The sequence below is a fragment of the Marmota monax genome, unplaced genomic scaffold, assembly GCF_021218885.2.
Source record: "Marmota monax isolate L192 unplaced genomic scaffold, Marmota_monax_Labrador192_F-V1.1 WCK01_AAM20220418_F8-fsc00033, whole genome shotgun sequence".
In the NCBI taxonomy this organism is placed as follows: Eukaryota; Metazoa; Chordata; class Mammalia; order Rodentia; family Sciuridae; genus Marmota; species Marmota monax.
The window spans coordinates 2000947-2577662 of record NW_026694282.1 but is presented as its reverse complement, the minus strand read 5'-3'; the positions used below and the strand labels follow the sequence as shown (position 1 = coordinate 2577662).

At 36.3% G+C, this 576716-nt stretch overlaps 1 protein-coding gene across 3 annotated transcripts; it reads right to left on the bottom strand.

Annotated features, from left to right (window-relative positions):
* Window positions 1–129636: 129636 nt before the first annotated feature.
* On the bottom strand, window positions 129637–526852 carry Ccdc171 (coiled-coil domain containing 171). Of its 3 annotated transcripts, XM_058586353.1 has the most exons (27): window positions 526648–526852; window positions 524440–524499; window positions 514432–514589; window positions 507685–507820; window positions 502574–502748; window positions 494668–494858; window positions 492547–492678; window positions 465073–465219; window positions 439684–439776; window positions 432490–432650; window positions 420309–420447; window positions 397685–397787; window positions 365409–365515; window positions 363586–363675; window positions 362399–362599; window positions 358968–359135; window positions 357295–357483; window positions 343609–344113; window positions 342614–342730; window positions 311973–312199; window positions 311023–311205; window positions 301600–301785; window positions 269222–269367; window positions 266702–266756; window positions 235625–235756; window positions 193185–193337; window positions 129637–132052 (listed from the first exon to the last, which is right to left on the bottom strand). In XM_058586353.1, the coding sequence occupies exons 3-27, from the start codon at window positions 514473–514475 to the stop codon at window positions 131828–131830; spliced, it is 4005 nt and encodes a 1334-aa protein (XP_058442336.1). In that variant the 5' UTR covers window positions 514476–514589; window positions 524440–524499; window positions 526648–526852; the 3' UTR covers window positions 129637–131827. The 3 variants fall into 3 exon arrangements, with proteins under 3 accessions (XP_058442336.1, XP_058442335.1, XP_046323366.1); XM_058586352.1 differs by lacking the exons at window positions 492547–492678; window positions 514432–514589; XM_046467410.2 differs by lacking the exons at window positions 492547–492678; window positions 524440–524499.
* Window positions 526853–576716: the final 49864 nt, after the last annotated feature.

Sequence of the window (576716 nt, the reverse complement as noted above, 5' to 3'; positions counted from 1 at the left end):
TTTCAGTGGGGAACAGTGTAAGAACAACAGAACAGAATAAAATTATGTGGTGCTAAAGTAAGTGATGAATTGGAATTAAGAAAAGGAGGGGGGGGAGTAGTTGATGAATTCAGTTCCATTCAGCAAACATTTAAGTAGCTCCTTATTATGTAAAAGACATTGGGTATCCCTTGGGAGAAGGGAAAAATAGGACAATTGTGGTCAAAATAAATTTCCTCCTCTTTAAAAAGAGTCTATAGTTTATTAGCAAAGAGGACAATTCCAGACGCTGTCAATTGGACTCAGATGCTGGGCCCTATAAAAGATAGATATTGAGCTCTAAGTCAGGAGATTTGGGAAGAAAAGTAAGGAGGAGAAGAAGGAGGGAAAAGAAAAAGGGACAGGAGAAAGACAAGGAGACATTTGGGTCTTTACCTTGAGTCAAAATGGCTAAACCATGAGAACTTTGCTATTCTCATCACTTCAAGTACAGAGGTGGGAACTCTTGGACTGGGGCTCCTTCCTTCTCTCTGCCCTGTTATCCTCTTTACTGGCTTCATTCTAAAGCTACTTCCATTTGGATAACAAGATGGATGCAGCTGGTCCAGGCGTTACTTTTAGATCTGACACCCTAGAGAAAACAAGGCATGGTTACTTTTTAAAGGAGTCTGTCTTAGAAGCTCCCAGATGACTTTTCCTTAAGTATCATCGGCCAAAGCCAACAGACTAGTGGAATCATGACCTCGACAGTCACAGAGCTGGGTCTGTGCCAGGTGCCATGAATAAAACAAAGTCCTGGCCTTCAAAGAGCACATAGATAAAGTAGAAAAATAGAAAACAACACCCAATTCTTGTACCGTGTGCTATCAGAACACTCAAGAGTATCATTTAAGAGGGACAAGAGGCATGAGCAAGTAAAGACAGCTGATGAAAAGGGGAAGGAGGGTGTTATAGGCAGAGAGAGAAATGAATTCTAAGGATAGAGGAAGATTCCATGAGTCCTGGTCAGCTCATGCTCTGGGCACTGTCAGGAGCAATATGTTCCCAGGAGCCTGGCAAACTGGCTGGGAAATAGTCACCACTCAATAAATTTCAGTTTAATGTTTGAACAAATGAATGAATTATGAGCTTGGGATGGAGAAAAAAAGGAGGCAATTTCCGATGTCTGGTAGGATAGACAGGGGCCTTTCATGCTGTGCTAAGTAGTTTGCCTTTTTTACAAAGGTCATTGCGTTTTCAGCACTGGAGTGGCCTGATCAGTGTTTGGTGTTCTGTTTGTTTGGTGCTGGGATCAAACCCAGGGACTTACACATGCTTAAGTTGGCACTCTACCACAGAGCTATACCTCCAGCCCCAGACTTTGTTTTATTTTAAAGATCACTGTTACTGTCATATTTCAGAAGGAAGACTGGAGACAGTGAGATGTGTTAACAAGAGTCTATACAAAAATAAAGGCAAAAGAGAATTAGGAGCTAGTCACTGTCACTCAATGGCAAGTCCTCCACATAGAAAACCTTAACACGGAAAACTGGGTCTCTCCTCTTGTTGAATTCGTTTAGCAGGAAAACCTGGGAATCATCTCCTGGCGATATCTGGAGGGAATTTTTGCCTTCATTTTGAGACTAAACAGGACTACATTTTGAAAGAAACAACACTTTCCCACCTTGCGACTGCTCTGGTAGAGTTTTCATGATATTTCTACATGACCTAGCAGCATCCTCTTAGAAGAGAACCCCTTCGCTAATTACAACAACTAAACTCTTTTAGGTGACCAGCTTGTCCCACAAGCTTTGCCTGTGCCTGGGCTTTAGATTTGTTGGGATCTCTTTCAGGAGCCTGTAGTGAGTAGGCATGGGGTCAACCCAGAGAGTCCTGCCCTTGTGAGGACTCCCCAGCTCTGCTCTGCTCAACACAAAAAGGGAAACAGGCTAATATGCAGGATGGATAAAAACTGGGTACAGCTCCTGGCTGCAGTCTGCTGACTGGCTGGCTCGCAGACTCTGTCTGCTCTGGGTTGTCATTTCCTTATCCGTTAATGAAAAATGGGAGAGGGGATCAAAACCTGATGTGTCCTGGGGGCGGGGGGGTGGAGTTGTGGAGGGTAAAGAACATCCTATTTGCTAGGTGCTCTGAACTCTTCGAAGAAAGCAAAGGAAAAAGTGCATTATTCGTGCATGACAATGTTTTCCACCCTCCTCACTGGGGAGCGCTTCTCTAGGGAATGGAGAAGATGAGCATGGTCCTCCCACACCCTCTCCACATACTCTCTCCCCAAGTCTGGCCTCAGGAAGGCTCCAAGGGAGAATAAATTACCTGCAGCTTCTCAGAGAGCAAAGAAGTGGAGGTGCAGGTGCAGGTGCAAGGCAAGCAGTCCTGGAGGATGCCGCTGGCACGTGGCCAGGAGGTGGGGCCAGGCTGGGAGGCTGCTGCTCCCTCGTCCAGCCCCCTCCAGGGAGAGACCCTCCCACTTCACATAGCCCCATCTCCAAGCTCAGGTTGGAACTGGAGGCCCATTAATAATGCATCACTGGGACTCAAGTTCAATTCAGCCAACGCACATTCATCGGGGTAATAATCAGGGTTTTTATCCATCCTGCATATTAGCCTGGTTTCCTTTTTTGCTACAGTCACCACCTGAATAGGATTAGAGAAAGCAAAATACTGCAATTCACTAGAGATCACATTTCCCTTTCCTCAGCCTTTGCCTTCATTTGCTGAAAGACAAAGAACCCGAAGGAGGCTGCTGCAGTTCTGGCCCACAGAGGAGCTGAAGAGGGTGGCAGTGGGATCTGGGCAGGCCTGGAAGCACCTGCTCAGGTCATGCTCCTTCTGACCCTAGGCCTGGCCATCAGCTCAGTGTGCACACAGCCAGAGTAGGGGTCAGCAGAGAGAAAGCCTGTGTGGGGCCAAAATAGTGCATGTTTTTGCCTTGAGGCAAAGACTTCTGGTCGGAATCTGTCCTTGAAGAGAAATCTGTTGTGTCTTGTATTTTCACAAGGGCGAGCAAAAGGTCCAACCACCCTCATCTGTGTCCTGAAGGAGACAATGATGAGCTCCCAGCATTGTGACAAACAGCTCCACTGCCCATTCTCCCTGCCCGCCCCCCCCCCACACACGCCTTCCTGACTAGGGCGAGGAATTTCATGATCTGTTTTTGTGAGCATCCCATAATCACATAGGGGCATTTCTCCGTTTGTTTCCTCTCTGGGACAACTGCTGGATCTGCTCAGTTAGGGAGCCTTGATGGAACACTCGATATCATGCATTTGTTGCCTTAAAAATACCAGTGCCCCAGAAAGGGAAGGTCGTGGACTTCTTATTGGCCAGTGTCCCCAGACCTGGTGTTTTCTTTGTCTTGGAGAATGGGTTAGGTTTAATGGGTGTTGCATACAAAGAATGTCAGGAATCTGGTGATTATCAAAAAAACAAAACAAAACAAGAGAAGAGAAATCGGACAAAAGCAGGCCATTCTCAGTGCTTGTACAGGACTCAGCCAGGAGGACTGGTTCTCATCCCTCCCTCAGGAAAGCCTTTGGGGGCACCAGGGAATTTCTGGATACCTATCAGGGTGTTCACTGTCACAGAAACCATTCTCTAATGCCAAGGTCCTCACCTCTCTCCATGGGCCAGGTGGGTTATTGCATCCCACCTCTCCCACAAGCCTCCTTCTACCCCTGACGATTCCTTTCCTCTGCCCTGTGAACTCTGGGAAGTTATTTTAATGGAGTCATTTCCTGAATCATTCCTGCTGAGAGAAGATCTCATCCCAGGGTGTTTTCTGCTACACCTCAGTAAATCACATTAGATTCAAGGAAAGGCGGCCTAATAAATACAGGAGGCCCCTTTATTCACAGTTTCACTTTACATGGTTCTAATCACCAGCAGTTGATGGAGGTCCAGAAAATATGAAATGGAAAATTACAGGAATAAGCAATTCATAAGTTTTAAAGAACTTTTTATAGTATAATTTTTATAATTGTTCAATTTTACCAGTTGCTATTATTTTAATATTTTACTATGTCTAATTTATAAGTGAAATTTTATCATAGGTATGTATAGGAAAAAACACAGTGTATATAGGGTTTGGTACCCTCTGCAGTTTCAGGCATCTGTGGAAGGTCATGGAATATACTCCTCTCGGATAAGAGGGAAACTACTCCGTGGCCTAAACTAAGAGTAGGATGTTCCTGATAAGGAGGACTCAAGTAACTCGTGCTGTGGGTGCCAGCTCTGAGTAGGGTCCACTGAGGTGGCAAACTTCACCCATAAATCTGAGAAGGGTCAGTACTTTGACCTATGAATAGCCTTGGGCATCCCACCCACTCCTGGCCTTAGTTTGTCACACCTACGCGTACTTCAAGGAGTAATCTTTTTTTTTTCTTTTTTCCCTTTCTTTCTTTTTTTTTTTTAATCAAAGCAGCTGACTTTTCAAGGCAATCCTTGAAGCATCTCCCTCAGCAAGATGTACTTTATCCCCCAGTTCCTTAGAAGAAAAGGTGTAGTCTTGTTCAGCTCTGTATTCCCAGTACCTGATATATGGTAAACATAATAATAGTACTAGCTACCATTTAGCAAGTACTTTACCATGCACCAACCACTCGGTAAATATTCTCTCTCAAGTTTAAATACATTGAATTGAATTTAACTGACCCACATGATGGAAATGGCATCACTTTAAGGAGGCATGGTGAAACCCAGACATGGGATCATATAGACCTCAATTCAAATCCTGGATTGATCACATACTAGCCAGTTGAAATTTGAAACTCTGAGCCTGAGTCTTCTCATCTTTCAATTGGGAAAAACATTATCTGCCCTACAGTCCCATAGAACTCCTGGGAAGAAAATGTAATGAAATGTTTATGAGATATTGCTCTGTAAGTTCCAAAGTTTCCTGCAAATCTAGTGGGATCAACAGTCAGATCACATAGCTGGGCTGTCACATTTCCCAGAGTATCTTCCCCACTGATCTGCCATAGATTGTTCCCTCTTATCCGGTTCATAATTCTCAAGACTGGCATGAGCAATATCTTGGACAGCAAAAGAGATAGTGTTGTTGCCTGATCACTGCATATTAGTTGTCTATCGATATGTAACAAATTAGCCCCAAATTCGGTGGCTTTAAATGCCAATAAACATGTGACATCTCACAGTTTGTGTGTATCAGGAATTTGGAAATGTTTTGCTCAGAATCTCTCATGAGGTTTCAGTTAACATTTTGGCTAGGGATGTAGTCATCAAAGGCTTTCCTGGCACTGGAAGATTCACTTCCAAGATGATTTGCTGGCATAGAAGCTTATTGTTGGCAGAAGGCCTTAGTTCTTCTTCATAGTCTGCTTGAGTGTCCTCAGAACATGGTGCCTGGCTTCCCCCAGAATGATCAGGCCAAGAAAAAGAACAGAGAGGAAGTCACATTGCTTTCTATGACCTAGGCTTGGAAGTCACATACCATTACTTTCCACCACATCCTTTTTTTTTTTTTTAATAAAAAGGAGGTGATAATTCTGCCTCACACTCAAGAGAAGAATAAGTTTCCACCTTTTGAGGGAAGAATTATCAAAGATATCTGTGGATATTCTTTGAAACAATCACACTTACCATGAAAATTTGTCTGTTATCTTGGGTGAAAACTTTTGGGCCAAGTCAAGTCAAAGCAAGCAAATCAGAGATGAGAACCGGCTAAGAGAGGTCACAGTGAGGCATATAGAGGGAGGACTGTGGCCCCCAGGTCATAACATGGTCTAAGGAGTTGCTTTCATAACTGTGGGACATTCCTTAGAAGCTGCCCCTGTCTTGCCTAAAGTCTGACCTAAGTCTTTTATCATAGAGTACTTGTCTTACTCCCTCAGTCATGATGGAGCCAGTAAATCCTCCCTATTTTCTGGGGAGCTTGTAGCATCACTCTTGGAGGCTTAGATAATGTCTACAGCTAGACATTATCCAGATGTGACCAAGTCCTATCTTCTCCTGTGCCTTGGTCTTGGAAAGGGTTGAGCAAGAGATTTCAGTTGGAGGTCATGAACTTGAGGACCAACAGGGATGGTCACACAGAGAATAGCAGAGGTGAGAAGCAATTAGAAGTGGGGAGAACTGTGGAAGACTGGGAAGCAGGTCCATTTTAAAAGATGATGTCACTCAGCCCTCAACTACACCGCCCAGGTTGTGGGCCCAGGTTGTTTTTGAAAAGTGCAAAAGTCATATTTTACATGAATTCTTCTAGTTTTTGAGTATCACCTACTATGGTTCTATTGCAGATTGGTAAACCCATCCTCATTCCAACTCCTTTGTAGGATGGCCTCCTGAATTTTAAGTTAGGGCTACATCATCAGGCTTCCGCATGCCTCTGGACCACAGTGGCCTAGTCTCCTACCTCAGATGCACTCTCAGTAGCACTGGATGCTGCTGAAAGTCTGCTGATTCTGCAGTCTGCTCTGGAAAGCATGGTCTTGGAGCATTGGCTCTTCCTGGTCTTGCAATACCAAAGGTCATAACGTCAAGACCCCAGTTTTATGGAGAACTGAAAGAGAAAGAAAACATGCTTAGGGTTTTAAATTCCTGGCTCAAGGCATGATCAGAGATGAGAGGCTTTCTATAACTTCTCAAAGAAAATTTTCTCTCTTAGAGAAACCTTTTTTTCAGTTGAAGTAGCTGAAATCAGAAACAGGGTCTGATCCTGCTAAATAATGAAATAGCTGTAATTCTCAGCCTCATCACATCTCTTACCTGCAAGTTAGAGTGTTGATCTAGAAAGGATAGGAGATCAAAAATTTGAATGTTCACATTTGGAAAAGTTTGCCCAAACCCCACGGAGCTTTCCTCCCAGCAGAAGCAGCTCCTTCCCCTGCATCAGAGGAGGCTGGTTCTTCCTTCCTTGAAGCCTGCATCCAAGGTGGTTTCTTTCTAGAGAAAGGCAGTTATTGCTATCCCCTGCCATACCATTCCTTACATTCTCAAGAACCAGAAGAAGAGTCACGTCTCAGCATGACCCAGGTGGCCAGCTACAAGAATCCAACAAGAACTGGGTGCAATGGCACACACCTGAAGTAATCCCAGTGATACAGGAAGCTGACAGGAGGATCACAAGTTCAAAGCCAGTCTCAGCAATGGTAACGCACTGAGCAGCTCGGTGAGACCCTGTTTCTAAATAAAATACAAAATAGGGCTGGGGATGTGGCTCAGTGGTTGAGTGCCCCCTGAGTTCAATCCTTGGTACCACCCCCTACTCCAAAAAAAAAAGACAACTTATATGCCAAAATAAAATATTAAAATGTCTTTAATATATATTAGGAAAATAAAACCTGAGAGCAAGCATATGTGGGAGTGGATTCTGAAAGTATTAGATTAAGAAAAGAAGTCTTGAATTTATCTATAGGGGTATTCTTAAAGAGATTCTGGATTTGAGGGCTGGGGTTGTGCCTCAGTGGTAGAGTACTTGCCTAGCATGCATGAGGCAGTGGTTTTGATTACTAGCACCACATTAAAAAAAAAACCTAAATAATAAAATAAAGGTATTGTGTCCATCTACAGCTGAAAATATTAAAAAGAGAAAGATTCTAGACTCAATGCACTAGACAAAGTATCTTGAAATAATTTTTAAATGTTCATTTAAAAATTGGATTCAACAATGATCTAAAATGAAGTGGAGCTTCAGGAATTTTGTTATTATAAGATAGAATAATACCTCCAAAGGCTTCTGGTACTAGAAATGTTGGAGTACACTTATCATGTAATGGATTCATCAGAGTATTTGAAAAACACTGGTGAAGAGCCACAGTGTCCTTGAAAAGTACTCTAGAATCTGTTCTCTAAAGAATGGTGAAAGGCAGTACTCTGGGCTGGGTTTCTTCTTCTCAAGTATTGACATGCTGCTGGGGCACAAAAGATCGCATCCTACTCTACAGAGAACTGTCCTGTTCCTGGCAGAGGCATAAAAGTAGAAGAGATAAATTTTAAGATTTTGAGTTCATGGAGTGTAGTCAGTTTATAGGAAAAAAGATTACTCTTCAAGAAGAGAAAACAGTATCCAATCTTGTCAACATAGCCACAAATATCCAGTGTACAATTGTAAAAATGACTAAACTTGCAAAGGAACAGGGGGAAAATAACCTACATACATAAAAAAGCAGTTATTAGAAACTGATGAGGAGATAGCTTCAATATTATATTTAAAATACAAAAACATAGTAGTTACTATGAAAAAGTTTAAGGTCTTGATGGAAATGTAAGACCTGATGAGGTAAGAGATGAAGTAAACCCTTAAAAATAACCTAAAGGAAATTTTAGAAGTAAAAATACAATATCTAAAATGAAAGTTTCAAAGAACTTCACTAGCAGGCAAGAGTGGCAAGAGGTTAAAAAAAATAGCTTTACACACACACACACAAGACAGAGTTGGTGGTGAAAACAGAAGGAAAAAACTCAAAAGTTGATGAAGATATTAAAAAACTTAACCTTGAAGGCACACTCATACATTGCTGGTGGGACTGCAAATTGGTGCAGGCAATTTGGAAAGCAGTATGGAGATTTCTTGGAAAACTGGGAATGGAACCACCATTTGACCCAGCTATTCCTCTTCTCAGACTATACACAAAAGTCTTAAAAACATCTTACTATGGGACACAGCCACATCAATGTTTATAGCAGCACAATTCACAATAGCTAAACTGTAGAGCCAACCTAGATATCCTTCAGTGGATGAATGGATAAAAAAAATGTGGTATATATACACAATGGAATTTTACTCAGCATTAAAAAAGAACAAAATCATGGCATTTGCAGGTAAATGGATGGAGTTGGAGAAGATAATGTTAAGTGAAGTCAGCCAATCCCCCCCCCAAAAAAAATGCCAAATGTTTTCTCTGATATAAGGGGGGTGACTCATAGTGGGGTAGGGAGGGAGAGCATGGGAGGATTAGATTAATTCTAGATAGGGAAGAGGGGTGGGAGGGAAAGGGAGGGGGAAGGGGATTAGCAAGGATGATGGAATGTGATGGACATCATTATACAAAGTACATATATGAAGACTTGAATTGGGTGTCAACATACTTATATAACAAACAGAGATATGAAAAAATGTGGTATATATGTGTATTAAAAATTGTAATGCAAAAAAAAGTTGTTAAAAGTCAATCTTTGTTTTGAGCAGGTCAAGGCCTGTAAGTGTGTATGTAAGACTATATTAGCACTTTAAAGCCCTTATTGTCATGCATAATAGTGTGCACAAAGACAATAACTTTTTCTGTATAATTCTGTTGATTTTCACAACTAAAAATTTGGAATAAAAAAAAAAAAAAAACCTTAACCTTTAAAAGAAATAGATGAGCTGAGTAATAAATTAGACAAAACAAAGAAGGACAATAGCAATCAAGATAAGAAATTATCCCAAAATGAGTCCCAAAATCACAAATCATGGAAATTATGGAAGAAGCCTCATGTATTAAAGATGATAGAAGTAGAAATTACAATAACCATGTGGAAAAAGAGAATAGAAAGAGTAGGGAAGCTGGTTGTGGTGGTGCAAACCTGTAAACCCAGAGGCTCGGGAGGCTAAGGCAGAAGGATCACAAGTTCAAAGCCAGGCTCAGCAACTTGACAACACCCTAAGCAACTCAGTGAGACCCTGTCTCTAAATAAAATATATAAAAAAAGAGCAAGAATAGGGAGGAGGAACTAGTTAAAGAAATAAGGAAATTAAAAAAAAACTTTAGAAAAAAATGTTGATAGATGAAGGATCTGTACTTGCCCTAGTTGCAGACTCTTTGTCAGCAATCCTGGATGTTAGTAAGCAAAGGGGCAACATCTTCAACATTTTAAGAGAAAATCGTTTTGCACCTGAATTGCTATGCATGATTAAATATGCATTTAAATATGACAATGGAATAAAGACATTTTTAGACCTGCAAAGCTTCAGAAAATTTACCAATCAAAACCTTCTTATTGAAAAAATTACTGAAAGATATACTCCCACAAAATGAAAAACAAATCAAGAAGGAAGAAGATATGGGATATAAGAAAAAGTGGGTAAGACTCAAAACATGAAGCTGGAGGAACAGCAGTAATGGTTTGAGTCTCCTACTTATTAAAGAGGTAAAAGTTGCTAGACCAGCAATGAAGAACTTAGAGACTCAGCAGGAAGAGTTTTCAGAATGGAAGGAAAAAGAAATCTCCAAGTTCATGGAGCAAGAGGCTGTGGCACTTGAGAAGGAGAGAGAAGAAAACTCAGAGACAGGGGAGGTGGAGGAGAAGGACTCAACCTTTCAGGGTCTTACTGTGGTAGACACAAAGCACAGAGTAGAGGAAATAACCAAGAATGGTGTGAAGATTATTATTATTCAATGGTGGATTCTAAGTCAGAGGAGAAAGAGGAGGGAGGAAAGTCTTTTGATGCAAGAAAGTAAAGTCTACCAGACTGAGAAAAAAGAGACTTTATTTTGACTTAAATAAATTGCCATGGGTTACTTGATTTGAGATTCTGAGAAGAAAGAGTTGGTAAAACCCTAGGTGGGTACACAAAAGCCAGGAAGAACAGGAAGCTGCTATGCTCAGAAGTCAAGGGAAACAGGATATGCCGTTTGACCTTACACTTGACCTTTCCCACAAAATAACCAGAGATAAGTTATAATGAGTCTAAAAAAGCTTTCACATATAACTTTCAGTGACCTATCAGTGTCATTTTTAAGGAGAACAGAGGGAAATACAAGACTCTTCAAATAGAAGAGTTATCATTCAAAGAGGCCATCTTCATCCATAAAACAGAAGAAAACTTGAGAAGAACTGTGACATTATCTTCAGGAAGATTCAAAAAGAGATTGGAAATACTAAAAAAAAATTACCATCCAGATGTCTTGGAAATTAAGAAATCATAGATGTTCTGAGTAGTAGAATGGACATACTTGAAGAATGAATGAACAATTTAGGTGATCAAATGGAAGAATTCTCTAAGGATATACTACAGATAGCCAATGAAGCTAATCAATGAAGAAAGGTTAAGAGATAGAGGATAGATTCAAAAGTGCCAACATCTGTTTGATAGGAATTCCAGAAAAAGATAGTGGACATAGATAATGGAGCAGAGGATATAAATAATGGAATCATTGAAGAAAATTTTTCAGAGCTCAGGAAATTTTGAGTCTTGAGGCAAGTGTGAATACTCAGAATGATTGATGAAAAGAGACTCACTCCTAGATATGTCTTGATGAAGTTTTAAATTCTAGTGATAAAGAGAAAATCATACAGGCTTCCAGAGAGAGAAAAGAAATAACCTACAGGACTGGAGTTGTGGCTCAGTGGTAAAGCACTTGCCTTGTTTGTGTGAGCAGCTGGGTTCGATCCTCAGCACCACATAAAAATGAATAAATAAAATAAAGATCTTGTGTCCACCTACAACTAAAAATATTTAAAAAGAAAAGAAAAGAAATAACGTACAGAGGAACAAGAATCATATTGACAGCAGATTCATCACTGGGTACCCTGGATTCCAGAAGTAAATGGAGTGTTTCAGGAGGAAGGTTTTCAACCTAGAATCCTATATCAAGCTAAATTGGTATTTGATTTTGAAAGTAAAACACAAAGACATTTTTTGATATCAAAGAATCCAGAAAGTTTATTCCTTGTGTAACCTCTTTAAAATGAATTCCTTGAGAAACTACTTAAGCAATCTTGGTGGCTTTAATGCATGTACAATATACTTTCTTCTGACAAAAACACATCTAGAAAATCAACAAGTAAAACATCACATCTACCCAGAAGGGAGGGCAGCTAACAGCTTATCTGTTAAATGAGGGGATGAAGGGTGAGGGTATGGGACTGCCATTACCTAGATGTTGGTAAAGTTAAAGGGTATATTTAAAATTTTTAATGGTAACCATCCTACCTATGTATGAGTAAACTGTCTATACTGCTGAGGGGGAGGGAAGAATTTGGCAATGTAACAGAGATGGGAAAAGGTGAGGCAAATGTAATAGAAATGCACAGGGGAAAGATGGAAAGATAAGTTAGAATAGAAAAATTGCAAAAGCAGGATGCATCAAGAGAAGGCTATTTCATAACTTTTATCATTTATCACAGTGTGAATCATCATATTAAGTTTTTTTTCCTTTGAAAGAATAAAAATTAAAAAAATAAATACTTGTGAGAGATTAGATACACTATAGCAAAACAGGTTATCTTACTTTCAGAGGAAGTGATGGAACCTCAGGGTATCAGAAGTCATGTATCAGTACTTAAACTCCAGAGACAAAGTGGCCATGAATACCATAACAGGTAGTAGAGCTAGAGTAGTAATTGCAGTGGTTTAACCCACAGCGATCTTTAGGAATTGGCAATGTCTAGGGAATCTTAGAAGCAAAATAAATGGGCATCCGATTCTCTCTTCCCTGTATGTACCCTGAGAATTATACAGCTTCTAGCTCCTCTGACATTCTTTGCACCTCGTCATGGTATTTTACCATAAGCATGTACTTACTGACATCCAGCCAGAGACTCAGGAACACCTCCATCCAGGAATAGAGCTCTTTTTCTGCATAGTTCCCTGTTCCTCTGTTCTCTGGACTACAAGTTACTCCACCTTGGGATCCCTAATTTTTAGTCTTTTGTCTTTTAACTCAGTGAGACCCCTGGAACTGCTTGGGACCCTTTCCCCTGCACTGTCATTGGAATTAGTCTCTGGGCAGAAAGCTGGGACTATTGCAGAATTTTATCTTGCTGGTTACTCTTCACCTAGGCATTAGTCTTGCATTGATGTTTTTTTTTTTCAATTGTTGTTCACATATTTTTATATATTTACATATGAAGAAACAATTTCATTTGCTTTGTCAGTTTTCCAGTTGTTTATGGCAGGAGGGTAAGTCCAGAATGGGAATAGCCATTATATTTTTCATTAAGAAGAGCTTTCCACTAGCCATTGATCCCTGATGGTGTCTGAGCATCAATCTACTGAGCCTCAGGTGGCTGTGCTCCCCGAGTACCTTTCAGTAAAGTGGGTATTTCTGATAAACCAAACCACAGGCAACAGCATCCTTGCCACCAAAGGAAGTGCTTATATGAGGGTAAAATCAAGTAGGCCCTGGCCATTGATTGATTTAGTAGTTCCCACTCCTGATATGTGTGTTCTGGACACAGTACTACTTTTTCCTCAACCCACATCTGTGTTCTCCAGGAGTTTTCTATGATTAAGTGTTGACTGAAAAGCAAAAATGCCCTGCTATTTAGCAGATGACTCTGAGCAACATGTTCTCTCCTCCTTGAAACCAGTGGCAGTGATGTCATAGCTTCTTTTTTGGGTGGCTTGAAGGGCAGTGGAAAGGGAAATCCTCCCTGTGGCAGAACCTTCAACAGTGCATGTTTGTTTTCCCAGAAGGATCTTAGGTGAACTTAGGGACAGATAGTCACTGTTTCATAAGCTTCCAGTTTGCCATGGTGATTGAAGACTTAGAAGGAATTAACTATAGCATTAGTGGTGATAAGGAAGTCGGAGAAGTTAACTGGGTATAGTCTGAGCATAGTCCCAGAATGTGAGACTGTTTTGGCCCATGTGATTGCTTGCTAAGTATCTCTGATTCCAAAGGAATTCTCAAGAACCAGATAAACATGTCCAGACCACTCACCCTGAGGCTCCAGATATAGAATCATACCTGAATTTGTCTTGTTCAAAACAGGTAATTCTCAGCCTTGAGGCTAGTACATTATCCTGGACTCCTTCCCTTCAGTGATTTGTCCTTAGGTGATAGACATATTATGGTTAGGTATTTGCCTTTTAAGTTAGAACTTACTGGATACTTTTTTAGCCAATGTATTAGTGTATGAAGTGCAGCTTCTGCCTAGGAACTCGTTTTTTCAGCAAAAGAGCAAGACCCCTGCTTATGCTCATCATTCAATAGCCTGTGCTCATGGTATTTCTATGTACACATTGCCCAGAAGCAGGTGGTCTGATGGAATGACAGAAGGGACTTCTGATGACTCAGTTCCAGTGCCATCTAGAGACACCGTATTTCAAACTTAGAGCAAGTCCTACCCGGTGCAGCATGGCCTGTGAACTAGTGACCAATGAGTAACATTGCTTCTCCTACAGCCAGAAACATGGATCACTGTCAGAAGCATGGGCATAGGAAAGGTAGCTGCAAAGTTCCAGCCAGTGCCCATGTCTCATCACTAAAACTATGTTAGCTTAGAGTGTTGTGCTCACAAAATGAATTCTCCCACCAGGCAATGCAACTATAGTTCCCATGAATTGGACATACAGATTGTCATCTAGCATTTTAGGCCTCTCATTTCACTGGATATTATTACTTCCTTCAGGTAAATCTGCCTCCAACTCTGACCCTGGACGGTTCAAAGATGTTCAGTATCTAGCTGATAATATCTCCCTCCAAATGATTGCTGTGTCTCCCTCAGAGTGGAAAAATATCCTGAGAGTTTTTAATCAGCCAGGTGCTTTGTATCTTATCCGTTTTCCTGTATCCTATAAATCTGAGTCAATAAAACACTCAAATTTTCAGATATTTGCATTCAGCACAAATAAGAGGTGATTTTAAAGCCATGTGCATATTAAGTTAGCTATGTCATTATGTTATATGAGTACACTAACACATTGCCCAGCTTATCCATTTGTATAGATTATTTTTATGATGAATCTGTTGGGACTCATCATGCCCTAGCAAGATGAGTGGGACTATTATAGAGTTAGATGCAGGGATAGATATATTTCATTGGAGAGGGAATTTGGAAAAAGTCTAGGGTGTGGGGCATCAGTGTTCTTAGAGCAGCATGAAAATCCTATATAGGGAAGAAAAGAGAGCCAGGGTAGTGGGCATGTGGGCATGACTTGGAGACATGAGAGTGAGATAAAACTGAACCTCACTTGCTCACAATGCCTGGTTCCACCATTAAGCAATTCCACAGATGCCTGACTTAGAAAAGAGTTTGTCCAGACTCTGCCAGAGCTTTAAGCAGAGCTCACAATGACACCACTGCCTTCAGCCAGACCTTATTTTTCGCATCTGAAAAGTGTGGAAATGAAAAATGGAGGAGGACACCTATTCTGTTTCCCAGTCTCGCGAGATTAATATGATTCTTAATTGCACTCTTTGATCATCTCAAATAATGGCCTATAAAGTATTTAAATTTATGCAAACTATTCTTTTGAAGTAGAAGTGGAAGCAAAACATATTCTCGTCCCATTAATCTTCAACTTTCCAATAAGGGCATAAAACAAAAAAGGATGCTATTTCTGAGTTGAAGACAAAATTGTGTTTCAGCCTCAGTTTGCCAGTGTGTTGGTCAGCTTTTTGTCACTGTAACCAAATACCCGACAAGAACAAGCTGGAGGAGGAAATGTTTATTTTGGTTCATGGTTTCAAAGGTTCAGTCCAAGGTCAGCTGACTCTATTGCTCTGGGCCCAAGGTGAGGAAGAACATGGAAGAGGAAGGGAGGGGTGGGGGAAATCTGCTCACCTCATAGTAGCCAGGAAGCAATGAGAAAGGTAGGAGCCAGGGCCACAGCTAGTCCCCAAGGACATACCCCTAGCAACCCACCTCCTCTAGCCTCACCCCACCTGCTCACAGTTGCTACCTAGCACAGTCGTTCTTTCAAATTATTAATCCATCAAATGGATTGATCCACTGAATAGGTTACAGCTCCCATAATCTAATCATGAGCTTTCAGTAACTTGCTTTATAACTTTAAATAAGTTCTTCCTTCCTAGAGTCTTTATTTTATCTGCAAAATTGCAAGACAAGATGTCACATCTCCCGTGATTCCCTCCCAGTTCAGAATTGGGTATTGCTGAGCCTATGCTATCACTCATTCCAGCCTTCACAGTGATTTTGTCCTTTGTCTCAGAGTTTGTCACTCAAGTAGCCCCTTCTGGCCACGTGTTGTGGTGGAAGTGTAAGGCACAAAGCATAGAAATGTAACTTGTGGACACTGTGGGTTAAATTAGCCCTTGACATCCTCACCCTCTCTATTCCTTGACTCTCACAGCTCTCTTCTCAGCTCTGCCCCAAACTTTCCGCCCAAGTTCTGGCACTCTCCACAGGATTTTGGATTACCTGGTGAGGGGGCTGCCTCCAAAGTGTGCATGGAGATGAGCAGTATCAGTGGGGACACCACGGTGGGAGTGCAGGAAGGTCAAGAAAGGTTTAAATCATGCTCAGAATACCAAGCGCTTTTTTTTTTCATTTATGCTCAGGATTGTCACCTAGCATTGTGGCACTCTGAAACAATTCACCTATAACATGAGCATATATTCTACTTAAATGTTTTGTGGACTGGGAATTTATTTATGTTGAGTATGTTCATATTCATGATGCCGAATTCCTGAAAGAAGTCATATTTGGGTCACTCCAGTCCCTGGGATCCTATTCTACAACTGCTCATTTTGGAATCCATGAAGAATCTGCCCCCAACACACCCAGTGTCTTAGGAAGCAGCATGAGGCACAATGTGTGCCTCTCATTTTGCATTTAAGGAAATTTAAAAAAAAATGGATTAGTTAACTTGGTTTTTAGCACATACAAAATAAGAAACAAAATCTAAGAAGTCTCTTGATGTTTATTTGCCAAATGGAAGGCTGTTGATAGCCTTGTGAGTGAATCCAAGGAGACAAGAAAGTGTTTTAGTTAATAAATTATATTGCCTCCCAAAGAGCAATTTAAGTGTTGAGACTGGAATGACAGCCTTCTCCAAAACTAGAAAGCTGAGCTAACATGGAGTATCTTTCTTGTTCAACAAACTTGGCATCAGCTGTGTAATCACTGGCTTTTTTTATTTACTATTTTTGAAGCAACTTCCAAAGTCTGTGAATTTTCTACCCAATTTCTTCTATCTTCCAAAGCTAGTATACTTTGTGGCTGAATATTATATCAGATCCTGAGTTTTTCATTCACATGTCAGTAACAATTTTGTATTATTATGCACAGTACATATACATATTTATATATGTGTGTGTATCATATAACATATGCCCATATGTTATGTGCACATTATCTGTTATATAGTTCATTTTAAAATAAAACTTTTATCATAATAAATGCATAGCATTTATGACATAATGAAGTTTATTATTTTATAATAGCTCCTACCACATGCCAGGTCCTATCCCAGTTACTCAGTCTCCAAAAATGGTTCAGACATGGGTTCTTGAGATTGAGGAACTTACAACCATATGGAAAGGATGAAAGTGTTTTTAGAATGTTTGAACAAAGTCATCATTTATAGGAGATGCTTTCTAAAGTATGTGGGGGTAAAGAGGCATAATATTTTTACAACTTACTCCCAAACAGTTTAGAAAAAAAATACAAATGTATGTGTGTGTGTGTGTGTGTGTGTGTATATATATATATATATATATATATATATATATATATATATATATATTTATTTATTTAGATATATATTAATTTGTGCATATAATTGTGTGTGCTGTATACAAACACATTCAGACAGAAAGATGAAACAATTATGGCAAAACATTAGCATCTGAGGAATGTGGGCAAATGGTACATAGCACACATTCTCCACAAAGGCACCATCACACTCAAGGGAGTGAAAATTTTTTTTGTAGGGGTTAAAGTATCTTACCCATTTTACATATAAAGCCCAATTACATGTAGAGTCCCTTGCAGATATACAGTGTATTAAAATTTCATGTCACGATAATCCTAGCTACTCGGGAAGCTGAGGCAAAAGTATTCCAAGTTTAAGCCCAGCCCAATGCCAGGCTGTGCCAAGCCAAAGGGTGGCTGTGACGGACGGTGTGAGGTGGCCTCAGCAACTTAAAGAGATCCTTTCTCAAAATAAAAATAAAAAGGGATGGGGATGAAACTCAGTAGTAGGGCACTCCCAGTACCACCAAAAAATAAAAAATAAAAATCATGTCAGAGGGCAATTAGGGGGAAAAAAAAAATGTCTGCAAATGTTTTTTGGAAGTCCCAATCAGAAAAATGATGAGAAATGCTGGTATTCAGGAATTCCTTACCCTTTCGTCAACTTCTCTGTAAGTCCAAAATTATTTAGAATGCAAAGTGTAAATGCTGCTGTGTTTTGCATGACAGTGTGAGAGGGCTTGCAGGAGCAGAGGAGGTGGCCCCAATTCTGCAGGGGAGGGAGAGGGCAGCTCCAGGTCCCGTGGCAAGAAAGTCCTCACCTGGAAGGTGACATTTGGCCCAAGTCTGCAAGAGAATCATGAGTGTGTCAGGCAGATAAGGACACACCTAATCCCAAGAAGCCTCTGAGGAAGATTAAATTCTGTATCATTTAATTTCGTTGTTTAGCATATTTTACCATATTCTAATGAGATACAAATTTTAAGGCCACGTCTTTTCTAAAGATGACTCTCAATTCCATAACAATCCTTTGTTAGGCAGAAGATCTGACTTCTGAACTTTCTAAAGAAATGGAAGTTTGAAGAGGACAACCTTTCTTCTTTCATTTCAGGATTCAGTGCTTATCCAAACTTTTGTTCCCAAGGGAATGCTTCTCGGTTCATGGTTTATAGGCTTGGAGAACACTTTGAGACTCAGGGGAGGATGGTGCCATCCTGTGAATGTCACCTTTAGCTCCAATGCTGCCTGAGGTCAGGAGGCCCGGTGGCTATGGCTTTCCAGAGCAGTAAACCCTGCATTCTGCAGACTGGAAATCCGACCCAGAGCTATGGAAATGCACGGAGTTAGAAAGCATGCTGTGCGGAGGGGCACAGAAGGGGGCAAACACTGGAAAAATTGTACTTCTCTCCCCATGACAGCTGCCTTTTGTTTGGACAAATAATCTGAGGAGAGAACAAAAAAGCAGTTGTTTGCTTAATGCCAAGCCACAAAACACATGGAGGCTTTCTGGCCCCCGATAGAAGAAAACTCCCTATCCCAGGCATACTTGAGTGTTCGCCTGCAGACTGAGGTGACACAGAAAGCACCACTGTCCCTGGAGCCCCTTTCACTGGGCAGGAGCCACCTCCCTCATTCATAATTCAATAAGACAGGGGTCCAGGGGAGCCAGAGAGCCCAATGCCAGGCTGTGCCAAGCCAAAGGGTGGCTGTGACGGAGTGAGGTGGCCTGAAAGCAGGTCGTTAATGCACATGGATGCCCTGCCTGCCAGGTGCCAGTTTTCTTGGCCAGAAGAATCTGTTTAAAAAAAAAAAGTACAAAACCTTGTGTTCAAAAGTTTTGGAGTTTATAACATATACAGGCTCACACACACATGCCCAAAAATACACAAACTGCTTGTGATACATACATTTAGAGCCAAAATAAACAGGGCCCTGGCCAAAAACCCTGTAGGTTAGCAACCGGCCAAAGTAGCATTTAAAGTTAGAGGCCAACAGAAAAACCCAAACAGTGGTGTTTTTCCTAAACTCAAAGTCACCAGTCGGTATTGCTTTTCCTTTACAGAATGGTTTTCTAATATCTTCACTCAGGAAAGAGCCGGTCTGCAGAGAGGCCCGTGACGGGTTTGCTATTAGGTGAGTTCATTACCGTAAATCCATCCAAGACGAGTTCCAATAACAATTACGAGGCCATCAAGCCATGAAACCCAATGGCCGCTTTGGATTTGTGACCAGTGCCAGTGAGAGGGAAAAGGGAGGTCTTGGACTTCTAGAATTGCCTGCTCTCCAAAGTTTATGGAAGCACTGAGGTCCCAGAGAAGGAAGGAGCAGTTTTGGGGGCCAGCCAGCTGACACCTGGAACAGCAGGCTAGGGAGGGGGTGTCCTGTTCCCCCACAAGCCCTCACAGTCCTCCTGGCACAGTGTGGAGTGGGCAGAGGATTCCTAGTGTCCATCATCTAGGTGTAAAATGCCTCTTCTACCTTATTTAAGGCCTATTCCCAGGGAGGAATTGATGTCCATTAACACTATTTAGTCTGAATACATTTAAATCACCCTTTTTATCCCATAGGATGTGTGCCTTTGATATTGGTGGCCTAATATCCTTGAATTCTACTAAAAGAATGGGAATTCTTGGCCAGAAAAGGGGAGAGTATATGGTAGAGATGAGGAGGGTCTCTCTTTACCCAAAGCTATCTCTGTTGCCTGCTGATTCTTTCCTCAAAGCCTTCAGATCTCAGCTTAAGTTTTAATTTTCCAGTCCTAAGTAGGTCAAATCCCAATGAGATGATATGTTGCTCCTATACACCTCTCCTTAGCATTTACTGAAGTTTTACATTTTTATGTATGATTGTTTATGTCTGCCTCTCCTTTTGAGCTCCATATGTCTGGACCCATGCCTATATTTTATTACTATTCTCTCTCAAGTACATAGTGAATGTTTGGCATATAGCACATGCTCAATGAATGCTTGTTGAATGAAGAAATCAATTAATGGTTAAATGAAGACTTGGGTAGATAGGTGGGTGGATGGGTGGGTAGTGGATGGATGGATGGATGGATAATGGGTGTGTGGATAGATGAATGATTGATAGATGATGGAATTTTATTACAACTCCATCAGGGCCCTGTCCATCTTCCTGTGATCCTGCCTCCCAAGAACTGTTGCTGCAGCATGACGGAGAAGCCCAGTCAATAGGTGATGGTGTCATTGGATGCTCATGATAAATGACATCAAACAGGAGCCAAGAAAGGCCAAGAGAAAAACTAAAGAGAAGGGCCGGGAAGATAAAAGGCAGAGAGGGAGAAATTGTAGAAAAACAGACTACGGGCAGCTGGAGGAGACAAGCAGAAGCTGTGGGAACCTGAGGGAAAAACAGAGGGAGTGGGGCTGGCGGGCAGTTGAGAGGGGCAATCATGGAAACAAATTCGTGTCATCAGGAAAACAAAGCGATAGGCGCTTCCCTAAGCAGACTGCAAGGAGGTGGAGGTTGAAGGTGGGAGGCTTGAAGGAGGAAGAGAGGAGGGGAAGAATCCTAACCAGAAAAATTTAAGTAGCAGAGAAAGAGGGAAACAAGATGAGAGAAAAATGCTGGCCCTGAATACTACAGAAGGGGCACCCGGGTGGGAGAGCCAAAGCCACAGCCGCCTTGCCAAGGGAGGAAACCGTAGGAGACCCACCCGCCGGAATCTTGAAGTCTCAGACTTTTTCCACCTTATGAGCTGTAAATTGATCTATTCAGTTAAAGAAACCTGGTTTTTATTGAGTAATTTCCTCTGAACGACCTCCAGTTTTGAAAATGTCCCCAAACTTCTCTGATTCTGCCCCCCTTCCTCCTGGGTCCCCACGTCAATGCCCGTAAATCACTGGGAGGCAGCCCCCCTGGCCGCATGTCAGGCCACTTGGCTAATCCTGATATGGCCCTCGGTGCTGCTCGGCACAGAGACCTCAGAGCTGCTTGTTCCGCCAGCCAATTCCCAGCATGCCCCTCGGGAGCTGACATCCCAGCAGCAGCTCTGGAGCCCCCAGCCACAGAAGGGATTTCTCACTGGTCGGGAGCCACGTCCTCCGCCTGGCCTCAGATATCAAGGAAATTTCTCAATTTCTCTTCTTAGCCTTCAAATGAAGCCTCTCGCAGATGAAAACAAGGGCTCTTTATGGGAAACTGCGTCCATCACTTGCTTTTATATGACATCTTTTATGCAGTATCCCTCAAAGCACTTTCACAGACAAGTGCCATTGTCTTCCCCCTTACAGATGGCACCAAGAGGAAAGCACAGAAAGTTAAGTAGTTCAGTGAAGGTCATTCAAAAAGTCAGAGCAGAGGTGGGAAAGAAACCCAGGGCTCCCTGCTCCCAGGCCATCACCTGCCCACTCTCAGGCCTGGCTATAAGCTGCCAGTGTCTGTGAGTGCCCTTCCCACACTCGCCAGCCTGCAAACCCCCCACTTCTTTGCTACTTACAACTCGCAACTGAACCCCCCTCCTTCTAAACCAGGATTGCACAGATCTCTGGATGGAAGGGGCCATCTTGCAAAATCAATTGAAGGCCGATGGACCTGCCAAGACCCAAAAAGGGTTGAGAGGGGGGCTGTGGGCCCCTCAGGAGGTGAGATGCAGGCGTCAGACTCAAAAAGCAATTGCATTACCTGTGTGGCTGAGGTTTTACTGCCTGCTCAATCTGAAAGTTAGCAAAGTAGTAATCAATGAAAAGGAAATATAATTGAGAAGATTAAAAGCTGAGGGTGGGTATGGACTGGGGAGGGAAGTGATTGCTAAAGAGGTCCATTTGTATAATTCAAAGGTCGATGCCTCTCATTAAACTCGCATCTCCAGACACTCAGGGGATGAAAGAGAACCTCTCCATACTGACTGGCTGACACCTAAGAGTTTCCTCCAGCCACTTTCAAGGGCAGTGTGAGGCCAGAGGGACAGAAGAAACCGCTGGAAGGCATTTTAGGGGAATCCATAAGCAAAAGAACATTTGGAGAATTGAAAAACACAAACAGGTCTTCTGACCCTCTTAAAAAGTATATCCAAGTTTCTTTTAGACTCTGAGGGCTTATTTACATGATCTGAACAAAAGCTGAGTCTATGCTCTGGGAGGGTCTAGGCTGGCAGATTCTCACCTTCTCTGTTTATATTCATAACCTTCCTCCAATGTGTGTGCACGTGCACACACACACACACACACACACTCACACATTTATCCTGAATGGAATGCATGTTTTTATGGCTCTGGATGAGTAATGGGCTTTGGCTGATACCACATGTTTACTTACTGAACTAGCAACTGCATCTGTTTTTGAGACAGATGACAAGCTCATCTTCCATGCCTTTCTGGAAAGGAGGTATATAAGAGAAAGAGAGAGGAGAAGGGGAAGGGGGAAGGAGGGAGGGAGACTGTGTGTGTGTATTCAGTTCCAAATGGAAGCCTGGGGGCTGTAGCATCCCTCTTGGTTCTATCCTGTTCCCTAATCTAGAGTTTGTCTAGTGTATCTGTCTCCCTGTTATTCATTTCCTCTCTGTCCTTGCTGCCTCTACCAGGAACCCCTATCATAGAGGCCATAGGATCAGAGAGGGCTGCCAAATTTAGCAAATGTATCTGTTACTATTGCAGCATAACACATTGCCACAAACTTAGCAGCCTACAACAAAACCCATTTTTAGCACATGGTTTCTAGGGATTAGGGATCTGGCACAGGACAGATGATTCCTGTGCTCAGGGTAAAATCAAGGTGTTGGCCAGTCCTGCTATCTTTTCTGCTCTCTCAGGCCTGGGACTTCTTTAAGGCTCTTTTAGGTCGTTGGCAGAACCCAGTTCATTTTGGTGTAGAGCTAAAGTTCACTGTTTTCTTGCTAGCCATCTACCAGGAGCTGTTCTCAGCTCCTCAAGGTTAGATGCTGCTCCCTGCCCTGTGGCCTTGTCCACAACACAGCAGTATGCTCCTCCAAGGCCACCAGAACATTCTCAACTTCTTAGAGTCTCTGACTTCCTGTTTCTGGCCTCTCAGAATTACAGGGTTGATATGCTTAGGTTAGACCTAAGATAATCTGCTTTTTGGATTAACTCAAAACCAACTGATTAGTAACCTTAATCACATTTACAAAAATCCCCTCTGCCATGAAATATAACATAATCACAGGAATCGTATCCACGGGCTCCATCTTCCCTTCAAGAGAAGAGATGATTCAGGGGCAAGAGCCATCATGGAGCATCTAAGAATTCTGCCTCATTTGAGGAATAAAAATACAGGATGCCAAGTTAAATTCAAATTTCAGAAAAAAGAAAACCAAACAATTCTTTTAGTATGATTATTTTCCATACAATATTTAACACATTTATACAAACTAATATCCAACATTGACCTGAAATTCAAATTTAATCAGACATTCTGTTTTTTATCTAGTAACTATACATGCAGAGCCAGCAGGCTTCTGCTCCATTCAAATGCTGAGCTGGGCCTGCACTGGGGGAAAGAGTTTCCTTTGTGAAACAAGCAGCAGCAAAGTTTTCTTCAGCTAGGGGCCCTTTGGTGATAAGAAAAGGCCTCTGTGGCCTGATTTCTGCAAAACAGCTTTCACTGCTCCCCTCTTAGTTCCCTGGGCCCAAGCCTGTCAACACCCTGCAAACTCACAGAGAGCAATTGCTGTTCCCAGGCAGCACACAGCACCAGGCCAGCCACAGAGCCCCCCTCCCCTAGGATCATAAAGTCTCTTCATGGGTGGGGTGTGGAATCTGGGCCAGAGGGAAGAAGGAACAACCCCAGACTCTCTCCCATCTGCCCCAGGTGAAAGATTCCTGCCCCCAGCAAAAGATCTTTTGGGCTGAGTAAAGCAACCCTGAACCATCAGAGGAGTTCTCCCTGTGAGTGATGCCTGACTCCCCCACGGCTGCTCCAAATCCCTGCCAGTAACACTTCCAACCCTGGCCAACCCAGTGCTACATTTTAACAGGCCAGGCCCTATTAGCCTGATCCTGGATGGGTTATTCTTTCCAGTTTTCACTAACAAAAATCCCCTTTTATTTGGACACTCAAGTGGCCTCTAGGAAAGGAGCTTTCATGAGTAGCCAAAAATGTTCGGATGCGGCAACATTTGTGTGTGTGGCCAATTACATCGGTACCTCTGGGGCTGATCCCACAGGCCTTTCTCAGGCAAAATTCCTCTGAACTTCCAGCAGACCCCCCACCCTTTTTCCTGAGTTCTATCTGCATGAGGAGGCCCTGGTAGCTGTCTGTGCTGGAGATGGGCTTATTCCTGGAGTTTTTACATTTATGAAATCAATCTGAATAGAGAGGGTGATTTATGTGAACACTAGTCAATGTATTATTAGAATTAATATCATTATTTTACTGCTTCCCTTTTTAGGTTTTTCCTCTCATAAATCAATTTCATTCGATAAGATTGGGCTGAGTTTTGGCTGCACACAGATTAGAGAGTTCTGCACTGTGGGAGCGAAGGACTATTTGGTGAGTTCAGACAATGCTTCCATTGTTTTCTGATTCATTGAGAGCTCAGGGTTTGCTGGTATTACACACACTTGCTGATGTTTTTTGCAAAGCAGGGATTAGTAAGATATATATATATTTTTTTCTTTTTTCTTTTTTAACCTGAAAGCTATCTCCATAGAGCATTGGTTTCTCAAAACGTCTCTGGTTTTTTGTAGGCTGGCCTTTTTCCACAGCCAAGTCATGGTCACTGAGAGGGTGGGTAGGTGTTTTACAATCATTCTTTTATTTCCTTCACATTTGACCAACACACACCAACTTGTCTCATGTCTGTTCTGAATTTCTTAACTACTTGCACAGGAGGGTCCATTTTTTTTTTCTCCATCACAATCTTTATGAAGCAGCTTGGTTGTGGCATCCCTTTCTGGCTGACACTACCCTACTGCCAACCAGTGCTAATTCTAGCCCCCATCAGAAGCCACTAAGGTGGCCAGTCAGAGCATGTCCCTGAGGGTCAGTGTCCTCTTGATGTACCCCATACAAAGGTCCTTCCACTGCCTGCTTCTCAGACACTTGTTCCGGAGGTCACTAGGGATGCCTGTAATGATGGTCTTTGAAAAACTATCAGAGATGTTTAGAAATTGGCCCATCAGAGTCCATCGGACACAGCTGCTTCATCTCCTGTCCAATCAGCTTTCTTCATCTCATTCATCTATATCTTCACCGTCTCATCTGCCTCCAGAGCCTTCTGAGAGTTCGTATAATGACACGTCACCTGGAGACTTCTCTGCCCTGGTTCCTCTTTGTTGAAATGAAATTTAGGATAATAAAATTAGGGGAACAGTGTGCATCCTCACTGGCACGTGCAGCTGCCTCTAAGAGGAATACTGAGGTTTACTCCTGTAAGGATAGCTAAAAACCTGCTGCTTCGTTTTATTAAACCTACAAGAACTTAGAAGGAAGAGGTCATTTTTGTTTTGTTTTGTCTTTCTCTTGCTCATGATGCTGGGGAATTGAATTTGGGACCTCACACATGCTAAGTATGCACTCTACCACTTAGCTACATCCTCAGTCCAAAAAATTTGAGATTTTAAATAAGCCTTAAAGAGGTGAGGTTTCCAAGCCTAGGGACTTTCATATAATGGTCACTCATTAAACTGTTCTTGAATCAACTGCATTTGATATTGCCTTGTGCTTTTTTAAAAGAAATTACTAAAATAAAAACCTTCTCAAATGAAAACATTCCCAAGGAGGGGCAATATCATCATTGGCTTATTATTATATCCTTAGTGACAATCCCATGTCAGAGTTTCCCCCAGTACTTGGGACTGAGAATTCTCAGAACAGCCTCAACTTTATGGAACATAATGTACCTACATGTGTGCACAGCACACTATGACATTATTGATCTCCAAACCCAATTTACACACCTTCTCTGGCTAACACTTATAAGACTCTTTCTTCCAAGGGGGGACATTCCAAGGGAAAATGAGTGAAGAAATTGCTTTTGGAAATGAAAATATATCTTTAAAATGTTGGTTCTGGAACACATACTGTTGAAATTGCAATTCAAGATGTCAAAAACCTGATTGGTGGTGGCATGCTTTACGGGTGCTCCTGCTACTTTCAAACTTCGTGTTCTAAGGTACTAGGCTTCATTTCCTCTAGTTCATTGACACAGGGTGCCGGTAAGCTGACACATTATTAGCCCCATTTACATGTGCCAAAATTGAAGCTTGGGGACATTAGGTGGCTTCCCCCAACACTGAGAGGCAGAACCCAAGCCAGCTTGCTGGTACTCCTCTTGAGAAACACTGTTCAGAATGAGCACATTTTTCTAAATATCAGGCTCTTACTGACACATCCTCTGAACCAGGCTGTGATGAGGATGATGAATGACACTGATGACCATTTATTCTGACCCACTACACTTCAGGCACTGTATTTTTCTTATTTTTTTTTTTCAGGTACTGTATTTTTCATGAATGTAATTCAATCTTCATAATGACTGGGTAAGTTTTTATTTCTTCATTGGGAAGAAAGAAATGCTAATTAACTAGTCCAAAGTCACGCAGCTAAATGATAGCCCAGCACTGATTAGACTGCGCTGTGTATGTTCTCTGTAACTGTTGGATTGCCCTGAATGGAACGCTTGCTTAGAAGGGCTTGGCTAATTGTTTTCATGTCCTCTTTTCTCACAGTGGATACTTCTAACTACTACCCCATACAACATTTCCTCACATGACACTAACTGGTACCAACATAGAGCTGGCCATTACCTGGAGTACAGGGCATGGGTGCAGAGAAGGGGAAAATGAGGGTCTGGGTGTCTGTCCATCTCTCCATCTCCCACCACTGCCCTCTCTATTTAAAGCTCAATATTGCTCTGCCTTGGGAGCCTTACAGATGACATAGATCAGATCTACTAAGAAAAAGGCACTTAGGTACTTCAGTGAGCCTCAGAGTCAATGGTGTACCTTATATACAATGCCATCTTTACCAGGTTTGCCCCCAGAAAACCAAGAGAATGTGGATGTGTACAATAATGCCTCGACTACTGGAAATGTTTGTGGATCATTCTGGAGAAGATTTCTTCCTTTTTGAAGATTGGCCAATGAAATCAGAAAAGCTGTGCTCAGCTCCTACTTCTGAAGGCCCCTTGCTGTATAATTTCAGGAAGTTACTAAATTTCAGTAAACACCTCCTCACCCCATCCTCAAAATGGGAAGAACTCGATTCTCCTTTCAGGTTGCTATGAGGGTTAAAATACAGCTGTTATGACAAGGGGTGGGACCTCAGCAAATGTTGCTTTCTCCTTTGGAATATGTGGCTCATGATGTAGCTTTATGCCCTAGACATAAGCTTATGTAAACTGAAGCCATCAAGGCCATGATTGAATCTTAGCACAGTGAAGCGCTCAGAGGCCCCTGGCATACCCAGTATTCTACTCACCCTTGCCCCCACACTCTAGCTCCTCCAGTGGACCAGCTCAAGTGGCTTTCACTTGACACCTGGAATGTTCTAAAGGGCTGGTGAGTCCCAGCCTGCCAGGTTGGTGCTTCAGTCCTTTCTCCCATTCATGGCTCCTTCACTCAGTTGGTGTCCCCTAATTTTTACCTTGTCTTCTCTACTCCTTTATTCTCCCCGACACTCTTCATTACCTTCAGAGTTTCGTTTCTCTTTTTGTCCCCTTTCCTCCAGTTTTCTCAGCCGTTGATACAGGGAGACCCACCTCATATCAGTAGCGACTGTCTCCGTCCGTGTCCCAGCAGGAAATAGATAGCCCACTCAAATTAGAAGGACTCTAGAGGGTTTAATAAAAGGACTATCTGCAAAGTGGCCACACAACAATTAGAGCTGTGCCCCAGGTCTAAAATCAAGGGGCCTGTTACCACTCTTGGTCCAAAAAGATGAGGGAGGTGGTGGTTTCTAGAACAGGAAGGAATGTGGCATGGAGAGAGAGACCACAGGAGAGCAGCAGTGACCTAAGTTGAGAGGACCAGGGGGACAAACACTTCAGATCTTTATTTCTCCCTCCCTTTCATATCTCTCTAGGGTTTCCACTGGACAAACCCACGGAGGTGCCAAAGAGCAGGCCTTTGGACACAGTGTGTGTGCAGTAGGGTAGAGGGGTGGAGAGGAGCACCCTAACCACACAGAGCCTGCTTCTTCAGCACCATGAGCCAAGCACTCACACACCTTCAACTTTTTGTAGCAGCATTGAACTCTCTTCTGTGTCTGCACTCATCACTGGTCTAGACAGCGGGAAGTCCTGGGTGCAGGGTTGTTGGGTGTGGCTGTCATCTTATGCAGACTTACAAGCTAATTGTATTTTCAATTCTTGTTCTATTTTCCTTCCTTTCTTTAATTTACTATGGCCTGCTCTACATTTTATGGAGCTATTTTAAGCATACACAGGAGATCTTCTTGCCATACACAGGGAACAATCAATGTTCTCATTTAATAATTCATTCTTTCATTAAATGCTCCAAGTAATTAAATAAAACATGAATAAATTCCACACTGATATTTGCTAAAGTTTTGTTTCTAGAGAATTTCACCTGTTGGAGGATAAGCTGGGACCATTATTTATAATGATGAGCAATGAAGCAGGGAAACCTTCATAGTGTATAGTCACATAGTATTCATTTCATTGCAATATTTATAATACACACACACACACACACACACACACATATATATATCCCTTTCAACATTCTAAAAGTTCTATGCCATTTTCAAGAAACTGGGACTCAGAGAAAATCAGCACCTTGACCAGGATCATATCTGGCAATTTTGGATACAGAATTTGATGCCAAGTTTGTCTGGCACCAAAGCCCCTGATTTTCCTACAATTCCTGACCACTACATCTTTCTGCCATTTCTACAGGAGTGATGCAGAAGACCATTCTAATAGCCTATAGTTTTCCATATTTCAAAGTGTGTGTGTGTGTGTGTGTGTGTGTGTGTGTGTGTGTGTCAGAGACAGGGAAAGAGGGAGAGAGGGTAGAGAGTGCATTTCAGAAACATGGGAGACAGACTTTAGGGAAGTTCTAAAAAGAAAAGTATAGGGAACAGAACAGGCAGAAAATAAGATCTTCTGAGTGTCTTTCCATAAGAAGCTGGGCTTGCATATTTTATTGGACCCAGGTCTTCTCTATGTTCCCTAAAGAAGCCCTCCCTTGCTGAAGGTGACTGCTTTCAGATCCAGTTCTAGATCATCAAGGGGCAAAACTCTCCTGACAGGGATTCCACAACAGTATTGGAGTGCCGCAGTCTGGCTGGGCACAAAATCACGAGCCACCACACAGCTTGTAGATTCAAACAGCAACTCTTTATTCCCGAACTCACACCGGCACTCTACAATCACGTTCTGGGGAAATCCATGTTCTCTGCCCAAATCCACGTTCTCTGCCCAAATCCACCTCCACTGGGCTTCTATCTCCAAAATATACTGTCTGAATCCCATGAGAACTCAAGGGGAACTCTGGCAGCAGGATACGCCCTATTCCCAGCAGGAATAATCTTAAACCTTAAACCTGGAACCTAAACCGGGAACGCCCTAATCCGCCTTGGTCCTTGAACAAGGTCACCTACGTTCAATGTCACTGCAACACGGGGTACGCTGGCAAGGAAATTGTCATACCTACTTGGCTAATGGCTCCCAGCATTGGAGTGTCTCTCCTTTCTAATAGCATGCTTCTTTGAGGACCTCCTTCAGCACTCTGTGAATGTTTCATGTCATCTTGTCATCTTGTTTGCTTGAACGGTAGTTTTATAAATGACGTGGGTTAACTAAGTGAAAGTCCTCGGAAATGTTAGAATCTCCCCTTCCTTAAGGAGAAAGCTGGTTTCCACACACATCCCCACCACTCCCCACTATATCCCAAAGAGCTCTTTTTCCTAGGAATCTCCTGTGGAACAATGGCCCTCTCTCCAGGTCCCTTTGTGTACTAAGTAATTCTGATCTCCTGCAGCTCCCTCACCTTTGCGTCAAATCAGTCACCAAGTCCTGTGGGGCCTGCATTGTGAATCTCTTCACTGGTCTCCCTCACAGTCACTGCCACAATTTAGGAACTTATCCCCTCTCCTTTGACACAAGGAGTATACTCATTCCATAAATGTGTTTCTGATGTAAACAAATGATCCATCTACAGAGAGATCCTTTTAACCACCTCTCCAGACTTAACATTATAAATTCTAGATTTGATCATTTCATGTTCCTGTTTAAGACACCTCTAAAGTCTGTCAAATGCCTTAACTTGATGAGAGAGGGGCCCACAGCTCTCCGGGTGCTCCCTCCAGTCTCTATAATAATTTATGTCTTCCCACCTTTGCTCATAGTGTTCGTTCTATCCATAGCTTTATTGCCTCTTACTACATCACCTGTCTCAGCCTGAGTCCATGTCTTGATCATTATCAAGGGAAAGTGTCACCAGCTGGCTGGGCTGGCAACTAAAAAACCACACAAACACAGAAATACCTTTTGGGGGGCTCAGGGACAGCTCTGAGACTTCAGCTACCACGCTGGAGGGCAAGGGGAACAAGGGAGGCAAGAGGCAAGAGAGTGAGTGCACAATGAACCTCTGTTTTTATTTAGGGGAAAGACATTTGATAGAAAATTCCACTCAAATAAGGCAAACACAGGGATGTGGCCCAGTCCCATTGGGTGAAGCCCAATCCCAGAGCTGCACTTCCTTGCCCAGCGAAGGTGAAGCCCACCTGCCTTGCACTGTGTGCGATGCCAATTCCACACCCCCATTACTCAAGGCTAAGGGGGTGTGTTCAGCTCCTGTTCAGGGCGGGCCCCCGACAGGAAAGGATCCATTGGTCCAGCTTGGCTCAATTAACTATGGCTAGTGGCACAAAGCCACTTAAAATACTCATGGCCAATAAGGAGCACTCTTTGCGGGTACATAGAAAGACAAGCCATTGTAAAGTAGGCAGCACCCCAAGTTACCAGCTATATTTTCCATATTGCTGTAGGAACACAGAGAGGATAGACTGTGTGTCCATGAGCTAGCATGGCACCCAGGACCCTGGCATCCCAGAGGTAGGGAACTCCTCTATTGCATCGGTTCCTAACAGGTCTGTCTTGTCATTCACAATACATAGAGACATAATTCTTTTGCTACTGCTTTCTACCTCTTGATAACTCAGCCTCAAATGATCATGCATACCCCTAAAGGAAGGAGCAGAGGGTGAAAGAGGGAGGTGGTGCACAACCACCAGGAGGAGGAGAAGCACAGAAATCAAGGTACTTCTTGTCAAATGGCTATTCTTTCCTCCTCCTTTCTTCCCTGGAACCGCTCATTAAAGTGCTGTGAGATCAGAGTAGTCGAGGATATCTCCAATGTTCTTTAGCTGCCAAACCCTTTTCTTCAAAAGAGACTTTAATGATACTAATTTAAATAAATCTGATAGAAACAGGACTGGCAGGTGCAGGGACTGAGAGCACTGGCCTGTCCCAATGTCCCCCAGTCCCTGACCCTACTCAACTCCCTGATGACCTCTGAGAAGCACTGGGGCAGGGCACACAATGCAAAAGTTCCTAGAAAGACCACCACCAGGTAGGTCAGCCGAGCAGCGAGGACCAAGTCCTCACCAGGGCAGGGGGAGGACCAGCAAGGGAAGGCAAAGGGGGTCTCATTACAACCTCTGGTGGAGTTTTGCGTATTTGCTTTTCATCAAAGAATTCTAACAAAGCCGTTTTTCTTTCACTTTTGCAGGTCCCTTATTTGAGACAAGAAAATGGCTGTATAGTTTGTGGCCTGCATGTGTTGTGTCTGGTTCCCGTGGTTTGTTTTCGTGCTTTGAAAACGAAACCGTTCATGGCTCAGAGATGGAAAGCAGACCACGTTTTGTCAGCAAGGCCATTCGTCATGTCCCCCAGAGGGGGCTGTGAACTCCCACAGCCTTGCACTCTGCCAGCACACAGACCACCCATGTTGCTGAGCTCCGAAGGCCACCAGGTGGAACAGAGCCAGACAGGGGGACATGAGGCTCTGCTACCCAACTGACCTGAGGCCTCAGCCAGTCCCCACTCACCCCTGAGGACACAGATCCAAAACAGGCCAGGGAGATCCCACCTAGTAGTCCAGGTTCTCTTGCAGGGTGAATCCTGCAAAAGGTGGGCCCCCAGGATAAATTTGCCAAAGGGTCCAGAGTGAACCAAGCTCCTTAGATCTGCCCCAGAGCAGAACTCAGAGAGGAAATGACTTTACTGCTCCGGTAAAAGTTATTTGGCTCTATTTAAGTTGAACTCTTTTGTTTTTTACTGTTCTGCAGAAAGCTAGTTGTAAAATGCTCTGACATATAGCAAAGAACTTCTGTTAGCAAATGTCTGCACCTGCTGCTTTGGGGGAACCAGAGGAGGGAGGACGGAGCAGCTCGCTGCAGAAAGGCCTTCCCACGCAGCTGTCCCAGGCAGACCAGCCACTCTCACCAATTGTCTGACTCACCTGGAAACTTGCTACAGATTCAGTGAAGATCCCACCCAGGCCTCTGGGGCTGGCAACCTAGAATCTGCACTTATAACAGGCTTCCCAGGTGATTGTGACCAAACTCATTTGTGAACCAGGCCAGTGGGGCAATAGTAATTGTAGGACCGCGTGTCTGGGGACTCTCTCCATGGGAGCCCAGGAGGGTGCTCCTGTCTCTAGGGGATAGGGTGGGTCTCGGAGCTGATGAGCAGGGCCAAGGAGGAGGATCCTGTTTGCTTTGCCAAGTTGTATCAAGACAGGAGAAAATGAGTTACAGAGCTTGAGTCTTCTGAATCTACTAAACAAACAAGTCTGGGGTGAAAGTACTAACACTTAGACCTGGAACTGACAGAGAAGGAACTGCTCATAATTGGGCTCAGTGAGGAACAAGTTGAGTCCAGAGCCCATATTTAAACCCTTGTTCCCTTGTTTTTATAGAAAGTGTTGGCTTATTCACATTGTAGTGATAATAAAAATATCACTGCAACAGAAAGCACATGGAGGTATAGGCTTCCTCATTTCTCTCATTTTATCCTATTGGACATTTTCTCTTATTCGTATTAGGCCTGTGGATACCATTCACCCAGGGCAGACTCCAGGTACTCAAGAAGAATCCACAGCATCGACAGGCCTTCCCCCGCCAATGCAGAGATACTAGCCAGCAGTCGATCCTGAACCCTGGGCTTTCGGGATTCCCTGAATATGCCAGAAGTCACCTAAATCTCCATTCCCTCTGACTGACCCCTGCCCCAGAAGACCTTTAGCACAGGCCTGGACTCAGGGACTGGCTGGGTTTCCAGTTGTCCCACAGCAGTTGGTGCTTCATCAGCTCTCACCCTGAACTGTGATTCCTGAGTCAGATTCTCCAACTTCATGACTTCAGCATGTGTGGCCAAAGGGACTTAGCAGTCACACTCTCCACACATCTGGCATGCTTCACCTCTTGGGCCTCATCTTGCAAACTTTCTAAGGAAAAAAAAAAAAAAAACTGATTATCTCATTTCTTTCCCATTGGGTGGAATGGTGAGTTTTGATGGGAGGAGGGGATGCTGGGGGTGGGGGGTGGGGAATGGTTCTTATCTCTTCCTGTGCATTATCTGAATTGGAAATCCAGTCATGATATATGTGAGTGGAGGAGGGGTGCGGGAGGAGACATTCCAAAACCTACTGGGCTAATCACTTGGCTAATCACATTATCCACAAATGATTTATATTCATATAACCAGTGTTCCCAGGGTAGGGAGTCACCATCACCAGCTATGGCCAAGTCTCCCTGGGAAAACAAGGAATTGAGTGAACAAGCAGCACCATCAGGGTGAGCCGAGGGCACTAGAGATTTCTTTTTTTAAGTGATAAAATGAAAGTAAGAAGAAAGAGTAGTCAGAAATAAGGACTTCTCCAAGAGTTTTTTTTTTTTTTTTTAATTTCCCTGATTATCCTTTTTTACTTTTAAAAAGAAAGGTATTACTCCTCATTCTATGAATCCTCTAGAAGTGTTTCCACTGCAGCAGACATTAGGGGAATTGCTGATTTAGGAGTATCCCTTTTTATGTCAAAAGACATCTTTCTCTTAGTCATAACTCATATTTGGCTTGGTAAAGACTCAATGAGTGTCTGGAATGACTGATGTGAACTTGAAAACATATGGTCCCTGGTAAGAAGTTGTTCGCTTTGGGACAGAGAACAAACAAGTGAGATGATAGCAAGGCCACCATTGGTTTCCCTTTCCCATTTTTGCTCCCTCTCCCTACAGTTTGCTAAAAGAGCAGTTTTTGAAGAGGCTAAAGACAACCAAATTTCAATTAACACTCACATTCTTATTCATGATGGTCATTATATTTGCTATCATCACGGGGACTTGATCTCATGCATTCTGAACTGTCTCAGTATTTTCATGTGCTGAGAACTGAAAAAAATGTTTAAAAAACATATCTAGGCTGTGTCCTTGTTTGTCAACTGATAACTCTCCATCAACTCAGTCACCTCCTGTTAATTCTTTCCACATCACAGGGAGGAAACTGGAAACACATTTCCCAGAACTCTTCCCAGTATGGCTGTGGGTTGGAGTCAGCCTCTCAGGGCCTCTGAGTGAGATTCCCAAGCCAGTGTAGTCAATGTCAACGTCATGCAGACCTGTGGTCAGCGGGCAAAGGCTGTGGTGTCCAGACAAGCTGCAGTCGCCTGTCCTGGAGCTACCAGCCAGTGTACTAGCTTCTATGTGCTCCTTTTGTTTGTTAAATGTTTTTATTGGTACATTATTATTATACATAATAGTGAAGTTCATTCTGACATATTCATACAAGCGTGTAATACAATTTGCTCCATTTTAGTCCCCAATACTTCTACTTTCCCTCCCTCCTTTCCTTTCTCTCCCTGCTCATCTTCCTCTATTGTATTGGTCTTCTTCCTATTTATTCATTGTTTCTGTTTTTAATTGGTGCTTTATAGATTCACTGTGGTATATTCGTACATGTGCAGAGCATAATTTGGTCAATTTCATTCTGCAGTTCCTCCCTTTCCTGTCCCCCCCCCCATCACCTCCCTTTTGATCCCCTTTCTCTACTCCATTATCTTCCTTCTATTTTCCTGGGATCTTCTCATCCCCCATGCCTACTCCCATTTTTTTTTTAAATTTCACTCCAGTTTCTTCATATCTTATGGATTCTTGAAGTTCACAGTGATTTGGGGCACTTCAGTGCTGTAGAGAGCTGAGATCAGCAACTGGAGTCCCCTAACCCTAGGTCCCCAGCTCCTCCAACAGTGTTGTAAGCCTCTAATTCTCTCAATTAAACCATTGTGATATAATACCCTGGGGGCTTCTGCTTCCCTAATCATGCTCTGATAATACAGTGAGCCATTAGAATGGATGAGATCTCTTAGGAAGGAAATGTAGGCAGAGAAGAGCACCAAGGTGCAAAGGAGCTGCTTCCTTCCTCCCTGTGACTGGCACAGTCTGATGTGCTACCCTGCAGCTCAGCAGGGCCCCTTCTGGTATCTAGGCAAGGCTCTGGTCAACTGGTAGACCAGGCATAATGACAATAGCCATCGTTATTTCAACCTGCCCCACGCAGGCACTGTACACACATACTTTTGTAGGTGTCCTGATCTTTGTGTTGTAGCAACTGAGACTGATGCTCAAAGAGATGAAGTGACTTGGCCAAGGCCACTCAGCTAGTTATCAGTTTGGACTTGAGCCCTAGGTTACAATGAAATCCCTGTGTGTTCTACTCTGCCCCACTGCCTTACTTCACCAGTCTTATGATGGCTCCTTGCCTCAGTTTCCCTACCTGCTAAGTGAAGGAATTTGGGTTAGATGCCAGCTAACACCCTGCCAGAATTCAGTCTTCTGACTCTGTGAGTGGACAGAGTACACCTCAGGCTCACTCCCAAAGGCTCAAGGCACCACCAGATGCTCTTTATAAATGGGCTCAAGCAGTGGGAAGTGTGAGGAGGCACGTGGGAAACTAGAAAGAGGATGACATGAGTTCAAATCTGACACTTTCTGTGCAATGCTGAGCTGATCACCACACGCATAAACCTTATGACACATCTTAATAAATGTTGACTGCTGTTGCCCTGGAGCTGAGTCATGGATATGGGAAACATAGAGGACAATCAGAGCTGCAGATGAAGGGCTGGGGCCACCAAGTAGGGAGAGAAAATAGGAAGAGTGGCAAGTTACACAGCCCTAGAAGAGATTTTGGAGGTACAAAGAAGCTAGAGAGAGAGAGAGAGAGAGAGAGAGAGAGAATGATCAGTGGCTAAGAAGAACAAGGAATCAGCCACCAAGGAGATGCTCTTCAGAGTGAAAAAAAAAAAAAAAATTGGCCAGGCACAGTGGTGCACACCTGTAATTCCATCAGCTGGGGAGGCTGAGGCAGGAGGATTATGAGTTCAAAGCCAGCCTCATCAAAAGCGAGGTGCTAAGCAACTCAGTGAGACCCTGTCTCTAAATAAAATACAAAATAGGGCTGGGGATGTGACTCAGTGGAGGAGTGCCCCTGAGTTTAATTCCCAGTATCCCCCCTAAAAAATGGTTTTATGGACCAAAAGACACTTTTCTTCCAATCTGAAGAAACAACCTTTATTTTAAGCATTCTGTTTTACAGGTTTCCAATGTTAATAGCACAACTTCTGGAACATATTGATTCAGGTTTAAAAGGAACCACCTGTGCCCAACATTCACTCAATGGAATATTCTGTAAGAGAAGAGTAACTCAAGTAGAAAAAACAATGTTTCAATCTCTTTAGTCTATCAATTATCTCAGCAAAATTGACTGTTGGCTCCCCAAAACAGTGCCTGTAAACAGGGAAAAACACAGCGAGATCACCAAAGGGAGGGCTGAGCCTACCAACATAGTGTGTTCTACTCTGGATTGTGATTTCATTTCACTGACTCTCAGAAAAGGCTAACTGAACGAGTTCTTGAAATCACAAGAAGGAATCCCAGGAGATATGATTGTCAGGACAAAATAATGCCTCTTAGATGGGGAAAGATCCTTGAAACTTGTTAATGCTTCCATAAGGGAACTAGTAACATCAAAGGGTCCTGTCAACATCTGAACCTAAAGGGGCTCCACACACAAGAGTATATGAATTTCTGGCCTCTAAGAAAGAAAGGACTGTGAGGACAGGTCTCTCCACCCTTGGAAGGATTCACAGTACAGAAGTGACACAACAGTCATGCCAGCCAAGGACCCACATGAACAGTGCCATCTTCCATCGAAGTAATTTACTCAGAATTCCATGAACTCTCATTAAAGGTCAATGTCAAGAGCAACACAAGTAATAGTTTGGACGTGTTCTTAGACTGTTGTTCCAAACTGCTTCTCCTGGGGTGGAGAGAGTAGAGCACGAGTCCCAGACAGACCACTTTTTAACTAAGTGACCTTGGGGGATAAAAATCACTATTTCCCTGAGTTGTTTCTTGCAGCTACAAAACAGGATAATAGCCTATGCTCTGGTCACCCTCAGGATGATGGTGAGGAGAAAATTATAAGACTGTAAAAGTGTCTTGGAATATAGGGACATTTTCAGCATATAACCCATTACTAAAATCTTATATTTATTCCTATCTATCATAACTTTACCTCATTGCCCAGATTTTAAGTTATCACCCTTTTAATGACAATGTTAAACCTCTGGATCACTGGTTGGTAAGGCATGGTGGTGGATAGTGATTTCATTTCACTGACTTGTAAACCATACATCTACAAACACACACCAGAGCCGTCACCCACCTACCATCGCAGCTAGAGAAGTCCACGGCAAAGTTGCTATGGCATCAGCTAGACCATGAGTATGAGATTGGAGTGGGCCACGTCCTCACTAATAAATGTCAACTTGATTTGAATTACTTGCTAAAGCAGAGCTTAGACAAAGCCAAAAAGGAAAACCAAAGCTTTCTCGATAAAATGGAATCCCAAAGCATAAATAAAAGATTCCACCTGAGAAGAATGATTTATTATCTCTCACTCAAGAAAAGGATGCACAGTCCATTCTATGTGACCACATCTCTTAAGTTGTTTGTTATTGGTTTATAAAAAGCTCATGCATGTGTGTACACACACACACACACACACACACACACACACACACACTACAGATTTCTAGTTTCTGTTAAAAGAAAACCTAGAAATCATATTTTGGTTACTTGAAATGACACTAGGAAAGCTTTTTCTTTTCAAAAATTACCACTTCTTTACCCACCCCCCAAAAAGCAAATTAGCCTACACTCAGAAACACTGATGAAGATTTACATCAGCCAAAGAGAATTTAGGATTCAAAAAATCTAAGACTACCAATCATTGGGCATTAAAATGAGGCTGTCACCAAAGAAAAGAGGCTGAATATCTAAAATGCAAAAACCCTTCATATCTACCATGAAGACATGAATTAATTTATTTTACATCAAAGGAGTTTGGACCATATATAATTCACTTCATGATAAGTTATTTGATTAGAAATTCTGGAAATAACCATTTGACAGCACAAAGTCTCTCATTCACCAAGTTCTCCAAGTCACAAGAGAGGTGACATACTATTAAGAACATTTACATTTTTGCAGAAAAAAATACTTTTCCTAAGAGTAGTCATCTAAAAGTGAAAAGAGCTATTATTTTTTCTTTTTCTGATTTTTTTTGTTCACACATGTCTAAAATAAACTAAATGTTTCTACTTTCCATTGTAATTTAGACAGTTTCATAAAAATCAACAGTGGATTTGGGAGGGGGAGTTGGGGATTTTTTATAAGTATCAATTATAAGACATGACCAGTCCACAATGTGACCATACCTATTTTGTCATTAAGATAGATAAAATATTTGGATAAAATATTTGGGATACAATATTGAGTGAATGGAGAAGAGTCATTTGAGGCTCAGTGAGCATCTCTGTTTTGGGTTTTAAAAAAAACTAATCAATAGAAGCAAACATTTCAGTTGCACTATATAAATAGAGCCGACATTTCAACGTTTAAAACCTGGGTTTTCCCCATGCAAACCTGCCTCAGGAGCTACACCATATCTGACAAGGCCACAGGATTGCTATTTTCTCAAGGACCTGTGTCAGTTAAGATGTGCTTGACCCTTAGAGGTGTAAACAATAGAGAAATGTATTACCTCCCATACCAAGAAGGCCAGGCAGATCATGACACGGACTCTACTGCTCTGGAATTCTCTCAGCCTGATCCTCTGCATGTGTCAGCTTTGTCTTCAGTCTGGCTTCTTTCATGATTGGAAGTTGGCTGTCAAAAGTATCTAGGGCTACATTTTTCCTTGTTCATATTCAGTGAGCAAGATACCAAAAAAAGCTCCCAATTATGGAATAAAGATTCTTCCCTTCAGTCTTATTTGGCTGACTTAAATCCCATTTCTAAACCCTGTATGAGTAGTTCATGGGTCCATAAAGCATGAATTCCCCTAAACCCTGGTTCCAGAGGTAATGACCAGCAAGGGAGTGGCTTGGGCCAACCAGGAGTCACCCCTGAATCAGGATTCAGTGATACTCCCTTGAGTTATTGGGCTGCACAGAAGTGAGAATTGATTATCTAAATGAAAATCAGGGTTTTGTTAGGAAGGAAGAAAGGGAGAAGGGGTTCTAGAAAACACCTGACAATTTGCACATTAAAACCCAGTAAGCTTCCTGGAAGTGGTGAGAAGAATCTTGGCTCTAATTATGTACCTGGAAATAATGTAGAATCATGGCCACCTGTCACTCAAAGGGGTGTTTCTGAGCTTAACTCTGTGTGTTCACATAGTCCCAGGAAAATGGTTTCTAAGTTCCTTAAGGGACAGAGATGCACATAAAACTCAAATAGCCAGATAAAATATCAAAGCCTATCATGAGAGCTATAAACTCAGAAGAAACAAGGACTTTCTTGCAGTCTCTATGGATTGAGGACAAAAAGCCACTGGGTGAGGACACACAGCAAGGTAGCAGTTGAAAAGCCCAAATTCTTCCCAGAGAACACAAGTCATACCATGGAAAAGATACTTGGGGTGGCTTCTTCTAGATAAGAGCTTAGAGCCAGAGGTATGGACATCATTCCAGAATCCTTGGTGAATTGCTAAGAAAACCTATTTAGCCCTCCTGTGTCTCCAAGGCTGGAGAAGTTCTCTCATGAGTCTCTTCCAAGAGCTACCAAAAGGGGAACAGATTGAAATTGTTGGTTCGCTACAAAGGAAGGTCATGGACAAGAAGATGTAGGGGTGCTCACATGGTTTGATCAAGCCTGGAGCAATCCATGGTCTTCTGATCTCAGCATACTTCAGAATTCCTGTTTTGGAGATAGAGAAAAGGACACAGAAATTTTTTTTATTTGTTTTAATTAGTTATACATGACAGTACAATGATCTTGACATACCGTACATTTGAATCAGATGGGATATAATTTCTCATTTTTCTGAGTGTACAGGTTGCAGAACTACATTGGTCATGCAGTCACATATATACCCACAGCAATAATAATGTCTATTTTATTCTGCTGTCCTTCCTTTCTCCCCTTCCCCTCCCCTCCCCTCCCATCACTTCTCTCTACCCAATCTAATGTGACCCTCTTCTTCTTCTCCTTCTTCTTCTTCTTCTTCTTCTTCTTCTTCTTCTTCTTCTTCTTCTTCTTCTTCTTCTTCTTCTTCTTCTTTTAGGATGCATAAATTTAATAAAAATCAAACAAAACTATGGTCAAGTCAATTTTAAAATACTAGAATATAGTATATATTTCAGCAGACACACACAAGCTATTGCCTAGAATTTTCATATCATTAAGACAAGTGTTTGGCTTAAGTCATCTGAAATAAGGTAGAAATTATATAATTTCCTAGAGGAGTAGCTGCTCAAAACACAAACTAATGAAGAAATCTACTGTATGAAGACAAATAGCCATGAATTATAGAATCAAGAGTCAAATAATTTTGGCAGTCTAATACGTTGGGGAGAATAAAACCAACAAGATGATTAGGGACAAATTCAAAGTCCATTACTTTTCAACTTTTAGTTGACAAGAAATCACTGTATGGACAAGGGGATTCCTGCTTAATAGCTATGAGTTTTGATTGGGTCTGTTAGTTGACCACAAGTTTAGTATGTGATCATTAGTGTAATGTAACTTCTAAAAAAAATCAATATTATATTTAGATCATGGAACATGATAACTTCACTATTTTTCAATAGACTCAGACCACATCTGGGATCTGCCTGGGTTCTGGAGAACTGTGGTTGTTGATGGTGATTGACAAAGTTTAGCATGTTCGGAAAAGAGTACCTGAAAGGGTAAATATTCTGGAAACCGTAACAAAAATGTATCAGAGAGGTCATCTCTACAGGAGGACAGATAAAGTGGTTGAGTTATTCCAGGAGCAAAGAACAAGGCTGCAGATTTCAGCTCTCTGTAAAAACAAGCTGACACCATTGTAAGTGCCCATCTCACATGCCTGGAAGGCAAGAATACAGACTCAGGAGCCTATCTGCTCAGGTTTGTGTCCTGGCTCTACTACACATTTACTCTGTAACCTTGGGCAGATTGTGGCATCTCTGTGTATATCAGATTCTTCACCTGCAAAGTAAGAATGTTTGAGCTCCTATCTCATAGGATTCTTATGAGGAATTCATGAGTTAATTTAAATAAAGGGCTAAGAACAATACCTGGAAATTGCAAAGACTATTGAGATCTTTGCTGTTAAAATAAGGAACCAACTTTGACATGAACAGTGATTCTGTATCTACTAGGCTGTGAAGGCTGTTGTAACAACATGTTAAAAACTGGGTGGCTTGAACCCACAATTAAAGTCCCAGTGTTCTGGAGATGGAAAGTATAAGAGTGTGTCACTAGATTTGGCTCCTGTGAGAGAGAATCTGTACCATGGCTCTCTCCTGGCTTCTGCTGGCAATCCTCAGTGCCCCTTGATTTATAGAAGTGTTCCTCTGACCTCTGCCTTCATCTTCCCATTGTGTTTTAGCTTTTTAACCACTGTGACCAAAAGACCTGACAAGAAAAAGTTTAGAGGAGGAAAAGTTTATTTGGTGCTCATAGTTTCAGAGGTCTCAGGGGCTTGAGGTGATAGGGAGTGATGGAGGAAAGCAGCTCAGGACATAACAGCCAGATGGCAGAGAGAGAGCTCCACTCACCAAGGACCAAATACATACCCCAAAGGAACACTCCCAATGACCTACCTCCTCCAGCCATACTCTACCTGCCTACAATTACCACCCAGATAATCCATAGTAGTGGATTAATACACTGATAGGCTAATGCTCTCACAACCCTACCATTTCATATATGAACTTTCTTGCATTGTCTCACACATAAGATTTTGGGGAATACCTCAGATCTAAACCATAACACATGACATTCTCCCTATATGGATGTCTGTTTTTGTATCTTCATCTTTTTAGGGACACTAGCCATGGTGGATTAGGGCTCATCCTGATGATGTCCCTTTAGCTTGATTTTATCCTCTCCAATGAGATCACACTCTGAGGTATGGAGGGATAGGACCACACATGTGAATTTTGGGGGGTGCAATTTAAACCATAATACCATGTCAATGGGGATCTTCAAGAAGAGCCTGGATGGCCCAGATCTACTGGCTTAGATCCTACACTGCAGACAGGTGAGGCCATGCTTGCCCAACACTACCATTGGTCACATTTGACTCCTGACATAATCCAGGAAGCAATGAAAAGCTTGATTTCTGATGGGCTCGGTGGCACACACATGTAATCTCAGCAGCTCAGGAGGCTGAGACAGGAGGATCCTGAGTTCAAAGCCAGCCTCATCAACAGCGAGGTGCTAAGCAACTCAGTGAGACCCTGTCTCTAAATAAAATATAAAATACGGCTGGGATGTGGCTCAGTGCTCTAGTGCCCCTGAGTTCAATCCCCAGTACCAAAAAAGAAAGAAAGGGGCAACTCATGTTGCATTGCAAAATAAATCATTTTTAAAAAGCTTGATTTCTTAATCCAAGGACTTAACTTGGCCTCTCAAGTTAGTGCAGGAAAAGTATAAAGCATCAGAGGTGTTACCTCCTTGGTCCATTTTCCTGTCAAGACCATAGGGGGAAAATACCTGGGAATGACCTCTTCCAGGCTGAGCTTTGTCTTGAAACACCTGCATTTCCCTCAGTACCTTTTTGCTCCACAACTATGAAGCTTCCAACACAGCAGTGCCTGTGGGGAAATAATGATATTCTATCACTCCTGGACCACAGCAGACTTTTTCTGCCTTCATCCATCTTATCCTATCTACAATTATGGAGACTAGAGACATCAAATAGTTACAGGCTCATTTCCATGTGAGGAAATGGAAAGGTTAAGCTTTTATTCTGTGGTCATGTAATTAATTAATGGCAGTGTTGTGATTAGGTTTAAGTTTCTTGATAATCTATCAATTACAAGTCAATTTATTGAGCATCTCCTCTTTGTTTAGCACTTTGGTAAGTGCTGAAGATTGAGACCTTGTCTCCATCAAATCAAATCACAGATACTTTCGGAGTTGATTTAGAAACCACATCAGTCCATGCAAATTGGACTTTCTACTCACTCTTTACTAAGCCATTATCATACAAGTGCTCAGGGGTCTTTTTTGTTTGGTTGGTTTTTGTTTTCTTGGCACCATCAGATGCCAATCATCCAATAGTTTGAAATACTATTTCCCAGCTCCTCACTAGATTCCATTCCTCAGATCTCTTTTCTACACATGAGCAAGTGCTAGCAACTTCCCTTCTTTCTTGGAGAGAATGGCATTGCCCTTACATTGGTCTTTCTTTCCCAGTTTTATTGAGGTATAATTGACAAAAATCATATACATTCAAGGTGTACAATGTGACATTTGAAATATGTATACATTAGGAAATGATTTCCACAATCAAGCTAATTAACATATCCAGTACCTCACATAGTAATTGTGTGTGTAATGAGAATACTTAAGACCTATTCTCTTAGCAAATTTCAACATACTATTAACTATAGTTATCATGCATATATAAGGTCTTTCTCATCTTAAAAATTGCAGACATACCCTTTGACAACATCTTCTCCTAGAAAGCAATAATTTAGACGTTTCCTGGGCAGTTCCACTTCTTAAACTTAGTCATCAACCTAGAAAAGAGCAGTGTATGCCTTCCCCATTTCTTCTGTTTATGATAAGATATCCAACTTATCCTACCTATTAAGTGAATGTAGATTTGCTGCATGACAAACAACCACACACAAAAACAACCCCAGTGGAATCAACAAAAGTCTCCCCCCGACTCACACACACATATCTGAGTTGAGAAGGATTTGGCTGCTATTGTAGGCTGAGCTTAGCTCCAACCTGTGGATTGGGTTTAGATGCCCCCTGATATGTCTTCCATATTCCCTAGACTGTCATTACTTGAGTCATGTTTTTCCTGGGACAAAAGGCAGAAGCACAAGGAGATGAGTTCAGTCTCATAAGTATATTTCAAACCTGTGCTCACATCATATCCATTAACTTCCCATTGGTTAAACAATTCATTTGGCCAAGACTAAAGTCAAGCACTGGGGAAGTATACTCTACCCACCGTGGGGTCGTGGCAAGAGTGGGCAGGTGTAACACGACCAAAAGGGAATGAAGAATTGAGACCGATACCTTGATCTACCCTTGTTAGGCAAGGTGGCCCATGGATGCTTGTCCACCACGGACCTGGCCCCCAGCAGCAGCAGCACAGTTATATCTCTGATCATTGAGTTCTCCAGCCTTCTCCTCTCCTCCCTAAATTCCATGACACCACTTTTTCAAAAGTAGCTCCCCCCTGCTCACGCTGTTTTATTAAAAGCTTTCTGCCAGGCTGGGAAGTTGAGGAATCCCACCTGCACCTAATATACAATAATTCACTAATGCAACCCAGCACTGTTTGCTTTTTTCCTCAGTTGGTTGCCTGCCTGTTGCATTGTTGTTGGCTGAGTTCCAGAAGCCATAATAGGAAGGGAGAAAAAGAAACTATTTAGAAGATGATTATCCAAATATCCAAGCCATTCTTCAGGTAATGCATCCATATTGAGTGAGACTAGCATTTGGATCCATAATGTAAGAGGAAAAGAAAAATGAAATCTTCCCATCAAAGTACCTAGTCCTACAAGTCTAACTTTGCAGGCCCAAAATATGAAGCCATTTGGTTGCTCACACCTCTCCTGTCTTTTTAGAGCCATTAACCAGGATGGACTTGTCAGCGTTTCAACAATGTAATTGTTTAGCTATAAATTTCCCCCGCTGGCTGGGGCCTGAGGTTTCCAACAATCACAGGCAAAAGCAGAAGTCAAAATAGGTAGTGCAAGGAGGAAGAGAGAGACCCCAGCAGGAGGATGTACTGAGTGGGAGGGGCTGGGCCAGTGGAGACAGGGTGAAGGCTGCCAAGGATACAGGATGCTGAGGAACATGTGTAGGAGCCTCACTGCCCTAGGCTAGGTGGCAGGTGAGGTTTCTGCTTCTAACAAGATGAAAACCAGCTCAGGCTGCTGGCTCCCTCCCACACCTTCAGCCTAGAAGAACCACAGAAATTAAAAGGAAGATGGGTTCTGGAGGATTCACTTGAAAACGGTGGTGAAGCCCTTGTAAACTAAACACATGGCACAACCAACCAGCAGGTGGTGGGGAGCCAGGGGCTGGGATGGAGGACGGGGGGCAATCAGGAGGGCTCTTAGTTCTGCTCTTGCCCATGTTGCTTTGGAGGATAATTGCCCACCCTACTGTGGGAAGGAAGCCGGCGGCATCGGCCAGGTGGTAGACCTGAGGTGGGTTAAACCAGAGCGCTGCCAACACCTGAGAGGAATGAGTGATGAGAAGAGTAGCCTGGCCAACTGGCCTTGAGCATTCCCTCCTCCACCCCCTGCTGCCTCCTCACCACACCCTCAGGGTGGATTTGGACTTTCCTTCACAATAAAAAGCACATTACAAAGAACACATTTTACATGGCTACTCAGTACATATACAGGTCTCTGTACACGTGAAAGTTTCACAAAACAATAGGCTTACTGGTGGGACGCCCTCTATATCTTTCAATCTTCTCTGTTGTTTCTTGTATTCTCTTTCTCTCTCTCTCTCTCTCTCTCTCTCTCTCTCTCTCTCTCTCTCTCACTCGCTAACTCACTAAATTGATTTCATGACCCATTAATGAATTTCCACACAGTGTTTGAAAAACCCATTGCTTTTTCTCTTTAAAGAAGGATCCTGAATAAAGTTGTGGATTGATGAAAAGGCAAAAAAAAAACTCATGGTGCTAAGGAGGATGGGGTAAAAGAATTGGGGTGGTAGGCTATGGTTGTGTAGGAATTGTCTAAGTCTGGGCATTTACACTGCCTCTCAGAGTAGGGTTTGAGCTCCTCTGTTAGTATCAAAGTCCTACAGATCCTGCCACCCTGAAGGAACCCTAGTTTCTGAATTGTTCAACCTTCAGGAAGGAAAGATAAAATGAACAATTTGTACCACATGAGGCAGATTTAATGCAACAGACAGATCAAGATTTACAAGCAGGTAAAAGAAATATCCTCAAAGAGAAAATGTCAATAATATGAGGAAGAAACAGGAAATCAAGAGAGAAAAGAGTAATGGTTTTAGTTATGAACAATATAACAGCTGATAGAAGGAAAAATAACAGGAAAGATACAGTCAAAGAATGAATTAGAATGCTGTAATATGAGAATCACTTCAGAAAGAAGTAGAAGGAACAAAGATAAAATATCAGAAAGAATCAAAGAGACATACCAACACCTGGGTGAAAGAAGTCTAGGAAGGAATAGAGGAAACAATCATGGAGGAGATATTTGGAGAAGTAAATGATAATGTATTTCTCATCATTAAAGATTAAAAGAGCTAAGAAAGCTTCAAACAAGACAGATGAGGAAATCAATGCTTTAACACATTAGAATGAAATTTAAGAGTGTCAATGATGAAGAAAAATTCTAGAAGCTTCCAGAGGGAAAGAACATACACTTGACTTCAGACTTATTGACAGCAGCTGTGAGTACAAGAGGAGAAAGTGCAAAAGCCACAGAAAGATGATGAGCACAAACACAATGAGGAAAACACAACTCTAACACAGAATTCTATATTCAACCAAATTATGATTAAAATGTGGGGGCTCAATAGATACATTCCCAAGCATGTGGAGCTTTATCAGGTCTGCCATACAAAGCACTATGTAGAAAGCTCAGGTAAGAAGTCAATCCTGGAGATTTCTGGAAGAAATATGGAAAATAAATAGATTCAAATAAGTTAGTAGGCCTCCGCGCGCCTGCAAGTTAGGTGGACCTGCGACCCACAGGCAGAACAGGCCCAGAAACCCACAGAGGGGCAGAGCCGCCCCCGTGCCTGCAAGGTAGGCGGACCTGCGACCACCGACAGAACAGGCCCAGCGACCTGCCAGCATGGTAGACACATCGCCCCATTTGGGGGAGGGGCAGAGCTGCCACCCGCGCCTGCAAGGTAGACAGATCTGCAACCGACAGACAGAACAGGCCCAGCGGCCCGCCGGCGCGCTGCCCGTGCCTGCGAGGGAGACTTTGCAACTATACGAGAGCAATATAAATATACAGGGGGAAAATTCAATAACACAACAGTTTCACCAAGCAGAAAGAAACGCGAACAGTATGAAAAGACAAGGAAAGAAAGGACCACAAGCAATGCAGGTCAACTCAATGTTAGAAGAGGTAATATCTGCAGCAGATGGAATGTCAGATAAAGAATTCAGGATATACATGCTTCAGATGATCTGGAGTCTCAAGGAAGACATCAGACAGCAAAATCAGACAATGAAAGATCACTTCGACAATGAATTACATAAACAAATCCAAGAAGCAAAAGATCAACTATACAGGGAGATAGAGGTTATAAAAAACAAACAAACAGAAATCCTAGAAATGCAGGAAGCAATAAACCAACTTAAAAATTCAATTGAGAATACTACCAGCAGAGTAGAACACTTAGAAGACAGAACATCAGACAATGAAGACAAAGTATTTCAACTTGAAAAGAACATAGACAGCTCAGCAAGACTGTTAAGAAACCATGAGCAAATAAGTTAGTAGAGTTTCTTACTGTCTGAAGAACCAAGGCACCAAGAAAAAAAATTGCCATAATAACCCAGAACGAAAGCTATAAATAGTATCAATAAGAGGATGGGAAAAGGGGTGGATATCGAGGAAACATGAGAAGGGAGTACTATTTTGGGCTTGTTTGGGGAAGATTAAGGGTGGATAACAGATAATGCATGGTAGATAGATGAATAGATGGATGGATGGGCAGACGGATGTGTGGATGGATGGGTAGAATGAATGGATGACTGATTTAAGGTATTACAGGATTAAAAAAATATAAGTATAGTAGAGAAAGTCTGCTAATCATTGTTTTTACATTATATGAAGAATATGTGGTTTATGAGAGAAACTAATAGAAAACGAAGAGGCAAAATGATGAAAAAAGAGTCTAGGTAATCATGAATCAAAGGCCAAAATATCGGCTTCAATATCTGATAAAATGGAATACAAAACAAACAGACATAAAAGAACATCAAGAATAATAAATAAGAACTTTATAATCATCATTGGAATATAGGAACCTCACAATATAGATTCAATATGTATAAAGTAATAATAACCACAAATCTGGGAGAAATAGTAAACAAGTCAACACCCCATCCCATCCCAGAAAGCACAAGTGATTCAATCAGTTTTGCATTTGTAGCATTTAATGGCTTCCTACTGCCCTCAGATAAAGCCTAATATAGGGCTTTATATGTTAGGTCATTATCAGGCCCCAAATAACTTGTCCTTTTTTTTACTTTCCCAGCCCCATTTTTCAGGCTTACTGAAACTTTGGGGAATTTATTTTTGTTCTTCATATATGCTGTTTCTCTTTTCTCCAAATCTTAACAATTGTTTTTCTGCCTGGAACATCCTTCTCCACCTTCTTACATGAATAACTACTAAATATCCAAATCATCATAGATTAGACGTTACTTCTTGTACAAAGCCTTGAATGCATTTGTCCTTTCACCCACCACTCTTACTTGTAAATTTCCTATTCAATTATCTATTTCCCCAACTAGAGTTGCTGTGCACATGAAACAGACTTGACTAGATACAATACATTGCTTGGAGAGGGGACGTAACTTGTCCAAGGCCATGTGGATAAGGACAGAGACATTAAACACGAATCTCTTGATACCACTTATTTGTTCATTAATTCATTCACTTAAGAAACCTAGCAGAAATGACAAAGATGTTCATTCCTATATTTGAGGATCTCCCAATTTAGTGAGCAGAGAATGAGGTAGGCAGAATTGTCTCAATCCATGCAAAGTTGGAGTTCAGGAATGATGGCCAAGAAGAATTGTGCCTGAGCTGCGTCTTAATGGGTGAAGACAGGAGAAGGGAATGGAGAGCACCAAGACAGATGTAAGAGTGACTGCCATGCTTTGGGGGGTGTTATCATGTTTTAAGGAGCTGGACAGCAAAGATCAAGGGGTGGGCCAGGTGTAGTGGCACATGCCTGTAATCCCAGTAGTTTGAGAGGCTAAGGCAGGAGGATCGCAAGTTCAAAAACAGTCTCAGCAAAAGTGAAGTGCTAAGCAACTTAGTGAGACTCTGTCTCTAAATAAAATAAAAAATAGAGCTGGGGATGTGGCTCAGAGGTCAAGTGCCCCTGAGTTCAATCCCTGGTAATCTCCCGACTCCACCCCCAAAACAAAAAATTCAAGGGGTAGCCACAAGAAGAGTTGAGGCTGCAGCATTAGGCAGGGACCAGTCATCAAAGAGACAATGTGCCATGCCATGGAGCCTGGACTGCTCCCAAGAGCAAGATAAGAAGGAGCCTTTTAAGAGTTTTGAGCAGAACAGTGACTTTTGTCCAGTTTATAATCCATTTATTGATGCAGAATCCAAAGGCTACTCAAGGTAATATAGGGGAAAGGAGCAGGAAGATCATTTGGAAAAGGAAATCACAGCAAGCAATGGATTGGGAATGAGAGCATCGAGTTTAAGGAGGCTTTGACCTTCAGGAAATATCGGGAGTCAAGGAAGAAGGTAGGAACAATAGGACCCGCTGAGGCAGACACCAAATTGAGGCACCTAGACTGGACTCAGGAGGCCAGTGCTTCTCCAGACTTCCTACCCAAAGGCAGAAGAAAAGAAAACCCAGAACTCTTGGGTGGTAGTCAAAAGAGGACTTCCACAATCTCATAACTTCCTTCAAATCTACGTAATCTTCAGAACTCATATGAGTTTTGCAGTCTGTTTTATATAATCGGTCTGTTCTAAAATAAATATACTATTTAAAATTAATTTCTAGTAATTTCAAATAAACATGCTAACTTTCCACACCTTAGGAAATCTTGCAGTCTACGTGTATTCCAGAAAGATGTTCTTGTGACCTCTCATGCCTCATAAACAGGGCCATTGATGAGCATCAGTAAGGAATCTGGTTTCATCGGGCAAACTGTGACATGAAGGAGGTTTTTAGGAAAGTTAAATAAGCAGGAGTTGTGGGTGGGTGGAAGAGTTTGAAATGGGTATAAGAGGTTTTTTTAAATAATCATGATAAGATTGTAGAGCAGAGGATGGCGACACATGGGGAAAAAAACATACACAAATTTTTGAAGAATTGGCAGATGTTTCAATGCAAGGGGCCAAAAGAAGGAGAAGAAGGAATCAAAGGTAATTCTGGCTTTGAACTATAAGGACCAGATGACGGGGTGGAAGAGGAGGAAGTTGAGAAGGGGTGGGGGTGATCCTCCCCCTGCAAGGGAACATAAGTAACATGTTGGTGTCAGCCAGCTGTGCCTGTGCCTGCGCATGATGCAGATGTGGAAATGTGTTCTAGATGGCTGGGTGCTGGTGGTGGGCAAGGAGCTCTAAGATACAAACACAAATGTGGAAGCAGGGGACATTCTCATAGAGATCCTAGTTGATACCACAAGAACGGGCAGAATGTCTGAGGCAGGAAGGGGAGAGGAAAACTGAGAAGTTGGAAGCCTCAACTTTGGAAGAAATGCATAGATCAGCAGTGGGAAGGGCATGGGGCACTCCATGCAGTAAACCCAGAAAGGCATATTGACCTAATGCACAGATGTAGTGTGGTCAGTACAAGCAGAAGAAACGTTCAAACTTGATGAAGAAAACAGGAGGGAAATTTCTTTGCTGTCATAACTGAAGCATCCAGAGGTAAATCCTGCCCCAGGCATGATTAGATCCTGGTGCCCAAATGACACCATCAGAAACCGTCCCCCCCCCCCAACCCTATCTCCCTCAGCTTCTCTTCCCAGTGACTTCAGCCGCAGACAGACTTTGTCATCGTGGTGAGCCCTGGAAGCTCTGGGCTTTTATCCTTTCATTTCATCAACCCCAGATGAAATAGAACTTCTCTGTTCAAAAGTTCCAAGTCAGTGTCCAGTAGAAGTTATTCCAGGGCTGGTGTTGTGGGCTCAGTAATAGAGCGCTTGCCTAGCACGTGTGAGGCACTGGGTTTGATCCTCAGCACCACATATAAATGAATAAATAAAATAAAGGTTAAGTTGAAGAAGGAGGAGGAGAGTAGGAGGAGGAGAATAATGGAGGGGGAGGAGAAGAAGAAGGAGAAAAAGAAGAGGAGGAAGAGGGAGGAGGAGGAGGAGGAAGGAGAAGAAGAAGAAGTTGTTCCAGGTTTGGCTTCGATTGAACCAACTTGGCTCACAGGCCTATCAGCCAATTACTCAGGCCAGGCCTGGGTCATGTGCCCCAAGTTTCCCCACCAGACTTGCCTTAACCAAGCATTCAGGGATTTCCCTAAATGAAAGGTTATACAGCTTTCATGAGAGGAGGGAATAAGTGCTGGCAGAGGAGCAGAGAGAGTGGTCTGAGAAAAAAGGTGAACATTTGAAAAAGTGGAGTAGAGATAGGGTGTCCAAAGGTGTTAAATATCCCACAAAAGCCAAAGTGGAGGTCATAGAGGTCCCACTGCACTTGGCTAGACAGAGAAACAGGGCAGCTCCTGCTCCCTGCTGTGTGTCTCCCTCCTGTGTTGGATAGTGAGTCCCAGGACAGTCAAGTCCCCTCCAGGCTTCGCTCCCTCCTCACACCAGCCTGGCATCCAGAGCCCGGGCTCTCAGCCCTCACCACCACACCCTCCCAGAGCCGAGCCTCTGGAAAGAGCCAATGCCTCTTTTGCTGGGGACCTGAGGCCCCTCAGGCAATAAAAAGTCCCTCTGGCTTCTGAAAGCACCCTTGTAATATGGGAGCCAGGTCCTCCCTGGCTGGACTTCCCCACCACACACATCATACGATTCCTTCTTTCCCAGCAGGTAATTTTTCCAGTGAAAGAACCACCCCTCCCCTGTCCTTTGCCTCTGACCCAGCAACTGTTTGCTGAAGCAGGACCAGTAACGTTCCTGGCTGGACTTCAGAGTTCCAGTGCAGCTGGGGGTGCTAGGTTGGGATTTAACCAAGGACCCCAAGGGGTTCATGTTATATGAATCATCTCCCCAGCGCACCAAGACATCAAACCAGACTTCACCCCTCACTCTTTCTTTCCCAGCCGCTTCAGCTCATTGGAGTTTAAAGCAACATCGCTGGCAGCAGCTCATCTGGAACATCTTGGCGGCTTCCGTTTTCATGATAGCAAACACCCTTTACCTTGGAGAGCGAGGTAGAGAGTCAGACAGACAGATGGACAGACGGACAGGGAGAGGGGAGTCTGGCAGACAGACAGGATGAATATGGATTTCATGCCCGTGCTGTGGCAGGAGAAGCCCCGCACTTGCATCCAATGTTAAAATCCATCCTGGGATGGACCGACAGTAACTCCCCCTAGGAATCTGAGAGGGTTCTTTTGTGTGATGTTTTGAAGCACGTCAGCATTCGGGGGCACTGTCAGCCTCTTCCAAACGACCTGCATGGGGGTGTGACAAGCTAGTTCACCGCCTTGGGCTGTGCAGAAAGAAAGACTGGGAATACACTTCCAGAGATTTCCTCTTGCTGTGAAAATCAAGGCAGAAATGCTTCATCCTCAGCTCCCCAAATACCCTTGAAGATCAAGGGGCAGATAAGCTAATCTATTATAAATTCTAATGTAGCACAGTTCCCTGACCAGAGCCTCTTCTCCTTCGGCGCCCCAAGCATTAGCCAATATTTCATCAAAACCAGCTCCCTTCCATGGCCCCCATCTGCTCCTCCTGCTCCTTCTGTGAGGTTTCCACACTCGCACCTCCGTGCATGTGCTCTCCACATGCATGCACACATGCACGTGCACACACACACTCATGCTCATGCATGCACACATGTGCATGGGTGAGCATACAGTACTGGACCCCTATCTTCCTTCCTGATTTCTGGAAGGAAAAGGCCCAGTGTGATTTGAAAGGATCATTTTTCATTCTCAGCATCTTTGAGTTCCACAAAAGAATACACCTTCACATGGAGACTCCCAGCACTTTCCACGAGCTGTTTGTTTCTGGGAATTAGTCCCTTCTCCTGATTTTATCTTTACTCCTTGCTACACACAGACCTAAATCTCCAGCAAAATAAAGGCATATCCCAAGCCCAAGGAGTGACTCAGTCATTTATATGGACTGGACTGCTTTTACTTGGCAGCCAAGAAGTCTACTGCACCTGCGTAGAGACTTCATGCAACCAGGTCAGTACCTGCTCAGTCTTAATTCCCCCTCCTGTAAAGTGGGTTCAATAACCCCCACCAGAATCAGGTTGTTGGGATTCATAGTTAATGTGTACCAAACCCTTCTGAAGATGAAGATATGATTATCACCATTCAGCCCTGGAACACTGAACTAAAGGCAGGACTTGACCTGACTTTGAGACCCTATTTGGGAGAGCAGTTCAAGAATGCTTGATAGTGTCCAGAGCACACCTGTAAAGCCAGCATCTCAGGAGGCTAAGGCAGGAGGATGATAAGTTCAAAGCCAGCCTCAGCCACTTAGTGAGGCCCTAAAGCAAATCAGCAAATCTGTCTCAAAAATAAAAAATAAAAAGGGCTGGGGATGTGGCTCAGTGGTTAAGTGCCCCTGGGTTCAATCCCCGGTACCAAAAAATTAAACAAAGAGTGCATTATAGTATAGTAGCAGCTGAATGTCATAAAGAAAAAACTGTCCCCATCTTGAGCAGAATATGTCATATGACCCAGGTGTGTACTGTATATAATAATAATCCTAAAGGAAACTCTTACATGGTGTTTGCATGTCAGGCACTGATCGTGCTTAATCATTTGCTTCTCTTAACCCCCACTGAAGGTGCTATTATGAAGCCCACATTTACAGATAAGGAAACAAGGATAGAAGAGTTAAATAACTAGCTATAGTGGTGGAGCCAGAATGTAATATGCCTAGAGAGCTGGGAAGAAAACACTGCACCTTATCTCACAGTTACAGGTGGGGGTTACAGGGTCCATGTTTTATCCAGATTTTCCAATGTCCACAGGGAACCTGTATTGCTTTCATCACAATAATTTTAAAATATCCTCTTGAACGAGAACCTCCAATTTCTGTTTCTTAGATAGCCATGCTTTATTACCCACAGTAGCAGACAGGAGGGGGCAACACATACCGTCAGGCAGGCTCTCCTTACACACAGCCCCCCCAATCGATGAGAAGTGACAGCTTGCCAGGCAGACCAGAATGACCTGCAAGAGTTAGTCTGTGGTTAAGAAATCTTATAATCAATAAAGCAGAAAGTAGCCTTGTGCACCCCAAACCTAATCAAGCTCTTATACCATGGATAATATCAGGAAGAAAATGGGAAGATGGAAAGAGATTTGGACCAAGTTGGGATCCTGGAGACCAAGTTTCTAGACCTAACTCCTCCTGTTTCTCATCTTGAGGCATCCAGAAGATTTCTCCACCCTCTGAACCAGCTTCCTCACCTTGGCCTCTGAGAACCTGCAGGATTTCAAGACAGCATGAGAGACACTGTGAATATGCCAAGCACTCTCTGTGCCCATATGAGTGTTGGCTCATTTATTCCCCACAGAAAGCCCACCAAGAAATTCAGCATTGATATTCCCACTTCCCAGATGCTAAAAGTGAAGCTCTGAAACTTCATCTGGTCAAGTCCACACAGGGGGTTAGCCACCAAGCTCAAATGCAGACCCAGGCACATCTGACCCCAGATTCTGAAGTTCTTTTTGAATGAATAATATTTCCAGGTTCCTAAAGCCAATATTCCAGAGACAAATATATGCCAAATCCTCTCACTTGAGCTGGGTCAGAGTGGTGTCAACAAGATGGTCCTGCATTTGGTGGTTATTTTGTTTTGTTTTGATGCCATAGGGGATTGAACCCAGAGGTACTTTATCGCTAAACCAGCTGCCCAGACCTTCTGAGTTTTTTTAAATTTTGAGACAGGGTCTCACAATGCAAGACTGGCCTTGAACTTGCAATCCTCCTGCCTCAGCCTATGATGCTGTTTTAAGTAAAGTGCTCTGTAACTCTTGCTCTACTTTGGCCTGCCCTTCACTTCTTCCCCTCTCATTATTCCGCTCAACAACGTCCTTCAGAGCCCCAGAGCTTTCCACAGTGAAAGAGGGCCAGCTCATCAGGAAGAGAGTTCAGTTCTCTGGCACCCACAGAGAGACCATCTCACATTAGCCCCTAGGTGCTGGACTGCAGGCTTTTCCCAGAACGGGCCAGAAGTGGATGAGAGGGAGAGAGCATGACTGCACCCAGTCAGTTAGCTCTTTGGGCAGGCAGCAATAATGGAGAATGTGATAAGCTGTCACTAGAAGCCAGCTCAGTTCTCCAAGACTTAATGGTAGAATAACACAATAGGGTCAGACTAAAAAGGTTCCCTTATGAAAATTTTATCAGCAACTTTGGTAAATGGCTATGGGAAAGGTGCTTTGCTCCCAGGCAGACCTGGGACCCGATTTTACAAGGTACAGGCGGCCTGCATTGCATCACCCCCACAAGATATTAAGGGCACTCAAATTGAATTAACACCAAATCAAGCCGGTGCACTTAACAATACAAATGCACTTAAGGGATGCCTCAGGATGATTTGTGACTAAAGAAAGCAAAGAAGAAAACGGACTGCAAGCCACAAGGGTGGTGTTGTGTGTCATATACAGGAAAGGCCATAAGTAGAACTTAGAATACCGGAAAACCATGAACTTCGGGGGCTCTCAAATACCTTAGACCCAGCCGTAAAGTAGAAGGCCGCTTTTGTGGTATGCAGAAACAATTGATAAATAAATTACAGCCAATTTTCTTAGTGGCATGGTCTCCATTACCTCTGACAGCGGCATAACTACTCTGCTGAGATGATAAGAGGCAAATAATGGTGTATCAGGTAGGCCCCAGGAAATTCTTTGCCAGTTGCCGGGTCATTTCATGACAGTGATGACACGGAGATCCTCAGTGAGAGCCAAGCGATGAGAAGTGACAGCTTGCCAGGCAGACCTTGACAGGTCCTACAAAGGCTCTGGGACCCCAGAGCCAGGCCCGGCTCTTTGGTTTCTTTCCCTGCCCGTCAGCATTTGTCTGCACACATTTCTCCTTGTGTGTCTCCCTCCTTGGATCTCAGTCTCCCTCCCCACATCTCTAGTCTGGCCCCCTCACCTTCTCTCTCTCACACTCCCTGCCTACTGAGCTGGAAGACAATTCGTCCATCTTCATAGATGAATGGCTCTTCCGAGACAATCTTGGAAACTTGGAGACATTCTGGAGTTGAGAGAATTCAGGGGGAAGAAATGGCCTCACTGGGGATTCCTTTCCATCAAGTGAAATATACACAAAAGCATGCTTTTGTTATCCTTTCAGGAAACGAGCTGCCTCCACGCAGGGTCTCACTCTGAACATGGGCTCCATTAGGTTGGAGGTGGCCTAATTTTGTCAGAGTTAAAGCAATTGCTCGTCGAGTCATGAGGTGGCTGGGAAACTGGGGCAGGCAGGTTCAGCTGTTCACTGTGGATAAAGAAGTTCTCAAATAGGACCATTTCTAGCTGCTGTTGTATCCCAGCCAGGACTTGCTGGCTCCAAGAGGCAGGTATTATCATAAGGGGAAGGGAGGATCAGAAAGCCTCTCCAGTTAGAATTAACCATCTTGGGCCCTTCTCTGCTAGAAGTTAGCTGTGCGACTTCAGGTGAGTGTCTTGTCTTGCCTTGAGTTGTACTTTCTTCTTTGGTAAAATTGAGGCATTTGCATCTCTTCTAACATCGCCAAGGGATTGTAGGAGGATGTAGCAAAAGTAATTCTGGAAAAAGTCCTTGGAAACTAGGAACCATTCACACACATAAGGCATTGTCAGGAGGAATATTATATCCAGAATGCACCTGAAGATGCACTTCTTGAGTGCAACAGTCTGGAGTGCCAGGGAGGAGTATTCAAACTACTCTTGGTTTTCCTTAACAGCAGCCCTCTCTCAGACAATCGAAGGAAGAGAAGAGCAAATAAAGTCAAATTAAAGCCATTTAAACCCCAAATTCAACCCTACCGATTGGCTTTTAGCTTCTCCTATACTGAATGTTTAAAGAAAAACAATGAATTACATAATTCTTGGCTTTTCTAAGCTCACTGTGACATTAACTGTCCCTTGTCAGTTGGAGTCTGAGATTTGCAGCTTGTGCATCTTAGCAAGGTTATATCCTGCCATCCTGCCTGCCAGCCAGATGACACCATTCCAGGACACTGAATCCTAGTGTACTTTACCCCAATCTGGGCATCAGGAGTCTCTGCCTATGTTCTGTCCTCTACTCTCTCAGAATCATACCTTGTATGCATAGGGATCCCTATTTACACAGTTAATGTTCCTACTTCTGCTGGTCCCCTTGTCTCAAACAGCCTTCTCCATAGTTCACAAATCATTATTTATCAATGATTCATTATCAACAAATATTTACTGACTGTCAAGCATGTGCCCAGGATAGGTATCAGGAATACAGGAGTGGGTCAGATAGCATCCCTAACTCCAAGGAGCCTACTTTCTACATCATTGTCTCCTTCATGGCCCCACCTTTGATTTCTCTGCTTAGTTCTAAAATACAGGGAGCTAACCTGAATACACCTCTCTAGTGAAGAAAGCCCCTCCACAAAGTGGAAAGAAAGCAAAATATGTGTTACCTGGAACTAGGTCCTTCAAGGACTACCAAGCAAAATTAACCCCTCCCTTACTGTGGTTCCCACAGACCCTTGTACATACTTTTATCACATGATGTTCTCTCTCACCCCAGCACACTCCAGCCTCTTTAGGCTTGGGCCCCTGCTCATCTTACTTATGTCTGCATCCTGAGCCCTTATCTCAGGCCCTAGTGCTTTGCTGGTGCTCTCGAAGCCCCTGTGAGATGAATGCAGGAGGGCATGAATGAAGGAGAATGAGCACATGGATGGATCTGGCTTCTCTTACTTTCTCTGTCCATGACCATCTCCCCTTTCTTATTTCTTTCCTCTCATCTGCATCCCTAGCCTATAATCTACAGAGGCAGGGGAGCCTAGTGGTAATCACACAGGTTCTCTCTGGAATGTGTTGGGTTGGCTCCTACTGGTCTGCAAGAGCAGAGTATTTAACAATATTCAGGAATTTTTTGAGCTGGTCTTAAAGTTAGTCACTTGAGTATTCACACAATGGAAATCAGTAAGGGTTTCAAATCAGGGATTTGGGGATTTGTTTTTGCTTCTGTCCACACATCATTGCTCTGAGTTAGCTAGACTTGAACGTGTGGCTCAGCCCTGCCACTCACCAGTTGTGTGACCTTGGAAACATTGTTTGATATCTATAAGACTCAGTTTCCCCACTTATAAAATGGAGATAATAATCATGGCTTCTCAAGGTTACTATGAGTATTAAATGACCTAATGTGTAATGTTCAAAAAGGCCTCAGCACGGTTCTTTTCATATAGTACACATTCAATAAAAACAGTTGTTATTACTCGTGGTAGTGATATTTTCATTTCCCAGCTTGCAACTAATGCATTCTTTCATCCATCTAGTTATATATTTTTTTCTTATTCCACAAAGAATTTGTGACAACACAAACAAACAAAAGCCATATAATGGAAAATGTAAATTAAATATCAAGAAGACAAAAATAGATTATAATATCAAATCAAAATCACTATGCTATTATGATTGAGTGGGATCTAATAGATCAAGGCATACTGGAGAGTCAAGATGCTGCCAACAAAACCTCATGCAGCTGCAAGGGACCTCAGAGATGGTCTAGTTCAGTCCCTCATCCTACAGAAGGAAATGGAGACAGGCAGGCAGGAATCATTTCTCAAGCATGATGGCCGGTAGTTTTGCTTTCAGCATCCTTGTGGCATTTCCCTCTACAGAGACCGTCACTTGAGACCAGGAAAATGACAGGACTTGCCTGAATTGACTCCACTGGTAATAGTAGAGCTAAAATTGAGACCAGAGTCCCATCTCCTAGTCCACTCTGCTCCTCTGTTGGGACACTCTGTGGTCTCTCTTAACCATAGAAAGATCCATTTTGTGATGACAAAAAATATTTCAAGATTTAACAGAATCACACTCAAATGGAAAAACTGCAGGCATTGTGATAGAGGGGACTTCCCAGGGAGTTTCCTAGGTCTGACTGTGACACATGAAAGAATGACAAGCATAAGCTCAGTGGTAAGAACAGCTGCTCTGGCAAAACAAACAGGAGCACGCACTCTCACAGACACACACACACACACACACACACGTCTTCATTTTTTGTTGGCTTTTAAAAGAGAGCTGTGTTATTAATTCACATTCATTTGTGGTCCAATCTGAAGTTCAGATCTTTTCAGCTGTTTTTTTTTTTAAAGAGAGAGAGAATTATTTATTTATTTCTTAGTTTTTCGGTGGACACAACATCTTTTTTTTTTTTGTATGTGGTGCTGAGGATCAAACCCGGTCCGCACGCATGCCAGGCAAGCGCGCTACCACTTGAGCCACATCCCAAGCCCTCAGCTGTTCTTACATATAAATTTTTTTTTCCCAAAACCAACAGCTTCAACTTTTTCATAAAACTTTCTGCTGGAGTGAGCACTAGGCACAGAAATCAAACTTCTTCATCTGAAAGAAATAGTACAAAGAGGAAAGTGGTTGAAAAACAATCAATGGGACCTACACGGAAAGGCAAGGAAGAGGCTGTAATAACACGGAGAGTGAATGAATCCACCATTTACAGAGAGTTGACGGCAAGGTCTCATTTATTAGGCAGCAAGCAGGCGGGGTCCAGCCTGGGGGGGTCTGTTTTACGGGGATCATGTTATTGCCCTCAGAGCTATAGCTGACCTCACACCAAATAAACACGTCAGCCAATTCCAAAGTCGCCAATCCCAGGTGTGGAACAGAGGCACCACACAGAGACCCTCCTGACCATTGCTCCACGTTTCCTTACCTCCACTCAGCAACTGCTCTCACGGTCCCAGCATCTGTGCTAACAATGCTCTCCCTGTCCCCCTCTCCAAATCACCTGTCACAATCATCCGTCAAGATCTCATGAACTGGGACATCCAAGGGCAGGACCAGCCACTGACCTTCAGAGAAACATTACAGAAAAGGAAGAAAATGCATATAATTAAATATGTGTATTTAATACACACATACACACCCAAACATGCATGCACACGTGTGTATTTATATGTACATCTCCCTCAAAATTAGGGAAGGAGTTTGAGCACTGTTTGTTGTTATTGTTTATTTGTTGGGTTTTTTTTTTCTTTCTTTCTTTCTTTCTTTGGTTCTGGGGATTGAACCCAGAGGCACTGTACCACTGTTTAAATAAGCTTTTTCATCACTGTGATCAAAAGACTTGACAACAATGTAGAGAAGGAAAAGTTTATTTGGGGCTTACAGTTTCAGAGGTCTCTGTCCATAGATGACCAACTTCATTGCTCTGGGCCCCAGGTGAGGCAGAGGATGTAGAGGAAAGCAATTCAGACATGGGAATCAGAAAGCAGAGAAAGACCTTTGCTCACCAGGGAGAAAATGTAAATCCCAAAGTCACACCCTGCCTGTTTATAATTACCCACCAATTAATTCATCAGAGGATAATCCAGTGATTAGGTTGAAGCCCTCATAATTTAATCTTTTTACCTCTGAACTTTCTTGCATTGTCTCACATATGAGCTTTTGGGGAAGACCACGTATACAAACCATAACAACCACTGAGCTATATCCCAAGTCCTTTTATGTTTCATTTTGATATAGGGACTTACTAAATTGCTAAGGCTCGCCTTGAACTTGTGACTCTCCTGCCTCTGTCTCCTGAGGTGCTGGGTTCACAGGTGTGTAACACAATGCCCAGATGGCCCGTTTTTTAAAAATTACTGCTTTTTCTCTTTTTAAATAAAAAATACACCTTTATTATTTGTTTTTCATACAGCAGAATTAACTGCTACAAACTTAATCCCAGTTTCCTTCACCAGAAGCATAATTCTGACCTCTATCACTGTGCCACCTGTTTGAGTAAGCTTGGGTGAAGCTGACTCACTTTTAAGCTTTTAAATGAGACAGACGTAAAAAAACACACACACATTAAAAAAAAAAAAAAAAAACCTGCTACCCAAAGTAATCCTCTCTTGACTCTGGTTGCTGATGTTCATTTAGAGAAACCTGTAGTTGGGTGTGATTTCTAGAGAAGATTTATGTGGATTCCAGCTCCACTCCACCATTCTCTCCCTCGTGTGACCTAAGGCAAGTCATGTTGACCTTAGTCCTTTAAGCGTAAAATGGGAATATTAACACCTGTCTTATGCATTTCACCTCCTGATTACAAACATACTTTGGAAACAATAATGTGATAGAAAAATGGCAGCTGTTATTATTGTGGCTGAGATTAAAAAAATGGGAGAAGTGTGTATTTCATCTGACAAAATCTGGAATGCTTAGTTCTGAGGGCATTTCTTTTGGAGTCAGCAGTGAGAACACAGGGAAGAGAGAAACAAACTGAGTTGCCTCTATGTTTGTGGGAGAAGGCGCCATCTTGGGATGGGGGACAGTGATGCATTGTGGGAAAACCCACAGCTTGACCATTAGAGAACAGAGTTGAAAGAAAACGCCTTAGAAAGTACCGAGTGTACCCCCTGAACACAAAGAACTCAAACAAAGGCTCACACTGGGATTGTTTTCCCAAGGTCAATCCTGCCTTAGAACTTTGCTGAGGAATTTACTTTCCTTGTTACTTCAGGGAAATAAGAAGCTCAGTTGAGACAATTATAACTCTATTCTGGAGGCGAAACAACAGCTCCAGTTTGGCCTGTGTTTTATTCCCACTTCTCCTTCAGGCTTTACCTGAAGCATCCCAGGGGAAACGCAGCTGGGAATTGGTATCTTTGCGGGTCTATTACAAGGTCTTTCTGTGTTCTGTGTCTCAAGTTTCTGAATCTGTAACTTGTGAAATACAACTTGCAAAGTGCCTCTTTAGGCACAAATACCCCCCTGAAATTCATTACCTCCTCCCCTGAGAACCAGGGGAGGAGCAGGCACCCCATGGGGTAGGCCCCCACACTTATGAATACGTCTGGACAGGGTTAGGGTGACTCGGGCAGGCCAGCAAGGAACCTGGACACACCAGGCTGTCACTACTGGGCAACAGGCAAGAGACTGAAAGATAAAGGGAGGCAAGAGGCAGGCGAGAGTTCTCATGGTGGATGGCAAGGGGAGAGTGGAAGGATGTGGTCACGGGGAGAGAGGAGAGAAAGATGAATGGGGCCTGAGTCAGTCATCAGGCTAAAGCAAACAGGAAGGTTTTAAAGTGAGATTTGAGGAGAGGAAGTGGTATTGAGCAAGGGAAGGAGTGAGTTCCAGAGATCTGTCTTGAAAAAGAGCTGCTCCTCACTTTTTTGGATAGTCCTGCTCGTGTGAATATTTCTTGGCGATACTGACAAATGGGTGAACCAATTTTTTATTACTATTTTTTTAATCACAGCTGGCTCCAACCTTTCCCTAGAAATTGAACCAAAAAAGGGTTGAGCGTTTAGGTTTAAAAACATTTAGGGGATTCGGGGTGTGAAACACACTGCCGTCTGCTGCTCCCAGCACACACTCGGGGTACGTGGGAGGCCACCCAGCCCTGCTCAACATCAAGCGGAGTTCTGTGGCCATCTCCCTAATGCCGTGTCCACTGCGCCTCAGTAGAGCAGGGAACACCATCAGCAGGGAGTTCAGCACCTTTCTAAGTCTTCTAAATTGCCAGATGTGGAATTAGGGTTGGCTGACTCCCCACCTGGCAAGAGGGGAGGACAGTGGGGGAACTCTGGGGCCGGGGGCCCAGAATAAGCTCACATGAAAAGACAAGGGGTTTTTGCTTGGCATTTCCAGGGAAAGTGTAAAGACAGATCCAACCACATCAAGGGCAATCTTTGATAGACGCACAGTGCCCCGCCTTCTGAGGACTAAAGACAGTTCTACAAGCCAAGAAACAAAGAAGAAGAAGAAGCCTAGCAAAAACAAACTTCATCTAAAGGACTTAGCCAAAACCAGCAAATCTGAAATCATTGCAATTCCTTGGGGACATCCCCTTCCCTTTTCTGACAGTCTGTCAGAAATTGCTCTCTCCATATTGCAAAGGGTGATAAAATCCTCTAGGCTTTGAGAACTAAGAGGTTTTGTTTGCGTTCCTTGTTTTGTGACTTTGGGAACTGAAGCTTCACGGTCCTTGTTTTTCTCATCTATAAAATGGACACAGTAAATTTTGTTCCTACCTCAAAAGATATTACTCATGTGATTCAAACTCTTTGAATAAAGCTCAAGACACGAGTGAAACAAGATCACTCAGAATAGCAGAAGTTGTTACAGAACAACAACTAATAACATCCAGGTTATTGTCTATTTCTTTATAGTTTAAAATTGAAGTCAGGCATGAACAAGCCTAATACCAGATCACATTTTATTGCCCCAGAATATAAGCTATTTAAATAAAAACTCCAGTATTCTCTTGGACTGTGTCCATATTCTCTATTATGAAGTCCAAACTCACTCCCACATTACAAAGCTTGATACAGAGAACACATTTTAAATGCTTATATTATTTTAGAGGTGATTCACATCCCTTTGTATTATCTTTTGCAGTTTAAAACTCCGCTATCAAATACGATAGTCACTAGCCTGATGTAGGTACTCAAATGTAAATTCATATAAACAATAATTGAGTACAACTAAAATCTCAGTGATACGATTAGATGACATTTTAAGTGCTCAATAGCCATATGTGGCTAGTGGCTGTGGATTAAACAGTACAAATATAGACTATTACCAATATATACTACTATTCCAAACATAGACTGGTAGAGAGCTCCCTTGGGCAGCACTAAAATAATATATATTCATTACAAATATTTGGAAAATACATACATTTGGAAAATACATAAGTTTACGAAAAAGAAATTGCTTATTTTCCCACCACACAATGAAAACCATTATTAATATTTGGCAGATTCTTCACCAGGTTTGTTGTTGTTGTTTTCTGAATACATTTTGTTTAGATGACACAGTTGTGATCTACTGAATATGCAGTGTTACAGTCTGCCTTTTTAACTTGAACATATAAGCACTCTCGCATGCTATTACCTACTTTTTAGAAACATCAATTTTAATGGATGCAAAATATTTCATCAGCACGTAGAAGGAAGATACTTAAAATTTTTACAAAAGAAAATAAAGGTAAAACTTCTATATGATTGCCTTGGCTGCCTTAAGAAAGAGACTAGAGAAGTCGCCTCGCTCCACTGTGATTCCTAGTCGATTGTATCTGGCGAATAGAAACATACGCAAAACTAGGAGCCTCAGACTAATATCCTGGAAGGACCCACTTAAGCCAGTGGCAGTTCTATCCCCCTTCCTGAAGCTCCTGAACTTGGTGCCACATGTGTGTCATCACGCACCATAACACCCGTCTCCCACCACTTTAGGGCTGTGCTCACCAGATGCTAAGTAGGGACAGCATGCTGCAAAACGAGGATCATCATCATGAAATTACACGTTCCATTTGCCAAAAGCTAAAGCAGGGGGATCATGCTCTTGCAGAGCCTTCTTTCTGCCGCACAGAAAGGAGCCTCACAGAGCTGATGGGGCACTTTGCTTGAAAGGGCCCCACACCAAGCTGGCATGCTATCTGCAGAAAGCTTCCAGAAGCTTCCCTGCAGGTTCTCCTTATGCGGCACTGGCTGCTCCTTCTGTCTCCTTTGCTGGCTCTTCCTCCTCCTCCTCCCCTTCGTTCTGGGTGTCAAGGCCCCTGGGTCTCTGCTTTCACACTGGCTGTGTGCATGTTCTTTCCTCAGGTGACCCATCTCAGTCAGCCCTGTGGCTTTCACCACCATGAGGACCCCCAAGTTCCCCTCCACCTCCTGAGCTCTCTCTGAACTGCGGACTCATATACCTGCCTGAACATCTCCTCCAGTCATCTCAAAACTAAAAAGTAATTTTATTCTGTTCTCCCCATTTAAAAAACAAACAAATAATAGTAACAAAAATCTCCACCCTTCTTAGACTACCCATGTCTATAAACAAAAACACTAGAATTTTTCTAAATGCTCAGATTAAAATCCTGGAGTCCTTCTTGCCCTTCTCTTTTTCTAATGCCTCATTCATCTTTAAGCCACATAAATTGTACCTTCCCCTCTTCCACCACCCCAGCAAAGCACCAGTCCTCTTTTGCTAGGGCCACGGCAGTGGACTCTTAACTGGCCTCAGCTTCTATTCTTATCCATTTCTCCCAGACTTCTCCCTGCTCGCTCACTACATTCTCCCACAGACAGCACCACCAGGAAGCCAGGAGGTGGAAACAATGCAATATGCATCAGAAAGGTGCTGGGTGCTGCTTGGGGGTCTGTAGGTCTGGGCTCTGGTCCAGGTTCAAGTTGGTGGGTGGCTGTGGACGATTCCCCTGAGCTCTCCGGGTTTTGGATTCCTCCTCTCACTAGAGTGGAGCTGCCTATTGACCTTGCAGAGGCCTTCCAGCTCTAACACACTACAATCTTAGGAACTTAGACTCATCGGGAAGGATTTGTCCAGCTACAACTCTGAAAAGAATCATTCTCAAGAATATGAGACTCAGAATGTTAAGACTTTGCATAAGTTATCATTCTGGAAACAATGTGCGCATAGAGTGTTCCTGGCCAGGAGAGTCACGTTAGGAAAGAGCGGAAGTCCGTCTGTCAGCAGTGGGCTTAAACGCAGCTGAGTGGCAGGCAGCGATGGGAGAAGAGAATCTGGAAAGGCTCACAGCCTGTTTGAAAAGAAGGGTTTTCGAGGGACACGCTGGCTCACGCTGGATTTTAATGACTTCACAAAGTGTAATGGGGGTGATGAGGGGGAGGAGTAAAGGAAGAGGATCTGTGGCATGAATAGAGTAAAACAAGAGAAAGTGACAAAAACAGCAGAGTCTGGGCAGGGGTCACTGATGGTGTCAAATGGAGGAGCGCATCGACAAGAGACTCAGCCCCTGGGTAGGGGCCCCAGTCCACTGCTAAGGATATAGAGCACCGGAAAGTAGGTTCAAGCAGCAAATTTCATTCGAAAAACTAAAAAACTCTAAAATATGTGACACAGGCCAGTAAGTAAAATTGTTAGGCCCAGTTTCCTCATTTCTCTTGTGAAGAAAAGCTCTTACCTCATAAGGATTTTGTGAGAATACAGTGAGACAGCACATGTGTGGCCTGGTTGACTGAACGTGCTGTCACTCATTCAGTGCCAGGCAGCAGTCCTGATGAGCAGCACCCCCTGGCAGTAACAGACAGAAGTCCTGCTGCCACATGCTGGAGAAACAGCAGCAGGAGAGTCCTCCCCAGAGCCTCTCCTTCTGGCATGTGGCATTGGAAGCCCTTGTGCACTGAGACAAAGAGTTCAGAGGGATGGAGGAGCTCCGACAGAAGCACGGGGCTTCCCGCTAGCCCAGTATATAGGGGGTTTGCCTCAGTATGTTTGTGCTGCTATAACAAAATACTACAGACTGAGTAATTTGCAAAGACAAGGAATTTAGTTTTTCAAGTTCCAGAGACTGAGAAGTCTAAGATCAAGGCACTGCAGACTTGGTTGTCTGGTGAAAGCTGCTCTCTGCTTTCAAGATGGCTGGCCCCTTGTTGTAATGTCCTCACATGGCAGAAGGTAGAAGGGCAAGGAAGATGGGTTTAGGACAAAGAGCAAGGAAAGTGGTGGTTCCCAAAACTGGTCAGAGCAGGGAGCTCTTCCCACTCTAGGCCCCCAGGGGTCAAGGGGAGTAGGCTGGCAAGCAGACCCCTGCGAGGCAGCTCTCTATACAAGAGGGAACCAAAGAAAATGAATCCAAGCCTTTGGGAATAGAAGATGAAGACAGATGGCAGGGAGAGAGGGGACAGCCAGACTCCTCCTAGACAGGCTACAAAACCCAGGCCTGGGAGGAAGCATATTATCCAAATCTATTTGCTGGTAAAGAAACTAAGGTCAGAGGGCTAAGCAATGTAGACCATCAGAGATGCAGATGAGAGCAGAACCCTCACTTCTGTCTCTCATTCTACACTTGCAGTCTAAATGCCTCCTTGTAATCTGTGCTGATTCTATCCATCGGCAGCACTTACCGGGTGCCCAACACTGTTCTAACAACTCATTTAAGTCCTTATGACAGCTCCACAAAATGGGTACTATTATTATCATCCCCACTTTACAGATGAGGAAACTGAGGCACAGAGAGGTAGTCACTTACTTAAGCTCACACTGGCTAGTAAGTGGCAAAACTGGGGTTTAAACCCTGGGAATTTTGCCCCAAAACCTGTGGTCTAAACCTCTAAGGAATAAATGTCGGAGAAAGAGCTTTGGAAAAAAAACTAAAGGGACTGTCATTGACACTGAGGTAGCTAACTCAGTTGCTGGGATGTGACATTCCCTGTTCCCACCTCAACCAGGCCTCCAGCTCACTTTTATTTTTTTCAGTACTTGGGATCCAACCCGGGTCCTTCTCAGGCTAGGCAAGCACTCTACTAGTATGCTACACCCCCAGTCCTTTCTTTAAATTTTATTCTGAGACAGAGTCTTGCTAAGTTGCTGAGGCTGGCCTTGAACTTGGGATCCTCCTGCCTCAGCTTCCGAAGTAGCTGGGATTACAGGCGTGTGTCACCACACAGCCCACAGGCTCAGCTCTCTCTTCAAGGTGGACCCTTCCAAGGGGCCTGCCATCCTCCCTCCCACAGCCACAGCTGCTCTCCTGTCTGAGAGGCCCACCAGCCTCATCTTCCCTGCCAGCTCCACTGCCAAGCTGTATAGAATAAAGGCTCTCGTGTTTCCCACCGCTTCAGTCCTCAGGCAGCACAGCCTGGGAACGCTCTAGATGCTATAACTGGGCTCCTAAGGAGGCTCCCAGGACAGAGTGACGCATTCCTGGACAAGAGGCAGTCTGAGCCCAGCAGTCAGTGTCACACTTGATAAGTCAGTAGGCGCTTTGAGCGACCTCAGGAGCTTGTGGCCAGGCACAGCAGACTCACAACTGCTCTTCCCCCAGGATCCCTCCATCTCTCCTTTTCCAGTGGGGCCACCACCTTGTAATGGGCTTGCCAATGTTGGCAGTGTGCTAATCCTTCCTGTGTCCCTTAGTCCTTATCCAGCCCTGAGCCAGTGAGTCTGTCACAGACAAGGGAATGGGATACAATACTGAAAGGACCCATGACAGACAGAGATTTCCACAAGCACCCACCTACCTCACACCACAGCCACCTCGAAAATCAGGCCACAGTGACAACAGAGGACACTCACTGGTCTCTTAATGCAGTCCAGGATTTGGTCAGATGCCTTTTATAGATCCTACATGGCAGTTTCCCCTTATCTGAGAAGGATATATTCCCAGACCCCCAGGGGGTTCCTAAAACCACAGAAAATATTTTCCTACACAATCCATGATAAGCTTTAATTTATTAACTTGGCCCATTAAGAGATTAACAACAATAATTGATAATAAAATAGAAACAAAAATAATAATGTGCTATAATAAAAGTTATGTGAATGTGGTCTTTCAAAATACCTTGCTTTCTCGTTGTACTATAGTGATTTTTCAGATCATGGTTGACCACAAGTAACTGAAACTTCAGAAAGTGAAGCGGTGGATAAAGGGAGACTACTGAACACAAGTACTGTGATCTCTTCGTTAGTGTAGAGGAAACAGGCTGAGAGGAGGCATGTAGTTTTCCCGAGTTACCAGGGTTATTCATTTGAATCCAAATGGTATTGACTCTTAACCACTCTGATATTCTCATTCCTCAGGGAGTGGTATGTTTGTTTAAACTGTGTGAATTTCATCCTGAAAGTGGTTGGACTTCTTTTTAAAATTCCAAATGGAAGGTGGCAATAGTCAGATTTCTTTTAGAAAGAATGGCCAGAGGTAGACAATTGAGCAGTAGAGGCCCAGAGACAAGGGAGGCCAGTTTGGAGGCTATGATGATAGCCAAGGATAAATAATAAAGACCACTGAATAGAAGCAGCAGCAAGAGGTAGTGAGGACGATGCAGGCCTAAGAGATGTTGGGGGCGGAATAAGACCCGTGGGGTGGAGGTAGGTGAAAGGGTTCAATGAAAGGGAGAAGCTTAGTGTCACTTTCCACAAAAAGCTACATAGATGAATGGGAAAAGATCGTAAGAAGAGGGCAGAGGTAAGAACACCTGGAGGGAGATTAATATTGTTAATCTTAACAATATTAATTGTTGACTTGTTGAGTTCAATTTACCCATAGGACATTCAATTAAAAATGCCCCCTAAGCAGGATTGGTGGTACAAGCCTGTAATCCCAGCAGTTCAGGAGGCTGGGGCAAGAGGATCATGAGTTCAAAGCCAGCCTCAGCAACTTAGTGAGTCCCTGTCTCAAAATGAAATACATGAAAGGGCTGGGGATGTGGCTCAGTATTAAGTGCCCCTGGGTTCAATCTTTGGTACCAAAAAAAAAATTGCCCCCTATTCCCCAAAGTCTTATCTGGAGATAAGACTTGAAATTTGTCAATCTTAAATTCAGGAACTAAATCTATAGGATCATCCGGGAAAACTGTAAGTGATAAAATAATCAGGCCAAGATTGCATGCAGTCTTTGGAGTCCATGCTTAAGGGTGATCTGTGGGAGAAGAACCGGCTGAGGAGACAAGGAAAAAGGTCAGAGTGATGGAAGAAGTAAAGAGAATAAGATGACCATAGAACAAATGAAAATTATTTCCAGAAGGGAGTGGTTTACTGCATCAAAGTCAAGGTCAAGTGGAAGAAGACAGAAATATGTCCGTTGGACTTGGCTATTGCAAGGATCTTTGCCAGAGCTTTGTTAGAATAATATCAGTAGAGTAGTGGAGGAGAAAGAGCGCCCTACGGGAAGCTCCTGGGGTCTAACATATTCACAGCCCAGACGTGATTAATGAGTCAAAGTTCAGGCCTTGGAGAAAGCAGAGGGTCACTGACTACTCTCTCTGTACGCCTTTGAAAGCTCAGTTCTCAGACTCGGACCCATTTCTCTTCTCAGTTGGGCTTCTTCAGCATTCATCCATATATTAGAATCACCCCAAAATTCCTCTTTCTAAAATATCATGGCCCCACCCTTTCCAACCCATTGGGAGAACAGAAAATCCACCCTTTTTATTACCCGCAGAGAGAGCACAGATCAAATCTGATCTCTTCCCCTCTCCAAGCTGTGTGTCTATGGGCAGTGACCCAGCCAGTGTGCAAAACAGGTTACTAAGAGCTTCTTTGCAGGGTTGATTTGAGAAATGAATGCACTGGCCCATGGGGGAAACCTGCCTCCTCCCAATAGGCTCGAGAAAGCCTGTTTTCCTTTAGCTCAAGCTCTCTCCAGGCCCTGAGAATGTCTCCAGCCCAGGGAAGGAGAGCTGGGTTTATCTAACCTTTGCTTGGGGAGGATTTTATGGGAGTGAAGGATGAGAGGACACCAGGTTAATGGGAGCTCGAAGCGTTAGGAAGGAGTCACCCGAAACAACTATTTCTGTTGGTTTTATCTCAGGCCTGCCTCAGGCCAGCAGCTGGCTGCAGTCAGCCAACATTGAGGGGCCACCCCTTGGTCTCCCCAAATGCTGCTCTGGCTCCAGAAGAAGATGCAGCAGACACGCCTGTGCTCACATGGTCTTTACCAGCTCTGTGCAAGCCAGCCAGACTGCCACCATAGTGCTCTGGCTCCCGTGGCTCTATACCATGGGCAGTATTGTTCCCTGGGAGTATAAGGCAATGTCTGGGGATATTTTTGTATATCACAATCGATGAATTATCAGGAAGAGTTACCAGGACCTCTTGGGTAGAGGCTTGGGATGCTGCTAAACCTCCTGCAATTCACAACACAGCTTCCCTGCCAAAAAGATCTAGCTCTAAACAGCAAGAGTGCTGAGCACTATTAAGTTCCAGTTGCCCTCAGTGGTCTCCATCCCTCTCCTCTCCCAGGGTCCCATAGCCCCACTGGATGAGTGCAAATCATTGTCTCCAGCCATGCTTCTCAGGACTCCCTAACAAGACACACCTCAAGCTGTTTCATGAGTTTCAATGTGTTTTTTACATGTTTACAGAGAAAAGGTAAAAGTCCAAATGCATGTCACACTAACAGTGACCTCATAACACCTACTGATAGCGAACCCTGAAAACAGCAGCAACTGCATTTGGACAGTCAACCTCAGCACGTGCCCTGAGGCTGGAAGCAATGTGTGAGGTCAGAGTACCTATAAGGAGAAAGAACTTTCTGAGATCCAGTCCTGGATTCCAACCCCAGGCTGCAACACCCTGGGTTTCTTTCCTTTCCAAGGCCAGGCTCTCAGGGCAGCATGGGAATTATAAAAAGCAATTATGGAGCATGGAAGGGCATGCACGTGGCCCTGAGTGGCCTCCTGTCTCCCTGTGCACTTCCTCCAGGTGGGAGGGAACAAAATGGCTGCTGATGCCTCCAATGCAAAGAGAAATCTTTGCTGGTGTCACGGCCAGGGGATTACATCTGCCTACAGTTACAGGATGTATCACTTGCAGAGAATTCCTTCCACAACATACTCAAAGAACCAAAAGAAAAAAAAAGTATTAAATAGCTGGCTATATTTGATCTATATTTTTCAATCTTTCTTTTTTCTCCTGGGGTTTTTCACCATAGTCCACTTTGACATGCCATTAAAAGAAAGTCCTATGTATATGAGCAATAGATTTAAAAAGAAAAAAACTAATATATTGAACAACGCAATGTATACAATTTGGAAGAAGTAACCGGATCCTTTGCTCTGGCAGGCTGTAAACTGGGCTAGGGAGGGACATTGTTTTTCTTTTGGTCATTCTGCCAAGTTAAAAAGGAAGTTGGAGATTAGAACAAAATATTTAAATCAAAAATGAATCCTTCAATGAAAGTTGCTTGATCCCCTTTACTACCACCCCCTGCCCCCCTTCCCCCCTTATTGGAAGCATATTTCTCTGTGAAAAGAAGTAGTGTATTGTTGCTGGATAGAAGGGGGACAGCCCACTGGGGAGGCGCATCGATCTCATCATTTTAAAAGTGAGAGATAAATGACCTAAGGCCTCTTCCCAATCAAATGCTGTTTCTGCACATTCTCAGGATAAATGGCACCATTTTCCCTGGTGAGCAGTGAGCTCTTTCTCCGTGCCTAGCTTTGCCCATGCTAGCCATGCATCCCAGATCCTGGAACAAAGGTTAAGTACAACTAGACTGGACACATCTGTGATGCCAGGCCATCATATTGTTCTTTGAAACCCAAGGAAGACCTTGACTCTTCCTAATGTTCCAAAATTAAGATTCAGTATTTTAATTTGTTGAAATTGCCCTCAAATTCACTATCAGAGATGGATAGATAGCTTATGTTCTGCAAGTTCTATTGAACAAGAAGATCTAAGAAAGGAGAAGAAGCATTGCCACATCTGATGTCCACAGATCTCCTCCAGCAATGTAAGCTACAAGGATGCCGTTTTGGCCTTTGAAGTGGCATTCGTGAATGTGGCTCCTTTGTGCTGAGCCCACCTAATGCCAGTCTAAAAGAACAATGCAGAATAAGTAAGTGGTAGGACTTTCAGACACCAGGTCCTACTTATTAGAAGCATAGTGCAAGAATTTACAAAGGAAAAATTCATCAAGAATGTGATTCTGGGAGAACTCAAGCAAACAAGGCAACCAAGAATGGTTTTATTAAATCTGCTCTCCTCTTCATAGCTGGCCTGGTTCTACACACTTCAGTAGTCATCTCCGTGATTCTGTGGTTTTGCAAAGCCAATTCCTCTATCACTCTTTAACACCCTAAATAAATGTTTGGTAATATATCTCCCCAATATAAATCATACAGTCATAATAAATTAATGACAGAACCAGCCAAGATATAAAACATAAGGATACAGTGATGGCATTAATAATAGCACAGAAATACATAATAATGACTTTGCTCTCAAGAGGCAAGAATGAGCTGTATTTTACAATGGATTTTACAATAAACATTTGCAAATAATATGTATTTTCATAGTGAGCAATTACATAGAACCCATACATATCCTGCCTTTTCCCAATGTCTCTGGCTTTGCCCTCCTGTGAACTCAGATACATAGAGCTGATCTTGTACCAGAGATGACTTAGGTCAGAGCACTTCCCTAGCTTAATCCTCACCAATATCTGGGCAAGCAATGTAGAAGTCTGACATCCCTCATGCAAACATGGCATATTTTAGGAGATTCTAAAAGAGGAAAACTGCATCATCATCACGTGATCCTTGAGAGGCTCCCGTGTGGACACCTGCCAGTGGGTGCCTTTTCTTTAGTGTACTTTACTCACCTTCAACAGGAGGAAGCATCTCAGTTTTACTTGGGGTGTGTGTGTGTGTGTGTCTGTGTGTGTGTGTGCGCGCGCGCATGTGCTGCTTTTTCACAATTCAAAATGATAATAATAAAAGAGCTCTTTTCTTTTTTTTTAATATAAATCTTTTTTTAAGAGAGAGTGAGAGAGAATTTTTAAATATTTTTTAGTTTTCGGCAGACACAACATCTTTGTTTGTATGTGGTGCTGAGGATCCAACTCGGGCCCCACGCACGCCAGACGAGCACGCTACCGCTTGAGCCACATCCCCAGCCCTAAAAGAGCTCTTTTCTAAGACACTTTCTAAGACTTTCTTTTATTCTTAGACATAAACCCCATCTCCACCCTTTCCTAGAGAAACTGCAGGTCTCCGTATTATTGCTAACTCACCTGCATGACAGTTCTTGGTGGCCCTTATTCAAAAGTTCTGTATTGAATTCCAGCATGGATCAGGGACTGGGATAAGTGATTCTCACTTAATCTCCTTAACACTTCACCCTCTGGGTGCCCTAATTTACTTTATTTTACACAGAAGGAAACAGACTCAGAAAAATCCGCTGACTTGCTCATCGTCCCTGGGCAGCCAAGAATCTTCAACCCCTTAGCATCTCTGCTCAGTCTTGTCCTGCCCAGAAGTTCCCCTGCCAGCATGCCTGCAGAGGTCATCATTTAGGTTCATGGTGTCCCTGCTCTTGATCAGAATCCTCATGATTCTCCATACAAGAGCTTTCTCTTTCTTACCTCATTTGTAGTCATCTTGTCACTACCTCACACCTGCCTGGCTGCGACAGGCTGTCTGGTCCAATTTGGTTGTTTCCTTGACTGCATATGTCTGTGCCTCTGATCCACTGGAGCCTTCCCACTGCCAGCTCATAGTTCCAAAGACATTGCCTAGACCCCTCCAGTCAGTCAGTCTCCCAAGAGCCCCACTCCACCACAAACTACCTAAGTGCATCTGGGACCCTTATCAAGTCACTTCAACAGTTTCTTCACAATTATAGTAGGCATAACAATGGCATCGCTATCTCTGCAAGAAAACTGAAGTTTATAAAGATCAGATGAGACCAAAAAATATATTTTTGCAGGAAAAAAAATTCCTATGCCAGAGTTTTTCTCTAAAGTCACCCCAAAAGGCAAATTTTCATCCATACTTGCTCAAAATGTACTTTTTCTAAAGCTGAATCCAATGCCAAATTCTAATTCCCACCAAATTTTCCCCTCTGCTCACTAAGAATAAAAGTTGGTTAATCAACTTCTCCCTGCAAAGCCTACGTTCATAGTTGTTTTTTTTCTAGAAGATGTGGCCAAGAATTATGCCTCAATAATAAACTCTGCATTTCTCATTTGTGAAATCATCAATGAAGAAATTGCAATAAGGAGTCTTATTTTTAATACCCAAACATTGTGTTTAATCCAATCTTGGTTTTCTGGGTTAAATCATATCCACCAAAGGATCCCAGACCCTTAGCTAAGTTTCCCAGTCCACTCCAGCCTTAGTCTACCTTTCTCACACCAATTCCTTTCTTCCACATGAACCATTTGTTCTAGACACCCTGGAATATTTGCTGACTTCTAAAAGCCTTTTCATTTTCTTTTCTCTGCATTTTTCCTCAGCCCTCTTCTGGGCACCCAGAATGACTCTCTGCTCCTGTTAACCTAGTTTGCCCAATCCAACCAGTTCAAACCTCCACTTCTTCCATGAAATCTGCCCCGTACACATCAATCAGAACAGTTTTCTCTTTCCTCCAAGTGCCCAAGGTGAGCTCAGGTGCTTACTCATCATGTGCCACATTCTGACACTTCTAGTATCATCTTGAATGACTATTAAGCATCTTTCCTTGTTATATTGTAGCATTTGGTGCTTCATTCTGCTGGTGTAACCTTGGGCTAGCTGCGCATACAGTGGCCACTCGGTCAAAACTTGATACATAGATTTGACCCATATGCTCTCAAACTACTCTCCTCACAAGAAATATTTCTCATACATAAAGCAATGGAATTGTAGAAATTCATCCCCATCCAATATTTTTGGCTGAAAAGGAAGGAGTATCTTTCCACAGTCTCAATGGAAACTGTGCATGCGATTATGTGTTTGGGGCACAGAAGTAGAGAGAGGCTTGTTAATTTTAAAGCCACATAGCATGTTTGGCTAAGACTGTGACTCCATTTGTGTATTCCAACCACGTAAAATACACCCTGGGATTCTGGACTGAGAAAAATAGCCATATAAGGAGAAAACAAGGCATTCCCTATAGCTGCTCTTGTAAAACACTCTATGATTTAACCCTCTGCTCGGACAGATCCAAGCTCCTGCACTTTACAACTGCAAACAATCAAATTCCCGGGAGGAGCTCTGCATGTGACCTGTAGCACTGGGCACAAATGATCACAAACAAAACCTGACAGGTCACACACAGGGCAGCATGACCAGAGCTTTGCAGCTGCCTGTCTTTCTCTTTGTGGTGGGCCTTCCTGGCCAGAGCAGGCACCAAGATGAGCTCCAGCCCAGAGACAACTCTGAGGGCCTCATTAATCCTTCTCTCCTTCAAGAACATAGGGATTTGGGGGTCTGCCTCCACGTTCCAGGTGACAGTCCATCAATCTGCAAAATCCCTCCATTGGGGAGGAACAGGAGGGAGATCAGGGAATCAAGAGAAAGAGGGGCTCCAGGAATTGCAGCCAGAGGCAGAATCAGGCCAACTGTTGGCCCACCTCCAATACAGTTCCAGTGGCCCTGCAGTACCGTGCGTGTCTGGCTGGGGACCACCGCTCTGTGTATGAGAGGAATTGCAGAGTAAGGGGCTAAAAGAGAACCCAGCTGGTCCTCACTGTTCTCTCTTCATCTTGATTGTTCTTAATAACAACTCTGTTAAATACACTCTAGATGGTGAAACTGAAGTTCTGGGAGTGAGATTTTATGCTGTGGCAGATCCTGAGCATTTCCTCCCGACATAGTCTAGTCTCCTTCCTTATGGCAACAGAATGACCCCCAAACACACAACACACACACACACACACACACACACACACACACACCCTGAGGTGCAAGGAAGATGACTGCCCAGTTGGAAACAATATTTCCCAGACTCCCATGCTGTTCAGAGTGGCCACATGACTAATTTCCAAGGAAAGGGACATAAGTAAAAGTAATGTGTGCAAATTCAGGTTCCTATATTTTAAAAGCAGCTGCTTGCCCTTCCCATGGGCTAGAATGCAAAGGGAATCAAGATGAGGACAGCATTGGTGGACAGTGGAGCAACCGAAGGAAACTAAGTGGCTTTGTAGAACAGCGCCACCTACCTGCACACTAGAACCAGCCAGCTACAGGACTGTTGGTGCCCTGAAATAAGCAATCTCATCTGAGCCATTGTATTTTTCAGTGTCATTGTGACAGCAGTTTAGCCTGTATCCTAACTAATGCATGTGACTTTCTGCTGCCTCAGCTGTGTGCAGAGAATCTTGAGGCCATCCTAGCTTGCACTAATTTAAAAAGCAGAAGGAAAAATCATAGCCAAGTTACATAGAGTCAGCAGTATTCCCATGCCAAAATCAGCCCCTCCCTGAATCCTAAACAGGTGAGAGTGAAGGTCAGAGAATTCAACTCCTTCCTTCCCCACAAAAGAGCATCATACAGAAAATTTGCCTTTGCAAATAAATTTCAGATACAAGGACCCCAAATCTCACTCTGCTAAACCAGAAAACTATTTGAAAAGACAATTGTTGTCATCTTTCCTCAAATGACTTACTCAAATTGTCTTCCTCACTAATTTTTAAAATCTGCTTTGCCTCCTGAAAATAGATGTGTTAAAACATCTTCCTCTATGATTGCAATTTGACATTTCCTCCTGAGTATTCAAATTTGCTTTTTATTTGAAGCTATGATATTACATATATATAATTAGATTATTATACTTTTATGACAATCTTTGTCCCTAATCATGACATACATTAAGTCTTGTATCAATGTAACAATAGTCAGCCTTTTGGTGGGGGGGCACTGATAGGTCTTTTGCCATTCTTATGTTTTTGTTCTTTTGTCTGTCCTTATGTTTTACACAAGTCTCCTATAAACCACACAGATTTTTATTTTTCATCAGAGTTAACAGTCTCAATGTTTTAACTGGCACATTCAGTCTACTTACATTTATCTAGGATTTATTTCTGGGTGTCTTATTTACCTTGCTATTTGAGCTTTGCTATCTATTTTCCAAACTTTTAGGAAATTGATCAAGTTTTCTTTTTTTCATTTTTTCCTCTTTAACTGATTTGGTAATGATACATCTCATCTGTACATTTGTATATACAGATGTTGCCTTTACATTTTTAACACACATACTTGACTTTGAAAAATGTAAGTCATCTCTGCTCACCTATCAATCTTCAGAATGCCAATCATTTCCCAACTTTCTTACACATTACTGCTATATAATATTTCATTTTCACTTTATTTTATACTTTTAAATTTTGTCAGCAGTATTATTATTTATAAAAGACAATGCTTGTTTATATTTAATCTTTTCATCTTGAATCTCACTTATTCCTTTTTTGGTTCAATTTTGTAAATAAATCCTTCAGCAATTCCTTCATGAGAGTCATTGTCAAACACACACACACACACACACACACACATACCTCCTCTTAATTTCATCTTTGTTGTTGAATAACAGCTTGGTTTTGCTATATATAAAGTTTCAAGTTGCCAGTGATTTCCTCTTAGTGTTTTGAGTCTTCTTGGCTTTTCACTTCTGTTGTTCTTATTGAGAAACCTGCTGCCTGTCTAATAATATTTCCTACAAAGGAAATTTTCTCTGTGGTTGTTTCAAGAAGCTTTTAGTTTTCTGGTTCTCCAATTTCATTATGGTGAAATTAAGGTTGGGATTTATGCTTATTTATTTAGCTCATGTGCTGTGCTTTCGGAATCTTGTGATCTTTATCTTTTAATAACTATAAAAATTTCCCAGTCTTTTTCTCCTTGAATATTTTTTTCTTCATTCTCTAATCTCTTCATCTTCATTTTATTTTCCATATCTTTATCTATCTACTCATAAGATTTTGTGGTAAATTCTGAATTGGAATTAGATCTCTTCCAGTTCACTACTTTTCTCTTTAGCCATGTCTAATTTATTAAAATTGATGAGTATAGTTATTACTTCTAGAAGTTTTATTTTTTTAAAATCTGTACTTTCTTTTGCGTGGTATCTTATTTTCTTATTCTAATACTGTTTTTAATTCTTTATTTTATGCTTCTAATCATTTTCAAACATACTTACAGTCTTTACATACTTTACATACTATCTGAAGTTCTTGATCCTTAATGTGTGTCTGTTGATTCTCACGGAGGATTGTTTACTAATGTGTATTATAACTTTGGAAGGTGAGCTCATCTTTAAAGCAGGGCTTTATTTAAAGGAATCTTGTGTGACCTGAGTTTGAAAGTACAAGGCCATGCCTAAGAGAGAATTTTGTGTTCATTTCATGATTGCATGACATCATGGCCTAGAGTCATTTTTTTTTAATTTTAATAACCCATCTCAGATATCCCTGAACTACATATGTAGCACAAACTCAAACAAGCAGACACATAAGGCAATCGGTTCTAGGTTCAGAATTCTTAACTGATAGTTGAAAGACATTTTTTGATACCCAAAATTCTAATTAAGGTTTTAAAAAAATGTGTTTGTCTCTCTGTGCTGATGAATTTCTTGGCCCTCTTTTGGCTCATCATGGAGACTTCAAAATGTAAGTGTCAGTATTCACAACCACTTGAGTTTTCGTTTCAAATTCTCAAGACAAGTAAAATAGTTTTGTGTTTCTGAACTAAATGTGTCACCTTGAAGCAAGAATCCATGTCCTATGCAATCATCTGTAGACAGAGACAGGGTCTCATAGCACTTAACAAACTCACTCTTGTTCTGTAAAGAACGATAGCTCGAGGGTCTAAAGAAAGAGGAGAAATGACCATTAGGGGAAATTATTAGTACATCTGCAACCAGTAGCTTTTCTTCTTCACCTCTGTTATGTAGAGCTCTACCCTTGGCGACTGCGTAGCCCCAACTGTGGGCATAAAATTATTAAAGTAGGAGTCAGCAAGTGTACCCAGAAATGGTGTTGATGGTGTCTTACCACCAAGATCAAAGTGAGAAGGTTCTGTATAGTGGTAGAATTCATTCTCAACTCTGATCAAATTTGGAAGTTACTCTTTCACACAACATTGAGTCCAGTGACTGACATAGTAGGTATTGAGTTAATATTTGTTGAAAAAATATCAAACATTCCTCCAGCCTGCAGTAGAGGAGAATGCAGTCCACAGAGACAGCAGGCAGAAAGCATTCAAAAGAGGAGAGAAAGCCGCAAGGCCATACCAAAAGAAAGAAATCCTTCCCAGAGAAACAAGAAACTCAAGACAGGCAGGCAACAAAGAATGCTGGAGAAAAGTACCCTCTTTGAAAAGTCATCATAAAATTTCAGAGCTTGGAGTGAACTTTGAATTACATAGACAATTGGTTTATAAATAAGAGCCCTGTCACAGGTGGTGACATCTCCACAAACCCTGGAAAGGCTCATCTGTGAACTTGGGTGCTGCATTAATTAAAACACACCCCCTGGATATATATTAATGCCCATATTAATTGTGTGTTAAAATATACGAAGTTCAAGTCATCCTGTAGAGTTTTTTCATAGTATGTCCTGTTTCTTTTTTGCTTTTAAGACCTATGTCAAAGTGTTATGGTTCAGATGTGGTGTCCCCCAAAAGCTTATTGTAAGATAATGCAAGAAGGTTGAGAGGGCAAATGATCCCCTTATGAGATTGGTTATAATCAGTCAGTGAATGAATCCCCTGCTGTGATCAGCTAAAGGTGGGTAGGGTGTGCTTGGAGGAGGTGGGCATTGGGGGCATGGCTTTGGAGTATACATTTTATTTCTGACAAGTGGAGTATCTCTCTGCTTTCTGATCATTAAGTGAGCCACTTCCCTCCACCGCACTCCTCCGACATGATGTTCTGCCTCACCTCAAGCCCCAAGGAATGGAGCCAGCTGTTTATAGACTGAGACCTCTGAAACTGTGAGTCTTCAAAGAAACTTTTCATCTTCTACAATTGTTCTGATCAGATCTTCTACTCACAGAAGCGAAAATACTGACTAAAACACAAAGGATCTCTCCAAATGCTGTTATAAATTATCTGGATTAGCTGACAGCTGTAGTCAAAATTTGGGAACCAAGAAAGCAGTTCCCCTTACAAAATGCTGTCTTACCCAGGATTTCTTTACTCTAAATGTATAATTCATTAGATTCAGCCTTGGAGTCTCCAAAATTTCTTTAGAAAAAGTCTGAAGAGTGGCCACCTAATTGAAAGATGGGGAGCAGCAGACTTGATTTGGAACTGGGTTTGCACGTCAAGTGAGCTATGTTTCTTCTCAAACTGTGTATTTATGAAAGTTGGCTTGGGCAAGGTTGAGGCTGTACTCCTTTCTCCAAGCTAACCCGTGGCCCCATGGAACTTGGATTGGAGAACTCCACTTGTAAAACTCCAAAGAATAAAAACCCAACATGAAAAAGATGACTGTAGAGCCAACCCGAGGTCTGGGGAAGCTTTGTTAGGCAGAGTTTCAGGCTGTTTTGGCTCTTCAAAACCCTCCAGCCACGTGTCCCCCAGGGTTGGGGGAGTCTCCATCATGCTGTTCCCGCACATTCTGATGGGCACGACTCTCGACAGGAGGCTTTCTTAATAAGTTCAACTCTATCATGGGCCCTGAGATATCTAATACCAAGAGTGACCTCAACAGGGAACCTTCCTTCGGTTGCATTCCGAACAGTAGCTCCTACAGTTGTTCTCAGACAAGGAAATCGAATTACTGTGGAAAAAATGTGTGAGACCTCCCTTCCCACAATGAGGTAAAAAAAGGGCAGCTTACCACCCATTCAAATCACCATCACCAGCTACAGGTGGTGTTATTCAAGCATGAGTATTTGAGGAATGTGTCAAATGTGTGTGTCAAATGTGTGTCAAATTAGGTAGCCTCTCTCTTTAAACCGTTAAATCTTTGCCTCTCATCTTAAGAGGGGTTCACCATCGGTGGGAACTCAGCAACTGAAGCCACCCGTCTCATTGCGGAAAACAAGGAGGCAGCCCACAGGGGCCCAAAAAGGGGTGACAGAGCCTAGCACCTGTTAGTGCACATTGTACCTTCCTTTTCCCAGGTAATTCTTGATGGAAATACTACCAGTTGGCATATTTCCCCTCTTCCACCATTGCTGAAAAGATCTAAGATGTAGAATAAGCACTCAGACTTCATATTTAAATTAATAAACTAAGTGGAAAAATTTCATTGCGCATATAGCAAGCCTTCAAATGTCTGCAGCAGCATCAGGCCAGAAAATACCAGTACTAGGCTAGATCAAGCTACCTGCCATGTTTGATCTCCCTGTATGAGCACCATGGATAACCAGGAGGCACACTTGCTGTGGATCCCATGGCAGATCATGAGAACCCAGACAATTTCCTGAGCCTTTCTGTCTGTCCTCATTTCTCAAGGTGATTGTGAGGAGTCAATGCAGTACCTCCTACAAAGCAGCAGCATCAGACACACACTAACCCCTTCCTGTCCACAATGCCATGGTACCTGAGATGATGCTGGAGCTTTATTTCTAACCTTGTGTAGTGCACACTGGTATTCTTGCTCGTGCAACTCCAGTTCCCTCTTTCTCTGATAACAGCACCTCAGTTTTCTTCTGGGGAACCTTTCTTCTGTTGCTCAGGGTTTGGGTGCCCTCCTCTGGCCAACAACTGGGAAGGTAACCCAAGTGAGACCCACTGGAATTGCTCTTCTGAGAAAGTGGACCTTGGGCAGGGGTGGCATTAAGACAGAACTTTTGAAGCTCATTAAACCTGTAATCCAGGACCTAAAAAGTCCACTATTTGTTCTGTTTTGCCCTATCCCTATAGCTGTCCTGACTCTTACTCTTGTTTTAATTCTGGTAGCTTCTTCTCACCCTCACATTGAATACCCTGTCTGTTTTCTGGAGCCGGCATGGACTCCTATGCCTTTCAACAATGTGTCTGAGTGTACCCCTTCTCTGCACAGAAGAGAAAACCAATTCCTAGGAACTAATGTGGAAGCCAAGCCCCCAGGTGGGCAGCCTGTGTTTCCTCCACTGCACTTTCCCTGGATCTTTCTTGGCCTCTCACTGATGACCCCTGGCCTTCTCCTCCCTGCTGGTTCTCCACAGCACGCTCTCATGCGCCATGCCAGCTGAACTTGCAAACCATCATCTATTTCAACTTTCAAATTCTTTTTATTCTTCTGGTACCAGAGTATTTTCATAAATCTTTCATTTTAAAATAAATCTTGGTGTCACATTCACCACAACATTTCTAAAATTCATTCCTCTGCCCCATTCCTCTGCCAACATGCTCATTCCAGAGGAGGGCCTTTCCCACTTGAATGTTGGCAACGTCCTGCCCTCTTGGCTTCTTCTTCCGACACCTTCCTCTCTCCCAGAGAGAAAATGAGGTTTGGACTTGGGTGGGTTGAAAGCCCATCCGTGCATGCCATGCATAACATTCCCTTCCTCAGCACCAATGCATTCCTAGACAAAAAGGCCTTTGAAAATGTTTCTCTTGGGGCTCATTTGACACCATTTTTTGAATGGAGTGGCACTAGCCATGTTCCCCCTGCTGGAGAACAAGCAATGGTAACTGATGAGGGGTGAGCTCGTTCCCCGCCTTCCCCCATGGGTCTGCCTTTACAGCCCAGCCCCGTGAGCTGTCATGTCCTCACAGAGACCCTTAAGGACAAGCTTATGGCATAGCAGATCTATTCCACCTCAACCTGTTCTACCTAGCTGAGCCTCATCAAAAATGCTCTGCTGCCTGGGATTACACTCACCCTTCAGGAAGTGGTTAAATATTAGAATTCAGGGTATCTCTTCCAGCTGGGAAACACATTCTCTGAGCTGTCCTCAGGAGGCCCATAAGGAATTCACACCTGTGATTAACTTAACTGGCCATCCAATTTCCCTAAAGCCCTGTACAGATCCAGCTGAGAGAGCAGCTCTCTGACAAAGGGGAAAAAAATGGGTTTTTAGAGAGAAATCAGGGTGCAACAGATTCAGGTAATTTAACATATAGACACTGTGACTATAGCTAAGGTAGATTGCTCCTGGCATCTACAATGACGACTGGGTCTGTGGGTCAGTATATGTACATCATAACACCTATTATTAAAGTTATGCTGAACATTTTCTAAAGTTTTTCTGGTGTGAAATATTAAATTTCTATGCACTTGAAATTTCCCATGCTACTTAAAACTAGATTAATAATTTACTTTTTTGGTCATATTCAAAAGTAGCATTTATCCAATAGAATGCCCACATATGTGGAACATGTGTTTGTGTTCCAGTTGGGAGATTATTTTTATAAATGCAGACTGGAGAGCCTGTTTTTCAATGAATATGAATACTTTTAACTGCAGAGTTCATTTTAAAGCTAAGTCCACGACCACTATCAAGAAAGAAGAGAATATGGGCACAATTCAATGACTAATTTTATGGCCATTGCATAGGATGAGTTCACAGTATGTATGAGCGCTTAAACGCAAGGCTCTGGCCACAGAACTACCTTTGATTCTTCTGGGCCTCATCTCTGATGTACTCTTGTGCCCTAGAAAGCTGAATCTTGGGCACAGGCTTCCAGTACTTCCATTCTCTCCCCCTGCCTTGAAGCCCATTAATCTTCATGTTGATTTTCCCGCTTTCCTCTTGGAAAAAAAAAAAAGTGTGCGTCCCTCAATGGAAGGCTCAGAGCTGGCATCTTGGGCAGAGATCACATAGAGTGGAGATGGTAGGAAAGGCAAGCCCCTTGCCAGAGTGGTGAGCCTCCACCACAAACCACGGCCTACAGCTCAGGAAGGGAAGTGAGTCAGGTCCTCTGAATCCTGTGGTTACAAACTCAGAGCCTGTCACCCTCTTCCCTCTCTGTGGGTACACACCAGATCAAGTGTGGAGCCCCTGGTGGGAGGCAGGGCCAGACTGATATTCTTTTGTCCTTAGCACACCACACCAACTGCTACTCTCAGGTATCAAGTGTCATTCACGTTCTTAATCTAAACCCACTTAAATCAACACATTCTTTTCCCAGGAAAGATAAATTGAATAATGTACATCTATAGTAGACCATATAATGACATTTTTGAAGTGCTTTAGAACAGATGAAATAGCTATATCTATTTTAAAATATGACAAATATGCTGAAGACAAACTGTGAATTCATGCATTTGATCCATTCATCCAAATATCCCACCCATACAAAAAAAGACATATAAGTAAAATGGCCGTAGAAAGCCATACTGATGATGACCTCTGTGGCTATCATCAGTAAGTAATTCAAATTGCCACTCTGCTATCCTCTGAACATTCATACATTGAACCCTAATCACTGAAGTGATGGAGTTAGAAGGTCAGGCCTTTAGAAGGTATTTAGGTCGGGAAGGCTCTGCCCTCCTCTGGTGTCCTTACAAAAGAGGCCCCAGCGAGCTGCTTTGCCCTATAGACAAATAAGGACACATAGATGGCACCATTCAGGAGGAATGGGCCTCACCACATCTGCCAGCTCCTTGATCTTGGACTCTGCAACCTTGAGAAAGAACAGTGAGAAATAAATTTCAGTTGTTAATAAATTACCCAGTCCAGAATATTTTGTTATAGCAACCTGAGCTAAGATGCAGTCCTGGCTGTCAAGGAGCTAATGGTTTGATTAGTTGAACACACACACACACACACACACACACACACTTCATTCACTGAAACCTCAGAATCTTATCTAAGTTTCCTTCTTCTTTACCTTGTGTGCCACTTTGGTTCTAAGTACTTCTCATTCTAGCTCCAAAATCACATATTTACCTCCCTATGTTCTCTACTCCAATCCTGACTATCTCACCACCTGATTTTTTCCCTAGACTGCAGCAGTAGCCTTCCAGGCACAGATGTTGACTTTCAAGTCACCTTCATGGGCAGGGCTGACAAATACATAGCTCTCATCCTACCACCCTATACTTTCTCAGCCGTAACCGACCCTGCTAATCAATTCCAGTGTTCTCTTCCCCCAAACCCAGACATGACTGCACAGTTCTTCTCAGCATAGCCTTCCAACATCATTACCAATTTATCAGAGTTCTCCTTGATACAAATTCTATTTGGACTCCTGACTTAGTTCCTTTAAAACAGTTTTTCATCCAGGAGTATCAGAATCACAGATGCCTGGACTATGTCTAAGATTGAATTCAGAATTCTTGTGGGCATGAAATATGGGCACTTTTAATGCATTATGCATTATTTCATTGAGGATTAAGTAAAACCAACCCAAATTAGAAAATTTTGTCCCCCATAAATTGTCTTTTTTCTCTCCTTTTGCCACTTGCTGCCTTATAATCCTTACTGGGTTCCATTCCACAACTAAAATTCTTAAACCCTCCTGACCAGCTCTTGGCATTTTCTATTTGGATACCAGGTACATTTGTCCAGGTTTACCAGAAGCAGACATTAAATTAGAATGAGCCTACACAAGGCTTTCCTAGGGCAAGGCCCAGAGAGAAATATGTGGATGGTGCCAAGAGAGGCTGGGAAAGCCTTGCTGCAATGCAAGTCTAAACCCATGCAAAGGAGACGGGGGGAAGGAAGGTTGGTGGAAGGGTCTTAGTCTGCAGTGCAATACTAAGGCAAGTTCAGCAAGGCTGCTGGAAAATCTTAGAGCCAAAGTCACTCATGTTTAGCATACCTGCCATGTCGAGTCACTGCAGGGAACAGTCATGGGAAGAATGATTTGGCACAGATGTACTATCTCAGAGTATAGCAGCTGAGGCCTTGGACAAGCAATGATTCCCCTGCAGTTGGGGATATGAGAGGTGTGTTCCCATGGCTGACAAACCAGGTAACTTGAAGCATCTAGGCTGCAGGATTGAACATATAAAAATAGGGGGCAAGAAGTTTGTCTGGATTTCAGATAAACAACAAATAATGTCCCAAATACGAATATTCCAAATATGGGTACCCCAAATTCAGGTGTACCCTATTGTAGTTCTCTTTGTGTCAGGCTTTATATGAGTGACAACCCTTTCTTTTGAAATAGATCTGTTCTTTGGCTGCTGGTTCTTTAGCACCCTATTGCTGGCTACAATCATAATAGGTCTCTCTCCTGATGGGTTTCTCTCCACTTCCCCCTCCCCACTCCTCCGCATCAGCCTTTTGGGAACACTATGGGGGTCATGCCACCTACCCACCACTCAAGACACTCCATGGCTTTCAGATGAACTTCAAACTCTGGCGTCTAGTCTTACCTTTGCAACACTGATTCCCACTGACTTCATAGTCCCTGAGGTCTGATTTAACCAAAACCAATGGCTAGCAAGATACCTCCTACAGCCATAGGCATCCTGCCTCTGCTGATGGTGGGCCTCCTCCCTGGCATGTCCTTTCCAGAAAGGCCTTTCCCCAGGTGCCAAAGTTGACCTGTGCTTCAAGGCCAGCTCAAATGCTGCTTTCTCCTTGAAGAGATAAGCTATGCAAATCATTGCCCTGTGCAGAATCCCTGACACCTAGTGACAGTGGAAGAAGCTGAAATAATATAGAAAGACATGACTCAATATGCCCTGAATGCCAAGCTCACCATACAGAGTGGATTTTAGCAAACAGCATTTCCCAATTCCACGTGTGGCATTAATATCAATAGCTCTTGTACAACCAACAGGGTAAGTCTTGCTTTTAGCCCCGGTGCAGATGTTTAATTAATCAGGGCTGCCGTCCTTGTTCGCCCTTGACTGGGTTTCCCTGATGATTACCCACTGGAAAACTCAGCCCTTAATGCAAACAATGTCCTGATTAATGTTTTGTGCCACGCACCAGGTTTGGGGAGTAGGACCTTCATTAGCCAGTCAGCCAGTACTGCAGCATTCAGGCCAGAAACTCAAGCCTGATTTCACAGACAACTGGCTTTCCACTTTCTTGTGTGTCAAGCCTTCCCTGAACGCCTCTTCTTTTCTCCCAACTTTGATTTTGGGGAGGGAAGTTTGCATCCAGTGAATATCAAATATTAAATTATTCTGACTTCAGCACAGTTTTGAGCCTGCCTGGATTGTGCAGATGCCCTCCGCCCAGCCCTCGGTAGGCAGGAGCTTAGCTCAGCCTGCCTTGCTTCTTCCGTTTGTGCGTGGACGCAGGTTTTCATGCGGTCAGTCTCCTTCTCTCTCCCCTACTAGAGAAGGGGGGAGAGGGGGAATCAGATGATGAAATGAAAACCTTTAAATAAAATATCATTCACACAAAGGAAAAGAATTTTCCTCTGGGTCATTATCAGTGGAAGCCCAGTGAAAAGATAATAAGCACAAGATTCCTGATTAATTAAACATTTGTGCTCATTGTATGCAATTATTCTGGGGAAAATCAACTCCGGGACATCTGTTTACTCAACCTTGGGCTGAGAAACCACCAAACTACCTCTGCCCTGTATCTCCAGGCACAATGTCAAGGCATAGAACTGATAGCTCCTAAGACTGGGAAATAGACTCACTAATTTCTGGGCTGGAAACAGATGACCATGCTACATGGGCAATAAATTACAAAGGCTGCATCAACTCATGGATGGTTAATTGGGGAAATCTAAAGTGAAAATATACTAACATAATACATATTTACCAATATAAATAATCATTTTATGCTATAGAGCAATTAAATATAGATGGCAAACTTTTTCATGAATTCATCAATTTTTTAATTTTTTTTATTTTTACCAGTTAGGTCAAGTTTCAATGATTTCCCTAATACCATTAACCCCTTAACTGCCATCCCTATTTTATGACCCTCCCCTGGCAATTTGGGTCAGGAAACACCCCCCGCCCAGTTAATGAAAACTCAGGAATGGGCAGAAGTGGATGCTTTTCTCCTAGTCAGTTGATGCACAAAACCCAAGTTGCATATTGAGGAGGATGAAGTGTCAAGAGCAGGTCAAACGGAAAATGAAACTGAGACCCCAGAGGTCGAATGAGAAAAGATACCAGGCAACAGAGAGCAATTACTGAGGTGGCTTGAAGACTCATAGACTGGAATCCAGATGTTTGTGGCAGCTTCCTGGGAATCTCCCACCTCAACCCTGGAGATTCCAGTGAGGGATAGTCTGGACTCCCAACCATACAATTTTCGTGATGTTTGAGGAACTGCTAATGACTGGTCAGTTTGCCCTGTCTATCCAACACCACATATAGCTGTTGAGTCCCTGGCTCCAGTGAGGCAGGGTTTTGATGTCCCCAGATCCATCAAGTAGAGGACATAAAGCTGTAGGTTCCATGAGAGGGGAGAGATGGATTACCACATGCACCCCTTCTGACCCAGGGTTTCTCTGAGAAAACATGGAGCTTGGCCTAGTATCCCCAGGAATCCTATCCCCCTCACCACACAGATGAGCCAGGCTGCCTGATCTACAGGTGGATGATAGCCATAGGGTGGCCAACTCTCCTCCCACTGTCCCTGACATTTTCCTATAAGTTAATTATGGTAAAGTTCACTATTTTCACATTCACAATTCAGTGGCTTTTAGTACATTTACAATGTTGTGCAACCATCACCCTCATCTGTTTCAGAACATTTTTATCAACCCTAAAAGAGATCCTGTACCTACTCGCAGTCACTCTCTACCTCTTCCATAAGGTCCCAGGAAATACCAATCTGCTTTCTGTCTCTATGAATTTCCTGATATTGGAAATCTCACATAAATGGAATTATACAATAATTGACCTTTTGTGGCTGGCTTCTTCCATGCAGCATATTGTCTTCAAGTTCATCTATGTTGTAGTATTTATCAATTCTTTCTTTTTACGACTGAATAATATTCCATTATATGGGCATACCATATTTTGTTTATCTATTCATCAATTTGGAGACATTTGAGTTCCTTCCACCTTTCAGCCATTCTTTTTCTTTTAATTTTAGAGGGTTTTTGTTTGTTTGTTTGTTTTTATTGATTTTTTTAAAAAATAAATGCAGCAGAATGCATTACAATTCTTATTACAGGTATACAGCACAATTTTTCAGATCTCTGGTTGTATATAAAGTATGTTCACACCAATTCGTGTATTCATACATGTACTTTGGATGATGATGTCCATCACATTCCACCATCCTTGCTAATCCCCTGCCCCCTCTCTTTCCCTCTCACCACTCTGCCCTATCTAGTGGTATTATGAACATTTTGCTTCAAGTTTTTAAATAGACATATATTTCCAATTCTTTTTGGTATATCCCTCAAAGTAGAATTGATGGGCTACATGGTAACAGTACGTTTAACTTTTGAGGAACTGTCAAAACTGTTTTCCAAAGTGGCTACATCATTATACATCCCCACTATAAATGTATGAAGGAACTATCTGGCTTTAAAGCTGAAAGTCCCATAATCTGGGAACTGCCTTAGCCCCAAACATCTGGGATAGTCAGCCATTATAACATAGATTCTCAGTGAGCTCGAAGTAGTATAAAAGAAACAAAAATCAAAACTAGGGAGCAGCTGGTATGTGAATTCCATCAGGAAGAGAGCCTCTAACACTGTGCAGGCCAAGGCAGATGGCATACACCTGCCTATAGAACAGGGTGCCCGACCTCTCACAAGGCTTTCTTTCCCACTACATGATTCCAGATTAATGTTCTTCTTTCTCAGCACTCCCCACACCATAGTGTCTATACCTGTCACTTGAAAGTCTTGTTAAAATCCAGATTCCCATTCAGTAAGTCTGAGGCGGGGACCAAGAGTCTACATTTCTTGTAAGCTCTTAGGTAGTGCTGTAAATGCTGGAGAGCCACATTTCACAAAATGAAATGGATGAATTAATTATTCTGTCTTAGGAAGAACAGCAGCAAACATGTGGCCCTAGTACCTGCCTGAAGCTCTCTGACCAGATCTGTAGGAAGAAGAGGGTGGACCAATTAGCATTATTATGAAAGATTTTGAAAAGCATCTTCTAAAACCAAGGTGAAGGGATGAAATGAAATAGCAAACAACACTCTCCTACTCTTGCCCCAAAGGAATCAAACAAACAAAAAGAAGACAAGAAGTGGGCTTGGGAGTCCAGGTTCGCAAAAAATTTTCTTTGAAAAGATTGTAATTGATACAGATGAAAAGGGCAGAAATCAAAATTTTCATAAGGTTGTCTGTGAAGTGTCAAATCCTAAAGGTCAAGACACCCCAACCTGCAATGCTTCCCAGGAATATCCATTAGGAAGATCTCAGGTGCCGTATACGTAGATCTCCCCTCTGTGCAGATGGTCATGCCATGTTATTTCTGTTTGTTGTATCCAAGATGGATGGTCATAATTTCCAGTGGTCACACAGCTTCTACTGGTCACACGACTTGGTTCCATTCCTGGAACAAGGTCACCTCTTGACATGCGCTCTAGTTTTCAGGACAAGGGGAACTTCTTTGAGGTGCTGGCTACATGATCTGTAGCAGAAGATAAAATCAAATTTATCAAGGAAAGTACCCCCAGACCCTATTCCAGACCTACACTCTTAAGTCTCTCTCTTGCTTCTGGTGGTCTGTGCACACCTATGAATTGTCCTTCTATGCCTGGAGACAGCCATGATAAAATTCTTACTCCCATTTGGAATAACTGGATAGGAAACCCAACTTCAGGAGGTAGGCAGAAAGGAGGAAATTTTAGCTCCTTCCAGATCAGAATAATCTCCCTTTCAATAGATGCACTGTTTGATGACATGGGCTGGGGCAGGTTTGACTTAAGACAGGATTAAGGTATTGTACCAGTTCCCTGTTGCTGCTGTAACAAACGACCACAAATTTACTGGCTTAAAACAACAAAAATTTATTGTCTTGTATTTCTGAATGTCAGAAATCCAAAATAAGTATTACAAGGCTAAAAACAAAGTATAGACAGGGCTGCATTCCTGCTGGAGAATCTAGGGAGAATCTCTTTCCTTCCCTCCTATGAGGACCTGTGATACATTAGACTCTCAGGTAGTCTGGGATAATCTTTTCTTCTCAAAATTCTTAATTTAACCACATGAGCAAAGTCTCTTTTACCATGTAAAGTAGCAAATTCACAGATTCTAGGAAGAATGATATGAACATTTTTGGAAGGTCATTATTCTGACTGTAACAGATGGATTTGAACAAAAGGAAACCTCAGTTGTGACAGTGACCAGGTGAATTTCCCACTAATCTTTAATCATTTATTGGAGTATTAGAGGGGAAAATAGTGAATGAACTGTTCACAGTGTCCAATGAATCTCATAAATTTATGAACATCTTTACTTATTTTGGAGGTCTCTCAGTTAAAAAGGACTTAAGGAATTCAGGCAAACAACTTGGATGATTAGTAAGATGGTCCATGTCTAGCCTCACAAACATTTCTTTGGACAGGGGCAGAGGTAGTGCCACTCCAAGTCACAGGGAATAAATTAGGGTAACAATGTGTAAGTCAGTTTGTCAAAGCTTATTATTGTTCAGTTAATTAATCATCATTAATCACTTGCTGAACTCAGGCTACTGATCAGACAAGATGACTAAGGTAGAAATCACCCTGTATTCAAAAGATATCCTATTAAGTGAGTTGAAGCGGGCAGAGAAGCTTTACCACAAAGTTCATGTTTTTCCATTTGCAAAAGATCTCAATTTCAGGTTCACACAGTGACACATCCACTTAGAATACAAAGCAGATGGAGCTGGACACGGTGGACCATGCCTACAATCCCAGCAACTTGGGAGGCTGAGGCAGGAAGATGGCAAGTTTAAGGCCAGCCCAGGCAACTCAGTAAAACCCTGCCTCAAATTAAAAAAAAAAAAAAATGAAAAGAGCTGGGGATGTAGCTCAGTGGTAAAGCACCTCTGGGTCTCAAAAAAAGAAAAGAAAAAGGAGAGAGAGAGAGAGAGAGAGAGAGAGAGAGAGAGAGAGAGAGAGAGAATACAGAGCTGTTACTTTGTTTTGGGATCTGAAAATATCTCCCAAGAAACAACATATCTGAACATATTGTTCACCCAGACACAGGACAGCAGTGACCCTTTGGGGGATTTCTGGCTGAATCTAAACACCAGGTAAAGTTAAGGGGTGAACATCTTCCATCAGCCACTCTCCATAGATGGAGCAATGGATCCTGATGGGCAGGAGGCCTTTCCCCACCCCCAGAGTACACACAGTTGCCTGACCTGTGGTCCCCTCTCCAGAGACATTAATGTGACATTTCCATCCTGTTTTGACAAGGAAAGAAGACAGAAGCTATAAAAAAACATGGGAGGTCTCCAGACCTCTTTAACCTCCCTTGAGCATTTCCTGGGACAGAGCCAGTAAATTCTCGACCATTCCAAGTGAACAGTATTTTCCTTGTTTCTGAGTCAGGTAGGGTATGGAGGTCCTGACACACTACCCCAGCACTCACTGCTTGTGTGCCCATCGCCTCCCTAAAGCATGCCTACTCTACTTGACCCTGGCCCTATACATCTTACTAATCATCTGTCTCTCCCTGGATTCTAGAAATATTAGCAGTGGAAACCTCTATGTTCTCTCCTGCATCAGTCAGAAGGAGCTGCTCAGACTGCAGTAACAAACAACTCCACATCTCCATGACTTAGAAAAGCAAAAACACATTTCTCACTCAACCTACGTGTTCCTTGCTCAGCAGCAGGAGACTCTACTTTGTCCTTCTTAGGTGTTCATGCTAAAAGATCCTGCACCATCTCAAACATAGTCACACAGTAGAGAGAAGAAGGAAAAGACCAAATCTGGCATTGATTCTCAAAGACTTTGCTCAGATTCTTTTATTAGTAGTAATTTTCATAGTAGCTATCACTTATTGAATACCTACTCTGGGTCAATTCAAATTATTGAATTCCAGGCCTGGGTTGAAAACCTTACAAACATTAGCTCATTGAATCCCCACCACAACAAATTTAAGACATTTATTTTTCCCATTTTTTTTCAAGTAAAAACCAAAGTCTTTGAGAGATTCAGTAATTTATTGCAAATCTGGCAAGTAGTAAGTGGCTTTGATTCTTGGTCCAGCTAACTACCAAAGTCTCTGCTTTTAAATAACTCGATTTCCTGTCTTGATAACTCTCTCTGATTATCTGAACTTATTTATGTGAAAAAAAACCTTAGAAAAATATAGAAATTAAATTATAGTTATATACTTTTAATTGTCTTATTGAAAGGAGAAATTAATTAAAAATTAAAATGCAGTAAAAAATCACATATCGGTGTATTATTTGCATTCATCTTCATTATCCTCTGCTGGTGAAATTGCCAGCATATTTTCCTACAGGTGAGAAGAACTTCATTTATTCAGTGATTGTTTATATTCTTTTTTTTCCCCAAACATCTTTTGACATGTTTCTGAATAATTAATTTACATTTTAAAAGAGAATTTTCAGTGCCAGAATCCATTGATAACTTCTGTGCTGCCCAGAAGAGATTAATCAGTGATATCAAGCTTTCTGTTTAAGATCCTTAAATTCATGCTCAGAACCAACAGAATGAATTTACACCTTTGAAATTCTCAATGACTTGATCTCTTCAATTACCACTTATCAAATTTTTGCATTTACAGACTATTTTGATGTTTTATGGGAAGAATGAAAGCAAATATTTAAAATGCAGACTGTCCTGGAAAATCTAGAATATATGGAAATTGTAGGTTATGGACTTTTTCAACACCACCCTAGTGCTAAAAAAAGAAGGTAGAGTGCTAGGGTGTGGCTCAGGGCTAGAGGCCCTTCATTTGACCCCCAAAACTACTAAAGGAAAAGAAAGAAAAGAAGGGAGGGACAGAGAGAGGGAGGGAGGGAGGGAGGGAGGAAGGAAGGAAGGAAGGAAGGAAGGAAGGAAGGAAGGAAGGAAGGAATTTCTTCCCTTGTAGCTCAACCCTTACCCTTGCATATGAAAGTCTCTCCCACCAGGAAATAGGCTCTCCCTGGAATGGCCCCTCATCCAGCCACCCACACTGGTCACCCAATTTAATTCCAGGAGGCACTTGATGTTCCCATCAATTGTTTTAGATTTGTCCCCACCAGTCATGAACCAAGAAGAACCTGGGTTCTCAGTTGCATCTGAAGGCTATTAGCCTCTGGTTCTTGGAAGCAACTAGAAAAAAAAGTAGCTCAGAACACTTTCTCTAGGGGTGCAAAGCTATATGGCACAATTTCATTTCTTAAAAATTTGTAAAAGTCCTGGATTCAACATCAGCTCCAAAGTCAAACACTGGAAAGGGGCTTGGAAAGGAAACCATTAATGGTTTTCTTTTGCAACAAATTTGTTGCTGTTTTCTTAAACTAATCCCCTACTTTTCTAGTCCAAACAGCCCTGAAATTAAAAGTCTTATTATTCCATAGGCAAAATCCATTCATTCTTGGATGCTAATTTCAAATGGCAAAAAGGCATGACTAGAAAGAGATATCTTTGGAAGGAAATGTTGTTAGTAGGCATGAATGATCCCTTCTGAGTTTATATCATTTTTAGCAAAAGGGCATTCTAAGTTATCTAACTTACGTTCATATTTGTCTGTAGTTCCCTGGCTACCAGCATATAGCATGTTTCTAAAACACATTCAAAGAAGAAAAAGTAGAATCAGCCCTCCAGTGAGTTGAGGAAATCGACAAGGCCACTGTGTTGGAACATAACTCCTGAGTGCCATTTACAGCATAATCCAGATAAAGGGTGATCCCTGAAATTATACAACATGGAGGCGAACCAGGAGTGATGAAGGATTCTGCAGTTCATGTTGATTATTCTAAAATGATAATAATTTATTCAATGAAAACACAGATTGCTTAAGAAGTTAATTGAATAAATAAGGTTCAGGTATTATCAGGAATGGGAAATAATAATATTTTAACTACTACACTACTGTATTAGACACAAAAATTATTACTTTAATCTTATACTGATATGTGTTCAAGGAAACCTACCTTAGACCTTCGGAACCCCCTGTTGAGTGAGAACCAAGGGCATAGTCCCCTGCCCTTTCTCACTTTCGTCCAGCCTCCAGTTTTGCTAAGGATAATTCTATATAAACTTCTTAGGACAATGACATCATGTCTTTTTCATAACTGACAACATCTTTTACAAGGTAGCCCAGAAAGGGTTAAAAATGGACAATTCAGTTAAGAGGCAATACACCAGGTGAGTAACATATGAACCTACACTACAAACATGAACGAGGCTACGGGTGTGGGAGATTAGCACCTAACATTAATTCCACCAACCTTCTGGTGGGTCTTAAACTGTAGAAGCTGAAATTCCCCAAACCACATTTATTGGATTCCCTTGAGACAGGATTCCAGATGTTATTTAAACTGCAAAGTGGAGGCGAGATAAAGCCACGTTTTGTTCTTCCTCTGCCATTTCCACAGTAAACGATATGTGGGGCTTTCTGGGTTTCCAGCAGTGGCTTCCCCAACTGTGGTGGTTTCATGAGGCATAAGCAGTTTCTTTCTGTGACCCAGTTCTGTGGTGCAGCTCTCAAAATCGTATCTCAAAACTCAACCTAGTCCTGTTTCTTCTGCAAGACGTATAATGACATAAATTCTCCATAAACTAGATCAGATGAATTCCATTTTCTGCTATGGAACCTGACTGATTACAAATTCATCCAACTTCAGTTAAAATCAAAGAAATGAAATTTTACTCATAAGGTAGCAAACTGCTTTAATAATACTAAATAATACCAGTCAGTGCTATTGCAATGAAACAGGTGTTTTCAGGTTGAGGCCAAAGTATAAGCTATTCAGAAAGCACTTAGGTAATGAGAATCGAGAATCTTGAAAAGTTCATTTCTCTTCTCCAGGAATCCTTTTTCTAAATCCTAATTTTAAAATATAGAAAGAAGTTATATGGACTATGAAGTCCACTGATAAATTATTTATTAATAGTTAAAGAGTGGGAATAAACTAAAACTATAATCATAGAGAATTTAAAATAATTATGTGCTACCTATGTGACTTGGTCATATCTTACTAATTTTAAAATCAAAATGGAAAATTTTTGTGCAGTATAAACAAAACTATGACAAATAAAACTTCTAAACACACATGGAAAATATAATCCATCCATCAAAATATAAAAATAGCACTTTCTGGATGAAGAGTCTAAATAGTATTTCTTTCACTTTTCTGGGTTTTCTTCCTGATTTCCTTAATTAAAAGGTGCATTTTAAAATAGAAAAACAAACTTTTTTTAAAAAAAAAAAAGTTATCTTTAACCCATCCGCAAAAAAACTTCTGTGGTTAAGTTTCTACAGCTCAAATTCATCACTCACCCTCCCCCATCATCCAATATTTATGGAGCAGGCCCTTTAACGTCACAAGACTCGAGTGCCATGCATTGATTTTTACGATCTTACTGGAAAACTGCTAGGTGCATAGAAAGGTATTTGTGCATGATGTCTGCATGCACATCATATATCATTTTGGATTGCCAGACAGCAAAAGAAGAACACCATAAACACTAATTTTTACTCCTATATGGCTTAGTAATTTGCTAAATTTCCTTGTAATTGCTTCTAACTATTCATCACATTAAAGTAGAAGGTGGCTGCTATAAATTTTCAATGAAAACAAAATTTAAATACAATGCATTCAAAATGTCTCTGTAGACCTAAGTGGCAACCTGTTTTCTATACTAGGGAAACCCAACAGATGCTGGCAACACATGCTGCTACTTAATGTGACAGAGGAGAGGGACACAGGCAAGTTGCACTCAGAGTTTAACGCGAGCTTTGTAAGCATACTGCAGAAGGAACTCACCAGCTCCTTTCTTGGATCAAAGCATTTTGGGAACTGACCTCTGCTGTGGTGGGAAGTTTTCAGTAATCCCCAGCACCTTCTCCTGTGAGGTGTCAGTGTCTCCTGGTAATTCAGAACAAGGCTGGCCGTTACTCCATGCCGCCATTCTTTCTTTCACTAAATATTATTGCACGCATGTCCCTGAGGGAAGCAGCCTGGGAAATAAAGATGACTCTCCTAAGGGACACTGAGGGAAGGTGCTACACAAGTGGAACCCCATAACCCCAGGCAATGATTTGTGCCTCTGAAGTGAATTTATGCAGCAAACATAAACAAGGCTGTGGGCGTGAGGCATTAGCATCTAACACTCATTCCACTCACCTTCTGGTAAGTCTTAAATTGTAGAAACTGAAATTTCTATCTAGAAACTTCTAACTAGATACCCTTTAAGATAAAAATCTCTTCCCAGAGTCTGTTTACATGCGACCTTAGAAGGGTATCTAAAAAGTTTCTCCGTGAAAGAGGTAGCAACAGAACTGGACCTTGAAGGACACTCAAAATTTGACAGCATAAGCAGCCATGGTGGGAAACAGAATGAGCATGTGATCCGGCAGTCCCATTTCCAGGTATGTGCCCCAAAGAAGTGAACGGCAAGGACACAAATGGATATATTTATACATCCAAGCTCACATACAGTAGAATATTATTCAGCTTTAAAAAGAAATGGAATTTGGACACATGCTATAGCATGGATGAACCTAGAAGAAGTGAAGTAAGCTAGTGAAATAAGCCAGACACCAAACGATAAATAAAGTGCCACTTCTTTGAGGTACTTAAAAGAATAAAATTGAGAGAGACAGAAAGAAGGATGGGGGCTTCCAGGAACGAACACTGTCTAGTGTGGTGTGTTCATACTGACTGAATACAGTTTCAGTTGGGAAAAGTTCTAGAACTGGATGGTAGTGATGGTGGCACAACAATGTGAACATACTTTATGTCACTTCATAAGACATTTAAAAAATGCTTAAGATGTTCTATTTTGTGTTGTGTATATATCACCACAACATAAAAGGATTAAACAAATTTGATAGCATTCAGAGAGGAGGAAGGGTGTGGGAGGCAGAGAAACAGCCTAAGCCAGAGCTCAGAGGTAAGAAACTACGGCTCTAGTCAGAAAACAGGGAGGAGATCAGTTTGGCTGAAACATTGGATTCATGATGTGAGTAACATCAATAGTAATAAGTAAATAATAGTAACAGTAATAAGTAAACCTTTACAGAGTTATATTTATGGTTATTACTATGGATATTATTACATGTCAGGACCTATGCTACTTTTTTTAAAAATTGTAGTTGGACACAATACCTTTATTTTATTTATTTATTTTTATGTGGTGCTGAGGATGGAACCCAGCACCTCACGTGTGCTAGATGAGCACTCTATCGCTGAGCCACAACCCCAGCCCTACACAACTTCTTTTGAAAGTATTATCTCATTGTCTTAACATTCCAAAAATGAGGGACTTACTTTATCCTAAAGTCAGAGCTGACAAATCTATGGCTCAGAAAGGGCAAATAATTTTCCTTGTACTTGTCAGATCCTGGACCTAACTGCGTCCACCTGCTCAGAGCCCACACTGCTCACTCCTGTTTCCCCTGAGCAAGGTGGGAGGAGAGGTGGGTTGGGCCTTGGAGCATCAGATTGAGAAGGTGAGCCTGCATGAGTAAGCAGAAGAGACCCAGGGAAGGTTCGCCCTGTAGAATGGGATAAGGAGAGCTACATTTAAGGAATGTAAATTTGGCATCCTCGCTAGGATGTTTCAGAGATAGGAGGCTCCAGGGAAATTTGGAATGTTTCCAGGGAACAAATAATGATGGCCTCAGTGTGGAGGCTGCGATAGGAAGAGGGAGGATGGACAGAGACAGGAGGTATCTGCAAGGGCTCAGAAACAGACTAAATAATGAGAGCAATATCCATTCAGATAGTCTTCTGTGTTATTTAGTGTAGGAATGGGAAACAGGAATCTCAGAGAGAGAAACAGATTTGTGAAGTAAGAGATTTTGTTGTGTTGGGGCCTCCAGAGATGGAAATGCTAGCAGATCAGATTGGTGAAGATGTCCTGTGTCAGACTTCACCTTGAGAAGTCCAAGCACTCAGGAAGGAGAAGCACGGCAGCCAGTGTGATGGTTGCATTCCTGGATGGAAACCCACAGATCTGAGCATCTAAGAGTCCCCAAGATGCTGGCTGGCTCCCTGCCTGCTCATCCAGCCTGTCAACACTCTCCTCCTAAGGACAACTATCCTACCAATCATCCATGGCAGACAACAAGAGGACATCAGACATTTGAGGTTATCTCAAACATGAATAAGATCAATCAAGAGGAATAGACACAAAGGACCCAAAGAACTGGAGATGGTACAATGAACCAAAATATTTCTCATTCATTTTGTATAAGAATTTGAGACAAAATTATAACCATGAAAGGAGAGAATATTACTATTCTAAAAGAACAACTAGAAATCCCATAAGGAATTCTTTGAAACAAAATTTATCAGGATCCTAATAAAATTTCAATAGAAAACTTGGTGATAAAATCAGGGAACTCTCCCAGAAACCTGACCCACTAGTAAATGAGATCTAAGACCTACTAAGAAAAAAAGAGAAGAGCCCCAGACAATGAATCCAGTAGGGTCAACTCCTGACCAATCAAAGAAATAATACAAGAGCAAAAATTCATGCCTCACATGTTAAATGAATCCATCAGGTTTCAGCTCAAGGAATTTAAAAAAAAAAAAATAACCAGATTTATCCTTGCAAGACTTCCACACCACAAATAAGGAGATCCTAAAGTCATCCAGAGCACCCCTGGAGGCTGCAGCCCATGGGATCAAAACAGACAGCCAGAGCCACATGAGAGACGCCTGCTCATAAAGGTTTCCAACTCAGAGGCCCTTCCTTGGCAGCAAAGAGGAAATTCCTCCTGGAATTTATTTCCTCCTATGTTTGCCTTGACCTTCAAGGGAGAACTTCCTATTTGCAGATCAGCCCACAAGTGGCTGTCAGAAGACGGATTGATGGAAAGGAAGAGAGAGTCCCCTCCTCTCTCATAATTTCTCAGGCCCCAAAGAGATGGAATGGACACTCACCCACTGGGGACAAGGCTCTGGGTCCCATAATATCTCAGTGCCAGTAATGAGGTGAGCAACGCTTAAGAAGGTAAGGGGACCAAGACAACTTTCTTTCTGATGGGCAGAAGGGGAGAATTTCCCCTCCTGAATTTCTCACACTGCAGAAATTTCCTGCTATCTGTCATTTCAACTAACTATAAGCTTTGGGAGACTAAAGGCCTGTATCTTAGCATTTTTATCCTGCACGTAACCATCCTAGTGTATAATAGGAGCTCAGTAAACACTGAATGACTGTACAGATAGGTGGAGGAATGTATGAATTTCCTCTTCTGTTACCTAGAGAGGGTGACAGTGGCTGCCTATCCTGCCTCTGTAAAGTATGCACATTCTGCTCCATTATTAAAAGAAACTCTGCATAATTGGGCTCTGTTGTCACTCCTAACAACAGAGAAGACCATTTTGCCTGTCATTCCTCAAAAAAATTGTGAATAATAAGTTCATATGGATTATTAAAACTTCATCTCTAGGAGAATTACTCTGCAAAAAAAATGTAAAACACAGCATTTTTCATACCACTACTGTTCCTCAGATTGCATCTCTCATTTCTGCTTCCAGAACTGTCTTTCTGCAATTGTTCCTCAATGTCTTTGTTAAAATCTGTCTTCCTTGCCTGTCGCCTTTATAACACATTGGTCTCCCATGAGGGCTTCCTCACAGGCATGGACCCTGTGTCCCTGCTGTGGAGCTCAGCAGGCCTTGCCCCAGAGGAACTCACTCCCACCACTGAGAGGGATCTGACCACCCCTCTTGCTCATCATTAATACTCTCTGTTTCTGCCTCAAAACATGTCCTACACCAAATGTGCAGCGGTTTCCTTACATCAACAGTCAGTTCTCCAATCGCTGGGCACCAGCTCGGTGTCTGTCCTACCCCTCCATTCAATTTGGATACTATCTACCAGAATTAGTGTCAGATCCCACCAGTGCAGGGCTCAGTCACAGAAGAGTACTCTCACCTCAGATGCCAATCACAAATCCCAGGTTACTTCCCAGTCCTTTCCATAAACCAGCTATAAATCAAGGTTCCCAGGATCCCTTCTTCATGTTGGGTAATTTATTTATAGCAAATCTCAGAATTCAAGAAAACAGTATACTTACTATTACCAGTTTATTTTATGAAGGATAAAGCAAGAGCAGCCAAATGGAAGAGATGCAGAAGATGCAAGGTACAGTGGAAGAGGCATGGAGCTTTCCTGCCCGCTCTGGGTGTACCACCCTCCCGGTGCCCCCATGTGTTCCCCAACCTGGAAGCTTAACAAAATCCGCTATTTAAGGTTTTATGAAATTCCACCACACAAACGAAGGATTGGATCATAGACCACTGGTGATTAACTCAACCTTTATTTAGCTCCTCTACTATTTTCCCTGAAGGTTGGGGGCTGGGGCTGAAAGTTCTAACCCTTTCATCACATAGTTGGTTCCATAGGCAAGAACTGGGTCCCATCTGGAAGCAGTGGCCACCAAGAATCATCTACTAGATGGCTTTTAGGGACCTATGAATAACAAAAGACTCTTCTATCACTTTTATTGCTCAGGAAGTAACAAGGGTTTTAGGAAGTCTGTTCTAGGAACTAGGGACAAAGACCAAATATATATTTTTTATATCACTACATCACAAACATCCTTATTTCAAGTCCAAATTCTATGAACTATTCCCTAAAGAAATTCATATACTTGCAGGGCCAGTGCCTTTCAGCCCACAGGCAACTTTAACCTCATGTGGGGTTTGTTTTTATTTTATTTTATTTATTTATTCATTTTGTCATCAGGGATTGAACTCAGGGGCACTCGACCACTGAGCCACATCCCCAGCCCTATTTTGTATTTTATTTAGAGACAAGGTCTCACTGAATTGCGTAGCACCTGGCTTTTGCTGAGACTGACTTTGAACACTCGATCCTCCTGCCTCAGCCTCCCAAGCCACTTGGAATTATAGGTGTCCCCCACCACCCTCAGCTCATGTGGTTTTACCTCTCCCAGGAGCTTAACTCTGGTCTCCTCACCACTTCTTCTACCATGCATGGATCCAGAATGAGATATTTTATACCACAGTTGCTGTCCCTCATTTGCACCACAAACCTGCTTCCTAGAGTACTGCTTGAGGTCAAGGAGGGTTTACAAAGCTAAGAACATTTCCTGGGAGTTTCCTTTTTGATCCAACACCCTAGAGAAGTAAGTGAAAGTGGATTAAGACACTCTTAGGGAAAAAGACTTCCCCTTTCTTGATCTTCCTCTTGTTATTGTCTTGAGCAAAGGGAGTCCTTCCTATGTTTCACTCTGGATACCTGAACTTTTAAACTTTGAAACCAAAGCCAGAGTTAAGATAACCTTTATTTCTCTTGGTTTAACCTCCTTGCTTCTATTCCCTTCAGAGACGTCAGAGGGAAGAAGAGCAGAAGGTCTAGACAGAATTTGAGTTTCAATTTCTCATGTCATGCCTATCTATGGATGCCTATATGTGTCTTTTGACTCCCTATTTCCTGGTGAGTTATCAAACCATCTTCTACCTCCTCACTGGTAGAAGACACTTCCCTATGCTGCTTCTACTACATGCATGAAACCCCTGCATCTATTCTATGTCACAATGAATGCCATCACTCCCTATTTCCTTTCTCTGCTAAAATTCACTAACACTTATGTATAATTTTAGCATCTATAATGAGACAAGAAGGCTGTCTCCAGCTGGGTCTCACACAGTTATAGCATTTGGTAGGGAAGGAGAAAGGAATAGAGTGGGAAGTTAGGAGCAAATCGTAGTCCAATTTCTGGCCCTTAGGTTTTCATCATCTGAAGATAATTGATTCATCCAGAAGTGACTGGTTGGTTTGCAGTAACCAAACTTGTTAAGAGATTGATGTACAAATCAGAAAGATAGTGCATTAATTTATAATGGCATGTAGAATTTCGTGGTGACTCAAAGGTCACGTCTGTTTTGAGGGACTCACCTATTCAGAACCCAGTTGCCTCGAGAATCAAGGCAGGCATCAGACAGTTGATAAGAGAGTATGTATCAGAGTAAAGGGAGCTGAACAGTCCTGTGGGATATTTTGTCCAATTTTTCAAAGACCTGATGGATTATCCCTGCCCTTCTGAAAAAGTTTATCTGATCAATGGTCAAACGATTTGAGTCCTTTAAATGCAGAGACGCTAGCTCTTAAAGAAAACTAGATAGCATCCTCAAAGTTAATTTTGTCTATCCTGTGTTCATATCACCACCATCCTGATTAATTCAAATGAAATGAATTCTTAAAGGGTCTGTTTTTCTCTCCCTTGATATATAGAGATATGTGTGATAGGGAGATGAGGGTGTTCTTCTACTCAATCACCTACATTCAGAGGATTGCAAATGTTTGAGGTTTTGGGTTTTGTTGTTCTAATGCTCATATTGCTTACTCATCACATTGATAACCTCTGAATAATTCATGCATTTCTGTTAGTAGTTGCCAGAATAAAAAAGAAGAAGAAAAGAAAAACTTCCAACTTTTCACAACCAGACTTCAGTCCCACCTCTGTCATTAACTCATTGTGTGACCTTTTTTTTTAATTTTTAGCTTTATATACTTATTTATTTATATGTGGCGCTGAAGATTGAACCCAGTGCCTCATGCACGCTAGACACGCTCTCTACCACTGAGCCATAATCCCAGTCCTTGTTGTGTGATCTTGAGCTAGTGGGACACCCTCTCAGTATTTCCCTGAATAACATTGGCCTTGAGGTGATGAGATCAGATGATTTCTAAAGTCCCTTCCAACTCTACAAGGATTTTATGTCTGAGATCAGAGTCCATCTCTTTCAAAAAAAAATCAAATGATTATATAACAATGGGTCCCTCTCATTTCCTGGGCACCCAGAAAGTGAAAATTCGTTCTGAAATTGTTTGGAGAAGTTAGAAAAAGACCAGTGAGGAGATGTGTAGGCATTAAGAAGAACATTCTGGTAGAACAATAACCTGGGCTCAACTGCACATCTTACTTAGATTCCAAGACCAGCTCTTTTGCCTACAAATAAGCTGTTAGGGGTGGAGGACAGAGAAGTACATTCTTTGAATCTCAAAGGCAACTTTTAAATACTTGGATGAAACCCTGCTTTAAGAACTACATACTCTAGATGGGTCCTTACTGTCTCATTATTTGACAGTGAAACTACTGCTGCTAATTTCTAGATAATAAGTGAACTGAGGAACAGAGTGGCAGATTCAGATAAAATCCAAGTATTCACTCTTGACGATTAGGAGGTGTTGTGCATACATATGAGGATTGAGGTGTCCTACTTTTCCTTTGCTAAGAAGTATCCCCTTGGTGCTCATATTTCAACCCCCCAAATGCACTTTGCTAAAATGTTTACCGTGGAGCCAGGTGCTGTGGAGGGAGCTGAAGAGGCAAGGCTGTGTGCAAACACACCGCGGGGAGTCTGGATGGGTTTACAGTAAGCACAAGCGCCCCACTGGGACTCCAGCCTTTTACCTCGCACCAGGGGTGGGGGCATTGACCGGTGATGCAGCCTCAGAAATCAATTCAACCCTAATGAGGACTGCCGCTGGGAATAGGAGAGGAGCAAGTGGGAACTTGTGGATGATACAGCCAGGTTATCTGCAGATACAATAGAAACACAGCAGTGGCTAGCCATCATATCTGTGCCTTTTGCCTCTGGACACTACACATTCAAAGGTGGGGGTCACATGAGCCTATAGCCAAGGCCCAAAGCAGAAGTTTAGACACAGGAGGCTCTCCTGGTTGAAAAGGAAATTTTAACTAACTTGTAGGCCCAGGGCACAAAAACAGCATCAGAGGTAACAAAGAAAGAGAGATGATTTTTTTAAGACAACATGCTCTTGAGAAAGTTGAAAAATTCAACCAGGAAAAGGAAAAGCAGTCTCTTCTAGACCAAAGATCTTGAACTGGTGATCCGTGGGAGAAATCCTGCCGGTGATAAGTTTTCCTTGCTTGACCTAGAATTAGTTTTTGCAGTTTCATTCTCCTTTGTTTTAATTTCAAATGTCTTTGGGGAGTTGTCACACTTTGTGTGACTCTGGGTGCCTGTTCTAAGCTGCCAAGCTTAATACACTTCCCTATTCACCACTGACCCCGACATCACAGCCACACATTTCTGACACCTACCTTGTCCGTATAGATGTCTCAATGTGAGACCTCTGATATAGAATTAGATTCTTAGTAAAGTTAGCAAAGGGTGTAGGGAATAAAGAATTGCTATTTCTAGTCTTGAAGGACAAGTGTTGTATCCTCTAGGATGTTTGAAGCCAGGAGTTGCAAGAAGTGGTAGACCATTTAGAAGAGTAGATCCTTCACATTACCAGAGAGTCTGGCCTTAGAAAGACGAGTTACCCAATTATCACTAAAATGAAAGGCAAAATAGGTGTATTATGTAGAGGTAGATAACATAATTATCTATAATTAACATAGATAATATATTTAAGATAGGTAGTACATTTATCTGTCATATATGCATATTATGTTATAAATTACATATCTATTACATATTTCAGATTTATCGAGATATTAATAACATATCATGTAATTTGTCCACTTAATGTGTACAGCGCATTGGTGTTTAGTATATTCACATATATACAGAACTGTCATTACAATTTCAGAACTTTCTTTATCAATTCAAAAAGAAACCTTGTATCCTTTAGTAGACTCTGCCTTCCACTCACTTTAGGCAGCCATTGTTCTATGTGCTTTCTCTATGGATTTGCCTATTTTGTGCCTCTCACACAAATAGCATCACATAATATATGGTCTTTGGTAAGTGGCTTCTTTGACTGTTTTCAAAGTTCTTCCATGTTGTAGAATGAATCAATATTTCATTCCTTTTTGTGACCAAATAATATCATGATAGGGACATACACCATATTTTGTTTATCTCTTATTCAGTTGATGGGCATTTGGGTTGCTTCTGTCTTTTGATCATTGTGAACAGTGTTACTATGAACATTTCTGTGGATACTTTTGTGTGAACATCTTCTCATTTCTCTTGGGTGTATACCTAAGAGTGGAATTGCTGGATCGCCTGGTGACTCTATGTTTAACCATTTAAGAAACTACCAAGCTATTTTTAAAAGTGGCTGCACCATTTCATGTCCCCACTAGCAATGTAAGAAGTTCTAATTTTCCCAAATCCTGTTTAACACTTGTTGCCTATACCTATACTATACCTGTACTTGTGTATGTGAAGTGATATCTCAATGGTTTAATCTGTATTTCCTTGTCTTGAACGATGTTGATCATCTTTTCATGTATTTATATGCCATTTGGATATCTTCTCCAGATAAAGGTCAATGCAGATATTTTGCCCATTTTTTAATTGAGTTATTTCCCTTTTATTATGGAGTGGCAATAGTTCTTGATATATTCTGGGGATAAGACCTTAATCAGATAAATGATTTACAAATATTTTTTCCATTCTCTGGATTCTCTTTTCACCTTCTTGAGAATATTCTTTGAATTACAGAAGTTTCCAATTTTTATAACATCCAATTTATCTGTTTTTCTTATGTTGTTCGTGTTTTGGTGTGACATTTAAAATTCCACTGCTAAATGAGAAGCCACAAAAATTTAGCCCTGTTTTCTTCTAAGAACTTCATAGTTTTAGCTTTCACCTTTGATCTTTGATCCACTTTGAAATACTTTTTCTAAAAGGTCATATGAGGTAAGGATTCAGTTTCATTCTTTTGCATGTGGCTATCCAGTTGTACCAGCATTATTTGTTAAAAATGCTATATTTCCCCATTGAATGGTCTTGGCACCCTCAGTAGGTTTCCATGTACAACCACTGAGCCACATCCCCAGCCATATGTGTGTGTGTGTGTGTGTGTGTGTGTGTATATATATATATATATATATATATATATATATATAATTTTTTTTTAGAGACAGGTTCTCAATGAGTTGCCAAGGCTAGCTTTGACTTCACGATTCTCCTGCCTCAGCCTCCCAAGGTGCTGGGATTAGAGGTATGTGCCACAAAGCCTGGTTTATCTCCATATTTTTAACCTTGGGAACCATCTCTCCTTTTAATCTCCTCTCATATAGCCAGAGTTCCCATCTTTCATTAGTGCAGAACTGCTCCTCTTTTGCCACAGTTCCCCCACTCTTTCTGAGAGTCCTCAGAAAGATTTAAGTGTCTCACAGGTCTGTGATAGTGGTCGCTGGTCCTAAGTGCAGCTCCCATTCCCACCAGACCCTCTTCTGTGGATCCTGACTGCTGCCTCTTTCCTTGGATGGTGAAGTCCCAAGCATGGTCAAAAAGCTTACTCTCAATTCCCAGAACACACAGAGCTCAGACTATGCAGTTACCTGCAATACGATTTTGTTGAAGCACAGGATAGGCAGGAGGGAATGACAGGAGACAGTAGCACACAAGTGGACTCAGGATTGCTGCTCCAGTTCCACCCTCTACATCCATTCATAAGGCAGCAACTGGGTACACCCACCTTAATCCTCTGCTTATCCTCTCCTAGGTAACCTTAACCAGTCCAGGGCCCCAATTCTCCCTTTGCCTGAGGGACAAAAAAAAATTTCTTTCCCCAACCATCATTATAATTGCAAAGATGTTACTCTGCTCATTGCAAGGATTTTTTTTTTTTTTTGCATTATTATGAAGAGTACTTTAGATCCTCTTTATCTCAAACACTCTATCCCAGAAAAATGATCTGGATTTAACTTTGCAGAACTAAACATCTCATAAAAACATCCTTCTCAAGTCAAAAGAGCTGTCTGCCCAAAGGTGGAAAGTCATTGTCTACTTCTAGCTAAAAAGGAAACTTCTGGCCATTTTGAAATAGCAGATACTCACCCATCCCTATTCTGGACATCAAAGAAGGCACCAAATATTGGGGTGTGGTCTTTGGGAACTCTGCTACTGAATCTGGAATTATCACAAGTGTTTTTTATTAGTTTTATCGTTGATTTTCCAATTAGAAATAGTCTCACTAAAATATTTTTTCCTAAAAAAATAAAGAAGAAGAAGAAGAAGAAGAAGAAGAAGAAGAAGAAGAAGAAGAAGAAGAAGAAGAAGAAGAAGAAGAAGAAGAAGGTCTTATTTCCAATTTGGGCTTCAAGAAAATGTGTTCTGTTCTTAGACATGTTATCTTTATGCTTTAGATCATTTCCCTTATGGTTCTTTCTGGTAAGTAAATGAGAATCACTTAGTAGTTCTAATATTGCTCTACCAAAACAGAAAGACAACCACATACATCAATAGTCAAATTGGTAGAAAATTGAGAACACCCAAATGCCTTTAACAGGAATGATGTGAAAATAAGTGGCATGCATTAGTTTTTTTCTTTAATTCAGATAAACTTCTGAGTTATTTAGTCCAATATTATTTGGAAAGGAAATGGAACTAATTTTTAACAAAACATATTTTATTTGGGCTGCTATAAAAATAAATTTGAGGAAAAAATAAATCACAAAAGCAGACAGTTAATGGTAATAATCTCTGAGATCTAAAAAATACATTACAGGCAAATTGAATGCTGGCAACTCTGTTAAAAATAAATAATGTTCTTTTTATTCCAAAACAAGAATTGATCCTCCTCAATTCTTCATTATTAAAATTCAGGAAAAAAAACAGAACTATTTCCCAGTCTGAGTAATTTATATCCTTGTATCTATCCCAAGTGCCTTAACAGAGTATCCAATGCAAAGTAGAAACTTAAACAAGATATTGTTGAATTAAGTGGACTGGAAATGTGAATCTTCTCAAGTCCGAGTGTGTGTGTGTGTGTATGTGTGTATGGGTGGTGTGGAGTCAGGTTTTTATCTCCCTACAGTATCTAGCCCTACTCTTTTACAGAATAAACTTTACTCTCTTCCTGTTGATTTTATGTGAATGGTTCTCATTACCCAAACTTCATAGTATCATTCTATAATTCTCAATAAAATAAAAACTTCTTGAATTGAATATTTTTTAATACCCAGATTGCTCACAAGATTCCTCAGGCTAGCCAATATTTTGCAGGGGTGTACATACAGATGTGTAACCAGGGAACTAGCAAGCAGTATGCAAGGGCCTGTGGAGATGACTATGTGTCTCTCCCTGGAATCTGTAAAGGAGATAGAAGCAGGGAAGCTCAGCCCTCACCCCACTCAGTGCTCCCAGAGCCCTGGGCACAGAAGCTACATCACAAGCCATTTGGCTGTTTTCCTTTGCCTACTTCCTCAGCTTCCTCAATACTCGCAGGACCTTGATTCAAACATGATTTCCTGAATCCCAGCTCCATCCCAGATGATAAGTACACGTAGGTCCAAGCGCAAGATCACAGTGTGGTACTCATTCAGGAGGCCAAAGCTAACAGTCTAATTAAACAAACAAACCTTTTGGCCAAGGGAGCAACAAAGTGCTGAAAAAAGATGGGTTTTGAACACAGTGGGGTGTCATGGTATTAAAAGCATGGACTTGAGTTAGTTTCCCTAAAAAGAGAAAAAAGGGGGCTTTAGGTTAAGGTCCCCAGGAATACCCATTATCTGATTGTCATGATAAAGAGCATGATTATCTGACTAATATCCATCCTCTCTTCTTCAGGATTTTGACAAATCCCGTCAAAAGACACTATTTCTCAGCATCTGTTACATCTGGAAGGACAATGGAATGCAAAGCAAGGGGCCATATGGGTATATGGGCCTTACACACAGTTTTTTTAATGACTCATATGTTATTATTCTGTTGTTCCTCCCTTCCTTTTGTATGATGGCTGCCATCTTGGACCATGAGGTGACCACCAGGTGACATTGACTATGCTAGGATGCTAAAACAGAGAGATATGGAGCCTTAGATGGACTGCCTTCAGACTTCTTTGGTTCATAAGAGAATTACAATTTTTATCTTATTGAAGCTACTATTATTTCTTCTTGTTGTTTTGTTAAATGTATCCAATTTCAATCCTATGTAATATAGAAGAGGACAAGCCAATAGTGAAGAAAATGGAGGAATAATTATTGAGATAGGAGGGAAAACTATGAGAATGTTTCTACTACAGAAATCAAGGAGGCTAGGGAGTATTCCATGGAAGAGTGACTAGTCCAAATTGACAAATCCTCTTGAGAAATTAAACAAGGTAACGCTAAAAAGTGTCCCAGAACATACACTGAACTTAGTAGCCTAGAAGTCACAGATGGTTTTTCTGAGACCGTACAGGTTATGAATTAGTTCAGTTTGAGGTGAGGTGAGTGGTAAGAGACAGGTGTAGACAAACTTTTGGGGGGAAGCTTGTCTGCTAAGAGGTAAGAGACAGAGTAGAAACTGGGGTCGGGAAGACATGAGTAGAGTCAAGGAAAAATATTCCTAAGACTGACATGGCTTAAGCCAGTTTTAGGAGGAACCAGATAACCAAGAAATCTTAAATATGTAAAATGGAAAGGACATTATCTCTGTCCAGACCAAGTGCTATGGCTCTGCATTATAACCACCTCCCAACAAACTCCCCCAACTCCCTTTCCTGTCTCTTCTTTCCCCCTTGTGTTTGGGATAAATCTCATTCCACAATGAACTCAAGGCTCTCCATGTCCTCACCTGAGGACCCCCTGGAGGAACTCCCACAGCCAAGCTGACAGGCTCTGTCTGGGAAGCATTCCTCCCATGCTCCCCCAGGAGTATTTCACATCTTCTCTCCTCCCCTTTTGGCAATTCAGGAGACAGAAATTGCCTCGAGGGGAGTTGTGGCAAACATGGCTAGCCAAAAAGTTAATTCCCTGCTTTGAAACTTATTTTACAGAGAATAATCTGGAGAGAAAGGACTTTTGATTTTTACTTTTATACACTTTGGGGTTTATAGGTTTTAGCCAGAAAACACGTGGAAATGTGTATGCTCATTTTATTTTTCCCAGTGATGAGACTGGGGGGACATGGTGGGGTGGGGAGACAAATCATGCCATGTGATTCTCATACCATGAGGAATTATTCTGCACCCAAGGCCAACAGTGTCCAGTTAGGAAATGCTTCTTTGAAGTCTTAAAGGCCCCAGGGCATTATTAAGCTTCTGCCACAAATATCGGATTTGGCAGCATAGTTGCAGATCATGACTACCTTACCTCAAAATTACCTAGTATAAAAATCTCATAGGATGGGTGGATATAGAAAAAGACGCAGAGAAGAGATCTTAGGTATCAGTGTCCTGAGAAAAAGCCTTAGGCCTTGTTCCCAGACTGAGACTCGGGAGCCAGAGAACAATATTAATTTCCCTACCTCAATCCCAGATAAATGACGGGATCCAAGAGCAGAGAAGTGGACTGTGTCTCAGTCCAGAGTGGAGCCTGGGAGTGGGATGGAAAGGCACATGAAGGAGGAGATGGTTGTAGGCGCAGGAGACTTGAAAATGATTGTATGGAGTGCCCAGATGGGGACCTGGAAAAGACTCCCAGATAGAGTCCCTTGGCAGCCCTGACTCTGAGTGCAACAGCTGCTTGTTTTTATATGCAGTGAGAACAATGCAGACCCTGCACATGGTGCTGGCCGACCTAGGGAGGGCTTAGATGAAGACAAGGATGCTCCTGGCTATAGGGGCCTGAACTGCAGGTGCCCCACCTTGTTCTAATGGTACCATGTGAAATTTAAATGCAAGCCTGGGCCCTATAAACACAGAACCCTGAATAATGAAAATACATTATAAACACATTCATGCTGAAATACAGGGTCAAAACAGAACTTAGTCTACTGTTAGAAAAGCAGTATTGGGCTGGGGTTGTAGCTCAGCAGTAGAACACTGGCCTAGCATTTGTGAGGCACTGGGTTTGAGCCTCAGTACCACATAAAATAAATAAATGAAATAAAGGTATTGCATCCATCTACAACTAAAAAAATATGTTTTTAAAAAAAGAGAAAAACAGTCAAGTCTTCTGCATATGTGGCTTTGGAGAATGAGAAATTCAAACTTCTACAGGACAGACCCATCCAATCTACACCTTCTTTTCTTACTTTCCTGTTATAATAGAGGAAGACTTCAGTCCAGCACTAGGGAGCACTGGATAACTTCCTCTCTTCATGTTTTCAAAGGGGGAGAGGAGCTGGCCACAGTGATCCACGTCTGTAATCCCAGCAACTTTGGAGACTGAGACAAGAAGGTTATGAGTTTAAGGCCTGCCTAGGTAAATTAGTGAAACCATATCTCAAAGTGAATATTTAAAAAGGTCAAATACTGGGAAATGATATTGGCCACACTGTATTGTTATATTGTGTGCATATATGTATATATGAATATGTAACAAAATCTCATCATTATGTACAACTATAATGTACCGATAAAAAATGTGGGGAAAAAAAGGGGGTCATGGTCATCTCTCACTGGGTCTATTGGTCCTGCTGCAAAGCCTTCTATGTGTCCTATTTCCCTTAAAATCAAATCTAAACCCTGTGTCCTACCTGGTATACAAGATCTCCATGAGTTCTCAGGATACCACGTGCGTGGGCAAAGAAGGCCCTTACATAAATCCCAGCCACATTGGTCCTCTATCAGCTCCTGGAACATGCAATGCCCTCCAAACAACTAGTTCCTCCTAACACCTCATATCTCAGCTGAAATGTGACATCCTCTGAGAAACCTTCCTCAACCACCCCGTCTGAATTTGTCCCCTCTACTCTTTTGTTTCCTTTATTTCTCGCTGTCCCAACTTGTAATCACTCATTTATGTTTTTTTGTTTGTATCCTCTACCAAAAGGTAATCTCCCTGACAGCTGGATCCCTTTTGGTCAGGTCACATTTATATCTCCCTGTGCCTCTTAAATATTAGGCCCTCAATAAACAATTGATAACTAAATGAAGGGATCGTTGTAGGGCAACCACAGACAAGCACTGTGAGGACTGTCCTTTAAGAAAGAATTTGATATTATCTATGAAGAGGACATTAGCTGGCAGCTGTTAATTGCCACACCTTTGCAAGCTGATCAGCTAAAGCTCTGCCCCTCTGGGGCAGCTCTCAGCTCCTAGCCCTAACTGTGCATGGTGGGCGTATTGGGAGCCTAACCACTCTGACCAATATCACATTCTAACAGGTAGTTTCTGCTTATATATCCTCTGTTGAGTTTAGCAAGATGTCAGACCATGGTCTAAAGACCTTCCTGCCTATTATGCCCATTCTATTAGACTTACCTAGTCATAAAATTGGTTAGTCCCAGCCATAAGATGGAAATTGTATATTTAGTAATAAACCTAAGAGCAGAAGACAAGATCAATGTGAATAAGCAGGTAGCCATGTCCTTCTAATACCATGCAGTCACAGCAGTATGCTTATTTCATATTGATAATCATATGAAGGATGAGGAAAAACACAGGGCTTGGTCTATGTGTAGGTCAGTTCAGTATGTGGATATGTGCCAAAAATGAACGGTGGTTACATTCAACTGTGGTCTTGATAGACAGTGGTGAAGGGAAACTCTTGCCAATGGGAGGAGCTTTGAGTAGAGCATCTGGGATTATAATCATCTTGTGCAGAAGAGAAAGTAGTCCAAAATACACATGAATCAGTGGATAGTGGTGAATGACCTGGCTGCATGTTTATAGGCTTAAGGGGAACATCTGATATGGGAAGATTTTTGTATCACATGCCAAAGCCAGAAACCACCACATGGAGAGAGCAATGAACAACTAAATAGATGAAATGATTCAGTCAAATGACATTATTCTATCTTTATCACTAGCCACTGCAGAACTGGCACAGTGGCACATACAGTGGCCATAGTAACAGACATGAAGGCCATTCTTGGTTCAATCACATGAACTCACTTGCCAAGACTGGTCTAGTCACTACAGCTTGTAAAGGTCCAATGTATCCATAATAGAAACGAACAATGAGGCACAAATTGGCCACTTGATGACAAATTGACTACATTGGTCCCCTGCTATCCTGGAAAAACTAGTGCTTAGTCTGAAAAGAATCAGGGTGTGGATTTTACTTTCCTGCCTCTTGCCTCAGCCAGCATCATTTTCTGGGGACTAATGAAATGCTGATCCATAGCCATGGAACTCCACACAACCCAGCATCTGGCCAGGAGGTCCACTTCCCAGGGAAAGAGGGGTGGGGATCCACTGGTTTTGTTTCCTATTGCTCAATCCAGAAGCAAGGAGCCTGACTGTGATAGAGCAACATGCTGAAGACCAGGCCGAGAGGCAGGATAAGGTACTACACTCTAGGATGCAGTGTATACACTGAATCAAAGGATCTGAATGGCTCTGAGTCACAAAAACGAAGAACACATGGGTGTGGGAACCAAGGGGTGAAGCAGGTATGGCCCATTTGTTATGAACCTGGGAACTCTGGGCACTGCAATGCTGGAGATACTGGTCTCGAAAGGGAGTACTCCTTGCCACGGGATGTATTAAAGCCCCTATTGAAGTACAAGCTATAGCTACCACCTGAGCATTCTAGATTCCTGTGTCCAGATACCAGTGGACAAGAAGAGTCTTCACCTTGACAGAAGCAATTGAAGCCCATAAGCAGAAATAGGAAGAGATTCTGTCACGCAGTAGGGCGATTTTGCAAGGGAAGGATGTGTGTTGAACTCAGGTGATATACTTGGGTACAAGCTGGCACTTCCTTGCCCACTTTTGATAGTTAAAAATGAAGGCTGATAAGGATATGATTATCAGGGACTCAACTCCACCAGGAATAAGTATTTGGGTAATGCCACCAACTAAATCCCCAAGACCAGCAGAGGTAATAGCTGAGGGCAAGGGAATATTAAATGGATAGAGGAGAAGAATGAATGCATGCCATGGGGCTGAGATCAAATGCTGGAACAGGGGTTATAGTTTGTCCCTCAACCTCCCTCTTCAAAATTTCCTCTTAGAAAGAGCAGCCCACTGTAGTGCTGGAAGAGTGGCTTCCTGCACCTACATGGAGAAGTACATCTGGAAAACTCACATCCCTTCAAGAAAGAACTCGCTGTTGATCTGCAAGCAGGGGCAGTTTACCGGCAGACTCTAGCTGCAGCGTCTTTGGGATGCACAGCAGTGTAGGAGCTGAGGCCGTGCTCCTCTAGGCAGTCCCACCCAGCTGCTGCATATGGTAGAGACACCAGCATCTTTCCATTTCTGCCCCAAACAGGACCCTCTTAATGGGTAATCTTTGCTCTAGAGTTCCATATTGAATTGGCTTTGTCTCATCTACATGGTGGCTGGAGTCTTACCCTGTCCTATCTTTTTTCTTTCTTTGCCTCTTATAGGTGTCAATCAGCACAATAATCTGAAGACTTTTCTTCCCCAGCCTTCATTGCTTCCCATTTATCTTTCCCAGACACTACTCCTTTTATACTTCTTGCACTCCTAACTCTGTCTCAGCATCTGCTTTCCAAATGACCCAAAGCAACACAGATGGTCAAATAATATGGGATCCGGGACACAACTGACCACCCCTTACCTCATACCAATACAGGGCAAAGCCCTGTTTCTCCTATATCCCTCCTGATTGACATGTATTTCTATAGACAATGGGATAACAAACATTGTTATGCAAACCTGCTGGGTATTTTTAACCTTTAAAAGTATTATTTTAGATATATGAACATCTTTCCATATCGATACATATTCTTTTAAATAGATGTTATAATTTGGTTAACAAGTCATATCACTGAAGAACACGTATTGTCAGGATTTGTCTACTATAAACAAAGTTACAGTGAACCTCCTTGAGAACTGGTGCTCCTTGATTTTGTCCATTTTTATTAGAATGTTTACCTTTTCCATAGGAGTTTTTTAAAAAAGACATTAGTTCATTTTCTGGTGTGTGTGTTTCAAATACTTTACTGTTTCTTTTGACACTGGTATGTTTTTCTATAAAAGTTTAAAGTCAGTCTGTACCAAGTTTATAAGTATTTTGTTAGGGATTTTAAGTTTGGAATCTTGCCTACAAATGCCTTCTCTATGTGATTGTTATAAAAAAATAAATCATTTAGGTATATTCCTAGTACAGAGTTTTCATTTTCAGCACTTAAATCTCTTATTTTCTGGAGTTTATTTCAGTCTTTTAAGTATTTATTTATTTATTTTTGCATCTTTGAGGATTGAACTCAGGGCCTACTCACATTAGGTAGGTGTTCTACTACTGAGCTATATCCCCAGCCATGGAGTTTATTTAAGGATAAACAATCTAGTTTAATTTTTTTCCCCAAATAGCTACCAGTAACTCTAATGCCATGTATTATGTGATTCATCTTTCCCCACTGATTTGAAATATCGTACTTTCAGTTCTGAGAGTGTTTCTTAAATACTATGTTTCTCTGTCAATTAGGATCTTATCGGACCTGTGTTCATCAGCCAAATGTGAAAGACAAATGAAATAAACAACAGAATGGAAATATTCACCTAAATCTAAGTTAGTAGGAAAGTTCTTCAAGGTCCCAGTCACTTTTTTATAGAGTGCTTTGTGTAAAGTTCAGTAAGACGGTCCACACCTCCAGCAGTCACTGTGCAATCAAGCGAGAAGGCAAGGATCTGGGGCAATCTGGGGTTTTGTTGCCCTCTTAATATAAAATCCTTCCCATTAGAGTTCTTGGATTTTACGAGAACATGGTAGTTTTTAATGAGTGCATAACCAAAGGAAGGCTTTGCACTTCAAAGCCTGTTGCTACTACACCCGCTGCATTAGTAACATAAGTAAGGGGATCAGTTGCAAGGAGAACTTTAAGTGTCTTATGGCATCCCTCTGCAGCAAACAGCCTTTCTGAAGGTGATTGCAGACAGACATGGTCCTACATCTTTGAAGTATACTCAATGCAGAATCAATTCAGGAACTTACAGATACTAGTTATCAGCTTGTGTTTATTCACATCTCTGAGAAGGGTTTAATTAACGTAATACATATTGGTCAATTCTTTGCTTTTAAACTTTACCTTTTGCCCATCAGCAGATCAATATGTATTTTAATCTTCTCTGTTTTAGAACTAGTTTTAAGACGCATGGCAAAGAGGCACAGATTTCGCAATCTTTAATTGCTATTATCAGCCCCTTTCATTTTCTAACCATCAGCAGTTTCTGAAAATTCTGCTTTCATTCCTTTACTAAGTTATCCCTTCTTGTATATCACTTGGTTCTGTTGTGTCTTTCAACCAAGTACAGAGTTTACAACTAGCCAATAATGGGAAGGAAAAGAATGCCCTGAAATTCTGCATTGATTTACCAATCTGACTTCATCAACGGCTATACAGGAAACACAAATCGTCCACTTCTTGTTGAATGCTATCGAGTACTTCCAAAGTTCCAGGTAGGTCTGCCAGGGTAGAGGATCCATATTATTTTCTCTTTTATATTAAGTATTGAGTTATCATCTTTGGACGGCCAATTATTAAACATATCACACATAACTTGTTTCTTCCTAAATTGTCAGTATTTTCTAGAATATCAAAAGGTGAAGAGTCAGGAAAATTGGTTATTCTCTAGTGTCTAACTCAATAAGTTAGTCTCTGTGGATCTTTGTAATATTTTCATCTGTAAAATGAAATAACAATAGGGCATTTGGGGATATTATGAGGAATCTGAATAATGTATTTTGCACAGTCTTGTGTTTCTTCCAAATATGTACCAACATGGATATTTATATTGAATATATATGTATGTATATATACATATGTATATATACATACATATATATATATGTATATATACATAAATCAAAATTTGTTTATAGGAGTACTTCTATGAACAAGTAGGCTTGATTCAGAAATGTAAATCCATTTGTGACTTTAAACTTAGCACAATGTTTATTTTTGTCAGGAAAAATTTAAGTCTTTTTGCTTTATTGTGTCATTTAGTTCATACGAAAATTTAAGCGGAAAGCTTACAAATAGAGCATATTTTCTATCCTATCTTTTAAATCAAATATCAAACCATGAGAATGTTGCATTCTCACTGAATATTCTATACTAACATGATTCTCAAAATTCCTAAGAGTCCATTGTATAAAGTGTTAGTTTTCTGTCACTGTGATGAATTACTTGAGATAATCAACTTATAAAGAGAAACCGTTTTTGGCTCATGGTCTCAGAGGTTTCAGTCCATGGTCTCTTAGCTCTGTTGCTTCGGGCTTTTGGTGGGACAGGTACATCACAGTGGGATCACAAGACAGAGGAGGCTGTTCACCTCATGGAAGCCAAGAAACAGAGAAAGAGAGAGTCATGTAGGGGCCAGGGTCCCAATATCCTTTCAATGGCATGTCCCCAATGACTCTTGCTTCCTTCCTTCCCTTAGGCCCCACCTCCTAAAGGTATCATCACCTCCCAATAGTGCCAAGGTAGTGAGGAGCAAGTCTTCAACACATGGACTTTAGGGAGACATCCAAGAGCTAAGCTATAGCAATGAATACAAAATCCAACAATCCCTTATTTTGCTTTTTCAAAGAACTTCATGAAGCATATCACACACAGAAATCTTAGTCTATATCTCTAGTTATTTCCTTAGGAAAGACTCCTAGAATTTGGATCAAAGGTAATGAACTTCACTTAAGGATTATGAGATAGATAGATAGATAGATAGATAGATGAAAAAAATCTTCTGCAAAGATTCTATGTATGTATATATGTATGTGTGCATGTGTGTATGTGTATATATGTATGTATAGACATATATGTGTGTATGTGTGTATGTGTGCACACATATGTGTATGTGTGTGTGTTTTTATATATACATATGTATATGATAGCTCCTCATTTTTCCCAGTAGCCAGGCTCTAAGAAAAACACATTATTCATATTATATCATAATTTCCCCAAATGCCCAATTGTTATTTTACATATGAGAACACTATAAAGATAGATAGATAGATAGATAGATAGATAGATAGATCTCCAAATGCTTTCCAAAATTGTACTTGTTTACATATGTACCCACAGTGGCACTACTAATGACATGAAGTTATCATCATTTTTAAGTACTCTCTAGATAAGCATGAAGCTATATCCACCATGAGGGGCTTTCTGTCCCCTTCTGGCTGGGAGGAGAATTTTGGACCCTTTTTCAAACAACCCTATTTAATCCATACCTTAAGAAGTCATGCTGAGAGTATATGGAAAAGAGACAGACAGAGCTGGCAAAGTGGGGTGGGGAAGGGAGGGGGTTAGCAAAAGAGTTCACAGTTCCTAAAAGTCTATACTTCCCCACTGACCACAGGCCTTAGGGCCCATGGCTTAACTGGCTTTGTCTTCTTTCTTGTCCTTGTTGCCAGGTGGGATCTACTATTCCAAAGTCCTTCTGAGCAGTTTTGTTTGAGGTGACACTGTATTGCAATCTAGACTGAACACTTTAGAGCCCTTTCTGTTGTATATTGATAAAGGATATTTATCCTGCTTTAGTGGATCTGGACAGGAAGATGGTTTCTGAGCTAATTTATGACTTCTCTATTTTGAATTTTCTCCTTAACTTCCAGGTAGAAGTAAAGCTGACACCATGGGACTTGGTTTCCAATGGCCAGTATACATGGACAGATACATTTTAGTTCTTGCCTCCCTACCTTGGGATTAGACTATTCTCATTGCAGACAATCAGATTCATTCCACTGAGCATATTATGACATCATTTTACATAATTATCTGGTAGTACACAAAGAAATTTCTCAAACATCATTACACACAACTATTTAACCAGGATCAATTGTCTGTGGGGCTTTGGAAACAGAATTGAGGATCAATTCTGTTTAAAAGGTGCTAAGAACCTACAAGTTGCTTTCCAAGACATTCTATATATACTTTAGAGAATCAATCAATCAATCTCACCCCTAAACTTATCATAAAATCCATAATACAACTGCATAAAACATAAGAGATATTGTATATTTCCAAGTCTGAAAATATTTAAGAAGAGAGTCTGGAAAATAAGCTAAAATAGTAATAATATCATGTTTATACAAAAGATCTATTACTAGAAAATGAAAGATATGAGAAAAAAATGAAGAGGATTGATATTACTTAGAAACTTTAGGTTCCAACTATTTTGTAGTTGAGTTCACCAAGGGGAGAGAGCTGGGGAAAGACAGTAGACAGGGTGGTACATCCTGGAAAATTGTCCATTATTGAAGAGAATGATGGAAAATGAATCAGAAAAGCTCTGGAGAAGAATCTATCAAAGAAGGAGAATAGCCAGGAACATGTATTTTTGTGGAAGCTAGAATAGGAGCCTCAAGAAATAGAAACAAGTCCATAAATGCTGTCCAATAAGTCCAGGATAAGAACTCACATGATTAGGTTAGATGTATGTATAGGAGGTGACCTCAAAGAACAGGGGAGTTAATGTCTCCTGAGTGACATTTCTGCAGACAACCACTATTTCCCCCTCAACCCTTATTACTCTCTTATAGAATTTTCCCACGTCCCCTCAGTCTGCTGAGCAGGTAACAACCCATAGCTCCTTTCTTGCAGGGAAGTGGGCCATGATGACTCAAGAGTCTAAAGCTCTTTCAGGTTCTTGAACTGAAAATCCATGTGAGTCCAAGCAGGGGCCACACCTGGGCCATGTGGAACTGGAGTTGCGAGAGCTGGTCAGTAGAGAAAGGAGAAAGGATGCAGAAGAATTAAGTGCAACAACCATGAGAAAAGAGGCAGCCCCAGAAACAGAGAGGAAGGCCATGCTGTGAGAAGGAGAGCCTCTGCTATGTATGAAGCTGGGCTGCGCTCCTTGACCTGAGGTGCCTTTAATTAACTCTCTTTCCTTCCAATAATTTTTGAGTGCGATTGGTGCCTGCTAACCAAATTACCCCTATCTGGAACAGTGACTACTGTGTGTCATTTATCTGTCTCACATCATGCTCATGAGAACTCAGCAAAGAAGGCATCATTACCTCCCTTTCCCCTGAGAAGAATCCGAGGCTCATGAGGTTTAATAACTTGCCTAAGGTCACACAGCTGGTGAGTGAATTTGGATCTAAATTCTCATACCCCTATTCTGGGTTATAAACACTAAAGAAGCTCAATCATTGCAGATTGATAAGAAGTCCTTAGAAGTACAGGAAGGCTAGCCAGTCTCTTCCTTTATATTAAATTTAAAATGTGACACATTAATTTGCATTACTCACACATCAGCATTCAGTGTGCTCCACAGGAGAGGACGTGTGTCTGAGAGAGCCAGAATCTTCTCAAAAGAAGTTTGCATTCTCCCAGTTCATGGAATAAACTACAACTATAATATGAACTTTATCAGAAGTTCTTAGAGACTCTAACAGAAGTATAAGCCTTTTCAGTTATTAAAAGAATTGAAAGCTTTTTATTGTTCATGAAAAAGACAAACTCCTCCCTTTCAAATTATTCTGCGTTTAAAGTACAATTCCTTCTGGCTGGGAGGAGAACTTCAGACACTTTTTCAAATAACCCCAACCATTTAATCTGTACCTTTAGGAAGTCATGCTGAGAGTATATGGAAAAGAGACAGACAGAGCCAGCAAAGGGGGGTGGGGAAGGGAAGAGGGTTAGGGAGAAAAAAAGGTAAGGTACTGTTTCTGAAGTAGTAAGAATCTCCCAGTCTTTCTGGCCTACTTTAAAATGAGCTAGGTATTTCTAATCACAAAGAACACCTAACATTGTTTAGGTAGTTACAACTTAAAGGATATTTTATGTTGCTATATGTTTACTCCAAACAGATCTTTCTACCTATGTGTCATCCTCTCCTACATAAATCAGAACTTTTTACATTAATTAGACACTTTCACTGGAAGTTAAGATGTTGTCTTAGTCACTTTGGGCTGCAATAACAAAATACCATAGATTGGTGGCTTAACAATGAACACTTTTTCTCACAGTTCTGGATACTGGGAAATTCAAATCAAGGTTCTAGCTGATTTGCTTCTTGATGAGAGCTCTCTTCCTGGCTTGCAGACAGTTGTCTTCTCATCATGTCCTTACATGGTGGCAAAAAGAGTGTGTTAGTCAGATTTGTGTTACTGTAACAAATATCCTAGAGATACTTATAAGAAGAAAGGACGTATTCTGGCTCACAGTTTTGTAGGTTTCAATTCATGATCAGTTGGCCTGGTTGCTTTTGCACCTATAGTGAGATAGCACACCATTTCCCATGGCCAGGAAGTAAAAGAAAGGAAGGAAGGAACCAGGGACCCATAGTCCCCTTTATAAGCATGCCCCAGTGACCCAAGGACCTCCCACTAGGGCCCAATATCATCAAGCTAAGGACCAAGTCTTTATTTAACACACAGAGGACGTTGAGGACATTCCAGATCCAAAATATAGCAAGGATCAATTTCTTTTTCTCTCTTCTTCTTATAAAGCTACTAGTCTCATCATGAAGGCTCCACCCTCATATCTTTTCTGAACAGCCTATCTCCAAATGTCATCACATTTTAACATAGGAATTTGTTAAAATGGACACAATTTGTTAAAATGGACTCAATTCAGTCCATAGAAAAGGTTTTTAACTACTCATTAAAACAATAAAAATCACAATAACAACTATATGTGCCACACCCAAGAATATCAACCATGACATTATAACAGTATGTCTGCACGAGTAGATGGTAAACCTTGGACAAGTGTCAAGGAGATTTTATAGTTATAAAAGACTAGAGAAAAGGTCCTTAGAGATGGTTACAGACCATGAGAAAGGGCTTATAGGAAACAGTTTTGGAAGTTCTCCATTGAGAAAGAATCAAAAAAAAAAAAAAAAATCAGGGGCATGGGGGAGAGAGAAACCTTACACGTAAGCCACTGGCTCAGGAAGAGACTTTGGATTCCCAGAGCACTGAGGCGGAAGGTCCTGCTGAGCCCCTCTTTGAGCCATGTGCTGGTGAGTCTGCTGGGGTTAGACAAAGCTCAAGAATTTTGATTTGAGTCCAGTTTAAGAATTGGTTCTGGAAACTTTGAAATCTTGAAAATAACATGTGATTTCAGAAGCTTAGTTGTTGCTTGAATTCACTTTTGGGGAGCTGATTATTATGTTTTTGGAAAAACACTTCAATAAGCCTTGTTACTGGGTTCCTAGTTCTGTTTAGACCTATCACCAAGGACAGGAGGTCATGTCTTAGGGTCCCTAACCTTACCCCTCCTCCAGATAAGATTACATATGTCTCTCTGGGTTACTATTGTTGGCTTTCCTCTGGCCCCATGACATTTCCTTATGTATACACAGCAAGCCTAGCACTGTCCCCCACAATCCTGTGACAGGCCTGGGTACAACCAGGGTCCCAGCTATGAAGAGACACAGCTGGGTCTAAACCATGAAAAAAAGAACAAAGTTAGACCTCTATACCATGTACAAAAATTAACTCCGAATGGATCCCCGATCTAAATATAAAAGCTAAAACTACACAAGGACACCATAGAGTAAATATCTGTGACCCTGGCTTAGGAAATGTTTTCTTAGATACAACAGCAAAAGTATAAATAACAAAAGGGAAAAAATAGGTAACCCAAACTTCATCAAAATTTAAAAATGTTTGTGCTTCAAAGAAAATGCATTAAATAAGTTAAAGAACAACCCACAGGGCTGTGATTGTGGCACTGGGTTCGATCCTCAGCAGCACTTAAAAATAAATGAGTAAAATAAAGATATTGTATCTAACTAAAACTAAAAAAAATATTAAAAAAGAATGACCTACAGAATGGGAGAAAATATTTGTAAATCTCACATATGATAAAGGTCTTGTATCTAGAATACATAAAGAACTCTTAAAATCCAAGAACAAAAAGACAAATTGCCCAATTCAAACACAGGCAAAGGACATGAATAGACAGCCCTCAAGAAGGGCTGTCAGTTACAAATGCTTGGTTACTACATGCAAACATTTTCAACATCATTATTCATTAGTAAAATGCAAATAAAAACCACAATGAGATGCCACTTCATACCTACTAGGATGGCTATTACCAAATGGATGACAATAAAAACGGCTGTCAAGGATATGGAGAAATTCCACCTCAAACATTGCTAGTGGAAATTTTCAAATGGGTGGTCATTTTGTAAAATGGTCTGAAATTTTCTCAAAAACTTAAACTTGGAGTTCCCATATGATACAGCAATTCCACAATGTATAGATCCAAGAGGCATAAAAAAATATGCCACAAAACTTTGCATGAATATTTTTGATACTGTTTTCAGAGCATATATTTAGAACATTTCTCCTTAGTATTCTTTATAATAACCTCCTTCCCAAAATAGAAACAAGCCACATCTCAATCAACTGGTGAATGGTTAAACAAGATGTGGTATATCCATACAATGGGTTATTATCCCTTTTTAAAAGGAATGAAGCACTGATTGATGCATGGTACAATATGAAGAAACTTTGAATAAACTCTAATCTGAATAAACTCACACTCAACAAAAGAAGCCAGATACAAAAATCAATATATATGATTCTATACATATATGAAATAGATTAGGCAAATAGGAATAGATTATGGTCACAGGGAACAGAGTAATGGGGAATGGAAAGTGACTGCCAACAGGTAGAGTTTCTTTCTCATTAAGGTAATAAAAATGTTCTGGAATTAGTGATGATGGTTGTACATTCTTGTGAATATTCTAACAACTATGAATTGTATACACTAGGAGGGTGGGTTCTGTGTGAATTTTATCTCAATAAAACTGCAAATTATTTTAGAAAAAAAGATACATATATGTTCTAGGTGTTTGACCTCATATTTGGATTTTTAAAAATTTTTTAGTTTTTTATGTGGAAACAACATCTTTATTTTTATGTGATGCTGAGGATCAAACCCAGTACCTCATGTGTGCTAGGCGAGCGCTCTGCCACTTGAGCCATAACCCCAGCCTTCATATTTGGATTTTTACAAAGTAGATAAATCCAGTGAATGTGATTACCTATTGCCAAAATTATTTTTAAATAAAGTTATTCAGGGTTTCTGCTCTGATTACCTTGATAATCAGAAAAGGCTGTATCAGATTTCCTCAGGAGTATCTCAGAGGAACAACAGAGATTCTGGTTCCCCACAGATGAAAGGAAGGAAGATTCTGCAGATTATTAATGACACTGATGCTGACCATGGTGTCCATACACCAGTGCTGCACACCAGTCACAGACTGTGACACATATGGCGACCTCCAGCATCCACGAACACTTCAGTTGAGAAGACATCCCTGGTAACTCATTTTCAGAAAGCATTTTAATTGTAGCTGGGAATGTAAACTCTGCTTCATATTTTTTCTTGGTACTGTTTTCAGAGTGCATATTTAGAATGGTTCTCCTTAGCCCTGAGAAAGACTGAAGTATATTCACAGGTGGAACTTCTGTAACCACAGAAGCTCTGACAATGAGTTCATGAGAGGGCTATATACATAAAGGTCACTAGAATGAACTTCTGCCTTGGAACTTCAGGTTCTAAATAGTTTACAGAGAGTTTCCATGTTCCAGAACTTTCCAAGGGCAGTTTTACTGTGGAAGCCTCTTCCTTTTAGACCAAAAGAAAGCTTAGAAAAAGTAAAACAATATTTTGTCTATTGTTTGAAGACAAAGGACAAAAATAAGATGTCCTATTATGCAATCTATATTTGTTTCTTTTATGCTTCTTTTTACTTTGCATCCAATGATTTCATTCATTCTGGATTCCTTTAAGAATTTTCCTTTTCCCCTATATTGATACCCCAAACAGAAGAGATCCGTTGAAGACAGATGGCTCACCTTATATTCCTGTCATTAGTGAATATTTATGAATATCTGATAGCTCTTAACCTGTCAAATGAGTGTTCTTCAGATCTAAATAAGGCTTTGTTTTACTTAGTTTCCTACAGCAGCACAACATTTCTGGGGCTGCTTCACTAGGAGGACTCTGTCAACAATCAGCATTTCATTGGCATTAACATGTAATAAAAGACAATGAAGCATGACTCAATTAAATCACAAAAGACTGTCTTCAGATAACATAAACCCAGTAGTTTTCAAAGCCTTAGGTGGAGATTCTGCTGTAAGGTCAGTGCTTTGAAAATATTCACCTAAGCATCTAACCCATCTACAGAGAAGATGATTTAAAGGAAAGAGCAAAACTGTTTCATCTCCTTCTTGCACACAAGAAACAGTTAGTTCTGTTTAAAAGAACAACTAAAAAAATTACATAGGGGGTGGTTCAGAAAAAGTATGTAAACTACCATATTATGAACTCACAGGATGACTGGTATCTAAGTATGCCAATCAACACATCCCATAGCCAGAAAATAGTCTTATAATAAATGGCTAAGTAAGGTTCAAGAGAAAGAAAATGGAACTCTTCTACCAATATGTAAACTTACACATTTAAGTCTCACTTAACAGGACTGGATGTGTTCCTTAATTCAAAACTGTTATTTTAAGCTATGGTTAGTATAAATTCTTTCAATGTTAAATTTTTTTGTAAGAAAACTATAAAAATTTGCCAACTAAATGGAATCAAATGAAAACAATCACTTAAAATAGACCCTTAAGATAAATTGAATACACAGAAACCATGATACCTTTAAAAACTGTAGAAATTAAAATGCATATTAAAATCACAGGTTAATTAAATTTTCATCAAAAATGATGACTATAGAGGAGCTTATAGGCTGGTCCAATATAGACCATTTTTATATTCAGAAGGCAGGAACATAAAACAAACAAACACCTAAAAACAAATTTGGAATTTCAAGTTATAAAAACAACTGATCAGGATAACTTGAAACTAGGAAGGATTTTTGTTTACTAATATTAAGCTGTTAATGTATAATCCTTTTAAAAATACCCAAAATTTCTGATTGTATTAGTTTCCCATGACTTCTCTATTGAATTACCATAAACCTGTGGCTTAACAACACAAATGTAACCTCTTAAATTCTGGAAACTCTGAGACAAGAATCTGTTTACTTTTCTTTTTCAGATTCTAGCAGCTTCTAGATTCCTCAAGCTTGGCCCATTTCTCCATCTTCAAACACCACCACCTCTTCTCTTTGCATCCGTAACCACATCACCAGCTCCTCTCTGTAGTCAAACCAATATCTGCCTCCCTTACTGAAAAAGATACTGTTAATTGCATTTTGGGGCCTACCCAGACAATCCAGGATAATTTCCCCATTCATTTGCCCAATAAGGTAATATTCACAAGTTCCAGGGATTAGAATGTGGTTATCTTCTGGGCCATTATTCAGTCCAGAAAATATATATTAAAATCTTTATCATTGGACTCACACGGTGAATGCCTTCTTGATCAGCTTTACTTAGAATATGTCATTATTTTCCATTGTAATGGAAGTGATAGCCTGGTAGGCAGGCCGGATGCCCACATCTTTTGACAGGGTCTGTTTCTGACAGTACTTATGTGACCTCTCAAGCCAAGCTAGAGACACTGGGCAGCATATTGAAGGTGTTGGATCCTTTCAAAGATAGGTAGAAATTAGCGAGATCCTCTCTCAAAAGTAAAAATTAAAAAACTTTAAAAAGGGCTGGAGATGTGGTTAAGCTCCTTTGGTACCAAAAAAAGAAAAAAAAAAGGTAGAAACTTTACTATTTTAGTCATACACACATATACACATGATTAGCATGTATATGTTTTGTTGTGTCTAAATGGATAAGTAATCTGGATTTCAAACCAAAACTTGCTTCTCAAAATTATTACTAGTAGGCCAGGACAATTCTTTTTTATTCTTCTTTTCTTTAAAAATCATTCATTATTTTTGGAAGGCGGTTCTGACAAAGTAGAAATAATGTGGACTTTGGAGTTACAGATCTAGGCTTACTAATTACTAATTAAATGTGATCTTAGGTAATAAAACGCTTAACATTTTGGATCCTTGGTTATTCACGTATAAAATGGTGATAGAAATATCTATTCCAGATGTTTGTTGTGAGCACATTAGTTTTGCCATAATAGCTGGAATATACGAGTTGCTCAGTAAGTATTAATTACCTGTGAACTTCTGCTATTTTAAAAAACTTGTTTATAAAATACGCACAGTGAAATAGGATCAATTTACCATTATTGTTCAGAATGGTCTATAGACTGAAATAAGATATAACCGATCAATAAAGTAACATGAAAATAGTCATGGTTTCATTAAAAGTTCAATAATGCCACACATTGTGTTAAATAAGAAATAGTTTAATAAGATGTAAGTTTAACAAGAGTCAGGCATTTGGTAAAATAAAGTGATCCTCTATTAAGTAAAAGGTTATTTACCTATGTTGTTAAGTTATCATTGAATTGGCAATCCCTGCAATTTCCTAAACCTCTTTGCTTTTATGTCATTCCAAAACATTTATATTAAAAATTACAGTAGACCCTCAATAAATGTGGCTTAGGTATCAGTACAATAACTTTAAGAATCCCTTTGATAGTGATGGGTGATAGAGGTATTTTTCTAGATCACAGAAGGTTAGTAAGAAAATCCACATACTGAGATGTAAAGTAAAACTTCCTTTCCCCTACAAAAATATTTGAAGTCATTCTCCTGAGAAAAGTCTAGTCTATACATCATTCTTAAGGAGGTAAAGAAGCTCATAGAGTAACTGTCCTTGCCAATGCAACACAGATCTCAAATATGCAGCAATTGGCCACTGAGGTACTCAGACGCAGTCTAGAGTTTCTCAGATCTCCATAGGATATGTCATTAAATCTTCTCCTCCTGCTGGGTCTGACTTCTGGGAAAAAAGCATATGGTATAAATATTACTATATTTGGTAGTGAATACTAATGATCACTCAGGAAGCTCGTCCTTCAGCTTCTATGGCCTTTAGCATCTAGTTGCTTTAAAATGTGACATGCTTTGATTTGATTTAATAATCCTTTTGAATTTATGATTCAGAATTTGCTGTATGAAATCTATCTGTAAGATCAGAGACACATGAACATGGAAAGACATACACATTTATTTTTGGAGTTATCCCATTAATGGATTTTAACATTAAGGCAAGAAGATCAAAACCTGTTCAAGGCACATTTTACAAAAGAGCTTACTCCTCTTAAATCAGTAGCATCTGAAAAAAGATTCAACCCAAACATACACACATACACATAGACACGTAAGTCACATAGGGTAACACTGCTTTACCTTTTCTTTCCCATGAGAATTGGAGGCTCACTGATACCACATGAAAAACCATTTATCAATTTCCACATGGGGAATATTCTAATCATTGAATGAAATGGCAGAATGAAGTGTTTTGAAATGTGCAGACATTATTTTAAGATCTACATAAAAACGATCAATAGCACATTCTGTGTTACAATAAATTTGAAAATTGAATTTCATAAGATTATAATACACAGGATACATTAAAAGAATTCCAAGGACCAAATTAAGAGAAATTTGGTTAAAAATACAATTTTACTCCACATCAAAAGCTTTCTAAAGTTTTATTCAAGCTAATTATACTGGCTCCCTCATATAAGAAATGGTATTGTGTTACACAGTATGACAGCACTACCAGCTCAGATAGCATAAATCACTTGCTAATTTGGCTAATAACATTAACAGTGTACAAACTTTATTCATTGGAACCAATAAAAAAATCCTCAGAAGTTGGATATATTTAGTCAAATGTCACTGTAAACACAATATATATTCCATAATACATGCCATTATTTTCTATTGTGTCCATAATGAAAAACTCCATAATGAAAAATAAAAATATAAAATATATATTTTGTATCAAAATTCTTTGTCAAAAACTACAGTTCCCATCAGAAGTTAATATCACTGGGGAGTTAAACGATTAATACAAATACAAATACATATTACAAATATTCTTTTGTTCTTCACTTACCATGATGCAAACTGCAAGGATTTAACCTTTAAGGGTTAAAGAGTTTAATCAATGTCAATGTCTGATCTTCTGAAGGCGATAAAGAACAGTCTGTCTAGCGATACCCAACAGAACATCACTTTGTCAAGCCACAAAGCGCCCAAAAGCTTGTCAAGTAAGTTACCAGAAACCTCTTTGTGGTTAGAACTCAGCTCCTTCCTGCTTGACCTATTATTTGATATTTGACCACTTGGTTGCAAGACACTTGCTCTTTCTAGCTGAAATGTCACTGGGGCATCTTGTCAGCTCCCCGACATCTCGGCCTGACATACAATTTTACTTTTGTGTGCTACAAGGCAGAAAATGCAGGGCAATGGCCTTGTTTTAAATTCTGTCAGCATCAAAGATGGGCGTCACTCTTGGGTCCTACCAACAACAAAAACAAAAAAGGAGTCTATTTTGAAGGTCAAAACAGCCATTACCTTGAAGTTTTTTAGCTTATACTAAATATATTACCTGCTATACTGATGTGGGAACTGTCCTTATAAAGTGCCTAAACACACCACAGAAATCCTCTCAGTACAATTGCTCTACTTTCTTATCAAATGCAGACTTGATAAAAGGATGAGTTTTCAATGCCTGCAGGGACCAGATTCAGCAGTTAACTTAACTTGTTCAAATGGGCAAGTGGTATCATGTAGCTTTACAAGGAGCAACCTGACCTTCTCACATTGACCAGGAGTGACATTATTGTGCAGGAGGAGAAGCAGTCACATCATTTCTGTTTTGCACAACCTGCTTAAAGTTTGCAACTAAATGCTTGTCTTCAGTTGAGCTGACAAGAGAGAAGAGGGGCTCAGTGAACCATGGCAGGGCTGCCATGAAATGACAGGAATCATTGGCATACATTTCAAATAGCTCTCTCAATCCTATTAAAGTATTGCAGTCCTGCTTTAAAATAGACAAGTATGAAACAACTTTGATAGATAGAGACTAAAATGGCTTATTGATTTTTTAAGTCCGAGGGAAATTACCCAAAATGTGTCATTCTTTAACATTTAAAAATATGTTACATAAAAATGAGGATCTGTGATAATAAAATAAAACTTAAGTGAGAAAAAAGTGGGTTATTTTGTTATTCAAGGAGACAGATACCTGCACACATCAAGATATCACACAGTTTTTTAAAAACCCACCCCAACTTGTGCTGAAACAAAATTCCACTGTAAGAAAATTCCCCTTCAAAACAATTTAATTGTACTGTTAATTCTTCCTCCATTTTTTTTATTTTATAAAGTCATAATCCAATCTGAGGTGATCTTTTGGCATTAGCAGACATAGCCACTGGAGAGGAATGAGATGATAGAGGATGAGGCAGAGTATTTGAAAATGCATCCTTTAAGAAAGTATAAGTTGTATCAAGTTCAGCTTGCAATGGCAAAATATCCCTAACATCAACTGTGTCAGTAGGAAGAGCAGCTCTTGAAGGAATGGAAATATTCGAATGGTCTCGTGATCCCATCTGTAACATACAAAAGAAAAACATAATAAGCATCGAGTTGAAAACTCTCCAAGTCTAAAACCATAAATAAGAAAGTAGACTAATAATCATTATAATACTAAATGGGATGGAAATTAGCATTTTAAAAATCTGGATGACAATTTGTAAATATAAATTATTTTCCAAGAGGGACTGAATCCATATATCCTACATCATAAACTTTTAAAGACAATAGAAGAAACACCAAAACTTTGTATGAAACTTTTTATAAAGTTATTGTCAATATAGTCAAGCATTTTCTCCTTAGTAACAATTCATTGTCAATTTACAAAAGTCAATGCCAATAGTGTTTATTTCATTATGCTTATAATAGTATGTAATATATAAGATTAGACTGCTAAGAAAATGAACGATGGGTATTTGCTTTTAAAATCTATCATCTTAAGTGACAAATATAGCACAAAGAAAACTTCCAGAACATACTGAGATATAAAATTCTAGTGAGAATAACTTTCTACCTTTACCTTTAGCAATAATGCCACCACCACTCTATTTTGTTTTTAATATTTTTAGTTGTAGATGGACACAATACCTTTGTTTATTTAGTCGTTTTTTGTTTTGTTTTTTATGTGATGCTGGGGATTGAACCCAGTGCCTCATGTATGCTAGGCAAGCATTCTACCACTGAGCCACAACCTCAGCCCCACCACTCTGTTTTGATAAAGATTATTCTACTGTAAGTATTTGAAAATCATATCAAAATAAGTGATTGCAATATGAAAACAATTCACAATATGTTTTTTAATATTGCCATATCAGAATCTAACTTAAGAAATGCCATATATTCATGAAGTATTTGAAAACAAAATTAACATTTTAATAAAGCTATACATTTAAGCCTTAAGTTAGTAATTAGTAGATCATATTTAATGTGAATGAAGTCTTAGTAATGAAGCAGGTATTGTTTTATGACATTTAACATAGTAGAAAATTAGCAATCAATTTTATGTCAGAATTTTCCAGATTCCCAGCAAATAAATATATGTTGCCGAGATAACAAGTCTAGTCATAAGTATTTCTGCTAAAATTCATATTCTATATTATAGAGCTTTTAAAGTCACCTTTTTGGTAGAAACTCTTAAAAGAGTTTTGACAATAAAATAATGAAAAATATAAAGGGCTTCTTTACTATGTCATGTTATACAAAACTGTTTCTACATGTAGTAACAAGAAAGCAGCTATTTCTGGCTTTAGAAAAGTATTAGAAATTCAACTGTTGTATGTGTTACCATTTTTGTAGATTTTTTTAAAACTACAACTGGAGAAAAATCAATGTCTGCATCTAACACCTAGTTCAGCAATTTTCTTTGATCTCTGTTCTTTTGATTTCTTGATACTCCATTGCAAGCCTATCGCTGGCGGAAATCATCTCTTTTTATGCTGGAAGTTAAAAAACACCTAAAATGGCCACTTGGATAGCTGTATGAAGGACAGGGTTTATCTTATCTCATGGAAAGCAAAGAAATTTCCAAAATTATGTACTGGCCCTGATTAGCAGCACTGATGAGGTTTTACTCATAGAGCCTCAGTACTAGGCTGGAGCATGTCTGCTCAGAACAGAGGCATCCCCTTACCTCAGAGGCTGGCCATGCAGGGTCCTGTACTCTTTCTGACTTAACCACCATATTTTTCCAGGTGTTTGTCTGAACTGGAAGCATTACCTGATGGGTCTTGCTGCAATGAAAACCATAATGCCACCTAACTTCTCATTCTGCCAGACCTGAGAATAAGGAGAATGCTGGAAAAGCATGAGACGGTGGGCTTACTGTTCTTTTTAGTAAAATTCAGTTATGGCAATTTATTGTGATTAAAGAATATGATCAGGCAAGGTCTCAAAAGTTTGTTTTAACATTGCTTTTTGTATACTGTAAAATTAAAACTTTATATATTTATGGGAATATAAGGTGATATAATTTTTAATACAATGTGGAATGATTAAACAAGCTAAGTAACCTATCCATCATCTCAAATATTTGACTTTGTGATTAGAACATTTGAGATTTACTCTATTAGCAATTTAAAAATATACAGTAGTCAATTGGTAGCTACATTCACCACACTGAAAAATAGACGTTTTAAAAAGACAAATACTCCTCCAATCTGATTGAGGCTTTGTATCCTTCAATTTTCATCTCTCCAGTCCCTCAACTCCCAAGCTTCTGGTAAACACAATTCTACTTTCTGCTTTTAAGAGCTCAATTGTTTTAGATCCCACATCAAATGAAACCATATGGTATTTGTCCTTGTGTTTTCACTTAGCATAATTGTCCCCAGTGACAGAATTTCTTCCTTTTTAAAGGATGAATAGTATTCTAGTTGTGCATATATTCCACATTTTCTTTGCCTATACTGAGGTTAACTCCATAACTTGGCCACTGTGAACAGTGCTACAGTGTACATGGGCAGGCAGACAGCTTTACAACACTGATTTTAAAACTTTGGGGTAAATGCCCAGAAGTGGGACTGTTAGGTAATTCTATTTTTCATTTTTTGAGGGTTGTTTTTACATCTTTATACTTTAAGTTTTGGTCTATGAAAACAATGTGTGAAAAGAGATGGGTTTATAGAATCAGATCTAGGAAGATCAGGTATCTTTCAATGACATTTTCTTCTTGATGTTGTAAACTAGAGAAAGGTAACTGTGCCAAACTGACCAGTAACTCCGGTTTTAAAACTATCAGTGATATACATAATTTCCTCAAACCTATATACCATGCTTTAAGTTTCTCTTTTTTTGTTCTTATGAGTCCTTCAACCTAACATATTACAGAATTAGGAAGGTGGTCCTTCAGGGAAGGTGTCTCTATAAACTACTCATTTCTCTCTAATAATTAGTCTACAGATCTTGGCAATTCTACAAAAAGAATGTCTTTTTTCAGTCTACTTTTCAACATTCCTATTTTTGACTATGTGTGAAACTGGCCTTTTATTTAATACAACTTTTTAAAAAATATTTTTTGGTTGTTGATAGACCTTTATTTTATTCATTTATATGTGGTGCTGAGCATTGAACCCAGTGCCTCACACATGCTAGGCAGGTGCTCTATCACTGAGCCACAATCCCAGCCCCAATACAACTTTTTTTTAACTAAATAACCTTGAAATGGGGTGTTGAGTATTTCTCTAGTATTTCAATCCAGTCTTAGTTTTTATACATTATCTTCTGGCCTTGTGTCCTAAATATGGAAAACAACTTTAAACCCTTAAAGGGGAAAGGGTGGGGGAGAAACAGACAGACACGGACAAACACACACACACACACACAGATTGGTTTCCCTACAGACTTTTAACTCCAAAAGGTATCATCTCCCACAAGCAAACATGCTTATTTTTGTATAAATGGAAATAAATGATACTACTAAGATCATCTGCTGTACTGCTAGTAAAGAATTTTTTCAAGATAAGATAAAATCTGATTTTAAGTCATTTAGCTTAAAAAGAACCCACCAAAAATTCTGGTGAGATTTTGAATTGAGAATGTAATGTTAAAATAATAAATGTTAATTATTTTTCTTGTACAAATTATATGCAGAAATATATCATAATATTTTTAAAATATAACATAGGGAGTAAAAGACAGTTAAATAACTACTTGGCAGAGACCATTAAAAGTTAATATTCACCACCTGATCTTACATTTTAAACCTGTGAAGTCCATGGTCATTTAAACGGCTTTTGAAACTGCTAGGGTGTTCTGGTAGTCTTTTATGTAAATCTTAATTTAGATGATCTTTCAGAAAGAAATTAGTTACCTGAAATAAAAGCTAGGTGTCATGTGAATCTTTATGGAAGCACTTTTATTTACTCAATAAGCTGTAAATGATTCTATTTGAACTGTTATAGTCCATCAGCTAAATACATATTCACAATACAAAATGTGTCTACTAAATTTCTCCCTTTAAAAAATCTTATGGAATACAGAAATTGGACACAGCCAATAGCCATTTTTCAAGGCTTTAATATCCTGTTTTCTAAGACTGTTATCCAAACAACAAAAATAAAGCATTAGTCTAATAATAAAATTATCACTCAACAAATTATCTATAAATCAACGCCACTTTGCCAACTGAGACTTCTGAAACAATGACACTAAGCCATTTGTCTCCTGCGTAACATTTATGATCAAGTTAAGTCTTCCAGAATTCCATATTATAGAATTGTGAGGGAAGGCACAATTTAGAAAGCTTGGGCAGTACTGCATAGCAATTATGCTAAGCACATTGTGTGGTGAAGAGAATTCTAGACTGAAGTGTTGCAGACTGCAGTTCCTTCTCCCAGTTCTACTACAATCTAAGTGGGACATTGTGAGGAGGTGAATTAGTCCACCCATGTCTCCCTTCCTTTGCCTGAACTTTTTCCAGTTCTGAAATTATACAGGTCTACTCTAATAGCATGACCCAATGTCACTGTGAGTGATATTGACCTAGAAATCAGAGTTTCCTAAATATCATATTTAAAATTTTAAGAAGCTATACATAGGCCATTCTTAAGAAGAAATACATATTGCACATGGTTCTTTAAAATACCCAAAGAGATAAGATTAGCCATAGTTTAAATGATCTGGCTTCATTCAATTACATTCTTTAATGCACTTTTCATTATTTAGACCTCCATATTCATATAAGTACTACTACTGACTGGTTTTAAGTCAAGGGAGACAGCTCCACATAAACTGAAAAAGAATAAAAGCACCCACAAGAGGGCGTTACAATGAGGCTGTCTCGCTATGTCTATGTTAGTTCCAGCATGTTCTTTCCACTAGAGTCTTGATACTAAGCAACACAGTTTTCTTCCTTCCAAATGCTGTACTGAGCTGGCTAACCAAATTTCACCTGTCCATTTTTCAGTTCTGCCATGCTGGACATTGCTGTTTACACAGACAATCAGAATTGGAAATATTCACATATATAATTTCCCATTAAATATTTCTTACAGTTACCATTTCTAATGTTTAGTTACCAATACCAAATCTATTGGAAGATTTTATTCGTTCCCATCCCTATCAAGTTACTGAAGCTTAGTAAAAACCAGCTGGCTCTTTCACTCACTGACATCAGGACGTGGGGGTAGGGAATGTGAGTTAATGGAGCATTGTGTCTATAGGAAACATCCTAAAACCCTGTGTACCGGAGATTAAGAAGGAAGGATAATCACAGATTTAGAAATAAATCAGAAATAAAGGTAGAAGAAATAAAACAAACTTGACAATTTTGTCCTCAAGCAGACACCAGCTCTTGAACCAATCCACGTGGTTCAAATTTAGCCTCTTCTGCTTGGTTGATAAGGAAGATTAACTGGATTGCTGGTTTTGATTCTCTGTGCTTCCTGTAGCCACACCCTTTGCAGCTCTTGGCTTCCCTGTCCAGCCTCATCTCCCACTTCCTCCCTAAACAGGTTCTCCATAGTTTACATTCTATAGTTGAAGAAACTGGGATTCAGAGTCTTGATGTGATTCTTGATCTGATTCACTTATTCACACACTTACCACTTTAAAGAAGATGCAGCCTCAGAATTATTTTATTTTATTTTAATACTATGGATTGAACCTAAGGGCACTTTCCCACTGAATGAGCTGCATCCATAATATTTTTTATTTTTTTTGAGACAGGGTTTTGCTAAGTGGCTGATGCTGGACTTGAACATACAATCCTCCTGCTTCAGCCTTCTGAGTCATTGACATTACAGGCATAAGCCACTGGGCCCAGCTAATGCTTATTTTATATGTATAAATATTCCATAAATATAACAAGGATTCAACAAATCTCTGTGACTGGAAAATGAAAGTACAGAGATTGTACTAGAGGCTAAAAATAAATGTTTATATTTTTGATAGCATATATTATTATAGCCCAAGATTTTAATATTCATGGTATTAGAGTAAATAAATACATTTTATGGCATGTATATAAAGCCCTTTCACCAAAGCAGTTTATATGTTGCTATATTCAAAGGTAAAATTCAGCACTGAGGTTTTAAATTACACTAGAACACTTAAACTTTAATTTTAAATTACTTTAAAGATATCTTATGCCTGACAAGATAACAATTCCCATTTTCTTCTCTTGGATATTTAAGTGTCCTGATGTGATTTAGATTGGAAAAAGAGTTGAAGAATTTTCCCTGATGGCTTTTGTTCTTTCTTTTCCTAGTTTCCTTCATACCCTTGTGTTCCAGCTGACTTCTATCCTGCCAATCCCGACACACCTGATGATAGAGAGTGTCTGAAATGGACAGAAATGCAAAGGAAACATTCTTTCTTTTTGCCTTGGAAACATATGCTCTCAAAAAACTTAAAAGAATTTGAAATGTAAATATGTCCATACATTCAATGATACAAAAGCTGAACCAATAAATACTGGAAAATACTATATAGGAAAATGCCACTGAAAAATGGAAATGGTAAACTATTTTTTTAAAAAAATATACAGCACACATACTAATCATGAGGATGACTTTATTTATTTGTTTGTTTGTTTGTTTGTTTTGGTGCCAGGGATTGAACCTAGGGGCTCTCTCAACCATATCCCCAGTCCTTCTTAATTTTATTTGGAGACAGCGTCTCACTAAGTTGCTCAGGGCCTTGCTAAGTTACTGAAGCTGGCATTGAACTTGTGGTCCTCCTGCCTTGGCCTCCTGAACTGTTAGGATTATAGGCGAGCACCACTACACCGGCTATAAGGCTGACTTTCTTAAAGTCTTAAGCAAAACAATTAGAAGAAGAACCTAATTAGAAAATAGGCTAAGGGTAGCATAATTATTATGTTTGAATTTACTTGTAACGGAACACCCCAAATACCACTGGCTTAAGTTTATTTCTCTCTAGGACTACATGAGTCTGTATGCTTATTCATGAAATAGGAAGAACAATCCTTCATAGTGCAGTTATAAAGATCAAATGAAATAGCATACAAAAATGCTACAGCCAGTGCAGTGATAACAGAAATGCAGGCTGCTTTAATCCTGGGCTCTAAAGCTCAGTATGTGGCTTCTACCCCATGACCAAAAATGGCTGCTTAAGTTCCAGCTATTATGTTTGCATTCTAGCCAGAAGAAAAGAAGATAAAGAAAGAGGCACTGCTTCCATTTAAAGACACTTCCTAAAATAAAACATTTTTGCTTACATCCCATTACCAGAACCTGGGCCATATGGCTAACTTAGATTCAGGGGAATCAGGAATATAGATCTTTTCCTCCCCTGAGCATCCCAGGTAATACTGAAAGGCTCTAGTACTAAGAAAGAACGAACAAACACATGTGAGAAAATCTTGGCAGCATCCGCCTTAGGAAAAACTTGCCTGTTTGGTTGGGGTAGGAGTACAATAACCAATAGACATATGAAAAGCTGCTAAACTTCATTGGTAATTAAAGAAATGCAATACAAAACATGTAAAAGAAAGATTACTTTTCACATATAGGAAAAAGTAGGCATCTTGGTGATACCCACTGTAGAGAAGAGGGTAAAAAGAAAACTCATGCTATGTAGCTCAGGATGAAAACTGGTGCTAATTTTCTGAACAACAAAATCTAACACATTTACCAGTTCTACTACTAGGCATATCTTCCATGGCTATACTGAGAAGGTGAGCATAGAGCTGTGTTCATTGAAACATTTTAAAATAGGAAAACATGTTTTAAATGAAACTAAAAATCTTTCAACAGAGAACTTTTTAAGTACAACACAGCCATATAATGCAGTAACTTAATAAACTCAGGTAAATATGTAAGTGTTGGTGTCAAAATAAGTGGAAGTGGGGAAAAAGAAGTCAAAACAGTATTATGAAGATACATAAACATACATAAGAACAGATGCTCCTTGCTTTACAATAGGCTTACATCCCAATACACCATAATAAGTTGAAAATGCTGTAAGTTGAAAATGCATTTAATCTACCTACTGAGCACTACAGGTTGGCAACACAGCACACTCTATTATACCAGCTGTTTACCTCTATTACCAGGAGTTGTAGCTCGCTGCTGCCACTCAACATCACAAGAGAGTATCACAGGGCATATGGTTAGCCAGGAAAAAAATAAAAATTCAAAATTTGAAGTATGATTTCTATTGAATGCATATCATTTTAACGCCACTGTAAAAGGGAAAAATCATAAGCACAACAATGGAAACTTGAGGACTGACTGTACATATATATCTACAGATACATATACTACATATTTATTTTTTTAAATAAGCATAAACACACATCTATTTATACTTAGTTCTATTTTCTTTTGAAAAAAGAATTATAAAAAAATTATCTTTGAAAAAAGGGAGTATAGGTTATAGAGAAAAGCTTTGAAATTCAAATTTTTCTTCTGATGATGTTTTATCATTAAAATTATGTGAATTATGAGAAAAAAGTTGTGAATTGGCAGTTCACAAAAGTGGAAATACAACTGATTAACAAATATGTAGAAAAAAATAGTAACCCCCACTAATAGTCAAAAATGAAAGGTAAATGAGATTTTATTACAAATGAAATCTGAACTTTAAAAATTATGGTACTAGGGACTGGGGCTATAACTCAGTGGTAGAGCGCTTGTCTTACAGGTGTGAGGCCCCAGGTTCAATCCTCGGCACCACAAAAAAAATAAATAAATATAGTGTGTCCATCTACAACTAAAAACATATTTTAAAAAATAATTATGATACTAAATGTTAGTGAAAGCATTGTAAAACACGCATTTCATAAATTACTACTAGTTGTAGCAGTTGTACAAAATGATAGAAACATTTTTACTATAATTGGACAAGTCTCTTAAATGGTTAATGCTGTTTAATTCCACAATTCCATTTATTATTAGGGTCCTTATATTAATAGCCGACAAAAATTGGAAACCTTCCAACATTTAAGCACAGAAGTAGGGATAGGTAAGCTACAACCACTTGATAGAATGTTATGAATCTATGAATTTATGGTTATATATTTTTTATAACATGGACAAATGCTCAGGCCTAACCAAGGGTCAGGAATTTTTTTCTATAAATGGCCAAATAATAAATATTTTATGCACTGCAGGCTATATATTCTCTCTTACAACTACTAAACCCTGCTGTTGTAGTACACAAATATCCACAGACAATGTGTAAATGAACTATCATGGCTATGTTCCAATAAAAGTTTACCTATAGACAGAAATTTGAATTTCACATAATTTTCATGTCATAAAATATTAATTCTCTTTTGCCATTTTTCCCAGCAACTTAAAATGTAAAAAACATTCTTCATTCATAAACCATACAAAAACAGGCAGAAGGTGGATTTAGCCCAGAGGCGGTACTTTGCTATAGACTCTGTAAGTGAAAAAGTGGTAATTATGTAGGGTACTTGTTTTGAGGTACAAGGAATTAAGGAATTTCTGGGATTTTTTTCCCCTCTATTAGTCTATATTTTCCAAATTATCTAAACTAAAGTATATTTTACATTTATTACTAAAAAGCCTTTATTAAAAAAGACTAAGTTTATATATACTGAAACTATATATTTTACATATGCTTAAGTATATATATGCATATATTTTTATTATAGTATGACTGAAATGTGTGGCCAATATGAAAATGCACTTAGGTAAGGATAGGTTTTAAACAAAGTATTTTGCAAGTTTCAAAGGATTTTGATTTAGTAGAGAAAATTCTTTTCAACATTTTCAGTTTCTAACTCAGATTCATAATCTTAACATTGAACAAATGCATACATAAATAATTATATTGAATAACTGGTACCTCTACTTGGTACAAATGTGACTCCTTAAGCAGAGTAGCTACTTACAACTTGTGAGCCTTCATTTTACTCCAAACACCACTTCCAGCTGCCAAATTACAACTTTTGTGGTCAAAATGTACACATGTCACACTCTCTCTGGGAACTATTAGGCGAAAGTTTTTTGACCACTTTTTCATTACTGAAGAATTTCCTCTTAAAGTTATAAATGTTTTTTAACTCAATGTCAAAAATTTAGTAATAATCTGAAAGCTATATACTGGAACCTTTTAACGGTATGTTTTTCTCTGAATGGAATTACTCACCAGGCTCTCAGGTAAAGAGGAGCACAGCAAGAGAAGAATCACCTACAATGAAAAGCTGTTTGAAAAAGATGACTTTCCTAAAGCTTACTAGTCATGTAAGTATCAGTCAATCACTCATCTCAACAAACTTAGCAATAAATTTACATTTTACAATTTGAAACCCTCCCTTCCACAGCTATTTTTAGGCCACATTCTCTCATTATTTTATTATATCACATCCAAAATTCCTAACCATTCTTTAGGAATGCTGCAAATGGTCTTTATTTCCCTGCTGACCATTCCCAGTTTAAGTTCTATATTCCCTAAGGCTGTGGGGTCCCTTGACCAGCCCTGTGACTGGGCCTTTCTGGAGGAAAGAATGTGGTCTATTTATTAGTTAGAGAAAGGCACTTCAGATGTAAGATAAATCATGCAATTTGGGAGTTACATCTGTGGAATGCCTTCAAATCACAATAAGCACTAGAAAGTACACTCTAATAAATAAATAAATAACTTAGCTGGCAAGGACATTTCTTTTACATGGCATGCAGGAATGTTGTTTCTGATAGAACCAGGCCATTTTCAGGAGTCTCAAACATGAAAATGGGAAAAAGGGAGAGAGGGGGAAGTGCTGGAAAGGGATATTGGCCAAATTACATAGTTATATTGTGTGTATGGGCTAATATGTAACAACAAATGCCACATTATGTACAACTATAATGCACCAATTAAAAAAAAATGCCCAGAAGTGGGATTGCTAGATCCCATGGTAATTCCATTTTTGTTTCTTTGCAGAACCTCCATACTGTTTTCTAAAATGGTGGTACTATTTTGCATTTCCACCAGCAGTATACAAAGGTTCCCTTTCCCCCACATCTTGGCCAACACTTATCTTTCTTCTAGGTAATAGCCATTCTAACAAATATGGAGTGATATCTTATTATGGTTTTAAATTGCATTAAAATGCCAAGCATTTTTTCATATATCTGTTGGACTTTTGTATGTGTTCTTTCAAGAAATGACTATTAGGGTCCTTTGTCCATTTTTAAATATAATTATTTTTCTTGTTATTGATTTATTTGAATTTCTCATATATTTTGGATATGAATCCCTTCTTTGACATATGATTTGCCAATTTTAGTTATAATCTCTCAGTTTTCTCTTTGTTGTTTCGTTTGCTGTATAGTTACTATCAAGTGTCTATAATGCGTCAGATGCTGTTTTAGATACTGAGATATGGCAATAGATTGAACACATAAAATACCCTGTTCTCAAGATTAGTTACTACCCTTTAATCTACATTGTCAGTCAGTTTGCCTGCAATTACTATATATCTACACAACTCCTCTTTTCATAGTATAAACTCTGAGGCACAATGGTACAGAAAGTTTTCCAGAATCGCCGTTATGTGGATACAGACAAGGTCCCAGGAATGAGTCAAATTTTCCTGATTCTCTCCTGACTTTCTTACACCAAATCTCCCATGGCCCTGGAGAGTCCCCATCAAGAGTCACTGGGTATCTGGATTTTTCCACCAGGTCCAATGCGCTAGAAGGCTCACTAGGCTATGTGGGCAATGTCTCCACCCAGTTTTGGTCATATGCCCATCCTACATCCTTTGTCACTTGGAAACTGGCAACTCCTACTAGAAGCTATTGTCTAACAGAGTCTATCACAAAACATTTTTTTCAGCTTCACTTGTAGGCCCTTTTTCTAAGAGTGCAGATGCCAGTCCCTAGACATGGAGGAAAGCCACTAGGTAGTTCTTCCCATTTCCTCTCCTCTCACTACCTGTCTAGTAGTCTTTCTTCACCAATCATCTGGGCCTTTATTCAAATTAACTCCTCCCTACAGCCTGCAGGCCAATTTTTCAAAAAGGCCTAGACCTGTTTGAATTGTATTTTAGGCTTAGAGTAGGGTGTACATAGACATTATCTTTTAAAAAGGTTTCAAGCTCTTCACTAAAATTTCTTCATCAGTTATTCAAATGCCTCTTCATTTTCTCCAGCCTATGTGTACTTTTATTTTTTGGTAAACAAGTAATTCTTTTAGAGTTCATTTTCTTCTCCATCTTTTCTTTATTGTATATTTGATTATGATTGGGAATACTCAACTTTTGTTATTGAAAACAAGAAAAAAAGTTGGAAATGAAACTAAGAATTAGTGTTCAGCATAGATCATGAATCAAGACAGCAGAATCTCTGTTAAGAATAGACAGTACCTATAAGACATAATATTTTATGGATAAAAAGGGATAGAAAGACCACAAGTTGAGAAGTGCCACCTCTAAGCTAATGGCATCCTTAAATCGGTCCTTAAAACTGTTGGGCAGCTTTGCTAGCCAACAATAGCCATCTGCCAGGCAAGCTTGTCCCTGCATTTGTCCTGGAAAGCAAGTGTGTTTAAGTAATCCTAAGCATCATCTGTTCCCCAAGCTCTCTTTTTCAAACCTCAGCTCTGGTCCTGAGAACCTCAAAAAAAGTGGGAAAAGCTGATGCATGAAGGAGCGACATATCCTATGAAAAACACAGATCCAAAAAGTCGAGTTCTATGGTCCTCCCCCCGCTTGTTCCCTACCATCTCTCTTCTTCCTTTTAACCATGCTTTAACTCATTCAGTAAACCATATAATTTGAGTATTTTATTTGGGCCTGTGAAGCCTTCTATTCTATGGTGTCTGGGATCATCTGTTTGGCAGTATACACAGCTGTAGTGACTTCCCATAAAATATCTTCTCTCTCCAGTACTGATTCCTGTGCTGATTCTGAAGCATGCCCTGCTTTTTCCTGTCTCAGAGCCTCTTTTGTGTGTTGCTTTTGCTGTTAAAAAGAGGCTTGCTTGTTAGGTTAAGTCCTACTGTTTTGCAAGACTCAGTTGGGTATCACCTTTCCCAAAACTTCCCTTGCCATCCATCACCTCATATGAGGGTTAAATATCTCTCCTCTGTGTCATAACACCTCCCAAACACTTTTGTAATAGCAAAGAATTACTGTCCGCTGTTTGCTTAGACCCACACTATTTCAATGTGGTAGCCACATGTAGCTAATAATTTTTAATTAATTAAAATTTAACCTAATATAAAAGTAAATTTAAACTTCAGTTCCTTAGTTACACTAGCCACATTCCAAGTGCTCAAAAGTCACATTTCTATCATCACATTAAGTTCTATGGAACAGTGCTGGCTTAGAGTGTTCCTTTCTTGAAGGTACAGGCTATCTTAGTTTGTTTCTAAATATAGGAAACAGAGAGAGTAACTTGCATAGGGACCGACATACAGAAGGTGCTCTACTTGCCTGCCTATTCTTGAAGAATGGACTTCTTCTAACCCATATTCTAAAGAAAGCCAACAAGCATCAAATGTTTTGATATTAAATGCTTCTCTTTCTGAAAATATTTTTATTTCATGGAGTTTAATTTCATTTTCTTTAAATCCAACTTTCTTGAATTCCTCCTTTTTAAGTATCTAAAGTTTCAGAAGGAACCTAAAGAGTCCTTCCTGTGTTTATCTTTCTTGACCTTCACGTGGTTATCATTATGTTTTTTTACACCTCAGGCAACTCAGAAAAAGAAGAATCCCGTGATGAAAGACAAGAGGAAAGTCATCTTGGCAAGTGTCCTTTCTCAAGACATGCAGCAGGAATCCTAACAGTCTAAAGCTAGATTTTCTCTATCAGAGCAAAAGGCATTGCTTATTCTACTGCTTTAATTGTAATTTTCATACTCTCTTGAGAAAAAGATTCTATTATAAGCTAAATTTGGAGGCAATCTAATTGTTTGATGTAAACCTTCAAAGTTTCCTTTGAGTTGAATGTCTATCTGCTTGGGCAGAAAAGGGGAAAAGAGGGAATTTACATTCACTTTGCTAAACATTAGCATCTTCTGTTCAATCATTTGAATGCAGGACAGTTAGGGGGAAATAGCTTAGAGAACAAGAGTTGACATATACAGTGTAAAATCTTTTAAGGTGCTTGGATTCAATGAGGGAGAAAGTGAGACGGAACCATATTTCAGCTTCCTAACTGTGTTCCAGTCAGCGGGAACTTTGTGACAGGTCTCTGTCTCTCAGCTACACTTGACTGGCTTTTGCTGACATTCAGCTGTCAGACAGCAACCCTTTACCAGGCCCCTAACATGCTCCACAGCTTCACCCAATTAACTCGCTTTCACTTGACACGGCAGCAAAAAGCTTCATAATAGGTGGTCAAGGTGCATGGTGTCTGCCTGCCCTCGAACTGCTCACACACAGCAAGATGTTTAACTACTTTTCTTCTTGCCTGTGCGCTCAGAACGAGTATGACTACAATTTAGTCATTCCATGTATTGAATTGGACAGGAGTCTAGGAAATACTATAGTGATACATTAAGCTGCTCAAAAATAGGCCTCTAGATGACTAAAGTTAAATTTCAAGTCAGTTTTTTAGGCCTATGGAAAGGAAGATTTGATTTTGAGATTACTAAAATTTAATATTGACTAACAATCAATTCACAGTTTTTCCACTATATCATTAATCAGAGTATTGTATAAAGCTTTCCTGCAGTAAAAAAGAGCACTTGACAAGTAAGGGCAGGAAGGTCTAGGCACAATTCAAGAAAAGGAGATTCAGCCTTTGCCCATAAAAATGTACTTCCTGTCAAACTCAACAATTTTTCTGTAAATTTTCTCCAAGCTATTCAGGCTTTCAAATGAAACACATTGTACTTAAAAATATGTTCTTCCTAAGAAATAAAATTTTATACTAACTTTGAAAAGTGATAAGAATAATTTTTACATTTTCTCTATGTCCAAATATATTCACATCTAAACATATAATCAGTTTTCATTTGTTTGCACTTTGAAAATCTGGAAATTATGAAAAAAATCAGTGCTGTACAAAGAAAAAGAAAAGTAATATAAACTGTACTGCTTTAGAAAACCCACTACATGTGAAAAGCTATATGTTGAAGGGGCTACAAATAAAAGTTATTTTTAAATAGAACTCCTTGTTATTGACATTCAAATGCAGATCCTTAGAGTGATTAACTCAGAGTTATGATTTCCACTCTAAGAATCCTACCTACATTCAAACCTGCAAATCCAAGGCAGGGAATTGCAGCCTCCTCCACTGGGAACTAATACACCTGCAGAGATGTACTAATACTTCACACCAGCAAAGCAGACTGACTATAACTTGCTGTTCAATGAGTCTGAGAAGACTCTAAGCTTTTGGAGTCAAGTCTTCAAGTAGGAATGTTTTTATGACATGCCTTCAAATGTGGATTTGTTGCACTGAACACAAAGAACACCAGAAGCTCAAGGCAGGAAACAATCTTGAGTGAATTATTAGGCAATTAAGAAACTACCCTGCAACTATTTTATTCATTAAATACATCCAAATTTTCCATATACATCTACCTAGAATATAATTTTTACTATCCTCACACAGATAATTTTACTTCTCACATGTTCTTTAATATTACTTATCATCAGTAATTGTAAGTATTTATATACGGATCCCAAAACTATCAAATCCTTGAGAGAAAGCATCTAATATCATCTTATTAATGAGATATTAATAATTATTAATGGCTAATAATTACTAACATAGTGCTTAAGAGTAAGGATTTGAGAGGGTTCTGGAAAGATGGCAGAGTATAAAGAAGCAGAAGCACCTAGATAACTACTACAGTGGCAGAATCTATCTATTTTGGAACTCTGTAGTCTATTGAAGGTTTTCTACTTCCAGGAAAGGGCTTGCACAGAAAATTGGGGTAAACTTCAATTTCAACTTTTAGCACGGTGGTAGGACACTGGCCTCCAAATGCCAGGATCTGTGCTCTGCTGCTTCTGATCACAGAAGTACAAACAGGCAGGTGACCATTGATATTGAAACTTCCACAAGACACCCCCTTCAGGTGAAGTGTGACAAGCAGGTGATGTAAAGATTTGTCATCCTCTTTCCCCCACTCACTTCACTTTATTCTTTTTCCTCTTTTGATAGCCATACATTAAGGACTAGGACAGTCAAAAACAATTTCATACATGTGATCGCACAAGTGCAGAGAGAGTTACAAACTCAGAGTAGATTTAAGAAGATTATAAATTTCCCCCATAGGGTGATCCTTGACAGACAGCTACAAAAATAAAAATAAAAGAATAAAATAAAAACAGCAAACAACAGGGAAAGGAATGGAGGTCTGATTTATAGAGTTACCACATTATTAAATTCAAATGTCCAGCTTTCAACAACAACAACAAAAATCAAAAGGCATACAAAGTAATAAAAATGTATGGCCCCTTCAAAGGAAAAAAATATATCAACAGAAAAATGCCCCTGAAAAATAGTTGACGGCAGGTCTATGAGACAAAGACTTTAAAACAGCTATCTCAAAGATACTCTAAGAATTAAAGGAAGATGTGAAGAAATTCAAGAAAATGACATCTGAACAAAATGGAAATATCAATAAAGAAAGAGAAAACCTAAAAGGAAACAAAGTCTGGAGCTGAAAAGTATAATAACTGAAATGAAAAAATTACAAATACTCAAAGGCAAATGTGAGCAGGCAGACGAAACAATGAATAAGAAGACAGGACAATGGAAATCACTGATCCTAAAGAACAGAAAGAAAAATGATCTAAGAAAATTGAACAGACTTAAGGGACCAGTGAGATATCAACAAGTGAACCAACATATACACTGTGGAGTTGTAGGAGTGGAAGACAAGAGAGAAAGGAACAGGGAGAATATTTGACAAAATAATTGATGAAAACTTCCGAATTTGATGAAATGCTTGATTAAAAATGCCCAAGAAGCTCAACAAACTCCAAGTAGGTTGAGTTCAAAGAGTCCCACACCAAGACACATAATCAGATTGTCAAAAGCATAAAGAGAATTTTGAAATCTGCAAGAATAACGGATTTGTCACATACAAGGCATCCTCAGTAAGACTATCAACAGATTTTTTATTAGAAACTTTGGAGGCCATAAGAGGAGGGCCAATAAATTCAATGTCTAAAATAAAGAAAAAACAAACCTGTCAACTAAATATCCTAGATCTGGCAAAACTGTCCTTCAGAATTGTTGTAGAAATTAAGATATTCCCAGATAAACAGAAGTTAAGGAAGTTTGTTACTATTAAAAATTCCCTGAAAGAAATGCTCCAGGGAATCCTGAAGGGTAAAATGAAAGGATATTAAGCAATGACTAGAAACTATAGAAATAAATAAATATTTTAATAAAGGTAAATACATGAGCAATTATAAAACCTAGTATTAAGCTGAGTATGGTGACATATGCCTGAAATCCCAGCTTCTCAGAGACTGAGGAAGGAAAATTGCTAGTCTCAGCAATTTAGCAAGACCCTGTCACAAAATAAAAAATTAAAAATGGCTAGAGATATAACTTTATGGTAAAGTGCCCCTGGATTCATTTCTCAGTAATGAAAAAAAAATAAAAATTAAAAAAATACCTAGAATTATTGATACTGTAATTCCAGTTCTAGGCATATACCAAAAAGAACTAAAAGCTAGGTCTCAGAACATATATTTTGTTTAGCAATATTACTTAGCAGCATTATTCAAAATAAATAAAACAAGGAAACCCAAGCCCATCAATGGAGGAATAGATAAGCAAAATGTTATGTACTTACACTGGAATACTTCAGTCTGATATATACTACAATATATATGAACTTTGAGGATATTATACCAAGTGCAAGAAGTCAATCATGAAAAGACAAATACTGCATGATTCCATTTATATGAGGTACTTATAGTAGTCAAAATCATAGAAACAGAAAATAGACTGGTATTCAGAGGCTGAGGGATGAAGCAGGGGTGGGAAGTCATTGTTCAATGGGTATAGAGTTTCAGTTTTACAAAAGTAAAAGAGTTAAGGAGATGGATCCTGGTGAGGGTTGCACAACATTGTGAATGTGTCTAATATTGCTGAGCTATACACTTAAAATAGTTAAGATGATAAATTTTATGTTATGTGTATTTTACCACAATTTAGAACATTGGAAAAAAATTAAGAATTCAGGGTTTATAATGCCTCCTTCAAACCTTGATGTTTCTTCACCTGAAAGGAGGAAATAATTACCTACCTGAGTGAGTAAAGATTAATGAGATTTAACTGAGTTAACAAAATACTCAGCATCATACCTGGTATATAATAAGCATTCAGTAAATATTTGTGGTGGTAGTTATTAACATTCCTACTATTATATTCTCAACACTTAGCAAAGCACATAGTCCATAGTAGGCACTCAGTAAATGCTAAGAAAAGAAATAATGAAATACTTCTATGATTATTGCTTCATTTGGGGATAAAGAATAAAAATTATCCATGAAAAATATGAACGATGGACTAAAAGCCTTGAGTTCTGACAGTATTTTTATAGAAATAAAGAAGAATATTTTAAAATACCATTGACAGATGAATGGATAAAAAAACCACTATTATGTAGCTAGTTATTATCTAGCCTAAGAAAAGAAGAAAATCTTGCTATTTGTGACAACATAGATGAACCTGCAAGATACTATGATAAGGGAAATAAACCAGACACAGATAATCAAAAACTATGATCTCACTTATATAGAGAACCTAGAAAAAGTCAATCTTGTAGAAACAGAGTAGAAAGATAGATACTTGGGGCAAGTTGGGAGAAATAGCCATGTGGGTCAGAGGGTATAAACTTGCAGTTATAAGATGAATAAGTTCTGAGAGACTTAATGTATAGCATGGTAACTATAGTTAATAATGTGTTATATAGTTGAAATTTGCTCAGACAGTAGATCTTAAAGAAGTATTCTTACTACAAAGAAAAGGTAAACGAAATGAGTTATGTTAATTAGCCTGATTGTAGTAATCATTTTACAATGTATAAATATATCACAGTACATCTGAAATGTATGTAATTTTTTTCAATTATATACTGATAAAGTTGAAAAACTATCAGGAAGAATTTGGGAAATTTCTTAGATTTTGTTTTCTTGATGGATAACAAAGCAAGCATAAAGAAAAACCTTAAGCTCTTTATAGTTCCACAGGCATTTTTACATATGGTTCCATTTTAAGGATTCAAAAGCTTAATCTAATTTGAGAAATATTATCTTTATATAAGTAATGTTAATAAGTGGATTATTTGAAATGAAGATTCTACTTAAATATTATTATTAAAAATCTTAATTACTTTTATCCCCTAAAAAAATATTTTATTTATTTATTTTTTTTTTGAGAGAGAGAGAGAGAATTTTTTAATATTTACTTTCCAGTTTTCGGCGGACGCAACATCTTTGTATGTGGTGCTGAGGATCGAACCCGGGCCACACGCATGCCAGGCGAGCACGCCACCAATTGAGCCACATCCCCAGCCCCCTAAAAATTATTTTATATTTTTCTATCCCAAAACAACTGAAAACCTTAACTAGACCAAGAACTTAGACTGATAAAATATGGAAGTGCTTCCTGGGCTGAAAAGCACCCAAAATGGAAGACCATGCTCAGTTAATATGTTGCATGTCCTTTAAGTGAGGACAAATTAGAAAACAGAATTTAAAACTTTAGAACTTAAAAAAAATTACTAGTGAATTTTGGAATATAAATAAAAATCTGACACACTTACAAATTTTCTATTTATAGTAATAATGCATCCAACTGTATTAGTTTCCTAATGTGGCCATAACAGACAACAACAAACTGGGTAACCAGCAACTTGTTATTTGTTCTGGAGACTGGACGTCTGAAATACTCCCTCTGCCTTCACATGGCATCTCCCCTCTCTGCTTCTTTGTGTCTCTATATCCTCCTTGTAAGGATATCAGTTCTTGAATTTAGGGCCTACCCTAATCCAGTATAATTAAACATAATTTAATTAATTCCATCTGCAAAGACCCTGTTTCCAAATAAGGTCATATTTTGAGTTGCTTACTACATTGGTTACTTACATAAGAAGGAATAAGTTGAAGATATTATAATTTGGAGCTCAGAGCATCTATCAAGTTCTGCTCCAGAATGATAGTTTAAATATTAGTTCAGAAAAGTTTTGTGGACTTTCTAAGCCACATTAACTTTTAACATTTTTGCTAGTGAACATCGTTTCTGGTGAAATTATGTATTTGACCCTTAAATGTTATCAACCAAATAGAGCAACCATTTTTTGATGCTTAGTTAGATCTCAAAGTGAACTAACCATTTTTTCCCTCATTTCAATTTGCTGAATATTTTATTTTCATTATAAATCAAGTATGTTCAGAAATAAGTATTTTCAAAATTTACTAAATGATACCATGATAAACATAAATTTTCATGCAAAACTTTCATAAACACCCTACAAAATTTTAATGCCTACAATGTTAAGATATCAGAATTTCTAAAAATATATACACACTATAATTTTTTTTCTTTTTTTAGAAGAGAGAGAGAGAGAGAGAGAGAGAGAGAGAGAGAGAGAGAGAATTTTTTAATATTTATTTTTTAGTTTTTGGCGGACACAACATCTTTGTTTTTGTATGTGGTGCTGAGGATCGAACCCGGGCCGCACGCATGCCAGGCGAGCGTGCTACCGCTTGAGCCACATCCCCAGCCCCACACTATAATTTTCTAACAGGGATATGCATAAATGGTTTATAATAAGGGTTATTCACATCACTGATTGTTCCATTATCTTATTTCATGTTATAGCAATTTGTTTTTGTTTCCCAAATCCCAAAGTAGTTTGATTTTCTAGGATCGTACTTTTTAGTTTTAAATTAACATAACTTTATTATAATAGATTTTATTGATGTAATAAAATTGAGACAGATTAAGATGCTAATTGTGCAACCTAAAAAAAAAAAAAAACCCAAATGCCAATCAGCATTCTTATTCAAAGGTGTAAAAATTTTAATCCAACTATAATGCTTTGCTTAGAAGAGAGGAATTACTTTGAGACTTTAGTAGTTCCTACTTTGAGAACAAGTAAAAATTTTAATCCTATCTTCAGTTGATCAGAACAGAATGGAAATGGCATTAATAATAATAGGGACTTTACAGGCATCCTTTCACTTAATCTTCATAGAGATCTAGAGATAAGGGCCATTATTATCCGCAATTTTACATGTGAGGAAACTGAAGCAGCCTTGAAGAGACTGTTAATTGAATAAGGATCACACAGTTAGTGGGGGAAACCAGGATTTGAATATAAGTACTCCAGAGCCACATGGCTGGCGACTCTGAATGGGCTCTTGAGCTCCACCAACTGTGTTCAAATCCTTGCCTCATCACCTGACAAGTGATACTTAAGAGTAATACATCCCCATAGAGGTGTTGCAAGTACTGAATAAATTAACATACAGAAGGCCATGACAACATTGTATCATACACGAGAAGCACCAAAAGGTTAATTAATCCTCGCTGTCCTCCTCTTCCTGCTCTTTACCAACCCTCTGGTTTGAAAACCATGTATATCAACAAATTTGTTTCTGTTTCATATTCAGAAGCATGTTCTGTTTCATGTTCATGACTTTATCTGGAAAATACTTTCCCTTAATTACCAGAGGCTTTGAGAGGAACGTGTAAATAACTTAGGCCAAAAGAAGAGTGGGTGGCCACAGTGGTGTGCAAAAAGACAACAGTCTCAGCTCTTTGACTTACTAACTGGATGATGCTGAGAAAATCATTGGGCTTTACTGAATTTCACAAACACCCTTATCACACACACTCACAAAAAAGTTATCAGGGCATATCCTGGGATATTTAGAAAACTGTAAAAAATTGCAAAAGCAAGAAAAAATATCATATTACTGGGGGCAAAGAAAAAAAAAAGCAACTCATCATTTGACCTCAATTTCTTATAAGCCACTTGCATTCTGCTTCTGTTTACATTATTCTTGCTACCTGGAATTCCTTGTTCTGATCCTATCATTCCTTCAAAATCAAGCTCAAATACTTGTGAAAACTGTGGCCTAACCATCCCAGTTGAAATTATCTTTTCAAACCCATGAGTATTTATCACCTTATTGCATTATGAGAGTCTGTCCTGACTTACCAACCAGATTATAAATTCCATTAAATCGGCAACTCCTTAATAAACCTTTTCGTATTCAACCCATGTGCATATACAACTAACTTTTTTACATAAAACATGGGAAGAGAAAGAGCTCTGAAATATTTTAGAACTCTTCAAAAGGAAGCAGAATTCTCTGATACTACAAACTTTTGTTGGGCACTTAGTAATGAGTCAGGCACAGTACAAGTGTTAAGGTTGTCAAGACAAATAAAACATAATGCCTGACTTCCAGACCCTGAGCTTCACAAAAATCAAAACTGTACTTAGGATTGTAGGCCTTGATTTTCATCTAGTTCTAGATATGCAAATCTGATCTGAACAAATAGCAGTTATCAGGCATATACTGGGAAGATAGTAAATTGATCTTTTTAAAATCCCTTTTCTTACACTTAAAAATTACTAAAGGAGAGGATTTACTATATCTTCTACCATTTCCTCAAAACCAAGGACAGTCTTTGGACCAGGTTTGAACTTCTTTCCAGAGTGGAAATATGAATATTCTGATAATTCCAAGATTGAGTTTTACCTCCAAATGCATAATAAATCTCATCAGAAATAATTTTGGGAATATAAGCCAATTCTTCTATATGATCCCAAACTAAATGTTGATGCTTTTATCTTGGATCTATTCATTTAATACATGTTAATTCATTGCCATTACATGATTGTTAGATGACTTCATATCAATAGGCCAGTCTTCTAAACATACAATGCTTTCACCATTTACAAAAATAAAAGGAAATTTTGTATCTCAAAATTTCTCAATTCATAAGAGAGTTTGCTTCTGGTACTGATCTAAAAAGGTCTTTCTACATTCCTTTAAAATTTTTTCTGTTCTTCTCATCCTAAAACTGATGAAACTGCCAAACTGCCATATGCCAACTAGGTTCACTGAATTAAATGCATCAATGACAACAGTGACAAAGCGGTTATCAGTGCAGAGAAACACATGTGTAGTATATGTTGCCATGAACTTGATATGAAACAGGAAATTTTCAAAGGGAAAACTAACATCAAATAGAAATGACAAGGCAGCAGGGGTTTAACTCAGGATCCATCTATCTCCACAATTTGGTTTGGGTTCACCAGCAAAAGTTCAGGGTTCAGGGCTACTCTCAGGTGGGTTGACATTCCTACTACCAGGCCCTTGAATTGCTTTGTTTCTTTTTTCTTTTCTTAAACTTACCATCTACATTGTTATTAATGTAGGAGCTCTTGATCCTAGTTTAAAATTTCTATAATATACTATATATCTTTTTAATATTTCTTCTGCTAAAGAATAATAAATCAATATTTTTCTTAAGGATATAGAATGTCAACACATAAGAACTATTTGTTGCAGAAGTTATGATTTCTACTAAACTCCAAAACTTATCCCAAAGTACTCTCTTAGCTTCACCTAAACTTAGAACTTAAAAGAATATTTCTTCTATTCTTTGTTTATTTTTAAGGGCCACAGATGGTCTACTGGTGTATTCCTCACCATTGCCACTATTACTTATTTATTGTACTCCAGTAGTATGCTGTGCACTGAATAAGATATAAACAAAGACACAATTTCTGATCTCAGGTGAACAACTGAAATACAACCTCACATCAGCTATCTCTTTCCTTTTCTGCTTCCTATTCTTAAGAAAGGGGTGGGGACACTATAGAAACATGACATTTTCAATAACAGCCTGACATAACAGATGACTTTGATAATAAAGAAATTTTGAACTCACAGTGACAGAGAACCAATATAGTCTTAAACTTTTCTTTTTTGATATCTAAATTACCTAGTAGGCTGATGAACATAAAAATTCATAATTTTTAATTATATAAATTGGAACTTGTAATGGAATTTTTAGATAATTATTCCTATGTACCCATATCAGATATTATGCTAACATCTAAAAATAGAGCAATCTCCTACTCACATAACTTCTATTCTAATGGGGTTAATCAGGTAAGATTAATTAGGGCTGGGGTTGTATGTAGCTCAATGTTAGAGCTGCTTGCCTAGCATGTGTGAGGCACTGGGTTCGATCCTCAGTACCACATAAAAATAAATCAACAAAGTACTGTGTCCATCTACAACTAAAAATATTTTTTAAAAAAGAATTAATTATAATATTGTATAATTAATGCATAATAATATGAGGCTTTGGAAAAGACTGGGGATTTAAATTTTGGGGAAAAATGAGTCAAAAGACTGAAAATAATATTCCAAGTAAAGGAAAGAAAGCCTGGTACATTTATGAACAAAAAGAAATATGGACAAACATTTTTTAAAACACAGTGAGGTCCGTGTGTGCTTTTTTAAGCTTAAGAAAAATCAAAACACTAATTTAAGTAAAAACAAATGAATTTAATTTAAAAAAATTAATAGCTTGATAATCCTACAAATGCTTTAACTGGTAACTTTATAGTAGGTCCTTACATTCTATTCTTTTTTTATTAAATTATTTATTTATTTTAATTAGGTATACATGATAGCAGAGTGTATTTTGATTCATTTTACACAATTGCAGCACAACTTTCCATTTCTCTGATTATACACAATGTAGCTGTGGCGTAGCACCAGGAATTGGCCTCTTTTATATGATACCTGTGTATTTTATTTCTAAATGATTAGTTAAAAGAGAGTTTCAGGCTGCTATTGTCTAGCACTTCTTTCAAATTACACATTTAGGTCTTGATTTTCAAAAAATGAACAGCCCATTTGAATAAAATTATCACAATTTTCTCTTCTTAACACAAGCTTTGAAACATTAAAAATATCAAGCATTGATATAAGAACTTTGATCAGCTGAATGGAACTTCTGGATCTGATGAAGATTGTCTCAGGTAAATTTCCATAATTATTCTTTTTTAGGATTTCTTATTACCGTTGTATTTCAACATCAGTGTTCTTTTTATGCTTCCTGTCTATCCAATGGTACATTATGGGTACAGGTTAAATGTAAATAAGAATAAGCTAAACTCTAAAAATGGTTAATATCACAATGGTCTCCAGAAGCACTGAACTAAGTAATAAATATTGAAATGGTAACTGATTAAATTCTTTGAATCATAGCTAAAAATCATCACTACATACCTGATGTCCTTTATTATCAGTACTATTATAGCAAGAAACTATATAATTATAAAGCTGAACTGTTTTAATAACCTTACTTCATATCCCGTTTTGTTTCTATTTTTAAACCTTCTTAGGGAAAATATTTAGCTATTTTAAAGAATAGGAAGATTTTATTTGTAAATAAATATGAATCAGGAAATGTAAGTACCTGAGACAAGATATTTTAAAAAGATTACTCTATAGTCCAAATATTACAAAACCAAAAATTTAAAAATGGTTTTATTATCAACAAAAGGTAAAACCAGTTAGTACACACATAATAATCTATAATATCCAATATGTTATTCAATGAAATATCTTTTAAAATTAAGTCAGAAGCCTTCAGGAGAAATTGACAAAAATACTATCAAAACAACCATTTTATAATGGAAAACATAACATATAATCTATACTGTATACAATCTATAAGGCACATTTTCCAACCAAACTCATTATTTTCAGTTAGGACTAATCAGAAATAAAATGGTAGAGACAGAGAAAGTCCTGTAACCTTCATGAGCCCCTGACATTCTGGAAGAGTATCTTTCCAACTGATGTCAGGGAAACATTTGAAAACAAAAGAATATCCAAAAGAATAAGCTGAATTCAGATTTTATACAAGTATGCCCTAAGCCAAAGTTCTAGGAAATGAAGACAGTTATTTCTTCCCAATTTCTCAACTAACACAGAATCTTAAGAACAAATACAATATATCCAAACTTCAAACCAGCCTAAAGGATGTACACTTTCGATTCTTTGGGCAAAAAGCAACTTCAAAAAGAAAGAGAAATGTCCTTTTGTTCTAGAAAAGAGAGCTTAACTTTAGACCTAGTGAATTTGTCTCAATACAGTCTTTTTTTATTGAAAGAAAAAAAATACTAGGTATTTTTTAACAGAAAAATCATAAAACTTTATTCAAGAGAAATATTCTTATTTTTTAATGGCCTAAAGGCATATTCAATGTAAACTTGGTCATTCTTTGTTTCCCCACTATCTCAAAACTTGGAATCCCTTTTCCCAAAAATATCTCTTTCTTTAGTTTAGAGCACAAGTTCTACACAAACACACAGAGGGATTCCAAGCTAGACTCCATGTTCTTAGGTAAATTACACATCTTCTTAAGGACTGAGTTGTTTCATCAGAATATGGAAAAAAATTTTCCAAGATTGATATGAAGAATTAATTAAATAATAGATGGACTAAATATAGTTGCGAAGTGTTTCTTTACAATTAGATGTTACTGATACTATTTTTAAGGTTGCTAATTTAAACTTTACTTTTAATCAGCAGCATTTTCTTTCAGGACATACAAACTGTATCACTGACCCAGCTATTCATACATCCATTCCTCATAATTAATTGCCTATGTATTAACTCTTAATTCAACTTGCACAAAAGCTTCCTTGTCCATACACAATCCAGAGTTAGTCAGATAATTATTCCATGAATCTGACCAGTAGAAAAAGATGTGCCTTGACCACCCACATCACTGAATTTAATGTCTTGGGTGTGGGAGATTTCATTTTAAAGAAATCACTTAATTCTCTCTTGGGTATTCCTTTGGCATAAATTCGCATTTTCAAGCAAAAGTTTCTTCCAACAATATTATGAGAATTAGAACACTTTATATTTGTTGTTCAATTCACCATGCTTTTTGAGTATTGCTTTCTTTTTAATATCCACTTTTTAAATTGTTGATAAATTAAAAATCATTCACAGCATACAAGGGGAATTTTAAACATCTCAAATGCAATGGAACTGGAAGTACTTAAAATGTATAGTTATAACATTTATGATATCAATGACAATTATATTGAAAAGTCCAAAGTATTGGAACCATCTAACTATTACATTTTTTACTTCCTATACAGGTGAAGGTACATGAGTCCAATAAGCTTTCTCACCATGAAAAAAATACACATATTATATTAAAATATTAAAAACTATTAATGAGGTTCATTTCCTTACAAAAGTAAACAGGTTGTATCTGAACCAGCTTGAGGCAAGGGAAGTTTCAAATATAACATTTTTAAACTAGCCATTATTTCCCATGTTGAAAAAAATTGCAATTTTATTTCCTAACAGCAAATGAAACTGTCAGGAAAATCTAGGTGTAATAAAATTGGGTGGTTAAACCAACATGCTGGATTTAAAATAAAACTGAATTAAAGGAATTAAAATTAATTCTTATGTCAGTCAACCCTTTAAAAATACTATTCAAAACTTACTGTTTTTACAAATAAATTCCTTGTTCTTGATAGAGTACAAAGTTAGCTATTGACCACTAATGGGATACAATTGAAATTGTGCATTGAACAATATTTTGCATAAAATGTATTGCCTCTGGCAACTTTTCTGCCTAAATAAAAAGTTGTCAAAAAGGGTGACTTTGGTGGTACACAGTTTTAAAATGGTGGATTCAGTCCAAGGTTAGCTAATAACGGCTGACATGCCCTGGAATCTTGAGGCCTAAATCAACATTGTTTTCACAGCTGTAATTAAGCCACCTAATCAGAAGCACATTTTGACGGGACAGTTTCTGGAAGCCAGACATTACAATTTCTTATGCCTGGAGCGCAGTGGCTTGTGAGAGGTCCTCATTTAATTTTAGGTTAAGGGGAATGGGGAGGTAGTAAAATAAAAAAGACATTTTTTTTTAAGCAACATACAACTGTTGAGATGAAGCAGGCCTATAGGTTCATGCCTTGACTGCTTGCATCCCACCCTCCTCTGGCTCTCTGCTGAGTCCCCCCAACTCTCAAGTGGCAGCTGCACACTGTGAGATGAAGGGTCTCTGCCAAGATCAACAGATGAGCTGGTCTGAACTGGCTCTCTGTGTGTTCTGATTGTAAATTGTACTGGTGATGATTAGAGAACTCTAACACAGGATGTCGACTCTTAAAACTGTCCAGAGAAAATAATTTTTTTTAAGTTCAGGAAAAATTTTTTACTTTTTTGTGGCTTGGTGCATAGTGTTGTGTCTATAACTTTCATATGATTCAAGCGAATTCACCCAAATTAAGCAACTCTGTTATTAAAAAAGAAGCCTATGGCTTGGCTCATAGCAGCAATCCTCATCTTGGTCTATTTATACAACACTGCTGCAGAGAGTGGTCTTCCACCAGTCATGTGCTTCTACCACCTGCCAATAGAAGATATTCTTAAATGATAAGAATCCAGGATGTGATAGTCACCTCTCATCAAGTAGCTGTGTTTAAACAACAAAATTGTCAGCATAAGTTGTTTTCTGTAGTGCTATTATATTCTGTAACATTTCAACGTTCAACCCCAGAGGCCACTGTAAAACTATCAATATGAAGGCACTAGTCACTGGAGTCTGATTACATTTAGTTCTGCATTTTAATTACATATGGATTCTATCAACTAAACCTTTTGCCTTATAGGCAACATTTTAATCAAATTACTATAATTTTCAAATATGTTACAATAGTTTGATGAGTTAAAAGTTCACATTCCTAAGATATTAAATATCAAAAAACTATGAATAAAAAAAGGAAATACTCCTTACAAATACACTAATACATTTTCAGGTTACTTTGGGGACTTTTTGAATACTTAGTTACAAGTTATACTGTGAGATTCATATAACTGGTATACATTTGTGAATGGATTATTGGTGTTGAATATAACCAAATTTAGAAACACATTCATTGTTATAAACAGAAACAGGAACAAGACAAAACATATAATCTAGTATTCAAAATCAGTATTTGCAACTCATTTAAAGAATTTTAAAGCTGAACAGGAAGTTAGATTTTATGTAGTCAAAACCCTTCATTTTATAGCCAGGAAAACCAAGACCCAGGAAGATTGTATGATTTACTTCCCAAAGCTTAGAGGTGGGTCAATAGGAAAGTCTGCTCTAGAACCCAAGTTTCCTCTGGCTGTCATGCACTATACTTTCCAGTGTAATATAATTTCATCCTATATAAGGAGTAAACACATTCCACCCAAGATCTCAGTTAAATAATTTTTAATGTGGTAAAACCCAAACAAGATAATATTTACCTTCTTAAGAATTTTAAGAGAATCCAAGATGGTGAGACAGAGGGAGGCAGCATTCTGTGTCACTCCATGACCCGGGTCTCAACTAGTGGGAATACTGCTTTGCTGAGAGTGATAGAGGACCCCTCCACAGATGATCCCGCGCAGGAATCGGGGCCACCATGCCGCTTAGGGCCCCGGTCCTTAGTGTTAGAAAAGGACTCCCGACTGCTTGCCCACGCAGGTCTTGTGGGTGCTTTAACAGGACCACCAGCATCAGCACTGGCACAGAATTCCCAGACGCACTCCGAGGAAGGATACTCAGCCGCTACCCACACACAGGAACTCCAGCCACCACTCCCATGTGAGCCCCCATCTACTAACATGGGGTTCCCCAGGTCATCTCCATCTTGGGACTCAGCAGCCACTGCCATAGTCCCCTACCCACAGTAGCCTGCTTGTACCTGGGAACATCACAGGCTCAGAAGAAAGCTGACAGCCGCAACACTACACACCACAGAACTCATCTCTGAACAGACTGCACAATGCCACTGTCTGGCTGCCCCCATGCAACCCCATCGTTGAAACCAGCAGCTTCCGTCTTGGGTCACTTTCATCACCATCTTTAGTTATGGCAACTACCAGTTTGGTACACCAAACAGCCAGGTACCCATAGTTTTCTAATTCCTTCTAAATCCCCAGCAGCTGTTAACACGGCATAGTGACTGCCCAATTCAAATGCCCCTCTATGACAGGTGCGCAGCCACCAGAGTGCAACACACAACTCCCCCAGAGAGAAAGGTTCCTGATTAGAAAGTAGAGAGGGAGAGGGTGAGGGAGATACAATTTAGAGACTAATTTAGAGGGCAGGAACTGTGAGGCCTACAGGTGAGATGAGGAGATAAGACCCAGTGCCCACATCACAGCAGCACACCCTAAAGGAGATCCGTGAGGTGCAGTCTGTGCCATACCCCACTTCCAAGTGCCCTGCACCCAAGACCAACCCTCACACCCTGGTAACCCCCACCATCCTGAGAGCAGCGATACCAGCTAAGAACAGACAACCCTGCCTATTGATGAGAAGGGAAGCAGGAAAAATATTGATCTCCAACCAAAACAATCCTTGTTTCTTCGTTTTTTTCTTTCTTCTCCCTCTTTATTCTTCCACCCTCACATCCCCAACATATGTGAAACCAAGAACTTTGCATGAATTAGGATATTGAGGACTGAGACGACTGAACAGTATATTATAGTCTTGTTGTATATTCTTATTTTGTTGTTTATCTCCAATTCTTATTATTTTAATACTTTTAATTTTTCTTAATATATATGTGAGCTTGTCTAATGTATTCTACTGTCTTCCCTCTTATTTGTCTATTCTCTATTCTCCTGTTACTAAGCTTCTTCTTTAGATTTCTTTCACACTTCCTAAGATATAATAACTCTTATCCTCATCTCATACCTCCTCGCATATCTTCCTACACCTCACTGCAGGTTCTATGTCCATCATCAGAAACTGTAAACCCTTTTACAAAGCTACTGATTATAATGTAGATGATAATCAAATTCACCATTTCTGTACATTGTGACAAAAGTGTAAATGTCTTAATAAAAATTATTTGTTTTAGGTGGTATTTTGTTTATATTTGGATCTGTTAACGTTGTCCTTCCCCTCAAAGGTGAGGTATTAGAACCCTACAGGGGCACTATATGCCTATAGGGTAAAAACAGTAATGCCTAGGATCCACAGAGCTAGAAGGGAAGGCACACAAGCAATATGAAAAGACAAGGGAAGAAAGTGCCCCAAACAAATCAAGACACCACATTATTAGAATCCATGGCTAGCACAGTAGATGAAATGACAGAGAACGAGTTCAGCATGTACATAATTAAAATGTTCTGTGAATTAAAGTGTTATAAGAGAGAAAATACAGGCAGCAAAAGATCATTCCTACAAGGAGCTACGGAAGCAAATAGAGAAAGCAAAAGATTACTTCAATAGGGAGATAGAGGCTCTAAAGAAAAACCAAACAGAAATCCCTGAAATAAAAGAAATAATAAACCAAATTATAAGCTCAACTGAAAGCATCACCAACAGGTTAGACCACTTGGAAGACAGGACCTCAGACAATGAAGACAAAATATATAATCTTGAAAAGAATGTAGACCACACAGTGAAAATGGTAAGAAACCATGAGCTGAACATTCAAGAAATATGGGATAGCATAAAAAAGGCCAAATTTAAGAGTTATTGGGATAGAGGAAGGCAAAGAGTTCCAAACCAAAGGAATGAATAATCTATTCAATGAAATAATATCAGAAAATTTTCCAAATGTGAAGAATGAATTGGAAAACTAAATTCAAGAGACCTACAGGACATAAAATGTACAAAATCACAACAGATCCATACCAAGACATATTATACTGAAAATGCCTAGCATACAGAATAAGGAGAGAATATTAAAAGCCATGAGAAAAAGAAATCAGATTACATACAGGGGGAAACCAATTAAATCATGTGCAGATTTTTCAACCCAGACCCTGAAAGCTAGAAGATCCTGGAACTAAATATATCAAGCTCTGAAAGAAAATGAATGCCAACCAAGAATTTTGTATCCAGCAAAATTAAGCTTTAGATTTGATGATGAAATAAAAACCTTCCATGATAAATAAAAGTTAAAAAGAATTTACAAGTAGAAAACCTGCACTAGAAAAAATTTTTAAAAAAGAGGAAAGAAAGAAAACCTGCACTACAGAACATCCTTGGAAAAATATTCTATGAAGAGGAAATGAAAAACAACAAGGAAAATCCATACAGGGAGATATTACATAAAGGAAAAGCTAATCAAAGGAAAAACCAAGTCAAGTTAAATAGCAAAAATGGTTGGGAATACAAATCGTGTCTCAATAATAACCCTGAATGTTAATGGCCTAAACTCACCAATCAAAAGACATAGGCTAGCTGATTGGATCAAAGAAAGACCAACAATATGCTGCCTCCAAGAGACTCATCTTATAGGAAAAGACATACACAGACTGAAGGTGAAAGGTTGAGAAAAATCATACCATTCTCACATGGACTGCAGTAGCAGGCAGGGGTTTCCATCCTCATATCAAATAAAGTAGAGGGTTTTTTTTTGTTTTGTTTTGTTTTAGTTGAGTTGGACACAATATCTTATTTTATTTTTATATAGTGCTGAGGATCAAACCCACAGCTTTGCACGTGCTAGGCGAGCACTCTACCACTGAGCCAACCCCAGCCCATCAAATAAAGTAGACTTTAAGCTAAAGTTAATCAAAAGGGACAAAGAAGGACATTTCACACTGCTTAAGGGAAGCTTACACCAACAAGACATAAAGTTAAAAATATATATGTCCCAAACAATGGAACATTTACATTCATCAAAAGAACTCTTCTCAAGTTCAAGAGTCAAATTGATCACAACACAATAATTTTGGGTGACTTTAACACACGTCTTTCACCACTGGATAGATCTTCCAAACAAAAGCTAAACAAAAAAACTACAGAACTCAATGATACAATCAATAACTCAGACTTAACTGACATACATAGAATATTTCATCCTTCAACAAATAAGTACATTTTCTTCTCAGCAGCACATGGGTTCTTCTCTAAAATAGACCATATATTATGCCCAAAAGCAACTCTTAACAAATACAAAAAAGTAGAATACTACTGTGCATTCTATCAGAGCACAATGGAATGAAGTTAAAAATCAATGATAAAATAAAAAATAAAAACTATTCTAACACCTAGAGAACTAAATAATATGCTATTGAATGAACAATGGGTTACAAAAGATATCAAAGAGGAGATTAAAAAATTCTTAGAAGTAAATGACATGATCTTATTCATTTTAGTGCTGAGTAATATTCCATTGTGTATAAATGCCACATTTTTTTTATCCATTCACCCACTGAAGAACATCTAGGTTGGTTCCACAGTTTAGCTATTGTGAATTGTGCTGCTATAAACATTGATGTGGCTGTGTGCCTGTAGTATTCTGTTTTTAGGTCCCTTGAGTATAGTCCGAGAAGAGAAATAGCTGGGTCAAATGGTGGTTCCATTCCCAGCTCTCCAAGGAATCTCCATACTGCTTTCCAAATTGGCTGCACCAATTTGCAATCCCACCAGCAGTGTATGAGTGTACCTTTCTCCACCGCCCCCCCCGCGCCCCGCATCCTTGCCAGCACTTGTTGTTGTTTGTCTTCATAATAGCTGCCATTCTTATTGGAGTGAGATGGTATCTTAGAGTAGTTTTAATTTGGATTTCTCTGATTGCTAAAGATGATGAGCATTTTTTGTATATTTGTTGATTCATTGTATAGCCTCTTCTGAGAAGTGTCTGTTCAGGTCCTTGGCCCATTTATTGATTGGATTATTTGGGGTTTTTTTTGGTGCTTAGATTGTTGAGCTCTTTATATACCCTAGAGATTAGAGCTCTATCTGATGTGTGAGGGGTAAAACTTTTTTTCCCAGGATGTAGGCTCCCTATTCACCTCACATATTATTTCTTTTGCTGAGAAAAAAACTTTTTAGTTTGAATCCACCCCATTTGTTGATTCTTGGTTTTAATTCATGTGCTATCGGCATCTTATTAAGGAAGTTGGGGCCTTGCCCCACATGATGGAGATTAGGGCCTATTTTTTCTTCTATTAGACACAGAGTCTCTGGTTTAATCCCTAGATCCTTGATCCATTTGGAGTTAACTTTTGTGCATGGTGAGAGATAGAGATTCAATTTCATTTTGATGCATATGGATTTCCAGTTTTCCCAGCATCATTTGTTGAAGATGCTATCCTTTCTCCAATGCATGTTTTTGACACCTTTGTCTAATATCAGGTAGTTGTAATTTTGTGGGTTAGTCTCTGTGTCCTCTATTCTGTACCATTGGTCTACTAGCCTGTTTTGGTGCCAGTGCCATGCTGTTTTTGTTACTATTGCTCTGTAGTACAGTTTAAGGTCTGGTATAGCGATACCACCTGTTTCACTCTTCCTGCTTAGAACTGCTTTAGCTATTCTGGGTCTCTTATTTTTCCAGATGAATTTCATGATTGCCTTTTCTGTTTCTATGAGGAATGCCATTGGGATTTTGATCAGAATTGCATTGAACCTGTATAGTGCTTTTGGTAGTATGGGCATTTTAATAATATTAATTCTTTCCATCTTCTAAGATCTTCTTCTATTTCTCTCTTTAGGGTTCTATAGTTTTCATTGTAAAGATCTTTCACTTCTTTTATTAAGTTGATTCCCAAGTATTTTATTTATTTATTTATTTGAGGATATTGTGAATGGGGTAGTTTTCCTCATTTCCTTTTCAGAGGATTTGTCACTGATATACAGAAATGCCTTTGATTTATTGGTGTTGATTTTTTTATCCTGCCACTTTGCTGAATTCATTTATTAGTTCTAGAAGTTTCTTGGTAGAGTTTTTTTTTTGGAGGGGGGGGTCTTCTAGGTATAGAATCATATCATCAACAAATAGTGCTAGTTTAAATTCTTCTTTTCCTATAGTTATTATTTTAATTTCTTTCATCTGTCTAATTGCTCTGGCCAGTGTTTCAAGAACTATGTTGAATAGAAGTGATGAGATAGGGCATCCCTGTCTTATTCCAGATTTAGAGGGAATGCCTTCAGTTTTTCTCCGTTTAGAATGATGCTGGCCTGAGGCTTAGTGTAGATAGTTTTTACAATGTTGAGGTAAGTTCCTGTTATCCCTAGTTTTTCTAGTGTTTTGAACATAAAGGGGTGCTGTATTTTGTCAAATGCTTTTTCTGCATCTATCGAGATGATCATATGGTTCTTTAAGTCTATTGATGTGATGAATTACGTTTATTGATTTCCGTATGTTGAGCCAACCTTTTATCCCAGGGATGAATCCCACTTGATCATGGTGCACGATCTTTTTGATATGTTTTTGTATCTGATTTGCCAGAATTTTACTGAGGATTTTTGCATCTATATTCATTAGAGATATTGATCTGAAGTTTTCTTTCTTTGAGGTATCTTTGTCTGGCTTTGGAATCAGGGTGATATTGGCCTCGTAAAATGAATTTGGAAGTACTCCCTCTTTTCCTATTTCCTGAAATAGATCGGTGTTAATTCTTTTTAAAGGTCTTGTAAAACTCAACTGTATATCCATCCGGTCCTGGGCTTTTCTTGGTTGGTAATCTTTTCATAGCCTCTTCTATTTTCTCACTTGATATTGGCCTGTTTAAGTTGTATATATCTTCCTGACTCAATCTGGACAGATCATATGACTTGAATTTATCGATGCCTTCACTATCTTCTATTTTATTAGAGTATAAGGTTTCAAAATAATTTCTAATTATCTTCTGTATTTCTGTAGTATCTGTTGTGATATTGCCTTTTTCATCCTGTATGTTAGTAATTTGGGTTCTCTCTCTTTTTCTCTTCATTAGCATGGCTAAAGGTCTGTCAATCTATTTATTTTTTCAAAGAACCAACTTTTAGTTTTGTCAATTTTTTCAATTGTTTCTTTTATTTCTTTTTCATTGATTTCAGCTCTGATTTTAATTATTTACTGCCTTCTACTGCATTTGCTGCTGATTTGTTCTTCTTTTTCTAGGGCTTTGAGATGTAGTGTGAGGTCACTTATTTGTTGGCTTTTTCTTCTTTTAAGGAATGAACTCCATGCAATGAATTTTCCTCTTAGTACTGCTTTCATAGTGTCCCAGAGATTTTGGTATGTTGTGTCTGTGTTTTCATTTACCTCTAAGAATTTTTTAATTTCCTCCTTGATGTCTTCTGTAACCCAATGTTCATTCAGTAGCATATTGTTCATTCTCCATGTGATGTAGGAATTTTTCTTCCTTATTTTATCATTGATTTCCAATTTCATTCCATAATGATCAGATAAAATTCATGGTAGTATCTCGACTCCTTTGTATTTGCTAAGAGTTGCCCTGTGGCATAATATATGGTCTATTTTTGAGAAGGATCCATGTGCTGCTGAGAAAAAAAGTGTATCCGCTTGATGTTGGGTGGTATATTCTGTATATGTCAATTAAGTCTAAGTTATTAATTGTATTATTGAGCTCTATGGTTTCTTTATTCAACTTTTGTTTGGAAGATCTGTCCAGTGGTGAAAGAAGTATGTTAAAATCACCCTTGATTGTTGTGTTGTGGTCTATTTGACTCTTGAACTTGAGAAGAGTTTGTTTGATGAACATAGCTGCACCATTGTTTGGGGCATATATATTAATGATTAGCCAACCCCAAAAAAACAAATGCCAAATGTCTTCTCTGATATAAGGGGGGTGACTCAAAATGGAGTAGGGAGAGAGAGTATGGGAGGAAGATTACCTCTAGATAGGGCATAGGGGTGGGAGGAAAAGGTAGGGAGAAGCGGTTGGTGGAAGGAGATCCTCATCATTATACAAAATATATGTATGAAAATGTGAATTTGGTGTCAACATACCTTATATACAAACAGAGATATGATAAATTGTAGTATAAAAGTGTATTAAGAATTGTAATACAAAAAATAATAATAAAAGAGCTCATGTATAATGGCAAAAAAAATCTTAGAGGTAAATGAGAACACTGATACAACATACTGAAATCTCTAGGACACTAGGCAGTACTAAGAGGAAAGTACATTGCATGGAGTTCATTCCTTTAGAGAAGAAAAAGCCAACAAATAAATAACCTAATACTACATCTCAAAGCCCTAGAAAAAGAAGAACAAATCAACACCAAAAGCAGTAGAAGACAGAAAATAATTAAAATCAGAGCTGAAATCAATGATATTGAAACAAAAGAAACAATGAAAAAAATTACAAAACAAAAAGTCAGTTCTTCTAAAAAATAAATAAATTTGACAAACCCTTAGACATGCTAACAAAGAGAGGGAGACAGAAAACTGAAAAAACACTAATATACGTGATGAAAAAGAAAATATCACATCAGACACTACAGAAATACAGAAGATACTTGGAAATCATTTTGAAAACTTGTATTCTAATAAAATAGAAAATACTGAAAGCATTGACAAATTTCTAGAGGCATATGAGTTGCCCAAATTGAACCAGGATGATATACACAATTTAAACAGACCAAGTTCAAGCAAGGAAATAGATGATGCCATCAGAAGCCTACCAACCAAGAAAATCCCAGGACCAGGTAGATACACAGCTGAGTTCTATAAGACCTTTAGAGAAGAACTAATACCTCTACTCTACAAATTCTTTTAAGAAATAGAAAAAGAGAGATCACTTCCAAACCATTCTATGAGGCCAATATAACCATGACTCCAAAACCAGGCAAAGACACATCAAAGAAAGTAAACTTCAGACCAATATAGTTAATGAATATAGATGCAAGAATTCTCAATAAAATTCTTGCAAATCAAATACAAAAACATATCAAAAAAATTATGCACCACAATCAAGTGGGGTTCATCCCAGGGATGCAAGGTTGGTTCAACATATGGAAATCAATAAATGTAATTCATCACAGCAATAGACTTAAAGATAAGAATCATATGATCATCTCAATAGATGCAGAAACAGCATTCAACAAAATACAGCACCCATACATGTTCAAAACACCAGAAAAACTAGAAATAATGGGAACATATCTCAACATCATAAAAGCTATCTATGCTAAGCCCTAGGCCAACACCATTCTAAATGGAGAAAAATTGAAAGCATTCCCTCTAAAAACTTTAACAGGACAGGGATGCCCTCTTTCACCACTTCTATTTGACATAGTTCTTGAAACACTGCCAGGGCAATTAGAAAGAAATTAAAGGAATATGAATGAAAAGAAGAACTCAAATTAACACTACTTGCCAACGATATAATTCTATATCTAAAAGACCCCCAAAATTCCACCAGAAAACTTTGATAACTAGTAAATTAATTCATCAAGGTAGCACAATACAAAATCAACACTCATAAATCAAAGGAATTTCTGTATATCAGTGACAAATCCTCTGAAAGGGAAATGAGGAAAACCACCCCATTTACAATAGCCTCAAAAAAAATACTTGGAAAAAAATAATAAAATAAAATACTTGGGAACCAACCTAATGAAAGAAGTAAAAGACCTCTACAATGAAAACTACAGAATGCTAAAGAAAGAAATTCTAGAAGACCTTAGAAGATGGAAACATCTCCCTTGTTCTTGAATAGGCAGAATTAATATTGTCAAAATGATCATACTACCAAAAGCACTTTACAGATTTAATGAAATTCCATTCAAATTTCCAAAGAGATTCCTCATAGAAAAAGAAAAGGCAGTCATGAAATTCATCTGGAAAAATAAGAGACCTAGAATAGCTAAAGCAAATCCTTAGCAAGAAGAGCGAAGCAGGTGGCATCACTACCCAGACTTTAAACTATACTACAGAGTAACAGTAATTTAAAAAGCATGGTATTGGCACCAAAATAGACTTATAGACCAATGGTACAGAATAGAGGACACACAAACTAACCCACAAAATTACAACTATCTTATATTAGACAAAGGCACCAAAAACATGCATTGGAGAAAAGAAAGCCTCTTCAACAAATGGTGCTGGGAAAACTGGAAATCCATATGCAACAAAATGAAAGTAAATCCCTATCTCTCACTATGCACAAAACTCAACTCAAAGTGGCTCAAAGACCTAGGAATTAAGCCAGAGACACAGCACCTTTTAGAAGAAAAAGTTGGGGATGAAGCCTCAACTTCCTTAATAAGACTCTTATAGCACAAAAGTTAAAATCAACAATCAATAAATTGGGATAGATTCAAACTAAAAAGCTTCTTCTCGGCAAAAGAAACAATCAGTGAGGCGAATAGACAGCTTACAGCTTGGGAGCAAATTTTTACCACTCACACATCAGATATAGCACTAATCTCTAGGGTATATAAAGAACTCAAAAAGCTAAACACCAAAAAAAAAAAAAGTAGCCCAATCAATAAATGGGTCAAGGAACTGAACAGACACTTCTCAGAAGATGATATACAATCAATCAACAAATATATGAAAAACTGTTCAACATCTTTAGCAATTAGAGAAATGTAAATCAAAATTACTCCAAGATTTCATCTCACGCCATTCAGAATGGCAGCTGTTAGGAACATAAACAACAGTAAGTATTGGTGAGGATGTGGGGGAAAAGGCACACTCATACACTGCTGGTGAGGCTGCAAATTGGTGCAGTCAATATGGAAAGCAGTATGGAGATTTCTTGGAAAATTGGGAATAGAACCATCATTTGACCCAGCTATCCCCCTCCTTGGTATACTCAAAGGACTTAAAAACAGCATACTACATAAACACAGCCACATCAATGTTTATTGCAGCACAATTCACAATAGCTAAATGGTGGAACCAACCTAGATGCCCTTCAATAGCTGAATGGATAAAGAAAATGTGGAATATGTACACAATGGAGAATTACTCAGTAATAAAAGAGAATAAAATCATGGCATTTACAGGTAAATGGATGGAGTTGGAGAAGAAATGCTAAGTGAAGTTAGCCAATCCCAAAAAAACAAATGCCGAATGTTTTCTCTGATATAAAGAGGCTGATTCATAGTGGGGTTGGGAGGAGGGGCATGGGAGGATTAGATGAACTCTAGATAGGGAAAAGGGTTGGGAGAGGAAGAAAGGGGATATGGTGGAATGAGATGAACATCATTACCCTAAGTACATGTATGAAGACACGAATGGTGTGAATATACTTTATATACAGCCTGAGATATGCAAAATTGTACTCTAATGTGTACTATGTGTTGTAATGCATTCTTCTGTCATATATAACAAATTAGAATATAAAAAGAATCTTTAAGCATACAACTTTATGGCATAAAGCATGCTTGCAATGTTGAGCAACCATTACCATCATCTACTTCTAGAACTTTTTCATTGTGACTCATTAAGTAGTCACTCTAATTTGCCTTCTTACCTCAGCCTGTGTTAACCTCCAACCTGCTTTGGATTGCTATGGATTTGACTATTCTGCATATTTCATATAAGTGGAATCACACAAGTATGGCCTCTTGTATTTGGCTTCTCTTAACATAGTGTTCTCAAAGTATAACCATATTGCAACATGTATCAGTAATTCCTTACTCCTTATGGCTAAATAATATCCCATTGTCTGGAAATAACACATTTTTTTTACCCATTCATCAATGAATGGGCATTCGGGCTATTTCCACTTTTTGGCCATTGTGAATAATGATGCTGTGAATGTTCATTATCAAGGATCTGTTTGAATACCTGCTTTCAATCCTTTGGGATATATACCTAGAAGTGGAATTGCTAGATCATGTACTAACTTCCAGTTCAACTTACCAACAAGTCATCAAACAATTTTCCACTGTGACTGCACCATTTAAGTCCCCATTAGCAATGTATGAGGCTTCCAACTGTTCTGCATCCTTGCAACACTTGTATTTTACTTTTCTTCTTTTATCATGGTAATCTTGGTTTGTGTGAAGATTTTTTTTTCATTGTGGTTATGATTTACATTTCCCTAATGACTAATGATGTTAAATATCTTTGCATATATTTGCTGAACATTTGTATATTTTCTTTAGAAATGTGTCTATTCAAATCTTTTGCCTATTTTAAAAATTAGGTTGTCCTAACCTTGTTAATCATTTCTTCAATTTCTGTGTATTATACCTTCATTAGATATATGATTATAAATATTTTCTTCCACTCTGTGGATTGTCTTTCCACTGTGTTGATACTATCTTTTCATATACAAAAGATTTTAACTTTGAAGAATTCCAATTTATCTATTTTTTCTTTTGTCTCATCACATTCAAAAATCTATTACCAAATATAAACTCATGAAGATTTAACTGATTGTTTTTTGTTAAGAATTTTATGGCTTTTACTCTTATATTCAGGTTTTTGATCCATTTTTTTTGTTAATTACTTACATGGTGTGAAGAGGTAAATATCCAAGAAAATACATTTTTAAATGTAAACTTTCTCCTGATCTATATAAATTAGACATCTATTTCTGAAAACAACCTACATATACCCTCTTAGTTGTTTGGTTTTTTGTTTTGTTTTGTTGGTTTGTGTGTATGTGTGTGTGTTATGTGTGTGTGTGTATATATGTGTGTGTGTGTGTATGTGTGGTGCTAGGGATTGAACCCGGGGCCTTGTGCATGTGAGGCAAGCACTCTACCAACTGAGCTGTCTCCCCAGTCCCTTCTTAGTTTTTGTTAGGTCAAGGCACAATTCCTGTTAATTTGTGCATCACTGTCATTAAAAAATATTTACTGAGTACTTACCATGTAAGAATATGTGCTGTTCATTTTATGTTTATGTGAATATATGTACAGAGGCAGGGGTTCCCAAAACATCTGGTAAAGTTTAAAATTATTTAAATGATATGCTAAAAGAATGTTCTTCTTTGCCACAATTTTTGAGATTTTTCCCCTTTTTTTCAGGAAGAGTAGTGAGAAAGAGAAATGTCCAATTTATATTATGTGAAAGTATGCACTTAAATTTTTACTATAGATATAATAATACATGAATTATTCTATTTGTTCTTACTAAGTGCTCACTAGAGAATATGAAACAGCTTGATGGGAATTAATTTGAGAATATTTGGTATGGGAAAAACTGGGGGGTTGGAACTATAGTTTTTCAGAGCATATGTTCAATAACAAGTATATATTGAACAAACATGAAAGCAGTGCTCTTCCTACTAATATTAATTCAAATCAACGATCATTTGTTAAAGTCAGTTGATTATAATGGGTTATAAAAAATGAATAAGATATCACCTTAAGACTAATATATTAATACATATACAATTAACTGATCATATAAGTCAGACTACTATATGGTGTCCAGACAGATAAATACAGCAGTAAATGAGAATAACAAAAAGAGCCCTTATTTATGCCAACTGGAAGATGGTCTAAAATACCAGATAGAGTTAGAATACATTTAAATGTCAATGACAAAAAACTTCATTGTGAGAAAAATGTAGAGGCAAATATGTTTTGAGTAAAGCTAGTGGTAGATACAATAAGACTTAGCAATTAATTGTTGGTCATAAAGGGAAAATGCAATAAAACAGTGAAGCTACAAGGCGGACATTAAAGGAGAATTTGGAGAGACAAGACATGGAAAGGTTGGATAACATGTTCAGTTTGGGACTGCAGTAAATCTGAGATGTTTGCAGAAAATCCAAGTATAGCAGTCTAGCAAGCAATTGAAGCTCTCAAAGAATTCAATTTAGTAAAAAAAATAAAATATTAGAAGAGATCCTCAGAAGTATATTTGGTTGCTACCACACTTGAATAACAGGTAGGAATAATCAAAACATTAAGTTGCCAAATAACTATCTATATTTTATGCAACTTAATTAACAATTATTTATACTGATCAGAGGTTGAAATTTCCATTCTTGCACTTCCTTTTTATAAACATTTTGTTTTAGTTGTGGTTGGACACAATACTTTTATTTTATTTTTATGTGGTGCTGAGGATTGAACCCAGTGCCCCACACATGCTAAGCAAGCACTCTACTGCTGAGCTACAACCCCAGTCCCTCATTCTTGCACTTCTTGATCCATCCTTGGAACATTTCATCACTAATAACAGAACTGTATAAATTAGCATATTTACTATATAAAAATACATATGTTTATGTAGTAAATATACTATAAATACATATTTATATATTATATGTATACTTATATATAAAATAATATATGTAATAGAATATTAATATATTAGCATATTATCAATATAACTGATATGCAATATGCTAATACATAATATAATGTTTGCATGTTATATTATAAAAATGTATGTTTATATAAATATAAAATTATAATATTAAGCCCTTCAAATCCCACTACTCAGATATAATTCATCATGAAAGGGTATCCCTTTAAATAGCATCATATAAAACAAAAGGCTAGAAATAAGCTGTGAGGACAAAGGAATATGCATTATTATCTCTGGGCCTCTGTATACTATTCAAAAAGAGTTGAGCTTCTGAAATATGAGAAACTTTTAGAAGGTTGGAAATATATGCCAAAGACCAAGGAAAATATTTGCATGTTGACTGGGCTCCTCCACCTTTTAATATTTCTTGCTTTCTTTAATCAGTTCTATTAGAATCCAAAGCCAGAGCTTGTGCTTACAATAAAAATATGGCAAAATTTAATGAGCTTACTTAGAAAATAAGTGTTATTTCAAAAGAGTGTCATCATGGCACAAAATGTAGGTGCATTTGGAGGATAAACAGAAAAATACAGAAATTTGGAGTAGGAAAAACAAAGAAAGCAAAGGGAAGGGATGTTTTCTAATGCAGTTGTCAGAGACACCTCAGTCAGAATGTTTCTTCAAAAAGTGAAACTTGATACAGCTTACAGGCCACACTGATCTGACCCTCCTTGTGTCTTCTCTCATAATTCTACATCTAATGTACTTGGTTCAAGTCATACAGGGCATCATTCCATTCCTTGAGCATGCCATTCTTTTTCTATCAACTCTTACTTAACCTTCATTTTCTCAACTAAGATTTCAATTCCTTAAATAGATATTTCTTCATCCCAAGACCAAATTTGGTACCCCAATTATGTGCTCTCTTAACACTCTTCCACTTCAACAGCAATCGGTTGCTTGTATAATGGTGATATTTTGCTTTATAGTTGCAGTACCATGATGGTAGAGATTTGTCTTATGTCACATTTCAGGCTCATAGGAAAGTATCAGACAAGGAATCAGAGTAATCCTATTTGGTTCCACTTAAAAAGCAGGGAACTGGGACTCAAGTACTTGTACTGGATACCAATGAACTATACTGCACAGCCTTCTCTCAACACATGATGTCACAGCTAAACAACTGGTTTGTTTTTTTGTATTTTAAATTTTTTGAAGGGCTAAAAACATCAGTAATAAACATAATTAATCTACTGTAAGTATTTGAAAGCTTATGAAAGCAACTTACCTGGAGAAAGTTCTGTGCCAGTTCCTCTATCTATATAATACTAAGAAATGACCCTTCTTGTCTCAAGAAAATGTAAACAAATATGACAAAATATTTGAGAATTTTTAAAATTCTTTCTATCTTAATCTAATCAAAATATCAAAACCTTTCATCCTCGTTAACAACATAAAACTATTTGACAACTATCAAATCTGACATAATCTGAACAATGATGCAAATATCTCTCTTCTACAAAGATATAGCTGTAATGCTCCTCTGACTTGTAATTTATTATTTTCTCATAAGTGAAGTCCCACAGTATTAAAAACATACTGTATAAATATATAGTGGAAATGAGGCAAATCAGTACTATAGTTTGCAGCATCATAAGTCACAGCAAAGTATTTGGGTTTGGCATTGGTTTCACAGATTGGAGTATCATGTTTCTCCACAGCTGTGGGTGTGCCAGCCACCAAACACCCACAAGTAATTGGTTCTGACTGTTGTACTGTTCTCTACTGGCCTGTATGGGACTCAAAAGCTCTTCACTTGCAGCTCTTTCTGGTTATTATAACTCAAGATAAAGGCTCTCGAGCAGCCCTAAGCTAATGGGTCAAAGACCAACTTGCCAGAAAAGTTAAAGGCCTGGCAAGTGAACAACTGATGAGAAATCTGAGAGAACTCAAGCATGTTGCTGAAGAAAATATTAACCTATAGAAGGATGATGTTTTAAAATAATTATTCATTTCTACAATATGATCAATTTCCTTATAAGCAAATATGATAGCATAATACATTAAGTTTTGGGTTAGTAATGAATATTTACTTTTTTAATCCAGTGAAATGAATGTGTAAGATAATAATGAGATAGTTAAAAGTAAATACCAGCTGTTCTTGACTTGTTTATTCATTAAAAAAATGAAAACGATGACAATTAACATTAATACTGTACTGCTGCTGCTAAAAGCACTGGTAAGGATTGAATTCTTTTTGCATATGTAAAGATTTCCTCATGTTAACATATATTTCTTAAAGCTATACATTTAGCTTAGCTGTAGGATATATATGGAACTATCAGAAACATCTTTTTATATGTAAGGAAGAAAAACAATATTGAGCAACTACTTACATGCCAGAAATAGTATCTTTGTTGCATGCTCTCAATAACCCTATCATATAAACATTTTCATCTACATATTACAAATATAAAAAGTGATGCTTTGAGTATTTGTATGGCTAGTAAACAAGAGTGCCAGAATATGCATTGAGGCCTGCCTGATTCTCAAGCCTTATATGAGGGGCCTGTGAGAAGGAGATGATGACACATGTGATGGGTGTTGGAGGAGAGAGCTAGTCAATAGAGTTTCAAAGTGACTAAAATAAATACTAGAGAGATGAAAGACATCAAGACCAAAATGGTCAAAAGCAGAATCAAAGCAGATTTTAAAGTAAAAATCAGGGAAAATAGATGATGCAAGAACAGATTGGAAATATATGAAGGTAAGGTTTGCAGTATCTATAGCAAGCAATTTTGGAATCCTACTGGGCATAGCAGTTTGGGTGAGCGGGATAGCTCTAACAGAAGCAGTGGAACTAAAATAAGAAAAAATTTCCTGCTATATACAAAAGTTATTATATAATTTAATTCACTAAATATATGTACTATCTGTAAGACTCATTGCTAAAAATGAAATAAAACAAGTATTTTTATTGTTCTTCCCCCTTAACAATTGGTATCAAATTGCTACAGAGCCTCCCACAAACATTTTATCTTCACTGTACCTTCTTCTGACAATGTCAGGAAGAACAAATCCCTTCCACTTCTGAGCTCCACAGGCTTATTATATGCCTATTTTTGTGATTCCTTATGTCTCTGTTTCCCCACCTAGAAGAGGAACCCGTAATAGCAGAGATCATGTCTTATTCATCTTAATCCTTATGCCTCACAAAGTTCTAACTATTTCTAAATTGTTAAATATAGGTTAAAAAAAATATATAACCCATGCAATAAGAATTGCAACAGAAAGGAAGCTGACATACATTCAGTTCTTTTCAGACATGGTGGTACAAAGCACTGACTAAGCATATCTGATGCCCAAAACATCAGCAGATATTAGTATTAACAAATACTAGGGAGAGCGGAGCCACCACCCGCGCCGGCAAGGTAGGCAGACCTGCGACCGACCGGCAGAACAGGCCCAGCGGCCGGCCGGCGTGGTAGACACGTCACCCAACTGGAGGAGGGGCACAGCAGAGACGCCGCCCGCACTTCAAGGTAGGCAGACCTGCAACCGACCAGCAGAACAGGCCCAGTGGCCGGCCAGCGTGGTAGACACCTCACCCCAATTGGAGGAGGGGCAGAGCCGCCACCCACGCCTGCAAGGTAGGCAGACCTGCAACCTACCGGGAGAACAGGCCCAGCAGCCTGCCGGCGTGATAGACAGATCACCCCAATTGGAGGAGGAGCACAGCCGACGCCCGCCCCTGCAAGGGAGACTTTGCAAATATACAAGAGCAATATAAATATATAGGGGTAAAATTCAATAACACAACAGTTTCACCAAGCAGAAAGAAACGCGTGCAATATGAAAAGACAAGGAAAGAAAGGTGCACAAGCAATGGAGGTCAACTCAACTCTAGAAGAGGTAATAGCTGCAGCAGATGGAATGTCAGATAAAGAATTCAGGATTTACATGCTTCAAATGATCTGGAGTCTCAAGGAAGACATTAGACAGCAAAATCAGACAATGAAAGATCACTTCAACAATGAATTACATAAACAAATCCAAGAAGCAAAAGATCAAATATACAGGGAGATAGAGGTTATAAAAAACAAACAAACAGAAATCCTAGAAATGCAGGAAGCAATAAACCAACTTAAAAACTCAAATGAGAATACTACCAGCAGAGTAGAACACTTAGAAGATAGAACAGACAATGAAGACAAAGTATTTCAACTTGAAAAGAACATAGACAAGTCAGTGAGACTCTTAAGAAACCATGAGCAGAACATCCAAGAAATATGGGATAACATAAAGAGACCAAACTTAAGAGTCATTGGGATACAGGAAGGTATAGAGGTCCAAACCAAAGGAATGAGCAATCTGTTCAACGAAATAATACAAGAAAAATTCCCAGACTTGAAGAATGACACAGAATCCCAAATCCTAGAAGCCTACAGGACGCTGAATGTGCAAAATCATAAGAGATCCACACCTAGACACATTATAATGAAGATGCCCAACATACAGATTAAGGAGAGAATTTTAAAAGCTACAAGAGAAAGGAAGCAGATTACATTTAGGGGTAAACCAATCAGGATAACAGCTGATCTTTCAACACAGACTCTGAAAGCTAGAAGATCCTGGAACAACATATTTCAAACGCTGAAAGAAAATGGGTTCCAACCAAGAATTGTGTATCCAGTGAAATTAAGCTTCAGGATGGAAGATGAAATTAAAACCTTCCACGATAAACAAAAGTTAAAAGAATTTGCAGCTAGAAAACCATCTCTTCAAAACATCCTCGGCAAAACATTACAGGAAGAGGAAATGGAAAATAACAATGAAAACCAACAGTGGGAGGTAGTACAGTAAAGGGAAAAAATAATCAAAGAGGAAAAACAAACCATGTTAAGTAACATAAATAAACAAATATGGCTGGAAGAACAATCCATATCTCAATAATAACCCTAAATATTAATGGCTTAAACTCACCAATTAAGAGACACAGGCTAGTAGAATGGATCAAAAAAAAAAAAAAAAGATCCAACAATATACTGCCTACAGGAGACGCATTTGATAGGAAAAGACATACATAGACTGAAGGTGAAAGGTTGGGAAAAATCATATCACTCATATGGACTTCGGAAACAAGCAGGAGTGTCCATACTCATATCAAATAAAATAGATTTCAAGCCAAAGTTAATCAAAAGGGATAAAGAGGGACACTACATACTGCTTAAGGGAACCATACACCAACAAGACATAACAATCATAAATATATATGCCCCAAACAATGGTGCAGCTATGTTCATCAAACAAACTCTTCTCAAGTTCAAGAGTCTAACAGACCACCATACAATAATTATGGGAGACTTCAACACACCTCTCTCACCACTGGACAGATCTTCCAAACAAAAGTTGAATAAGGAAACTATAGAACTCAATAATACAATTAATAACCTGGACTTAATTGACATATATAGAATATACCACCCAACATCAAGCAGTTACACTTTTTTCTCAGCAGCACATGGATCCTTCTCAAAAATAGATCATATATTATGTCACAGGGCAACTCTTAGACATTATAAAGGAGTAGAGATAATACCATGCATCTTATCTGATCATAATGGAATGAAACTGGAAATCAACGATAAAAGAAGGAAGGAAAAATCATGCATCACTTGGAGAATGAACAATAGGTTACTGAATGATCAATGGGTTATAGAAGACATCAAGGAGGAAATTAAAAAATTCTTAGAGATAAATGAAAACACAGACACAACATATCGGAATCTATGGGACACAATGAAAGCAGTTCTAAGAGGAAAATTCATTGCCTGGAGTTCATTCCTTAAAAAAAGGGAAAACCAACAAATAAATGATCTCACACTCCATCTCAAAATCCTAGAAAAAGAAGAGCAAAACAACAGCAAAAGAAGTAGAAGGCAAGAAATAATTAAAATCAGAGCTGAAATTAATGAAATCAAAACAAAAGAAACAATTGAAAAAATGGACAAAACTAAAAGTTGGTTTTTTGAAAAAATAAATAAGATCGACAGACCCTTAGCCATGCTAATGAAGAGAAGAAGAAAGAGAACTCAAATTACTAGCATACAGGATGAAAAAGGCAATACCACAACAGACACTTCAGAAATACAGAAGATAATTAGAAATTATTTTGAATCCTTATACTCCAATAAAATAGAAGACAGTGAAGGCATGGATAAATTTCTTAAGTCATATGATCTACCCAGATTGAGTCAGGAGGATATAGACAACCTAAACAGACCAATATCAATTGAGGAAATAGAAGAAGCCATCAAAAGACTATCAACTAAGAAAAGTTCAGGACCGGATGGGTATACAGCAGAGTTTTACAAAACCTTTAAAGAAGAACTAATACCAACACTTTTCAAGCTATTCCAGGAAATAGAAAAAGAGGGAGAACTTCCAAATTCATTCTACGATGCCAACATCACCCTGATTCCTAAACCAGACAAAGATACTTCAAAGAAAGAAAACTACAGACCAATATCTCTAATGAATCTAGATGCAAAAATCCTCAATAAAATTCTGGCGAATCGGATACAAAAACATATCAAAAAAATTGTGCACCATGATCAAGTAGGATTCATCCCTGGGATGCAAGGCTGGTTCAATATACGGAAATCAATAAATGTTATTCACCACATCAATAGACTTAAAAATAAGAACCATATGATCATCTCGATAGATGCGGAAAAAGCATTCGACAAAGTACAGCATCCCTTTATGTTCAAAACTCTAGAAAAACTAGGGATAACAGGAACATACCTCAATATTGTAAAAGCTATCTATGCTCTAAGCCTCAGGCTAGCATCATTCTGAATGGAGAAAAATTGAAGGAATTCCCTCTAAAATCTGGAACAAGACAGGGATGCCCTCTCTCTCCACTTCTGTTCAACATAGTTCTCGAAACACTGGCCAGAGCAATTAGACAGACGAAAGAAATTAAAGGCATAAAAATAGGAAAAGAAGAACTTAAACTAGCACTATTTTCAGATGACATGATTCTATACCTAGAAGACCCAAAAAGGTCTACAAAGAAACTATTAGAGCTAATAAATAAATTCAGCAAAGTGGCAGGATATAAAATCAACACGCATAAATCAAAGGCATTCCTGTATATCAGCGACAAATCCTCTGAAATGGAAATGAGGACAACCACTCCATTCACAATATCCTCAAAAAAAAATAAAATACTTGGGAATCAACCTAACAAAAGAGGTGAAAGACTTATACAGTGAAAACTACAGAACCCTAAAGAGAGAAATAGAAGAAGATCTTAGAAGATGGAAAAATATACCCTGTTCATGGATAGGCAGAACTAACATCATCAAAATGGCGATATTACCAAAAGTTCTCTATAGGTTTAATGCAATGCCAATCAAAATCCCAACGGCATTTCTTGTAGAAATAGGTAAAGCAACCATGAAATTCATATGGAAAAATAAAAGACCCAGAAGAGCAAAAACAACTCTAAGCAGGAAGTGTGAATCAGGCGGTATAGCGATACCAGACTTCAAACTATACTACAGAGCAATAGTAACAAAAACAGCATGGTACTGGTACCAAAACAGGTGGGTGGACCAATGGTACAGAATAGAGGACACAGAAACCAATCCACAATATTACAACTATCTTATATTTGATAAAGGGGCTAAAAGCATGCAATGGAGGAAGGATAGCATCTTCAACAAATGGTGCTGGGAAAACTGGAAATCCATATGCAACAAAATGAAACTGAATCCCTTTCTCTCGCCATGCACAAAAGTTAACTCAAAATGGATCAAGGAGCTTGATATCAAATCAGAGACATGGCGTCTGATAGAAGAAAAAGTTGGCTACGATCTACATACTGTGGGGTCGGGCTCCAAATTCCTCAATAGGACACCCATAGCACAAGAGTTAATAACTAGAATCAACAAATGGGACTTACTCAAACTAAAAAGTTTTTTCTCAGCAAAAGAAACAATAAGAGAGATAAATAGGGAGCCTACATCCTGGGAACAAATCTTTACTCCTCACACTTCAGATAGAGCCCTAATATCCAGAGTATACAAAGAACTCAAAAAATTAAATAAGAAAACAAATAACCCAATCAACAAATGGGCCAAGGACCTGAACAGACACTTCTCAGAGGAGGACATACAATCAATCAACAAGTACATGAAAAAATGCTCACCATCTCTAGCAGTCAGAGAAATGCAAATCAAAACCACCCTAAGATACCATCTCACTCCAGTAAGATTGGCAGCCATTATGAAGTCAAACAACAACAAGTGCTGGCGAGGATGTGGGGAAAAGGGTACACTTGCACATTGCTGGTGGGACTGCAAATTGGTGCAGCCAATTTGGAAAGCAGTATGGAGATTTCTTGGAAAGCTGGGAATGGAACCACCATTTGACCCAGCTATTCCCCTTCTTGGTCTATTCCCTAAAGACCTAAAAAGAGCATGCTACAGGGACACTGCTACATCGATGTTCATAGCAGCACAATTCACAATAGCAAGACTGTGGAACCAACCTAGATGCCCTTCAATAGACGAATGGATAAAAAAAATGTGGCATTTATACACAATGGAGTATTACTCTGCATTAAAAAAAGACAAAATCATAGAATTTACAGGGAAATGGATGGCATTAGAGCAGATTATGCTAAGTGAAGCTAGCCAATCCCTAAAAAACAAATGCCAAATGTCTTCTTTGATATAAGGAGAGTAACTAAGAACAGAGTAGGGAGGAAAAGCATGAGAAGAAGATTAACATTAAACAGGGATGAGAGGTGGGAGGGAAAGGGAGAGAGAAGGGAATTGCATGGAAATGGAAGGAGACCCTCAGGGTTATACAAAATTACATACAAGAGGAAGTGAGGGGAAAGGGAAAAAAAGGGGGAGAAATGAATTACAGTAGATGGGACAGAGAGAGAAGAGGGGAGGGGAGGGGGGATAGTAGAGGATAGGAAAGGCAGCAGAATACAACAGACACTAGTATGGCAATATGTAAATCAGTGGATGTGTAACTGATATGATTCTGCAATCTGTATACGGGGTAAAAATGGGAGTGCATAACCCAGTTGAATCAAAATGTGAAATATGATATATCAAGAACTATGTAATGTTTTGAACAACCAACAATAAAAATTAAAAAAAAAGAAGACAACACACCAAAGCAAAAAAAATTAGTAAATAAAAATTAATGTTATTTTGTTTAACTTTATGTTTTGCTGTGGGCAAGACTATTATAAAGAATTGGGAGGATGGAGTTGTGGCTCAGTGTTAATGCACTTGCCTAGCAAGTGTGAGGCCCCTGGGTTCAATTATCAGCACCACATATAAATAAATGAATAAAATAAAGTTCCATCAACATCTAACAAATAAAAAAAAATACTAGGTAAGAAAAAGCAATTCAATGAGGTCAAAATCTTACTCAAGAATACAAAGAAGTTAGGATCTAGCATGCTAATTATGACCTAATTGAGAAGTTAATGACATTCCCAGTACATACCATGCTATCCACCAAGGCAGAATAAGCCCCCTAGAGCCTCTTTCTCCCACTGATTATAACTCAAATCTCTTGGGAAAATGCAAAAAAGGAACTGCCTGCGGACTCTGGGAAGTATAGGAAAGTGGGCAGAACTAGAAAGGAGTAAAAAACTAGAGAAGTGAATGATAGAACTATCAAAAGCCTTCTAACAAAGAGAAGCCCAGGACCGGATGGATTCTCAGCTGAGTTCTACCAGACCTTTAAAGAATATCTAATACCAATCCTCCTCAAATTATTCCATGAAATAGAAAAGGGAACTCTGCCAAACTCATTTTATGAAGCCAATATAACCCTGATACCAAAACCAGATAAAGATACATCAAGAACAGAAAGCTTTAGGCCAATATCCTTGATGAACATAGATGCAAAGTTTCTTAATTAAATATTGGAAAATCACATACAAAAATACTTTAAAAATACATCGCACAATGATCAAGTGGGTTTCATTGTGGGGGGTGTGAGGTTCTTTCAATATACAGAAATCAATAAATGTAATTCACCACATAAATAAAGACAAGAATTACATGATTATGTAACTGATGCCGGAAAAAAACATTTGACAAAGTACAGCAACCTTTCATGTTTAAAACACTAGAAAAACGAGGGATAAAGGAACATACCTCAATATTGTAAGGGCTATATACCACAAACCTAAGTCCAAACTTATTGTGAATGGAGAAAAACTGAAAGCATTTCCTCTCAAAACAGACACAAGATAAGGATGCGACTCTTCTTAAACATAGTCCCTGAAACTCTAGCCAAAGAAATAAGGCAAGAGAAGGAAACTAAAGGGATACGAATAGGAAAAGAAGAGCTCAAATTATTTCTGTCTACCAACAACATGACCCTGTATTCAGAAGCCACAAAAAACTCTACCAGAAGATTTCTAGAGCTTGTGAATGAATTCAGCAAAGTATCAGGATTCAAAAATCAACGCCCATAAAGTAATCACATTCCTATACTCTAATAATAAATCTGTTGAAAAAGAAATTAGGAAAAGTATTCCATTCACAATAATCTCAAAAAAAAGAAAAGAAAAGGAAAAACTTAGGAATCAATATAACAAAAAAGGTGAAGGACCTCTACGATGAAAACTATAGAACACTAAAGAATGAAATTGAAGAAGACTTGAAGACTTTAGAAGATGGGAAGACCTCCATGTTCTTGAATAGGTAGAATTAATATTGTCAAAATAGCCAAACTATCAAAAACACCATACAGATTCAGTGCAATTCACATCAAAATTCCAATGATGTTCTCCACAGAACTAATAAAAGCAGTCATTAAATTCAATTGGAAAAACAAGAGACCCAGAATAGTCAAAAAAATCACTAGCAATAAAAGCAAAGCAGGAGGCATTATAATACTGGACCTCAAATCATACTACAGAGCTATAGTAACAAACAGCATGGTACTGGCACAAAAACAGGCATGAAGACCAATAGAATAGAAGAGACAAAGACAAATCCACATAAATATAGTTATCTCATACTACAAAGGTGCCAAAAACATATTGGAGAAAAGATAGCTCTTTTAACAAATGATGCTGGGAAAACTGGAAATCCAAATGTTGTAGAATAAAATTAAATCCCTCTCACCCTGCAAAACCTTAACTCAAAGTGAATCAAAGACCTAGGAATTAGACTAGCAACCCTGCACCTGCTAGAAGAAAATGGAGGCCCAACACTCCCAAGATGTCAGCTCAGGAACTGACTTCTTTAACAAGACTCTTAAAGCCCAAGAAATAATATCAAAAATAAATGGGATGGCATCAGATTAATAAGACTCTTCACAGCAAAGGAAACAATCAAGAGTATGAAGAGAGAGCCAACAGAATGGGAGAAATCTTTTGACACCTGCTCCTCAGACAGGGCATTAATATCCAGGGTATACAAAGAACTGAAAATACTTAACACACACACAAAAACAAAACAAAAAAACCAAACAGATAACCCAATCAATATATGGGCAAAGGAACTAAACAGACACCTCTCAAAAAACAAAAATACACATGCTCACCAAATATACGAAAAACATTTTCAACATCTTTAGCGCTTAGAGAAATGCAAATTTAAACTACACTGAGATTCCATCTTGCTCTACTTGGAATGGTAATTATCAAGGCTACAAATAATTATATCTTTTGGTGAGGATGTGAGGAAAAGGGTACACTCATACATTGCTAGTAGGACTACAAATTGATGTAAGGGTAAACTCATACATTGCTGCTTGGGACTGCAAATTTTGGAGATTCTTCAAAAAACTAGGAATTGGAACGACCATATGACTCCGCTATCCCACTCCTCAGTATATATGTATCCAATGGATTTAAAATTAGGACACTACAGTGATACAGCCATATCAATGTTTATAGCAGCAAAATTCAAAATAGCTAAGCTATGGAGCCAAACTAGGTGCCCTTTAACAGATTGATGGGTAAAGAAAGTGTGGTATATGTACATATACCAGTATTTTTTTTTACTTTATTTTTTTATTGGTTGTTCAAAACATATACCAGTATTATTTAGCCATAAAGAAGATGACTTTTTGGCATTTGCTGATAAGTGGATGGAACTGGAGAATATCATGCTAAGTGAAATCAGCCAGTCTCAAAAAAAATCAAAGGTCAAATTTTTTTGATATGCAGAAGCTAGTCCAAAATAAGCAGCAGGGTGGGGGAGATAAAAAACAGAATAGAGGAAAGATCAGTACAATAAACAAAGGGGAAAAAAGGGAAGGGATGCAGGACAGGATGGGGAAGACAGTGAAATTAACTGACCTAACTTCCTTATGTACATATATGAATATACCACATGAATCTCATCATCATGCACATCTATAAGACACTAATTTTTTTTTAAAAAAAAAAAACCTCTTAAGTAAATATCAGAAAGATCAGTAGGGTAGAAGAAAGGGAAGAGGGGGAAGGAACAGAGGAGAGAAAAGGGAAATACTGGAGGGTGAATAAGAACAAATTATATTACTTGCTTTTGTAATTATGTCAGAGTCAATTTTTTGTCATGTATAACTAAAATGAACCAATATGCTTAAAAATACTAGTCTTCATAAGTTTTTAAAATATGCATACTTGTTGAACCAGAAAAATCACCCAATGATATTTTCAATGTATGAATATGTAACATATATGACAATTATGAAATAATGGGAGGAGAATGAATGAACCTACACTCTTTACACTTTTCTTGAATGGATAAAATACTAACTCTAGGTAGGCTGTGTATAGTAGGCACTAAAATAATAATGCAAAAAGATATATAAAAGAGCCAATAGATAAATTAAAATATTAAAGTCCAAATCATCAAAAAGAAAGAGGAAATGGAACACAAAAAACAGAAAGAAGGAATATAGAACAAAATGGTAGACAAAACTCCAAGTTTATTGGTAATTGACAAAATGTAAATGGTCTAATCACCAAATTAAAAGCCATGAATGGTATAAATGGATAAAACAAAACCAAACTGTATCTTTCTGGAAGAAAACTACTGTAAATGTAAAATATGGGTTAAAAGAATGAAAAGAGCTATACTAGGCAAACAAAGAAGGCTGGAATATAAAAGGTGGTAACAACCACAATTATAAAAAATGGACAGCATACTGAACAGTGTTCAGGCCAGACCTGGAGACCTGAACATTTAGGGTTCAGAAGATAATGAAAACACATTCAATTCATTCCCATCTCAAAACAGAACTGCCTGAATCCTTGGACCATCCCACCTTCTATGTTTCACACTTTACATAAGTAATTTAAATGCATTTTCCCCCCTTGGTGAATTTCTACTTATTTATCAACATCTTGTTGAAAAGGTTTTGCTAAGGTCACAAATGGCCTCCATACATTAAATATGAAGGCCATTTTCAATCTTCATTTCATTTGTCCTTCAGAACATCCAACACTACTAACTTGTAATTTTTCTTGAAGTACTTTATTCTTATGATAGCATGCTTTTGGTTTTCCTCTTACTCTTTGCCATTTCTCTCACTGCTATCTTACCCTCTTTTATTTAGCATTATATGTTGGAATTTTTCAAGCTTTGCTGTCGGGTTGTTTTCTCTTCTTACCCTATAAACTCTTCATCTGTAGCTCACTCCCACTAACAGTTTCAAGTCCTTTCTCTATGAGGATGACTTAAAATTTATACTTCATGCCTTCGCCTTGGATTCTGTATCTCCAGCTTCATGTTTCATACATGCCTCAAATTCAACATACTTAAACTACTTTCATCAATATCCCCTCTCCTGATCTGTCTCTTTCTCAGTAAATGCAATCACGAATCAATTTTAAAAAGCAAAACCTTAGCAACTGTCACTGACACACCTTTTCCCTTGTTCTTCAACATCTAAGTGGTTCACCACACTGCTGCCAAAGTATTCTTTATATTAAAATCCAAAGCTGACCACATTCCTCCTTTAAAATTTTTCAATGAATTTTCCCCTGTTCACAGGACAAAGAAACAATCTGGTCTCTTTCTTTTTCTCCAAACCATTCTTTTTGCAAGCCTCTCTAGCCTTTGTTATCTTTCTTCCAGCCACACTAGTCTTTCTTAGTTTCTTCTTTCCACCACAGTCTTTGTAGATGTTGTCACTTCTCTCACCTGGATCCTATTCTCTTCCACTCTTGCCTAATTCTTACCTAATTTTCAGATATTAGCCCAAGCATCACTGACCCTAAAAAGGTTTTTACTCATATTTTAGCTCCTTCATTTAAAAACATAAAAACAAACAAAAAAAAACCTTATCCATCTAAGCTCTTTCCTTTCAATACATGATCTTGGTTAGTGATTATAGATTAATTAGTGTGATTATATAAAAAATTGTTACTTCCACTACATTATTTTAAGTAACGTGAATGAGAACAAAGATTTTCTGTTTTGGTTCACATACTGTCCCCTAGACTAGAATTGTGCCCACCATAGAGTAGATGCTCAATAAATTCTGAATTAATGGATAAAGAATTAAACCAAACACAAAGAAGACAGTGTACAAGTCAGCAGAAGTCTGGAAGTCAAAAAAGGGAAAGTAGATAACAAATGAAACAAAAGAGATAAGTATTTAAAGAGGATGCAGCTAAAAGCTTCCTATGTTGCAGAGGTTGAAAGGGATGAGAAGGAACTAATGCATAGAGCAAGCATAAAATTTTGGTAACCTTTGAGAAAATAATTTCAGCAAAAAGACTCAAGACCATATGGAAGTAAAGCACAGGAGTAAATGTAAGGCAAGCATATAGAAGCAGCAAGTACTTTTTAATAACATGTTAATAAAAGCAGAAGAAAATGGGTCACATAAAAATAGGCCCAATAGCTAAACTGTGGAAGCAACCTAGATGCCCTTCAATAGATGAATGGATAAAGAAACTGTGGTACATATACACAATGGAATATTACTCAGGATTAAAAGAGAGGCATTTGCAAGTAAATGGATTGAGTGGGAGACTATCTAGCTAAGTGAAATAAGCCAAACCTCAAAAACCAAAGGCTGAATGTTTTCTCTGATAAGCAGATGCTGATCATAATGGGGGTGGTGGTAGCGGTTAGGGAAGAATGAAGGAACTTTGGATTGGGCAGAGAAGAGTGAGGGGAAGGGAGGGGTATGGGGTGGGATGAATGGTGGATTGAGACAGACATTATTACCCTATATACATGCATGATTGCACATCCAGTGTGCCTCTGCATCAGGTAAAACCAGAGCAATGAGAAGTTGTGCTCCATTTGTGTACAATGTGTCAAAATGCATTCTTCTGTCAGATATAACTAATTAGAACAAATTTTTTTAAAAAGAGAAGGTAGTTCAGTCATTGGAATATACTTATGTAACCAAGTAGAGGAGTTACATGCTGAAGGCTACAGGAGAAAGCAGAACAAAACAACAAAGCTTGCCACGGAAAGTGTTCGCTTATAAATAATCTTTTCCCAGGGTGATGATGCAAAAAATTACTTTCTAGGATGATAATGGTGATTAAAATAAGAGTTGGCTTTTTTTTTCTTGGACTACTCACTAAAAGCAAGGTGAAAGTCCTAAGCACTTCAACATTTTTCATTAATTCTCCCAACATCTCTGTTAGGTAGCAGTATCACTGTGCCCATTTTACAGATGAAAACCCTGAGAATCTAGGCCACGTGGTTAGCAACTGACAGAACTGAAATCTGAATTCAAACCTATGTAACTTGTATAGCACACACTATAAGTGAGTTAACCTAATATTCACTCCTTCCTAACTCCCTGTCCCTTGATTCTTTATAGCTACAGGTAACTACATGATCTTTTTGAAACTAATAGAATATAAATAGAAATATACTTGGAGCTTCCTTAGAAGTTCTTCTCTCCTTTATAAGTAGATAAATCTTTAAATACATGAAAAAAATTATTTTTAAAAGGTAAAGTATATGTTTTTAAAAGGCAGATATATGAATATGCTGAAAGTATTTATGTATCATATATTGCTACACCGTTCCATTATTCTGATTTGAATTTTACTAAAAACCTAGAGCTGGAGTGGCAGAGAAATTACATTAAAAAATGGAGCCACTAAACTAATGAAAACAGCCACCTACAACTTCTAGACTTCTTGCTATGTGAGAAAAAAATTCTCCACTTTTTAAAGTCGTGTTAGTTTTCAATGGTTTATGCGTGAGAGTATTCCTAGTGGATGCAACCCCACAGCCCATGCTCTTACACAAACAATACTGCCTCTCATCTATGAAATTCAGAGCAAGGCCTGATCTTCTTCCTTAGAGAGTTCTTAAGACATTCAAGTCAGAAAATACATATACAAATGTCTTGAAAAATAAAAATTATCATACAAATTTATTATTGCTTTAGAAATAGTGATTCTCAGCTAAGGGAGGAGACAAGAGAGCACATATCCTGTAGATTGGGCAGCGTTCTCCTAGGAGGATACCTTAGAACCTCCTGGTGGGGATTTTTTTCACATCACAGGTGGCCTCTCTTGAGAATAACTGCCAGTATGGACAACCTCTTACAAATAAGATAATGAGCAAATCCTACAGACTTATTCAGAATGGAAAAATGATTGAAAAGTAGAATTTTGTTATGATAGTGAGGTATATTAAACACTTTTTCATGACTACAGTAGCATAATTACAGGTAAAGAAAATAATTTAAACTGATGGAGAAACAATTTCTGTCAAGTTTTGCCTTTCTTGAAATACAAGTAATTTTTATATGAATAATAGTAACAAGCAATGAACAATAGAACAACTCAACAAAGCTGACAAAATCTAAACAGTAGAACATAATGTTAACCAATGGGACCAAAGAAATAGCAGGAATAAATGTGCAATATTTCAGAGAGAAGCTAGAATAAATTCAAACACTCAAGTTTTTTAGTTTCTTCGTTATTTTAATTTTTCTTGGTGGACTTCAAATTTACTGGTCTCTCATTGGGAAATTAATAAAGTTATTTAAAAGTGGAACACACATCTCAGGTCCCAAGTAACTGTCTTTTTTTACACTTATTAGAAAATTATTAGTATTTTTAATTCAATAAATATGTGTTTATATATTTGTTGAAATATGGGCCAGATTGCTTTTGGCACTGATACTCCTTAACACCAGTGAAGAAAACACCCACGACTACTTGTCTTTATGGAACTTATCTTGTTTTCTAATGAGGATAGGAAACAAACAGATAATAAGCAAATAAATAAAATATGGAGGGTAGATGGGCATCACAGGGAAAAAGAGAGACAGAGACAGAAAGTTTGTGAGGCAATTGAGAGGAGGGCTGGTGGCTGTGATTTTAAAATTCCTGATCACAAAGGCTTCCTTGGGATGCTGACATTTGAGTTAAGACTTGCTGTAGGTGAAGAATCAAACCAAAGCTATACATCTATTTGGAATTAGCGAGGTCAACCCTATTCTCTTGAATGTTATTTGAAATAGGTCAACAGTTAAATGGCAAAATGATAACTGTTTTTCTTACAAGTCACCCTGAGCCACTGTAATCAAACCTAAAAAGGAAAAGAGACATTCTAATTATTGGTAACCCTCTGAATCTCACGGTTGACATGTCTGCCTTTTGAGAAAAAAAGTTTAAATGTTTATTTCATTCCTTTATGTTACAAATGTATTCATTTTTTAAAAACTCCCCAAACACGTATTTCAAATGTAGAAATTTTTTTTAATCTTAAATGAGTCCAAATTTCATCATGGACTAAAATTTTAAGACATAAAATGAGTACTGAAACTGAATTTTAATCATATAGATGAATCACAACATGCATCTTTAGCTAGGCATGTATTATGGATAAGTCTAGTTTTCTACAGAGAATAATCACATGTTCTAATTACCATTTTGGTTATACGCATAATTAATAATATTCTGTCTTAATGGGACACACTGAATCTTCAGACAGTTGCATGCTTTAACTATGCATACTGCCAAATCCAACTGTCAGCTGTACTGGCAAACACAAAGGAATCTTGATGTAGTGTTTTAGCATTGATAACAATATGCATATCTTTAAACACGATACAATGGGAAAATTAATTGCTTTTCTTCCCTCAAATTTTTCTCTACACTAATTTTATGTTGCTTGATCGATCATTTAACCTAAATTATACATATTAGCAAGTGATCTTCTAAGCAATAAAAAGATAAATGCAAATGTGATCCAATATCCAAAGAAGAGAAAAATATTATTATACAAGAACTTACTGTTTGTAAATTTTCATTTTCACGTAAACAAGCTGTGTGAAGCTCTGATTTCAAGGTTGCAATGTGACTTCGATGAGATGTCATTTCCTTCTCTAATGTAATGATTCTAGAGCTTGCAAGCTGGTAGACATCCATGAAACTTTTAATCATAGCCTTAAGAAATAAAAATAATGTCACATATAATTCAAATAAAGCTGTCCCCAAAGGATAATTTCCATAATTTGAAAGAAAAATCATTAAAATTTTAAAATAAACAACTTTTCATCTTTCTTGAAAATAATAAAGATAAACCTCACATTTTAAGTTGAAAACAGTGACTATTTAAGAAAGTTTGGGAGAAAATAATTGAGACTTCATTCCAGAGTATTTATTTAAATAAGATGTACTTTGATCTATTGTACTTAAAATTTAGAATGCAGTTTTAAAAGGTGGCACACTTATTTTCTGTAGTAAAGTTAAATTCACTTGTAATTTGACCTAAATTTCAATCTTAAAAAAGACACAATACATGGATATACAAACAAGACATTTCAAAATGAGCTGAGTTAGTAAAACTTTCAATACACCTACAAAGTAAAAATTTTGAACAAAAAGAATTAGAATAATCCTATGACTTTTTAAAAGAGTAAATAATGTGACTCCTATACTGAAGGAAAGGCATAATTATATTCACTCACAGAACACAGAAATATCTTCACATTATGCTATATACAATAAAATATATATAAGCAAATGCTGGTAACTTATTATTTCCCCTAAGTCATGCAATATTGGGGGGATTGGTGAACCTCTGTATCATCCTTCTAAAGCAACCTGCAATAATTTTTTAAGTCCAAGGGATACTATTATGCTTTTTTAAAAACATATTTCAAAATACCTTATACATCAAAATGAAGTCAAACATTTCAAAGACAATTTCAAAGTGATATTATTTATAATAAAAATATGTTCCTACTCGTATCACAATTTTTACAATAGAACTTGCAAATTACTTTCAATCTGAAGATTTGAATTGGGAAAGTTTTGACAAACTATAGATATTGAGCAATTTTGAATGCATGAGAACAAATAGAAATAGTATATAAAATGTCTGAGAAACAAAAGTAGGTTAGCTACTTGCAGATAATAATTTTTTAAAAATTCAGACCTTTTTACCTAATAAATTCCTATTTGCCTTAAAAATTCCAGCTAAAGACACCATCTTTTTCAAGAACCCTCTTCAGAGCCCCCCCAATAAGCGGAGTTAATTTCTCTTCAGGTTCTCTGTGGGTCCTTCATGCTTGCTTTTACAATTGCATTTATTGCTCTGGCAGAAATTTATTAGTTTACATGCAAACTCATGCAAACTTCTTTACCAGGCTGAAGAGCTCCTTAAGATCTGTATACTGTGACTACAAATGTCTATATCCTCAGGGATAAGAGTGGCTGACAGTGAGTGCTTGTTTGAATAAATGCCTAGACTGATGAATGTTTTGAAGAATGAATGAATGAATGAAAAATTAGAAAAGATGAAAAACTGCAAGCCACATATTGGCCTAAAATACCTGTGGAAAAGGATGAATGTAACTGAGCATAATCTTAATGCTCAATCTAATGAATAATTATTAACCGTAACTTTGTTCAAGTTGAAAGAAAAGCAGACTAAGGGCATAAAAGTCCACGAATGTGAATTTTACTGCCCAACACTAAATAAGCACAATATGACCTCATGTTTAGGGCATCTCACATATCCTAATCTACTCTACTTAGAATCACTTCAAGGTTAGGTTTATAGCTAATATTAACAAAGTACTTCCTTGGGTCTCAAAAGTATGTAAAAATCAAAAACTATCCAATCACATCTGCTTCTTCCTACATCACCTCTCTCTCCATTCTTACAAATTCATCTATCTTCTCTATTGAGATACTGGATCAGGAATACAAGCCTGATTTTTTTTTTTAATTTTCTGGTCTTCACTCTGCCACATTCATAGGTCTGTGTTGCCAAACAATCCCTCTGAGCCTCTATCTCCTCCCTCAACATATAAAATAAGAAGAAAGGTCATTTTCTTACCAATTTCCAAAACTCTTGTAAGGCTCAAATAATTAAAATAGTCAATGTTTGTTAGATTCAAAAGAACTATTACTGCAGTCCAGTAATTAGAGTAGATATTTTTTAACCTAGTTCTTCAGAGTAAAACAAAGGAGATTATCCAAGATCACAATTAGTTACATGTTGGTCAGGATTCAAAATAAATATAAATACATACATACATACATACATATATACACACACATACTTTCTTTTAACCCTTCAATTATATTGCCTCCAAGAAAGCCCTATAAAAGTGATTATTGCATTTTATTGATTATTATATTTTTAATTCTCCAGTAAAATCTTAATAAGACAATCTATGATAGGTGATTCTCATATTGTGTATGCTCTTGTTGCATAAGTACATAATATCTATAAGTGGCTGAAAGTATGCATAAATGCTTATTCAATGAAAATCAGGAAGTACCCTCCTATCAGTGATAAGCTCTGGATCACTATTTCACTTTAAGTGATGCGAGAATTGGCATTTAATATTTTAGTTTAAAACAGTGTAATATTTTAAAAGTTATCCATTTCCTAAGTTTATAGGAACACATCTCCTGAATTCTTTTTTTTTAATATTTATTTTTTAGTTCTCGGCGGACACAACATCTTTGTATGTGGTGCTGAGGATCGAACCCCGGCCGCACGCATGCCAAGCGAGCGCGCTACCGCTTGAGCCACATCCCCAGCCCCTCCTGAATTCTTATGTACATGATATTCTAAAAGGAAAAAATAATACAATATTCCTTCAGAACTCTTTCAAGAAATAGTTTTTTTAAGAAATAACATCAGGGGCTGAGGCTGTGGTTCAGTGGTACAGCGCTTGCCTACTAGCAATATTATGTGTGAGGCACGGGGTTCAATTCTCAGCTCTGCATATAAGTAAATGAATAAAATAAAGGTTCATTAATCTAAAAAAAAAGAAATAACCTCAGAAGTGCCATTTGGTGGGCAGAACGATAGTGGTAATTATTTTGGCTCCTTTCTTGTTCTACTTTTAATAACAAAATTCTAATATTGTTTAGTTATTTGCTTAAGATATAGAACCTTAAACATCTAAAATCTTTTAAAGCAGTATTTCATTTGAAAGATGAAAGCAATTTTATATAATGTATACTGTAAGATATTTTCTCAAAACAGCCAAGTCTAGTAACCACTCCAAAAAGCGTATTTCATGGTACTTCTTTAGTCACCTTTTTTGCCACAGCAACTAAAATACCTGACAAAGAATAATTAGTAGAGGAAAAATTTATTTGGGGGCTCACAGTTTCAGAGGTCTCAGTCCATAGAAGGCCAAATCATTCCTCAGGGCTTAGGGTAGGCAGAACACCACAGCAGAAGAGTGTGTCAGAGAAAGCAGCTGGCAACATGACATCAGGGAGTAGAGAGTGAGTTCTGCTCAAATAGGACAAAATATATACCCCAAAGGTACACACCCCTCCAGGGACCCACCTTCTCTAGCCACACCCTACCTACCTAGAGTCACCACTCAGTTAATCCCTATCATGGGATAAACACACTGATTGGTTTAAGGCTCTCATACCCCTTGCACTGTTTCACACATGAGCTTTTGGGGTTACCTCACGTCTAAACCATAACAGTACTAATGTGTAAACACACACTACATTTTTCTAGCACTAAAACCTCCTTCAAAACTGGACAGTATGTAGGATCACTGATCTTTGAGGAATTAAGAATACGAACTTCTAGTATTAAAAAGTGATTCAAACTATGTACTAAAGAATGATGGTGAAAATTTCAACACTTTAATACCAAAGAAAGGTACTAAGTTGATAGAAGATATGGAAATAACAATCTGAATCAAGTGAAGGGATGTGAGGAAGAGGAGTAAGCATCTAATGACTCTTGTATCAATCCCCAAAAGTCTAATTCTTCACAATCTATCCTGCTCCATGTAAAAACATCATGTTTTACATCAGGAAATGACTACAGAAGAGTATGAGATTGTGTATAGCATACCCAGAACTTGAGAACTTATCCAGTGTCATCCTTGTCCCTAGGGATTTTGACTATGCCCTGCAATGAGATCTAGTTATGAGAAACAGAACAAGAGAGAGTTTCTGGACAAGAGCAGGCTTCAGAGAGAATCCATAATATTTATGAGAGAATCCAAACACATAAAATTCTACTCCTATGTATTTTAAGAAAAAATATATGTGCTTTTAATTTTTTAAAAAGTCTGAGATGTAAACAAGTGAAAGTCACTTGAGAACTAGAACATTATTTACCCAACTTATTATGCATGTATCATGATGTAGTTTAGACTGACTTCAAAACTGAACATCAGGGGAAATAAGATCATTGAGAACCTGATGTTAAGAGGAGAAATTAATAAAAAAATATAATGTCTAGATGCCAAAATATTAAATCTTTTACCAACATTGTTGAATAAATAACTGAGAAGCAAAACCTCTGAATTTTCACTTTAACTTATAAATTATAGACATACTTCATTGTTATGTAATCTATGAAAACACTGAGTAAAACAGATATGCCAAATATAGTCAATATGTAAAACAATAAATTTCCATTAAATGGAGATATTAGTTCCTATTTATAAAGATTTTATAGAGGGGCTAGGGATATAGCTCAGTTGGTAGAGTGCTTGCTTTGCATGCACAAGGCCTGTGTTCAATCCCCAGCAACACACACACACACAAATATTTTATAGAAATTAAATAAGATTAATATATAAAAAGACCTTGAACTACATAGTGCATAGTAAACACTCAGGTAAATGTTAGTTGCAATAATAACACCAAATTAGGAAAATTAATATTTCAACTCAGAAGAAAGATTCAATGATTTTGAAGGGTATGATTATTGGATATAGTACAAAGTATTTTAAATATAATACTTTCTGTACATAGTAAATAAGTCCCTTAAGGAAAAAAAAATGTTTAGGGTCTAATGAAGAGCATTTTGCTGCATCAAAATTTCTCATTGATAATTGAACAATTACTATTTATGATGTCATTCCTAAGGAAGAAAGTCTCAAATGATAACATGGTTGTAGTTTTAGTATCAAGTTTCATTCACTGGCATCTGGAATTTAAAAGGACAATTCATTACTTCATTATTTACCAAAATGTTACTCTGATAAGGTTACTCATGTAGTAGACTTAATTCATTCCAATACTTTTATAAAATTTTATAAATGTAGAATACAGCAGAATATGAGACTTAAGGTACTTCTTACTAGTTGTCTGTAGAAGCAACTGTGAACCCCATCAAGTTCCAGTCTAAGATCTGAAATTGGGACTCATGACATTTATTCTAGTACAAAGTTGTGTAGGAAAAAATATATCAGGATGGCACATTACCATTCACCTCCTTTGTCACATAAAATACTTTGCCGTGGAATCATGTGAATGTGTGTATAATGTGTTCATAAAAGCTACTAAGAAGGGGCTCAGGATATGGCTCAAGTGGTTGCATGCTCACCTGGCATGCATGAGGCACTGGGTTCGATCCTCAGTACCACATAAAAATAAAATAAAGATATTGTGTCCATCTAAAAATAAAAAATAAATATTAAAAAAATTATTAAGGAGATGATGATAAATTTTTTTTAAAAGCTACTAAGAAATGCTATCAGTGATGAGGTATATTCAGTGTAGAGCATTGGCTTAGTATAAGCAAGGCCCTGTGCTTGATCTCCAGCATCACACACATGCACAAAACATTAATAAGTAAAAAAATAGGAATCTTTCCATGAAGAAAAATTCAAGAAATAGAAACTAGAAGGTACCATATTTTATTTCTTCAGTCTCATATTGATGGACACTTAGGGAAAAAAATCCAAAATTTTGGAAACATTTCCAGACAACTATTTCATAATGCTTTCTCTGTAAAACTTCAATACAGTATTTAGTTATTGTTGTTAACAAATGTCACTTTACAGTGAGGTGAAAAAGTAAGTGTGCGTATGTTAGTCTGTTTTCCACAGCCATAACAAAATGCCACAGACCAGGTGATGTATGAAGAAGAGAAATTCATTTATTTCTAGCTCTGGAAGCTGGAAAGTGCAAGACTGAGGGGGCCACAACCAGTGAAGGCCTTCTTGCTGTACCATAACATGGCGGAAGGGCAAGCAAACATCCACAAGGCAGAAAGAGAAATCACTGGAACTTAAATCAGAAGCCCACTACCATAGTAACTACCCCACCTGAGATAATGGCTTTAATCCACTCACAAAGGCCAGGCCCTCAAGACCTAATCACCTCCTAAAGCTCCCATCTCTTATATCCTTCACAAAGGCAATTAAATTTCCATATGAGTTTTGAAGGGGACATTCTAGCTGTAACAATATGTTTGGATTTTTAAAAATTGTGACTCTAGAGATTGAACCCAGGAGCTCCCACACTGAACTCCACCTCCAGCTCTTTTTAACTATTTTGAGACAAGGTCTGGTTAAATTGTCCAGGCTGGCCTTGAACTTGTGATCCTTGTGCCTCAAACTCCCAAGCAGCTGGGATTATAGGTATGTGCCACCTGGCTTAAAATATTTTTGATAAAAATGCTTCTAACAGTTGCCATCAAAAAAAATCTACAGATTTGTAACTTATCTTTTTATAAAAGAAAATCACATAATTCATACTCAAGTTCAAAAGTACTCTGAAGTACTTTGCCACAAGAAAAACAGTGAACCTTATATAGAGGATTTTAAAGACTACTTCTTGTCTCATTTCAAACTGTTATAAAGACTACTTTATGTAAGTAAGGTAATATAATCTATAAATTCACTTTACCATACAGAGTGTATAAAATAGTTCATGCTGAAATAAAAAAAAAAAAATGTAAACAAAATGAGTGAGGATGCCATTCTCGGTTTTGTTTCGTTTTGTTTTTTTAAGTTGTAGATGGACACAATTCCTTTATTTTATTTTATTTATTTTTTTAATGTGGTGCTGAGGATCGAACCCAGTGCCTCACACATGCCAGACAACTGCACTACCACTGAGCCACATCCCAGCCTCCATTCTCGGTTCTTCTGCTTTGCAAAATGCTTTCATTCTTCACTTAATATAATTTACAAGACACATCGCTATCTAACATATGGACCAGGTGAAGGTACCAGTGCCAATCCATAGAAAATAATTAAGAATTTTATTTCTATTTTATAAGTAAAGGAGCATCCACTTTCTTGCATACTAAGATGCAGATATACTCCCCAAAATAAGTTAAAATGGGGGGGAAAATGCAGAACTTTGATATATATTTCATTGTGCAGTATATCTACTTTTTTAATAGATTGTTTTCAGAGCAGTTTTAGTTTCACAGAAAAGTTGAGCAGATGATATGCAGTTTCCAGATAACCCAGTCCCTACATGCACAAAGCCTCCTTCACTACAAACATCTCCAACTGGAGTGGTACATTTGTTGTAATCAAGGAACCTACATGGATACATCATTATCATCCAAAGTCCATATTACACTAGGACTCCTGTTGTCCATTTTACCAGTTTGACGAAAGGATGATGGTATGTATTCACCATTTCGGTATCATACAGAATAGTCTCACTGCCCCCAAATCCTCTGTGTTTTGCAGATTGATCTTCTTACTCTCTCCATAAATTTTATATTTACTTTTTAATATTTCTCTTGAAACCTTTTTAAATCATGTCTTTTAAAACTGTCTGTTTTCTGTGTTTTATGTTATAAGTTTATTGAACAAAATATATGTGCATACATTATTCAGGAATAAATATATGTATATTGGGGATGCTAGTTCAAAACAAAAGAATGTACAATCAAAAACAGTTTGGAGAGCACTTCTTTGTAGCATCAGGTTACTAACTGGAAAAGAATGCAGGAAGCAACAGAGCTGTGCAGGGGAGCAGCAACTGTATTTGTCTCCAGAGACCAAAACAATGAGCCAGGACCATGGAGTCAGAATAGCAAGGCAGAGCCTCAGGAAGTCTGCCCAGAAGACAATCAACCAACACGCTGGACCTGGCAACCCCTATGTCCCACCTCTTTCCTTCACACCCAGAGATAAGAGCGACAACAGTCAAAATCTTCATCTACATAATAAGCACAAAAGCAGCACCCCACTCTAGCATATCAAATCTACACTGCAGCATAAAAAAATTACCACAAACATACCTGCTTAAAACAACATAAACTTTATTATTTGCTAGTTTCCATGGGTCAGGAGCCAGCATATTCTAGCTGGGTTCTCTGGTTGGGGTCTCCCAGGCTGAAATCAAGGTATCAACTGGAGATACAATCTCACCTGAGATTTATGGTCCTCTTGAAGCTCATTCGAGTTGAAAGAATGCAGGTCCTTATAGTTGTAGAAAAGCTTACTTTTTCCTGCTGGCCATCAGCCAGGGTCACTCTCAGGTCCTACAGGTCACCCTCAAGATCTTGCCAAATGATCCTTTCCACTTTCAATGTGGCTGTTTGCTTTCTTCCAGGCCAATAGAAGAGCATCTCTCAGATACTTCACCTTTTTGAAAGGGCTCATTTGATTAAGTCAGGTCCATGAAGGAAAATCTTTTCATTAGTAATATAATCACAGGAACACCATTCATTGTATTATTGATATTGCTTACCCTCTAAGAGAAAGGATTGATTTTACAGTGGATATGCACCAAGGGGAAGAATCTTGGAGACTATCTTAGGATTCTGCTTACTATAACTTACACAGCACACCTTAAACAGAAATCAAATTTGATCATAGACTTAAAGGTTGATTATTAAACTTAGAAGAAAATATTTTAAAAAAATAGAATCTAAGGCTTGGAGAAGAGTTCTTCAAGAATGACACCAAAACCATGATCCATAAAAGAAAAAAAAATCAATTAAAAATTAAAAACTTGCTTTGCAAAAAAATCCTGTAACAAAGATTAAACACAAGCTATAGGCAGAGGGAAATATTTGCACACCACATATCTGATAAAGAACTAGCTTCTTGGGCTGGGGATGTGGCTCAAGCGGTAGCGCGCTCGCCTGGCGTGCACAGGGCGCTGGGTTCGATCCTCAGCACCACATAAAAATAAAATAAAATGTTGTGTCCACTGAAAACTAAAAAAATAAATAAATAAATATTTAAAAATTCTCTCTCTCTTTAAAAAAAGCAAACTAGTTTCTAGAAAACAACTCTCAAAATTCAATAGTAAAGAGACAACAATCCTAATAGAAAGTAAGCAAAAGACAAGATACATTCTACCTTCACATTTTACCAAAGAGAACAAATGGCAAATTTTACAAAAGAGAATACACTTGGCACAGATAAACACATAAAAAGATTTCCACGATTACTAGCTATTAAAGCATGCATTAAATCCTCAGTGAAATATCACTAAACATCTATCAGAACAGCTAACAGAAAAATTGTTATATACTAAACACTGGTAAGGAAACCATATGGACTTTGTACGCATTGCTAGTGAGAATGAAATGTTGCGCAGTCACTCCAGAAAATAGTTTTACAAAACGAAACATACTTACCTATGGCCCAGCATGGGTAAGTAAATATTCCTGAGCATTTACCCTAGAGAAATGAAAACATATACCCACACAAAAACCTGCATACAATTGTTCAAAGCAGCTTTATGTGTAATAATCAAAAAATGGAATCCTGGCAGCTCAGAAGGCTGAGTCAGGAGGATTCCAAGTTCGAAGCCAGCCTCAGCACTTTAGCAAGGCCCTAAGCAACTTAGTAAGATTCTGCCTCAAAAAAATTTTTTAAAAAGGGGAGTGAGGATTGGGGTTGTAGCTCAGTGGTAGAGCACTCGCCTAGTATGTGTGTGGTGCTGGGTTGAATTCTCAGCACCACATAAAAGTAAAATAAAGGTATTATATCCAACTGCAACTAAAAAAAACAAAACAAAGTATTTAAAAAGGTTTGGTTTAGATCAGTTAGTGTTTTTTGTTTATTTAGGGCCATACTATTCAGGTCTACTCAGTGAACTCAGGGAGCTGGGGATGTGCCTCAGTGGTTAAGTACCCCTGAGTGCAATCTCTGCTCAAAAAAAAAAAAAAAACAATCTAGAAACAACAAAAATATCCTTGAATGGATGAATGATTAAACAAACTGGTCAACTGGTACATTCACACTAGCAAAACTAGTCTCCAATATAAAGGGGCAAACTATTGGATGGATTTCAAGGCATTATACTTAGCAGAAAAAAAGCCAATCAAATGGGTCACATTCCATATGGTTGCATTCATATACATGGCACAATTATAGAGATAAAAAATATTCAGTGGTTTCCAGGAGCTGGAGAGAGGTTATACGTATAGGGGATCTTGTGGTGATATAAAGGTTCTATACCGTGATTATGGTGGTTGCAACATATGATAAAATATCATAGAAGTATATACAAACATTGTTCCCATGTCAGTTTTCCAGACTTCATATTTTTCTAAAGTTCTGTAAGATGTAACACTGGGGGAAATTGGATAAAAGGTACACAGGAACCTCTTGGTACTACCTTTAAAACTTCCTGTGAATATATAATTTCAAAATAAAAATGTAAAAAAATAAAAGTATGTGTATAGTACTCCCAACATTTAACTAAAAAGGGAAAATATGTACAAATTTACAGAATACATACATTTTGGAAACAAGCAAGAAAAGTATAAAACATTTTTTAAAAAAAATTTTAATAGTACCTAATTATCTTGCAAAGGCCTGACTAGACTAACTAGTTTCCTCTCCATAATTCCTTAAGACTCCCTTTTACAGATCCTTGAATAAAACCACCTAGCATCTTGCTTATCACATTCAACAGTCACATTGATCAGACACCTGTCTGTATTTCTCACTGCAACAAACAATCCAGCAACATCAGCTACTGAGACTGCAGCACAGCCTCAAAGGTATCAATGTTATCTGAGAGGTATATGCACCCAGCTCAACTCTCAAAGTCAAATTCACACCTCTCCCAAAGTAGATAGAGGAGGGAAATGAATCCCACACTCTGCCACCAGAAATCACCAATGAGTTAGAATCAGTGGGAATCTAAGCTTCACCAAATCGCTTCTCAAAGATATTCTAGCTACTTCTATAGTTCCCATTCCACAGGATTTGCCTGGACTCCAGTTCTAATAAGTTACTGTGTGCCAGATACCACATTATTTGCATAATTTTTTATATTTTTCTAATTCTCCCAACAATTCTAAGACTAATATTATCATCTATATTTTAGCAAAATAAGAATCTAAGGTTTAGTGATGCCAAGTACCTTGTCCAAGGTCACCTAGCTCATAAAAACTGGAAATGGAACTCAAATCCTTCTCTGTTAAACTCCAAACCCATGCTCATTCTTGTGTTGCAAGTTTTCTGGTTTTGTTTAGATCAGTTAGTGTTTTTTGTTTGGGGCCATGCTGTACAGGTCTTCTCAGTGAACTAAACAACATTAATCTAGGCTTTCCAAGTTTTCATAAAGTTGTGCAGATAATGTACCACAACATTAGCATAATATCAATTGAATCCACCTTCTCTCCTTTATTGATTGAAAAAGACACAAAGCAAATTCTCTTACATTTTGCTATGAAACCAGGATTTTCAAATTTCAAACACACTAATAACAATTACACTACATTGACTCTTAGGTTGCCAAATTTTTTAAGTAACAGAAACAAATATTTCAAATAAAAGAACTTCAGATGATATTTCCCTAGGACCATCATTCTGCAGAAGGTTGTTCAATAAACATTTGTAATGAACAAATGAATCACTATTCTATCCAAATACACTACGTAATTTCTACCCTTCCCCCAAACACCTTTTGATTCAAGGAAAAAATAAATATAATTTAAAAGAAGACTGTTGGCAAATAGTGCTAATTTAAGTTCTTCTTTTCCTATACATATCCCTTTAATTTCTTTCGTCTAATTGTTCTAGCCGGTGTATCAAGAACTATGTTGAATAGAAGTGGTGAAATAGGGCATCCCTGTCTTGTTCCAGTTTTTAGAGGTAATGCCTTCAGTTTTTCTCCATTTAGAATGATGTTGACCTGAGGCTTAGGGTAGACAGCCTTTACGATGTTGAGATATGTTCCTGTTATCCCTAGTTTTTCTAGTGTTTTGAACATAAAGGGGTGCTGTATTTTGTCAAATGCTTTTTCTGCGTCTATTGAGATGATCATATGATTCTTATCTTTAAGTCTATTGATGTGATGAATTACATTATTGATTTCCCTATGTTGAACCAACCTTGCATTCCTGGGATGAATCCTACTTGACCATGGTGCACAATCATTTTGATATGTTTTTGTATTTGATTTGGCAGAATTTTATTGAGAATTTTTACATCTATGTTCATTAGAGATATTGGTCTGAAGTTTTCTTTCTCTGATGTGTCTTTGCCTGATTTTGGGATCAGAGTGATACTGACCTCATAGAATGAGTTTTGAAGTGCTGCCTCTTTTTCTATTTCCTGAAATAAATGAGGAGCATTGGTATTCATCTTTAAAGGTCTTGTAGAATTCAGCTGTGTATGGTCCTGGGCTTTTCTTGGTTGGTAAGCTTCTGATAGCGTCTTCTATTCATTACTTGATATTGGTTTGTTTAAATTGTGTATATCTTCCTGATTCAATCTGGGCAAATACTATGACTTAATTTATGGATTGGAGAGGGAAGATGGCGGCGAGGGGAGTGCATTGCCCCCGTGTGCTGCTTCACTGTGTGGGAGTATGACAAGTCAGGACGGCTAAAGGCTATCTTGTTAGGAATTTCCAGCAATAGTGGGGTGCTCCAGAACCTGGAGGAAGGATTTCCATCGCGCAAGGATCGGCTACGGGGACTCAAACGTGAGAGGTTTGTCACACGGAGGGTAACACTGCTTATTCAGCAAATCGCCCCGCGGCTAGAGTCTGCAGCGCGCGCTGGGAAACGAGGAGATAGAGACGCAGGGATACAGTGCTGCAGTTTCTGCCAGCCGTGCAAGCACCGTACTCAGGGCTGAATTCTGGGTTCGAGACGGGGGAAGGAAGCGGTCCAACTCGGTTCACCACACCGGTCAGACCACAGAGGAGGCCAGCAGCCACCATGTTGGACAGCTGACGTCACCATCCCTGTTTTCGACTGACCGCAGCTCATTCAGCCATAGAACAGGTAATTTCAGGCTGCCATTTGCCTGCGGCTTGCAGACAGATTGCTAGGGTTCAGTGCCTGGGTGCTTCTTAGAACCTGATCTTATCGGAGCGAACACCGAGCGCGGGGCGGCCGAGTTCTGGCTCCCGGAACCGCCCTGGCCCAGGGCTGCGGAGCCTGTGGAGGCTGCTTCTTCTACCCTGCTCCTATCAGAGCATACACCAAGCACTAAGCGGCCGAATTCCAGCTCCCAGAACTGAGCCCGCGGGGACTGCTTCTTGGAGCCTACTCTTATAGGAGCTTACACCGAGCACAGAGCGGCCGACTTCCGGCTCCCGGAACTTCCCTGGCCCGGGGCTAGGAGCCCGCGGAAACTGCTTCTCGGTCCGGGTCCTGCTGAGGGCCGGTCAGGACTCACCCTTTGCTTTGGTTGCCCGGCAAGGGGAACGAAACGCTACCATTCGCATAGGATACCAACATGGCAGAGATCTGATGTCATCAGAAAGCGGCGGAGGAGAGAACTTCATCAATACCAGCGGCAACAGAAACAGTTGGTCTCCTGGTAGGGGGGTTGAGGCACAGACACCCGAGTCTCCTCAATTTGTCGTCGAGCCAGAGGGGAGGAGCCGGGCCACCGCCAGCGCCCAGAGCAGGCCCAGCGGCTCGCCAGCGTGGTGACCGCATGACCCCAATTGGAGAGGGGTCGGAGCGGAGCCGCCACCCGCACCCGCAAGGTGGGCAGACCCGCGACCCAGTGGTACATGGGCGTGGTAGGAGGGGCAGGGCAGAGCCGCCGTTTGCGCTTGCAAGGTAAACAGACCTGTGACAGCCTGGCGGGTCAGGCCCAGTGGCCTGCCAGTGTGGTACACACGTCACCCCAATTGGAGTAGGGGCAGAGCAGATCCTTCTCCCACGCCCGGATCAGGCCCTGCCGGTGTGGTGGCCACGTGACCCCAACTGGAGTGGGGGCGGAGCGGAACCGCCACCCGTGCCCGCAGGGTGAGCAGACCTGTGACCAACCTGCAGATCAGGCCCAGGGGTCCGCAGGCGTGGTAGGAGGGGCAGGGCAGATCCGCCACCCGCGCCTCCAAGGTAGGCAGACCTGCGACAGACCGGCGGATCAGGCCCAGGAGCCTGCCGGCGTGGTACACACACCACCCTAATTGGAGTAGGGGCAGAGCAGAGTCGCCGCCCGTGCCAGGAACAGGCCCAGCGTCCTGCAGGCGGGGTAGTCACGACACCCCAATTGGAGTAGGGGCAGAGCAGAGCCTCCACCCGTGCCCGAAAGGTGGGCAGATCTGCGACCGACCAGCGGGTCAGGCCTAGTGGCCTGCCGGTACGACAGACACGTCACCCCATTTGGAGTAGGGGCAGAGTAGAGCCGCCGCCCGCGCCTGCAGGGTAGGCAAACCTGCAACCGACCGGCGGATCAGGCCCGGTGGCCTGCCGGCGTGGTACACTCGTCACCCCAATTGGAGTAGGGGCAGAACAGAGCCGCCGCCAGCACCCAGAACAGGCCCAGTGACCTGCCGGCGTGGTAGCCACGACACCCCAATTGGAATAAGGAGAGAGCAGAGCCGCCGCCCGCGCCTGCAGGAAAGATACGCAAGCAGTATGAAAAGACAAGGAAAGAAAGGACTACAAGCAATGCAGGTCAACGCAACTTTAGAAGAGGTAACAGCTGCAGCAGATGGAATATCAGATAAAGAATTCAGGATATACATGCTTCAGATGATCTGGAGTATCAAGGAAGACATTAAACAGCAAAATCAGACAATGAAAGATCACTTCGACAATGAATTACATAAACAAATCCAGGAAGCAAAGGATCAACTATACAGGGAGATAGAGGTTATAAAAAACAAACAAACAGAAATCCTAGAAATGCAGGAAGCAATAAACCAACTTAAAAACTCAAATGAGAATACTACCAGCAGAGTAGAACACTTAGAAGATAGAACATCAGACAATGAAGACAAAGTATTTCAACTGGAAAAGAACATAGACAGCTCAGCAAGACTGTTAAGAAACCATGAGCAGAACATCCAAGAAATATGGGATAACATTAAGAGACCAAACTTAAGAGTCATTGGGATACAGGAAGGTACAGAGCTTCAAACCAAAGGAATGAGCAGTCTATTCAATGAAATAATACGAGAAAACTTCCCAGACTTGAAGAATGACACAGAATCCCAAATCCTAGAAGCCTACAGGACGCCGAATGTGCAAAATCATAAGAGATCCACACCTAGACACATTATAATGAAGATGCCCAACATACAGAATAAGGAGAGAATTTTAAAACCTACAAGAGAAAGGAAGCAGATTACATTTAGGGGTAAACCAATCAGGATAACAGCTGATCTTTCAACACAGACTCTGAAAGCTAGAAGATCCTGGAATAACATATTTCAAACACTGAAAGAAAATGGGTTCCAACCAAGAATTGTGTTTCCAGCGAAATTAAGCTTCAGGATGGAAGATGAAATTAAAACCTTCCACGATAAACAAAAGTTTAAAGAATTCGCAGCTAGAAAACCATCTCTTCAAAACATCCTCGCCAAAGCATTACAGGATGAGGAAATGGAAAATAACAATGAAAATCAACAGTGGGAGGTAGGACAGTAAAGGGGGTGAAAATAATCAAAGAGGAAAACAAACCATGTTTAGTAACAGAAATAAACAAATATGGCTGGAAGAACAACCCATATCTCAATAATAACCCTAAATGTTAATGGCTTAAACTCACCAATTAAGAGACACAGGCTAGTAGAATGGGTCACAAAACAAGACCCAACAATATGCTGCCTACAGGAGACGCATTTGATAGGAAAAGACATACATAGGCTGAAGGTGAAAGGTTGGGAATAATCATATCACTCATATGGGCTTCGGAAACAAGCAGGAGTGTCCATACTCATATCAAATAAAATAGATTTCAAGCCAAAGTTAATCAAAAGGGATAAAGAGGGACACTACATACTGCTTAAGGGAACCATACACCAACAAGACATAACAATCATAAATATTTATGCCCCAAACAATGGTGCAGCTATGTTCGTCAAACAAACTCTTCTCAAGTTCAAGAGTCTAATAGACCACCATACCATAATCATGGGAGACTTCAACACACCTCTCTCGCCACTGGACAGATCTTCCAAACAAAAGTTGAATAAGGAAACTATAGAACTCAATAACACAATTAATAACCTAGACCTAATTGACATATATAGAGTATACCACCCAACATCAAGCAGTTACACTTTTTTCTCAGCAGCACATGGATCCTTCTCAAAAATAGATCATATATTATGTCACAGGGCAACTCTTAGACAATATAAAGGAGTAGAGATAATACCATACATCTTATCTGATCATAATGGAATGAAACTGAAAATCAACGATAAAAGAAGGAAGGAAAAAGCATACATCACTTGGAGAATGAACAATAGGTTACTGAATGATCAATGGGTTATAGAAGACATCAAGGAGGAAATTAAAAAATTCTTAGAGATAAATGAAAACACAGACACAACATATCGGAATCTATGGGACACATTGAAAGCAGTTCTAAGAGGAAAATTCATTGCTTGGAGTTCATTCCTTAAAAAAAGAAAAAACCAACAAATAAATGATCTCATACTTCATCTCAAAATCCTAGAAAAAGAAGAGCAAAACAACAGCAAAAGAAGTAGAAGGCAAGAAATAATTAAAATCAGAGCTGAAATTAATGAAATCGAAACAAAAGAAACAACTGAAAAAATTGACAAAACTAAAAGTTGGTTCTTTGAAAAAATAAACAAAATCGACAGACCCTTAGCCATGCTAGCGAAGAGAAGAAGAGAGAGAACTCAAATTACTAGCATACGGGATGAAAAAGGCAATATCACAACAGACACTTCAGAAATACAGAAGATAATCAAAAACTATTTTGAATCCTTATACTCCAATAAATTAGAAGATAGTGAAGGCATAGATAAATTTCTTAAGTCATATGATCTGCCCAGATTGAGTCAGGAGGATATAGAAAACCTAAACAGACCAATATCAATTGAGGAAATAGAAGAAACCATCAAAAGACTACCAACTAAGAAAAGCCCAGGACCGGATGGGTATACAGCAGAGTTTTACAAAACCTTTAAAGAGGAACTAATACCAATACTTTTCAAGCTACTTCAGGAAATAGAAAAAGAGGGAGAACTTCCAAATTCATTCAACGAGGCCAACATCACCCTGATACCTAAACCAGACAAAGACACTTCAAAGAAAGAAAACTACAGACCAATATCTCTAATGAACCTAGATACAAAAATCCTCAACAAAATTCTGGCGAATCGGATACAAAAACATATCAAAAAAATTGTACACCATGATCAAGTAGGATTCATCCCTGGGATGCAAGGCTGGTTCAATATACGGAAATCAATAAATGTTATTCACCACATCAATAGACTTAAAAATAAGAACCATATGATCATCTCGATAGATGCGGAAAAAGCATTCGACAAAGTACAGCATCCCTTTATGTTCAAAACTCTAGAAAAACTAGGGATAACAGGAACATACCTCAATATTGTAAAAGCAATCTATGCTAAGCCTCAGGCTAGCATCATTCTGAATGGAGAAAAACTGAAGGCATTCCCTCTAAAATCTGGAACAAGACAGGGATGCCCCCTCTCTCCACTTCTGTTCAACATAGTTTTCGAAACACTGGCCAGAGCAATTAGACAGATGAAAGAAATTAAAGGCATAAAAATAGGAAAAGAAGAACTTAAATTATCACTATTTGCAGATGATATGATTCTATACCTAGCAGACCCAAAAGGGTCTACAAAGAAACTATTAGAGCTAATAAATAAATTCAGCAAAGTGGCAGGATATAAAATCAACATGCATAAATCAAAGGCATTCCTGTATATCAGCGACAAATCCTCTGAAATGGAAATGAGGACAACCACTCCATTCACAATATCCTCAAAAAAAATAAAATACTTGGGAATCAACCTAACAAAAGAGGTGAAAGACTTATACAGTGAAAACTACAGAACCCTAAAGAGAGAAATAGAAGAAGATCTTAGAAGATGGAAAAATATACCCTGTTCATGGATAGGCAGAACTAACATCATCAAAATGGCGATATTACCAAAAGTTCTCTATAGGTTTAATGCAATGCCAATCAAAATCCCAACGGCATTTCTTGTAGAAATAGAGAAAGCAATCATGAAATTCATATGGAAAAATAAAAGACCCAGAATAGCAAAAACAATGCTAAGCAGGAAGTGTGAATCAGGCGGTATAGCGATACCAGACTTCAAACTATACTACAGAGCAATAGTAACAAAAACAGCATGGTACTGGTACCAAAACAGGTGGGTGGACCAATGGTACAGAATAGAGGACACAGAAACCAATCCACAAAACTACAACTATCTTATATTTGATAAAGGGGCTAAAAGCATGCAATGGAGGAAGGATAGCATCTTCAACAAATGGTGCTGGGAAAACTGGAAATCCATATGCAACAAAACTGAATCCCTTTCTCTCGCCATGCACAAAAGTGAATTCAAAATGGATCAAGGAGCTTGATATCAAATCAGAGACACGCTGTCTGATAGAAGAAAATGTTGGCTACGATCTATATTCGGTGGGGTCGGGCTACAAATTCCTCAATAGGACACCCATAGCACAAAAGTTAATAACTAGAATCAACAAATGGGACTTACTCAAACTAAAAAGTTTTTTTCTCAGCAAAAGAAACAATAAGAGAGGTAAATAGGGAGCCTACACCCTGGGAACAAATCTTTACTCCTCACACTTCAGATAGAGCCCTAATATCTAGAGTATACAAAGAACTCAAAAAATTAGACAATAAGAGAACAAACAACCCAATCAACAAATGGGCCAAGGACCTGAACAGACACTTCTCATAGGAGGACATACAGTCAATCAACAAGTACATGAAAAAATGCTCAACATCTCTAGCTGTCAGAGAAATGCAAATCAAAACCACCCTAAGATACCATCTCACTCCAGTAAGATTGGCAGCCATTATGAAGTCAAACAACAACAAGTGCTGGCGAGGATGTGGGGAAAAGGGTACACTTGTACATTGCTGGTGGGACTGCAAATTGGTGCAGCCAATTTGGAAAGCAGTATGGAGATTTCTTGGAAAGCTGGGAATGGAGCCACCATTTGACCCAGCTATTCCCCTTCTCGGTCTATTCCCTAAAGACCTAAAAAGAGCATGCTACAGGGACACTGCTACATCGATGTTCATAGCAGCACAGTTCACAATAGCAAGACTGTGGAACCAACCTAGATGCCCTTCAATAGACGAATGGATAAAAAAAAATGTGGCATTTATACACAATGGAGTATTACTCTGCATTAAAAAATGACAAAATCATAGAATTTACAGGGAAATGGATGGCATTAGAGCAGATTATGCTAAGTGAAGCTAGCCAATCCCTAAAAAACAAATGCCAAATGTCTTCTTTGATATAAGGAGAGTAACTAAGATCAGAGTAGGGACGAAGAGCAGGAGAAGAAGATTAACATTTAACAGGGATGAGAGGTGGGAGGGAAAGGGAGAGAGAAGGGAAATTGCATAGTGATGGAAGGAGACCCTCAGGGTTATACAGTGGAGGGGGTAGAGAGAGAGGAGGGGAGGGGAGGGGAGAGGTGGGGAGGGGGGAGGGTGGAGGATGGGAAAGGCAGCGGAGCACAACAGACACTAGTATGGCAATATGTAAATCAATGGATGTGTAACTGATGTGATTCTGCAATCTGTGTATGGGGTGAAGGTGGGAGTTCATAACCCACTTGAATCAAAGTGTGGAATATGATATGTCAAGAAATTTGTAATGTTTTGAACAACCCACAATAAAAAATTAAAAAAAGGAAAAAAAATTTATGGAAAGCAGTATGGAGATTCCTTGGAATTCTGGGAATGGAACCACCATTTGACCCAGCTATCCCTCTCCTCAGACTATACCCAAAGGACTTAAAAACAGCATACTACAGAGACACAGCCACATCAATGTTTATAGCAGCACAATTCACAATAGCTAAATTGTGGAGCCAACCTAGATGCCCTTCAGTGGGTAAATGGATAAAAAAAAATGTGGCATATAAACACAATGGAATATTACTCAGCAATAAAAGAGAATAAAATCATGGCATTTGCAGGTAAATGGATGGCGTTGGAGAAGATAATGCTAAGTGAAGTTAGCCAGTCCCAAAAAAACAAACCGAATGTTTTCTCTGATATAAGGAGGCTGACATTTAGTGGGTAGGGAAGAGGAGCATGACAGGAATAGATAAATTCTAGATAGGGAAGATGGGTGGGAGGGAAGGAGAGGGGGCAGGGGACTAACAAGGATGGTGGAATGTGACAGACATCATTATCCAAAGTACATGCATGAAGACATGAATTGGGTGTCAACATACTTTATATACAGAGGAGAAAAATTGTGATATATATGTGTAATAAGAATTGTAATGCATTCCGCTGTCATTTTTTTAAATCAATAAAAAAATAAATAAAAATAAAAGAAGACTGTTGGATTTGTTTAATATGAAAAAATTAAGTTTAGAAATCATAGAAAATCATGTTATCCACACAATGGAAGACTATTTTGAAGGAAAGAAAAAGAAGGTCAAGTATGTTTGACTGACTTATACATGTAAACTGATAACATGTTGTGCATCCCTCCGTAGCCTATCAGGACCTAGTATCGTCAGTAAAGGACAATACAGAAAAAACAAAGACAGTGATATGCCAGATCATGGCCAGGCAGGATTAGCTCACCTATATAACTCATAAATCCTTATTTTTAATGAGTTTGTGCATGTTGGATATATATACATATAGCTGGAATGTGGCTTAAAGAAGTTATATTCCATTTCCATTTTACCTATTAAGACTAGGAAAGTCTTTTATCTTTCCATACCTGGAAAATTGCCAAAAGGAAAATGACCTTTTAATACAGAAACTAGGATTTTGGTAAACTGAGGGATTTTCTATCTATAGAATATTTTCATCCCTAGATAGCCCATTTTGAGTGCTAAATGTACTAGGGTTTGTTTTAAGGTACACGTTCTAAAATTTTACTCCCTGGCCACTTCGGTCCACTTAAGTCTGTACTCCTATATAAATTATGTTTTAAAAACTATGTGCAACTAGATAATTAAGACAGTGTACACTATACTGAAAGGCTTTTTAGTGGTGATGGGGGCAATAAGGGGAGTATGTTTCAGATTATTAGAAGAGAAAACATTGTTGCAAATGTACAGCCTCCTTAGTGACGCACAACTGAAAAGAAAATAGTAAGCTGACCTGATGCAAAGTTGCATGGGGTTAGCTATGTTTTTGTTGGTGTTATTTTATATAAGAAAAAAAGAGAAACCAAGTTCATTCTCCTCTTTTTGGCATTTGAAATGGCCCCAGACTTGACTTATCCCATCACTCAAAATTTTTACTGGCACCATCTTTGAAGGATGTAAATATAGTAGCTTTTCAGGTATGAGAAGGAGCCTCGTGGGAAACCATATTCAGCAGAGTTGCAGAATATTTTTCAATAGACTTTTTAAAAACGATGCTTTCTTTTTATCTTGTTTAGACTCTAAACTTTTTTTCTGGCCTCCACTCAACCATGGCATATACAACTTAAATGTGCCAAAAATAAGACCAACTCTTTTTCAAATATGTTACTTCCAACCACAATTGAATCAAAGCCAATTTTAAGGTTAAGTGCAGCTATTAGATTGATGGTGATCACTGCTCCTATTATGCTACAGGTTACCATAACAAAAGACCAAAGGGATGACATGTAAAAAGAAATAACATGTTGGTTTCCTGCAAAAATATGGAAAATGGATCAAGAGAATAATTGGAGACTAGGAAAAAATAAAATTTCCTACTGGAAACTCATTGCTCTTTGAATTTTTCTCAGAATTACTCTTGCTTTTTACATGGACACGAAAATCATAAAAAGCAAGAGTAATTCTGAGAAAAATTCCAAGAGCAATGAGTTTCTCTGAGGATAATGGTAGATCAATAACAGAAGCAGCAACAACAATAATAATAAATTGCCTTGCTTTAGGGACCTAAAAACTTAAGACGTCTACAAGATGCTTGTTATATAAGTTATAGAATTGCCACTGGATTTGTTGCAAAATAGGACCTGATAAAATAAGATTAGTGTAGTCACTGAATAATAGCATTAATTGTGGACCACAGGAAATAGTAAAGAAGCATGATTTTGTTACTTAAGCTCTCTATTATAATAAAAATACATTATTATGGCTACAATTTCTTGAGCACCTGCTATGCTTTGAAACCATTACAAGTTTTACAATGAAGAAGATTATTAGAGCTGCTTTGGATTCTACTGACACAGAGATAAGACATACTATATGGTATGAGTATACCAGATGAATTTATTTAATTTTAATGGCATTAGCTGGAATTCAAGCTATCTCTGTCCAAATATCAAAATCATAACAGATAACCCTGATATGTTATATGTTCAAAAATTCATGTGAACTTTTGATACCTAAGAGTAGACTCCTTGGAGATCTGTTACTTTGTTCTCTTTTTAAGCAATCTATAGACATTACTCAAAGGAAAATCTCTGTTTACGTTAAATAAAGTATGTGCAAATCTGAGCACATTTTGGTCTTCTCCAACAGCATGCATAATCTCTTACCTTCACACAATCTTTGAAAAGTAGGAAATATTTAGGAACTAAGGCTCAGAGTCCATAAATAACTCTCTTAAGGACACACTGCTAATAAGTGCTAGAAATCAGGGGTCCATCTGGTTCTAAACCCTTACTTTTCCTCAGCATGCCTTTATAAAGGGCAACAGCAGAGAAAAACCTCAGTTTATTCATTAATTTATTCAACCAAAATTATTGATTACCTATTATGTTCTAGGTTCTGAGAATACAATGATAAGGAAGACAAAGTCCTGACCTCCTGGATCTCACATCCTAGGGAGGAACAGATTAATAGCAAATATTTCATGTCATGTGTGTGAAGGAAAGTAAGGCAGAGTTAGTGCTACAGAGCACGAAGGGAAGCTGTTTTACCGAGTGATGAGGGGAAGGCTTCTATGAGGTGACGGCGAAGCACAGACATGCCCAATTGGAAGAATGGAGCCTCAGGAAGACTGGGGCAAAGGCTTACCAAGTAAAGGGACCAGTGAGCACAGAGTCTCTGAAATGGAACTGTGCTTCCTATGTTCAAGTTACAGCCAAAATTAGTGTCACTTCACTCAGGGAACAGATGGAGAAGGTTAGGAAATGAAGCTAGAGTGTGGCAAGACCCAGGTCATAAAGAGCCCAAGACCAACATGAAAAGTTTGGGACTTATTTGAAAGGTAATGAAAAGTCACATAGCTGTAACTGAAAAGAGGAATGACAACCTCTGGTTCACATTTTTTAATCTGGGGAAATAATACATTTTAAATTTTCATATTTAAAGTGGGCAGATAAATCACCAATAGTAGAATATGTCCTCAAAAAAGGTCAAATGCCAGTTATTTAGAAAAGAAACAGTTTTTTGGCAGAGGAGGATGTGAAACAAGGTTTGTGATATATTCAGGCCCTTTCCCAATCTTTCGCTTCCAAAGGCTCACAGAATGGTGGAGCCTGTTTTGTTCCTCCTGTTGCAGGAATGTTAACACTGAGGTTTGCTTTTTTTTTTTAATTCCTCCTCCCTGCATGCTCATTCATCCTCTGTCATCCCAGTCCATCATATATTCACATAGAGCTAGAGAAAGAGTTCCATTCATACTTGTTCAGCTTGATTAAATTAAGAACAGATAGTATTGCTATGGTTCATCATTTTAGAGCTAGGGGACTTTCAATTTCAGTAATAGACTATTTTTAGAGTGCCTATTTAACCCCTTTAACAGACATCTGGGGCTTAATAAAGGACACTTTAAATCCCTGCAATCTCTTTCTGATTTATACCTTTTGTGGACTGAACAAAGTGATAACTAGTACTTCCCAGGTGTCTCTTTCATAATCAACCTACAAAGATCCAACTGCTTTTGTCAAATTTGATAGCATACTAAAGACAGATTCTAATTTTGACCTTTTAGAGGTTCAGTAAATAAATCTAGTGTTAATGCAAAGAGAAATATTATAGAAATAAAGAGCTTATGAGGAGTCAAGAGCTAGTTCACTATCAAAGAAAAACTGCTCAGTCTATTATTTAAAAACAAACTTTTCATAAAATGCATTTAATCTAAGCTACTGACACAGTAAATAAATTCATGCATACATACACGTTGACTCCTTCACCTTTCTTCTTTTACATCAAACCATTAAATTTATTTAGGAATTGCAGCAAAATACGTGCATGATTGGTTTCTTTACATTAATTTGGATAAAAGTGCTAAAGGACTTTTAGCTGGAATTCTATAAGAATTTGATGCATTTGTTTGTGCTTTACTTAAATCTAATGTAAACAAGTTTAAAAATCCTGAAAGAAAAGCAAATTGGTAAGGAAACAGGAAATACTTTATGTCTTTATTAAGAACCCATCATTTTATCACTTGTTCCATTGTGATTTTTATATAATAGAGCAAGTGGCTTGGGAATCTGCATGTTTCAGTCAAGTTGGTCATCTGCTTCAATAATCTTGATAATTCCTAACTCTACAGCAAAATTTATTAAAGTATGTTCAACCATATTACCCTGAAACAATATTGATACCATTTTGGTTTTTGAAATAGCAAATAATTTTTCATATTTAATGTATAGCCATTTTTGGTTTTGTTTTTGGTTTTGCTTTTTTTATTTTGCCATCTAAAAGACTAATCAGTTCCAAGGTGCTTTCTGATATTCAACTAAAGCAACTAATTTATTTTCCATACATTATGAAGGAATAAATAATGACTGCCATGAAACCTAATTGAGACCATAATTTATCTGCAATATCATAGAGCTTAAGTAGTCAAGAAGAACCTTACCAATATTCTAACTCAAAAACAAACAAAAAAAGCTTACTTTGAAATAACAGTATGTGTCATTTGTGTGAAATCTGTTTTAAAATGCTAGTTCGTTTCCCACAATCCCTTATCTGAAATCCTTGGAATCAGATATGATTCACAGTTCAGGGCTTTTCAGTTTGGAAATATGGGGAATATTTCATATATTAAATAAATCAGAAAATAAGCAGCACAGTCTAATCAAAAACATTCTACAGCAAACCATTTGAATAATTACATTGAGGGGGATAAACTGAGACTTTAAAGAGCCTTGTGTAGTAAGTTCTTCTCAGGTTTTGCCACAAAATGGGAGCAGGTCTGATTCAGCCTCCACTTCACCAGGTTTTAAAGTATTTGAAATTTCAGGTGTGGGACTGTGGGCCTGAATGATAAAAAAAAACAACTCCTGCATTGCAACAAAATTTTATAATTTGAAATTTGTTGGTGTATATATTTGTGTTTACAAGGTCCTGTTTCACTGGAGTACATATAAATCCACATAACAAGCAAAATGATTCTACTAATTGTTTAATTCATTGTATAAATTCCTGGTGTGATATTCGGCTAGTTTCAAAGGAACCAGAAAACAACATATACAAAGAAATGTGTATTGTTTCAAATTAATTGGCTAATTATTACCATCAAAAAAATTCAGTCAGGATGTCAAAATCAAATTCAATTTTTGGGGGGCGCAGGTACTGAGGACTGAACCCAAGGCACTTAACCACTGAGCCACATCCCCAGCCCTCCTTTTTTTTGTTAAATATATATACCTTTATTTTGTTTATTTAGTTTGCTTATGTGGTGCTGATGATCAAACCCAGTGCCTCATGCATGCTAGGCAAGTGCTCTACCACTGAGCCATGACCCCAACACCCCCCTCAGCCCTTTATATATATATATATATATATATATATTTTAGATGGACACAATATCTTAATTTTACATTTATGTGGTGCTTAGGACCTAACCCAGTGCCTCATGCATGCTAGGCGAGCACTCTACCACTGAGCCACAACCCCAGCCCCCCTTTTTATATTTTATTTAGAGACAGGGTCTCACTAAATAATTCAATTGCTGAGGTTGGCTTTAAATCCGCAATTGTCCTGCCTCATCCTCCCAACCTGCTAGGATTATAGGCATGTGCCATAATTAAGCCTGGCTTCAAATCTAATTTTAAAACTTAAGTAGCATTCCTTTAAAAGTTCTTAACTTTCTCTCTCCCTCTCTCTCTCTCTCTCTCTCTCTCTCTCTCTCTCTCTCTTTTGAGTATACTCTAGTAATCAGGAAAAAAAATTAAAAAGGAACAAGTTCTTTAGAACATCTATCTAAAATAACCTGGAACCTGAAATAAAACAAGGGGTCAGCTATTCTGCAAAGTCTCCCAGGTCACCTCATGAAGAACTTTTTGGACCTGAGGAACTATACTACTGCTACCCTTTAAGGGGTCTGTCTCATACACCCAAACATCCTGATCATGGGGACCGAATGAACTTGTAAAGACAGAGAATAGAGGACATAGTGAGTAGGTTCCAAAAGTTGTCCCAGCTTTGCTTACATGCAATTCCTCTTTTCTAAAATTGAAGTATTTTATGGCTAGCATTGGTTAGTCCTTGGAGCTTAAAAAAAAAGGTACTGTTAAGAGAAATGCATTTTTAAAGGAAATTATTAAGAAAACAACGTTTTTTAACTTTTCCTTTGAAAATAAATGAATTAATCAAGTACAATCTTATATTTCAGATTAAGAAAGTTGAGTTAGAATTTAAAAGTGTTTAGTATAATGAAAGGCTTATAGTGTATATTGTTATATGTACCATACATTTTATAGTAGCAGTGATATATTTATATGTATGCATGCATAAAATTTGGTATCAGACAATAATTTATTAACTTTATTATAATGATTGTTTTTAAAAACCCTCATTTAGCAAGACTGAAGTTTTAAGTTTTATGCTTTGGTAATTCAGACTGGTATATATATTAGTCAGCTTTTAAATATTTTGATCAAAATACCTGACAAGAACAATCAAAAGGAGGAAACATTGATTTTGGCTAATGGTTTCAGAGGGTTAGCCAATGACTGGCTGAGTACCCTGCTCTGGGCCTGAGGTGAACAGAATGCCATGGGGTCAGGGCATGGCTGAGGGGTTCTGTTGCATTTACAGAGGCCAGGAAGCAAAAGAAAATAGGGGCCACAGGAAAACTGAAACCTCCCAGGACATACCCTAAGTGACCCACCTCCTCTACCCATACCCTATCTGCCTACAGTTATCACCCAGTTAGTCCATTCAAACTAGGACAGACTGATTTAATTCCAGCTCTCATAATCCAAACATTTCTCCTCTAAATATCCTCTAAATATTTCTGCATAAACACAAGAACTTTTGGGAGATACCTCAAATCCAAACCATAGCATTCCATCCTGGTCCCCAAAAGCACAAGCCCATCCCACAATGGAAAATTCATTTAGTGCATTTCAAAGAGTTCCCATAATCTTAACAGTTTCAGCATTGCCCAAAGTCCTATTCTAAAGTCTCATCTGAGACTCAAGGCAAAATCTTGGCTGTAAGCCACTACAAAAATCAAAAGCAAATTATATATTTTCAATATACAATGGCATGGAGTATTCCAAAAGGGAACATTCCCATTCCAAAAGGGAGGAAAAGTGACATAGAAATGATGGATGGGATCAACGCAAGACTGAAACCCAGCCAGGCAGACATCAGGTCATATAGCTATATGTCCAGGATCCAGTGTATATAGTGGTGAGATGTTCTTTCCAAAGAGCTTGGGCTGTCCCATCCCTTTGGGCTTGTTGGCTACAGCCCTCATGGGCTCTCTTTCAGTGTGGCTACCTCTGCAGCCATCAGCTTTCCTTGGTTCACAGTCCATGTTACTAGCATCACTTAATTCTTGGGGTCTCCATTACAGCTTTTACTTCACCTTCACAGCTTTGTGTATTGCCCTCTCAGGAGCATTCTCAGGGATTCCAACCTTGCTATATTTTTCCTGGCCTGCCAGGCCTCCCTCTGAAATCTCAATGGAAGTTTCTATCACCCCTTAACTCCAGCACCCTGAATTCTCGCAGAACGAGCACCAAGAGGATGATGCCAAGGTCTGCCAGCTTACACAATAGCTAGACCTCCTGGGATTATAGCTGTAGTGGTCTCTGAGTGCTTGGGCAGACGAGTATGGTAAAGTAACTTCCTAGGCCCCCTGTGCAAGAAGGATGGTCCCAGGATTTCTTCTCAAAGAAATTTTCCCTTATACCCTTGACCTTGCAATGGACAGGTATGGTCTTGCAAATTCCTGAGATGCCCATAAGCCATCTTTCCTATTGTTTCTGTTTCTGTGCCTAGCAACTCTTTAGTGACCGTAATCTCTTCAGCAGCCACACCTTTTTTGGCCCCAATTTTACATACTTTTCTAGTCAAACTGCCAAGTTTTTAAAATCCTTCCACTTTCTCACAGTAAATCTGGTTGAAAACTGTGAGGAAAATCCATGCCATTGAATCTGTGCTGCCTTGAAATTTCCTCCACCAAATTAATCAGTCCATCACTTTTAAATTCAGCCTCATACAAAAATCTCAGAACATGGACAAAACAGACAAATTCTTTGCCAGAATGTAATATAAATGACCTAGTCCAATTAACAACAGAGTCCTCATTTTTCTTCTTACTTCATGAGCAGTCTTTATGGTCCACATTCTGGTCTTCTGTGATCCTACCAGAATAACCCCATTAGGCTTCACTTACAAAATTCTAGGCTTCTCTAGGTTGCATCTCCAAACTTTTCCAAATTCCTCCTGTAAATCAGCTCCAAAAGCTTCTGAACTATATGGTCAGTTCAATCACAGCAAAAACCTTACTTCTTGGTACCAGTTTCTGTGTTAATTTTCTTGTGTGTTTTTTGTTTGTTTGTTTTTGTTTTTGGCATCATGATCAAAATACTTGACAAGAACAATGTAGAGGAGGAAGTTTAGTTTGGCTCATGATTTCAAAGATTTAGTCCATGACTGGCTAAGCCCATTGCTCTAAGCAGAACATTGTGGGGAAAGGACCATGGCAGAGGGGCACTGCTTCCATTCATGGTGGCCAGAAAGTAGAGGTGAGGGGCCAGAGGGAAGACAAACCCTCGTGGGGTATGCCCCAGTGACCCACCTCCTATACCCACTTCCTACCTGCCAGTTAGTCCATTTAGTCATTCAAACTAGGATGGACTGATTAGGTTACAGTTCTCATAATCTAATCATTTCACCTCTGAATATTTCTGCATTAACACAGGGGCTTTGGGGGGATGACTCATATCCAAATCATAACAGTATAAATTTATGATTCAGAAAAATTTGATGGACATGACCATCTTCTGTTTTTACAGTTCTAAATGCAGTCTAAGTAAACATTCATGCTGCAGAGTAAACCAGTGACTTATCCATCAACAAATCCTTGCAATACTTCTAACTACTTGTCCCTTAATCGTGGGTTTTAACATCTAGTATTCACTGAGTATATATTAAAACAAAGACATAATAAGAAAATAATTTTCGTAGCCCAAAAATGTATTCCTATCACTGAGTGCCTTCGTCAGTCACAATTGTACCTCCCATTCAATACTAACAAGAAATCATTTTACCTCTTAATACCCAATAATTTAAAAACTTGGCCAGGTGTGGTGGCTTATGTCTGTAATTTCAGTGACTCAGGAGGCTGACACAGGAGAACTGCAAGCCTGAGGCCAGGCTCAGCAACTTTGTGAGAATCTGTCTCAAAATTTTAAAAAAGGGCTGGAGGATGAAGCTCAAAGGTAGGACCCCTGCCTAGCACATGTGAAGTTCTAGGTTCAATCCTCAGTACCACTAAACACCAACAACAACAACTTGGCAATGACACTGATACACCTCAAATTTTCAAAGAATCCCTTTTCACTTGCTAAAGAATTACAATATTCCTCCCCAACCTCTGTTCATATATACTGTCACAATAATTGTCATTATAGCAGCTATCTGCTGAGGGCTTTACATAAGACCCTGTGTTAAAGATTTCATTAAGATTATTTTTTTCTATTTTGTCCTATGGCATAATTTAATAATGTAGATGTAAATAAAACATAATTTAATACATATTAAGTAAATCATAATTCCCTTCAATTTTATAAAAATTTAAAACATCAAGCTTTTTTAGAGTTTAAATTTAGTGGAGAAATCATACTATAAGACAATTATTCAACAAAGATCTGAGGTTTGAGAATTTCTCTAAACCTTATTTGCAAATAGAACTTATGCCTCTTTTATTAAAATATTTTTAAAAATTGTAGTTGCACACAATATCTTTATTTATTATTTTTATGTGGTGCTGAGATCGAACCCAATGCCTCACAGGTGTGAGGCAGGCGCTCTACCACTGAGTTACAGTCCCAGACCTTATGCCTCTTTTAAATATACTACAGATACCACATAAACGTATTCAATGTAATTTGCCAACCCCCTCCCCCAAACAGAATCCAAGTATTTTCTTCACTTAGGTGCTCTGCTGTCTAAGTTATCCTTTTAATCTTAATGAAGTTATATCTGGAAAGGATTTGATTAAAACACATTATAAAATGTATTAGGGAAAAACTATTGCCTCTCAACACTGAAGTAATGCATACTCCATAGAGAAAAACTACCTGCAGGGTGTAAGCTAAACAGTCATCACTTAGAAATTAAGATAGTGATGTTAAATTAAAATGTAGACAACACCTGAAAAATTACTGAACAGACAAAGCCAGTTAGGCTTAATAAGTGACTTTAACTTTTAATATAAGCAAAACTTAAACTGAGATTTTCTTATAAATGCCTATATTAAAGAAAAATGAACCTTAATGCTAGCCAATAAGAAGTCATCATTCTGATGCATATAATAAGGGACTCTGCAGTGGGATAGACCAAAGAAGGTAATTGTATACTGTAACCCATCACATATTCTCTTTGCTTTACTTCCATGGTCACTCTATAAAATGTCTTCCCCTGTGTTCCCTCAACACAACCTCTGAATTACTTCTGGTTTGGAGCTGCCTGATTCATGAATCACTGTTGGCCCAAATAAACCCTTTGTTTTATTGTGCCACAGTCTATGTTAAACAACTATTTCCTATGTTTTCTTCAGTGAGTTAATTGTTAGTCTTTCCCCCAAAAGTTATGTCTGCTTTTAGCCAGCACCATGAGAATCATTCAAAAGAGGGCAGGTGGAAGGTATTACTGTTACTACAAGACTCTAATTGAAAAGCACTTTTTAAAATCTTCAAAAATTACCCTACATCCCACTGGTTATTTAATATACAGCAGTATGCAATTTCAAAGTGTTTTGATATAAATTATATATAAAGTATACAACATAATTTGACACATATATACACTGTGTAGTTATTATAATCAAACTAACAGCTATCATCTCACATAGCCTTTTTTGTACTTATGTTGAAAATACTTAAGATATACTATTAGCCAATTTCAAATACACCATACATAATGTTGTACCATGATCTCCAGAAATCACTTAGGTTATAATGGAACTTTTGACAAACATCTCCCCATTTCCTTTACTCCCTAACCCTGTTACCAACCATTCTACTGTTTTTATGAGTTTGACTTTTTTTGATTCTACAATTTTTGTCTTTATGTGGCTAGTTTATTTCATTTAGCATAATGTCCTCTAGGTTCACCATGTTGTTGTATAATCAGAATTTCCTTCTTTATATTTTCCCATCCCACATTCTTTTATCCATTCATCTGTTGATAGACATTTAGGTTGACTTCATTATCTTGGTTATTATGAATAACATTGCAATGAATGTGGGAGTATAGCTATCTCTTCAAGAAAGTGATTTCCTTTCCTTTGAATATATACCTAGAAGCAGGATTTCTGGATATTATGGGAGTTCCATTTTCAATTTTTTGAGTACCTTTCATACTGCTTTCCATAATGGCTGTTTCAATTTATTTTCCTACGAATAATATATAAGGTTCCCTTTTCTTCACAATCTCATCATTTGTTATGTGTCTCTGTTTTGTGCTGACATAATAGAATACCACAGACTGAGTAATTTATAAAGAACAGAAATTTATTTTTTACAGTTCTGGAGGCTGGGAAGTCAACATAGATCAAGGAGCCAGCATCTGGTGAGTCTTCTTGCTGTACCATAGCATGGCAAAAGACGTCACATGGGCAGGAGAGAGAGAGGGAAGAGAAAAGAGGGCCCAAACTCGTTCTTTTATAAGGAATCCACTCTCATGATAATGGACTCATCCTCAAAATAATGACATTAAACCATTTATGAGGGCAGAGCCCTGATAATCTAATCACCTCTTAATAGTCCCACCACTTAACACTATATCACGGCAGATCAAGTTTCCAACACATGAACTTTGGGGGACACATTCAAACCACATAGCATTATCTTCTGACTTTTATAACAGCCATCCTGAGAGTTGTGAGGTGATGTTTCACTGTGGTTAGATTTTTCATTCTCTGGTGATTAGTGATGTTGAGCACCTTTTCATATACCTGTTGGCCACTTGTATATGTTCTCTGGAAAAACATCCTTTAAGGTCCTTTGCCCATTTCTTAATTGAGATATTTGGGGAGTTTTGCCACTGAGTTTGTATGTTTTGGACCTTATTATATTGCACATAGGGTTTGCAATTATTTTATCATTTCAAAGGTTTCCTTTTTATTGTTGACTGTTTCCTTTTCTGGGCAGCTTTTTAATTTTATATAGTCCCACTTGTTTAATTTTGCTTTTGCTGCCTATGCGTTTGGTGGATATCCAAAAATATCACTGCCTGGACCAGTATCAAGGAACTTGTCCTCTCTGTTTTCTTCTAGGATTTTTAAGGTTTAAGGTCTTATTAATGTCTTTAATCCATTTGAGTTGATTTTTATATATGATATAAGATAAAGGACTGATCTTATTTGTTTGCATGTGAATGTCCAAATAAAATACTTATTCAACTACGATTCTGTCAACTCCGGGTTTAAATAAGTGAGGAGAGGAAGCTTTATCAATTCAAAAAGATTTAAAATCACTTTTAGTTCTCTTCTTCAGAGAGAACTACACATATATACCTATTTACTATGCATATGTAATATACATATTAAAACATAAATGTTTGAATAACAGTCTGTTTAATAAAACCTTAGGTATCTATGGAATTACTATAAGAAATTACTTTTGTACCTGGCTTTAGACTGAATGATTTACAGCAACTCCCTTAATCCTTAAGTTGCATATTCATTGCTGTATTTTCCTTTAACTGCTGTCACTTAAATTGCCATGCAGAATAGGGCAAATCAGGGTCAGTTTATATAAGCGGCATCAATCTGAAGAACTTCATCAGCCTTTATTTCAAGGCATTATGCAAAGAAAACTGACATTAAGAGAGCCTTAACTGACAGCAAATGAAATCAATCAGCAAATCACTAAGCCATAATAAACTCACTCAATTTGTAGATAACCCTTCCTTTTCCAGGTCTTCACCTAGGCAGTCCATCAAAAACTGTTTTTTGTCCAAGTAGCTAAAATGAATAGCTATTCTGGTTGAAGCACTTGAAAGTTCAAGTGCTCACAGGCTTCAGTCTCTCAATAATAAGCATTAAAAGGTATTATCTAGTAAGGTTACAGTTTACTTAAAAACAGGCTTCAAAATGAAAAAAAAAAAAAAAGACAAAGGGTTAAGTTTAAGATTTAGTTTTTGCCTCTTAATATTAATAAAAAATTATATTCATATAATTCAGCAGCTCTTCTACTTATAGCCATCTAGTACTTAGTTAAAAAAAAAAACAATTTGTACTGCAATATGCTTTGTCATTTTTGTTTTTTCCAAACACACTAAAGTGCATTTCAAACATTTTCTATATAGGCAAATACTGTCACATTTCACTAAGTTGGATTTGAAGCACACACACCCCACCACCCATTAAAGGGCAGAAATAAAGGTACAAATGGTTTAAAATATGAAAACAGTATATTAATTATTTCATATAATAATTAAAAATAGAAGTATTGGCTGAGCATTCACTACCTACATTTTGGCAATGACTTTACACTCAACTAGAAGGAAACACTGAAACTGTTGAATATTTTATTCTTTTGAAGGAACATGTTGAATACATCATCAATCAGAAACCACCAAAAATCAAAACACTAAAACATTCTTCAATGTAACTGGGTCACTATTCCTGAACCCAGACCTTTTGTAGTTCAGTCCAACGTGGCTTATGTTAATAAAGCATTTTCTAATGTAAAACACCTTCATAGGCACATTATCTTATCTGATCTTACCACAATCCTGTGAGCCAAAGCAAGACAGGCTTCACTGTCACCATTTACAGATAAGGAAATGGCAGCTCAGTGCCATTAAGTGACTTGCCAAGGTGGTTAAATTACAGAGCCAGGACTTTAGTCCAGACATTCTGACTCTCCACATTTTCTCAAATACTACCTTACTGCCTCTTTCCCCAGAAAATGTAATTATTTTATCTTTTCCAAATACTATGTTGTTAAAAAAGTAATTCCTATTCTGATCCACATGATGGTTCCAGCAAACTCAGTGACATACAGAAAATTGTGCAGATTCATGGTTGCCAACTTCCCTAAAATCTGATTTACTTGCTTGTCTTTTAGAAGGGCAAAAAACTCAACCTGGATATTGAAAACTAAGCAATCTTACACCTGAAAAATGAATATTTATATGCCAATTATTTAAAGGGAAACAACTGTAAAAAATTTTGTGTGCTAATTATTTTTCAAAGTACTTTCATACACATCATATAATCTTCCTAGTCATTCCAAGATGCACCAGAGCAGGTATTATTGTCTCCATTTTACAGAAGAGGAAACTTAACAGACTGAAAGAATAAAGAGCTAAGAGCTCACAGAAAATAGTGATTCTAGGATAAAACTCCTGTGGCACTTTTGGCACCCCAAGGATGACAATCCATATTCATCCTTAACAAGAAAGGACAATGTTGTATTCCACAAGAAAAAGATCACCATTGTATAAAATAATGAGAGCTCACCCTACCTGTGTAATTTGTATCTAGAAGAAGAATTTCATCTGTGCTATAGAAAGTCTTACTACTTTCTTGCAAAGTTGTATAATCTTTTCAACCTTCTTCAATACTGGTTGTGATTTTGTTTTCCTTCTTCCTTGTAATAAACAAAGGAAGAAATAAAAAAATAGAAAAAGGACTTTATGAATCAACCAAGTTTCTGAGGAATTCTTACCAGATTATACTTGGTATTAGTTCAGATCATGGATTATAGGTCATTCCCTCCGAGGATGTAATTCAGCATGTAAGGTAAAGAAGTTGAAAGTTATAAGATTCTTCAAATTTATAGCAAAAGGTTTATAAAGATGCAATTCCTTGCCCTCATAAGTCACCTTTTCCTTTGCAAAAGGCAAAGAGAAATGAAAGTCCTGGGGTCAAGAGCCAGGGTAGATAGGAAAACAAAGTACTGGTCTGAAATATAAGCCATGATGAAAAATATAAAATGTCTCATCTGTTAAATAAAAAAATAACAATAACTTTATAGAAGTAGTAGCTTTAACAGAAACGTTTTTAGCTATTAGTAAGCAATACTATGTTTCAACAATGGAGTTAAAGAAAAAATACTTCATTACAATAAATCTTTAAAATTAAAATGTGGGGGCTGGGGTTGTGGCTCAGTGGTAAAGTGCTTGCCTAGCACATGTGAGGCACTGGGTTTTTTTTAACCATATTAAAAAATAATAATAAATACAATAAAGTTATTTTAAAAATGTGGGAACTAAGGAAAGAATGGTAGCATATATCATCTGGTAAAATCTGTATTTATTGACAAGAAAGATATCCATAATATGTTATTAGGTTTATACTGTGTAAGGCTTACAAAACTGTATGGCCTGATTACTATTCAAATACAAGTAAAATGTGCATGTAAGGTTATATCTGTGGCTGACAATAGCTAGAATAATATATATTAAATGTTAATACTGGTTGTCTCTAGCAAAATTTCAAATGATCTTATTCTATACTCTTCTGAAGAGTACGATTTTTTTATTGTCAAGATCATGTATAATTTTTGAAAGTTAATTAATATTAGCAAATTTTGTGTCAAATTATGTTAAGGCAAATGCCATTATATACCTGAGTCATTATACTATCATAATACTATAATTTATATGTATAATACTAATTACACCAAAGTAATCAAAATTTTTAATCAGGTATATTATATTTTTTTATTTAAAAGCAGTATTTGTTATATTTAACAAGATTTTCATTCAAAATGGCTCCTTTTCATGTTTAAAAAGATGATCAGTGTTCTGAAAATTCACTATGTACATGGGATAACACAAAGAATAAAAATAATAAGATGAAATAATCTTTTAAATGAAATTGCCTAATGTCTCTTTAAATTCTAAGTATGCCAAAAATGTAGAAATTTCTTGTAGAACAATTAGAAGGTTGTTGCCTTAAGGACTGCAACAGAAAACACATGTAAATATATTTTCATTCTCCAACAGTTTAGGTACTGATATCATTTATTTCATTCCTCTGTGCATAAAAATATTATAATAAAATTTCCTGCAAGATGTTCTTTATGATTTATCTATATACAAAAAAAAAGCTCTAAGAAATGTATACACCTGAAAAATGAGAAGAAAGTCTCCCAAAAGTCATGAATATAACACATATAAAAACCATTCTAAGTAAGGACCATGTAATGACATTGTGGGTTAGAGTGATTAAAAGATTACTATATTTACAGGGAAGACTCTATTGTTTAAATCTTCATAAATAAATGGTTTCACAATGAAGACTCTCTAATGAAGTGTTTATAAACATACACCTACAAAATATACTACAGTTTCAGAGGTATTGATATTATTCACTAAGCTTTAAACACTTCAATGAGATGGTTTGGGAGACATTTTTTTTAAGTAGTGTGGACCTAGAAGTAAAAAATACACATATATAGCAAGGTTTCTTGAGCTTGCATGTCTTAGACAAAAGCAATCTTTCCAAATGTCTGAAATCAAGAATTTCATTCATCCATATACACTGAGAGACTCAGGGCCTCCTCTATGCAAAAATAGTTCTGAGCTCTGAGGACACTGCAGTGAGCAAGACCACATTCCTGATCTCATAAAGCTTTCATACTAGTGAAGAGCTAACTAACACTGAGTATTTGCAATGTATCTGTAGTAACAGACTGGAAGCATTTCCAATGGAATAACCCATTTAATCACCACATAAATGCTTTGAAATAGGAACTTTATGTTCATTTAGAAATAAAGAACCCAAACAGAAAAGTAACTTGCCCAGTTAATCCTCCTTTGAATTTCTATTCTTCCTAATATTTCTACACAAATGAAACTGTATTCTACCAGAAAGGCCCTATCTTTATTCTTTTCCTCTCAGTCATCTTAAAAAACAAACAAAAGCCAGGCATGATGGCACAAGCCTTTAATTCAAGCTACTCCAGAGGCTGAAGCAGGAGGACAAGTTCAAGGCCAGCCTCAGCAACTTAGCAAGAGAGACGCTGTCTCAAAATTTAAAAAATAAATAAATAAATCAAAGAATTGGGTATCTCAGTAGTATAGTGCCCCTAGGTCCAATCTCCAGTACCAAAAACTAGTAAGCCATAGTTCACAGAAGCATGAATAGACATGTTATCCTGCTCAGTGGATATATGACTTTGGTGTCTTACTTCGTCTTAATAAACTTTGGTTTCTTCCTTTGTAAAATGGAATAAAAGCAGAGCACCAATCATCCTCAAAATTATTTGAAGGATTAAATGAGTTTGCAATGTATGTTCTTAAGCAAAGTAATAAGCATAAAGCATTCTATAAATGTTAGCTATCATTAGTTTTTATTTAATGATTATTTGCTTTTAATCAGTGATAGGGATGAAGACACAAATATTTATTGATTGCCTGCCAATATTTGCCAAATATTACCAGCATTCTAGATTATAATTGTGTTAGTTAAGTTTTAATTGCTATGACAAAATAGTGAAAAGAACAACTTAGAGGAGGAAAAGTTTATTTTGGCTCATGGTTTCAGAGGTTCAGTTCACAGAGGGCTAACTGTATTGCTTTGGGGCCTAGGGAAAATATCATAGTGAAAAAACATGGTAAAAAGTGCTGCTCTACTGGTCATGGCGAACAGGAAGTATGAGGGCAAGGGAAGAGGCCGAAGGGAAGAATGATCCTTCCAGGGCACACTCCCAGTGACCTACCGCCTCTACCCATGTCCCACCTGCATAAAGTTACCACCCAGTTAGCCTATTCAAACTAGGATGGTCTGATTAGATTACAGGTCTTGAAATCTAATCATGTCACCTGTGAATATTCCTACATTAACACAGGAACTTTGGTGGGACACCTTATATCCAAACCACCACAATAATTATTGAAGGAAAAAAACATAATTTAGAGCATAAGATAATGAAAAAGAAGCATTACCTTTATAAATATATGCAGAATATTTTTATTACAAAGTCATAGCACACTGGCCCTTTCAGCTAAAGCTATGTGATCTAATCTGGGTGTTTTTATTTTTATCCATATTGCAGTGAAAGTCTGATATACTATTATTTGGGACATGAAAACATCAAGATAGTCATTCAAAACCTTCCAGAGGAGCTTAGACACCGAAGACAGGGCCTCACTGGAAAATCACATTACATGAAAAAGTAAACAGGAAGCTAAAATAGATTGCATTTGATGAAACGATTTAAAGCTTTTTAAAGAAAGAGGGAAAAGTAAAGGAACCAAATGGTAAAGTGTGGAGAAAAAGATTCCTAAAAAACACTTACTGGAAATGTAAAACACACACACACACACACACAACTTAAAATAACAAAACAAGCTACTTTTCTTACTGGTCTTTACAAGGGGACTCTGTGCTGGGCTCAGTACTCTAGTTTACATACATCATTTCATTCCATCCTACCACAAGCCTGAGAGACTAGAAGCATCATCCTTTTTGTAATTGGGAAACTGAGGCAAAATGCTAGCAGATCTGAGAGACAAGTTGAACTGAATTTTCTCCTGTAGGAAAGCATCAGTTATGTGCTTTTCTAGGCTCAGAGAGAATAGGTAATCCATGCACCTTCTTCACCTCTCAGTAGTGTTCACTCGTCTTTCTTCCATCCAAGACTATACCTATAATAAAGCTTGCCCCACTGGAAAAGAGAAAACTCCAGCTCCTAATGCTCTAAATGACAGCTGTGCAGGTTGGGCAAATGGTTCATACATTGCCACACCCTACACAGTGATCCTCTCCTCATCATCAAAGGTCACACACACAGAATAGTACATCAGCACAGCCTCAGAGTACAAAGCCAAACAAATACTGAATTCCTATATTAGCATGTCTAAAAGACATCTGCAGTCTCATATTTCTTATAGCACTACTCACAAAAAACAAGATATGGAATCAACCTATGTTTCCATCCATGAATGAATAAAGAAAATGTAGTATAGATACACAATGGAATATTATTCAGCAATAAAAATGAATAATGCCCTGTCATTTATAGGAGCATAGATGAGCCTGGAGGACATTCTCTTAAGTGGAATAAATCAGGCACAGAAAGATAAATACCACATGTTCTCACTCATGTGTGTAAATTAAATGAGTTGACCACACAGAAATAGAGAGTAGAATAGTGATTGCCAGAGGTGGGGGGTGGGGGGGTGGACAGAGAGAGGTTGGTTATCAGATACAAAAATACAGTTAAGTGGAATAAGTTCTACTGTTTTATAGCATAGTATGGTGATTCTAGTTAATTCCAGTTAATTTATTGTATATTTCAAAATAGCTAGAAGAAAGATTTTAAATGTTCTCAACACAGAAATAATGTTTGAGGTGATATGTGTGTGTATACATATATATACACAGATATATATATAAATTATCCTGATTTAATCATGATGAATTGTACACATGTATCAAATATCAGTGTGCCTCATAAATATATACAATTTTTAAAAATATTTTTTAGTTGTAGATGGACACAATCCCTTTATTTTATTTGTTTATGTTTATGTGGTGCTGGGGATCATACCCAGTGCCTCACACATGCTAGGCAAGTGCTCTACACTAAGCTACAACTCTGGCCCCAGTTTTTATTTGTTAGATAAATTTTTAAAATACTGAATTCCTGAATAAGTAGCCACAACACAAATACAGACTTTTATACTGCAAAAGGTAAAAAGTACATTTTCATACTATTAGTCTATCAAATGGAAACAGTTTTTATCCATAAATTATCTAAAACACAACACAAAACTTGACCTACATCACATACAGATGCATAATTAATATTTTACAAATGGAAGAAAAACTATTTCAGATTTCCGAGATTTGATGCTTAGCATTTACCATATGTGTCTAAATTCTTTAATGTGAGATTTACTAGTTCGACTTTGCAGTCAACTACTTTTAGACTTAAATCCAGGCTCTAGAGTCCGCCATTTACTTGTGTTGATCTGAAGAGAGTTACCTGTTGTAGTGGTTGTTTGTCCACTGTAAAATGGAGACAGAAACAACTATCTTATAGGCCCAGTATGAGAATTAAGTCATATTGTATAGTGTCTGGTACATATTAAGTTTTTACTGAATTGGTAGCTATTATTATTGATTGTCTTCTAATTTTCTAACTATAATATATATTATAGCATGTTATTGAAAAACTTAACTAAGCATTTAGATACACAGAATTATTTTTATCAGAACCTGGAAGAGATGGTAATTTTAACTGCAGATCTCTTACATTTCCTTCTTGCTATTCACAGACACCAGAACCATAAAGAGTTCATGCTCTGCCCTGCAAAATAGCATTCCTAGGAATCAGTTTCCTTTCAAATTACTAAAACCTAGTTTGGGAGAAGTCTTCATTTATGAATTATGACAAATACTAAGCCCAATGAAATTCTGAATCAAGATAGCCAAGTAAAGAACTATTTTTTAACCTCTAGAAAAATCTCAAATCACATAGTATTTATGGTTTCAGTGAATTCTTATAAATACTAGTTAACATATTTAAAATAAACATTTTAATTTTGTCCTTAATAATAGTACAGGATTCTATCCTATAAAATAAAATGAAAATATTTTATGCTTAGTTGTGGATGGATGGATGGATGGATGGATGGATGGATAGATAGATAGATAGATAGGCATAATGAAAGACTCAATGAGTATTTTTTTCTTTGTAGAGCATTAATTTAGGAACTAATAACAGATTAAATTAGGGTATGGAGCATGTAAAAAAGTGAACACAGATCCACATGGACTCACATTAATTTTGTAAAAAAATTAAAATTCCACAGGGTCATAAATTGAAGAATGAAAAATATTATTTTAAAATTCAAAACAAGGACTGAGTTTTAAGAGATATTTCTCTTTGAAACACATGGGAAAATCTGGAGTGCTAGTGAATGAGGACAACTCTTTTGGCATATCAGTCTTCCTATAGTTTACATAACATGGATAACTTCTAATGAAAGTATGGATATTACAAGGAGAGTAACACATACGGAATTTAGTCTTTTCTAATGAAAAAAAAAGAGTTTAAGGAAAGTCATTTTCACAAAAGTACAATAATGACACAGAAGAGGATATCTAAACATTTGAAAATGAATGAAAATAAGTTTCTTTATTAAGTCTATTTTAAAGTTATGTGAAGTTTTATGAGTTGGTGTTTTGAGTTTACAAATAAAATGACCTGGTTTGCACATATTATAATACTTAATAAAACTAAATGTTAAAGGCTAAAGTAGTCTTCAATACAATACACAGTTAGGTTCTAGTTTTGTTGAAATTAAATTGCCACATTAGAATGTTGGACATATTCTGGATTTAACATTGAAAATTTTCAGGCATTTGTCTTAGTAATTTTAATCTAAAGTGATTTAAAACAGCAAGAGCAACAAATAGAGACTAGCTTAAAGAGATAACTGTTTAGTGTCTTATTGTCCACCACTGATAGGAAAGTATGTTCTTTTAACACTGCACTTTGATGTAAAATACACATTTTTTCCTTTGTAAAAATACTTTTCTGGATTCTTTTAATAGTCTAGTTCTAGGCTTTTAAAAAAAAAATTCTATGTGTGAACTATACTGCTACATAATAGAAGAAAAATTTATTTGCATCTCCTTTAAATTATTCACAATACTTCTAGGCTTTCATTCTCTCTAGTTAGTGCAATTTATTTTTCTATATGTCTCAGTAGCAAACAATGTTATTTAGACTCTAACCTGGCATGCTACAACCTCTGGCCCGCCCTTGAGCCCCTCCATTGCAAAGGTCTCCAGGTGCAGTTTGGGTAGCTGCAGGGTGAAGTCATTCCTACTTGCTGCAGTCCGTGACAGCGAGATCTGATCTCTGACCTAAAGGGAAAAAAACAGCATCAATGGTAATTCCCCTTCAGACACATTAACTGGGATGAACTGGGTCCCCTTGAGCCCACTGAGTGGACTTGCATTGATCGCTGGACCTGAAATCCATGAATAAATTTAGGACTAATTGATTTTTCGTTGCAAATAAATCTCTAATTCAGAGTGCTGGGGGAGAATGTTAAGAAGAAAAAGCATCCTCCTGCTCAAAATGAAGAAGGGGAAGAAGAGTCACTGGAGCTCTTCTGATCAAGAGGTTTTCAATTATTTTTTCACAGTTCCACCCTGAAAATAAAAAGGAAAGAAAAAAAACACATTCAAAAAATCAAAAGCAAACAACAATCTCCTAATTATTATCACTTTCTTAATAATATGTTTAATTGATATTAACTAATATATTAAACCAACAGTTATTAGGTTTCTTTGAAAAAGAAAAACTTCACTAGTATGTACCTTGGAATAAAAACAAATATACTCAACACAAAAGGATACTTAAAAATATACAAATAAGAGGTTTGTTTACCCTTTTTACTCTTCTAAAATTCTAAGATTTTATTAAATGTGAGTTTTAACAATGAAATACATGTAAATCAACTTGGTTGCACAACTTCCTTGAAAGGTAAATTAGATAAAATCAGTAGTATTTGTACTATAATTTAAGTATTCAGAAAGGTAACAATACAAGCACTTCACAGACACAGGAGAAACACCAATTCTCCAGCCAGAATGAAATAATAGGCAGTTGATATCACACTGCCACCTACTGGACAAATTAGGAAATGCTCCTGAGTTGGAGGGAAATGCTCAGAAACAGGTATTTTGGATTTTAATTTCCAAATTTAGGGAAAGCCTTATTAAGAAATCCACTGTCTAGGTTGCAATTAGGAGAAGTAAGCTTTAATTTTTAAACATACAGTTTAATTACACTACTTTTCATATACAAGCATGTTTTCTAACTTCTAATGCTTGAATTTGTTTTTAAAAATTTCGTTCTTTGCTACCATATATTTGATAAATATTATACAATTGGCTTACAGACACATGAGAAAACAGTTCTTTATGAGATAGCAAAGATCAAGAATGGAGATAATTAAAAAATAACATTAACTACCCAAATAAATGTATTTATATCTCTAGTTTTATCTGAGCAGCTTCAAATGTAACTTGGCAATAATGTAAGGTTTTTTTAAAAAAAATCCATTTTCCTACTCTACTTGAGCAGCTTATAAAACTGCTTGAATTGTTTTTTAATATATGAATTACATTATATAAATATCTCACAAAATTATCATACTCCAAAGCATTTCCCTAAACCAGCAAACACAAACATTATGAGATTTTTAATTGTTCATGCTATCTATGGGTATAAGAATCTTTATATTTCCCAAGCTGATCTCAAGTCTTCCTGTCAATACATGAATGTGAAAGTGTATACTGCAAAATATATTACAATGAAAATTTTATAATAGAGTGAGTACTATATGCACACTAGAGTTCCAATTCAGACTATATATTTATCTGTAACATTTTCCAGAGTCTTCAATTAGGATGAGAATGCTACTAAACTTACTTAGCATAACAAAGCAAATCATATTGTACAATATAATATATGTGCTTTAGATTTCATATTTTATATGTATGGATACTTTCTCTCTTGCTTTTTTGTCACCAATGTGCACTCAGATAAAAGAAAACATTAATGTGGATTAAGGTACTGAGAATTTATCAACATCAAACCACTAGTGTTTTGCCTTCTACCCTTCTGAACCATAGTCAATAGATCTAAATATTTTACTGCACCCTGGCCAATTCATTGTTTGATGTTTAAAAACTCACCCAGAATCAAAGAAAATTTATTAAATTTGAGCCCCCAAATGAGATACTATTAGCTTTGAAAGTCAAGTTTAACTGCGATATTGATGATTCTCTTTTTTCTGTGACAAAATTCACTAGGGAAATCCTGGATGTCAAAGTACAAAAGCAGATTGCTAATGCGGGGGGGGGGGGGGGGGGCACCAAAAGCAACGTAGGTATAACCCACTACACAGTTCAAGCACTGGATGTCCTTTAACATGATTAAAATCAGGCGTCATACTTTACCCATAAAGCTTGACATACAGTAAACAGTAAGCCACATTTTATATTCTCTAAATAACCTCCGAGCAATATTAAGCACTTTACACACTTAAGTGCATTTGGCACTTAAAATTATGATTATTGTCATTTTAATATTTTTACTATGACATCATTTAATTTGCCAAATAATTCTTTGTATTAAATTTATTAAAACCTTCAAATGCAGCTGTTTTTTGATATACCTAATGATGGACATTGTAATTAAGAAAGCTATTTGAATAATATGCATGTATTTAAGGTTTTTCTGGTTGTTTGGAAGTGGGGTTTCACCGTGTTCCTCAGGCTAACATTGAACTCCTGGTCTCATGATCCCTCTGCAGCAACCTCTTAAGTAACCAGGACCAGGAGTAGCTGGGACTATAGGCATGTGCCATCATGCATGGCTTAATATGCATGTGTTAATACTTTTGTTTAGCTATAAATTTTCTGTTGAAAGTTGGCAGTGCCTTCAAGAGACAGTGACCTAAGATAAATAACAGATGAAGTATCACAAATATTTCTACAAAAACTGTAACAGTTTTTCTCCATTTTTAAATGAAACAAATCTTGAGAAAAGGCATCTAAAATGTTCTACAAATATTTCTAGAAAACGTTTTTTTAAAAAGTCTTGAAAAGGAATTGTCTAGAACTTCTTTTAATTTGATGGAAAAAAAAGAGAATGAAAGCATAATGTTGAGAGAATACAAATAACTGACACTAGGACAAGCAAAAATATAATGGAGCAGGCAGGAAAGAGGATAAGGAAGAGAAAAAGATAAGGGTGAAAAGGAAACAGCTGTTCAGAAAGAATGCAAAAGGCAAGTCTGAATTTCAGGGTGTGAACAAGGACAACCAGGGAACAAATCAACACAGACAAGGAAGAAAGAACTCTCATCTTGTTGCATTAAGTTTGTTTATGAAAAGATAGAACAGGAAGGCTCCTAACTGAGCAACTAAGATATTTTTTGAAAAAAGGAATGTGGAATCTCTTTAGGAAACACTGCCCACTAGACCAAAAAAAAAATTATATATATATTCTTTTCAAGAATGAGAATATAAAGCAAACTCCTTATTGCTAAAATTTTTGGAATAATATTAGAAGAGTAAAATTATATTTCCTAAAAGGAAAAGTAAGTTCACCTTTTAAAGTTCATATTCTAATATGAATTTGATAAAAAGAAACAACTATAAGTCACCTGACCATAAATAAAAATCATAATCTGAAAAGCCCAGCCTTTAATTCTGCTTACAACACATCACTATTCATCTTAAAAACAAGATTCTATATCCTTTCACTCCTATTTATTTATACATGTCAGTGGTTAAAAACATATATACAATATTTTCTACTTCAAAATGTCTAATAATTCATTTTTAAATATAATGAATTTTTCCATAGACTTTCACATATAAATCTCAACTATCAATTTTTACACATTCTTACAACAACCTAATAAAACTGTACAATTTCTTAATATTTTAAAAAGCATAAAGAACAATAGCTCTGAGTTTTTTATTTTTAGAAAGAGCAGTTTAGTTTCATCCTTTCTTGGTACTTCCTTTTAAAAGATATTTCTAACAGGTCATAGGAAAGAAGAGAGATATAGAGAGAAAAATAAATGAAATTTACTCAAAAATAAAAATATTGTCATGGAAAATAGGTATTTCAAGAGATATATCTTTTAAAATATACTGTATTATAATAATTCAGTTCCACAAGACCCATAAGATACATACTTATGAATCTATTCCTATTCCTCTGATTAACCTTTACTAACAAGTCATCAATCTATTTTCTAATTTTCTGTACTTGTACCATAATACCAAAAAAAAAGTGATTTTTGCTATATATAACAACTATGAAGTTAGTCATTTCTGGAAAAATTGCTCAGCTCTTAAAATATGAACCTCCATCTTTTATCATGCACAGCTATAAATCTCCCTGGACTCAATGTTCTAATTTTTTAAAACATCAAACAACAGATGGCAAGACTGAAGAAGTAAAGATTGTATGTAAAAACTAAAATAGACTTAAGAACACGTGTAAGAAGATACATACTTTGCCTGAATCTTGAATGCCTGGGAAAAACAACTGATAACAGGGCTTTACATCATACTCTTATTAATTTGTCTAAAATTTTATTTACTTCAATCTAGTATGGCTTCAGGGGCTTCACAATAACCTTTCACCAGAAATATTCCAATACAAATAGAGACCTCTACATTATTTCCTACAATCATCCTGTGTACACCATATATTTGCCTCCATGTTTCTGCCTTCCTTTGTCCTATTCCCTTCTTTGTGCATTCTTTCACTACCAATGATCCTTATTGTTTTACCTTCTCCTTTTTACTTTATTTTCATCCTACTAGAGCAGAGTAGATGCTACTTTTCAGCCTTCACACCAGAGAGCAGTGTGTAGCAGGCATTACAACCCAGGTACCAAACTAGCCCACCTATTAAGTTTTATTGGAGCACAACCACACCCATTTGTTTACCTATCACACATGATCCCTTTGCTGCTGCAATGGCATAGTTGAGTAGTTAAGATAAATGCTATATGGGTCACAAGCCTAAAACATTTATTGTCTAGACCATTATGGAAAAAGTTGTTCAGCTACTGTCCTAACGGTACAGAAGCAAACACAGTATTTGCTACCACCCAAAAAACCCGTCTAAGTTGTTATTATCTCTTGCAGAGATCTACAAATAATTTCTAAGTCAATCAATCTTGTATCACCAACACAGGGTACCATCTCAGAGACACTTTCTGGATCCTTTTTTCTAAGCATTTTATGACATGAATGTACCAATTCTGACATATTTTCAAATATTACATGGTCTAGTACACAACTTGACTGAGCCTAACTTTTCTGGCACAGCTACAGACCACCTATTGTAATAACTAATTAACAGATAATCTGGTTAAACAATTATAACAGGCACACTAGAGAGGCTTATATAAATACAAAGAGAAGGAAGCCAGCCAGAATTAACCACTTTGTAATAATATTAGAAGCAAGGAAGACACTATGCATAAAGAGGCTCTTAAGAACATGATCAGACAAGAATATCATCCAAGCTCATGGAGTCTACAGTGCAGAAAAACAAGAAAATTTTTAAAAGATATTTAGACAGTTCCAAGATTCTGATATGTACCCAGTGATAGAAGTAGGGATTAAAGTATGGCAATGGAATGAAAATGACATCAGGAACTGAACAGTTACATCTAAATGGGTATTTCCCTTCTTTTCCTGTTTCTTAAGTATTTAATGAATTAAATGAACAGATAACTGTACTATTTGTTTGTAATAATATCACTAGTACTTCTTACATACTTCATACTTATCAAAGTACATTCCACATAATTCCACTTGATTCTGTTATCCACCTTGTGAATAGCTATTGCCATCCCTAATATGAGAATACTGAGTCCAGAGCATTTAACATCAAACAATTAACACCTCTTAATATCTACACATTGACCATTTATCACTTAAGAAATTACTTAAGATCTTGGTATTCATTCCATTTTCCTCCCTAAAAACCATTATTTTCCCCACTCTGTCTTTTGTCTGGCAATATCAGAAAAAACAAAGTTCCATAAATGTGGTTTTGCAGTCAGCATTATTCTCCTCTAGTCTCCTAGTATCTTTGGGTATGCTCATTCATTCATGTGCTCATTCTCTTGTGCCCATGCTTGTGTGCACTTACTCTCTCTCTCTCTCTTGCTGTCTCTCTCTTTCTCACACACACACACTCCCCCTCCCTCCCTCCCTCCCTCCCTCTCTCTCTCTCTCTCTCTCTCTCTCTCTCACACACACACACACACACACACACATACACACAAATTTTGCTGAGAAACTAGTTACCTGTGTAGCAATCATCCATATATAACAGTCACAATTTCACATGGAAGATCACCAAACATTATGTCCCATGATGCATGCAATAGTTCCTGCTGTGCTTTTTGCCCACTAGCAAGAGACCTCGGCACTCTCTCCACAGAGGTAGGCACTCCATGGGCACTGCAGCAAGCATAAAAACTCAAAATTTGAAAATCAGGAGTGAGAAACTAGTGTTCTTTTGCTGGCAGATTATTGAACTTAACCATACAACTTTGGAGCAGAACCAGCTCCAGAATGCCAGCTGCTGTCATCAGAAAAGAAGGCAAAACCTGCCACCACAACCACCCTACACATTACAGTTACATCCCAATTATGGAACTAAAAAAAAAAAAAACTGATCTCTTGAATCAAATTATGAAGCTGGCCACATACCAATTAAAGATCTGAAACACTGACCACCCCAATCAAATTATCAAGCTGGAAAATAGGGTGATTTAATCATGAACATCTTATAAAGACACTAGACAGACATGATACATCTGTGGTGTAGCTACATACCAAGAATACCCCTCACAAGCAGATTATCATGACCTTGGACTATTTTAACAAACACAAAAACCCACACTTAAGTACAGAGAAATGTATTTACAAATTGTTACAAGTCCTTCATATAGAGATACTTCCTATCCTAGGGCAAATTATTCCAAAAAAATAAAGACAGATGCACAGTGAAATTAGTTATTTAGATCTGTTTAAGCTAAAAGCTGTTAAGCATATGTACATGACACTCTGCAGTCTCTTATCTTTAGTTGTCAAGGTTTTTAAATCCCTCTTGAGCTGGAGTACCATTCCTAGCTTGTCTAGGTCAGAATGACACTGAACAATATGAATGATGGCACACAAGAAGGCAATATGGACAGAATTGTCATCATCAAGCCAGCTGTGTTAATACCTGTGTGTCCTGCACAGCTGATCTTCAGGAAACAGGATCAAAAAAATGAGAATGGAGAAGAGTTCAAAGATCACAAGCAACATTTAGAGAATCATTGATGAGCCACTAATTATTAGATTTTTAGAGGCAGAAGATCATATTTCAACTTCTAAAATAGTGTCGGTTTCATAAATTAAAGATTATTCTGTGGTCTTTTTATTCCTTATAAATGCACTGAAAGCTAAAAATCAAAGATAATTATGTATTATTATATATTCTATTCAACCATTTTTAAAATAAAACTATAAAATCATATTTAAATATTTGTCTATATGGTGTATTCATCTGTCATATCCTGTTTGACTCTATTCCATTCTACAATCCACCCTAAAACAGAAGCAATCTATGAAATAGAAGTCAAACTAGCTGGTCCCTATAAATTCACTGTTAGCATATTTCTCTTTCCTACAGATATTCTTACCATTGAATTTAAGCTTTCTCCTCTAGCTTTTGATTAGGCAAAGTAAATATAGATGCTAATTTTTAGCCATCAAAGCATGTAACAACAGCAGCATGACTTCCAGTGGAATCTGAAAATGTCTTTAGTTATGTGATGGTAAAGTTTACTCATTCAACAAACATCCATTAAGTGCCTACTGGGTACCAGACATGGTAATAGATGCTGAGGATATAAAAATTAAGAAGACAGAATTCCATCCCTCAAGAACTTCAAACTTGAGTGGCATAATTAATCTCTCAAAGTACATTTTCTAGACTTCCATTTATCAATGATGTTTTGTTCCTCCTGTCAATTGGTATACCACCTTCTTTCTTTGCTAGAGTATCATGTTAATCAATCTCAGATACTAATCTTTAGCCCTGATTTTTCACCTGAGGTTCAAACTTTCATGTCCTACTGACTATTCCACCTTACCTTAAACTCAGTATTTTTAAAACAAAACTCATTGTTGTCTCCCTTCGATGCACTACATTAAAAAAAAAAAAGCCCTACTATCATTAATGGCCTGGTGCCCTTACAGGAATCATCTTTTCTTCTTTCTCAACCCTGTCATTTTACTGTTTCAGGTCCTTTCCTCAAACATCACCTGCCATCACTGTCCTAGTTCAAACCTTCATCTTACTAGTCTAACATTATAGAACTCCTAACAGAGTTCTCTATTCACAGACTCACAGTTCTTAAAATCATCTTCACTACTTCTTGTATCCAGTCTGCAGAATATGCTCTCCAGAGCTCAAAATTCAATAAGGAAATCTAACCACATCACTCCCTAGCTTAAACCCCAGTTCACTCCCCACTGCCTCTACAATAGCATTCAAGGTTTTTAGCAAGTCAAAAACAAGTTCTTCCTTAACCTAACTTCTACTTGACTCATTGAACTTTTCTTTCTTGTGCTCTCCTTGAATTTGAGGTTGAACTAGGACTATCTGGCTGCTTATGCTTTCCTGAACTTGTTCATGCTACTTTCTCTGCCAGCATGCCTTTCCCATCTTTCCCCACACTTCAAGGACGTTCTCAAGTATCAACTTTCTTCTAAGAAACCTCCAAGCGGTCTGTGGGTTTTATAAGTTTGTCCCATAGAGGGGGAAAAAAACTTTATCTACATGGACACTGAAGAGTATCTTACGGATGTATATTTGTTGTGGTAGGCTGGAATTATTTGAGTACCTTTGCCAAGGGAGACACTGTGTGTGTGTGTGTGTGTGTGTGTGTGTGTGTGTGTGAGAGAGAGAGAGAGAGAGAGAGAGAGAGAGAGAGAGAGAGAGAGAGAGAATATTTTAAGCTAGTAGAGTTCCTAGCATATAACATACACTTAAAAAATATAGAATTAAGCCACTACATTGTGTTTTATGATGGGTAAAAGTTTTAAGTAATTTTACCAAAGAAGGAAATCCAAAAGGATATCAGCAAAAACTCCCAGGACTTCCCAATTATTGCTCCAGTGCCATTTCAGCTCAATAAACTTAAAACATTAATATATATCAGATCCTATTTTGAGGTTTCCAGATTGTGATTTTCTGTTTTATCTTTTAGTTATTATCTTCAATCAGCTTTTTTGGTCCTATGACAAAATACCAGAGAAAACTGACTTAAAAGGAGAAAAGATGTATTTTTGCTCACCATTTCAGAGGTTTCAATCCCTCATCACTTGGCCCCATTGCTTTGGGCCTATGGTGGCACAGTATATCATGGTAGAGGAAGCTATGTGTTTACCACACAGTGGCTAGAATGCAGAGAGAGAGCCAGGGAGGGGCTAGTGTCTCAAAGTACCCCTCAAGGGCACATTCCCAATGACTTAACTTCCATCCACTAGATCCCACCCCCAAAGGTTCCTCACCTTCCAGTAGCACTCCAAGCTAGCAACCAAATCTTTAATATGTGGGCTTTGAGGGGACATTTAAGATCCAAACTATAACAACAATTTATAGAAATAGGAACTAATATTTCTCAATGAATATTCACTGGTACTTTTAAAGTTCATAGTATAAAATGATCATGCATAGGGAATTATGTGTTATAGTTAGTCCTTCCAAATTTGTAGGACCCAAGAAATTTCTAAAAGCATCAAGAATCTAGGCCTTCTGATAGTTCAATGATACATATAATTACTACAAAAAAATAGTTTCATATTCCTCTTCACATTCCAATTTTACCAATATTCCCTTGATTTCATTCTCAAGTGTACTGAGGTATCTATTAAGGATTTTTTTAGTATCCAATAAATACTTATTTAATTTTATCACACTAACTCTAAATAATCCAGACATCACAGTATCCTTAAAATTATTATAATACAATTACTCTACTTTTCTTTTTCCTCCTACAAAATAGAAATACTATGCATATTTGGAGATGCTCTTAATTTTAAAAAAATAAAGAAATAAACAAAAACTATTATCTGTAATACTGGAAGCCTGTTGGTAAAGCTATTAGAAAAATAAAAGTATATACTTTTAAGGATTGATGTTGAAAAAATAGCAGAATAAGGAACTCCAAAGGTAAGTCTCTCCAAAAAGCAGGAAAGTGGTGAAATTATCAAAGTCAATTTTTTTTTTCAGAATCTTGAAACTAATTCAACGTTTACAGTACCCAGATGAAAGCTCAACCAGGAAAAACCTAAATCTTGGCATTTAAAGAAATTTCTATCAAATATTATTTGACCACTAACCTAACAGAACAGATTACCCAAGTGGCCCCACATGAGAAAAAATAGACTTTACAAAATTAGTTTTAAAAATGTCACTAAATAAGAAACAACTAGAATAGCAGCAACAATGCTGTAAAGAGGGAAGAATCTAATTTCTAGATTCTTTTCAACAAAAAGTTAAACATGCAAAGAAGAGTGTGGTCCATAGACAAGAAAAACAGAAATAGGAACTGCTCCTAAGGAATTTTAGGTATTAAAGTTATCATCCAACAACTTTAAACCAATCATTTTAAATATGCCTAAAAAGTTAAAAAAAATTATTAAGAACTAAAGGAAACCATGAAAATAATGTCTTCCAAAACAGAAAATAAAGTGTAAGAAGGAGCCAACCAAAATTTTGGAGTTGATATATTCAAAATTCTGAAAAAGGAAAAACCCTTCAACCAAGAATTCAATATCTGACAAAAGTATCCTTAAAAAATAAAAGAGAGGACAGGTGTGGTGGTGCATGCTAGTGATCCCAGCTGCTGGAGACCCTGAGGCAGAAGAACTGCAAGTAAATTCAAGCCAGTCTTGGCAACTTAGGAAATCTGAAATTTTTTAAAATAATAATAAAACAAAATAAAAATAAAATTTTAAGGACTGAGAATACAGCTCAGTGGTAGAGTGTCCCTGGGTTCAATCCCCAGTATTATTAAATAAGGTGGAGAGAGGAAAAGACAATGATATCAGCTAGATGAAGAATTAGAAGTCCTGGACTCTCCCTCACTTCCCCATGACACACTAATATAACAGCAATATATGAATTCCCTTTACAGAAATACCAGAAACTAGTTTATAGGTTCCTACATCCTAAGCAACACAGAAGCAGTCACATTGAAACTGGTAGAAAAATTAAACACTCTCTTGCCAAAATTCCCATCCCCAGCACAGTACCATATAAACAGAAGGGAACAACTAGCTCCCAGATTCTCTTTGCAGAAAGAATTAGTTGGAACACTCACCCAATGTCCTAACCTTCACAAGTGCTACCCACAGGACTGACTCTTATGTTACCTGGATTGGAGCACTGACATGATGCAACACACGATAAAATCCTGGGGGCTAAAAACATAAGTCAGTGATTTGAGCTAGAACAAAGATATTCACAATGGCTTTCCTCTGGCTGAGGGGTTTGGAATGAACTTCTACCTTCAGAGGGAAAGAACTGGGCCCACATTTTAAAGTTTCAACTTTTCTGGATACTATTTGAGGAAGTGTTTTTTGTCTTGCCTATCTGGGGTACTACTAATGGAGCCCAGTATACTGCCTGAGGATTTTAAGAATAAAAAGGCAGTCTGACTCACATGAAAGTTTGGAAGGACTACAGAAACTCTAACCAGAGTTTTTTAATGAAAGGTCTTCCATATAAAGTCAATCCTTAAAGACTAGGAGAGGTGATGTTTCGTTGTTTTGTTTTATTTTTTCTAATGCATAGATACCAACACAAAGAGTCAAAAAAATGGTAAACAAAGAAACACAATCCAAAAGAGAAACAATCTGAAACTTCAAAAAATCTTCCCTAATAAAATGGAGATACATTAATTACCCAAGAGAATTGAAAATACTATGATAAAAGGGACAAATGAACTCAGGAGAATAATGGGTGAACACAGTGAGAGTTTCAACAATCAAACAGAAAATTCTAAAAATAATTCAAACAAAAATCCTGAATCAGAAGAATAACTGAACTAAAATTTCAATATAAGAATTCAACAGGAGACTAGAAGAAAGAATCAGTGAACTCAAAGATGGGTCATCTGAAATTATCCAGTTAGAAGAAAAGAAAAAAGATGAGAAAAAAATTAAAATAACTTAAGGGACTTGGACTTATGAGACATCATCAAGTAGACCAACATACACATTATGAGAATCAAAGAAGGAGAAGAAAGAGAAGAGGGACCAGAAAGTTTATTCAAAGAAATAATGGTTTAGAAGGAAGTGGGCATCCAGATTCAGGAATTCCAAAGAACCTCAATTAAATGAAACCAAAGAAATCCACACTGAAATTCATTATAATAAATTGTTAAAGGTCAAAGACAAAGAATTTTGAAAGTAGCAAGAGAAAAACAACTCATCATGATAAGTAACCCCTATTAAACTAGCAGCAGATTTTCCAGCCAAAACCTTGCAGGCCAGAAGGCAGTAGAATGATGTATTAAAAATGCTAAAAGAAAAAAATGCCAACCAAGACTATTTTACTTGACAAAACTGTCCTTGAAAAATTGAGAAGACACAAAGACTTTCCTGATAAACAAAAGTTGAAGGAATTCATCACCAGTAGATTTGCCTTACGAGAAGTGCTAAAGGGAGCTGTTCAGCTGAAGCAAAGGATGTGTAACAGCAACACAAAGCATGAGAAAATTTAAGACTCACAAGCAAAAACAAATACAGAATACTGTATTTCACTCTAAGATTGGTAGATAAATCTTTAATTCTAGAGTTAAAAGAAAAAATCTTTAAAATAATTATAACAAAGAAAAATGTTAATTATACAATATAAAGAGGAATAAATTGGGACAGCAATAATATAAAGTATGGGGGGAGAATAAATGTTATTGAGTTTTACATGCAATTAAAATTAAATTGTTGAGGCTGGGGTTGTGTAGAGTGCTTGCCTCACATGTGTGAGGCACTGGGTTCAATTCTCAGCACCGCATATAAATAAATGAATAAAATAAAGGTCTGTCAACACTAAAAAAATATTTTTTAAAAATTAAGTTGTTATCAGCTTAAAATAGATTGCTCTATGTAATGGAAGCCCTGTGGTAACCACAATCAAAATACCTATAAGTTACATGAAATAAAAATATTTATCTTTTCATTGTTTTTTTTAATCAAAGACACACTATAGAAGAGAATGAGAGAGAAAGAAAACAATGAATTAAAGACAAAGTGGAAATAGCAAATTCTTCTTAACCAATAATTACTTTAAATGCAAATAGATTAAACTTCCCAATCAAAAAAACATAAAATAGATAAATGGATCAAAAACAAGTTCCAAGCCAAGTGCGGGAGGCTGAGTCAGGAGAATAGGGAATTCAAAGCCAGCCTCAGAACAGCAAGGTGCTTAGCAACTCAGTGAGACCCTGTCTCTAAATAAAATACAAAATAGGGATGGGGATACGTTATGCTCAGTGGCCCAGTGGCCCTGAGTTCAATCCCTGATACCAAAAAAGTTCTAACATACACACTGTCAACAAGATACTCACTGTAAGTTTAAGGACACACAAAGACTGAAAGTAAAGGGATGGGAAGGGATATTTTATGTGAACGTTAATCAAAAGATAGCAGGAGTGGTTATTTTATCATACAAAATATATTTTTATCACACAAAATAGACTTTAAGATAGGTCTTGTGGAGTGCCTGTAATCCCAGAGTCAAGAGGCTGAGGCAAAAGGATTGCAAATTTGAAGACAGTCTCAGCAACTTACTGAGACCTGCCTCAAAAAAAAAAAATTTTTTTTAAGGGCTAGGGATGTATCTCAGTGGTAAAAAAGTGCCCCTAGATTCAATTCCGAGTACCTCCCCCATCTCTGAAAAAGTAGACTTTAAGTCAAAAACTGTTAGAAGAGATAAAATAGGACCCAACAATATATAATAAATTATGGGTCCAATCATAGGAATTTTATATGCATCTAACATCATAGGAATTTTATATGCATCTAACATCACAGCACCTATAAAACAAATGTTGACAGAGCTAAAGGAAAAAATAGGTAGCATGACAATAATAGTAGACTTCAATATCTCATTTGTAACAATAGATAGAACAACCAGACAAAAATTCAACAAAAAACAGAAAACATGAACTACTACAGAAAAACAGACCTAACAGAAACTGCACATGGTAGGATAGGATGTATCACATGTTAGATTACAAATAAATCTTTAAATTTTTAAGAATATTAAAATCATACCAAGTATCTTTTCCAACTATAATGGAATGAAACCAGAAATAAAGAACAAAAGAAAAACCAAAAAATTCACAAATATGTGAATTTTTTTAAAAAAAATTTAAAAATTATTTTTAGTTGTAGATGAACACAATACCTTTATTTATTTATTTTTATGTGGTGCTGAGGGTTGAACCCAGTGCCTCATACATGCTAGGCAAGTGCTCCACCACTGAGCCTCAGCCCCAGCCCCTTAAAAATATTTTAATGAAGAAATCAAAAGGAAGGTTATAAAATATCTTGTGGCACATGGAAATGAAATATAGTATAGCAACCCCAGACTTAAGGGACTCAGTAAAAGTAATGCTAAGAAGAAACTTATACCAATAAGCACTTATATTAAAAAAGAAGATCTCAAATAAACAACCTGATCTTACCTCTCAAGAAACTGGGGGGAAGGAATTGAAACAAACTAAGTCCAAAATTAGCAGAAGGAAGGAAATAATAAAGGACAGAGCAAAGATAAACAGAATAGAGAAGAGGAAAGCAACAGAGAAAAAGGAAACTAAGAGTTGATATTTAAATGATAAAATTGACAAATCTTTAGCTAGACAAAAAACAGAAAACTAAAAAAAAAAAAATCAAGAGAAAGAAACAACTAACACAACAAAAACAAAAAGACTCATAAGACCCTACTATGAACAACTATATACCAACATGCTAGATAACCTAGAAGAAATGGAAAAATTCCTAGAAACATATACCCAGCCAAGAATAAATCATGACGAAATAGAAAATCTTGAACACACCTATAACTAGTAAGGTGATTTACAGTTATCAAAACTCTTCAAAAAAAAAAAAAAAAAGAAAGAAAGAAAGAAAGAAAAGAAAAGCCCAAATGACTTCACTGGTGAATTCTACCAAATTTCAAGAATTAACATCAATACTTTTCAAACTGTTCCAAAAAAACTGAAGAGGTGGGAACACTTCCAAATGCATTTTATGAGGACAGCATTACTCTTGTACCAAAGTCAGACAAATACAACACAAAGAAAAGAAAGCAATGGACCAGTACCCCGTTGAATGCAGATAAAATGACCAAACAGGATTTATCCCTGGGATGCAAAGATAGCTCAACATACTAAAATGAATTCATTTGATACAATATTGACAAAATGAAAGCTAACAATCATAATAATCTAAATAGATACATAAAAAGTGTCCAGAAAGGGCTGGGGTTGAGGCTCAGCGATGGAGCACTCACCTAGCACATGCAAGGCACTGGATTCGATCCTCAGCACCACATAAAAATAATTTTTTTAAAAAATGATGCAGTCATTGCCTTAAAAAAAAAAGTGTCCTGTAAAATTCGATATTTTGGCGGTTGGGGTTATAGCTCAATGGTAGAGTGCTTGCTTTGCATACATGAGGCATGGCGTTTGATCCTCAGCACCACATAAAAATAAAAGTATTGTGTCCACCCACAACTAAAATTTATATATAAATTTATTTATACATTTATATATATATATGTATAAACAAATTTAAAAATATATAAATAATGTTTTTCCCCAATGTATAGATATACATTTTAAAAAATCAATACTTTTCATAATAAAAAATCTCAATAAACTAGGAATAAAAGGAAAGTACTTGGATACAATACAATACATATATGTATATATACAACTAACATCACACTGAATGGTAAAAATTAAAAGCTTTTCCTCTAAGATCAGGAACAAGGCAAGAATGTTCACTTCTGCTGTTTTTATTCAACATAGTCCTGGAAGTGCCTGCAAGAGTACTGGGAAAAAAATAAATAAAAAGATTCCAAATTGAAATGGAAACAGGTAAAATAGTCCCTGTTTGCATATCAAAACCCCCATATAGAAAAGTAATCTAGTCTTTTTCTCAAATATATAACATCCTAGTTTGATATTAATTTAAACTAAGTTATTATGAATTAAGATGGTAATTGCAATCTCCAAAGCAAACACTGAGAAAATAATTGCATTTACAATAGCATCAAAAGGAATAAAACATTTAGGAATAAATATAACAAAGGAGGTGAAGCACTTATACACTGAAAACTATGAAATATCTATCAAAGATACTAAAGAAGACATTTACAAATGAAAAGATATACTGTGTTCATAGAATGAAGACTTAATATTGTTAAAATGTTCATATTACCAAAAGTAATCTATAGATTCAATGCAATGCCTATCAAAATTCCAATGGTATGACTAAGGGATGTAGCTCAATATTAGAACATGTGCAGCAGAGCATATGCAGAAGGCTGTAGTTTCAATTCTTAACACCAAAAAAAAAGAAAAGAAAAAAATTCTTTTTTAATATATTTTTGCAGAAGTAGAAAAGAAGAATCCCAAATTCATATGGAACCACAAAGGGCCCTCAAGTAACCAAAACAAGCTAGAGGAAAAAAGGATCAAAACCAGAGGTACCACAATTCCTGATTTCAAAATACACTACAAAGCTAGAGTAATTAAAACATTATAGTGCTGGCAAAAAGACAAATAGACTAATTAAACAAATAGAAAGCTCAGAAATAAATTCACACATGTATGATCAACCAATCTTTGACAAAGGTGCCAAAAAATATACAATGAAGAAAAAACAGACTTCTTCAGTAAACAGTATTTGGAAAACTTGATATTATTTGCAAAAGAATGAAACCGGAGCCTATTTTAAGCCATAAACAAAAGTAAACTGAAAATAAATTAAAGGGGATGTGAATATAGCTTAGTAGTAGAGTACTTGCCTAGCCTGCACAAGGTCCTAGGTTTGATCCCCAACACTGTGGGGGGGGGGGGAATTATTAAAGCCTTAAACATAAAACTGTAAAACTCCTAGAAGAAAACATACAATATGAGAAAAGCTTAATGACGTTGGTGTCAGCAATAACTTGATAGATATGAAACCCAAAGGAAAAACAGAAAAGTGGGACAATATAAAAGTTGAAAAGCTTCTGCACAAAGAAAATAATGAAGATAGTAAAAAGGCTATCTATGAGATGGAAGAAAATATTTGCAAGTCATCTATCTGATAGGAGCTTAATTTCTAAAATACATATAATGTAATAGGAAAATATATAATATGTATACATTTATAGATATAATGACTTAAAATGGGCTATAAAAATCAAAACCATTTTAGAAAACATTATGGAATCTCCTTAAAAAATTAAAAATAGAATTACTACATGATCCATTGACTACACTTCTGGATATTTATCCTCAAGAACTGAAGTCAGAACCTCTAAGAAATATTTACATTCCCATGTTCATTTTAGCTCTATTTACAAAAATCAAGCTATGTAAACACTCTAATTTTCCATCAATAAATAAATGGAAAAAGAAAGCACGGCATATGGAAATACTACAATACACAGCAACAGGGATGTACCCTACAGACATTAAGGTAGGTGAAATAAGCCAGTCACAAAAGGACAAATACTACACAATTCCACATATATGAAGTATTTAAAATAGTTAAACTCAAGAACTTAAGTCAGAACCTCTAAGAAATATTTACATTCCCATGTTCATTTTAGCTCTGTAAATATTTCCTAGAGGCTCTGATTTCAATTCTTGAGGATAAATATCCAGAAGTAGAGAGTATAATGGTTATTAGTGGGGGTGGCAGAGGGAGAAATGGAGGCTGCTAATCAATGGATATTAAGCTTCAGTTATGCAAGATGAGTAAGTTCTGGGAGTCTGCTGTATAACACTGGGTCTATAATTAATAATATTATATTACTAGTACATTAAAAATCTATTAAGATGGTAGATATCATGTTAGTGTTCTTACCACAGCAAAGTTTAAACATTAAAATGAAGGAAACATTTTTAAATTCCAAGATAAACGAAAGTTGAGAATTTATTACCATTAGATCTGCCAAGTTAAAAAAAAATGCTACTGGAAGTCTTTCAGTCTGTAATGGAAAAAATTAGACGGTAACTCAAATCTATATGAAAAAATAAAATACACCAATAAAGATAAATATATAGGTAAAAATAAAAGCTAGTACTAATGTATTTTTTATCTTTAATGTCCCCCTTTTCCCCCATAGATTTTAAAAGACAACTACATGAAATAATCATTACAAACTGGGTTAATGGGCATACAAGGTATGTCAATGTAACTGTGACAATAACAAGAAGGCTAGGGTTACAGTTATATAATAATGAACACTATGGATACTAAGTTGTCATTAATTTGAACTAAATTGTTATGAATTCATATGATAATTGTAGTCCCTGAGGTAAACACTAAGATAATAAAGTATACAGTAAAACAAAGGCGAAGGCATCAAACTGGTTGAGTTGAAAACATCTTTGTAATGCAAAAGGAGAGGGCATTAACAGAGGAAGTAAGGAATAAAATAGGCGAAAAAGGGAAACGTCAGATCCTTCTTTTCATAATAAATACACATAAGAGGGAAAAGGAAAACAGCAGAAGTTCTTCCTTATCAATAATATTGTTAAATATAAATTTATTAAACTATAATGAAAAGTAAGAGATTGGGAGAATTTTATTTTAAAAGCATGCTTAATTTCTACAAATGACTCATTTTAGATATGAAGTCACAAGTAGATTAAAAGGGAAAAGATTTTTAAAAAGATATGTATGCAAACAGTAACCAGAAAAGAGTTGGAATAGCTATACTAATATCAGACACAATAAACATTAAGACAAAAATTTGTTATAAGACAAAGATACTAATGATAAAAGTATGAATCCATTAAGGAGATGCAACAATTTCCACATATATATGCAAAAAATCCCAAAATACATAAAGCAAAAAGTGACAAAATTAAAAGGAGAAAGGATTCAACAATAACATTTGGAGATTTCAATATTATACTTTCATTTATGTGTAGGACAACTAGACATAAGATAATCAAGGAATTAAAAGACATGAAAAACCCTATAAAGCAACTACACATAACAGAAACATATAGAACACTCTAATGAATCAGAATACATTCTTTTAAACACACATTTAACATTCATCAAGATAGACCATATTCTATACCATAAAACAAGCTAATAAATTTGAAAGAATTAAAATCAAAGAATCTATTCAAGTCATACAGAATGAAATTAGAATTTAACAACAAAAAATATGTGGAATATTCCCAAATATTGAGAAATTAAATAATACACTAAAAGCAAGAAACGGGTCAAAGAAGAAGTCATAGAGAAATTAGTAAATACTTTTATATAGATGAACACCAAAAACACAACATGTCAAAACTTACAGGATTCAATGAAAGCAGTGCTTAGATAGAAATTGATAGCTATAAATACCCACCTTAAAAAAGAAGAAAGATCTCAAATTAATAACCAAACCTTCCATCTTGGACAAGTAGAAAAAGGAGAGCAAACTAAATCCAAAATGAACAGAAGGAAGGAAATAAAATTTAGAGTAAAGAAATTTAGAGTAAGAAAGATAATCAAACAAATCAAAAGTCAACCCCTGAAAAGATCAACAATATAGACAAACCTGAACTAGACTTACTGAGGGGAAAAAAAGGAAATTGTTACTAAAATTAGGAATAAAAATGGAAACATAACCACTGATCTCAAAGAAACAAAAATAATTTGAGGATAAACAATTATATGTCAACAAATCAGATAACCTGGATAAAATCAATTCCTAGAAACACATCCTCTACCAAACTTGACTCAAAAAGAAACAGAAAATCTGAACAGACCTCTAATAAAGACAATGAATCAGTAATCAGAAAACAAAAGTCTAGGACCAGAAAGCTTCACTGATAAGTTCTACCAAATGTTTAAAGAATTAACACCAATTTCTCTCAAATTCTTCTCAGAAATTGAGGAGGAGTAAACACTTCCTAACTCGTCCTATGTGGCCAATATTACTCAAATCCCAAAGCCAGGTATATATCACAAAAAAACTATAGACCAATATGCCTTATGAAGTTAGATGCAAAAACCCTCAAACAAATAAGCAAACCAGGAGGTAGGACACTAAAGGGGGGAAAATAATCAAAGAGGAAAACAAACCATGTTTAGTAACATAAATCAACAAATATGGCTGGAAGAACAACCCATATCTCAATAATAACCCTAAATGTTAATGGCTTAAACTCACCAATCAAGAGACACAGGCTAGTAGAATGGATCACAAAACAAGACCCAACAATATGCTGCCTACAGGAGACGCATTTGATAGGAAAAGACATACATAGGCTGAAGGTGAAAGGTTGGGAAAAATCATATCACTCATATGGACTTCGGAAACAAGCAGGAGTATCCATACTCATATCAAATAAAATAGATTTCAAGCCAAAGTTAATCAAAAGGGATAAAGAGGGACACTACATACTGCTCAAGGGAACCATACACCAACAAGACATAACAATCATAAATATATATGCCCCAAACAATGGTGCAGCTTATGTTCATCAAACAAACTCTTCTCAAGTTCAAGAGTCTAATAGACCACCATACAATAATCATGGGAGACTTCAACACACCTCTCTCGCCACTGGACAGATCTTCCAAACAAAAGTTGAATAAGGAAACTATAGAACTCAATAACACAATTAATAACCTAGACTTAATTGACATATATAGAATATACCACCAAACATCAAGCAGTTACACTTTTTTCTCAGCAGCACATGGATCCTTCTCAAAAATAGATCATATATTACGTCACAGGGAAACTCTTAGACAATATAAAGGAGTAGAGATAATACCATGCATCCTATCTGATCATAATGGAATGGAACTGAAAATCAACGATAAAAGAAGGAAGGAAAAAGAATACATCACTTGGAGAATGAACAATAGGTTACTGAATGATCAATGGGTTATAGAAGACATCAAGGAGGAAATTAAAAAATTCTTAGAGATAAATGAAAACAAAGACACAACATATCGGAATCTATGGGACACATTGAAAGCAGTTCTAAGAGGAAAATTCGTTGCGTGGAGTTCATTCCTTAAAAAAAGAAAAAACCAACAAATAAATGATCTCATACTTCATCTCAAAATCCTAGAAAAAGAAGAGCAAAACAACAGCAAAAGAAGTAGAAGGCAAGAAATAATTAAAATCAGAGCTGAAATTAATGAAATCGAAACAAAAGAAACAATTGAAAAAATTGACAAAACTAAAAGTTGGTTCTTTGAAAAAATAAACAAAATCGACAGACCCTTAGCCATGCTAGTGAAGAGAAGAAGAGAGAGAACTCAAATTACTAACATACGGGATGAAAGAGGCAATATCACAACAGACACTTCAGAAATACAGAAGATAATCAAAAATTATTTTGAATCCTTATACTCCAATACATTAGAAGATAGTGAAGGCATAGATAAATTTCTTAAGTCATATGATCTGCCCAGATTGAGTCAGGAGGATATAGAAAACCTAAACAGACCAATACCAATTGAGGAAATAGAAGAAACCATCAAAAGACTACCAACTAAGAAAAGCCCAGGACCGGATGGGTATACAGCAGAGTTTTACAAAACCTTTAAAGAGGAACTAATACCAATACTTTTCAAGCTACTTCGGGAAATAGAAAAAGAGGGAGAACTTCCAAATTCATTCTACGAGGCCAACATCACCCTGATACCTAAACCAGACAAAGACACTTCAAAGAAAGAAAACTTCAGACCAATATCTCTAATGAACCTAGATGCAAAAATCCTCAATAAAATTCTGGCGAATCGGATACAAAAACATATCAAAAAAATTGTGCACCATGATCAAGTAGGATTCATCCCTGGGATGCAAGGCTGGTTCAATATACGGAAATCAATAAATGTTATTCACCACATCAATAGACTTAAAAATAAGAACCATATGATCATCTCGATAGATGCGGAAAAAGCATTCGACAAAGTACAGCATCCCTTTATGTTCAAAACTCTAGAAAAACTAGGGATAACAGGAACATACCTCAATATTGTAAAAGCAATCTATGCTAAGCCTCAGGCTAGCATCATTCTGAATGGAGAAAAACTGAAGGCATTCCCTCTAAAATCTGGAACAAGACAGGGATGCCCTCTCTCACCACTTCTGTTCAACATAGTTCTCGAAACACTGGCCAGAGCAATTAGACAGACGAAAGAAATTAAAGGCATCAAAATAGGAAAAGAAGAACTTAAATTATCACTATTTGCAGATGACATGATTCTATACCTAGCAGACCCAAAAGGGTCTACAAAGAAACTATTAGAGCTAATAAATGAATTCAGCAAAGTGGCAGGATATAAAATCAACACGCATAAATCAAAGGCATTCCTGTATATCAGTGACAAATCCTCTGAAATGGAAATGAGGACAACCACTCCATTCACAATATCTTCAAAAAAAAATAAAATACTTGGGAATCAACCTAACAAAAGAGGTGAAAGACTTATACAATGAAAACTACAGAACCCTAAAGAGAGAAATAGAAGAAGATCTTAGAAGATGGAAAAATATACCCTGTTCATGGATAGGCAGAACTAACATCATCAAAATGGCGATATTACCAAAAGTTCTCTATAGGTTTAATGCAATGCCAATCAAAATCCCAAAGGCATTTCTTGTAGAAATAGAGAAAGCAATCATGAAATTCATATGGAAAAATAAAAGACCCAGAATAGCAAAAACAATGCTAAGCAGGAAGTGTGAATCAGGCGGTATAGCGATACCAGACTTCAAACTATACTACAGAGCAATAGTAACAAAAACAGCATGGTACTGGTACCAAAACAGGCGGGTGGACCAATGGTACAGAATAGAGGACACAGAAACCAATCCACAAAACTACAACTACCTTATATTTGATAAAGGGGCTAAAAGCATGCAATGGAGGAAGGATAGCATCTTCAACAAATGGTGCTGGGAAAACTGGAAATCCATATGCAACAAAATGAAACTGAATCCCTTTCTCTCGCCATGCACAAAAGTGAATTCAAAATGGATCAAGGAGCTTGATATCAAATCAGAGACACGCCGTCTGATAGAAGAAAAAGTTGGCTACGATCTACATACTGTGGGGTCGGGCTCCAAATTCCTCAATAGGACACCCATACCACAAAAGTTAATAACTAGAATCAACAAATGGGACTTACTCAAACTAAAAAGTTTTTTCTCAGCAAAAGATACAATAAGAGAGGTAAATAGAGAGCCTACATCCTGGGAACAAATCTTTACTCCTCACACTTCAGATAGAGCCCTAATATCCAGAGTATACAAAGAACTCAAAAAATTAGACAATAAGAGAACAAACAACCCAGTCAACAAATGGGCCAAGGACCTGAACAGACACTTCTCAGAGGAGGACATACAATCAATCAACAAGTACATGAAAAAATGCTCACCATCTCTAGCCGTCAGAGAAATGCAAATCAAAACCACCCTAAGATACCATCTCACTCCAGTTAGATTGGCAGCCATTATGAAGTCAAACAACAACAAGTGCTGGCGAGGATGTGGGGAAAAGGGTACACTTGTACATTGCTGGTGGGACTGCAAATTGGTGCAGTCAATTTGGAAAGCAGTATGGAGATTTCTTGGAAAGCTGGGAATGGAGCCACCATTTGACCCAGCTATTCCCCTTCTCGGTCTATTCCCTAAAGACCTAAAAAGAGCATGCTACAGGGACACTGCTACATCGATGTTCATAGCAGCACAATTCACAATAGCTAGACTGTGGAACCAACCTAGATGCCCTTCAATGGATGAATGGATAAAAAAAAATGTGGCATTTATACACAATGGAGTATTACTCTGCATTAAAAAATGACAAAATCATAGAATTTACAGGGAAATGGATGGCATTAGAGCAGATTATGCTAAGTGAAGCTAGCCAATCCCTAAAAAACAAATGCCAAATGTCTTCTTTGATATAAGGAGAGTAACTAAGAACAGAGTAGGGTCGAAGAGCATGAGAAGATTAACATTAAACAGGGATGAGAGGTGGGAGGGAAAGGGAGAGAGAAGGGAAATTGCATGGAAATGGAAGGAGACCCTCAGAGTTATACAGTGGAGGGGGTAGTTAGAGAGGAGGGGAGGGGAGGGGAGAGGTGGGGAGGGGGGATAGTAGAGGATAGGAAAGGCAGCAGAATACAACAGACACTAGTATGGCATGTAAATCAATGGATGTGTAACTGATGTGATTCTGCAATCTGTATATGGGGTAAAAATGGGAGCTCATAACCCACTTGAATCAAATTGTGAAATATGATATATCAAGAACTATGTAATGTTTTGAACAACCAACAATAAAAAATTAAAAAAGAAAAAAGAAAAAAAAAAACAAATAAGCAAACCAAACACAGCTACACATGCAAAGGATTATGTATCATAACCAAATGGTATTTATCCCAGGAGTAGATATTCAACATACTCAATGTAGTACAAAACATTAATAATGAAAGTGAGGAAAATTAACACAATCATCATAATTGATATAAAGAAAGCATTTGATAAAATCTCTTTAATGATTAAAAAAAAAAAAAAACACTCAGGGCTGGGGTTGTGGCTTTGTGGTACAGTGCTTGCCTAGTATGCATGAGGTACCGCGTTTGATCCTCAGCACCACATAAATACAAAATAAAGATATTGTGTCAACCTAAAGATAAATATTAAAAAAAACTAGGAATGGAAGAGAACTTCCTCAACTTGATAAAGGGAATCTAAGTAAAATCCATAGCTAATGGTATGCTTAATAAAATAAAAGCTTTCCCCATAAAATTAGGAACAATACAAGAATGTCTGTTCTCAACATGTCTATTCAACATTGTACTGGAAGTTGTAGCCACACAATTAGACAAGAAATAAAAGACATCCAAAATAGAAAGATATGAATTGTCTCAATTCATAAATGACATGATTTTTTTTTTTTTTGGAGAACATCCTAAGGAAGCCACACTCACAACCATTAAAGATAATTTAGTAATGTTGCAGGACACAAGACCAACATGTGAAATCAGTTTTATTTCTATATACCAGCAATTGAGAATCAAAAACAATAGTTTCACACAGAAGCGTTCGATATGATAAGGCTATACAGGATAAACCCATAGCCAACATTACAATGAATGGGGGAAAATTAAAACATTTACTCTAAAATCAGGAAGGAAACAAGGATGTCTCTTCTTACCACTCTTATTCAATATAGTACTTTAAATTTTATCCACAACAAAAAAAGCAAGATAAAAAAAATAAAATAAAAAGAATACAAATAGGAAAAGAAAAAAGTCAAATTATCTCTGTTTGCAGATAACATGATTTTACACTTACAAGACTAAGGATTTCACCAAAGACTCTCAGAACTGATAAATTAATTAACTCAGCAAAGTAGCAGGATACAAAGTAAATAAATAGAAATCAACAGTTTTTTAATATACCAATAATGAACTCACTGAGAAAGAAATCAGGAAAACAAATCTCATTCATGATAGCCTAAAAAATAAACCAACCATCCATAGGAATAAACCCAAACAAGAAGGTAGAAGACCTCTATACAATAAAAATTATAAAACATGGAAGACAGAAATTAAAGAAGACACTGGGAGATGGAAAGACTTCCAATGTTCCTGGATTGGAGGATTAATATTGTTTAATTGGTCATATTTCCAAATTCAAAATACAAACAACATTCTTCACAGAACTTAAAAAAATCCTAAAATTCATATGGAAACACAAAAGACCCCAAATAATCAAAGCAGTTTTGAGTAAAATGAGCAACACTGGAGGCATCACAATATCTGATTTCAAAATATACTACAGAGCCATAGCTACAAAAGCAGCATGGTACTAGCATAAAAACAGACACACTGATAATGGAAAACAATAAAGGACCCAGAAATAAACAAGCACATCTACAGCTATCTGATTCTTGACAAAAGTGCCAAAAAAATTATACACTGGAGTTAAGATAGCTTCCTCAACAAATGATGCTGGGAAAACTGGATAACCACACATACAAGATTGAAAAAAGGTCACTATCTTTCACCTGTACAAAAAATAAACCCAAAATGGATCAAATACCTTAATGTAAGATCTGAAACTTTGAAACTAATAGATAAAAACATAAGGGAAACACTTCAAGGTGTTGGCACAGGCAATGATTTCTAAGTAGTATTCCAATAATTCAGGAAATAATAGCAAGAACTGATGAATGGTATTATGTCAAATTAACAACAAAGAACACAAGGCAAATAAAATAATCAACAGAGTAAAGAGACAGTCTACAGAATGGGAGAAAATCTTTGCCAGTTCTTCATTTAAAGAGGACAGGGCTGGGAATGTGGCTCAAGCAGTAGTGCGCTCGCCTGGCATGCGCACAGCGCTGGGTTCGATCCTCAGCACCACATAAAATAAAGATGTTGTGTCCACCGAAAACTAAAAAATAAATATTAAAAAAATCCTCTCCCCCTCCTCTCTCTTTAAAAATAAATAAATAATAGAGGACAAATATCCAAATTATATAAAGAACTAAAAAAACTTAACCACAGAAAAGTAATCCAACCTATAAGATCTAAACAGATACTTCTAAAAAGTAGTATAAATGACCAATAAATATATTTTTAAATATTTAACATCTTTAGCCAACAGGGACATACAAATCAAAACTATACTGAAATTCCTTCTCACCTCAGTCAGAATGGCTATTATCAAAAAAAATTAATAAATGATAGTGAGAAAGTGAAGAAAAAAGAACTGTTGTACACTGTTGGTGGTAATGTAAATTAGTACAGCCACTATGGAAAACAGTATGGAGTTTCCTCAAAAAAGTGTCCTCATTTTTTAGAAAATAGATCTACCATACAGTCCAGATATATCACTCCTGGAAAATATATACCTCCCCACAAAAAGAAAAATAAAGTCAGCATACAAAAGAAATATCTGAATGCCCATGTTTACTGCAGTAATATTCACATAGCCAAGATATGGAATCAGCCTAGGGCTCACTGACAGATGAATGAATTTTTAAAAAACTGTATATACAAAATGGGGTTTTATTCAACCATAAAGAAGAATAAAATCACATAGTTTGCAGCAAAATGGACAGAACTAGAGGTTTTCATATTAAGCAAAATTAGCCAGATATAAGACATGTTTTTTTCTTCTATGTGGAAACAAACAAACAAAAGATAACTGAAAAATAGAAGAGAGACAATTGGGAAAGGAATGGGGCAGGAGGGCAAGAAGAGAGATGAAGAGAAAGTAGAGGGAGGATGAATAAAATAAAGCATAATGTATATATGTATAGAAATGTCATAGTAAAGCCCATTAATGTGATTGAATAATTACAATAAAAAGAAAAACTCCACAGTGAGCTACTGTTTCATACCCACCAGGATAGCCATTTTAAAAAATGGAAATAGCAAGTATGGGTAATGATGTGGAGAAACTGGAACATTCATACACACTAGTGGGGATTTGAAATGGCACAGTCACTGTGGAAAACAGTTTGGTCATTCCTCAGAAAGTTAGGCATAGTATTATCATATGATCCAGTAAGTCCTCTCCTAGCTACATCCCCAAGAGAACTAAAAAGAGGCATTGAAACAAAAGTTTGTACATCAGTATTCACAGCAGCATTATTCATGGTAACCAAAAAGTGGAAACAACAATGCCCATGCTGACATGTGCATAAATAAAATGTTATATATCCTTACAATGGAATATCAGTCAGAGATAAAAAGAAATGAAGTACTAATACATGCCACAAAATGAATGAACCTTGAATAAATTATACTAAATGAAAAAATTCAGGCAACAGAGGCTACATATTGCATGATTCTATTTATACAAAATGTCCAGAATAGGAAAATCCATAGAGATAGAAGCAGATCAATGTTTGTCAGGAGGTAGGGGAAAGAGATATAAGAAGTAACTGCTTAATGGGTATAGGGTTTCTTTAGAGTAATATTAACATTCCAGAGTAAGATAATTGTGATGGTTACGCTACACTGTGAACATAAAGAAAGTCACTGAATTATGTACTTTAAAATGGTTAAAATGGTGAATGGTCTCTCAAAAAGTTTTATAATTACGGATTTTCTGAAAAAATAAAAATCAGCCAAAAGATTCAACTCAATAGAGGAGTGAGTGTATTTTTAAAATACCCATCAACTGGGCATAGTGGCACATGCCTGTAATCCCAGGGGCTTGGGAGACTAAGGCAGGAGGATCACAAGTTCAAGTTGCCCTGAGCAACTTAGTGAGACCCTGTCGCAAAATAAAAAATAAAAAGAGCTGTGGATGTGGCTCAGTGGTTGAGAACCCCTGGGTTCAATCTCTGATATAAACAAATAAATAACTAGATAGATAGATACATAGATAGATAGATAAGATAAAAAAATGCATGTCATAAAAAGTTGTAATGACTTTGTTTCCTCTTATTTTTCTTAACCCCTGAACCTGAAATTGGACCCCCGGCAATAAAAGAGTATCTTAATGAAAAATTAACCCCTGACCTACATTAAAAACTGGCATAAATAAAAATGTATTTAGGTGTAATTGAATAAAACTTCTGCTTCTTTGAAAAAAAATATAGTCTCCCTGCCCGGCTAACTTACCAAAATCCAAGGATGCTCACATATTTGCATATAACCTACACAAATCCTCCTACATATTTTATTTCAATTTTTGGTGCTGGATTGAACCCAGTACCCAAAGCATGCTAAGCATATGCTTTATCATTGAGCTATAACCCCAGGTCCTCCTGTATATTTTAAATCATGTCTAGATTACTTATAATACCTAATACAATGTAAATGTTATATAAATAACATTATAGTTATACTCTATGGTATTGGGAATAATGACAAGAAAAAAATCTGTACATGTTCAGTACAGATGCAATTTTTGTTTCAAATATTTTCAATCTGTGGTTGGTTGAATCCATGCATGCAAAAATGGAAAGAATCTGGGCCCTTTTTCTCTACTCCTCTTTGTTAACCTGAGACAGCGAAATGACAAGGGAAAGTTCAAGGTGGCTAGAAAAATAAACCTGCAAACTCAGGCATAAAGACATGTGGGCCTGCACCTCTCAGAGAGCTTCAGTGGGACCCTCTGGCCACTTCCTTATCACCTATTCATTCTCACCTATACTTCAAAGAAAGTATAAAGAGAATTTGTCCTAATTATCTATTAGCCTTTCCTAAATTTTTACTGCAAGCTTTAAAAGTTTTTGATTACTTAAAAACACTACATAGATAGAAATTCCCAAAGACACAAACCAAAATAATTAACTAATAAATCTGAAGGAGGAAAAAGCCATAAAGCAAAATTAAATCTATAGAGGCTGTAGGCCAGTTGTACACATCTTTCCATCTGACACAAAGACCAGCAGTTGAATTACAACTAAAAAACTGTGTGATAATAATCACCCTGTTGCAACCAGCCTTTATCATTCTCAAAACATCTACTTTGCCATTCTCATAAGGAAAGGAGAAGTACAATTATATATCATATAAATGATGGTTCTTCCTTGACCTCAGAGCCCGTTCTCCAAGTTAGTTGCTACCTAACATTCTTTATTCTTTCAGCTAGGAAGATGAACAATTGGATTTCAAAGTCAACATTAACTGCATAAAAGATATGCCACATATATGACATCGTAGACTTTTTCATCCCAAATTTATTGAGTATGAAAATCTAACCAAAGATGTCTCTTTCACTGAAAATCCAAATTTATATTTGTAGCATACACGGATTTGATGAGACTATATTTAAACTATCCTAACCGGCTAAATGTTTTGAAATGGGGAGAGGGATAAACCAGGGCTTCAAAGAAACTTATAAGAAAATAGAACTCAAAATACTAGATTTGTTTCCAAATGCCTTTAGTGATAAGACATAATATTAGGCAATTTCATAATGTAAAATAGGACCAGTGTATTCAAACATGGTAAGCTGTGGCCCAGGGTGTGGCACAGTGGTAAAATGATTATCTAGAATGCACAAAGCACTTAGGATTGATCCCCAGAACCACACATGCACATATGGGTGTGCGTACAGGGGGGAAAAAGTGTCCTAAACTGTTAAAATGTATTAAATATTAGCTTGATAATGTTTATTTAATATCTCCTTAAAAAGGTTAGTTTCAGGATACTGTAAGTGATTTTTATAAAACTACAATATCTCATAAATTTGATTCACAAAACTGTTCTAAGTGTGATTTATTCATAAGTTCCAAATATCTTAATAGTATTAGATGTTTGCATTTCCAACAAATTGTCTCTTAAATGATATCAGAAATACATCAATATCACTTCTCTACTTTTAAATAATAAATAAATCTTTTAATCCAATAGAGTGCTACAAAACAGTCAGTTAACATCTTGAGTTTTCACTAATATTATAAAACCCTTATGCTGCTCATCACTACAAATTAATAGTTTATCATTTGTAAGTCATCAAATTTGAAAGTAATAGATAAAATATATTATTCACTTTAATAACATATTCTTATACGTAAGAAGGTATAAGAATGTTATTAATTTGAATAACATTACTGCCTAGTTGCAGGTATATAATATTGCCAAATAAAAATATGTCTCTACATATGCATAAACAGGACAGTTAGAAATGGTAAAGTTAGACCGTATGGTCAAACATTTTATCATTCTGAAACATATAAGAATCTTAATGACCTCTGGTTCATTTAGCAAAAATCACAAATAATGCAAGTGCAACATACCAGTTTGGGGAAAACACTATTTTAACAGTTTTTATTAAGTACCTAAAGTGAATTCTGGGGGAAAAAAATGTAATATGGCATTCTATATTGCAAAATTCCAGTCATTTCCAAAGTATCTTTTTGGTAATTTGTTTTTAAAGACAGGTACAAAATGAATCACTTTGCAGTTAATAATGATTAAAAGTATAGCAGTACAAATTGAACAATATTAAAAATATTACAATACCTTATGAAGCATATTTTCTATGGTTCTCATGTGATTAGCAACACATTCTTTGTCTCTAGAAAAAAGAAAAGATTAGATATTGGTAAAAAACGAAGTCTTCCTACAACCATCATACATTTCAGTGTAAGTCACAATTATTGAAAAATAAGATTTGGCTATCATTGTACCCCTTTTAAAGTTATAAAACCTAACCATATTCACTGATACACCTTCATACTTAACTCTTTACTAACTTATTTTGCCTATCCTAATTGGGCAGCAGGGGTTGGGGGCAGGGTTAGACACAAATTAAGAAAATGAAAACAAAAGTTATGATTACATTATAGATAATTTTTTTAAGTTCTGGAAAAAGTCTTATTCTTTTTTTAATAATGAAAAAACTTTTAAAATCTCACTGGTGGGGAAATATTACATAAATGGTCATACCATGCAAAATATTTTTTCTATGTAGTCTTTGTGCTGTAATGATTATTATGGTTTAGATGTAAGGTGTCTTCCAAAAGCCCATGTTTGAGACAATGCAAGTTTAGAGATGAAATGATCAGGTTATGAGAGGTTTAACCCAATCAGTTAATTAATTCCCTGGTAGGGATTGAGTGGGTAGTAAATGAAAGGCAGATAGGGTGCAGCTGGAGGAAATAGGTCATTGTGGGTATGCCTTTGGGGTATATATTTTGTCCCTGGTGAGTGGAGTCTCTTTCTGCTTCCCTCCATTACACTCTTCCATCAAGATTTCCTGCATCACCTCTGGCCCAGAGCAAAGGAATGGATTGATAACTCCAAAACCGAAACCCCAAAATAAACTTTTCCTTCTCTAATTGTTCTCATCATGTCTTCTGGTCACAGCAGCAAAAGGCTGACCAAAACAATAATTGTACAAATAATCCTATGACCTGACTAGTAATATACAAAATTACTACTCTCTCCTATTGACCTTGTATATTCCATCTAGCCCTTACAATGAAATAAAAAGTTTGAGTGAAACTGCTGAAGCCAAAAACTTAATAGTAAATTATAAATTGAAAACTGTAAATAATGTATTAGCTCTCCAAATTTCAAATTAGCCTTCTTGGTTTTATAAGAACTATGCCCATGGTCAAAGATCATAGAAATATCAAAGTCCTGAATCAACAGCAATGTTGTGAAAACACAATAGAAATCAGGAGGTTTTTATAATCCTGTTTTCATTAATCTCAGAATTTACTCAGTCATAAGACTTACTAGAAACTATCTAGGCTTAGCTTCTTCACTTGAAATGAGAAAACTGAGACTGAACAGGGCAGCAAAAACTGATTTAGCCAAATTTATATTTTTAAAAAAGACAATTATATACACCTAACAAGATGATGCACAGCTTTACAAATTTCAAAAAACCAACTGGTGGATATTCAAACGTCAATATTTGGATTTTGTGTCAATTCATCTTTATCTTTCAGCAATGCCAAAAGCCCAAAGGCAAAGATTATGGATATCCTAAGATTGCAGATTCCCTATTCTGTGATTTACAGACTATATTCTGTAGTGTACAGACTATATTCATAATTCATAATATTTTATGCTTACAAGTTTGTCTGAAAATTTTTTAATTATCATGTATTTTGTGTAGAAATTCAGAATTCCAAATTTAGACATTAAATTTATTAAAATCAATGTCTCTTTAACTCTCAAATAGACTTTCCTTTTTTTCTTTTTTTTTACTGTTTGTGAGAGGGTTTTTATTTTTTTTTCTATTCTTTATGAGCATATTGTAGTTGTACATACTGGTGGGATTTATTGTTACATATTCATACATTCCCATTCTAAATAGACTTCCTGTAAGTCATGGTGTATGCAAAGGGTAGTATATCAAATTTGTTGTGGGGAAACAAATAAAAATGCCCAAGAGAACTGTTCAATTTGAACTTCATAGTGTATGTCAACTTGATTATCTGGTAAAGGAAAAACACTCTCACCACATTTACATAGTTGTCTTCTAGAAAACTGTATTTTTTTCTATTTTACATGGAATATACAGCTATAAAATTAAATTAATTTTCCAAGATCAATAATGGTTTGGTGCATTTTTAAAATGTCATGGTATACATGTTGATCATACGCTAAAATTTCCTTATACAAATATTACTTGCAATATTAGTATATTACAATAAGAGCAAAATGGGGGGGGGCAGAAGGAGATAAGTAATATGTGTCAGTAGACACTATGCAAAACTTTTAACTAAAAAGTCTTACATTTTAATTACTGAAAACACGGTTTCAAGCATGTAACACTGCAACACAGCCCAAAACGCACGTAGAGGTTATATAGAGCTTATACTTTTCTTAGGCTTCTCAATAAAATATACATTTATTATGTTGAGTTAAGAGTTTTCTTCTTCAAGGATATATCAGAGAATTTCAAAGAAAGACAGCTGTACTTTTGTTTTCTAACACTGTATTATCCAGGGCTAAAACCCAGAGCATGAAAGTAAGAATTGATCTTTTGTCTGTTTTAAGTGATCTCCCCAAGGTCCAAATGCTCACTTGGCTGCCATGCGGAGGGCACTCTCTGCATCATGGATGTTCTCCTCCAGTCGACGCTTGTCCTGCTCCAGCTGGGTAAGATGTCTATTGAGCTGACGCAGAGATTGATCTTTTCTTCTCAGCTCCATCTTTGCCTCGGAGAGACTCTGCAAACAGACAGAAAACAGAGTTACTTGTCAGCCCTGATAATTAACTTCAATTTATGCCATAGGATATTAAACAAAGTAGAATACAGACTGAGAAGTAGACTTGGGTCATTACACGTCAAGATTTAACAAATTTTCTACAAAAAAAAAATTATATTTGCTAATTAGAAATAATAGAACTGGTAAGATTTTTAAAAATATTTGCCTATAAAATATAACATTTTTAAAGTACTGCAAGATAAACTGTATTCTTACTAAAACTGTCTGATTATAGAAATCTCAAGTCGTGTTTTCTTTTAATAATAATAAAAGTCAATTTCAGGGGACAAAGCCCTTTAAATTTAGAGTCTATTTAACTATAAATAGAGCTGAAGAGCTATCAGATGCCCAGAGTTGAGTGTATAATTGGTAAGTAGACTAGGAGATACCTAGAAAAGAGTAGTGAACTCTCTACTTTCTTTATGTATTTGTCCATAATAGGTTGCTGTAGACATCTAAGTGGACAAATTAGACTCCAAAAAAATTCAATTGCTTCTTTCATATCAAGAATAGTAATAAAAATATGATCAAAATGCTTCAACTTTTAGAGAAAGTTAAAAACAATACTTGCACTCAAAATTATTTGTGGCCCATAAATGTTTTCCTCAGAAAATATTTTATATTTCAGGAAGTTTTTATATTATTGTTTACTGATATTTGTTTTAATCTGAAATATTCACTTAGGACAAAAATCTCAAGATACAATCACACAACATTATTTGGAAAGTTTAGGGCCAATGGTCTTAGAACCACAAACAATTTAAAAGAGTACTTTCTAGATCTCATTTAAAATTCTAGGGTGCAAAATAGATGTTTAGTGTTAAGAGATCTTCTGATTCCTACACTGTTTATTACTTTGCTTATGGAATCCCTAAAATAAGCACATTTAAAAGTTTTTCAATTAAACTTGTTGTACAGTGAATCAAACACATATTATACACATAATATTTTTCTTTTTGCTCAGAGTTTATCTACACATTAATATCCACAACAGTGCTCCACAAACCCAGTAAAGAATAAACAACATTCTATAATTTCATATTTAAAATTCTTCTAAAAGTATCTTTTTTTATTGCATTCACAATGAATAGTATAAAATATCAAGTTGACTACCTGGAGCTAATACAATTAATTCACTGTAAATGCTGGTGAACTGAAAGAAATCATCAGTCAAATCAGGTATTTTAAAATGTTACAAGATTTTTAATTCAGTATCTCATTTTTCAAGCAGACAAGTTGTTGCTAGACAAATAGTATTCAAGATATTAAAAATAATCAAGCTGTGATTACTTCTTAGGCATTTAATTTTATTTTAAATCTTTAGTATTAACACATCTTCAAGAATAGTCCAAGGTTGACCTATAGTTTAAGTTATAGTTAGACAGAAGCACAAAGTTTATGCTATTGTACAATAAGGTGACTATAGATAACAATAATGTACCATACATGTCAAAAATACTAGGAGAAAGAACTTCAAATATTTCCATCATAAAAAAGATAAATGTTTGAGGAGACAGATATGCTTAACATGATTTAAACATCATACAATGTATACATGTAGTGAAACATTATCTATAATTCATAAGTAGGTACCATTTTATGGTTTTATATATCAGTTAAAAATTAAATATACTTTAAATTTTAAAAAGAATATTCCACCATGGAAATAATCACTGATTCAAATCAACTTTTATAAAACAATAAATAACAAATTTTTTTTAAAATACTCTAAACCTACTAATTTTGTGCCAATATTGATAGATAAAAGCACTGAAGTATCACAAGACTTCTTTATTTAAAAAAAACAACAAAAAAAAAACCTCATTTGAGTCCTTTTAAAAATCAGTATTTCCAATATCTTCCAGGCAATAAAAAAATAGTAGTTTTCAGTTATGAAGATAAAACTAATGATTCACCACGAGTCATGCATAAAGCTTGAACTCTTTTTCCAACTAAATAATAAATTTATTCCAAGCTATTCAAATTCTCTTGCTCAGTAACTCTCATGACTAGAGGTGCATACTTGTGAAGGGACTCTCCAGGGTTCAGTATATTGTTTCCAGGGTTATCCAGGTTGAAGGTCACTGGTCCAATCTGAGAGAGTCTATGAACTTAGACCATTGTAAACCTATACTTTCAGCAATCTTACATTATACTTTCAAATAAGATATAACTAATGGCATTAGAACCTTCTACTATATATCTAAATCTTGTTTCCATTCTTTAATTTTCATCTCTCAGGAGCAATGACAGGAAGCCACATTATTCTAAAGCTAACAGTAGACAGTGGCATAGAAAAGGAACAAAAAGTGGTATAAACAAAGTGATATAAATCATACTTCCTCAAATGTAAAAATTAAGAAACAATATAGTTCTTATTTTTAAATCACAGTTACATAACTTATAGACATACAATTTCCATCTTAAAGAGTTGAGGGGTACCATCAAGGAATCTGTATTCATCAAGGTTTATGGGATGTATACAAAACACCAATATATAATAAGTGGCTCAAAATTCACCGTTTTTTAATGATAAAAACTGAATCTTTAAAAAACCTAACACCAAACTCTAAAGAAATTTTTTTTTATTTAAAGTGATTATAAATATATTCTGAGATCTTTCTTTACACTAAGGTATAAGATAGGGCACATCAACAGTCTAGGTTATAAATAATAAAGGACTGAATTGTGAGGTGTATGTTAGTTTAGAATCAAATATTTTTGAATACTATATAGGACTCTTCAGTTTGCCTTTGAAGTATCTAATTATTTAAGAAAAATAGAGGTGTGTATATGCTTACATTTATATCATATATAAAATATATACTATACGTATAAAAAATAAGTTCAGCTTTTCTTCTCTTCTGTTCAGATTCATCTAATTAAAACCCATGATAAACTTTATGGACTCTAATATTGCCAACTGAATGACTGAAACCAAGAGGGTGTGCCTCTAGGCAGCAAGGCAACAATGATAAGCAGCAGGTTAGCCACTAATTTCTCAACCAGGGTAGATTGTGAAAGTGTGATGTTCTGATATCCAAGAAACTGTTCAGGAGAGAATAGGATAAATCAAGTTTAATAACTCTGCTCCTAATTGTTCCCCCAATGCTCAACTCTAATTACTTGGAGAACTCTCCTGACTGTCACCTGATATTAAGTTGTTGGAGGCTGAGCCTGGAACAGTGAGATAATCAATAAACATTTAGTGGGGAGAAGAATGAAGATCCTGTTAAGCAGTGGGAACCTGCAGCACCCAAAGCCCTTCTGCTCATGAGAAAACCTATGGGACAGCCATAGTGATTGCAAAGCAATAATCCAAAGCACTGTTTTTAGGCCTTGAGGCCTTTAGGCAACAGTACATTTGAGGAAAAAAGGTTAACACGGTCACCCTAATTACAGCCCACTTTCACATACTTCATATATAAGCGAAGACAAGCCAATTAGGTAGAAAGGAAGATAAGGGAAGTTTTATTTGTATACTAATTAAACCCCTGATGAAATTAAAGGAAAAACATACAGCTCTGTAATTGTGTCTGAGAAAGGTCACTTCAGGTTCAGTTATCAGAACAGCACAGCCTTGAGATATTTCACTTAATCCACAATACAGCCCTCATTTTGTACTCAGGTCTTAATATTTACAAAAAAAAAAAACCTAAAGCCTGATCTTTAAACACTGTGGTGAACAATTTTAGCTGTTAGAAAGTTAATGCTAAATATGATAACAAGAGTCTTTTTAAAAGCAGAAAAATATTCTACCTACAAAAGAATCAATGTGTCAATATAATTTATCAAAAATTTCAGTTTTAATTTTAAATCCAAAATGTTTTATGGCAAATTTTTATAATATTTCAGACTGACTCTAGTTCAAAAGCTAGTATATCTTTATTGTATTTCTTTTTAGATAATGCTATTGCTTCCCTTCATATACAGTTCTCATGGTCCACGGAAAAAAGCCAATGCTTTCCCTAGACTTCTTATGTAACAAAATATTTACAGCTGATTATTTTCCTAAAATGGTCCTGAAAAGATATTTGCTCATGAAAGCTGGCAAAGTATGGACACAAAGAAAACAGTTAAGAAGTAAATGTTTAGGAATACACATGCTAGATGTGAATATGATTCGCTATTTTTAAGCACCTTTTTTTCTTTATAGTTTCTGAAATTTCTATAATAAACATGAATTACTTTTGAATAGAAACACAAATTATTTTAAGTCATACATAATTTTACGTTTCTAAAGCTCTGAACGTTTATTAGAGCTAATAATATTTTTTGAGACAGGGTCTTACTATGTTACCCAGGCCATCCTTGAATGAATGATCCTCTTGCCTCAGTTTCCCAAGTAGCTAAGATTATAGGCATGCACCACCATGCCCAGCTGTTAGGGCTACTAATTTTTTTTATTGTGAATATAAATGAAAATTCTATTACTTTGTACCTATGAAAACATTTTGTGAAGTGAAATTTTTTTAATTAACAACTTTATTAAGATATAATTCACATACCACACAATTCACTCTTTGTATAATTCAGAGGAATTTAGTAAATTCACAGAGTTGTACAACCATCACCAGTGGAAGTTTTTTTTGAAGTGAAGTTATTTAAAAAAAAAAAAACTTTCCAAAATGGCATGGATTTCTAAGTATATAGTATGTCTCATTATTTCAGCAAGATCTAGTTTAAAACTACACAAGATATACAAGGTTTATAATTTTGCTCAGTAATCGTTTTAAAAATAAAAAATTCATAAAATGAATTCCCTGAATCAGAATATTTGATTAATAAATGTGGTATAGTATGAAAGTAAAGACATCTGAAAGGATGTGCACATCTTTCCAATTAGTGTTTCTGGATGTCAAGGGAATCACCCAACATAGTTCTTTCTCATAAGGGTACAGTCTGACAGTGCTTTAGACCATTAGGCCGCTAGGAAGACCAAGCCCCAGGGGATATCGCTTTTATAGATTTTCTTTTGTCTAATGGGAAATATCTATGGATCCACATTCCTACAGACTAAAAGCTAATGGCTTATTCAATTTGGTATAAAAAGTTAGTCATACGAAATGAAAGGCAAGACAACAATACAAGTGTTATAAAGAATTAAGCTACATCACTTAGGTTAGAGGGGGGAAATATCTGTAACTTTTTTTTTATTTACTGTTGTCTTACTGTAACTTCTGAATAAACATTCCTAGGTTACATTAAGTTGGGTAAAATATCTCAAAAAATAATGCTGGAAAGGGAAATAATACCATAGTCAGCCTATTAGAATGTGATAAAAATTATAGTCACCAAGAATTGAGTGGCTGATGGGTGGACCAAACTATGCAGGTTGCCACAAAAAGTATAAAGCTAAAATGATATAACCACCAAATTTACAAAGTGGCTGTATAAACAAATTAGAGATGAAACTACAGAAAAATATATTTTATAAGCTAGGTCAAAAAATTTGGGAGTTAAGCAATTAAGTAAGTTACAATAAATATACAACAGAAAATATTGTTACATAATATAATTAATATATAAATACATTTCAATTTTGGTTTCCTATATTTTATATGGGAAATTAAATAAAACATTATGTGATTTCAGGTTATCTTCCTTAGGGACTTGTTTATTCTTTTCTAGTAATAATCTTACACAGAAGGCAGGTGACATAATTATAAATTGAAAATAAAGATTGGATAATTTATCCACCTTCATGACTGAATGAATGACAGTGCTAGTTAGAACTCACAAAATGAGCAGGAACATGACCTCTGCGTAAGAAATGCAAGTGGATAGAATGCACCTAGGTTCTTCTGCTAGTTCTTAAGCCAACAGATGTGGAAGTATCCTATAACCATAGAAAACTGTATCTATTTATTTTTTTAATTACTTTTAGTTTTAGGTGGACACACAGTATCTTTACTTTTTATTTTTATGTGGTGCTGAGAATCGAACCCAGTGCCTCACGCATGCTAGGTGAGCATGCTACCACTTGAGCACATCCCCAACCTGAAAACTGTATCTATTTAAAAGGCATAATTAATACAATAATTACACTTCTAAATGTAGTGACACTGCATATTCTTCTTTAAATAAATCCCCACCTATATGTGGTAACTTAGTTACCACATTATTTCTGCTTCTGTATACATATATGTGGTATATACATACATATATACCTAAATGTAGTTTTTAAAAATAACTATTTTATCACACTTGTAAAAGATAAAAGGAAATTAACAAATTACTTTTATAAACAAGCCATAGAGTATACAATTAACAAAAAATGAGCAAATAAGAAAGAAAAATCCACCCTTAAAATTTCAACATATGGTCAGGCACGGAGGCGAACACCTGTAATCCCAGAGGCTCGGGAAGCTGAGGCAGGAGGATCATGAGTTCAAAGCCAGCCTCAGCAAATTAGTGAGGCCCTAGGTAACTCAGTGAAACCTTGTCTCTAAATAAAATATTAAAAAGGGCTGAGGATATAACTCAGTGGTGAAGCATCCCTGAGTTCAATCCCTGGTACAAAAAAATCCAACATATGTTATAAGATCTTGTTGTAAAATGCCATTATGACTATTGGTACCATATTCTCACATGTCTTTCAAAATGTCCTTCTAAATTCTGTCAGTATAAAAAGAAAAGGTTACTCCTTTCCAGTAAACTAACTGAAAGTGAGCAACAGAAAAATAAAATGGAACAAGAAGGAACCTCATAGAAGTGTTCAAATATATTGAATGCTATTTGTTCTAGGCCTCACATAAAAACTGTGAAACTCGTTCTGGTCCCCTATAAGTGTTAGATAATAAGGTAAAGTTGAGCTAGAAATAGTTAAAATGCATTTTAAATTCCAAAGAAAGAGGATAGTAAAGAGAATCACCAGAGCCCCCTCAACTGGAAAATATCCTCAGAAAAGGAAAATAGACAGGAGGTAGCTGAATTTCTTGTGACACATAGCATGTAAGTAATAATGTGGCAGTAATGTTTTCTCAGAGTATAAAGGAAACTGCATTTGGCTGCACTGTAGACCTCAAGAGACAAAAACTACCTGCAGGTGGTAATCATCATTGATTCTATAACAAAATGAGCAAGTACATGACCTCTGTGTAAGAAATGCAAGCGGACAGAATGCACATAGGTTCTTCTGCTGGACTTCATCAGCTAGACTATTCAGCAGGTTCCAAAAACTTTACACAATTGAAAATGCTAACTAAGTAGAGGTCCAAGAAGTTGAATTTAGGCCAAATGTTCTGATATGCATATGCTAACTCACAATAAGTGGGGGCCAGTTAGAAATTCACCAGATTAGACAAAGGGAAATGAAGAAAAGGGACAGGGAGGGGAATAGGAAAAACAGTAGAATGAATCAGACATAACTTTCCTATATTCATACATGAATAAATGACCAGTAAAACCCACATCATGCACAACTACAACAATGTTACAGTCTAGTATGTTTTTTTATTTGTTCTAATTAGTTATACATGACAATAGAATGCATTTTGACACATCATACATAAATGAAGTATAACTTCATATTCCTCTGGTTCTATGTATATTTGATATGTCAAAATATATTCTACTGTCATGTAGAACTAAATAGAACAAATAAAAATTGAAAGAAAAAAAAAGCTAATATAACCAGGAAAAAAAGAAGTTGAATTTCCTGGCAATATTTTAAAAGAGTCAGCTATGAATTAAGTTATAGAAAACCATCATTTATAATTTAAGTGCTACTTTAATATTATTTATGAATTACCTAAACTGTCTAAGAAAATGTGAAAAATATGAATAATTTATAAAGGTCCTCATATGTGGAGTTCTTAACAATAAAAAGAAATTATGGCTGAAAGAATCTTTCCATTTCAAGAGTTTTAAATAATAGGTAAGTAAACCTATTAATAATTAAAATACTCTCACATTAATATTTTCATTGTTTCCACAGAATTTATGGGACTCCAAGTTTACTTGAATATGCTATATATTAACTAATTTTAATAAAAGAAAATCAAATTCCAGCTGAGTAAGGGTTGGTTATTTAAGGGAACCTGAAAGTAAAATTTAGAATGGGAAAAACAAGCTTAGGTCATTTCAAACTTAAATGTAAAGTTTTTTCATAAAAAGTATCCATTGTATGAATTTTTGTATATTAAGTATTTCTCCACTGATTTCTGTCTCAATTTTAAAGGCATATTGGCAGGAAAATAAAAGTTCTGAACAGTAAATATTTACCCACTCTTACTAGGTTAAGCACTCCACTGTTACATGACAGTATTAAGCCTATACTTCTACAACTCTTATCATAATGCCTTTAATAACTGTGAATGTTCAGTAAATGTTTGCCATTATAACTGTTGTTAACCCTAGAGGGAAAATTACATCAATGACAACTGAATACCATCATCATCTCATCATCATCATATCATCATCATGCAAGCATTTCACAATTACATTAACTCATTTAGTTCTTCATAATCCAGTAAGGTATTCTCATTCCTATTTCATACACAAGGAAACTAAGAATCATAGAAGTAACTTGCCCAAGGTCATGTATCTAGTAAGTAGGCTTATGCCAAAAATGTGAGCCAAAGTCTCCCAAACTAAACCCCTTTTCTTTATCTTACACCACAAAGATATCAGTAATCATCTCTAGATTTTCCATAAAATCCACTAAGTGGGAAATATCAAAAAAATGTAAAATTTATGTTTCACTTACTTATCAAAGTCCATAGTGTTGGTAAAGTATTTTAATCTATGTAAATGACTGCTATTTACATTAAAACAAAGTCCAATAAGCTTTAATGTTATTAAATTATAAATTTTCAACATCAAAAATCAAAGAATGCACAACTTAAGATCCCTTGTGTGAAAATAAGGTCATTGTTATCATTTATTAAATGTAATAATAAAAAACAAGCAAAGTAAAGGTGAATTGTATAGCACTTGTTGTGATTTGAATAAATGTCCCCCAAAAGCCCTTGTGTTTAAAGGCTTAGTTACCAGACTGTGGCACTACTGGGAAGGTGGTAGAACTTCTAGAAGTAGGAGGAAGTTAGGTCATTGGAGACATACCCTTGAAGTGGGTATTGAGATCCTCGCCCCTTCCTCTTACTCTTTGCTTCCCAGTAGCCATGAGGTGAACAGTCCTCCCCTACCATGTATATCTGACACAATGCACTATGCTACACAGGCCCAAAGCAACAGGGCCAAACAACTGTGGACCAAAACCTCTGAAACCACAGACAAAATAAACCTTTCCTTTTGTTAATGTTGATTATCTCAGGTAGTTTGTCACCATAATGGAAAGCTGACTAACACAACATTCTACTGTACCATTGAATTTTACATAACTGAAAACATACTGGACTGTTGCTTTTGTTTTTTAATTCTTTCAAAAAGAAGTGAGGACTGAGTATATAACTATGTGGTAGAGTACCTGCCTAGCATGCACAAGGCCCAGGGTTCAATCCCCAAAACCACAAAAAAATTTTTTTAAAAAAGAATAAATTTTTCTCTGTATCTTTTTCCTTCATAAGTTAGCAATAGGAATGAACTTTCACTATAGAGCTTAAAATCTGTCTCCCTAGTGTAATCCCAACTTTTTAAAATATATATAATGGGAACTCCACGTTACCATGCAACACTATATCAAAATATTAAGCTATATAATGCAGAACCTACCACCTCCTCCTGTTAAAGAGATTGAGCCACTATGTACATTTATGTGCCTAATTTATTTATGTGGCTAAATTAATTCAAAAGGCCATCCTTAACCCATTAAATGTGAGCCAAAGTCTCCCAAACTAAACCAAGTACCCAGTTTTCAATTCTGTTAATATTTCAATGAAATTGACACAGGTATATTAAAATAGGTTGAAAATCATTATGTAGAGCTTGTTATATAATTTATGGTAATAAATTAATAATATTAATGTCACTAATAATATTAATGAATGTTATCACTAATCATTCACTTATTATTTTTCTCAAAATAACATAAAAACATAAATATTCATTTTGAAGTTGTCATAAGTGGTCAATTTGCAGCTTAAGTTTTTTAGGTGTGTTCCATAAATGAAACAATGGAACATAAAGGGTTAAATAACTGGCGTCAAGCAGACTATCTTAAAATAATTAGCACTCAGGTTTGTGATTCACAGATATAAAGTAGAGGTATGTTTGATTTAAAAGAATTCCATTTATAATTATTCTGAAAGAGATTAAGGGAAGAAGATGGGACAGGGAAGGGAAAGCAAAGAGAGACCAACAACTGGAATACAGTAGTTCTGATGCCACTCCAGGTCATAAGCATTTACCTGCAGTAAGCCTGTAATTAGTGACATAAACAAAACAGCAACAAGATGACCTGCTGCTGCATTTGGATACTCTCATTTCCCACATATCTCTGATAGGACAAATACTCTAATAAGAAGGTGAAAGAGAGGATGGATAATCCTCGTATACAAAAAACATTTTCATTCAACTTGATGACTAAGTGTAAACTAACCTCTTCATTTGGTGCCTAACAGAAGAAATGGCTACATATTCCAGTATCAAAGAAAACCTCCCTGTTTTATAATTTGTTCAGAATGTTGTCTCTAATTTTGCCCCTCCATAGGGACATTTTAAGATAATAAAAGGAAATATAAACAGTTTGTCGAATTGGATAAGACTGAAAGGATTACCAACAAAAGGATTTAATCATGTCTCACTAATAACTTTACATATTCTGTGTTAAGAGCTCCTTAAGGGCTACATAAAGATACTTTTAACTATTCAAAGATTTTTTATTTATATGCTGATCCTAAAACCTAGCTTCAACATCAGATGTGACTCTACTGTATTTATTCATCCAACAAACATACATGTAGGTCTCCATCAGCCAAAGTCATAAAGAATAATAATAACAGCGAACACTTCCTGAGTTCCTACTTTAAGACAAATATTAATGCAATCAGTACTCATAAAAACTCTGTTAAGTAATAGCACTACTAGTATTCTCATTGACAAATGAGGAAACTGAGTCACGGAGTTCAAGGAACTTGCCCAAGATTACAGAGTCAGAGTTCAAACTTCTCAGTCTAACATGTAATTGAATAGATATTTCAGTACAAACAACAAACTCTTTTTGAAAATGATTTCTTAACTGGAAAAAAGTGAGAAGTTTAAAAAGCTGGTGGTGTTGTACCTAAGTGTTCAATGTTGTAAAGAGCATCCTCAGCAGAATAAAATGACATGTTCAGTGAAATACAAGAGGTTAAGATGTGTGTGGCTAGAAGATAAGATGCCATTGAGAATGACAGGAGAAGGGTTCAGAATGGTATACACAGGCCAGATATACTCAGGAAACTAGATTTTTAACCTTATAAAAGATTTGCATATGGCACTTCATGAAGTTGAATAAATGGTTAGGGGGAAGATGCTTAAGACAAATGCTTAAATTAATGGACTCCCAAGCCCCATCTCTCTTTCAACCAGAATTTACTTCAGTACTTTCTGTGAGTTTTTGTGTATGATTTTGTTCTACAGCTAAATATGCCATAGAAAGCTGCTAAAGGATTCTGGGCTGTACAGCAACATTCTCCAATCTGTCTCAGGGATCATAATTACAAACTAACTGCCAATCAGAGTAAATATGACAGATCATTCTGGACAGAGTGCAACAGTTCATCTAAATCATCAGTGGAACTCTACCCAATATTTAACATAATTTCATCTTTGAGCAAAAGGATTAAATTATTTACTAAATTTTAAAAGATTTTTTAAAGAACAAGGTTGTAACAGTTTTCCTTAATATGCTAAAGAGGATTGTCACAAATTTTACATTTAATATTCACTTTCTATAAAGGCAGCATTCTAACCATATATTTTCTATTTCTACTAATTATTAAAAGAAATTCTACAAGCTATTTGAATTACATGACTGAGAGTCATAGCCCTGAGTCAACAGAAACATATGAAGAAAAGAATATATTATTTTAGGTACACCAAACTATAGATTAACATTCGACCTCAGTGATTATTTTCTAAGGAGAACAACACTGTTTGGGATACACTGCTTTCTATTACATGATAACCATGCAAGTTATTTTTTAAATACATCTCAGTGAAATATATAATTTCTAATCCTTCTTCATCTCTATTAATAGGAAAGAAACTGGGGATGTAGCTCAGTAGTAGAATATATGTTAAGCATACATGAAGTCTTGAGTTTAATCCAGCACAAAAAGCAAGGAAGGAAGGAAGGGAGGGAGGAAGGGAAAGAGCGAAGGCTCACACCTAAAACAACCAGTTTCAGCAACAATTAACAAACTTAAATACTGTACCAGGAAAAGGCAAAGCTATGGGTCTAAGTCTTATTACAATTTGTTGAGAAACTCTGGGTAGGGAAACTCTTTTATTTGTTCAGGGAGTAACAGCTGGGAGTTGGGGGGTGGGTGGAGGGATTGGGAATACTCTGGGAAAGTAACAAACAACAAACATTATATTGTAGGATGGCTTTTAGTAGAATTTGTGCATGTATATACATATATACACATTCTCAGTAAATAGCATTATTTTGGTCATAAAGAGTTTACCATAAAATTAGTGTGTTTTATATTTCTGATCCCTCTATAACCAACCCATTCACCTGAAGAAAAACCACAGTTTTTCTATCCTTCCAAATGAGCAAGATCACCATCTAGTGGTGTGCTCCTTGAAATGTCAAGAGTATGGCTTCTAGAGCCTAGAAAATGCTCCATGGAATATGGTTGGTTATCCTTGAGTACATTTCTAAAACATTCAAATATTCAGAAAAATACTACAACATACTGAATAAACTTTTTTTTAGACTAAGTAATACTTCAGAGCATGAGGAAAAAAGTGTCAACTAAACATATGGCTTCCTGAGATAACTGCTTTCAACTCTACCAACAAACAAAGAAAGAGAGCTTTGGCCAATATTATCTAACCAGAAAACAGATTCACTTTTCTGTCCATTACAAAGAAAAAGATTAGTTATTTCAGTAGATTCTATAACTAATCAAACTATTTGTTCCTCTCCCTGAGGGGAAAGTATATTTCCTTGTCCCACTGATCTCAAGCCCAACCAATGTAAATTGGTGTGCCTCTTCTGGAAAGAAGATCTTAATTACTTGCCCTGCCAAAATCAGGAGTGCCCAAGCTGCTTGCTTTGCTCAATAAATTGTGGCTAGAAGTAAAATGTCAATTCCTAGTAGGCGTAACACCAACACTATACCCATACAGCGACCTTTACCATGAAATCAACAGTGTCCCAGTTACAAAATGCCCTTTCAGCCTAGTGTGTGGAACACATGAAGCAGAAGCACAGCTGACCTGTGACAAATACGTATATGACACGTAAGAAATTACTTGTTATTGTAAGGCCACTGAAACTTTGGAGTAGTTTATTACTGCAATATAACACAGGGAATCTTGACTCAGATTTTTACACTTGGCAATTTACTCTGGAATTTATATACCTATGAAAATCAGGAAATACTTTAGAAAATCAGTTTCTAGCTTCACTTAATATTGAACAGTCAGGAGTAGAAATGAGTTTTAATTAAATATTAAAAATCATGGTCATTTGAGACTTAACTCTAAGTATAACGATATGATAAGAGGATATTGCTATCTTACAGAAAAATATTGAATTTTCATGCTACAAATTAAAACAAAGTTATCTGCCCAGCTTTAATTCATAAAGAACATTTTTCCAGATCTTTCCCTAACATATTTTTAGTATATGCATATTTTAGTTCAATATTTTTCAGTCAAGAAGATCTAAAAAGAAGACACACCTAAGAAATTCTTTATTCTTTATCTTCTTAAAAACAAATTCTATTTCTTAACATTTAAAACTCACTATATTGTTAAATTTTAGAAAAGATTATAACACCGTACTCTGTCCATTACAAAGAAAAAGATTAGTTATTTCAGTAGATTCTATTACTAGTCAAACTATTTGTAAAACATGGTATCATATTTTTAAATACAAGTTATATGTTATTGATACAAATGTACCTGTATAAATAGAAGCATTTAAAAATGAGAGGTATACACAAAAATAGTCATAGAAACAATCCCTTTTTTCTTACTTGTTATAAACATAATATGCATAAGCTTTATACAACCACAAAATACAACTGACACAATTTTCATAAGTTCAACCTTCATCACAAAATTTTAGTTTAAATTCACATATAAGATATCAAAACAATAACAATTAAAATTGATTTTTTTTTGCTCTACTAAACAAAGATAGAAAATATCTCAGTTATACAATCTCTTATCAAATGGTAAATAAATGCATGCATGTGTGTGCACACACATATAACATACAGCTAAATTTAATCACCATCATTCATCTACTGCATTGGAGGGTTGGGGTGGGGTGTGGGGGTCAATGATCTGTTTCCTTCCAGTGAATAAACAGCCTAAGTATTTCTTAGGCTAATAGTCACATCATAAAATATATCCATCTGATTCAGGGATTTTGTAAAATCCCATCTCCAATTAAAGTTGCCTTTTTTAATACTTTTAAACCCTAAATCTGCATCCTTTACAACAAAATTATAAATACCACAGAGACTCTGCTCTGTGTCACAGTACCCAGATCAGAAAAACAGATTAATTTTATTGCCATCAAGAAGCACTCTTGATGCTTTTGGTGTGCTTTGGTACTCTGACTTAACTTCTGAAATGAGATAAAACCACCATGAAGTGTTTCCTGTTTCATATATCACACTATTTCCTTGCTGGTATTCTTAAGAGTAATCCTAATACAGTGCATATACCTTCCTAACTTAATTTTGGTAATCAGACAGGATTTTGATATCAGAAGACACTAACAAATATTCTGTACCTTTCACAGCTTCAGGCATTATTATTGTACAAGATTAATACTACTTTATTACTGTATACATTTTTCTGGAACTAAAATAGAAAATAATACCTGTCAGCATTCCATTAGATCAAAACACTTGTACAAAGTCATTTTAGATAACTACTTAGTTGTGAAAACACTAAAATAAAATTCAACTCATTAAGCTTGGTAAATACTGTTGTTTCCTGAAATATGACATTAAGTAGTTTAATACAATGATACTAAACTTCCAAATAAAACAGGAGTATGTCAATTAAATGTTTTCTATAACATGTATAATGATTTAGAATACACAGTCTCATATAGGGATAAAATGAATTAAACACTGCCATTTAATCATGCTAGAATTATAAATATGTAATTATTCCCAAAGTCTTAGACATTTAAATTTATGCTCATTTCATTAAAAATATTATATTCTAAAGTTGGTTACTATAATAGATTAAACTTAAATAAATATTTATAAAACAAAATCACACTGAGAACTAAAACAATCACATTCAGAGAGTAAATAACTTTGGATGTAGTGTTTCCTCATCTTAAACTGGACCCATTAGCAGGGAACAATGGCAAAGGCCTATGATCCCCAGCAACTTGGGAGGCTGAGGCAGGAGCATCACAATTTAGAAGCCAGCCTTGCCAAGTTTAAGGTCAGACTTTGCAACTTAGTGAGCTCCTGTCTCAAAATAAAAAAGAGCTGGGAATGCAGTCAGTGCTAAATTACCACTGAGTTACATTCCCTAACTCTCTCTCTCTTACACACACACACACACACACACACACACACACACACCATTAAAACAACAACAAAAACATATTTTCATACTTAACAATGATATATTTGTTAATAAACTATACAATTTGGGCCATTTTTGAAGTGCATCCAAAAGAATTTTTCTAATAGAAAAAAATGTTGTTATTATTATCCTCCTTAATAAACATTTTGCTCCATCAGTTACTAGTTCTGCAACCTGAGATAAGCTAAATTCTCTGTACCTTTGTTTCTTCTTCTACAAATTATAAGTACCAATATGTATCTCAAAATTATGTTAAGTATTAGATGTTATCTGCAAATTATTTATCAAAGTGTTGAAAAAATAAATGCTAGCCATTTTTAGGTAATGTAAGGACAGATGCTAACAGAATTTACATAGTGTCTGAAGCCTCCACACTGGAGATTTATAAATTCACAAAGAGCCTCTACTGTAATTAAAAATAGAACAAACCACTGAGCAAATAGAAGATATAACAAAATTACATATCCATATTATGTTTTTTAGCATATTATCAATTCAATTAATCACAGAAGAAATTCTTTATCTAAAGACATAAAATCAACTTCAGTCTGAAAGATTCTATGTGGTATAAAATTTGTAGCATTTACAGAAATTCTAAATAATGTATGTAAATGTACAGAAATTCTGAGTAACTTACATACACTTGAAAACTGGTTTTCAGACTGAAATGTATATTTCAGATAAAAATAAAACTATGTTGGAAAATAGTTGGTGCACCAAGTAAGCAAATGCCAACCGCAGCTGAAAAAGGTCAAAGTAGTGAAGAAAGAAATTTGGCTTGTGTATCACTGAGAAGTGGAGTCAACATTTCAATACCCTTGTAGAATTATTTGGTCTTTCTATTGCATTTTATAATCAAAAGTTTAAAAAGTAAAAATCTTCCTAGACCTAAACTTTAGTGAAAAGGAAAAGATCATAGGAAAAGTTGATTAAGATGAAAAGCAAAGATACCCTAAGGAAATAGTAGAACTTCTTCACAAAAAGCAAAACAAATAGAAGCCAGGGCAAGGGACAGAAAAGAAATCAAATCCAAAATACCCAAATACCCTCTAACTATAAAGGACTTTAATACCTTAACAAAAACAAAAGAAAGAAAGAAACCAAGGAAAGTCATACATATATACATACATACATTGATATTCAAGCTACCAGGAAAAACGTGATTTCAAACATTTTTTTAAAGGCAGTTTTGTAGACCTATTGATTCATTTTGCACATTTCAAGGTAAAGTAGTTACTTTGTAGTTGACTCAATAATATAACAAAGATCTCTCAGGAATCTGGATTCAACAAGAACCCTCTCTATTTTTTAAAGAAAACCAGAAGAGACATTAAAGCTCAAAACTAACTGGAATAAATGGTATCCAGGTACATGTGTTTAACATGCAACCTACTTAAGCAATAATCCCATTTTTCTTCCAAAACATAAGTCAATAAATCTTTCCTACTGCACTATAAATTCCAAGGTCACGGCCAGTGGTGATTATTAGCATAATTACAATGTAGAAATAATACCATTAAGCCTCCAGTTCCTGGTTTAATAAATTAATAGGAGTAGAAGATTAAAAAACTGTTGTCTTTTAATTCTCAGATATTAAAAAAAAATTCCTAGCATAGGCCTCTTCTTTTACATAATCTAACTTTTAGTTTTGTTTCCATTTGATCTTCAAAGTTGCTAATATTTTTTTAAAAGTACTTGCAAAGTACATTTTTGTGATTTAAAAAAATTTAAGGTATGGTTTTAAGTAGGGGGAAGAAAAGAGAAAAATTAGTAAACATCTGAAAATAATTAATTTAAAATATAATTAATCACTCAGCTTTAATGGAATTATTCAACAGGTTGCATCAATTTCTACATATTTTATATACTATACAAATTCTTACGCAGTATCTGAATCTTTTTCTTTCAAACTATAAATATGTACAATATCAATAAGTTCTTGAATGCCCTCCCGTATTCAATGGCTTTACTCTTGACTCCAAATAATGAATAGAGCCTAAGAATTTTAGAGAAAAAAATATTTCTTTCTCCTTTGTGATACTGTGAAAGACTTTGATGCATTTTTTTCCCCATGAGAAGAGAATGGCATCAAATAAGAATATCTAATTCCTACTGTCTGAATTTCCTTTAATTGGGGTCTTTATCATCAGAACTGACTGGAATGGCCAGGTAGCTATTTGGAGGCTTTAATTTAGGGAAGAGTTTCTTTTTTAATGTGCCTTCCTTTAAATAAGCATCAAACAGTAATGGAGAACTCAGAAAATAAATACCCTGCTCCTTCTTTTGTCACCAATAATGAATTATAATATGATTAAGGTTGTTTATGAACCCTCTACTGCTTATAGCATATCTGGCCTGTTTAAAGCTAAAGTAAATCTCAACAAGTCACCTAGCTCTGATGGATCTTTCATTTCTGTCTTCTTACAACTTTTCACCACCATAGGAGCAAATGGCAAAGACACTTTCTTGTAATGATATTTTTACTTTAAACTAGGTGTATTCAGTTAATGACTTAGCAATTCATGAAAATACAAAAACTGTCCAAAGGGCATTCCAGCAAGGGTTTTTCCAGGTACTATTACTATCACTGCGTAAGAACCATGGATATAGAAAATCACAAGTCTACAGGAATACCAACTCCTCAACCAAAGAAGACAGATTATTATTCCTAACTATCTCTATAAGATTTACCCAATCTCAGTCACTCAGTAGATTAAGTTTCATTTTTGATATTGCGATAACTGTTACACAAAGCTCTTGTTGAAGCATATATAACATGGATCTCTTTCACACCAAGTTTTGTAGCTTATTCTTACATCAGAGAGAAAACACAAGGTAAACAGATTGTTAGTACTTTGAGTTTTAGATGCTTCAGTCCTTAAAATTAGTAACTGAATTTCATGTCCCCCTGTTTATTTGAGCCCAAATCTTCAAATCTTTGTTTATATCTCTCTCTTCCCAGCTTTTTGTACTTTCAGAATCATGGCTTTCACTTCAGGTATACTTAAAGGGTCCTAATTTCTTTAAACTTCACTTGACTGTAGTCTTCCTTCAGGCTATAATGTTATCACTTATTTTTTTACTACCTTCATTACTCTATCATAATTAAAGTCTGTATCTACTATTTTCACTTCCCCTCTACATGTCAGATGTAACAAAAGTAGGAATTTTAAAGTTCACAGATCTAAATGCAAATTCCTACTCTACTATTTACTAGTTGAAGGAACTTGGTCAAATTACTAACTTTCCTCACTCTTCTTTATTTTAATTTGTGTGTGTGTGGTGTGTGTGTGTGGTGCTGGGGATTGAACCACATTCCTCACTCCTAACATTCTAATCTGCAAAAGAAAATTATGTTGCCTATATCACAGGTTTCTGTGAAGACTGAAAGCAGTGACATATTTGAGGAATCTATGAGAGAATCAGATACACTTAATAAACAATGTTCGCCAGTGCTTGCCATATGAAATCTGGCCTTTGGTCCCACCATTCTCCTTGCAGAAACTGAACTCCACATGACATTGTACAGTTCCCAGTTTCTCCTATATGCCAATCAAGAAGAAAACATACTTATGAGCCAAGGATATACATAAAGGTTGGTGGTCATTTTTTCCTATTAGTATAAACTAATTTTCTAAACTATTCTCTATTTTTAGAAAAGAGAAAAATAATGCAGAGAAAGATCATATTAACATAAATCCTAAGCCCCTTACTACCTACAATTTTTTTAAAAATTTATTTTCTAGTTGTAGTTGGACATAATACCTTTATTTTATTTATTAATTTTTATGTGGTATTGAGGATCAAACCCAAGGCCTTGCATGTACTAGGCGAGCACTCTACTACTGAACCACCACCCCAGCCCCTGACCACCTACAATTTGTACAAATAATATTCAGACTTCTGTAGCGCTCTTTACAATAAATGCATTTATTCTGTATTACACATAACTACAGAAATATTTGTTTCTCCCAAGAAGAGATGAGGACACAGAAATAGCTATTTGTTGAATAAATCTTTCTTTTGAAACCCATCTTCTTTTAAAGATTTTCTAGAGGGCTGGGGATGAAGCTCAGTGATAGAGCACTTGCCTAGCACCAGCTCAATCCCCAATACCACACACACACACACAAAAAGTGTTTCTATATATTAAACTAAGAATATATTACAAGCAGAAATATTTTAAACAAAATTTTCAACATGTATTCAAACTAACCACATAACATTTCTGGGTATAAAACATCTCTGAACACTCTCTCAATGGAATTCTTCACACATGACTTCTCTAGGTCCTCTTTTCTTCCCTCTCTTTACCTACCCTGCCTTCCAAATTTAGGTCTTTCCTTCACTTGTCTGAACTTTCGTTCATGTCTTAAAATATTTCATATACTCCTTATATCTTTAACAGTTTCCTATAATCAATTACACGTTTTCTCATTCAAATTTATAATTATCTCAAGCAAAATGAAAAACTGAAATCACAATATTTCACACATTTTCCAAACTGATTCTTCTACTCTATGTTTTTGTTGTTACCCATGTTAATTCTACAGGATAAACTATTTATTCATCTTTTACTCGTTGTATATTATTATATCCTCTATATTTACTATGACATGAAATCCTACTACTGAACACTTCTAAGAAAGAAAATTCCCCACCTCAGATTTTAAAAATAGTGGTTATAAAAAAAAAAAAAACCTAGGTGAATCCTTTTCTCATTCAGAGAAAAGCAGGTAAGGTATGAAGGATTTTAACATTAATTGCTCAGACACAAAGAAAAGATGGCATAGAAGCCAAAAAGGCTTTTTCAGTCACAACAAACTGGAGGTTCAAGAATCACGAGGTCTATGAACCAAGGTCTATGAACTAAGTTTGTTCTTAAAAGGAACAAACTTAGGGCACCCTCACCCAATTATAGCTTACTCAAACTAAAAGGACAAAAACACAAAATGAGGAATAATAAAAAAAAGAGGTAATAATATCAGATTTGGTTACCCTAATATATATGAAGCATTTCAAACTAAAATGAAAGATTTCTATGAAAATACGTATAGTTAGGCAACTGATTCAAGAAGGTCCAAAGTTCAGCTCAAGATGATATTTCTTTCTACCAAAACTCTGTTTTAGGAAGCAATGAGAGTTCAATGTGTAGGTTGAAGATGTGTACAGAAGAGTGATTCTCTACAACCTAAAAGAGAGTCAAGCTGGAAAACACAAGAACAATATAGGACAGGAGTAAATCAAGGTACAGAGGACAAAAATGAATTGAAAGATTATACTCAGAATGACCAACCACATCCACATGCCCTTCCGCCAATCATACAGAACCTATTATAAGCTGACATTTACCTGCAAGAGAGAAAAAAGAAGAAATTTATTCCATAAAACAAACCAAAAAAAAAATTGGATGAGTTCTCAAAGGGAGAAATGGGCAACTAGTTATGAGTGGTGGTACCAAAGAGTTAAGACCTACATATTCATTTAGGGTTGCATAGCCTAAGAGCAACCTCATGATCCATTAGGAAAGTGAATAAATCTGATGAAAGTCTTTCTTCTAGTTACTAGGGCTACAGAACAAATTACTCTAAAATGTAGTGGTATCATACTACTGTTTATTAAGGTCATGGGTTTCTTCCATCAGAAAACAGGGCAGGGCAGAGCAGGGTAGAGTATGGACTGTACCCTCAGCTGGAGGCTGGAACGTGAAATCATCTGAAGGCTCATTTACACATGTCTGACAGCTGCTGGTTGCTTGCTGCTTTAGACCTTAGCTGGGCCATTAGCTGAACACATGAATCCACATAGTTCACCATGTGACCTGAACCTCCTCAAAGAATGATAGCTGGATTCCAACAAAGAACAGAGAGAGAATATGAATGAGACAGAAGCCACATTGCCTTTTATGAAGTAGTCTCAAAAGTCACACAGTGTCACTCTCAATTTTAAAGAGAAGAAAGTAGACTCCACCTATGATGTGTGAATTGCAAGTTTCCAGAAGCACTTGTGAACTAGAAATATTGCCGTGGCCATTTTTGGAAAATAAAATCTTCCATAGCCTCCAACATGAAAAAAAATGGAATCAACATAAACAAATGGGAAAAAAAAATAAAGACCTCAAAAGAAAGAAAGAGAATTCAAGGAACTGAAGAGAACTTAAATATTTGCTTACTGTTTGTTAAACACACTATAAAAACTACAATTTAAGAATATTCAGAAACTAGTTTTAAAGACTGTTATGAAAAAAGAACAAGAAATTAAAGGTAATTCTTAGAAAATAAAATACAATCTTTCAACTGAAAGATTGAAGAAAAACTTGCACATTAAGATACTTCCAGAATTACTCCATTTTCCACTTCTAAATATTTAAACCAAGTTTTTTTTTAAAGAAGATTATCATAGAGAAAAAACAAAATGCACCAAATTTTAAAAGAAACTTGTATTGAAATAGGAAGTATCAGGGAGTTGGGCAGATTCTGGGTTCAAATTCTGACTCCAAAACCCACTAATATGTGACTTCAAACAAATTTAACATTAATTCTGATCCTTATTTTCTATTTATAATTTATAGTTGTTATAATTATATGCATTTGTCCATGTAATTGTGAGAATTACAAAGAATGTATGAAAAGCATATCATTCATAGTGGTTACATTATTAGCATGATTCAAGATCCTCATTAGATTTTAAAGGTATAACAGCCAATTTGCCTCTCTACCTACATCATTAAAGAAACTTTCTTCCTGAAAATGGTAGGACAACTGATCTACCTGCTGCATGATCTCATCTACTCCTTGTCTCTGTTTTCAGTTACCAGTCCTGTGGTTGGTGTTTTAAACACAGGAGCTTTTAACAATTTGAATTCTGCAAATGCAAGGTAAATGATAGGTTCTATTTCTAATAGCATGAACTGAGAAAAGCATTATCATATGAAATTCAGTCAGAGATGGAGGAAGAAGAAGCAATGAAGTTGATTCTTTGTCTTTTCTGCTTCCATATCACAAGAGAAAACTTGAGAGTTAAACAAAAGTAAATTCTTTCCATTTCTTCAATTAATATGAATTGTATTTTATATTAGTATATAAATATACAAATTATAAATATAATTTATTTACACAAAATGTAAAATTGTGTAGTATATGTGTATATATATGCACATAACTGAGTGAATACATGTAATAGATAAATATGTGAATGATGTAAAAACTGAAAAACCAGAATGTCATATTTTTTATTCAATAAAACAATAATTTTGATTATAAATTATAAATTTTATTTTTGAAAAGCTCAGAGAATACTGTGTAGACTGATTAATTCTGAATATAATAATGAGGGTTGACAAGGGAAAATCATATTCATTATCATGAAGTTTTCTTTAAGTGGGCAACATATGACAGGTAGCAGGATATGCACATTTTCAAGTATAAAAATGACTATTTTAAAAACTAACATAAGATTAATTTTGTTAAAAGGCAAATAATTTTTACTGTTATAAAAATATTCCTTTGACATGTAATAAATATCATGTTTATCAACTTTCCCTTAAAATAAGTGTAAAGCAGTTTGCTTTTAAGTATAAAATACGAAAATCCAATGGTATAACAAATTAAAATTACAAATTTTCAACAGTAACACTCCTAAAAACTATGGATAACCCCAACAGAATCCAGACTTTTAAATAATGTTAAAAACGTTGCTGGGCACAGTGGCACATACATACCTGTAATCCCAGCAGCTCGGGAGGTTGAGGCAGGAGGATCGTTGAGTTCAAAGCCAGCCTCAGCAAAAGCGAGGTGCTAAGCAACTCAGTGAGACCCTATCTCTAAATAAAAAATACATAACAGGGTGGGGATGTGGCTCAGTGATTGAGTGTCCCTGAGTTCAATCCCTGGTACCAAAAAAAAAAAAAGAAAGAAAGAAAGAAAGAAATGTTGCAAACATATTTAGCTTCTGTATAAAGCAACTTCATCGTGTATATTGTCCAGTTCTTTGCTATTATTTCTGTATCTTCATTTGTACAATGCAAGCAATAATACTTATCTCTTAACATGTTGTGACTGTTTACTAAAATAATCAAAGTGGATTGCAAGATGTCTAACAAAAGTATATGTGCTCAGTAATGTTCTCTTTTCTCAAACGATCCTACAAATAACAAATTAACTTTACATAAAATCAAATGAACAAAAAACACACCCATGGAGGGGATCATTGCTCCTCTTTATGCTTAATGCAAAAAAAAAAAACATACCTTTTACTATCTATCACACTCAATAAAGGTTATTGGTTTTGATTTGTTAATGGTATTTTAATGACAACACCCAATAATACCCAATGCTAACAAGAATGGAATTAGACAAGTACTCTTTTAACATCCTCCAGCAAAACCCTAATCTGAAAAAAAAAAAAACTATCAATTGCCTTAAAAGTAAATTTAAAAACAACAACACAAAACTTCAAAATATCTGTATTTTTTTCTCTATGCTTCTTCAGTTCTGAGTATATAATAAATTATACAAAGTTACATGATGCTCATCTTAAGGTTTTTTTTTTGTAGTTGTATATAAACAGAATGCCTTTTTTTTAATTGTTTATTTTTATGTGGTGCTAAGGATGGAACCCAGTGCCTTACATATGCTAGGCAAGCGTTACAGCCTCAGCCCCTAATCTTAAGTTTTAACAATGAGAAAATAATAATAAATCTGAAGATCCAATAATAGAAAAATAGTTAAGTACATTTTAGCACATTCATGAAATGGAATATTACATGGCTCATTAAAATAAATTTTAAACAATCTTAATAACTGTTACTAAATAGTAATCCCATTCACCCAGCTGCTAAGGATCATTCTTGATTCCTCTCTCTCATATTTACATGTAGTCCCAATAGAAAATTCTTACCACACTGTTCTAAGCCAACATCCTATCTTATCTGGTTTATACTGTTAGTTTCCTAACTAGTTTGTTTCCACTTTTGCATATCTACAGTCTGTATTCTAATAGATACCAGAATGATTCCTTGAGATTATAAATGAAAATAATGATGCTCTTCTGCTAAAAACATAAAATACAAAGTTATATACTTTAGGTTTATTTTCCAAAATATTAATTATGGTTATATGTGAATAATGGGATTGTATACAAGTTATTTTTTTCTATTTTTTCTTATAATGAGCATGTTTAGTCAAAAAAATATAAATTGAGATAATGTAAAAATTTTACAAAAAGCTAAACTGTATAATTAAAAATATTTTAAGTCATTTTAAAAATGTGATCAAAAATCAAAGGTTAGTACTTACTTAAAAAGCATAATAAGTCTAATTTCAAATTAGTACTCATTGAGAACAAAGCTGGATGTAGGAAAAAAATTTAAAAATTACATGAGAACATGCACTCTGAAAACAGGAAACTATCATGTCATAAGTTTAAACAGAAAAGTTTCCTATCATTACATTTTTCTGTTGTTCAGGCTAAAAATAAGAATGACAACTTTTTATGACTCTTCTAGCTTCTCGCATGAAACTTCACCATTAAATTATTATTTATAAAAAGGGATATGAGAGCTGTTGTCTTCTTAATTCTTTTTCCCCGACCTTGAAATATAATTGACTACCCTATAGGTCTCAATGGTGTAAGTCATTAGGAAGATAAAAATATATGGGATTAAGGTAAAAAATGATAAGACTTTTAAATTAAGTACTGATGTTAATAATCCTACTTTGTGAAAATGGATTATGTGGGAGAAGCTAATTATTATTATAATCAGAGTCTGGCAACTAAAAGATCTTTAAATTTTTTAAAGAAAATAAATTTTGAGGTTCTTTTGTTTAAAGTTTACTAGAAAAAATATAACTATTCAAAATTAGGTAAATACATTATTTCATGCATCGTTCATATTATAAATCCTCAGAGTATGGCAAATAATTTTATCAGTAATACAAAAAAGTTAAGACATTATCAAAATAAAAAGCTAAATATTCATAAAATGCAACCCTTTGCTACAATTACTACAAAGACTTCAAAAAAATCTTTGTAAATTACTCCACTTAAAATTTGAAAAATATATTCTTTTCTCTTTACTTCTTCTCCAGCAACAGCCTAAGTATATTAAGTTTTAAAATGGAAAACTATAAGCACAGAATTCATTTTGTATTAAAATTGAAGCATGGGTAAAGAAAAAGCCAAAGCAACTGCAGGAAAGTCAGGAATGATACTGGGAGTTAGGAAGAGACATAAGTAAAACCCCGCCAGGCTGCTAACAGCTTGATGGGATGAAAGACAACACAGCAGAAATACACAGAGGACAGAAAACTACGATGGGACACATGCTGGATCAGGGTTAGACAAAGGAACTATTTGGTAGACTATGTGAATAAATCTTTATTATTTCCTCCCAAGTCAATCTCTCTCAAGAAAAGACTAGGATTTTTCATGGACAAAATTACAAACTGTGATAATTCAAAGAACCTTAGATTTAGTAACAATTTCAGAAGCTCTCGTCCATTATTATATCAAAAATCTCACCAATCATAGGTTATAGGTTTTCTTATAATTAACTTCAATACATATTCTTTACAAAGTCAAGTACTGTACTTTCTACACAGTAGGGGACTCAAATACAAATATTAATTAGATGATCAGAATTTATTTTTAAGAAAGATAAATCAGAATATAATTTACAACTTCACTAAAAAATTCTATACCTGATGATTCTATAAACACAAAAATATTTTAAATCTTCTATAAAAAATAAACACATCTAGTGCATTGTAGATGAAATTGAAAGTTACAAGGATTACATAGATACGTAATTTTTCCCAGGAAAACTATATAGTTCTACAATCCTAAATTATATGTTCATTCTTAATTTCGAATTTGCTAGAGAGAAAAATGAAAAAGATCTCATTTCATATGATAAATGTCATTTCACAAATGTCATCATATCACTCACTGTACTATTTCCATTGTTTGTTACAATTCACAAATTGATGTCATTTTCTAAATTTTTATGTATAGGAGTCTAAACTACCCTGTACCCTAACCCCACCAGCATATTCTCTATGAGCCTATGGTTCATTTTTAACAGATTATGCAGATTATTATAATATACACTAAGTCAAAGGTGTATATTATCAAATTATTATTTGTAGACTAACCGAGAGGAATCAACTCACTTTGAAACAATGGAATGTATATTTCAGAAGATGAGTCCAATCCAAGGCTGATAACAGTTACAAATACCAAAATTATTTGGGGAGATTCAGGGGCTATTTAGATGCTTTATTTTCCTCATATATGAGGAAAATACGGATGACAGAAATTAATACCAGAAAAATTATCTCTTGGAATAATAAATAAAAATTTATTTTAAAGTACCTGATTTCAACATCTCTAGTATTTCTCTTATTTTTAATTTGTTTTTTATACTAATTTGTTATATATGACAGCAGAATGTATTACAATTCATATTCCACATATAGAGCACAAGTTTTCATATCTCTGGTTATATACAAAGTATATTCACATCATTCATGTCTTCATACATGTACTTAGGGTTTTATTATTGTTTACAATCCTTTAAAAATGTGAAAACCAAGCCAGGGTGTGGTAGTGCACACATGTAATCTCAGCAACTGTGGCAGCTGAGACAGGAAGACTGCAAGGCCAGGCTCAACAAGTTGGTGAGGCCCTAAGCAACTTGGTGAAATCCTGTCTCAAAATTTCAAAAATAAATTAAAAAGACTGGGGATGTAGCTCAGTTGTTAAGCACTATTGGGTTCAATCCTCAGTACCATAAATAAATAAATACGTAAATACATAACCACTCTTAGTTCACAGGCTATACAAACACGGGCCATAGTCTGCCAATAGCTGATATCATTCAACATGCTAACAGAATGAGAGGAGGAAAATCATATGCTTATCTCAAAAGATTCATAAAAATATATTTTATAAAAACATCCAACGTCCATTCATGATTTTTAAACATGCATAATTTAGGAAGAGAACTCTTTTCACTCAATAAGGATCACCAACTAAAAACCATAACAAACTTCTTTCTTAATGGAGAAATCATAGATTCTGTTTAAGATTGAGAATGAGATAAGGATGCCCAAAGTTTCTACTTATATTCCACACTGTACTATAGCAAGCGTAGTAAGGTATGTGGGAGCTAGGGGGAGGGTGACTAAAGACATAAGGTTTGAAAAGGAAAAAATAAAACTGTCAGTATAAAATAAATGTGTGTCTCTGCAGAAAGCCTTAGAAAGTACAGATAAAGTACGCAGAATGACAAAAAGAGTTCAGCATTATGGCTATATAGAAGATTAATACATCTGTTCATGTGTTAGTTACTTGGTTGATCTTACTCTGCAGGGTTACCTGAAGGAACTAAATTAGGCAAGCTTTCTTCCAAAGAGAATTTTGCATTAGCTTCTGCCTAGAGCAACAGGACACTAGTGACCTAGGATTATCCCTTTCAGGTTAATAGGCAATTCCTTAATGTCCGAGTCTCAGGTTCAAGCTCCTATATACTGGTGAAGCCTAAAGCTTAGTCTTCTACTTGCAACATAGCTATTGGTATTTGCCTCCAGGGCAAACCTAGCATTTGTTTGCTAACTTTGATTTCTACACACTGGGGTTTGTCGGTGGGGTTGTTTATTATATTTCTGTCCTAGAAGATTTCCTTTACTTCTTAATGCACTACTGTTACTACAAGAAGGGTCTTATCCAAGACCTAGCAGTGTTATAATGGAAAGAAGACCATTTTGAGCATCTGGTTTAAAGTTTGTTTTATAAAAATTATCACATATTAAAAAATGATTAAAAACAAAATTCCAAAATGTTAACAATGGTTGTTTCCAGATAACAAATTATAGGTAACTTCTTTTCTCTTCTGATTTTTCCATTTATGATCTTATTTCATTTCATAAAGAAGAAACAATACATTCTATTTTTCAAAAGATGTTATATACAGAACATGGTTAAAAGAAAGAACTACTTTTTAAAGTATTATCAAAAACACGAAAGACGTATAATCCCAGTGACTCGGGAGGCTGAAGCAAGAGGATCACGAGTTCAAATTTAGCCTCAGCAACTTAGCGAGGCACTAAGCAACTCAGTGAGACCCTGACTCTAAAGAGAATACAAAAAGAGCCAGGGATGGGTTCAGTAGTTAAGTGCCCCTGAGTCAATCCCTAGTACCAAAACACACACAAAAACAGACACACACGAATACACACACATGTAAATGTTTATTAAACATATAATTGCTTTTCAAATAGTATCTTAATTCAATTTCATAAAAATACTGTAACTTAAGTATCATTATCCCTATTTTTGTGGAAGAGGAAACTAAGGTTCAGAAAGGTTAAGTAATTTGCTGGAGTGAAAGACCTGGGATTTTAATTCAAGAATACTTGTTCCAAGGCCAGTGCTTTTTTCCACTGAACCATGCTGCCTCCCTCAGGAGAGCATTTTCACATTATCACCTGCTAATTCTAATTAAGAGACAGTAATTAAACAATTCTCCACTCCTGACAACAATATTTAAGCTACTGGTACTTTAAAGAAATTAATATGAACAGCTCTTTATCTGCTGGAAGATATGATACTTAAATATAAACTACAAACTATCATAGGAAGAAAAGGCTCCAATATGATAGTTAGATGCTTTTTCAAAGCATAGTGAATCACAATATCTATTAATAGGACATGAAACATTAAAATGTTGTTTAATTAGCAATACACATAAAAAATGTTCAATTTGACTAATACTTAAAAGAAATACAAATAAGAGTAACAATGACATATCTATCAAATTTGGCAAAAAAAAAATTAAGTATTAATAGCCAGGTTAGGCAAAAAGTACACATCTCATACACCTTAGAAGATCATAGAATTGACAAAAACTTACTATAAGCTGCTTGATAATATTCACCCATTATAAATGTTTGTGTCTTTTGACCTAGTAATTCCTAGGATTTTACCCTGAGGAAATAATCACAGATATGTGTATAAAGATTATAGGGTTAATCTTAACTTCTTATAACACCAAAAAGGAGGAAGAGGAGGGGAAATTTGTGGAATGAATCTAAACCCATAATAATAAATAAGGCTAATAAATTATGTACTTTCCAATGGTTACCAGAGGCTGAAATGGAGGGCAGGAGTTAGTCAAATGGTACAAAGTTGCAATTAGACAGTGGAATAAATTCTGGTAATCTATTACAAGGAAACTATTGTAAATAATGTATTGTATATTTCAAAAATTTTAAGAGTGGATATTAGATGTTCTCACCAAAAAGAAATGATGTCTGTGAGATGACAGATTTGTCAATTAGCGTGGTCAGCCCACAACACGTACAAGTATCAAAATATTGAAATATAATTTTGTCAATTAAAAAGAAAAAGAAAAAAGGGAGAATTACATGCATTCAAAAGAATTCAATCAGCCATTAGAGATGATGATACTTCATTAGCATGTGACATTTACCACCAAGGAAAGAAATTATTGACATTCTTGACATGGTTTTTATAAAAAAGTAAGTAAAACAATAATATGAGTCTGACTGTATTTTTATTAACCTATATTTGGTTATATTTCTGTATTTTCAAATTAAAAACTATAACATGTATCAAAATTTTAGCAGTAGATATATCTATTGGTATGACTTGAGTTTGTTTTAATTTTAATTTTTCTTCATCTATATTTTCTTATTTTTCTACAATAGTGATTACTTGTATTTTTAAAAAAAGAAAATAAAAATTGATATCCTTTAATTATCGATTGGTTAACCAGACCACTCAGTCTACTACTATGTGATACAAATAAGTTACAAAGCAATATATAAGTACATTCTCATTTATGTAACTAAATTATATATATATTACTTCTAACCATTTGAAATTGCCGTCATGTGTCTGTTTTTCACTTTAAAATCAGCAATTTCAAATGGTTCATTGTAATACTTTTATTTTAAAAAATAAATTCTAAAATATTAGTAGTATTCTGTGAGGGTTTTTTTTCCTTCCTTAAGGGCATCTATATTTCCCTCTTAAATTCATTTATATTTACTTCTTTTAGATTTTAATATTTTCCAATTTTTCCAAAAATTAAATCCCAGTTTCAATATTACTGGCAGGAGACCTTGAGTAAGTCAACTGCCTTCAAAAACAATAATTATAATAGTCCTATTTCCAAGGTTAGTTTTAGAATGAAATATAAGATAGGGCTCGGGCTGGGGCTCAGTGGTAGAGCACTTGCCTAGCACGCTTGAGGCACTGGGTTCAATCCCCAGCATTACATTAAAAAACTAAATAAACAAAATAAAGGTATTGTGTTCATCTACAACTAAAAATATTTTTTTAAAAATTATGCCCTCTTCAACAATTCTGCCTTCCTTTATTTATTAAAAAAATGAAATAAGATAATTCATGCAGGGACAATGACACAGATTATGGCACATGTGTGCTGTGCATCTATATAATGTGATAATCAGGAACTTCCTGGATCTTTCACTTACTAATGGTAGTCCTAGTTATATAACCTCTCTGTATCTCAGTTTTCTTATCAACAAAATGGAAATAACTCCACGGTTTGTGTGATGTTCACATGACATAATAAAGATTTAATATGGCATTCCTGCCAAACAGGAATTTCTCAATAAATTTTGGCTATTTTATTATTAGTAGTGATGGTATTTAAGTATTAGAATAAACATACATCGTTTGTTTAGTTATTTACCAATTCTGAATTAATATTAGTTATATACCAACTCTGAGTTATATATCAATCCTAAGTTGACTGATTGCATTACTAGTATGATACCTGAAATAGAGGCAATATTATTTTTAATTTCCTGGATTTAGTTCCATCCTAGTATGTATAACCTCACTAGCAAAAAATCCTCAAGTAGTAAAATTAAAAACAAGAATTCTCCTATACTTTATAACCAACATTTCCAAAAGAAAAAAAAATACTGCAGTCCTAAATCTAGTAATGAAATTCTCTAAACAAAAAGTCATAGATTATAACTTCCCTTTTCCTTCTAAATACAATTGCCAAGAATATATGACAACGAGAACAAATCTTTCTAACCAAATCTCCCTCCTATCCAAATGTGCATTTACTATATAAGAATTAGAGAGACCTAGATCCGAACCCTCCAGAATCCAAAAGATATGTGGAGTTTCCAAAGTCCAGGAGGCACAAAACAAGAATAGGAAAAAAACAAGAAGAAACAAGGAAGATAAAATAAACAAAATAAAAATTAATGTTGGAAAAATCTCCACTTTGTTTTCAACCAGCCAGTGAAGCCTACTTTCACATTTTCAATACATCTGAATGTATGTTTATAACTGAGGATGAAATGAGAGTTCATTCATTCCATTCTTATAAGCTCTTATACAATAAAATTTCACACCTTGGGACCTAGTCCCTATTCAGGAGGTATACATGAATCCCCCCTAAGATCCAAATAGGAAATAAGCCTTCTGGGAGAGATGCTCTCCTACCTTAACAGCTTCTCCCAGAGTTTGGTTTTTGTCAGCTTCCTCACTGGAGTGCAATTCAAGTCTGTAATTCAGCTCCTGTAGTTGTTGTGCCTGTTCATTCAAAAGCATTTGTGCCTGCTGCTCCCGAAGCAATGCATTATTTAGTTCTTCACATGCACTTTCAAATTTCTCATGGGTGATCAATTTCTTTTAAAAGAGGGGAAAAAAATCAGTTACAATCTAACTGCACTGTTATATCATTTTATCTTCAGAACTATATTTGTTAACATAATATAATGCAAACATTTCTAAGTATTCAATGCAAGAAAAAATATAATTTGTTTTTATTAATTTCATAAGATAAAAATATGGTTGGTTTTTAAAGCACAAAGTCATACTTCCAAAGTAAGCATTTTTAGTAAAAAAAAATAAAAAAGGTTCAAAAACATTCCAAATTCTGAATTAACCCATGATGCCCAGTTTAAATCTTAATACATAAACACTTTTTATAAAGATTATGATTATGGGACTTAAAAACTTTAACCAATTCCTAGGCTTTCAAATGATAATCTGAAAATATGTGTTTAGTGTTAGTTTTCAGATTTCCCCAAATGTTCTTGGCAAGTTCTCACCAGATCATACATCCCCCATTGCCACCCCCATTCACACTATCATACTATCTTGTTTTATTTTCCTCACAGCAACTGTCATTATCGGATTAACCACACTTTTAAAAAATTGCCTAGCCATACCCTGTCACCAACCACACATGCAAGGATGTACTTCCACTGAGCTTTCTCACCCAATACACAAAAGAGGGCCTGGGCTAAGCAAGTGCTTGTCCTTATTTGTTGAATGAAAAAATATTCATATACAAACATCTGCCAATGAAACTATATGTCATAACATACAACATGATTTTTTACAACATCATAACTACTTTGGAGGGCAGTGCTGTAAAATAAACTAATGACAGTCCCACACAGGGGTCACCCGTGAAGGCACATGAGGTCCAGGGCAAGATACACTTGAATATCTTCTGTTCAAAACATTTAAACAAGCAACTAGCTACAACAAATAGGAAACATCTTGGATCTTGAAGTACAAATGAGAATGTTTCATAAACGGAAGGTAATAGGCAATGTAGTTGGAAAACGAGGAATAACATGCAGGCCACTTAGTCACACTAAGTAAACTTATACATCTATTTAAATGTACAACTTTATCATTGTTAAAAAGGATTTGAAGTAGATTAACATAACTAACCATAAATGTAAAGTAATTTGAACTTTAAAAAAATCTAGAAAGGGAGAGCAGAATAAGATCTTATTAAATCTATGCACCTAGAATGTAGGATTATTACAGTTGAATGTAGACTTTATATCTAACTTTTCTGATGAGAGAAAAAAAATAGAAATGTACAGAACTAGAAATGCTAGAACTGAATTTGAGAGTATATAGAATGGGCCCTTCTATATTATAATATGTAGCAAACCAGTTTTGTTTTTAAAGCAATTGACTTTTACTTCCTTTTTCAATGATATATAAAATGCATTCATCACCACTGATGAAATTTTAGAAGGGGAAATTAAAGTATAAAATAGATGCTTAATACTTTGCCTAAGTTAATATAAAGTAATGAGAATGTAGACAAAGAATAAAGGAAAGTTGTCTTGTTTCCTGGAGTCACCTAGTAAAGGTTTATCTATATATCACTGATATATCTTTGGTGTTTAGATCTTACAAAACACTCATCTTTTCATTCCCTCTTAACCTCTGGCTTACTTCTCCATATTATCCTAATATAACCAAACTCTGCTTCACTACATCAGTCCTCACAGCCTCCTCTCAGCACTCTAGCTCTATACTACTTTTTTAAATTATTTTTTATTTATATATGACAGCAAAATGTATCACAATTCTTATTTTTCATATCTCTGGTTGTATACAATTTGTGTCTTCATACATGTACTTTGAATAATAATGTCCATCACATTCCACCATCATTTTAACGCCATGCCCCCTCCTTTTCCCTCCCACCCCTTTGCCCTATCTAGAGTTCCTCTATTCCTCCCATGCTCCCCCTTCCTACCCCACTATGAATCAGTCTCCTTGTATCAGAGAAAACTTTTGGCATTTGGTTTTTTGGGATTGGCTAACTTCACTTAGCACTATCTTCTCCAACACCATCCATTTACCTGTAAATGCCATGATTTTATTCTCTTTTATTGCTGAGTAATATTCCATTGTGTATATAAGCCACATTTTTTAATCCATTCATCTACTGAAGGGCATCTAGGTTAGTTCCACAGTTTGGCTATTGTGAATTATGCTGTTATAAACATTAATGTGGCTGTGTCCCTGTAGTATGCTGTTTTTAAGTCCTTTGGGTATAGACCGAGGAAAGGGATAGCTGGGTCAAATGGTGGTTCTTTTCCCAATTTTCCAAGAAATCTCCAGACTGTTTTCCATATTGGCTGCACCAATTTGTAGTCCCACCAGCAGTGTATCATGTGGGATTAGGCCCCAATTTCCTTAACAAGACTCCTTTGGCACAGAATTAAAATCAAGAATCAATAAATGGGATGAACTCAAACTAAAAAGTTTCTTCTCAGCAAAAGAAACAATCTGTAAGGTGAACAGAGAGCCTATATCTTGGGAGCAAATCTTTACCTCTCACACATCAGGCAGAGCACTAATCTCTAGGGTATATAAAGAATTCAAAAAGCTAAGCACCAAAAAAAATATCAATCAATAAGTGGGCCAAGGACCTGAAGGACTTCTCAGAAGATGATATGCAATTAATCAACAAATATATGAAAAAAATGTTCATCATCGCTAGCAATTAGAGAAATGCAAATCAAAACTACTCCAAGATTTCATCTCACTCCAGTCAGAATGGCAACTATTAAGAATACAACCAACTGGGACTGAGGTTAACATGGCTCAGCGGTAGAGTGCTCTCCTGGCACATGTGAGGCACTGTGTTCAATCCTCAGCATCACATAAAAATAGAAACAAATAAAAATAAAGGTAATATGTCCAACTACAACTTTAAAATATATATTTTTTTTAAAAAAAAGAATACAAACAACAATAAGTGTTGGCGAAGATGTGGGAGAAAAGGTCCACTCTATCTACTTTTTAACATTCCTCTGTTTTCCAAGTCTTGAGAATAGGTATTTTTTATCTCTTCCTTCTTTTATTTCTTGTGTTGTTTTAAATTATCCCTTCTTATCATCAAATCATTCTGTCCTTCTCAATCCACTTGACCTCTATAAATCATGATCCCCACTATTTTGCAAGATTTCCTTTATGTTAACAAAATGTGTTTTTTCTTCCCACTCCTCCAAAAATTTTTATTTACCTAAAAAAAAAAAAAAAAAAAAAAAAAAACCAGCTAATTTTAGCCTGTGCCTTACCCATCCATCATTCTCACAAACTCAATTCTGTTTACAATTCTGGAATTAAACAGGATTAAACAAATACTGTAATGTAGAATAAGAAAAATATGATGTGTAAAAGGAATTTTGAGGCACTAATAAACAAAACAAAACAACAACAAAACACTTGAAAATTTAGCTGTTAAAGAACAACTGCCAGTAGATGAACACAGTATTCCAAAACAACAAAAGCTCTGAATAGCTTTTGGCAGGCAGGATGTTTCCTTTTAGACCAACTGTAAAGAAGCTATTTCTTTCTTTCTTTCTTTCTTTTTTTAAATATACTTAGCCTGAAATCAGTGAAAGACAACTGTTGCAACCACACTCCCCAATTTTTTTTAGAAAAAAAATACCATCTTTTTCCATCTATATGTTTTTTTGGTGGTTTTTGGTTTTTTGGTTTTTGTTTTGTTTTGTTTTGTTTTGTTTTAGTTTTAGATGGACACAATATCTTTTATTTTATTTCTATGTGGTGCTGAGAATCGAACCCAGTGCTTCACACATGCTAGGCAAGCACGTTACCACTTGAGCCACATCCCCAGCCTAATGTTTTTAATAAAATAATTATTTGTTTATACAGTTAGTATAAATGTTAACCATTATAGTGAAGTGGTCAAAAGCATAAACTTAGGAGCCATACTACCCAGGTTCAAATCCTAACATTTCCATTCCCTATGTGACTTTGGCCAAGTGGCTTAGCTGTTCTGTGACCCATACTCTTCATCTATAAAATATGGATAATAATAGTATTTAACTATTAAGTTATAGGAGATTATTATGGGGATGAAGTGAATCAACAACTGTAAAACAATTAAGGTCAGTGCCTGATACATGATCTTAAATGTTACAAATCATTACTTTATTACTTAAAATAGTATGCCAAAAATATAAAAATTATAGACTTCATTCCTTCAATTATTACTTTAATTAAACCTTTTATTCCTACACTTCAGAGGAAGCAATTCACATTAAACATTTCCTGAAACATATTCTTAGGCTTTGCTGAAAGTCAGTTAATTAGAAGAAAAACCTTACAAGAAGATTCTGTCGCCTCCCACCAAATTTTCTTCAAATTCTAATCTTTTTCTCCAGATTCTGGAAATTGAGCCCTGATTACTAATCAAAAATAAAATGTTGCCAAGCACAGTGGCACATGCCTGTAATCCCAGCAGTTTGGGAAGCTGAGGCAATAGTATCACAAGTTCAAAGCCAGCCTTAGTGTGGCCCTAAGCAACTCAGTGAGACTCTGTCTCAAAAAAAAAAAAAAAATGAGCTGAGGATGTGGCTCAGTGGTTAAGTATCCCTATGTTTAGTTCCTGGTATCAAAAATAAAATAAAACGTTAACTTGTCAAAGAGAAGTTGCTAAATTGTTTTCTCGATACATAAATAAGAACCAAGAAATAAAATTATATTCAATATCTACAATGCTTCATACATATTATACAACATACCTAAAAAAGTCTTCCAATTTTCAAGAAAGCCTCTATCATCTAAACCTAAATTTAGCTGACTATGTTCTAAATCTCAAATTGCATCAATGACTGTCTCTATCCATTTTTTTTTTCCCATGGTGAAAACTTTATTCATTCTTAAGTGATACCTTTTTTAGAGTTGTCTTCCTTTGTTCACATAGAACATGTTAAATTTAAGATTTTTTTTTTAATTTTTTATTGTTGGTTGTTCAAAACATTACATAGTTCTTGATATATCATATTTCACACTTTGATTCAAGTGGGTTATGAACTCCCATTTTTACCCCATATACAGATTGCAGAATCACATCAATTACACATCCATTGATTTACATATTGCCATACTAGTGTCTGTTGTGTTCTGCTGCCTTTCCTATCCTCCACTATCCCCCCTCCCCTCCCCTCCCCTCCCCTCTTCTCTCTCTGCCCCCTCTACTGTCATTCATTTGTCCCCCTTGTATTATTTTTCCCTTTCTCCTCACTTCCTCTTGTATGTACTTTTGTATAACCCTGAGGGTCTCCTTCCATTTCCATGCAATTTCCCTTCTCTCTCCCTTTCCCTCCCACCCCTCTTCCCTGTTTAATGTTAATCTTCTTCTCATGCTCTTCGACCCTACTCTGTTCTTAGTTACTCTCCTTATATCAAAGAAGACATTTGGCATTTGTTTTTTAGGGATTGGCTAGCTTCACTTAGCATAATCTGCTCTAATGCCATCCATTTCCCTGCAAATTCTATGATTTTGTCATTTTTTAATGTAGAGTAATACTCCATTGTGTATAAATGCCACATTTTTTTTATCCATTCGTCTATTGAAGGGCATCTAGGTTGGTTCCACAGTCTTGCTATTGTGAATTGTGCTGCTATGAACATCGATGTAGCAGTGTCCCTGTAGCATGCTCTTTTTAGGTCTTTAGGGAATAGACCGAGAAGGGGAATAGCTGGGTCAAATGGTGGCTCCATTCCCAGCTTTCCAAGAAATCTCCAATTTTGACAGTCTATCTCAAGATTTCAAATTTCATCTGTATATATGATTGGAGGTAAATCAAAAGAAAGTAGATATACACTTCAAAACAACGGGCTTTAATTTTTATTAGTGTACTTTAATTATACAGAATAATGGATTTCATTAAAAAACTGGTTTTTAAAAGCATTAAGAGGTCTTTACTATTTAAGTACAGTGGTAAATTATTAGAAAAATTGCATGTCTATGAATAGGGGAACAGAAAAATTTTGATACAGAAAATTTTTCAGACAGAATAACATTCACTTATCTAAAATAAAATTAATAATGGCTCAGGAAAATACCATATCATTAATTTTTGCTTATTAATATAAATCAGGATGCAAATTGTACATACAACATTTCTATACTAACTCTGTCCACAAAGGCATACATACACACAAAGAAAAACATGGTGAACACAAAGCATCCACATTTCAATAGTGATTGGTGCTGAAAGGGTAAGATTAGAGTGACTAAAACTTTCTTCTTAAACATGTTTCTTTTGTGTTTTGTTTGTTTGTTTGGTTGGTTGGTTGGTTGGTTGGGTTTCTTGTTTTTTGTTTTGTTTTTTGGTACCTGGGATTGCACTCAGAGGCACTCGGCCACATCCTCAGCCCTATTTTATATTTTATTTAGAGAGAGGGTACCACTGAGTTGCTTAGCACAAGGCTGGCTTTGAACTTGTGATCTTCCTACCTTGGCCTCCCAAACTCGCTGGGATTACAGGCCTGCACCACTGCGCCTGACTTAAACATGTTTCTTGATTGTCATTTATAATTATCATGTTTTACTTTTGAATTGGAAAAAATGGTGAAGCAGCTCATACATTTTTTTCTTTTATGAGCAAAAAACTAAGAAAGTAAGTGGAAAAATGTGGTATCTTTTTTTTTCTCATGAATATACATTTATTGTATTGACATTTCTGTCATTCCCATTTATGCCCTACAGAACAAAAATAAATGCTTTTGGCCTTTGATAAAGCTATAATCAGGTAACAAAATTAGTTGCACAGCATGACTTAATTATTAAAGAGCCTATATAGAGTTGCACACACCAAGATAATAATGGTAGTTAACAATTAGTGATAGTTACAGATGTTTTGAAAATTGTTTATTTGTAATTTTTTTCTTAGTATTTTCTGATATTCTACCATGTGCAGGTGTTGCTTTTGTGAAAATAATTTTTAAAAACCAATATTCCCAATCCTAATTTAATCACTGTCTCAAGCCTTTTACAGTTTCTCTGTCTGGAAAATAATTCAGAATACAACACATCTAATCCTTTTATGGATAAAATTCTTTTTATGAATAAAAAGAGAAAAGAACATTTATAATTCCCTAGAAGCCATGTCTTCCTAACCAAACAATTTTTTCCATCAAACTCTATCCTAGTCTTTTAGAAACTCTCTTACTGAGCAGCTCTTAGATTACTGTCTTTGTTGTCACTGTCCTTCATAAAAAAGCAGCATGTGCTTAGTCTGTCATAAAGCAGTGTGGTAGATTTCAAAGCTCAGATTCCACTGCTTTTCCTGAAAGTAGTTATGGAGGTTTCATGTTGAGTTCCCCTAACAGCCTGAGGGAGTCAGGACAGTGGGGTTGAGAACCCGGCTTCCAACAGGACTCCAGATTGAACCAGGACTCTGCCACTCTAGCTCTGTGCATCATTGATCCCTATACAACCTCTGATCCCCTCAGTTTCCTCATCTGCAAAATGAATATGATAATGCCTACCATACCATCTTATTAGCACCAAGTGAGATCCTGCTTGTAAAGAGGCATAGTTCAATGCCTGGAAAATAATACTTGTTATTGGAGCATTCAATGGCTCAGTAAATTGAACTATAATTTATTTTAAAATGAAACTTCAACTTCTTCACAAATAACTTCAGAGATTCAAAATCCCATCCCCTCCTCATAGATGTTTTATCTTTGAGAGAAATAAATATAAAGAGTATCTCGTGGAATCTTTCTGCTTTGATTTTGTTATATCAAAACTCTGCCTACACAATTTCTCAATTTGAAAGTTTTCAAACACTCAAGTGAGCAATTTTCTGTTTCTTAATAAAATGATTATTACTTCTCAAGAGTAGAGCTAGTATCTAATCAATCTAATTATACCAACACTTCTCTTTTTTTGAGTTGGAAAGAAATTTAAGTAACTGGGTATTTTCTATTCAGACAGTTACTATTAAAATAGACCATGTTTAGATATTCAAAACATTAGTTTTTAAGTTCCTAACACTAAAACAAACAAATAAAAATCATTGTTCAATTTAAAATTCAAAAATTCAAAGGAAATGAATGGTACAGTATCTGTTAGCATATAAATTTAATCTTTCTTAATTTTCAAACAGTATCCGGTAGTTCACTATAAAATGAGACTGGGGGGATATTTAAAAGATCAACTCCATTATTTTTAATATTTCATTAATTTAGTTACTAATATGTTGTTCTCATAAAGTAAATTATTCTAATAGTTAATACTGCTAGCAAATGTGGTATCTTTAAGACAGATGATTAAAAGAAAACTATGACTTAATTCATGATTATTTATCCCTCCCAATTCATAGGAACCCTCTACCCCTTGAAGGTATAACTATTTGGAGTAATAATTAATATTAGAAATTTATACTAAAAAATAGGATTAATAATCAAACTATTACTTGCCACTGCCTCTGTTGCTACAAATGTTAAAACTGTGAATTCCAAATTAACTGAAAGATACATTTTAAAAGTATGTTTAAACAGAAGTTATGCTTACAAACGTGGGTGCTCCAAAGAAAGAAGTACTAAAAGAAGCTCATTGCTAGGTTTAAGAACAAATTTCACATTCGTATTTGTATTAGTTGTCGTCAGTTATGCAACCATTTTGAAGTTTTGGGGTAATCTTTTAACTGTTTATATGCATTAAAAACAGCACCATAGCAGCTCTCACAAATAACTAACTCAACTATAAACAGAATATGTGGATATCTGTATTTTTATTATGTTTCATCCATTTCATACATATTTTCATCTTGATCTAATGTTATTTGTCACACAGCCTTTCTTTCTCAATTATCTACTGCTTTTATATATACTACAAATCCTTATGGCAAGTTAGACAAATTGAATATTTATTTGGAAAAGTAACTTGATTTCATACTAAATAATCTAATTCATTCAAAATACTCAATATAAGGTGAAAAGAGAGGAAATCTCCTCCCCAAATATTAGGCTCCTTAACTGGAGGCATTTTAAAAGGAAAGTTCTGTGGAGAAAAGAAATCTATTAATGAGACTTTGAATTATTTTGTAATATGTATTTTTCAGTTTTCGGTGGACACAACATCTTTATTTTATTTTATGTGGTGCTGAGGATCGAACCCAGAGCCCCGTACATGCCAGGCAAGCGTGTTACCACTTGAGCCACATCCCCAGCCCCAAGACTTTGAATTATTTTTAAAAACCAAACAATAAAAGGGGGGAAAAAGACATAGAGATAGAGATAAAACCAAAATCAGTTTTCTAAATCCTATATACTTACAGAGTGCTTAAATTCATTTAACTGCATTTGGAGACCCTGGGCTTTGTCAAGCTCCTTTTTCATTTCATTCACATTGCGTTTGAATTCTGTGACCTCGAGGCGCAGAGAACGGCGTTCCACTTCTGCTGCATGCAGTCTTTGTGTAAATCCAAATATTTGCTTTTGTAATGATGCTGTGCTTTTCTGTTATTAAAAAAGAGCAATTTAAAAAGCAGTAACTACTGATTTACTAACAAATCAATAGCATGAACTATTTTACTAAGTTAAATGTAATTTAGATTATACAAAACTTAGCTATTGCTGAAACTTAGAGGTGAAAGCCTCACTTTACATGTGTCCGATAATTTGGCTTATATGAAATGAACACCTGAAGAAATTAACTAGATGGCTAGAAAACTGAATTGACAGTTATTGGGTCTGATACAAATCTGTGGCACTGTGCATACAGAGAACAGTGTATTTAGAACTCATGCCAGGACTTATGTTTTTTTGTTGTTTTTCTTAATATTTATTTTTTAGTTTTAGGTGGACACAATATCTTTATTTTATTTTTATGTGGTGCTGAGAATCAAACCCAGTGCCTCACGCATGCTAGGCAAGCATGCTACCACTTGAGCCATATCCCCAGCCCAGTACTTATGTTTTTAATTAGAGCTTTATAGTTATACATAGTAGTTGGGTTCATTCTGACAAATTCATTCTCATGAAATTCGATTTCAGTACATAATCCCCCACATTTTCCCTCCCATCCTCCCTCCATTCTCTTTCCTCTACTCTATTGGACTTTCTTTTACTCATCTATTTATTTACATTTGATTTATTTATTGAATTAAAAGTTTACATGAAACCTAAAGACAATCTAAATACATGATATACAAATAATTTAAACCATAAATGAGTCTGATTTTAAATTAAATCTACAGTCCTAAAGTCAGTGTTAAATGACATACCATAATGGGCACATGGCCACGCAAACCATATTTCAGGGCCAATGTGTTTATTTTATGAAGTCCACGGGCCAACCTCTGAACCAGGGAATCTTTTTCTACATATGATATACTCCTGCCATTATGCAGAGGTATACTCTCCATTGCCAGACTAATTTTATCCATGAGTTTTGCAAAAGAATTTTTCGCTGTACCTATGAGTAAATGTCCACAAATTCTGGAATTTGGATCTTCAAAGAAAAAAAAGAAAGGAAAAAAAAAGCACAGTATTCAATTAAATTACATATGTACCATAATGGGAACATGGCCATTAATCACAATATGAAAAAAGAATATTTTTAATAGTAATTCATTCAAAGTCACCTCCCACGTTCATTTTCTCCATGAAAAGATGTACACAGAAAGTAGCTTACCTACTCAAGAATATATCTAAAGAAAATCTGCATGTATTTATAGTATGTCATTTGCATGGAACACTCTGACACTAAAAATTCATTGCTCTTTTCTTTCTTTTAAAACCTTACATAAAACCATTTTCTATTTACAACTACTACAGCTTGTTACCATAATGCCATACTATTTATATTCTTGGACAAGAAAATATAATTTGCCTTATTCCAAGGCAATTAAAATTTTACAACTACAATTACTTATTTCCCCACAGGATTTCGGTAATCATCCCTCTCATATAATGGACTTGAGGTCCCAGCATATCCAACATGGCCTGCTTACTGCTAGATTCATCAGGTCTGTAATTAATAATTGTGTTTAATGTTGATAAATAAAATTGTCAGTGCTCTTTCTACTAATTGGTATTCCAGATAATGGTTAATAGGTTTATTTATGCCTTCATAAAAGTCGTGTAATTTAGTTTTCCCTCTGCTAGGCAGGTCTTAATCTGTCATTACTTGTCTTTGACACTATCAGTATAAAATGACAAGCATGGAGAGATTATTTATATTCAGTAGTATACCATTCTACATTTCAAGAGTCTCTGCTGTTGGAGTTAATTTAAATCATGTCTTTACACCATAAGCATAAAAAGAAAATTTAGCCAGTTTTACCCAATAAAAACATCTTTTTAATTGTTGGATTCTGTACGCTTCAATACTAAAGAGCAACACTGACTGAGATGGTGACTGATCAGTGATTCTCTACGTCATAAAGAACTGCCTCATAGAGACCCTATATTCTCAACTTTGAGCTTTAGTCCATTTCACTTATTCCTCAAAGTATAAAAGATAATTTTTAAAATTTATGTAGCAGACAAAATTTGAAAAGCACATTTCTGTAGGGTTATACACCGAAATCAAAATCATAAATTGGATAAAGTATAATATACTACACGTAAAATTTATTTCTATCAATTATTGACTCATTGACTTCTAAGAATATAAATATAAGGTAATGTAAGTTTAATTCTATATGCCACTCCTTGTAAACATACACTCTAAGAATCCCATGGACAAAAGGCATACAGAGTACAATTAAAGTAATTCTTTTGTTAATAGGTTCCTTAAAAGAATTTAGTAGCTTTGCATAACAATCAACATATAATGCAGAATACTGATTAAATGAATTACTGAACATCAGTATGAATTAAATAGTTCATTGTTGAATGAACAGAGAATATTTGTCTATAACATTCAATATAATACACCATTTCAATTCTTAATATATGCATTCTCTGTTCATCCAGCTACCATGTAATTCTTTGTGTTATTTTTCATCTTAAACTTCTGTGCCAGTTTAGCATATATGGATATTTTTTATGTCTATTGGTATAATCATATTTCATTTTACTTCCATAACAGCTACAACAATACAGAACATAAGAATGCATTCAATAATAACAAGAGAAATTAACTTCAATAATATGTCAAACATTTTTTAAAGACAAAAAACATAAAATCTTGTTTTTGAAAAATATTGAGGGATATGCCAAGGCGTGGTAGCCACCTATAATCCCAGTAGCTCCAGAGGCTAAGACAGAATGATCACAAGTTCAAGGCCAGACTCAGCAACTTAGCAAGGCCCACAGCAATTTAGAGAGACCCTATCTCAAAATAAAAAATAATAAAGGCCTAGGGATGTAGAAAATTTTAAAAAGCTCAGTGGTAAATTGTCCCTGGATTAAATCCCCATTACCCGCCACCCCTCCAAAATTAAAGAATTTAAAAAGCAAAAATATTTTCACAATCAAGAGCCTTAAGTGGGCTGGGAATATAGCTCATACTTGCCTTGCATGTGTGAGGTACTGGGTTCAATTCTCAGCACCACATATAAATAAAAAATAAATGTCAACTGACAACTAAGAAAAATATTTTAAAAAACCAGACCCTTAAAAGCAAAATCAACTATGATTAAATTTTAATGAGTAGTGTTTTTTTTACTACATCACAGAATGTGTTTGTGTAGACAGTGACCACTCTGAAAAGTTAAATGAAATGATAATATAATTCTACAAGACATTCTTCTGAATTTTTAAGAAGTGGGAAACAGAAATACACTCTAAGTTCCTGACTCTCAAGTGAATTACAGTAAGAGTACTAAATAATTTATGAATTAATAAGTAAGAAATGTTTTTACAAAATAGTTCACATTGTACAGTATGGAATACAATTAATTATATATTAAATAAAGAAAATACCCTCTAGTGACACAGTTGTAAAATTATTTGTATAATGATATTGAGAAAAAATAAGGTCACTAAAATTCCTCATATTTACTTGTCTAGACAGTTTTAAGTTTTTCACTTGTTACATTTAACAAATTCTTCTTTATGTTAAATACAGTTATTAGTCACTTTTTTCCATTTAATACAGTCTCATTAAGAAGCAGACCCCAGAGGGATCCAAGATGGCGGGCCAGAGGGAGGCAGCATTCTATGTCACTCTGAGACCTGGGACTCAATAAGTGAGAATACTGCTTCTCTGCAAGTGATATCCCTGCTCCCACACAGGAATCACAACCAACGAGCCATCCAGGGTTCCCCTCAGCATCAGAATAGATCTCCCAACTACTCGCCCATGCAGGACTATGGGATACACTAGGGGAACCATCAACACCCGCGCAGAACTTTCAGCCACGGAGGCTGCTCACATGCAGGACACCCAGCAGCTTCCCACAAATAGGAATTCCAGCCCCACTCCTGTGTGGACCCCCATCTACCAATGTGGGACTCCCCCAGTCTGGGACTCTGCAGCAGCAGGGATAGTCCCTTACATGCAGTACCCTGCCTGCACCTGAGAACTTCACACAGGCTCTGAAGTCAGCTGACCGCCACATACTGCTCAATAGAGCTCATTTCTAACTCACTGTACAACACCATTGCTGAGCTCCCCCCACCAGACCTGACACCCCACCGCTGAAAGCAGGCACCTCCATCACCATCTTCACTAGGGGGAAACTCCCAGTTTGGAACTCCAGCTGGCCAGGTACCCAGCAGCCGCTAACCCAGCACAGTTACACCCTGGTTACCCTCACCATCCTGAGGGCAGAGATACCAGGTAACAACAGATGACCCCACCTACTGGATGAGAAGGGAAGCAGGAAAGATACTGATTTCCAATCAAAACAATTCCTCTGTCTTCCTTCAAGATTTTTTTTTCCCTCTCCCTCTCTATTCTCCGGCCCTCATATCCCCAACACATGTGAAAACAAGTACTTTGCATAAATTAGGATTTTGAGGACTGGAAAGTCTGAATAGTATACTACAGTTGTGATATATATATTTTTTCTTTTTTCCCACCAATTTCTATCTTGACATTTTTTTTAATTTTCTTAATATGTATGTGTGTGTTTTATGTACTCTACTGAGTATATTGTAGATAATAATTTAATTCACCATTTCTGCAAATTGTGACCAAACTGTAAATGTCTTATTAGCACACATTTGTTTTTAGAGTGTATATTGTTTTTGTTGGGATCTGATAATGTTGTCTTTCACCTCAGAGGAGAGGTATTAGATCGCTACAGGGGCACTATAAGCCTATAGAGTAAAAACAGTAATGCCTAGGATCCACAGAGCTAGAAGGGAAGACACAAAAGCAATATGAAAAGAAAAGGGAAGAAACTGCCCCAAACAAATCAAGATACCACATTATTAGAATCCATGGCCAACACAACAGAAGAAATTACAGACAAGGAATTCAGGATGTACATAATTAAAATGTTCTGTGAATTAAAGGATGACATAAGAGAGGAAGCAAAAGCTCATTTTGACAAAAAGCTACATAAAGAGATACAGGAAGCAAAGATTACTTCAATAGGGAGATAAAGGTTCTTAAAAAAAACTGAAATCCTTGAAATGAGAGAAACAATAAACCAAATTAAAAGTTCAATTGAAAGCATCACAAACAGATTAGACCACTTGGAAGACAGGAACTCAGACAATGAAGACAAAATACATAATCTTGAAAAGAATGTAAGCCACACAGTGAAAATGGTAAGAAACCATGAGCTGAACATTAAAGAAATATGGGATAGCATAAAAGACCAAATTTAAGAGTTATTGAGTTAGAGGAAGGAATGGAGTTCCAAACCAAAGGAATGAGCAATCTAGTCAATGAAATAATATCAGAAAATTTTCCAAACATGAAGAATTAATTGGAAAACTAAATTTAAGAGGTTTACAGGATGCCAAATGTACAAAATCACAACAGAGGCACATTATAATGAAAATGTATAACATAACAGAATAAGGAGAGAATATTAAAAGCCATAAGAGAAAGGAATCAGATTACATACAGGGGAAAACCAATTAGATTATGTGCAAATATTTCAACCCAGACCCTGAAAACTAGAAGATCCTGGAACAACATATATCAAGCTCTGAAAGAAAATGGATGCCAACCAAGAATATTATATCTAGCAAAAATCAAGCTTTAGATTTGAGGACGAAATAAAAACCTTCCATGATAAACAAAAGTTAAAAGAGTTTACAACTAGAAAGCCTACACTACAGAACATCCTCAGCAAAATATTCCATGAAGAGGAATTGAAAAACAACAACGAAAATCAGGAAGGTATTACACTAAAGGAAAAACTAATCAAAGGAGAAACCAAGTCAAGTTAAATAACAAATATAAACAAAATGGCTGGGAATACAAATCATGTCTCAACAGTAACCCTGAATGTTAATGGCCTAAACTCACCAATCAAAAGACATAGGCTAGCAGATTGGATCAAAAAAAGACTCAACAATATGCTGCCTCCAAGACAATCATCTCATACAAAAAGACATCCACAGACTGAAGGTGAAAGGTTGGGAAAAATAATCCTACTCAGATGATGGACTGCAGAAGCAAGCAGGGGTTTCCATCCTCATATTACAAAAAGTACACTTTGAGCCAAAGTTAATCAAAAGGGATAATGAAGGATACTTCATAACGCTTAAGGGAATCACTCATCAGCAAGACATAACAATAATAAATTCATATGCCCCAAACAATGGAGCATCTATGTTCATCAAACAAACTCTTCTCAGGTTCAAGAGTCAAACTGACCACAACACAATAATTCTGGGTGACTTTAACACACCTCTTTCACCACTGGATAGATCTTCCAAACAAAATCTGAACAAAGAAACTACAGAACTCTATAATACCATCAATAACTTAGACTTAACAGACATATATAGAATATTTCATCCTTCAATGAATGAATACACTTTATTCTCAGCAGCACATGGATCCTTCTCTAAAATAGACTATATATTATGCCACAAAGCAACCCTAAGCAAAATACAAAAAAGTAGAGATACTACCCTGAATTCTTTCAGATCACAATGGAATGGAATTAGAAATCAATGATAAAATAAAAAATAAAAGCTACTTCAACACCTGGAGACTAAATAATATGCTACTGAATGAACAAAGGGTTGGAAAAGACATCAAGGAGGAGATTAAAAAATTCTTAGAGGTAAATGGAAAACAGATAAAACGTATTAAAATCTCTGGGACACTATGAAGGCAGTACTACCAGGAAAGTTCATTGTATGGAGTTCAATCCTTAAAAAAAAAAAAGCCAACAAAGCCCTAGCAAGCCCTATAAAAAGAAGAACAAATCAACCCCCAAAGCAGTAGAAGACAGGAAATAATTAAAATAAGAGCTGAAATCATGAAATGGAAACAAAAGAAACAATTGAAAAAGTTGACAAAACAAAAAGTAGGTTCTTAAAAAAAATAAATAAAATTGACAAACTCTTAGCCATGCTAACAAACAGAAGGAGACAGAAAACTCAAAACACTAACATATGTCATAAAAAAGGAAATATCACATCAGATACTACAGAAATACAGAAGATAATTAGAAATTATTTTTGAAAACTTGTACTCCAATAAAAGGCATTGACAAATTTCTAGAGTCACATGATTTGCCCAAATTGAATCCGGATGATATGTGATCTCTCTTTTTCTATTTCCTGAAATGTTCAACATCTTTAGAAATTAAAGAAATGCAAATCAAAACTACTCTAAGATTTCATCTCACTTGAGTAGAATGGCAGCTATCAAGAATACAAACAACAATAAATGTTGGCGAGGATTTGGGGGAAAAGGCACACTTATACATTGCTGGTGGGATTGCAAATTGGTGCAGCCAATATGGAAAGCAGTATGGAAATTCCTTGGAAAACTTGGAATGGAACCACCATTTGACCCAGCTAACCCTCTCCTTAGTCTATACCCAAAGGACTTAAAAACAGCATACTACAGAGACACAGCCACATCAGTGTTTATTGCAACACAATTCACAATAGCTAAACTGTGGAACCAACCTAGATGCCCTTCAGTAGATGAATGGATAAAGAAAATGTGGTATATATACACAATGGAATATTACTCTGCAATAAAAGAGAATAAAATCATGACATTTGCAGGTAAATGGGTGGTGCTGGAGAATATAATGCAAGGTGAAGTTAGCCAATCCCAAAAAAACAAATGCCAAATGTTTTCTCTGATATAAAGAGGCTGATTCATAGTGGAGTTGGGAGGGAGAACATGGCAAGACCACACAAACTCTAGATAGGGCAAAGGGGAGGGAGGGGAAGGGAGGGGGAAATGGGTGTAAAAAAGATACTGGAATGAGATGGACATCTTTACCCTAACTACACATATGAAGACAAGAATGGTATGAATATACTTTGTATACAACCAGAGATATGAAAAATTCTGTTCTATATGTGTAATATGAATTGTAATGCATTCTGCAGTCATATATAACAAATTATAATAAAAAATTTTTTAAAAAAAGAAGCAGACCCCAGGGCTAAGGCTGCAACTCAGCAGTAGAATATTTGCCTAGTACACGTGAAGACACCAGGAATGATCTCCAGCACTGCAAAAAGAAAAAGAAAGAAAAAGCAGACGCTATATTCTGAAATTATTTTTTCCAAAAGAAAGGGCAAAACTACATAACTTCAGTTAAAATCTTCAAAAAAAAATCCCAAAGAATTGTATCAACCACTGTTTCTAAACCTGTGGACTACAGATTTCATAGAGGGGCAGTAGGGAATTCGAAAAGTTTATAGTAAAAGTTCCTTCATGTTAACACTTCCATTTTTACCTTTATCCCTAACAAAACATATACATGAATAATTTATGCTCATAGTGTTGTGAGTAATAAAATTAAGTCTTTTGATAATATTACAAAAGTCAATTGCTACTAAAAATACAACTAACAAGGGAAAAGAGCAGCTCACAATATTCTTTTCTAATTAAAATGGATAACCACAGACACTACTGGAATCCAGAAGATCATCAGAAAATATTCTGAAAATGTATGCCCCAAGAAACTAGAAAATCTTGAAGATATTCAAAAATTCCTAGAGACATATGACCTACCCAAATTTTACCAGGAGTATACAGAAAACTTAAACAGATCAATTTCAAGTAATGAAAGTGAAGCTGCTATCAAAAGTCTTCTCAAAAAGAAAAGCCCAATACTGGATATATTCTTGGCCAAGTTCTACCAGACCTTTAAGGAAAAACTAATACCTATCCTCCTCAAATTATTCCATGAAATAGAAAATAAATTATTCCATGAAATAGATGGAACACTGCCAAATTCATTCAACGAAGCCAGTATCACCCTGATATCAACACTAGAGAAAGACACAGCAAAGAAAGAAAACCTCAGATCAATATACTTGATAAACATATACAAAAAATTCTTAATAAAATGTTGGCAAACTGCACATAAAAACACATTAAAAAGATAGTGCACCATGATCAAGTAGGTTTCATCCCAGGATGCAAGGTTGGCTCAACACACAGAAATCAATAAATGTAATTCACCACATAAACAGACAAAAGGCAAGAATCACATGATTCTCAATAGAGGAAGAAAAAGCATTTACCAAAGTACAGCACCCATTTGTGTTTAAAATACTAGAAAAACTATGGATTAAAGGAACTTATCTCAACATTGTAAAGGCTATATATCACAAACCCAAGGCCAACATTATTCTGAATGGAGAAACTGAAAGCAGTCCCTCTACAAACAGGTACAAGACAAGAATGCCCACTTTCACCACTCATATTCAACATAGTCCTTGAAACTCTAGCCAAAGCAATAGGCAAGAGAAGGAAATTGAAGGGATATAAATAGGAAAAGAAGAGCTCAAATTATCTCTGTTTGCTGATGACATGATCCTGTATTTAGAAGACAAAAAAAAAAAAAAAAAAAACACCACCGGAAAGACTTTTAGAGCTCATAAATGATTTAGCAAAGTATCAAAAGTATCAAGTACAAGATAAACACCCATAATCAATCGCCTTGTATATTCCAACGATGAATCTGCCAAAAAAGAAATTACGAGGAAGGAAGGAAGGAAGGAAGGAAGGAAGGAAGGAAGGAAGGAAAGAAATACTTGGGAATCAATCGAACAAAAGAGGTGAATCTTTTTCAATGAAAACTATAGAACACTAAAGAAAGAAATTGAAAAATATCTTAGAATCTTAGAAGATGGAAAGACTTTCCATGTTCTTCAATAGGCAGAATTAATATTATCAAAATACTACCATACTCCCAAAAGCACTAAACAGATTCGACACAATTCCCATCAAAATTCCAATGATGTTCTTCACAGAATGAAAAAAAGCAGTTATAAAATTTGTTTGGAAAAATAAAGAGGCCCATAATAACCAAAGCAATCCTGGCAAGAAAAGTAAAGCAGGAGGCATCACAAACTAGACCTGAAATCATACTGCAGAGCTACAGTAACAAAACTAGCATGGTACTGGCACTAAAACAGGCATGAAGACCAATGAAATAGAAGACACAGAGACAAACCCACATAAATACAGTTATCTCATACTAAAAAAAAAAGGCACCAAAAACATACATTGGAAAAAAGATAGCCTCTTCAACAAATGGTGCTAGGAAAAATGGAAATACATATGTTGTAGAATGAAATTTAACCCCTATCTTTTACCCTATACAAAACTCAACTCAAAGTGCAAGAAATTAAACCAGAAACCATGGGCCTACTAGAAGAAAATGTAGGCCCAACATGCCAACATGTCGACTAAAGAACTAACTTCCTTAACAAGAGATTCACTCATACATTGCTGTTAGGACTGCAAATTGGTACAACCACTCTGGAAAGCAGTATGGAGATTCCTCAAAAACCTAGGAATAGTACCACCATTTGACCCAGCTATCCCACTCCTCATTATATATCCAAAGGATTTTAAATCAGCATACTACAGTGACACAGCCATATCAATGTTTTTAGCAGCACAATTCAAATAGCTAAGCTATGGAGCCAACCTAGGTGCCCTTCAACAGATGAATGAATAAAGAAAATGTGGTATATATACACAATAGAGTATTACTCAGCTGTAAAAAAGAATGATGTTATGGCATTTGCTGGTAAATGGATAAAACTGAAGACTATCATACTAAGTAAAATAAGCCAGTCCCCAAAACTCATAGGTTTAATGTTTTCTCTGATATATGGAAGCTAATCCAAAATAAAGGAGGGAATTAAAAAAAAGAATAGAAGAAAGACTGATGGAGTAGACAAAGTAGAATAAAGGGAAGGGAAGAAGGATGGGCTAGGGAAAGACAATGGATCAATCTTTCCTATGTACTTTCCTATATACATATATATATGAATATACCACAGTGAGTCTCACCATCATGTGCATCTACAAGATACTAATTAAAAATAAAAATCTGGATCAGTACAATAGAGGGAAGGGAACAGGGAGAAAGAGCCCAGGAGGGAAAGGGGAAGTACTTGGGACTAAATTAGAACAAACTATATTTCATGCTTTTAAAATTATGTCAAAATGAATTCTATTGTCATGTACAAGTAAAAAGAATCAATAACAAGTAAAATAGAGTTCTAATATTCATAAAAAGATTGGGAAACACTCCTTTAACCAAAAAGAAGTAATAAATAGTGTTAACAATAATGGGTATAATAATATTAATAGATAATAATGAGTAATGTTCATAGGTCAGTAGTATGAGCAACATAAACTGTTAACTGCATGAAATTCTGGCTCACTTCTACATTTGGTAATATTTTATAATCCTTTACATCTCCATCTCCCTTGCCACAGTCCCCACATTCTGTCCTTAACATTTCTCCAATATTTTCAATTTTCTCTGTGATCAAGGTCACATCTCACCTACATTACTGCAAGAGTCTTTCTATTCTTCTCCAGTATTTCCCTCTTCATTCCATCCTCCACACTGTGGACAGAATGATTTACAGCACACAAATAAGATCTTGTCATACCCTCTGATTTTAAGCCTTAGTGACTCTCTTCAGATACAGGAATAAATTTCAAACTCCTTAAACATAGCTGAAAAGGTCTAAAAATCTAGTTAGTCCCTGATTACTTTCCAAGGAACGCTTTTCACTATTATCTCTTATTTATATGCAACACTTTTCTAGTGACTTCAACACAACACAACCTTCAAGAATTCCTTGTTTTCAAAAGCTATGCTTGTGTCTCTAAACTACTAAAAAAATTGAGAAATGTGAACATGGAGATCAGTTTTCAAACTTTGGACCAAATCATTGCAATGTGCTTCAAAGCAGTGATATATTTAAAAAATTAAAAACTGTAAAAAAAAAAAAAAAGTAAAAGTATATAAAGATTTACACTCCTGGGAAAGAACAGTATGACACTGGTACTAGAAGAGATAGGAGACCCATAAAGTGAACAGAGAGACAAGAAATAGATCCAAGTACCTATAACTTAATGAATGATTAATGGCATATCTTAATTAGGGAAAGGAATGACTGCTAAAATAAAAAACTTTGGCACTAGCTGGTCATATAGATGTAAAAAAGCCTAATCATTTTCTTACTATTTATACCAAAAATAATTTCAGATAAATTCAAGATTTAATGTGAAAAGTACAGACTAAAATATGGGCAACAGAATCTGAAGAAAGACCAGCCTGCAATATGGCCCCGATATCAAAACCCTACAAAAACACATCAAGGAAAGAAAACTTCAGACCAATACCCTTGATGAACATAGATGCAAAAATGCTCAACAAAATTCTGGCAAATTGCACACAAAAACATAAAAAAGATAGCGTACCATGATCAAGTGGGATTCATCCCAGGGATTCGGGGTTGGTTCAACATATGGAAATCAATAAACATAATTCATTATATTAATAGACTTAAAAATAAGAATCATGATCATCTCAATAGATGCAGAAAAAGCATTTGACAAAACACAGCACACCTTCATGTTCAAAACACTAGAAAAACTAGGGATAGTAGAAACATACCTCAACATTGTAAAAGTTATATATGCTAAACCCAAGGCCAGCAATATTTTAAATGGAGAAAAAAATGAAAGTATTTCCACTAAAACCTGGAAGAAAAGGATGTCCTCTTTCCCCATTTTTTTTCCAGCTTCCATTTTTCTTTTTTAATTTTTTTGGTAGTACAGAGAGGATGGAACCTAGGGCCTCACACATTGAAGTCAAGTGCTCTACTACTGAGCTATAACCCCAATCCCCCTCCTTGTCTCATATGCTATAGTTTTATGTATTACATCACCATAGATTTTTTTAATATTTTTTAGTTGCAGATGGACATAATACCTTTATTTTGTTTATTTAGTTGTATGTGGTGCTGCGGATCGTACCCAGGGACTCACACATGCTAGGCAAGTGCTCTACCACTGAGCCACAACCCCAGCCCTCACCATTTTTATTTAACATCATCCTTGAAACTCCAGCCAGAGCAATTAGACAAAAGAAAGAAATGAAGAGATACAAATTCATAAAGAAGAATTCAAACTATCACTATTTGCTTATGAAATGATTCTATATCTAGAAAATCCAAAAAAAAAAAATCCACCAGAAAACTTCTAGAACAAATAAATTCAGCAAAGTAGCAGGATATAAAATCAACACCCATAAATCAAACACATTCCTATACATCAGCGATGAATCCACTGAAAGAGAAATTAGGAAAACTACTCCATTCACAATAGCCTCAAAAAAATGAAGTAAAATCCCTTAGGAATCAATCAAGAAGTGAAAAACCTCTACAATGAGAACTATGGAACACTAAACAAAAAGACTGAAGAAAACCTCAGAAGATGGAAAGATCTCCCATGGTCCTGAATAGGAAGAATTAATATTGTCAAAATGGATATACTACCAAAAGCATTATACAGATTTAATGCAATTCCTATTAAAATCCCAATGACATTCTTTATAGAAATAGAAAAGGCAATCATGAAATTTATTTGAAAAAAATAAGAGACCCAGGATAGCTAAAACAATCCTTAGCAAGAAAAGTGAAGCAGGAGGCATCACAATAGCAGACCTTAAACTATACTGTAGAGCTATAATAACAAAAAATGGCACAGTATAGGCACCAAAACAGACTTGTAGACCAATGGCACAGATTAGAGGACACAAAGACAAACCCACATAAATATGGTTATCTCATACTAGACGAGGGTGCCAAAAATATTCACTGTAGAAAAGATAGCCTATTCAACAAATGGTGCTGGCAAAACTGGAAATCCATATGTAGCAAAATGAAATTAAACCTCTCTCTCTCACCCTGCACAAAAATCAACTCAAAGTGGATCAAAGACATACGCACTAGAACAGAGACCCTGCACTTAATAGAAGAAAAAATGGGCCCAAATCTTCAGCACATCGGCCTAGGATCTGGCTCCCTTAAGAAGACTCCTAACGTGCAAGAAGTAAAATCAAGAATCAATAAATGGGATGGATTCAAATTAAAAAGCTTCTCCCCAGCAAAGGAAACAATTAATATCATGAAGAGAGGGCCTACAGATTTGGGAGAAAATCTTTACCACATCCACCTCTGATAAAGCATTAATTTCTAGGTTATAAAAAGCACTCAAAAACCTTAACACCAAAAAAACAAATAACCCAATCAATAAATGGAACTGAACAGACACTTCACAGAAGAAATATAATTAATCAACAAATATATGAAAAAAGTGTTCAACATCTCTAGCAATTAGAGAAATGCAAATCAAAACTACTTTAAGATTTCATCTCACTCTTGTCAGAATGGCAATGATCAAGAATACAGGCAACAATAAATGTTGGCAAGGATGTGGTGAAAAAGGCACACTCAAAATTGCTGCTGAGACTGTAAATTGGTGCAACCACTATGGAAAGCAGTATGAAGATTCCTCAGAAAACTGTGAATGGAACCACCATTTGACCCAGCTATCCCACTCCTTGGTTTATACCCAAAGGACTTAAAATCAGCATACTATAGTGACACAGCCACATCAATGTTTATAGCAGCTCAATTCACAACAGCTAGACTATGGAACCAACCGAGGTGACCCTGAATAGATGAATGGATAAAGAAAATGTGGTATATATACTCAATGGAATATTATTCAGCTTTAAAGAAGAGTGAAATTATGGCATTTGCAGGTAAATGGTTGGAGTTAGAGAATATGATGCTAAGCAAAATAAGCCAATCCCACAAAACCAAAGGCCAAATGTTTTCTCTAATATGCAGATGCTAATTCACAATAAGGTGGGGGGCACTAGGGAGAATAGTGTTACCTTAGATTATGTAGAGGGAAGTGATAGGAGGGGAGGAGAGGGGATGTGGGATAGGAAAGATAGTAGAATGAAACAGACATTATTACTGTATGTGTATATGTGACTACATGACAAATATGATTCTGCAACATGTACACTCAGAAAAATGAGAAATTATATACCATCTATGTATGATATATTGAAGTGCATAAATGCATTCTACTGTCATGTATAACTAATTAAAATTATAAAAAATTAAAAATTATAAAACATAAATATAAGCAATATACTTATCCACTTCATTTCTAATATATGCAAATATTATTTCTATCTTGTCACTTTCTTTTAAATCAATTTTGAATGACTTTCATATATATCCTTTTAAAATAAAGATGTTCAACCAGGAGGAATTAAATCACAACCAATACAACTGCATTAGGTTAATATAAAAAAGTAGCAAATTAGTATCATGTATAACTAATTAAAACAAATTTAAAATTAAAAAAAAAAAGGAATGGCCAGCCTGCCAGGTGCAGTGGTGAACTCCTATAATCCCAGTGGCTCGGGAGGCTGAGGCAGGAGGATCTTCAGTTCAAAGCCAGCCTTAGCAACTTAGGGAGGCCTTAAGCAACTCAGTGAGACCCTGTCTCTAAATAAAATACAAAATAGGGCTGGGGATGTAGCTCAGTAGTTAAGTTCCCCTGAGTTCAATCTCTGGCACAAAAAAAAAAAGAAAAAAAAGTAGCTCTTCTATAGTACATCTCCATAAAAAATCATAAGTAGATGATTAATAATTTTAACTATATAAAATGCCATAAAAAATTAAAATGGAAACTAGAAAAACTATCTGTGTTATAAATGGCAAAGTGACAATATAAATGACTATATGATAAGTTTTTATTCTTTATAATTCTACAAGAAACAATAAAATAAAAAACAAAAAAAATAAAAAACATGATGGTATAATTTGTAAAAGAATATGAATGAGCTGAAAACAAATGAAAAGATATACAACCTAATAATAAAATCATAGAAATAAGTAATAATATGGTGTCTTTTGCCTTTCACACTAATCAAGATGAAAAGACTATCAAAACTTTGTCTGCCAAATGTGTTATGGGAAATCCAGACCTCTCAGTCAGTATTGTTCATATGTAGTATAAAGCAACTTTTATGAAAGAAAATATTTTGCTAAATGTAAAATATATAATCCCGTTTCTTAAGAATTGAGTCAAGAAAATAATTGCATAAGTCAAACTTGTATATGAATAAACATGTTAACTATAGCATGGTTTATTATGGTATTGTTTAAAATAGTGAAAAAAGAAATATCAGTATCAACAGATTTTCTGAGTAAATTATAGTACATATATAGTGCAATATCTTAATTATATACAATTAATGATATAGATTTACGTTACTGACATGGAAAGACATTCATTATCCATTAACTAAGGGGGAAAAAAAACTACAATGACACATGATGGCATGTAAATTTTGTGTGTTTGCATATGTTTGCACACAGGTATGGAATATTTGTAGAAATCATCAAAATGTTAAGAATGAATAAGGATAACTCTAGGTGATTTTCATTTCTTCTGTGCAGATTTCTGTACTATCTGAAGGATTTACACTAAGCACAAGCACTTTTATAGAAATAATAAAACTATTTCCAAAAGTTCTACATAAACCAAGTGAAGAGGCACAGGCTTTTAATCCCATGACTCAGAAGGCTGAGGCAGAAAAATCCTAAGATCTTTGCCAGACTGTACAACTTAGCAAGACCTTGTCTCAAAATAAAAATAAAAAGTGCTAGAATTGTAATTCAGTGGTAGAGTGCCCTGGGTTAATTCCCCAGTACAACCAAAAAATAATAATAATAGTGAGTTAAATTAAATTAAAATTAAGTAAAGCATTATGTAGTGCCTTCTTCATTAATTCATTAAACGGGTAACTATTGAGTATCTCATATATATGGAAAGACACTGTGTTGAGCAATGGGGAAAGGAGACCCATAACACTGATTAAGACTCAGAAATTGGGGCTGGGGTTGTAGCTCAGTGGTACAGTGCTTGCTTAGCACTTCTGAGGCACTGGGTTCCATCCATAGTACCACATAAAAATAAATAAAATAAAGCTATTGTGTCCATCTACAACTAAAAAAAAATTTTTTTAAAGACTCAATAGTTCTTGTTTCTATCAGACAATTTATAGGTATAAGTATCTAAATAGGGCCATCCAAAATCAAATCTTAACAACTAATATTTGGGGTAATAAAGAAAGCAGAGGTCTTAATCATTTCTGAGCTGTGGGCACCTCTCATAGTTTAGTAGAATCTAGCCTTCCCTCCTCAAAATAATCATTCTAAAGCCATGAATCAAAATATGTGGAATACAAATGAAACAAATTTTACTAAAATATGGCTATCAAAATATTTTATATTTGAGTATTAATCCTTTAAATATAAGATAATATATAAAAGATAAATTAAGATTGATTTTTAAAAGACATAGCACAGTGATTGTTGTTGCTTAGATAAACTAAGAATGCTAAACCTATGGAGTGGTCTTTCATAGGCATCATGTCCAACATCATGTTGGACATCAGATAATTTCTCATTTTTTAATATTGAAAAATGATAAAAATCCTGATTTACACTCACATACTACTACAAATATAATTAAAACTTCCACAGTTCACTTTATAAAGTTGTAAGCTTCTCTCAAAAAATAACAGAATTCCCCAATACTTTTAAATTCAAAACCTATTGTACTTAAGTTTTTTATCCTAAAGTCTATGAATTCACCTTTGCCTAGGTGAAAATATTCAATACAATTTGTAGTGGAAAAAAAAGATTGTGAATATATGGTTCAAATTTGATACTATAAAGGTAAAGGTAACTACAGTAACTCTTTTAAATTAGTTCTGAATTATTTCCAGGTGCCTATAGGGTGCTCTTTCAAGGAAAATAAAGAGAATCATGTTTTTATGCATGCTAGAAAGCAACAGACAGAAAAAAACATATAACCTTCCTTTGACAGTTGAACAACTACTACGTGCAGATTTGTCCTTTAACTTGGCTCACTATACTGCACCAGCATTCATCTGTATATGAGAACATTATAATAACTTGCGGTATATGTGATGGGTCTCATGCTGATTAATAAAGGTGAATTTAAACACTGAGCTGCAATTGTTGTATGATATAAAATATCTGTGGTTTCTATGAGTAATATCACTCTGTTGATAACACTATCATGGTCTGCCATCACCATCCACAATTGAAGGAAATGCCAAAGTTTAGTTAGTGTTTTGCAAAATAAGATACAATTTTTTTTCCATCCAAGAGTCCACAGACTGTCCTTCTCTTCCTGAATTCCGTCCATGGACTCCTTTGAGAAGGGTTCTATTAACCCCTCCAGTTGGGAAACACCTTGTCTAAGGAATATAACTACCCAATCATAGGTCCATATTTCTGAGCCTCTGCCTCTATGTCAAATTTAATAAAAAGAAAATGACATAGCTGGGCTAGTTTAGTCAAAGAACTACAAATATAGTATCATGCTCTCAGATTTTATCGAAGATCAATGTTAGCAACACAATGTAAGCAAAACTTCTTCATCTTCTATGAAGTTGCTTTTAAAGATAGAAACTATGATGTTTTAATATTTCCAATATGATAATCCATATAATAATTTCCTATTCAAGTTTAGTAGCAGGAAAAAAGTTTGTTCCATGTTTGGAGACATATAGGATATCTCACATCTAGAAAAATGAGTAGTTCAGTTTGGCAGAGTTGTGGTTTATTATTGAGAGCACTGATAAGTGAGACTGTAGAAACATGAGAATCACATCATGGGTCTTACATACCTAGTTGAACAGTTAATTCATACAGTAAGGAACGGGGAATATTACTGATACTGAAGACAAAGATAAGCAACAGACTATGGCACTGCTTAAATGCATTAACTAATTCAACTCTTACTAAAACCTAATGAGATGTAACTGTAGTCATTTAAAAGTGTGAGAGAAGCAATTAAAAATTGTGTATATTCATTTGTATTAAAGTACACATAAAACAACTTGATATAAATATTAATCATCTTCTTAAATAGGGAAACTAAATGAAATTTAAATTAACTTCCTCATATTCTTCAATGCTTTATAATGCTCCAAATTACTTCTTTGCAGAAACAGAGAGAAGAGTGAAGGAAGGAATAAAAGGAAGTTGCATCTAAGAGTGGATGCCTATTAGTAGGCTAAAAAGTAACACACACATACACACACAAACACACAGAAAAAAAACACAGAGGTAAGACAAAAGCAAAAGGGCTGAGACAGAAAGTAGACCAATAGAAATGTAAAATACAGAGAGTAAGAGTAAGAATATAGCAACTCCTAAGTTTTTATTTTTGGTACTATTTAGTGGATGGTCATGCCAAATACAAAAAGCATTTTCAAGGGGAAGTTTTGGAATTAAAAAGAAGAGTAAAATTTTGAACAAGCTGAATTTGAGGTCTTTTTAGGATGTCTATAGTGAGCTAGGTACACAGGCTTTAAGTTTAAGGCTGAGAGCTGGGTTAAAGATAAGATATGGGAGTCATCAGTTTTCAGATGGTAAATAAAGCACTAGTTATACATGGATCCTCTAAGGAATACAAGGAGTAAAAAGGATAGCTAAAGAAAGAATCATAGGACACACACATGTTGGAAGGACAGGCTCAAGAAGAGTCCATGAAGAACAGTATCTGAATGGAAGGGGGAGAAACAGGCATGGCATCAAGGAATCAAAGGAGTCCAGAAAAAGAAGTGATCAACAATGTCAAATGCCAAAGCAAGAACAAGTCAGTCAGTGGTCTTCAAACTTGTTCACTAACATACACCATTTTTTTAAAGCTATGAATATTATAATAGGAAGAAGAATGGCCTCTCCAAAGAGGTCTACATCCTAATCCCTAGAACCTATGAAAATGCTATGACAGTGAGACAGAATTAAGGTTGCTAATCTGCTGTTAAAGTGGGAGATTCTTCTGTATTATGACAATAGACCCAATGTAATCATCAGAGTTCTTTAAGGCAGAAAAGGAAAGAAGAAGAGGTTGGAGTCAGAGAAAGATCTGATGCTATGCTGCTCACTAAGAAGATGGGACTAAGGGCCACAAATAAGCTAAAGAATGCAGATCGCCTTTAGGTGCTAGAAAAGCAAACAGACTCATCCCCACAGCCTCACAAAAGAACGAAGCCCTGCCAACACCTTCCTTTTAGTCCAATAAGACCTACTTCAATCTTGTGATCACCAGAACCCTAAGAATAAATCTGTGTTATTTTAAGCAAAGACTATGGAAATTTGTTACCCCAAATCTAATATGTAAGCCCTCATATATCTTTGACATCTAAAAATTCTTATCATATGTTTAACTAGTTGTAAAGCATATTATTTCTGGTATGTTGTAAATGTTGGCATTTTTTTAAAGTCATATATCCCTCCTCTAAATATAGAGAATCTAAATATTTTGAAGATTTTTCCCTTATCATCATCCATTTTTTAAAAATAAGTTCTTAAACAATCAGAAATTTTATCTCATTTGTCTTCTCCAAAATTTCACAATTCTACCCATTTTCTGTCACATAAATTACTTATTGTAACACAGACCTTATACCTATCATAATTTTCTATAATTTAAATATGTATATAAGTTAAAATTGAAAATATTTTCATTTTCTGTCACTGTGAAAAGAGCTATGTGATAAAGCTGTTGTTAGTTGCATACATAATTGATCTAAAAATATTTTTGATAATTAAGTACTCAAGTTCTTTTAAAATAATGCATTTTTATCTACTTATTTAAGCAACAATAGATAACTATTACTATTGGAAAAACAACATCATTTCAACATCAATTCCCTTCCTATTTTTGTTTTATACAAGCAAAATAAGTATAAGCAAATAAATATGAAAGGAGATACAACTCTAATGTCCATCAATAAGTAATGGGTAAATAAGTTTTGGTATAGCCATAGGATGAAATACTACTCAATTTTTTACAAAAAGAAACTACAGTCACAGGGAACATAGATGAATCTCACAAACAAGCTAAGCAAAGAATTCAGACATTAAAGAACACATACTGGATGTGTAGTAAGGAATTTGGCTTTACCTAGAGAAATATGGAGCTTTTCTCAGCTCCTGGGAGATAATATCTAAAACCTTGGAATTTCTGGAGCATTTGAGGTGTCTTTATTATTCTGGAAGGTGTCTCAAAGGCCACACCAAATAGTGTAAACTAGTGAGATGACTAATGCTGGACATCTGATAGTTTATGCTAATACGACGACATAGGATAGGAGCTGGTCATTCCAGAAAGACCAATTATATGACTAGAAGGTTGGGTACTTGAACCATATATCAACTCAACCTTCAGAGAGGAGAAGGGAGTTGAAGGTGAAGTTTAACAATGCAACCCATGATCTAATCAATTATCACTACATAATGAAGCTTCAATTAAAAATCTCTGGACACTGAAGCACCAAAGAGCTTTCTGGTTTGATAATAACTCCATGTGTATTATCATATATCACAGCAACTCTTTCAGTCAACAATAAAAGACTCATAATTGGAGCCCTCCCAGTCTTTACCCAAGCATCTCTTCTTTGGACTGTTTTTTTTTTTTTTACTTGTTCCCTTTTGCTATAGTAAGACTATGATATAAAATATAAGTTTCCCAAATTCTATGCATTATTCTAGCATATTATCTAACCTGATGAAGCCTATATGAATCCCCAACTTGTAGCCAGCTGGACTGAAGTGACGTGGTTCTGAAAACCCCAGAAATTGCAATATCTAAAGTAAAAGAAGTGCAGTAGGATGGTTCCCTTGACCTGTGCAGTTTGGTTAAACTCCTTTACAGGTATAACTCAAATTTTATGAAAATTAAGAAGTTCTTGAGGAAATAAAACTGAAGTAAGAGAAAAGAGATCAGTTAGGTGTAATGGGTAACTGATTGTAAAACAGGTGAAGAAAATATTCTATATATTTTCTTACATACACTCTAACATACACATGTTTAAAATTCATCCAATTTTATAACTAAATGAGTATGTTTCATTGCATGTAAATTATATCCCCAATATATTTGATTTAAAAAAGAAAAGACAAAAATTCCTTTGTCTATTATTGAGAATGTTGTTCATTCTATCATAATATCCCTTTTTAATTAAGAACTGCAGTCTGGATGCTGTGGTACAGGCCTATAATCCCAGCAACTCAGAAGGCTGCCACATTCTTAAAAATTATGATAGGTAGGAGGCTGGGGTTGTAGCTCAGTAATTGAGCACTTTCCTCGCATGCCTGAGGCAGTGGGTTCGATCCTTAGCACCACATAAAATAAATAAAACAACGATACTGTGTCCACTTATAACTAAAAAAAAAAAATTTCTTTTTAAATTATGGTAGATGGCTGGGGTTGTGGCTCAGTGGTAGAGAACTTGCCACGCACACGTGAGGCCCTGGGTTCCATCCTCAGCACCACATAAAAATAAATTGAAAAATAAAAAAAGGTCATCCTATAAAAAAAATTATGATAGGCAACAAATTTAATTTAAAAAACAAAATCTGTTCATTATTAAATTCTTTCAGCTTCTCCATATGTTTGAAATGTTTTACAATGAAATGTCTGAATAAATACAAAAAATTCAAAAGTCATAATAAAAGATCATAATTTTTTTAATTTAGTAAATTAAATATGGCTCTTCAATATGGAGAGTCATACCTCAAAAGCAAAAATAATAACTGGTCAGATTGTGCTTATTTATATTTCAAATATGAGGGTAGTTAAGTAAATAATGAAATTCTCTAAGTCACTTCTCCTCAAACTACACTGTACATAAAAATCACCTAAGGATTTTGCTAAAATGCAGATTCTTATTGAATAAGTAAGTCTGAAGTGGGGACTGAAATTATGCATTTGTAACACATTCCCAGATGACATAGATGATGTTGTTACATGGACCATGCAAATAAGTAGCAAGGATATTTTTATTATTTTTTAAGTTTCAATAAAGCCTTAAAGCTTTTAAATATTTACTATTAATTGCCTATTAATACAAAATCCTTTCTTACTGCTTTGAACCTCTTGATTATGAAATGTCATTCTTAAACTGAACACAACATAGACTTCTGAGTTAGCTTGAATGAGTAGCTATGACCTCTAGAAAGCTGAAGTATGCAATGAAAGAAAGTTCTGAGTAGTACTTGCAAGGGTACATTTGGGTCATTTATCTTCTATATAATTAGGATTCAATTATAAAGGAAATGAGTAACAAAATGTATTAACATTCTACTTATATCCATCTACTCTTGTTCAGAGATATTTCAAAACAAATCTGTACATTTGTTTCTATCTTTAAAATTTTAGTTTAGATCACTCATATGAAAAAGTTCAGCTATTCAAAGGGTTCTTTATTCCCATAATGATTAATGTCTCAGCCCTTCTGTGGAAGTAACATTCTCCCCTGTTTGAGGTAAATGATCTCTTGCAGGCACACCATTTGGATACCTAGAAGAGGTAATTTATCTCAAGTGGGCAAACACTATAATGAAAGCAAGAAGGTTGCCACCTGTCCAGTATTTACAGTGGCAACATGGAAACTGGGGTCTTTGCCCACTGCCTATAAATACATCATCAAAGTTTAAGAAGGTAACAGAGGCAACCACCTTTAGCACTTTCTGAGCAATGAATTCAAGCTACCATTATAGAACTTCTACTTTCATGAAAAGGTGAAAAGTCATATCCTAGTTCCAAAGAGACATAAGCACAAGAAAGAGATTAAAACAACGGACATTTATAGGACATTTACATATACAAAGGACTTGGCTAAGCAGGTTATACTTATAACTAGGAACTTTTATTAGCCAAATTGTACAGATGGGGATATTGAGGTTTTAAAGAATTAAGTAATTCTCCAGTATCAGGAAAATAGTAAGAAATGGAGCTCAGATTCAACTTTAAAGACTAAATTTCTAATCAGTATTATACTGCATAGCCAACATGTTTAAATTTCTTCTCCTAGAAAATAGTATGCATATAATTCAGAATTCACACTAAATAAATGAGCACCTATTTTTTCAGCTTTAGCTAATTAAGAAAAATGCTTTCATGGCTATAAAGGACTACTCTACTACTTGTGAAAGGATAAGAACTAATTTTTAAAAAGAATTACTTGCTGAATTATTTTAATCTTAGAATAAAGATTATACAAGAAGCAATGCAGTTATTTATGTTTTCATTTTGCAGTTATTATTTAGCATATTTAAAAAGCTACTACTTGGTATTGCCATACATATACCACAATTTTCCTGAGGCTAAAAAAATTAAAAGCCACAGTGATGTTTATCAACATGTAGTCCTGACATTTTAGGAGGTTTAAAAGGAAGAAGGGGAAAGAGGAACAAAAGGAAGAAAGAAGGAAAGACAGACTGGAAGAACACATAGGAAAATATGTGTTACTGATCAGTAACTATTTCTAGTGATTTGAATGATAAAAAATTTTGTTATTGCATTAAACCTATAGAGAACTTTTGGTAATATCGCCATTTTGATGATGTTAGTTCTGCCTATCCATGAACAGGGTATATTTTTCCATCTTCTAAGATCTTCTTCTACTTCTCTTTTTAGGGTTTTGTAGTTTTCATTATATAAATCTTTCACCTCTCTTGTTAGGTTGATTCCCAAGTATTTTATTTTTTTTGAGGATATTGTGAATGGAGTGTTTTTCCTCATTTCCGTTTCAGAAGTTTTGTCGCTGATATACAGAAATGCCTTTGATTTATGCGTGTTGATTTTATATCCTGCCACTTTGCTGAATTCATTTATTAGTTCTAGTAGTTTTTTTGTAGACCCTTTTGGGTCTTCTAGGTATAGAATCATGTCATCTGCAAATAGTGATAATTTAAGTTCTTCCTTTCCTATTTTTATGCCTTTAATTTCTTTCGTCTGTCTAATTGCTCTGGCCAGTGTTTCGAGAACTATATTGAATAGAAGTGGTGATAGAGGGCATCCCTGTTCTTGTAGAAATGGATAAAGCAATCATGAAATTCATATGGAAAAATAAAAGACCCAGAATAGCAAAAGCAATTCTAAGCAGGAAGTGTGAATCAGGCGGTATAGCGATACCAGACTTAAAACTATATTACAGAGCAATAGTAACAAAAACAGCATGGTACTGGTACCAAAACAGGAGGGTGGACCAATGGTACAGAATAGAGGACACAGAGACTAATCCACAAAGCTACAACTATCTTATATTTGATAAAGGAGCTAAAAGCATGCAATGGAGGGAGGATAGCATCTTCAACAAATGGTGCTGGGAAAACTGGAAATCCATATGCAACAAAATGAAACTGAATCCCCTCCTCTCGCCATGCACAAAAGTTAACTCAAAGTGGATCAAGGAGCTAGATATCAAATCAGAGACTCTGCGTCTGATAGAAGAAAAAGTTGGCTCCGATCTACATATTGTAGGGTCGGGCTCCAAATTCCTTAATAGGACACCCATAGCACAAAAGTTGATAACAAAAATCAACAAATGGGACTTACTTAAACTGAAAAGTTTTCTCTCAGCAAGAGAAACAATAAAAGAGGTAAATAGGGAGCCTACATCATGGGAACAAATTTTTACTCCTCACACTTCAGATAGAGCCCTAATATCCAGAGTATACAAAGAACTCAAAAAATTAAACAATAAGAAAACAAATAACCCAATCAACAAATGGGCCAAAGACCTGAACAGACACTTCTCAGAGGAGGACATACAATCAATCAACAAGTACATGAAAAAATGTTCACCATCTCTAGCAGTCAGAGAAATGCAAATCAAAACCACCCTAAGATACCATCTCACTCCAGTAAGATTGGCAGCCATTATGAAGACAAACAACAACAAGTGCTGGAGAGGATGTGGGGAAAAGGGTACTCTTGTACATTGCTGGTGGGACTGCAAACTGGTGCGGCCAATCTGGAAAACAGTATGGAGACTCCTGGGAAAGCTGGGAATGGAACCACCATTTGACCCAGCTATTGCCCTTCTTGGACTTTTCCCTGAAGACCTTAAAAGAGCATACTACAGGGATACTGCTACATCGATGTTCATAGCAGCACAATTCACAATTGCTAGACTGTGGAACCAACCCAGATGCCCTTCAATAGATGAATGGATAAAAAAAATGTGGCATTTATACACCATGGAGTATTACGCAGCACTAAAAAATGACAAAATCATAGAATTTGCAGGGAAATGGATGGCACTAGAGCAGATTATGCTTAGTGAAGCTAGCCAATCCCTAAAAAACAAATACCAAATGTCTTCTTTGATATAATGAGAGCAACTAAGAACAGAGCAGGGAGGAAGAGCAGGAAGAAAAGATTAACATTAAACAGATACATGAGGTGGGATGGAAAGGGAGAGAAAAGTGAAATTGCATGGTAATGGAGGGAGACCCTCATTGTTATACAAAATTACATATAAGAGGTTGTGACGGGAATGGGAAAATAAACAAGGAGAGATATGAATTACAGTGGATGGGGTAGAGAGAGAAGATGGGAGGGGAGGGAGGGGGGATGGTAGAGGATAGGAAAGGTAGCAGAATACAACAGTTACTAATAGGGCATTATGTAAAAATGTGGATGTGTAACCGATGTGATTCTGCAATCTGTATTTGGGGTAAAATTGGGAGTTCATAACCAACTTGAATCTAATGTATGAAATATGATATGTGAAGAGCTTTATAATGTTTTGAACAACCAATAAAAAAAAATTAAAAAAAAAAAAAAAAAATTTTGTTACGTTATTCTTCAGTGATTTTTTTCAAGTTCTCAGAATTAACCAGCTTTCTCTTGTAATATGGAGAAGATAGTAAATATGGAAATAATAGGCAAGGTTTGCTTTTTAAAAACATAAATCCTCTCTATTGCAGACACTGTTGATTAACTAATATGACCCAACCACAAAACCTTCCCTTTTCTTCTGCTAATTTATAGCTAGCCATCTAGGAATGTAACCCAGTTCAGGTCAAAGAAACAAAATCCTACTTGGTAAACTTTAGGGAAGGCTTTTGCCTTCCAGATACATAAAGATAAACTCAGCAACCACATGCCTTCATATTTTTAACAACTTTCTTGAAATATAATTAACTCACGATTCAATTTATCCATCTAAAGTGTACAAATCGATGGTTTTAGTACATTTACAGAGTTATGCAGTCATCATACTACAATCAATTTTATAACATTTTATCGCCCCAGAAACTTCCATCTCCATTAGCTGTTACTTCCCATGCTGCCTTCCTAGTCTTAGACAACCACTAATTTACTTTCTGGTTTTAAATTTGTATATTCTGGACATTTCAAAACAAATGGAATCATACAATGTAGAATCTATTGTGACTAGCTTCTTTCTTTTGGATTAATGCTTCCAAGGCTCATCCATATTGTAGCACATATCAATAACTTCATTCCTTTTATGGCCTAATAAAATTTCATCATTTGGATATCTGTCCATTCATCAGTTCAGGAACATTTGGTTTATTTTTGTTTTTTAAACTATTAAGTATATTGCTGCTATAAACATTTGTTCTCAAGTTTTTGTGTAGGTATATGTCTTCATTTCTCTTGGATATATACCAGGATTGGAACTGTTAGCTCACATGATAAGTCCTTATTGAACATTTTAAGGAACTGCCAGACTTTTTTCTCCAAAGTAGCTGCATCACTGTCACTCCCACCAATAATCTATGAATGTGTCTGCATTTTACCTTTACCTTTTTCCTTCCTGCCCAAACACAATCCTGATGCCTGAAAGTAGGGCAGACAGCTTAAAACTAGGAGGCACAGATATGAAAATGCTAAGGTTTACAGAGAGGAAAGACAGTCTAGATTCCTACATACCTCTAGACTGCCTATTACTTAAAGTGGAAAAAAACTACTTGATTAAGCTATTTTAAGTGGAATCTTTATTAATTAATAAAGAAGACAAAGCTGTGACACCTCCCCCAAACACACAATGTCACTCTATTCAGAGGAAGGAATTTCTTTTTAATCTTTATAGAGTTAATTCACAACAAAGATTTTTTAAAAAGTTAGAGCTATGTGTAATATGTAAAATGTCTTGACATTTTAAGATAACCAATGTATTTGATTTACTCCAAAATTTTATGAAAATTCTTTGTTATTATTTAGTTGATGTATTAATAATGACCAACATTTTAAATACTTTTTTAATATTTACTTTTTAGTTATAGTTGAACACAATATCTTTACTTCACTTATTTATTTTTATGTGGTGCTGAGGATTGAACTCAGGCTCTCGCATGTGCGAGGCAAGAGCTCTACCACTGAGCTAAAACCCCAACCCATGACCAACATTTTAACTAAACAAAGTAAGCACACTGATAAACAAAGACTATTCAAAGCTCTATACAAATTAATTCAGTCTTCCAAATGACTCTATTAGATAGGTGATACTCCTGTTTTACAGATAAAGAAATTGAGGAACATATAATTTTAAAACACTTGTCCAAGGTCACATAAGCTAGCATCCAAACCAATATCCAAGGTCAGGAAAATTCCTGCTTACCCATAAAGAATTGCCTCCCCAAAAAGCTCTAGAACAATTTTAGGATAGAAAATTAATAGCCTAAATCTGTATAAATGTGTCTGTGTGCATATGGGTGTCCATTAATGAAATACGCTATTTTCATGGTGCAATTGTAAGTACAGGAGCAATATTGTTTCAGTAACCACTATATGCCAGGTACTGTACAACATGTTCAATAAGCATTATTTCACTAAACAGCCAGGAAGAAGACCCTATCTTCATTTACAAGTAAAAAAATCTGAAACATATTAAGTTTAAAAAACTTTCCCAATTTCACACAACTGCTAGTTACCAGAGAAGGATACAAAATCAAATATTTGTTAAAAGCTTTTTACTTTCTCAATAATTTTTACCTAGTTAGGTTATTCATACACTTAAGTTGTAAATAACATAATTATATAAGCTATTATGGCTTTACTTACTCTCATTATCTACTGATAAACTGTCTAAAAATATGTTCCCATCCTTTCTACTAAAATATCTGAAATTTCTACTGCTAGAATATACTTAAAAATGAAAACTAATGACCTGGAAAATATAGAAGTCCTTCATCATGTTTGACCAATTATTCTATAATCCCAAATGGTCAAGTAAGGTCCACACTGATAGTATTTGTACTGGTTCAATAATACTCAGATAATACCTGTCCAGACCATGTTCTTTCCAATATTCCTTAGGACTCTGATACTATCATCAATTATTCCTTCCCTCTGAGTGACAATCACTTCTCCCCTTAAGTAGTGCTTCTTAGCCAACAAACATTTTAAAATCTTTCCTAAAAATAAGTTTCCCTGAACTTGCTATATCCTCAAGCCATTAGAGGCACAACTACAAAGCAGCTCTGTTCCTGGAGGCAGGCAAGCACTTAAAGACTTAAAGACACCATTCTTACTCTATCTTCTACTTGATAGGTCATACCTATACATATTGGGCTTAATAATTATGGTGCCAAGATCTTTAACTTTAAAAATATTTCAAGGAACCATTTTTGGAATGTATTCAGGGGGAATTACTGCCTAATTTTATAAAAACCTCTACAAATCTGATAATGAGCTAATGATATACTCCCCACTCCAATAGGGATATTATAAAAATATCCTTTATTATTCATTATCTATAACCTAAGCCTGCTAAGCATGGATTTCCAGTCTGATCAGACCCAGCTAAATCACTTGTTTCTTCCTGAAGACCCCCCTGCACTTCCTATCCCAGCCTTAATTATATTCTGCCTGAAGTTACGCATGAGTTGTCATTTTTGTTTCATAATCATTTGTATATTTTCTAGAGGGACTAAACAATTCACATATTTTTCATTTATCTCCTAAAGTATATATAGGACAGTAAAAAGAAAAAAATACATCAAGTAAATTAATAATATAAAGAAGATTATAGCTTTAAAAAAACAATCTGCTTTTGAGTATCTACATATATATAAAAATATAGCTAATACAAACCATTTGGTTATTAAGCTAAACCCCAAGCTATTAAGTCCTTTCAAGAATGCTAGTGTTGGGCTAGAGTTGTGGCTCAATGGTAGAGCACTTGCCTAGCCTGTATAAGGCACTGGGTTTGATCCTCAAAACCACATAAAAATAAATAAAAGGTATTGTGTCCATCTACAACTAAAAATAAAAAAAAAATGCTAGTGTTTTGCCTTGAACTTGTAATACAATATATAAATTCTTAAAATAATTTAGATTTTTATTTCAGACCCCAAACCCGGTATATTAAGGTTTTGACAATACATTAAATATGCACATGGCTTACCAACATCAATGGCCACACTTAAAAATAATCTGTGAGTCATAAGTTTCCTACTAGAAGAACCTAGTTTCAGATACTTGAAATCACAATGAGTGCCAGAACCAGGATCCCTATCCAGCAGTCCAGCTCCAGAATCCACATTTTTTATTTTATTTTTTTCAAGTATTAGGATTGAACCCAAGGCCTTGCACATGCTAGGCAAGAGCTCTACCACTGAATTACATCCCAGTCCCTTAAAATCACAATGAATAATTCATATTTACATAGTATTGTCTCAAGAATTAAATTATACACCACATTGTCATTTAGTTGATGCTTACACATTTCATTAAGCAGAAAAGTCTTAAACACGATTACATTATTTTTTACTACTAATGAATCTGAAATTATCATAATTAGTCCAATGACACAGCTTAACCCATAATTGTATGTCAACATTACTTCCATCACAGAGAAACTAGTTTTCATCGAACCTTTCATACAAACATATCATAAAATCTGAGTCATGAAAAAATAAACTTGAATTTTAGACCTTTGGGAATCACGATTATTGGTTCTATACCTGGAAGAAAGGCACAGACTATTCCAAATAACTCTCTCTAAAATAAATTAGACAAAATTAAAAACTCACCAAATGAGATAGAAAATTTTTCTACTGGCTCAATTACTATTCAAGCTTCTTAAATTTACAGAAGTAGAAAAGAATAAAGGCCAAAACAATTTAAAGAAAACTGCTGTATTATTAACTAAAAAAATCAAAAGCCAGATGACAAAGGGAAAAAAATGAGGTAGATATATTTGCCAAAAAATGTCACTTAATTTCCTCCATAAATAAAGACAAAATTAACCATTTAAATTTACATTAATTTGGGGCTGGGGTTGTAGCGCAGTGTTAGAGTGCTCACCTAGCATGCATGGGACACTAGGTTCAATCCTCAGCACCACATAAAAATAGAACAAAGATATCGTGTCCACCTAAAACTAAGAAATAAATTTTAAAACATTTTTTTAAATAAATTTACATTAATTTATTATAGCATTACATATGGATTTAACAATCTCTCTGCTACTGAAAAAAGAAAGATAAAAACCAATATATTTTCTTCCTACATAGTTTACTAGACATTGTACCATAAAAAATTTCTGGACATTTGCTTTTAAGTACATTTGCAAGGACATAAAAGAGGAAATCATACCTGTTTTACTAATGACTTCTTGTAACTCGGCCATAGAACTGATTATTGCAGCAAGAAGGTCAGCACTGGTAAGCCAAGTGAGCGCTTGTAAACAACGAAACTGTTCCCTTTGATGTTCTACAAAAATAGATAATATTCATTATGAAATGCTCCAAAAGTTTTACTGAAACCCATATTTTAAATTCATGGCAGTGTTCAGTTATTTAAGACACAAATGAAACTGCACACAGAACACTGCTTAGTGCAGAAGAAAAATCTACAAGATATGTTAGATTTGATTGACCTAATTTACTGTTTTATAGATAACTGTTAACTGAAACCAAAAAGAAATTTTCTTTAATTGTAATATATTATTTAGTAGCCTACTTTTTAAAAAAGTTAATATAGAGTGCTTCCTCAGAATAGTCCAGCTTTCAAATATCTATTAGCTAGAATATTTTACATTTGTGTCATTTTCACACAACTCAATAATTTTTTTAACTCTTATCATTTTATATTAACTCATAGAAAGTGAAAGGAAATTAATTTTAAATCAAGTTTGTTTTAGATTGTCTTAATTAAAAAGGCACTGTACAAATCCTTTACTGCAAAAAAAAAAAAAGAAGATTCAAACATAATAAAGCTGGACAGTGTAAAAATTAAATTTTAATCAGTTTATAACAAAAAAATGTAGTTAGATAAAATGTACAATTCTCCATACATCACATATGTACCTATACGGATTCAGTTCTGTTTCATGATTAGATATATTACATGATTTTTTTTAGTATTTATTTTTTAGTTGTAGTTGAACACAATACCTTCATTTTATTTATTTATTTTTACGTGGTGCTGAGGATCAAACCCAGCGCCTCGCAAGTGCTATGTGAGCGCTCTACCTCTGAGCCACAACCCCAGCCCAACATGATTTTTAAAGATTTTATAGAAGAGCCAACTACATTCCCAATTACTTCATTTATATGCAACTTAGATTTGAAAAACACAAATTATCTTACTTGGAAATTTATGCTTGTCTTTGGGCTCTCCTGTGCACACTAAAATGCCTATACCTTCTTTGAAACTTTCCATCCAGGTAAAAAGAGAAGCACATGACTGGCCCAAAATCTTGAGTCTGTTTGCTGCCAAAATTGCAATGACACCTTTCCGGAATATACGTATCAATCCTTTGAATGGTTTTTTCTTCATCTTCACTTCCTCTTGCTTCTTTTCCTCTACCGTTGACAATGCTTGGGCTAGCGTTCTAATTTCCAATTTGAACAATTCAAAGGTGTTGACCTGCTCCTGGAGAAAATCTCTCTGTGTAGATAAAGCACAGGATCTGCTATAAAGGGGATATAATGCCCCAGCCATCAATGCACAGGCTGCCAGCAAGGATGATTGATCCCTTTGAGTCTTTGATAACATGTTTTTGAAGTGTGAATTTTCAATAGCCAACTGTTCATGGGACTTCTCAATTTGGTTCAATTTTTCCATATTTTTTTCTGCAATTTCTTGAAATTTCTAGAAAAGAAGATAAATATTTGATAATGAAACAAATGAGCATTTTACTAATTTCTCTTTATACAAAGAAAATAATCTTTTGCTGACACTACTTCTTTCCCTTCAAAATATTCAACTTTTAAAATATTCAAAAAATATATAAGGTGTAGGTCAAAATGTGCACACTGATCTCTAAATCCTCTAACACAGAAGCTTTACAAAGAGTACCACACATAAACTTAAGAGTACATCTTGACTTTCCTGTACATTTGTGCATAAATACATATATTTAGAAAAAGAAAGTGTACTTTTTCTGCATTAATTTCTTCCTTCTATTCTTAAGTAGCTTATTTCCCACTTTAAAATAGAAATTATGCTGTCAATAGAGACTTTCCTATATTTAAAGACATTAACTTTTGCCAAAATAAAAAAGGGTTAAATCAATGATGCAAGAAATATCATTTGACTGTCTACCACTTAATGATGAGAAGGGGTTGACTTGGAGCACTCTTATTTCAGTTTCTTTTTTCTTACCTCTCCAAGACAGAAGGCTGGATACAGAGCAGCTCCAGTGGTGGGAGAAAATACTGATTGTGAAGCTGGCCCTCAGCAGCTTTCTAATCATTTTTGTCTAAAGTTTTTACAATTTAAATTTTAACTTTAAAAAAATAAAACTTTAACTGTAAAAACCATATTTTTTCAGACATAATCCCCTTATAATTAATGAAACAGAGTTTGACACTATTTACAATCATATCAACATTCACAATCATATCACAAGTATCACAAGCATAAGGGCACACTATAATTACAAAATGTCCTTTCATACTTTCCGAATAATTGTATACTTTAGCTATGAAGGTCAGTTACCACAGCCCAACTTGTTCTTAACAAGAATTTTTATGTCCATTCAACCAAAGAGTCTCTTACACCATTCTGGGCCCATTTGTTTGCAGATAGGAGTAGAAACTGTAACCAGTTTCTTCATATCATGCATGTACACATGATGTCCAATTTCTTTAAGATAAATGGAGTGTTAAGGTTGGGTGAGCTAGAATGAGTTAACCTCGCATGCAGGGGCACCACCACGTGCATTGGGTATCCCCATTCAGACCTGCAGTCTCTAGACTACTGTCACCCTCGAAGAGCGTGCCTCTTGCTCCCGGTGACTGTTCAGCCCAGCTTAGCTCCCCAAGGCCTCACAACAGTCTGGGGAAATAGAGGTGGCTGGGCCATGTCAGCAAAGTGGTCTTGTGGTTACAGACAGGAGGACACTTACTGACTCTCAACAGGGCCACCAATAACTGTATTTTAATCACAAGAAAACAAACTGGCTCTCTATGAAATCTTACATGTAATGATTAAGGTATTTCTAAGGTAGAGAGCAATTTTGTTTGTTTGTTTACTTATTTATTTACTTATTTTTTATTTATACATACCAGGGATTGAACCCACAGTGCTTAACCACTGAGCCATATCCCCAGTCCATTTTCTTTTTTTCTTTTGAGAAAGGGTCTTGCTAAGTTGCTGAAGCTGGCTTTGAACTTTCGTTCCTCCTGCCTCAACCTTCCAAGCTGCTGGGAATACAGGCATATGCCACTGCACCCAGCAAGAGCAAATTTAAAAGATAACAGATCCCAGTTTCTTTTATTGTTCATTTATCATTCAATAAACATTACTGATCACTAATCATTAATACTGATCACTAATCATTATTGATTACTAAATTCCATGTTCAGGAAAACAGACAAGTAGGTCAATTATTATGGTATAATGTCATGTTAGAGAGATGCTGGATTGCCAGAGGATCATCAAAGGGAGCTTAACAAAAATGATGCTGACAGGCTTTGGGAGGGATAGGACAATTAAAGGACAAGTGGGAATGAGGTATGTAATAAAAATAACAACAAAATTGCCAATTCCTCTAATTAGGAAGCTAGGCAATAACTACTCTTTAACAATCTAATCTAACCCTTGCAAACTACAATAACTTAACAGCTTCAACTGGATGTTTTATTTGCCCAGTGAGCTGCCATACATTTAGCCATGGACCTATTTCTTTTGAAAAGCAGACTGAGGGAGTTCAGTTTTAATAAGGTAGTCATTTGGAGAAAGAAATATTATACCCTGCAACTGTATGAGAAAGTGAAGTGAAAGAATCCTTTGGATACATTAAGGAAACTATCTTTGTATTATCTGATTAGACTTTACTATACATAAAATTTAATGTGAAACTTTGGAAGAGATACTTGATGAGTGTGTCTCATTCCAGAGTTACCCACTGAAAACCTAGAAAAAACAAAAGGCTAAAATTGACATTAGCAGGAAGATCTCAAAGGAGATCAACTTAGGACAAACCATAAAAACTCTTGATCACTCCACAAAATTTGGGTGTCAAAGGCTATTATCAATAATGCTAACAGGTAGTAGTCAAAATGTTTCAAACTTGTAGAAAAATACTGGTGAGGAAAATAAATCCAAATAAATAAGGTTTCCCAAAGGTGGACAGTGGACAGAAGCACTCCTTACAGGCATAGTTCTCAAGATAAAAGAGTATGGGAAGTACATTAAGAAGTTGCTCTCTGAACACTTCAGCTTCTTGGATGCTTTCCCCTGAACAGAGAGAAAACTGTATTTTAGACATGGTTTTCATGTTTCTATACTATGCCTTAATTGCTTTACTTATTCCAACTCTTGTCTAATACCTAATCCAGCTACACCAGGGGTGGTACTATAAGAAATGAAGAAATGGAGAAATAGAGACATTATAACTTGCCCCCAACCACATCTCCACTGATGGCCAAGCTATGGTAACAGTAGTCTAGCAATAGAACTATGTTCCAGAGCTCTAGGCAAATGTCACTAGCAAAGCAAGTAATGCTCCAGAAGGAACTTTTTAAAGGAGGAAGAAAGTCTGAGAAACAATAGCGAGGTGAATTGCTTAGAAGCAGATGTGAAGACAACTCTCTTAAGGGTTTTCTTAAAGGCAACCTTTAAGGAAAAAAACGTAACACTCAGGCTGTAGCTAGATAAAAAAGAAAGAAAAGCATTTAAAAGTAAGAGCCAGAAAACAGGATAATGTTCCAAAGAAGTACAAATAATTCAGAATGCCTGAAGAAAAAAGGGGATGATAGAAACTTGAGAAGTAGGTAGATAACAGAGAATTGAGAGACCTATGTGCTAAGCTGAGGAATTTAACTTTATGTGAAAACTATAAAAGACAAAAAATCCTGGAACAGTACTATACTTGGCAAATGAACGTAAGAATTGGAAATACTTCTAGGAGTAATAGAGTTTCAGGGCATGTAGGTAGAATGTGGAAAGCAAATGGAATCACAAAGGTTAATTCCGTAGTCTCTCCAAAATCAATTCCACCTGTTCAATTAAAGGAAAACTATAGAAAACCTAAAGATTAAAGAAGCGGACTAATAATAGTTGAGTAAGTGGAAATAAAATTGAACCTCTGTGTCTCAGGCAGAGGTGTGTTAATAACAACATTTAGGTGTGTTAATAAACAACATTTTTTGAACCAAAAAAATCTTTGAAAGAATCGTTTTGCTAATGATATTTTATATATTTCAAAACAATATGCAAAGTCATTAGTCAAAATAAAATGGATTGTTGAAGAAAAGCTAAAAGTAGGCCCCTTATGGCAAAGATTAAGTTCATTTTAACACATGACAGATCTCAAACTCCTTCACAATATACAGTTAGTCACTTTCAACTAGACTCTGAGGTTGATAGTTTTACAGATAATGAAACTGAGGTTTAGTGAGGTTAAATAATTTGCCCAAGGTTCCTTCATCTGGGTTTACCTAATCCTTTTAGCTAAACTTGATGTCTTTACTCACCAAGGTTTTCCCCTTCAGTCACATCTCGCATGCCTTCCCCATAAAGACTTCACCTTTTCCCGCTATCCTCAATTTGATGAAAAAGGAGAGGTTAGTCTGCTTATCTACCATCCAGACATTAGTATTACTACTTCTTTTCACAATTTAACAGGATCTCTAGCACCCCCAGGCCCTTTCCCTTCTTTTTCCCCTGTACTGTTCAAATTCTAACAATATTTCAGCTCCTATCTATTCTATGACACTTTTTACTACCATCATTCTCTTACAACTGATCTTGACTTTTGCTGAACTAAATTAAAAATCACTGAACAATTTAATTCCTACACTGCTACTTACAAATTTCATATGTGTATATCTACTCTCTCTCAAATATAATAGACTGCTAGTTCCTAGAGGGCAGGAATTATTTACTATGGAGTCTGTCATCATGCTCTAGACCCTATAGGTATTTAGTAAATATTGAATGAATAAAATAACTCTTTATAAAATAATCCCTAGGGGCTAGGGTTATGGCTCAGTGGTAAAGCACTTGCCTAGCATGTGTGAGGCACTGGGTTCGATTCTCAGCACCACGTATAAATAAATAAAATTAAGGTCCATCAACAACTAAAAAAAATTTTTTTCAAAAATTATCCTACTGTTTAGCACACAGTTTTGCCCATAATAAGCACTGAATAATACCTAATGAAAGAAAAAACCTTTATGATGTAAAGGAAAGAAAACTATATTTAAAAAGAGAGTTACAAATATAATTTGGAACTTGTCAGCATGTCAAAATTCTGTTTTAAATTAATTGTGACTTTCCACAGGGACTTTCAGAGGTATTGCATTATTTACTGTGAATTATTCTTGAAGAACAAAGCCTGTTTGATGGTGAAGCTGGAAACCACTATAGAGCAAATTTGCCTTAAAAAAAAAATCCAGTGTTCTCCGCCCAAGGAGATTAAAGGACAATATTTTTTAAGCAAACATAAGGAACATCACTTTCATATGGCACAAAAGCATTCCTAGTACTGAAATAACCTGTTCCTTGGTGTATTTAATATCAAAAAATAATATTCTCAAATTCCTCCCTCAAAAAAGCATTCTTATCTTGAAAAATTTTTTAAGTTAAAAAAGATTAAAAAAGAATAGGATATCTGAATATCTTTTACACAGATCTTTTTAGTATATCAAAAATACTATATATAATTTCACTAGTTTTTCTTTTCTTGCTTTTCTTCAAAGTGCATCCAAAATGATGCTTCTTTCCTTAGTGAAACACCTGCCCTACCTCCTGAAATACAACCTTTCAGGGACACCTAATTGGCTTCCAGAATTCCATAAACTTTTGACACTTTGGGCCCAAAATTAAAACACTTCCCTAGAAGTAAAATTCTTTTTTTAATTATTCAACTTTTAGTTCTTGTTCTTCAATTTGACACACTTGCAAACCGGACATGCAATGACACACAAACATCAAAGAATTTCATTTAAAATGTCTTATTTGTACAAATTATTTGTCTTTTATGTAATGGCAATATTGAAAAATATAACAAACACATATTCACCTATTTTTCCTATGAGGTGAATGTTTCTCTGTTAAAAATAAAGAACATCTTGTAGAAAAACCAGAACCCTTATACATTGCTGATGAGAATGCGAAATGGTGCAGCCACTTGCAAGAACAGTTTGGCAGTTTCTCAAAAAGTTAAACATAAAATTATCATAAGATCTAGTGATCATCTATGTAGATACACACTATATATGTGACTATTTATATATACCCACATATACAAACACACACATATACACAAACTCTGTAGTGATTATTTAACTTAACACTATTTTTATTATGTAAATTTTAGCAGGTCAAAATATATGTGCTAAAAATGATATGATGTGTGCCTGCTTTTAATCTTATTTCTAATACAATACAAATTATAAATTTCCTTTGAATAAGCCATGCCCCAGAAAACCAGTTTTCTTTATCATTAGACAGAATAAAAGTATCAGTCCAGGAAAGATGTTTGATTTGTGGACCGTTATATTACCTAAGACTACTTGGAAGGTTGGCAGTATTATCTGAATTCTGATCCATCCCATGTCTTCCCATCCCATGTTTCAGATCCTGGAGAGGATATGGGTTGGCTTAAATCTCCTCCACGAAGCCTTCTCAAACTTTGACAACTTCCTCTTCTAAATTTATAGCATTCTTTTGGCATTTAATTATGCACAGCCTTCTGGTAAACTTTATATCATATAATTGCTCATGTACCTCTCCAACTAAATATTACACTTATTGAAGAAAGAACTATGTATTATACCTTTTTGCTTGTATCAAAATATGAAACACAAAGTCCTACAGATGACATATAACATTTTTAATTAACAATAATTAAAGAATTATTTTAATATTCTTACCATGGTAGATAATTTAAAGTAGATGTATTGTACTAAAATTTCAGTTTCTCAGGAAAAAACTATGAAATACAAATTTGTGTGGATGGCTAACAATGTAGAACTACTTAGTTTTTTCATACATTATTATCATGTTTAATTATTAATCAATCAATAATCACTTGGAGGCGTGGAGTTGTGGCTCAATGGTAGAGTGCTTGCCTCGCACTGGATTCCATTCTCAGCACCACATAAAAACAAATAAATAAAACAAAGATATTGTGTCCACCTACAACTAAAAAAATATTTTTAAAAAAATCATTTGGGCTGGGGTTGTGGCTCAGCAGTAGAGCGCTGGCCTAAAACATAGGAGGTGCTGGATTTGATCCTCAGCACCACATTATAAAGAAATAAATAGTATTCTGTCCAACTACAATTTATATATATATATATATTTTTAAAGAGTTACTTAGAAATATGAGTTAAAGGAATAAGAAAATGAAATGTCATTAGACCTATTATCAGATATTCCTTTAAATTCAAACATATATTTCTAAAAGAAATAGTGCTACAGTACAATACAAAAAATGATTAGAAGTTAAAGATAGTGATAATGTATTAAAGTAGTCCATACATTCACTTTGAAATTTCTGAATGCCAAACAATGTGCTCAACATTTAACATTGGTTATCACCATTCTAATGCAGTCCCTAGAACTTCCTTGCTACACAAACTTGTTACCAGTTGTCTGAACCATAGTTTCCTCACTTGTGAAATAGAAATGATGCTTAAATGACCTATCTCCTATGGCTGTGGTAGGGCTTAAGAAATAAGTTACTCGAAAGCATTGAAAAGTCTATTGAACATTATGCAAACTCAACTGACAGCATCAGATTAACAAAAACAATATCTAAGACAAGTATGTGAAAATTACAAGATTTTTCCAAACTTTCATTAGAGGTACTTACTCACACCAACTCAGTTCATCATAATTTCCTATGCATACAACTGTACCTAACTCTCTGTGAAGCAGCATGTGTAACTTAAGGAACAATAAACCTCAACAATATCAACAACTTCCACTTTAACCTCTGAATATTTTTTAGAATTCAGTTAAACGGGAAAAAGTTCCAACCTCTAATAACTTTTAAATTACTAAGCCAGATTTCTTGCCAAATGCACTCTCAATAACAACATAAATACAATGCAATGTAATATGATAAACCTGAATTTCTTTCCTTTTTTATCTCCATTATAAACTCATTTGATTTTACAAAAAGGTCAAGTAAAGCTAAAGGGTTTACAATAAACATTACATCGTGTTACTCTTAGTTAACTGATAGTGAAAACCCTTTACTTCTAGAAGGAAATTCTTGTTCTAGTAATTTAATCTTCTTCAGATAGAAAAGTGACAACATAAATACTAACATGACAAAAGCAAAGTTAGTAAATGGAACGGAATGTGGCATTTGGCCCAGATGTTTCAATAAACATAGACACTTAAGATGTATTTACATGATGGCTCAACTGCATTTAAATTCAAGAATTACCCTACCATGTGGCTGGCAAACTTGACCTAAGTGAAAACATGCTGTAATACCAAAAAAAAAAAAAAGGTTATTAGGTCTACAAGTTTCATTTATCTAATAGCATTTAACTGTTTAAAAAACATTTTTATTCAAAAATTTTACATGTAACTTCATTACCTTTTTTTCAAATAAAAGTAATTCAAATCCAAATATTGTTTTGGTTTTTTTTTTATTATTATTTAACCATCTGTCTTTCACTGATTTCCTTACAATAACCAAACATTAGATACAGGAGTGTACAAGTCAGTCATTTGTTTACCAGCAGATGGCCTCTACTAATGGCTATGTTCATTCTGACATCAAACATCCCTACAACCCACAATCCTATGAAATAACTATGGGTTTTTCGCACTCATGTTCTTATCAATATAATCTTTAAATGCATTAAGTAATATAAAATGAAATTATTTTATTTCCATTGCAGGTTTTTTGAGATCAGATCTATAGAATTAATTATAAAAAAATTCTGAAATAAAATTTATGTCTTATAATATCCATTATAATACCACTTTACCAAATATAAAACCAAAATGAATGCTGCTGTGTATTCCATTATATTTGATGAAAATTCAAATATGTGCATAATAAAGAGTATATGCCACATTAATGCCCTTTGAGTGAATAATAAAAATGATGGCTTTAATTTACAGTCACATGAATCAAAACCTATAGTGTAACAAGTTCTTCAAATTAAAGTCTTCAGTGGAACTTCTCCTAAGACATTAGCATTTATGATGATAGATGATTCCCTTACTTCAAAAGTGAATTGCTACAGCTTCCTACAAATCCAGAGTAAAATAAATGTGTTCAAGATACTTATAGGAAAAGGAGAAAGTTAGAAGACTCATACTACCTGAATTAAGGACTTAAAAAAAGCTACATTAATTCAACCAGTATTGAAAAAAAGGACAGGCATATAAATAAACTTCGTTACAGAAAGGCCAGTCTTTTTAACAAATGGTACTGGGAAAACTAGACATCCACACACCCACCCCAAAAAAGTCACCTGAATGTAAATCTCAGATATTTACAAAAGTTAACCTGAAATTGATCATGGGCCTAGATATAAAATCTAAAACTATAAAATGGCAAGAAGAAAAAATAGTAAAATATCTAATGACCATGCACTTAGGCAAAGAATTCTTATATGCAACACCAAGAACAACTTATAAAAGGAAATGTTAAAAATATGGTCATCTGTTTTATCAAAGCTGAAATGTTCCTTTGCTCTACAAAAGTACTACTAAAAAGATGGCAGAAAATATTTGCAAATAACATATCTGACAAATGACAAATTCAAAATATATAAACAATCCTCAATATTCAGCAATAAGAGAACAAAAATACAATTAAAAATAGGGCAAAAGACCTAATCAGATAATTCGTCAAAGAATACACACAACAAATAAGCATATAAATAAGTGTTCAATTTTTTTAACTCATTATAGAAAATGTAAATGAAAACACCAATGACATTCCACTATACACCTATTAGAATGACTAAAATTTAAAATGAAAACACATGGCTGGCACAGATGCAGAGCAAACAGAACTCTTATACTGATAGGGAGAATTCAAGATGTTACAGCCACTTTGGAAAACGATTTAACAGTTTAAGTTAAATATACACTTACCCATTCACAAAAGAGAAATGAAAACTTAGGATCACATAAAAAAAACTCCTCATGACTGTTTAATGCATCTTTAGTCATAATTACCCCCCAAGTTTAAAACAACCCAAAGATCTATCAAGTATACTTCTGGATAAACAGTTGTACAGGTATACAACAGAATATTACCCAGAAATAAAAAGGAATTAACTACTGATACATGCAGAACATAAATAAATCCCCAATATATCTTTCTTTCTTCTTTCCTTTCTTTCTCCCTCCCTTCCTTTCTTTACAATACTGGGAATTGAACCCAGAGGTGTTCTCACTAACTTCCCCAGGCTGACCTCAAACTTGCAATTCTCTTGCTACAGCCTTTCAAGTAGCTGGGATTACAGGCGGACACCACCATGCCCAGCCAAATATATATTTTTTAAGTAAAAGAAGCCTGACTCCAAAGGCTTTTTTTTTTTTTTTTTTAGGTGGTAGTGCTGGGGATTGAACCCAAGGCTTTGGGCATGCAAGATAAGCACTCTACTGACTGAGCTATATTCTCAGCCCTCCAAAGGCTATTTTTTATTCCATTTATGTAACATTCTAGAAAGGGTACAACTCTATAGATACACACAAAAAAAAAAAACAACTATGATTCCCATACATGGTCAACTGTTTTTTCACAAATATACTATGGCTATTCCATGAAGAAAGGAAAGTGTTGAACTAATTATGTGAGAACAATAAGTGTAGAGGAAAAACAAACCTTAGCCTGTACCTAAGATCACACACTCCAATTGCAATTGACCACAAACTTACATATAAAAACTAACACCATAAAACTTCTACAGGAAAACCTTGCAGTACTAAAAATTTATGGAGCACATAAAAATAACCAAAATAGAAAACTACATATAAGCTTGACTTTGTCAAAATTTTAAAATTTGTGATTATCAAAAGAAACATTAAAATGAAAAGATGAATGAGAGATTCGGAAAAAAGACCTAGGAAACATATACAGATCCTCCTAAACTTATGATGGGGTTATGTCCCAATAAATTGAAAATGCATTTATTACAACTGAACTATAAAGTATCATAGGTTAGCAACACAGTACACTATTATTTACCCAGTAATCATGACTGGGAATGACACCTTGCTGCCACTGTCCAAATAAGAGTGTACCATACTGCATCTCACTAGCCCAGGAGCAGATCAAAACTCTACTAAATGCAAAAAAAAAAAAAAAAAAAAAAAAAAAAAACCCCACAAAACTCTACTGAATGCATATCAGTTTCATATCATCGTAAATTCAAAAATTCATAAGTAAAACCATAACTTGAGGACCATCCACATACAACAAAGGGTATGTACACAGGATATATAAAGAACTCTTTCAATTCAATAATAAGATATAAACATCTCAACCTTTTAAATGGACACAGGCCTGAAGAAATGTTTGATAAATTAAGATATGAAAATCGCAAGAAAGTGTATGAAAAGTTAATCACCAAGAAAATGTAAATTAAAAACATAATGAAATGGGGTTTTCTTTGGTACCACAGATTGAACCTAGAGGTGCTTAACCACTGAGCAACATTCCCCAAGGTTTTTGGTTGCCATTTTAAAACTACTACAATGCCTAAACTAAAAGACAAAACTAAATGCTGCAGTAGATTTAAAACAATGGAAACTTTCATATGTTGCCAATGGGAATATGAAGCAACATAAGCATTTTGAAAAAAAAATTTTGGCAATTTCTGATAAAAATACTTCTACCTCATGACCTGACAATTGTATTCTTAGTTAACCAAGAAAAATGAAAACGTATGTCGATAAAAGACTTGTATAAGCCAGGCATAGTGGCACACACCTGTAATCCCAACAATTCAAAGGATCACAAGTTCAAAGCCAGCCTCAACAATTTAGCAAGACCCTGTCTCAAAATAAAAAGAATTAGGGATGTGGCTCAGTGGTTAAGCACCCCTGAGGTCAATTCCTAGTACCAAAAAAAAAAAAAAAACTTGCATAACAATGTTTGTAGCAAGTTTATTTACAAAGCCAAAAATTGAAAAGAACTCAAATATGTATCAATTCACATTCAATCAAATTGTGAGGTAATGGGGCTCAGAATAGCTCAGTGTTTGAGCACTTGCCTAGTATGTATAAGGCTCTGGGTTCAATACTCAGCATTAAAAAAAAAAAATGCAGTGTACCTGTAAAACCAAATACTACCAAGTTATAAAGAAAACTGAAACTAGATATAACATGAATAACATTATACTCAAAACCTTAACATTGAGTGAAATATGCCAATGACCAAAGACTAAATATTGAATTATTTCATTTATATGCAATTCAAAAACTACTGAAACTAACCCATGATGACAGGCATCAGAGCAATGGTTGCCTATGAAGAATGAAAACTGACTTGGAGACAACACAAAAGAATTTTTTGGAGTAATGAAAAAGTTTCAAGTCTTAAGTAGGGTAATCATTACATGAATCTTTAATCAAAACATCAAATTACATACTTGAGATCCATGTACTTTATATGAATACACAACCAGTGAAACTCCACAACACGTACTTGTATGATATGTCAAAATACATTCTACTGTCTTCTATAACTAAAAAGAACAAATAGAAAAAAAAGAAAGAAAAATCCATGTACTTCACTGTATTTCAATGTTATCTCCAAAAAAATAAATTGTTTGGGTCTTTTATAGACAACACATCATATAATGGTCTGCACACAGTGAATAAATTACTACTCTTATAAAGCATATTTATTGATTCATTCAAACTCAAATAGAAAGGTCTAAGTTTATATGGAGTCCTTAAGTTTGAGAAAACAGAGTAGTCTGATTTCAAGCACTATGAAACCAGTTATTGGCAAATAAAAACTAAATACATACATAAATAAATATACATCTGTGTATATATGTGTGTGTATATGTGTAGATGGATTTTTTTTTAAATAAGACTTGCCAGTGTAACCCTGAATGAACAAAATTAAGACATTAAATACCAAATGAATCATGGGAAGAATCACAACCTTCTGGCTCCTAAGAACCTATCATGGAAACAGAAGTGGCCTATTAATAAATATAATACCAAAAATATAAATATATACACAATTATCATTTTATTCATGATGAGTGGGAATGATAGTTAACAATATATATAATGTTAACAATAACTTATATGGGAAAAACATGGTTAACAACCTATAACTTCTATTCTCTGCCAAATCCAACACAGAAGATACATTTCAAAGTCAATTTTCTTGCAACAGTGCCTATAATTGTAACCCTAGCTCTTGTATAATGTTATTAGATATAACAAATAACATTACCAAATGAATAAAATGATAGTTCTTGTGGAAACCCCCATAAATGTAAATGGAGTAAACTGGATAAAAGGATAATTACACTAACACTGACAATATTTAACAAATCTCTTAACCTTTTATTTTTAAAATAAAAGATATACAATTTTAGCATTTAATTGAACAATGCATTCTGAGATATTTTAACCAAAAATTTATCTTTCCAAATTTAAGTAAAGACAATCTTAAGACACACACAAAACACCTATCTGTGGGTTTGTACATGTTTACATGATCATATGATGTGTGTGTGTGTGTGTGTGTGCGCCTAAACAAGTTCTGTGGGGTTCTCATAAAGTTTCAAACTGATTTGGAGTTGGTATGAAAAACATGTGAAGTGACCAAACTGAGTAATCCATTTTTTAAAGCTTTTTGTACAGTAGCATACCTGTGCCCTCTTCTGTACCTCGAGGAGAAGTTCAGAATACTGCAGTTCCAGTTCCTTCTTTTGTTTGTGCCAGCAGCTCTCTTGGGCTTTGATCTGTTCTGCCACTTTGTTAAAGGTGTCTTCCTGAGTCTGTTGAAGTTCTCTCATTGTGTCAGATTTATTTTTACAGATATACTCTAGATGGCTTATCTATAAGAAGAAATTAAACAGAGTGAGACATACTAACAAATCACTTCCACCACAAAAACACTCCATATTTTCTACTATATTTTATTTGTTAATATCATCTGAAATTTTTAAGTTAAAATGTAAATATACTAATAGGAATTATCATATTTTTGCAGAAAATTATAACATTTTTAGACTTAGACAATAAATTTTTATTCTTTTCTTTATGATAAAGTTATTCATTCTATAAATCAATTCTAATGAGATGATTAAGAAGCTATTCTTACTTCAGGAACCAGAATTCCAGCTATTCAGATATCTCAATGGGAAAGGAAGAATTCAAAAGAGAATTACAAATCTGCAAATATTTTACACATTATAAAGCTAAATATTCCAACCATTTAATTTAACAAACACTGAAAAGAAAAATATTATCTTCTAAAGTTTATGACAATTAATGACGTTCTGTGAAAATTTTAACCATTACCATCTCAGAGGGTTAAAACACACCCATTTTAATTATCAGTAATTTTAAACCAATTATATATATATATATACATTCTCAATCACAAACAGCATCTGTGCGTCTTACAAGTTAGTCTCTCATTTCTCAGTACTTCTCAATAGGATCAAGGTAAAATGTTCAACAATAAGAAATCTCACCCTGAAATTGGGCTGTTTTATTAGTTCAGAGATTTTTTTTAAACTTACAGTTTTTCCCTTCCTGTCTCTTAAGAGCAAATGTCATTTTAACTACGACTGAGAAAAGACCAAATAAACACAGTTCTAACCAGTTCAACAGACTCAGGATAAGAAACAATACCTTTGACATTGACATATGTTGATCTTCTAAGTCATTAAAAATTTCTGTAACCAAAAGCAGGATTTTTCTTTATTGGAAAAATTCCTAGGCTTGTGAAATGGTAAAGTGACCATAAAAGTTTACTATTTTGTTCTACAAAATATACATCTTACCTTCTAAAGCATGGATTGGGTTTTCTCATATATAGATTGTTGTGTTTCAAAAAATAAGTCATAAGCACAGAATTTAAAATTTTCTAAGTGCTTTTAAAATAACACCTCATATTTTCTAAGCAAAGAATTTTAAGATTATGTTTTTGAATAACTGTATCCTGTTTCTATTTTATGCTAACATAAAGAGTTGGTTTATTAATGTAAATGACTAAGTTCTTTGAATTGCTTCATCAGTAAGATTAATTTATTTTCTTTTAATTAGGTCCCTGTGGCTAATACTGGCTAGTAGTATTAGCATGTCCTGCTCAGAAAGTGGAGCTTAGAGACTTCATACAGACTTCAGTCACATTTACATGCCCACAGCAATGGCATCAAACTGAGTTGTAGACAAGCCATAATTAATGGTATTGAATTATTAACATCCAAATTCTTTTTGAAATAAGATGAATGTCAGCCCCTCTTAATGATACTGTGATGTGGACAAATGTCACTGAATTTAATAGAGGTATCTGGTGCCTGAGGACAGTTACCTTCTCATTAGCCCTGTTGAGGTCTGCAATGAGGGCATCAACATTCTCCTGCAAGATTGCACAAAGCTCAGACCAAGAGAATTTATCCAACATGCCTTCTGGTTGTTTTATGAGCACACAGCCTGCTACCAAGTGCTGATACAAGGTATGAAGGAAGGTTAGCTTCTCCTGCAAGAAAAAAGACAAATTAATTTGTTTGTAAGCATTATAAGAAGTAAGACAGGAAATACAAATAGTAAAGAATTTATTTTTAAAACTTTGAAATTAAAATACTCAAGTTTCAGATACTGTCCTTTAATGACTTTTTCACATTCAAAACCAAGCATTGATAGACTACTTGGAATTCTTATACTTGGTATTCAAAACCAAACTTTGTGTAGAAGCCAGAAGACCAGGGTTCAAACCCCAGCTTTGCTGTTCATGAGAATGTGGTCTGAGTAGGCACCTTGTTCAGGTCTAAGCTCCCTTGATATAACATGAGGTGTCCAGATTCATAATTTTTAAACCTTTCTAATTGGAAGTCAGTACGGTAATTCTATAGTTTCATGCTTATATTTTCTAAAACATGTAAGTCAAACAATACAGAAAAGAGTGTTATTCAACTCTGATGAAGAAAAAGTTTTACCAATATCTGTACTTTACATGTACACAATTACTTATCTTTCTTCTTACTCCAGAGAGTCCAGTTTCCTTACCACTTATAGGAAATCTATCCCAAGCCCCTTAGGCGAAGTACACAGTGATATAAAAGATATGGAAGAAGGACTCATTTGTTTTTCCCACTTATAAGTTTATACAGTATGTGCCACACTGGGCATTTGTAGGTGTTTAAACATTACAGGCAAAAAAAAAAAATGTGGATATAGCAGCCTAAGAAATATTCTCAAAAATGTCCAGTCGGAAATATGCTTTTTTAAAGACCTTTTAAAAGTATATTATTATTACAGTAACTAAACTATCTATTATGGAATGACCTAAAAATATTTAGTGTGCTCTGAAATATGGATACAGTTGATCTTATCTTGAACACACAAGAATTCACTACTATAGAGTCAAATGGCCCTCTTTATAAGGTATTTCATCTATAGAGTCCCAAAGCATAGAACTCAAAGACAAGGTAATTGTGAAGTTGCAAAATGAATATTCTATATAGATAAGTTCCCTCGAGATGCTTTTATAGATCAGTAAGAAAACTTTTTTTAAAAGAAATTTAAAAGTAAAAAATTGAGAAGTCTGTCTTCTAGATTAAAAAAAAAAACTACAGCGGGGAGGGTGGAGGATGAGAAAGGCAGCGGAGCACAACAGACACTAGTATGGCAATATGTAAATCAATGGATGTGTAACTGATGTGATTCTGCAATCTGTGTATGGGGTGAAGGTGGGAGTTCATAACCCACTTGAATCAAAGTGTGGAATATGATATGTCAAGAAATTTGTAATGTTTTGAACAACCAACAATAAAAAACTAAAAAAAAAAAAAACTACAGCATATAAAAACGTGTTGGAATTAGAAATTGTAGAAATAGCTTTCCTGAATATTTCAAAATGTGTATCATCAAATCATTCTATATGCCACCTTGCTTTTTCCAAATACAATAATTTTAAAACCAAAGATTTTAAAATGTGGTTACAACCACAAATTTGAGTCAAGAAATCAGAAAAAAAAGTTTTGTAAATGTGCTAAGCATTATCTTTTTTTTTTTTTTTTTTTTTTTTGCAGTGCTAGAAATTGAACCCAAGACCTCACACATGCCAGGCAAGCGCTCTGCCACTGAACTGTGTCCCCAGCTCGGTCCTGTCCTTTTAAAAAAACAGTGAAAGATGATTTTTGCACTAGGTTGAAGTGAATAAATATATTAAAAACTATAAATACCCAAATGTAATATTCAGGCACTAAAATCTTTCTCCTCCACATTTTTGCCAAAGGATCACATTCATCCTCAAGAAAAATTCATTGTCACCATTATGTCCTTTTTGCTTGGGCTACAATAAACCGAGCATGATAATCATCCATTTGGCGTGCAAAGAAAATCACAAGATCAAAAATCAATTCACACGTGTTGAACCCAGCCACAACGCTGTAGACATGCTGACTTTACAATATAGTCAGGCTTCTAGTTTCCTTTACTGTAATCATTATCTGATGTGTAGAACAATTCCAACCCCTTCATGTGAACACAGTTTAAATCCCAGATGTAAGAAGAGTGGAAAGAATGTTTCCTTTTGCTCTCTTGGCATTCTTGTTCCTATTTGTTAGAGTAATGAACTCAATATGCAGGACAACTTCAGATAAACCAGTTCCACTAGCTACACTAGATCTATATCCCATGGGTTAAAGAAAATATAAGATAATAATTCCATTCACACAGGCTCTTTCAGCATATGAAATTTTTATCATCATATTTTAAGAAGTCATTAATAAATACAATGGGCAGACAACTCTCCATTGCAAAGAAGTTTAAATTCTATGAAACTTTTATTTCCTAAATTTTTGTTAATACTCTATAATTATAAAGAGTAAGTTAGAGACAGTCTACTAACATAGATATTATTTCTGTTTTCCAGATAAGAAAACTGAGATGTAAAGAGACTAGGCTGTATGGCTTGTCCACAGTTACATTGTTAGTAAACAGAAATGTCAGAATTCAAGTTCAGGTCAAGTCTACCTGATTACAAAAATCATACTCTTTCTATCATACAGAGCTGCAGAACTTCTGAAATAAAAAATAATTTTGTCATTGGCAAACAGGCAAACCTTAAAAGGACAGTTAGGAACTTAGCAGCTTGAGATATGATGATCTAAAGAGTCAAGGAAAATTGATGGTCCAAGTGACAGAGGGCTGAACTATATTACTTTTCTCACAAAACAGGATAACACCCGTGTAATGGAATAACTGAGTTTGCAGCTGTCATGAAAATTTCAAAATACTTAATCTCAGAATAATTCTTTTCTTTTTTTTTTTTTTTAGGACTTTTTTTTTCCTTGTGGTACTGGGGATTGAACCCAGGGGTACTTTACCACTGAGCTACATCTTACACCTTTGTATTTATTTATTTTTATTTTGGGACAGGATCTCCCAAAATTGCTTAAAGCCTCATTAAGTTGCTGAGACTGGCCTCAAAACTTGTGATCCTCCTGCCTCAGCCTCATTGGGATTATAGGCATGCACCACCACACCCCGCTCAGAACAATTTTTTTTTAACTCTCTGGACATAATAACCTATTTATTTATTTATTTATTTGGTGCTGAGGATCGAACCCAGTGCCTCACGCATGTTAAGCAAGTGCTCTACCATTAAGCCACAACCCCAGCCCTGAGAACAATTTTAATTAAAATTAGTAGTCACTTGGTGCATATCGATGCATAAAAAATACAAAACTGAGATTAGTGAAAAGCCTTTTCCAGCCATCTTCCAGTTTCAGGTAATACCTCAGTGTCCTTATGGAATGCCTGGGAGAGTTTCTGCAGTTCATTTTCACACTGAGCTGCTCGCGCCTTTTCTTTTTCCCAACAGTGCAGCACATTTTGTAGCTCCATTTTCAAAGTGCTTATTAAAGCCTCTCGGTCTGCACATTTTGTGCGTAAATGACTTAATTCTTTATGAGCATCAGTGAGTTTATCCTGAAGTTCCTGTCAGAAACATAAATAGACTGTAGACCATACAAGAGAGAGTGGAGACAGCAGGCATACAAATACAAAATATGTGATGAAAACTTTCAAAGCTAATACAAAAGAATCAAGCACTTACTTGTAATGCTAAACACTAAGGTATTATACTATGTATATTTTCTATGTATAATATTTTAGCTCAACAGTTAGAAAATCGGTTACGTTTGAGCATTTACATAAAATGTTAATAAGATGGCTTATTCCAAAAGCTCTTTGAAGGGAGATTTACTTAAAACTCATAAAAAATTAACTTGGTGATTCAAAAAATTTTAATAACATTTTAAGTAATATTTTGAAAAATAAATCTTTTAACATTTAATATAAGAACATTTACTTTCCTCTGATATTCTATACTAATACAAATCTCAAATATGTGGCATAAATCCTTGCTGAACTATTAGTTCCTTAACCTTAACAAATTCTATTGAAGTGTGTCCATGACAAACTCAACATGAACCAATACAATAAAATTCCAACAAGACTCAGCAACTCAAATTTTGCAAAGATATAGTACATAAAACAAGCACAGAAAATAAACTTTTTCTGGATCTTAGCCAGATGTGGCCTCAGCCCATTACCAGACATGATGTACTAAAAACAATGGTTCTGCCCTAAAATAAGGAAAAGTGACTCCAAATACAGATGTGTTTATGAAGAATATAATTAACATATACCTAAGGCAGGACATTAAATCTCAAATTATTTTTTGAATCTGTGGTATTATATCAGAGAAATTATTTTCCTTTTAACCAAAATAATTTCCAACCAAGTTTTCTTTAAAAGCAAAAAACGTTGTTGTTACTATGATCAACAAAACTTAAAAATGTATCCAAATATACTTAAAACAAAGAAGATGTATTTTCAGATATCTCTTCTTTAAAGCAGTCCCTAAATAATTACATTTGCTTCTTAATACAAGAGGGAAAAGCTATTCTAAATCCTAATACCTTTATATTTTTAGTGTGAGATTCAATCTTCTGTTTGGTAAAATCAAGTTCATTAGATGTCTTTTCCTTAGCATCATTCATGCTGTTTATCTGATGAAAGAAAAGTAACTTAACATTTTTCAAGAATGGGTAATTCAAAAGCTAACCTTTAAGTGATTTTTATGCAATTACTAAGCACAAAGTTTTTGATACTAATAAAGAGTCTTAACAATACCTCTTTTGGTTAAATTACATTTAGTTTCTGTCACAAGCTGAGATGGCTAAAAAGGAAAGTATTCAACCTTAAAATGTCAGTGATGTTATTATTGTATTTTCACTAGATGTCTGGATAAAGGATTTCACTCTTACTGTAAACAAATATAACTTTATTCTTAAAATCCTACTGGACCAAAATGCCAGAAGCAGTGGTATCTATAAAGAAAGAAAAAAGAACAGAGCAGAAGACTGTTTTTCTATACATCATGAGGGTATTCAGTGGTCTCTCACTCCATATGACAACTTCAGGGTCGGTCACATGCAGTCCTACTGGGAAGGCTTGTGGCAGGTCATCAGTTGGTCCTGCACCGCTTGTGATTTATTTTATTTGACAGTTCATTCTTCTTTCTGTCAGACTGCTCTTTTTGCTTTCTTTGCAGCCACCCCTTTGGTCTCCCCACTGCTGTCTCTGGCACTGGTTCACAACAAAGCACATTACTAAGCCAAAGCCTGCTGAGTCGACTTTTCAACTGTGCTGAGGATCATGTGACATTCATCCTCCCAAATAACAATTCGCTGTGGGTAATATGTTCCTAGTTACCCTGCAGCTTCCAGACCCAGGCCTCAGAAGAGTTTCATAAACTACTAACAATACAGGTTGTCTTGTAGCACTGGAAAAGACTTAGCAATATTTGCTCTTCATAGAAATTTAATTATTTCAATGGTCACTTTCTGATTTTCCTTTTGAACAATTATAAGAGTATTAAGTTGACTCATTTTTCCTCCTTTGTTTACCTTAGCTAACTAAAATAAAATCAGCTACTACTAATATGTTAAATATAATGGCTTTATGCCCTTTGTATTATCTAAAAGAAAAAACACTAATTGTATGCTATGTTACTTGTCTTTGGCTGAACAATCTGTTGTTTTGCTAACTAACTGTATTTAATGTAATTACTTCATATGCTAATTTGACAAGATGTAACTAGACAAACTCTTCAATTTTTAAAGCATGAATTCATAAAACATTTTAATACCCAAGAAAATTATCAACTCACACATTAAACAATACAAATGAGATGATAAATAGAAGCATGAGCTTTTTCAATCAGCAAACTAAAAGCTTCTAGGATACATCAAACAGATATTTGTTTTTAGCAACTTCTAACAACACTTTACTCCCTTTAGAGAATGAAAACTGCTTTCTTTTTTATTACATTTTCCATAATTTGTAGAATTCTTCAACTAAAATACTGACAAAACCTAAATTCCCACTACCTAGTTCACATATCATAAAATACATTACATTTAAATAAAACATATATTCACTTAAATAGCTTGCACAACTATTTTAGTAAATTAAAACAGATTATGAAGTCCAAGAAGTGGCAGAGTATTTATAACTTTGAAAATAATAGTTAGCCTGATAAGTAACAAAAACATAAGTGAGACACTACACTTTAGGCCACACTTAAAGAAAGAGCACTGACAGACAATTTATTATTTTTTGTATCTGTGAAGCTGTCAATTCAACATTCCCAATCTTTTTGACCTTTGTAATAAGCAAGGGATACGTACTGGTATGGGCTGAAGGCTATATGTGTGGAGCCAAACAGTGCAAGTGTTACCTCATTAGATGCATCTTCCAGCTTGTTCTGGTAATCTGTCAAGGTACGCCTCAAAGTCTCAAGGACAACAGGGAAGCTGGGAGGTTTATCTTTGTCCTTGTGGATGCCTAGAGAAAAATATACCCTTAAAGTCACACAGGCACAAAAGCTAAGCAAACAGCAACAGAGATATTACAATTAGAGGTGAAAGATGTTATAAAACATTGAGTAGAATTTTATTCTCTAATATACTGCTGTATAGCCAAGTAGTAACAGTCTTTCTAAACAAGTGCTCAAACTGAAGTTAATAATATACCAAGTTCAAATTTATGGCTATTTTCTACCTTATCAACCCATATAATATTAGTTCTTTTTTTTCTCTATATCTCCTAATAGCAGTGTTCATATGGACCTGTTATCCAACAATTAAATGAATCTAGAGTACCACTGTTTTGGAAAACTGAATAAATGTACCTTGTGTTTCTGATCAATCAAGCCTTTTATAATATACTATTTTGCTTAAATAACAATTTTTGAACCCAAGAGTATATACTCTTCTATTATGCTTGGAAATATTCCTCAATCCTTAAAATTCTCAAGTTACAAGTTGAAATAAACAATAAAAAATGTGATTATCTACATGGCCCACATCATGTTTCAATTAAAACCATTGTAAAAATATGAGTATTTCCATATTACACCCTCAAAGTACTTTAATTTAGCTGGTCTCTAAGTTAAATTAGTTGAGCTAATTAAGTTCATGTGGTCAAATACAATTCTAAATATTAACTCAAATTAATCAAAAGCTGAGTTTCAAAAACCACTTTAAATTGATTTTTTATTTTATTACTATTTAAGTGTCAAAAAAAGTATCAAAATTTGGTTGGAAGCCATTGATATTAAAAATATTTTCATTTCCTGTTATAATTTTCCTCATATTTTATAATCTAAATATTTCAATATATAACTTTAAAAAGAAGAATTCATAATATGTTTTAGGATTCATTCATTCAACTAATTTACTGAATTCTTACTGTTTACTAATCTTGGGCATTAGGCATACAGAGGTGAGCAAAGTCAGTGTAGTTTCTGTCTATATACAATTTATAATTTAATAAGAGGGAGAGATAGTAAATCACTTCATAAGATCATTCATCTTTTTTTAAGCATTAAAAGACTGGAACTGGTAAAAGATAGGAGAAGGAAGTAATGAAGGAAAGAAAACAGGAAAGGGGAAAAAATGCTCAGTTAACAACAGACTACTTGATTCATCCCAGAGTATTGGTAATATTTAGTGTTTTAATTTCAGGGAAAGGACCAATAAATTTATGACATTTATCGAAGTATATTTAAATACTATCTTATGTATGGATACATATTAGATATTCTTAAACAGAAGAATAATATTTAACTTAAAAACTGAAAGTAATATGAAAACAACATTTATTCCAGCTATGAAAAAAATATGCAGTTTGAGCCATGATAATGGCTATGAGTATGAATTGGAAAGACAACTCACTAAAAATTTCATTAGAGGTCTTACCAAATAAAATTTTTTAAATTATTCTCTTGCACAAGATATGTAATATAAAATTCTTTTCTTTTGCCACTACACAAAGCGGCCCATGAATAAATTATTCAAGGACACTCAGGAAATCTGTTAGTTTTTACAATAAAGAAGAAAACTTCCTCCCAGAAATTCAGAAGAATGCAATCACCTTCAGTGTTCAGGAGTAAAGGGACAAAGTGCCCTGTCCTTACTGACCTAGGCACATTTTTATATTTTACATAAAATATTCTTGCCTAAAAATATCTATAAATAACGTTTAGTTGAGGTAAAAAGTATGCTTTATGTCCCACCAATATCTATAATAAAAAAAAAGTACTTACTGGTCCCTTCGCATGGCAAAATGCTTACAAATAAAATAAATGTCCATAAATAAAAGAACCTTATTGACTGATTTGGTTTAACCTAATAAAATTGTAATCTCTACACTATGGCCCAAAACACATTGGACTATTAAAACTATTCTATCGGAGGGAGGTTTAAAAACTCATACACAAAGAACCCTAAAAAAAGATTTAAACAGTGGCCATAACTGGCTTTTCAAAGGTCAAATACCAAGTGAAGGATAGATATGTCAGGAGCACTTAATATTTCAATAATAGCAACTCCAAATATTTTGTTTTTCTCTTTCCCTCTCCCTACGCACTGTCTCTGAACACAGGTGCCTGCTTATACTTTCACAAAATCACTCCCTACTTCAACTTCAATTTCTCTTCCTCATTTGTAAGTAGGTTTCAACTCTGGCTAAACTTTGGCAAATCTTTCCTTGAATTAGTAGCCGAAAAGAAGGGACAGGGAAGAAAAGGTTCCAAAACCCTCTATTTAAATGTTTCCTTTTAGACAATCTCAAAAAGTAAACATTTTTACATGACTCATATAAACAACTGGTTTTTCTTTTTAATTTTTTATTGGTACATAAGAATTATACATAATAGTGGGATGCTTTGTACATATTCGTACATTCACATGATATAACTCAAGCTGCTATGATTACCTCACTAAACTATAGTTTCACAGTAAAAGCAGTAAGTAGGAACGAATGAGATAAACCTATCTCATCTACCTTTTCATTCTCTTATCTGTCTCCTGCAAGAGTCCCAAAGGGGAGAATTAAGAAATAACAGAATTTAAGACAAAGACCGAGCTTCTTTTAAAAGATAACTGAAGAGAACATGATGGAGGGGGTTCCTGTTCTTTGATGCCAATTTTTGATTGTGTAGTAGAAAATAGAAAACATCATTCAAATGGATTTTATTTTCACCCAATAAAAAATAAACATTCACTACATAATGCATTGATTAAAAAATTCCTTCTTATTCTAAAAGCACTAAAACATAAACATACTTTTGCTGGCAGTTATACTTTTTAAGCTCAGACTACATTCTGCATATTAACTCATCTTAATCACTGAGGTCTTAAACATCTTCATTATCTTGCAAATACTGGTGCTCATTCTGCAGTATTTAAGGAAAATGGCTCATAACTTTGCTAACATATGGAAAGTATTTATTATGTAAGTTCTACTCATCTATTCTCTATGTCCCTTGGAGACTCCAAAAAACATTTCCTTTATTAAGCCTTGAGAAACATGCTGGTGAAGGGAGCCAAACCCTTCCCGGACACTGTGTGGCTTGATAAACTCTGTATGGCTTTTAAGACAAGAATAAATTGGTCATGGTGGTGCATGCCTATAATCCCAGGGACTCAGGAGGCTGACGCAAGAGGATCACAAGTTCAAGGCCAGCTTCAGCAACTTAGCAAAGCCCTAAGCAACTTAGCAAGACCCTGTCTCAAAAAATAAAAAGGACTGGGCACTGTGGCACATGCCTGTAATCCCAGCAGCTCAGGAGGCTGAGGCAGGAGGACTACGAGTTCAAAGCCAGCCTCAGCAAAAGTGAGGTGCTAAGCAACTCAGAGAGACCCTGTCTCTAAATAAAATACAAAATAGGGCTGGGGATGTGGCTCAGTGATTGAGTGCCCCCAAGTTCAATCCCTGGTACTAAAATAAATAAATAAATAAATAAATAAATAAATAATGCTACAGGTGTGGCTCAGTGAGTGATTAAGCATTCCCTAATCATACAAAAAAAGCCAAGAATAACAGTAGGAAATGATGAAATCAAATGAGTTCCCTGAATTCAATAGGAGTGATTGAATCTTGGGGGATAGAGCTCAAGTGGTAACTATTAATCTTCAGATACAAGTATCCATAATGGATATTGGAGTCAAAGCAATAAACAAAAAGACTTGACCCATGGAGATCACTAGTATCAGCTATTTAACTGATGATCATAATGTCATCTGATCATAGTTAGCTGATCATCATATTCCTTGAACTAATGTTTACTTAAGTCTTATTTTATTTGTATAAGTAGAAACTCTCTAGATCTAATTACCAAAAGTTGGACAAAAATAGAGTACTGGCCCTTGACCACTTCTCAGATTTGAGCTAGTTCACAGGCCCAGATCCCCTTGAATAAAGAAGACAGGTCCCTTTAGGAACCCTGACATACTGTTAAAAAATGTAAATCATCCTCCTAGTCTTCCTCAAGGAAACAAGCAACCATTTGCTAGGGTGACAATATGCAAGGGGGAACTAACTCTACTTCCCAGGGGCACCTTATCTCACGAATACAAGAATGTGTCTAAGACACTAATTCAGAAAGATCTAAGATGCTATTGTGGTTCAAAAGTCAAGGAGGTCAACTTAACTCAATTTTGGGTAAGGTCTCTTTCCAGGAAGTCAAGTAGGTCCCTGAACCCACCTCATAGTTATTTCCCCAGTTTGAAAGGCATCATTAGAAAACACAAAAGCAGAAACTTGTACAATGCCCATTTTGGACACTGGTATAAGGAATATTATAGAGGAAAACTAAGTTTAAAAAATCAAGTGGAGCCAGGCATGGTGGCACATGCCTGTAATCCCAGAAGCTTGGCAAGCTGAGGCAGAAGGATTGCAAATTCAAAGCCAGCCTCAGCAATTTAGTGAGAGCCTTTCTCAAAATTAAAAAAAAAAAAAAATTAAAATTTGATAGGACTTCAAGATGGTGGAATAGTGGTCACTTTCCTGGCTGCTCCATGGCATGAAAACAAGAAATCGGACAGGCAGCTTTTCAGCAAAGTGAGTGAACAAAGAAAAATAAAGGGGGACTTTGCTAGAATTTAAACTGGACACTCAAAGCAGATAAGGAACTCGGGAGGTTGAATATAATAATATAAGGAAGAAATCACCAGCACCACAGTCTCTAGTGCATTCACAGGCACCAACCAGAGCATTCCCTCCACAAGCAAAGTGGAGAGACAAAAGAATTAAAGGAACCCACATTTTTGGAAAGCCTGAGGAGTATCTGGGTACAAAGACTTTACCGACCAAAGACACTGCCCAACTAAACTGAAAGGCGTACTACACCATATCCTTGCACAGAAATTGGCTCCTCCACTACATGAATGGAACCCAGGGGAAATCCCTGGGGTACATTCTTCCAGCCTGGACCAGTAATTGCTGGACCCTAGACCAATTCGAATTCAGGGAAGAGCCTGGAGCCCACCTAAGCCTAAACCCCACCTCCAAGAATTCCACCTATGGGATTAACTCTTTCACTCCAACAAGCTGGAGGGTAGAGCATCACACTCCAGATAACCCCACCAACTCCACTGAGAAGATAAGCTAAAAATCTTTTCAACTCCAGCAGAAACAGTACTTTAACTTTTCACAGAGATATTCATTCTCTCTCTCTCTCTCCCCCTCTCTCTAAATATTTTTAATTCAGGCAAAAGATAAAATATAGACATATGTGAGATACAGTAAAATCCATGGGCTTTGGAATCAGACAGCTGGAGGTCAAGCCCTAACACAGCTACTTATCAGCTATATCATCTTCAACAAGTTATTTAAGTGGACTACTATGGCTTGATGTCTGTTTTCTCCAAAATTCATGTTAAAATTTAATTGCTTTATGACAGTATTACGGTTCCTCTGAGAAATGATTAGGCCATGAGGTCTTCACCTTCATAGGCTGTTACAAAAGGAAGAGTTTAGCTTCCTTTTGCCCTTTCTTGCCTGTGTGCCTTCCATGATGCAACAAGAAGGCTCTCACCAGATGCTACCATCTTTGATATTGAAATTCCCAGGCTCCAGAACTGTGAGGCAACAAATTTCTGTTACTTATAAATTATCCAGTCTTGAGTATTCTGTTATAGTAACACAAAACACATTAAGATATGGTCTAAGCCGCCTTTTTCTCTTTTGTAAAATGGTAATAATAATAAATTCTACTTCATAGGGTTGTTTTAAAGAATACATTAACAAGCCAATGCATATAAAATGCTTAACATAGCACTGGTGCAAAATAAGCGTGCCAGCAATGTCAATTATCATTATTATAACACTGATTAGTTAATAAACATTTAACTAATGGCTTAAAATAAACAGAAAAGATAATTAACCAAAATACACAATCTGAAGTGGGAAGAGCTAATCTATCTGTGTAGTTCAAGTATTCCACACACCTATTCTGCATGAATGTATGTTTAGCTTCAATTATTTAGTATTACCTAATGAATACTCCTACTTTACTTTTTAGTTTCTTTACTCATCCATTTAATGGTTGCAGCTAATGAAAAAAGCTACAGAATATACTAAGTCCACTTTATTCTCCTGACTTATGTTAGGGGAGACAGTCATCCTCATTTGGGATGTGCCTTTTTATGTGACAAAAATTCCATTACCCTAACACTCTCAGCCCATTTAAGCCTAAACCCCACCTTCAAGAATTCCACCTTTGGGATTAACTCTTTCACTCCAGTAGGCTGGAGTGTGGAGGATCACACTCCAGACAACCCCACCAACACCACTGAGAAGATGAGCTGAGAATCTTTTAAACTCCAACAGAACAATACTTCAAATTTTCACTGAGATATCTCTCTCTCCTTTTTTTTTTAGTTTTCTTTTTCTTTTCTCCATTTAAATGGTGATCTTAATGGTTTATAAACATTTACCCATACACATACTTGTTTTGGGTTTTTTCCTCATTTTTAATATTTTTGAAGCCAGTGATTGAAATCAAGCAAAACCCTCAAAATTGAAGGAATCAACAATCTAGATTAAAAATTCAATTGAAAGCATTAACAACAGACTAGATCACTTAGTCACTCAGTCATTGAAGACAAAATATATAATCTTGAAAACAAAGTTGAACATGGATAAAACATGTTAAGAAACTGTGAACAGAATTTCCAATAAATATGGGATAACATGAAAAGGCCAAATTAAAGATTTATTGAGATAAAGAAAGGCACAGAGATACAAATCAATAGAATGCACAATCTTTTCAATGAAATGATATCAGGAAATTTCCCAAACCTGAAGAATGATACAGAAAATCAAGTATAAGAGACTTCAGAACCCCAAATATACAAAATTACAACAGACCCAGACTAAGGCATATTAATATGAAAATGCCCAACATACAGAATAGACAGAATTTTAAAGGCTGTGAGAGAAAAAGGACACATTAATTATAGAGGGAAACCAATTCAAATCTCAGCTGATTTCTCAACCCAGACCCTCAAAGCTAGGAGGTCATAGAATAGCATATACCAAGCTCTGCAAGAAAATGGATCCCAGCAAATAATACTATACCCAGAAAAATGAGGACTCGGATTTGGTGATGAAATAAAAACCTTCCATGATAAACAAAAGGTAAAAGAATTCCCAACTAGAAAGCCTGTACTATAGAACATTCTCAGCAAAATATTTCATGAAGATATAAAAAATAAAAGTGAAAACCAGCAAACAGAGGAACTACACTAGAAGAATAGTCAATCTAAGGAGAAAATAATTCAAATTAAAAACGAGAAATAAATCAAAATGACAGGGAATAAAAAATCATATCAACAATAACATTGAATGTAAATAGCCTAAACTCATCAACCAAACAACATAGACTAGCAGACCAGATTAAGTAACAAAACCAAACAATATACTGTCCCCAAGAGACTTACCTCATAGGCAAGGAAGTCCATAGACAAAGGTAAAACAATGTGAAAAAACATATCATTCACATGGATCTCATAAACAAGCAGTGGTTTCTATCCTCATATCAGATAAAGTAGACTTCGAACCAAAGTTAGTCATAAGAGACAAAGAAGGACATTTCATACTGCTTAAGGGAATTATAAATCAACAAGACATAACAATCATAAGTATTTGTGCCACACACAATGGAGTATCTACATACATCAAACAAACCTTCTCAATTTCAAGAATCAAAAAGACCACAGCACAATAATACTGGGTGATTTTAATACACCTCTCTCACCACTCAACAGATCCTCCAAACAAAAACTAAAGAACAAAGCTATAGAACAATACAATTAATAATTTAGACTTAACAGATACATATAGAATATTTCATCCATCAGGGCCTGAATAAACTTTCTTCTCATTAGTACATGGATCCTTCTCTAAAACAAACCATATCTTACGCCACAAAGCAACTCTATGCAAACACACAAAAAAAATAGAGATAATGCCTTGCATTCTACCAGATCATAATGAAATGTAATTAAAAACCAATGATAAAATAAAAAATAGAAGCTACTCTAATACCAGGAAACTAAATAAGATGCTATTGAAATACAAATGGATAGCAGAAGAAATCAAGATTAAGATTTTAAAAAATACTTAGAGGTAAATGAGAATAACAATACAACATATCAAAATCTCTGGGACACTATGAAGGCAGTACTAACAGGAAAGTTCATCACATTGAGCTCATTTCATTAAAAGAACAGGAAATCAACAATAAACCTGTCTTAGCCAGATTTTGCAACTCTGATTAAAGGACCTGACCAGAACAACTGTAACGGATAAAAAGTTTATTTGAGGGCTTATAGTTTCAGAGTTCTCAGTCCATATAGCTAGCTCCATTCCCCAGGGCTCCAGGTGAAGGTGAACATCATGGTGAAAGAGTGTGGCAGAGGGAAGTAGCTCACATGATCATCAGGAAGAAGAGAAAGAGTCTCCACTTGCCAGATACAAATATATATATATACCCCAAAGCCACGCCCACGATATCCTACCTTCTCTGGCCATACCCAACATGCCTTCAGTTACCACTCAATTAACCCCATCAGGTAATTAACTCACTGATTGGGTTAAGGCTTTCATAACCCAATCGTTTCTCCTCTAAACTTTCTTGCATTGTCTCACATGTGAGCTTTTGGGGGACACCTCACATCCAAACCATAATACTAACATTACACCTAAAAGCCCTAAAAAAGAAGAACAAATCATCACCAAAAGCAAAAGACAAGAAATAATCAAAATCAATTAAATTGAAACATAGAAAACAATCCAAAAAAATCAACAAAAAGTTGGTTCTTTGAAAAATAAATAAAATTAATAAACCCTTAGCCAAGCTAATAAAGAAAAAGAGAGGGCCAGGAATATAGCTCAGTTGGTAGAGTGCTTGTCATGCATGCACAAGGCCCTGGGTTTGATCCCCAGCACCACAAAAGAGAGAGAGAGAGAGAGAGAGAGAGAGAGAGAGAGAGAGAGAAAACTCAAATTATTACAATTCATGATGAAAAAGGAAGTATCACCATAAACACTACAGAAACTATTTTGAAAATTTATTCTCTACTAAAATAGAAAATCTTGAATACAGGGAAAATTTCTAGAGACTTATGACAGACCCAAATTGAATCAGGAGGACATACACAATTTAAACAGATCAATTTCAAGTCATGAAATTGAAGACACCATCAAAAGCCTAACAACAAAGGAAAGCTCAGGACCAGATGGATTCTTAGCCAAGTTCTACAATACCTTCAAAGAAGAACTAAACACCAATCCTGCTCCAATTATTCCATGAAACAGAAAAGGACAGAACCATTCCAAACTCAGTCTATGAAGATAGTATCACCTCAATACCAAAATCAGACAAAGACACATGAAAGAAAGAAATTTTAGACCAATATCCCTGATGAACACAGATGTAAAAGTTCTCAATAAAATTCTGGCAAATTTCATACAAAAACATATTTTAAAGACAGTGTACCATGATCAAGTGGAATTCATTCCAGGGATGCAAGGTTGGTCCAGCATGTGGAAAATCAACAAAGGTAATACATCACATCAACAGACTTAAAGACAAGATTCACATGATTATCTCAATAGATGCATAAAAGGTATTTGACAAACCTTAAATCATACTACAGAGCTACAGTAACAAAAACGGCATGGTATTTGCACCAGAGCAGGCATGAAGACCAATGGAACAAAATAGAAGACACAAAGATAAACCCACATAAATACAATTATCTATACTAGACAAAGGGGCCATAAACATACACTGAAGAAAAGATAGCCTCTTCAATAAATGGTGCTGGGAAGAATGGAAATCCATATGTAGTAAAATGAAATAGAACCCCTATCTCTCACTCTGCACAAAACTCATCTCAAAGTGAATCAATGACATAGCATTAGACCAGAGACCCTGTACCTGCTAGAAGAAAAAGTAGGCCCAACTCTCCACTATGTCAGCTTAGGAACCAACTTCCTAAATAAGACTCCTAAAGCACAAGAAGTAAAATCAAGAATTAATAAATGGGATGGCATCAAACTAAAAAGCTTCTTCACAGCAAGGAAATGATCAAGAACGTGAATAGAGAGCCTACAGAATGGAAGAACATCTTTACCACCTGAATCTTAGAGCAGTAATCTCCAGGATATAAAAAGAACTCAAAAAACTTAACACCCCCCAAAAAAAATACCCAATCAGTATATGAGCAAAGGAACTGAACAGATAGTGCATAAAAGAAGAAATACAATTGGTCAACAAAGACATGAAAAATGTTCAACACCTCTAGCAACTAGAGAGATACAAATTACAACTACACTGAGATTTCATCTCACTCCAATCAGAATGACAATTATCAAGAATACAAGTAACAAAAATGTTGACAAGGATGTGGAAAAAAAGGTTCACTCATACATTACTGGTGGGACTGCAAATTGGTGCAACCACTCTGGAAAGTAGTACGGAGATTCCTCAGAAAACTAAGAATGGAACCACGATTTGACCCAGTTATCCCACTCCTCAGCATAGACTCAAAGGACTTAAAATTAGCATACTATAGTGACACAGCCACATCAATGTATATAGCAGCACAATTCACAATAGCCAAGCTATGGAACTAACCTAGATGTTCTTCAACAGATGTATGGATAATAAAATGTGATATGATATATATACACACACACATACACACAGACAATGGAATATTACTCAGCAAAAAGAAAAATGAAATTATGGCATATGCCTGTAAATGGATGGATCTGGAGACACTTATGCTAAGTGAAATAAGTCAATCCCAAAAAATCAAAGGCTGAATGTTCTCTCTGATATGCAGATGGTGACTCACAACAGGCAGGAGGAGAGAGAAGTGGAGATTCACCAGATTGAACAGTGGGAGTGGGGGGAAGGAAGGACAATGGGAACGGGAAAGACAATAGAATGAATTGGACATAATGTTCACATATGAAATGAATACATGACCAGTATAACTCCATATGATGTACAACCACAAAAATGGGAAGTTATACTCCATATGTATAATATGTCAAAATACATTCTGTTGTCATGTATAACTAAAAAAATATTGAAAAAAAATATTTAAAATAAATAAATAAAAGATTAGTATAAATAAATAACTATTTTTAAAAAGGAGACCTGGGGGTTTCAGTCAGTGGTTAAGCATCCATGGGTTCAATCCCTTGTACCGAAAATAAAAAGGCAAGTGAGAGTTACTGTAGCTTTCACCTACCCAAATTATGTCACATTCCTAGAGAAATTGTAAAATTTGGTACCTGCTGTAGACTTAGAAAACCAAAGGATGGTAATCTCTACCACATAAACATTCAACTGGCCTATTAATACACTTCAGAACATAGATGGATCTTAGGAACTGATAGTGAAATACTTTAAGCATAATCATATGTGACTCCAATTACAGCAGCAGGCAAAGATGCAGTGTAATTGTTGGAGCAAATGTACCCGTTTCTTAGCAACTGAAATGAAGCTATTTATTCTGTTCTTTTATTAAAGACCACCAAAAATTTCTTTCAGCTGGTTAAGAACAATATATAGGCCTTCTTTGCTGCCCTATCTCAGATACATATCTCAACCCTAGTCCCTATCATCATCTACTCTGTAAAAATCTTGATCAACTCTCCATTCCAGGAGGTATCACATGTTGAACTCAGTTCTTCTACTAAGTTATTGATATTTCTTTGATTGAACCTTGTGAGTATACAATTTCCCACCAGTAAACTTTTAGGATTTTACAGTAAAGCAAACCATTCTACAAAGATAAATGTTCTCTTCTTAAAAACTGGCTTTGGACTTGCTACTGGCCCTCAACAGACACTGAATTCATGGTCACTGATATACCACATGACCTGAGGTGGCCCATCACAAAATGGTTAGTTGCTAATCCACCAAACCCATAAATTCAGCATACAAAACATCACTCTATCATCAAGTCAAAGTTGTACATACAAGACGGGGTTCAACCACACTTTGCAGGTACAGTTAAGCTGCATAGGAAGTAGCCATGGACCCTTCTCTTGCTTACTCTCTCTTAATTCATACTTGGATTCTTATAAAGTAAACCATCTGACTACTGGGGAAAAAACAGATTTTGTTTACAGATGATTTTATATAAAATTCTGACACCACTCCAAAATAGACAACTACAGCAGCACATATCAAGGGTGGCTCTGAAAGAATGATGCAGAGAAAACTTTCCAGGGTGCAGAACTTAAAGTAGTGGAGTTGGCTGACATTTTGCCTGGAATAAGATAGCTAAAGGCACAAATTAACACCAGTTTATGGGTAGTGTCTAACAGTTCAGCTGAATAGTCAGAGACTAAGAAAGAACATGAATAGAAAATTAATAACAAAGTTGCTCAGTAAGAATATGTGAGCTGACCTCTCCAAATAGGTAATATGTCCAGATAAACTTAAGTAAAGGACAATCTTAATAATACAGAGGACAAGATGAAGCATTTTAGAAACATTAGCTATTATTTGTCCAATCCTGATTAAACAAAGGAGTCATGGCAGCAATAAGGGAGATAATAAACTGGGATCAGCAACACACTCTTTCATTCACTAAGACTGACTAGATCATGACCCCTGCTGAGTGACAAATTCACCAACAGCAAAGACAAACAGTGCCCATTATCTCCCACCATTCTTTGGTGGGAATGAATGGTAGCAGGTTGATCATACTGAGTCACTTATATCATGAAACCAGCAATACTTTCTTTATTTTTCTTTTTTTCCCACAATACAGAGAACTGAATCCAGGGACACTCTATTATGGAGAATGTTGATCTGAATCTCTGGCTCTCTTGTGGCTACATTTGTTCTGGGAGCTGCCTGTGCTAACGTGCAGATCAAGATGCCCCAGTTGCTAGGTGGCATTGGTCTGAGAAGGCTCCGTGCCAAAGTACAGAGCTGTTATCGGTCAATGCCTTGAGTTCAGCACCTTCTCCCAAGGATAGAGGACTCTAAACAAAACAAGATAACCCTAATGTCTCACCAGTCCTGCATCCTTCAGATTGCCTGCTTTGCTGAAACTTTCCCACAAATAACTTTTCAATGAAACTTATGTAATAAACTTGCTGAGATAGCTCAGACTCAGTCAAGCTTCACCAAGGCTTGGCTTTCCCACCAGGCCCTAGCATTTTTTCCCTATCTGTGTCTGTTTGTCTTTTATTTATCACCCATTTTGCCCTGCATCCGGTATCTCTTAATTAATGACCATGGCTTTGAGAGAGATAAGAAGACCATGGCACTCTATAACTGAGTCATTGAATTATATACCTTGCCCTTCAGCCTGTTTTCACTTTTAAATTAAAAAAAAAAAAAAAGATAGGGCCTTTCTAAATTGCTGAGGCTATCCTCGAATTTGCAGTCTTCTTGCCTCAGCCACTTGAGTCACTGGAATTACAAATGCAATCATTTATTCTAATATAGAACCTTGGATATAAATTTTCTTTCCTTGATCACAATTTTCTGATGAAATCACTATCTATGAATTTTTTAAAATACCTTATTTACCATCATGTATTCCAAATAGCAATACTTCTAATAAGGGAACTTATTCTACAGAATGGGTACATTTTCATAGAATTCACTGGTCTAACTATGTTTCCCATAACTCTGAAGAAGCTGGCATAAATAATAGCATAAATAATACTGGAATAGCCTTCTGAAGATTCCTGGTACAAGCTGCATGGTAATATTTTGTGGTATGAAGATAATATCTTCCAGGATATAATATGTACTTTGAGTTAGTAATCGATATGTGGTGCTGTTTCTGCCATAACAAGGGTTCAAAGGTCCTGGAATCAAACAGAAATAAGCTCATCTCCCAATTACCCCTAATGGTCCACTAGTGAAATGTCTGTTTCCCCTACCAGAAACTATGGGCTCTGTTGGCTTCCACCATGGTTCCATGAAGATGAAAAATGAGTGAAATCCCCCATCAGTAAGATTTTCTGGGTAGATTTACAACTTGCATTTGGGAACAATGGAAAGTAATGCACAAAAATGAATTATGAAAACATGAGTACAAAAATTGAATATTTTCATATGCATGAAAATGCTTCAAAAATATCTTTATGCAGAGTGTGCTAATAAATGTCACTTTTCATACTGCAAAAGAAATTTTTAAATAAATTGCCAAAAAAAAATATGAAGGATGAGAGTGCTACCTAGTCATGATGAAGCATCTCATAACAGAAATCAAAGAGCAAAGAAGATTTTTCTGCATCTGAGATACTGGTCCTCATTATCAAGGGGAAATTTGTAGTAAGAATGAGTAATTCTAGAATGCAGGACATTCCACAGGGAGTCTATTAGTATACTCATATGTGATAAAATGTAACGGCATTTACATTTTATCACATATGAGTATATATCCAAAAGAACTGGGGTAATATTTGCACATCCATGGTTGTATTGGCACTATTTTTTTTTTTTTTGGTACCCGGAATTGAACCCAGGGACACTCAACTACTAAGCCACATTCCCATCCCTATTTTATATTTTATTTAGAGACAGGGTCTCACTGAGTTTTTTAGCTTCTCACTTTTGCTAAGGCTGGCTTTGAACTTGCAATCCTCTTGCCTCAGCTTCCCAAGCCACTGGGATTACAGGCAATGTACCACCATGCCTGACCCGTATCAGCACTATTCACAACAGCCAAGAGTTGGAAGCAACCCAAAGGTCATCATTAGGTGAATGGATAAAGAAAATATAGCAAATACAAACAACAGAATATTATTCATAATTAAAATATAAGAAATTCCTGTCACATAGTACAATATGGTTGAACCTTGAAGACATTATTCTAAGTAAAATAAGCCTATCACAAAAAGACAGATACTGTATGATCCCACTTACATGACACACTAAAGCTGTCAACTCTATAAAAACAAAGCAGGAAGGGGGAGTCCAGAGTTGGGAGGAGGATGTGATGACTAATGTTATGTCAACTTGACTGGGCTATGGGGTACCCAAATATTTGGTTAAACAAAATTGTTTCTGGGTGTGTCTCTGCAGGCATTTCTGAATGAAATTAACACCTGAACTGGCAGACAGTAGACTGCCTTCCACAATGTGACTGAGCCTCATCTAATCTGCTGAACATCTGAATAGAATAAAGTCTGCATGAGCAAAAATTCTTTCTCTCTGCCTATCTTAAAACTGAAACATTAGTCTTCTCCTGCCTTCAGACTCAGACCAGAGCTTATACTAGCAGCTCTCCTAGTTCTTAGACCTTCAGCCTCAAACTGGAACTATACAATCTGCCCTCCTAGATCTCCACCTTGCCAAGTGGAGATCTTGGACTTTTCAGCCTCCATAATCACATAAGACAATACATTAGACAGAGCAAGCTATTTCATGTGAGTCAGAGCATAATTTTGCTATTGCCCCTATTTGGAAGTGAAATATGGTTTTAAATATATATGGATGCCAAGTCAACAAAAAGTGGACTATGATGGTACTGCATGAACCTCACTAAAGTGGAACTGTTTCACAGAATTCTCCTCTCTATATAGTTGTAGATTCTAAGTCACAGTTGGCCAAAAGTTGGGAGAAGATTTTTAAAAAGTAAAATAAAAGCCATAATCCTCTAAAAGTTATTGTAATTACATGCAATGAAAGATAAATACAGAAACACTGATGAATTCCAGCTCATCTTCACTCAATCCTCATTAAGAGGCAAAAGTTGAGAGCCCAGTAGGCTCCAGCTATCTTCATTTCGTGAGATCTAGGTACACCTTTCTTCCCATAGCCCTGTTCATGAACAGTGACCTCAGGCCAAGAAAAAAGCCTCCCATAATTTTTTTTCAGCAGTTCTAACAACAAGACTTAATTCCTAGATTTGCTTTAGCTTTTAACTCTAATCAATCCAGTATTTAAATATGGCTGGTTAGCCATTTTTCTCTAAATCTCCAACTTCCTTTTTTAGACCTCACTTCTCAGATCCTCTCAAAATTGTATAAGGTCTAATTCTTATAATAAATTTCTTAACTGATATTACTCACAGTAATTCTAATTCCTTAAATTCTAGCTTTATATGTTCCTACACTTAATCTTCACTTACTTTCTATACTATATAATTCTTAGCATTCTATGACTAAGACAAAGAATTTCTACAATTTTTCCTAAAGAGAAACTAGATAAGCCACCTAATAAAGGCAGAAATGTAATTAAACTTATCATAACAAGTATGATGGTGTTAAGAGACTTTAATTGAAAATCCAAATTGACATAAGTCAAAGACATGTAGCCCAGCATGGTGGCATACACCTGTAAACTCAAAAAACTGAGGCAGGAGAATCTGGAGTTTGAAATCAGCCTGGACAACTCAGTGAGATTCTGTCTCGAAATTAAAAAAGTGAAAAAGAATTCAGGATTTGGCTCAGTGGTAGTGTACTCCTAGGTTTAATCCGCAGTACTGCAAAGAAAAAAAAAGACTCAAAAAGAAGCATGTAAGACAAAGAATATAAAGAGAACTTAAGAAATGAATTTTAAAGGAAAATCAGAGGCCAAGTCTTAACCAAGTCTCTAGTTTTGTAATATTTAATATAGTAGCCAAGTGTCAAATGAAATTATTTCAACTTATTTAACTGTGATCATTTAAATTCCTATTTAAATTAATTAAAATTAAATATTCTGTTCCTTAGTCACAATAGCTATCTTTAAAGCACTCAATAGTGACCTATGGCTAGTGCCTAGTATAACAGCACAGATAAAGAGCAATTCCATACTAGAAATTCAATTACCAACTCACAGAAAATCTGTGGGATGAGACCAGAGAGAAAAAAGACTATGAAACTCCTAGAATAAATGACATAGATTTTTAACAACAAAATTTTAAATGAACAAAAAGAAATAGAAAGGGAGAGAAACATACAAATTAATAAGATTTCTTAAAAGATCCATTAGCCAACCATAATAACTAGACCTTCGTTGAATGCTATTTTTAAAAAATGAACATGAGATATATATATATAAAAAATTAGAAATTTATAATACTGAAAACTATTTTTATATTTTAGATATGATAATGATCTTGTACTTATAGTCATCCTACTGTATGCATGGGATCCACATTCACATATTCAAGAAAGCACAGATCAAACATACTGGAGAAGTGGTAATTATGTCTGTACTGAACACCTACAGACTTTTTTCTTTTTTTTTAATTTTTTATTGTTGGTTGTTCAAAACATTACATAGTTCTTGATATATCATATTTCACACTTTGATTCAAGTGGGTTATGAACTCCCATTTTTACCCCATATACAGATAGCAGAATCACATCAGTTACACATCCATTGATTTACACATTGCCATACTAGCGTCTGTTGTGTTCTGCTGCCTTTCCTATCCTCCACTATCCCCCCTCCCCTCCCCTCCCCTCCCCTCTTCTCTCTCTGCCCCCTCTACTGACATTCATTTGTCCCCCTTGTATTATTTTTCCCTTTCCCCTCACTTCCTCTTGTATGTAATTTTGTATAACTCTGAGGGTCTCCTTCCATTTCCATGCAATTTCCCTTCTCTCTCCCTTTCCCTCCCACCTCTCATCCCTGTTTAATGTTAATCTTCTTCTCATGCTCTTCGACCCTACTCTGTTCTTAGTTACTCTCCTTATATCAAAGAAGACATTTGGCATTTGTTTTTTAGGGATTGGCTAGCTTCACTTAGCATAATCTGCTCTAATGCCATCCATTTCCCTGTAAATTCTATGATTTTGTCATTTTTTAATGCAGAGTAATACTCCATTGTGTATAAATGCCACATTTTTTTTATCCATTCATCCATTGAAGGGCATCTAGGTTGGTTCCACAGTCTAGCTATTGTGAATTGTGCTGCTATGAACATCGATGTACCAGTGTCCCTGTAGCATGCTCTTTTTAGGTCTTTAGGGAATAGACCGAGAAGGGGAATAGCTGGGTCAAATGGTGGCTCCATTCCCAGCTTTCCAAGAAATCTCCATACTGCTTTCCAAATTGGCTGCACCAATTTGCAGTCCCACCAGCAATGTACAAGTGTACCCTTTTCCCCACATCCTCGCCAGCACTTGTTGTTGTTTGACTTTATAATGGCTGCCAATCTAACTGGAGTGAGATGGTATCTTAGGGTGGTTTTGATTTGCATTTCTCTGACTGCTAGAGATGGTGAGCATTTTCTCATGTACTTGTTGATTGATTGTATGTCCTCCTCTGAGAAGTGTCTGTTCAGGTCCTTGGCCCATTTGTTGATTGGGTTGTTTGTTCTCTTACTGTCTAATTTTTTGAGTACTTTGTATACTCTGGATATTAGGGCTCTATCTGAAGTGTGAGGAGTAAAGATTTGTTCCCAGGCTGTAGGCTCTCTATTTACCTCTCTTATTGTTTCTTTTGCTGAGAAAAAACTTTTTAGTTTGAGTAAGTCCCATTTGTTGATTCTAGTTATTAACTTTTGTGCTATGGGTGTCCTATTGAGGAATTTGGAGCCCGACCCCACAGTATGTAGATCGTAGCCAACTTTTTCTTCTATCAGACGGCGTGTCTCTGATTTGATATCAAGCTCCTTGATCCATTTTGAATTCACTTTTGTGCATGGCGAGAGAAAGGGATTCAGTTTCATTTTGTTGCATATGGATTTCCAGTTTTCCCAGCACCATTTGTTGAAGATGCTATCCTTCCTCCATTGCATGCTTTTAGCCCCTTTATCAAATATAAGATAGTTGTAGTTTTGTGGATTGGTTTCTGTGTCTTCTATTCTGTACCATTGGTCCACCCACCTGTTTTGGTACCAGTACCATGCTGTTTTTGTTACTATTGCTCTGTAGTATAGTTGGAAGTCTGGTATCGCTATACCGCCTGATTCACACTTCCTGCTTAGAGTTGTTTTTGCTATTCTGGGTCTTTTATTTTTCCATATGAATTTCATGATTGCTTTCTCTATTTCTACAAGAAATGCCGTTGGGATTTTGATTGGCATTGCATTAAACCTATAGAGAACTTTTGGTAATATCGCCATTTTGATGATGTTAGTTCTGCCTATCCATGAACAGGGTATATTTTTCCATCTTCTAAGATCTTATTCTATTTCTCTCTTTAGGGTTCTGTAGTTTTCATTGTATAAGTCTTTCACCTCTTTTGTTAGGTTGATTCCCAAGTATTTTATTTTTTTTGAAGATATTGTGAATGGAGTGGTTGTCCTCATTTCCATTTCAGAGGATTTGTCGCTGATATACAGGAATGCCTTTGATTTATGCGTGTTGATTTTATATCCTGCCACTTTGCTGAATTCATTTATTAGCTCTAATAGTTTCTTTGTAGACCCTTTTGGGTCTGCTAGGTATAGAATCATGTCATCTGCAAATAGTGATAATTTAAGTTCTTCTTTTCCTATTTTGATGCCTTTAATTTCTTTCGTCTGTCTAATTGCTCTGGCCAGTGTTTCGAGAACTATGTTGAACAGAAGTGGTGAGAGAGGGCATCCCTGTCTTGTTCCAGATTTTAGAGGGAATGCCTTCAATTTTTCTCCATTCAGAATGATGCTAGCCTGAGGCTTAGCATAGATTGCTTTTACAATATTGAGGTATGTTCCTGTTATCCCTAGTTTTTCTAGAGTTTTGAACATAAAGGGATGCTGTACTTTGTCGAATGCTTTTTCCGCATCTATCCAGATGATCATATGGTTCTTATTTTTAAGTCCATTGATGTGGTGAATAACATTTATTGATTTCCGTATATTGAACCAGCCTTGCATCCCAGGGATGAATCCTACTTGATCACGGTGCACAATTTTTTTGATATGTTTTTGTATCCGATTCGCCAGAATTTTATTGAGGATTTTTACATCTAGGTTCATTAGAGATATTGGTCTGTAGTTTTCTTTCTTTAAGTGTCTTTGTCTGGTTTAGGTATCAGGGTGATGTTGGCCTCGTAGAATGAATTTGGAAGTTCTCCCTCTTTTTCTACTTCCTGAAGTAGCTTGAAAAGTATTGGTATTAGTTCCTCTTTAAAGGTTTTGTAAAACTCTGCTGTATACCCATCCGGTCCTGGGCTTTTCTTAGTTGGTAGTCTTTTGATGGTTTCTTCTATTTCCTCAATTGATATTGGTCTGTTTAGGTTGTCTATATCCTCCTGACTCAATCTGGGCAGATCATATGACTTAAGAAATTTATCGATGCCTTCACTATCTTCTAATGTATTGGAGTATAAGGATTCAAAATAATTTTTGATTATCTTCTGTATTTCTGAAGTGTCTGTTGTGATATTGCCTTTTTCATCCCATATGTTAGTAATTTGAGTTCTCTCTCTTCTTCTCTTCGCTAGCATGGCTAAGGGTCTGTCGATTTTGTTTATTTTTTCAAAGAACCAACTTTTAGTTTTGTCAATTTTTTCAGTTGTTTCTTTTGTTTCGATTTCATTAATTTCAGCTCTGATTTTAATTATTTCTTGCCTTCTACTTCTTTTGCTGTTGTTTTGCTCTTCTTTTTCTAGGATTTTGAGATGAAGTATGAGATCATTTATTTGTTGGTTTTTTTTTTTTTTAAGGAATGAACTCCACGCAACGAATTTTCCTCTTAGAACTGCTTTCAATGTGTCCCATAGATTCCGATATGTTGTGTCTGTGTTTTCATTTATCTCTAAGAATTTTTTAATTTCCTCCTTGATGTCTTCTATAACCCATTGATCATTCAGTAACCTATTGTTCATTCTCCAAGTGATGTATGCTTTTTCCTTCCTTCTTTTATCGTTGATTTTCAGTTTCATTCCATTATGATCAGATAATGCATGGCATTATCTCTACTCCTTTATATTGTCTAAGAGCTGCCCTGTGACATAATATATGATCTATTTTTGAGAAGGATCCATGTGCTGCTGAGAAAAAAGTGTAACTGCTTGATGTTGGGTAGTATATTCTATATATGTCAATTAAGTCTAGGTTATTAATTGTGTTATTGAGTTCTATAGTTTCCTTATTCAACTTTTGTTTGGAAGATCTGTCCATTGGTGAGAGAGGTGTGTTGAAGTCTCCCATGATTATTGTATGGTGGTCTATTAGACTCTTGAACTTGAGAAGAGTTTGTTTGATGAACATAAGCTGCACCATTGTTAGGGGCATATATATTTATGATTGTTATGTCTTGTTGGTGTATGGTTCCCTTAAGCAGTATGTAGTGTCCCTCTTTATCCCTTTTGATTAACTTTGGCTTGAAATCTATTTTATTTGATATAAGTATGGACACACCTGCTTGTTTCCGAAGTCCATATGAGTGATATGATTTTTCCCAACCTTTCACCTTCAGCCTATGTATGTCTTTTCCTATCAAATGCGTCTCCTGTAGGCAGCATATTGTTGGGTCTTGTTTTGTGATCCATTCTACTAGCCTGTGTCTCTTAATTGGTGAGTTTAAGCCATTAACATTTAGGGTTATTATTGAGATATGGGTTGTTCTTCCAGCCATATTTGTTGATTTATGTTACTAAACATGGTTTGTTTTCCTCTTTGATTATTTTTCCCCCCTTTACTGTCCTACCTCCCACTGTTGGTTTTCATTGTTATTTTCCATTTCCTCTTCCTGTAATGTTTTGCCAAGGATGTTTTGAAGAGATGGTTTTCTAGCTGTAAATTCTTTTAACTTTTGTTTATCGTGGAAGGTTTTAATTTCATCTTCCATCCTGAAGCTTAATTTCGCTGGAAACACAATTCTTGGTTGGAACCCATTTTCTTTCAGTGTTTGAAATATGTTATTCCAGGATCTTCTAGCTTTCAGAGTCTGTGTTGAAAGATCAGCTGTTATCCTGATTGGCTTACCCCTAAATGTAATCTGCTTCCTTTCTCTTGTAGCTTTCAAAATTCTCTCCTTATTCTATTATGTTGGGCATCTTCATTATAATGTGTCTAGGTGTGGGTCTCTTATGATTTTGCACATTCCGCATCCTGTAGGCTTCTAGGATTTGGGATTCTGTCTCATTCTTCAAGTCTGGGAAGTTTTCTCGTATTATTTCATTGAATAGATTGCTCATCCCTTTGGTTTGAAACTCTGTCCCTTCCTGTATCCCAATGACTCTTAAATTTGGTCTCTTGATGTTATCCCATATTTCTTGGATGTTCTGCTCATGGTTTCTTAACAGTCTTGTTGAGCTGTCTATGTTCTTTTCAAGTTGAAATACTTTATCTTCATTGTCTGATGTTCTATCTTCTAAGAGTTCTACTCTGCTGGTAGTATTCTCAATTGAGTTTTTAAGTTGGTTTATTGCTTCCTGCATTTCTAGGATTTCTGTTTGTTTGTTTTTTATAACCTCTATTTCCCTGTATAGTTGATCTTTTGCTTCTTGGATTTGTTTATGTAATTCATTGTTGAAGTGATCTTTCATTGTCTGATTTTGCTGTCTGATGTCTTCCTTGAGACTCCAGATCATCTGAAGCATGTATATCCTGAATTCTTTATCTGACATTCCATCTGCTGCAGCTATTACCTCTTCTAACGTTGAGTTGACCAGCATTGCTTGTGGTCCTTTCTTTCCTTGTCTCTTCATACTGTTCGCGTTCCTTTCTATTTGGTGAAACTGTTGTGCTATTGAATTTTCCCCCTATATATTTATATTGGTCTTTTATAGTTGCAAAGTCTCCCTCGCAGGCGCGGGCGGCGGCTCTGCCCCTCCTCCAATTGGGGCAATGTGCCTACCACGCCGGCAGGCCGCTGGGCCTGCTCTGCCGGTCAGTAGCAGGTCCGCCTACCTTGCAGGCGCGGGCGGCGGCTCTGTCCCTCTGCGGGCCGCTAGGCTTGTTCTGTCGGTGGTCGCAGTTCTGCCTACTTTACAGGTGCAGGCAGCGGCACTGCCCCTCTGCAGGCCTCTGGGGCTGTTCTGCCGGTGGGTCGCAGGTCCGCCTACCTTGCAGGCGCGGGGGGGGGGGGGGCGGCTCTACCCTTCCTCAGGCCACTGGGCCTGTTCTGTCGGTTGCAGGTCTGGCCTGTTCTGTTGGTGGTCACAGTTCCGTCTACCTTGCAGGCGCGGGGGGAGGGGGCGGCTCTGCCTCTCAGCAGGCCGCTGCTCCTCTTCTGCCGGTGGGTTGCAGGCCCGCCTACCTTGCAGGAGTGATTGGAAGCTCTGCCCCTCCGCAGGCCACTGGGCCTTTTCTGTCGGTGGTCACAGTTCCGCCTACCTTGCAGGCGCGGGGGGTGGGGGGCGGCTCTGCCCCTCAGCAGGCCACTGGGCCTGTTCTGTGGGTGGTCACAGTTCCGTCTACCCAGACTTTTTTCTTTGTCATTACTTTCTAAATAATATAACATAACAACTATTATGATAGCATTTATATTGTATTAGGTATTAAAAGTAATCTAGAGGGGCTGGGGTTGTGGCTCAGCAGTAGAGAGCTCGCCTAGTGCATGCGAGGCCCTGGGTTCGATCCTCAGCACCACATAAAAATAAATAAATAAAACAAAGGTATTGTGTCCAATTACAACTAAAAAATATATATTTTTTAAAAAGTAATCTAGATATGTTTTAAAGTGTAAATACTCATCTTTTAAAGAATTAAATATTAAAGTTAAATACTTACAAGTGAAGTTAAATCATATCTGGACTATGCTCAACATAATCGAAAAGAAGAAATAGGTGGGATTATAAATGAAACTGGTCATAAATTTTTATCTGAGTGGTAAATATAAGGGATTTTGTTACACTCTTTTCCTTTCTTTTGTGTATATTTGAAATTTTTTCATAAAATAGTTACATATAAGTGACTACTTACCTGATGAATTTGAAGGAAAACATCACAGGAGAATCCTGTCTTTTTAGAAAAAGAAAACCTTTGAGGTTTTTCTTGGTAGAAAAATTTGGATTCACTATTCAGACTTCTGTTCTTCTTAGAGGTAACACTACGTTTTTTCTGTATCCTTACAACAAAATTTTTTTAAAAAATGCATTCTAAATAGAAGTCTTAATTATTTTCCCTTGGAAAGTAGTGATCCCATCTTAATACTAGAAGCTTTTTTTTACTTATTTATTTATTTTTTTATTTATATGACAGCGGAATGCATTACAATTCTTATTACACATATAGAGCACAATTTTTCATATCTCTGGCTGTATACAAGTATATTCACACCAATTCGTGTCTTCATACCTGTACTTTGGATAATAATATTCATCACATTCCATCACCATTAATAACCCCATGCCTCCTCCCTTCCCCTCTAACCCCTCTGCCCTATCTAGAGTTTGTCTATTCCTCCTATGCTTTTTATCTCAAAGATGTGTGTTTAAGTTATGTCTTGAATTATTATGTTTTATTTATTCTAGTTTCTACCCTATAAAAACCTATATCTTTATATCAGTACTATAATACCAACTTCTCTCTTTGCCTTAGCTCCTTTATCTGTTTTCTTTGTTCTTCTCCTCTGCATTTTATCTCTGTTCTTTCCCTCTACATTCTTTCCTCCAAATCAAACTGTTTTTCTAGTGTCAATTCTGACATAGCATCTCACAAATTTTAAATCTACTATCCTATTTTATTTTCCTTATAATCCTTCTTATCTTACTAGAAAGTAAGAAACCTTTTAATCTTATGTTGGGTTTTCTTGGCAGGGAAGATTAATCTTTCTCTAATAAGCTTTTTGCTTATTATTCCTACTTAATAATGATCATTTCTTTTTGTATCCTATTGTATATGACAAATAGTCTCTAAATTTTATTCTTATTTCCATAGTAACTCATTTCACCATTCTATTGTATGTGCTCAAGGTACTGTTCTTTTCCCCTTATTTTGTGATAGTTAGGTTTTTTTGCACAAGTTCCATTAGTTTTCCTTTTCTTAATATTCAACTGAATAGAAGAAAGCAACCATATTTATAAAGTTTGAAGAAACACTGATGATATGACTCATCCTTGGACACCATTAAATACTAATCAAAAGTTCCTTGAAGATCAATTTCTGAGGACTACATGGATGTGCATAGTTCCAATTATATTTTTCAGTAAGGAGAAAGCTATTAAAATGACCTTTACCTCATAGATTATAGGGAAAAATTTATCTCTAGTATGAACTGTAACCAAGATTCTTTTATCTTCATCCCTAGTTAGGAATGTAAAGGGAACTTGGAACTTTAATCTCTGGGTCATTCCTAGCTGATTATAGTCTGGGAATTATAAGATGTACATTAGAATGAGAGAGAAAAGATGGGGAAAATATTCTAATTTCTTCAGAAAGCAGCACCCATAGAATAGAAAGAAAGTTTCCTATATTTAAAATTAATATAGACCTTCCATTTCTGAAGTAGGAAAGATATTGGCAAGAAAACAAAACATCTACTGTTAGATAGGATAAGACAAAATAGGAAGTTGTGTTTCATTCCAGTGTGTGTATTCCCCCAGAAACTGGCTTGGGAAAAAAAATGAAATATATACATACACATATACATATACAAAGTATTTCCAGTATTGCTGTATGTTTTCAAAACTTCATTATGCATTCATATGTATAAAAGTTTGAAGTCATTTTACTGGCACCCATCATTTTAAAACTCATCATTTTACAAATCATAAATGACCTCATGATTGTTCTACATTTAACAAATTACAATGTAGATGTGAAGTAATGTTTAATAATCAGAATTTTTACTTTATGTGAATGTTTTCTTTAAACAATACTCTCTCTCTCTACAAACTATTTAAAATTTAAAGGGAATCAGGTTTAACAAAAAGAAATCAAGATGAAACAAAATAAATTGTTTTACTTTAATCATTTAAAATTTACATTTCTGGAAAAAGAGGGAGAAAATAGTCTATTTTAAAACTTTCAGATGAATGATAACCAGTATTCTATTTCTATGAAATCTATGTATAACTGTAAAGTAAAAAATGAAGAAAGTTGGTAAATAAAAAGAAAAAGCCAGGCATGGTGGAGCACACTTATAATACCAGCAGCTCGGGAGGCTGAGACAGGAGGATTGCGAGTTCAAAGCCACTCTCAGCAACTTAGCAACTCAGTGAGACCCTGTCTCTAAATAAAATATAACAAAGGGCTGGGGATGTGGCTTAGTGGTTGAGCGCACCCCTGTGTTCAATCCTTAGTACCAAAAAAAAAAAAAAAAAGAATCAGACTGAAAAGAACAAGTGTACAGATGGTTGGAAATTAATGGTAAATTAACTCAAAGTTAAATGACTCAGAATCATTTTATTACTACTACATGTTACCTTTTACACACTGTGAATAAGATGAAGCAAAATAGAAATAGGCTTCTTCCCTGGCCAACTTGTAACCAAAGTAGAAATACCTGAACAAAATACTCTGACATTTATAGGTATTATTCATGTTAGGAAAAGTCAATAAACAACATATGTTGGCAAATATTTCTGATCCATTTACAGAATGTTATATGAACTCTTATTGAAGTCACTTCCTAGAATTTCATAAACCGAATCTACCAGCATGAATAAGGAGGGCAGGTTCGGTTTGTAAATCTCCATGAATTGTGAGATATAGGAACAAAGAGAAGAAATTAGAAAATGACACCAAGAACCCCTGTCAACTGCTCTTATAGCTATCCTCAGCTTCTCAGTAACCCATGAATCTCTAGTTAAAAGGCACTTGCCCCAAGATTCACAAGAAAAATTAAAATTCTCAAGGTAACATTCTTTTAGGAAAAAGTATAGAAAGAGATAAGAGAGGGAAAGTCCAATTTGTTGCCCTGGTTTTCCTAGGAGCACTCCCTAAGAATGCACCATTCCTAGCAGACATACACATACCTAAAGTCATCCAACTCTGTTGTTATCATCTCCCAGAATCCTTCAGCTTCTCCAAGCAGAAGGAACAAGATCACCTCTAGAGTACCACAAATGATTTCCTCAAGGAAGAACGAGTTGGAGAAGTTTGAAGTCTCAGTTTACATGAACGTCAACCACCCTGAGGAAGAATCAAGACTGAACCACAAGCAAAACTTTCTTGAACTTAATGAAGTAAAAGCCATATTCCAGATGTCTGCTAACACCCTCAGGCACAGGACAAACTGTATTAGAAGAAACACTTGAGGCAGAAAGACTAACTATATGGGCTCAAAGTAGGAAAGGATTTCCCCACACATACCCTACTATAATGATTTCAACCAGAAAAAAATATATATATAAGCAGCTGTACAACTTCAATTTTAATGGAAGTAGAAAGCAGAAACAGGAATTAAATGCCTCTGATCAAGTAAATTGAGGCTGTCTTGTCTAATGATAATAAGCAATCAAGGTGAGATTTCTGTCATGCACAAAAGACTGCACTTCCTTTCCACTGAAGGTCAATTTTTCTACCCCCCAAGAGCTGCTATAATTTGGAAAGAGACTCCACCAATACCTTTATAACTCAAACATTAAAATGTGAAATAGATTTCAACCTATTAATTAATTCATGCTTTTATTCATTCATTCACAATATACTTTTTGTGTGATTGCTTTGTGCCAAGTATTATTCAAGCTGTCTAAAACACATTAATGAATAAAAGAGAGAAAGAGACTTACCTTCATGGAGCTTAGATATAAGAAGAAATGCACTACACAGTATGTTATGAATGTCTGAAAGCAAGAAGCGCTCAGGGGGGAAAAAATACTGCAGGAAAAGGAGAAGTAGTGAGGTAAAGGACATAGTAATATACAGAGGGTAAGCTTCATGAAGAAGTTGACACTTAAGCATAGATTTAAGGAAAAAAAGAAAGACAGCTATTCAGACATATTAGGTTTAAAAAAATAAAAAACTTTCCAGATAGCAGGAACAGCCATCACAAAGATCCCTAATGGAAGTACAAGTTTGTTCAAGAAACAGCAGGAGACCAGTGGTCCAAACCCAGGAAAGGAGGGGAGATTAGTAGAAAATGAGGTAAACGGTTAATAAAGGATAAGGTAATGAAGGGTCCTGTAAGTCACTGCTAGCACTTTGGCTTCTAAGTAAAATGCAGGGACCTGAACGTTTAGATCAAAGGAAAGCCATGCTCTAACAGTTTTGTGTTGGGTTTTGGTTTGTTTTTGTTTTTTTTCTGGCTTTATTGAAGCATACTTAACAAATAAAAATTGTATAAATTCAAGGTGTACAATATGAGGATTTATTATGCATTGTGAAATAATTATCATGATCAAGGTAATTAACACACCCATCTTTACACATAATTACCATGGGGGGAGAGGGTGGTAAAAACATTTAAGATCAACTCTCTTAGCCAATTTCAAGTACAAAATACAGTATCATTAACTAGAGTTACCATGATATTCCCCAGAACTCTCAGATCTTATAAGTGAAAGCTTATAACTTTGGTTTTAAAATGATCATTCTGTGGCCATCAAGAAAGCAGACGAAGGGGCTGGGGGTGTAGCTCAGTGGTAGAGCACTTGTATAGCACGCATATGCCCTGGATTTGATCCCTAGCACCACAAAAAAATAAGAAATCAAACTAAAAAGAAGCAAAGGTGGAATCAAAGACCAGTTAGCATCCAGGGCAAAGGTGTTGGAGGCAATAGGTAATGAGGTATAAACTGTCATACTGATCATGGTAAAGAGATCAAGTAAAATCCTCTAAGTAAACAAATTACTGAGCATTATTGGACTAAATGAAATTTTATCCGTCTGCTACCTGAAGATAAGCTAATGTGTTACATTTGCTTCAGAAAATTTCTTTATGTAGAAGTCCATAAAATCTGAAGACAGGTAACAGAACGCCTGGCAACTACTATCAATTCTGGATTAAGATTAATTCAAGAAAATTATTTATATTCATTTTATTTTAAAGAGCAAGTCAAAACACAATTTTCTAACAGATTCTCTAAATTTCGACCATGGATTACTTTTCCTGAAATACTGGATAGGTACAGGGTAACTGAATTGAATGATATGTAAAGGTAATAAAGGAGTGGTAAAGCATAGGCAAGTATTGCCTACATGCCATAACTACAAAACAGAAGGTCTCTGGAAAACTTTTCCAAGAAAACTCAATTAATTTTGTTACATATTCTAAGAATGCTACTATATTACCAAGTAAGAGTATGTTTCCATTCGAAGTAGACATTCTTTCCTGTTTTTATGTATGTCACACATATATCCTCAAATTAGTGTAGGATAACTTTTTCAAATGATCTAGTTCTTCCACAAAATATTAAGCAATAGAATTTATTAGTAACATCCCTCTTGGTTAAGTAACAAAAACTCGACCTAAGATAGTGTAAGCAGAAACCATGTCCATTATAGTAACATAGGGCTACTGAAGGAAGCAAGACAGGAATGAAACCAAATTCCAAGCAGGTATGTGAATTACCAGGAAATTAGATAACATAGAACAGTTCATCAGAAGAAATTCTAATAGACTATTTATAGAAATGTGGACAGATTAACAGAATCAATAAGATAATGAGGAGGGACCAAGAACAGGCATGAGTGAAAAACCAATACCATGCCTATTTAGTCAGCTGCTATGACTAAAGAATCTGACCGGAACAACTGTAAGAAGGAAAAGGTTATTTGAGGGCTCACAGTTTCAGAGGTCTTAGTCCAGAAAAGACTAGCTCCATTCCTTCAGGGCTCAGGTAAAGCTGAAAATCATGGTAGGAGAGGGTGGCAGAGAGAAGCACTCACATCATGGTGATCAAGAAGCAAGAAAGAGACTCCGGCTCCAGATACAAAATATATACCTCATTGCCATGCCCTCAATTAACCACTTCCTCCAGCCACACCCCATCTGCCTCTAGTTACCACCCAGTTAATACCATCAGGGATTAATTCACTGATTGGGTTAAGACTCTCACAATCCAATCATTTCTCCTCTGAACCTTCATGCACTGTCTCACACGTGAGCTTCTGGGGACCCCTCACATCCAAACGATAACAATGCCTAAACCTAAAGGGTCACGTGGAGGGAACATGACACCACAGTCTAACAAGAGCCACATGGATCAAAGAGGACCCACCTGATAGGAGCTGAAAACTGAAGCCATTTCCAGGAATACACTGGAGCAGAAGGGCCAGTGGAAACAAATATCCTGACTTTTTTCTTCTTCCATTCTCTTAATCTCCTATTGGTGTTTCCACAGTCCAAACTTGACCAGAAGCCAGAGGGCAAATGAACCCAGACCCATAGATGTCAGCCCACAAGGCCCCATGCAAAACAGACACACCAGGGAAGCCTGGATCCAGGAAGGTGAAAAAGGGAATAACCAGGACAATTTGGAAAGAAAGAGTCCTCTATCACAATCCAAAAATCGTTAATTCAGAGTACAGTCATTTTCCAGGAACATATTCTCTGAAATATATAGGGTACACATGTATACAGGAAACCAGGTAGTTAAAAAACATGGTTACTAAAAGATAAGAATAAAAGGAAAATTTTAGTAAAAGATGACTTTTTCTATAGATTTCATGATAACTTGTGAGTGGTTTCATTTTCAAATTCAAAGGAGACCTAACCTCATTAGTCTTAGCTTTTATAATTAAACTCTGAAGAAATATTTAAAATAATATCAAAGTGTAAGATATGCTATGATAATATTTAACAATTTGTAAAGACCCTAACCCCATTAAACAACATGGGTACATCTCAATAATAAAACATTATTATTGCAAAAGCAAATTTTATCCTCCAATGTTATTTCAAATGTAATTAAAAACTGGATGCCTATATCTGTATTTTTAATGTCATTTTTATATTTTTGACTTTTCCACAGTAACGAAACATAAAACATTCATGCTTTGAGGAAACATTTAAATCAAAATAATGAAAGTTACACATTCAGTAAAATTACAGCTAAAAATAGATGAAGAATGAAAGCAAATTTAAAAATTAAATAAAACAATAGCAAAGCAAACTAAACTTTTTTTTTAAGTTGTCGATGGACACAATACCTTTATTTTATTTGTTTATTTTTATGTGGTGCTGAGGATTGAACCTAGGGCCTCACACATGCTAGACAAGCAAGCACTCTACCACTATGAACCCAGCCCCTAAATTTCTTAGTTCACTGAGAAATTTTCAGATCCATAATATGGGCATTAATAGATCCTTTTCAGTTTTTCAAGGATATAAAATCCTTACATTGTAGAAAGCTGTTAAAGAAATTACTTTTTTTTCCTTTAAAAAATCAAATAAAGAATCCTGGGGCTGGGGATGTGGCTCAAGCGGTAGCGCGCTCGCCTGGCATGCGTGCAGCCGGGGTTCGATCCTCAACACCACATACAAACAAAGATGTTGTGTCTGCCGAAAACTAAAAAATAAATATTAAAATTCTCTCTCTCTCTCTTTCTCTCTCTTAAAAAAAAAGAATCCTATAGCTCAATTTTTAAGTGAAAAGAATTTAATTTTATATGCCTTTAGAAGAATATAATTGCCATAAAACAACAAAATAATTCAAGGTTGATGGTATGATAAAAGAAAACAGGTAGAAAAATAAAAGCATTTAAATTAAAGCTACTAGGGCATACACAATGATATAAGCAAAAGTTAAGAAAGTGGAAATCACGACTAGCATTCATTAACCAACTAATATTTGCTAGTTCCCAAAATATTTCTACCTAATAAAAGACTTCTATTGTTCATAATCATATTAAGTAGACTAATACTAAAACCAAAATATTTTACCTAAGCATTCCTATCTAAAGTGTGTAGTGTGTGTGTGTGTGTGTGTGTGTGTGTGTGTATACACACACAGTACTAGGAAATGAAAGCAAGAACCAGCATAGAAAGCAACAGTAGAGAATACGCACTCTGTTACAGCCTGTGTCCTACATAACCTTTTGAATGCATGACCTTTAAGTTGCTGAAGGTTGCCTCAGAATTTGGCTCAGTTTGATCGAAACATCTGTTCCCCTTGCAGGTATACTTTAAGGACTTTTTTCTCAGTTGGATTCAGAACACAGCAAGTGAGCCCTTGTCTGTCCAATCACACAGACCCCAACACTTGTAAATCAAGTTCTGGGAGGACAACAGCAGGTCCACATTCCATCACCCTTTCCCAGCCAGCTAGGCCAACTGACTGCTGTGAGAACTCCTCTTATCATGTCATCAAATCAAAACATGTTGAGATGAGGGACTATAAGAGGCATCTGCAGAATTCCCAAAATGTAGTGACTTTGGAACACTGACAGATGCATCTGTCATTTTATACCTTCAACTAACCTGATGTCCACTGGCCCGACACAGTAAAGCTGTCCAAGATCGATTCCAATTCTTTCACGTTATTTTCACATGTCTCTACTAGGAAGGCCTGGTGCTTCTTAGCCTTTTAATTAAGGAAAAATTACACATAATAAGGTCATGTATAATAAGAGCTAGAGATTTTAGGATAAATGTGTATAGCACAACTAATATATTAATTACTATATTTAAATCTATTATTAGTAAATCTTTCTGTCTTAATCACACTTTTTACGTGGCCTAATGTAATACTACACTCATTAATAATTTACCGAGGATTTAGTGCCAGCACTATTCTAAGCATTTTATACATAGTAAATATTTTTGTCTTTATGGTAATTCTATGATAGATGGTAAGAATTTTAGACATAAGATAATTGAGATAGAAGTATTAAGGAATCCTTTTAAAAATCATGCTTACAGTCATGTGGCAAATGGCAATCAAAAGTGAATGCTGTTAGGATCCATTAGAAGAAAATGCTGAAGTGATTATAGCTTGGTCCGGGTACTCAGTGAAAAGTGGGGGACAGTGGATGCATTGGAAAGAAACCTAGAAGGTGAAATGGCCAAACCTTAGTAACACTGCATTGGGTTAGACTAGATTGATTGGATTCAACAGGAATGGATAATGATAGGGAAATATGCAGATAAAGGGAGGAGTCAAGACTAATCCCAAGGTTTCAAACTAAAAGGAGGTTGATTTTAGCAGTTGAACGAAAATAACAAAATAGAAAAGGTCTTATTTTGACTGTTATTGGTTTTTTTTACTTGCTTATTTTGAACAGACATATGAATCATGAATTCTCTTTTGATCAATTCCACTGAAGATACATAAAGACACTCCTAGCACTAGCACAATGTTTGGTAATTATCAGGTCCTAAATAAATATATTTAAATGAGCAAAGAACAAATAAAATAGAACAATATGGGAAGTGCCTGAACATACTGGTGCAAAGCCCAGAAGAGAGCTCAAGTATAGATTTGGTAATCATCTACAAATGATATCGGAAGCCTGCCTTAAGAATACCTGAGTCAGGTGTGGTGGCGCACACCTGTAATCCCAGCAACTCAGGAGGCTGAGGCAGGAGGATCACAAGTTCAAGGCAACTTAGCAAGACCTTGTCTCAAAATAAATAAATAAATAAATAATAAAAAGAGCTGGAAGTGTAGCTCAGTGGTAAAGCCCTGGGTCCAATCCCAAGTAGCACCCCTCTTTAAAAAAAAAAAAAAAAGTGCCTGAAGGGAAGTAAAAAGAGCCTAGGACAAACTCTTAAGGAACTATTACTACATTTTTTAGAAAAGAAGCCAACTAAGAAGACCAAAAAAAGAAGGAAAAAGGAAGGGTACATTGTCGTGAAAAACAAGAAAATATTTCTGAGAGTTGTCAATTATGTTTAATGCCACAGAAACATCAAGCAAAATGATGACTAAAAAGTGTTCACTATGTTTGGAGGTCATTGGTGACTGATGAAATCTTCTTCCCTGTAATATAGATATAACCCAGCCTGGAATATGTTGAAGGAGTAAACCTGATTTTTTTCCTAATTGAATGAAAGATGAATGAATGGAAACAAGATTGAGACAACCTTTCTTAATAAGAAGGGAAGGAGAAATAAAGGGCAGTATTTGAAAAGGAGAGTGGGGTCAGAGAGCTGTTTTTTAAATATATAAAAAAAAACTGCTTTATTTAAAAGCTGGTAAGATAAAGGCCCTAGTGAAAGATTGCTTATAAATAAAGAAGAAATGGGAAAATAGATATTATGGGACGAAATTACATTCTTAAAATACAGCAGTCCCTTCTTTTCTTTGTGGGGCGGTGCCAAGGATTGAGTTCAGGGGCACTCAACCATTGAGCCACATCCCCAGCCTTTTTATATTTTATTTAGAGACAGGGTCTCACTGAGTTGCTTAGCACCTTGCTGTTGCTGAGGCTGGCTTCGAACTCACAATCCTCTTGTCTCAGCCTCCCCAGCTGCTGGGATTACAGGCGTTTGCCACCGCACCCAGCTCAGCAGTCCCTTCTTATCCAAAGCGGAAATATTCCAAGACCCCCAGTGATGACTTAAGGCACAGATGATACTGAACTCTATATATAATCTTTTCCTAATTTTTTCCTATGCATATATACCTAAGATAAAATTTAATTTATAATTAGATACAGTTTAGGGTAATAACAATAACAATAAAATAGGACAATTAAAACATACTATAATAAAAGTTACATATCTCTCCGAAAATATATTATACTTTCACCTTTTCACTTAAAGGAAGCACTTTAAGCATTCTCCTTGGCAGAAGAATTGCCAGTATCAGTACTCTCCGGAGTAATTACTAAGTAAAGTAATGCTTGCCTGAACACAAACACTGTGATACTGTAACTAATCCAATATTGAGAATGGTACTAAGTGATTAACAGGCAGGTAATGGATTTAAGGATGCACTGGACAAAAAGATGATGAATGTCCTGGACAGGATGATATGAGATTTTATCATACCACTCAGCTGAATTCTTTAAACTTAGGAATTTGTTATTTATGAAATTTTACATTAAATATTTTTGAACTACAGTTGACCACAGGTAACTGAAACCACAGAAAGTGAAACCTAGATAAGAGATGATTTTTACTGTACGTAAAATTATTTATTTATTTATTTATTCAGATGTTGGCTCAATTATCACCTCTTTAGGAAAAAATGGCCTTCGCATCCTGCATTCCCTTGATCACATCCTTCTCAGCACTTACCACAATAATGCTCTACTTTTGAGTTTATCTTTTATTTCTATATATATTTCAAAAAAATAAGCTCCTGTAGGTGGGAAATATTTTTTCATTCTCACTAGAATATACTTAGTACCTAGACAATACCTAGAATTTAAAATAACAGTTAAAGTACATAGTATCAACAGAAGACTGTCACATCAATTAGGGTTCTCCCACAGACTTTAAATAGGAGGAGGAAATTCTTTGTCACATCCTGATACAGAAAGATCTCTTAGCTATATTATGTACTATGCCAATCTTACCTTCCTGGAATAAATCCTACTTGATCATGTCACAAAATCTTTTTTATATCTTGCCAAAAACTCAATTTGCAAGTATTATGTGGGAATTTTAGTATCTATATTTAAAAGGGACATTGGTCTGTGATTTTCTGTTCTTTTGGTGTCTTTGGTTTTGGTATCAAGGTAATACTACTAACTTCACAGAATGAAACTGGAAGTGTTAACCTCCTTTTCTGTGTTTTAAAAGGACTTGGAAAGAATCTGTATTGATTCTTCTTAAACAGTTATAATTTACCAATGAAGTGATCCAGGCCTGTGCTTTTCTTTGTGGGAAGTTTTTGATTACTAATTCAATCTCTTGATTTTCTCTTCCATTTTAACTAGTTCCAGGAGTTTGTGTTGGTTATCCCTGATAGGATTAACTGAGTGGTAGCTGAAGGCAGTTAGGGTGTGGCTGGAGGAGACTGGTCCCTAGGCGCATGCCTTTGGGGTATATATTTTGCATCTTGAGAGTAGAATCTGTTTCTGCTTCCTGATCATCATGTGAGCTGCTTCCCTCCACCACACTCTTCCACCAGGATGTTCAGCCTCACTTTAAGCCTGCAGGAATGAAGCCAGTTGTCTGTAGACTGAGACCTCTAAAACTTTGAGCCTCCAAATAAACTTTTCTTCCTCTAAAATTGTTCCTGTCAGGTTTTTTAGTCACAACAGCAAAAAAGCTGATTAAAACAGTGTCTTTCTATAAATTTGTCCATTTCATCTAAATTATTCAATTGTTGGCAGATTTTGCTTCTCATTTTTGGAGCTCTGTTGTTAAGTGTATATGTTTATGACTGTTAGATCTTCATGGTGAATTGACTCTTTTTATTTTAAGATATCCCTCTTTACCTTTAGTAACATTTTTATTCCAAAAAAAAAAATCTATCTTGTCTAATATAAAGTATATCCACTCCAGTTCTTTTTTTTGTGTGCATGACATATTTTTCCATCCTCTATTGATCCTTGTATGATCTTTTTTTTTTTTTTTCCTTTTTTTTTTTTTTCGGAGAGCGGGGGGCAGGTAATGGGTACTCAGGAGTACTTAACCACTGAGCCACATCTCCAGCCCTTTTTATATTTTATTTAGAGACAGGGTCTTGCTAAATTGCCTAGGGTCTTGCTAAATTGCTGAGGCTGGCTTTCCACTGGGATTACAAGTGTGTGCCACCACACCCAGTCCTGTATTATCTTTAATACTCATCAAAAACTCTACATGATAAAAATAGCACCATTTAACAAATAAGCAAACAAATTCAGAAGGATATCACTAAATGCTACACAACTATTAAAAGATAGGACTGGACCAGGTATGGTGAAGCACACCTATAATTCCAGCAACTCTGGAGGCTGAGGCAGAAGGATCACATGTTCAAGATCAGTTTCAGCAACTTAGGGAGGCCCTAAGCAACTTAGTGAGGAACTCTGTATCACAAAATAAAAGGGCTGGAAATATGGTTCAATTCCCAGTATGAGGGGGGAGAGAGAGAAATAGAGCTGGGATTAAAAGAAAGTTCAAAATATATATTCCAAAATATATGTTCTTTCTATTATTTCATGTTAACCGAGGCTAAGTCCCCATCAATATCAAAGTATAAAAGTTTATAGGAATTATAAGTGGAGAAAGTCTGATAAATTACATTCTTGGAGACAGCTTAACATAAAAAGTTTCAATTAAATTCTAATGCAACAGTAATCTCTTTAAAGGGAAGGGCTCAATCCAAATTAAAATAGGAGCTAAAATTTCAATACCATTATAATTTAAAGTCAAATTATCCATAAAATATTGACTAGTATAAAATTATTCAAAGAGCAAAGAAAAGATTGATCACTGACCAGATTTTATAAGAAGCTAACTATACCTAGAAATTACTACGACTTATTTAGATTAATAATTTTTATAACATTCTCCTGAGATATCAGGCTAATAGTCTAATAATATATTAGCTTGTACTAAAAAAAATAACTCAGCTAATATGAAAAAACTGCTTGTTTTATAACTGGCAATTTTTCTAATAAATTATTCTGGATTTACAAATGAAACTTTCATTCTTCATTCATATAATAAAACTATATGTTTTAAGTGCTGGATTGTACTTATATTTAAAATTTGTTCCCAAAGATGTGAGTTTTCTTAGTAGCCTTTTAATGTGAGAATTCTAGAATTCAAGCAGAATCTATCAATTAAATAAATAAAACCACTGGGTTGAAAACAAAGTGCCAGAAATAAAATATTGTTTCTAATGTTTTATTGTGTGACCTAAAGAATAAGTTTAGGTTAAATGTTAAATCATTAATTCAACAAATTCTATAATTCTAAATATCCCTAGAAGTTTAAAAGATAAAACTATAAGATGAAAGGACTCTTTATTTTGCCTCAAGCATATTCACATAAAGCATTTGCTTCCTTATGATGGGGTGGATATTGTGACTGAGAAAAAGAATTCAGAAGACTGAATGATATTTGATTTTATTAATACTAGTAAAAGTCCCTTAATGCTATCATGGCTACCAGATGATGTCTAGATGAACACTTACTGATCACCTACCCTGAACCAAGGACTACTAGATGAGGTGTTCAATCTATAACCAGTGTGTAGACAGAGGACTAAAAATACCAAAATATATTTTTTTAAAAAGGGTCAGAAAACTGTGAATGCCAGATCTTAATGCATTACTAATGAGGAATCAAGGTTGGTTATAAGATATCTTCAGCCAGAAAGATCAACAGATGACAAAAAAAAAAAAAAACTACCTTTATTTCCACCTTGATACACTACATCTTTCATATTGCTGAATTGAATGTATCTCTGGATTAAACATAATAAGCTATTCTTTTATGTTTCGTGATCATCCTGGAATTTGCAAAAACTCATCTGTCTTTTTTTTTTTTGCTCATACTGAGAATCACAAACAGAAAGGCATGTAAATAAAATTTTCTAATGCAAGAAACATACAAAACAGCATATGCAAATACATATTTATACCTGAAAACTGGAAAATGGGCTTTACTGATCTACAATAGAAAAAGCTAACTTGAGTCACACGTAACAATAAAAGCTATGAAGGACAATTATAAGTTAAAATAGTAGGAAAAACTGATCACCTACCCTGAACCAAGGACTACTTTAGAATTCAAATAAGCTTCAAGTTTTTTATTTGAATACGTTAAGCAATTATGAAAAACTCTAAATAAAAAAAGCATTAAAACCTATAATCAATATCACATACTTTTGCTTCCATAGCTCACCTTTTCGTCATATCTTTACCTACTTACCATTACACACTCAGTGTATTTGAAGGACTCAAGGAGAGCTTGCTGAGCTGACTTGAATTTGGTCTAGTCAGTTTTTATAATAATAACCATCTGCAGTTTTTGCTTGATCATATTAATGATAAAATCACCACAAAGCATAACAATCAATGCACTTTTGTATTGTATCTCTTAGTTCTTTCCTTGCTTGCCTATACAGATTCCGTATATATGAGCATTTTATGATCCCACTTGCTTATCTCTCATAATGAAATATCACTTCCCTTACTTGGCTTTAACAATTCATTTATTTTTAAGTAAATGCTACCTTTCAATATGAATATAGGCCATAACTTATAAACACCTCTCTCTCTCTCTCTCTCTCTCTCTCTCTCTCTCACACACACACACACACACACACACACTTATTATCATTTTATTTTTTTCCCTAGTCAAAATAGGATTTGAATTTTCAAAATTTTACTAGTTTATGTAAGAATAAATTTCAAAAAATTTAATAAAAAAGCTTTAAGCCAGGGTTGGGGTTGTGGCTCAGTGGTAGAGTACTTGCCTAGCACACGTGAGGCACTGAGGCACTGGGTTCAATCCTCAGCACCACATAAAAATAAATAAATAAAATAAAGGTATTGTGTCCATTTACAACTAAAAAAAATAAAAAATAAAAGCTTTAAGCTATATCATAAATTTAGGAAACTGGACCCATAAACACACTAAAATACATAAAGACACACATTTGATGAATACTATTTAATAGTATTAAATTTTAAAGGCCATTAAGAATCAGCAAAAACAATGTTTATTAGTACACTGGGTGCAAAACAGGAATCAACGATTCTTTAACAAAAATGCAGAATATACTATTTATCTGTCCATTAGTTTTGAACACCTGCAAATCAGAAACATGTTCTAAAGCAAATCTAACAGATCATTTGAAGCAAAATTATTCTTAAGAAACATTAAAATCACCACAAAGCATAACAATCAATGCACTTTTCAAAATCCTATCTGATGCTAGCAGTCACTATTATTATATAAACAGTTAAGCTCCTAAAGTACAGGAGGAAAATATACACTTGACCATTTTCAATCACAAGTTCTTTAGAGGATAAAACATTCTTTGCACAAATCTCATGAGAACTAGAATTCCCTTTTCAATATGTGATCTCTCCTAGAGCTATAGCTAAATATTACTGAGTGGCAGAAAAGCAAATCTCAAGAAATGATGGACTTAAGAAAATTTCATTGAAGAAAGCACAAAGCAAGTCCTAATAATACCAATTTGAAAATGAAAGCTCCCCTGATTCAAGAGAAGCAGATATCAAAACTCAGAGTTATGTCTAAAAGACCCAACTTGATCTATTCAGCTTCTGATGAACTTCAATATACATGATCACTAGGAATTTTAAACTGAAAATTCAGTTTTATTTAATTGTCGATTAAATATTACTAAATTCATAAATTTTAAATGACAAGCTCAATTTTTATTCACAATTTTTAAGTCAAATTCTGTCAAGTTTCATGTACTGTGTTCACCTGTTTGTGAGAATATAAAATTAATTTTGTTAAATCCTCGGGTATCCTATTTTAAAAATCTATGAATTCTGACATTAAAAATCATTATTATACTGTGTGCATGTACAAATGTGTAACAACAAATCCATTAATATGTACAATTATAATGCACCAATAAAAAATGTGGAAAAAATATTTACTATATATCACTAATTTATAAATCCTATCTTTTAAATCCAGACATTAATTAGGAAGAATTTAACTATAATTAAAGTCAAAGTCAACTTGGTTTATATTTATTAAATGTCCCCAAAAGACTTGGGATTTATTTTAACACTTTGTTTATCCTGGACTCTATTATCACTAAAGGCTCTTTTAGCTAAGTCTATACTATTTCAAATCATACAAGTGGTATTTTTAAGTGACAAATGTCCTGAAGTCTTAGTATTTTATTAGTAACATCGTGATCTCAGTAGAAAACCCATGAGAAAAGTGGCTTTAATTTTCTCTTTCAATGCAACAAGAAAATAAAACCCAAAATTTGAATAATGGCCCTGAACATGACCTAAACTAGAAAACAAGCTCTTAGCTCAACGGCTGAGGCAGGAGGATCACAAGTTCAAGGCCAGCTTCAGCAACTTAGGGAGGCCCTAAGCAACTTTACAACAGAAAGCCTGCACTACAGAACATCCTCAGCAAAATATTCCTGAGGAGAAAATGAAAATCAGCACAGGGAGGTATTAAATTAAAGGAAATACTAATCAAAGGAGAAACCAACTCAAGTTAAATATCAAAAATGAACAAATATGACCAGGAATACAAATCGTGTCTCAATAATAACCCTGAATGTTAATGGCATAAACAACCAATCAAAAGACATAGACTGGCAGATTGAATTTTTTAAAAAGACCTAACAATATGCTGCCTTCAAGAGAATCATCTCATAGGAAAAGACATCCACAGACTGAGGGTGAAAGATTCGGAAAAAATATACCACTCATATGGACTGCAGAAGCAAGCAGGGGTTTCTATCTTCATATCAAAAAAGTAGACTTCAAGCCAAATTTGATCAAAAGGGATAAAGAAGGACATTTCATACTGCTCAAGGGACCCATACATCAACAAGACATAATAATTATAAATACATATGCCCCAAACAATGGAGCATCTATGTTCATCAAACTCTTTTCAGGTTCAAGAGTCAAACTGACCACAACACAATAATTCTGGGTGACTTTAACACAACTCTTTCACCACTGGATAGATCTTCCAAACAAAAGCTGAACAAAGAAACATAGAACTCAATAATACAATCAATAAATTAGACTTAACAGACGATATATAGATTATTTCATCCCTCAATGAACAAATACACTTTATTCTCAGCAGTACATGGGTCCTTCTCTAAAACAGACCATATACTATGCCAAAAGCAACTCTTAGCAAATACAAAAAAGTAGAGATAATACCCCGTATTCTATCAGATCATAATGGAATAAAATTAGAAATCAATGATAAAATAAAAATAAAAGATACTCCAACACCTGGAGACTAAATAATATGCTTTTGAATGAAAAATGGGATGCAAAAGACATCAAGGAGAAGATTAAAAAATTCTTAGAGGTAAATAAGAACACTGATACAACATATCAAAAACTCATAGAAAACTATGAAGGCAGTTCTAAGAGGAAAGTTGATTGCATGGAGTTCATTCCTTAAAAGAAAAATAAGTCAACAAATAAATGACCTAACATTACATCTCAAAGCCCTAGAAAAAGAAGAACAAATCAACCCCAAAAGCAGTAAAAGACAGGAAATAATTAAAATCAGAACTGAAATCAATGAAATTGAAACAAAAGAAACAATTTAAAAATTGACGAAATAAAAAGTTGGTTCTTTGGGGCTGGAGCTGGGACTCAATGGCAGAGTACTTGCCCAGCACGCATGAGGCACTGGGTTCAATCCTTAGCACCACATACAAAAAAGTAAGCAAATAAAATAAATGCATGCTGTCCTTCTATAAATACAAAAAACTTTAAAAAAATAACAAAAAAGTTGGTTCTTTGACAAAATAAATAAAATTGATAAACCATTAGCCATGATAACAAAGAGAAGGAGAGAGAAAACTCAATTTACTAACAACCATGATGAAGAAGAAAAGATCATAACAGACACTACAGAAACAGAAGATAATTAGAAATTATTTTGAAAATTTGTACTGCAATAAAATAGAAAATATCAAAGGCATCAGCAAATTTCTAAAGGCATATGATATGCCCAAACTAAATCAGAATGATAAACACAATTGAAACAGATCAAGCAAGGAAATAGAGGATACCATCAGAAGCCTACCAACCAAGAAAAGCCCAGGACTGGATGGATACACAGCTGAGTTCTACAAGAACTTTAAAGAAGAACTAACATCAATACTCCTCAAACTATTTCATGAAATAGAAAAAGAGGGAACACTTGCAAACACATACTATGAAGCCAATATCACCCTGATTCCAAAACCAGGCAAAGACACATCAAAGAAAGAAAACTTCAAACCAATATCTCTAATGAACATAGATGCAAAAATTCTCAATAAAAATCTGGCAAATCAAATACAAAAACATACCAAAAAGATAGTGCACTATGATCAAGTATGGTTTATCCCAGGGATGCAAGGTTGGTTCAACATATGGAAATCAATAAATTTAATTCATCACATTGGTAGACTCAAAGATAAGAATCATATATGTTCATCTCAATACAATAGATGCATAAAAAGCATTTTGACGAAATACAGCACCCCTTCATGTTAAAAAAAACTAGAAAAACTAGGACTATCAGGAACATATCTCAACATTGTAAAAGCTATCTATGCCAAGCCCCAGGCCAACACCATTCTAAATGGAGAAAAATTGAAAGCATTCCCTCTATGCCCTCTTTCACAACTTCTATTTAACATAGTTCTTGAAACTACCCAGAACAATTAGACAAAAGAAATTAAAGGAATACGGATAGGAAAAGAACAACTCAAATTAGCTCTATTTGACAATGATATTATTCTATACCTAAAAGATCCAAAAAGCTCCAAAAAAATCTTCTAGAACTAATAAATGAATTCAGCAAAGTAGCAGGATATAAAATCAACATCCATAAATCAAAGGCATTTCTGTACATCAGTGACAAATCCTCAGAGAGAGAAACTAGGAAAACCACCCCATTTATAATAGCATCAAAAAAAATAAAATATTAGGGAATCAACTTAATGAAAGAGGTGAAAGACTTCTACAATGAAAATTACAGAATACTAAAGAAAGAAATTTAAAAAGACCTTAGAAGATGGAAAGATCTACCTTATTCTTGGATAGGCAGAATTAATATTATCTAAATGATCATACTACCAAAAGCACTATCTAGATTCAATGCAATTCCAATCAAAATCCCAATGACATTCCTCTTAGAAATAGAAAAAGCAGTCATATGGGGATGGGGATGTTCCTCAAGTGGTAGCGCGCTCGCCTAGCATGCGTGAGGCACTGGGTTTGATTCTCAGCACCACATAAAAACAAAATAAAGATATTGTGTCCACCTAAAACTAAAAAATAAATATTAAAAAAAAAGAAAAAGAAAAGGCAGTCATAAAGTTCATCTGGAAAAATAAGCGACTCAGAATAGCTAAAGCAATCTTTGGCAAGAAGAGTGAAGCTGGTGGCATTACTATACCAGACCTTAAACTATACTACAGAGCAAGAGTAACAATTGGCACCAAAACAGACTGGTAGACTAATGGTACAGAATAGAAGACAAAGAGACAAACATGCATAATTATAGTTAGCTCATATCAAATAAAAACATAATATATAGAGAAAAGATAGCCTCTTCAACATGGTGCTCGGAAAACTAGAAATCCACATGTAACAAAATGAAATTAGATCTCTATCTCTCACCATGCACAAAACTCAACTCGATATGGATCAAGGACCTAGGAATTACACCAGAGACCTTGCACCTAATGGAAGAAAAAGTAGGCCCAAATCTCCATCATGTTGAATTAGGCCCTGACTTCCTATGACACAAGAATTAAAAGCAAGAATCAATAAATGGGATGGATTTAAACTAAAAATCTTCTTCTCAGCAAAAGATATAATCAGTGAGGTGAATAGAGAGCCTATAATTTGGGAGCAAATCTTTACCACAAGCAACATGGCAGCAGGCGCGGAGAGATCAAGTCTCTGACCTCTTCAGCTGCGCGGGCATAGGGAGTCATAAACCATCTAAATGCTGTTGGCTCAGGATCACTAGGCAATGCTGAGCTGACGTGGATCTGGGGCGAATAGTCTGGGCCTCTCAGAACACACACCGAGCCCGGATCACCTGAATTCAAGCTCCCGTTCGCCTGCTTCTCCCAGACAAACTGCTGTGACTCAGCACTAAACGATCCCGCTGAAACAACTGGTCGGCCCTTCTGATCCTACGTAGGTTAATGCCAACCAAGCCTTCATAGGCAGTGGCCACAGGATTGAAACAGGGCTTGGGAGAGACAGTCAGGACCCACCCGTTGCATTGGTCACCCGGCAAAGGGAACGAACTGTCACCATTTGCATGGGATACCACCATGGCAGAGAACTGACGTCACCAGAATACGGCGGAGGAGATAACTTCATTGAAACCAGCGGCGACAGGTGTGTAATCCCCTAGCCTTCCCTCTCCACACAGCGGGGAAACCTTAAGGGCCCCGCCCAGCTCTCCCATGAGCGTGATAGCCAGACCGAGGGAATCAGGAGTGGCGCGGGACTCACAGCGCGGAATTCCTGGCTACCGCTCCCACCAGTGCTGACAACTGAGGTCTCTTGCACCAGCTACCGGGGGTGTAGCTACCGGAGGGCAAGCAAAATTCGCTGAGGGTTCTCAGCCCCAAGCTCTACAAACTTAGGGTGTGAGGGAATGGCAAACAGGGAGAGTGTGCCCAGTCGTTCATGAAAACTGGGCTCCCGGGAGCAGCAGACCTGGCGTGTAGCCAGTATTGTGGTGAGCGTCACCGGTGACCGGGGCCTGGCTTGAGGAAAAGTGGGGAAGTCACTAGACACAAGAGAAGGCCCTAGGCACTCAGGATTGGAGACCCACCCAGTCCGGGAGGAGGAGCTGCTGCACAGTGATTGGTTCCCGCGTATTGAGAGGAGAAGCTTGGCCCAGTGGGCACAGCTCCACCTACTGGAAGAGAAGTTAATCAAACTCTAAGACTGCATTTATATATATATATATTTTTTTTTTTTTCATTTGGGTTTTTTTTTCATTTTCATTTTTTTGTTGTTTTTTAAATTTTTTTTAATTTTAATTTTTATTTATTATTTTTTTAATTTTTTTTTCTTTTTTTATTTTCTATTTTTTTTCTTTTGTCTTTTAATTTCTTTTCAATTTTCTTATTCCCCCTTCCTTGAATTCTACCTGCTTACTCTCATTCTCTTTAGTGACTTCTTCCCTTCCCTTCTAATACCTTTCCTCCCAAGCATCAAATAAATTTATAGGAGTAAACAGTAACTCAGCAGTCAAACAGAACAAGAAGTAACATGAGCAGCATGAAAAAGCAAGGAAGAAAAGGAGTACAAACAATGCAGGACAGCCTAAATATTCAAGAGGACCTAGAGTCATCAGAAAAATGGTCAAATAAAGAACTCAAGGAATACCTTAGTCAGATGGAATGGAACCTTAAAGAGGATATGAGACAGCAAATTCAAACAGTGAAAGAACACATTGAAAATGAATTACATAAACAGATAAAAGAAGAAGTTAAGCATCTTTATCAGGAGATAGAGATTATAAAAAAATCAAACAATAATTCTGGAAATAAAGGAAACTATAAACCAAATTAAAAACTCAAATGAGAGTATCACTAACAGAGTGGAGCAAGTAGAAGCCAGAACGTCAGATAATGAAGACAAAATATATCATCTTGAAAAGAGCCTAGCCAACTCAGAAAGGCTGGTAAAAAATAATGAGAAAAACATCCAAGACATATGGGATAACATTAAAAAAACAAACTTAAGAGTCATCGGGATAGAGGAAGGTATAGAGATTCAAACCAAGGGAATGAGTAACCTGCTGAATGAAATAATTACAGAAAACTTTCCAGAAATAAAAAAGGAAACGGATATACAAATTGTAGATGCATACAGGACACCGAGCATACAAAATCACAGTAGACCAACGCCAAGACACATTGTTATGAAGATACCCAATATACAGAACAAAGATAAAATATTAAAAGCTACAAGAGAAAGGAGGCAGATTACATTCAGGGCCAGGGGTAAACCAATAAGGTTAACAACGGATTTTTCATCACAGACTCTGAAAGCGAGAAGATCCTGGAACAACATATTTCAAACACTGAAAGACAATGGATGCCAGCCAAGAATTCTGTATCCAGCAAAATGAGCTTCAGGTACAACAAGAAAATAAAAATCTTTCATGATAAACAAAAGTTAAAAGAATTTGCAGCCAGAAAACCAGCATTGCAAAGCATCTTGAGCAAAACACTACACGAGGAAGAAATGAAAAACAATAACCAAAACCATCAGTGGGAAGTCCCTCAGTAAAGACAGAGGGCGGGGGGGAAAGCTAATCATGGAGAAACAAACTAAATTAAAAAAATAAAAAAGATAAATAATCAAACATGGCTGGAAGTACAAACCATATATCAATGGTAACTCTAAATATTAATGGCTTAAACTCTCCAATAAAGCAACATAGGCTGGTAACATGGATTAAAAAAACAAATCCAACAATATGCTGCCTCCAGGAGACACACCTGATTGGAAAAGACATACACAGGCTGAAGGCGAAAGGTTGGAAAAAAATATACCACGCACACAGTCCTCGTAAGCAAGCAGGGGTGGCCATCCTTATATCGAATAAAATCGACTAAAAGACTAAGTTAATCAAAAGGGATAAGGAAGGACATTATATACTGTTAAAAGGAACCATTCACCAATAAGACATAACAATTATCAATATTTATGCACCAAATAATGGTGCTGTGACGTTCATAAAACAAATTCTCCTCAAGTTCAAGAATCAAATAGACCACAACACAATAATTATGGGTGACTTCAACACACCTCTCTCTCCATTGGACAGATCCTCCAAACAAAAGTTGAATAAAGAAACTATAGAACTCAATATCACAATCAATAACCTAGACTTAACCGACATATATAGAATATATCAACCATCATCAAGTGGATATACTTTTTTCTCAGCAGCACATGGATCCTTCTCAAAAATAGACCATATACTATGCCATAGGGCAACCCTCAGTAAATATAAACGGGTGGAGATAATACCATGCATTTTATCTGATCATAATGGAATGAAACTGGAAATCAATTATAAAAGAAGGAAGGAAAAATCCTACATCACATGGAAAATGAACAACATGTTACTGAATGATCAATGGGTTACAGAAGACATAAAGGAGGAAATCAAAAAATTCTTAGAGATAAATGAAAATACAGACACAACATATCGGAATCTATGGGACAAAATGAAAGCAGTTTTAAGAGGGAAATTCATCGCCTGGAGGCCATTCCTCAATAAAAGGAAAAACCAACAAAATAAATGAGCTCACACTTCATCTCAAAGCCCTAGAAAAGGAAGAGCAAAACAACAGCAAATGTAGTAGAAGGCAAGAAATAATTAAAATCAGAGTGGAAATAAACGAAATTGAAACAAAAGAAACTATTGAAAAAATTAACAAAACTAAAAGTTGGTTCTTCGAAAAAATAAATAAGATCAACAGACCCTTAGCCATGCTAACAAAAAGAAGAAGAGAGAGAACTCAAATTACTAACATACGGGATGAAAAAGGCAATATCACAACAGATGCTACAGAAATACAGAAGACAATTAGAAATTATTTTGAAAACCTATATTCCAATAAAATAAAAGATAGTGAAGACATCGATAAATTTCTTAAGTCATATGATTTGCCCAGACTGAGTCAGGAGGATACACACAATTTGAACAGACCAATATCAATGGATGAAATAGAGAAGCAATCAAAAGTCTACCAACCAAGAAAAGCCCAGGACCGGATGGGTATACAGCAGAGTTTTACAAAACCTTTAAAGAAGAATTAATACCAATACTTTTCAAGTTATTTCAGGAAACAGAAAAAGAGGGAGCTCTTCCAAATTCATTCTATGAGGTCAACATCACCCTGATTCCGAAACCAGACAAAGACACCTCAAAGAAAGAAAACTACAGACCAATATCTCTAATGAATCTAGATGCAAAAATCCTCAATAAAATTCTGGTGAATCGGATACAAAAACACATCAAAAAAATTGTGCACCATGATCAAGTAGGATTCATTCCTGGGATGCAAGGATGGTTCAATATACGGAAATCAATAAATGTTATTCACCACATCAATAGACTTAAAGATAAGAACCATATGATCATCTCGATAGACGCAGAAAAAGCACTCGACAAAGTACAGCATCCCTTTATGTTCAAAACATTAGAAAAACTAGGGATAACAGGAACTTAACCTCAACATTGTAAAAGCTATCTATGCTAAGCCTCAGGCTAGCATCATTCTGAATGGAGAAAAATTGAAGGCATTCCCTCTAAAATCTGGAACAAGACAGGGATGCCCTCTATCATCACTTCTATTCAATATAGTTCTCAAAACACTGGCCAGAGCAATTAGACAGACGAAAGAAATTAAAGGCATAAAAATAGGAAAAGAAGAACTTAAATTATCACTATTTGCGGAAGACATGATTCTATACCTAGAAGACCCAAAAGGGTCTACAAAAAAACTACTAGAACTAATAAATGAATTCAGCAAAGTGGCAGGATATAAAATCAACACGCATAAATCAAAGGCATTTCTGTATATCAGCGACAAAACTTCTGAAATGGAAATGAGGAAAAACACTCAATTCACAATATCCTCAAAAAAAATTAAATACTTGGGAATCAACCTAACAAAAGAGGTGAAAGATTTATACAATGAAAACTACAGAACCCTAAAGAGAGAAATAGAAGAAGATCTTAGAAGATGGAAAAATATACCCTGTTCATGGATAGGCAGAACTAACATCACCAAAATGGCGATATTACCAAAAGTTCTCTATAGGTTTAATGCAATGCCAATCAAAATCCCAACGGCATTTCTTGTAGAAATAGAGAAAGCAATCATGAAATTCATATGGAAAAATAAAAGACCCAGAATAGCAAAAGCAATTCTAAGCAGGAAGTGTGAAGCAGGCGGTATAGCGATACCAGACTTCCAACTATACTACAGAGCAATAGTAACAAAAACAGCATGGTACTGGTACCAAAACAGGCAGGTGGACCAATGGTACAGAATAGAGGACACAGAGACTAATCCACAAAGTTACAACTATCTTATATTTGATAAAGGGGCTAAAAGCATGCAATGGAGCAAGGATAGCATCTTCAACAAATGGTGTTGGGAAAACTGGAAATCCATATGCAACAAAATGAAACTGAATCCCCTCCTCTTGCCATGCACAAAAGTTAACTCAAAATGGGTCAAGGAACTTGATATCAAATCAGAGACTCTGCGTCTGATAGAAGAAAAAGTTGGCTCCGATCTACATATTGTGGGGTCGGGCTCCAAATTCCTTAATAGGACACCCATAGCACAAGAGTTAATAACAAGAATCAACAAATGGGACTTACTTAAACTAAAAAGTTTTTTCTCAGCAAGAGAAACAATAAGAGAGGTAAATAGGGAGCCCACATCATGGGAACAAATTTTTACTCCTCACACTTCAGATAGAGCCCTAATATCCAGAGTACACAAAGAACTCAAAAAATTAGACAATAAGATAACAAATAACCCAATCAACAAATGGGCCAAGGACCTGAACAGACACTTCTCAGAGGAGGACATACAATCAATCAACAAGTACATGAAAAAATGCTCACCATCTCTAGCAGTCAGAGAAATGCAAATCAAAACCATCTCACTCCAGTAAGATTGGCAGCCATTCTGAAGTCAAACAGCAACAAGTGCTGGCGAGGATGTGGGGAAAAGGGTACACTTGTACATTGCTGGTGGGACTGCAAATTGGTGCGGCCAATTTGGAAAGCAGTATTGAGATTCCTGGGACAGCTGGGAATGGAACCACCATTTGACCCAGCTATTGCCCTTCTCGGACTATTCCCTGAAGACCTTAAAAGAGCGTACTACGGGGATACTACCACATCGATGTTCATAGCAGCACAATTCACAATAGCTAGACTGTGGAACCAACCCAGATGCCCTTCAATAGATGAATGGATAAAATGGCATTTATACACCATGGAGTATTACGCAACACTAAAAAATGACAAAATCATGGAATTTGCAGGGGAATGGATGGCACTAGAGCACATTATGCTAAGTGAAGCTAGCCAATCCCTAAAAAACAAATGCCAAATGTCTTCTTTGATATAATGAGAGCAACTAAGAACAGAGCAGGGAGGAAGAGCAGAAGGAAAAGATTAACATTAAACAGAGACATGAGGTGGGAGGGAAAGGGAGAGAAAAGGGAAATTGCATGGAAATGGAAGGATATCCTCATTGTTATACAAAATTACATATAAGAGGTTGTGAGGGGAATGGGAAAATAAACAAGGAGAGAAATGAATTACAGTAGATGGGGTAGAGAGAGAAGATGGGAGGGGAGGGGAGGGGGGATAGTAGAGGATAGGAAAGATAGCAAAATACAACAGTTACTAATATGGCATTATGTAAAAATGTGGATGTGTAACCTATGTGATTCTGCAATCTGTATTTGGGGTAAAAATGGGAGTTCATAACCCACTTGAATCTAATGTATGAAATATGATATGTCAAGAGCTTTGTAATGTTTTGAACAACCAATAAAAGAAAAAAACATCTTTACCACAAGCACATCAGATAGAGCACAAATCTCTAGGATATATAAAGCAGTCAAAAACCTTAACACCAAAAAAACAAATAACCCTATCAATAAACGGGCCAAGGAACTGAACAGACACTTCTCAGAAGAGGATATACAATCAATCAACACACTTATGAAAAAACTGTTCAACATCTCTAGCAATAAGAGAAATGCAAATCAAAACTATTTTAAGATTTCATCTCACTCCAGTCAGAATGGCAGCTATCAAGAATACAAACAACAATAAATGTTGGCAAGGACGTGGGGGAAAAGGCACACTCATACATTCCTGGTGGGACTGCAAATTGGTGCAGCCAATCTGGAAAGCAGTGTGGAGATTCCTTGGAAAATTTGGAATAGAACCAACATTTGACCCAGCTATCCCACTCCTCGGTTTATACCCAAAGGACTTAAAAACACCATACTACAGGGACACCACCACATCAATGTTGATAGCAGCACAATTCACAATAGCTAAACTGTGGAACCAACCCAGATGCCCTTAAGTAGATGAATGGATAAAAAAAAAACTGTGGTACATATACACAATGGAATATTACTCAGCATTAAAAGAGAATAAAATCATGACATTTGCAGATAAATGGATAGAGTTGGGGAATATTATGCTAAGTGAGTGAAGTTAACGAATCCCAAAAAATCAAATGTCAAATGTTTTCTCTGATATTAGGATGCTGGATCATAATGGTTGGAGTGGGGCGGGGGAGCATGGGAGAAATGGAGGAACTTTAGATAGGGCCAAGGGGAGGAAGGGTAAGGGAGGGGGCAGGGGAGTAGGAAAGATAGTGGAATCACATGGACATCATTACCCAATTACATGTATGAAGACACTAATAGTGTGACTCTACTTCTTTGTACAACCAGAGACATGAAAAATTTTGCTCTAAATGTGTACTATGAATTGAAATGCATTCTGCTGTCATATGTAACAAATTAGAATAAATAAATAAATTTTAAAAAAATAAAACTTTAATGGACTACTACTCAAACTGAGTTCACAGACTATACTGGAAGTAATGCAGGTGCTCTCTGTGCCTATACAGCAGATCCCTGAAGATCCTAGAAGATCCCTGAAGATCACTGAAGATTACAGTGCCCAGCCAGCCACTGAAGACTAGTCTGCATCCCACTGCTCAAGCCACTGAGTGGGTAGGAACAACCAGAGTGGTCCTGAGCTGTTCTTCTGCAGACACTAAAGCAAAATGGAACTAAGATTATGAAAAATAAATATGAGTTTCTAAAAAACATAATAAATTTTTAAAATCTTTTCCCATAAAGACCACTAATCTATAGCCTTTCATATACATCTATATATGTATATGAAAAAATGTACTTAAAAATGTACTTAAAAAAAGTAATTAATTTTTAAGAAAAAATAAACATCATACTTACTAAAGTAACAGTATTTGTAGTCAATAAATTTTCTAAATGCTTTTTAAATTTCATTTTATGATCAAAATATAACAGCAATTTTTCTTTTTCTTTTCTTTTCTTTTTTTTTTTTTTTGTACCAGGGATTGAACTCAGAAGCACTCAACCACTGAGCCACATCCCCAGCTCAATTTTGTATTTTATTAGAGACAGGGTCTTACTGAGTTTCTGAGCACCTGCTGTTGCTCAGCCTGCTTTTGAATTCACAATCTTCCTATCTCAGCCTCCCAAACTGCTGGGATTACAGGTAGGCAAATAACAGCAATTCTAATCTGCATCAAACACAAAAAGTAAAAATAGAAAGCTAGGAACTGGGGTTGTGGCTCAGTGGTAGAGCCCTTGCCTAGCATGAGCAAAGCATTGGGTTCAGTTCTCAGCACCACATATAAATAAATTAAATAAAAGTACATTGACAACTAAAAAAACATTAAAAAAAAAAAAAAGAAAGAAAAGCTGAGCTGGGGATGTGGCTCAAGCGGTAGTGCGCTCTCCTGGCATGCACGGGGTGCTGGGTTCGATCCTCAGCACCACATAAAAAAAATAAAATAAAGATGTTGTGTCCACCAAAAAAAAAAAAAGCAATCTGTTGGCACCAAGTAAAACATTTTAGTCACAAAACACCCATACAACTCTGGTAAATTAAAACAGTCTCATCCACTCGCTAGAGTTCTAAAAAGGCAGAATTAAGAAAACTCATTCAACTTTTATTGGTGATGACTCTTAATTTTTGCACTCTTAGTTGTAATTCTAGGAAACTTTCCAAACTATTATCAATGATGTCTAATAAGCAAGCTGACCAAATTCAGTATTCAACTCAATATGCCTAACATATTTGTCTCCACCATTGATTCATCCTCTTGTTAAGAAGTAGGATAGGAGCTGGAGATGTCACTCAGTGATAAGAGTACTTGCCTAGCATGCACAAGACCCTAGGTTCAATCTTCTGCATGCAAAGAGAGGGAAAAAATAAATAAACAGGGCAACCCATGAAGTTTAGAGTAACGCATAACAGTGACTACACACTAGAGTACACTACAAAGAGCTCTTAACTTTCTAAAATTCCACATTGAAAATACTCCAACTATAACTGAACAAACCACAGAGTAGAAACATATCAATCCCAGAGTGCAAACACACTGAACATCTTAAGATGAATGGAGACTATATATACTACTGGACCATGTAAAAATGTTTAAATTTTAACTTAATCTCATCACTAACTTTCTATCTGAGCAGCACTGATTTGGCCACTTAGTATAACCCAGAGTTTCCACCTCTTTTGAGAAGAAAAAATAATGTTCATTTTCCTCAATAATTGAAATCATTTAGAGTTGTGGGATATAATTGAAAGTGAAGTAGCTGAGTCTCTGTGGAGAATAAGACAAAGAGGTATTAGGTACTAATATAAATTTTAATGTCCTCCCTGCTGAGGATCCCAGCAAATTGCAGAGTTGGGAGCATTTTGCATCAACAAAATAAATTAATTAAACAAACATTTATTGAAGTAAGTACTATAGTAAAATCAGGATAAGTAAGTTAATCTCACTGCATTGAGTCTCTGGGAAGAAATAATACATATCAGAGTTTGGTGAGTATTATAATAAAGATGATAAATGAGTACTAAAGAAATAGTTGGGGAAGGACAGAATTCTGACTTAGATGGGTGCATTAAGAAAAACAGAAAAATTTCACAGATTACAAGATGTCAGAGCTTGAGCATTATTAGATGTATTTGTTAATGGAAAAGAAAGAACATTTTAGTCAACGTGTGTCAAAATAATTACAGCCTGAATAAATGTAAGATATGAAAATCTTTAAAAAGCTAGAAGCACTCTGATTGACTGAACTAAGACAGATAAAGGGCCAACACAAAAGCAGCAGCTAGAAGAGTTAACATGAAGCCAAAGGGAAAAAGGCCTTCGATTCTATAACAAGATATCATTCTGAAAGCAGCAGAAGACATTGATTAATTTTTAGTAAAAGGGACGCTGATAAGAACAGATCAAGGAGACAGAATGATCAGGTATAAAATGATTATAAAAGGAGGTCTTTAAAATCAGATTTACTGATCATGAACCCAGCTACTCCTCTGCCTAGGTAATACTGTTTTAGTTACTTCAAGTAAAAATGAAAAAACCCTAAATATATTTTAAAATATTCTTTGACTCAAAATTTTTACTAATTCAGTTAGAATCCCCAATTATTCCAAATCAGAGAGGTTTTATTATGTGTATCTTTGATGTAATAAGCATTTCCAGTTTTGAAATTTCTTATCAATGTCACTAAAATTACTCTCATACTATTATCCCAGGGTATGTAGTGAGGGTGGGGAGAACCTGCTATACATCAAATATGACCCAATAAAGTAACTGCCATAGGGTTTTCTTTTATATCCTTACCATTACAAGTTCTTCCTGTAATTCACTGCAACTTTTTTCATTATACTGGAGTCTCTTTGAAAGGTCTATAATTACTTTCTTCTGTTCCTCAATCTCTTCATTTAGTGTCTTGGTTCTGGAGAAATATTCTCTCTCTAATCTGAAAAGTTGAAAATGTCAGAGCTGGTTTTTAATATGCTTTCATCAACTGCTATTATACACCTTTAACACAAGTGGCTGATGAAGTACTATATATCATGTTTTCAAGCCAAAAGGCTTTTTAAAGCCCACCTTCCCTTTCTTTTTTTTCAAATTAAAAGGACTGCACATTCTTAAATGACAAACTTTAAAGGAGTAATACTTCCCCTTTGATAGTAGGTATTTGTGCTATGTCTAAGGTTATAAGCAAGTAGATTTGGTTGATGTGGTTTTAGGGGTTTTTTGTTTTGTTTTGGTGGCACTGAGAATTAAGCCAAGGGCCTCACACATACTGGGCAAACGCTCTACCACTGAGGCTACATTTCCAGCCATTTTTTTATTTTTTATTATGAAACAGGTTCTAAGTGGCTAAGACTAAACTCAAACTTGCATTCTCCTGCTTCAGCATATATAGTTGAGCACCACATGCCCAACTCAATTTTTTTGGGGGGTGGGGGGTGGGAAGGGGTACCAGAGATTGAACCAAGGGATACTTAACCACTGAGCCACATCCACAACCCTTTTTTTATTTTATTTTGAGACAGGAGCTCACTAAATTGCTCAGGACCTTGATAAGTTGCTGAGGCTGGCCATGAACTCACTATCCTCCAGCCTCACCTTCCAGAGCTACTGGGATTACAGGCATGTGCCACACCGTGCCTGGCCCAACTCACCATGATTTTTGATGAACAAAATCTACCTACCACAGTTTAGTTGGCTCAGATTCAGCCTCAAGACTGAGAAAACAGTCCTAACAAATCATTTTAAAATTAGGGTACTAAAGAGAAATGAAACAAATGTCTTATTTCTGAATGTCCACACAGGTAGAACCAGGTGATAGCATTAAAATCCGAAAGGAATAATGATAAAAACATTAATATTCACTTTGAAGACAAATGAACTTCTTTTCAAAAAATCTCCTTCCTATTTAAATATTGCTCAGGATGGTTTCTTTTTGTTGTTGTTGTTTGAGACAGTCTCAGTAAATTGTTGTGGCTGGCTTTGAATTTACAATCCTCCTGCCTTAGGCTCTTGAGTTGCTGGAATTTACAGACATGTGCCACATCCCATAGCTCTGGCTGGTATTAAACTATGTTTACATTCTTGTATGGACATATAGTGAAAAGCAGCTTGGAAGTATTGTTGTTTAAAATTTACTGAGATAATCCTCAAATGAATAATTTTAATTCAAATTAAATTGTTGTCACTATTTTTGGAGGTACTGGGGATTAAACCCAGGGACACTAAACCACTGAGCCACATCCCTAACCCTTTTATTTTTTATTTTGAGACAGGGTCTCACTAAATTGTTGAGGGCCTTACTAAATTGATAAGACTGGATGAACTTGTGGTCTTCCTGCCTCAGCCTACCAAGTTGTGTCACTATTTTTAATCTGAGACCTTCCTGATAAATGTAGTAGAACTATCTCCTCTGATTTTTAAGCTATAATGCAGAAGATAATATGAATCAATATAACCAAATCCACATTGAATTCAGGCTAGTTAAACAAGGATATATATGTGTGTATATATATATATATATATATATATATATAGAGAGAGAGAGAGAGAGAGAGAGAGAGAGAGAGAGAATGAATTTTTTTCACTGATACACCCAGCCTTATTCTGTCTGAACAATCATTTTCTTTCTCCAGAATAGAACAGAGACAATTATAGTGTCAACCTTTGTACATTCTCTTATGGATCAAGGATATTCCAATATAAAATAGCTAAAGTTAAAATAAACATATATAGAAGGATTGAATACTACAGTTATGTAAATCTATCAGAAAGTTGGACAAAACAATAAAAATGAATTGAAGTAGAGAAAAGATCAGAAAATCAATCCAGGAATCCCAACATATAAATAATGGAAGTTCCAAAAAGAGAGTGTAGAAAATATAAAGGAAGAAATCAACAAAGCAATAATATAAAACAAAATTCCCCAGAAAGGAATTTCTTACAAATTAAAAGTTGAAAGAGCTCAAAAACTGCCCTGAAAAATAATGAAAAGCAATTCATGCCAGGCACATCATCACAAAATTTCAAAACAAAGAAAAGATTCTACAGTGTCCACACAGTATGGAAAAACATATATGTTATTATTTTACCATAATAATATTGAAATTATAAAATAAATTATTGAACCATTTATTATATTTGCCTATGACTTCAAACTTGGGGATACAGAGAAAACCACAGACCACATACAAAGGTTAGGAATCAAATGTCTTCCCAGATTCTAGGACTGAATGAACAGCTACGTGAACCAGGAAAAAAGTGTGGAGATCAAAAAAACATTTTCAGAATGCAAGTTTTAAATTGTCCTCTGACATATAACTTTTAAGAAGCTACTTTACAATGGAATAAATCAAAAGAAAAAAGCAACAGATTAATAAAAAAGTGATTCAAGATAGAAGAGAAGTAGAAGGAATCCCAAGGATGATGTTAAACGACATCCAAGGGGATGACTATGTACAGAAAATCTAAAAAATAATTTCTTTAGCATGGAAGACAGAAGAAGCATCTTAGGAAAAAAAGGATGCCTCTTAGAAAAGAATAATGAAATTCTTGACTTAAAAGAACATAATGAGAGATTTTTCAGTTCTGGCAGAATTTCATAACTTACTTGGCTAATTCCATAAAGTCATCATACTAGCTAAGCATAAGTTAATCACAATAAGCTTATCTGATTTATGAGGCAATTATTAACTATTTTTTCATTTGTTGATTCATCAAATCTTCATTTAGCAGCTCCTTTATACCAGGCACTATCCAAGGCATTGGGAGACAGCAATGAACACAATAAAATTCCCCTCCATGTAAGACAGACCATAAACAACAAAAAATATACTAAAATGTGCTATAAAGAAAAATTAAGATCAGTTATAAAAAAAGCTGTAGAAAAAAATAAAGTATGCTGAACCCAAAAGAATAGATAAAGGGAAGGAATGAGTGGATGTTGTGTGGGAAAAGCATGCAATAGAAATAAATAAGTAGAGGCTAGTATATTATATCTAAAGGTGAAAATTGAAAATATGGAAGAATATTCATGTTATATAGAAATATAAAGTTAAATATCAAAGCAAACATCAATAAGAGTTAAAAGTAGTTACCTCAGAGGAATGGAAACCGAAAGTGGAGAACAATGGGGGTATGAAGCCTATGTTTTTCATAAGCCTACCTACTGTTTTACTCTTTAAATTATATACAAGATTAATTTGATAAAAATAAAAATTTAAATTAAAAAATACTGCTACTCAACAAATATAAAATTACATGCATCTATCATTTTGTACTGTTTTATGAACTGAAACTGGGTCCCCTGAAATGAAGGACCATCCCTTGCTATTAGCAAGCTGAGGTACAACCCCAAAGAAGCTGGCCCCTGTGCTTCTGCTAACAGCCCCACACAAAAGGGAGTATATATGACAAGAGTCCAGTAGGTTAAGGGGATACTCTTGTCTTTTAGAAGTCAGAAGAGAGAACTCAGGACTTAAATGCAGGGGATTTAGGCAAGAAAGAGAGAAGGAAACCTGTAGCTAGAATGCCTTCTTTCTTACTAGATTCCATCTTCCCTCCTTTAGAACTCAGCTAACACCTGGGCACGGTGGTGCATGCCTGTAATCTCACTGACTGGGGAGGCTAAAGCAGGAGGATTGCAAATAGCAGGCCAGCCTCATCAACTTAGCAAGGCTCTAAATAACTTAGCAAGATCCTATCTCAAAATAAAAAATAAAAAGGGCTGGGGATGTAGTTCAGTGCCCCAGTACCAAAAAACAAAAAGCAAAAAAAAAAAAAAAAGAACTCAGCTAACAATTAAAAAATAATAACAAGCTCTTTCAACAAATTACCATATTTGAGCTATCTTTCACCAAGAATGTAAACAATAATACATTCTCATTATAGTACTTCAATTATTTTTATATTTTGGGGTGGTATATTTAGGGGAAAAAAAGAAGTCCTAAATATTGAGTGTAATAAAACAAATAAAATTTGAATGGAGTCCATTCAGTATATCTTTGACTAATGCTATTTTAAATTAAACCTAAGCTAGATTTAAGGATCACCATGATCTCCTTTTTCCTCTTACTGCCCAGCAATCAGTTACCATAGCTAATGGAGACTAAACTGTATTTGAAAACTCTAAATAAACATATTATTGAAGAGTTTTAGTTTCATACTGGAAGTTTTAGATGAAAAAAAATTTACTAACTTAATTTAGAATTATGAAATATATATTTGATATAAAGTAATCATAAAGTATAAATAATATCAAATAATAATTCAAATTATAAATAATTCAATATAAAATAATTTCACATAGATATGTTTATTGTTATGAACCTGTGGGCCAAATTATAACTCTTAAATACACACACAGCTTTTTTCCCCCCTTCCTTTCAGTGAGATCCTGCCTAGATCTACCTGGAAAGAAACAGAAGCTTAAGAACCTCAGCCAGGGTAGAAGCAAAGAATAACTATGACAAAATTAGCACAATGACTATACAAACAGGTGTTTCTGGGCTTCACCTGGGCAGCCCTGACCATGGGAACTCTGGGCCTAAAGCTGTCCTTGTTATGCTCAGAGGTCTTATGGCCACTATCCACCTACTTGAAGGTGTCTGCCCACTGCTATGTGCTTGGCACTGTGGCCACGTTTCACAACTGGGGTGAAGTAAGCAAGTCCCAAAAAAACAAAAGGCCAAAATGTTTTCTCTGAGAAGTGTATGTTGATCCATAATTGGGGTCTGGGGGTAGAATGGAGGAACTTTGGATTGGGCAGAGGGGAGTGAGGGGAGGGGCGGGGGTCATAGGGTAGAAAAAATGGTGTAATGAGATAGGCATTATTACCCTATGTACGCGTATGATTGCACGAATGCTGTGACTCTATTTGTGTAAAAATTTAAATAGAAATTAAAAATTCTAAAAATCGAAAAATTTTTAAAAACTGGGAGCAAACTACCCTTCCAGCTGCACAACCAGAGATCTAGGAGGCCTGAGTCAACAGAGCCTACAGAGATCTTTGCTTCTGACACCCTCTCAATTCCTGCCTGGACAACCCTCCCTCCCACTTTCCCATGAAAGAGCAAGATTATTTTCTAAAAAGTAAAAAATAAAAATATTTAACTACTGACAAGGTTCTGGCAGCGTTTACTCTATGACCTCATATTACCAACTGCTACATCAGTTCTTTCCAATAGATAAAACAATGTCCTATCCTAAAACTTCCTACCCTCGAAGTTGTAAATTAAAGGTATGATTTCCCTTAAAGACCTAAAAGTCTGTAGGGTCTCCTTTTGAAATACATTAATCAAAACTTAGAACTACTTTGAAAAATTTATGTTTGAGTTTATGACTCTAAAAGGTATTAAAGTATTTTTAAATAAGATTGATTATAGTCAGAAGTACCAGTAGAAAAAGAAATAACTTATCTAATCATCCCTTGAGTCATATCATTCCTTCTTGTACCACAGATGATTAGAATAGGAGCAGCCTTCATATGAGGAAAGGAATGCTGGGATGAGAGAAAGGAAGTCATAAGAACTATCAATGACTACTGGGCTTTAAATATTTTTTAATTTTTATTATTAACTTTTTATAGCACAATTACATAAAGATGAAAAGATAACTGGCATTCGTTAAAGCAATAAAGAGTGTTAGATAGTGCTTAAGTGGAATATTTGACTAGTATTTTGAATCATCAGCCAGTGCTTATCAGAGTACAAAATTTGAGGGGCTAGGGATATAGCTCAGTTGGAAGAGTGCTTGCCTCACATGCACAAGGCCCTGGATTCAATCCCCAACACCACAAAAACAAAAGAGAGAGAGAGAGAGAATACAAAATTTAAGTATAAATTGTCAAGTATGAAAACACAAATAATACCAAAACAAAACTTAGGAACAAACCTCTTTGTGGTCCAATTAGAAAAGTGCATAGATTAGACTCTTACAGCTTAAGCAGAATTAATTCCCCAAAGATGCCTACTATTTCATTGTGAGAAAGCTCTGGATTATTGGGAGTTCAAGTTACTTCTTTTAGTTTACTTGTAGGTAACCATCAACACGAAGCAACAGTAAAGAAGCCCCACAGTCTCATAATAGCCCATCAACTATACATATAGGCTGAATATTATTTGAACAAATATTTAAATAATATTTGAGTATTTTAATCTAAAAATTATGTCACTAATAATATATTAACATTTAATACATATGAATATATACTAAATACTCAAATATTCATATGTATTAAATGTTAATATCACGTGAAGAGATAGCCTACAGAGTGGGGGAAAAATCTTTACCACACACACCTGAGATACAGCACTAATCAAACTTAACAACAAAAAACAAATAACCCAATCAATAAGTGGGCTAAGGAACTGAACAGACACTCTGCAGAGGAAATACAACAGATCAACAAACATATGAAAAATGCTCATCACATCTATCAATCAGAGAAATGCAAATCAAAACTACTCTAAGATTTCATCTCACTCCAGTCAGAATGGCAATTATCAAGAATACAAGCAATAATAAGTGTTGGTAAGGATGTTGGGGGAAAGGTACACTCATACACTGCTGGTGGGACTGCAAATTGATGCAACCATTCTAGAAAGCAGTATGGAGATTTCTCGGAAAACTTGGAATGAAACAACCATGTGACCCAGCTATACTACTCTTCAGTTTTTACCCAAAGGACGTAAAATAAGCATACTATAGTGACACAGCCACATCAATGTTTATACCAGTACAATTCACAATTACTTAACTATGGAACCAACAAGATGAATTCAATAGATGAATGCATAAATAAATAAAATGTGGTACATATACACAATGGAATATTACTCAGCCTTAAAGAAGAATGAAATTATGGCATGGTTGTGCAGCTGAAAGGGTAGTTTGCTCCCAGTTTTTTAAAATTATGGCATGGAAATGAATGAAACTAAAGAATATCATGCTAAATGAAATAAGACAATCCCAAAAAACCAAAGGCCAAATGTTTCCTCGGATCAGCAGATGCTGATCCATATTGGGAGCGGGGAGGGGGGGGTAGGAAAGAATGAAGGAACTTTGAATTGTGAGGAGGAGAGTGAAAGGAGGGGTGGGGCTATGGGGATGGGAAGGATGGTAGATTGAGACAAACAAACATTATCACCCTGTATACATGTTTGATTACACTGCTGGTGTGACTCTGCGCTGTGTTTAGCCAGAAGAATGAAAAATAGTGCTCCATATGTGTACAATGTGTCAAAATGCATTCTACTGTCATGTAAAACTAATTAGATCAAATTTACAATTTTTTTAAATGTTAATATCAAAGAAAATAAAGGCAACTTAAGTCCTTAGACTGACATATACAGAATGTAATTTAAATCATACCAATGGAAAAAAGAAAAAGTTAAGCATTCCTGTTTTTACAAGCCAGAGAACAAACTACGCCAAACAGCCCACAACACTGCAACAACTGACTCCATTAACACCACAGTGAAAGAAATGTCAGAGAAAGAACTTAGAAATTTCAATGAGCTACAGGAAAAAAGAAGGAGTGAAATTAGAGATAAAATAAAGGAAGTGAAAAACCACCTCAATAAATACATAAAGATATCCTGAAAAAGAATCAAATAGAAATTCTGGAAAGACTCAATAAACCAAATTAAAAATTCAATGGAAAGCATCATTAGATAGATTAGACCACTGTGAAGACAGAGTTTCAGGCCTTGAAGACAAAGTATATAATCTTAAAAATAAAGTTAAACATAAAGAAAAAATATTAAGAGATCATGACCAGAATATTCAAGAAATCTTGGATAATATCAAGACACAAAATTTAAGAATTATCAGGGCAGGGCTGGGATTGTGGCTCAGCGGTAGAAAGCTCGCCTAGCAGGGGCAGGGCCCAGGTTCAATCCTCAGCACATTAAAAAATAAAGATATTGTGTTGTGTCCATCTACACCTAAAAAATAAATATTAAAAAAAGAATTATCAGGGTAGATGAAAGTTCCAAAATACAAACTAAAAGGATATACAATCTTTGCAATAAAACAAAATTAGAAAATTTTCCAAATCATAGGAACGAGATGGAAATTCAACAAGAGGCACACAGAACTCCAAATAGAAAAATTAGAATACATTTTCTTCTCCAAGACACATTATAATGAAAATGCCTAATATGCAGACTTTTAAAAGCTGCAAGAGAAAAATGGCCAGTCATATTCAGAGGTAAACAAATGCAAATTTCAACTGATATCTTAACCCAGACCCTAAAAGCCAGGAAGGCTTGGAATAATATATGCCACACTCTGAAAGAAAATGGGTGCCAACCATGAGGACTATGCCCAGAAAAATTATTCTTCAAAATTGAAAATTAAAACTTTCCATGATAAGCAGAAATTGAACAAATTCACAAAGTTTGCACTAAAAAACATACTCAATGAAATATTTCATGAAGAAGAAATGGAAAATAAAAGTGAAAACCATCATATGAATGAACTGCACTAGAAGAATAGTCAACTAAAGAGCCCTGAATTTGTATACACGATCAGAGTAACTCTGCATCATGTACAACCACAAGAGTGGGAACCTAAATAGAATAAATTATACTTTATGCGTGTATATTCTGCCAAAGAACAGTCTACTGTCATGTATAACTAAAAATTAAAAAAAGAAAAATATTTTTAAAAAGAAATAATGATTGTAAATATCTGTCTCCAAACAATGGTGTACCCACATACATAAACCCTTCTCAATTTAAAAATCAAATAGACCACTATACAATAATAACTGAGTGGTTTCAACACAGCTCTCCTCTTACCACTAAATGAATTATCCACATAAAAACTAAGATTCTTCTGAACTAAAAAATAATATTCACCAAATGGACCTAACAGACATCTACAGAACATTTCATCCATCAACAACTGAATTCACTTTCTTCTCAGCAGCATACAGAACATTTTCTAAAATATACCATTTTCTAAAACATACCAAAGCAAATCTTAGCAAATATTTTAAAAAACAGAATTCCTTGTATCCTATCAGGTCATAATGGAATGAAATCAGAAATTAACAAGATAAAAAACAAAAACTACTCTAAGGGCTGGGGATATCGCTCAATTGGTAGAGTGCTTGCTTCACATGCACAAGTCTCTGGGTTCAATCCCCAGCACTACACACACACACACAGATACACACACACCAAAAAAAAAAGTTCTAACACCTGGAGATAAAATAATATAGTTTTGAGTGATGAATTGATAGCAGAAGAAATCAGGGAATAAATTTAAAAATTCTTAGAAACAAATGATAATACTAATACAACATACAAAAACTTCTGGAACAGGGTTGGGGGTTGTATTTCTGTGGTACAGTGCTTACCCAGCACGTGTAAGGCACTGACTTTGATCCTCAGCACCACATAAAAATAAATAAATATTATAAAAAGGCATTGTGTCCACCTACAATTAAATTTATTTTTAATTTCTAGGACAGTATGAAAGCAAGTCTAAGAGAAAAGTTTACAGCACTGACTTCACACATTAAAAAAATAGAAAGATACCAAAGAAATAATACACCTCAAATTCCTAGAAAAAAGAAAAACAAACTAACACAAAAATCAGCAGAAAACGGGAAAATATTAAAATCAGAGCTAAAATCAATAAAATTAAGAATTAAAAAAAACAATATGGAAGGCAGTAAGAAGATTCCTCAAAAAACTATGATTGGAACCTCCATATAACCCAGCTATTCCACTCCTTAGTATACACCCAAAAGATTTCAAATCAGCATACTATAGGCACAGCCACATCAATGTTTATAGAAGCACAATTCACAAAGACTATGGAACCAACATAGGTGCCCTTCAACAGATGAATGGATAAAGAAAATGTGGTACATACATATATAATGGAATATTACTCAGTCATAAAGAAGAATGAAATTATTCCAGTTGCAAGTAAATGGATAGAATTGGAGACCATCATGCTAAGTGAAATCAGCCAGACCCATAAAGTCAAAGGTTTCCTCTGACACACAGAAAAAAAGAAAGAAAGAAATAGGGGCTGGGGTGTTTCCAACAAAATAGAAAAAAAATCAGTACAATAGAAGAAGGGGATTGAGAGGGAGGGAGAAGGGATGGAATAAGGGGAAAACAATGCATTGGATCTCACTTACCTTTCATATGCATATATGTGAACATATTACAGCAATCTCATCATTATGTATGTCCATAAGACACTAATTTAAAAAAAAAAAAACTTTTTTAACTTTCTGCTAAGTAAATAGCAGAAAGGCTATGTAGTAGAAAGGAAAGGTGAACAAGGGCAAGGAAGAAGGAGGGTAATGGGAAGTACTGGGGACTAAATTAGAGCAAATTGTACTCCATGCATTTATTATTGTACCAAAATGAATCATAATGTTATATATAATTAATATGAGCCAATGAAAAAGAAAAGAATTCCTGTCTTAAAATTTTATAAGCATTATAGGGTTTAGGGGTGTCATTTAGTGGTAGAACATGTGCTTAGCATACACAAAAGACCCTGGATTCAATTTCCAGCACCATAACTAAACCAAACAAAAGAAGTCATAAGCATTACTAATAAAAGACAATCACAATTTAAAAATAGTTTTTAAATTTTTTCAAACTTCAGTCTTTCAAATGCCATCTATCTCTATGAATTTTACTGCACCCATAATAATTACTATTCTAATTTTTTCCTTAACTCACTTCTTAAAGTATTTTAAAATAATCTTTTTATATTGCTACTGTAAACAGATAACCACTATACCTACTTGTCATAAATAGAAACTGTTTAAAAATAAATATATAACTCTAATAATATATAATTCCAATAATGTTCCAACCTATTACTCTGTCATATACCAAAGGCAGTATGAATTCTACCCTCTCAGGGGAAATGGTTCCAAATGTCTATTATTGACTGATTTTTGGAAACATGTTAGATAATTACAAACTTCTTTAAAGCATTTCAAAGAGTTTTGAGATAAAGGTTTCTAAATTGAAAAAGGTTAATATCAGGAAGAGTCAGAAAGATTTTGACAATGGCCCTTATTAGATGTGTCTTTACCTGCATGAAGCCTCAATTTTCACATCTGTAAAACAGGAATTAGAAAAAAAGTAGTTTCCTCCTACAGTGTTAATTAATCTATGCAATGCTATGTAGATAGTGAGCCACAATGCACATTAGCCACATAGTAGTGTTACTTTTATTATTTCTGCACTTGAAAAAAATCTCAAACATTATTTCCATATGTAACCTAGAAATCAAATTTTTTAAATACTGCATTATATTAATAAATATAATGCAAAACATTAATATATTAATTTTCTGGCATAAAAATGCATTTCTGTGACTACAAAATCCAAAAGAGCATTTCCATATTACCTATACTGGTTAGTATATTTATATTTCAAAAAGTTTTATCCCTAGTATACTACTGACATTAATGGCAGGTAGATCTAAAATATTACATATTCACTTTTTTGGGGGGGTGGGGTGGATACTGGGGATTGAACTCAGGGACAATTAACCACTAATACACATCCCAGCCCTTCTTATTTTGAGGTCAGTTCTTGCTAAACTGCACAGGTCCTCACTAAGTTGTTGAGGCTGGCCTCAAACTTGCAATCCTCCTGTCTCAGCCTCCTGAGTTGATAGGTTTCAGGCACACACACACTGCACCCAGCTACATAGTCACATTTAAACAACTGGTTGTTTTCTGCAGCACTGAGGATTGAGTCCAGGGCTCTGGGCACTCTACCACTGAACTACACTTCCACCCCTTTTGATTTTTTTATTTTCATTGTGAGACAGGGTCTTGCTAAATTGTCCAAGTCAGCCTCTAATTTGCAATACTCCTGCCTTAACCTCCCTAATTATGGGGATTACAGGTGTGTGCAACCACACCCAGCACTTAAATAGCTTTTACAAAACCTTCATATTAATTTAGAGAATTTTACAGTAAAATACTTACAAATTTAGCTTTGCAAAGCTCTCTTGGGCGTTAAGCTTTTCTCGCTCATATGCACTTTCAACTTCTTTGAATTCATTCTTGATCATTTCCAAATCAGCAACAGCTTCTGCTTGACTGGCCTTTTCTACCTGTAAAGCTCCTTCAAGGTCTCGAATCCGTAACTACCAAATGACAAAGAAGTAATTAAAACAAGCTGAGAAATCTTTTTTGTTGTGGTGGTTGTTTTTGCAGTTGTGGGGATTGAACCCAGTGTATGCTACCACTGAGCTACATCCCTATCCCTTTTTGTTTCATTTAGAGACAGCACTAAGCTACCCTAGCTGGCCTCAGCTTCTCAAGGATATTCAATATTAAATTGAGTAGAATACTTTATCAACAGCAGATTATCATTCATCCAGACACTTCTTTCTTTTTGCTTTGGTTTGAAAAAAGGAATAAATATGTGTTTTTCTTAACACATTTAGTGAAAGAAAAGAAGAGTGGAAGACTGAAGGTTTGTGCTTTGAAAAAGTATAGGCCAATACACATAACTTGTTCTATAAAAATACTTGATTTTGAGAACCTTGTAATCCATTCAGATATTTCTTTTATGAAATATAATGAATTAAGTGGGTTTTTAATGTAAAAGGAATATTCTTCCTCACTTATGAGAAACATTATTAAATGAATATCTTTATAAGCTTAAGCAACTTTGAACAGATCTGTTTATTCCTGGAGATTTCTTACTATAGAAGAATGAAATTTTATTATCAAACAACACAATTTGAAATATTTATGGTTGTAGATATTTGATATCCTGGATTTGCTTCAATATAATCTGGAGGTGGAAAAGTTTGTGAGGTAATAGATAAAACACAATTGGCCTGAAGTAGGTGTTAAAATAGGGTGCCACAGCCCGGCTGGCTGGGCAAAATAACCGGGGGGTGACGAATAACTTGTGTACGTTGATACAGCAGGAGTGGGAGCCGTTTATTGCAGGACAGGAGCAGTATTTATACATTCCACACAGCTTATCTTATTAGCATAAACTAGATACATCAGTCAACCAATAAGGAATCTCCACACTTAATAGCTCGCTTTTGTTACTTCTCAAACCACTCCCTCTGGCATTTTGCCAGGCACCATTCAGACTTGTTTACGAACTCTAACATTCCCCTGGCAAAATGCCAGGTGTTATTTTTGACTTGTTTACAGACTCTAACAATAGGGAGATGGGTAGATGGGGGGGTTCATTTTAATATCCTCTCTATTTTTGCCTATACTTCAAATTCTACATAATAAAACATTTTTAAAAATAGATTCCCTGTGTCTACCAACACTAGAATGAATTTTAAAAGTTCATTCTCACAAAAGAATCATATGTAGGTATAAAAAGACCTCCAAGCAACTTTAGAAAAAAAGTTCTCTGTGTAGTGTTGTAGAACAATACACTATTAAATATTAAAATATACTGAAAATAACTAAGTCCATATCAGTATATAAAGTACACGAAAATTGTGGTAACAAGGAAAATAACAAGAATAAGCAGGCAAGGGCAGAAGGAGGAGAGATAGGAGTAAAAGCAAGAATTTTCACTCTTTAAATCTTGTTTTGATTTTTTAACTACATAAATATTTTACCTTTGCAGAAAACTAATTTAAAAATAATATACTTTGCTAAAGTTTAAAAAGGAAGAGGTAGGAAAAAATGTTTCACACTAGATAGAAAATGGCTTTGTTCATAAAACTCAGGTTTCAACTTAAGCTCAACAAATTAACTTACGTGATCTTGGGCCTATTACTAAAACTCCAAACACCTGAGTTCTAGAAATGAAACTGTGAAAAAGAAAAATATCTAGAACGTCTACTTTACAGGGTTTCTACAAGGATCTACTGAGACAATATTTAGCAAATAGCTATTGAGCATTTAATATGTGCTAGGCAATGTGCTAATGCTCAACAGATATATAATAATCATGGAAAGATAGTCTTAGTCGTTTCAGAGCTCAGAGTCTTTAGGAGAGGACAGATGATGTATTATAAGTGCTTATTATAAGCACTTCCTATAACAGAGTCATGTGCAAAGGGCCATGAAATCAAGGAAAAACTGTGTTGTCATCCTCAAAAAGGCTGGCAACAACTCAAGTGAGGAAAGATAAACCCAGCAAGAAATGAAATGTACATCAATATTAAGAGGTTTCATGAATTAATCTAAATGAATTATAACTGCCAGAATCATTTCTAGTTGTATAAAAATATTCTGAAATAGCTGAAGCATTTATTCTTACACTTGAAGTAAGGAAGTAAAATAGACATGTAAATAAAACTCAGTAATTTTCAATTTTTGACTTTTAAACTCTCTTGTTCTTTGTTGTTTTTATCTAAATCTAATGTTTACAAGTCAAACAGTAAATTTAGGAAATATTTTCTTCTGTCAGCATTTCTTATCAGCATTATCTTCTTTCAGAAAATAAGAATATTCAAATGGTAAACCAATCTAACAAAAAGAAAGTAGACTTCAAATTCACAATTCTGAGTTGATGCTTCTACTTTTCACTCTATATTATCATTTTTATGCCACAGCATACAAATTGAATAATGGAAGATTTAAAATACATATTTGACAACAGTTTTGTAAGATTACAGCTACTTAATAGTCTCATTTGCATTTAAACTAATCTGAAATTGAATGTTACCAAATGAACCTCACTGAATATATCTGTCAATATTTATAAATTTATGGTTCAAATATAACCTTTGCTTTTTTCTGTCACAGCACCATGTTAGATGACAATATTAATTTTAAACCATGCGGCTAAAAAAATGCAGTTTTATAGTGATAAACTACATTTTTCCCTGTGATATAACTACAAAGAAACCCTAATTTTGAATTATTGATGCCATTTTGGGTGAACCTATCTTTTTTTTCTTTTTTTGTAGTTGTTTTTTGTGGTTGTAGATGGACAGCACTTTGTTTATTTTTATGTGGTGCAAAGGATCAAACCCCGTGCCTCACACATGCTAGGCAAGCACTCTGCCACTGAGCTACAAGCCCTAGGCCCAAGCCTATCCTTCTTTTAAAAAGGTAATAAATCTTGCTTTAACAAACAGACACAATCAAATACATGGGTCTGAGATTTTATAAATAAAATGGGCCTTTTATTAAAGATACAAGTTTAAAAAAACTCTAATATAAAATCCTCACAAATGTAGTTGCGTCTTATATTAAAAGCTATTTAAACAAGAAAAATTATATTAAAATTTAGAGAGGAAATCTAAATATTTTAAAAATTTAAATTAAATCAAGGAACTCAAGACTTTAAAAGTAGTAGATGGTCACTGCAACTTCAGGACATATATCGCATTTATTAATTTGGGGTAATATTCATGAATAAAGAAAGTCAAGATAGGAGGTTGGAGCCAAGCATGGTGGAGCACACCTATAATTCCAGCGACTAGGGAGGCTGAGGCAGGAGGATTGCGAGTTCAAAGCCAGCCTCAGCAACTTAGCAAGGCCCTAAGCAACCTGACAAGACTCTGTCTCTAAATAAAACATTAAAAAGGGTTGGGAGGCTGGGACTATAGCCCAGTGGCACAGCACTTGCCTACTACATGTGAGGCACTGGGTTCAATCCTTAGCACAGCATAAAAATAAATAAAATAAAGGCATCCTGTCCATCTACACTACAAAAAGGAATTTTTTAAAAAAGGGGTTCTGGGTTGGGGATATAGCTCAGTGGTTAAGTACCCCTGGTTTCAATCCCTGATACCAAAAACAAAAAAAGAAAAATAGGAGCGTGGGTGAGGAGACAAACAAGAGTTTGTTTGTTTGTTTTCGGCAGTCATAGGATCGAACCCAAGGCTTCACACATGCTAGGCAAACACTCTGCCACAGAGCTGCACACCTAGTCCCAAGACAATTTTTTAATCTAAATTAGTTTTAATGTGTTTATAGTTACTCTTCATTCACTTGATTTGGACAATCCTAACATCCAACTTGATGAGAAATTAAGGAGCACAAATAAAGCAGCAGGATTTTTCAGACCTGCTAAAGCCAAAGAGGTTTAAATAACTTTTTCTTCTAGAAATAAATACATGGTATTTTATTTCTGTATAATCTATTACATCCATTCACAAAGCAATATTCAAACATAATTACTCACCAATTATATAATAACATAAAGAACATCTTAAAAATATTTTTTTTTTATTTTTAATATTTATTTTTTTTAGTTTTCGGTGGACACAACATCTTTGTTTGTATGTGGTGCTGAGGATCGAACCCGGGCCGCACACATGCCAGGCGAGAGCGCTACCGCTTGAGCCACATCCCCAGCCCCATCTTAAAAATATATACAATAAAAATATATTTTTTAGATTTTAAAAAATATATGTAATAATCTTCATCAAAAATTCTTTTCAACAGAAGCATGAATTATAAATACCTTATTATTAAATTTTAACCATAATCAAAGTGCCAAAAAAACATTTAAAAGTCATAATTGTCTACAAAATATTAAATTAGAAAAGGTAGCAGACCGAACAAATATCCTCCTGAGTAATTTAACTCTCCTGACACCTCAGAAACTGGCTGATCCAAATTAAACTACAGGCAGATGCTTGAGAGAATAGAGGAAAAGGAATTGTCCACTTAACTGACAAGAGTATAACTTGTATTGTTTAAGTACTTAGCATGACCATTTTCTCAAATACACTAAAGAACGCTGAACCTCTAAACTGCACTTCAAATTCAACATGTCCAAAACTTATCATCTTCTCTCTTGAGAATTCCAAGCCTGACGGTCACCTGCAAATGCTCATTTTTACACACAGCACAAACCTCGGTGTTGTCTTCTATTGCTTTCTCTCCCTCCACACTGCAAACTAAGTTATCTATAATTGTAGAATCTACAGTGTATTTTCAGTTTTTGGAAATTTGTTTCCTCTTGCTGCTAGTATTACAAGTGAACACAAAACAGTGGCTTAAAACAACATAAGTTTATTATCTTGCAGTTTGGGAGGTCAGAAGTCTGAAATGGGACTCCTGGGGTTTCAGAATCAACAAGGCTGCGTTCCTTCTGAGGACTCTGGGGTACTCTTCAGCTTCCGGAGTTCACTCACCTTCCTGGGCTCATGGCAGCATCACTCTGGCTTCTGCTTTTGTTGTCACAGCTCTGTATCTGACCCTGATCCTCATGCCTCCCTTTATAAGGACCCCTGTGATTATACCAGGCCCAACTAGATAAATGAAGACATCTTAAGATCATCAAGATAATCATATCTGCAAAGTCTCTTTTGCCCTATATGAACAGGTAATCACAGGTTCTGAGGATTAGGACAGATATGGACATCTCTGAAGAGCCATTATTCTGACTACCACACTGCTCCTTTCCATTTCCATGGCATGGCCTGAACTCAGGCATCCCAGCCACCTATCTTCACTCTATTTTATCCATTAGTAAGTTACCAGATTATGCTTTCCTATGGATACCTCCATTTAATTCCCCTCCTAAATTTTATCCCTGCCTTTATTATGCTCCCATAGTATTGAAGTATGTTATATTTCTGACTCTATCTCTATATATCTATGCATATATGTAGGTATGCAGTATCACTAGTAATGGAGTGTTAGCTCCAAAATGAATTAATTTACTTTTATACCTTCAGCTCTTAATACAGTGATAGGTGATTGCACAAGCTAAGCACTCAATAAGTAAGATGCATATTTTTTAAAATGTTTTCAAAAGCAAATTCATCCCATGGCTGCTGACAAAAAGAACAGTGAACAGCAAATTTTTCTGCAAAGGGCCAGATGGTAAATATTTTATGCTCTACAGGCTGCTATAGTTTCAATGCTGAATGTCCCACAAAGGATCAAGTGTTAAAGGTTTGATCCCCAGGATGACACTACTGGGAGGTGCCATGGACCTTAAGAAGTGGTGTTGGGGATTTAGCTCAGTAGCAGAGCACTTGCCTAGCATGCACAAGGCCCTGGGTTCAGTCCTCAGCCCTGGAAAAAAAAAAAAAAAAGAAGTGGGGGCCTTAGTAGAGGTCCTTATGTCATTGGGAGTGTGTCCTCAAAGGGGACTGTGGGACTCTGCCCAATCCTCTCTCTTGCTATGCTTCCTGGCTCTTGAAGTTTTCTCCACTATATGCCCCAACTGTGATGTTTTGCCTCACCAAAGGCTCAAAGAAATAGGACTACTAGATCACAGATTGGAACCTCCAGAACTATAAGCCAAAATAAACTTTTTTTCTTTTAAATTAATTGCCTCAGGGATTCAAGTATATTGGTGAAAAACTGACTAATGCACAGACTATTGGGTCTCTGTCACAACTCCACTCTGCCACTGTAGCACAAAAATAGCCATACATGAGACAAATCTCGTAAGATCTAGTGAAGGCTGTAGTGTGTCGACTCGACTAATATAATATATCCTTACTTGTTTCCTTACCTTAAATACAATAATGAAAGTTATGTTTTAGATCTGGAATATCCCCCAAAGACTCATGTGTTAAAGGCTTGGTCCTCAACGCAGCAATGTTTAGAGATAAGGCTTTGGGTAAGTAACTGGATCACGAACACTCCGATCTCATCAGTGGATAATACAATTATGGCTAAATGGATTACTAGGGGTGGTGGAAACCAGGCTGATGGGGCATGGTTGGAGGAAATATGTGACTGGGGAATGCGTGAAACAGTAAGAGATACTGGGGATAGTACTTTACTCCTGAGCTATATTCCTCCCCACCCCCAATTTTTTTTATTTTAAGACACAGCCTCAGTAAATTGTTAACACTAAGCCCTGCACTTGCCTCAGCCTCCCAAGCCACCAGTATTTCAGGCATGGGCCACCATGCCTGGCAGAAAGGGTATTTCTTTTTCCTGGTCCCTTTTCCTTTTGCTCTCTAGTTCCTAAATGCTGTGAGCTTTGCAGATTTCTTTCTCCACACCTTTTTGCCATAATGTTCTGTCTTACCTCAGGTCCAAAGCAATGCTGCAAGCCAAGCATAGACTGACATCTCATGAGCCAAAATAAAACTATCCTTCCCTAAGTTGTTATTCTTAGATATTTGTCACAGTAACAGAAAGCTAACACAATGAACATCATAACAATATATTACCCATCCTAAATGGACATAAAGTTCTCCAAAAAAATGTTGTTTTCCTCGCTGTTATAACAGAATTTAAGAAAAAAATGTGTTTATATTTTACCTGAATAATTTCAGAATTAAATTTTGATTCCAAATGTGCCGCTCTTTCTGCTTCAATATTTTCTTCCAATTTCCTTACTCTCAGAGTAGTTGCCTAAAAACAAATTAAAAGTTTAAACTGATAAACATTGGTATTTAAAATAGATATGGGCTGGGGATGTGGCTCAAGCGGTAACACGCTCGCCTGGCATGCGCGGGGCACTGGGTTCAATCGTCAGCACCACATAAAAAGAAAATAAAGATGTGCCCACCGAAAACTAAAAAATATATAAATTAAATAAAATAAAATAGATATGAATAGGGCTGGGGATAAGGCCTTGGGTTTGATCCCCGGGACCACAAAAAAAAAAAATAGACATGGATCACTGTATCCCAAAACTGTAATTATCACTTTAGATTACTTTAGCTATAACTTCAGTTTTCATACTTTGCAGAAGTGAGGCATACTCAGGAAGAATGCCCCAGAGCCAGCTTTTTCTGTCTTTGAGTTTTACTGAGATACAATTTCCATACAATAATCTACACATATTGAAAGTATACATCCATCTTCAAGTAATCAATAACCAGCTTTCTGTCATTATAAAGCAATTTGTATTTTCTGAAATTTTATGTGACTTAAATCATACAATGTATACTCTTTATTACCTGGCTTATTTCCCCCTGCATAAAGTACTCTGAGATTTCACTCTTGTTGTGGGTTGCATGTAGAAATAATTCAATCCTTTTCATTGATGAACAGTGTTCCACTGTGTTGCTGTACCATAACTGGTTTCCCTGTTCACCAATTGATGGACGTTTGTTTCCAGTTTAGGTTTTGACAAATGAAGCTGCTGTATTTATGTACAAGTCCCTGTCTGAACATACACTATCAATTCTCTGGGGTAAACAGGGAGGAGTAGAATGACTGGGTCAAATGATAAGTATATACTGAATATTTTAAGAAACTGACAAGAGTTTTCCTAAGTGGTGGTATCAATATACACTCCAAACAAGAATGTATGAAATTTTCCATTGTTCCACATCCTCATCAACATTTGGCATCATTGCTTATTTGTTTGGGGTTTTTCAAACATTTAAATAGGTATGTAATGGTATCACATTTGGTTTTAATTTTAATTTCCCTAATGACATTGAGCATCTTCTCACGTACTTATTAGTTATCTAAATATCTCCTCTGATGCTGTACCTACTCAAATCTTTTCTTTTTTTGTGCTGGGGATTGAACCCAGGGCCTCATGCAAGCACTCTACCACTAAGCATCCTCAGTCCCCCTCATTTTTAACTGGGCTATTTTCATATTATTTTAATATTCTAACATAATATTTCATTATTTTAAAAGTTCATTATATGATCTAGATATGTCTTCTGTTAATATGTGATTTGCAAATATTTTCTCCCATACTACATCTTGTCATTCCATGATTTTAACAAACAGTATCTTTCACAAAACAAAATTTTTCTTTATGACAAAATCTAACATAATTTTTCAAGCAAGATTCAGTTTCTGGCCAGAAACAAATTGAGAGAGAAAGAGATTTTTTTAATACTATTTTTGTTGAGAAAATGCAACCTTGGAAAGCACTGGATTCCTACTCTTAAAGAGGGAACTGGTCATGACCAAAACCTGTTATGGGGTCATGGGCAGGTAAAGTAGGACTATGAGAACACCCAGCACATCTCACTATAATAGTGTGCCTAGAGTTCTCTGTCAAATACAGTGATTTCAATAACAGTAGAGAAATTCATTAATAATCTTATTTCCCTTCCTAGAGAAAATTTTCGCAGGAGATAATATCAAACATTTAGCCTAATCCAAGGTGAGCTTTTTTTTATGTTCAACTTGATTAATTTTATTTTTCCTCTATTCTACCACCATTTCTTTTTGTTTGCAGACAGCTGGTAATGGGTCACAATGAGAGAAGCGGTATAAATTAAAGCCTGGATAATAATCAAACAGTCTTTGAATAACTATACTTCTTTTAGGACAAAGCACATTCCTGTAATGATTGCTATCATGCACAGCCAAAACACAAACACCCCTTTTTCTTTTTTTTTTTTAATTTTTTATTGTTGGCTGTTCAAAACATTACATAGTTCTTGATATATCATATTTCACAATTTTATTCAAGTGGGTTATGAGCTCCCATTTTTACCCCATATACAGATTGCAGAATCACATCAGTTACACATCCATTGCTTTACATATTGCCATACTAGTGTCTGTTGTATTCTGCTGCCTTTCCTATCCTCTACTATCCCCCCTCCCCTCCCCTCCCCTCCCCTCCCCTCTTCTCTCTCTGCTCCCTCTACTGACATTCGTTTGTCCCCCTTATATTATTTTTCCCCTTCCCCTCACTTCCTCTTGTATGTACTTTTGTATAACTCTGAGGGTCTCCTTCCATTTCCATGCATTTTCCCTTCTCTCTCCCTTTCCCTCCCACCTCTCATCCCAGTTTAATGTTAATCTTCTTCTCATGCTCTTCGACCCTACTCTGTTCTTAGTTACTCTCCTTATATCAAAGAAGACATTTGGCATTTGTTTTTTAGGGATTGGCTAGCTTCACTTAGCATAATCTGCTCTAATGCCATCCATTTCCCTGCAAATTCTATGATTTTGTCATTTTTTAATGCAGAGTAATACTCCATTGTGTATAAATGCCACATTTTTTTTATCCATTCATCCATTGAAGGGCATCTAGGTTGGTTCCACAGTCTAGCTATTGTGAATTGTGCTGCTATGAACATCGATGTACCAGTGTCCCTGTAGCATGCTCTTTTTAGGTCTTTAGGGAATAGACCGAGAAGGGGAATAGCTGGGTCAAATGGTGGCTCCATTCCCAGCTTTCCAAGAAATCTCCATACTGCTTTCCAAATTGGCTGCACCAATTTGCAGTCCCACCAGCAATGTACAAGTGTACCCTTGTCCCCACATCCTCGCCAGCACTTGTTGTTGTTTGACTTCATAATGGCTGCCAATCTAACTGGAGTGAGATGGTAATCTTAGGGTGGTTTTGATTTGCATTTCTCTGACTGCTAGAGATGGTGAGCATTTTTTCATGTACTTGTTGATTGATTGTATGTCCTCCTCTGAGAAGTGTCTGTTCAGGTCCTTGGCCCATTTGTTGATTGGGTTGTTTGTTCTCTTATTGTCTAATTTTTTGAGTTCTTTGTATACTCTGGATATTAGGGCTCTATCTGAAGTGTGAGGAGTAAAGATTTGTTCCCAGGATGTAGGCTCTCTATTTACCTCTCTTATTGTATCTTTTGCTGAGAAAAAACTTTTTAGTTTGAGTAAGTCCCATTTGTTGATTCTAGTTATTAACTTTTGTGCTATGGGTGTCCTATTGAGGAATTTGGAGCCCGACCCCACAGTATGTAGATCGTAGCCAACTTTTTCTTCTATCAGACGGCGTGTCTCTGATTTGATATCAAGCTCCTTGATCCATTTTGAATTCACTTTTGTGCATGGCGAGAGAAAGGGATTCAGTTTCATTTTGTTGCATATGGATTTCCAGTTTTCCCAGCACCATTTGTTGAAGATGCTATCCTTCCTCCATTGCATGCTTTTAGCCCCTTTATCAAATATAAGATAGTTGTAGTTTTGTGGATTGGTTTCTGTGTCCTCTATTCTGTACCATTGGTCCACCCGCCTGTTTTGGTACCAGTACCATGCTGTTTTTGTTACTATTGCTCTGTAGTATAGTTGGAAGTCTGGTATCGCTATACCGCCTGATTCACACTTCCTGCTTAGCATTGTTTTTGCTATTCTGGGTCTTTTATTTTTCCATATGAATTGCATGATTGCTTTCTCTATTTCTACAAGAAATGCTGTTGGGATTTTGATTGGCATTGCATTAAACCTATAGAGAACTTTTGGTAATATCGCCATTTTGATGATGTTAGTTCTGCCTATCCATGAACAGGGTATATTTTTCCATCTTCTAAGATCTTATTCTATTTCTCTCTTTAGGGTTCTGTAGTTTTCATTGTATAAGTCTTTCACCTCTTTTGTTAGGTTGATTCCCAAGTATTTTATTTTTTTTGAAGATATTGTGAATGGAGTGGTTGTCCTCATTTCCATTTCAGAGGATTTGTCGCTGATATACAGGAATGCCTTTGATTTATGCGTGTTGATTTTATATCCTGCCACTTTGCTGAATTCATTTATTAGCTCTAATAGTTTCTTTGTAGACCCTTTTGGGTCTGCTAGGTATAGAATCATGTCATCTGCAAATAGTGATAATTTAAGTTCTTCTTTTCCTATTTTGATGCCTTTAATTTCTTTCGTCTGTCTAATTGCTCTGGCCAGTGTTTCGAGAACTATGTTGAACAGAAGTGGTGAGAGAGGGCATCCCTGTCTTGTTCCAGATTTTAGAGGGAATGCCTTCAATTTTTCTCCATTCAGAATGATGCTAGCCTGAGGCTTAGCATAGATTGCTTTTACAATATTGAGGTATGTTCCTGTTATCCCTAGTTTTTCTAGAGTTTTGAACATAAAGGGATGCTGTACTTTGTCGAATGCTTTTTCCGCATCTATCGAGATGATCATATGATTCTTATTTTTAAGTCTATTGATGTGGTGAATAACATTTATTGATTTCCGTATATTGAACCAGCCTTGCATCCCAGGGATGAATCCTACTTGATCATGGTGCACAATTTTTTTGATAAGTTTTTGTATCCGAGTGGCCAGAATTTTATTGAGGATTTTTGCATCTAGGTTCATTAGAGATATTGGTCTGTAGTTTTCTTTCTTTGAAGTGTCTTTGTCTGGTTTAGGTATCAGGGTGATGTTGGCCTCGTAGAATGAATTTGGAAGTTCTCCCTCTTTTTCTATTTCCCGAAGTAGCTTGAAAAGTATTGGTATTAGTTCCTCTTTAAAGGTTTTGTAAAACTCTGCTGTATACCCATCCGGTCCTGGGCTTTTCTTAGTTGGTAGTCTTTTGATGGTTTCTTCTATTTCCTCAATTGGTATTGGTCTGTTTAGGTTGTCTATATCCTCCTGACTCAATCTGGGCAGATCATATGACTTAAGAAATTTATCTATGCCTTCACTATCTTCTAATTTATTGGAGTATAAGGATTCAAAATAATTTTTGATTATCTTCTGTATTTCTGAAGTGTCTGTTGTGATATTGCCTCTTTCATCCCGTATGTTAGTAATTTGAGTTCTCTCTCTTCTTCTCTTCGCTAGCATGGCTAAGGGTCTGTCTATTTTGTTTATTTTTTCAAAGAACCAACTTTTAGTTTTGTCAATTTTTTCAATTGTTTCTTTTGTTTCGATTTCATTAATTTCAGCTCTGATTTTAATTATTTCTTGCCTTCTACTTCTTTTGCTGTTGTTTTGCTCTTCTTTTTCAAGGATTTTGAGATGAAGTATGAGATCATTTATTTGTTGGTTTTTTCTTTTTTTAAGGAATGAACTCCACGCAATGAATTTTCCTCTTAGAACTGCTTTCAATGTGTCCCATAGATTCCGATATGTTGTGTCTGTGTTTTCATTAATCTCTAAGAATTTTTTAATTTCTTCCTTGATGTCTTCTATAACCCATTGATCGTTCAGTAACCTATTGTTGATTCTCCAAGTGATGTATTCTTTTCCCTTCCTTCTTTTATCATTGATTTTCAGTTCCATTCCATTATGATCAGATAGGATGCATGGTATTATCTCTACTCCTTTATATTGTCTAAGAGTTTCCCTGTGACATAATATATGATCTATTTTTGAGAAGGATCCATGTGCTGCTGAGAAAAAAGTGTAACTGCTTGATGTTGGGTGGTATATTCTATATATGTCAATTAAGTCTAGGTTATTAATTGTGTTATTGAGTTCTATAGTTTCCTTATTCAACTTTTGTTTGGAAGATCTGTCCAGTGGTGATAGAGGTGTGTTGAAGTCTCCCATGATTATTGTATGGTGGTCTGTTAGACTCTTGAACTTGAGAAGAGTTTGTTTGATGAACATAGCTGCACCATTGTTTGGGGCATATATATTTATGATTGTTATGTCTTGTTGGTGTATGGTTCCCTTGAGCAGTATGTAGTGTCCCTCTTTATCCCTTTTGATTAACTTTGGCTTGAAATCTATTTTATTTGATATGAGTATGGATACTCCTGCTTGTTTCCGAAGTCCATATGAGTGATATGATTTTTCCCAACCTTTCACCTTCAGCCTATGTATGTCTTTTCCTATCAAATGCGTCTCCTGTAGGCAGCATATGGTTGGGTCTTGTTTTGTGATCCATTCTACTAGCCTGTGTCTCTTGATTGGTGAGTTGAAGCCATTAACATTTAGGGTTATTATTGAGATATGGGTTGTTCTTCCAGCCATATTTGTTGATTTATGTTACTAAACATGGTTTGTTTTCCTCTTTGATTATTTTCCCCCCTTTACTGTCCTACCTCCCACTGTTGGTTTTCATTGTTATTTTCCATTTCCTCTTCCTGTAATGTTTTGCCAAGGATGTTTTGAAGAGATGGTTTTCTAGCTGCAAATTCTTTTAACTTTTGTTTATCGTGGAAGGTTTTAATTTCATCTTCCATCCTGAAGCTTAATTTCGCTGGAAACACAATTCTTGGTTGGAACCCATTTTCTTTCAGTGTTTGAAATATGTTATTCCAGGATCTTCTAGCTTTCAGAGTCTGTGTTGAAAGATCAGCTGTTATCCTGATTGGCTTACCCCTAAATGTAATCTGCTTCCTTTCTCTTGTAGCTTTTAAAATTCTCTCCTTATTCTGTATGTTGGGCATCTTCATTATAATGTGTCTAGGTGTGGGTCTCTTATGATTTTGCACATCCGGCATCCTGTAGGCTTCTAGGATTTGGGGTTCTGTCTCATTCTTCAAGTCTGGGAAGTTTTCTCGTATTATTTCATTGAATAGATTGCTCATTCCTTTGGTTTGAAACTCTGTCCCTTCCTGTATCCCAATGACTCTTAAATTTGGTCTCTTGATGTTATCCCATATTTCTTGGATGTTCTGCTCATGGTTTCTTAACAGTCTTGCTGAGCTGTCTATGTTCTTTTCAAGTTGAAATACTTTATCTTCATTGTCTGATGTTCTGTCTTCTAAGTGTTCTACTCTGCTGGTAGTATTCTCAATTGAGTTTTTAAGTTGGCTTATTGCTTCCTGCATTTCTAGGATTTCTGTTTGTTTGTTTTTTATAACCTCTATTTCCCTGTATAGTTGATCTTTTGCTTCTTGGATTTGTTTATGTAATTCATTGTTGAAGTGATCTTTCATTGTCTGATTTTGCTGTCTGATGTCTTCCTTGAGACTCCAGATCATCTGAAGCATGTATATCCTGAATTCTTTATCTGACATTCCATCTGCTGCAGCTATTACCTCTTCTAACGTTGAGTTGACCTGCAATGCTTGTGGTCCTTTCTTTCCTTGTCTCTTCATACTGTTCGCGTTCCTTTCTACTTGGTGAAACTGTTGTGCTATTGAATTTTCCCCCTATATATTTATATTGGTCTTGTATAGTTGCAAAGTCTCCCTCGCAGGCGCGGGCGGCGGCTCTGTCCCTCTGCGGGCCGCTAGGCTTGTTCTGTCGGTGGTCACAGTTCTGTCTACTTTGCAGGCGCAGGCAGCGGCACTGCCCCTCTGCAGGCCTCTGGGGCTGTACTGCCAATGGGTCGCAGGTGCGCCTACCTTGCAGGCACGGGGGGGGGGGGGCGGCTCTACCCTTCCTCAGGCCACTGGGCCTGTTCTGTCTCTTGGTTGCAGGTCTGGCCTGTTCTGATGGTGGTCACAGTTCCGTCTACCTTGCAGGCGCTGGGGGGAGGGGGCGGCTCTGCCTCTCAGCAGGTCGCTGCTCCTCTTCTGCCGGTGGGTTGCAGGCCCGCCTACCTTGCAGGAGTGATTGGAAGCTCTGTCCCGCCGCGGGCCACTGGGCCTTTTCTGTCGGTGGTCACAGTTCCCCTACCTGGCAGGCGCGGGGGGTGTGGGGCGGCTCTGCCCCTCAGCAGGCCGCTGGGCCTGCTCCGTGCATGGTCACAGTTCCCTCTACTTTGCCGGCACAGGGGGAGGGGGCGGCTCAGCCTCTCAGCAGGACGCTGCTCCTCTTCTGCCGGTGGGTCGCAGGCCCGCCTACCTTGCAGGAGTGATTGGAAGCTCTGTCCCGCCGCGGGCCACTGGGCCTTTTCTGATGTAATTACTACTGATGGCCCTCATAGTCAGGAGCATTCTGCTTGGGGATATAATCACACTTTGTTTCACAAACACACAAAAGTCATAAGTTTTTTACATTGAAGTATATGCTTTATTTAGATTTTACAACTCCATCAATAATATTTATTAATAATTTAATATATTCAAAATATTTTTTTTCAGGAGGCTGAAAGCAATATTTCCAAATGTGATCCTTTTGGGTCTAAAGGTAATTTAAATCCAAATTATAAACTAATACTTTATAATATAATCTCTTTGAAGGTAAAAATCTGACATTTATGCCCTATGCCACCAGATTTTTTTTAAATAACAAGCATTCCAATGGAAGATGAAACTAATCAATATTCATAGTTCAATCTGAAGACTCAAAACACTCCAAAACAACTGGAAATGAAAAAAAAATGGATATTTGCTATAACTAAGAAATTTTACTTCATGTTTTAGTGTAATAATGACATATTTTTAAAAAAATTCTACCTTTATACATTATACACACACACACACACACACACACAAGGATAAAATTGTGTGATGTTTAGATCTGCTTTAAAATAATAAAGCTGGAGTTTGGGTATAGGAATTCATGAACTACACCTTCATGATCATAAGCTGATAATTACTGAAGCTGAACAATGGACACATGAGGATTTGTTACAGTACTTTTCCTACTTTCATATATGATTGAAATGTTCCATACAGAAATTCTTTTAAAAATAACAACAAAAGCAAAGGCATTAAAGGTTAAGGGGCAAATATGGTGCAAGTACCATTATTTACCCAATTAACAACCTAGTGTTTTGATAATGAAAATAAAATATCATTAGAACAAATTAAACTCTTTATGCCTAAATATAAAGTATATGGGAAGGGAAGAATTTAACTCAATTTCTATTTATATTGTTTACATATTAAGATAAATTGTGATGATGGAATGTGATGATCATTATTATCCAAACTACCTGGTATGAAGACACGAATTGGTGTGACTATACTGTGTATACAACCAGAAATATGAAAAATGGTGTTCTATATATGTAATAAGAATTGTAATGCATTAAAGAACAAAGTTGAAAGACATATTTCACAATTGCAAAAATTACTACAAAGCTACAGTGATCAAACCAGTGTGGTATTGGCATAAGGATAGACATGTAGGGGGAAAAAAACTAAATGACCAGAAACAAACCCATAATTCGTAGTTAACTGATTTTCAACAAGGGTGCAAAGGCCATTACATGGGAAATAACCACCTTTTTATTAAATAATGCTGAAACAACTGTATATACACATGCAAATAATAAGTTTGGACACCCTACCTTACATCATATGCAAATATAAATGGATCAATGTCCTAAATATAAGAGCTAAAATCATAACATTCTTAGAAGAAAACATAGGAGTAAATCTTCTTGACTTCAGATTTGGTAATGGATTCTGGGTCATAACACCAAGAACCCAAACTATAAAAGGAAAAAATAGATAAGTTTAAAATTAAAAACTTATGTGTACCAAAGGACCTTATTTTAAAAGTGAAAAGACAATCTACAAAGGGGAGACAATATAAATCCTATACCTGATAATGATCTAGTAACCAGAATACATAAAGACTCATACAACAAAAAGTCAAACAGTTCAAACTAGGGTGTAGCTTAGTATGGAAAAAAGTGTTTTTCAATTAAAATATTAATAAAGAACTTGAGTAGATATTTATCAAAAAAATGCAATGATAAAAAATATATGAAATAATGTTCAATGTTATTAACCATTGAAGAAATGTAAATCAAAACCACAAAAAGAGAGAACTTCATATCCACTAAGATGACTACAATTTTAAAAACAGAAAATAACAACTATCACAAGAATGTGGAGAAGCTGGAAACCTCATGTGTTACTAGTGGAAATATTAAATGGTTCCACTGCTGTGGAAAACTTTGATAGTTCCTCAAAAGCTTTACCATATGACCCAGCAATTTCAAGCTTATGTGAATACCCAAGAGAAATGAAAGCATGTTCAAATGAAAAACTATACATCAAAGTTCAAAGCAGCATTTTTCTTAACAAAGGTGGAAAGAACTCAAATGTCCAGCAACTGATGAATGAATAAACAAGATGTAGGGTATCCATGAAATGGAATATTACCCAGTCTACATGCTGCTACATGGATGGACCATGAAAATGTACATAATGTAAGAGAATCAGATACAAACTATTACATATTGTATGATATGATTTATATGAAATGTCAATAACAGACAAATCCATAGAGAGAAAGTATATTAGTGGCTGCCAGAGACTAGAGGGAGAAGACAGAAGGGAATGGGCACTGACTGCTAACAAATACTAGTCTTCTTAAAGGGTAATGAAAACATTCTGGGATTAGTGGTGACAGTTACAAAACCCTCTGAATATTTTAAAAACCACTGCACTGCGCCCTTGGTAAGGATGAATTTTATGATATATAGATATATAAATATATATCAATAAAAAACAAATGAATCCCTATGTGAAGGGACCAAGATAATGTCGAAGAAGTAACAACCAACTAACTTCTGATTCCCATCATTGAAAAAAAACCTTCCTTCTGAATGCTGACTTTCCATCCTTAGAACAAGGGACCCCCAGAGATTGCAGTTATATAAAGCATGGCATATACTATAGCAGGGACATTCTCATGTTTAGCCCAGACTAGAATAAACATTAACCTCTGTGACCCAAAACTAATTAAAAAATATTAGGTAAACCCTACAGACTAAAGCTTTGCTCTTAAAGAATTAATGTTGGCTTTATCAGTATTCAGTATGCTCGTTTTAGATTCTGTAAATCAGGAGTCATGCCAGTCACAAGGAAATGGTCCATAGGCATTGAGAATAAAATATTTTAAAAGGTAATAATGAGCAGATAGAGGAAAGAAACCAGTCTAATAAGGTTAAAATAATTTTTTAAATTCTAAAAAGCATATATGTAAGTTTCTCTACAAAAATGACAGTCATGTATTTCATTAAAAACAGAAATAGCCCATAATTTTGTGATAAAAGAATCAACAATTCAAGTTGTCTTTTTATTTATTATGTATATAATATAATGTTTTAATTAATTATATGGTTTCCATTTAAAAAGTCAAGAGGAGGTTCTATTTTTTCTGACTAAACTAAAACTAAACAGGCTGAAATAATAAGCTGAGATCACATCTTTATTTTCACACTTTCCTTTTTTTTGAATCAAATGTCCAAATGAAAACAAATTCATAAACCATTTATTATTACTAAAACTATCAGTAAATAAAGTAAAGAGAGTTAAAAAAAAGTCAAATGTTTAAACAAACTCCTTCCAAGAGTGGGCCTTGTTGACAGACATAATTAAAGCACTCCTAATAATACATTTTTTTCTATTTTCTGATATGTTGAATTAATTCTCATATCCAGCAGAGGGTGCTAGAGAAATAACAACATGCTGTTCACAAGCACACACAAAAAAAAACTTCCAGTAACACCAAAGAGAACTACTATAACATTCATTTAATCCTAATATAATCAATGTAACAGCATAAAATATAACAGACTTCTAATTAAAATTCAAAATCCAAAACAAATTCATGTATTTAACTACATACAGGTCAGTGAACTATATACGGCACTATATTCTATGTACAGTACTACACTCTACTACACTGTTCCCTAAACTAGGAACAGATTTCTTTATATAATACAAAATAATTATGCATTTTGTCATTTATTATCTGGTTGCTATGTTCTTTCTGCAATATATTGCTCTAAAATTTTTATTTTAGTGAATATTATAGGTTATTCTACTTTTTCTTTGTCTGATTTATAGCTCTTTAAATCACATTAAGCCCAATTAAGCAATCTACTACACTTAAGAAAGTAAGTTTTCAGTTTAAGTAGAGAAGGATGCCTCCTATTCAATCCTTTGGTACATGTTACTTTATCATAAACCAGGCATGAGCTGCCAACTCCAATTCAGCAGCACAACTAAGCAAACATACCCAGATGTTCTCTACACACATTTGCTCCTACAACATGCATGGACCTGTTCCAAAATTTCACAAAAGTTATGAAAGCATATATGTGCAATGAACATGCTGAAAAACAGCAAAAAACAGCTCCCACGGTATTGTTTCTTCTTCAAATACTATATATTTAGCTTAAGATGATATATGTGAACTTAAAGGAATTGGTCAAGCAGAAAAACTTTTATATATGAAATTTAGCCTGATTAAATAGACACCAAGAAAAATAGGAGAGGGAAGTATCACACAAGTACATACTAGCTGGTGATTTCTCAGTTATGTGCTATATATAGCACTGTTCCCCAAGCAGTTGCACAAAGTTTGCCCCAGAAATGTCCAGCAATTTATATAAGTAGAGAGTTATTTTTATTTAACTATTTTTCCAGAATTTTTTCTTTTTTTTTTTTTTGGTACTAGGGATTGAACCCAGGGATACTTTACCTCACTCCTTTTAAATATTTATTTCTCATTTTGAGATAGGGTTTTGCTAAGTTGCTGGACATCTCACTAAGTTTCTAGGCTGACCTCCAACTTGTTATCCTCCTGCCTCAGCTGCTGGGATTATGGAAGAGCACACTCCAAATTTTCACAAGGAACCAAAATGGCAATAATTTAACTTCAAAAAGATAATTCTAAAGGACTGAATCATTATAGACTGATTAATTCAATAATGACTATTTTAGTGCTAAGTATATTTTATTTTGTTATATTTTAATGGCTGTAAATTATTTATTATACAAGTGCTAACATTTAACTACAATACTTATTTTTCTTCTGCAATGGTGAAAAAATTGAAGATCTTAAATTAGAAGGTCTCAAATTATTTTTTTAATTTATTTTAGTTGTAGCTGGACACGATGCCTTTATTTTATTTATTATTATGTGTTGCTGAGGATCGAATCCAGGGCCTTGCATGTGCTAGATGAACACTCTCCTGCCGAGCCACAACCCCAGCCCTCAAATTATTTTTTATTATCAAAAAAGATACCTCAAAGGGTCAAAGTTTCCAAGTATTTGAAAACAGAAATACCATAATATTATACAATTCAACCAGAGTCATGTATTGAAGGATCACAGAAAGAACAATCTATGATTCATTATTCTAACCTAATGCCATAAAAATAAGCAATACTATTCCATTTTTCTGACCTTTAATGTGGAATTTTTTTAAATAAACACATACTTCTAAGTGTTACTTCTACAGTAAAGTGTATTTATGTTGTCATCGATGTAAATCCTACAGTTAATATTCTACAGTTTTCAAACAAGCTTGTATGTTTTCTTATTTGACTTTTATAACATGGTATGTTTTACAAAAAGGGTCTATATACTAAAGTATTTAACATTTTGAATCTTAATAAGGCATTCCAGTTTGAAGCATGTTTATTTGATTTGATAGTAGCTCTCTTACTTTCCATATAGCCAGCACAGTGTATGAGAAAAACAACGCTACTCCAGGGAAAAATTAATGCTGCTCCAATTTGGAAAGCAGTATGGAGAGTTCTTGGAAAGCTGGGAATGGAGCCACCATTTGACCCAGCTATTTCCCTTCTTGGTCTATTCCCTAAAGACCTAAAAAGAGCATGCTACAGGGACACTGCTACATCGATGTTCATAGCAGCACAGTTCACAATAGCAAGACTGTGGAACCAACCTAGATGCCCTTCAATAGACGAATGGATAAAAAAAATGTGGCATTTATACACAATGGAGTATTACTCTGCATTAAAAAATGACAAAATCATAGAATTTACAGGGAAATGGATGGCATTAGAGCAGATTATGCTAAGTGAAGCTAGCCAATCCCTAAAAAACAAATGCCAAATGTCTTCTTTGATATAAGGAAAGTAACTAAGAACAGAGTAGGGACGAAGAACAGGAGAAGAAGATTAACATTTAACAGGGATGAGAGGTGGGAGGGAAAGGGAGAGAGAAGGTAAATTGCACGGTAATGGAAGGAGACCCTCAGGGTTATACAGTGGAGGGGGTAGAGAGAGAGGAGGGGAGGGGAGGGGAGAGGTGGGGAGGGGGGAGGGTGGATGATGGGAAAGGCAGCGGAGCACAACAGACACTAGTATGGCAATTTGTAAATCAATGGATGTGTAACTGATGTGAATCTGCAATCTGTGTATGGGGTGAAGGTGGGAGTTCATAACCCACTAGAATCAAAGTGTGGAATATGATATGTCAAGAAATTTGTAATGTTTTGAACAACCCACAATAAAAAATTAAAAAAAAAAAAAAAAAAAAAAAAAAAAAAAAAAAAGTGGGGCTGAGGGGAAGATAGGGGATAAAAAAAAAAAAAAAAAAAAAAAAAAAAAAAAAAAAAAAAAAAAAAAAAATTAATGCTGCTTTGTGACTGAGAACATGGGAATTTCTGTGCAACAGTAAGTAGATAACCTCCAATCCACAGAATTCCACTTCACAAAAGTCCAAACATGTTATGTTTATATTCAATTCCTTTAAGCAAATGCTTCCACAGAAAAACATTCAAAATTATTAAAAACAAATGAATACGTTCATACCTTTCCATGATAATCTTATTGATATTTATTTTACTATGTGGGTCACCAAAAGGAGAATGGCATATTCAAAGGGTAGCTATTACATGCCAGATACGATATTGGGTCATTACCTTAAAGGCCAAAATGGGTGCTAACACTTCTACCAGCATTTTCATTTTAAGTAAACAAAAGACCTGGATTGTGGATGAAAACTCTTCTGTCTCTAAGGGCAATTCCTTATATTTCTCTGTTGTGAATTATAATTCATTTGTAACTCTTTTTTAATAGCCAAAGCAGTCTTGTTTTCCAGATTCTTTTATTTCTCATAAACAACTCCCTTAAAGCAATCCTTACTCTAAAATTCACAGTAGTTTCAAAAAATAGTTGAACATACAAATATTCAAAACTCTTTGTGCCAGACATCTTGACCATGGTTAATTGTGCAGGTTTGAGAGTAGGAAACAAAATTAAAGTCACTGAGGATGGCAATGATCAAAGCCTGGACAGTTTCAGAAAGGGTAAATGCAAGCAAGGGGAGGCAGCAAGAATCAACTAGAGGAAATGCCAACCTTCTTATTCAGCAAGAAATGAATAAGAAAGTACTTTGCTCAGCTTACAAGACAGTTTAATAGAAAAAAATTATAATGCTTTTAGGTGTGATAAAAGAAACTACAGATAGTAAAAAGAGAAAATATCAGGAACAGATTTTATGGGATCACAGATTCTGATTCACACAATAATAAACAAATTTATCTTTTTTGTATTGTCTCAACCTTTTCTGGTAATAAAAACATCAGTATTTAACAAACTTTTAAATGAACTTCCAATTTCAATAACTATTAAGAACATACAATATTGTATCTAAATGTATAATATTTATAAGTGTGACAATCTAATCCACATGATTTCATCATTTTCCTACTTTATAGTTAGTGATCAACACAAATGGGCATTCAAAACTAATTCCTACAAACACATAACAGCTTTAAAAAGATGAATTATACAAGGTTGCTTTCATGGACAATTATGAAAAGTGAAATACATTTTTCTTTTCTTTTTCACTTGAGTACACATTTAGATATAAAAACTGCCTCCTACTCTTCTTTTACTATAGTGTAGCACATGACTGACAGAAGCAATTCAAAATTTATTTGCAAAGACGGTTCTCTCTCCATCGTAATCTTCAGGAGACTCTTCAGTTCTCTTGGAATTAGGTTTGCATCTTCTCTTTTCTCTTTTCTTATTGAGTTAAGCTTATTTCCCATGATAATAAACTCCCCTAGTTGTAAAGACGTTCATAAAAGCCATAGATATTTCTTTTTCCAGTTCATTTTTCCCTTGATTCTGTGGTATCCAGCACCACATTTATAAAATTGGACTGGGAGTTTGTTTTTTTTAATCTAAGAAACTATTGATCCACGTTAAAATGATTAAGCCACACAGTGGCATTTGGCTTATCGGATTTTAAAGATATATTTATTTATTATATGTATATTATTATATATTTTATATATAGAGATAAATAAATAAACTTCTTCCACCCATGCATATAAAGAAATATAAAGAAATCATCTTTCAAGAATGCAATTGTTAAAAAGCCTCACTAAAATTTAGAACATTTATTTGGCTAAATGTCTATTATATTTGTTTATTACTGACACTAAAAATATGTCCTATTAAATTAAAATTTTAACAATTTTCCTCTTTATTATCCCACATTAGTGTAATTCTTTTTAAGTACCACTGACCAATTATTTATCTAGAATTACTGGTAGTTGATATCTCCAAAATTGAATACCAAACTAGCAAAAAATGTTCTCTGGAAATTTAAGTTCCTGTTCATTATGTCTCCATGTGGGAAAACAGTTGATAAAAAATATATTCAGGTCTAGGTTTGTGGCTCAGTGTTAGAACACTTGCCTTGCATGTGTGAGGCCCTGGGTTCAATCCTCAGCACCACATAAAAATAAATAAATAAAATAAATGTATTGTGTCCAACTACAACTAAAAAATAAATATTTAAAAAAAAGAATATAGATAAGTCAGACAATTATAACTGCTCACTTATAAACTGAATAAAAACAGAGACTGTCTGGACTACCATCAAAGCTTCTAAAAGCAGAGACCTGGTATTTTGAAAAAAAATCAAATAGCTAAGAAAAATCATACAATAAAAATAAAACTAGTCTAAAATAATTTTGTATTTATAACATCAACAATAAAAAAGGATAAAACAGCAATTCAGTATTAAGAAAAAAATCAATATTGAGTTATCCACAAACATATCTTTTTGGGGGAGGCGGGATTATCAGGGATTGAACTCAGGGGCCACATTCCACTGAGCCACATTCCCAGCCCTATTTTGTATTTTATTTAGAGACAGGATCTCACTCAATTGCTTAGCAACTCACTTTTGCTGAGACTGACTTTGAATTCATGATCCTCCTGCCTTAGCATCCTGAGTCACTGAGATTACAGGTGTGCACCACCGAGCCCAGCCACAAATATATCTTAAAGTTTAGGCACTAAACATTTTTTCAAATAAGTCAAAATTAGCTTACCAAAAATTCTATCAACAAAAAAGAAATCACTATTATCCAGTACTTCTTCACACCAATAAGGAAATTAAAATGTTTTTAGTAATGATTAGAGGATTTGATGACATGCTAAAGTGAATGCTAAATGTTTTTAATTCCAATATTCAAAGCATTAAAATTATACTAATCCTTGTAAAGCCATGCACAAGCTACACAGTATTAAAAAATGATGTAAGATATGGTAATTCCTGAATTTACTGACCTAAAAAGATGTTCAATACAAGTGAAAAATAAGTTAGAAATATTACTTAGAATATAATCACTTTTTTAAAATGCATTCTCTAACCTTATTAAAAATTAGATAGTGTATGGTAATAATAAAGTTTTATCTTTGCCAACTCTATACTAGACATTACTACATAGAATTCCTAATACCCTACACCTAATTTCCCCCATTACGAACATCTTATATTAGTATGGCATAAATAATCCATTATAAACTGAAAGAGGGATCTGAATAAATGTTTCTCTGAATAAATATTTCTCCAAAGAGGATATGCAAATGGCAATAAGCACATGAAATGATATTTAACATCATTAGTCATGAGTGAAATAAAAATCAAAACAATACCATTTCACACCCACTATGGTGGTTATAACAAATAATACTGACATTTAACAAGTGCTGGTAAAGATGTGGAGAAACTGAAGAGTTCATAGATTACTTATGGGAATGTAAAATGGTGCAAAACAGTCCGACAGTTCCTCAAAAAGCTAAACAGAATGGGGCTGGGCATATAGCTCAGTTGGTAGAGTGCTTGCCTCACAAGCACAAGGCCCTGGGTTCAATCCCCTGCACCACAAAACAAACAAAAAAAAAAGCTAAATAGAATTACCATATGACTCAGCAATTTTATTCCTAGGTATGGGATAACCTATTCACAAAAAACCTCTACACAGAAACTTGAACTAGTAGACCACTCTTTGCAAAAACTAAAAAATTACAGAAAAAAAGACAGATTATAAAATTTCAAAATTTCCCAATAAAATATTTATTACATTATATTCCATATTACCCTACTAGTAAGGTTTCCGTAAACCCAAATACTCATATATTCATAGCAATATTGTTAGTAGTAGCCAAAAAGTAGAAACAACATAAATGTACATCAACTGTTTGATGCCTACACTAAATATGGTATATCATACAACGGAATGTTATTCAGTGATAAGTAGAAATGCATACTGATACCTGCCACGACATGAATGAACTTTGAAAAAATTATGCTAAGTGAAAAAAGTCACAAACAACCACATATTATAACTCCAAGTATATGAATGTCTATAATAGGCAAATCTATAGAGATGGAAAGTAGATTAGTAGTTTTTGCTTAGGGATCAGAGGGATGGAAGAACAGGGAAACGATGGCTAATAAGTATAAAATTTCTTATCAGAGTGATGAAAATGTTCTAAAATTGATCTTAATTATGGTTGCATAATGTTATGTATATTAAAACTAGTGAACGTACACTTTAAATGGGTCAACTTATAGCATGCAAATTAAATCTTAACAATTTTGTAATCATCAATATGAGAAGTTAGATCTCTCAGCATCTACCTCTACCCCAAAGTAGCTGAACAACTACCTACCCCCAACAACTCTCATACAAAACGAAGGTTTATTATCTAGAGAACAAATCTGAACCAGATTTGGACACAGAAATGCACAGGGAAGTGAGAGGGCGAGGAGTACACCAGCCTGAAAACAGAAAAGTCTGCATCTGAAACAGTATGATACCAAGGTTCCCTATTCCTTCTTATATTTGATAATTACAAACCAGATACTAGCAGATTAATCACTGTGGAAACTAAATAGAGAAAAGACCTATAGATTGTAGTATTTCAAAATTTCCCAGTGAAATATTTGTTACACCTCTTCTCTCTTAGATGTCTTACACACGTCAAATTTAACATATCTAAAATCTGATCTTTCCCAAACCTACTCCACCTGTATTCTTTGCCAGTTCAGTAAATGAAAATGCTGTTCACCCATTTGCTCAAGTCAAAATCTTTGTCATTACCCTTTATTCCCTTTCTCATCTTCTTTTACAACCCAAGTATAATTAATCAGAAAATCTCATTGTTTCTATCTTCCAAAATATCCAAAATATATCCAAATCTGGCCACCTCCTCTACCATTACCTTAATCTAAAATACCATAATTAGGCTGGGAGGAGGGGGAATAGCTCAGCAATAGTGTGGTTGTCAAGCATGTGCAAGACCCAGGGTTTGATCCGGAGAAGCACAAAAATAAAAAGTAAATAAATAACCATAATCTCTTATCAAGAGTAGTTTAAGAATCTCCTAACTGGTCTCTTACAACATATTTTCCCAAAAAAATCAAGAATGATACTTTCAAAACATAAACTGAAGAAGGCATACAATACCTCTGCTCAATATTTTCCAATGGATTTCTATATCATTCAAAAAAAAAAAAAGGCAAAGTTCTTACAATGGACTACAAAAGACCTTCCAAGACTCCGTACGATCCAGCTGTTATTCTATGAGTCTCTTGCCCATTCCATTCTATCCACATGACCCATTTGCTGTTAGTCCATAGCACACTTACATCTCATGGCCTTTTCACTTTCTATTTCTTCTGCCTACAATGCTCCTCCTCCATCAATCCAAGATCTAAGACTAACTTACCAAGTTTGTCTTCCATGACAATCAGTATAAGAAGGTAACCGTCCTGTTCCATCATCTGTTATCTTCCCATCTGCTTTATTACTGTCCACAGAATTTATCAACAACACGCTAACATTAGTATCACTTAACATGAAGTTCCCCTGACTGAAATGCCAACTTCAAGAGGAAAGAAGCTTTGTTTTGTTCTCTCCTGTGGCTCAAACACCCAGAAACATGCCTGACACTCCTGCAAATATTTACTAAATAAAAAAAGAAATACTGTAGGCAAAACATAGGAACAGGGTACTAACAAAATGTAACAAAGAGGAGCCATCAGAAATGAAAAAGAAAATATTAAATTAGAAGATTGAAAAGTAAATTCAAGTAAGTCTCCCCAGAAGCAGTAGCAACAACAACAAAAAGACAAACACAACAAAGGTGAGAAACGTAAAGCAAATCCTATTAGTCTAACACTTGAATAAAAAAAGCCCCAAAAATAGAGAACAGAAAAAAACTGAAGAGGAAATTGTACTGAAATAACACTAGGGAATTCCTCAAAATGAAAAATATGAGTCTCCTGACTAAAATGGACACTAAACATCTTTGCACATTGAATAAAAAACATTCATACTAAGAAAATTGTTTGTCTGTGATATTGAAATTTCATAATCAGTGGAAACTGTGTAACACAAATAACCTGGTGTCTTCCAAAATCCATTGTAAGGAAAAAAGAAGCCTATAGATGCAGACTGTAGATTAAAAGAGTGTTAAGAGCCAGTCAGTTTACAGGTGGTGCACACCTGTAATCCCAGCTATGCAGGAGGCTGAGGCACGAGGTTCAAAAGTTCAAGGCAAGTTTGAGCAACTTAGCAAGACCTCTGCTTCAAGATAAAATAAATAAATGAAAACGCTAGATGGCAGAGTACCAGCACTAAAAAGAGAAAGAGAGAGATTGATTTAAGAAACTTATCAATTATGATATGTGAACATCACTGGAATTCAGATTTAAACATACTGTAAAAATACACATAAGTGGGGTTGTGGCTCAGCGGCAGAGTGTTCACCTAGCACCAGAGTGTTCACCTAGCACATGCAAGGCCCTGGGTTCAAACCTCAGCACCACATATATAAATAAAATAAATAAATAAAAGGTGTTGTGTCCAACTACAACTAAAAAATAAATGTTAAAAAAAATACACATAAGTTTTGCCATTTATGAGACAAATTAAAATTTGAATAATGTCTAGACACTTAAGTAATTACTGTTAAATAATTTAGATATGATATTGATAATGTAGTTTTAAATAAAAGGCCCTTTATTTTTACAAATATTTATGGTTAAAATGATGTATATCTGTGGGGTTGGGGGTGTGGCTCAGTGGCAGAGTGCTTGCCTTGCACACGTGAGGCACTGGGTTTGATCCTCAGCACCACATAAAAATAAATAAACAAAATAAAGAAATTGTGTCCATGTATAATTAAAAAAAATATTTTTAAATGATGTGATATCTGTGGATTTTTTCAATATAACATTGGAAGAGGGAAAGTGAGTATAAATGACACAAGACCACCGGCATAATGCAGGCATGGTGGGTGCATGCCTGTAATCCCAGCAATTCCAGAGGCTGAGGCAGGAGGATTGCAAATTCATAAGTTCAAAGCCAGCCTCAGCAATTTGACAATGCCCTAAGCAACTTAGCAAGACTCAGTCTCAAAATTAAAAATTAAAAGGGCTGGAGGTATAGCTCAGTGGTAAAGCACCCCTGAGATCAATCTCTAGTATCAAAAAAAAAAATGCCCATAAATTGATAATTATTGAAGCTCATTAAGAATATTATCAGGTTCATTATACTATTCTGTCTATTATACAGATGTTTAGAATTCCCATAATAAAAAGCTGGGGTAGGGGAGAGGATAAGGAAAACTTTCACAGAGGAAAAGAGAAAAAGGTCATAAACAAAGTAACCCAAACCAGAATAACATTGGGCCTCTCGACAGCATAAGAAGAACCAGTTGGGGCTGGGGTTGTAACTCAGTGGTAGAGCACTTGCCTAGCATGTATGAGGTACAGGTTTCAATTCTCCGTACCACATATAAATAAATAAATAAAATAAAGGTCTATCAACAACTAAAAAATATTTTTAAAAAGAAAGAATTGTGGACAAGGCCTTCAAATTCCAAAATTAATGGCCTCCAATCTAAAATTTATTTTTAGCTAAGTTATAACCACCCTAATATTTTACTGATAAAAACATGCTCCGACATAAAATTCTGCATAAAATTTAGCTCCCATATGCCTTTCTTTAGAGACTACTAGACTGTGTGCTCTACTGAAATAAAAGCAACATAGAAGGTAGAAAAACAGATCCAACAGAAGAGGATACTGAAGAAATCCCAGGATGACAGCTATGCCATACAGCAATAAAAAAGAGATGGATGATACAAGAGAGAACAAGCCCCAGAAGGATATGAGAATTTTCTGAGGATAAACTCCAAAACGTTACCTAGTAGGCATCCTTCAAGCTTTCATAAATTTCCATTTTCACCAGCAAAGTATGGGAATTTTTAACACTACACTCACCAACCATTATGGGGTGGTACCATCATTTTTTTATGTTAATATCATTGGTAGTATAGCCTTTCTTACATTAGGTTGAGGTTAACCATTTTTCATGTTTCTTAATGGTCTGAATCTCTTCTTTCATATTTGTTTTTGCTGTTGTTTGTTTGTTTGTTTGGTGGTGCTGGAGATTGAACCTAGGGCTTCATGCATGCTAAGTAAGCACTCTACAACAAAGCTATATCCCCAGCCCCTGTTTGTGGTTCTTGATTAGAGTTTTTCCCACAAGGATTTTTCCTCTTTCTTATTGAACAGTAGGAATTTAGATATAAATGGAGACAGAGGTAATTACCCTTTGTGATATATATTCTTCCATTTTTTATTTCTCTTTATTTTGTTAAAAGTACGGGATTTGCTTATATGTGACTACTTTTCAAAGTCATATCTATAAATCTGTTCTTATCTGATTTTGTTCCTTCACATTTATAATGAATAAAAGTGCTATTGTACTTAACAGAAAAATAATAATCTAAATTTTCTTTTTCTTGCCACCATGGTGGCATACACCTGTAATGCCAACAACTCAGGAGACTGATGCAAAGAGAACCACAAGTTCAAGACCAGCTTCAGCAACTTAGCAAGACCCTCAGTGAGTAGGACCCTGTCTCAAAATAAAAAATAAAAAAGTCTAGGGATGTGACTCAGTGGTTAAGCACAGGTGTGTTCAATCTCCAATACCAAATAAATAAATAAATACTCTTCCTCTTAGTTTATCTTCCTTTTTAACATTATACTCATTTCAATCAACTGAAATACATTTTAGAATATAATATAAAGTAGGGATTTTATGATATTTTGTCTCAATAGTTAATCAATTATTTCAACATGATTTACTGAATAATCTTTCCTAATCTCAATGATTTTCTTAAAAATACCTTAATATGCTAAATTGTTAGATAATATCTACAAGTCTATTCCTGGATTCTTAATTCTGTTCCATTGAAACTCTAATCTTTTTTATTGTTTGTTTGTTTATTTATTTATTTGTTTGTTTATTTATTTATTTATTTATTTATTTATTTATTTATTTTAGTTGTAGATGGACACATTACCTTTATTTATTTATCTTTATGTGGTGCTGAGGATCGAACCCAGTGCCTCACACATGTAAGACTAGCACTCTACCACTGAGCCACAACTCTAGCCCCTAAAACTCTAAACTTAAGTGTTATTGCATTTTGGTCTTTCAACAAATTTTTCCCTTTCTTTGGATACCAGCAAACTGGTATGGATTCTTTTAGATTCTTTATTGATTCTTTTCTTAGGGAATCTAATTCTCCTATATCAAAAGAATGCAATAAATTTGTGTATTCTTTTTCCTATTTAAAAAAGAAGGCGGCTGAGGATATAGCTCAGTGTTAGAGTGGCTGCCTAGCGTGCATGAGGCCCTGGGAGGGGAGTGAGGTGCAGGAGGAGAAGAAACCATAAAGATGAGAGGCCAAGCACGGTGGCACACGCCTATAATCCCAGCAGCTCAGGAGGCTGGGGCAGGAGGATCATAGGTTCAAAGCCAGCCTCTGTAACTTAGTGAGGCCTTAAGCAATTTAGTGAGATCCTGTCTCAAAATAAAAAATAAAATAAAAAGGGGTAGAGATGTACATCAGTAGTTAAGCGCCCCTGGGTTTAACCCCTGGTTCCAAAAAAAAAAAAGAGGAGTTTTTTTGTGTGTGTGTTTTAATTTTGGTAGGACAGGAGGAATTTATTTGGGGTGAATTATCTCTTTCAATCAAATGTCCACTTTAGGACTTGAATCCTCAATAAAGTAACAAAAAAATGAAAATTACTGGTACCAATTCATCCCAACTTTATCTATAATTTCTGCTCTTAAGACCTCTCTGGGATCCACATGATTTTTTAGTTTGATTCCTTAGCCTTCCTTCTGATTACATATGTTATTTTCTGCCAAACTTCCTTATTAAAATTTTTATAGGTGTCAGTAATTTTAAAGTTGATTTTCTTTATGATTCAGAGGTATAAACATATCATTTGAAAGTGATAAGAATCATACCTCCTTTCTAAAAGTTTTATATTTGTTTATTTGTGTGTTTGAATATGGTGCACTAGGGATCAAACACAGGGCCTTATGCATGTTAGGCAAGCACCCCACCACTGAGCTACAACCCCAGCTTACCAGAAGTAAAAATTCTTATTGCTATTCTTGCTTTTATATATTTTTCTGGCTCAAATTCCCAGAACAATGTTATATGATACTAATAAGTTTAACAAATGTACCTCTTGAACTCATCATTAAATATTCTTTATAAATAATGTACTTAAGAAGGATTACAAATTATGTTTAGGACGGAATCTTCTTTATCTACTCAAATACATCATTTCCCAGAAACCAAAGGAAGTTAAAAAAAAAAGGATAAACTATTAATTAGATTTCTCTGAAGATTAAAGCTATTTTCAGCATAATTCACTCATAAAGATCACATTTTCATTTTAAATTTGATGTTCCTTTCTCATCTAAATTCCCACCTTAAAAGTATTCCACAAAACCAGCTACTACAAATGATTCAAACTACAAAATTAGAATTTACTATTACTTTTGTCATTTAAGACCTATGTATGCCAAATCTTATCCTATGTTGCTTCCTCAACCTTATACTGTAAACAATTATTCTTAAACTTCCCAAATATTCCATGAGAACTCTAAAAAATGACCATGTTTTCAAAATTAGGTACAAAATATAAAATATTCAGATACAAAAGTTTTCAAAAAAGCCAAATATACACTATAAATGCTCCCTCAAATTAGTTTTTTATACAATAACATTTTATCTAACAAATCACTACATGAATAACATTTATACATTATAAAAGAATGATATAATATACCTCGAATTCTTTTCTAAGACATTCTTCTCGCTGAGTACTAAATTCAAGTTCACTTGTTTGTCGTTGTAAAAGGTCAGAGCATTCCATATGTTTTGTTTCTAACTGTTCAACTTTCTTGTGCATACTTTGTACAGCACTATCTTGCTCCTGGAAAATAATTCATTTTTTGCGTCAGTAATGACTAAAAGTTACTCTACGGAAGACAATGAGTAACTAAATCTATGCTTCAATCATAATAATAGGTTAATTTATATAGACAAGAGAGGCCTTAATATTTCCATCAATGTTTCAGATTATTCATGTATTTAAAAAGCATATCTAGAGTTTTACAAGTTTAAAAATCTGATTGACATATTACAAATGAAAATGTGTATAGTATAATAAAATGTTATGCTACCTCAACTGACCTCTAAGTTATTTACATAATGCTGTCAGTCAACTGTCATATATAATGTTTACCCCTTTTTAAATTTTTAAAGCAGTTAGTAATACAAATGTATGTGAGAAAGCGATGATTAGTTTGAATGAGTAATAATAACCCTTGAGAGATTTTCATGTAAACCTATGGTACTTAAATTATATATTTGGAGCTCTTAAAATTGTATCCACTAGATGGCTGTGTTTCATTGAGAAATTTCAGTTTTCAAAGTCTGTACTATCGAAAGAAAATATTAAAGATAGTATGCTTTACTCTCTCCATCTCTTTTTCCAACTAAATTCAGAAATCAGAGTTGAATTTTATTGATATTCAAATATAAAGTTAACATATGTATCAAAGGTATTTCTACATGTTAACTTTATATTTGAATATCAATAAAATTAATGGATGGATCTAATTAATCTAGACCCATTAAGTAGATGCATCTAATTAATCTAGATCCATCATTCTCACTCAGGCCTTTAACAGAGTCTTCTTTCCCACCTTTTCCTCACTAGCAAACTCTTACTCATAGACATACACACATACATATTTATACATGTCTTCAAGAGTTCTTAGCCACTCAAAAGATATCTTCAGAATCTGGGCATGTAAATCCTTTTGGAGATTATAGTTTGGAAAGTAACACTTTCACACACAAAAAAAAAACACCTCTTTTAAGACTATTAAGCACTAAATATCATAATATTATTCTACATGACAGAGATCTCTCGTTAAGCAGTCAAAAACACCAGTATTAATTCAATGCACCATTAAGTTATATGCCTTAATTTACAAATATGTAATCTCTGACTGTGATTCATCAACTTAAATACTAAATGTACTTCAATATGAATATTCCGTAATTTCTAAAGTTAATCACAAAGTAAGCCAGTCTGAAATAAAAACAAAATAGAGACTATAACCAAAAAATGTTTGTATCCTAGTTGATGGAAAATTATTTCATGCATTTATTAAATGAAGTAAAGAAATTATTCACGATGAACTGGGAGAACAATTCAGTGGTAGAACGCTTGCCTGGAATGCATAAGGCCCTGGGTTAGATACCCATCACCACAAAAAAATATATGGTGGGGATGAGATCTCCAGTATCACACACAAAAATGTGATATATCTAGTCACATATCCTATAGTAAAAACCACAATGGAAAGACCCCTTAACCCCTTAGTCCCTCAGTATTAAACATGACTATTTGTGATATTTTTTAAAATTTCCCAACATGAGAGATGAAGTCTAAATCAAAAATATACTTTCCCTAAATAATCAGGGGGATGAAGATGTATGTGTGTATGAGAGAGAGAAGTCTCATGAGACTTACTTACAAAATGCAAGTGACAGTTTGGCAAAAAAGACCTGACTACAGGGAAGTTGGAAGGAGAAAAGAAAAAACAATGTGACTTGTGAATCCCACTTTACCGATAAATAGTGTAAAAAGACAAAATATAATCATACATGTTGATGCATACATCATTCATATAATCATTCCATTATTCTAAACAAAGAACATGCCCATTATCCCCTGTGAGTATGAATGTAATCCATTATTTTAAAAAGCTAGAAAATCAAAGGCCAATCGGTTAAAGGTTATTATGTTTATTTTGGTGAGATTTTTACCTTTATGATGCCTGAGCCATATAAAACTTACCAAATAGCCTGAAGTATTTAAAGATGTAGATTAAACTGACCTAACAATCACAATTTCCATAGAGAGGTCAAGAAGTCCATTGATATTATGTAATAGCTACTATTTCATTCTTGGTTTTCGTTTTGTTTATGTGTGTGTATGTGTGGGTGGTGCTGGAGATTGAACCCAGGGCTTTGTGCATGTGAGACAAGCACTCTTACCAACTAAGCTATATCTCCGCAGCCCTTAGTTACTATTCATTCTTGATACAAACACACAAACATGTACACTTTTTAGAGAAAAATATACCTTCTCCAAATAGTAGAGTTTTTTTTAGGAATTCTCCATCAAAACACATAAGCTGAGGTTGGGGATGTGGCTCAGTGGTAGAGTGCTTGCCTACCATGTGTGAGGCACTGGGTTCAAACCTCAGTACCACATAAATAAATAAAATAAAAGTATTGTGTCCATCTACAACTAAAAAAATGCATTTAAAAAAAACATATAAACTAAGTTAACAGATTACACTGAGATAAGTTACACTGATTTTCTAAAGTCAAACTGCCTAACATTTATCGTCTATTTTTATATTTTTACCCTTTTTTTGGGGGGAGTGGGTAACCAGGGATTGAATGAACCAAGGGGTGCTTAACTAGTAAGCCACATCCCCAGCTCTTTTTACTTTTCTTATTTTGAGACAGGGTCTCACTAAGTTGCTTAGGGCTTCGGTAAATTGCTGAGGCTGGCTTTGAACTTGTGATCATCCTACATTACCATCCGGAGCCACTGGGATTATGGGCATGTGCCACCACACCTGGGTTATTTTGACCTTTTTAAAATATTGCTGCATTTGGCTGGCTAATACTGTGTGTGTGTGTGTGTGTGTGTATGTGTGCGTGACACTGGGAATTGAACCCAGGACCTTGTGCATGCAAGGCAAGCATTCTACCAACTGAGTTATATCCCCAGCCCTACTATGTATACTATTTTTGAATGTATATTCATGAGTGAGATTAGCTATAACTACCTTTTCTCGTATCCTTATCAGCTTGGTATCAGATAATGTTATCAAGATTCTTCCAGGTCTAGGGTTATAGCTCAGTGGTAGAGTATTTGCCCAGCATGTGTGAGGCACTGGGTTTGATTCTCAGCAAAGCACATAAATAAATAAATTAAATAAAGGTCCATGGACAATAAAAAAAATAAATGGTTTTTTAAATATTTATTTTTTACTTGTAGTTGGACACAATACATTTATTTTATTTATTTATTTTTATGTGGTGCTGAGGATTGAACCCAGGGCCTCATACATGCTAGGCAAGTGCTCTACCACTGAGCCACAACCCCAGCCTAAATAAACAATTTTTAAAAATATTTTTTCCATTCTCTGGAGTTTATTTGCTCCTTGAATATTTCTTTTTAATCGCTAATAAAAGTTTTGATATTTATTCAATCTATTTAATGGTTACAAGATTATTTTCTACTTCCTACTTTTTCTTAAATTAGTTGGGGGAATGGGAATAATTATATATGGATATATCTGCTTCAAATATCCAGTTACATATCCTATAGTAATGACCACAATGGAAAGGTCCCTTAGTCCCTCACTCTCAAACATAACTAACCATGATATTTGAAAAAAATTCCCCCAACATGAAAGATGATATCTAAATTAAGTGGGGTGAAGGTAAGGGACAACCTGGGATAACAAACATGTAAGGAGGAAAAACACTTCAAAATATCCTCAGAGAACCCAAGTAATTCTGGAATTGCAGAGAAAAGACAGCTAAAAAATCTTTCCTCCATAAAAGCAGCAACAATAGTGACAAAAGCTGTCAAAATCAAATCTTCTCATAATTCTGGAAAAAAACAAAGACTCATCTATGCAAGAAAATCAACAATTATAATACATCAATAAAAAAGTGTAAAGACAGAAAAAAAAAAGAAATCAACCAAATATCAGTAAGAATAGGGATATTTCTGGCATTTTAACTTGCATTAGTTCCATCCTCCCCCTCATCCAGTTCTTGAGAGCCCTGAAAATCAATAGCCTCAAAATAGTAGTAGCTATGGAATCCAACGGCCTAGCTACCCTGGGAAAGGAAGAGGAGTTTGGAGTTCCCCAAAAGCTCCATTCACAAAGAACTAGTTTGTTTTCACCTGTCTGGAAGCTCCCTGGGAAGTTCCATTCTCAGGATTTGACTTTATTTGACCTTACTCTGTGTGAACAATTTGTGGCAATTGTTTGTGATCACATCTGTTTGGGATGGAGATACAAGCTGGGATTAACAAAAGGTGACCAAAACCTTAAAAGAAAAATTGAGTAATAAGATGTCCAAAGAGGCTTTGAAAAGTTCTGACATATTCCTAGAATCCAGAGAGCAATGCCAAATACAGGGCTGTATGTATGAATGCCCAGAAATGATCTGAGAAAGACCCAAGCTCTCATCTCCCTCTAGCTGAATTGGGGCTGTATGCAAGCAGGAAGTGAAGGCTAAAGCAGAGTTTTAATCTGCATACAGAAACATCGACTACATACTCCAACACAAAAAGCACTCCAGCAAAGGCTAGGAGATTTAGCTGTGCAAACCACTTACAGAAATCTCTGCCCAATCACTGACTGACATTTGCAAACCAAGCAGATGCTTTACTGAATACATATGATAAATACAGACTTTAAAAGGTTTAGATCCAAGCCAGGCACGGTGTCGCATGCCTGTAATCCCAACAGCTCAGGAAGCTGAGACAGGAGGATTACAACTTCAAAGCTAGCCTCAGCAAAAGCGAGGTGCTAAGCAACTAACTGAAACCCCACCTCTAAATAAAATACAAAATAGGGTTGGGGATGTGGCTCAGTGGTCAAGTACCCCTGAGTTCAATCCCCAGTAACAAAAGAAAAGGTTTAGAGCCAGAAAAGTAAAAAATAATCAACAATGTGAAAAGATGTGCAATAGCATTAGTCATTAGGAAAATCAAAATCACAATGGGATATACCATTTCATATCCACTAAGATAGCTATCATCAAAAAGACTTCTAATAACAAGTGATGGCAATAATGTAGAAAAATTAGAAACCTCAGACATAATACCACAGACTGAATAAGTTATAGCATTAGACAATCTGTCAGTTCCCCAAAAGTTATACATGAAGTTACCATATGACCCAGAAATTACGCTCCTGGGTATATACCATGAAAACTGAAAAACCTATGTCAACTCAAATATTTGTACACAAATAAAGTTCATAGTAGAACTGTTAGAGTGCTCAAAAAGTAGAAATAACACAAATATCTACCATCCGATAAATAATGTCATATATCTATACAACAAAATATTATCTTAACATAAATATATGAGATACCAGTACACATTACAAAACGGATGAATCCTGAAGACATGATACTAAATTAAAAAAAAAAAAAATCCAGCGGCTCGGCGCAGACTGAAGGCCCGGCGGCCCTCCCTCGGCTCAGTGCAGACGGAAGGTGGCGCAGAACACAGGCTTTGCTTGCGGGTCACTAGACCCAGCTCTGAACACAGCACAAGGCTACCCCAGCACCCCCACCTCACCAAACACCCTATGCGGGTAACAGACGGAATCCATCTTGGAAAACCTTACTCGCCATCTATCGGTGGGTGTGGCTACCAGCACGGTTCTGCGGCGGATCAGGTACCTGGTTTCCAACTCCCCCACCCGCAGCGGTGATAACTCAAAATTTTTCCCACAAGCTTTTGGGGGGCGTAGCTATCAACGCAGAACAGCAACTGTACAGGCACCTAGTTTCCAAATCAGAGACTAAAAGTAGGGAGGCTCCAAGTGGAAGTTCAAGTCCTCTCACACTGGCTACCTCCACCCCCCTAAATACAGAGACTCAAGCCAGGAAAAGACAACTCCACCTACTGGAAAAAAAGAAAACAGAGTTCTGAGATCTTCCTTTCCTTTCCTTTCCTTTCCTTTCCTCCCCTTCCCCTTCCCCTTCCCCTTCCCTTTCCCCTTCCCCTTCCCTTTCCCTTCCCTTTCCCTTCCCTTCCCTTCCCTTCCCTCCTTCTTTCTTTCTTTCTTTCCTTTTCTCTATCTTCTCATCCACTCCTCTACCCTTCCCCCTCTGCTCCTCACAACCTCAAAATATGTGAATCCAAGAATTTTGCATGAAATTAGACTTTAAGAACTGAATCACCAGAATAATATAATATAGAGGAATTGCATAGGCCCCACCTCACCCCTCACCCCTTTATTTTTTCTTATTTTCTTTCTCCCTCTCTTTCTTTCTTTCCATGTTATTTTTTCTCTTTTCTTCTTTTTTTTCTTCTTTTTTCTTCCTCCCTCTATCCCACTTTCAACCTCCTATCTTTTACTATTTACACGTAGGGTAATTTTCTAAATACAGATAAGGAGTTTGAAGTTATACATTCTTCCATAAATTACCCCTGTCTATTCATTAGAGTTCTCCTCTAAAGTTTCTAAGTTAGAGTAATCCCATACCCTCACTCCTTTCCCCCTTAACATGATGTCCTATGACTGACCCTCAGTTCTCTGTACACCACCAGAAATGGTATGCCTTTTATGAAACTAATGACTATATTCTAAATACTAATTGAAGCCAACATCTGTAGACATAGAGTCTAACTATAAATGTAGTAATAATGAAAACTTGCTCATAGATGATGTATTATTGATATTGGGAACTGTTAACATTGTTTTTCTCCACAAAAGAGAGATTTTGGAACTATATAAGAGCAATATAAATATATAGGGGAAAAAATATTAACACAACAGTCACACAGAGCTGGAAAGAAATGTGAGCAATATGAAAAGACAAGGAAAGAAAGGACCACAAACAATGCAGGACAAGTCAATATTAGAAGAGGTAAATCTGCAGCAGAAGGAATGTCAGATAGAATTCAAGATATACATGGTTCAGATGATATGGAGTCTTAAGGAAGACATTAGACAGCAAATGCAAACAATGAAAGTTCACTTTGACAATGAATTACATAAACAAATCCAAGAAGCAAAAGATAAACTCTACAGGGAGATAGAGGTTATGCAAAAAAAAAAAAACAAACAGAAATCCTGGAAATGAAAGAAATTATAAACCAAATTAAAAACTCAAATGAGAGTATCATCGGTAGAGTAGACCAATTAGAAGTCAGAACATCAGACAATGAAGACAAAATATATCATCTTGAAAAGAGCCTAAACAACTCAGAAAAGCTGATAAAAAACCATGAGCAGAAAATTCAAGAAATCTGGGATACCATAAAAAGACCAAATTTAAGAGTTATAGAGATAGAGGAAGGTATAGAGGTCCAAACCAAAGGAATGAGCAATCTGTTCAATGAAATAATTTTAGAAAACTTTCCAGACATGAAGAATGAAACAGAAATCCAAATCCTACAAGCCTGAAAGTACAAAACCACAAGAGACCCACGACAAGACACATAATAATGAAAATGTCCAACATATAGAACAAGGAGATAATTTTAAAAGCTAAAAGAGAAAGGAGGAAGATTACATTTAGGGATAAACCAATTAGGTTAGCGGCTGATTTTTCATCACAGACGCTGAAAGCTAGAAGATCCTGGAACAATGTATTTCAAACACTGAAAGATAATGGGTTCAAACCAAGAATCTTGTATCCAGCAAACTAAACTTCAGGTTTGACAATGAAATAAAAACCTTCTACAATAAACAAAAGTTAAAAGAATTTGCAGCTAGAAAATCAGTTCTGCAAAGCATCTTGGGCAAAACATTACACGAAGAGGAAATGAAAAACAACATCGAAAATCAACAGTGGGAAGTAGTACAGTAAGGAGAAAAACTAATCAAAGAGGAAAAACAAATCAAGTTAAGTAACAAAAATAAACAAACATGGCTGGAAGTACAAACCATATCTCAATAGTAACCCTAAATGTTAATGGCTTAAACTCACCAATCAAAACACATAAAAAGATCCAATAATATGCTGCCTACAGGAGACTCATCTGATAGGAAAAGACATACACAGACTGAGGGTGAAAGGTTGGGAAAAATCATATCACTCACATGGACCTTGGAAGCAAGCAGGGGTGTCCATACTCATATCAAATAAAATAGACTTCAAGCCAAAGTTAATCAAAAGAGATAAAGAAGGACATTACATACTGCTAAAGGGAACCATTCAATAACAAGACATAACAATCATTAATATATATGCCCCAAACAATGGTGCAGCTATGTTCATCAAGCAAACTCTTTTCAAGTTCAAGAGACAAATAGGCCACAACACAATAATCATGGGTGACTTTAACACACCTCTCTCACCTCTGGACAGATCTTCCAAACAAAAGTTGAATAAAGAAACTATAGACCTCAATAACACAATTAATAACTTAGACTTAATTGACATATATAGAATATATCAACCAAAATCAAACGGATACACTTTTTTCTCAGCAGCTCATGGATCCTTCTCAAAAATAGACCATATATTATACCATAGGGCAACTCTTAGCAAATATAAAGGAGTAGAGATATTACCATGCATTTTATCCGATCATAATAGAATGAAATTGGAAATCAACGATAAAATAAGGAAGAAAAATTCCTATATCACTTGGAGAATGAACAATATGCTACTGAATGAACAATGGTTACAGAAGACATCAAGGAGGAAATTTAAAAATTCTTAGAGATAAATGAAAATACAGACACAACATATCAAAATCTATGGGACACTATGAAGCAGTACTAAGAGGAAAATTCATTGCATGCAATTCATTCCTCAAAAAAAAGAAAGAGCCAACAAATAAATGATCTCACACTACATCTCAAAGCCCTAGAAAAAGAGCAGCAAATGCAGTAGAAGGCAAGAAATAACCAAAATAAGAGCTGAAATCAATGAAATCGAAATAAAAGAAACAATTAAAAAAATTGACAAAACTAAAAGTTGGTTCTTTGAAAAAAATAAATAAGATTGACAGACCCTTAGCCATGCTAACAAAGGAGAGAACCCAAATTACTAGCATACGGGATGAAAAAGGCAATATTACAACAGACTCTACAGAAATACAGAAAATAATTAGAAATTATTTTGAAATCTTATATTCCAATAAAATAGAAGACAGCAAAGGCATCGATAAATTCCTTAAGTCATATGATCTGCCCAGATTGAGTCAGGAAGATATAGACAACTTAAACAGACCAATATCATGTGAAGAAATACAAGAAGCAATCAAAAGATTACCAACCAAGAAAAGCCCAGGACTGGATGGATATACTGCAGAGTTTTACAAGACCTTTAAAGAAGAACTAATACCAATACTCTTCAATCTATTTTAGGAAACAGAAAAAGAGGGAGTACTTCCAAATTCATTCTATGAGGTCAATATCACCCTGATTCCAAAACCAGACAAAGACACTTCAAAGAAAGAAAATTTCAGACCAATATCTCTAATGAATATAGATGCAAAAATCCTCAATAAAATTCTGGCAAATCGGATACAAAACCATATCAAAAAGATCGTACACCATGATCAAGTGGGTTTCATCCCCGGGATGCAAGGCTGGATGCAAGGATGTAATTCACCACATCAATAGATTTAAAGATAAGAACCATATGATCATCTCGATATATCGACACAGAAAAAGCCTTCGACAAAATACATCATCCCTTTATGTTTAAAACACTAGAAAAACTAGGGATAACAGGAACTTACCTCAACATTGTAAAAGCTATCTACGCTAAGCCTCAGGCCATCATCATTCTAAACGGAGAAAAACTGAAGACATTCCCTCTAAAATCTGAAGAAGACAGGGATGCCCTCTCTCACCACTTCTATTCAACATAGTTCTTGAAACACTAGCCAGAGCAATTAGATGAAAGAAATTAAAGGCATAAATATAGGAAAAGAAGAACTTAAACTAGCACTATTTGCTGATGATATGATCCTATACCTAGCAGATAAAAAAAGTTCTACCAAGAAACTTCTAGATCTAGTAAATGAATTCACCAAAGTGGCAGAATATAAAATCAACACCCATAAATCAAAGACATTCCTGTATATCAGTAACAAATCCTCTGAAATGGAAATGAGGAAAACTACCCCATTCACAACATCCTCAAAAAAAACAAAATACTTGGGAATCAACTTAACAAAAGAGGTGAAAGATCTATACAATGAAAACTATAGAACCCTAAAGAGAGAAATATAAGAAGACCTTAGAAGATGGAAAGATATACCTTGCTCATGGATAGGCAGAATTAATATTATTAAAATGGCCATATTACCAAAAGCACTCTACAGATTCAACGCAATTCCGATCAAAATCCCAACAGCATTCCTCACAGAAATAGAAAAAGCAATTATGAAATTCATCTGGAAAAATAAGAGACCCAGAATAGCTAAAGCAATTCTACGCAGGAAGAGTGAAACAGGTGGTATCACTATACCAGATCTTAAAACTACACCAAAATTAATAAAATTGAAACAAATTTTTTTTCAAAAGAATCAATGAAACAGCCAGGAGTACTATTATACATTTATAATCCCAGCAGCTCAGAAGGCTGAGGCAGGAGGATCACAAGTTCAAAGCCAGCCTCAGCAAAAGCTAGGCACTAAGCAATTCAGTGAGACCCGGTCTCTAAATAAAATACAAAATAGGGCTAGGGATGTGGCTCAGTGGCTGAGTGCCCCTGAATTCAATCCCCAGTACTCCCCACCAAAAAAAAATCGATGAAAAAAAAAGTTGGTTCTTTGAAAAAAATAAATAAAATTAATAGATCTTTAGCCACAATAATGAAGGGAAAAAAAAAAAAGAGGAATCTCAAATTACTAAAATATGTGATGAAAAAAGAAATACCACTGCAGAAACCAATGAAATTCAGACAATAATCAGAAACTATTTCGAAAATCTATACTGCAATAAGATAGAAAAATTTGAAGACATCAACAAGTTTATACAGACACATGACCTACCGAAATTGAATCAGGAGAAAATACAAAATTTAAACAAATCAATTTCAAGCAATGAAACTGAAGACACCATCAAAAGCCTACCAACAAAGAAAAGCCCAAGACCAGATGGATTCTCAGCTGAGTTCTACAAGACCTTCAAAGAGGGGCTGGGGATGTGGCTCAAGCGGTAGCGCGCTTGCCTGCCATGCGTGTGGCCCGGGTTCGATCCTCAGCACCACATACAAACAAAGATGTTGCGTCTGCCGAGAACTGAAAAATAAATATTAAAAAAAATATTCTCTCTCTCTCTCTCTCTCTCTCTCTCTCTCTCTCTCTCTCTCTCCCCTCTTTCTTAAAAAAAAAAAAAAAAAAGACCTTCAAAGAAAAACTTACACCCATACTCCTCATATTATTCCATGAAATAGAAAAGGAGAGAACTCTTCCAAACTCATTCGATGAAGCTAGTATCACCCTGATACTAAAATCAAAGACACATCAAGGAAAGAAAACTTCAGACCAATATCCCTGATAAACATACATGCAAAAATTCTTAATGCTAGCAAATCACATACAAAAAGATATAAAACAGAGGAGAAGAGAAGATGGTGGGCCAGAGGGAGGCAGCATTCTGTGTCACTCCATGATCTAGTTGGAGAACTGCATCTCTTAGAGTGTGAAAGGACCCCTATACAGCTAATTCCCACAGAAATCATCAGCACTGTGACCCCCACACAGGGCTCTGAGCCTCAGCATTTGAGTAGGACTCCTGGCTCCCAACAAAGAAAGCCCAAAGTTCTAGCCCACGCAGGGCTTGTGGGCACCTTAGCAGAATCACCTATCAGCACCTCTGCAGAACTCCAGACTGTGCTCTGCTCCCACACAGGTCACTCGGCTGCTACCTACCCACAGCACAATGCCATCAGCCAGCTCCCCCCGCCTCACCAGACACCCCAGCACTTGAAGCAGACTGCCTCCATCTTGAATCACCTTTCTCACCAATTTGGTGGGGGCAGCTCCCAGATTGGATCTCCATCTGGCCAGGTACAGGTTTCCAACTCCACCTCTCCCCAGCAGCAATAACTTGACACAGTAACTACCCAACACAAAACAGCTCTCAGTTGGACGAGTGTACAGTGCAATCAGGGCGTCACCCACCTGGTGTGAGCCTTGGTGTTAGAGGTCCTGCAACTGGGAACTGTTAAGGGAGAGGGAGACAGGGCTAAAGTTTGAAGCCTAATAGAGAGACCAGGAACTGGGAAATCTCCAGGAAAGATAGGGAGATAGTACCAGGTGCTCAAGTCATACCAGAGGTCCCAAAAAGAGACCGCTGAGGTGCAGTCTCCTTGCAGGGAATGATGGGTGGCACTCCACGCTTCCAGGCACCCTACACCAGGACCAGTCTTCCCACCCTGGTTACCTCCACCATCCTGAGGGAAGAGACACCAACTTACAACAGACAACCCCACCTACTGGATGATAAGAGAAGCAGAAAAGATATAGACCTCTGAAACTAGTAACAACCCTGGTTTCTTCCTTCAAGTATTTTTTTTCTTTCTCTTCTACCCTTCTATCCTCCGACCCTCATATCCCCAACATATGTGAAACCAATAATTTTGCATGAAATAGAATTTTGAGGACTGGTACATCTGATTAACATAATATAGAGATGTTGTATATGCCCTTTTTTTCTTTTCTTTTTTCTACTTTCATTTTTCTTTCCCCTCCAAATATTACTATTTTAACATTCCGTATTCTTCTAAATACATATGTTTGTTTTATGTATTCTACTATATTCCTATGTACTTGTCTACCCTAAATTACTTCCTATCTGTTATCTTGCTACTAACCCTCTTCATAAGATTTCTCTTTCACACTTCCTAAGATATATTAACTCTATATCCTCTTGTCCTACCTCTTCAGTATATCATCCTACATCCCACCCTCAGTTTTTCTCCACTGTTAGAAACAGTAAACCTCTTTACAAAACTACTGATTATATTTTAGATAATAATTGAATCCAAAATTTCTGAATATTGAGACTAAACTGTAAAGTCTTAATAACAACAAATTGTTCATAGGTGGTATATTGTTGATATTGGAATCACTTAACATTGTCCTTCCCCACAAAGGAGAGATCTTGGAACCCTACAAGATCACTACAAAGGTATAGGGTAAAAACAATAACACCCCAGACTCACAGAGCTGGAAAGGAAGACACATGAACAATATGAAAAGACAAGGGAAGAAAGTTCCCCAAACAAATCAAGACACCACATCATTAGAATCATTGGCAGCCAGAACAGAAGAAATGACAGAAAAGGAGTTCAGGATGTATACAATGCTACAATGTTCTGTGAACTCAAGGAAGATATAATAGAACAAATATAGGCAGTGAAAGATAACTTCAACAAGGAGCTACATAAACAAATACAGGAAGCAAAAGATCACCTCAACCGGGAGATGTAAGTTCTAAAAACAAAAACAAACAGAAATCCTTGAAATTAAAGAAACAACAAAACAAATTAAAAGCTCAAATGAAATCATCACCAACAGATTAGACCATTTGGAAGATAGGACATCAGACAATGAAGATAAAATATATAATCTTGAAAAGAACACAGACCATACAGTAATAATGGTAAGAAACCACGAGCAGAACATTCAAAAAATATGGGACAGCATAAAAAGACCAAATTTAAGAGTTATTACGATAGAGGAAGACATAGAGGTCCAAACCAAAGGAATGAACAATCTATTCAATGAAATAATATCAGAAAACTTTCCAAACATGAAAAATAAATTGGAAATCCAAATTCAAAAAGCCTACAGGATGCCGAATATACAAAATCACAATAGATCCACACCAAGGCACATTATAATAAAAATGCCCAACACACAGAATAAGGAGAGAATTTTAAAAGCCACAAAAGAAAGGAATCAGATTACATACAGGGGAAAACCAATTAGGATACCAGCAGATTTTTCAACACAGACCCTGAAAGCTAGAAGATCCTGGAATAACATATATCAAGCTCTGAAAGAAAATGGGTGCCAACAAAGAATCTTGTAGCAAAATTAAACTTTAGATTGAAGATGAAATAAAAACCTTCCATGATAAACAAAAGTTAAAAGAATTTATACCTAGGAAACTGGCACTACAAGACATCCTGGGAAAAGTATTTCGTGAAGAAGAAACAAAAACAACGATGAAAATTAAAAGAGGGAGGTAGTACCCTAAAGGAAAAACTAATCAAATAAGAAAATCAAGTGAACTTAAATAACAAAAATAAAAAATATGGCTGGGAATACAAACCCTGTCTCAATAATATCCCTGAATGTTAATGGCTTAAAACTCACCAATCAAAAGACATAGGCTAGCAGATCGAATTTTAAAAAAGACCCAAAAATATGCTGCCTCCAGGAGACTCATCTGATAGGAAAAGACTTACACAGACTGAAGCTAAAATTCTGGGAAAAATCATACCATGCATATGAACTGCAGAAGCAAGCAGGGGTTTCCATCCTCGTATCAAATAAAGTAGACTTCAAGCCAAAGTTAATCAAAAGGGATAGAGATGGACATTCATACTGCTCAAGAAAACCATACCAACAAGACATAACAATCATAAACATATATGCCCCAAACAATGGTACAACTATGTTCATCAAACAAATTCTTCTCATGTTCAAGCATCAAATTGAACCACAACACAATAATTTTAGGGGACTTTAACACACCTCTCTCACCACTAGAGAGATCGTCCAAACAAAAGTTGAACAAAGAAACTATAGAACTCAATAATACAATCAATAACTTAGACTTAACCAACAGATATAGAATATTTATTTCATTCATCAACAAATAAATACACTTTATTCTCAGCAGTATATGGATCCTTCTCTAAAATAGACCATGTAATATGCCACAAAGCAACTCTTAGCAAATACAAAAAAGTAGAGATACTACCATGCATTTTATCAGATCATAATGGAATGATATTAAAAATCAATAACAAAATAAAAAATAAAACTTACCCAACAACTGGAGACTAAACAATATGCTACTGAATGAATAATAGGTTATAATAGACATCAAGATTAAAAAATTCTTAGAGGTGAATGAGAACACAGACACAACATATCGAAATCTCTGGGACACTATGAAAGCAGAACTAAGGGGAAAGTTCACTGCATGGAGTTCATTCCTTAAAAGAAGAAAAAGTCAACAAATAAATGATCTCACATTACATTTCAAAGCCCTAGAAAAACAAGAACAAATCAACAGCAAAAGCAGTAGAAGGCAAGAAATAATTTAAATTAGAGCTGAAATCAATGAAATCAAAACAAAAGAAACAATTGAAAAAATTTGTCAAACAAAAAGTTGGTTCTTTAAAAAAATAAATAAAATTGACAGACCCTTAGCTACACAAATGAAGAGAAAGAAAATTTAAATTACCTGCATACGTGATGAAAAAGGTAATATCACAACAGACTCTACAGAAATACAGAGGATAGTTAGAAATTATTTTAAAAACTTATACTCCAATAAAATAGAAGACATCGACAAATTTCTTAAGTCATATGATTTGCCCAGATTGAATCAGGAAGATATACATAATTTAAACAGATAAATATCAAGTGATGAAATAGAAGACACCATCAGAAGCCTACTAACCAAGAAAAGCCCAGGACTGGATGGATACACACCCAAGTTCTACAAGACCTTTAAAGACGAATTAATACCAATACTCTTCAATTTATTTCGGAAAACAGAAAAAGAGGCAGCACTTCCAAACTCATTCTCTGAGGCCAATATCACCCTGATCCCAAAGCCAGGCAAAGACACATCAAAGAAAGAAAACTTTAGACCAATCTCTCTAATAAACATACATGCAAAAATTCTCAATAAAATTCTAGCAAATTGAATACAATAACATATCAAAAAGATTGTGCACCATGATGAAGTAGGATTCATCTCAGGGATGTAAGGTTGGTTCAACATACGAAAATCAAAAAATGTAACTCATCACATCAGTAGATTCAAAAATAAGAATCATATGATAATCTCAATAGATGCAGAAAGAGCATTCAACAAAATACAGCACCCCTTCATGTTCAAAGCACTAGAAAAACTAGGGATAACAGGAACATATCTCAACATTGCAAAGGCTATCTACGTTAAGCCCCAGGAAAACATCATTCTAAATGAAGAAAAATTGAAGGCATTCCCTCTAAAAACTGGAACAAGACAGGGATGCCCTCTTTCACAACTTCTATTTAACATAGTTCTTGAAACACTGGCCAGAGCAATTAGACAGATGAAAGAAATTAAAGGGATGCATATAGGAAAAGAAGAACTTAAATCAGCACTATTTGATGACGATATGATTCTATACCTAGAAGATCCAAAAAGCTCCACCAGAAAACTTCTGGAACTAGTAAATGAATTCAGCAAAGTAGCAGAATATAAAATCAACACCCATAAATCAAAGGCATTTCTGAAATCAGTGACAAATATTCTAAGAGAAAAATGAGGAAAACTACCCAATTTATAATGGCATCAAAAAAAAAAAAAAAAAAACCCTTGGGAATCAACTTAAAAATCCATACAATGAAAACTACAGAATCCTAAAGAAAGAAATCAAAGAAGACCTTAGAAGATGGAAATATCTACCTTGCTCTTGGATAGGCAGAATAAATATCATCAAAACGACCATACTATCAAAAGCACTATACAGATTTAATGCAACTCCAATCAAAATCCCAATGGCTTTCCTCATAGAAATAAAACTCAAAATCAATCATGAAATTCATCTGGAAAAATAAGAGACTCAGAATAGCTAAGGAAATACCAGATCTTAAACTATACTACAGACAAATACTAACAAAAACAGAATGGTATTGGCACCAAAACAGACTGGTAGACCAATGGTACAGAATAGAGGACACAGAGACTAACACACAACATTACAATTATCTTATATTAGACAAAGGTGCCAAAAACATGCATTGGGGAAAAGATAGCTTCTTCAACAAATGGTGCTGGGAAAACTGGAAATCCATATGCAACAAAATGAAATTAAACCCCTATCTCTCACCATGCACAAAACTTAACTCAAAATGGATCAAGGACCTAGGAATTAAACCAGAGACTCTGTGTCTAATAGAAGAAAAAGTAGGCCCTAACCTTCATCATGTGGGATTAGGCCCCACCTTCCTTAATGAGACTCTTGTAGCACAAGAATTAAAACCAAGAATCAATAAATAGAACGGATTCAAACAAAAAAAACTTCTTCTCAGCAAAATAAACAATCTGTGAGGTGAATAGAGAGCCTACAACTTGGGAACAAATTTTTACCGCTCACACATCAGATAGAGCACTAATCTCTAGGATATATAAAGAACTCAAAAAAATAAACACAAAAAAAACAAATAACCCAATCAATAAATGGGCCAAGGACCTGAACAGACACTTCTCAGAAGAGGATATACAATCGATCAACAAGTATAAGGAAAAATGTTCATCATCTCTAGCAATTAGAGAAATGCAAATCAAAACTACTCTAAGATATCATCTTACTCCAACAGAATGGCAGCTATTATGAAGACAGACAATAATAAGTGTTGGTGAGGATGAGGGGGAAAAAGGTACACTCATACACTGCTGGTGGGACTGCAAATTGGTGCAGCCAATATGAAAAATATGTCATTAGATGAAAAGCAGAAAATATAACTCATGGATCAGACCAGAGAATCCAACATTCAACTAATTTAAGGAAACCTACAGAAGAACAATGAAAACACAAGAGAAATCACAAATGAAATAAGACAAGGTAATCTCTAAAAATTTTCAGCAAAAATTTTGCCCATAAATTTTTTAAAAATTATATTCATACTCAAAGTATAAAGAATCAGAATGGCTTCAGGCATCTCAATCACAGCACTATTAGATAAAGGGAAGCAGAAAAATCCTGTCAGTATGCTACAGGAAAATTATTTCCAATCTAAAATTCATACTGTCTCAGTCCATTTTCTGTTACTATTAATACAAAATCACAGATTGGGTAAGTTGTAAAGAAAAGAGGTTTATATTGGCTCACAATTCTGGTTCAAGGTTGAGGGGACACATCTGGTAATAGCCTTCTTGCTGGTTGAGTCCTGAGATGGCACAAAGCATCATCATATGACAAGAGAAAAAGAGTGTGTGACTTGGTCTTTCTCTCTTATAAAGTCACCAATGGTCATGGGGGCTCTACTCTGATGACCTTATCCATCCAATCACTTCACAAAGGCATCTGTAAGCACCATAGTCAAACCATTTCCACCCTCTTACTATCTCATGATGGGTATTAAATTTCAACATGATTTTTCAGAGAGGGCAAACCATAAATCATAGCGTACAAACAGCAAAAATTTCAATTAGATATGAAATCAAATAAAGGCCTAGTAGAAAGAATTTACTTCTCATTAAGGCCATGGGTGGTTCAATTCTAAAATAAGAAAGAAGAGAAAGAAAGATGAACAAAGGAAGGAAATTCGAAGGGAATTTGCTTCTCATCCACCATGAAACTCCTAGAGGATGTGTTCCACCAAAATGAGAAAACAAAGAGGAAAAAAATTAGGGCTAGGGATATAGCTCAGTTGGTAGAGTGCTTGCCTCACATGCACAGGCCAAGGATTCAATCCTCAGCACCACAAAAAATAAACGAAAAAAAAAAAAGAGGAAAAAAATTAGATTTCAGGTAAAAGTAAATACAGGAATTGGGGTTACAGCTCAGTAGTAGAGCATTTGCCTAGCATATGTAAGGCACCAGGTTTGATTCTCAGCACCACATACAAATAAATAAAATAAGGGTTCATCAACAACTACAAAAAATTTTTTTGAAAAAAAGAGGAAATACAATACAGGAGAAAAGCAAAGTAAATTCCCAGGATAACAGGAAATGGACATTCCAGGACGACGGCTATCTGTCAAGCTGAGAAAGAACCGTCTATATTCGAATATAAACACTTATCTTACAGACATATTAATAATTAGAACCCTCAAATATACTGTACCATCTATACCAACCTAACAATGCCCAGGAGAGCCCTGTCTATCTTAAATGTTGACTCAGCTTGTATCAACCATGTATTAAGTTTCTCCTCTCCTTTCTATGCACTAATGCTTTGATTAGCTAAGAATATTAATTTCATTCTGCAGATGTATTATTCTCATTTGACCTACTCAATAGAGCTGGAAACTGGCTACAGTTAAGTTTATTTTGGGGGGTATTATTTCCACCAACTACAATTTTCCTGGAACCAAATTTTACAGACCTAAATTTTATAAATAAACTTTAAATGCTTCTGTCATTGCATAGTAAATTAAATTTCACCCTGTGTAGATCTGACAACTATCAGTTTTTACTGTATTTATTAGTTTTATAATGGTTAACTTTTCTGTTATAATTTCCTTTTTAAATTTTTTACTCAAAAATTATATCCATGTAATTTTTGCTAGTTTTAGTTTATCATTGGAGTCTGTTTTCAACATACTGATATAATACAACTTGATTTACGTATTATAGATTATAAATTTATGAAAGGATACATATATATTCCCATATATTGAATGAGGTAAATGCATATAGATTTATTAGGTGATTCTTTTTATTTATATTTAACATTCTTTATTGTCTTTTACATCATTCAAATGACTTCAGTTCATTCTTTAATGTGACAATGAATACCTTCAATTAAAGTTCTTCCCCCAGGGACAATACTGACTAATCTTTCATATTTGACCAGACCTGTGGGGGGAATCAAAATAATTGCCAATTTCCACAGTGATATGAGTGCCTCAAATATATGTCTTCAAACCAATTTAAAATAAATTTCATTTATTATGCTCTATTTAAGTGAAGTCACCCTTCTTAGGAATCAAAATGGTGTAGTCAAAATGTCCTGGTTTTCCTGTCTTATATAAACTGATAAGATATTTTCTTAAATTGCTTCTATAAATCACACATTTTACATCTTTAAAAAAATATATATTCCAAGTTGGTATTTTAATGACATAAAAACTCATTTATTCTAGGAACCCTATAGCTCCAGGAATAGACTTCTTGTCCCAATGAGTCCAGTTTCTATAGCCAATTCAGACTTAGTCCCTCATTGTTCTTCAACAGTTGTCAGCAGAAATATACGCATGAGGTTTAGGTATAGAGAAAGGTGCTGAAAATTCATTATTATTATCTAAATGAAATCGTTTCTTTCATTTCTTTCATGCAGATTAATATCAAAAGTTTAAAAAGATTACTGAAGAAGTGAGCAGATGTCCAAATAACATGTTGGGGGTTTCTTTTTGATTTTGGTTTGGGGTTTTTTGTTTTTGTTTTTGTTTTTGCTGTGCAGAAGTTGTTTAGTTTGATCTAATACCATTATACCTTTTGTTTATTTTTTGCTTTTGTTTCCTGTGCTTTTGGGGTCTTGTCCAAATAATCCTTTGCCCATTGCAATGTCATGAAGCATTTCTCCTATTTTCTTCTAGTAGTTTCATGGTTTTGTGTTTTACATTTAAGTCTTTAATCCATTTTGAACTGATTTTTGTAACAGGTGATGGGGTCTATTTTCATTCTTCTTTCCCCAGCATCATTTACTTAAAAAAACTCTCCTTTCTCCAATACATTCTCAGCACCTTTGTCAAAATAAGACTATACATAAATGGTCTTACTTCTAGGCTCTCTATTCTCCTATGGTCTATGTATCTAATTTTACACCACTATCGTGCTGTTTTGATTACTACAGCTTTGTAATTTACTTTGAAGCCAGATAGGGTAATGCTTCTTGCTTTGCTGTTCTTGCTCAGAATGGCTTTGGCTGGGTTTTTTGTAGTTCCATACAAATTTTCAGACCTTTTTTACCTGTAAAGAATGTCACTGGTATTTGATAAGGACTGCACTATAGATCACTTTGCCTCTCAATACTTGTTTATACATTAAACACATACCTACATAAACAAAACATTCGATATTCATAAAAGCACTGTAATAATTTAAGCTTCGGGACTTACCCAGCACATGTGAGGCACTGGGTTCAATCCTCAGCCACCACATAAAAAATAATTAATTAATTAATTAATGCATTGTCTATCTAAAAATAACAATAATAATAAATTAAACTTAGAAAGTACTTAAATCTCAATCCAAGGTAGAAGGATCACAAGTTCCAAGCCATCTGGGAAACTTAGCAAGATCCTGTTGCAAAATGAAAAAGGGGGCTGGAGATATAACTCAGTGGTAGTGTCCCTGGGTTCAATCCTCATTACTACCAAAAAAAAAAAAAAAAAACCTCAATCAGTTCAATCAGTAGTTAATGGTTAAATTAATAATAATGGTACATACACAGGATAAAATACAATAGTTAAATTGAATGAATAGTTATTTTATTAACTTGGATAAATCTCAAAAACAAAAGTAAAAAGGATAAATTGGAAAAAGATGAATACTGTTAATATTTTTTGTAAAAGGCACAAATGCTAAAACAATATGACAAATTGTCAATGTATCCAGACGGAAAACCAAACACAACTTCAAAATGGTGGCAGAATGGAGAAGTGATTCACAATAGTTACTCTTTCAATGATGTAAAAATTTGTTGTTTGTTGGTTTTGTTGGGTTTTGTTTGTACCAAGGATTGAACCCAGGGGTGCATAACCACTAAGCCACATCCCCAATTCCTTTTATTTATTTTTTGTTGTTGTGGATTAAAATATTTTTTTTACTTGTAATTGGACACAATACCTCCATTTCATTTATTTATTTTTATATGGTGCTGAGGATCAAACCATCGCCTCACAGGTGCTAGGTGAGCGCTCTACAGTTGAGCCACGATCCCAATCCATTTTATGTTTTACTTTGAGACACTAAATTATCTTAGGGCCTTGCTAAGTTGCTTAAGCCTTGCCAAGTTGCTGAGGGCTGGCTTTGAACTTGTGATCTTCCTGCCTCAGCCTCCTGAGCCACTTGGATTACAGATGTGCACCACCACACCCAGATTGTTTTTAATTCTGAAGCAAATATGAGTATTGGTTATACTGATAACATTGGTTGGTTATATTGGTCATATTTATACCTCGATTTTTAATATGTTCGAGTATTTAAGTTTATGGTTTTATCAATGTAATCTAAGCCTAGATACAACAGATTAATTAGCCTCCCCTTGAATAAATTTAATTTTAAAATTTTTGTCATGGAGGGCTAGGGTTGTGGCTCAGCGATAGAGCAATCGTCTTGCACGTGCAAGACCCTGGGTTCAATCCTCAGCACCACATAAAAATAAATAAGTGAAATAAAGGTATTATGTCCAACTACAACTAAAAATAAATATTTTTTAAAAATTGTTGTCGTAGAATTTATTTTCTAACCAAATCAAAACCTACTTGGATCCTTGCAGAATCCTATTAAGAACACTTGAAATTGGGGAAATTTTTCCTTCTTCCACTAGAGGGAGTTGTTGAACCTAAAATATTTTTAAATGAGACGTTTTTGAATTGACATTTAACATCACAGAAAACCACATTGTGCTGTTTTCCAAATATACTTGTTTTCCTTCCACATTGTCCAGAAACATAAACCAAAAAGTATGATTCTGAGTATGTACTTATATAAACAACATTTCTCAGAATCCAAAATTGTAACAGTCTGAAGAATTCCTACTAAGTAGTGAGAAAAGTATCAGATTATTCTTTTCTAGTTTACAAAGCCTATCAATACAGCTGGCTATAACCTTAATTTAGTATGAAGTTATCTCCTCAAATATCTAGAACACGTTTCTCTTCCAAAAACCCCCAAAACCCAAACAGTTCTATAATCAAAAATAGGTTGTTGCAGTAGATTATAAATAGGTACTTACTTTTTATCATATTTATCATAGTTATAAATCCATAAGCTTACATATCCAGCAATTATACTTCTAAGCATTTATACAACAGAATCACCTACACGAACAACTGCCTAAAGATATATACAAAAATGGTGATTAATTTTTCTTTCTTCTTCCTTTTTTTTTTTTTTTTTTTTTTTGGCAGGAGCCAAGGGGCTGGAGTCTGGGGATTCAATCCAGGACTTCACACATGCTAGGCAAGCACACTACCACTGAGCTGCATCCTTAGTCCAGTATATCATTTTTAATTGAAGCAAATTTTTTTGAAAGAAAGAAAATGTCCATCTATAAGGGATTGCCAAAATATATTAGGAATATTCACATGACAGAAAAACTAAAATAATAAGGCATGGACAGCCCAAGATGAATGCAAAAATATTATTGAGGTATATAATTTCACTTATATAAATACATTGTATATGTTTATATATCCTTAAAAAGTGGAATTAAGGGAAAAGGGAGAAGACCTTTACTTTCTGCTTTTAAATCTTCCTAAATTAGGGACATTTTTTACAATGAATATCACATAATTTTATTAATTAAATATTAAGATATTTCCTGTTTGGGGGAAAGGGTAAGGGGGCAATTCAGTACCAGAGTCATTTTCTAGATCTTTTTCTATCCTTTTTTTTTTTAATTTTTTGTTTGTCTTAATTTTAGATGGACACAATACTTTTATTTTATATTTATTTTTATGTGGTGCGGAGGATCAAACCCAGTGTTTCACACGTGCTACATAAGTACTACCACTGAGCAGCAACCCCAACCCTCTAAGGCTTTTCCTAAGAGGACACCAGCAGACAGTTTTCCAAAAAAATTACAAAGAAATGTTCCTTGCTACCCTTAATCATTTAAGACAAACTTCCTAAATGTTTCCATTTCATGTAACTTCCTCCAAACTGAACCTAGAACACTGGGTCAGTCTTTGACATATTGCACCCCAGTCCCTAACAGCTGTCTTACCATACAAACTACAGATGCCTAAGCGTGGTGGGAATATTTTCTTCAGTACCCTGCCCCCAACTCTTCCTCTTCTTTCTTTAGTTCATGCTATTATTTTCAATCTACATTTCCCAAGTCTTCACAAACTCCCCCTTAATCATCAGACTAACCACTATATACAAACACCAAATTTAGTCATAGATAAAGAAAAGATAACTTCATTCCCCAAATCAGTTATAAATTTTGGAAATGCAAATACACACTAAAAAAAAAAATCTTCTAAATGTTTTCAATCCTACTAATAAATTACATGTTAAAATTAACTGAAAAAAAATGACAAAGGAAGGGCATGGCAGTTAAAAATAAAAAATTACTGGGGGCTGACAATATCAATGGTAAAGCATTTGCCTACCACATGCAAGGTCCTGGGTTCTATCCCAGCACTCAAAAATAAATAAAGCTTTACCACTGCCTGTCCCACACTGCCTTCAATGGAAAAGCTCATGGCAGATTAGCATCCTCAAAGTTCACACTGCAACTGCAGGAACAAAGAAAAGTAAGTACAAACAAATGTCAATTTTTAAATAGCAATTTTTTTCCAAAAATTTTTAGATGGTAATGAACCTTTATATTATTCTTTATATGCAGAGCTGAGACTCAAACCCAGTGCCTCACACATGCTAGACAAGCATTCCACCAACTGAACTACAACCCTAGCTAGCCCTTAGCAATTTTAAATAAATAAAATTTTAAAACTATTTTTCAAGACCAACACACTGTATCCTAAAATTACCAAGGTTTTGCTCTGTTTTGAAATTTCAAAGAATATTAAGGACAGAATTTTTGTTTATTCAAAAGAAAACATGCATTTTACAAAATGAGAAACATAATCTTAAAATGAGGTAACTTCTGAGGTAACTCTGTAAGAATTTACATTTATATTCCGAAGAAGTAAGCCTCTATTTAGCACTCCAATTCCTGGTAAAGAAAAGGGACATGGCATAAATTTTTCTTTTTTTAGAGTGAGTTTGAATTATAAAGCCCAGATGAAAGAAATATTATACTAGCTTTGTCTGTTAAAGATAGGGTTTCACAAGGGTTTTTTCCCCCAATGGATTTAAAAACTAAATTCCCTCAGAGAGCTACACAAAGAGAGCACTATGTGATACCAACACCTAATTATAGGATGAAAAACTAAACCCATCAACAGCAAGCAGAGAGAGAATGAAATTTTACTGTCCTTCAAATTGTGTTCAAAAAAGTGTTTTTAGAATATAAAGTCAGGTGATGGATGGTATCAAGCTTGATTTGTAAAAAGAAAAAATTTATTATGTTGATATTAAAAAAAAGATAAGAAATTGAGAAAGAAAGACCTAAACATTTCAATTACCAAATACAATCAAACTTATCTTACAAAAGCAGTAAAGCAAGACTTTGGTGGTAGTCACCCGGGAATATATTCCCTCATTCTTCTCTACAACATAATTACCATAGACCAACATGGAATTTGAAATTCTTTTTGGTACTTCATAATATAAAGTTTGGTATAAGCCACATTTGTTTCATTTGTGATTTATAGGCCTGATGAGGAAAACTAGACCAAAATCATATTACCCACATATTTAAATATATGTCTCTGAACCCTATTTTATAAGCTTAGGACTCTGGCTGGTAGCCCTACAGATTTCCAAATGTTTAGAAATGAAAGGGTTATTTTCCCTAAGTATGTCTGATAATTGTCTTAAAGGCTACCTGGAACAAATACAAACGCTCAAATATCATTTGCTCTCTGTGAAGTCTTTCCCCGTTTCTAAGGCAATTATCAATTTCTCTTTAATGATTCCACAGCATTCTGATCAAAAATGTTATTATATTACTATATATTTTTTCACTTTACAAATCTGTTGAAACACATTACAAACATTTAGAATACTGAAGATTCTAAACAGTGGTTGTGAGTGGGAAATTTCTCAGTGGCTGAACGCTAGCCCATCATGCACGATGCCCTGGGTTCCACCCCCAGCACCACAAAACATAAATAGAGTAGTCACACACTGGGACTAGAGTTGTATCTCAGTGGTGGAGCACTTGCCTTGCAAGTGTAAGGACCTGGGTTCGATTCTCAGCACCACATAAAGATAAACAAATAAAAATAAAGTTCTTGTGTCCATCTACAACTAAAAAAAATTTTTAAAAAAGAGTAGTCACACTGTCCTTCCAGATTCTACAGTTGGAATAACTATGAAGAAAAAAGCATTTTGCAAAGACCAAAAGTCTAGGAAGTTGTGGTTTTGTGGATATTCTGTATAGTTACACATACAACAAATTCAGTATTTCCACTGTTGAATGCCAGCTTTACTTTTTTTTTTCAGCTTTCATTCTTAAAGAAATAATGTATCTCATATTCTCTGCATATTTTTTGAGAGTTTCTGTCTTGCAAAGTTGTTTCTAACACAAAGTTACTCCAAAACTTGTTTTAGGTGAATATTTTTCATTGTTGTAAAAACACATATATTTTTTTAATATTTATTTTTTAGGTTTTTTTTTAGATGGACAAAATATCTTTATTTTATTTTTATGTGGTGCTGAGGATCGAATCCAGTGCCTCACGAATGCCAGGCGAGCGTGTTACCACTTGAGCCACATCCCGAGCCCCAACACATATCTTTGATATCTATATAAAAGCTATTTTTTTCTCTTATACAGAAAAAATTACTAAAGATACATATCTGATCACAAAGTAAATAATAGAAGAAATGATGGAAATTTATTTAAAATTTTGAGTTATTTGGTTTATGCAGTTTTTCCTCAAAAGGCTTAACCATTCCCAAATTTCACTTAAATACACAATAACACTTTCAACAGAATGAGTTTCTCCTATCTCTCCTTCAGAATAAAAACACATGATCTGAAAAAACACAAAGAACACTGGAATGAGAACCAGGAGGCTACACTGTGGTATTTTCCCCCATTAATCACTCAGTCTATGATCTGAGTAAATCAGACATTCCCTCAGGGGTTAAATGAAATCAGTAATTTTCAAATTGGACTATTTGAAGCCTTGGGGATTTGTGTTTAGGGGAAGGAAAAATAAAAGATAATTAAGAATTTGTACCTTTTAAAAAGAATTTAAAAATCACTATACTTCATCACTAAAATTGGTAAGGATCCTTTAGTGTTCAAAATCTAGTTAGTCTATTTCTTTATCCTATTTAAGACTTTTTTATTTGTTTATTTTTATGTGGTGCTGAGGATCGAACCCAGGGCATCTCACACGCTAGGCAAGTGCTCTACCACTGAGCCACAACCCAGCCCCCTATTTAAGACTTCTTTAGTCTCACATCTTAAATTGGAAAAACAAAATGCCAAATGCATATATGGCCTTCTTAAAAATCACATAATTTATGCAATGTAAGACACCCAACTCTACCAATAATCTCTTCTATTTGTAACACTTGCCCTAACTACAAATGAAACATGGCCTTCCAGAGATCAAAGGCTAGGAATTATTTTCCCCTTGAGTGAGCTTGTGAATTATCCTAATATAATTTTTAATATCATAAGCATTAAAAAGACATCTAAGGAACTGAATTATTTTTAAAATACCTGTACTATAAATTGTAACTCTCTTCTTTCTGCTTCCCATTGTTCTGCTTGTAATCTAAACTCCTCCAATGCTGTCTCCCTGATATGAGACTCCATCTCATTCTTCTCCTGCTGATGGTTTTCCAACGCTTCCTTTATATGAATAAAATCTTACTTTACTATTATATCAATAAAGGTTATCTTTTATCCTTCAACCCAGTTTAAATGTACAGAAGGGCTTTCCTTACCTATATAACAGTTAAAACTCATAATTCATGTAAAAATCCTAATAAAACTATCATTTTGATCATTAGAACATAAATCTGAGTAAGAAGCTAGAATTCTTATTTGTAACATAACATATACTCATGTGCAGACATATTTGACTGAATTTTTCTGAAAATTTTAACTTCAGAGATTGAAACAAAATGCAAAAAAACAAATTCCAGTTAATATGGAAATCTCAACCAATGAAATAAGTTATTTGAATTATCCCCAATAATTAATATACAACTATGACAGAAAATAATGTATTTCCAAAAGGAGAGAATGAAAGAAATTTGTGCAAAGAATCAGGATAAGGAAATTCCTGAATGCTAAAAATTTAAGTTACGTTTAGACCCTAATTTCTAGTTCTACAGATAAACAATATTTTTTAAAAGCTTCCTTTTGGATTTCCCTAGATATACTACATTTACAAGATCTAATTTGGTTCAAATCATTAAAGATATAAAACACAGGTTCCCTGAGAAGACCAATTTTCTAATCTATAAGCTTTAAAACTAAAACCCCATTGAATAGAAAAACTCTACGGTTTATATGAGAAAGCCTCCATGTCCACATGGATCTATTCAATAACTATTACCCTCAAAACTTTCACTAATGGTAAGCCATCACAAGACTGTTGAGGGTTTTTCCCCACTATTCACCTACACACAGTGACTCCTACTTGACTCCAAATTCTCCCAAAGGTCTCATGCAAATGGTTTCAAAGTCAATAGCCTAAACTCAAAGCATAGTTCTCTGAAGTTGCTGTAGAGATCATATCAAGATCTTTTATCTTGAGGTGCAGGCTGATTGTAAGAAATGCTGCCACCATCACCCCTCTTTCCCCATAGCTTCAATACATTTTATATGCGGAGGATTACACAGACCCACCTAAGGACTTGTAGTACCAGCCACCACCTACACGTCCACCATTCTAACACTAATGGAGCCCTTGGATAGACTAGGCACGATTACAGAATCTAGGAACACAGCAGTAAACAAAGTAGGGTTACAACACAAAGGGATCAAAAGTAGACCTGCTGACAATGTCTGAGAACCCTCGTGCCAAAACTTTTACCTTTAGTAAATATTTTTGTAAAATTAATCTTTAGTGAAGATACATTTCCAGAATTTAAAAAGAAAAATTTACACCAGTGATCTGTATAGAGCTTTTTTTTTTTCCTAATTTTAACTGTTGCTTCAAAAACATGACAAATATGGACAATTTAAAATCTACCATAAAAGTGGCTAACAACTCTAACTTTAAACTACACTTGTACTTTAAGGGATAAAAAGGAATTTTTTTAAATCAGAGAATGGCTCACAATAATTTTAGTAAAAGTTAAATATTTTATACTTCATAAGTATGTAGAATGTGCTATATATAGACACTGAAGTTTAAATCAAACATAGCAACATTTTTCTACATTTATCTTATATTCAAAACAAAACCTAGGGGCAGGGGATATAGTTCAGTTGGTAGAGTGCTTGCCTTGCATGCACAAGGCTCTGGTGGGTTCAATCCCCAACAACATACAAAAAAAAAAAAAAGACTTGGCCTCATATTTCTAAAATTCCAAATTTTCATGTTGCTAGACCAAAAAGGCTTTAGGTTCTTATCATTTTGCAATTTGCCTGCATAAGTGTTTTGCTATTTTTAATTTTTATCAGGGATATCAAACTTTTTCACAAAACAAATAGCATACATATTAATATTGCTAAAGCATATTATAAGAAAGAGCAACAAAAATGCATTTAAAAAAGAAAAAGGGAGAGAGATGGAAGAAAGGAAGGAAACCTAAGGATAATTTCAATATACATCACATCTCAATGGATATCATATATAGAAAAATTACTTCATAAAAAATACTTTACCTGTAGAGTTTTTTCAAGTCTGCTTTTTTCCTTCAAAAGTAAATCATATTCTGTATTGCAATTTTGAATTATATTGTCTCTTTCCTCCAAATCATGTTCAAATCTTCTACATTCTTCTTTCCATTTCTGCTGGGAACTCTGAAATACTTTCTCAATCTCATTTACCTTTTCTTGAAGTTCTGAATTCTGAGCTATTAACAGATAACAGAACAGTAGGTATATTTATAACCATGAATTAAGTCATTAGGAGTCTACAAATCTAAGCACTGGAGCTGATCCTATTTACAGCATGATTTTAGGATAAAACATTTAATCTTTCACTTTAGTAAACTCTTGAAAAACTTATTGCCCCTGAACCAATCTATTAATAGTTTCTCACTCTCTTCTTCTCCTTGATTCAAGGTGACTTTGTTATGAAAAAGGCATGCCCAAGAATAGATACTCCAGCAATTCTACTGCTTTTTCTCTTATTCAAGAAAAAAAAAAAATCAAGCTGGGCAATGTGGCACACGCCTGTAAACCCAGCAGCTCAGGAGGCTGAGGAAGGATTGTGAGTTCAAAACCAGCCTCAGCAACTTAGAGAGGTCCTAAGCAGCTCAAGGCGACTTTATCTCTAAGTAAAATATAAAAAAGGGCTGGGGACCTGGCTCAGTAGTTAAACACCTCTGGGTTCAATCTTCAGTACCAAAAGAAAACAAATCAAAAAATACATTTTAAAGACCATGACACAGTAATTTTTTTTTTTTTTTTTTTTTGCGGGGAGGATATCTAGGGATTGAACTCACAGGTACTCAACCTCTGAGCCACATCCCCAGCCCTATTTTGGATTTATTTAGAAACAGGGTTTCACTGAGATGCTTAGCACCTCACTTTTGCTGAGGCTAGCTTTGAACTCGTAATCTTCCTGCCTCAGTCTCCCAAGTCACGTATAACACTACTTTTTTTTAAAAGACTCAACAGATCATAAATTTTGGTATTTGACTATTGGTAACAGACTGGTTATGCCATATCTTACACATGAGACTGTCACAAAAGAGGGTGAGAACCATTACTCGAGCCTTTAGAACTGAAGCTCTTTACTCTTCCAAATTTATGCACTACTCATCTCTCACCCTGTTATCTCAACAATAAACAATACTTCTCAACATGCTACCATTGCTGTGTTTTAGCATCTAGAAAAGAAGGAAAAGTTTCCAGGTCTGGCTCTACCACCTACCATCAGAATAAACCTCTCTGACTCTCTAGCCCTCAGTAAGAATAAAAATGTTAAATTGCTATGAAGATAAAAACAAGGACACATGTATACAAACACACTTGTTTTGTTAAACAACAACAAAAATGCCAGTTATGTTAGTAGTATGATTTTAAAATTATATTTGAGTTGTTCTTTGTTTGTTTGTTTTTGGTACTAGGGATTGAGCCCAGGGGCACTTAACTACTGAGCCACATCCCAAGCTCTTTAAATATTTTATTTAGAGACAGGGTCTCACTAAGTTGCTTAGGACCTCACTAAATTGCTGAGGCTGGTTTTGAACTTGTGATCCTCCTGCCTCAGCTTCCTGAGCTGCTAGGATTACAGGTGTATGCTACTGCAATGACTTTGTGTTTTAAATGGTCCGTTCAAAAGATCCAAACCTCAAAGGAATAAAAGGTATAAAAAGATAATATGTAAAAAATCTCCCTCTCCTTTTATTGCAGTCTCAGAGAAGATACTATCCCATGGTTGAGCATCCAGTGTTGGAGGTAAAAAGTTTGGGGCCATTTTGATACCTATCCTTTGCAACAGGCCTACTTTACTTTTCTCTTTGAAAGATTTTAGGATCTTCTTTTTCTTTATTTTTCTGAAATTGTATACTACTTCATCTTCAATGGGTCTATTTCATTCTACAGTGGTGATTATTTAATGGACCCTTTCAACCTGGCAACCCAGATTTTTAGTTCTGAGATGTTTTCTTGAGCAATCTCATTGATGATATTTATCCCTGTTTTTTCTCTTATCTCTTTCTTGCACTGTTTCTTATTATTTGAATTGGTCCTTAAATTTTTGTCTCTTCTGTCCTACTTTTCCGCCTGTCGTTTTACTCTGAGATATTTCTCCTATCTTCATCTTTAATGCTCCTATTAACATTTTTCATTTCTATTTTCATGTTTTCAATATATTCTTTGCAGTACTGGTAATTGAATCCAGGAGCACTCTACCACTGAGCTATAACCCCAGAGCTTGTTATCTTCTATTTTGAGACAGTGTCTAAATTTCCCAGTCATGCCTTTTTGAGTTCCTCCTATCTCAGCCTCTCAAGTAGCTGAGATTATAAGTATGCACCACCATGCCCAGCTCTAGAAGTTTATAGTTTTTGTTTAATTTCTAAGAATTTTCTTTTTTTATAGCATCTGATTCTTGCCTCATGGATGTAATATATTCTCTGAGGACATTAATATTACTTGTTTGTTAAATTTCTTTTTCCTACAGTTTTGGTTTCTTCCAAGTTGATTTTTCCTCTCTCCAATTTAAAGACTTTCCTCAACTATCTGGTAATTCTCAGTTGTCTACTTCTAAGAATAATGAACTATTAGTATAATACATTATATACTCCAACATACCCACCACCTCGATTTTTTTTTCCCCTGTTCTGGGGATCAAACCCAGGGCCTTGCAAGTGCCCTACCACTAAGCAAGTGTCCTACCACTAAGCTACAACCTGAGCCGCCACCACCACTGCCATCACCACCTAGATTCTGAGCTTGAGAATGGAAATTGACAACTATGGCCCACTTAAGGAGAAATCTGGCTGGGTCACATGTTCATGTAACCCCAACATTAATATCTTAGGTATTTCCTCTTGGCTTGGTCAGGTGACCCGAAGAAAAATTTTGCAAATCTCAACATGGAATATAGGAATCTCGGTACCAAAATTTGGGGAAGCCAGCAGAAAAAAGAAGCTAGAAGAAATGGTTCTTCAATATTCAAAATAGGAATATGCTACCTTCCTATTTTTGCCAGTTAAAAGACCCTCTATTTTACCATTACCAGAGCTTAAGCCTCTGGACTTTCTCTAGGAAGTGGGTGCATTCCCAGAGTGGAATGCTCTTAGGAAATCTAACTGCTGTGAAAATCTAACTGTGTATCAAGTAGCCTTCATCTAGTCCTCATTTTATCTCCTATAATTACTCCCTTTCCAAATTCAAAGGTATCTGGTGCTTTCAGACCATGAGGCTTCTGACTATCTAAGAAGTTATGTGTCAGCTTTCTTCACTCCCAGAATTAGGATTCTGATGTGTGAAGTATGCTAAATCACTTATTCCTTATCCATTTGCTTTCCAGTTTCCAAATTTTTTTCTCTTGTCACATCTTCTATTCTCTCAATTATTACAGGAATATCTTTTTTAATATCCCACTCTATCCTCAATACTTTATTCTTTTAAAACCCAAAACATAAAGTTTGAAATATTATATGATAAACACCAATGTATCCAAAACCTAAACTCTGTAGTTCTTAACATTTTGATATTTTGTTTTATCAAACCACTTATTCATCTATCCATGCATCCTTTTCATCTATCCATCAAATTTCTTTACACATTTCAATACAAGAAACAAACATTAGTACATTTCACTCCTAAATAATTGACCATGTATATCATTAAATAGAATGTAATATAGTTTTGCTTTTTCTGTGGTTGAAATTTGCATAAATAGTGAAATGTACAATTCTTTTTATTAGTTTCTTAATTATTTGTATTTATTTTTTATTAATTAATTTATTTATTTTAATTAGGTGTATATGATAGCAGAATGCATTTTGATTCCTTATACGCAATTGTAGCATGGTATTGGAAATGCACAATTCATTAGTACACCATGCAGAAATTTTGCAAATATATAGAACAGTTCCTTCAACACAAAGAGTTCCCTCATATCTTTTTCCAGTCAACCCTCACTATCAACTCACCCCAGAGGCAACCATTGCTCATATTTTTTCTTATCTTTTAAGTTCTTTTGTTGGCGGGGAGGGTAAAGGGGTATTGAAACCAGGGGTGTTTTACTAGTGAGCTTTCTTCATTATTATTACCAGTCCCCTCCCCTTTTTGTTTTATTATTCTTTTTTTGAGACAAGGTTTCACTAAGTTGCTCAGGGCCTAAATTGCCTAAGGCTAGTCTCAAACTTGCAAACCTCTTGCCTCAGCCTTCCTAAGTTGCTGGGTTTACAGGCATACACCACAGTATCTGGCTAACATTCCTTTCATAAACAGTATGTCCTCATGTGTATAAAGTTCTTTAACACAGTATAATGTTTTGGGGGATTAATTCATGTTATTGCACATATTAGTAGTTCATTACTTTTATCACAGAGTAATATTTCATTGTATAAATATAATGTAAGTTGTCTCTCTATTTTCTAGTCAGTGGACATTGTTGGGGCTGTTTTCCAATTTTTGACTACTACAAAATATAAATCTTTTATGAACAAATACTTTTTTCACTGGGAAATACTAAAGAGTGAAATTTCTGGGTCATAGGATAAATGCATGATTTTTTTTAATTGCCAGGCTCTTTTTCAAAATGGTTGCACCATTCTACACTCCCCTAAGAAAGCACAAGAGCTCCACATCTTCATCAACATGTGCTATTCACAGTCTTTTCAATTACAGCCATTTGATGGGTATATAGTAATAACCACTGTGGTTTTAATTTGCTGTTCCCTGATTCAGATAAAGTATTTTTCATGTGATAAATGACTACTCTGTCATCTTCCTCTATAAAGTATCTGTTGAAATTGTTTGACTTAAGGCAAGTAATTTCCCATCTGCCCTGGACTTCAATTTCCTGACTCTTAAATGAAAATCATTAATTTTTTGTTCTTTTTGGTGATATTGGGGACTGAACACAGAGTCTGATACATGCTAGGCAAGTAACTCTCCCATTCAGCTACATCCCCATCCTTTTCTTTTTACTTTGAGTCAGGGTCTCATTAAGTTGCCCAGGCTGGCCTTGAACTTGCAATCCTCCTGCCTTAACCTCCAGAGTAGCTTGTATTACAGAGGTACATGGCACACCAGCTCGAAAGTCATTAACTGTTTTTCTTTTTCTTTTTTTTTTTTTTTTTTTTTTTTTGTGATGCTGATGATTGACCCCAGGGCCTTGTACATGCCAGGAAAGTGCTCTACCACTGAGCTACATCAGCAGGCCTAAATTTTACATCTATTATTTTCTAATTCTTATATTCCAAAATTTAAGTAGTGACATAGCTACTAAATACCAGAGGTAATTGTCAGAACTCAGACACAATATCCCAAAGAATGGCACCTTAGTATTCTGAGTATTTGTGAGCTAAGGGAAACAAGAGGGTCTAGGAGGCAGAGAGGTCTCTCCAGCCTTCTCCTGCCTTCATGTCTTCCACTCCTTTACTCCATCCCCCAAAGCAAGGCATAAAACCTAGAAATGTCTCTCTGAGTTGCCTCCCCTGAAAGTAGGTCATAAGACCCTCTGTGACAGGTATCCTGCCCTATGCCCAGAGGAAAGGAATGCTATTACAAGTCTTGCTGTGCTCACCCCTCAGTTTATAACCATTAGATCACACCCTTTTTGTCTAACTATGTTTCTCCACAGCTATCTATTTATTTCATCAGACTTAGAATAAAAGTAGTTTTCCCTGGTCTTTGTATCTTCATTTCTGAAGGTTCCTATGACACATAAAGTTTTGTTAAATAAATTTTTCTCATGTTAATCTGCATTTTGTTTTAAGGATGTCAACCATAAAACTTGCAATGGGTGAGAAAAAGATTATTTTCCTCCCCTACATAATTAAAAATACTTCTGACAAATGTGAATAATGAAATGCAACTGGTTACTACACTAAATATACACTAACCACTACGATAATTATAATTTAACATATATTTAGCCCTATGCAGTTAACAAAGCAGCTTATTTTCTCATTTCATTCTTAAAACAAGCTATATTCAAGAGGCTATGGTTGTGGTTCAGTGGTAGAACACTTGCCTAGTGTATTCAAGGTACTGGGTTCAATCCTCGGCACCACATTAAAATGAATAAATAAAATAAAGGAATAAAAAATGTTGTATCTGTTAAAAAAAAAAAAAAGCTACATTCAAATATCAGTAAAAAAGTAGTAGAACAACCAAGTCTTCCAAATTCACATTCCATTTTTACTTAAAGCTTCTGTGTACAAGAATGATTTTGATAATATTATTATGTGGGGGCTTTTTGTTTTGTTTTGTTTAATTTGGGGGTTTGGTTTGGTTTTTTAAGACAGCATCTTGCTAGATTGCTTAGTTGTTCTTTAAGCCTCCTGCCTCTGCCTCCCAAGTAGCTGGGATTACAGGCATGCACCACCAAACCAGCTAGCAACATTATTCTTAATAGCCAAAAAACTGGATGCTACCCAAAATGCCCATCAACAGTGAATAGATAAGTTTAAGTATGATACTCAGTATAACATTAAACATCAAAACCAAGTTCATGCAACAATATGGATGAATCTGCCAAACACAATGTTGAAGGACAGAAGTAAGATACAAAAGAATTATACTACAAGATTTCATTCTCAAAAAGTACAAAAAGAAGAAGCAAAATTAATCCATGCTATTTAAAACTAAGGATAGTAGTTATCCTGATAAAAGCATTTTTGGTAATTTTCTATTTCATGATCTTGATGTTTGTTATGAGTTATAGAGTTATCTAGGTGAATCTATATGTGTGTGTGTGTGTGTAATTTTTTTAATAAAAAGGTTTTTAGTTAGGTTCAAGTACAATATAACAGATAACTTTTCTTCTTTTCCAGGTATCACACTCTAGATTAGAACTAGATAATCAACCAAATTGATTAGTGTTTCTTTTTTTTTTTTTTTTTAACCTCCATAGTGCAGGAGATTAAACCCTGGGATGCTCTCCCACTGGGCTATATTCCCAACCCTTTTTATTTTTATTTTGAGACAGGTCTCCTGAGCTGCTGGGATGTATGCATGCACCACAACACCAAATTTAATATTCATTTTTTTTATTTTTTAGTTTTCGGCAGACACAAGATCTTTGTTTTTCTTTGTATGTAGTGCTAAGGATCGAACCCGGGCCACACGCATGCCAGGCGAGCGCGCTACAGCTTGAGCCATATCCCCAGCCCCTAACAACACCAAATTTAATGATTAGTGTTTCTTAAACATACAGATTGCAGTATTTTTTTGAATATATAAATTCAAACTAGAAATTGATTCAGTTTATAAGTGATGAGGTGGATTAGAATATATGCATACTCAAGGTGAGAATTAAGTTTTAAATAAACCTATAATATTTAAAAAAAAAAAAAAAAAGAATATATACTTAAAACAAAATGAAAAATTCCCCTGTGATTCTGACTACAAAATTCCCCTGTGATTCTAACTACTCACAAGCAAGTTGCTCTAAAAGTGATTAACAGAATTTTGAACCTATTTTTCCATATAATGTAACAACAACAAAAAAATTTACCTAGGACTGGAGGTGTTACTTAATGGTACAATACTTGCCTAGTATGTGCAAGGCTCAAAACTCAATCCCCAACACCACAAAAAAATTAGCTTGGGCTGGGGTTTTGGCTCAGTGATAGAGCACTTGATGAGCATGATTGCAGCCCTAGGTTCAATCCTCAACACTACATAAAAATAAATTAATTAAATAAAGTTATTGTTCCTATCTATAATTTTAAAAAAATATTTTTAAAAAATTAATATAATGTAGATGAATATTCACATAACTTCCAGAAGATTTTACATACACTCAATGAAGTCCTTCCACCAAAGACCAATCGGTAAATCAAATCCTACCTCTGATCCCATGAGGATATTCAAGTAAGTAATGATATAGAATGAAGTTACAATCCTAAACACAGGAAGAAATAGAAAGTCTTACCACAGAGTTTTTCTTGGATCCTATGTGCCTCAGCTAATCTTTCCTCAGCAGCCCGTCTTCCAAGACCAGCTTCCTGTCTAGCGACAGCGAGGTCATATTCCAAACTTTGTCTCAATGCTTCTCCTTTTTCAACCTCGGACCGGAGCTTGGCAATCTGGCTCTCACAGCTTAACAGCTAAAAACAGATTTCTGAGTTCATGCACCAATATTAAAACATGTCTGCAAAATTATGAACCTGAACTCAAACATTTAAAATTCTTAGAGAGGGCTGGGGATGTGGCTCAAGTGGTAGCGTGCTCGCCTGGCATGCGTGCAGCCTGGGTTAGATCCTCAGCACCACATACAAACAAAGATGTAGTGTCCGCCGAAAACTAAAAAATAAATATTAAAATTCTCTCTCTCTCTCTCTCTCTCTCTCTCTCTCTCTCTCTCTCTCTCTCAACAAATAAAAAAATAAAAATAAAATAAAATTCTTAGAGAAACTTGGTTCCAAGATATTGGTCTGATAAGAATTAATAAGGGCCAGAATTGTGACTCAGCGGTAGAGCACTTGCCTAGCATGGGCGGGACCCGGGTTCGATCCTCAGCACCACATAAAATAAAAAGGCATATGTTGTGTCCATCTACACCTAAAAAATTAAAAAAAAAAAAATTAAAAAAAAAAGAATTAATAAATCTGTTTCTGGAAACAGAAGAAAAGAAACACTACCTTACTAAATGATATTCATGAAGTTTCTTATTTTAAAGAATCCACTAAAGAAATAACACATTTTAATCAGAAATAGTTATACTTAAAAAAAAAAATTTTTAAATGCATGACACACAGTAAACAGTTAAAAACATATTTTCTCCTCTACTCTTTCTATTCCCTAAATGTAATCCAGAAGCACACTGCATCATATTAAGTTTAGTAAATACTGTCTATTTTATTTCTCGTGACTATGACATCATTGATAGAACATAAAGTAATAAAAGTACCAATTTTACAAAAATGTTATCAAACTGATATTTAATTTGTTATCTTCCAGGATGTACTATGACAGACACAGGTCAGGGTTAGAACTAGATAATCTATAAGGCCGTTTCTCACTCTAAAACTATATGAGCTAATCAATGATTCATTAATAATATTAAACACTTGGTATGTGGCAAGTATAGTGAAAGATACAAAAACAAATGTTACAATGCCTTGACTCAAGGGAATAAATGTTGTAGAAAGGTATATGTTAGAAGAAAAGCAAAATTATTTACTGCTGGTAGGACAGAGATGGTGGAAGATAAAAAAAAAAAAAACTACAGAAAGGCACCTTATAAGAACATCAGGTTAAAAATAAATGGTCTAGGGGCTAGGGTTGTGGCTCAGTGGTAAAGTGCTCGCCTAGCATGCATGAGGCACTGGGTTATATCCTCAGCACCACATAAAAAATAAATAAATAAAGACATTGTGTCCACACAAAACTGAAAAATAAATATTCTTTTTAAATAAATAAATAAATTGTCTAATTACCAAACAAAGACAAAAGGATTTCTGAAGGACAGGATCAGAAATTAGTACTATTAAAACAAATTTAAAAATAAAAAAAAAACCAAGAAACTACCACTAATACACGTTCATATGCAGAGTGTGACTAAAGCTATATTTTTTCTCATATAAAGAACCAATTAAATAAGAATTTTAAAAAATCCATTCATAGTTAAAAAAAAAATCATAGAACCACATTAATTATAAAAGTTCAAGGTAACTCCAACATTTGTTTCAGATTCATTCCATCCCTCCCTGTTGATTTCTTCTCCTAATAAAGGTATTAACAACTGGGCATTCTTGGTGGCCATTTACATGTTCGCACTCAGATTCCTACCCATCTTCTCCAGCTTTGTCCTCTGTCATAGGAACTACATTTCCCAAGATTCTTTGATAACCAGCTTCCCAACATGTTTAGCCAATGAGAGACCCTTGAGTACCAAGATACTTCTTCCTGTCTAGATCTACCTCAATCATTGTGTCTTCTAAGAGTTCAAATCCTTCTGAATAGTACCCCCCACCCCTTCCCTGCTCTCTTCTAAGAGTTCTGGCTTCTATGAGCTTTCAGAGCGGAAGTTGATACCATCCAGGCTACCATAACACTGTTATTTGTCTCTTCGGATCTCCTAGTACCTGCATAAGCAACACCCTCTACGTAAGTCCCTTTGATGAAAGACTTAGCATGGTTTCTATTCTTATGGTTGAACACCCAATAATCTTGTTCTTGGTAGCTAAATGGTCTCAAGATGGTTTCTGACACTGAGCAATTAACCTCTTTGCGCCTTAACAAGGGAAAACCTCCTTGCAGGTAGATGTGGGATCCACAGAATACAGTGTGATTACAATTAGTTAAATGATAATGTGTAGCTATTTAGGATGAACTGCAAGTTGAAGACAAGACTTTGGGAAATGAAGTAGTGACAACACTTAACCTTTATTGGTAGGAATCTGAGAGCGAACACGTAAATGGCCACCAACCTTTATTGTTTACCCCAAGACCTAAAAGGTAGGGAGGCTAAATCTCAATATACTAGAGAATTTACAAAAACAAAATGATAATCTCAGGGCTTCAGAAACTCAGCTTTAAAGAGTCAGAAAACCAGAGAATTGTTGCAATAACTTTAAAAGAATCTCTTATTTCTTATAGCCCCAGCGCAGACAAGGCTAAAGACCAGACTAAAAATCTAACCACGGAGAATGCAGAATCATAAGTTTACTGGAGAATCTTAACAAGTTTCTATTGTTAAGATAGTTTTGGCTGAGGGCTGAGGCTGTGGCTTAGTGGTAGAACACCTGCCTAGCATGTGTGAGGCACTGGGTTTGATTCTCAGCAGCACATATAAATAAATGAATGAAATAAAAGTCCATACATCTAAAAGAATATTTAAAAAAAAAAAAAGATAGTACTGGCTGGACACTAAATAGGAAGGAAGGACATGGATTGAGAGAGCTTTTGGAATTAGACAAGCCTAAAACCTGTTAACCCCACATATTTCCAGAATATCCCTTACAACAAAAATAGCCTCTCTTCTTTGACTGAGGTAACCAGCCTTCTGTTGCTTAAAGATTTGGTAGTGACCACACCAGAAGCAGCTGCCTGTGAGAAGACTTACAAGATCCACCTCCACTATTATTTATCACCACAGATTGACTCATATCTCAGTAAACTGCAAGAGGAGACATACAGAGCCTACTCTAAGACAAAATAGCTTGTAGAGTAGAAAAATTACAATCTGGCTAATTTTTTATTAGTAAGAATATAGAGAACATTTATATGATTGCTGTAGATTTAATAAGCTATCCCTGAATAGTATGCTTGGATGAGTCACTAAAAACTGAATTCAAAAACAATTAAACAAACTGAATTCAATGTTGACCTACAATCTTGGGTAGGGGTGCCTACACTGAACCCAAGGACACTTTTAACACTAAGCTAATTCCCCAGGCCATTTGTTAGTTTTGTTATGTTTATTGGTATGGAAACCAGGGGTACTTAACCACTGAGCCACATCTGCAGGCCTTTTTATTTTGGGACAGGGTCTCACTATGTTGCTTAGGGCCTTGCTAAATTGCTCAGGCTGGGCTCGAACTTGAGATCATCCTGCCTCAGCCTCCTGAGTGGCTGGGATTACAGGCATGCTCTACCACATCCAGCACTCATTTTATTTTTTATTTTGAGACAGGATCTCACAGAATTGCCAAAGCCAGCCTCAAACTTGCATTCCTACTACCTCAGCCTCCAGAGTGGCTAAGATTATAGTCATGCACCACCATGAAGACTACAATCATTTAATGAAGTCAAAATGCCAGTACAACCCTTATAACATCCCTGATACACAGAATAAATAACTAGCCCAAGCTCATATGTCTTGCAAATGAACAGGCCAGGAATGAATAATTGATATTGATATTGTCTCATCTTTTGTGTAATTTGATATTCTTCCTACTGCATTAGGCTTTTGATGCTGAGCTTCAAAAATGAATAAGATTTGAGATTGGTGATACAGCTGAGTGATACAACACTTGCCAAGCATGTACTGTATTTTACCCCCAGCACCTCAACAACAACAAAAAATGAATAAAATATACAGACCTAACACAGAAGCAACATAAACATATAAATCATGAATTATCTTAGAAGGGTAAGAAAACCACTGTCCTAGAAATGTAAATGTATATACACATAAAACTTAAAATACAAATGCACAACTTAAAATACAAAAACACTAAGATACAATTACATAATAAAACGGAAATTCATAACATGAATTTCACTATGATTAAACATTCTATACTGGAATCCAATTTAAGAGATAGTTCCATGATTAAAGCCATAAAGTAATCTACATTTTGATTTCAAAAATGTCTAATTTATAAATCCTTTAGTTATCACATTCAAATTTTTAATTTTTTTTTTAGTTGTAGATGGACACAATGCCTTTATTTTATTTATTTATTTTTATATGGTGCTGAGGACCCAACCCAGTGTCTCACACATGCTAGGTAAGCACTCTACTGAGCCACAACCCCAGCTATTACATTCAATTTTTTTTTTTTAATTTTTTTAATATTTTTAATTTTTTTAGTTTTCGGCAGACACAACATCTTTGTATGTGGTGCTGAGGATTGAACCCTGGCCGCACGCATGCCAGGCGAGCGTGCTACCGCTTGAGCCACATCCCCAGTCCCTACATTCAAATTTTTGATCAAGTCAAACCATTAATAAAAACAAATTTAAGACAACAAACATAATTCATTAAATTTTATTATTACTATGTAATTCAACTGTATAAAAATTATGTTTTCTTTATTATAATTTCCATTTACACATAAAAATGATACAATGATGAATATTGAGCATGGAGTTTGTAATATAAATCTAAAATATCAAACTCAACTTTTTTTTTAATATTTGTTTTTTTAGTTGTAGTTGGACACAATACCTTTATTTCATTCATTTATTTTTATGTGGTACTGAGGATCAAACCCAGGGCCCCGTGACTGCTAGGCGAGCATTCTACCGCTGAGCCACAATCCCAACCCCTCAAACTCAACTTTTAACATCACTTGAGAGGAAAATAAATTCTACCTCTGCATTGTGCTTAGTTGTCATTTCTAATTTTTCTTTCTTAGCTCGATGGAGTTTCTTTCTGAGATCAGCAGTAACATCCAAATCTGCTTCATTTTTAAGCATCTGTTTTACTTCTGGTGAGGCATTCTTCAACCTACAAAATAAGAACATAATAAAATATATTTCACAGGATTTCTGACATTTCTGATAACTTATTTTAAAACAAAAAATACATGATTAGGTTGTTGACTTAAAGAAATTTACAATCTAGTAAAAGATGTCCACTACAAAAGTTGGATAGAAATGCAAAGCAGTATATCACTTGTAGCAAACCATTGGCCTCTGGACATACACTACATTGTTCAAGACTGGTATTTAATTGGGCATGGTAGAACATGCCTGTAATCCCAGCTACTCAAGAAGCTGAGGCAGGAAGATGGTAAATCTGAAGGCTGCCTAGACAACTTAGGGAGACCCTCTCAAAATGAAAATAAGAAAATGGGCTAGGGATGTACCTCGATGGTAAAGTGCTTGCCTAGCATGTACAAGGCTCTCGTTTCAATTCCCAGTACAGGAAAAAAGAAATGATCATATCACATCTAGTCATATCACAAGCTAGGTAGTTGTAAAAAACGGAGTTCTTTCTTTATCTTTTTCCTTTTTTGGTACTAGATATTAAACCCAGGGGCTATGAGCCACAACCCTAGTCCTTTTTATTTTTTGTTTTGAGCCAGGGTCTCATTAAATTACCTAGGGCCTCACAATACTGTTGAGGCTGACTTTGAACTTGTGAACCTCCTTCCTCAGCCTGGAATTACAGGCATGTGTCACCACAGTGCCCATTTCTTTTATCTTTTTAAATGATTCATTTTATTTACTACAAGTGTAATATATATTACCAAAAGAAAAGGCATAAATAAGAGAATATAGACTTAGTCTACTTTAAAATGGCAGACTAAAACACTTTACTCTCTTCCTACTGAAAGAAAAATAAATAAAGTAATAGCAAACAGAATTTAAAGGTAGAAACCCACAGGAGAAAGAGCACAGAAGATGAGACAATATCAATGAAGTACTGGAAACTATAAAGTTGATATGTAACTGATTTACTTAAGAAAGTTAAATTCAAAGCAAGCAGTGGAAAAAGTAATGTGTTTGCATCAGAGCCCCAACAAGCTAAGTCACTTTAACACTTTGAAAAATGGGGGTGAAGTAGAGCAGAAAACAAGAAACTTATTTGAAAGTTTTACAACAAAATAAAACAATTAGGTCCTTGGATCTTCTACTCCACACACGTACAACGGGGTACTTATCTCTTCCCCAGTCTGGCAGAACACTAGGTTTCATTCCCTGGAGAGGGGGAAAAAAAAAAAAAAAGGATCCTTGACCAAGAAGTGGGAGGCAGGGAGGGTAGGGGGAAATGATGGGGACTGATATTGGCCAAATTGTATAGTTACATTGTGTGCATGTACGAATATGTAACAACAAATCCCATCAATATGTACAACTATATTGCACCAATTTTTTAAAAGTAGAAAAAAAAGAGTGTTCTTGGATTATAAAACATTATATATAATGGGGTAATGGTTCCCTACTAAAAATATGAGGCTTCCCATGGAAGGAATAGACGAACTCTAGATCAGGCAGAGGGGTTGTTGGGGAAGGAAGGGAGCATGGGGTTATTAATGATGGTGGAATGTGATGATTATTATTATCCAAAGTACAGGTATGAAGACACGAATTGGTGTGAATATACTGTGTATACAACCAGAAATATGAAAAATTGTGCTCTATATATGTAATAAGAATTGTTATGCATTCCACTGTCATATATAAATTTAAAAAAATAACAGGCTTTAGTAAATTACAGATGCCTCTCAACTTACATTAGGATAACATCCCAATAAAACCACTGAAATTGAAAATTCTTAAGTTGAAATGTATTTAATACGTCTAATCTACCATACATCACAGTTTAACAACACAGTACACTAAATCAGTTATTTACCCTCATGATTACATGGCTGGCTGAGAGCTGCAGGCCGCCCCCATTGCTTGGAATTACAAGAGAATATTGTACCACATATGCTAGCATAGGAAGAGATCAGAATTCAAAATATGATTTCTGCTGAATGTATATAATTTCTATACCACTGTAAATCATAAGTTAAAGTATCCTAAGTCCGGGACCATCTTATAATGAATAAGATTTAATATTATTTGTCTGCCAGAATAATGATAGCCAAGCAGAGTTTGGAAGTATCTTCCCTGGATAATCTAGCCCTAAAGATGCTGATGCCAACCAGCAAAACAACTTAACCAGATCACCCTATAATGAATGCCACAATCACAAAGCCTCACACACTAAGCTTCCAGTCATCTTTTAGAGTAAGTCCCTACTTTTAAATATGAATAGTCAGTCAAGGATAACCAAAAGTTTCATCAAATCTGAAAGAGATCAAAAATAAGGTGAGCGGAAAGGAGCCCTCAAAAACCATGTATAGGGCTGTGGCTGTAGCTCAGTGGTGAGCACTCGCCTAGCAGGTGTGAAGCACTGGGTTCAATACTCAGCACCACATAAAAATAAATAAATGAAATAAAGGTACCTTGTCCATCTATAACTAAAAATATTTATTTAAAAAAAAACTATGTAGAAAGAAGACAACTTTAAAGAGGGAAAAAAATGAAAAGTAATGTCCTTATAAAAACAGGAAAAGATTATAACAACCATAAAATCACATCCATAGCTACAATAAGAAAGGAAATATTCTGATGAAAAAATATAGCTCTTGGGAAATAAAAACAAACAGAAATGGAAAACTAAATAAATAAATGTAAAAGAAAAGTCTTTAAAACAATAAAGGGAGATGAAAATATTTAAAAATTAAAAATTAGAAGACTAACAGGTTCAAAACCTAAATAAAGAGTTACAGGGCCAAGATTGTGGCTCAGTGGTAGAGCACTTGCCTAGCACATGCGAGGCCCTGGGTTCAATCCTCGGCACCACATAAAAATAAATAAATAAAATAAATATATTGTGTCTAACTACAACTAAAAAAAATTAATATTTTTTAAAAAAAGAGTTACAGAATGAGAAAATATAAATTTGTAACAAAAACACTTATTATTTTACAAATACTGTGCTAAACATTTTACACATACAACTTACTTAATCTTCATAACAAACACATTAGATAGGTACCATTACAACCCTTACTGTACAGATAAGGAAACTGAGTCACGGAGAGGTTGTCCAAATTCACAAGGCTATCAAGGAACAGGGGTGGAATTCATACTCTGGCAGCTTGGCTCCATGATACATAAACTCTATTTTTCGGTGGGGGAGGGGTGCAATACTGGGGATTGAACTCAGGGGCACATCCCCAGCCCTATTTTGTATTTTATTTAGAGACAGGGTCTCACTGAGTTGCTTAGCACCTTGCCATTGCTGAGGGCTGGCTTTGACCTCAAGATCTTCCTTCCTCAGCCTCCCAAGCTGCTAGGATTACAGGCATGTGCCACTACACCCAGCTATATATATCCTCTTTACAGCCACTATTACTCTCTGGATAGCAGGAAATTATTAAATAGTAGAATTTTTTTTAAAATCTAAATTCTGAAGGATATGAGTTTCAACCCATGAAGTATGAATGCATGCAAATTTCAGAAAACAAGGGACCAAAAAAGAGCTCCTCCAAATACAAGAGAGAAATAAATGGGTTTTACATAAAGGTTTAAAAAATTCTTTCTTGGGCTGGGGATGTGGCTCAAGCGGTAGCACACTCGCCCGGCCCGGGTTCAATTCTCAGCACCACATACAAACAAAGATGTTGTGTCTGCCGAAAACTAAAAAATAAATATTAAAAAAATTCTCTCTCTCTCACTCTCTCAAAAAAAAAAATAAATAAATAAATAATTCTTTCTCAACAGAAACACCAGAAATTAGAAGAAAATGTTTCAATGCCTGTCAAAATTCCAAGGGAAAATAATTTCCAACTTAGAATTTTTTGCCCAAAAAGTTATCATGCAAAGACAAGGCCACAAGAAAGACTATCTTTCAGATCCTCAAGGCTTCAAAGCATTTGCCTCCCATGAACTGAGATTTCACAGAAGGCTAATGAAGGATTTGTTTGGACCTAAACTGAGAAAGCCATGGAGATAATACAAGCATTCAACAAAGGAAAAAAGCAAAGGGATTTCCAGGATAGGGAAGAAAGGATATGCTGAAATGACACCCAAAATAAAATACAAAAAAAGGCTGAAGATGTGGCTCAGTTGTTAAGTTCCTCTGGATTCAATCCCAGAAAAGAAAGGAAGAAAGGAAGGAAGGAAGGAAAGAAAGAAAAGAAAAAGTCAAGCCACAAAATGGGAGAAGAAATTTGCAAATCACATATTTGTATCAAGACTATATAAAGAGGGCTGGGGATGTGGCTCAAGCGGTAGCGCGCTCGCCTGGCATACGTGCGGCCCGGGTTCGATCCTCAGCACCACATACAAACAAAGATGTTGTGTCCACCGAAAACTAGAAAATAAATATTAAAAAATTTTCTCTCTCTCTCTCTCTCTCTCTCCCTCTCTCCCTCTCTCTTTAAAAAAAAAAAAAAAAAGACTATATAAAGAATTAAGTTTCAGGGCTCAGGGGAAGAGTGCTCGCTTGGCACATCTGGGGTCCTGGGTTTGAGTCTCAGCACCACATAAAAATAAATAAAGGTATTATGTCCATCTAAAACCAAAAAATAAATATTAAAAAATCCAAAGATATTACTGAAATGTCCCACTGCTATATCAATTAAAAATAAAATATATATTTTTAAAAAATTAAGTTTCAGGTGTGGTGTCTCATACCTGTATAATCCCAGCAACTGAGGAGGCTGAGGCAGAAAGATCACAAGTTCAAAGCCAGCCTCAGCAACTTGGTGGGGCCCTATACAACTTAGCAAGACCCTATCTCAAAATAAAAAACAAAAAGGGCTGGGGATGTGACTCAGTGGTTAAGCACCTGTGGGTTCAATTCCCATTACCCCCAAAAATCTTAAAACTTAATAAGAAAATGACCCAATTTAAAAACGGGCAAAAGATCTGAAAGGACATTTCACCAATGAAGATATATGAATGGTCAAAGGGCACATTCAAAGATGTTTAGCATCATTAGTCATTAAAAAAATTCAAATTACGACCATAATAACATACCACTTTACAGCTATAGAAGATATCTATAATTAGATAATAACAAGTGTTGGTAAAGATGTAGAGAAACTTAAACTCTCAGATATTACTAGTGGGAATATATAATGGCCCAGTCACCTTAGAATATAATTTAGCAGTTTCTTAAAATTTTCAGCATAAATTTACTGTATGATAGAGCAATGCTGCTCCTAAGAAATTACCCCAAAAGAGAAGCAAAAATATTTGCCAACACAGAAGATTTATTTGCAAATATTTATAGCCACATTATTCATAGTAGCCAAAAAGTGGAAACAACTCAAATGCCCAACAACTGGTAAATAGGTAACCAAAATGTAGTCTATCCATAAAATGGATTATTGTTCACCAATAAAACAAAACAAAGTAGTAATATATGCTACCACACAACAGACCTCAAGAATGTACCCCAAAAACTACATACTGCATGAGTCCACTGATATGAGTTGTTCAGAAAGTTAAATCTACATATATATATATAAAGTAGATCTGTGGTAAATAGAGTTCAAATAACTTCATTTGGACTCTAAAATTAAGAAGAATAATTTAGCCATTAAAAAATACAACAGATGTCTATTGATGGTTCCTCTCCAAATTGAAAAGAATGATACTAATAATATGAAATACTATAATTTTAATCCAAAATATAGGTTTATATAACACTGATATTTTCATTTTAAAAATCTGGACAAATATTTACCAAAATGTTAGAGTAGTTAACTCTAAGAGGTTAGATTACATGCATACATATATACATGTATACCTTCTTAAACTAAGTATGAGCAAGAAATACCCACTTTCTACCCCCACAATGCTTTTTTTAAATACACTTCAAATGCATTATTTTAAAAACAGAATACAACAGACAAATATAACCTCAAATGTTTTAGTTTTAGATTCACAAAATATTACTGATCTGTGACTATAAAAGTTCTGATCATTTACTTTTTATTGTAAACTACATCTGGTAGAGAGTTTTACTCTCTTAAATGGTCCAGTTTTGTATTATGCACTTCACCTACCAGAGATGAATGAACCAAATACAAGCCCCTTACCCAAAGGCAGAAAGAAATCCATGGTACAAAAAAGATGAAACATAGCAATTAGATGCTTCTTCCTCAAATGTAAACTGAGAGATATCAAGTAAAAGAGCAGTTAGCAACAGGAGCCTAAGCCATGAAGCAGAGCTGCAGCAATGAAGAAGAGTAATGAGACCCATAGATGTCACGGCAAAACAAAGCCATGATCAAATACAAATGTAAATAAGCAGAAATACAAGAAAAAGACTTAGAGTACTGGAAAAGAATAAAGACTAACAGGAAGTTTAGATACAAGAACTTTTATGGTCCAAGTTAACAAAGGAACACAACAGTCCCCATAGACTATCTAGCTCCAATACTATCCTTATGAGGCATCATCCCTGCTCCTCCAGTCCCAAGAAACTTCTACTTCCTTTATCATCCCATGAGCATTCTTACAATTAGCTCCACCAACCACTTAAATTCTCCCTGTTCCTTACACACAAAAGCATTTTTTAACTAAAGAAAGAGACTGGAGGCTTACCTTTGGGTCTCACCAGTGGCATTATTTGAAGTGTTTAAACTCATGGTAAGTCTTCCAACTCTTTCAAAATACCCCACTGTTTCTTAATGATATACCTCCTTATTGATGACTGAAATTGTCCAAGATGTCTGTGACTTACAGGTTAGATGGACCGAAGTCTGTTAATATAATAAACAATACAACAGCAGTTTTATATTGAATCCTGAGAGTATGGGTGACTTTTCTTTTGATCTATGGTATTTGTTCACTTTTAAATTACTGTATAACAAATATGGAATTCTAAGAAGTTGTAATGTTTTATTTCTTTTAAAAAGCACTAGAAGCAAAAATGACAAAATGTTTAAAAAATGTTCCTTCTTATGAGAACAAGGTAATGATTAGCTTTAATTTCTCAACTGAAAAATTATAGCAAGTGACAAATTACTCTTGAACTCAGAAAAGGAACACACAGAGCCTAACTCTAGGGCATAAAATTCAATTTGAAAGAAAGTAAAATTCAAGGGCATGTTTGGGTCCCCAAAGCCTTTCTCATAAATGAGACACTTTTAAAATTCAATGTTGCAACCAAAGAGGCCAAAGTACTCCCAAATAAAAATACCATGGTAATTTTCTTTTTTTTTTTTTTTAATTTCAGATGGTTTTCATTCAAAAGTTCTCAAGAGAAATCAAACAGAAAAGTTTTGACTCACTCAAGTTCACTCAAATTTACAATTCAAAAATGTCTTTTGAGCTGGGTATGGTGGCGTGCACTTATATAGTCCCAGCACTGAGGTATCTAAAGCAGTAGGATTACTTGAGACCTGAGTTCAAGGCCAGGCTAAGCAATATCATAACATCCATCTCAAAAAAAAATTATTAATTAATTTTTTTTTAATTTTAAGGTTTTTTTTCATAATACTTTATTCTATTTCTTTGTTTTTATGTGGTGGTGAGGATCGAACCCAGGGCCTCACACAGTGCTAGGCAAGTACTCTACCACTAAGCTACAGTCCCAGACCTAACTTTTAAAATTGTTTTTAATTTTAAATAAGTATCTTGGCCTTTAATAACTCCTGGAAAAGAAACCTAGAGTTATTTTCTTAAATATTTTTTTAGTTGTCAATGGACTTTATTTATTATATGTGGTGCTGAAAATCGAACCCAGTGCCTCACACATGCTAGGCAAACGCTCTACCACTGAGCCACAACCCCAGCCCAAGAAACCTAGAGTTATTTTTAACTAGTTACTACTAGCAAGGCTGCAACACTAGTAAAACAAAAATTTTAAATTAACTCTGTTTCAAGGTATGATGGCACACACCTGTCATTCCAGTGATTCAGGAAGTTAAGGCAGGAGGATTGCCAAATTTGAGGTCAGCCTCAGGAACTTAGAAAGACCCTGCCTCAAAACAAAAAACACAGGGCTGTAGCTCAGTAATAGAATACTCCCAGGTTCAATCCCTAGTACCACACACACAAAAATTAACTCTCTTACCAGGTACAGTGGTGCACACCCGTAATTCCAGTGACTCAGAAATCTGAGGCAGGAAAATCATGAGTTCAAAGCCAGCCTCAGAAAGCAACTTAATGAGGCCTTCAGCAACACAGTGAGACTCTGTCTCTAAATAAAATATAAAAAAGGGCTGGGGATGTGGCTCAGTAGTTAAATACCCCTGGGTTCAATCCCTGGTACAAAAAAAAAAAAAATTAACTCTCCTGATCATGTAGATAACTATGAAAAAGTTGTTTGTTTTTTTTACTAATCTATTCAAAAGATCTTCCTTCATAATTAATCTTTAAATAATTTAATTATTTTAATAATTAATCCACAGTAATTTTCAAAGGCCAAAGAGACCAAGGAGGAAAAAGGAAAAAGAATAATATTTATCATGCACTCTGGCCTACTTTCTGAAACTCTCTTCCATAGGAGCTACTTCAAATTATACAGAGTCAAGGACTAGGGTTGTAGTTCAATGGTAGAGCACTTGCCTAGCACATATGAGGCACTGAATTTGATCCTCAGCACCATAAATACATAAATAAATAAAGGTATTGTGTCCATATACAACTAAAAATATTTTTTAAAAAAATTATACAGTCAACCATATAAAACTACTTTATTACAGTGTTAAGCAATCTTAAACCAAAAGATAATAATAGTGCACTTGGTTCAAACATATACAAATATCAACATCCCACAAGTACCTTTTTGTATTCCCATAAATCCATATCCAAAGAAAAACCATGAGTTTTAAACTCAGAAAGATCAAACTAGGATTCCAATAAGTATCTTAAACTATGTGGTCTTGGGCAAGTCATTTAAATACTTTGAACCTGTTTCCTCTACAATAAAAAGGGGATAATTATATCAACCTCATATATTTAAGATTTAAATCATTTATACAGGACTGTGATTGTAGCTCAGTGATAGAGTGCTTGCCTAGCACATGCGAGGCACTGGGTTCGTATCTTTAGCACCACATAAAAATAAATAAAATAAAATAAAGGTATTGTGTCTACAACTCAAAATATATTGAAAAATAAATAGATAAATATATACAACAATTACATAGTACCACCCATTATCAGTTTTTATTACTGAATACAAACTCTGAAAAACAGAAGTATCCAATAAAGAAAGGTAGTAGATGATATTTGGGGTCATCTGGTCTGGGAAAAAAAAATGTAATAAGAGAATTATTTAGTGAAATTATGGGTGTGCAAATATATACAAAAGACTTAAAAGAGAGAAAAAGGTGGCAACCTGTTCTATCATTGCTCCAACTAAACATGCCTCAGAAGAGACCACTGAAAGAAAAGGGATTCAAGTAAGCAGTCTGTCTCAGCTATAGCGCTGAAAATTGATGACTCCTATAGACACAAAAAGCTCTTTAAAACAGTCAGAGGTTCATGTATCTCACAGTTCATGTAGAATAGATACTGATGTACAATAGTTTGGCCTAGGGCAAGTACAAAGGAATTTTGGACAAGACCAGGAATAAAAACCTATTTCTGGTCTGGGGACATAATTCAGTGGTAGAGCATTTGTCTAGCATGTATGAGGCCCCGGGTTGGGTTGCCTCCCTATATTGCAAAAAAATAAACAACAACCAAAAAAAGACACCATTTCTCCAGGACCAAATAACTTTGAGAATAGTGATATACAAACAAATAACAAATACAAACAAATATTATTAATCTACTGAGCACCTTACTACAGTATCAAGGCACTGTACTTGGTACTTTTATCTAGAACTTTGCTCCCTACAACACTACAATCTACATTGTACCATTTTTCAAGGAAAAAACTAAGGCTCAAAGATTAGAAATAGCTTGACAAATGTCACATACTTACAGGTTCAAAAATCCCAACTCACAACTGTCTGACTCTAAGGCCCAAATTCTTTCTGCAAGAAACTTTATGATTCACAAAGTTTACCTGTAAGTTATCACCTCAGGTTTATCATCCTTACTTCAATTAAGGAAACTTATCTGATCCAAAGAAGCTAAATGACTTGTGCAATACTAGTCAGCTATTAAGGGGTAGCACTGGGATACTGAATCCCAAAACCTTTTTGTCTTACCACCATGCTTCCAAAAGTCAGAACTCTGGGGAACTGAATACGGAATGGAAGAAGAGTTAGAACCTTTAAAGAAATGGACTTAACTGTACTGAAGAGAAATGTCCAAAGTTAAAAAGTATATATTTAAAATCTATTTTTGTAAAAAATTTTTTAAAAAACTTAAATACACATACACACACATAATGCACACATGTTTATGCATATGTGGCACAAGAAGGACCAACAAACCTCTATTTACCTTGCAGGAAAAGAACTTAAAATGGACTGAGGATGTAGCTCAGTGGTAGAGCGCTTGTCTAGCATCCCCAAGGTCCTGGATTTGATCCCTAGCACCACCAAAAAAAAAGAGAGAGAGAGAGAGAGAGAGAGAGAGAGAGAGAGAAAAGAATTGTATATAATTATAGCCTTAATGATGTCTTTTTAGTTAATCTTGGGAAGAGAAGTGCAGAAGTTTATCAAATTTTAATAAAGTTGTTCCAATAAAACTAAATTGAAAATACTCATCATTTTTAATGTATTGTTTGTTTTGGCATCTAATCATTTTCAAATCTGAATGGTCTTATCTACACAGATAGTGATATCTATAGCTCAGGATGGTATTCTTCAATTTCCAGATCATTTATACAGATAATATCATAAACAAATAGTCCCCACCATCTTCATCCCTGGTGTTACTCTAATATAAATCCTCCCATTTACTGTGATCAACTTGTGATTTAATTTTATGCCACCCCCATGATTACCATACATTATATAAGCCTCTTAAGGGCAGGGGTTATAGTTCAATGATAGAGTGGTTGCCTGGGACACGTAAGGCTCTGGGTTCAATCCCCAGAAGGGGGTGGAAATGAAGACCCTTAGCAGCTTGAATGACAATCTCTTGCTGTCCTCAAAGAGGCAAACTGTCATGCTATGAAATGGCTATACAGAGGGCCACACGGCAGAGGACTGCAAAAAGTCTCTTAGACCTAAGGGTGTCCTCCACCCAATAGCTAGTACATAGTCAGATCCCTCAGGTATATGGTAGCAAGGAAATAAAGTCAAAGACATGAAAGATCTGAGCAGATTCTATCCAGTCTGCCTCTAGTTGAGAACACGGCCCAGCCAGCATCTTGATTGCACCCTTGTGAGGACCTGAGCAGAAGACCAGTTAAGAGTAGGCCTTGACCCATAGAGACTGTGCAATAGCAAATGTGTGCTGTTTTAAACCACTGCATTTGTGTTAATCAAAGAAAACTATATACATGATTTGAAAATGCCCATGCAAAGTTAAAAGGAAAAAAAGTTGAATAAACAAAAATATAATAGGAAAATCAATTCTCAAATCAGCTCTGGCTATGTGGGTCTTTTATCAAGTCTATTTTTCTGTAGTGTAATTTCCTCATTAATATAAATGAGGGATTTTGTAAAAATCCTATCTAAAGCAATTAAGTAGAGAAACCAAGCAATTATGGTCAGCACTTACCAAAAAAAGTTAGAAAATAAAAATGAAGGACAAACCATCAAAAGCCACAATAGCTACAAGGGAGCGGTGATGGTATCCATAGAAAAGAAAGCTGAGGGAGCTGGAGTTGTGGCTCAGTGGTAGAGAAGTGCTCAGTGGTAGAGAAGTGCTCAGTGGTAGAGAACTCGCCTAGCACGTGCGAGGACATGGGTTTGATCCTCAGCATCACATAAAAATAAATAAATAAATAAAGGTATTGTGTCCAACTACAACTAAAAAAATAAATATTTTAAAAAAGAAAAGAAAAGAAAGCTGAGGAAAATAAGAAGGCACATCTGACAGGACCCCCAGGAGCCAATATATATTTAATGCAGGCCAATTTGAGAGCAACAGATGAAAATGAGAGGTCAGCCAATGTCAAGAGTAGGTACCTGCAATATATATGGTTAACACAGTCATGAAAGAGCTGGGACAGCCCAGCCCCAATGAACTCTCAAAACTGATTTGTCAAGTTCCCCTTCCTAGCCAGGGGCTCAAACTAAAGAAAAACTGCTGAGGATAGAATGAAAGTAGAACAGGACAGAGAAAAAAATCAAAGTAAGGAGATGGCCAAGACCAAACTGGAGGAGGAAACAGAAAATCTCAAAAAACAAGTCATCATAGTTTTTAACATACACACATATAAAAAAAAACTCACAATAGAGTTTTATGAAATAGAAAATCTTTTCTAACTTATAATCCCAGAGACTCAGGAGAGCAAGGCAGGAGGATCACAAGATTGAGGCCAGCCTCAACAATTTAATGAGACATGTCTGAAAACACAATTTTAAAAAAGGCTGTAGCTCAATGTTAGAGCGCTTGCCTAGCATGCGTGAGGCACTGGGTTCGATCCTCAGCACCACGTTAAAAAATAAGATAAAGGCATTCTGTCTATCTACAAATACCAAAAAAAAAAAAAAACTGTACTATAATTAAAAAAGAAAAAGAAAAAGAACTGAGGATGTAGCTCAGAGGTAGAATGCTCTTGGATTCAATCCGCAGTACTACAAAAAATAATTTTTTAAAAAAAGGGCTGGGGATGTAGCTCAGTGGTAGAGCACCACTACAGTGTTCAATACCCAGTTCCTAAAAAAAAAAAAAAAAAAAAAAAGGCCTTCATAAACCTGTGTCATTCTCAAAAGTTCAGGTAAATTAATCTCCCACAAAAATTAGTATAAGGAAAGAATTGTGGTCAAAATCCATACAAAGGGCTGGGGATGTGGCTCAAGCGGTAGCGCCGCTAGCCTGGCATGCGTGTGGCCCGGGTTCGATCCTCAGCACCACATACAAACAAAGATGTTGTGTCTGCCGAAAACTAAGAAATAAATATTAAAATTCTCTCTCTCTCTCTCTCTCTCTCTCTCTCTCTCTCTGTCTCTCTCACTCTCTCTTTAAAAAAAAAAAAAAAATTCCATACAAAGTTGACATAAGAAAAAAAGATTAAGGAGCAGAATAGTATCCTATAAATGAAAGCATGACAGAAAGACATCCCCACGAATGAAACATGACAGAAAGACATCCCCACGAAACAGGTAAAAACTTGGTAATAAAAACAGGTAATAACTTGGGTCTGGGGCTATAGCTCAAGGGTACAGCACTTGTCTAGCACAGGTGAAGCACTGGGTTTGACAGCACCACATAAAAAAGTAAATAAATAAAGTTATTAAAAAATAAAAAACTATAACTTACTACTACAAAATGAACTTAAAGACATTAAGCAAATGGGCCGGGAGAGGTGATGTACACTTGTAATCCCAGCAGCTTGGGAGGCAGAGGCAGGAGGATCACAAGTTCAAAACCAGCCTCAGCAATTTAGCAAGGCACTAAGCAACTCAGTGAGACCCTACCTCTAAATAAAATACATAATAGGGCTGGAGGGCTGGGGATGTGGCTCAAGCGGTAGCGCGCTCGCCTGGCATGCGTGCGGCCCGGGTTCCATCCTCAGCACCACATACAAACAAAGATGTTGTGTCAGCCAAAAACTGAAAAATAAATATTAAAAAAAAAATAAAATAAAGAAGCATAATAGGGCTGGAGATGTGGCTCAGTGGTCAAGTGCCCTGAGTTCAACCCCCAGTACCCCCCCAAAAAAAAGACATTAAGCAAATGGCAGAAGACATAAAAGAATATGAATCAGAATTAGGAAAACTCAAAAATGAGAAGACAGAAATTAGAAATTAAAGTAAAATATCATTTGAATAAAGGTTAAATCAGAAGAAATGTAAGAGCAAAGAGACATGACCTGAAAAATGCCCTAAAAGACTGAGGAAATAAAAAAGAAGACAACTTAAGTTAAAAAACAAAGAAAGAGATCAAAAGGATTCAGGCAAAAGTGACAAATATTGTAGACAAATAATCAACATGAGGATAAAAGAAGTCCTTGAATAAGAAAATCAAAGCAAAAGAGCAGAATGAATTCTAAAAACACAAATTAGAGAAAACTTTCCTGAAACAGAAAAAAAGCTTAATCTATATTTTGAAAAAGCAAACTGAGTATTTAACAAGGTTGACCCAGCACAACTGATACCAAGACACATTCAAAGATAAATTACTGGACTTTAAAGAAACTTGTACACAAATATTCATGTTCATAATCACCAAAAGTGAAAATAATCCAAATGTTCACCTATTAATCAATGTGTAAATACAACATAGGATATTATTCAAGAAAGGAATTGAAAAAAGGAATTACTGATATATGCCACAACATGCATGGACGCTGAAAACATGCTAGAAGCCAGACACCAAAAACCACATATGGTTTGATTAGACTAATATAAAATGTCCAGAATATAAAATGCATAGAAACTGAAAGTAGGATCATGATTGCCTGAGGGTAGGAAAACGGGGAATTGCATCTGATTTCTAATAGGTTTTAATTGGAGGGATGATGAAAAGTGGTAATGGTTATACTTTATACGAAATAAGCTAAAAACACTGAATTCTACATTTTCAAATTTTGGGCTGGGGTTGTGGCTCAGTTGTAGAACACTCGCCTAGCACAGATGAGGCATTGGGTTCAATCATCAGCATCACATAAAAATGAAATAAAGATATTGTGTGTCTACCTACAACTAAAAAAATAAATATTTTTTAAAAGTGGTAATTTTTTTTTTACTTTGATAGAAATTATCTTATTTTTTTACATTATGACAATAGTGGAATGTATTACCCTCATTATTACCCATTTACTGCACAAGTTTTCATGACTGTATATAAAGTATATTCACACCAAATTATGCCTATATACCACAATTTTTCATATCTCTGTATATAAGGTATGTTGACACCAACTTCAAATCTTCTTACATATATTTTGTATAATGATAACCATCACATTCCCCCATCCTTGCTATTTCCCTTCCCCCTCCCTTTTCCTCCCACCTCTCTTCCCTATCTAGAAATAATCATCCTCCCATGCTCTCCCTCCCTATCCCACTAAAAAAGTGGTAAATTTTATGTTTTGTGAATCACATCTCAATTTTAAAAATTCACCAATACTGGAAGTATAGTTCAGTGGTACAACACATGCTCAGTATCTGTGAGGCCTGAGTTCAATCCTCAGCAACAAAACATAAATAAATTCATCATTTATAAAATACTAAATAACTGGGAATCATGGCACATACCAGTAAAACTTGCAACTCGGGAGGCTGAGGCAGGAGGATCACAAGTTCAAGACCAGACTCGGGTACTTAGCAAGACCTGGTCTCAAAATAAAAAATAAATAAAGGGCTAGGGATGAGGCTCAATGGTAAAGCACCCTTGGGTTCAATTCCCCAATACCAAAAATAAATAAGTAAATCCTAAAATAAAGTCTCCTTTATCTAACTATTATTTTCTACCTCTTTCTAGCTTTAATCTTAGCTCCTGATGACGTCTGAGAGCAAGGGCCTACCCCCATGTTGTTTTAGGAAGAAATCCATGAAAGGCCAAAGTTAGACCTATAACTAAAATTAAACTCTCATGGAATTTCCATGCTATTCAACATGGCAAAAAAGGTACAATAAAATCTCTCTCTTCTTCCAAAAGAGTAAAAAATAAAGGAATAATGAAGATAGTCAATAGATAGTAACAGTAATGAAAATACCAATGGGCTAGGAAGCAAAGTTAAAGAATGCAATGTGCTCATGATTTGTTCCAGCTTTACTTAAAATTTACCTGTGAAACACCACAAAGTTAAAATAAACAATAATTTGGCCAAAGTACATGAGTAATTAAAAATTCCTTATAACATGCAATTATCATCAGCCTTTCTCTTCTATGTAACTTTTTATTTTTTTTTTTAATACTTGAGATTGAACCCAGGGGCTTAACCACTAAGCCACATTCTGGGCCCTTTTTAATTTTTATTGTGAGACAGTCAATAAATTGCTTAGGGCCTCTCTAAGTTGCTAAGGCTGGCTTTGAATTTGCAATCCTACTGCCTTATCCTCCCAAGTCACTGAGATTATAGGCATGTGCCACTGCACCTAACCTGTGTAACTTTTAAAAATTATTTTCCATTTGAAAATATTCAATCAATCATTATCTGTGAACAAATTGTCGGATTCATCAAAGTTACTCCCTATTGTCATTCCAACTATGAAAAATCCCTTCTCCAAACACTGTGCTAAAAATTTTACACAGATTATCTCATTTCATTCTATACCAACACCAAGGGGAAGACACTATTAATATTCCTACTTTATACCTGAGGAAACCAAAGCTAAAATATATTCAATCACTTGCCCAAAGTCACAATCTAGTGACAGAGTCAGTGGTTGGCTGATTCTGGAGCTCTGCTGTGTGCCCTCTTATCAACCTTCAAAACATGATTCGACCCAGCCAGAGAGCATGTGAGACCTCACTTATCAAGAAAGTACTTCTGCTCCCTGCTACACATTTCTCCAACACAAATCATTCTTTCCCAGATTCAAACTAAACCAACAAGAAGCCAGCTCTACAAAAGATGACTCCAACCTTCAGTGGATTCTCAATCCAGATGGCATTTTCACAGGTTTGAGCCAAAACCAGGTCATCCTGTAGCAGTGATGAACAAAAGCAAAGTTTAAATCAGTTTTTATGTTAATGTATTAATAGATGAATCTTCTCTTGATTATAGAGGTGGACTATTCTCACCATTCCTAGTAAAACAGATGACTTTATGCATATAATTCTTCAATAAAGAGTTTGGTTTTTTTTTTTTTTAATAGATAATAGGGCAATTGTTGTCAAGGGACCAATGATCAAAGACATCTTACAAGGTACCAGCCAGAAAGATTCTAGTCTAGGTGTCGGAAACAAGTTTTTTTGAAACAAGTTCTCCTACTTTACATGTGAGTCCCACAGTTGCTCATCCACAATGTACTTATCTTAGTGTGTCTGCATAGAACAAAGGAAAAGCAAGAATGGCTGAAAAGACAGATGCTAGTATTACTGTAGGTGGGAGGTACAACCCTTCACCTCCATGTTGTAGTTATCCTTCACTAGAAAAAAAAAATGCTTCTCTGAGCTCACAGCTCTTGTTAATCATTTAAACCAGCAACCCAAGGTTGGTTTACCACTGATTTATCTAATCTCACCCTTCAAAATGGATGCAAACCAACACATTACCAGCCACCAGGTTTTATCAATCATTTCAGCCCACCTTTTTCCCCCCATTTTTAAAAACAAACAGCATAAAAGTGGTCTTAAGGGACATTAGTCTATCATCCTCTCAGTCTTACTGTTTTTTTTTTTTCCCCAGGCAGTACTGGGGATCAAACTCAGGGTCTTGGGTATGCCACATCCTCAAGCCCCCTTCCCCATCTTCTCAGTTTTGCCGACTTACCAAACAAATTGTTTTCCTTGCCTCCAACAATATGTCTTTGATTGACTGCACCTTTATCAGGTGGCAAGTAAACCTACTTGGGTTTAGTAACACAGTAAGCCCAACTTTTTTCCTCCAATATGCAATGATGTCTTCCTTAGTAACTGTATCTATGTTGGGAGTCTCTATCAGCAGTTATGTATTTCACCTTTAAAGGAGATGTTTGGTTCTTTCCACAAAACAAGAGGAAGGCAACAGGGCTGAGAATAAGAATTTTTTAAATTCAATGGTACTTTATAGACAAAGTTCATTATCCAATGCAAGAGAAGTTGGGTGGTTTGCCCAAGATCATATACCTAATAAATGGCTGAGCTATGGCTAAAACAGAAAAGTTTCAAACTAAAACTACTCTCTTCACTTTTCCTGTTAGCAGGTTGCACTTTGTTTTTTTTTTTGTTTGTTTGGTTGGTTTTCTTTGCATTTCATGAGAAACCATGTTCATTCTCTGCTCTACCACTATTTTGTTGTTACTGGGCACAAATTGTTAAATAAGTGACAAAATGGTAGGTTCTTTTCTCTAAGATTGAGAACTTTATAAAACATCAGTAAATATTAGTAAAAGCTGGACACCAATTCTAATAAAAATAAATATTTGCCAAGTGTTAAGTGTCAAAAAAAAATAAATATTCAAAAACAGGCACCACTTCCACTGAAAATTCACAGCTTCAGAAAAACTAACAGCTGGTTTTTCTAAGAGTCCTGGAGAAGCTACAGACCCAGTCTAGCACAATTCGTTCCTTCATTTATTAAACAGTTGTAAGGTGTGTAATGCATGGCTGGCATTTTTTAAAATAAACAGCATGATGGTGCACATCCAGCTACTCTAGAGTCTGGGGCAGGAGAATGTTCAGTTCAAGACCAGATTGGGCAATTTAGTAAAACCCTGTATCAAAATTTAAAAAAAAAAGGTGGGATGATTTCAGTGATAGCTTGCCCAGTATGCACTGAGGCCCTGGGTTCAAGGAAGAAAAGAAAAAAGACAGTATTCCTTCTCCTGAAGGTAAAGAGCCCCGCAGTCTGGAGTGGTAAATCTAACCAGCTCCAAGCCCTGGCCATCTGGGTCTTCCCATCTGGTCCTCCACCCTGCCCCTATGCTCAGGGTAGTGTGGCAGTGGTCTCTGTCTAGGATGTTCCATCCTCCAGGTGGGCGGTGAGATTAAGCGCAGATAACTGGAGGCGTGACCCCAGGCGAGGCATAGCCCAGGACAACCCCAAACTAAGTGGAGACACCCCAGAGCCTTCACTAGAGCCTATAACCCCTTCTCAACACCTACTGACCCAAATTGTTCGCCTCAAAGCCCCCCAAAACCCATGGTTACCTCGGGGGGGTCTCTCGTGGTCCAGACTGCACACCCAAGACCCCAGGGGCAGCTTCAAGTCTCCTAGGCAGGAGACACAGGTAGCCCTCGGAGGTAAAAGTAAAAACTGTTGGAACCCGATGGACTTTAGGACCCAGAGAGAAGGGACAAGTAGCAAAGGGGGAGAAGAAAAGCCCCAGGGAGGTAAAGTTTACAACTGCCACTTCCGGAGGGTGGCGAGACGCGGTGCCCCTCGAAACCTTTCTCAGACTTTCTCAGACCGCCAGGCCCCGCCCCGGCCCCGCCCCAGCAGGCCCACCCCTTTCCGCCCCGCCTCCCGCAGCCCTGGACGCGCGGCTCCAGGATACGTACTCGGAGAACGCCGGGCTGAGATTGGAAGGGCCCTCCCGCGAAGCTGCGCGCCTTCGCTGGCCGGGAGAGCCGGCGCATGCGCCGTTGCTGAGGAGCGGCGCGCGCTCCCGCACCTGGCGCTCCGCCTCCCGGCACGAGAATTCGCCCAGCCCACTCTCCGGTGCGGTGTCCTCTGGGTGCAGTCCCCGTGTCCTGGTCTCAGACTCCCCAGAGCTGACTGGAAATGCAGATTTCCAGCCTCCTAATCCTTTTCACGCAGAATAAAAATCTGAGATCCAGCTGCTGCATCTTTAAACTAGCTGCTGTGCTGATTCCTACGGCCAAGGAAGACCCCGGGGGTCCTCTAGGGAAACTCGATGGCCTTGGTTCTGTACAAGTGGCTGCTTTCCCTCTGGACCGCTCCCCAGTTGCACAGCGCTTACATTCCCTCCTCCCATCCTCACTGCATCCCAGCTTCGGGTGGTAAACAGGGTTGGAAGAATGCGGGTCAGTGTTGATGCTGTTAAGGCCACTTTCTCTATAAATATTGCATAACCAGGTCCATCTCAAAAAAAAAAAAAAAAAAAAAAAGCCTTGGAGCAATAGTGTGCACTCCATCTCTCCTTCGCTTCTCTTCCCCCCCCATTCCCCACCCCCACCCCCGACACACACACACACACACACACACACACAAACATCCCTTCCTCTATAATTTATACAGTACTCTGGTTTCTTCAGATAGATGCTTCCCAATCTGCCGCCACCTCGGGGAGATTGGAAAATCAAATCCTCTTTTGTTCCTTGCCTTTTGAAGGCCTATTCCCCAAAGAACAATGCAAATTGTCGAGATTTTGATTAGGGATTTCTATGTTCCTCCCCCCCCACACACAGTGTTTAATACAAAAAGCCTTTTATGATAAACCCACTCTGTTGATTGTAATAAACCTGAAACCAGGTGTTGAGGTGGTCTGTCCCGAGCTCTCCCTCAGGAGAGCCAACGGTCATAAATAAAAATATATATTCAGATTAAAACCTCCTTTATTCTTGCAGCGCTGAAATCTTAATTGGCTTGAGTTTAGTCATTTTGATTTAAAAAGGAGGTCGTCCCTGCTTCTTAATACGTTAGCCAGAAAGGATAATTGCTTCAAAAGAAGAGCTTAAAGAAAAAAAATAGCTCACTCCAAAGTTTAGAAAATAGAACGGAAAATTACAACAAATAAGATTACAGCTTCATTTTGCAAGCCTTAAATACTATTTCTAAGTGTTTTTATTTGTGTTTTAACATCACATAAGTGAATATTGCATGGCAAGGATAAGTGTATTGTACACTCTAGTGCAATTTGAAGATTTCCGATCTTCATATATTTGATCATTCAGCATTTATACAATACAGACTATGTACCCAGCGTTGAGCTAGGTTATAGATATGCAGAGTGTATGCAGGGCCCAGTAGCACATACTTGTAATCCCAGCTACCAGGTGGCTGAGGCAGGAGGAGAGTATTTTGAAGCCAGCATGGACAATTTTACCAGACCCTAAATCCAAATAAAATTTTAAAGAGCTGGGAGTAGCTTAAATTATACTACAGAGCTATAGTAACAAAACTGCAGGTATCAGCACCAAAACAGACATGAAGACCAATGGTACAGACTAGAAGACACAGAGACAAACCCATATAAATACAGTTATCTTATACTAGACAAAAGCACCATAAATATACATTGGAGAAAAGATAGCCTCTTCAACAAATGGTGCTGGGAGAACTGGAAATCCATATGTAGCAAAATGAAATTAGACCCATCTCACCCTACACAAAACTTGACCCAAAATAGATCAAGGACCTAAGGCAGCGACTCTGTGCCTACAAAAAGAAAAAGTAGGCCCAAATCTCCATTATGTCAGCTTAAGAACCAAATTCTTCAATAAGACTCCTAAAGCGCAAGAAGTAAACTCAAGGCTCAATAAATGGGATGACATCAAACTAAGAAACTTCTTCACAGCAAAGGAATCAAGCATGAACAGAGAGCCTGCAGAACAGGAGAAAATCTTTGCCACCTACACCTCAGAGGATTCATCTCCAGGATATATAAAGAACTCAAAAAAACTTAAGACTGAAAAAAACAAATAACCCAATCAATAAATGGGCAAAGGAACTGAACTGACACTTCACAGAAGAAGAAATGCATATGGTCAACAAATATATGAAAAATGTTCAACATCTCTAGCAATTAGAGAAATGCAAGTTAAAACTACATTGAGGGGCTAGGGTTGTGGCTCAGTGGTAGAATGTTTGCCTAGCACATGTGAGGCACTGGGTTTGATTCTCAGCACTGCATATATAAATAAAATAAAGGTCCATTGCAACTAAAAAATATTTCAAAAAGAAAAACTACATTGAGGGTCTGAGGTTGTGGCTCAGTGATAAAGTGCTTGCCTACCACTTATGAGGCACTGGGTTCGATCCTTAGCACCACATGAAACTAAATAAATAAATAAAGGTATTGCACTTGTCTACAATTAAAACAATATTTAAAAAAAAAACTACGTTGAGATTTCACCTCACTTCACTAAATATGGCAATTATCAAGAATATAAGTATCAGTAAATGTTGACAAGGATGTGGAGAAAAAGGTACACTCATACATTGCTGGCGGCACTACAAATTAGTGCAACACTCTGTAAAGCATTATGGAGATTCCTTAGAAAACTATGAATGGAACCACCATTTGACCCAGTTATTCCTCTCCTCAGTATATACCCAAAGGACTTAAAATCAGCAAACTATAGTGACTTGGCCACATGTTTATAGCAGCTTAATTCACAATAACTAAGCTATGGAACCAACTTAGGTGCCCTTCAACAGATAAATGAATAAAGAAAATGTGGTACATATACACAATGGAATATTACTCAGCCTTAAAGAAGAATGAAATAATGGCATTTACCAGTAAATTAATGTAACTGGAGACTATCATGTTAAGTGAAATAAGCCAATACCAAAAAACCAAAAGCTGAATGTTCTCTCACATATGCAGATGCTGGCTTACAATGGTGGTGGTGGGGGTGGGGGAGTCACCAAATTGGACAGGGGGGAGTAGGGGTAAGGGAGGGGGAATGGTAATGGGAAAGGCAGTAGAATGAATCAGATATCAATGTCCTATATTCATGTATGAATACATAACCAGTGTAATTCTACATCATGTAAAACAAGAATGGGAAATTATACTCTGTGTATGTATGAAATGTCAAAATACACTCTACCATCATGTGTAACTGAAAAGAATAAATAAAAAAAGTTTTTAAAATAAAAATACAAGGGCTGGGGGTGTAGTTCATCTACTAAGAGCTTGTCTAGCACGCACCAGGCCCTGTGTTCAATCCCCAGTACCTCCAAGCAAATAAAAAAAGGAAAAAAAGAAATATAGAGTATATAATATGAGTGCAGTGGGGATCAGTGGAGAAATGTTAAAATCAACCCTATAAGGTCCTTGCTTGGTATCCGGACAGCCATCTTAAGTGACAGCCACCATTTTAAGGAAAAAGTTTCGCTTTCCTGCCCAAGGGCGTTTCTGAGAAAGGCTCACCACTCCCTCATACTAACCCAACCCCTAACTGCCTGCATTAGGACCCACTCAGCTCTGATTCCTGAGCCTGCCCCATAAACATCCTGGACCCCAAGCCTGTTTTACCTTTCTTTGCCATAGAGAGGTGGCCTTTATTAGTCAGCTCTGACAAACTCTCCTGTGTATCTCTGCCTGGTCTCCATCTTTCATTTCTCACTTACCCATCTCTCATTCCTCGCTTTCCCTTCAAACCCTGAGCACCTGGAAAGGATTTATAGAAAAGAACTTTGAATTTAGTCTGGGAAGGTATAGATTAACCAAATTAACAGGAAATTGGAAGGAAAACTTGGAAGCTACAAACACCAGCACAATAAATAGCAAGGAGGCATTTGAACAAGTGGAAGAAGCTCTGTGTGCAGGAGAAGGAGAAATATGCCAAGCCCAGGTCACAGAGAACCTTCTATATCATACTTAGGAGTTTATCAAGCAAGAAAACTACTGAAAGGTTTTAAGCAGAAAAAATTACAACAATTACACAGTAAATCAAATCATTCCAAAATACTTGAAGATTTTCTTTCTGATAGTTACAAGGTCCAGTCTCTGATATCTATTGTCTGTTATCTATTGCTACTTAAGAAAAAACATTTAAAGAGACACTCTCCAACTGACTTTTTTTTTTTTTTTTTTTTTTTTTGCTTCATTTCATTCATCTCTTCTTTCTACCAATGCTTTTCAAATATAATCAAATCTCAGGGGCTGGGGATATAGCTAAGTTGGTAAGCACAAGGCCCTGGGTTCAACCCCCCAGCACCACACACACACAAAAAAAAGATATAATTAAATCTATCCCCACCACTCAACCTAAATAGGTGAGACACCTGGATTAACTCTCCTCCGATTTCCAGCATAGGTGAGAGTCTACACTCCTTAGTTTCTCCAACTCTGACCATTTTGATGCTGCTCAAAGAACTGTTATCCCTCCTTGCCCCTCAACATGATGTTTCCTGGTTTTGCCCCCAACCTTCACTTTATGCCAGATAAGCTTCCTAGATGATGTTATCCATTCCTGCAGGTAGGAACTCTAGGTCCAGATATTTAGATCTTTAGGTCTACCTCTGACCTTTCCTGAGCTCTGATTTTGAACTTTTAACTCCTATTTGAACAGTGCCATTTTAATGTCTAACATTATTGAGTTCAGAATACCTAAGATGATTATCTTTCTCAACTCATCATGGGAGTCTCCCAAAGTACTCTTTTGCCTGTTTTTAAAATCTACCTTCTCCCCACCCCCAGTACTGGGGGCTGAACTCAGGAGCACTCTACCACTGAGCTACATCCCCAGCTTTTTTCTGAGTTAGTCTCACTAAGTTGCTGAAGCTGGCTTGGAACTTGTGATCCTCCTGCCTCAGCTTCCAAAATTGCTGGGATTAAAGGCATGCACCACCATGCCCAATTGTTTATAAAACCTCTAATCTCCTAGACACTCAGGCAATAAAAACTCAATCAATCTTTTTTCTTCTCTCCAGGCTCTCAATTCCTGTATCCAAGAATCCTACATTTTGTCTAGGCTCCTGTCTTCTTCCTTTGCCTACTACTAAGCAGCTGAATTTGTTTCTGTATTGCTTTCTACCCAGACATGTGTAGTCAGGACCTTCCTGTGGCCAGATGCAAGTCATCCATGTCCCTGTTCTATGCAGTTGGCAATTAAAATCTAAGGGCATTTTTAACCTGGAAAATATGAGAGAAGAGGATCAAAAAACAAAAAAATCAAAAGCAAGCCTAGAGGCACATGTGTGTCTTTATGACACTGGGGAGTGTTAGGAGCAGATTGTTTGTGTGTGAGCCTCAGGGCTCTCTAAAGCACCAGATGAGGCACATCCTTTTGACCTTTCCATAACCTCCCCAAGAAAGTTCAAACACCAGGTGCTTGATTATTATGCTGTTTTGGTATCAACCTAGAATTGAAAGGCCTTGGCCTAATTGTTGCTCTCACTGACTTTGGTCCTTTGTTCCTTCAGTGTGCTACAACAGAAATGAATCTTTCTACAGCATAACTCTGATTACACTCTCATCATGTTACTGTCTTGATTAATTCTAGTGGCTCCTCATTGCTTACAGGATAAAATCCAAACTTTTCCACCATCAATCAAGATATAATTAAATCTATCCCCACCACTCAATCTAAATAGCTGAGACACCTGAATTGACTTCCTAACTGCCTTTCCCACTTGCCTCCTCCTATCTCACACCAAATCTTATTTCTTATTCTGATTATTATTCTTATTTCTGATTAGCAACACAAGACACACATATTTGATTAATGCAATAAAATTTAGGCATATAGTTATATTAAAAACCTTAAGATATATAAGTTAACATAAAATAAAAGATGTAAACTCAGGTACCATTAAACATACATGCCAAGCTCTATGCTAAGTAACTTCACATTTATTTTAATTTCTTTCCAACAATGCAAATATCCTTATCATTTTCTCTTATAATACATGGTGACTTGGGGCTGGGGTTGTGGCTCAGCGGTAAAGTGCTTGCCTAGCACGTACGAGGCCCTGAGTTCGATCCTCAGCACCACATGAAAATAAATAAATAAAATAAAGGTATTGTGTCCAACTACATCTAAAAAATAAATATTTTTTAAAAAAATACATGGTGACTTAAAAAATCGGGGCAAATTTAGCATGTGCAAGGCCCTGGGTTCAATCCCCAGTACTGCAAATAAATTTAATTAAATTAAATGAATTGAATCTAATACAGAAGAGCAAAAGTCTCCCCAAACTTACAAAACATCCAAAGAACTCTTAAAATCCAACAATAAGGAAGCAAACAACCTAATTAAAAAATGGACCAAAGGTTTTAAAAGATGCCTCACCTATGCAAATATGTATATGAAAAACAGTTTCACATTGCATGTCATCAGAAAAAATGCAAATTAAAGCAACATACCATTACAAACCTGATAGAATGGCCAAAATCCTGAACACTGACACCATTGAATACTGACAAGGATGTGAAGCAAGAGAAAATCTCACTGCTGGTGAGAATGCAAAGTGGTGGGAATACAAACTGGTATTCTTATAAGAATACCAGTTCTGAGTTGGGGTTGTAGCTGAGTGATAGAGTGTTTGCCTCACACACATGAGGCCCTGGGTTTGATCCTCAGCACCACATTAAATAAATAAAAATAAAGATATTGTGTCCACCTACAACTAAAAGAATATTAAAAAAAAAAAAAAAGGAATACCAGTTCTTATAAGACTAAACACACTCCCCTCACCCCCCAGTACTAGGGATTGAACCCAGGACCTGACATTTGTTTAGGCAAACACTCTACCATTGAACTGAGCTATGTTCCAAACTTTTTTATTTTTACTTTGCCCAGGATGACCTTGAATATGAGATCTTCCTGCATCAACTTCCCAAATAGTTGCTATGCTAAGTAACTTCACGGGGATTACAGCCCCGTGCACCACCATTTCTAGCAAAACTAAACATACTCCAACACTCAGGCTCTTTGGAAAACTTATGTCTACACAAACTCTGGCACATAGATGTTTACATGTTTACAGCAGCTTTATTCATAATTACCAAAACTTGGATGCAACTAGGATGTTGCTTTAGTAAGTGAATGGATGAACTGGTATATCCAAAAAATGGGAAATAATTCAACACTAAAAAGAAATGAATTATCAAGCCATGAAAAGATATAGAGGAATTAAATTGTAGTATAAAGGTGTATTAAGAATTGTAATGTAAAAAAATTATGAATGTAATGCACTCCACTATTGTCATGTATGTAAGAAATAATAATAAATAAATAAATAATTAAATAAGAAAAGATATAGAGGACACATAAGCACATATTACTAAAGGAAAGAAGCCAATCTGAAAAGGCTACATACTGTACAATTTCAACTATATGGGGTTGCAGATGTAGCTCAGTAGTACAGCACTTCCCTAGTATGTGCAAGGCCCTGGGTTCAATCCCTAATATCACAAAAGCTAAACTGAAAAGCAATCAATTATATAACATTCTGGAAAAGTTAAAACTGTGAAGACAATAAAAAGATGTGGATAGAAATGAATATATAGAGAGAACCATATATTTTTAGGGTAGTGAAAATACCCTATAAGCTATTGTAATGGTAGATACATGGTATAAATTTGTCCAAATCCATTGAATATACAACACCAAGAGAGATCTCAATCTAAACTATGGACTTTGAGCAGTAATGATGCATCAGTATAGGTTCATCAAGCATAAAAAAGTACCACTCTGGTGAGGATGCTATGTATTTGTGGGGCAGAGGGTATATAAGAAATCTCTGTACATTTTTCTGTGAACATAAAACTCTTCTTAAAGTTTTTCTAAATTTAAAACTCTAAAACATTCATAAAATATTCTCCTCAAAGTGCTGCTATCCCAATTATAAAAACTGCTTAAGAATGTTACATTTCTTTTCAGACTTTTTGATGCATAGATATATTTTAAATTATAAGCTTTTAAGTTGAACGCCGTGGCTCTGGAGGCTGAGGCAGGAGGATTGCAAGTTCAAAGCCAGCCTCAGCAACTTAGCAAGGCCCTAAGCAACTCAGCGAGACCCTGTCCCAACATAAAATATTAAAAAGGGTGGAGGATGTGGCTCAGTGGTTGAGCGCCTCTGGGTTCAATTCCCAGTACCAAAAAAGAAGAAGGGTGGGGGAGGGGAAGTGGAAGGAGAATAAGCATTTATATGTTTTCATACACATACACATTAGTACGGATACATTTATTTGCTTATCCATTCCCTATCCCATCCTTGTTGCTGAGCCCAATATGTTTGTAGCAATAACTGGTGAACTCCAGGAAGATGAATGTTCCAGTCAGGAATATCCTGTTTTGCACTGACAGTCACTGGCTCTCCCAAGGTCCCTTATAGCTAGAGCTAGGATTGGCTATAAGACCATTTCTGAGCAATAAAATATAAGGGCACATTTACTAAGATGAGAATAAAAAGAGTCTAAATGGATGACATTGTTTAGTTGATGCCCCATTCCTGGACCGCCTACTGTCTTTGAATTTCTTGTAAACAAACAAATAGTCTTAGAGTTTAAGCCTTGTACTAATTATGTATTCTATTACTTGAAGCAAGGGGTGTAGTAATAAACCAGCTCTGTAAGGGGGATTTGTAGGGTTTGCTGATTTTTTTTTTAGTATTTATTTTTAGTTGTAGTTAAACACAATACCTTTATTTATATTTACGTGGTGCTGAGGATCGAACCCAGGGCCCTACACGTGCTAGGTGAGAGCTCTACCACTGAGCCACCCACAACCCCAGCCCTGCTGATTTTGTTGATGTCCGTACTCAAAATATTCTCACCATGGCCAATATTAAACAGACAACATGAAGTCTGACTGCAAAGTTGGGAAAAAGCATGTCCACTTGGCTCTCAAAAGGCTTGCGCTCTCTCAAGCCTATAAATCAGATCTAGCATGTTACTGCTTTAAGCCAAACAAATGCTATCTGATGCACTATAATCCTATGTTGTTGTTGTTGTTGTTATTTTACTTGACAACATAGGCACATTTCTGTGTTAATATTAAATATAATATATTTTATGACTGTTTTGCAAACAATTTTATGAACACCCATTATTTATCCATTTAGATTATTACTAATTTGTTTATTTTAGTTAAAAACAAAAATAATAAGGGGGCATGGTGGTGCATACCTGTAATCCCAGCAACTCAGGAGGCTGACACAGGATAATTGTGAGTTCAAGGCAAGCCTCAGTAATTTAATCAGTCCCTAAGCAATTTACTGAGACCCTGTCACAAAATAAAAAACAAAAATGGGGGACCAGGCTTGTGGCTCAGTGGTAGAGCGCTTGCTTCACATGTGAGGCACTGAGTTTGATCCTCAGCACCACATAAAAAATAAATAAATAGGGGCTGGGGTTGTGGCTCAGTGGCAGAGCACTTGCCTCGCACATGTGAGACACTGGGTTCGATCCTCAGCACCACATAAAAATAAATCAACAAAATAATATATTTTTTAAAAAATTAAATAAATAAATAAACATATCAAATAAAGGTAAAACAGGGCTGGAGATGTGGCTCAAGCGGTAGCGTGCTTGCCTGGAATGCGTGCGGCCTGGGTTCGATCCTCAGCACCACATACAAAGATGTTGTGTTCGCCAAAAACTAAAACAATAAATAAAAAATTCTCTCTCTCTCTCTCTCTCTCTCTCTCTCTTTTTAAAAAAATAAAAAAATAAAAATAAATAAAGGTAAAACAGATCCAACATTTAAAAAAAATAAAGTAAAAAGGTTGGGATGTAGCTCAGTGGTACTGGGTTCAAATCCCCTGTACCAAAAAAGCAAAAACAAAAACAATAAAATGTTATCTTTGTAGGCACACCCTGAGTATTTTTCTTTTTAAAATTCCCTGAAATGAAAATTGGTGAATAAAAGGAAAAACATGGAAAACTAAAACCAATATAATCACCTGTCCCTATGTTAAAAAATACTGCAAATGGACATAGTTTTATTGCCAACAATTCTGGGACTAAACAAAAATAAGTTGGTTGCTGGTTCCAGGGAATACTTGTCTATAAAAGACTGTAAATTTATTAAAGAGGTTACTTATGTGAACAGCTACAGTTTGGATCTTAAATGTTCCCCAAAGGCCCCACGTGTTAAATAAAAGCTTTGTCCTCATTTTAGCATTAGTAGGAAGTAGTGAAAATTTAAAGAGGTAGGACTTTTAGTCATCACGGGGATGCCCTTGAAGAGGACACTGGGACCCTAGTCCCTTCTTCATCTTCCTTTCTTTTTGCTCTCAGCCTGACCATGCAATAAGAGGTTTTGCTCTGCCACATGCTGCCAATGTGATGTACCACCATGCCACAGGCCCAAAGCATCAGGACTAATCAATCATGGAGTGGAACCTCCAAAACTGAGCCAAAATTGACCTTTTCTTTTTATAAATTGATTACCCCCAGGTATTGTTTACAGTGACAAAAGCTAAATAACACAAAGACTAAACATTTACTTATCAAGAAATGCTTAAAACTACTACCTTGCTGTGCCAACCAATATAAAACTATTACTTTATATAATGTGCCAATTCCAATCACTTCCTGACTTGCAAGACCTCCTTCCCTAAAATTATTCAGCCCATGTACTACATAAAAATAACTGACTCTAGTTCTCCATCTTTTTTTTTTTTTTGGTACCAGGACGTAACCCAGGGTGCTTAACCACTGAGCCACATCCCCAGCCCTTTTTATTTTTTATTTATAGAAAGTGTCTCACTAAGTTTCTTAGGGCCTCACTAAGTTGCTGAGGGGCTTTGAACTTGGGATCCTGCTGCCCCAGACTCCAGAGCCATTGGAATTACAAGCATGTGCCACCACACCCAACTAGTTTTTCATCTTGTGACACTACTAAGGCTTCAAGTGGTATACTTTCTTACTGCAGTAAATCTAATAAACTTAACTTTGCTTGATCAACAATTTTTATGATGAGCTTTTGAGGAGTAACTATTTGACAGAAAGTTTTAATTATTTATACCGACTAGCAGGTTACCTTCCAGGAAGAGTGTTTCAAGTATCAACATTGGATGAGAGTGTCTCCTTCCTTTGGCTTTTACTAATACTATATTATTTTCCCATTATTGCAACTTTCAATTCAACAGGCAAAATGTGATATATCACTGTTACAGTGTTCTTTCACTTTGCATTTACCTGATGATTAATGAAGTTTAGCCACATATAAATGACACTTTCATGTAACTGCAAGTCCAAAACCTCTACTACATCACTCTGCCAAGAGAATAGAAATGAGAATTGTGTCATGCCTAAGAATTTAACTTATAACCTTTGAGGAATAATTATAATGCTCTAGCCAATTCTTTCCTGGTAGCATCCTTTAAATAAACACATTGTTAGGTATTGAGCCTAAATGTTATTATTCCTTGTAGACTTACAGAGAGCACAATTTGAAAACACCAAAGTTAAGGAGTGAGAGTGAGGGTAGTGATGGAATGAAGGAACTACAATTGGTATGCATAGCAATGTAAAATAATTACTCCAATATAAGCAACAGTGTTCTTGCAAATTATGGGTAATAGGAAAGTGTCTCTCTTCTGACTTGTAAGTTTAGAAAAACATGAGCCAATATTTATTCTTAAATTATTTCTAATCCTATAGTTACCCAATGAACTTTCAAAATAATAAATACAGGCAAATAGGGGCTGGGGATGTAGTGGTACAGCACTTGCCTAGCATGGGTTTGATCCCCAACAGAGAAAATAAATAAATCAATAAATAAAATCTACAATTATTTTGTAGGAAGATCTGACAAATATCCAGATCTGGTATTGACCTGCATAAAACTGCTAAACAGGATTTTACCTCCCAAAGCTTAATTAGACTTCCCTGTTAAGGCTCTGAACTATGGTTCAAATAACTCAAACTTAGGGAACTATACTTCTAGGGAGGAGAATGATTCCAACAGACTACCCTGATAGTTAGAAAACAAGGTTTCCCAAAAAGAAAAAGAGGGGTCACTATTGCAGAGAGAATGGTAGACCTAAGGACTAAGTTAAGGAAGAAGAGAGCCCACAGTGGACCCCTGAGAACTTCTTGCTCATCTTTATTTGTGAAAAATCATACACTGGTGAATACTTTTAAATCCTGTCAGAGAAACTGACAACTTTATAGTTGAAGTTGTTGATAGAAGTGAGAACCAGTTCATGAAGGGGCGGTAGGACTGTCCTATGTTCCCTCTTCTAGTCCTCTATAGAAGTCCTATGGTGATATCAGCATTGATTTCTGAGTTTTAAGTGGTAACCAACACAACCAAAGGAATGCAGAAGCACTGGGGGGCTCAGAGAAGCAGTGGTCCACTTAGAGGCAACTGTGAGAAAAACCCCTACCCTTTAAGCTGGACATGGTGGTGCATGCCTGTAATCCCAGCAACTCATGAGGCTGAGAATGAGAATCACTTCCAAACCAGCAACCTGATTCAATCCCCAGTACTGAAAAAAAAAAAAAAAAGTTTAGAAGATTGCCGGGTTTCTGTTCACAACTAAAAGGCTTAGGAGTCACTCCAGTTGAACTGGGCTAACTGGGCTGTGCAAAATAACCACACAAGAGACACAAATACCTTTTTATTTGGGGTCACTGTGACAGCTCCTCTGATCTTAAGGGTCTTCAGAGAGAGAGAGAGAGAGAGAGAGAGAATATGCACGGACCCCTTTTATTGAGGAGAAGCTATTCAAATGAGGCAAGGGGTCAGGTTTCAGGAGGCTGAGTCTTCAGCCGGTTGACTGACACCTGGGTAGGCCACACCCAAGGGCACAGTAAGAGAAGGGGACACACACACAAGGCACTTAAGATTCTATTCTAAACAGGGCAAGGGGTTATATTACAAAGGAACAGGGGAGCATAGCTCCAAACATGGGGCTGTAGAAAGACCCAGTCACTGGAACCCTAGAAGAGGGGGGCAGTCTAGCAGCATGGGTGCCTGACGCCACATCGCGCAGCAGGAGAGTTAACTCAGTCAAGTGCGAGGTTGGTCTCCCACATATTCCCCCTTTCTTTATATATATATATATATATATATATATATATATATATACATATATATATATATATATATAAACAACTGGAAAATTGTATCTTTCAGTCACTGGATTCTTGATCATGATCTGTTATTGAAACACAAAAGGAATTAGTAGAAAATATATCTTTTTAATAACACAATCAACTTGGGAGATCCAGGTTATTATTATTACTTTGCCAAACACTCATCAGAAGAGTCTTAATCTTTTCCCAATTTTATTGGGAGGCATTGCATTTGGCCATAGTAACATAGACATTTTCATTGGCATGGAATTTAGGCCTCTCCATAAACCACAGAGCAGAGGGCTCATTCACATTATTCATTACATTGTCTTCTAGAGCATTATAACTTAGTTCTCATCCTTCCATCAACACTTTTCTGACCATGAAGGATCTTGGAAGTAATTTAAATCAAACATTTAAAAAATCCATACATTGTAAGTTTTAAGACATAGCCACAAAGGCTGTTATTGAAAAAGCAAGGAATAATATTTAAAGTAGTCATTTCAGGGATTATGAGACCAACAGTTTGCCTAGGTCTGATTAATTGACATACACCTGTTGTAAAGCCTGAATATTAACCTCAGCATATTATAGCACTGAAATATTAGCTGGCAATAACTAATGATAAAATTAGGTCTGTCAGTAATGTAAATACTCTTGGAAAAAATCTATTTTAATAATCTTTGCAACAATTGTCCATATAGGTAAATGTAGTCTTAGTCACTAAAGTCCAGCATAATTGGCTGGTTTAGGTTTCTCATATTCTGTCTTGCATATGTTTCTGTCACTGGTGTGGTCAATTAGTTGCTCAGCTACCTCAGCTACCTCAGTCATGGGGGGTAGAGACGCGGAATCAATACACAGACTCTGGGAGCTGGTAAGAACTGGCTGGTGACAAACCTCAAGTCTAGTAGCTCAGTTTATTTTTGGAATGCACACAACTGTTATAGGGTTCGAGTGGGATGTGCCCATCAATCATACATAAGTAAGATAATATCCATAAGCCAATCATCTTCTGCCTAATGTAACCACACTGTGAGGAAACTCTAAATATTGCTGTCATGGTGGAAAGCAATGTAGAAGGGTCTTTATCCCCAAGAGGGGGGCTTACTGAGTCAGGGATTTCATGCCCTGAAGCCCCTGACTCTCTGTTTCCTGGCCCGGTAGTTTGGCAATGCTAACCACAAGTGCTGAGGATGTGGTTTCATTGACGGCTTGCTAGAGCAGAGCACCCCATCCTGCAGGTGTGCCTGTTAGGCCTGAAGGAATGTGGATTCCTCAAGCACTCCAAGCTGTTCATAGCTGCTAGTTGCAATTGAAAGCTATTCCAACATTTCCTCCTCTTTTATTAAATTTGTTGCCAAAGGAGAACCATGATGAGAGAAGAAAGGAAAAGGGAAAAGCATAGAAAAAAGGGCAAGAAGCAAGAAAGAGAAAAGCATCCAGTCATGGCCCATTCTTGTAGCTGTAGCTCCACTCATGGGGCAGTAGGAAGACACAGTCACTGGAACCCTAGAAGAGAGGGGCAGTCTAGCAGCATGGGTGTCCAGCAGGGGAGTTAACTCAGTCATGTGCGAGTTGGTCTCCCACAGGAGATAACAATGGGCGGGGGGTGGTACATGCATGTGTGCATATTTTTGGATTTTCTACTCTGTTCATGGAATCTGTTCATGTTCCAGTTTAACATTGTCTTAATTTTTGTTAGGTTTGTAGTATATTTTTAAACTGCTAAGTAGTCTCTCTAGACTTTTCAAATTTTTTCTTATTTCCCATTCATTTTTATTGTAGTTTATTGGTATATTATAATTATACATGAGTGGGATTCATTATGCCATATTCACACATACACATTACAATTGGATTGATCTAGTTCCTAATATCTTCCCTTTCTTCCTCCTCCCTCTCCCTGATCCAATTGCTCTATTCTACCGACCTCTTTTCCATTATTATTATTATTATTATTTCTATTTTGATTGCTGCATTATAATTGTGTGTGTGTGTGTGTAATTCATTGTGGTATATTTGTACATAGACATACCATAATTTGGTAGATATCAGCCCCATGCCCTCCCCTCCTCCCTGCCTCTTGGCTCCTTTCCTCTACCCCCTACTTTTCAAACTTTTCTTAACTTCTATAATACACTAATTAATTCAGATGCATTCAACAAGTATATATTGGACATCTACTATTTGCTAGATGTTGTAAGTGCTTGGCATAAAAAAGTAAACACTACACACAAAAATCTCTGCTGTAGGTGGACTTCCATTTCAGTGAGGGACACAGGTGAGAAGTGAAATCAGCTATATGTCCAAAAGGCTTATTTTAAATAAGACAGATTTGATGGCTAATGTATCACTGTAATATGAACAGAAAACAAAAAATAATGAAATCAATATAATCCAATTGTGGGACCAAGCATGCATTCTTATTCCCATGTTAAATAACACTGGTATCAAGCAAAAATAACTAGTCTATTTGCTCCAGAAAATACCTATTCCTGGGATATAAGACTAAACTCCTAAACAATTCATTTATCAAGAACTAGCAGCTTTCTCTTTAAGACTTACTTGAGACCTCTCTCTTCATGGTTTCTTGCTTGTAAAACCCACCTTAAAAATCATGGTCAATGGCCTTTTCCTAACTTCCTCACTGTGAGGGAATACTGAGGAGAGTTAAGGTAATAGCTTTGATAACTTAGATAAGAAGAAAAGCTAGATGCTCAGAGATTTTGGCACAAGTTTAAGAGTTTTTTTAAAACAATGAGGTTTATTTAAAATTTTAAAAGTTCCTCAATAACGTTACTGATAAATAGACAATTCTTTGGATTAAGAATAATGATACACACACACACACACACACACAAACACATACTTTTTTTTTCTGTATTAGGGATTTAACCCAGAGCCTTGCCCATGCTAGAAAGCACTCTATAACTGAGTTATATACCCAACCCTTATGCTGACATAATTTTAACTTAAAATCAACTACTTATGCCTTCTCCCACACTTTAGTGGAAAATTAAAATGTTAGCACAATATTTTATTTAATACTAGATTATATGGGTTTGGTTTCTCATTATTTAAAATTTTAATTATTATTAATTTATTCACCCAGTAATTATTTCCACATGATTCAAGATTAAAACAAAAAAAAAACTGTTTTTAGCTCCACGTAAGTGTAATAATAGATTTTAAAGAATTTAATCTCATGAATCTTATAATCTTACAACAGATAAGGATTTAATGGACTCACTTAAATAGTAATTTTCAGATTTTTTTTTTCCATCAACTTGAAGATTTTAAACTGATATTAAAAATGAGTTAATTAAAGATTCCCAATGTGCAAGAAATAAAATCAAGACTCAATAAATTGGATGGATTCAAACTAAAAAGCTTCTTCTCAGCAAAAGAAACAATCAAGGTGAATAGAGAAACCACATTTTGGGAGCAATTTTTTTCCACATTTACATCAGATAGAGAACTAATATTCAGGATATATAAAGAACTCAAAAAAAATTAACACCAAAAAAACAAACAACCCAATCAATAAATAGGCTAAGGAGCTGAACAGACACTTCTCAGAATATAATATATAATCGATCAACAAATATACGAAAAAATGCTCAACATCTTTAGTAATTTGAGAAATGCAAATCAAATTACTCTAAAATTTCATCTCACTCCAGTCAGAATGGCAGTTATCAAGAATATAAACAATAAGTGTTGGTGAAGAAGTGGGGGAAAAGGCACACTCAAACATTGCTGGTGAGACTGCAAATTGATGCAACCATTACGGAAAGTAGTATGGAGATTCCTTAGAAAACTTGGAATGAAACCACCATTTGACCCAGCTATCTCACTCCTCAGTCTATATCCAAAAGACTTAAAGTCAGCATACTATAGTAATGCAGCCACATCAATGTTCATAGCAGCTAAATTCACAATTGCTAAACTGTGGAAGCAACCTAGATGCCCTTCAATAGATAAATGGATAAAGAAACTGTGGTATATATGCACAATGAAATATTACTCAGCAATAGAAGGAAATAAAATTATGGCATTTGCAGGTACATGGATGGAAATTGGAGAATATCATGCTAAGCGAAGTAAGCCAATCCCAAAAAACCAAAGACTAAATGTTCTATCTGACAAGTGGAATCTGATCCATAATGGGGGGAGGGGGCAGGGGGCAAGAGAAAATTGAGGAACTTTGATTGGGCAAAGGGGAGACAGGATAAGAAGGGTGTATGGGGACAGGAAAAATGGTGGAATGAGATGACATCATTATCCTATGTAATGTATAACTGAACATATGGTGTGAGGATACATCCTGTACAACCAGAGAAATGAAAAGTTGTGCTACAATTGTGTACAATGAATCAAAATGCATTCTGCTGTCATATATACCTAAGTAGAATATAGAAATAAATAGTTTTTTTTAAAGAGATGAGTTAAGGGGCTGGGGATGTGGCTCAAGCGGTAGCGCGCTCGCCTGGCATGCATGCCGCCCGGGTTCGATCCTCAGCACCACATACAAACGAAGATGTTGTGTCCACCAAATACTAAAAAATAAATATTAAAATTCTCCCTCTCTCTCACTCTCTCTTTAAAAAAAAAAAAAAAAGAGAGAGAGAGATGAGTTAATTAGCCAGGCATGGTGGGGTATGCCTGAATGGGGGAGGGGGGCTGAGGAGGGAGGATCCTGAGTTCAAAGCCAGCCTCAGAAATTTTTTTTTTTTTTAAAGAGAGAGAGAATTTTAATATTTATTTTTTTTAGTTTTTCAGCGGACACAACATCTTTGTTTGTATGTGGTGCTGAGCATCGAACCCGGGCCACACACATGCCAGGCGAGCGCGCTACCGCTTGAGCCACATCCCCAGCCCCCAGCCTCAGAAATTTAGGGAGGCCCTAAGCAACCCAGTGAGACCCTGTCTCAAAATAAAATATAAAAAAGGGAGGGATTGTAGCTCAGTGGTTAAAGCCCCCTGAGTTAAATCCTTCGTACATAAACAAACAAACAAACAAACAAAAAAGTGAGTTAATTAACAAATATTGTGGTCACCCAACCAATTTAATGTTAAAAACAAATAAAATATGGATCATTAAACATAGCTTTAAATGATACTTGCTCCTTATTTTGGCTATAGATTAGCAAGTTGTGAACATATTTTATAATTAGTTCATGTATGTGTACAAAACTGTGCTATATTTATGCATATATATTATTCTCCTACCTTAAAGTGAATTAAGTCATATAATATATTTGATCAATGGAAAAAAATAGCAAGATAGTTCTTAGTTTTCTACTTTCTAATTTCCCTAGTGTCTGAAAAATCCAAAATCAATCACTGTGGTTAATGTCTGTAAAACTGAGAATCACTAAATAGAAACAGAAGTATATATTCAAAGCAATAAATATGGTTTGTCTATTTGCTTTTTAAGAATGTTGTTGCAGTTTATAAAGATGTTAAATTCAATAACAATATAATGATGTTAAATTCAGTAACATAATATATACATTTTTATATTTAATATACTGATAAAGCTAAATATATTTTAAAGCTATTGTTAAATACTTTAATCATCTAATGGCATATTTATATATTGGTATATGTTTCAATGTGTATTTATAAAGCTATATAAGTTCAAAAGGTTTATTTTAAATAAAAAAAATAAAAGACAAATTTGAAGGCTTATGAATCATTGTAATATGAATGGGAAAACAAAAAAAAAATAAAATCTACATTTTGCATTTTCTTGCTATAAAACAAACTAGTTATTCTAGGTTGGATAATTCTCCAAATGTTCTGTTAAGTCTCTAAACTTTTGGCACACTTCTGAATCATTTTTGACCAAAAAAATTTTTTTAAAGTGACTAGAGGGATTGGGAATGTAGCTTGGTTGTAGAACACTTGCCTAGTACACACAAGGCCCTGGGTTCAATCCCTGTACACATACACACAAAAGTTGTTTTACGAAGTTGAATTATTGATAGTAATTATTGTCTATTGTTGTGTTCCTTTTTGTTACTTTTTTTTGTAGATGGACACAATACTTTTATTTTATTTATTTACTTTTTTTATGTGGTGGTGAGGATTGAACCCAGTGCCTCACACATGTTAGGCAAGCGCTCTACCACTGAGCTACAGCCCCAGCCTCCTTTTTGTTACTTTTAACTATTTCTTGCCTTTAAATAAAATGATTTATGTTTGTATCTCATCTCCTCCAACAACTTCTTCATTATGTCTGAATAATCAGACTGTCAAGATTTCTTATAAATGAAGTTTCTGTAAATTTACCGGAATAGCCACCAAATTCAGCCAAGGACTTGGTCTCTCAATTTATAAAATAAATAGAAACATAAGGCTTATTTGACATTCTCCAAATTTTAATTAACTTAAAACTGTTGGAAGAACTCTAACAAATTAAGAATAAAAATAAAATCATTAGGACACCACAGCCCAGAGATCCAGACAGAGGCCCACCCCATGCGCACTCAGGGAGCCACCCTGCTCTGGGGTTCCTTATTCACCAAAGTGTGGCTCCACAGCCCCACATCAGGGTACATATAGGTTTGAAGACTGCCACCACCATGAAACTGGGATATTGCTGCTTCTATAGAGGAAAAACAATAAGGACCTAGTAAGAAGTCACCCATGTCCCTGTGGGCCTGGCTGCACCAGAGGTCTCTCTACTAGGGGTGCTAACAGTTATCCTGTTGCTGAGGTAACAAGGAGTCTTGCAGGGTTGCCTATCTCTTGTTTCTCCTCCTAACAGCCAACTTCTTATGAATATCCTCTCTCTAGTCATATAATCTAATACCTCCATATTCTCATATCCTCCCTCATAAACATCTCAACCAACTCCCCAAACCCCCTTCTACCATCAGAAACTGTAACCATCATGCAAACCTATTGACTATATGGTAGAAGATAATCAAACTCATCATTTCTGATTATAGTGACAAAACTGTAAATGTAAAAATAGAAGCTAACTGATATATGGCTCCATGTTGGGTACATTGAGGACTTTAATATTGATCTCTCCCTTCAAAGTTAGAATTGGTAACCTATAGGGACTTTAAGACAATAGGACAGAAATTGTAATACCTCCGATTTACATTGCAGAGGAGGAAGACACATAGACATCATGAAAAAACAAGGGAGGAAAGTGCCCCAAACAAACCAAGATACTACAACAATTGAATCCATAGATAGTACAGTAGGTGCAATGTCAGAGAAGTTTACAAAATACATAACTAAAATGATTTGGGAATTAAAGAACAACCTATGTGAGCAGATACAGGCAAAAATGGATCACTCCAACAAAGAGCTAAGAGAACAAATACAGGCAACCATCAATCACATCAACAAAGAGAAAAGAAAGCAAATACAAGTTACAGGAGATTACTTCAAGAAAGAAATACAGATACTGAAAAAAAAACCATAAATACTTGAAATGAAAGAAACAATAAGCTAATTTAAAAACTCAATAGATGGGGTTGGGGTTGTGGCTCAGAGGTAGAGCGCTTGCCTAGCATGCATGAGGCACTGGGTTCGATCCTCAGCACCACATAAAAATAAAATAAAGGTATTGTGTCCATCCACCACTAAAAAATATGTTAAAAGTAAATAAATAAAAACTCAATAGACACCATCATCAACAGACTAGATCACTTGGAAGACAGGACCTCAGACAATGAAGAAAAAATATACAATCTTGAAAATAAAGTTGACCTCACAGTAAAGATGGTAAGAAACCATGAACAGAACATCCGAGAATTTTGGCATACCATCAAAAGACCAAATTTAAGATTTATTGGGATAGAGGAAGGTTCAGAGAATCAAACCAAAAGAATGCACAATCTCTTCAGAGAAATAGCATCAGAAATTTTCCCAAGCATGAAGAATAAACTGGAAAATCAAATACAAGAAGCCTATAGGACACTAAGTGTACAAAATTACAACAGATGTACACCAAGACACATTATAATGAAAATGCCTAGCATACAGGATACGGATAGAATTTAAAGTCCTCAAGAGAGAAAAATCAGATTATCTATATTGGAAGACCAATTCAGATCTCAGCAGATTTTTCAACCCAGATCTCTCAAAGCCAGGAGATCCTGGAATAATGTATACCAAGCACTAAAAGATCATGGATGCCAATGAAGAATCTTATATACAGAAAAATTAGGCTTCAAATTTGACAATGAAATAAAAACCTTCCATGAGCTAAAAGAATTTACAGCAAGAAAGCCTACACTACAGAACATTCTTGGCAAAATATTCCACGTGGAGGAAATGAAAAACAACAATGAAAATCTGCAAAGGGAAGAACTACAATAAAGGAAAAGCCAATCAAAGGAGAAACCGAGTCAAGCTAAATATCAAAAATAAACAAAAATGACTAGTAATACAAATAATTACTCTAAATGTTAATAGCTAAACTCACCAATCAAAAGACATACGCTGGTAGATTGAATTTTTTTAAAAAGGCCTAACAATATGCTGCTTTCAAGAGATTCATCTCATAGGAAAAGATACCCATAGACTGAAGGTGAAAGGTTGGGATAAAACATACCATTCACACGGTCTATGTAAACAAGCTGAAGTTTCTATCTTCATATCAAATAAAGGAATAGCCACCAAATTCAGCCAAGGACTTGGTCTCTCAACTTTTAAAATAAATAGAAACATAAGGCCAAAAGTTAATCAAAAGGGATAAATACGGACATTTCATACTGCTTAAAAGAACCATACTTCAACAAGACATAATAGTTATAAATATATGTGCCCCAAACAATGGAACATCTACATTCATCAATCAAATTCTTCTCAAGTTCAAGTCAAATAGACCACAACACAATGATTCTTGGTTACTTTAACACACCTCTTTCATCGCTGGATAGATTATCCAAACAAAAGCTAAACAAAGAAACTATAGAACTCAATAATACAATCAATAACTTAGATTTAACTGATATATAGAGAGTATATTATCAATCAACGAGTGAATACACTTTCTTCTCAGCAGCATGTGGATCCTTCTCTAAAATAGACCATATATTATTCCACATAGCAAATCTTAGTAAATATAAAAAAGTAGAGCTACTATGCAGTCTATCAGAACACAATGGAATGAAATTCGAAATCAATGATAAAATAAAAAATAAAAGACACTCCAACACCTGGAGACTAAATAATACATTACTGAATGAACAATGGCTTGCAAAAGATATCAAGGAGGAGATTAAAAAATTCTTAGAGGTAAATGAAAACACTGATACAACATATCAAAATCTCTGGGACACTATGAAGGCAGTTCTAAGAGGAAAGTTCATTGCATAGAGTTCATTCCTTCAAAGAAGAAAAAGTCAACAAATAAATGACCTAACATTACATCTCAAAGCCCTAGAAAAAGAACAAATCAACCCTCAAAGCAGTAGAAGGTAGGAAATAATTAAAATCAGAGCTGAAACCAATAAAGTTGAAACAAAACAAACAATTGAAAAAATAAAGTTGGTTCTTTGAAAAATAAATAAAATTGATAAACCATTAGCCATGCTAACAAAGAGATTTGAGAAAACTCAAATTAATAACACCTGTGATGAAAAAGAAAGTATTACAACTCACACTTCAGAAATACAGAAGATAATTAGAAATTATTTTGAAAATTTGTACTCCAATAAAATAGAAAATATCAAAGGCATCAACAAATTTCTAGAGGCAAATGATATGCCCAAACTAAATCAGGATGATATACACAATTTAAGCAGATCAACTTATTTTTTTAAATATTTTTAGTTGTAGTTGGACACAATACCTTTATTTTATTTATTTATTTTTATTTATATATGACAGCAGAATGCATTACAATTCTTATTATACATATAGAGCACATTTTTTCATATATCTGGTTGTATACACAGTATATTCACAACAATTTGTGTCTTCATATCTGTTCCTTAGATAATAAAGATCATCACATTCCACCTTCATTAATAACCCCATGCCCCCTTCCTTCCCCTCCAACCCCTCTCCCCTATCTAGAGTTCGTCTATTCCTCCCATGCTCCCACTCCCTATCCCACTATGAATCAGTCTCCTTATATCAAAGAAAACATTTATCTTTTGGGTTTTGAGGATTGGCTAACTTCACTTAGCATTATCTTCTCCAACTCCATTTACCTGCAAATGCCATGATTTTATTCTCTTTTATTGTTGAGTAACATTCCATTTTGTATGTATGCCACATTTTTTTAATCCATTCTTCTATTGAAGGGCATCTAGGTTGGTTCCATAGTTTAGCTATTGTAAATTGTGCTTCTATAAACAATGATGTGGCTGTGTCCCTGTAGTATGCTGTTTTTAAGTCCTTTTGGTATAGACCGAGAAGAGGGATAGCTGGGTCGAATAGTGGTTCCATTCTCAATTTTCCAAGAAATCTCCATGTGGTGCTGTGCCGCAGTCCGGGGGGCTGGGCAAAATAACTGGGGGGTGATGAGCAACTTGTGTACGTTGATACAGCAGGAGTGGAAGCCGTTTATTGCAGGACAGGAGCAGTATTTATACATTCCACACAGCTTATCTAATTAGCATAAACTAGATACATCAGTCAACCAATAAGGAATCTCCACACTTAATGGCTGGCTGGTGTTACTTCACAAACCACTCCCTCTGGCATTTTGCCAGGCACCATCCTGACTTGTTTACAGACTCTAACAATGCTGAGGATCAAACCTAGCATCTCACATGTGCTAGGCAAGCACTCTACCACTGAGCCACAACCCCAGCCCCATAAGCAGATCAATTTCAAGCAAAGAAATAGAGGATGCCATTCAGAAGCCTACCAGTCAAGAAAAGCCAAGGACCGGATGGATACACAGCTGAGTTTTACAAGACCTTTAAAGAAGAACTAACATCAAAACTTCTTAAACTATTTCATGAAATAGAAAAAGAGGGAACTCTTCCAAACATATTCTATGAGGCCAATATCACCCTGATTCCAAAACCAGTCAAAGACATATCAAAGAAAGAAAAATTCAGACCAATATCATTAATGAATATAGATGCAAAATTCTTAATAAATTTTTGGCAAGTTGAATACAAAAACACATCAAAAAGATAGTGCACCATGATCAAGTAGGGCTCATCCCAGGGATGCAAGCTTGGTTTGACATACAGAAATCAATAAATGTAATTCATCACATCAATAGACTCAAAGATAAAAATCATATGATCATCTCAATAGATGCAGAGAAAGCATTTGACAAAATACAGCGTCCCTTCATGTTCAAAATGCTACAAAATCTAGGAATATCAGGAACATACCTCAACATTGTGAAGGCTATCTTTGCTAAGCCCCAGGCCACTATCATTCCAAATGGAGAAAAATTGAGAGCATTCCCTCTAAAAACTGGAACAAGTCAGGGATGCCCTTTTTTACCACTTTTTTTTTTAATTTCAAGAAAATTTAATTTAATATATTTTCTCAGGAAACAATAAAAAGGGGTGGTTACATAACAAAGTTATGTTATTTTTATTGATTTTATTTTTTTAAATACACGACAGTGGAATGAATTACAATTTTTATTATAGATATATACCACAATTTTTCATATCTCTGTGTATAAAGTAGGTTGACACCCAATTCGTGTCTTCATATATGTACTTTGGATAATAATTTCCATCACATTCCACCATCCTTGCTAATCCTCTGCCTCCTCCCTTTCCCTCCCTCTCCCTATCTAGAATTCATTTATTCCTTCCATGTTCCCTCTCCCTACACCAATATGAGTCAGGCTCTTTATATCAGAGAAAACATTTGGCATTTGTTTTTTTGGGATTGGCTAACTTCACTTAGCTTACCTTCTCCAATGCCATCCGTTTACCTGCAAATGCCATGATTTTATTCTCTTTTATTGCTGAGTAAAAGTCCATTGTGTATATATACCACATTTTTTTATCCATTCATCCTTCTTTTACCACTTCTATTTATTTATTTATTTTATTTTTTGTTGTTGCTGTAATTGGACACAACACCTTTATTTTATTTATTTATTTTTACATGGTGTTGAGGATTGAACCCAGCACCTTGAACATGGTAGGTGAGCACTCTACCAATGAGCCACAACCCCAGCCCTCACCACTTTTGTTTAATATAGTTTTTGAAATCTAGCCAGAGCAAGTAGACAGACAAAAGAAATTAAAGGGATACAGATAGGAAAAGAAGAACTCAAATTATCACTATTTGCAGACAACACGATTTTATACCTAGAAGACCCAAACATTCCACCAGAAATCTCCTAGAACTAATAAATGAATTCAGCAAAGTAGCTGGATATAAAGTCAACACCCATAAATCAAAGGCATTTCTATACATCAGTGACAAATCCTCAGAAAGGAAAACCTCCCCATTTATAATAGCCTCAAAACAGAAAAAATACTTGGGAATAAATTTAATGAAAGAGGTGAAAGACCTTTACAATAAAAACTACAGCATTCTAAAGAAAGAAATTAAAGAAGACCTTAGAAGATGGAAAGATCTAACTTTTTCTTGGATAGGCAGAATTAATATTGTCAAAATGACCATACTACCCAAAGCTCTACACAAATTCAGTGCAATCCCAATTAAAATCCCAATGACATTACTCATAGAAATAGAAAAAGCAGTCATGAAATTCATCTGGAAAAATAAGAGACCCAGAATAGCCAAAGCAATCCTTAGCTGGTGGCATTAGTGTTCCAGACCTTAAACTATACTACAAAGCTATAGTAACAAAAACAGCATGTTACTGGCACCAAAATAGACCTATAGTCCAATGGTATAGAATAGAGGACACAGAGACTAACCCACATAATTACAGTTATCTTATATTAGACAAAAACATACATTGGAGAAAAGATAGCCTCTTCAACAAATGGTGCTGGGAAAAATGGAAATCCTCATGTAACAAAATAAAATTAAACCTCTATCTCTCACCATGAACAAAACTCAACTTAAAGTAGATCAAGGACCTAGGAATTAAACCAGAGACCTTGCACCTAATGGAAGAAAAAGTAGGCCCAAATCTTTATCATGTCAGATTAGGCCCCAACTTTCTTAACAAGACTCCTACAGTGCAAGAATTAAAACCAAGAATCAATAAATGGGACGGATTCAAACTAAAAAGTTTCTTCTCAGCAAAAGAAACAATCAGTTGAGGTGAACAGAGAACCTACAGAATGGGAGCAAATCTTTACCACAAGCACATCAGATAGAGCACAAATCTCTAGGATATATAAAGCACTCTGCCGCAGTCCGGCTGCAGCAAAATAACCCGGGGGGGGGGGGGGGTGATGAACAACTTGTGTACGTTGATACAGCAGGAGTAGGGGCCGTTTATTGCAGGACAGGAGCAGTATTTATACATTCCACACAGCTTATCTAATTAGCATAAACTAGATACATCAGTCAACCAATAAGGAATCTCCACACTTAATGGCTCGCTTTTGTTACTTCTCAAACCACTCCCTCTGGCATTTTGCCAGGCACCATCCAGACTTGTTTATGAACTCTAACATTCCCCTGGCAAAATGCCAGGTGTTATTTTGACTTGTTTACAGACTCTAACATTTCCCCCTTTTGTTTAATTTAAATAACGACCATAGTGGTTTTTATACAAACACCATAAATAACCTGCTACAAACAGAAAGGGAGGATACAAAATGCCACAATACCAAGCCACTTGATGGCTCCATGCAAGAAGCCCTTGGAAAAATTATACCAGCAATGACACCATTTGTAAAGATACCGAGTTACAATTTGTTGTAGATTACAGTTTGTTGTCTCAGTCCAGGTAAAGCAGTGTCTCAATAGATTAACTCACAGTCCAGGTAAATCACAGTCCAGGTAAGTTCTGCAGGCAGCTAGCTTAAATCACAGTCCAGGTAAGTTCTGCAGGCAGCTAGCTTGATCCAAAGTCTCGTCCTTTTCTCAGCCGAAGTCTCGTCTGGTTTTCAGCAACACTGGAAATTCTTCCACCCTCGTTTTCACCGGCACTGGGATGAAGGCAGGAACTCCGGATGGCTAAAGAAAATCCTGTAGTATTCCACTAAGAAAACAACCTTCTGAACAATTTAGTACATTATCTCAAGGTTTTTTACATTTGAAATAAGCCTTAATAGTGCTCATTACTCATCAGCTTCCAGGTGTGGGAGAACCATTGTAGTTTAGTTATTGGCATTGAAAATGACCAAACATCAGGGACACCAGTCTTCTGCTGGCTGTAGTGCCTGGGCAGCCCCAGATGGCCCTGGGGAGTGTCCCGGACTCAAATTGCTACTGGGCACAGGTTTGGATTTGGGCTCTCGCAGTGGTGTCCCGCTCCCTGGGCGGGGGGCGGGGAAGAGCCGGTTGCCGCCTCTTGGAAAGCTCTTGCTGCGCCATGACAAGCTCGCGCACGTGGCAGCCGCCACCGCGCCGATTGATGTACCCTCCGGTAACGAAAAGTATTTAGTAATAGCCTTTTGCTGCAACTTTTTTCCTGATAATCCTTCTTCTTCTAAACTTTCTTTTTCTTTCTGACTAGAGTTCCTGGGCTTCCATCAACACATGCCCTAACTGCTCTTGGTTCCATTGGGGTGCCTTCTTCCCTTAGTAATTTACTTCTCACCCCTTCCATATTTTCATCACAAAGACAATACAACATTTCAAGACAAAACAAGACACAAACATATTGTATCAATCTTCTCCATTTTCTCAAAATGGTCATTTTTCCTCTTGCCCTATCTGCCTAGGGACGAGCAGATTTGCTCCCATCCTATCTACCGGGTACGGGCCACCATCTGCCATAGTCCGGCTGCAGCAAAATAACCCTCTGGCATTTTGCCAGGCACCATCCAGACTTGTTTACAAACTCTAACATTCCCCTGGCAAAATGCCAGGTATTATTTTGACTTGTTTACAGACTCTAACAGCACTCAAAAACCTTAACATAAAAAAACCAAATAACCCAATCAATAAATGGGCCAAGGAACTGAACAGACACTTCTCAGAAGAGGATATACAATCAATCAACAAACATATAAAAAAATGTTCAACATCTCAGGCTGGGGTTGTGACTCAGTGGTAGAGTGCTTGTCTAGTGTGTGTGAGGCCCTGGGTTCAATCCTCAGCACCACATAAAAATAAATAAATAAAGGTATTGTGTCCAACTGAAGTCAGATTTAAAGTTAGGTAGTCAGTGTAGAGGTAAATCGGGTCTAATATCGAGTGAGATCTAAAATGGAGGCCATGTTGAGAATGAATTCCGGGGAAAAGTTGAACAACTCTTGGAATGTTAATGAAGTCCCGGAAGAGCCCAAGGCCAGAGACCATCCCAAAGAAGTGTTAATGAACAGCCCCCAGCAAACTTGAAGATGCTGACTCAGAAGTCCTTCCTGACCAGATTACTTCTTTGGCCCACATGTGTCCCACCCCTCGGGCCTTCCCACCTACATGCCATCACTGAAACAACTATAAAAAGGGGAAACAACCACACTTCCACGGATTCCATCTCTTGGGTCCCCTTCTTCCTCCAGGAGAAGTCTTTTCTTCTGTCTTTTAATAAACTTCTACTTTCCACTCTGACCTTGCCTCGGAGTGCTTCTCTGGTATTATACTTCAACATTGGTGTCCCGGGGCTCCCGGTACGGGCCACCATCTGCCATAGTCTGGTATTATACTGTCAACAGCAGTAATACAACTACAACTAAAAAATAAATTTAAAAAAAAATGTTCAACATCTCTAGCAATTAGAGAAATGCAAATCAAAAACTACTCTAAGATTTCATCTCATTCCAGTCAGAATGGCAGCTATCAAGAATACAAACAACAATAAGTGTTGGCAAGGATGTGGAGGGAAAGGCATATTCATACATTGCTGGTGGGACTGCAAATTGGTGCAGTCAATCTGAAAAGCAATATAGAGATTCTTTGGAAAACTTGGAATGAAACCACCATTTGACCCAGCTATTCCACTCCTCAGCTTATACCCAGAGGACTTAAAAATAGCCTACTACAGGCACACAGCCATATCAATGTTTATAGCAGCACAATTCACAACAGCTAATTTGTGGAACCAACCCAGATGCCTTTCAGTAGATAAATGAATAGGGAAACTTTGGTATATATACACAATAAAATATTACTCAGCATTAAAAGAGAATAAAATCATGGCATTTGCAGGTAAATGGATGGAGTTGGAGAATATAATGCTAAGTGAAGTTAGCAATTCCAAAAAACCAAAGGCCGAATGTTTTCTTTGACATGAGGATGCTGAGTCATAATGGCGATGGAGGGGGAGCTTGGAAGGAATGGAGAAACTTTAGATGGGGCAAAGGGGAGGGAGGGGAAGAGAGGGGGTGAGGGTGTAGGAATGGTGGGGGAATGAGTTAGACATCATTACCCTAAGCACATGTATGAAGACATGAATGGTGTGAAAATACTTTCTGTACAATCAGCAACTTGAAAAATTGTACTCTATATGTATAATATGAAATGAATTGCACTTTGCCATCATGTATAACAAATTAGAATAAATTATTAATAAATAATAAAATCATTAGCTTTTTTAAAATATTTATTTTTTTAGTTATAGGTGAGCACTATAACTTCATTTCATTTTATGTGGTGCTGAGGATCGAACCCAGTGCCTCACACATGCTAGGTAAGTGTTCTATCACTGAGCCACAAACCCAGCCCAAATCATTAACATTTTTTGATGACTGCACACTTCTTATATGACAGCTATTAATTTAATAATATCGCTCTGTTGCAAAGCTATCCCTTTTTGCCCTGATAGATAATACTTTCTTATTTATTTATTTATTTGCCAGCAGATGAAACATTATGGTTCATCAGCAGAGGGCACTACAGTGACACTGCTTGGCACAGATGCAGGAAGTAGTTGGACACAATATTTTTATTTTATTTATTTTTATGTGGTGCTGAAACTCGAACCCAGGGCCTTAAACGTGCTAGGCCATCGCTCTACTGCTAAGACACAATCCCAGCCCCAGGGAGACACTTCTTGAAGGCTCCAGCTCTCTATTTTTGTTCTTTAACTCCGTAACCCAATACAGAGGCTCCAACTGTTCTCCCTCTCCTGTAGGCTACTTTATTTTTTTTTAATTTTTAATATTTATTTATTTATTTAGTTCTCGGCGGACACAACATCTTTGTTTGTATGTGGTGCTGAGGATCGAACCCGGGCCGCACGCATGACAGGTGAGCGCGCTACCGCTTGAGCCACATCCCCAGCCCCCTGTAGGCTACTTTAGACCAGGTCCAGCCCACCTATACATCCTGGCCATTTCTACAGACTAACCCAGGTTGCTTCTTCATTCTAGCATGGGTGAACCACACAGTTCAATAGAATTTTCTAACCAGTGTCTTCACCATTGAAGACAAATATTAAAAAAAAAAAAAATGATGTAGTTTGTTTCCTGAGTGATCCCTGAATGACATATCTTAAAAATATACTTTTGTTCATGTATAAAGACTAGTACAATAACTATCTTAAAAAATATTTTATTTCTAAGTTAAATTGCAATGCCATTGTCAATCAGTAATACACTCTCTTGTGCAAATCATAGAATGTTGGAGTCTCTCGTTTCTTTTCAGATGTATTACATCCTTACATGTTAGTGTTTGACTGACCACATTCTTATATATTAATTTTTTGTTACACCTCGGGAAAGAGTTCTCCAATCTTTTATTCTGATAGTGTTCTAAAATTTTTCATCTTTTTAAAAAAATATATTTATTTTTTAGTTGTAATTGGACACAATACCTTTATTTTATGTATTTCCATGTAGTGCTAAAGATCAAACTCAGGGCCTCGCACGTGCTAGGTGAGCCACAACCCCAACCCCAAATTTTTCATCTTAAAAGAGAAGACTTAGAGAAAAATAGCTCTTGAGCCTGATTTAAAAAAAAGAAGAAGAAGACCATATTAGTTTGGTCAACAGTAACATTACAGTAAAACTCTAAGGTGTTGGTGTTTAGAATTGTTTTTCTCAAGTGAAGATTACTTAGTCATCCCTGAATTACTGGAAAACTCTACTAACTAGAAACCACAAGATCAGGAGGAGACATTTTCCACCTATGACATGCAGATTGAGAAGATGACTGCACGAAGTGAATAGCTTCAGGAAACAAGATGTAGATGATTGAAATCATGGACTGTCGTGCTTTAATCAGCATATTTTTGTACAAGCTTTTTTTTTTTTAACTAGGAAATGAATCCTAAGGTACTTTAGCACCTAGCTACATCCCCCAGCCATTTTTATTTATTTATATTTTGAGATATGGTCTCACTTAGTCACCCAGGCTTGCCTCAAACTTGCAGTCTTCCCACTTCAGACTCCCAAGTCACTGGGATTACAAGAGTGCACCACAATGCTTGGCTCCAGCCATTTTCTTTCCTCTTGGTTGCTTTAAAGTTAGAATTAATTCAGATTATCTATAAGGTCCCTATCCTTATTAATGTTTTTTGCAATCTTACTCCATTGGGTGCTTGCATTTCCCTTTTATTAATTCTTTGTAATAAATCAATGGTTTCCTGGGTAATTGGATTCATTCACTAAGTAAATTTTTAGAGAATAACACAGCAGGTCAGATAGCTAGAAATACAAAATCCTCTATCATGTTTTCCTTCAAAGAGACAATCCTCAGAGACTTTGTAATAAAAAATTTGACTGAACTTTGTCCCCTCTTCCTGGGAGCCTATCTGTAAACCTTACAATTTTCTAAGTGATAAGAATGTTTGTTATTTACAGTGGTGCCTCAAATGCAACTGATAGTTTCTGATAGTAATGTGATTCAGATGAGAGCTGGCCATGCCTGGAAGACCAACTGTGTAATTAGAGCATTGGAGCTGTGAGTCATGAGTCATGTGTTCTCAACCTGACCTCTAAGGAGAAGAGGCTGGAGATTGAATCAACCACATGGGTAATGATTGAATCAATCCTGTCTATATAATGAAACCTCAATACAAACTCTTCACACTGAAGTTCAAGTGAGATGCCTTGATTGGCAATACTCTGTTTTCACACTTTGATGCTGGCTGAGTAATACATCCAATGGGTACTTTGCTTTTTTTTTTTCCTTTTTTAAAAATTTATTTATTTTAATTAGGTATATATGACAGCAGAATGCATTTTGATTCATTGTACACAATTGCAGCACAACTTTACATTTCTATGGTTGTACACAATGTAGTGTCACATCATATGTACAGTCAATCATACATGTACCTAGGGTAATGAAGTCCATCTCATTCCACCCTCTTTCCTGTCCCCACACACCCTCCCTATCCTCCCCCGCCTTTGCCCATTCAAAGTTCCTCCATTTTTCCCATGCCTCCCCCCTCCCTGTTATGGATCAGCATCCACTTATCAGAGAGAACATTTAATCTTTAGTTTTTTGGGATTGGCTTACTTCGCTTAGCATGATATTCTCCAACTCCATCCATTTACCTGCAAATGCCATAATTTTATTCCCTTTTAATGCTGAGTAATAATTCATTGTGTATATATACCACAGTTTCTTTATCCATTCATCTACTGAAGGGCATCTAGGTTGCTTCCACAGTTTAGCTATTGTGAATTGAGCTGCTATGAACATTGATGTGGCTGATTTTATAGTATGCTGATTTTAAGTCCTTTGGGTAGAGACTGAGGAGTGGGATAGCTGGGGCAAATAGTGATTCCATTCCAAGTTTTCTAAGGAATCTCCATACTGCTTTCCAGAATGGTTCCACCAATTTGCAGCCCCACAAGCAATGTATGAGTGTACCTTTCCCTCCCCACATCCTCACCAACGCTTATTATTGTTTGTATTCTTGATAACTGCCATTCTGACTGGAGTGAGATGAAATCTTAGAGTACTTTTGATTTGCATTTCTTTAATTACTAGAGATGTTGACATTTTTTCATATATTTGTTGATCAATTGTATATTATATTCTGAGAAGTGTCTGTTTAGCTCCTTAGCCCATTTATTGATTGGGTTGTTTTTGCTTTTTGGTGTTAAGATTTTTGAGTTCTTTATATATCCTGGAAATTAATGCTCTGAGGTGCATGTGGTAAAGATTTTCTCCCATTCTGTAGGCTCTGTCTTCACGTTACTGATTATTTCCTTTGCTGAGAAGGAGCTTTTAAGTTTGATTCCATCACATTATTGATTCTTGATTTTACTTCTTGTACTTTAGGAGTGTTGTTAAAGAAGTTGGATCCTAAGCCAACATGGTGAAGATTTGGGTATACTTTTTCTTTTATTAGGCACAGGGTCTCTGGTCTAGTAAGTCTTTGATCCACTTGAGCTGAGTTTTGTACAGGGTAAGAGATACGGGTTTAATTTCATTTTGTTACATGTGAATTTCCAATTTTCCCAGCACCATTTATTGAATAGGTTATCTTTTCTCCAGTGAATGTTTTTGTCACCTTGCTACAGAGATTTTTTTTAATTTTTATTTTTCCCCCACACTGGGGATTGAACCCAGTGGTACTTAACCACTGAACTACATCCCCAGACTTATTTATTTATTTATTTATTTATTTAATTTTGAGACAGGGTCTCCCTAAGTCATTTAGGGCCTCACTAAGTTGCTGAGGCTGGTCTCAAACTTGCGATCCTTCTGCTTAACTTCCCAAGGCACTGAGATATAGGCTTGCACCACCATACTCAGCAAGAGATTTTTTTGTAAAATGCATGAGGCTCAACTAAATACAAATCACATGAGGCTCAACTAAATGCAACAGACCCAAAGGTTACACACAGGGATTAAAGCCATGACACCATAGCAAGGATTGTTGTATATTCTCTGGGCTGCTCTCTACACACATGTCCTTTAGGGTGTTGATAGGAGACTGTTGACTAAGGTCAAGACTCTCCTGCTCATTCTTTCTTTTTCTTAATATATAATATAATTTATTTATTATGTTTATATAAACACATTTATTTTATCTATTATATCCATTTGCATATATAGAATCCTGCTCACCCTTTTCATCAGAAATAGGAATAATGGAGAATATACTATTTTTCCTAATTTCCTTTCCATTCTAGTGACCCTACTCTCATACTAGTAAGTTGTAAGAAGAAATGTTTTAGGATGATGGAAAGTTCTGGAAATGGAGAATATTGATGATTACACAACAATGTGAATGCATTGAATGCCACTGAACTATACACATAGTAAGAATGAATAAAACACAGGGATTGGTGGCACATGCCTGTAATTCCAGTGGCTTGGGAGGCTGAAAGAGGAGAATCACAAGTTCAAAGCCAGCCTCAGCAATGGCGAGGCACTAAACAACTCAGTGAGACCCTGTCTCTAAATAAAATACAAAATTGGGCTGGGGATGTGGCTTAGTGGCTGAGTGTCCCTGAGTTCAATTTCCAGTACCTCCCCCCAAAAAAAGTATGAATAAAACTGTAAATTTTATATTATACATATTTGCCACAATTTTAGAAAGTGTTTTTTAATGTAGCTACCCAAGATTTTGTAAAGCACCCTGAAATTAAAAAAAAAATTCATCATTGGGCTGGGGATGTGGCTCAAGCGGTAGCACGCTCGCCTGGCATGCGTGCGGCCCGGGTTCGATCCTCAGCACCACATACAAAGATGTTGTGTCTGCCGAGAACTTAAATAAATAAATATTTAAAAAAAAAATTCATCAAAATTTATGGTACCACACTGATAGTAAATAAAAAAAGCAAACATCTGACATAACTCTTTTCCTTTCACTTCTACTTCTACTCTAACCAGTAGGCAAGAAGTAGAAGTGGGAAAAAGATACTAAATTGAATTTGAGAGGCTTAACCAATTTAAACTAGATTGAAGAAACTAGACCAAATGAGAAACTAGGTTTTGTATCTTCAGAACTAACTGTACAACTAAGTGTTATAGTTTGGATGTGAGGTATCCCCCAAAAGCTCACGTGGGAAACAATGAAAGAATGTTCAGATGAGAAATGATTGGGTTGTGAGAGTCCTAACCCAATCAGTGATTTAATCCCCTGATAGGGATTACCTGAGTGGTAACTGAAATGGTGGCCTGTGGCTGCAGGAGGTAGGAATTGGGGCGTGGCTTTGGGTATATATTTGTATCTGGTGAGAAGAGCCTCTCTCTTGACTTCCTGATCACCATGATGCGAGCTGCTTCCCTTCTCCATCGTCCCCGCCATGATGTTCAGCCTCACCTGAGTCCTGAGGAATGCAGCTGGCCTTCTATGGACTAAGACTGAACCATGAGCCCTCAAATAAACCTTTCCTCCTTTACAATTGTTCTGGTTGGGTCCTTTAGTCACAGCAGCAAAAAACTGACTAAAACAGTCAGTAGATAAACACATAATAGTTTCTCAGCTCCACAGCTGTACAACATTTATGACCATTTCGTCAGCCCTGCAGTTATCTGACTATTGCACTATGTGTATGTGGAAATTCCCACTTGAATTTCATAATGAGCATGGGCATATCCTCCTCACCTGCCCGCCCCCCCCCCCCCGCCTTTTTTGTGGTAGGGGGAGTAAACTCAGGGTGCTCTATTACCACTGAGCTACATCTCCAGCCTTTTTTTTTTTAATTTGATATAGAATCTCACTAAATTGATGAGGGTGGCCTCCATATTGTGAACCTCCAGCCTCATCCTATCCTGTCACTGGGATTACACTGTGCCTGGCCCATATTTCCTCTTTCTATCCATATATACTAGGGAGAAATTAAATAGTTTATGGTATTCCATCTTATACAAAGGGGAAATGTATAACTGCATTTAAGAAAATCAAATTCTATAATTCTGAAAATCCTCAAAAAACTGTGTTGATGTTTATCAGTGATGATGTTGAATATGAAGAAAATGCTCTAAAATACTACCAGTGTATTGCTTACTCACACTGTTAAATTACAAATTTTATGATGAGAAAAATAAGCTTGAATGAATTCATGCAACATGAAATAATTCTGAATCTCAGAAGCCCATGTCACTGAAACACTACAAAACAATCAATAATTTGCAAATCAAATCAGTGGAGATAAATTTACAGATTACTTTCCTCAATTCTGGATTTATATTTTCATAGTCAGTATTTTCTTCTATCTTTAAGTGTTTCAAAATTATTACTTTTATCTTCCTTTAAAAATATATCTATATAGTTTTTTCAGTACTGTGTATGTTTTATTTTGTGGTTCTGGGGACTGACCCCAGGGCCCCACACATGCTAGGCAAGTGCTCTACCACTGAACTACATACTCAGCCATATAAATTTTTTTCTTTTTTTAGAATTTTTTCACAATACCTTTATTTTATTCATTTATTTTTATGTGATACTGAGGATCAAACCCAGTGAGTGCGTCACAAATGCTAGGCAAGTGCTCTACCATTAAGCTACAGCCCCAGCCCCCCTTTTTATATTTTTATTTTGAGACAAGGTCTCACTAAGTTGCTGAGCCTGGCCTCAAACTTTCCATCCTCCTGCCTCAGCCTCCCAAGTCACTGGGATTAGAGGCATGCACCACTGCTCCTTTCTTTAATACTGTTTATAAAATATTGCCCATGGGTCTGGCGTTGTGGCTCAGTGGTAGAGCACTTGCCTAGCATGTGTGAAGCACTGTGTTCGATTCTCAGCACTGCATATAAATAAATGAATAAAATAAAGGTCCATCAACAACTAAAAATATATTAAAAAAATAAAATATTGCCCAAATCCTGTGTACTACAAAACTAATTCTGTTGTGTATAGTTAATTTGTAATATAAGTACTAAGACAATATTAAAATTTGGAAATCTTATACAATGCTTCCTGATTAAGAAAGGTATATATAGGGTTCATAGGAGGGAGAATTCAGTTCTCTTCTATAAACTTAAAGAGTTGTTAATTTTGCCCTATGTTGGTACTTTTTACTTTCTCTCTTGTTTGTAGATGCTATGTACTTTGAGCTCCTATGAAGGGTAAGGATAATATCTTAGATGCTCAATAAATATCTGGAGTTGAATATATATTGATTAGTTAAAATGAAAATGGGAAAACTGCACCACCCAATCATAAATTACTAGTTAGAAGTAGTCATTTATAAACAAGTTTAGGCAGGAAAGAACAAGATGAATATAATAAAGAACATATAATAATTGCACTCACAATAGAGAAATGAAAGGAAGGAAAACAGAAATATAAGAAACAAGTACGTACACACACACACACAGATAAAAGATAAAGTCAAGATTGCTTGGCAGCATGTTATAGCCTAAATCCAAAGAAGGAACTCCTATTTCTCTCTAGAAGGTAGGTACCAAAGCAGAGAAAAACTAGTTTCCACAGTGAGATTAATGAGGACAACTTAAAAATCAGGCTATAGGGTTGGGGATGCAGCTCAGTGATAGAGGCCCTGGGTTCAATCCCCAGCACCACAAAAACAAAATAGTAAAACAAAGAATCAAAAGGAACAGAAGAAGTGGACTAAATTTTAATCCCAGCCCTCCAGGTGGTACTACTTTAATTTCCTAGTGATCAGGGTTCCAGCTTCCATTTATACAGTTAATTTAGTGCAGTGGTTTGTTCTATGTCAACTTGATTAATCTGGAAAACATCTCCAAAACTTCCTTCTCTGCAGGATTCCAAGTTAGATCTGTTCAAAAGATGAGTTGGAGTGAGATTTGAAAGGTAGACATGAAGTAGCATTCATTGCTCTCTGAAAATCACTGTGGTTAGATGTAGATACAGATAGAGAGGACCAGCAGATTCTAGTTTATCCTTGATCTCCTTGGATTCACATCTGGCTCCTTCCCAACTTCTGACCCTGGTGATCCCCAATGGTCCCAGGTCCAACACCAGATGCTTGGCAGTTGCTCACAGAGGTAGCAGCTGAACAGCTTCCTACAGATCTTGCTGTAAGCCTTCTCTTTAGTCCTATTTTGGCAGCAGGACATGCCTGGCTTCTCAGACTGACTTGTTAATTACTGCATCTCTAATCTTTTAGCATGCCTCTTGGATCTTTAACTTCTACACCTCTTCCCATGATTGTGCTATGTTTACTTTCTGTGTAAAAAAGAAAGAAAAGGAAAAAAGAAAAAACCTAATCCTGTAACTCCTAATGGTTTAGCTTCTCTAACCGAAAAAGTTACTATTTTCAGAAGAAACTGAGCTCATTGAATCATTCTCAAATAATTATTTTTGGTTTTAAGGTTCATATGTGAAGAGGAGAACCCTTATAATTGTTTAATGTGAAGCATGAAATGATTCATTGTGATTGGATCTCTGATCTCAAAGATCTTCCAATCTAGTTAGGGAGAAAAAAGATTTACCCACATTGGTTATGCAGGTATTTATGCATAGATATTCCTTTCATGACCCCTTTCCCACTTGCACATTGCAAATAGAAGTGACTATGTAATGGAATTCTGTCCAGTGGGTCTTAATAAGAAGTTTCCTGGGAGAGGCTTTGGGAACCTTTGGTTTTTGAATAAAAAGAGATGGACTTGGTAAGCCTATCCCTTCATCCTGTGCCCCTTCTTCTTTCCTAAATTCATATGTAGCTCCCAGATGAGCAGTCACCTCTATCCATGAGTATACCAGCCTGTAGGAGGAAAAGATCAAGTGAATTGAAGAGATACTGGCTTTCAAGTTATCCAGCTGCAATGTCATCATCTGTCCAGTTCCCCCACTTTTGAGGGGCTGGGAAATGAACCCAGGGCCTCAGTATGCTAAGCTTCTGCTTTACCACCCCCAGCCCCATTATTTCTTTTGCACAAGCCACTATAGCAGGATTTTCTATTAATTACAGCTGAAAGCAACATTTCAAAGTTTTTGAGACAGGATCTCACTATACACTGCCTATGCTGGCCTTGGACTCCTGGGCTCAAAGATCTTCTCTCCTCAGCTTCCCAGAAGGCATTTTTAACTAAGACAATATGTTAATTTTAAAGTGATATTATGAAAGCAGGGAGTATATGGTTTTAGAAAGGATGACAAGTTTAAAAAAAGAGAGAGACACATAAGAGGTATGACCAGGTTTGGAACTTTTTATTTTTTTGCGGGGGGGGGGGGGTACCAGGGATTGAACTCAGGGGCACTTGACCACTGAGACACATCCACAGCCCTATTTTGTATTTTATTTAAAGGCAGGGTCTCACTGACTTGCTTTGTGCCTCACTGTTGCTGAGGCTGGCTTTGAACTCTCAATCCTCTTGTCTTAGCCTCCTGAGCCGCTGGGATTACAGGCATGTGCCATTATGCCTGGCCCAGGTTTGGACCTTTATAAGAGAAGAAAAGAAAATTGATAAGCAGAAAGCAATTGAAGGACACTTCTTTCTTTCTTTTGGTACTGGAGATTAAATCCAGGGATATTTTACCAGTGAGTTATGTCCCTAGTCTTTTTATTTTTTTATTTTGAGACAGAGTTTCACTACATTATTGAGGGTCTCACAGAATTGCTGAGGTTGGCCTTGAACTTGTTATCCCCCTGCCTTGGCCTCTCAAATTGCTGGGCACAGTGGTGCATGCTTGTAATCCCAGCAGCTCCAAAGGCTAAGGCAGGAGAATGGCAAGTTCAAAGTCAGTCTCAGCAATTTAGCAAGTCCCTAAACAACTTGGTGAGACTCTGTCTCTAAATAAAATATAAAAAGGGCTGGGGATGTGGCTCAGTGATTGAGTGCCCCTAGTTCAATCCCAGGTACAAAAAAAAAAAAAAATTCTCTCAAATTGCTGGAATCAACAAATGGGCTCCACCCATCTGTTGGAGGAGGAGGGGGAGGAGAAGTAGTACTCAGCAGCTGAGAGACATCTCAGAAGATAATGGTATGGGGAAAGGCATAAATCAAAGAGAGAAAAGCATAAATCAAAACCAGTACCTGGGTTGGGGGTGTAGATCACCTGCCTAGCATTCAAGAGATTCTAGGTTCAAACCTCAGCACTGCAAAAAGAGAAGAAAAAAAATGCAAAACCATTATCTTAATTTCTGCATGAGATAATGAATTTCTAATATTAGGATGAGTTTGTAGAGAAAAGAAAGTTTACAGGATGATGTAGTGATAGGAAATATTTACCAAACACCTTTTATGTGTTAGGTATTTTAACTTTGAGATATAGTCATAAACAAAACAGAGTGCCCACCCTCACAGAGTTAAATTCATTGGCTGGGCAAGGTGGCCCATGCCTGTAATTCCACAGATTGGGGAGGTTGGGGCAGGAGGATCTCAAGTTTGAGGTCAGACTCCGCAACTTAGCGAAACCCTGTCTCAAAATTTAAAAAGCAAAAAAGGGCTGGGAATATAGCTCAGTGGAAAAGTACCTTTTAATTCCCAGTACTGAAATAAATAAATAAATTCCTTGGACATAAAGGTTAAGATATGAATAATGGGCCTGGGGATGTGGCTCAGTGGTAGGGTACTTGTCTGGCATGCATGAGGCCCTGGGTGCAATCCCTAGCACTGAAAACAAACAAACAAACAAACAAAAAAACCCCACAAACAAACAATCAAACTAAAAAGTTAATAATAAAGTGGAGGCACTGAATGTAAACTATTTTACCCCCCAGAAGCTTGGTGACAAAAGGAAAAAAAATAGGTCCATTGTACATTATAAATAGAACAAATATAAGAATTCTCTGGAAGGTGGAGTAAAGACAGATTTTGGGGTCCAAGGAATGACACAACATTGAGTTCCGTGCTGGGTTTCCTATTTGCCTCAGATGTCTTGGACTGGGTGCTGGAGCAGCCAGCAACTGGAAATATCAACAGGCATTAACAGAAGAGATCTTCAGAAAGTAACACATGGTGGCACATTCCTGTAGTCCCAGACAGTCTGAAGACTGAAGTGGGAGGATCACTTGAGCCCCAGCATTGGAGACCAGCCTGGGCAACATAGCAATAGCAGGACCCTGTCAAGAAGAAGAGCAGGAGGAGGAGGAGGAGGAGGAGAAAGAGGAGGAGGGGGAGAAGGAGGAGGAGGAGGAGGAGAGGAGAGGAGAAGTCATCTCCAGGAAAGCCTTCTCCAGGAAAGGGACAGTCTAATAAGACAAAAAAAAAAAAAAAATTGACAATTGTGGCCCTACTGTAACCAAACAAAATGGAACCTACCACCATGTTAAAAGAAGGAAACAGGGGCTGGGGTTGTGGATCAGTGGTAGAGAGCTTGCCTAGCATATGGAAGGCACTGGGTTTGATCCTTAGCACCACATAAAAGATAAATAAAGGTATTGTGCCCATCTATAACTAAAAGAAAAAAGAAAGAAAGAAAGAAAGACAAACAAACCAAAAAAAAAAAAAAAAGGAAATGTGGAATGTTGGGATGACAGAAAGATAACGGAAATAGTATAAATATAATATAGTTTACTTCTTTTCTTGAGTTTAATAAATTAGGTTTTATGGTTGAAGCTCTCACTTGGCTGTAACAAAGCAACTTTCCTTTTCTGGTGTGGAGGTATCAAGGTGGGCTCAGTATGGAGTCAGGACTTTTTTATCTTGCCAAATAGTAACATCCCCAGCTGAGTCAGTGAAGCCAGATGGGCAGAGGTAATGAGATGTGCCTCTCTCCTCCTAGCCATGGTGTCAGCAGAGGCCCATTGGAGAGGCCAAATTCCCATCCCTACTTAAGAGAAACAAGGCAACAAGTTACGCCCTGTCATCCCCACCACTCAGGGAGGGGACCAAGTAGGGAACCTGGACTTCCATCTCCACCTAACAGTCACAAGGTGGCACTCCCCTCACAGGTGCAGTGTCAGACAACTCTGAGGAAGGATGACAAAGAGACTGAAAGAGAGGCAACCACAAAAACAAAACCCCCCCAAAACCTAAAAACTATACAAAGAAATACATTAAAAAAAACCCACTATGGATAAACCAAAATTCTAATAAACTCTAATGAAAGTTCAAACAAACTGCAGGAATGTAAATAAAAAAAATGTCAGGAAAAAAGTAAATAAAGTAAACAAAAACAAAGTGAGCTGGGCACAGTCCTGCAGGCCAGTGGCTTGGGAGGCTGAGACAGGAGGATCTCAGGGTTCAAAGCCAGCCTCAGCAAAAGCAAGGTGCTAAGCAACTGAGACCCTGTTTCTAAATAATACAAAATAGAGGTGGGGATGTGGCTCAATCTCTGGTACCTACCCCCCAAAAGGGAACAAACAGACAACAAAAAATTCCAGAATTAAGTCCTACATATCAAGAGTTACATTAAGTACAATTAGTCTAAATATACCAATTCAAAGACAGAGATAGAATAGAAAATGATTAAAAAAATATGACCCGGCTACGTATTAGAAATATAGTTCATTTTTACTTATTTTTTATTATTATTATTATTATTATTTTGGTGCTAGGGATTAAGCCCAGAGGTGTTTAACCACTGAACTACATCCTCAGCCCTTTTTTTATTTTTTATTTTGAGACAGGGTCTTACTAAGTTGTTAAGGGCCTCACTAAATTGATGATGCTGGCTTTGAACTTGTGATCCTCCTGCCTCAGCCTCCCCAGGTGCTGGGAGTACAGGCTGGCACCACCACATCATGTGAGAAATGTACTTCAAAACGGTCATTTAAAAGTAAATAATTGGAAAAGTCTTATCACACAAATGCTTAAGTAGCTATGTTAACATAAATATTAACATTAACATAGAGTAGATTCAAAGGAAGAAAAACACCAGAGACAGAACAAAACATCATGTAATGACAAAAGGATCCACATATCAAGAAGACATAGCAATACTAAATTTCTATACACTGAACAGAAAGAAAACAAGAGAAAGAAAGAGAAAAAAAATACCCTCTAAAACATACAAGTTCAGCAGGGCCTCAAGATATAAAACAGACAAAAATCAACTGTATATCTATATACTATATATGAACACTGAAATTAAAACTATAATCACTCCAAAAACTGAAATATTTAGTTATAAAACATGTATGGGACTTAAAGGCTGAAAACTACAAAATACTAATCAAATAAATAAAAGAAAACTAAATTAATAGAAAGATTTCACAGCCTAGTAAAGATTTTAATTTTCCTCAAATTGATGGAGGTCTCATTTCTATCAAAATTGGAACTAGGAGCTGGGTTGTGACTAAGTGGCAGGGCACTTGTGTAACATGCTCAAGGCTCTGGATTCAATCCCCAGTACCCCTTTCCCCCAAAAAACCCAACAAGGCTTTTATTGTTGTTTTTAATAGATAAAGACAAGTTTATTCTAAAATTTACAGGAAAAAGCAAATGAACAAGAATATTCTGAACATTTTTTTTAAATGAGAATAAAGTGGGAGGAATCACTCTATCCACTTTTATGATTTATTTATAGCTTGCATAATTAAGACTCTGTAAGAGTATGTTAGTAATCAAGATTATGATTTGGAGAGACCCACTGTTCACTGGAACAGAACAGAGAAATAATCACACACCAGAATTATTTATCTATTTATTTTGGTACCGGGAATTGAACTCAGGGGTACTCAACCACGGAGCCACATCCCCAGCCCTATTTTATATGTCACTAAATTGCTTTAGTGCCTTACCATTACTGAGGCTGGCTTTGAACTTGAGATCCTCCTGTTTCAGCCTCCTGAGCCTCTGGGATTACAGGTGTGTGCCACTGTACCCAGCTAGTATTTTCAATTTTTGACAGGGGTAAAAAAGCAGTTCACCAGGAGCTTAGCAACTTATTGAGAGCCTGTCTCTAAATAAAATATAAAATAGGGCTGGGAATGTGGCTCAGTGGTCGAGTACCCCTGAGTTCAATCCCTGGCACCAAAAAAAAAAAAAAAAAAGCTGTTTAAGGAAACAGGAATAGTCTTTCAACAAAGGTGCCAGAGCATTTGGATAGCTATAGACAAACCTCCACCTAAACCTCATACCTTGTCCAAAATTTAACTTAAAATAGATCACAAGCTTAAACAGAAGATGTTAAATGATGATGCTTTAAGCAGAAATCATGGGAGGAAAATTTTGGGGAACTAGGACTTGGTGAAATGTTCCTAGACATAATAAAGATGTAATCACACACCACAGGAAAAAAAAAATGGATAAGTTTGGTTTTATTGAAATGAAAAACTTTTAGTCTGTAAAGATCCTGAAAAGAAGACAAACTCCAAATTGGAAAAGTATTATAAATCACATATCTGACAAAGAACTCTTGTCTAGAATACATAAGGAATTCTTGAAACTTAATAGTAAAGACCCCAATCTAGGGGCTGGGGTTGTGGCTCAGTGGTAGAGCACTTGCCTAGCATGTGTGAGGCAGTGTGTTCAATTCTCAGCACCACATATAAAATAAAATAAATAAAATAAAAGGGGCTGGGGCTGTTGCTCAGGGGTAGAGCACTCGCCTAGCATATTCGATGTGCTGGGTTCAATCTGATCCTTAGCACCACATAAAATAAATAAATAGGGGCTGGGGATGTGGCTCAAGCGATAGCGCGCTCGCCTGGCATGCGTGCGGCCCTGGTTCAGTCCTCAGCACCATATACAAACAAAGATGTTGTGTCCGCCAAAAACTAAAAAATAAATATTAAAAAATTCTCTCTCAATAAATAAATAAATAAATAAATAAATAAATAAATAAAATTATTGTTTCCCAACTACAACTAAAAAAATTTTTTTTTTTGGGGGGGAGAATTGAGATTATTAATTTTTTGTGATTTTTCTTTTCTAAAGTGCAGATATAAAAACTTATGAGAATTTTACTAAGGTTGCTTTTTGTTTTTAATCTTTTTCATGGAAATTTTCAGACATATGCAGAAATAATAAAATGTATCTTCACATGTGACCAAACCATCCTATAGCCTTGTCTTCTAGGATTTATAGAAAAGGGAATAAGGGCAAGGGTTTGGGGGTTTGCACCACTGGAGGCTTTTCACAGTTACCAAAGCAGGTGATCTTGATCCAGTGTGGTCTGTCCATCGTTATCTCAGGATTGGTCAGGCCTTATCCCAGAAAAAATGTTGCTCCTCCTGGTGGTGATGGAGGGGTGGGTTTGACTGGACATGCGATGTTTATCAGATCAGACCTTGTTCTGGAATCCAAGGAGACTCAGAGCAAGGGAGATGAATGCAAAATAAATAAATAAATAAAATTATTGTTTCCCAACTACAACTAAAAAAATTTTTTAAAAAAGGTCCATCAACAACAAAATAAATAAATAAATAAATAAATAAACGTGTGTGTGTGTGTGTGTGTGTGTGTATTTTTTTTTAAAGAAACCAATCTAATTAGAAAATGGGCAAAAAATATGAAGAGGCATTTCATCAGAAGGATATACAGGGCCATTCAGGAAATGCAAATTAAGACCAGCCCTATTAGAATAGTAAAAAAAAATGCTAATAATGATGGTGAAGATGAGAAGAAATGTTTCTCATTCATTGTGGTGAATTGTAAAAGGGAGAATGTTACAGCCACTCTAGAAAATTGTTTTCCAGCTTTTAAAACACTTTTTTTTCAAAGAGAGGGAGAGAGAAAGAGAGAATTTTTTTTTTAATATTTATTTTTTAGTTATCGGCGGACACAACATCTTTGTTTGTATGTGGTGTTGAGGATCGAACCTGGGCCACATGCATGCCAGGCCAGTGCGCTACCGCTTGAGCCACATCCCCAGCCCGTTTTTATTTAAAGTTTTTGATGGAACTGGGAATTGAAGCTAGGGGCACTCTACCACTGAGCTACATCCCCAGCTCTTCTTCTTTTTTTTTTTTTTAATTTTGAGACAGGGACTTGCTAAAATGCCCATGGTAGTCTCAAACCTGTGGTCTTCCTGTCTCAGCGAAGCTGAGATTATAGGCTTGAGTGTTTGGAAGTTTCTTAAAACAACAACGACAACAACAATAACATAACAACTAGTGGGGGTTGGGGGTAAATAGCTCAGTGGTAATTTGCACCTGGCAAACTAAGCAAGGAGACCAAAGAAGCATAAAGATCAAGTAAAATAGGATTTGAGACTAGCCTGGACAATATGGTGAGACCCTGTCTCAAAAAACAAACAACTAAAAAAAAAAAAAAAATGTGGCTCAAGCGGTATCCTGCTGGCCTGGCATGGGTGTGGCCCGGGTTCCATCCTCAGCACCACATACAAACAAAGATGTTGTGTCTGCCGAAAACTAAAATGTAAATAAAATATTTAAAAAAGATTACAAATCAGTGCTGAGAATATAGCTTAGTCAGTAGAGTGCTTGTTTAAAAAACAAACAAACAAACAAAAAAACCCAGCAGCAACAAAATAAGTATGCAACTAATTGCACTCCTGGGCATTTATCCTAGAGGTGTGAAAACGTACCTTTATACAACTCTACCCAAATGTTCACAGAAGCTTTACTTGTAATAGCAAAAATCTGGAAACAACTGCGGTGTCTTTCAATAGGTAAGTGGTTTAACAATTTTGTACACACATACTATGAAATCCTATTCAGAAATAAAAAGCTAAGAACTATTGATACCAAAAAACAAAAACAAAAAAACAAAAAACTTGGTTGAATTTCAAGAGCATCATCAAGAGAAGTGAAAAAAGCCATCTCCAAGGTTTACATACCTTATGACATACCATATATATAATATTCTCAAACAACAACAGTATAGGGATAGAGAAATGACTTGTGATTGAAAGGGTTAGGAATTAGGAGTTAGAAGAGAAGATGATAAATTTTCCTATATACTCTGATGGAATAGTTCTGGATCTTGACTGCCATAGTGGTTGCAGGAATCTACACATATGATAAGATGGCAGAGAAAAATATTTACACAATATACCATGGTCAATTTTCTGGCTTTATCATTGTTCTCTAGTTATGTAAAATTTAATTGTTGGGAGAAATCCGTGAAGGGTACACAGCACCATTCTGTATTATTTTTGCAACTTCCTGCAAATCTATAATTATTTAAAAATAAAAAGTGAAAAAAGAGCTGGGTATGGTGGTGCACTCCTGTAATCCCAGTTATTTGGGAGGCTGAAGCAGGAGGATAGCAAGTTCGAAGCCAGCTTCAGCAATTTAGTGAAGCTCTGAGTAACTTAATGAGACCCTGCCTCAAAATAAAAAATAAAAAAGGCTGGAGATGTGGCTCAGTGGTTTGGTGCCCCTGGATTCAATACCAAATAAAGGAAAGAAAAAAAAATCTGTGTAACTTTGACAGCATTTCTCTAGCTTGCCTGTTTGAACTCCCCTTTCCCCAATTTATGCTTTTTTACTTTCCCAAGTTATGCTATTGTTCTCAGAAAACAGCTGAGAAAGCTGGCCTACAAGAATTAAAGGAACACAGATAATAAAAGACATCATCTGGCCAAAATCAGGAAGTGAGAATATACAGGAAAAGGAAGAAGACTGTAGAATAAAGAAGAGGTGAAGAAGGAGAAAAGACACACACAAAAAAAGGTAGAAGAGTAAAAAAGAGGTGGTACATGGACATATGGGATAGTACAAGCCTTAACTGACACTGCACATGGAGATTTAAGAAAGAAGCAAACCAAAAGTCTGAGACGAGGAATGATGACCCATAATCCCAGTGACATGTGAGGCTGAGACAGGAGGATCACAAGTTGGAGGCCAGCCTCAGCAATTTAGAGAGACCCTCAACAACTTAGAGAGACTCTGTTTCAAAGAATTAGAGCTGGGGATGTAACTCAATGGTAGAGTTCTCCCTAGCATGCATGATGTCCTGGGTTCCCTTCCCAATACTGCAAAAAATTATAAATAAAAATAAATTAAAGGACCGGAGGGGCTGGGGATGTGGCTCAAGCGGTAGCGTGCTCGCCTGGCATGCATGCGGCCCGGGTTCGATCCTTAGCACCACATACAAACAAAGATGTTGTGTCTGCCGATAACCAAAAAATAAATTTAAAAAAAAAAAAAAGGACTGGAGATGTCGTACTAGGGATATGGCTTAGTGGTAAAGTACCACTTGATTCAATCCCCAGTAGAAAAACAATAAAAAAAATTCCACTGGAACAGCACACAGTCTAGGCAGATTTACAATATACATTCATAGTTCACCTGTCAATTCCTGCCTTTGCCCAATTGCTTTCTGACCTATCCAGTGAGTCCAGATTCATTCAGACTTTTCTTATTCTATGTGTCTGAAAACAACTCTTTTCTATCCATTGGTAAACCTGCTTAGCTGTATGTCTAGTCATTGTTTCACCAGCTAATACATCTTGGTTTCTCTCCACCTGAGGCTAAAACTCCAATGTTTCTTGATTTTCATGGGGAGGAAGGCTTTGGGTGAATTAATGACATCCCTGACTGAACTCATTCTTTGATTATTGCTCTTGACTTTTCCTGTGTTCTTGCTAACTTCTCACTGGTTCCTTATCATGAGACTTAAAACATCACACATAAGAAAATAAACAGATCAATAATTCCTGTAAATGCTATTAAGTGTAAGGTGTGTTGCTAATTCTGTGTATTACGGTGGGGAATTAGATAAGAGATATGAACCAAGTGGTTATTATTGCTAAATTTTTTATAATAAACATTGAATCTCATTTATAAAGATTTCCATTCAAATGAATGTATTTTTAGTGAAGAAAGTCAGTGCTTTTAAAGGGTCAGTCTTTAAATACAGAAAAACACATAAAGTCAAAACAAAAATAAATACCAAGTATTTTTTTATTTATGAAATTTTTTTAGTTGTAGACGGACACAATACCTTTACTTATTTTTTTTAATATTTGATTTTTAGTTGTAGTTGGACACAATACCTTTATTTTTATTTATTTATTTTTATATGGTGCTGAAGATCGAACGCAGGCCCTTGCACATGTGAGGCTAGTGCTCTACCGCTAATCCACAAACCCAGTCCCTTATTTATTTATTTTTAAAGATTTTTTTAAAGATGGACACAATATCTTTATTTATTTTTATGAGGTGCTGAGGATTGAACCCAGTGCCTCACATGCTCGAGGCAAGCGCTCTACCACTGAGCTATAACCCCAGCCCCTACTTATTTATTTTATGTGGTGCTGGATCAAACCCAGTGTCTCACGAACACCTATTGTCTCACGTGTGCTAGGCAAGCACTGTACCACTGAGCTCCAACTCCAGCCCAAACAGGATTTCTCAAAGGTTTTAGGGCTTTGTCAGGGTTTATCATGTGGTGCCCCTTCCTTTCATTCATTCAATAAATATTTATTTTTAAAAACTAATTGAGTACCTGAAAAATGCATGCTCTGATGAATAAGATAGAATCTACTTCTAAGTAGTCTAAAGACTAGTAGGAAATATTGCAAAAATGATGCCACTGGAAGATGATGTTAGAATCTTTCCAGATGGAGTTTTTGGATTGAGTCCTTTAGGTCCAGGAGGAGTTAAACAGAATGAGCTGGTGGTGGGTCAAGCTGGGGAATGGGGTGGGGTTGAGGGAGATGATTAGGAAATCTGAAGCTGGAATAAAAGTACTGGATTGCTTTTACTTCAGCATCTTTTTCTAATTATAAGCCATTCTGCCTGCAGACTTGCTGCTTCCCTGCCCCACCTAGAGGCCCTTTGGGATCACAAAAAGGAGTGGCCTTGAGAACTGAAGGGCTGGAAGGTTGTCTTGGCTGCTAGACTCCCTGAGTGACCT

What these genes read in the sequence shown, in the direction of transcription:
- Ccdc171 (XM_058586353.1), bottom strand. Translation starts at nt 514,475, where the DNA reads ATGAGTTTAAACACTTCAAATAATGCCACTGGTGAGACCCAAAG. An exon ending in TCAACAGGGCTAATGAGAAG is followed by an intron (nt 357,484 to 358,967) that starts GTAACTGTCCTC and finishes TTCTTCTTATAG; the next exon opens with ATAAGCCATCTAGAGTATAT. An exon ending in TAGAAAATATGCTTCATAAG is followed by an intron (nt 235,757 to 266,701) that starts GTATTGTAATAT and finishes TTTTCCCTTTAG; the next exon opens with GTCAGAGATCAGATCTCGCT.